At 39.4% G+C, this 576716-nt stretch overlaps 6 protein-coding genes, 2 long non-coding RNA genes and 1 other non-coding gene across 17 annotated transcripts; 5 read left to right on the forward strand and 4 right to left on the reverse strand.

Moving 5' to 3' along the window:
• Window positions 1-1110: 1110 nt before the first annotated feature.
• LOC141578480 (uncharacterized) lies at window positions 1111-115668 on the forward strand. Its single transcript, XR_012508865.1, has 4 exons — window positions 1111-1179; window positions 11239-11341; window positions 91602-91698; window positions 115387-115668. It is a non-coding gene; the product is annotated as an uncharacterized LOC141578480 (long non-coding RNA).
• A 35437-nt stretch (window positions 115669-151105) lies between these two features.
• PREP (prolyl endopeptidase) lies at window positions 151106-268407 on the forward strand. 2 transcript variants are annotated; one of them, XM_074368571.1, is made up of 15 exons: window positions 151129-151505; window positions 156623-156697; window positions 171064-171197; window positions 171792-171922; window positions 174601-174810; window positions 178076-178197; window positions 195291-195396; window positions 205025-205216; window positions 208991-209188; window positions 214804-214907; window positions 250571-250707; window positions 252292-252386; window positions 255297-255428; window positions 264454-264610; window positions 267670-268407. In XM_074368571.1, the coding sequence occupies exons 1-15, from the start codon at window positions 151461-151463 to the stop codon at window positions 267962-267964; spliced, it is 2133 nt and encodes a 710-aa protein (XP_074224672.1). In that variant the 5' UTR covers window positions 151129-151460; the 3' UTR covers window positions 267965-268407. The 2 variants fall into 2 exon arrangements, with proteins under 2 accessions (XP_074224673.1, XP_074224672.1); XM_074368572.1 differs by lacking the exons at window positions 255297-255428; window positions 264454-264610; window positions 267670-268407 and adding an exon at window positions 253184-253429 and having other exon boundaries at window positions 151106-151505; window positions 252292-252466.
• LOC141578370 (uncharacterized) lies at window positions 218932-224887 on the reverse strand. The gene is made up of 5 exons (XR_012508684.1): window positions 223629-224887; window positions 222284-222347; window positions 221714-221881; window positions 220986-221155; window positions 218932-220707 (listed from the first exon to the last, which is right to left on the reverse strand). It is a non-coding gene; the product is annotated as an uncharacterized LOC141578370 (long non-coding RNA).
• On the reverse strand, window positions 241522-250572 carry LOC141573251 (uncharacterized). Its single transcript, XM_045524623.2, has 3 exons — window positions 248589-250572; window positions 246042-246173; window positions 241522-244259 (listed from the first exon to the last, which is right to left on the reverse strand). The coding sequence occupies exons 1-3, from the start codon at window positions 248744-248746 to the stop codon at window positions 243872-243874; spliced, it is 678 nt and encodes a 225-aa protein (XP_045380579.1). The 5' UTR covers window positions 248747-250572; the 3' UTR covers window positions 241522-243871.
• On the reverse strand, window positions 253185-386158 carry LOC123619803 (uncharacterized). The gene is made up of 4 exons (XM_074368576.1): window positions 384618-386158; window positions 378527-378624; window positions 294109-294182; window positions 253185-253375 (listed from the first exon to the last, which is right to left on the reverse strand). The coding sequence occupies exon 1, from the start codon at window positions 385778-385780 to the stop codon at window positions 385397-385399; it is 384 nt and encodes a 127-aa protein (XP_074224677.1). The 5' UTR covers window positions 385781-386158; the 3' UTR covers window positions 253185-253375; window positions 294109-294182; window positions 378527-378624; window positions 384618-385396.
• Window positions 255126-255197, forward strand: TRNAA-GGC (transfer RNA alanine (anticodon GGC)). Its single transcript has one exon. It is a non-coding gene; the product is annotated as a tRNA-Ala (tRNA).
• On the forward strand, window positions 353024-369789 carry POPDC3 (popeye domain cAMP effector 3). Of its 3 annotated transcripts, none has more exons than XM_010965359.3 (4): window positions 353024-353157; window positions 366481-367211; window positions 368139-368247; window positions 369317-369789. In XM_010965359.3, the coding sequence occupies exons 2-4, from the start codon at window positions 366727-366729 to the stop codon at window positions 369596-369598; spliced, it is 876 nt and encodes a 291-aa protein (XP_010963661.1). In that variant the 5' UTR covers window positions 353024-353157; window positions 366481-366726; the 3' UTR covers window positions 369599-369789. The 3 variants fall into 3 exon arrangements, with proteins under 3 accessions (XP_010963661.1, XP_074224676.1, XP_045380578.1); XM_074368575.1 differs by lacking the exon at window positions 353024-353157 and adding an exon at window positions 353333-353470; XM_045524622.2 differs by lacking the exon at window positions 353024-353157 and adding an exon at window positions 363215-363825.
• POPDC1 (popeye domain cAMP effector 1) lies at window positions 385448-423885 on the forward strand. 5 transcript variants are annotated; one of them, XM_010965357.3, is made up of 8 exons: window positions 385448-385580; window positions 389442-389678; window positions 391907-392031; window positions 394836-395023; window positions 395779-395887; window positions 402224-402391; window positions 403334-403475; window positions 420288-423885. In XM_010965357.3, exons 2-8 carry the CDS (start codon window positions 389453-389455, stop codon window positions 420410-420412), a joined length of 1083 nt encoding a protein of 360 aa, XP_010963659.1. In that variant the 5' UTR covers window positions 385448-385580; window positions 389442-389452; the 3' UTR covers window positions 420413-423885. The 5 variants fall into 5 exon arrangements, with proteins under 5 accessions (XP_010963659.1, XP_074224674.1, XP_074224675.1 ...); XM_074368573.1 differs by lacking the exon at window positions 420288-423885 and adding an exon at window positions 414005-414625; XM_074368574.1 differs by lacking the exon at window positions 420288-423885 and adding an exon at window positions 404516-405469.
• A 9865-nt stretch (window positions 423886-433750) lies between these two features.
• LIN28B (lin-28 homolog B) lies at window positions 433751-546115 on the reverse strand. Of its 2 annotated transcripts, none has more exons than XM_074368577.1 (4): window positions 546082-546115; window positions 538255-538442; window positions 486423-486607; window positions 433751-438789 (listed from the first exon to the last, which is right to left on the reverse strand). In XM_074368577.1, exons 1-4 carry the CDS (start codon window positions 546113-546115, stop codon window positions 438420-438422), a joined length of 777 nt encoding a protein of 258 aa, XP_074224678.1. In that variant the 3' UTR covers window positions 433751-438419. The 2 variants fall into 2 exon arrangements, with proteins under 2 accessions (XP_074224678.1, XP_010963657.1); XM_010965355.2 differs by lacking the exon at window positions 546082-546115 and adding an exon at window positions 539267-539276.
• Between the last annotated feature and the right edge of the window lie 30601 nt (window positions 546116-576716).

Below are 576716 nucleotides of genomic sequence, written 5' to 3' on the forward strand. Positions count from 1 at the left end.
TTTGGCTGTGGTAAATTGTTCTTTTAATGAATTCCAGCTTCATTAAAGTATATGAAGTTATATAATAAGTATTTAAAGACTATTTCTTATGTGAATATAATATTCTTTAAATATTAACTATATACCAAGTTCTGTCTTAAGTCACAGAGGTATTGCAATTTGAGAAAATCTCAGGAAGGGTGGTGGACTATGGCTATAAAAGCATAGCCCATGAGAAATCCTCATAATGGAAGTGCTCTGTACCTTGACTATGGCAGTGGTCATGAATCTACATGTGATAAAACTGCATGGAATGACTGACACACATACATGCACACACGAGTAAAATGGGTGAACTCTGAATCAAGTTGGCAGATTCCATTGATGTCAGTATTCTGATTGTGATATTGCACTATGGTTATTCAAGGGGTTGTCACTGGGGGAAACTAAGTGGTGTATACACAGGATCCCTCTTCATTACTTCTTACAACTGCATATGACTCTACTATTAACTTAAAATAAAAAGGTTTAAAAAATATTTAATCCCTGATGAATAGAATACAATCTAGTAATAGAAGTAGATGATAAACACAAAAACCATATAATAACTACTATAAGGTAGTTAGAGAAAAGTATTGGGGGCCATAGGTCATACAATATTGGAATCTGGTCTGTACTCAAGGGTCAAGAAAGACCTCCCTGAGGAAGTAACATTTAAAGCAAAGCCTAAGAATGAGTATGAATTGACCGAAGAGGGAAGAGAAAGACGGAAGATTTTCACCTTTGAGGGGATAGGGTTTCAGCAGAGAAGAGTGATCATAAGGAAGGCTGACACAAGGTAAAGCTGAAAAATAGTTTGTGGACAGGTCATACTGGACCTTGTGGATAACAGTAACTTTATTATGAGAAAAATGGGAAGCCACTAACATGCTTTAAGCAAGGCAGCAATAACATCAAATTTGTCCTTTTAAACTATTACTTTGATCTGTTTTTTTAAAAGTTTTTGTTTTGGGTTTTTGGGGGGAGGGTAATTATGTTTATTTATTTATTTAAATGGAGGTACTGGGGATTGAAACCCACTACCACTGAGCTATACCCTCCCTCTTTTAAACTATTACTTTGATTTTTAGGCAAGAACAGCCTGATTGGAAAAGATCCCCATAAATATGCAGAAAAAAGAAAGCTGTCATAGGAGTCCAGGTTAGTGATGGGGTCCTTGGAATTGGGTGGGGGCTGTGAAGATGGGGGTAGGTGAGGATTCAAAAGATACTGGACCTTGCCCATCAAAAGTGAATGGATAAACAAATTGTGACTCATACTAATGGGACACTACTCGGCAATTAAAAATAAAAAGGAATGAACTATTGATACAACAGTATGAATGAACCTCAAAATAATTAGGCAGAGTGAAAGAAGATAGACCAAAAATAATGCATGGACTGTATGATTGCATTTATACAAAATTCTAGAAAGTGCACACTAATCTGTAGTGACAGAAAACAGACCAGAGCTTGCCTGGTAATAGGAATATAACAGGAAAGGGAGACAGGGGAAGACTGCCAAGGGGCACAAGAAGACTTCTGAGAGTGGTAAGTACTTTCCTAATCTTGATTGTGATGATGGCTTTATGGATGTACACATATATCACAACATAGCAAGTTGTACGCTTTAAATATGTGCATAAAATATTTTATGCCAATTATACTGCAATAAAAATGTTAAAAACAAAAACAACAAACAGAAGACACTGGACAGATTTGGTAATGATTCAAATGTGAGATGTTGACACCACAGAGTATACCCAGAATTTGTCACGGGCAATGCAGTGGATGGAGAAGCTGTGCTCCCGGGCGCGGAGGATGAGAGGAAGTGCAGATCTGAAGCGGGGTAGGGATGGTTTGGTTCAATTTTAAATCTAAGATAAGATGCCAGTGAGACTTCTAAGTAGAGATTTCAAGAAAGCAAGTGGATCTCTACAGCTGGAAGACAGAAAAAGAGGTATGGGCCAAGGATAAAGGTGGTTTTTTTTTTTCGTTTTTTTTAATCTTTGGCATATAGATGATATTTAAAGTCCAGGTTGATCATTATGGTCAGGAAGGGAGAATGAAAAGAAAGAAAAGTGGCCTAGAGGAAATTGCTGATGAATTTTAACATTTAAGTGAAAACCCAAGAGTGATGTTAGGGAAGCAGAGGGAAGAGTATTTCTAGAAAGAAATAGTAAACCCTGTTGTAAATGCTCTGCTGAGAAATCAAGTCAGACAAGGCATGGAAACGACCACTGGATTTAGCACCGTGAGCATCATTTGTAATGGGTGAAGAAAGGGAGAAGGAATACCAATGCAGGGAGCCTCACAAACTTGGCTGGAGGACATAAAGGAGCTGAAGCCAGGTGATGACTATTTTTTTCCGACAAAAGTGTATAGGCACTGGGAAAGATTTGGGGAGGATGAGGAAAGTTTAAGATGGTTGTTGCAAGAGGACATTGAGTAGACTAGAAAAACATTTCCAGTACTGAGAGAAATTTTTTTAAAGTTTAAATAAATGGAGACTATCCAGATTTTCCCTTGGGTAAGACTCAATATTGCAATGATGTGAAGCCTCTTAATCTCTATCATTATTCTTGATGTAATCATAATTATTATTAAAATTGCACATGTACTTCACACTTACATGGGGCTTACTATGTGTCAGGCACTGGCCTAATCAAAATCACAAGTTCAGGGGAATCTGCAAAATGGCTAAAGTTTATCTGAAAAATAAACATGCAAGGATAGCAAAGAAAATTCTGGGAAAGAAAGTAGGGAGTGTGGATTAACCAACTGTAATTGTGGTTTGCAACAATAGAGAGCTCAGTGGAAAGAACTCAAACAATCACAAGTTTATGACAGTGACTTTGATAAAATTGGGTTTTCCAATCGGGAAAAAAAAACAGGTTTATAATAAAAAGGTTGAGACACCTAGATGGCTGTTTGGGAAATAACAAGGCTAGATTTCTACATAGTTCCATAACCCCAAATTAGATGGATCAAAGATGTGAATGTAAAAAAATTTAAAAGAACTAAACACAACCTTTGAAAATACAGAATAATATTTACCATGGACTTGGCAAAAACAAGCACACTTGCACACACACAAACAATATCAAAAGATAAATCTTAAACTGGGGAAAACATCAATTTTCAGGACAACAGATTGAGCTTTCATAGATGAATTAAAAATATGACAAGCCCATTTTTAATAAAATGGGCAAGGGACAGAGAGTTCAGAGGAAAAGAAATACACATGGCTAATAAACATGTGAAAGGATGCCCAAGTTGTGTCACAAATTTAAAAACAAAAATTTTAACAGGAAACTGAGATGACTTTTTACTTATCAGATGAATTTAATTACCATTATTTTTGAGCACCTCCTGTAAGCTAAGTGTTTTTAGTATTTTTTATGAGGATACATTTTTCTTTGTGAGCATATTTTCCATATAAACTACCAGTTTTTAATAACATGATCAGTTATTTGAATGGAAACAGATGCCTCTAAAGAGCTTGATAATCCTTGAAAGGTGATTTTTCTTTTCTTAAGTCACTCAAACTTTCAGCAATCTTGTTTATACGCTTAATTTAACTATGTGTTCTGTACAAAAGAATGTGTTAATCTTCAAAAGAAATCTATTTTTTAATGCTCACAAAATTATTTCCCTCCCATGTAATTATGTTTTATTGAATTGACAGTATTTCTGAGACTGCAAAGTTAACATTGGGGTGTTGAAGGCAAATCAAACCAGAAATCATAGCCACTGACTCACCTGTCAGCAGGAGGTGAGAAGAACAGTTAAGGATGCTAGTATTTCTTCATCTCTTCATTCTTTTATTCAACAAATGTTTATTGAATCTCTACTCTGTGCCAGCCACACAGCTAGGTCCTGGGGATGCTGTAATGGACAAGAGAGAATCCCTGCCCTCGGATTCTACCATCTAACTGGGGCTACAGAAGTGAAGCTGAGTTGATAACACTTTTGTTGTAAGAATTTGCATTTAAGTACCTGAAATCTCCCCTTGCCTCCATTCTTTCAATCCAGGAACCCTGTAGTGCTACCCAGGGTGACATGTGACTTCTGTGAATACACTAGATACTCATTTGGGGGTGATGGAGGCAGCATATTTAAAATATCTTTCTAAATAACGTGCGACACCTAAATGCAGCTAGGTCACCGACTTCCTCCAAACTAATAAGTCTAAACTTTCTGGCAGCATGGAGGAGATAGTCCAGATCTAAATGAATCATTGGAAATGAGTAAATCATAAACATAACAAATGCTCTAATTAAAAAGATAAAGATATATGTTTAGAAGCATCATAAATCTCAGAATAACCCCCAAATGTGTCTATTTGTCTCTGTCAAAAAAATACTAGTAAGAACCAAAAGAAATAGTCAAAAGTAATTCCAAATAGTTTATACTTTTAAAAACCCACTAAGCTAGTAAATACTTTCTTAGGGGAAAAAAACAACCTCATGGTATAAACTGAAGAATTTAAAGAGTTTCATAGGATACTTTATAGAGTTCCTAAATTATATTAGATTGAATCATTTGAAATTGCCAACATTTACTATTTTTTACCTATAAAATTGGCAGTTTCACGTGGTTCACCCTAATAGCATGACATTATTTCAATTCCTAAGAGGAAATCCTTTAGTAATGAGTAATTTATGGAGCCCTCACTGTGAGCCACCCACTGTTCTAAGCCCTGTCTGACATCAATCCAAGATCTTTACCTGGAGCCCTGCCTCCTAAAAGTCCAGGCTAGAATTGAGGTTGATCTTTGAACTTGGTTAAAAAATTTGTGTGTTTGTTTTCAGTAACTTTTGACTGGAAATTAGCATTGCTTTCTTTGCTGTTGTTGTTGTTGAAGTACAGTCAATTACAACATGTCAATCTCTGCTGTACAGTGCAATGTCCCAGTCATGCATAGATGCAAGCAGCAAACTTTGATGACATTAGCGATATCTGTTTTTGTCAGCAGTAGAAATCACAGATATTTTCATATTACGTTGCAGTTGTTACAGCTAAATCAAAATTACATTTACACTTTTCACAAACTTGAAATTTCCTGTTGATTTTAGACCTACTTTTATTTATTTATTTATTTATTTTAACATTTTTTATTGACTTATAATCATTTTACAATGTTGTGTCAAATTCCAGTTTTCACAATTTTTCAGTTATTCATGGACATATACACACTCATTGTCACATTTTTTTCTCTGTGAGTTATCATAACATTTTGTGTATATTTCCCTGTGCTATACAGTGTAGTCTATTCTACAATTTTGAAATCCCAGTCTATCCCTTCCCACCCTCCACCCCCCTGGTAACCACAAGTCTGTATTCTCTGTCTGTGAGTCTATTTCTGTCCTTTATTTACACTTTGTTTTTGTTTGTTTGTTTGTTTTTGTTTTTGTTTTTTAGATTCCACATATGAGCGATCTCATATGGTATTTTAGTTTCTCTTTCTGGCTTACTTCACTTAATGACATTCTCCAGGAGCTTCCATGTTGCTGCAAATGGCATTATGTTGTCGGTTTTTATGGCTGAGTAGTATTCCATTGTATAAATATACCACCTCTTCTTTATCCAGTCACCTGTTGATGGACATTTAGGCTGTTTCCATGTTTTGGCTATTGTAAATAGTGCTGCTATGAACATTGGGGTGCAGGTGTCATCTTGAAGTAGATTTCCTTCTGGACCTACAGAAATAGACTCACAGACAGAGAATACAGACTTGTGGTTACCAGGGGGGTGGAGGGTGGGAAGGGATAGACTGGGATTTCAAAATTGTAGAATAGACTACACTGTATAGCACAGGGAAATATACACAAAATGTTATGATAACTCACAGAGAAAAAAATGTGACAATGAGTGTGTATATGTCCATGAATAACTGAAAAATTGTGCTGAAAACTGGAATTTGACACAACATTGTAAAATGATTATAAATCAATAAAAAATGTTAAAAAAAAAATAAATAAAAGTAGACCTACTTTTAGATATTACTAAATGTACTTATTACTAATCACAAATTTGTTTTTAAAAATATTGGAAAACTGTAAAATACTTGGTTTGCTTTATAGTGTATCTTCTGTGTAAAATATATTGTTCTGAGAAGAGTTTCCAAGGACCTCCCCAGACTGTCAAATGGGTCCCTGCACAGAAAGTTAAGAACCCCTAGTACCACTTGATTGTTGTAGCCACTCTGCATAGTAGGTGCTATTACCATCCCCAATTTACAGAGAAGGATCGGGTCACTTGTTGAAGGTACACAGCTAATAGCACAACCAGGTTTCACAATGAGTCTAACTCCAAAGCCCAGGCTCTTAACCAGGACCTATGCCTCCTCTGGAAGTTTCCAGGTGACCAATAGAGGTCATAATCGTCAAGATACTGATGATCATTAAATAATGTTTGTGTGAACCTGAAGATATTTCCCTTGTGCTGCAGCAAGGACCATACTATGACCCACTTGAAAAGTGTTGTCCAAGGCAATCACAGGATTACAGTATGAACAAGAGGATATTAACTGTGTAATGAGAGTGGGCTCTGGGTAATAGCAGTACTGTGAGGGGGTGAAGGCCTGAGAGACCCAGAGGAGAACGTGTCAGAGAGGGCAGACACCTGGCTCGTGGAGGTGTGACAAGGTTGTAGCTGGTGAAATTTGTTTTTTACACAGCTGGTGACCTCGGCCTTCTTTTCCTACATCTATGTTTATTTCTCTTTCTCTCTTCTGTCTCCATTCAGTTTCTAATTTAGACTTCTATCCCACTTCTCCACACACTAGCCAATATTCACCTTGAAACAGAGGGAAATATGCCAGGCTATAGTAGATGAAATTCAGGCTTATACATTTATCCATTTATTTGGGACTCTTTTTGATTAAGGTATAATTGACATATAACATATTAGTTTCAGGTGTATAACAATGATTTGATATTCATATATATTGCAGAGTGATCACTGTAATAAGTCTAGTTGACATCCAAACACCAATGATAGTTATAAAATTTTTTTCTTATGAGAACTTTTAAGATCTACTCCCTTAGCAACTTTCAAAACAGGCAATATGGTATTATTAACTATATTCCTCACTGTGCTGTACATTACATCCCCATGAACTTATTCTTTAACTGAAAGTTGATACCATTTGATCCCACCCTCAACGCCTTGCTTTTGGCAACCACCAATCTGTTCTCTGTTGAGAATGAGCTCAATTTTTTTTTTTTTTTTAGATACTACACATCAGTGATATCATACAGTATTTGTCTTTCTCTTTCTGACTTATTTCATTTGCAAAAGGGTCATCAGGGTCCATCCAAATTATCGCAAATGGCAAGATTTCCTTCATTTTTATGACTGAATAATATTCCATTGTATATTTAGACCACACTTTCTTTATTCATTCATTATCAATTAGGTTAGATTGTTTCCATGTTTTGGCTATTATAAATAATGCTGTAATGAACATGGGGGTGCAGATATCTCTTTAAGATGGTGATTTCATTTCCTTTGGATGTATACCCAGAAGTAGAATTGCTGGGTCATATGATAGTTGTATTATAAACTTTTTGAGGAATTGCCATACTGTTTTTTATAGTAGCTGCACCAATTTAGATTCCCACCAACATTGTACAAGTGTTCCCTTTTCTCCACGTCCTTGTTAATCCTTGCTAGTTCTTGTCTTTTTAATAATATTTGTTCTGACAGGTGTGGGGTGATACCTCATTGTGGTTTTGATCTGCATTTCCCTGATGATTAATGATGTTGAGCAATTTTTTCATGTTGGCATCTGTGTATCTTTGGAAAAATGTTTATTCAGATCCTCTGCCCATTTTTTAATCATATTGTTTGTTTTTACATGTGATCAAAGGAGATGATTCAAAGTAAGGCAAAGATTCCCCACCTAACCAGGAAAAGCAACAGAGATTCCACACATACCATTTATTTCATATTTAATACAGTTAACCATTATTACGTCATGAGTCAGGTCCTAGGGATTCCTACGTGCCTTTCAGTCTTACTGGGATAAACAGATATTTGCAAATATCACCCTCCCAAATCCTATTCTTTTTATTTATGTAGTAATAGATGTAGATATGATAGCCACCTTCACTTTCCTTAAAGGATAATGAGGATCCCCAGGGAACCTCACCACAACAGGGACATCCCTGCTGGGAGATGGCCCACTAGGCAAGCATGTTGGTGAGCCCCAGCCCCAGCCCCAGCCCCAGCCCCACCCCCTGTAGCTGTTCCTTATCTTGATTCACAGCTGTCAGGCTCCCAACAGTGTGGTGGTTTACAGATTGTGGTTCTGCATTCAGATGACCTACTTTTATATCTATATGTCTATATAGATATAGACATATAGATAATTTTTTTTTATTGAAGTATAGTCAGTTTACTGTGTTGTGTCAATTTCTGGTGTACAGCACAATGCTTCACTCATACATGAACATATGTACATATTCATTTCCATATTCTTTTTCACATGTTACTACTAGATATGGACTATAGTTCCTGGTGCTATACAGTATAAACTTGTTTATCTATTTTACATATAGTAGTTAGTATCTGCTAATCTTGAACTCCCAATTTATCCCTTCCCACCCCCTTCCCCCCCAGTAACTATAAGTTTGTTTTCTATGCCTGTGAGTCTGTTTCTGTTCTATAAATAAGTTTGTGTGTGTGTGTGTTTTTAGATTCCACATATAAGTGATATCATATGGTATTTTTCTTTCCCTTTCTGGCTTAGAGTGATAGTCTCCAGGTCCATCCATGTTGCTGCAAATGGCATCATTTTATTATTTTTTATGGCTGAGTAGTATTCCATTTTGTAAATATACCACAACTTCTTTATCCAGTCATCTGTCGATGGACACTTAGGTTGTTTCCATGTCTTGGCTATTGTAAATAGTGCTGCTATCAGATGACCTGCTTTTAAATTCTCACCTCGATATTCCTAGAGATATGTCTTTGGACAAGTTAGTTAACCTCTTTTTGCCTTAATTTCTTCATCTGTAAATGAAGTTGATAGTATTCCTTTCTTCATAAGGATGTCATGGGGATTAAAAGAGATGTTTGCAAAGTATTTGGCATATAGCTTAATAAATGTTTATCACTTGTCACGGCTGATAGTAATACCACTACTTTCTCTGTACACCTGTCTTTCTTCTTCAATCTCCATGACACAAATGAATCTCACTTCAGTGAGGAAAGGAAGGGTTCAGGGATTGAGGAAGCTGATATTTCTCCTGTCAACGATAGGTTTGCTGTGGCAGAAGAAATTATGAAGCAAATATCCCCAGCTATTTGGTTAGACAGAAGTGAAAGGCCTAAAAGGGTTGACTCTCTCAGCAATAGAAATGCGATTCCAGAAAGAGTCACCTTCTAAAGTGACTTTTGTTCCCATGAAATTGTGTTTTCACAATCATGTTAACATAAGTAATTAGCCCATTTTAAATTGGAAATTTGAACTTTATTCTCATGCTGTTCTCAAAGCTTTTGGTCCAGGATCAGTGTGTACTTGAAACCATATGATAATCATGAACTTCTGATAATTGAAGCCCCTTTCATGGACTTAAGACAGAGAGATCGGAAAACCAGCTCATGTTGAGCACTAACTGTGTATCCAGCACTGTGTTTCCCACATTATCTCATTGGTCATCAGGACAGCTCAGTGAAATAGGAATCATGGCTCTGCTTTAATAGATGAGAAAATGGAATTCAACAAAACTGAGTCATTTGTCAAAGGTAAACTCAGCCAGAAAGGGGCAGTGTCGGGATTTGAATACTGATTGGTGGTCAGTGCAGTGCCCACGTTCCACCATGTATGCCACAGGCTGCCCGATGTGTTCAATGTGCTGCTCCCGTGGGAGCTGCGGGATTTTAGCTTCACATGTGAAAACTGCCTCCCCCACCTCCAGATCACAAAGTCATTTATACATTTGGCCCTTGAACAACAAGGGTTTGAACTTCGCAGTTCCACTTATACATGGATTTTTAAAAATAAATACAGTACTGAAGTACTGTGCAAGCCTTATAAGTTAACTCCCTGGATGCCCAACTGCAGATACTGAAGAGCTGCCCATATGGCAGGCAAACTACAAGTCATATGCAGGTTTTCGACTGCACGAAGGTTTGGCACCCCTAATCCCCACCAACCCATCCATGTTATTCGAAGCTCAACTGTATTCATTGTTAACTGAACTTCACAAATCCACACAAGATTAAAATCATTATTAATTTTAACCTTATAATACTGTAATCTTTGCTAAAACTGCCACTGGCCGAAAAACATGATGCTATGACAAAGGTTAAGCAAAAATTAAAAAGTGAGTGATTTAACTAAAAGAACATGCTGACTCTTAGATTTCTTAGGATGAGAATAAAATGGTTCCAGTAGATTCAGAACTTGTCGTTTGTCAAAGTCCACTGGAGGGAAGGTGCTATCTTTTTCTGCTGAACTCCATGTTCACCAGACAAGGCATATTGCAGAAAAAGAAAGTCAAGAGGTTATCTCCCACAAACATTAAGAGACTCTCAATAGGCCAGGAATGGTGCTTTGGACGAAATTCTCAAAGATCTTATCATTGGGCTAATGGTTTTAAAAGTGAACTTTTTCCTTCTATTTGGCATTCATGAAACATACCATAAATGACTGCCCTGAGTTGTTGATAACTGTGTATTAACCATTTCATAGCTCTGTGTATATGTTTACCCATGAATCAGCTTTTCTAGAAACTGATTTTGCATATTATGCTGAGCTTCGAAAAGTGCCTTGGGCTCATTCAATAGAGCTAATCCCATACAGATGAATATGCATGGCCTACAGTATTTATTTTCATTGCTGATACATAGTGTTTTCTTTTTTTTATTGATTTATTGTTTATTGAAGTATAGTCAATTACAATATGTCGATTTCTGGTGTACAACACAATGTCCCAGTCATGCATATACATACATATATTCATTTTCATATTTTTTATTAAAGGTTATTACAAGATATTGAACATGGTTCCCTGTGCTATACAGAAGAAACTTTTTTAAAATCTATTTTTATATATAGTGGCTAACATTTGTAAATCTCAAACTCCCAAATTTATCCCTTCCCACCCCCTTTCCCTGGTAACCATAAGATTGTTTATCATGTCTGCAAGTCTGTTTCTGTTTTGTAGTTGAGTTCATAGTGTTCTTTTTTTTTTTTTTTTTTTTTTAGATTCCACATATGAGTGATATCAGTGATATCATGTGGTATTTTTCTTTCTCTTTCTGGCTTCCCTCCGGATATATACCCAGAAGTGGGATTGCTGGATCATACGGTAAGTCTATTTTTAGTTTTTTGAGAATCTCCATACTGTTTTCCATAATGGCAGCACCAAACTACATGCCCATCAACAGTGTAGAAAGATTCCCTTTTCTCCACACCCTCTCCAGCTTTTATCATTCGTGGACATTTGAATAATGGCCATTCTGACTGGTGTGAGGTGATACCTCATTGTAGCTTTGATTTTCATTTCTCTGATAATTAGTGATATTGAGCATTTTTTCACATGCCTGTTGGCTATTTGTATGTCTTCATTGGAGAATTGCTTGTTTAGGTCCTCTGCCCATTTTTGGATTGGATTGTTTGCTTTTTTGTTATTAAGTTGTATGAGCTGTTTATATATTCTGGAAATTAGGCCTTTGTCAGTTGCTTCATTTGCAAATATTTTCTCCCATTCTGTAGGTTGTCATTTTGTTTTGATTGTGGTTTCCTTTGCTGTGCAAAAGCTTATAAGTTTAATCAGGTCCCACTTGTTTATTTTTGCTCTTATTTCCGTTGCCTGGGTAGACTGCCCTAGGAGAAAGTTGCTAAGATTTATATCCGAGAATGTTTTGCCTATGTTTTCTTCTAGGAGATTTATTGTGTCTTGTCTTATATTTAAGTCTTTAAGCCATTTTGAGTATATTTTTGTGTATGGAGTGAGGGAGTGTTATAACTTATAGTGTTTTCTGATCTAAGTTTTATACCTGATACTTGGCTTCTAAGAAAGCAGGTTCTATGATGACATTCATTCATTTTTCATTCAATAGCCTGTTGTTTTCTGGCAAAGCCAGAGAGGCTTTGCCTGTTGGGGTGGTAGGGATTTAACATCACAGCTCCATGGTGACCACCAAGCTGGCTAACAACGCTCAAAATAAGCTTGACTGGTGAATGAAGTTGCTGCAGAATGATTCAGCTGTGAAGCTGAAAACCCTGGGCACCTTTCTTTTGGAAGGTGAGTGTAAGCAGATAAAGTAAATCACCATTTTAATTAAAAAGTAACCAAATATCCAAAATAAAAGTCTTCCCAACATAGATAACCAAGAAAAAGCCAACTTGCTCACCTGTCTAGGTTCAGTTTGCCTTTCTAAATCCTCGGACTAGAATGTCATGTCTCTAAGAGGTTCCATGGGCTGGTACTGATTCTGCCAGTGCTAAGCTAATCCCAGAGAAATTTGGAGACTTTATAAATAGATAAAATGGGAAAAGGAAATTTTTAAAGATTTGAGAGAAGTTAGAATTTATTCCATCTGTCTAGACCTTCTTTTAGGGGCCTGTTCACTCTTGCCCTCCAACTGGGATTAGAGATAGCACAAACATCAGGGAGAAAGGCCAAGTGAGCAAGTGAGTGTCATGCAGCAGGCTCGGCACTCACAAAAGTCAAAATCATACATATTTACCAATGTTTTTTATCTACTGGACTCTGCATACAAATACAGTTTGTGCATACAAATACGGTTTATCAAATCATGGTTTTAAAAAAAGAAATACACCAAATTTTGTCTAATAAAAGGCAAAAGTAACAGAATTTTTTGCGTATAATCACTCTATCTTCATTCTACTTTTAACATTTTTTTTGACATAGTGCAGATCAGAGAACACAAACATAACCCACATCAATCCTCCAGGGAACTTTGAAGCAAGAAGAGATCATAGTCTCTAAGTCATGTGATAATCAACATAGACCAGTTCTTCAACCATTATTTCAAAGTCTTCACCCAGTTTTGAAATCCTAAGGGGTTACATTTGTCCTTGGCCCAAGCATACCATTCACATTAATATGAGTGGGATATATTCTTACAGGCAAAGGGCAGTTTGTAGCTCCAATTCTGCAAGAAAAAAACATGACTTGTGTTGACATTATCTTAGGTCCTGGCTTCTCATAAGCTAACTTATCTTATCTATCATGCACCTTGACAAGTTTTCTGCTTCCACCAGTCTGTGTAGTGCTTTGTCTAAAATCCTGCAATGATAAGAGCTTTCCTTCGCATAAGCTTTTTTTTTTTTAACGCCTTAATTCAATATCAGGTAAATCCAGATGGAACATTATTAGAAAATGGTTGAGCAAATGGTTGAATGTTTTTGGAGTGCCCAGCTCAGGAGAATAACTGCCTGCTCTGAGTGTATCAGGAAGCTGGAACTGTGATTCACCTCCTCCTGGCCAGGGTTGGGGGGGTTTACTTCCACTAATGTTTCCCTAAATTCTCCATTCAAGGACATCCCACCAACTGGCTAAAACTGGTGCCATAGGGAAAGGAGTAGTAAATGGTGCAGGGGTGGGGCTATTTTAAAAAGATGATCCTTTACTCATAATGATAAAGTGGAGGAAAGAAAAGTGTGAACCACACATCCCAGCAAATACGGTAAGGCATCTGCTGTAAAGATGTCTACGTTAGTAAGTACAGCTTGCAATGTGACTTTAAGTCTATTTCCAGAAGATGGGAGGAAGGCATGGCAAGGAAGAAAGGGGGCTAGGCTTTCTAGGTAAGAGCTGTTCTGGTGGCAGCTTCCGAGGAGGAGGAGGAGGAGTCAGAGTAAAGCCAAGACTGTCAGTTTGTCAGAGTGATAACGGCAAATAGTGAAGCCCAGTAACTGTCGAATCTCCAGAGTTCACATGAACTTTCACGACATTGTTTGAATGCCCAGTACAAGATGAAGTATGAATTAGCAGCTATTTGTTTCCATCTCGTTGATGAAAATCCTGAGACCGGAAGAATTAGGACCTTGGTCCTAGTGGCATGGCTAATATTTCAAACCCAGCTCTTTTAATTCCACATCCTATGTTCTTTCTATAGGACCACAGTTGTTGCAATAACCAGTTTTGTGATCTGGTCTAAGGTACAGCATGGACATGTAAAGAATTCTAGTGGGAATTGTGAATCTAGAATCTAAGACAAGTCAAGGGGAGGAAGTAGGCATTAGGTGAGCTCTCCAGTCTTCTAACGGCATGAATGTGATATTATTATCCTAGTCCCCTTAGAGGTGAAATAGAGGAGGACGAGCTACTCACAGCCCTAATGCCATGGTCTGCCTGGCCCAGCTGCAGACAAGAATATTGGAGGACTGAACATTGAGCTAGCATGAATCAACACGTGTAGGCAGGGGGTATGTGTATAAGAAAGAGAAAGAGAGAAATTGAGTTGAGATGGTAAGGGAGAGTGCAATTTATGTGTTTTCTGCTTCCTAGTTTCTTCAGTGTGCTCAAAGAGAAAGAGACAGACTCAGGAATGGGTCATTTTAATATTCAAATCATACCTCATGACTAAGAAGACTGTTCTCTAAACGCAGATGTCTAAGTTTTACTAAACCTTTGTCCCCTTCTCCTTCCACAACTTTTCTCGTAATCTGAGCAGCGACGGAAAGTATAGTGGTGAATCCTGACTGACCACATGTTGATTTCCTTCTTATTTCAGCGTACTCATCTTTTCTGTGTCTGGGGGAAAATGCCCAGATAGATGAGCCGAGGCTGTACTCAGCAGCACGCAGTCGGGAAAGGGTAATGATTGTGGCGCTGCAGCACGCGTCAGCGGACTTGTAAAATTCCCTGACAGCACACTCTTGCATGTCGTAAAACCCTTGGACATGAACCTGGGGAAAGCTCTTTCAGCCACAATAACACTCTATGTGCCCAAAAGTTCCTTCCAGCCAAGTTAGTGGCATCAGTGGTAGAGTGAATTTACTTCTTGGGAAAACTTATGCAAGTAAATGCCAGTAAAATCAAGTGCACGTTGAAGAACCACGTTTTTTAAACAGATATTTACTACCAGTAACATTGCTCATTGATATCAAAATTACCTCCTCAAGGGCCCCCTGTAAGTGACTTTTCTAGCAACGGGGATTAGCTTGGATTGTCCTTGATGCTCATATTTAGAGAAATGGTCTGCACATGCTGCCTCTGTTTTCTTCCTTTCATTTCTGCTTTAAACCAGCGCACTCCTATTTTCCACCTCTCCTCCCTTCTACTCCCTGAAACAGCATCTCAAAGACCAGCAGGAATCTTCCCTTGCTGAGCACGGCGTCCTTTTCTTAGTTCACATTACAGGCTTCCTTCTCCCCTTGGCACTGCAGACCCTCCATTCTAAAACCCTTCTTCAGTCTTCTCAGTGTGCTCTTCTGACTCCTCTTCATTCTCTAACATGTAATTTGATGATTCTTTACTTTCAAGTTCATGGACCCTTGAGAATCTGATGGTGTTTGGACCCTTTTCCCAGATAAGTGCACATATTCCAACACACCCCAAAAAATTAACCACAAGGATATCACCCACACCTAATGGATAATAATAATAATACAATGACAAGACCAAGTGCTGACAAGCATGCAGAGCAATAGAATTCTCATTCACTACCGGCGAAAATGCAAAATGGTACAGCCACTTTGGAAAACAACTTGGCAGTTTCTTATAAATATACACCTGCCAAACTATCCAGCAGTCCTACTCTTAAGTATTAACCCCACCCCCCCAAAAAAGAAAACTATGCTTCCATAAAAATCTGTATGCAAATGTTTATAGTAGTTTCATTCATAATCAACAAACTGGGAGCAACCCAGTTGTACATCAGCTGGTGAATGGATAAACAAACTGTGCGATATCACAAAGAGAATGCTGCTCACCACTCAAAGGAATGAACTACTGATGCTCATAACAACTTGAGTGAATCTCAAGTGCATTACGCTTTAGTAAAGGAAGCCAAACTCAGAAGGTTACATGTTAGTATAATTCCATCCATAGGACATTCTGGAAAAATGAAAATACAGGGTTAGAAAACTGACTAGTTGTTTCCCAGGGGCTGGGGTTGGGGGAGATGTTAACTACTAAAGGGCATACGGGAATTTTTGAAGAGGAATGGAAATGTTCTAGATCTTGATTCTGGTGATGGGTGCACAACTGTATGTAACCACTGAAACTCATAGGACTGTACGCATTAACAGGGGAATATTACTACATAAATTTTTATTTTAAAAACCTGACTAAAGAAAAAGATTGTTTTCCTCTGGATTTCAGGGATATTGTGGTGCAGGGATGCCAGGGTCAATTTACTACCATGAAACCCCTCTCCCTTTTTTCCCTTCCTTTCCTCTGATTCTGTACTTTCTTCCTGGACTCGCCCCTTCTCCTGTGGCTTCAAGCACAGTCTCCACACTGAGACTCCAAGTTTTACCTCTCCTGAGCTCTAATTCTAAATCCTTACTGGGAATTCCAAATCACCATGTCCTAAACGTACACTCTACTGAAGAGCTTTTTTCCAGAACTGCACCTTCTCCTATGTTTCCTGCATACTTCATTTAAACCTCCCTGCTCCCCGGACACTTTTATTGGACTTATCTTTAACGCCATTCTACACTCATATCTCATCAGTCACTAAATCTTGTTGACTCTACTTTTTAATTATCTCTCAAACAACTTTATCTCTCCTTCTATTTCCCAAGCTACCTTCCAAATCCATGCTGTCGTAATCTCTTCATTAGATCTCTGTAATAGCTCCCTTTACAACTAAACCCTTATCTCTTCAACCCACACCTCATTACCATGTCACAAAGGTTGGGTTACATGTTTCCTTTGCTCACAAACCTGTAACATTTCTCACATCCTGCAGGATAAAGCCTGCTCTTCTTAGCCCAGTGCTTAAGGCTCTGAGTGATTGCATTCGAACACCTTTTTAAGTCACGTCTCCTACCACGTCTTCCCCTTCCACACAGCTCCTAGAAACATCAAAATACTAGTAGGGCCATGTAGAGACCACAATGCTTAAATTCTCTCGGCTTATGTGAGGTCTTTTCCCCAAATACCCTTCCCCTAAAATTGTTTGGCTAGTGACAAAATTTCCATTCATGGAGATGTGGCCCAAATATCATAATCTCTAATGAAGCCATCCCCAATCATTCCTCTCAGAATTAATCTTCTTCCTTGGCACACTTTTGGCGTGTATGTGTACATGTACGTGTGTGTGTGTATCTTAATAGACCTAGTTACCAGATTGAAGTTACTTATGTAATTGCTTGACTCTACCAGAGAGTCAGTCACTTCGGGATAGGAACTGCGTCTTACTCATTTCTGTACACCCCACAACTGATTAGTAAGGGTGTCTCCCAAAAAAGACATTCAATAAATACTTGCTGAACTAAATTTAATTTAGACCATCGTCCAAAATTTTTTTAAAAATTGAATTCCACACAATTAAAATTAATGTCCATGTATACTTTAAACAAGACTTGTATATCGTGTCTACTGTGCACTCCGTTCCAAGTTGTGTACACTCTCCATTCCAAGTTGTGATTCAAAGAATGTGGAAAAGCCCTTGTCCAAAATACCTCCCCTATGTGTGTTAAATTCCACCACCTGTAATCAGAGCAACAGTATCGGACACAGCAGAAGAAAGGGCTCTGGTGCACATGCTACCTGGGACTGGCCTTCTTTAAGAGCAAAAATAAGGTTATTAGACATTTTGGATTTAAATCACTTCTAGGCTTCTGTATAACAGCCACTTTGTAAAAATAAAACATATCTGTCTGAGATTAAATTTTAAGTTTTCTCTGTTTCATGTAGGGATGAGAGATTAGTTCCCTAGCATAAGTCCTCTAAGTGTTAAATAGAATAAAATAAAAATAAAATTAAAACCTCATCAGTATTTCAAGCCTGTGGTCAATCAATAGGGATGCACTGAGGATTTTCTATGACACTAGCATTGTTCAGGATGGTCTGGGGGTGTGGGCACTGAGACAGTCTCTTTATTCTCAAGGAGTTTAGAACCCACAGCCAAGAGAAGGGGGGAAACTCATGTGTGAAATTATTAGAAACATCCCTCATGGTGGAGCATAATAAAGAGCTACCACATCTAGAGAAGAAAGAGACCTCCAGGCTCCTCTAGGGCAAGGTCCACATGTCTTATCTGAGAAAAGAAGTTTAATGAAACAGTCAGGGTGTTAGTTTCCTAGGGCGAGTGAATGACCACAAACTGGATGGCTTACAGCAACAGACATTTCTTCTCTCACTGTTCTGGAAACAAGAAGCCTAAAATTAAGGTGTCTGATCCATTTGTCTTCCAGCTTCTTGTGGCCCCAGGCACTCCTTGGCTTTGGCTACATCATCCCAATCTATGGTCCCACTGCCTCCTTCTTATCTCTGTGTATCTGTCTTATAAGGATTGATTGCATTTCGGGACTGAGAGCCCACCTGGATGGTCCAGCATGGACTCCTCCTCTCAAGATCCTTAACTTAATCACATCTTTTGCCATAATTGGTAACATTTACTCTTTTGCCAATAAGATGATATTTATTCATTTGCCATATAAGGTAATAGTCACAGGTTCCAGAGACTAGGACATAGACATACCATTTGGGAGCAGGGGGGCCCACCATTCAGACCACTGTATCCAGCTACATAATTTGCAGGTCCCAGAGCAAACTGAAAATGCCAGACCCCATATTCAAAAACCAGGAAAACTGTGCCATAAAAAGTACTATAAAGCTTTTTGATTTCTTTGGTGATCTCTCACTCTCTCGACTTGTGGTTTTTTGTTTGCTATTTAACGTTCTAAGAAAAGAAATTTTAAATTGTGTGAATTTTGTCATTCTTCTTTCTTCTGTGCAATGACAGTTTTAAATGCAAATATAATAGCATTTAACTCATATGCAGACTCACCAAAATTACACAATTTGTATTTCATAAGTAATCCATGCTTATGTATTTCACTCTTACCAGAACATCGGATATACTACACAAAACTAAATCATCTATTTCTATTACATTTCTTGACAATACTTTCTACCGACACTCATTCTCTGCCCCAGTGATGATTAAGGACAGACTGAGAGGAAAAGGCACTCTGGATTGCCCTGTCTTTTCTTTTCCTTCTATGTCGTCATTTTCAGCATAAGTGGTTGGCCAATACAGGGAAGTGATATGAGTAAGAAAGGATATGATAAGACTACTCAGTAATTTGTATTTCTTAGAATGTCACTGCCTTGATTCTCATTTGAAGCACGTTCAGGTTTAGATTGAAAGCATGGCCTCTCCAGGCTGTCAGCACCCCCGCTTACTCAGTCATGAACATAGCACACTTACCAAGTACTCACTTTGAGTCTCACTGAATTCCCGCCCAATGTGGATTTACCAGAACTCTGGGCCCACAGGGCATCGTGAATGATGTATGTGAATGAGGAGCAAGGACCAGCAGACGTACAGATTGCACCTCTCTCTCCTCAAGTTCATGCTCCATTGGGGTCATTGGACTTCACTTCCAAAATATGATTTCAAAGATTAAATTAGCATTAAGAGTTTCAGATGACAACCCGAGAGCATTAAAACAAGAGCCACCTCTGAACATGGAGCCCTTCACAACTGCATAGGCTGCATGAGACAGCCCTGCAATGAACGACCCTGTGGCATAGCTTTTCAGTGTGGTCATAGCCCATTTGTGAATTGTGATCCACTGGTTGGGAAAGCAATTTAGATGTAGGTGGTAACCAGCTTGAATACACACACACAACTTTAAAACAGAAGTGGCTTGCATATAATGAGGATAAGCATTAATTTGTAAAACAATTTGAATATGAATAACTGTGTATCTATTTCTTTTGTGGGTCATTGAAACCACTGTTCCAAAGACCATCCCCTAAGCTTTGGACTCAGAACATAGGGATTTCAATCCCATTTCCATCCATTATTCTCAACAACCTTAAAGGACATCACTTAAATTTTTGAGCCCATGTTCCTTTACGTGCATGGCGTTCACATGGGCTAAGTGAAAGCGCTGGACAAGCATTAGCTACTCATGAAGTTAAGCCTAACCTGCTGCTTTGCTCTAATCATTTCATAAAATGACTGAGTAAAATTGACATTTGAAGGTTCTCAATCTTATCATCAAAGATGGAGTGAGGTTTTTTTTAATTTTAATAGAGTATTATCTCCTGGTTTGCTAAAGTGCTTTGAGAGATGTAATCTTTTTAAAGTCAATGCAAAAAAAAAAAAAAAAAAAAGTCAATGCAGTTGTTTTTCTTGAATAGCTGCTTAACATACAAGCCTTTGAAGATAAATTTTAGCTTAATATTTATCTATAACAAGCATCACTCACAGATATCTGCCTCACCACACTACTCTTAGTGGTTTATCAAGAGGATGGATGTGCACAGTATTATGCAGATCAGATTCTCCCTCTGAGAACATACACCTTAACTTAGGGTTCCCTCAAATGGTTAGAAAAGTACTTTGTCATTTAAAGAGTCATAAAGGCTAATTAAATATCCAGGTTCACATTATTAATCAGTGTGAAGCTGATGGATCTAGCTACTTTCATTAAATTGCTATAGGATGTTTCCTAAATGCTCTATATTTGAAAAAAATGGAATGAACCAATTGAGAATAAAAAATAAATACTGAACCATCAGTAACCCTCCCCACAGCCTAGAATTGAAATAGAGAAATTGTTGCTACAAGGATTTACAGAGCATTCTTTGGAAAACGTTAATCATTGTGGCTGCCCTCTTCCACATGATCCTTAACACTGAAAATGGTGTAACTAGGCCATGCCATTTTGAGAAGTCACCTCCGCTTGGAGGAGGAAGACCACTGATTGTGGTTTTATCTTATTCATATTATGTGACATATTTAGTGCTGGTTCAGTAAAGCAAGAGGTTTATTTGTGAGATACGTATTTTGGACTCTTCATACTCTTCTTATAATGACTGCTTTAAACGATGTTTTTTAATATATCAGAGCATCTAGGTTTGATGCCAATAAAAGTGTCATTAAGTCTAAAGTATTTGTCAAACTTGAGTGCTTCTGCTCTTAAAAACTCTGTGGGCTTTCCTTTTTATATTTGCTTCATTTTGTGTTACTTTCACAGAAGAACAGAGCGCTAATAGCTACCTCATTCATTGGACAAAGACACAGTTTCACTGATTACCAGAGGGTTTGTGGTTTTAGCTACAGACCGTTTGACAAAAGGAAACCCCAATCTCTGGGTGGGATGAGAACTGAAATATGGGTGGATCTAAAGTGAATCGTTTCATTACCCTCCCTCCAAACGTATGGACTCAGGAAACATATTTCAAACATCCCCACCATCAGGTTGCAGATTTTATGAGCAAAGAGAAAGTGGGATGCCTGAAAACACAAAGTAATTCAGACACATCTTTGGCTGCCAGAACAATACTTCAGACGAAAGGTTACAGGCAGCAAGAAAGCAGGAATGGTGTTCCCCGAGAACCAGATGCTGTAGTGAAAATGCATCTTGTGCAGATTTTACTCCAGACATCAGTGTACTCACTGAACCTTTGGGGAGGTGAGAGAAAAAAATAGGAATTAATAATTTCCAGATTGAAGGCTTCGAGGCACACGCTGGTCCGCTGGCGATTAGTCAGTCTTTATTTTCTCTTCCTGTTCTGTGTCTGTGCTAAATTGTGTTTGTAAGATTTGTTTAAAGCAGCTGGTGTTCTTTCCCATTATTCTTTCAAGATTGACTCCTTCTCTGTGGTGGTAAATTGAGCGTTTCTTCTGAATTTGGGCTGAATTGGAGGGATAACAATTTGAAGGGCTTTGGGTTAAATTTGGAGTCAACACTATAGAAAATAAACACCGTGTCTAACGAGTCTTAGTAAGTACACAGAGCAACAATTTACCCACAGGGGCTCTCAATTACTTTGTATTGCTCTTTCATTTATTGTTTATTACAATCACAAGAGTTCCTGGGAATTCAGTATGCTAAATGGCCCCGACAGGTCAGTCTGCTAATGAAAACCGCTTTTCAGCTATTAGCATTTTTATTCTTAGTTAACAGCACTCTCATCAGCAAACATTTTGTCGTACTTATTTTTACCATAGTCAGGAGGAAGCAACTGACCACCAATCTTTGTGTTTGTGTTTTAAAAGGAGGGCGGTCTATATTGTCTTATTGTCCAAAATGTTAAGAAAGAAAATAAGAATCCTCAGACGAAAGCTACTCAACAGCTATATTCTATCAAGCTAGGATCATGATGTTCAATGAACTTAAATGTCTTTAGACAGAGCACGTACTCCCCAGTTTGCTAAAGACCTGCCACTTCCTGTTATTTTTTTATTTCAGAGGTTCTGTTACCTTCCTGGCCAAACTGAGTTTACTGCCCCTCCCCCAGACTGTCATGAGACTTAATATTAAGAAAGATAAGTGATTAATATAAGCTAGTGAGGATGTGGCGGGTCTGTTGATTAAAGGCTGCTGTGGTAACATAGGCAGAACATTTATGCACTGACACTGATGAATGGAAGATTTTTAGAATAGAATAATCATAGCTGTGATACAAGACACTTTCACAAAAATGAAGTAGAAAATTATTCTAGACACCTAGGAGCTGGGTCTGAGGTAATATATGAGTAAAGGGATGTATAGGACTATCTTTTAAAACTCTTTCTCCTTGGGCATGTGCCTAACAGGACGCCATATACGTAGTTAGCACTTAGTAATGCGCTGGCTAAATAAACATTTTAAAATACAGTTTTTGGAAAAACTGCAGATCAGGTATTTTGTTTTTCAAATATAAAAGCATTTCCTATGACTAATGGAGGATAACAAAGGGTGGGTGTATTCAGTTTGTATACTTCTTACTGGCCACTCAAATGCACTTGCTCTATGCTGAGAAGTAAATAGCTGAACTCTTAGATCTTGCGGTATCAAGTCACTGGCATCTTAACTGAAAATTATAAACAGAGAAGAGAGGTATCAACATAATAATAAAAAGAGAATTAACGCTTTATTGGCACTGCCAAAGAGGGTCCATTTCCATGCTAGGGTTTAGAGCAGTTCCTATTATGCGTGGGGGGAAGGGGGCAGAGCAGTATTAGGGAATTTTCAGAAAGCCCTAAAACCATTTTTATTTTCCTTCAAGTTTTGTTTCTTGAAACTTCAAGTTTTCCAAAACATCTCCCCCGTAACTTAAGCCTTTGTTTTTCAAAGGAAATTTAATTTAAAAAACATGTTTTTTCTAACTAAGTTCAAACTTGTATTATACAAATAAGGCAGATTTTTGTTTGAAATTAATTCTTGTTTGCTTCTAGAACTATGAGGGAAATCAAATTCAAAAGGCTCAGCTAATGCATTTTCAGAGTCAAATACAACATAAACTAAAACATTTCAAATTCTCTTCTCACTTCAGATTTTAAATCACTTTATTTCTTTGTTGTTGTTGTTATTATTTATTTGACTTCCAGGATCTGAGTTAAAAAAACATACCAATAAATAACAATCTGGAAAGGATATAGTGAAAACTTTGTTCAAGGTCACGTTAGGAAGGTATAAGTTGGCAAAATCTGTTGGTAAAATTTCTGTTGGAGGTTTAATTTGGGAGACTCTGTTGGCAAAATCTCTGCTAGTTTCTAGGGTTTCTCATTGGAGAAGGAACAGAAGTAACTGTAAATCCCTCAATGTTAGGAAACCTCTGATGAGATGCAAACACAGGTCCCAGTAAGCCCTGCATTTCTGGAAGAGCAAGTGCATACCCATCGACCTCTGTTTGTTGACCACTATTTTACTACGTACCGTGGTTGTGATGAAAATAAGGCACAGTCATGGATCATAGTAGAACTGCTCTGAGGAAACCTCCTTCTCAAACTGAAAGCCTTTAAAGTTACTTAATAACATCTCCTGTCCCTGCCTCACCCTCAAAATCAAGACATGCACAATGTTTTTGATTCATCCATCTGCTAATTCATCCAACATTCGCTGGGCATCCAAATGTGCCAGATACCATCCTAGGCACTGAAAACACTATGGTAAACGAGATATCCTCTAACTTCCAGAAAGTGACAACCTTATAAGTGAGGTAGGTGGACACATAAAGAGTTATCACAAGGAAATGACTCATAGTCGTATTAGGACATGAAAGTCAGCCCATCGTGGAGTACGCTTATCTCAGAGACACAGGCTTCTTATTGCTGTTTCAAAAGCGCATGGATCAGGGGTAGACTCTGGTAATCAAGATGTCCCGTGAGTTTCCCATGTGCAGGCACCAGGACTGACTGGGCTCTGCTCCTCCTCTGCGGTGCCATCAGCAGAGACCCTCACCCCTGAGCATGCCTGCTCCTGTGCCCCACTCAGCATCAAAGAACCACCAAACACAGCTTCTTTGCCTCTGCAGGTAGAGGAAGATAAACGGATTCACCTCAAGGACAAACTGCATCACAGAAGTTTGTCTTTGGCTTTCCAGCTTACTATTTCTGCTGCTTTTCACTCTATCAGAATCAGATTTCTGGGTCCCTTTAGAACCCAGTACATACCTCTTCCCCAATCCTGTCCTTATACAAAAACAGGAAAGAATCCACCTTTGCTGCATGGTGGTTTGTTGGTTGCCACCTGTAGTGTCTAGTTTTCAGTTTTGGCTGCCCAGCAACTGAAGACTTTCCTGTGTTGGGAAAACATGGAATTTTGTGAATCTTGGGGGAGGGTAAGGGAGGGGGAAGGGGCCCGATTCTCTCTCCCTCCACACCCTGATGTCAAGGAGCTGACATGAGGCAGGGACGCTGTGAGGCAGAGACAGCTTCAGGGGCCAGCAGAGCCAACAGAAGCAGCATCAAGTATCTGGTGGCTGAGGTGCCACAGTGGTACCTAACCATCTGATGGCCGTGGTGTGAGTTGAATTTTGCACTGTTATCAGTTGAATTGGGTCCCCTAAAAGATCTTGACGCCTAACCCCCCATACCTGTGAATGAGACTTTGCAGATGATCAGGTTAAGGTAGGGTCATTAGGATGGGTCCTATTCAATATGACTGTGTCCTTATAAATAGGGGAAATTTGGACACAGAGACAGGCGTGCACACACAGAGAACATGGTGTGAGCATGAAGGCAGACATCAGGGTGGTTCATCTACAAGCCAAGGAACTCCACAGATTACCAGCAAACCACCAGAAGCTGGGAGGGAGGCATGGAACCAGTTCACACTCACAGCCCTCAGAAGGAACCAGCCCTTCTGACACCTTTATTTCAGACTTCTAGCCTCAAGAACTTTGAGACAAGAAGGGTTTCTTGTTTGTTTTGTTTTGTCCAAGCCGCAAGTTTACGGTATTTTGTTGATGTGCCTCAGCAAATTAGTATGTGCACTTTTCCCAGCTTGGTTTGCCAGCTTTTCTGATAGTTTGTTGAGCTACTTAGTGCCTTTTAATCCGTTCCTTTCCTTAACAAGAGTTGATTTCTTGTTTGCATCTTAGGACCCTTATTGATAGGTTTCAGTATCCGTTCTTCCCTTCCTCCGTCCTCCTTCCTCCTTCCCAATAGCTCCAATTTCCATTTTAGAATTCATATGGTTCTGGGAAAACAGGCATTACCCCAGGATCCAGGGTCAAGCACATGACCTCTTAGCCAATCAACAAAATGATTGGTTCCTGAGTGGGCAGGTCCTGAAAATGATCCATTCACAGGAAAGTGCCAGACATTTTCTAGAATGCTGAGGCAAGATATTCTCTTCCCTGCTGCACATAAATAAATATGTTTGTAGCCTAGCAACTCTGGCAGGCTTGCCTCAGACAGAAGCCAACCTCAAAAGGCAAGAAAGAAGGGAAGAAAGAAATGCCATTCCTTAGTGATATCATTGAGGCACTTGACCAAGCCACACCTGAAGTCAGTTCTCCCTATGGACTTCTTATCACATGAGCCAAACAGTTCCCCTTATTGTTTAAGCCAGTCGGAGATTGATTTTCTCCTATTTCCAGCCAAAAGCATCTGAACTGACCCAACCCATTTATACTTTAAATATTCACAGGATTTTGCTAAGCCTCTAAATTATGTGCTGTTTAGAAAGTTGTGTCTAATTTTATGGTGAAATCCCTTTAAAAAAAAAAAACAATGTCAATCAGTTGTGAGCAGGTGGATGACATTTTAAGTGAGCTGAAAGGTTCCCATGCAGCTGCTGAGGTGATCCTCTGGAGGAAATAGTAACAGTAGTGACAATAATGGTGGTGGTAGAAATGGCGATCTCTTCTCAAGTGCCCACTGTGTGTAGCGAATTTGAGGAAAGCTTCTGTAGAGCAGAAACATGACATGAATAGGACATTGGAGTTTGCCAGCACTTCAGGCTCTTGGGGACAATAGGACTGTCTAAAGTCTAGATCAAACTCCTCCTACCTTCCTTTCCTATATTTATACCTGCCTGTTCCTGAGTCATGCAACACAGGTACAAATGGTCCTATAATCATAGTCCTGCCCATTAACTGGAGCGAAAGAAAACTCAGAACTCCGTCCGCCCTGTGGGGGCTGGGGCTGGCACCAGTTTCCTCTTCCCAGTGGGTTTATGGTGTATCTGGCTGCTCGTGTGTGTGCATTGCATCACAGTCCCCTCCCTCACCTTCTAACACAGCCCCTTACCTTGTGTGGTTGGAGGTGTATTCTGGTTTCTAATTTGCACTTCAGTCCTGTGTTGTGACTAAAGATCTCTGAACCTTCGGCCATTCAGGAGGGTCCCTCTAAATACAGAAAGACCTCCTTGAATCTGACTATATCATTGCTGGAAAATAAGCACAGCCCCCACCCAGAGACTTCCGCAGCCTTGCCCTTCCTAATTACTAAACCTGACTTTCAGCCACTGGTTCTAACCTGCCGCAGGTCTGAGTTTACTCCACGGCCACCCTTCTCAGGGGATGGCCCCACTGCTGGCAGGCTCTGTCTCCCAATACCTGCTCTTGTAGCTGTGCTTTAGTCCCTCCTCCAGCTGGGACTCCAGCAAATGTGATGGCCAAAGGTATACAGATTATGACACGTCTTCCACCAGCAAGACTCTCATAATTTTAGCCCTTATTATATCTGCTCCTGGGGGTCTAGTGTTCCTCTTCTTAACTCCTTTCCATTTCCCTTTCTTTGTGACATCACCACTTACCTGGGCCTCCTGTTTCAGAATGGTCATCAAACAGTCCCCTCTGCCACCTCTATCATGCAAGGGCCCCAGTTTCTTTTGCCTTAAGTTCTTTAAAACTCAACTATTTACCACTGAATTAAAGGATAGGAGTCATTAGGTATTTGGAATCAAAGGACAAACCAAATAAAAAATGAGGCTTGAATAAAATACTTAGAGTAGTGACAGCAGAGGGATTCATAGTAAGGGGAACCCCACCCAGATGTTATGGGGAAGACACTAAACTTATGTAAGAATTACAATGTATGAAAATGACCATGACAGTTAAATAGTACATGGTAGCAGGAAAGATCAGCAGCAGAAATGCTTATTATAGACACTGGGAACCAACAAGATAAAAAGAAAAAATAATTTGCGCCATTTTCATGTTAATTATGTTTGTTTATGTAAATCACTTTACATTAACAATATTACTAAATATTACTAAGTTTCTATATTCAGCATAAGCTTCATTATTTATAGAAGTTTAGTATGATTTATGCCAGTTATTGTATGATCAAATGCTCACAAATTTGAAAAATATAAGGGATTTGGAAAGTTGGATTCCATTGATAAGGAATGATTTGAGGTGTTGCAGAGGTAACTAAGGACATCTTCCTGGAGCTCAGAAGTGTGAGTACACATGTGACAGTCATATAAGGCAGAATATGGGTACGTATCTGAGCATATGAAGTGCTGGAGGTGACATCTAGGTGAGTCTTGAGAGCAATTGACGTTTGAGATTAGAATTTAGACAGCAGAATTAGGAAAAGGGAATGGCATCACGTAAGTTTCACAGTAAGTGTGGATTTTTATGCCATTTTAGTTTTCCCTCACTTTTTTCTGTTTGCCTACTATTAGTCCATTTTGGAATAGAATAGAAAAAAATGTTGGAGAACATTCTCAACACAAGACTCAGGAACTCGTCAGAGACTAATACTGACCATATTTGGCCAACTTTCAACGTATTCTTTTCCCATATTAAACATGCAGAATAAAATAAATGTTTATTGTTCACAGAGCCCCCTGTTCACTGGATTCGTTTGTATAAACATTGTCTGACTTGTGTTCTTCCTGCGTTTGGAAAACTGGCAAGTCCATGTTTTTCTTCATTGGAAGCATCTTGGTTGGGAAGTCATTCCAGCTTTATTACAAAACAAAAGGACATTTCCCAGCAAGATCGAATTTATTCTGACCGTTCCGAGCATTGCTACCTTAACAGGATATATCATTCTGGTTTTGCAATACCCATGTCTGTATCAGGGTTTGGACTCTGGGGTCCCACACCAGGGGAAACTCAGGACTTGCAGATTCTGGCTCTCCTTGTGCTGAATCAGGAAACAAAAATGTCCCTTTTTGTAACTTGGGGTTTATCCTATTCTCTCCTAACCAGATGCACATATTGAAAAAGACTCTCTTCTTTTTGAACAACCATGAATGTGAAGACAATGGCTTGCCTAAATGATATTAAATGGAGAATATTGAGTCTATTATGGGCATCCCTTGATGTGGTATGACTTCCTGATGAATGATCACTAATGAAGAAACTGCAGTAGGAAAACTTATAATACTGGGAAAGTTTCTTGTTGAAAAATCTGTTTGGGTTAGGGGATACTTCTGAACCCAGAGTTTGTGTGGTTATATGTGGAGTCATTCTTGAGAAGTTTGTCTTTTGCTTCCCTGACTTAGACTTAGAAATGGAAATCACTTTGTTGTGCTTTGCTTTCCATAAAGATACTTGCCAAGTTTAATCAGTACTAAACTCGTCCTAGGTTCATTTAGCAAACTGGCTATGACTGACCAAAAGCTTACTTTGAATTGCAAAACTTTCAACAAGCTGTGTATAAGAGTTAAGCTTTGAATGACATAATATTGGTGGAAAAAATTACTTTTTGGCATTTCATGATAAAGAGTTGGCCCAGTACAAGTTTTGTGACCTTGTGTGACATTTTCTCTCATCTTTGGCAGATTAACTTTGTCTTGTATGCTTGTAAGTATCAGGCTTTAAGAAGATAAAACAAAAACTAGAGATTTCAACATTCATTAAAAAATGTTTTTTAAGAGCCAACTGTGGGTAAGGCTTGGTGCTGGAGGTACAGTGTTGAAAAGACAGACATGGTGCCTCCCTTGTGGCGCTCACAGAGAGAGGGGGAGCCAGGCAAGTGAGTGAGCAGAAACAGTCATGTGTGGGAGGTTTTGTTCATTATCCACAAAATAAGTCGAGGCACAATATCAGTTATCAAGAAAAGCAGAAGAACTTAAAATGTTAATTCTCTTGGAACGAAATCTTCACAAAGACATTTTTTTATTCTGTTTGACGGTTTATAACCTGTCTTTTCCTTGGTTTGATTAGCAAGCAGCTAAGTTTTTATACTATGGTCAGAATGGTAAAGAAAAAATCTGAACGATTCACAGTCAGTGGTTGGGATCCTGTAGAAGAGAGTGTAGATGACCACTGACAGACAATTTAAGTGTGTCGGTTAGGAATTGGGCCTAGGAAGAAACATTTCATTTGTTTCTATCAGAAAAGAACCTGTTAAGTATAGAAATTAACAAAACTAACAGCAGAAGACGAAATAAAGCGTGCTTTAATCATATAGCAAGTTTGAAATAACTTCTACAAGCAGGGTGAAATTTAAAAATTAGAGCTCAGCTTATGTACTGAGTTTTGTTTTATTCAGAACTGCTAGGAGCACTTGAGTGAGAGATATAAGACCCAGGCCTCCTCTTCAGCCCATCCTCTTCAAGCAGGTAAAAGACAAGTTGGCAACCCCTATGCACCCTGCCAAGCTGGGGAGAAGACACTCCACAGTCAGTGAAGAGTATGCGTCCAATACAGTTGTTGGAAGGGCATGGCTGGTTCATGAAACTACAGTGAATCCAAGCTGGCAGAGCAGAGGGTATGTGTGAGCTGGAAAACCAACTGGAGAGACAATAAGAAAGAGGTGTACTAGCAAGTCAGGACAAAGAGTTTAGATTTCAACATGAAGTGAAACAAAAAGGTTTGCAGCATTGGGAGGGAAGGGGTGGGATGACTTTGTTAGATACGATTTTTTTTTTCTTAGAAAAATCTTTCTGGTTGCATATTGGAAAACTGATCAGAAAGAACAGACTGGAATAGACCTTTACAGTAATTCAAGGGAGAAATGACCAAGTCCTGAACCTTGATAATGAAACAGAGAGGAAAGGGTGGGCCGGGTAATTGATCAGAAGAGAGGAATGAGAGGATGCTTCCAGATTAAGTTGGATGATTGAGTAGATGGTGAGACATTTGCCAAGAGAGAAATTATGGGAAGAGAAGTAGGTTTGGGTGGAAGATAAAGAGTTGGATTCTAAATGTTTGCATGTAAAAAGATGCCTGTGGGTAGAGAATTCTGGAAGGCAACTGGAAACATTGGCCTGGAGCTTCAGAGAAGAGATCTAGACTTGAGATAAAAGTTGTGAGAGGGAAATCACTCAGTAAGAGCATGTAAGGAAAAAAGAGGGTCAAGGACACAGGCCTGGTAAACATAGTCATGTAAGAGCTGGCAGACAATGAGGAATTCTAACAGATGACCAAGACGTAGAGAAAATAAGCAACAGAAGAGATTGGTGTCGTGGGATCTTAGGGTAGGGAGAATTTTCAGGAAGGAAAACATGGTGTTCATTGCTGTGGAGAGCGAATGAGGCGAGTATACTGGCAAGGAGAGTTCCACTGGGAGGGTGGGATCAGAAGTCAGCTTGATGTAGGGTGAGGAATTGATCAGAGGTGAGGAAACATAAAGAAGTGTAGACTTGTGTGAGGCTCTGTCTTTAGCAAAGGAAAGAGGGGTTAGGAAGTGTACAGGCCTGTGTGTTTATGTTTTGGACTAAAGTAGCCCTCAGCCCTACACATATGCCAAAAGAAAGTGCTGTCAATTGCTTTATCATCTTGATCTGGCTTAAGAGAGATAGAATAATGGCATGTAAAATACTAACAACAGACATCCTAAAATTTCCAATCCTTCCTGCCTTCTGTAACCCAAGAAGAGATAACAAATTATTTTTAATGAGCAGGAAAAAATACAGTAATCCAAGGGAATTAGGTATAAGTGCAAAATTTTGGAAACCAATAACTGAAGCATAAGTTAACAGCCATCATACTAATTGGTAATCCCAAATCCAAATACTTCTGTTTACTTCATTTTGAGAAGATTTTGCCTTTTAAATGAAGGCCCAACTTTTTGAAAAGGAACAGAAATCTTTCAGTTATTTTCTGAAGGCACTATATAGAAGTTAGTGAATCAGAAGAGTAGGGGAACATTCATGTTTATATGAAGAAAGGTCCAAAATGCTCTTTAAAAGTAGTAGTTTTGTGTTGATTATCTCAGCAATGGAAGGAACTTTAGAATCCATTAACTCATTTTACAGATGGGTAGACTGAGGGCCAGAGAGGTCATGTGACTTGTCTAATGATAGGACCAGGACAAAAATCTTTATCTCTAATATCCACCTAACCACTACCATCCTCAAAAGATTTCTTCTTCCTAAACCAATGCAAGCTACTCTTGGTTATAAAAGGACTATAATAATTCTGTCTATTTAACTCCTAAAATTTTCTTGCCAATAATCAAAAAGGTTTATAAAGTGCACTGAGCTCTAGGAAAACAAACTGTGGTCATGGAAGGCGTTTGTCTTCTATTAATTCTACACCGTTGTATTTACATTTACATCTTCCTATTTTCTTGTTGCTCTCTGTATTTTATTCCTCATCTGTCATCTAGTTTCCAATCATTCTTTTCCCCAGAGTTACACACACACACTTTAGTCTCATGAACTTACTCATCTTTTCATAAAGCTGTGTTTGCCTCTGCCAATTGAGTGCTTGGGTTCTACCTGGTCACCATGTTGCATGTGTGTTCATGCACGCAGGTGGCCTGAGCCTCTTGACTTAGCGACAGTCCCTGTTCTGAAGTCTTGTTCCCACAATTGGTACAAAGGCCAACCTCAAAGGACCACCACATAAGTGTCCTCTGTGGGATTAGAAACAGGAGTTTTTACCACATGTTTTCTGTACTGGTTCTATTTCTGAGAGCCCCTTGCACATGGCATTAAAATTGGAGATACTTAAGAAAAGAAAGAGAAGGGGGGGGGAGTACACCCTTAAAGTTAATTCTGCTGTTGACACAAAGCAGAATTAGGCTTTGGAAAATGTCCATTCCTTAATATCTCATATTGCTCTCATTTGTAGTGTAAAATGATGTGACTTACATTGTACTTTGTCCAGTAGTGCGCTTAATCCCCATGAAAGAAAGAAATGAATCACTGCAGCAAGACTCTTGTCTTCCAAATGACTCTTTCTCAAATTAGAAATGAGTAATTATTCGAGGGATAAATAACTATGAGTTTCTCAGAATAGATAAATTTCCTCAAGTCATGGGACAGCACTCACAGGATTCCCCCATCCCGAATCCTGGAAATGCTAAGCCCCTGACATCCCCCCCATTCTTGCGTTCAGGAACTGAGACATTTAAATGGGCATGAGTGGAAAAATCCACATTGGCTCACAGGATATGAATACGGTTTCCTTACTTCAAGTGACATCTGAGTGGGAATTGTGTTTCGCACTTCAATTAAGAGGCCAAGCCCCAGAGAAAGCCTCTAACTTTCAATAGCTGTGTATAAATAGAGTGGGGGAGTGAACAGTCGCCTCGCTGCTTTCCCAGGCCAGCCGTCAAGGGCATCGGACTGCAGAACCAATCGCATGAGAAACACCACTCGCGTGTATTGCCATGGTGGTTTCCATCTTAAAAGCTGGTATTTACCGTCCAGTCAAGAGTGTACTGTAGCCAAAAAAAGAACAATTATTATTTATCGTGATAAAGCGAGTCCAAGGCAAATACCAACTTTTTGGAGAAAACACACTCTCAAGCAATTCAGATGTCTTCAGGAGAGAAGTCATTTATCTTGCCTCTTGTTACACAAGTTCATTGTCTCTCTTCCAAGCTTCAGGTGTTTCTAGTCTCTAGGAAATGTCTTGCAAACTAGGCTAATATCAGTAAATAAACAGGCTAACATCAAACAAATGGCTTCTCCAAGCTCTTGTCATGATCCATGGACAGGAGTGAACAGCGTATCTCTCTGTCATGCATTGTTCTCTTTAGCCCCAGCGTGATGAGTAAGAAGCTGAGTTACGGTTTCTTAGCTGAGGTCAGCTGTCTCCAGGAACATGGGTAACTGTCTCCAACCCAGTGTGTGTACAGACAGTAGAAGGACCTCAGGTAGCCCAGAATTGAGCAAAACACAAGACTGTCCAACCATCCAGCAGCAAAACTAGTTGAAAACAGACCAAAAGCTCTCCTCCAAGTATGAACATTAAAATTTAAAAATAAAATTAATGCCAGGCCGGGTCAGGAATGTTTTATGGGAGGTGCTTTCCCACTATCATCATGACCTCAAAAGATTCTAGATAAACCACAAGTATTCTGATTTCTCTCAGAAGTACATGATGGATCTGATCTGTCATCCATGAATTATAGCTAATTATTCTGGAAGTGACTTATATTTCAGTCTAAACTATCTTTTGAGGATAACAAGTATCATATATATGTGTGTGTGTGTGTGTATATATATGTATATACACACTACTCTTGCTGTAAAACAGTTTATTCTTGTTTGAGCTAAGTTTCTGTATCTTGAATTTTACAGGTTATTTTCCTCATTCTAGTAAATCAGATTTTGTAAACAAATCTGTATTGTTTTCCTCCATAGTTTAGATGATTTTGTAGGTTTTACAGATCCCTTCTCGACCTCTGCTTTTTTCAGACTAAAGAGTATTTTTGTTTTGTTTGGTTTCTCAGCAATTTCACTAAAAATATCAAGTAAACCTATAAATGTCAAAATCTTGGAAGTAGGGAACAGAATTTTTTTTCTTTTGCTCACTTTTTTAAAAAAAATTTTATTGAAGTGTAGTTGATTTACATAGTTTCAGGTGTACAGCAAAGTGATTCAGTTATACATATTTATTTTTTCTCTTCAGATTATCTTCCATAATGTTATTACAAGAAGTTGAATATAGTTCCCTGTGCTATACAGGAGTTCCTTGTTGTTTATCTATTTTATATATAGTAATGTGGGTCTCTTAAACCCCAACCCCTAATTTATCCCTCTCCACCTTTTCCCCTTAGGAAAATTTTATTTTTTAGAATACAAGTATATCCTTATATTCATGGTTCCTTTACACCAGCTTTGGATTTCTGTTATTTTAGGTAAACACCACAACCACAGGAACATATCTACTGCATCTGTCTCTGCAGCCTTTTCTCTATTTGGAATGAGATTATAGCACATTGACTAGCATCAATTCCATATGAGCTGGTGTGAGTGGCAGCAATGTTATTAATTTAAAACATGAGATGCTACCAGTTTTCAATTTGGATGGTTGAAATTGTATATATGGCTATTTCCCACTTGTAAATTAAGTCTTTTATCTCCATGAACCATCTGAAATGAGAGAAATAAAAATGCTATTGCTAAATATTTGGGGGATTATTTTGCAAGCCAGTGAAAACAGAATCTTTCATTTGTTTCACCAGTGGTGGGAAGGTTTTCTTTTTTCTTTTCCTGTATAGGTCCCCTGGGAATGAGTGCACATAACACAAAACAATATTCCTTTAATTTTTTGTCCAAAAACACTATTATTTCCACATGGTAGCATCCATCCCTCTTTTCCAAAATGCCCCCAAAAGCTCCCTGAACAGATTCAGTACAACTCAAAAACATAATAGATGGCTTATTTTAACTTCTGTACTAAAGTCTAAAGCAAGACAGCTTTTTAAATGCTGCACGTGTTCAAAACCATAGCTTATTTTCTCCAACTTATAATATTTAAAAAATTGAAACAAATTTCTCCATTTTGGGAGGACTTTGGCTATGAAAGTAGGAACTCATCAGGACACCTGGACCAAAAGGTCGGTGCCTCATCCTCCTTTGTCAGCGAGGTTTGGGGATATAATATGGCAGCTGGCTTCTCAGAAGAGAGCCAGGGGCTAAATCAGAATGTTGAACTATTAAACATCCATTATGCTCTTCAATAAGCGTCATATAAGGCAGTTTCCCCTGAAAGGATTCAGCTTGTCTGACTTGTGGTAGACAATCCTGGTCACGTAAGTTTTGGGAATATGGTACATTCTCCTTCTTTCCTATTGACAACACACACTACCAGATTCAAGGATGCAGTAAACAGTTGAGTTTTCTTTAATACACTGGTTTCTACCCTCTTTGACCCTGTAACTCTCTGTCCTGTGGCATCACGTGAAGCTATTGTTTGGTGGAACACACTTCGGAAGCTGTTGGTCATCAAAGCAAAGGTCTCAGGATCTAGCTCAGATGGAATTGAGGCTAACGTTTTGTCTCTTAAATTTTACAGGTGTCACTTGGACAAATCCTAAGGCCTCATCTAGAAAATGTGAGGTGGAAATAGTCCTCGCTCTCCCTGTCTCTGAGGGAGATGGAGAGAGAAAATCAAACACTGGATGTGAAAGCATCTGTTCAGTAGTAAATTTCCATGTAAAACAGCTATTATTTTCATTATTTTTCAAAGGGAAAAGTAAGAGAGAAGTTAGGGGACTTTGTGGTTGTGGCACAACAGGGTCATGGGTCAGTGCTTGAGCTGGCCCCCCAGAGAGGGGTCCTCTGACATCAAATTTTACAATCCTGAGCTTTATCTCCCTAAGAATCCCAGATGCCCTTTGGACATGGTCTTTGTGTTTCTTATAATGTGCCTGAGACAGAATGACCAAGCTTTGATTTTATAAGCACATTTTTCAGATAAGATTCAGAACCAAAGACATAGGAGGCAGCAAATCTACCTCTATCCATTAGCAAAAATAAGAAAAAAATTCCTGGGATTATTGGTTAAAGCAATATAAGCTGGATTTCCAACAGGACGGACAAGATAACTAGTTACTGGATAGAAGCTTTGATGTCTGGGGAGTGACTGATATATGCTATTTTGTGGCATGCAAACTCAGTTATTTTGAAAAGCACTGTTAAATGTGGCTTTCTTTTAATTTGTAATGATTAGTTATCTATGTTCCAAGAAAAGGAATGAATAGTAAATAACCCCGTAATGACAACTTTGTGCCTTCCCTGGACCTCTGTCTTTGCCTATTATCTTCCTCTATGCTTTGAGTTTGAAAAATATTTTTCCATGTTACTATTTGATAATACTTTGGTCTTATGACTTTATACTGATATGGTGTCCTATTAACTTTAAGTCTTATAACAGACCTTCTAATCAGATGTGTGTAATTTTAACTTCACTTCTCACACTGAGATTTGAAAGAGGATTTAAGATGTGTGCCGAGATTCTTAATGGTAATTAACAGAACAAGTGGGCTGAAGTAAAATAATAATAAATAATATTTATTGAAGATACACTACATATCAAGCCCTGAATGTGTTTTGGTGGTTTTTTGTCTTGTGGGGTTTTTCTGCTCTGTAACGTAGGTACAATTTCCCCCACTTTACAGATGAAGAAATGTAGGAACTAAAAAATAATAATAATAATACCTTTTATAAGTTCAGGCACTAAAGGATGGAGCTGAGATTTGAATCCAAAGTGGTCTACCTCTAAGACTGAGCTGCTTCCACTGAGTAGCACTGCCTCTCCAAGCCTGTCACAGCATATCTTTGTTTTAAAATTGTTTTTCACAAGCTTTGGTTATGAGAAAATAAAACAGCAGATTTTTCAGTACTCAGATTGGAACCTACCCCCAGGGAATATTTTGCTCAGACTGGTATCATCTAATTGGGCACTTACCCTTTTCATGACAAAATCCTTCTCACTTCATGGATTAAAACCACCTTTCAAAGCACACCTTCCTTGTAGGTACTCATGGCAAATCAACTCTTTCTAAGGACATGAGTTCATGCTTTGATTCTTTTTCTTTTGTAGAAAAAGTACCTTACAAAGTGTGTGAATAAGCTTGTTTTCCTAGGGATTTTCCAAGTGTTAAAAAATATTGCATGATTATTTTTCTACTGACTTCAGTATTCAAAATCATTTTTAATATTTTTATTCTTAAAAAGTAGCCTTAACATCAATGATAATACCCAGCTTTACACCTTTCAGGATTCATACATCTGTGTGTTTTCAGGCCCCTTGGGTGCTAGAGAGAAAGAGATGAATGGAAATCGCTGTCCTGAGTAGGCGTGCAGACTAGAGTAGAAACAGGCAAATAAATGATAACCACAACGCAGACAGCACTAGAGTGTTACGTTAAAGTAAGTAGAAGATGCAGTTAACCAAATCAGGGCTATTAGAAAAGAATTACCCAAGGGGTTGATATCTCAGCTGAGTATTGAAAGATGGGTACCTGTGGGTTAGGCAGACAGATAAGAATGAGGCAAGCCCAGGTAACCGCTGATTTAATGTACGTGTGACACAGAGGGTGAATGGAAAAGACTGCATTTGAAAATGGGTTTTTTTTTTTTGAAATGTACTTGAAATATATTTCTGTCAAATGTAAGTAATTTTCTCAGTTGCAGACTGGGGAGCAAGGCATCAGTATTTCAGTGAGCCCCACCATTCTTCAGAGCCTTTTCTAGGTTCAAAACGAGAAAACAGTGGATTTAGTAGGGTCAGGGTGGGTTGTAGACGTAGCTAAATAGCTGATGTAATAGGATATTTTCCTGGAATCAAATCCCAATGACCAGAATCTGTGACGTCAGCACACACACGGTTTCAACAAGCAGCAATTCCACTTAAGGATTCTGTCTGACAGCCTTTTTGGATTGCAAGATTTTGAGCTTCCAGTATAGTCTCCTCTTTCATGTGTTTGCATATTTAATTTACCTGCTCATTTTTCTATTGAGAAGTGCCGTTGCATCACGTGTGTCTTAGGAAAAACATTTTTTTCTGTAGAGCACTACCATCTTAATAGAGAAGTTAGAGCAACAGAATGTTCCAATGTGACAATTTATGAATTCATAATCTTCTTGCTTGTATAACTGTATACACCATGTTCTTCTCTTTCCTCATTATTGCTCCTGTCTGCAAAAATTAGTTCAGAATCATATCCAATCATCAGTGAACAATAATGTAATTTTGGTAACATATAACATTACCAAATACGGAGATATTCAGCCTTTTTACAATTATTTCTAAAATATAACTCAATGGGAGCAAAGATTGAGAGGTTTTTGTTGCTATTATTGTTTAAATTCCAAAAGCACGTTGCCATTAATTCTTTAAAATAAGGCATTGAAAACGTGTAGATGTGAAGCCCTTCAGCGAAAATCATTCAGGTCATCTGCTTAAAGCCTTAATCTCATTCAGCTGTCTGGAAGCCAAGTCTCTCTTACTTGGAAACTCTGATGAAAGCACATGCAAGTTGTAACATGGTTTATTTCCTTTCGTTTTAACTAGATGACTTTCCCAGGAAGAACCCATCTACACAGCACCACTCCCTGTCCTTTGTGCAGAGAGGATTTGGTCATTGCAGTTCTTCGGAACAGCCCCTCGGGGTTAAATATTTTGGATGAATTGGAATGATCTTATCCCTGCTTTGCTGTAGTCTAAAACAATATCTTGTCAATCACTTACGTCATTCTGGAGAGAACATACTGCTGTAAATTCTGCCTTGAAATGTTACCTGAAGGGCCTCTAGATGATCATATTTTGTTGGATTTTAACTTCTTGGAAAATTATTCAAATCATCCTCACTTACTGTTTTAGCCAATGTATCTAAGTAGAGAACTTGCCCAGGAACGGAGATCTATTAATTAATTCAGTTCATAACATTAATTCTGTCACCAACTTGCCAAGAAATTATGTAGCACAATCAGTTAAAATAGAAAAACAGTTTTAGAGATTCAGAAATAAAAAATGTAGAAAGAGTTATATGTTTAAGTGATTTTGCATTAGCAATCTTAGTACAAATGACTAATGGATTTGCTGTTTTATTATATTTGAATCTGTTATTTGGAGCCAGTAACTAATAAGGATGAATGTAATAAAAGATCAAGAATTGTTAATAATTAGGGTCCTGGCGTAGATATATTATGGAGAACAATAATTTCTTAATTTTGAAGATAGCTCCTTTGTCATGATGACAGCAGTTACGTATGAACATATTGAGTAAGTTCCTGCTAGGAGTTACTAGAAAATGAAATTCACCCATACTTGCGAAATTGAAGCACATTATTAAAGACGGTAATGAATTTAACATTTCAGTTAAAATCAGCAAATAATTACAATGAACCAAGAAGCATAAGCATTATCTTGATGAGTGAATTTGCTGTTTTCTCATCTGTAAAAAAAATTTGCTAAAAATCAGTCTTCAGATAAGGAAATATAATAATGACAATAAAAGTAAGTATAATGATGATTATAATTGCTGCTATTATTGTTATGCTTAGTATTTTATATCACTTAATTCTCAAAGTAATTTTATGTAGCCATACAAAAATAGTATATTATATAGCCATATCTATAGCTACATTTATGTACATGTATAATATTAGAAACAACTTTATAATCACAGAATGATTAAGTGTGAGTCCAGGAAAATATTTCATTGCTTTATTGGTTTGGGTTGTATTTTGAGTTCTGTTTTCTCCTTCTAATGGAATACAGGAAAATGCCCTAAGCATTAAGTCAAATTAATTCAAAAACAAGTAGCTAAAGATTAAAAATAAAATGTCAAGCTGGTTGTGGTGAAAAGTGGACAGAGCTAGTTTAGACTTTATATGAACTTTTTACATTAATTTAATCTGTAGTAGTAAAGCTAGATGTGTAACATACATTGTTCTCTAGATCATAAATATTTGCAAAGTTCCTTTAGTAATTTAGAGGAAAGGCACTGGCTTCAGGAAAATCTTACCGTCTTAATTATCTTAATGGATAATATTTCCCATGATAATATATTCCATCTAAACTATGTTTTCTCTACTAAATAAAAGACAAAGGAAACTGTCACACTGTTCAATAGAAACTTTGCAGATACTAAAATTCAAACGTTTTGTATTGGACCAGAGGAATTTGATTTCATTCAATATATTTCTGAAATATTATAATCCAGATAACTCATTTGAGTGAATATCGTGGAAACCAGAGTGGTAGACTTAATACCCTGAGGAAACCATGAATGACCATTGTGTTTTGTTTTGTTTTTTAAGCTAGTATATTATTTGCATACAAATCCCATGGAAGCCAGGCACGATGATTCATACAGTGAAATACGAAATTAGCATACGTTTCCTGAAATTCCATCTTTTCCGTGAAAACTTTTATATCAACTAATTAGAAGAATTGACTGATTTCCTAGCTGAGTAAGCTCAGTCATTTCCTCTAAGTTCACTTTTCCCCTCAGCGTCCGTGTTATGACACACTTTCTTCATATGTGGTTTGCACAGGGTTAGGCCTGTTAACTGCACAGAGATACAAATGGACAATCTGAGTAACTGTTTAGCTTCTTAGACTGTAAGTTTGTCAGAAACTCAACCATGTCTGTTTATCACCTACTTTTGACTCAGCCTTGCTTTGCCTATGATCTTTCATGTTTGAGAATGATGAGCATGATGGGGAAGAGGACGGCAAAAATGTCTGTGTGAGTGGAGGAGGATCATAGGCACATATCGAGAGTCCTTTGGCTGAAGAGCGTAAGGTATGGGCAAACAGCAAATAATTTCAGGTTAAGTTGTGAAGGGCTTTCTTTGACCTGCCCAATGAGGGTTTTATCTTGGAGAGGCTATATGATGGAATTGGATCATCATTTCTTTAGACTCCATGTATTAGTTATATGACTTTAGGTATATGATTTCAACCTTTATGAGACTCAAGTTCCTTATAATAAATGAGAACAATCTTAGAAGACTGACATGAAGCTGAGAACCTCTGACATTAGACTGACGAAAGAAATCATGATTGTACCATTCTTGGTATTGGATCTTGTACTGAATATTGGCACCTCAACAAGTGATATCTACTGTTATTGGGAATCAAGAAATCCATACTGAATGCCATGCAAGATTATATATGATTCAGAGTTAGGTTCTAATGGTATCTACCCTCAATGTATAGGTACATCTCATTCTTACACTAATGCCCCATTGAGTATTTATTCAGTGGATTACATAGTTAACGAAGAGTAAAGTCGAAGAGCAAACACCAAGCCCTGTGTCCCCATCCTCTGCAAACCTTCCCCCAGAGCTTTCACATCTGACATAAATATAAAATCTTTCTATTTCTTTTCCTTATTAAAAAAAAAAAACACCTTGTCATTATTTTTGTAACACCATCTTGCTCTTCAAAAATCCTACTAATAATTTGGGATAGGTAAACACAAACTTACACTCTGAATTCTCACCAGGTGTATCTTTAAAACATAGTTAAAGAAATGTTTTCAAATTTTTCAAAAATTGGGGCTTTTTTTTCCTAAGTAATGGATTTGTTCACTTTGATTTAGGAAAATTTTCTTACATTTAAAATAGTGCCTGGCACATAATAGACATTCAATAAATATTTGTTCAGGTTATTCCTTAGCATTCTGAGCTGTATATTATCTTCTTTTCTAATGGAAATATAATCTACATATAACATTATATTAGTATTAGGTTTATAACCTAATGATTTGACATGTTTATATTGTGAAACAATCGTCATGGTAAGTCTAGTTAACATCCATCACCAAACATAATTACAAACTTTTTTCTCATAATGAGAACTATTCTCTTAGCAACTTTCAAATATACAATAGAGTATTATAAACTATCATCATTATGCTGAACACTACATCCCCAGGACTTACTTAGCTCATAACCGGAAGTTTGTACCTTTTGATCCCCATCATCCATTTCATCCATCCCCTCTCCTCTGGCAACCACCAATCTGTTCTCTGTATTTTCTTTTTGATTCTACATAATCTTCCTAATTTATCCACCCTTGTGACTTCCATGCTAATTTCACAAACTCTTTGAACCCATAAAATAAGGAAAATAATGTCCTCCATAAAATTTTCTTGGGTTGATTAAATGAGACAATAAAACATTAGGTATGTTCAGAAATATTAATGCCTAACACATGGTAGTCAACCAATATTGGGAACTATTATTATTGTTAAGCACCAGTTATACATTGATGATTTCTAAATCTCCATCACCAATCCAGACTACTTTCTGCCTCCAAACACATCTGTCTAACTTCCTATGACATATCTCCACTTGGGTTTTCAACAGCCATCTCAAACACAGCATGTGCAGAGCACATCTCAACATTCCCACATGATCCCTCCTTTGTCCCATCACCATATTTTCTACTTCCACTAAATTCCTTGGCTGCCCGAGTCAGAAATCTGGGAATCATTCTAGGCATTTTTCTTCCCTTACTCCTGCATCCAAAGAGTCTCAAAGCCCTGATGACTCCACCTTTGACTAACTCTTGATTCCATCTACCCCTCCATGCATCCTGTACATCTCCACGCCATGCTTTCTATCATGACTATTGCAAGAAGCCACTCATGTGCACAGTATCTGAACCTCTAATTTCAGTCCCCTCCAATTCATCCTCTAGACTGCTTCCAAAGTGTGACTGTTGAAGTGCAAATCTGAGCTTGTCATTCCCTTCCTTCAGGTTAAAGTCCCAGTTCCTTACCCTGGACCATCAGATCCTGGATTTACTCTTCAGCCCCATCTTTTTACCTTGTGCTTTTACCACGTCAGGCATCGCACACCTCCCCAACACTATGTGCTCTAAGCCTCCAAGTCTTTGCACAAGCTCTGTCCTTTTGCCATCTCCACATATCTTCAAGATTCAATTCATATGTCACTTTTCTAGCAAATCTGTCTTTCCACACCAGTTGCAAACCACCAAAACTGCAATCTCTTCCTACTCCATGCTAAGCAGGTCCTTCCTCATACTCATATAGTATCTGTGCCATTGAGATGATAGCCCCTCTCATTCTGCATCTGTCTTTTTTCTCTGTCTTCCCTCTAAGTGATGAACACCTTAAGGGCAGAGTTTTTTGTTTTTTTTTTTTTCCTTTAAATTAGTACCCAGGATGTTGTCAGGGATATAACCTGTGCTCTGGAAACAATTATTGCATAAATTAAATAGATGCCTCTTTAAGTTTTCTGCTCTTCATTAAATCTTTTTCCTTTAGTGGAAAAATACAGAATTTGGCATTTGAAGACCTATATTTAAGTCCCAACCTACTAGTTGGAGTCCTTGAACAAATTAGTTACCCATTTCAAATTTATTACATTATGGTGAGGAGCAGGGAAGTAAACTTTGTAAATAGTAAAAGATTTTTGAAAATTTAACAAATGATAAGATGCAGAGATGAAATATATTGTAGCTCAAGATGAAACTATGTCACTGAGATCCAACTTTGGTCATTGGAGCTATACACTCTGCAGGCATCTTTCTTGGAGAACATATAGCTCAGGTACAGAGACACCTATGTACAAACCTGGATTCTACTATTAATTCTTATTGGTTGTGTACGTTTCATAAGTTACTTAGACATCTTGGGCCTTAATATTCTCAACTGTAAAATGGAAACAGTAATAGAATTTCCCCCTAGAACTCGTGTAACGATTAGATGCATTAAGACCTATGAAACACAGCAACTTGAACATTGTAAGTCCTGAAAAAATGTATGCTTTTGTTATTAAAAGCCCTTCTTCTATGAACGCGAGAATCACTATTCTATTCAAAATTTTTAAGTTGTAAGAACCTAGTGGTCAAATGTTGCTAAGACTAGAATCACTGAGTGTAGAAATAGATTGAAAATTTTGATGCAACATGCAAGACCCAGAAAATACAAAGATATCAGTTATTTATTGTAAGTATGCTTACCCATTTATCACTGTTAGGAGGATAAATGGGTAAGTATACTTAAAATAACCGATAGAGGTCGAATCAATGGTTTTACTTATATCAATTTTCCCCATCTTTTTTCAAAGAATTTGATAATTCACAGTTAAACCTGACTCATGCCTCTGCTGAAGTTTGTCCTAAACTCTGCCACATTATAAACTCACTGCTGTTACACACACACACATATATCACATTCTAAAAACACTTTTCTTACTTTGTCATTTGCTTTTAACATTTTTGGTTTCTTCCCAAAACGTACAAGATAAAAGCCAAACTGTTTTTTTATACTCTTTTTTTTTTTTTATTGAGGTATAGTCAGTTTTAACTTGACATTCAAGGGCCTCCATCACTGGGCCATCTCCTCCTTCTGCATTTTATCCCTCCAATTCTGAATCTACTGCTCCTGATACAACTCTATGAACATGCTCTGTGAATTCCTGCTTCCTAATCTTTGTTCATGCCATCCCTCCCTATTAAACCTCTCTAGATTTCTTTCCGCTTTCTACACTCCAAAATTTTACCCATCCTTCTCTGACCCCAATAGCTACTGGTATGGCTAATCGCTTCTACTGATGATGACGTTGGTAATTAACATTGATTGAGTGCTTACTTTGTGCCAGGTACCAAGCTAAAGGATTTATGTATGTTATCTCATTTAAGTCTTTTAACAGCTCTATAGGGTAAGAATATTATTTGCATCTGAATAAAGCTGAGGCACAGAGAGGTTCAGAAATTTGACAAGGTCACAGATATAGTAGTGGGTAGTAGGGCCAGGACTTGAAGGAATGCCTGCCAACCTCCAAGTTCAGGCTTTTAACTACTAGGTTGTGCCCTCCCCTACTGCTCTCCCCTACTGTCCATATTGATTGACCTCTATAGTTTTGATGTTTGCCATTTAGTACTTTGTATCATTAGTTAACTCTTCTGTATGTGTTTGCTCTCCCATTGAGATGTTTATTCTCCACTTGCCTCCCCAACCTATTCTCTGCCTTGCTCTGGGTTGTAAAAGCCTTACAGTTTGGGCTGCATCATCCACTTCCTTGACCTCTGGCTTTCTGATGAGTTGGGCCAATGGAAGACAGCAGCAGTAGACCAGATGTTTGGGAAGAGAGAGCTGGGGTGATCCTCCTTCTCCCTCGCTGCTACTACCTTGTGTCACCAAGTTTCTCTACAATCACAGCTCCTGTTGGACAGCCTTCTCCTAGGTCTGCAGGGCCCTGGTGTTCTGATTACATGGCTCTCCTTGTTCATTCAGGCCCAGTGGTGGTAATAGCTTCCAGCTGTTCCTAGTCATCTTGGTGTTTCACTATTCCTTGTTGGTTTCCTTAATCTTGATCATACCACTATAAATAATCCTTTCTTTAAACCAGTTTCAGTTAACTATTTGTAAATATGCCACCTGATTCCTTACTGGAACCCATATGCATCCACCACCACCTCAAATTTTGAAAGAAACTCTTAAATGTAGGAGCTATTCAATAAATATTGACCATTGCTCTTATTAGTGAAGGAATATGCGTATATAATGAAATTAACTTATGAAAATGAGTCTATAGTGATGACTATCTTTCTTATTTGGAATTTTTCTTATGGATCATTATCAACTGTGCCCAGAAATTGTAATCACTTCTAAGCATCAAGTCATCATAAAAGAGGAATGTGTAGAAAATACTTGGAAAGTTTTAATTTGACATTTTATAAATACTTCCTGAAAACTTCCTTTTTCCCTTCCAGATTACTTGATGATATAGGATCTTCCTGATAGGTGAAATGTGTATTTTAGATATAGGCTAGTCTGGCACAGAACAGGGCAACATTTGCCCATGGACCTTCCCAAGCATCCGTGTATGTGTGAATCTGAGTCTGTGTGTCTATTGAGTCATCAGGGGTGCTTTCCTTTGAGGTTATAAACTGCCCTTCTCTGGGAGGGTGTTCTAAAGGCTGGCTGTTCCTGAGCCTGTCCTTCCTGTCAGACGTAACTTCATGCTTCTTACGATGATCTAAGGAGCCTCTTCCCTTCCAACCCCAATTCCAGTGACACTTACAAGTCTATTCAACCTAAACCTAACTTTTTTCCAACAAAAAGGTAACCTGCATTTGGAAAAATCAACAATGGCAGTAAACAAATGCAGTGTTTATTTTTGGAATTAAGGAAGGATTTCCAGTTGACTAACTTTCTATCATAAAGCATTGATTGGATTCTTGTATCTAGACAGGACTGTTACCATACAAAGAAAGCAAACATATAAGAAGAAAAACATTTTCTACTATTTATGGCAGTGATACTTTTTTTTTTTAACATCTAGGCAAATCTATTTCTATTAATCCACTGGAAAGTTAAAGTGAAAATTTTCAGAAGAGAAAAAAAATGTAAGTTTCAAACTAATCTCAGTTATTTAGTGAAAGTTTGGTACTCAAAGATACAGAAAACACTATTTGGTGGTCATTGACACAGGTCAGTACAGTTTTTCCTACTTCTTCCCCCTTTGTGAAACTTTCCAAGATGGTGGAGTCTTGTTTTAATTGGAGCAAACAGCCCAAAAAGGAGCATGACAGTAGGTTTCTTTCCGCAGCCACCATCTTGTCTGGTTCAGGTATCCTTGCCCATTTCCTTGCCTCATGGGCAATAGCAGTTTTGAACTTGGGGGTGAGGAGTTTATTGAAGGATTATTTTTGGGTAACTGAGACAGGTGAAAGGTTGACTTGGTGGTATTTTCTTTTCCTGTAAGAATGAAAATAGAACCTAAATACTGGGTTTGAACATCAGAGATGTCACAATAAATTCAAGTACTTATGATTTTATAAACAATTATTGGGTGTCTAATGTTTTATATGAAATGTGTTTAGTGACTTCACTTGTTCTAATAGTTGTGCAGGGAGCTGGAAATCTGTTTATTTTGAGAAAAATAAAAACAGCAAGAACATAAGAACCCTTTCAAGAATGTAAGAACCCTCTCAAGATTAGCATTTAGGGGGAAGGATAGTTAAGCTTGGTGCAATCGATAATTCCTCAAACATAATAATTAGTCAAGAATCAATGCAGCTTTCTAACCCCATTTACTAGGTAGCTTAAGGGTACATATTGTGAGCAAGGTGCAGACCATTATGACTTTCTACAATCAAGACAACAATTAACCTAGTAGGTTAATTAGGGGAGCCCCATGGTGTCCTACATGTTAGTAAGGATTCTCTAAGTTCAAGATCTGATTGTTCACTTTTACAGGTCTGGAACTTTACTAATTAACATCCAGGATCCATTAGACCTAAAGACAGCAAGTCTCAACCCAGATTGTGTAACAGAACCAATCAGCAGAGGTTTAAAATTTTAAACGTAGCTTGCCGTCACCTCCTGAAATTCGGAATCAGTGGGTCTAGGGTGGAACCTTGTTGAGTCTCTATTTTTAAAATTTCAAGTGATTTTGACACAAAGTTAGAAATCACTGTCCTAAAACATACCACTTACACTGCCCAAAGTCTTGAGAGAAAATGTGTGTGAAGATACTAATTTAACCTTTCCTTCCCACCTTTTCTCCCCCACCCTTTCTTTCCACCCTCAATATTTACTGAGCACATACTATGTACCAGATACGTAGGAGGCATGTTCCTAACAACAGTTATACATCTAAGTCCAGGGGTCAGCATTTTCTCTTTCCAAAAGGTGAGTTTACTTGGAAAGGCAAATGAAAGTTAGAAAATTGCTTGATAAACAACTAAGCCATTGATTAATTTAACAAGAATTTTTTAAGTCTTCACTATGTATTCATTAGAATAATGTCACTGAATGATTTTAAAAGAGACTTTCATTTCACTACTGTTGTTGGATGTGTCTCTCTTTACTATTCCAAGATATTCTCTACTTGCCAACTCCATCAGTGCTTTGTGTTGGCAAGTCAGCATAGCCCTATCTAGGACAGGAACTGGAGACTTACGGACATTCTCTGCACCTCTTTTACTGGATTGTGAAGACTTTTTTTTTTTTTTTTCACATTTGTTACTATATCATGTCCTTTCTTCCTTTCAAAATAATTTCATAACTTGTTATCCTTCCTTAGTTTGCAAGTTTCATTATGGTTGCTCAGAGAGGAAAGCACCTTATTCATTAAACTACAGGTCATATTCTCAGGTGGCACATCCAGGAAGGTTGCTTGTACCCAGATGCTCCTATTTTCAGGATGGCCAAGTACACAAGGGCCTCAATTTGAGAGGCTGGACCCTCCCTATCCTGGATGGTCTTTCTCAGTCACATCAAGCTAGGGAAATTGAAATCCATTTTATTTGGGTAACTGCAGCATGCTGTCCAGTTGGGCTACTCCAGGAACAGATTCTCCCATAGCGGTGACCTCAGTGAGTCCCTCCTCTTAGAAGTCAACCACGCGTTTCACCCATACTTTCTCCACTTTTTAAATGCCTTTCCTTTATTTTAGCTATCCTCCACTTGATAATGCTTCCCAGTGTAAATCCCTAACCCAGACCTTTTCCCCTAAAACTTAGCCTCAAATCCAGCTACTTACTGTCATCTCTACCCAAAAGACTCACATGACACTTGCATCCAAGATAGAATTAACCTTCCCCTCAAACGTGCTCTTCCTCCTGTATTCCCTACCTTGACTGGTGGCAGTGCCAAATACCCGGTGTCTCAGAGCAGAAACCTAAGGGGCATCTTAGATTCCTCTCCATTCTATTTCTTCTCCTTATTTGTCCCACTCAATAAATCATCAAGTACTTTTGAATCCACCTTTTTAACATCTCTCATACCCTCTGCCTGCCTTAGTTTAGGGTCTCATAGCTCTTAAAGTAGTATTATTATTGGTTTCCATAACTATCATCATTTCCCCCTTCAATTCAGCCTCAACATAGCCACAATAATAATATTTCTAAAATAAAATTTGATCATGTTTTTCCTTTGGTCAAAAATCTTCCCTAGCTGCCATCATTTATAGGATAAAGGTAGGAACGCATGCAAAAGTAGAAAGGCATTAAACTATGTGAAACATGTAGGGGAAACAAGCATTTTGATAGCATCTGGGTTCATGAGTGTGAGGCAGAGGATGGAGAAGGTAGGCAGGGGCCAGATCATCCATAACAAGCCAGATATCTGCTATTCCTTCATCCCAGAATGCTTTGACCGACTCCTTTCACTGCCGGCTCAGAGGTGACACCTGGAGCGCATTCTCCAACACCCCTACGTGGGAGTCCATCACTCCGTCCCCATAGCTAATGCTGTGTCTCCTGTTCTTGGTATTGCTGGTCTAATCACAATTTATTCTAATTACTGGTTTGCATGTCTGTCTCCCCTTTAGGCTATGAGCTCAGTTAGGACAAGAACTGTGTCTAATTCACTCCTAAGTCCTCGTATGACCAACTGCCCAGCACACAGTGAGCCCCCAATAACTGATCTCTTTCTCTCTGCTTTCTTCTCTTTAATTTTATACAAATGTGGGCAAGACATAATGATATCTTAACCAAGGGTGATGATAGGAATGCAGAGGTAGAAATAACTTTTTAGAACTTAAATTTAAATTTGAGAAATGGACTAGACTGAATCATTCACTAAAGAGAGGTGAGAAATGATTGTCAAACCTCTTCCTAAAACAAGAAAGGAAGGAGCAGCTCATCTTCCTGGTTTTCAGTGATAATGTATCAGTTGCAGTTGTTTGGTATTTTAATTATTTTATTAATCTCTTATAGCTTGTGGTGAATCTAACAGTAAGTTTGCACTGAATCACATTAAATTTAGTTATAAATATTTTTGACACATTTTCAGTGTTGTAGTCTAATTTTTAGAGTTAGCTTTAAAAAAAGAGGTGGGATTTAAGATAAGCTTTAACAGACTACAGTTGAGTTTCAAAGCAACAAAATTACAGTTTAGAAAAGATAATTCTACTAGAATGTTAGCAGAGTTTGGACAGGTTATTTTAAAAGTCAACAGAGATAACAACTGAACCTAGAGAAAAGAATACAGGTGAGGACAAGAGTGCTCTTTGGGTGGAGAAAAACTTGTTCTGGCCACCTCAGTAGTCAGAGTGGACACAAACCGCAGGAGACAAGTATCGGGCTCCTTTGCAACAAAGACAGCATTTGATCCAGAGAAGGCCATGTCCCTTCCAAGGAAGTGGGCTCCTGTTTGTGGCAGGGCTGGTGGAGGGAAACTCCTGTAAGAGGCAGAGGGCATGCTGGGGAGAGGCTAGATTTAGCAAATCCACCATGCCTCTCAGTTTGTGTCTTTGAGATCTGACCTGCTGGTCCTTAGTTCTTCTGTTAACTATTCATCCTGACTCAAGAATGAGAGCAATGTGAAATAAATGTGCTCACATGAATCATTCCTACCTGGTCTGTTCTCCCTACTCAGCATACAACCTTTGAATCCATGCCGAAAAGAAAACTTTTTCCTCCCATCAGATCCCTCTGCTGCTGGGAATAATTTTAGGAACTCTTTCAGCCCTCAGCCATTGGTCCGGTCATAACTGCAATGCAGGTAGCCTCGATGAGTCAGCAAAATGGATAATGACGTAACACCCATCGGATCGTGACTTTGCACCTCCGTGTTGGTGTCTGTCTTTAGACATTTGCTGGCCTTCCAGCTTATGGCTGTGAATTAGGGGTATGAAGAGTCTTCGTTCTACTAGCCAGCTGGTTGTCCTTTATATCCATGCAAAATCAGTGCCCTGAGACAGAGACTGCAGTGATGCCGGGGCATTCTTGGGGCTGCCCTACATCTCAGCCCTTACTCCAGGCCCCAAAAGCCCTCTGCTCTCTGACGTGTAGGTGCCAGCAGTGTTTCACATAAGCAGAAATGAGAAACATTCTTTAGTTCTGGCTCTCTCCTCCCCCTACCAAACTTGTAGAATTACTTAAAATGTTTACTGAAACCAGGTCTCTGGAACAGGCACAAAGAATCAAACAGCTTATTACTTAAGATGATCTAAGTGCTGCATAAAACTTGCATTAGAGTCATGTGCAGTGAAACAGTGAAACTTGTGATTAAACAATTTCCGTCTATATCTTTAGTTTTATCTTTCAATCCATATTATATATTTAGAAGGAATAAGACTGAGTAGATTTGAATGTCATCAGATGCGATTTTAGCCAGTTTAAATGAAAAATTACACATAGGTAGGTCATATATTCAGGTATGTTAAGAAAATGTAGCTCTGTAATTTAGTCTATAACTAACATAGTTTGACTCACAACCCCAACCACTTTGTGGATAAAAATTTTCTAAAATTTCAATCTAATTTCATATTAGTATAATTTGCTAAATTTTTTGAAAAATTGGGCAATCGTATCTCATTTTCATAGAAATGCTTGAGCCCACCGAGAACCCATGCCCCTTAAGAGGATGTCCAAGGGTACGGAGGAAGATGTGTGACTTATGTGTCCTTGTGGGACTAAGGTGAAAGGACATCCTGGTCTCATGCTGGTCCTTTGATGAATGCTGGTAGATCTACTGTTCTTCAGAGCTGCTTATTATCTGGAGGCTGTTTGTCCTGACAGTTTCCATGCTTAGCCTGCTGCAGGGGCAACTTGAGAGCTGGCAGTTTCAGCTTTCATACAGCCTGCTAGAGTGCTCTGGTTGATTGTCCCGTTCTCCTCCCTCACCTCCTCTAATGAGGGCAAGCTCAGCGGTTCACCCCATGGCTCTCTGGACTACAGTTTTGCCTTCCAGCTCAGTAAATCTCTGTTCAGTTGTATTCAATCTGCTGATGAGGTGATCAACCAACATTTCTTTTCAAGTATTACCTTTTTAATTTCTAGACATTCTATTTTTTAAATTCTGCTCACTCCTTATTCATATTTTCAACTTCTCCTTTATTTATTCAAACATATTAAGTACAGTTCATACTCAGGATCCGGCAAATCAAACTGGTTAAGTCTTTCAGAGTCTGTTGCCAATATCTGCTTTTTTAAGTTCTCCTTTATGTAATTTCTTAGTGTGTTTTGTGATTTGTGACTGTGAGATGCTCATTTTCCTTAAAACTTTTTCCCATAAGAATCCTTTGAGGCTTAGATTGAACATCTAGCTCTCTAGAATAGATTTGTGTCTATTTCTGCCTATTAGCTAGAAGTACTACCAACTGGAAACCATTTAAATTAAATTTTCAGCTTGAAAGTATGAATTCTAACAGCTAATCTTTCCAAAATATGTTTATGAATTCTCAGTGAGATTTTTTTCCCCCTCCTTTCCAGAACCAAAGGATAGACAGCAAGTTATTTTGTACCTCTTCTGTACAGTGGAGTTTATTTCTTATTCACCTTGTTGTATGGATGCAGCCATTTGAGATACTCCCAGCTTTAAGCAAGAATTCCCCATCATGGTGAAGTGCCGAAATTTACCTTTCATTCCCTGAACCCCAAGCAGTAGTCAGAGCAGAAGCCCAAGGCTCCTAGTTTTAGTCAGAATTCCTCAGGTTGGAACCCACTTTTGGCATTTGTCTACCTTTCACCATTCCTGGTTTCTTTTTCATGTGCTTGGTGAATTCCTTACTTTTGTGCCAGCTCAGTGAAACATTTTTGTTCTAGCCAAGAATTTGTTTTGATCAGGAGTGTCATGGAGGGTATCTACTCCAGCATGCTACTGGAAATATCACCAGCCTTTCTTCTATCATAAATAAGAATGAACATTTACATGGCAGAGATTTTGTTTCCTAGAGCTCTGGAACGAGACAGATCTGTGTTAGAATTCCAGCTCTTTGACCTACCATTGTTTGACATGAGGCAAATTTTTTACACTTTTTAAACCACTTTCCTCATCTGTTAGATGGAGATTATAATACTCTTAGCTCTCGGGTTAATATAAGGATTGAAGTTATCATATTTGTAAAGTACTGAGCAAACTCCCTGGAATCTAGTCAGTGATTAATAGCTATTTTGATTGTTAACCTTATTTTATAAATTTACTCCATGCATTTAAATTTTTAACAAATTGTTTACTCAATTAAACAAATATTTATCTGATGAGTACCGTGTTCTAGATTCTAGAATTCAAATAGTGAATAAGACAAGCTCCCTACCTTTTGATATTTATATTATAGTAACAAAGACAATGAACCAGTAAATAAATAAAAATAATATATACTACCAGGTACTAATAACTGCCACAGAGAAAAAGCAGGTTAGGAAACAGAAATTGATTGACTAGGATATCGGTGCAGTGCTTCTTTACATAATATGGTCAGATAAGTCCTCTCTGAGCATAAAATAATTTGAACAAAGTCGTGAATGAAGTAAGAGAATAAGCCATGTAGGTAACAGGAGAACAGCCTCCCAGGCAGAGAGAAGTATAAATAGAAGAGTTTGGGTTAGAAACACAGCTGTCCTGGTGGGGACCATCTGGACGGTGAAGATGGGCTGGAACAAAATGGTGAGAGCTGAGGTTGGAGAGATGGGTAAGGGACTGGATCACAGAGGGCCTTGTGAATCATGATAGGGACTTTGGACTTTATTCTGAACAGAATGGAAAGTCACTAGAGTATTTTGTACAGGGGAACAACTTGATCTGATTCATATTTTAATAAGACCATTCTGGATAATGTATGGGGAATAAACAATGGAAGTAGGGCAAGTTAAGCTGATGGAAAGCCAGTGAGGAAGATTATTGATGACCTAGAGAGAGACAATCAGGTTTGGGCTAGGATGATGGTGGTAGACATGCTGAAAGGAAGACATGACTTGAAAGTAATGGTCACAGGCTTTACTGCTAGATTTCGATATAGAGGGACATAAACGAGTTCAGGATAATGGATATCTAATATTTTGGGCTGTGCAACTATGGCAAATGAGATGGGGAAGAATGGGAAAACACTGAACTTGTTAGGCCAGGAGATCAAGTTTGGTTTTGTACACATTAGATTTGATGTGTCTATTAGTGGAAATGTTGAGAAAGAAATTGGATACTAATAAGTCTGGATCTGTCAGGGTCTGGAGGTAAAATCTAGGTCAGCAGCATATGGATGGTTTTTAAAGCAGTGAGACAGGATGACAGTGCCTAACGCATGAGTGTAGGTACAGAGACAAAGAGTTCTGAGGATTAAACCCCAAGATGCTCCAACATTTAGACACTGAGATTGAGAGTTTGGTGAGACTAGAGGAAGACAGGGAGATTGGAGTACCTGAGACATCAACTGAATAAAATGTTTTTAATAAAAGATGGTTTGTAACCATTGCTTCAAGTGCTGCTAAGAAACCAAATAAGGGTTAAATTTTTTTTTTAATTGAAGTATAGTCGGTTTACAATGTTGTGTTAATTTCTGGGGTACAGCATAGTGATTTCAGTTTTTTCAGGTATGTGTGTGTATGTATGTATTTGTGTGTATATATATATACACACACACACACTTTTTCATATTCTTTTTCATTATAGGCTATTACAAGATATTGAATATAATTCCCTGTACTGTACAGTAGGACCTTATTGTTTATCTATTTTATGTATAATAGTATCTGCAAATTCTGAACTCCCACTTTATCCCTCTACCCTCCCCTTCCCCCCTGGTAACCATAAGTTTGTTTTCTATGTCTGTGAGTCTGTTTCTGTTTTGTAAATAAATTCATTTGTGTCATTTTTTTTAGATTTAACATATAAATGATAGCATATGGTATTTTTATTTATCTTTCTGGCCTACTTCACTTAGTATGATGATTTCCAGGTCTGTCCATATTGCTGAAAATAGCATTATTTCATTCTTTTTCATGGCTGAGTAGTATTCCACTGTGTGTGTGTGTGTGTGTGTGTGTGTGTGTGTGTGTGTGTGTATAAAAAGGGTTAAATATTGACTATTGCAATTGACAAGATGGAAGTTGTTGATTGGAATGAAAAAAGGATTGGAAGGACTTGAGATGGGACAGTTAATATTGAAACTCTTTGGGATAGTTTTACAATAAAGAGGAGAAAAGTAATGGGGATGTGAATTCCAGGAGCATTTTTTACAAGATGGCAGATATTTTACCAGGTTTGTATGTTGTTGGGCATGATCAAGTAAAGAAGATGATATTAATAATTAAAGAAGATATGAATGTGACAATGAATATATGTATGTTCATGTATAACTGAAAAATTGTGCTCTACACTGGAATTTGATACAACATTGTAAAATGACTATAACTCAATTTTAAAAGTTTTAAAATAATAATAATAATAATTAAAGAAGATATGGATAAAAATTGTAGGAAAAAACTCTCCAAGTAGGACAAGAAGGATAGAATCCAGAGCACAAAGTGTGAGCCTTAGAAGCACAGACAGTTCTTCCATCCCTCACTTTATTCAGATCTCGGCTCAGATCTAATCAGAGATGTCTTCCTGAACATCCTTCCTAAAATTGTACTCTACCTACTGATCAAATCTGTGCTTTCCTTCATAATACCTTGAATAGGTATTTGTTCATTGATTTATTGTTTGTCTTTTACCCAAGAATATAATCACCAAAAGGAAAAGGACTTTGTTTGCTGTCTCCAGAATTTATAACACTGGCTGGGTATAGAGTCCTCCTTAATAAATACTTGCAGATTAAATGAGTGAAACAGGAAGAAAAATAGAAAAATATGTGCACAAATGCAGGTAGGTTAGATTTGGTGGAAGGAAGAATAATTATTTCTCTTTTCACTACTTCTATTTTCTTAGTGTAATGAGATGCAGAGTCACCAGTCTGCAAATGAAAAGAAAGTATGAAATATTTGCACCATGGAATAGAAGGAATACACTACAAAATGTAGCTGAATTACCAGGAGATGTCAAGAGACCATATAAAACCTGTGGTCGAAATTGTAAAGTGAGACCAGTTAGTACCTTTCTTGAGTTTTCTTTCGCCTAAAATCTGTCAGTTGGGTGCAGGCACAGAGAAAGCGGAGAACTAGGTTTAATCATTGTCAGGGTTTTTGCTATTAAGAGCGTAACAGAGGGAGAGGGGATTATATTAGTTTCCAAGGACTGCCATAAAAAAGTTACTGCAAACTTGGTGGCTTAAAACAACAAAAATTTCTTCTCTCACAGTTCAGGAGGCGAGAAATCTGAAATCAAGGTGTCAGTAGGATTGGTTCCTTCTTGAGGCTCTGAGGAAGAAACCGACCCATGTTTCTTTCCCACCTTTTGAGGATTTCTGACAGTCTGTGGTGTTCTTGGCTTGTGGCCGTGTAACTCCATTCCCTATCTCCATCTTCATGGGCCTCCTTCCCTGTGTCTATGCCTCTGTGTGTCCTCCTCTTCGTATAAGGCACCAGTCTTAGATTTAGGACCCACCCCAACCCAGTGTATCCTCATCTTAACTAATTACATTTGCAAAGAAACTATTTCCAAACAAGGTTATATTAGAAGTCTCTGAGTGGACATGAATATTGGGGAGACATTATTCAATTCACTCCAGGGGTTGAGTACATATACACAGAAGTGATTATAGCAACGAACAATAGAGTCTAGTAGTGAAAGAGCTGTTGGGACATGCAGTGGGGTATAGATAGTGGGCAATGGATAATGGTCAATGGATTGGTGGACCCTATCTGGTCAAAGAAATGGAGTAAGGGAGACTGGAGGAGGTGCTATAAAGGAAAAAAACAACAGAATAGAGGAAGCCAAGGAACTGTGGACAAAGTCAAGGACAGCACATTAGCTAAATCATCTCTGGGGACAGTAAAGTCCACAAGGGTGGTACCAGACAGAAAGGTAGTGAGTCATGTGCTACAAACCGTAGTGACTGAGGAGGGATGACCAGATTGTCAGGTAGTTACCTCGCTAAGGACAGATAGCAGCTGGTTCTTTATGGCATGTGAGCTTGAAAAAACTGGAGATTTTAAGAGAGAAACACCCACCCCCAGGTGCTATGGAAGTTGAAGTATGAGAACATATCAGCCTCCCTCCAAGAGTAGGCTGTACCACCCTCAGGGAATATTCAGATTTCAGGTAGAACAAGGATTTGGGGAGCATCAGTTGAAGATGCAGATGATTCTGCTGACAACAGCATTGTGGAAGGGTCTGGGAAATGATCAGAACAGTGGGAGACTGGATCAGACTACAGAATGTATATCACTGTGGGGAGGGGATCATGGGGGGCAAGAAGCTAAGGAGGAGATATGGCCCAGGAGACATCTGGTGGTGATGAAAGGAAATAGGGCAGACCTCCACTGTAGGCACAGATTTAATTTAGTTAATCCTCCTCTTAATGTGGGGGGTGTGCTATCCCCTACCTTCTCAGTTATTATTATTTATAATAACTCCAGAATGAGTATTTGTATCCCATCCCGAGAGTTACAGCAACTGCACCTTCAGATTGTCTGTGGTTCCCTGTGTTTATTAATACTTGCCTTTCACTGGAATGAGAGAGTCTTAAAAGTTGGACTCATGAACAACCCAACTGCTTTATTCATAATACCTTGCACACAGTAGGAGTTTCCAAATGGCTCATTGATCATGGTGATTTGGAACTCTAAAAATAAAACACTTTTTAGTTCTCTTCCTCTCTGCTTCCCTTTCTTTTTTGGTAGTCTAGGGGGGAGCAGCATCTATATTAAAAGATTTTTCTACCTTCATAATAGTCTTCTAGCCTGTTTACTTCTTCAGGGCACATCGTGACCATGTGACAGGACGTGTGTGCTCTAAAATGACAAAGTGTGTGGATCCTAGCCAGGAGGGTCAAGAAAATACTTCATAAACAAAGCTGTAAATAACATCTGGGCTGTCTAAATACAGGAGGACCTGGTAGCTTTTCCTTTTGGCTGTTTTGTTTGATCGCAGCCTTCTCCCTGTAGACCCAAATGAATCAGGGAGCCACCGTCTTAGCCCCAAATTACTTCAGGCTAATTCTTGTTGCTGAGAATATATGGCAGACCGTCCCAATGGGAAAACCAGAGCCTGCAGAGTGAAATGACAGGAAACCAGTGAATCACAGCACTGAGGAAGAAAGCCAAAAGGTCCGAATAATCAAGATAAAGGCTTTGAAGCATGAAGGGGAAATCAAGCTTATAAACATTTTTTAATCTCATCTTACAGAAGATATTTGATGAGAATAACAATAATAATTTAAATTGATAGACGACTTCTCATCAGAATACCTCAAACCACAACTTTCCATGTAGACATTAGTCAACTTAGGCATCAAATATTCAATTCATATTCATTCTACTGCAATTGATTTGTAGACTATTATACAAATATCCTTTCATGAATGGAAGTTACATCAAATGAAAGGCAAAAGTGATTTTTAATATTTTGAAAGAAAGCTGCATTGTAGAGACTGCAGAAAACTCTGCCGTGGCTACAGGTACAAACTCCTCAGCTATGCTGATGAGTCGTGGAACAGTTGTACCTTTTCTAGATGATGTAACCTGTTTGGTTAGGGTATGAGCTCTGCTAATGCAACCATTACAAAGAAATTGATCAGTGAATGAGTATGATAATGTATTCATTCTTCCCAGCTTCCATAATGGGGACACCCAAAAGGAAAGGGAGGGTTGGAATAGGAAGGGTAAAAGTGCTGTCTCCGAAGCTGCGTTTTTGACGCATGAGGAGCCATTTCCCCAGGGATGAGAACAGGTGCACCTTTCCCTGTCTCTCCAGGGAAGGAATGAAGGCTGACATCTTGAAAATGCCGTGCTCTATTCTGCCAAACTCACAAATACACCATGTGAGATGCTGGTGGAGGTTGGTTTACCAAAATGATTTTCAAGAAAGGAAAATCAGGAATCAAAGTGGGCTATCCTCCTGTGAGACTTAGTGGTTTAAAAAATTCAAGCCGCCATGGTCTCTGGGCTGGCAGCTGGCAGCTTGATGCCCTTGTGGCTTGTAGGTGATGCTGCCCAGTGGAGACCCCAACAGCCTGAGAAGCTGAGTTTATAGTGGGGAGAGCTCTACAACCAAGAGACTGCACACAGAAAACTAAGAGAGGAAGAATCCATGGAACCAATAGCTTATTCATAACATCTCATGTGGCACGTGAGACATTTTCCAGGTCTGAACTGCTTGTTTGGAATCCATGTTGGTATCATGCTGAGGGCAGATATTAAGGCATGTTCCCCAGATCCATTAGTGGGGCATCCATCTCAAAACCAAGTTGGCCAGGTTCTTTTAGGATTTCACAATGGAACCTGTTCTTTGAGAGGCAAGAATGCAAAGTTGAGTCTCCCATGACAGTGTAGAGAAGTCGATCCATTAAAATTAAAGCCTTTGAGGTGTCTACCTAGATCTGCTGTTGTTCAGGAAGTAACTCCAGTAGGAACAGGTAACAACCATCCAACCTGAGTGTCAGATGAGCTCTTTAGATGAGTGGCTCACAAGATTTACTGCCAACCTGAATCAAATGGGTACACCCACACTGGTATCAGCACCACCTGTATAAAGATATATAATGTATAATAAGTCAGCTCTACTCCTAGAGAACCTGATTGAGTCAGGCTATGGTAGGACTCAAGAATATATACTATTAAAGCTCTCCATATGATTCAAGGCCCAGCTGGGTTTGGGAACCACTTGTGTCCATAATTAATACTGTCCAGGAGTAGCTTGGGGATGAAACAACTCAGAGGCAGCATTACCATCCTCTAGTGAATTTTTGACTTGAGAAATAACTTCAGGTAGTGAGTTAAATTTTGTAGAAATATTCATGTGCGTTACATACACACACACGCACATGCCCCAGTGATAGAAAGGAAAACTCTAGATTTGATCACCCAGTTGCTGGCCAAATTCTTTCCATCCACTGAACTTCCTCAGAGCTCTTTGAAGTCAGCAATTACTTTGTTCTCAGAGGAGTCATTCTGTGGCGAGGAAAATGTTGAAAGTTTGGCAATGTAGTAGGACTTTCCAAATCTGGGTCATTTCAAAATATTTATCTGTATGTTGTTTATCCTTTTTCAGTATTTAGACTTCATTCTTTCTAATAACCAAAGAACAATTTATTGCTATTAGTCACCTGGAATGCACAATAAAGATAGTAAAGTTGCCAGTGATGGTAAGAGAAGGCAGCTAATTTAATAATTTCTTTATTCATACCCCCTTCCCTCTTTCAGAAGCACAGATTAGTAACTGAACAGAGCCCTTTGCACAGTACCCAAAACAGAAGGATTCCTCAGTAAATATGAGCTAGGATTTTCATTAACTCATTAATTACCCAGCCCTGCTCCTCCCGTCAGTTTACCATTGATGTTCTAAGTGAATATTTTATGCACACCCTATTCCTAGCTTCTAGAGTTACTATTCTCTGACCTCCTGTTTTATCCCACATGTTTGTTCCTGACACTTACAGAGTGAGAAATCTTTGGGCAACATCTCCACTGAGAGTTGAAACTCGGCTTTTTTTTTTTTTTTTTTAATGTTCTTTTAGATTCCCTATATGCAGGAAACCACAAATCCTAATGTCGATTTCCTGTATTGCTATGGAATTTCACGATGCAGGGATTTCACTTTTTAATAGTGTCTTCTGTCTGTGCATAAGGCTGTCCATACCGCGATGCTCACTGTTGTGTCTGAAAGTACACTGACTCATGACTTCAAGCACGGATGCCCCAACCCGTTTCTACTCTCCATCTCTGCTGTGTGGTACCAGCTCAGCCTGACCCTCCAACTCCAAAGGATATTGAATGGTTGGCGTATACTCAGTACAGCTGCCTGCTAGTGTCCTTTGTGCTTTTTGCTCTGTAATGGATTAAGTGCTGATATTTATGGCAGCTTTACGGATAACCCTGAGGACAAGATAGCTTTGGTGTCTCTTGAACCATTTATGTCCCTTCAGTGAATACATCCACTGGATTTATCACAGCACATTATCAATCAGGCACTGCTGATCATGGCGAAATTCACAAAGTCAGAGCATGTGTGTGTCGGAGACTTTGGAAGACAGGCAAGTTACAAAAGAGGAACTGCTTCAATCTGTTTTCATTTTACTGTCCTACCTCTCCGACACACACACACATTCACACACACGCATGCACACAGCTTCTGTTTTTCCAAGAGCTTTTGAAATTTTGTTTGGCTCTTATTCCTGAGGCCAATGGACAGGAAATGAGAATTGGATAGGAAAGGAGCTGAAAACGTCTTCTACAAATTTTTTTGTCATGTGGGGTATGATCATTTTCCCATCTAAAATGTTTTAAAAACAGATTTACCAGGAAATATTGCTTTATATAGAAGGACTGCCATTCTTTAATAGTATACAGTTATTATTATCACTACCAATTAAAATCACCATATTTATAGTTCTCTTGAATAATGCCTTTCATTTGACCATCTGAAAAGTTTAGAAAATACTGAGATAAATTTCCCAGCATTGCAATTCCAGGGGTGACATTCTAAGGAAGGCCCTACCCTGTTGAAGGAATATTTTCCATAGAACTGCAGTGCTTGAGGGAGAAAACCTTTCTTAACTCTTAAATCAGTTACTCTTTTAACTTCACTTACTATAAAGGAACAGTTTCAAAGGACTTAATCTAAACATTTCTAATTCTGTTTAAGATGTTAAGATTTCCTACTTCCCTGTGTCTTTATCGCTTATACATTTGCTTCTCAATCTATATCACAAGAGAAAAAAAAAACCAAAATAAAAACAATGTAGTGAGTTTTTTCCTAAAGATCTGTTCTTCAGTATGAGATTATTTCCTACTTACTATTTTGGTGTTCAATGGCCTTCCTTTTTTGAAATTACAGATACAATAGATGGAAGGTTTTTGTTTATTGTCCTCGCTGACAATACACAAAATATCGACCAGATTAAAAAAAAAAATCCACCTTTCCTCATTGGTCCCCAAATTTAATTATGAAATTTTACTTGTTAAGGAAATTCAGAAGCCCTGAACTCAGCACTGTGCCTTTAGGCTCCCACGACAAAAGATTCTGCAAAATGTCATGAGTGGGGTTTGCAATATGCCAGACCGTGAAGGGATGCCTGCTGGAGACTTTGCTGCTATAACCTAAGAAATAGATTAGGTGACTGTTGCTGGTGTCCCAGAGGTCATAATTCTTCTTCAGATATTTCAAAAGGATAAGGTAATTAAGTTAATAATCCCTGTTGTTATAAATACTAGACGTGGCATTGTTCGTTTATTGCCTTCTAACAGCCATGATATCGACTTACACAAGAATAACTTGGGAGAAGTCCTGGCATTGAAGACTCTAGAAAGAAACTAGGATCAAAGGCTCCTAGATTAAAGGGTTGATTTAGGATAAATGTTAAAAGGCATAATGTGAGCAACACACTTATTACAAACAAGAAACCCTAGTCTTACCTACTGCTCTGTCTGGTGGCAGGCATTTCACTTCCTGTGAAAGCAAAACAAAAATGGAAACATAAATGAGTGAAGTAAATTGTCACTTGGGCAATTAACATAAAAGCACTTGTATTTATATACCTTTAATTTACATTTCAAATGAAGTTTAATAGTTAAAGTAGGTAAGGCCACAGGAAGAAAAAATTTGACTTCTGGATATGTATATATCTGAATAATATAAACAATAAATGTGCACATAAGTTTTACAAGCGTCAAAAGTTCACTTATCTGTCTGTTGTATTTTGAGATCATAATATTTAGAGTCCATATCTGACCTCTTTTAAGAAGCTCGGAGAGGACCATTTAAACTGCTAGACGGTCCCACTTCATAAACCACGGACATCCAAGTTAGCATAGTCTCATAGGCTCAAAGACAGAGATAGATCAGTATGTGGTCAAAGAAGAATTTAAATGAAATGTGAAAATACAATCTGTACTAACTGTGCAGTATTTCTGTAGACTGTTGCTTCTCAGGGTCATACCATGCGTGACAACTGCTGTGGCCAAGGGCTGGTAAAAAACTTCTGAAAAAAACCCCAAAACATATGCAAAATAGTGGCATTTCAAATCTATCTGCTAAGTTGACCTAGAAGGATCATTTCATATGACGTTTGCCTTAACTGTCTCCATTTTCCCACTTACATTCCCCTTCTGGGCAGTCTGCCAGGCCTGCGACCTCCTTGCAGAAGCCCTGGTTTTTGTGTTCAGCATCTGGTGCTCTGGAAGGATCTGTCTTCCTACCTCTGCTGTCCACCTTGCCCTCTAAGTGTATATGCTCTATTCTTTTCCATATTCAGATTTTATTTTTGGTTCAGTAACATACAAGGTTTTGTCCATAACGGGGTCACAGACACTAGCTCGAGGGGAAAACCTAGCCTCCCACCTGATTTTGTGACTAAGTTTGCACTGGACCACATCCATGGCCATTTGTTCATTCACTGTCTCTGGATGTCACAACAGTTAAATAGTTGCTACAGATATTTTATGGACCACAAAGTTTAAGATATTTACTTTCTGGACCTTTATAGGAAATGTTTGCTGACTCTGGTCTACAAGGAAGAAAACACATGTTGTAGGAGGGGATTATCCATCTACATGAGCTTGGATGCTAATTCTTTTTTTTTCTTGTGTGTGTATGTGTATATATACATATATATATATTTATATTTTTTTTATTGAAGTATAGTCAGTTTACAATGTGGCATCAATTTCTGGTGTATAGCATAATGCTTCAGTCATACATAAGAATCCATATATTCATTTTCATATTTTTCACCATAAGTTACTACAACAAGTTGAAAGTCATTGTCTTTCAACTCACTGAAGAAAAAACAAATTCTGTGCAAAGATAGATACCCGCCCATTTTTTCTACCTATTTAGTTTTTATTTTGGGCTTCATGTAGATACACAGTATTGGCTGGGAGAAGGGGAAATATTTGGGGCAAGTGTGATTAATGCTAAAACAGGCAAGCCTTTGGCAAAATTCGAGGAAGGAGAACCCACCTTTGCATTCCACCACTCCTTTTCTCCTGCCCTGCCCTCTGTGCCTCCTCTTCGTCCTTGGCGTGCTCTATGTCATTTCCAGATTCCTCTTTTATTTGGATCAGCCCTCAATTAATTTCCAGTAGACTCTCAACTGATAGTGGCTTTAGTGTTACTCTTTCTGAATACTCCAAATATAAATGTCTTTGGCATTTACATTTTAAGATAAATTGTATTCAGAATTATATTCTTTAAGAATTCTCTGACTTCTCAGAATTCAGAATCATATTCTGAAGCCAAGAAATTCTAGCAAAAAAAAAAAAAAATGGAGTTTGCCAGTCAGGGGGCTGAGTGTATGGATTACTGTCACGTCGGGGTTTTAATCTCCATTGGGAAGACCCTGAACCAGTTGCCTTCCAATGGCCAGTAGCCACTCAGGAGGCAAGACGCTTCCTCTGGGATGATACATCAACAGCATTATATTTTTCTATCATGTCATGAAATGGAAAAGACTGGGATGCACTCACCTCTAGGAATAAATCATTACGTGTTTCACTTACCCCGAAGGGGGAACAAATCTTAGGAAATCAGCATGAGTGATGACCACTGTATTTCCTGGAAAGTTAAAGGTTAGAGACTCTGCTTGTAAGTAAATTAGTTATCTTACTTAGATGAAAATGAAATGGAGTCCAATTTTAGGTCAATGTCAGTGTCAACCAGGAATAAAATCAAGTTTCACTAATTAATTAAGATTGTACACTGGTTATAAGGATGTGAAGTACACCTCTGTCCTCTTCCCCTACATCCTTATCACTTCTCCCAATGCCTGGTCCATAGACAGAACTCAGTACTCTATAGCTGTGCTACCCCTAGTGGGATCCACGGACCTGCTGCATTGTCCTCACCTGAGAACTTGTCAGAGATGCAGAATCTCAAGCCCACCCCAGACTCCTGAATCAGAAGTTGCCCTTTAACAAAATCTACCAAATGATTCACACCCAGGAAAGTCTGAGGAGCGCTGGGTAAGACACCAAGTAAGGCTAGAAATCTGGCTGTGCCATCTAACATTTGGAAGAGGTGAAGTTAAAAATAAGTATTTACGGAAAGGTGAAAAAAAATCAAAGTTAATGTAAACGGGGAAAGTGTTTTTCTTGTCAATAAAAATCCACGAGGGGAGAATGCCATTTTGTAAACTCAGTCAGCACTGGGACAGGCTTCGTGTACTACACAACAGGCAGTCTGGCCCACAGAGAGTTAAGCAGAAGTCCTGATGTGGTCCCCAACATGTACCGTTTCCTTTAAAATGCTGTGGAGGGGTGAAGCCCTGAAGGGTTAAGCTTAGTCTGGGCTCTGTTTTTCCTGGCAGGGAATGTCATCAGCTTCACACTCACGTGGAGTGCTCTGGGCTTGTAGCAGGAAGGCTCACCAGGACAGAGATAATTTAAAGGACCGTGCAAATCTCCAAACTGGAGCCCACTCCCAGAATGGAAACAAGCACCTGGGATTCCTGGAGTGTATTGTCATGGGGCCAGAAAGAAGCATGATCCTCTCTGTGGTTTAGTGAATTTTGAGACTCTGTCAGGCCATTCTGACTTCCAAAAGAACGATTCGAAAAGACATAGCCTAACCAAAATGGAAAGTGAAATTGTCTAATGATTTAGAGAAAAGAATCGTATTTACAAATCTGTGGAATATGAGATAACGCTATGCTTGGCTTTGACTATTGGCCATCTTTAAAAATAAATGCTTTTGGAGCCAAGGGCCAGAAAAACACCATGGTGGAGAGACCATATTCTGCTCTGTCCCTCCTATGCAGTAAAGTGCTTTGAACTTTTCTGGACATTGTTAGAAATATGCACCAATTGTTCTGACTCTGTGAGAGGATCGTGGGCATCCTTGTTTTAGACTTTCCCCATGAAAACAGAGGCAGAATCCAACTACAGGGGAAAGATTCTTGGAGATGGTCTGAGTCACAGACATCCTTGTGGAGAGCTGGTAGAGACCACAGCCCTTCTCTGGGACTCTGCTAGTGCTGGCTGGTCCTTGCACGTGAATGAATCTAGACAAGTAAGAACCCAGCAGAGACAGTTCAGGTCTGGATGCTCAGGTGGAACAAAGAAGTGGAGAGAAGACACCTCTAAAATCCATAGACTAGATGCATAAGCCAGCACAAGTTCAGAAGTCCTTCCTTAGCTGCTCTGGCAAGATGCTGGAGGCATTTCACAGCCTGTCCTTAACCTTCCTGTCCGGCATTGCTGTATGCCATGTTCTTTTCCAGTACAAGTCTTCCCCCTGCAATTTTCTCTCTGATACTTTCTCTTCCCAGCACAGGAACTAAAGGTCATCTTTCAAGACCCAGATCCCATAATATTTCCTTACAGATGTCTTCCCACTCCTGCCACGGCCAGAGGGCAGGTTACAACATACTCATCCGTTGGACTCCTATAAGCACATGTTACGTAATTCCTTTTTAGAATTTATTGCGTTGTTTTTTAATTTGTTGTTTATAACCCAGACCCACTAATGTGTTGCTCCAAAGGGGGACATCATGTTTTTCTTGTCCATTTCATGTGCCTTATTCTTCACAATAAAGCATGACACAGAGCAGGCAATGAATATTTGCCAAATTTGAACAAAATGATCATTTCCTATTTGAATACTCTAAATAATCTCTTAACCTGCTTTCACTTTTTTTTTTTTTTTTTTTGGAAAATGAGGGTGATTTTTCTACTGTAGAATTATTTAAAAAACTCATCTGGAAAAGCATGAAATGAATTAACAGCCAGGGTTCATCTCAAGTCCTTCATCTTCTGTAAGGTTTTTGCTGACCACTCTGATTTCTCACGCTATCTCCTTTATCCACAAGGCAGTCGATATGACACAGAGACACCAAGGAGTACTGTCTTTTATTGCTCTTTAATTGTTTCGCATCTATAAATCTTATCTCCCCAGATATGTTGTTGTTCAAGTCAATTCGAACAACTTCCAATCAGCAAATGGTTATTGAGGGACAGACGTGTATGAAGACCTGTGCTACTTGAATGCTGGCATCAGCTCTGGTTTTAACTTTACTTGTTTTAATTCTTCCAACACGTTTGCTGAGCATCCACTCACACACGTGATCACTGCTCTGAGATAATATTTCCGTCTAGATCTCTGTGTTCCCAAGGAAATTACCAGTGTCGTACAAAGTTGAGGGCAAACTGACCAGGCTACAGTGAGTGACCCTGGATGGAGAGCTAAGTGGTCCCAAGCTCAGAGTAGATTCGTATGCGTGTTCACATGAGATTAGGGAATGCTTGGCACCGGGAAGTCTCACCCAGGGGATAAAACATTGCAGAAAGGGACTCTGACCAGCAGTCCAAGTCAGAAGTCATGTGGTCCGTAGGTTATAGGACCCCTGCCCTGGGGTGAGGGAAGAGTGTGGCCCCAATCCTAAAGGACACTTAGAAAGTGCTGAGGAGGGTGACTTACACAAACACTTGGGATTTTCAGGTGAACGCTCATAGATTCTGTGACCTCTGATGAAAATGCTAACAAGCCAGCTCACATCTAGAACCTCAGAACCCCAGAACCTATCCCTCCTGGGCTGCGAAGGAGGCTGGAAGGAGCATGGAGGAGCCCAAGAGTCAAGACTGAGCCACCGAGCTCGAGATCGAGAGCAGAACTGAAGTCTAAGTCCCCAGACAGCAGTGCGGACGCTGCCAACCTCCCCCGTCCATCTGCCTCAGTTCAGGGTAGGAGTGAGCCTGCTGCTAGGGGACACAGAGGACCTAACGTCAGCTGAATCAGGGGGAGAAAGAGGAGACCAGGTGGGACCAGTAGCATGGAAGATCAGAAGGACTTGGGACCATGAATTTAGCCACCAGGTATCACAAACAGCTCCCTGTGTCACTGCAACAGCATGGAAATTGCCTTTTTACTTGTTCGTCTCCCCACTAGGCATGAGGCTGGACTGCCCACAAGGGCAGAGCCTGGGTCTTATCTTGTTCATTATTTTATTCTTAGCACAAACTACAATGCCTGCCGCAGAGTGGGCACTCAACAAAAATTGCCTGATAGAGGAAAGGCTGAATTTATGTCACATGTAGGGGCAAGTCAGTCAAGTGAAGAAAAGTCAAAGTGCTAATGGTGGAGGTGTGCTGTGGGCCAGGTGAGCAACCGTCAGGTCGAGATGACAAACTCAGGCAGTACTGAAGAGTGATGACGGCTCTGGGCATTGAGGTCAGTCCTGGGTTTGAATTCTGTCTCTGCCCTGGCGAGTTTCTACCTTCTGAGCTTGGACAAGTTGTTCCATGGCTCCGAACCTCAGTCTCTACCCTGTGAAATAACAATCTATACTACCCATCTCATGGGAGGATTTAATGAGGGAGCAGCTCAGTGCTAAAAGAGGTCAGCTCAGTGCTAGATTTGTACTCGACAAGTGGTTGCCACGAAGACAGGCAGGAAGAAGCAAATCCTGTCATCCCAATAGCTCATAAGCCTCCCCCAGAGTCAGAGATTGGAGCCCAGAGATAAAGAATCTGGTCTCTGAAACTGAAAAATAAATGATGAGGGACTCGATGGAGACTAAACACACAGGTCAGAGATTGAAGTATCAAGGGCAAGATCTAGGTGCAAGGAGTCTTGTGTATCAGGCACGGAGGGAAAACAGGGAGGAGGGTAGCTTGAATGAGTTCCAACAGCCTTCTAAGGCGAGGGATCCTTCTGTGCATTAGAACAGGGCTGTTCACAGCGAGTGGGCAGGTATGAGCTCATCAGAGAAGCTAATAAGCCTCCTTGGCAAGAGCAGGAATGAGAAAGGGCATGAAGTCAGGCAGTTTAGAGCAGCCAGGCAGCTAGAAGGTGGTCAATAAATAGTTGCTGATCATTTACTTTCATCAGCAGCACAATTGTTCCCAGGTGGGAAAAGGCAGAAGCCCTCGTTTTGGTTGTGAAACTCTTTTCAGCCAAGCCAAGGGGATTCTGGAGAAAATAGTGTTTCCTAAACATGTTTACGGAATATTTGGCCATTTGTTAGGAATCTGCCTCTGACAATAGAGGAGGACCACTTTTGCCGGCATGGAAACAATGTTTCTTGGCTGAAATGGAAGTGAAACAAACTGAGGGCTGTTGGAAGGGATGTGGCAGGTTTCCCACTCTGGAGAGCTTCCTCTCTCCCTCCAGCCACCTCCTCTTACCAAAGTTGTCATGATTTTGCTCACCAAGACGATGGTGATCCTGAAATTCTCCAGCTTCTTCAAACTCTTCCGCAATCATGTGGCCAAGCTTTGGGGGTTGGTTTGGACTGGTTTTTTCCTGCGTAATGAATCTGTTTCTGAGCATAAGTGCAACAGACATCAGGCAGAATGCAAAATTTTCTTGTAAAAGTGTCAGTTGCAATGAAAGGAATCTGGAGCCAGCATGGCAGCCTGGGAGCTGTTACAAGATGAAGTCAGAGCTTCGACTTGTGTCTACATGATACCAAACAGCAAGTGAAAAAGCTCAACCAGTCATCCAGATGTTTTGTCTGCTTGATGCCAAACATCCTGATGTTCCTGACTGTCCAGGTGTTTGGAATCAGGCAGACCAACATCCAAAATCTGGATATATGTAGGTGTTTGCTTCCTGGTAGACACGGCCTTGGACCCCTGGCAAGTGAAGCCCAAGAACTTGGACCCCGCCTATTCTGACCGTTAGTAGGGATTGTGAATCTCCTAAGACCTTCGTGAGAGTAAGGTGATGCAGTTTAAAAAGGGAAAGAACTTGAGCCAAACACAAAGGTGAATAGGGCTTTGCCAGAGGCATTGATGGAAAAAAAATGAAAACACAACAAAGCCCACTGCGGTTCATGTGGCTTTGTGGTCTCTTACCCAGCCAGTGGACCCCATTACATGTCCATTGCTCAAATCCTTGGGAAGGGGTTGCAGGGAGCTGAGCTCTGAAGCAAGTCAGCAGTTGAGTCTAATCTTGTATTTATATCAGGCATTACTTAGTAGACTGAACCATCTGCTTCCCAAAAGTGAGCCTGAAATTCTAGACTGACTTCAGAACTTTTCCCATGTTCTCATGTCCAGGTTGGTCATGCAGAGTTATTTAACCTTCAAGTTGACCTATGTCTGGATATGCCTCATTACTATGAATGTAAACAAGGACGGAACTGGTTTCTAAGGAGACAGGGTCAGCTGAGCTTTGCCAGGACATATTCCATTCTCTTTTCTAGACAGCCACTCTTGACTTCATCCTGCTCCTCTTGATTCTAGCTCATGGTCTATGCCTAACTCTCCTCTCCCCCTTCTCCCAGTAACCCTGAGAAATGAGAAATGCAGAAGAAAAGAAGAAAGACAGAGAAGGGATGGGGCGGGTGGGCAAGGAAGGAAGGAAGAGAAGAAAGAAAGCGGGAAAGTGAGAAAGAAAGGGAGGGAGGAAGGGAGGAAGAGAGGAAAGGAGGAGAGAAAGAAAGAAAAAGAAAAGCAAATCCAGAGGTCCCAAGGACAGCATGTGCAGGGAGTTGAAAAACAACAACATAAAAGGAACAATGAAAGCAACCTAATAAAAGGATGAAACATAGTCATGGGACAGAGAAGAGGATCCGAACATCTGTAATTTTTCTTATTTATAACCGTGTCAGGAAAACAGGAAAAACAGAGTGCAAAACCTCAAGCGGAATTTTCTCTCACTCCCAATTTTGCTAGTGTATCCCACAAGGAGGAAAGTGACCATTCTGATTGTCTCCTATAGGCTTGAAATGTACAATTCATCATTGTCTCATGCATCCTATGATTGTGAGTTTGTCGTTATTACTCACTGTTGTGTGGGGGAATTCCTCTCCTGCCCACATCTGGACTTTTGTTGTTACAGCCAAGGGTAGAAGCAGAACCCCCCTGACCCTTCATCATTTCTGGACTCGATGCATCCTTTTCTGTTTTAGGATGGCTCCTTAGCTGTGGTTTTATTGTCGCTGTCGTGGGTGACTAGTTGGTTGAATGGTGATGGCAAGCATTGTCCTCAGCCCAAATTAGTTCATCAATGCCATCATTGTAAAGTCAATCAGGAGATTAGCATTGCTAATATACACATAATTTGGGCTCTGTAAAAGAGACAGACATCTGTTTTCCTTGGCAGCAGTCTGTTTCCAGGCCCTTACTTGATGCCATGTGCGTGCCTAACTCCTGTTCACAACAATAGCTTTTATCCTTAGGGTTTGGTAGTGTACTTAATTGATGCCTTTATCTTTTCATGAGAAATGCCAGCTCACATCAGAAAAATTAAAAAGAGAGAGGAAAAAAAATACCAAAACACACTACAAAGGCTTGGCTTTGTAGCTGCTGGAAATAGAGAACCTCAAAGCTGGACTCAGTATTAGAGAAAAATAAAGGTTGCTTTCATCCACATTGCTGAAAAATTTGCCTGTATCTTCTAATTTGTCCTGCCCTCATAGAGAATTCAATGAGTATTCAGGTCTGAGTATTAAAATCTGACTTTTGCCTTTGAGAAACACAAGTGTCAGTCAAAACAGAACAGAGGAGGGGCAAGGTGTATGTTTCCTGGCTAAGAGCCAGTGATACCAGACAGCATGGAGGGACCACTTCACATTGTGTTGGGGGCATATGGGAGACCACCTGCCTTCTCCAGAAGGAACTACGGAAGTGTGCATTTTTACAAACTCTGGACTAAATGATCAGGTTGGTTGTTGGTTAGTGTTCTGCAAACTGGGACACTTGTATACTGGGTCACGTATACAGTCACGTCCTACTCCCTAGAGAAAAATCAAATTCTTTAGTAGGTAAATAATTCTGCTGGGCTCAGAGGTGCAGTGCCTAGGTTTCTTATACAAGAGAAACTGACACATTAAAATTATGATTATGTATTCATCACCTCAAGAAGCATTTACTGAGTAGGAGAGCAGCATGCTGTTGACAGGAAAAACTCCAGACTGAAAATTGGATGATCAGGGTGCTGACTCAGATCCGTTGGGAAGATAAGCATGTGAAATATTTAAATGAAAAGAAAAAATACACAATTAAGTACCTTAATGGGTATTAGTGAGATAAAAATCTATCTAAAGGAAAAGAACACTTTACATTTCCAGGATGTAAGAGTAAGGAACACTTTTCAAAGCATGTCATCTTAATTTTTTTCATTATTACTCATAAGTATTGATACTTAGTTTCAAAACCCTAATCCAGATGTTTTTCTTGTGTGTACACAAAGACAAGCCTCAAGACTTACATTTTACTATAATGAAAAAGAATGTGTATATATGTGTGTGTATATATATATAACTGAATCACTTTGCTGTATACCAGAAACTAACACAACATTGTAAATCAAAATAATAATAATAATAATAATGATAATGAAGTTAATTGTGAAAAAATTTTTTAACTTTTTATAAAAGACTTCAGTTTTAGATAGCCATTTCACTAGTAGCTTGTTATCTTTTTCTCTCAGATCCAACTATTTGCAGGTATATTTTAATAGTTATATTTTCTTATTAATCAGTACAAGTGTACAAAAGGAACAGACTAATAATAAGCACCGATGTATGCATCCAGCTTTGTCAAATCTTAATATTTTGCTCTATTTCTTTCAATCTTTCTTAAGGAAAAAAAAGACATTCTGTATTCAGTTGAAGCCCCCTATATATCCATCTCCTAATTCTACTCCCCTCCCCTCCCCACCCCCAGAGTTAACCACTCTTCTGAATTTGATGTTTCCCATGCATCTCATTACACTTTTACATTATATGTTTTAACTTTATTTAAAAGGTATTATACCATATTATGATTATGCACTTTGTTTCTTCACTGAACATTATGTTTTTAAGATTTGTCCATGTTGATTTGATATTTGTATGTATGCAGCTCACTTACCTTAATGGCTGTATAGGAATGTACCATAATTTATTTATCCTTTCTGTTCACAGACACTTGGGTTGTTTCAAATTTTTTTTACGAAAAGCAATGCTCCCATGAATATTCTTGAACCAGGCTCTCTATGTGTATGTGCATAGAATTTCTTTAGGTTCAGAATTTCTGGATCATGTAATATGTGCATCTTCACTTTCCTACCTATTTTCTTATCATTCTCCAAGAGGCTGTGCTGATGTATACACCTACCAAAAGCATATGAGAATTTCTGTGTATCCACATCCTTGCCAATACTTGGTATTGCTGGTGTATATTTGAAGAAAGTGTTATCACTCTTTCCACACTCATAATGCCTGAAATATTGCTAAGAATAAATACACAATTGCTGCATTGTCAAAAATAACATACCACCAATCCCATAAAAGAATCTCCCATGCCTATAAACCTTCCCACTAGGGAAAATTTACCAACAGCCAAAGACTCTGTCTCTTCCTGAAATGTTTTAGGGTGTTCAGCCAAGTCATCATGTTTTAGATCTAGAAAACATTTTAGGGATAATTCTACCCAGCAACATCATTTAAACATGAATACAATGATCACAGTATTACAATTTATTTAGAGCCTGCTACATGCCAGGCACCACTCTGGGTGCTTCATAAATATTCTTAATCCTGAATAACCAGGTAGTATCACAAAGGGTTTATTCTTTAAAATATAATTATTCTCGTATGGCTACTGAGAGCAGGATACTATGCTATTTAATCTGAGTGGAACAAAATTGTACCAGACACAGACTGGCATACCACCTGGAAGGGAAGGTGACGCCGCAGTATAAGCAGTATAATCAGCATGTGAGGAAAGCTGGTGAAGGCTCAGAGCAAGGCAGGCTACTGGGAAAGGATCTTCCAACCAATGTCATGGAGGAAAACATCCTGAAGAAACTGGTTTGGGAACTGGGCTTTGGAGAACTAGAACTTGGATGGGGACCATCTCACCTTGGATATGCTGATTGGGCACTGCCCACCTAATGACCATGGGCAGTGAGTGGAATCCGAGAGTCCAAAACCATACCCTGCCATTGAAGTGGGGCTCATCTAGGAGATGGGGAGAGGACAAATCAGACTGAAGGGACCAAGGGGTAGGTCAGTCTGATGAACAGTGTAGAAGATCTGGAGAACCAGGCAGCAAACAACGGGGAAAAATCCAACCAAACTACTTCATGAGAACATGGTGACAAGACCTCCATGCTCCAGCCCCTGCTAAATTCCTTTCTTATCACTTTTGCCTCTTTGCTCTGATCTGTTGGCCTCTCTTCTGTATTTGGAGGAGGGCAGGCTGGTGGCCCCATAGCTTCCATCTGCAGTCTTCTCTGCTTGGAACACGTTTCCCAGTTTTATGCACAGCTGGCTCCTCACCATTGAAGTCTGGCCTGCAATGCTGTCCCTATACATCCTATCTAACCCAGCATCTGCCCTCCTCTCCTTCATCTCAGCAGCCTGTTTGATTTTCTTCATAGCCTTTCTCGCTATCCGAAATTATCTTGCTTCTTTATTTAACCACTTGCCCCAATGAGAGAGTGATCGCCATGAGGACAGGAAATTGTCATTCTTGTTATGTGTTGTGTGGCCAGCACATTGTAGAAGGGCTTCCATAAATATTTCATGATTGCTGAATAAATAAACCACAATATTCTAGTTTCCAAAGAGGCAGGCTGGCTATCAGAAACTGCAAAGTCTTTGGGGAAGCTGGGCCTCACAAGGGTGGGGCTTGGGGACAGGATTATAGTAAGGGGACAGTGAGTAAGATATATGAAGTAGGAGGTGAATGAGAGGGACTCAGAAAACAATAATGTGGCATAAATTCAGGTGCCTAGACAGAGGACTAAGGAGGGCATGAGAATCAAAGCAGAAACTAAGGAGGGTGAACAGGCCAAATTGTCACAAAGAGACTTTCTACCACCATCCGAGTGTCAGGCTAGAGCTCTTTAAATCCAGCCTACATCGGGTCAGGGGAGAGGGGTGTGTATTCTGAGACCTCACCCCTTGGCAGAGGCAGAGAATTCAGTGGCTGCTGAAAGCAGAAGCACTGGTGAGGGGAAGAAAGAAGACAGATATTTCAAGCAGAAGGGGCAACAAGAGCAAGGCAGAGGTGATGTGTCTCCAGTTTAGAACAGTGCACAGCATAGAGCACCAAAAAATCTCCTGTCAAAGGAACTGACTCGCAGCTTTAATCTAGTGGCTATATTGAGGGCAGAGAGCCTGAATTTGGGCAGACTGGTTGGAAATTTATTACAAAATCTGGTTTTAGGAATTTGGTTCATTGCAGTAGGGATGTCTAGGGACAGATACAGCAAAGAGAACTTAATTGATCGTGTACTTGGAAAGGGAGGTGAGGCAGGGGACAGGATAGGAAAGAGGGAAATAAAGCTGACCCTGAACATTGTGCTGTACACCAGAAATTGACACAATGTAACTGACTACACTTCAATTAAAAAAAAAAATCAAAACCCTGACCCTGACCTTCTGCATCTGAGTGACTGGGTAACACCATTACAGACAGAGAAAAATCCAAAGAGTTAATTTAGGGTGGGTGGGGCTGGAAGGTTCCAGGTAGATATTTCAGGCGGCTGCAGGCCTGCATTCAGCAGTGCTGTCTAGGATATGGTTGAAAGAAGGCTGGAGCTCTGTAGAGGCCCAAATAAAGACATGCACATGTGTGTAAGCTACTTGGATCGTTTTCAGAAAGCGGCAGATTGGGAATGAAACTAAGTAGGATTAGGAAAATCAGCAGTGTAGCAAGAACATAGCGGGACCCAACTCATTGGGCCTCCTTTCTCAGCAGCAGAATAATGCCAGGGTTCATCCCAGAAAACTAAAGACACTGGGCTTCTTTGGACCAAAAATCAATTCCTATTGGCCTTCAATCCCTAACATCGTTTCATCCAGGCAATTTACATTTCCTAGGAGGCAATATCGCTCAGTAGTTAAGAGTCTGGCAATGGAGTGAGACTACTCAGATCCTTACTTGGTCATTCAGTAGCCCTGGGGCTTGAGGCAGGTTACTTAACCTCTTTGTTTCTTTATCTGTAAGATAGCGCAAATGACCTAACACTTGTTAGGATCCCTGAAGTTTCGTATTGAGGACTAGAACATGGGCTTTTATTTTCATTTATGATCAGAGGTTGCTTAGCCTGGGTATCTCTTATTGCCTGGAACATTGTAGAATATTTTCAACAAAATAGAAAAAAAAATAACTATCAATGCTCATTCTACCAAAGGGTCCACCTCCTTAGACTGAGATTCAAGAAGTACAAACTTTAGGCCCATTGCCGCTGTCTCAGGTCTTCTGCCTGGCCACATTGTAGCAACGCAGATGCACTAAATTCTCACCATTGAAAAAACCCTGGGAGAATTTCAATGCTATTGTTTTGGAGACTTCCTTTCATCCTGCTTTGAATTTGTCCCAGTTCCAGTTTCAGACAATAAATCATAAGCCTGGAAAAAAGGGAATTCCATTCAATATTGAGAAAAGGGAAAATGAATCCCTGAACAACATGTCAATGATCAGTCCCTGACTCAGGCAAAGTCTGAATTCTTCTGCTTTGTAAGTTAACCACAGTGTTTCAGTTTTTGGTTTTATTCTTGTTTGTTTAGTTTGTTATTTTATTTTGAACTAGAAGGTTTGTTTCAAATGAGTCCATCTTTCTGTTTTGTTCTTGCTGTCAGAGCATCACAGGCAAGGAGGCTGTGGAATTGATGCGCGTTGCCGTTCTTTGTTACCTTTGCAAAATGAACCCTCGCGATAGTAACTTTGACAAGGATAATCTACCAGCAAACATCAGTAGGCCAGACATACTGGCAGTCCCTAGTCAATCTGTAACTGAAAATTAAAAGTGTAGCAGGAAACCCTAATAATGAAACTTTCAGGGTTATAGAGCTGATGAAGCAGAAAACAAAAAGTAGGTGATAACTGCTAAGAAGTGCAACCTTGACGGTTGTCATGACTTTCAGGATTTTCTTAACCTGTAGGCAGGTCTTGATCGATTTTTTAATTCACTTCAGCCCCATCCAAAACAACTCCCTCTGGGTTATTTTCCATCTTCTTCCAAGATAACACATCCTAGTTATCATCAACAGAGCTGTTCCAACCAGCATTTTTTGCTCAGTACTCTTTCCCAAGGTAACAGAGAGTTCAGGTTAGCATATCTAAGTGTCATGTGGCACTAAATCACACTCCAAGGACAGATAACAAAGCTGCCCAAGGGGGGTGAGCATGGTGGGGCGGACTCTGTCCCAGCCAAGGTCCCTTTCTCTCCAGGGGGGCTCAGTATGTCATGCTGCGGGGGGTGGGGGGGATGGGAGAGGAATCAGAGTGGGGTGGGGCGGGGATGAGGAAGTGCGGAAGGCAGTTCTGCCGTTGGCTCAAAAAATGCGTAGGCCCACCTGGGTCCCAAAGTCAGACACTGGGCGGTTTCATCTTCGTTTTGTCAGTGGATCATAAAGTGGTCTTGAGTGTCACACCATGCCCCTGCATCCCAGCCTTCTCTCCTCTGAAATAGAGGCCTTTGCAGCACTTGCTAAAGGTGGAGTGGGGCGATTTGTCAGGAAGGCCAAACCTCCATGCCGGGCCTGCCAAGACCCGGTTTGCCAGTTTTCTACAGTGGGTCTGAGAGCTCCACTGTCCACCTCTCGTGGGCACAGACACACACCCCTCACTGCCTCCCAGACTTGGCTTTTGGCCCCAGACAGGCTCTGGCTGCACAGTGAAAAAGTAAAATACAGACCAGACCAGGACCAAGGGACACGCTTCCATGGTCTGCTAGCTTCCTCAGTGTTGCCTTCACCCCACCTCACGTTGATCGCTGCCCCTGGGCCTGGACACTCTGCTGTCTCTTACTGGCTAAAACTACCCAGAAAGCTGGCTTCCAGCAGCAGTTCCCCTTAAGTCCCCTCTGGGAATCTAGAAGGCAGCAGACTTGTCAAAGGCACCTCCCTTCAGGCCAAGTAGAACCTAGCTGATCATTTGTGGAGACATGACAGGCACCAAGCACAAAGTAACTCTTTTAAAAGAACATGAAGTCATTTATGGACAATAAGGATCTGCTCTCACCCACTCACCCACCAGGCACACATTTAAGGTCATGTAAGTGTGGCAATTAATTTTTTTAAAATTTGTTTCTAGGATTGGAAACTACTATATCTTTATATCTTTTTCATGGGATTTTTTTCTTAGCCCCCTTCTGGGAGGCTGGGCCAGCTCCCCCTTCCTCTTTATCAGCCCTGAGAAAGGAGATGAGGTAGGGAAGAGGTGTCTTATCAATCACATACAGAGTTTCATTTTAATTGTCATTCTCTCTCTCTTTTTTTTTTTAATGGAGGTACTGGGAATTGAACCCAGGACCCTGTGCAGGCTATGGACCCTGTGCCATACCACCACTGAGCTATCCCACCCCCATTATTTTTATGTTATTCAATGTACAGAGCTTTATAGCTATTGAATTAGGAATATGTATGTAAGAAGACAGAAATCAGGACCTAGAAAATGTGTACATCTTCAGCCTCTTGACATTGCCAGCTCCCAGAGAAAGGCAAGCACACCTTTTGCACAAGAGAAAAACTCATTTAGTAACAGGCTACAAAGATGAGACAGTCTACCAGAACTGGACCACCCGCTGCTGCTCAGGCTTCTGACATTCATAAGGCAAAACCATTGTATGTACTTACTACATGGAAATCCACTCTGTCTTCAGGACCCTGGTGCCTGGGACCCTGGAGCTGTCATGCAGCTAATTTCGTGTTTCCTCTCTCCAGGAGTCTAGGTTAGTGCTGGAGACAAGCCCAAAAGAACCACCGGGTTCACCTCCAAGCCCCGCAAGTCAGACTCTTAAGAGTCCCTTCAGATAAGCCAGTTGGCCTTGTTTACTAAAACCAGAGAAATCTGAAAGTCCTCCAGAATATTTACTGTATTCATATATGTAGGGAAAACCCCCTCAAGGTCAGCTGCCTACATCTGGTCTTCTCTTGAAATGAAGGCCTGGAATTAAGAACATTAAAGGAAATGAATTAGAAAATACTGACATTTGCAGTACCTACGCACACAACACAAAGTGTATGATGTGAGTAACATGGAGCTGAAGAAACTGCATATATACAGCTTTTTATATGTCGATCAGACCTCAATATAGTGGTTTAAAAAGTAAAAATAAAATAATACATATCATATTCTACCATCTAATTTAATTTTTTTCATGATGTGATTTTTAGGTTTCCTATTAACATTATTCTAAATGTTTTGTTTTTTTTTACTTCCCATCACATTTTCGTTGTGGGGTTTCATATTTAGAAGATATATTTCACATTGGACCTCATGTCATCATTACTCATTTTATATCTTTCTCTGAACTCTGGTGAAGACACCATGCGATTTTGGACTTAGCCCTTCAAATCACCAAAAGGTTACATCTCAGTTTCTTTTGTAACATGCCTATAGTCCTGTCTCTGAAACCAAGAAAGGAAAGAAGAGAAACTTTTTTTTTTGATGTCCCTAAATGTGCTAGTTTCATTTAAACTTTTTGCACATTTGTCCACCGAGTGCATCTTCATATGTGTGTAGATTAGTGAGAATGTGGCCATCTGTCCAGCCTTACTTTGCAGTAGGTCACAGAAGAGGATCTATTTTGACCTTTTAAAATGTAGGCATTCCTGCAGTGATCTGAGTGAGAAAATGATTGTTATGAAAGGACATTTCATAATAGCTAAATGTTGTCTTGCTTCGTAACTCAGCTCTTTTAGTGTACGGTTCGGAAAAGGCTCGTGGTCACTCATGAGTCTGCCCCAGCAGCAGGCAGACTCCTTACAGTAAACCATGTCTGTGTGTGTGTGTACATCCACATGTATATACATAGGGTTATAAACAAACACGTGCTTAACTTGACCCATGTTGTAAACATAATCCACCCTCAATATGTTGTGATTTCAGGAGGGCTTGAATGACATTTTTCTTCAAGGACCTCCACTGATATTGTAAGTTCCACGATTAGGAATTCATTCCTTTACCTTAAATTTCTTCTTCTGTTATGACACAAATATTCCTGGGATGGTGCTAGTATGTAGCGCCATACCCTGGTGCAAGGAAAGTTATCTGATTCTTGACCAAGAATCGGGTTTGATTTCCAGGAAAGCAGAAGGACAAATGACAGTCATTGCCCCCATGGAACCCAACATGGGGAGAAAGGTGTCCCTTTCTAGAAGGGAGGACAGGGTTGCTCGAAGACAGTTTTCACAACTATCCCAAGGGCCAGATTGGCAGACATATTTCAAAACAGAGATAACTTAACTAGTGTAAATCGAAGGAGACCCTTAGCCTTGGAAACAAGAAAGGAGGAAAAAAGAAACAGAAATGTCAATACACCAAAGAGAGTTACACCTCTCATTAAATGAACCTGTCCCCACTCCTTCAAATGCTTCTGTGTTTCTCTAATTTATTCTTGCTAGTGGGCCCCCAACAAGATTTGGTTGCCTTTTAACCCTACGGATCTGCCAGGGACCAACGCCTACATTTCCCTTGTTAAGAAAAGCAACTAATCCTTGGATTGCCAAACATTTATAAACAAATGAATTTAGAGTAAATTTTCAAAACAAACCTTTGTGACAATTATAGATGATCAAGATGGTGAAAGTGAAACCAAACAGGGCAGGGAGGATAACAGGGTGGAACCGAGGCTCTAGAAGCCCGACCACCGCAGGGAACGCATTTGTGTCCCAGGCTTAGATCTGGCTGAAGTTTCGCCGTCAGAACCACCAGTCTCATCAGCAGCAGGGTTGATGTGAATGGAGGTGATTTCAGTGTCTCCTTTTACAGCATAAGGAACTGGGCAGAGTCACTTGATGTATGACCCCCTGGCCTCTCAGAATCCTTTCCAAGCCTCGGTGAGAGACAGACCAGGAGATTTTAAATGTAAAGCTTGGGCGGACTCCGCTGTGTCCCGGAAAAGCCGGCTACGGTGGGCTGATTGTTGTCAGGAGGACCATTATTCTTCCGCCAGCATCTCTCATTGCCTCTCCGTGTTTTCGTGAGACAAAGAACCCAGCTGAGACTTCAACAAAGGAGAATGAAGGGAAAGGGGAGAGAATACCTTGAGCAAGAATAGCTTGGAAAGAGCCAAAAGTGGAAAAGGAAGTCTAATTCTGTCCTAGTCCCGGGGAAAACAAAGTTTTTGAGAAACGTAAACAAATCAGGAAATCCTGGCACTTACTCCAGTTCCGATCTGGGGAAAAGCACCGGTCCTTTCCCTCAGACTGAGCTGCTGTTTGTGAATGAAATCCAGATTAAATTGTTCATTGAGCCCTGCCAGCCCTGCAGTTTCCAGCTTTCTTTTTGCCCTTGGCAGCCGCTTAAACTTTAAAATAATAATAATAAAAAAACATATGCATGTTATTAACTATCCATATTCAAATGGAAATTCAATGCTATCATAAATCTCTTTTCTAATGTACATTCCTTTCTCTAGCATGAAGCTGCAGGAAAGTCATTGTATCTGAGCAATCTCAACTTGAAAGAGAATTTTTGCTAAACCAGTTATGATAGGGGAAACATGTTTTTCACTGAGTCGAAAGATTAAAGTTGGTTGTAAAAAGGGGTGGGGGACTGAGGGCGAATTATTGGTTGCTCAGCTAATGATTAGATACAGAACTTCAAGGACAAATTAAGAAGCACAAAAGAAAGAGCCAAGCAGATAACTGAAAACAGTTCCAGTGATATTAAAGAAAAGATGCATTGTTTATCTTTATCTAATCTCCATTTCCATACTCATCTCCATCTAAGCAGCGCCCCCCCGCCACGAGCTGCCCCTCAGTGAATTGCAGCCTCCACCAAACAGCACATCTGCAGATCAGAGCAGCTCCAGTATATGGGGTTCCCTTTCTCGATCACAGAACCACCCTTTCTCTTTCCTCAGTTGTGTTACGTCTGGGTGTGTCTTCTCGTGAGGCTTTGACCCAGAAGAATGTGGGCATGAGATGAAGAGAAATCATCTTTTTCTTTCTTTCTTTCTTTCTTTTCTTTTTTGGAAATAAGTTGTGAACCCTTTGGGTTAGTTCAAAAACTTCTCACCAGATACCACACATCCCTCCTTTCGGGTCGACTCCCCTAAGTTCATTCTGATTCTCTTCCCCTTTCATGCCCACACACCTGATTTGTCATTTCAAAAATTACCCTTTCCCATGCAGACTTGGTCTGGGCATGCAGCAACAAAAATACATCCATTTATTACAGAGCTGTGGGGAGCAAAGCTAACAGGCTTCCTTAAGCTGTAACATCAATAGAAGCTCACAGACAAGAGACAGATTTCTCTTGGATGGAGGAGAGAGTGGTGCTGAGGACACAGGCCCAGTCCCCATCTCTCCAGGCCGTGGCCCTAGCCCCATCACTGTGGTATGTATGCTGGCCTGGAAACCTCCAGGGTGGAGTGGGTTTAGGACTTCATTTTTCAAGACGAAAGCTTTCTCCATTGACTTTTCGGAACCCAATACAAGGATACACAGAGAAGACAGATCCCTCTGTAGAAATGAAAAATATGAACTCTGTCCAAGAAGGGCATTTGTGATCAAAAGTCACACTGAAATTGAAGCTAAAAATAGGGAGGAACTCATACAGGTTTCCTAGTAAGGACTGGAATACACATGCTTGCAGTCAATTTATTACTAATATTTAGAACTGAAATAATAGAACTTAGAATCAGCTTAATAAAAATACCAGAACCAACCTCTCTGGCAGCCAGTGCTTATAGCATAGTCACCTCCCCACAGGGACCAATTTCTCCTCATCTCTTATTCGATGATCAACATTCAAGCTAGAAGATGTCATGTTCTTTCTGGATTGTTCAGAGATTTATGGCACCCATAGACATGTTCATAAAATCTGAGGCTGTGCAAGGCTTTTGGCATCTGTCTCATTGTTATCAGAACCATAAAAATCATCACCCTCATGTCCATGGCCAGTCTTGTCTTTCTAGATAATATAATCCAGAGAAAAATAAAGTTGCCACTGAGTGTCTTTTGCTAGTAGACCATGTTGTCGTGTGTGTGTGTGTGTGTGTGTGTGTTTTGAGAGAATGGTGGTATCAGATTAGGAAGAGGAAGAAGAGAATAAATACATCAGACTGTATGTGTTTGAGGACATACAGGGGAATTTTGTGAAACTGTTTCTAGTGCAGCTCATGTAATCTGTCGGGAGGATGCTGTGGTGTGTGCATCATTCTCTTCAGCCTGGCTCTCTGGCCTCGGCTACCCAGGAGCGGTGGTCTCCGGAGTGTAGACAGAGAAGGGAAGCAGGTGCTTCATCCCCCAGCATCTGGTTTAGATGACCACAATGCTGAGAACACCTGCAGCCTGCATTTCAGCCAAGTCTGGCCTCCTATTGTATTCGATTGGACTTTCTGCCTTGAGCAAGAAAAAAAGCATTGTTTATCAGATTTGCCAAAGGATCTCCGGGGAGGTGGAGAGAGACAGGATAAACAAACCTAAAACAAAATGCAAATGTAAGCAGAGTGCTGGGAGACCTTGATTATATATGACTACCCAAGGTACTCTTTCAACCCAAAACAAAATAATTAAAGCCAAGAGAGACAAACGTTAAGTCAGCGTGGACCAGGACAGTGTCCCAGAGGTCGTCCCAGAGACCTGAGAGTGACGATGATGCTCTGCCTCTGGTCCTTAGGCAGAGGCAGAAGTCAGATCACATTTATTAAGGGTCTAATTTGTGCAGGACTTTATGCCATGAGGGTTAAAAGATGAGTGGCTGCTACCCTGTCCTAAAAAAACAAACAAAAACAAAAACAAACAAACAAAAACTTCCAAAAAGATGGTCTTGCTACTTACACACCAAACATTCCATTTATGCACTGTAATTTTACATTTTGTAATAATGTGCATTGGGTGAACTGGATTCTTGCTACTCATATCAAAAGCAGTAAATTGGGTTTAGAGTTCTCTAACCAAGATGAGCAAAGCGAACACAACTGATCCGGCACAGCACACAACCTCATGATTGGCATATTGGGACAAAAATAAAATCAGCGAGCTTATTTCCAGAGACTCAGAAAATAGTTTGGAGATACCATATAAAATGTTTTGTTAGTAAACAATTCCAAAGGAGCCCCTTAGTTTTCTTTCCTTTGTACAGAGCCCCAACTAGTGGAAAACTGGAAAACTGCACTTAGAGAGAAACTAAATGGGAGGCAACCCACCAGTCCTCTCGCAGGTAAGAGTTCATAGGCTCTTATAGCTGCTGCTCTTTTGGGGGTGTAGAGATAAAGATAAGGTTCTAAAAGGAAAGAGAGGTATGAAACTAGCTTATACTTAGCTTTTTTAAGGGGTAAAGGGCAAAGTGATACTGATGAAAACATGTACCATCTCTTACATTTGAAATGAGTCAATGCACTGCATCTATAGCTAATTTGAGAAAGGAAAATATTTCTTGGGTTCAGAACTCATTCTTGAAGACGTCTTTTCAAAAGAAAGAGGAAGATACTCAGTGACACAAAATTGCCTACATCGGAGGAAAAAGACCTGGTTTCACAAATTAAATGTGTTACAATGGTGTCACACTAGTTCAGAACAGAACTGATAAGAATGTTGTTGTTGGGGTGGCGGCGGGGAAGGGTAGAAGAGCAGGTGGAGGCACAAAGGGAAGGAAAGGACCGGAACCTCACCAACTGAATAAAATCAAATAGCAGCACCTGGAAAATTGATGCTTCAGCTTTTCCTAAAGGAGTTGAATCTCTGGGGCTGTTGGGTTTTTAGTTTTGTTTGTTACCTCTCCATTTCAAGAAATCTTATTTTCTTGTGTGGATTTTTAAAGGCATCTTGGCTCCCTTACTCAAAAAAAGCACTAATAAAATGCAGGCGGCCCGGAAAGTTTATAAAAATGCAAGATGAATTCATCAATCAGACAGAGTATAGTTTGTGTGCAATGGGGGTTCAAGGACAAGCTTCAGGGACTTTATGAAACTCCCTAACAAGATATGCAACTGTGTGCATGTGTGTGTGTGTGTGTATACGCATTTTCTCTGGATTTTACAGCTTTTACTAATTCTCAAAGGGGTCCATAACCCAAAAGAAGAATAAGGTGCATCCAAGAATCTGCACATAGACAAAAAACAGTCACATTTCAGGGATGCCTCTCAGAGTCATCTCAGACTTTCGTAAAATTCTATTCGAGAAGCTGAGCAGAGAGATCAAAATCCTTCCGTATGTCACAAAGCAGAGTGCAGCCTTCTTGTTTTTCACATGGTGACTCTTTGGACAACACGTTACATAAAGTTTCCTATTGCATTCACAGTGGTCTGATGGCAGAGGAACACCTCCTCAAACCTCAGTGTGATGAATGGGCTGTTGCTGAGCAGTTTCTGAGATGCTTGACATCCACTCACCAGCTTGCTTAAGTTTGCACTAACCAACATGGTTGATGTTCAAAAATCCAAAAAGCAGAAGCAGTCATTTTTTTTTTTTTCCCAATAGATCAAGCAGTGGAAAGTAGGGGCAAAAAGTATTTAACTTTAAGACTTGGTGGCTTACTCAGCACATGCGACAGTTATCAAAATTAAGTCAAGAAAGCAGAAGTTTGATACCACTTACTTAATGTTTGCAGTGGTTATTAAATAAACTCTCCCGTCTTTCATTTCATTTGAAAAGGGATTTGTTTAAATACTGCTTATCTGGAGATCATTTGGTTTCTAGAGGTCAAGGGTAACGAGAGTGATAACACCACAGCAATGCTGTCTAACTTCTTTTATGGCATCAGCTGTCCTGTAGATTTTATTGAACAAATGACTTAGTTGTGAAGAAAAGTGGTTGTATGCTTCTGTCTGTCCTAGCCTTCACCTCCCAACCAGACAGCTAATCACACCGAGGGAGTCCGGGGACAGCTAGAGAGCACACATCACCTACAGGGAGTCCCCTCGTCAGTTGGCAGGTGGTCCCATGTCACTAAGATTTTCCTTGTGAGCTGTTCAGTCACACCTCCTGTTCTTTCCACCTCAGGTGGGCATGATTGTTTTGTTTTTTATAATTTATGAAAAACAAGATGGCTAGCTAATTTAAGAAAGAATACAAAACTCTTCTGCAGTTTTGTTTTTTTTCCTTCTGGCTTTCTGTTGCTTCTGAGACTATAAGAAACTTGCATAGTTGATTTAAGTTTTTGTGTCCTTCTTGGAGCAATTAGGCAGAGGTCTTCAGGAAAAAAGGTTTCAAAAACTGAGGTTTGGTGGTTTTTTTAAATTCCTCTACCCCCTTACCAAGATCATTTAAAAAGGTTATTTTAAATATTATAACCACAAACTGTTCAACCAGACGAAAATGAAAGTAGGCCACTGAGAGGTTTTTGTTTAAACTAAAGCAAAATGTCTTAAGCTAATAATTTTAACCATTGGGAGTTCACTGGCTACTAAAAGCAGTTACTTTGAAATTAAGAAGGAAGTATTTTCAGTATTACATCTGAATTTATAATTTTTCTCTTGCAGGATACAGAGTATAGTATTTTCTTTTCCGTCCCCTTAGGACTAAACTGACCTTCCTGCCTGAGCAGTGAAACCCCAGACTTGGACTTGAGCCAGCTACCTTTCGGCACCACATCATTAAGAACTCTTGGAGGTGCTGCTTAAATGTAAATTTTCCAGCCCTGCTTCACTAGCCAGATAGGCAATGCTAACGCAGTCGGGGCATGTTGGACATGTCCAATTTTTAAAAAGGAAGAGAAGGGGGAAAGCTTTTAAAAAATATGTCTATCAAAGTGAAAGTCAGTGAAAATGAGGTCATTCACCTGATTTAGGGGCATCAAAGAGTCAGATACCCATATACCTTACATAGCTTCCTAAATAAAAGTCCATCTGCAAGTCAGTTTAAAGAAGGATGAGCACTAAGTCCACAAATCAAGACTTTTTCATGCTTTCTCAAGAAAGCAGGCAGCCCAGAAATAAAAGGAGGCCACTTGCGTTGCCTGTGCTCTAAGGAGTTAGGATGTCCTCAGGCATTGCCAAAGTCCAGACTGGAGCCTGGATAATCCAAAAAGAATTATAATTCACATGCATACTGAAAACAAACCAGAAGCAAAGAACTGGCGGGGGAGGTGGGAGGAGGAGAAAAGAAAAAAGAAACATCTCCATTTTCATTCTGTTGATAGTCACATTTTAAGCCCAATATAGGTTGAGACATGCAGGTGAAAAATTACAGGGTCAGCCCACAGGAGGGGTTTGGGAGGTGAGCCACACACCCGAGTGAACGCTGAGCTGTGCTTCAGCCAGCAGACCTAGACTTCATCAAAGAATGTCGTCTCCCCTCGACTGTCAACTGAATAGCCAACCAGAAAATAAAGCAGAAGCAGCCAGATAATTTGGGGACTTTTCCCACATCACACAGAACTGCATCAACATGGATGAAAACACCAGTCAGTGTCTGAGCACATGTACGCAGTCTGTTCTCAGCTGCCTGTGATTACGTTTCCACCTCCGCTGATAACCCACGTGAATTTCTAACTGATTCTGGAATACATTTCAAATTACTATGTCGTCTGGTATGCATTGAGCTTAATCTCATAGTTCTATTTTAGCACTCTGACGGCTGAATGATAATGACTAGTAATGCTTGAAGAAGTGGCCTGATGTGTTTAAAGAAACCATGCAAATACACCAAATAGATGATCAGTTCAAAGATGATGAGACCATGCAAACATGTTCCTTTTATTGTCTTCCTCACTTTTGATTAATTCCTTCCTAAAGACTATTTAAACTTATATGCATTTTCAAATTGCTTTCCCCTGTGATTTTTCTCATTCATTTCCACAGTTACTAAATGTGCTCAATGGAATATTAATTCTTAATTTCTTTCTGGCAGAAGTAAACACCTTGGGAGTATTACAATTTTTTTCAAATAACTAGTAACTTTTCCGATTTACAAACCAGAGTTGAGTTGGTGACAATTTTTAAAAGAAATTGACTTTCCACATAGTACAAATTGTCTTAAGTTACCTTTCCAATGTACTTGACCCTTAAGACTTCTCTTCAAAGAAAAATAAACTCAGATCAAACACAGAAGAATACCCAGAGTATACAAGACCACATTCTTCCATGTATTTAAAAATGTACATCCATACTTCATTAGAATTCATAGGATAATTTGTGTCTCCTCTCTTGCAACTCATACAAAATCTGGAAAGAAAATAAAAGTTGACTCTGAATAAGTCCATGACCTGAGAATTCTGAGTTTCAGCTCTACCAACTCTTTTGTCAGCAGATACCTTTTAGCAAATCAATTCAAACATACCAATAAAATACAGAATTGTTTTAAATAAATTATCAACAAAAGTACAAGTATAGAAGGGCAAGCTGCATCTCTAAGAATACATTTACCTTGGGCTTTGTAAGCCTTTGTGCCAAGCCCACAGCAGACAGAAATATCAGCTAGGTTTTGTTAAGGTCAAGGTTCTAGTCCTAGAATTTTGGCCACCTGTCCTGTGCTCCTTATACCTATTTTTAGACTATGCCATTATTATCTGGCCCACAGAACCCATATTTTTTCAATTTAAATTTTTATTGATTTTTTTAACAGTATACTTGGGAAGAATATCAAAATGTTAACATTGGTGCCAATAAAAAATAATGTGAATCTGTTAAAGGAAAGAGTAAGAGAAGAGATTGAAGAAAAACATTTCATGTCTGTAGCTACATTATTGTCATCATTAAGCAGAGTTATATTAAAAGTAAGACGAGAGAAAAGAATGGTAGACATGTGTATCTAGTCATAGCTCAAAAATATGCCAAATCTCCATTTTAAATCTCATGGTATTATTTTGAAGCCATCTCGGATTGCTTCTTACTGAGGTTTTGAACTAGACATGTGTAATTTGAGTAGTTGTACATGCTTGTCTAATATGAAATTTTCAGCCATTTGTATAGTTATAACATAATTTCTCTTAATTTTCACTAAAACCTAAAAAGTTTGATATTTTCTGCAACCATAGAACTAGGCTCTATGTCTATTGTGATGTGAAGAATCCTTTAAAATTAGTATTTTTTTTAATACTAAAGCCTTTCTTGTACGTTGAGAACCAGTTAAATGTGTATTGGGCTAAGGTTGGTCTGGTGAAACAAGTTTTGTATTTTTTACTGGTTGCATATAGTAACTGTGAATAGTGTTTCCAAAAAAGAATAAATAGTCATTAGAACGCTACTCCATAGTCCTTCAAAGAATATTGAAAAGAAATATTCTTGTGGGGACTGAGCAGAAAGGACTTTTCTATTCACTTATTTCTCCTCAAGTTTTTGGAGACAGAAAAAAACTTGTTACTCAGTAACACCCATCTTTCATCTGAGAGCTGGTAAACCATTCATTGCAAAGCCCCATGCCAACAGTTTTTTTTTTTTTCCTTTTTTCCTTCTCTATTCGTTTCCTGAGGCTCCTATGAGAAATTACCAAAAACTAGGTGGCCTAAAACAACAGAAATGTATTCTCATACAGTTCTGGAAGCTGACATCCAGGTGCCACCTGCGGCAGACTCTCTCTACCCACTCCAAGGGAGACCCTTCCCCCGCCTCTTCTAGCTTCTGGTGTTCACCAGCATCCTGGGCCTTCTGTGACTTGTTCATTCTTTACCCCAGTTACACGGCCATCTTCCCTCTTTCTGTCTTCATACAGCCTTCCTTTCGTGCTTGTCTTGTGTCCCAAGTTCCCCTTCTCATAAGGACACAGTCATACTGGATTAGGGCCCAGTCTAATGACCTCATTTTAATTTGATGACCTCTGTGAAGACTATTTCCAAATTCACATTTGGAGGTACTAGGGGTTAGGGCTTCAATATATCTCTTTTTGGCAGGGGTGGGGAGCACTAATCCACCCATAACAATTGAGGTATCTTATATTACTTATATGTGGACTCTGAAAAAAAAAATGACACAAATGAACTTATTGACAAAACAGAAACAGACTCAGGCAGAAAACAAATTTATGGTTACCAAAGGGGAAACGGGTCGGGGAGGGAGGGATAGATTAGGAGTTTGGGATTAGCAGATGCAAACTATTATATATAAAACAGATAAACAACAAGACCCTCTGTATATCACAAGGAACTATATTCAATAGTTTGGAATAGCCTATAATGAAAAAATTTTAAAAAGAATATATATATGTATAACTGAATCACTATGCTGTACACCAGAAACTAACACAACATAAACCAACTAGACTTTAATTTAAAAAAAAAAAAAAAACAATTGCTATATCTTAGTTCAGACGACTAACTTGTTGGGTTTTGGGTTTTGGTTCTGTCCTCGAAAGGGAGAGTCTCATCACAATACAGATAAAAATAGAATACGTTTGTAAAGATTATGGCAGGAAGAAGAACCTGGAAGTTGAAATTTAAAACTATAAAATTTCCTTTAAAATGTAGATTGTAGTAGGTTAAATTATAGGAAATTACTGAAAAACTCAACCACTTTTTACCTACAAAATGCCAAATTCATATGTTCCAAATTAATAAATTAGAGGAGTGAAAATAGAATAAAGAAGTATCAAAAAAGCCAGAGAACAAATTTGACACAACATTGTAAAATGATTATAAATCAATAAAAAAATGTTAAAAAAAAAAAAAAAAAAGCCAGAGAACAAAGAAAAGATAGGCAAGAAAGCTGAATAGGAGCCAGACACAAAGAGGAAATAAAATTTTAAGTAAAACAATTTCTTCATTAACATTTTAATTTTTAGAATTTGTTAACAAAATGTATTGATCAATATGTAAAAGCATTTTTATCACAACACAACTATGCTATCATTTGTTCTTATTCCTTTGATTTTTAAGTCATCTGTCTACTAAAAAATGTTTTAAATATAAGAAATCATTTGTTTATAAAAATAATATGGCAACATTTCTGCATATTTGTTTGCAAAGGTCCTTGTTATCTCCATTGGGAGGTGGGCAAAATAAATCTTTCAATTAAAGAGAAATTCTAAAGTTCAGAATTTCAGATTCTTAACAATGAAAATGAAAAATCTTTCCAGTCATGCCTCTGTTGCTAAAAGCTAAAGCTAATCTAATATTCAGTAAGAAACCATAATCAAGAAAATAAAGTTTTACATAACTTTATTCTGAAAACTCACCATTTGTCTACATATTATATGTTAATCCTCACAGGAGATCCCATGGATGGCTATAGATGTATTTTTACTTTTCCTTGACTTGAATTTTGCGGCAGGAATACACCCAACATTTTTGTATCTGCTATACCTAATGAAGAACTAGCACCTGCTTAAACAAACAAACGTAATCATTTTCCCACAGAGGCTAACTATGCATTTACATATGAATTTTTAAAAAGATTTTCAGGAACAAAAAACTGGCTTTTATATTCTTAGGTATGCTAACAGTAGCAAAAGCCCCACCTCCCTGAGTTCTGAGAGACTCCTAGAAAGTGCTTAAATTCAAGGACTTGGTCCACAATCAATACAAGTACCGCACTTTCACAGACATCATTAAACCACTGGACATGAACAATAGCTGCATTTTCAGTATCACCATAATGCTACTATCATTACAACAGTTAGAACAATTATTATTTCTTTAGTTGCAAGACACAAAAACACAACTCGGAAGCACTAAAACAAAAGAGGGAATTTAGTCCCTTATGTAATGAAACCATCCAGGAAAGACTTCATTCAGGACTCAAACAACATCACTGGGAACCAGTTTTTCATTCCCCAGTGTTAGGTTCTATTTCTCAGTTTTGGATCCATTCTTTCAGTCACAAGTGGCTGCAAATGACTGACAGCAGGTTCCAGGACTACATCCTTCTGGGTTTAAATCTATCTAAAGGAGAAAACATCTTTGTTGCAGCATTCCTAGCAAAACTCCAAAATTTACTCTGGTTGGGCCATCTTAGCTCATACGTTTGTCCCTGGATCAATGACTGTGACCAAAGGAATAAAATTTAAATCTGGCTAATGTGCTCTTCCCCTAGGACTCTACCAAAAAACTGGGAGAGAAATGGAGTCTAAGCCGGAAAAAAAAAAAAAAAAAAAAAAGATGCATTGCCAGAAGAGATGCAGAGCAGTGAGGTAAGCTGAGACTCTTGATTTATTTGAAACACTAGTTGAATGGGTTGAAATTATAGGAATCTCCATCAGAAAGAGAATTTATGTGCAGACCAGTTTAATTCTTTTAACATAATAATACTTTGATTTTGCTTTTGATTGTGAAGATGGTAAAAATCAGTCAAAGCTAAAAAGAGCTATTTAGGGAATCCCAAATATTACACTCTCAAAGTATTTTGGAGAGGTTGCATAAACACAGTTCTGTCCAATCTCAGATATCATTTGAATGCTTAATTTGCACAGCCTTCCATCACATTTAGACTACACAGGGAGAGGTTTCTAAGATAGCCAGAGCCTGAGAAGGACCCGTAAATGAAGCTATTGATGCAAAACTCTGTGGATTAAGTCCAACACCTTGAGTTACATGGGAAATGAACAGGAGCTGGGGGCAGCAAAGGGAACACAGGTGTGGCATGTCCAGAGGAGCCCACATTCTTAAGTCGACAGGCAGCCATGTTCTATTCAAGCTGCGTTCCCCCGGGTGGTCCAGCTAACAAAGCTTCCTGTCATAAAGCTATCGCTCAGTACAAGGCAAGTGTATTGTGAATGCCAGGTTCAAAACTGTTCATTGAAAACTTCTTGGTTAAGTAATTAAAGCAGGCTGAGCTTTGGGAAATCCTCCAGGAGGAATCTCATTTTGAGAACAGCTTTCCAATTCACATGTTTCATAAGCCAAGGGAAAGCTTAGTTCACATGAATCACACACACACACACACACACACACACACCCCCCACAAATTGTGGGATTAAAAAGTAGAATTGAGGTCAGGGCTAGACCACAGCAGAAGTGAATTGGCTTAAAGAAAACTAGATATTTTGTCTCCAAAACCATCTGTTTATTGGATTATTTTGCTTGATTGCTACTGCTTGTATCTCTAGATTCAAATCTACATTGGAAAGATTGCAGGTGAAGTTGCCTGCCTACCAGCCACACAGTTCAGTTTTTTTCAATTCTTTGGGTAAAAAACAAATAATAAGCTATATGTGTTTCAAACGAATAGAAGGCGAGCAGAATTTTATCTTCTGCGAGTCCAAAAAAACAAAACAAAATAAAATGTAGTCATTGTTCCTAGAGATCTTTAAAAACAAAATGGAAACTTATGGTTACCAGGGGGAAAGGGGGTGGGAAGGGATAAATTGAGAGTTCAAGATTTGCAGATACTAACTACTACATATAAAACAGATTAAACAAGTTTCTACTGTATAGCACAGGGAACTATATTCAGTATCTTATAGTAGCCTATAATGAAAAAGAATATGAAAACAAATATATGGATGTACATGTGTGACTAAAACAGTATGCTGTACACCAGAAATTGACACAGTGTAATCGACTATACTTTAATAAAAAGGTAATAAAATTTAAAAAAGCACAATGGACAAGCATCCACCATCTGTCCTACAGACTATCTTTTGCCTCAGGCCAGGTGATCAGAAAGGATAATTTTCCACAGTCCTTTCCAGTTTTACTATTCAGTGTGTCTGTCAAGTGTATGGTGGTATGTTTTACTTTTTTCAGTTTGCAGTAATTGCCTTTGTGGTATTTGTATCAGTCTCCTGTGATTCTGCTGTCACAAAGTACCACAAATGTTTTCTCTCAAGAGTTCTAGAGTACAAAAATCACTTTACTAGGCTAACAGCAAGAGTTCTAGAGTACAAAAATCACTTTACTAGGCTAACAGCAAGGTGTTGGAATGGCTGATACCTTCTGGAGGCTCTGAAGGAAAAATCTGTTTCCTGGCCTTTTTCAGCCTGTTGGGGCCCCCTCCCTCCATCTTTAAAGCACATCGCTCTCCTCCCAGCTTCCATCATTACACTGCCTTCTCTGGCCCTGACTCCTCCTGCCTCTGATCCCTCTTATAAGGACTATTATGATTACAGTGGGCCCACCTGGATTCCTCAGGATTATCTCCCAAATCATAATCCTTAAGTTAATTGTATCTGCAAAGTTCCTTTTGTATCTATTTGGGGTGCCAATCCTCAGCCTACCATAGTACTTCAAAAAAATCGGGTTGATGTCATTCTATGGCATTGTTCTGTATTTGCAATTTTTAAAGAAGCCTATGTATGCTAAATACTGCTGGGAACTGTAGGATCTTCAGAATAATAGGGCAAATTTTCTGCCCTTGAGGAGCTTTATTCAAGCTGGGGAAACATACACATCAGCGGTTAGCGAATATTAAATGGTAAATGAGAGTGATGCCCATTATGTGTCACGCACTGTATAACATGCTGGGATGAAAAGATGAGTGAGTTATGGTCCCTGTCCTGAGGGAAGAGGAGTCCAGAGTAGAGAGAGAATGTAGAGGAGGAAAGTCTGTATTCATAAAGACTGCAGTTTTACACCCATAAATTACCTTATGGATTGGCATAGTTTGGAAATCTGGGTTTTCCCAATATCTTGGCAAAAAATTAACTGTGTATCCTTGGAAAGATCTGGTTGCTTCTCTGATTGCTTTGAGTTTTAGCAACTTGCTGGTTTTATTAGTCTGTGAGTTTTCTGAATACCTTTCAGAGTTTTTAATGAAAAACGGTTGTCAGTACTGGAATTGATAGAAAACACAACCCTAGGAATTAAGATGATAAAGGAAAGGATTCAAGACTATTCCAAAAAAAATAATGAAAAATAAAAGGAGGTTATAGATACTGAGGTAGTAAAGAGGGGTGGATTCATAAAGATTGAGCTGCTGTGGAAAGCATTGCCTGCCCCCACCCCACCACAGGACACGACTTCCTTTTTTTGGAATGACCAGCATTATGTCCAGTTTGCTTTGCTTGGCTGCTGCCACAATTCACAGTGTGAGACTTAACTTCTATTAATCCAGCACCCTGATTGTTGATATAGCAAAAGAACTTAAGAAATCCGTTGCTCCCTGGAGATGAAAGTTAACTCCTGCCTAAAAGCTGGGACTTTCTGGACACAAAGTTTTCTAGCTGAAGCCTGCATACTCCAGCACATTGATGAGAAAAAAAATAATTTATTTTAATTTATGTATTTAAATTTATTTTTTAAATCTCCTGATCAAGGGGGCTTTGGAGAAATAGATATGGATCTATTCTGAGGCAAAAAGCTTTAACTTGCTATATCCAATGCTTATTCTGCAATTTAATGTTTTTAAAACCTAACAGCCCAACTTTAAGGTGTTCCTGAGCCCTTTTTCTTCTCCCTGAAGTAGGGTTAGAGGTGAACATCAGTGAATGGGAAAAGAGGTCCTGAAAAAAAAAAGTAGAAAATCCTTTCTCCCAAATAGCCTGTGGTGAAAAAGCATTTGTTGTTCCTGCTGGAGGGTTGTGGCTGGCTCCTTTTAGTCTTGCTTTCTGAGTTTGAAAAGCCACCATTGTTGGTTGGTAGTATTAATGTGCTTCAGGAGAAAAATAACAGCTTTCCACTGAACTGTTGATATTTATGGAAAAGGTAGAGTGGCCTCCATGTCAGCCCCTAGAGTGAAAAACGAGAAAAATTTGGCACACTGGAGGGAAATGATATAACTTGTAAAAGGTGTTTTCAGGAAGTTTCTGAGGTGGCTAACAGAAATGGTATGTCAGCTTAGAGATTTTATTTTTACCACAGTTGTAGAAATTAAGAACGGACAAGTTTTACTGGAAAAAAATAAATAAAAATTAAATGGTAACGGCTGACTTGGGGAACACGTCTTTTTCTACTCATCTCCTGGGAACAAACTTCTGGGCATTCAGTGAGATACACACACAAAGCGGCACAGTTCCAAGTGTGAAGAGAGGTGGGATAAACACACGTGCGGTTTGTTGGTTTCTCGTAGTGCCTGTTGCCAACCTGGAACTGACGCTCCTTGAACACAAGGCAGTTTTTTGTCCTAGTACAGTTGAGCTCTGTTTAAAAGCACAGCCTTGGAGTACAATAAATTCTCCCACTTTCCCTAATGGATTTATTCTCCTTGCGTTCTTAATGTAAGAAACGTTAACACCATTTGAACCAATGACATGAAACTGTTGAAAAGAAGGTTTAGCCACTTCACAGGTTAAGTCATGGAAGTGTGGGTTTAATTGTTGTGTTTGGCAAGTGGAAATTCAACATTTGAACAGCGCTACTTATTTCCTTTCTTAACAGCGGGTTAAAGTAGGTTGAAATTTTGCAGCCCCGTTTTTCATTTCGTGGAGTTTATACCCTGTTCCTAGAGCAATCAACAGCTTGTGATGGATGATTGATGGTAATACCAACTCATTCAGCTGATCTTTCCCCATGAGCTCATGGAAATTATCATTGCTGTGCAAACAATTTTCATTCATACTCTAGACTTTTCTCCCTCTTTTCTTCCATAGGCTTTTCTCAAGGTATTTCTAGGCCCAACCACCCAATTAATGGTACGTCACCTTGCTAATGGATTAGATGGTTAGTAAAATTGGTATAGTCTGGCCTCTATACACTAAAAAGATATTCTATTTCAATATTCTTCTGAGTATTCTACCTCAAACCTACTGGAGCCACAAAAAGTTTTTCAATAGGCATTTTTAGGTATCCTGAGTAACAAAGTTGTCTCCATCAACAAATTCTTATTGATCTATAAGTGCAAAGCACTTTTGTATCCATTACGTCACTTAATCCTAATAACTACATCCCAAAGTTGGAATGGACAAGTATGATTATCCTGGTTTTATCAGTAGAAAAAGTTGGAGGTTAAATGTCTTGTTGAAGGTTGCATAACTAATTACTAGCAGAACCAGATTTTCAACACAAGTCTTCTGGCTCCCAGGGCAGAGTCCTCCCACTCCATCCGGGCTGTTCAAATTTTATCCGGAGGAACCTCCTCTCTGGCCGCCTAAAGGAAGCATTGCAGGGGAGCAAAACGGGGTACCACGCCCTCAGGAAAAACAAAAGCCTTTCTTGTATCTGCTTTCCATGTTGAGAAACTGGGTATGTTTTTATCCGAACAAGAAGATCAAAGGCAAAAAGATTAAAAAAAAAAAAAAAAAGGAAAACCACTGCCTTTACCCTATGTACAACACTGCCTTAAAACGACTAGAAAATACTGGCAGAGTGATAATGTTCAGCCGTATTTTCTAGTAGTAATAACTAATTTAATCAGTTTGAGGGGGAAAAAAAGGCCAATCCTAACCAAAATATCAGTATCATCCTTAAAGTGTGAAGAACCTGGTTGTCTGCTAAAATCATATTAGATAATTTTTTTAGAAATTATATGTGGACCTTCTGAACAGCTATCAATTAATAATAGTGAAATGGTGATTTGGGTGAACACAGAGATCTGGCAGGAGACACCAGCAGTTGGCTAAAGGCAAGGAAGATGTGATAGACCTCCACCTCTTCCTCGCTCAAGAGTGCCGTTCATCACCAGGCCAGCGCTGCACCTCTTCAGCATGCTGGATTCTAAAACCCTGTGAACAGCTTCTTCTCTTTCTCTAAGAGAGATGTGTTGTGATGGACAGTAAATCAGTGGACAAATGAGAGTTAAGAGGTACTACATCCATGGGGGCCTCTCCAGGCGTGAAGGAGAAGGGATTTGAGTCTGGAGCTGCTGGTGATCATCATGCCTCCCTACCTTATGTCCCCTCCTTCGCCCCCCCATCCCCCGCAGACAGGAAAGCCCTGTTAGGAGGAGACATCGGAGCTTGAGCAGAGAGAGGAGACAGCCTAGCCCGGCAGCCTCTCCTCCCCAGTTCCCACTGCTGGTGTTCCAGAACAGCTCAGGTTTCTGCAGAACTTCCCGTTCTTTTTTGATTCTTCCAATAAAAACCTCCTTTTAACCTAAGATAGCTGACGTTGGTTTTCCATCACCTGTGCTTGGGGAAAAAACAAATCCATTCAGAGTGGTGGAAAGAACAAAGACCTAAGAAACAAACAGCCCTGAACTTGAATCATAACAATTCCAGCCATGCACACTTAGGCATTATTTAGTTTCTCGAAGTTTCAGGTGTTTTGTATGTTAAGTGGTTAATATTAATAACATCTCTGTCATAGAATCATGGTGATGACTAAACAAAATTACGTGTCTAGCCATTCTTCCCTCATGCTGTCTTCAACAGTTAGGAATATTTCCAAGCCCCCCATTTATTAGTCATTTATTCATTCATTCAACACTTAATATATTAGTCAAGCACCAACAGTGGCCTCGTATTATATTTGGCATCAAGGAAGAAAGTTAAAAAAGAAACAAGAAAAAAAAATATATAGGGTCTTTAACCTCAAGAAATTTGTGGTTCAGTTAGAAAAACATATAAATTATGGGGTGGAAAGGTGTCAGAAAAGTTTTTGGCATAAATACGAATCAGTACCACCTAAGGGAGTGACCAGGGTGGGTATGGTGTGCCAGGGAAATTTCTTAGGACATGTAGAATTTGAGCCAAAGTTTGATAGTAAATACTGTGGTGCAACAGATTGCCAGAGAGACTTTTTCCTTCTCTGTTAAAACTTTAGTTTCTTGGTCCTTTTGGATAAAAATTTTATCAAATGACAATCTTGAGTTGTATTTCACCACCATTCCTTGGGACTCAACTATTTGACCACGTAAGGCAAACTGAATTCATATCCAAGCATTTACACTGTTTTTATTTTCTGTTCTGAATTTCTCTGTAGTCCCTTGCTTTCTAAAAATGCTTTGCAAAGATTAAATAAAAACACTTGATATAGGGCAATACAAACAAGAGTGTTATTTAAAAGACTACAAGGAGAAGTTGTATTTTTATTTTATCTCTGTGACAATAGTAATTTTTTGAAGGGTAGATAGGTATCGAGAACAAAATATTTTTTCAGATTTCCTCTAACAGCATTTGGGCACAACTTTTTTTCTGTTGGCTCCATCAGGGTTATTTATTATTGCTGCTACAGTGAAGTCTTTTTTTATACAATATAAGCTTCAGGTATACAGTATTATAATTTGACATCTGTATACTCTACAAAGTGATCACACCCAAAAGTCTAGTTTTCAGCTGTCATCACGCCATTGACCCCCTTCACCTCTTTGGCCCAGCCCCCCTACTTTTCCCCTCTGGTAACCAACAATCTGTTGTCTGTATCTATGAGCTTGTTTTTGTTTTGTTTTCTGTTTGTTCTGGTTTGGGTTTGGGTCTTTTTTTTTTTTAATTCCACATATGAATAAAATCATATGGTATTTGTCTTTTTCCTTCTGATTTATTTCACTTAGCATGATACCCTCAAGGTCCATCTGTGTTGTCACAAATGACAAAATTTCATTCTTTTTTATGGCTGAGTAGTAGTTCACTGTGTGTATACATCACATCTTCTTTATCCTTTCATTATCAGTGGACACTTAGGTTGTTTCCATACCATGGCTATTGTAAATAATTCCACAGTGAACATAGAGGTGCACATATCTTTTCAAATTAGTGTTTTTGTTTTCTTTACTTAAATACTGAGAAGTGGAACGGCTGGATCATATGGTAGTTCTAGTCTTAATATTTTTAGCAGTCTCCTTACTGTTTCCATAGTGGTTGTACCAATTTACAATCCCACAAATAGTGTATGAGGATTCCCCTTTCTCCACATCCTTGCCACCCCTTATTTCTTGTTCTTTTGACAATAGTCATTCTAACAGGTATGACGTGATATCTTGGTGTGTTTTTGATTCACATTTCCTTGCTGATGAGTGATGTTGAGTACTTTTCATCTACCTGTTGGCCATATGTTTGTCTTCTCTGGAAAAATGTCAATTCAGATGCTCTGCCCATTTTTTAATCAGGTTGTTTTTTGTTGTTGTTGAGTTGTATGAGTTCTTCATATATTTTGGATATTAAACCTTTATCAGATTTATGATTTACAAATGTGTTCTCCCATTCAGCAAGTTGATTTTTCATTTTGATGATGGTTTCCTTTGCTGTATATAAGCTTTTTACTTTGAGATAGTTCCATTTGTTTATTTTTGCTTTTGTTTTGCTTGCCTTTCCAGTCAGAGCCACAAAAACATTGCTAAGACTGATTTCAATGAGGTTACCACTTAGGTTTTCTTCTAGGAATTTTATAGTTTCAGGCCTTATATTCAAGTCTTTAACACATTTTGAGTTAATTTTTGTGTATGGTGTAAGATAGTGGTCGAGTTTCATTCTTTTACATGTACCTGTCCAGTTTTCCCAACACCATTTATTGAAGAAGCTGCCCTTTCTCCATTGTATGTTTTTTGCACCTTCATCATAAATTAATTGTCTATATATATGTGGCCTTATTTCTGGGCTCTTGATTCTGTTCCATTGATCTGTTTGTTTTTCGTCCTGTACCATCTTGTTTTAATTACTGTAACTTTGTAATATTGTTTGAAATCAAGGAGAGTGATACCTCCATCTTTGTTTTTCTTTCTCAAGATTATTTTGGCTATCCAGAATCTTTTGTGATTCTATACAGATTTTAGAATTATGTGTTCTAGTTCTGTGAAATATGCCATTGAAATTTTGATAAGAATTGCATTGAATCTGTAGATTGCTTTGAGTAGTATGAACATTTTAACGGTATCTCTTCCAATCTGTGAGCATGGTGTATCTTTACATTTATTTGTGTCATTTCTTTCTCCCACACAACACATTCAGCCAATCAGCAAACACTGTTGACTCTACCTTTAATATATGTTCAAAATATTGTCACTCCTCCACCTTTGCTACTTTGTCCAGGCCATCATCATCTCTTGATGAATTATTGCAACAGCTTCCTAACCAGTCTCCCTGCTTTCCTTCAGTTTTTTCTCAATACAGCAACCAAAGTGATCCTTTTAAAATGTGAGTCAGACCATGTCACTCTATCACCCAAAACCTCCAATATCTTCCATCTCACCCAAAGTCAGAGCTATTACCTGTTTACAGGGACCTAAAAAATCTGCACCCCCATCCCCCATGCCCATCTCTCTGATCTCATCTGTCACTCACTTCCCTTCCTCGCTCTACTTCAGCCACTCTGGATTCCTCAGAATCACCAAGCAGGTGTCAAGATTTTTGTCCTTGCTTCTGCTTGAATGCTTTTCTCCTAAATATTTTGATGCCCACTCTCTCAATTCCTTCTACACTCAAAAATGTACTGTTCGTGAAGCTTTCCCAGATAACTTCTTCTAAAGTTGCCTCAGCATCCCCTAATACCCATTTCCTGCTTTATTTTTCTCTTTGGCATTCTCTATAGCACTATATTTTTCTCTATAGCACCATTCATATGCAGAGTATTAAGTTCTCACTTCATATCTCTACTAAATGCAGGCTCCTTGAGAGCAGGCATGTATCTGTTTTTTATTCATGATTGTTCCATTGTCAAGAAGAGTGCCTAGCACATTGTAGCTACTCAGCATCTATTTCTTGAATTACTAGATGAGTAGCCCTAATAAAAATTAAAATTATAGAACTGATACACAAAACAACATGGATGAACATCAAAAGCATGCTGAGCTAAAGAAACCAGACACAAAGTACATACTGTATAACTCCATTTATATAAAGCTTTAGAAAAGACAAAGCTAGTCTATAATGACAGAAAGCAAATTAGTGGATGCCAATGGCTGGGAGGTAGGTGGGGAAATTGACTGGGAAGGGACACAAAGAAACTTTTGGCGATGATGAAAATATTCTTTATCTTGGTTGTGCTGGTGGTTACACAAGTATATACATTTGTCAAAATTCTTCGAATTTTACACTTAAAATGGACACATCTCATTGCATGTAAATTATACCTCACGTCACCAGGTTAAGTGAGAGAAAGCTAGAAGCATGGAGTTAATTTATGTCTTTAGAGTAATAAGATTCACAGTGATTTTGAATTAAAAAAAAAAGAGATAAATCTCACAATTTGTTACCTATAATAAACACGGTGTTTAGAGAGTACAAGCTAAATTAGCCTTCCCTTGTTGCGAGTGTAGAGAGCGGGTTATCTTGAGGAGATATTAACCAAGTGTGTCATGTTTCAGGTTTACATCTTCTGGTATATTTTCCTTCCAGCAAGATTCGTTCATTTCTCTTTCTTACCAAATAGAATGTGCAACTAAAATTCTATTAAAATAGAGGAGGTGGACCTACTAGGATACAATGACCTCTATATCACTCCAGATTATCAGGAAATTCAAAATGAGAATTTAGTATAGGAAACCAGTGCAAGCCCAAAGCTGGAAGAATAGTAAACTTAACTATTTCAGAGTACTTGAGGAAATGGCGCTTTTTAGTCTTAAGAATTTTTGTGGACTATGTTCAAGTGTGTTTCCAGTAAATTTTAAAAGTAAGGTAGATCCACAATACATTGTATACATTACATTAGAATATACAGTAACTAAATAAGGAAAATGACAGAATATTTCCATGGAACTTTTTAAAAGACTAATTGATAGAGACACTGTGATGTCTAAATGGGCCCATTGTCTGTAAATTAACCTATAAAGGAAAGAATTGTTACAATGACAATGTAGCAACAGTCTGAATGAATCTCCAGAGAATTATGCTAAATGAAAAAAGCCAATCCAAAAAGGTTAAATACTATATGGTTGCATTTATATAACATTCTCAAAATGACAAAATTATAGAAATAGAGAATGGATTAGTTGTTACAAGGGGTTAAAGGAGGCAGATGGGAGCAGGAGGGACGTGGGTATGGCTATAAAAGGGCACCAGGCAGGATCCTTTTGATAGAAATGTTCTGTGTCTTGACTGTATCAACATCAATATTCTGGTTGACATTGTGCTATGATTTTGCAAGATGTTACTACTGGGGGAAACTGGGTGAGGGGTCCAAGGTATCTCTCTGTGTTTACTATTACAACTGCATATGCATCTACAGTTATCTCAAAATTAAAAGTTTAATTTTGAAAAATTGAATCAATGACAACCATTTGGGAAAAAAATTAAGTTACTCCTCTATTTCATTCTTGACATCAAAACAAATTCCAGAATAAGAATTAAATATAAAAACAGCTCACAGCTACCATTCATTGATGAGTTGCTATGTGCCAGTTATGTTTGTATATATTCTCATTTTCTCCTTCCAACAAACTTGTAAGAGAGATGTGACTATCTACATTTGATCAAAGAGGAAAATACTTAAAAAAAAAAAAAAAAAAAAAAGGAAAAAATCCACAAATGAAAGAAACAGTATTCAACAATGTGTGAGCTTTGATTTGGATGAATATGATTCTAAGCACTTTGATTTCTTTTCTATTGTAATTATTTATATGCACTGGGTTGTCTATAGTGAACATGTTTTGTATCTTAAAAAGTTTTAAGGTTGGGCAAAGGTAACAAAGTAAGAATTTTTGTCAAGAACAAGGAACAAATTAGGGATGAATGGCTCACACAGCACAACACAAAAACTACAGCTTAGTTTAAACTGGGTCTTAATAATTGCACCTAATTATAAGGGAGAGTTGAGCATTAATAATGTTGAAAGATGTTTAAAAAATAACAATTAGCAATTACAAAGGAGAAAATTTGGCAACATTTATGAAATGAGTGAATGGAATAGACACATTTTTTGAAAGGCAGATTTTATAATTGCTAATTACTTTCATTCTCATTTCCACCCAGTTGAAGGAAGAGAGACATGTAGTCCTGAGGCCAGTGAGAGTTTTAACCACAATCTTCTAGGCAAAGGGTAACCAGTGCCTGGTTTTGTGCGATGGCAGTGGGGATAGGAAGGAAGGGACAGAGATCATAAAAGCTTGGAAGGAAGTGGATAAAACCTGATGATTCATTAGCAATAAAGAACAATGGCAGAGAAAAGCCAAAGTGTGATGTAATAGAAAAAACAACATTGGTTATAGGCTTGATTTTGCCATAATCCAGATACAGATCCTCAAGATAGTCTTTTAAAGTTCTCTTGGCTTCATTTTTCTCATCACTACAATGAATTAGTTGCTATAACTTCTAAGATCCCTTCCAGATCTCACATTTTGAGGCTGGATGACCAGAATAGTAACAGTAACATTAACAGAGACCCCAGGGAGGAGTCTCATCCCAAGGGCTAGGATTTAGATTCTGAGGATACCACTGTTGGGTGACCTTGAACAAATTACTTAACCCCTCTGTGCATGTAAAATGGAAATAATAATAGTGCCTATCTCACAGAGCCATCCCACATAAACCTGTAGGGTGGTGCCTGGCGTATAATAAGTCTCGTTAGATATGAGCAGTTAATAACAGTGCCGTCCATACTTAGAACTGATCACAACTATGTTCCATGGTCCCGGCACTGGGACTTTCTGGATACCGAAACTTTTGTCATCAAATCCAATTTTTATTACTGCCCTAACCTAATACTATGTTTTGGGGGAAACGTTGGGTGTTTATAGGAATATACACATAGGTACCTGGGATCTGGGTGGCTGAGTCATCAGACTTGAAGAGTTACAGCCTTCAGATACTACTTCCTAAAGTGGGTGCTGGTTGTCACGTCCACTCTTCTAACCTTGCACCATCACGTCCTAGTATTTGTCATAGGTATTGCCCTAAAGCAACAGAACATAAAGATCTGAGTCATTTTGAGAAAAATAAGTGTTGATCCAGCAGCTGTAACCGTCAGAAACAAACCACTCTGAGAACAACGGGTACCCATGCACCAGATGGAGAGAGTGTGCCTGACCCCCCAGGTCTCAGGAGAGTATGAAGTAAGAACAGGGCGGGATGGCAAATTTATACACACCACTGATTTCCTCCCTTCTTGAGCCTATCCTCCCCTGAATTGCATTAGAGGGATGGCAGTTCAAATAATGTCTGTCAATTGGGGGAAAAAAAATAGTTACAATTTGCCTAGGACAGCAGGAGGGAAACCAAGTACAAGAGAATCACGTTTTGGTGGAGAAGGCACCGGCGAGGAAAAGTATTGGTACAAATGCCTGTATATTAAAACCATAAAAGACATCTAAATTTTTTTAATGCAGAGAAAATTTTATTATTTAAGATTCAGTATACTGGATTTTGTAAAATTTGTTATTTCAGAGCCAACTTTCTATTTCAACTTACCGGAGGCTGCATGCATCAGGCACTCCCTAAGCCGCCGTCTAGAACAGGACTAAGGGGACTTTCCAGTCTCAAGTCAGGGTAATTATCTTGATGTTCCCTCAACTTCACATTAAAGGCCACCAAAATTGCTGGTTTGGAAATTTTGAACGTAAGGGAAAAACTGTAGTTAGATAATTCTTTCCTTGTTTCTCTCCCTAGTGGCAAAGAGTATTCTTGTTTCACCTCTGTTTCCAAAATTGGTTTCATCATTCTTAAAATTGTACATTGAATAGGCAGAGTGGTTATATCAAACTTGAGCGTCTCTCACTGAAAAGGTTTATAGATGAAGAAGGTGACTCTGTGTCTTCCCGACCACCCCGGACACCAAGGCACTCCGTCATGCTCAGGAATTAAAACCCAGCCATCACAAGCATGGCCACTTTGGACCTCGAACACTTGCCCTTAGGAACTAATGTATTGCAGTTCATTATTGACTGTCTTTTCCTCTACAAATGTTAATAGAGATGATCTGCAGTTTTTTCTTTTTTTTTCTTGCTGACAAGCAAATCTGTCGAGAGGAGAGTGGGTGTTGGCGAAGCTGCTAAAGTAGTAGCAGTTTGTTTTTTAACTCAATCATTTCTGTGGTGACCTCCAGCCTTTCCAGAAGTGCCTATTTTTCTGTATTAAATCTCTTCCTTCTTTTTTTTTTTTTTCATAGGTTTGGGGGAGGTAATCAGGTTTATTTATTTATTTGTTTTTAGAGGAGGTACTGGAGATTGAACCCAGGACCAGGACCTCGTGCATGCTAAGCATGTGCTCTACCACTTGAGCTATACCCTCCCCCGATCTTCTTTCTCCTTAAAATACCTGGAGGTATTTCTACTTCCAGCTCTGAACTTGGACTGATAATTAATACAACTTGTCTAGGACAGTTGACCCCTAGGGATGGTCCCAATATAGCATTACAAAATGAATTACTTTTTCTGGTGTGTAAAAATAGACATCGGAGTTGGTTTGCTGACCACTTTACTTTTTCTAAGTTGAGTTATTTTTATTGGTGTTTCCATTATTCCTGTTTTTCTAATTATTGAAAAGTCAGTGGAATAAACACAAACAGCACAGCCAGGAATTCTTGGCTCAAGAAATGGAATTTTTCTTTATGCTCATTTGTTGTCTCCTAAATAACTGAAAGAAGTTGATATTGGTGAGTCTTGGTAAGAGCATGCAAGTATTTGGCTAAGAGCTGTAAAGTCAAATGTTTCTTAATCATGAATAACTTGCCTAGACTTTTACAGAACACAACGTGTTGTCCCCTTATTATGTCAGTTTTAAATATGAGAAAACTGAGACTCAGAAAATTTTACTCAAAGTAAACAGCAAGTTGCTAAGCCAGGACTCAAACTTGGGATATTCTGGTTCCAGACACCATGCCCTATCCTAGAGCAGTTTTCTGTCCCGCTCTGCTTCCCTGTACATTAGAGATCAGGCCTAACATTTTAAGCAGTATATATATATATGTGTGTGTATATGTATGTGTGTACGTATGTGTGTGTATGTATATACACCAAACTCTTATCCCTAATCATGCAGTGTCCTTAGTTGTTCAGCCATATTTCTTACTATAAATTTTTTTACAATATCAAGATATATCTTAATCTTGATCCTTTATAATATTTTATATATATATTTATAATGTTATTATTAATTATAACATAATTATATGAAATATTTTATATATATATTAAAAAATTTTTCCTATGCATCTGTGTGTGTGTGTGTTCATTAACCTCTGTGGTTTTGTTAAATACTGACCATCACCATTGGAAATTGCAAGGAGGGAGGAGCAGATTGGAGCTTCCTGTTTCAAGTATTTTCTATTTTTAGATCATCTCTATGTAAATTGAACTCCTTTAAGCCTAATGCTCATAGAGGTTCGTGGTCTTCTTAATAGCTCTCTCCCCTCGTTGAGAAATTGGTTTCTTCTCTTTCCCTTCTTGTGTGTCCACACTTGGGCATTGTTCTTTAGTATCACATGGTATCACAAGCCTTCTTGAAATAATGCAGGCGAATTTTCTCTTCCTTCAAGATATCTCATATCTCTTGAAGGGCTTCATTTTCTATATAATGTTGTCATCCTTAATCATTTGGAGGCTCTTTTGACAGCCTTTTGTGGATTTTTTGGTACTTTCTTATTTTATTGAACTTGCAGGCTTAGTACAGGCATAACTACAACCAAAGCTCCTAGAAACAGATCCAAAGGCAGAGGATGGCGAGGCAGTTTCTTAAATTCAGTGTCCTTGAGCCTTGAGAGAAAGTGGATGGACAATGGCAAAATATTAATTCTCTTGTTCCTTTATTTCTCTTCTGCTACTTGAGTCTCTTTAGAACAGAAGACCTGCTCTGAGGACTGTGTTCTTTTGTTTCAGCTTCCTACCTGTGTTTAAAATAGGATTAAGTGTGCATTTGAAACTAATAAATCAACTACACTTCAGTAAAAAATAAAATTTAAAAAAAGAAAGAAAAGAGTGATTAAAGAAGACAAGTTAGGGACACAAACAAACTTGATTTAGTACTTCTTAAAGCAGAGAGTCTCCTTCCCAGAACTGCAAAATGGGGCAGAAGGCAGGAAGCTTTCATAGGATAAAAAAGTCAAGAACAAGGAGGAGAGAAATAGAAACTGGCCAATTGGCTGGGGCCACATAGTCAACCTTGTTTGGGGTGAGGAGGCCCAGAGCTGGCTTGGCCTTTGGGGGTTGGCTGACTGGATAGACAGTGCTTACGGTCCAGTGGAACATTTATAAGGACACAAAAGTTATCTCAGTTTCAGTTTGCTGATGTGGCAGCCCAGAGAGGGGTAGCTCCATCTGGGGCTTGGAAAGTTATTTCAACACATGTGATTTTTTACAAGAACATTTTAGAGTATTTTTAACCATGTCTCTCTGTTATACACAGTCATCTATCTTCCACCCACTTTGAATATGTGAAAAGGTAGGAAAATGCCATCTGAATGTTAGTCAGCAAATCAGAAGCACGCAAACCTGGGAAGAAGAGCAAATAGATTTGGGGTGATGGGCCCTGGACCTAAAAGATCACGACAGGCTGGAACTGCAGACCAAAAATGATTAGGTGAGAATAATGACCTTCAGGTAAAGGCGTGCACCTGTGCAGGACAGAGCAGCTTCGAAGGTTAGAAGCAGCTAACATTTACTGAGTATCTTCTTAGTACTGCATCCTCTTCAGTGTGCTTTTTTCTTGAGTCCTCTTGCAAATGATAATAAAATCACACTTTTGGAGTATGATTTTTACCTAGTGGGGTAAGATAGTGCAAGATAAATGAGAACAGGGCTGGATAGGAGCTAGCTGTATTCTTTCTGTCTGCATTCACGTTACGAATGGGTGCATTATCTTTGGGTTTTATTGTAGTGTGTGTGAGGAAATGCAGGACTTTTGGTTTTCAGTAAGCCCTGCAGGGCCAGGTGCTGTGTGTGTAGAACTACAGCACCTAGAACTCACACGATGATAACCACATTGTCTTCTGCTGCTGAGATCACATGCGGAGTCCTGCTTCCAACTCTAAAGACTGTTCTGTAGGTGAAAAAAAGGGCAAATAGGATCACCTTCAGAAGAGAATAGAGTCTCATTCTAGTTGTGGTGTATGTTCTAAAGTCACCGCACTCTAAATCAGGTATAGTCAACTTTATCTTCGGAAATTGCTTAAGTAGATTTTATATTGCCAGCAGCTGGGTCATGTAAAGATCAAAGCCACAAATTAACTCCTTCTGTTTCCCTATGGATTTTTCTATGGGTTCCCTTTCCCCGGTTCACTATGAATCCTGTGGGAAGGGTGAGTGTAAATGAGGAGGGGGTGACAAAGGGATTTCCTGCCAAAGCTTTTGTTGTTGCTGTTGGGTATAACACAGGTATCGTTGAATCTCTGTAGTTAAATGAGCTTTGATGCAACTCTGCTGTTAGCAGGAGAGTAAGGAGGCTCAGAACCATGTCACATAACTCCAGAAATCAGAGCTACTGAGCCTTAGTGCAACATCCTCTCAGAAGACCCCATGGCTACTTTAAAATGTTTGGAGGACTGTCCAGTGAAAGAAGAACTGGAACAGAAATGGGCATTTTCAAACAACTGGTAATGGCTATCTGGAGCTCTGTACTGAAAAGAATGTGAGGCAACATCCAGGGTCAGTGGGAAAGAATTCTGCTTGACAAGGAGGTCTGTCCAGGACTTAAAAGAAAACCAGTGCCCATGTGTTACATATGTAGCGAACAGAATGGCTATAGTTGGCATACACCGAGGACTTCTAAGTGGCGTGCGTGTGGGGTTGGGGATGCTGTTTACTGTCACATACACTGAGACGTCAAAGAAGTCAGTCTATCGGGGGTTGGGTATAGCCCAGTGTCTGCCTAGCATGCACAAGGTCCTGGGTTCAATTCCCAGTACCTCCATTAAAATAAATAAATAAAAACCTAATTACGTCCCCTGCCACTGCCTGCCAAAAGAAGTCAATCGGTAACATAGTGTGGTAGGTCAATTATACTTCAGTAAAATAAAAAATGTTTAGAAGTCAGTCTGGAAAAAAGCGAGAAAGAGAGAAGGTGAGAGAGAGAGAGGGAATAGAGCAATATTTCATAAATGGGAGAACTCACCGCCTTAAAGAGCATTCTCCTCCAATCCTGGTAGGTTTCCACTTCCTGTGCATTCTCTCATACAGAAATCCATGTATCCTTCTGGTATATTTCCCTTTTAGGCTTTAGCTGGTCATCTCAGTTTCTGGCTTTTGCAACCAAACAACCCCTAAGAGGTCTGTATCTCAGTGGGGATATTTAATTCAATTCAACCAGTATTTATTGAGTTGGGCACTCAATACCCACTTCTTCTTACACCCACTAATTTGGGTCCAGTTATGGGTCTGGCCTATGACTGGCTTCCCTGAAAGATTTAGAGGGAATAGCAGGCATAGATTATGATGAGTGAGACATGACTAAATGAAACAAGACAGAACACAATGAGAGTCCTTGGTTCTTCCTACCCAGGTCATATGTTGTCTTTGATCTGTCTAATAAGTGCTAGTGGGCAAGAGGTGTGGGTGGCAGTGGCCTTCTACTTGTCATAAGTGCAAACCTGAGGGATGAGCGGAAGTTTGACACAGGAAATAACAGCCAGCAGCCGAGCTCTGATGGTGAAGAACACAATTCAGTGAAGCTCTCTAATGAACAAGATCTTTTTTTTTTAATTTGTCCAGAAACTACTGCCTTAATCTTTGAAGATAATAAAACTCACTTAAAGTCTTTTTTTAATTGAAGTGCAGTCAATTACAGTGTGTCAATTTCTGGTGTACAGCACAATGTCCCAGTCATGCATATACATACATATATTCATTTTCATATTTTTTCATTAAAGGTTATTACAAGATATTGAACATAGTTCCCTGTGCTATACAGAAGAAACTTTTTAAAATCTATTTTTATATATAGTGGCTAACATTTATAAATATCAAACTGCCAAATTTATCCCTTCCTACCCCTTTTCCCCCTGGTAACCATAAGATTGTTTACTAAGTCTACAAGTCTGTTTCTGTTTTGTAGATGAGTTTATAGTGTACTTTTGTTTGTTTGTTTTTTAGACTCTACATATGAGTGATATCATATGGTATCTTTCTTTCTCTTAAAGTCTTGAATTGACTCACTGTCCATAATGACTGATACACAAGTAGAGCTTTTCTCCCACAAAAACCATTACCAGGACACAACTGGTTAAAAAGTTAACCAAAATCTCTATCCCAAGTTAGAACCTCACCTCCAGAAAGAGCCTGAGGGGAATGATAAAAACACAGTTTCTATGTGTGCTCTGATTGTGAGGTCCAAAGCAGAAGAAACCAAGTCAAAAATTGGGAAAGAACTGGCCAGAGCAGACAAACTTCCTCTTCTGAGTTATCTGTGCTTAAATAACTGACACCATAAGAGGTGCTACTGTTGTCCCCAGATGAAATGTGCCTGCTCCTGCCCCCACCGAAACATGGATGCTGCAGGGCTCCTCAGGCTGCCTGCCTCTGAAGTGAAGTCTTGTACGATGTATCAGGTCAGCAGAGCCTGGGTCCCATGCTTGGGCCCTACCCACAAGAGATGCTGCAAAAATAAGCTATTGTCTTTACTCGTGGGGAGGCAGTCGGAAACTCTCCAAACTCAGGAAAGGCGTTCAAAAGGTTTTCGTCAGGCAGAAATAGGCCCATGTCCATTACATCACCCAGAGGGCTTATTCCTCGGTCTTGAAATTCCAACCAGTTAGTAACCTAGTTTGGTAAGAAGACTGTCAACCATCCCCAGGGCCATTCTCTCCCCTTCTTCTTCTTAGTAATATAACTCTCTCCATGTCACCACCCAGCTGGAGACTGCATTTCCCAGCCTCTGTTCCAAGTGTGACCACATGACTAAATTCTCACCAACGGGATGTAAGAAAGAAGATGGTATTTGCAGCTCTTCCATCTTTTCCTTAAAGATGAGAGTGCTTAGCCTGTACTTTCTCTTTTCTTCTTCCCTCTAGTTTAGAAATGGCAACAATTGCACAGGGAGCCTTGGATCTAGATACAGATGCACATGTTAACATCAGAATCAATCCATATGCCTGGTTCCTGAATGACCTTGCAGAGCAGTGGTTCCTGGGTGACCTTGCGGGGTGGTGCTGCCTTTCCAGCCCAAGTGGAACACCTTTGGGTTGTTACGTGAAAAAAAAATAACTTTTCTCTTATTAAAGTGATATCTTTGATGGGCTCTTTGTTACAGCAGCTTAGGCTCCACACTGCCTCATCATTCAGCAGATGTCACAGATGTATCTGGAGCTCTTGAGATGCCTGAGGCACTAGAGGTAGGCTGGCAGGCTACTGGCATTCTGATTGCCTTAGCAAGTAACCCGTGACAAATAGGAGCCCTGCCATAGCCTAAGTCAAGTTCTAAATCTACAGATCAGTGCATGGAATATAGTAGGCACTTAATAAATGCTGGCTACTTCTCTGACCCTTCTTTCTCAGGAAAACATGGTATCCTGAAAGAATATTATTGGCCTTACTCGGGCCTTGGGGAAGTTTAAAAAAAAAAAAACAAACTCACAGAGATTTATCAAATTGTTGTCACAGCTGAGTTCCAGCTTAAATTTACTCAGATAAGAATTTAGCTATCCAGTTGTCTGTCTGTTTCTCTCTCTATGTGTGTGTGTGTGTGTGTGTGTGTGTATCCTATATATTCCCAAAATACACAATTTGTTTAGGTGGAATGCTTGTAAAGATGAGGTACCTGAGTTACATTTGAATCCTTTTTGGAAAGAATCTGCAATCTTTAAATGGACCCTAGCCAAGAAAACTGCTGTTTCCCATCCATAGAGGAGGAAGAAAGCACCTTGTTTAGATAAAGCTAGTGGCAGAGGGCAGTGTCACAGCATCACAGGGAGCACAGGATGCTGGACCAACAGGTGAGCGGGGAGTTTCAGGATTAAGGAGAGTGGGAATCAAAGGACAGAAGATAAGGCTTCTAGCAACGACTGTACGCTAATTATCTGTGACTCGGTCCAATCCCTCCATTAGGTTGAACATCCATCCATCCATCCATTTGTTTGTTAGTTCAGTGATGTTTACTGAGCACTGACCACATGCCGGTTGCTGTGGGAGGCACTGAGGACATAGCTGTGAATGAAACAAAATAGGGAGTACAAAGAAAATTAAAGCAAGGACAGGAAATGATGAGTGACGGGGTGCTCTCAGATAGGACACTGGGGAGGCTCTCTGAGGAGGGGAAATCTGAACAGAGACCTGAATGAAGTGAGGGGGAGCCAGGCAGGCAGAGCATCAAAGACAAAGGTCTTGCACAGGGGCTTACTTGGCAAGTTTAAGGAACAGAAAGGAGCCAGTGTGGCGGGAGTGTAGCAGGGCGGGAGGAAAGTCAGTGGAGATGTGGGCAGGGAGAGGGGCGGGGACTGGATGACAGTGGCCTGTATGTTATAGCAAAGGACCCAGTTTCAGTGCTCTCAGAATAGTTCCCAATCAGTGAGCCCAGGGCTGCGGTCTCACTCCCCGCAGCCGTAGTGCTTTCATGCCGTAGCCACCATGCAGAGAAACTGGTTAATAAACTGTGAATGAACTACTCTGGAATAAACTCTAAACAGACACATTCGGTACCCCCAGCCATGCGAAATACCTATGTCAGGTATACTTAGAGATTCTGGCAATTCTCTGCACAAATGAGCTTGTCTTTGGCAATCACTTGGTTACATTTGCTACAATAAAAGACTGATCATTTTTATTTCCACATCATTGCTGATGTTGGAACTTGGCATGCAGCTGTTCGAGGTAGTAAGTGCCTGAAATGTCATAAGACCTGGAGCAGCAGTGGCACAACTCTGTTTTAGCAATCATTCTGGCAGCTCCGTGGAAGCATTTGTTGAATGGCCCACTTTTACGCTTTAGGAAAATTGAGTCTTGAGTCAACGACCCAGGAAATGCAAAGGAACACTGCTCCTGTGACAGATTCCACGTATCGGCAGAAACATTTTTCACTTCCAGACTCTCTAAGGAAGTTGTGAAACGTCGTGGCTTCGTGTAGAAATTTCCTTCAGTATATATTCATTTCGTGTTTATTTTTAAATTACATCCTCTCCTTTTTTTAAGGAAGACATTTAAATGAGAGGATATTTTTTTTTTTTTTTCTCCTGATGCAAGAATGGCCTTTGACTCAAGGTTAGATGGAGATACCCCCATCCAGGACATTGAGGGTTTTGTGATGGCAACAGGAAAAGCACAAGAAAAGAGAGAACCTTGCTGAAGGATACATGCCCGAGAGGGAAGGGTGGGCGCTAGAGGGGGTGGGGTGGGGGGGAGGGGTGCCAGGAAGGCAAAGAGCGAAGAAGATGAAGGAGACGGGGAAGTGACTATTATTTCAAGAGATGGCCCTGATAAGCTTATGGCAGAGCGTGGAGCCGGTCAGTGACCTTTAACTGGACTCAGATTACATTTGCTGTCAGTATTCAGTCGTCGCAGAAATGGTCCCATCCTTTTGAAAGACATAGGAAGTATAGCTAGACTGAAACTACGTCTGTAATGGCATTAGGGTTTTCACCTGTTCTGTGTAACATTCATATAATGTATTTAAGACCACTCTGCCATGTGGAATCTAAAAAAAAAAAAAAAAAAATGAACTTATTTACAAACCAGAAATAGACTCACAGACATAGAAAACAAACTATGGTTACCAAAAGGGAAAGGATGGGGGATGGATAAATTAGGAGTTTGGGATTAACATATACATACTACTGTATATAAAACAGATAAACAACAAGGACCTATATTCAGTATAACAGAAAAGAATCTGAAAAGAATATATATGTATATCTATAACTGAATCACTCTGCTGTACACCTGAAACTATCACAACATTGCAAATCAACTATACTTCAATTTTTAAAAAAGGAAGAGCACTCTGCCTTCTAGACACTGACCACTTACTAAGTAAGCCAAGTAGGGTGCTGTGGTCCCCAGTTGCAGCATAATAGTGATGGGTGCTCAAACAGAGAAAGAGCGATGATTGCAGGACTTGTGGGAGGCCATCTGAGAGGGAAAAAGAAGGGATACATGTGAGATGGTTTTAATTTTACTGAGACCATTTCTTGGGGCTTTATTATCTTTAAATAAGTTTTTATGGTAGTCTGCAATATGTATTCTTGAATAGTTCTATTTTTAATAGTTTCTTCATTTTGTTTTCTCTCCTTCCCCAGAAGAGATGCCGTCTCCTATCTTTTAAATCTCTTTTAAAGGATTTAATTTTATAGTGCCATTAAGCCCCAAAATATGTCAGTTTAGTGAGGGAAGATATTTAATTGCTTCAGAACATCCACATTTTGAAAAATAAACATGTTTCTTTTTCTCCTTGGTCAATTTGGCAGCATGAAGTCACTTATTTGTGGCTGTTATTTGTCTCCACAATTTCCCTTAATAGTAGGTTTCACAGTCTTTATATTCATGAAGCATTTCCTTATGTCTGGACCAAATCCCTTTTTGCCCTAATTTGAGGCCAGAGACTCTGGAGTTGCTTACAATTGTCTATTGAATAGACAAACACTTGAAGTTTGTTTTGAAAACTCAATTCACTTTACCAGGGTAAACAATCCTGTTCTTTCAGCCTTCCTCAATGGCAGTATAATGCATTCATGATAATGTGCTCATGTATAAAGCTGGACGTAGTTCTACAGTCCCAGGATGAGTTCAATAAATGCAACACAATTTATTTGACAATCCTACTTGATAATCCTCATATCCCTCATATGGGAATGGGACGTTAATTTGCAAAATACTTGTATAAAAAAGAAATTTTTTTGAGGTCAAAACATTAGTAATTTTAATTACTTAAGATTATACATAAGATTTAATAAAAAAGTATATGAAAACGAACATATGTATATATATGCATGACTGGGACATTGTGCTGTACACCAGAAATTGACACATTGTAACTTCACTATACTTAAATAAATAAATAAATAAAGATTAGACATAAGATCTTTTTTTAGTTTTTTTTTTTTATTGTTGAACTATAGTCAGTTTACAGTGTTGTGTCAGTTTCTGGTGTACAGCATAGTGTTTCAGTCATGTGTATACATACATACATTCCTGTTCATATTAACAAGAGCTCATCTTCTCTCAATCACAAATCGGTGAGATAAATATTACTTATTTTTCTTTTCGTTCTCCTTTTTCTTTACAGATGAGGTCACTGAATCTCAGGCCACACTACCAGTAAGTGGGAAAGCAAATTCAAGCCTGGCTCTTCTGAGGCAAAGACCAGGTCACCTCTACTCCCCAGCAGCTGTCTACTACATGTGAAGCCCCGTGCTGAGTGTTGCAGAAGAGACAGGGGTGAGTATTCATCTCCTCTAGACCTGCTTGCAGAGGTAAGGAGGAAAGTCTCGGGGAGGAAATGGGAAGAGGTGGACTCTGAGTGCTGAGTAGGGTTTGGGCAGGTGGAGGAGATGGTTAGGAACATTGCTGGTGTGAGGGGAACCTGCCTACCTGAAGGTTTGTTGTGAAAGATCATTGCACGTTAAGCCTATCTATTCTCATGGTAGAGGGCATCCTTCGGGGCGTGATAAAGTTCCACAGTTAAGAACTAGGGGTCCAAAGTCCCAGAGGTCTAGTTTAAATCCTGGATTGATCAAGTACTAACTCTGTTCTCCTGGGCGATCTCCTTCATCTTTTACTTCATTTTCTCACCTGTAACACAGGAAGATCAAATGTAACAATTCATGCAAACACACCATAAACATTAGTTATCATAGCTCCAAAGAGACAAAAAAAATATGCAGCATGAGTAAAGGGTGGATGGGGCATTCCTAATTCATATCTCAGAGTTTCTTATTTCCCAAGAACATGATTCAGAAACATTCTCAGTCTTGCTGCCAGTTTCTTGAGCTAAAGCACGAGATCGTTCTCATGTCACGCTCACTTTACAGGAAAGGACACTGAAGAATCATTTGGTGGATAAACCCCTTATCCGTTCCGCAGAGATAACTTTTAGCTCTCATTGTTGAGTATTAGTGAGTTCAAGGATCCTAAACTGCACACACACGAAAACCAGGAGAGGAAAATAAATCAGCGTCTTGACTGGCTTCAACAGCCATTTACTTTCTGCCTTAAAATGCAGTTTTGGGGCTATTTGTTGTGTATGATTTGCATTTTGTTTAACTTAGAATGGCTATTTCTATAAAACTCACCTCTCTGTGTGTCCCCAACCCTCAATGAGACAAAAAGGGATACTATAGGAGTCACCATGCACTCACAGGGACTTGAGCCTAACCCTGAGTATCCCCTGCAAAATGTGTCGTGTGTGAAAGCTCTCTATCATGTGTGCTGTGGACGAAGAGAAAGATGAAATCAGGATTTAGGGGCCAGTGAGGAGGGCTTTTGTTGGAGAGGTGAGAGAGACAAGCACATCTTGCTGTGAGGTTGATCAGTGTTTCTGTCTTGAGGTGAAAGAATGGAGTGTCCCAAACAGTCTTCATTGCTCTGAATGAGGGATACATGGGACAGGTCACTAAATAATCATGGTTCCAGTTTTCTTTCTCCAAAGGACTGCTTAGTGTGGTGGGAGCAGTATCATTTAGAATTGTAGAGTGGGTATATTTATTTTCTATGACTGTAGTAACAAATTACCACTTAGTAGCTTGAAACAATGCAAATCTAATTATTTTGCTGTTCAGTAGAGTGTAAGTCCAACATGGGTCTCACTGGGCTAAAATCAGGATGCCGACAGCGTTTTTCTGAAGTCTCTGGAGGAAAACTTGTTCCCATGCCTTTTCAGCTTCTAAAGGCTGCCTCCTTTCCTTGGCCTGGGTCCTGTGCCTCTCTCCCCAAAGCTAGCAACAGTAGGTTCATTCAGTCTCATGTCGCATCACTCTGACCTATACTACTGTCTTTCTCTCTTCCACTTATAAAGACTTTTGTGATTAAATTGAGCCCACCTGCAAAATCGAGGGTAATCTCTCCTTTTTAAGGTCAGCAGAGTAGCAATCTTAATTTCCCTTTGCCATGTAACGTATTCATAGGTTTTAGAGATTAGGATGTAGATGTCTTTGGGGGGACCACAGTCCTGCCTACCAGAGTAGACAGTGGTGCCAAAAGACATTCTCAAAATCATTGCTTCAAAAGAAACTGATTAGTTAGGTTATAAGCCTCTGTTAACTAAGATTGTTAAGCCTACCAGACACGGACACGTTGGTGTCCTCACTAATCTGAAACAGCAGCTCCGCCTACCAACTTGGAGAAAGGCAAGGGAAGAAGGCAAAAAGATCAAGGCATTATGACCTGAGCTTCGTTTCTGTCACCCAACCTTTTATTCTTGTCTCTATTATGTGCATAGAGGGCTTCCCCTGCTCAGAAGGACCATCATCTCACGCTCCAAGGATCACACACTCGGAGCTTCAGATCAAAGTTCTGATGAGCTCTACCATGCCCACCGGCCAGCTCCTAACTCCAGCTGAAATGGCTCATGACAATCCCAGGTTCATCTCTTGTTGGCCTTTCCTCCTTCCGAGATATTGAACTTTCATTTCCAAAATGCCTCGGGAAAACAACTCTGGCTCTGATCTGATTAAAAGGAAAGACATACATTTAGTTGTACTTTTAAAGTTCAAGTCATGACTTAGTCTATCCAGTTGAGTTGGGCTCATCAGAAAGGAGCAGCCACCAAAAAAGGGGGCATTAGAGATACTTCAGGAAAGTGAAATATAATTTTTAAGTTGTACATTATAATACTTTAAAAGTTCTGAGATGAGTTTTCTTCATTCATTCCTCTTTGGTATCACAGTAAGGCTCAAAGCACTTACATTAAAAAATAATAATAATAACTTGTTTTGCTTTTAAGATCTTCATTCTACCAGAGGCTGTAACTCCACAAATTTTCTTGGCAATATATTCTGAAGTTTAACAGTTTGCCTATCTGGAACGTATTGCTGGTCCAGCCTAGTTTAAATCCACTTATTCTTTTATATTCTTAGTGGAAGTGTAAAACTGGTTTTCAACTTTATGTAGAAACTATTTAGCTACATAAAGATCCTTATCAATGTTCGCCCTTGCTAAGTTTCCTAGGTCTAAAGCTGGAGAATGTGGTATGTATTTTGACAAGACTTGTGCCAACCCTGTGCTGTCTAATCTGGACTCAAACATTGTGTGTGTGAGTGCACATGATGACTACATGTTTGTGTGTGTTCTTTTAAAAACATGATACCATAGAGCCCCAGCCATATGGGACATCTAGAAACCCTGCCACATTCTCCTTTTTTCCAGATCAAATAATCTCAGTCCCATTTAATTTTCCTTCAAAAATTCAAATGTATAAACATCAGAATGAGCCAATAAAGGGAGCATCCCGTAGCTAAACATCTAGGGTGACTTAAAGTCAAGATTTCCTAGAAACAGGAGAATAAATAAATGACTTTTTCACTTATTTCCTTTAGCATTAGAAATGTATGAAACAGAATGGCATATACCAACAGATACTTGAGTGTCCAGTGGATTTTCAGTACTGGCACAGGCTCTGTGGACCAGATAAGTCACGTGAGTCTTGCGCACACAGGACCCAGCTCAGGGGATGCCAGGCGAGCTGTTGGCTTGCAGTTGACTCAGACTTCTCGTTCACCCAGGGCTTCAAATGTGGACTTTGGCTCCCTTTTCCCTCAAGGAGATTTTTGATTGACAGAAGATGTTCATCATTCAAATTGCAGCTTCTGTCCCATTACAGATGTCCCACCTATAGTACACTTTGAATTAAATATTTTTATAAGTCCTGTAATTACCTTACGGAAAGCTCAATTATACTGCACTGCTTTTGTATTAAAAGCATTACTTTATTAACCATAAACATTTAAAATATACCACAATTATTTATAACCCTGTTATAAAATTGAGAAGTGGCCTGGGGCCTCTCCCAACCTCTGGGAGGCCCTGTACACATAAAATCTTGGTTTCTAAGCCTTTCGGTAAGAACCCACAGGCTTCCACGTGTGGCACTACACCAGGATCCTCAACGAGCAGGGTCTGCCTTTACTGGCCTGATGCTCTGAAGGCCTTTGATCAGGCCATTGTACCAGAGATACAGGGCAAGATGTGGCCTTTCGGTAACCTTCCTCCTTTGTGTGAGAGTAAGACAAGTTAATTGGGCTCGACAGCGCAGATGACCCTTTCAAGTCAGGTAAAATGAGACTGCTGCGCTTATCGCAGGTAGATGACCATTAATACTGCTTGTTCTGTCTATGAGAAGAGAAAGGGGCTTGTTTGTTTTAAATGTTTTTCAAGGAAGGCAGCAAAGATTCCCCGGGGGGTTGCCTGGCCAGCTCCATCTAAGAAGACAATGGTGCCATTTGAAGGGTCCAAGACACACTGAAAGGTAGAGAACACACCCCCCATTGATAAATTATTATTATCGATAACCCCTTCTTTGTCCTTTAGTTCACAAAATTGTCTAACATCGGACTGTGGGACCTAGTGCCCACTTTGGAGCTCTCTTCAGAAAGCTACATTGGACAAGGCGGCCCTCTTATGTTTAGTAGCAGTGGAATGCCCCAGGCAATCTGAGCTGGTATGGTTGATATTTTATTAAGCAGTTTGTTTTGTCCACAATATATTCTGGAGCTCTTTTTCCCTTTGTATTAGCTTGATTCTCTTTATGAGTGACACCAATGACCAGACCTGTTCCCTGCAGGGGAGGGAGATGACAGGGGGAGATCTCCCCCTATGAGAGGGAGCATCATTCACTCTTCTCATTAGGCAAAGTGTCCAGGGTTGGAAAACGGTGTTATCATCACCTCTTCTTGTAGAAAACCAAAATCTGCAGGCTGCTCCCAGGCAATCCGGGGCCCTCGGAGGTCGTGTGATGTTGGTGCTCACTCTTCCATTTCAGTTGTGTGGGTCCTGTCCTAGAGTCAGTAGTTCAGCATCCAACTGAGGAAGAAAAAGAATGAGAGGCAGGGAGGGAGTGTTCATCTCAGTGGAGGTTCTGCTCCCTATGAGCGGTCCTGGAGTTAGGAGCAGGATCTGTGGGTTGATGTTACGTGTCTTACATTAGAAAAGGGAGATTTCCAAATGACTCCAAGATTTACCAGTAAAGTAAGAAAGAAATCTGAGTTTTGTTTCATAGCACTAATGGAGTTTCATCATTATAGTATTGATAGGGGTTCAGAAAAAGAATTTTGTCCATTTATGGTTCTAGATTTTGTGTATAGATAGCATTTCTTTTGGAGAACAACTTGACAAGGCAAATACCAGACAATACAGTATCCTATTTCTGGAAACATATCTTAAGAAAACAATTTAAGAAAAAAAAATCATATTATTGAAGAGTATCTCTAAAAAAAGAGACATGCTTAGAGTAGCATTACATGTACTATTCTAAGCTGGAAGGGCTTTTTTTTAATTGAAGTATAATTGATTTACAATGTTGTGTTAGTTTCGTTTTATAGCATAGTGATTCAGTTATACATATATATATAATATATATATATTCTTTTTCATAATCTTTTTCATTCAGAACTGGAGGGACTTTAAAATTCCAACAGAAGAAGCTAATTAAATAATAAAATATCAATACTGTGAATATTAGACAACCATAAAAATAATAAGTGTGATGGGCAGACATGGAAAAATACTTACGAAGCAAAGTAAAAAAAATGTAAAATTCTGTATATACAGAATACTACAATCACGAAAAAATTTATATATATATTGAAAAGGTCTGTAAATGAAATTAATTCTATGGGAATATTTTTGTCTTTTAGAATTTCCTAATACAATACTTCAAAGCTAGTTTAATCAACACAATTATATTTTATTACAATATAATAAATTTTAATACAATATTTTAACACAAGATTAATTCACATTTAATGAATTTGACTGTTGCCAATGGTACATTTTCTTATATCATTATAGACAAGGGGCTTTTAGGAGATTAGTGACCATAGAATTCCACAGAAATTCTTTCGTCATCAAAGGTTTTAAGTGTGGTATACTTGATATGCTTGAAAAGATTTAAATGTTAGATTCCATATCCTCCCTTCATGGCATGATCAATGGAAAATATCTTTTTTCATCTGAAAAAAAAAAAAAAAAGGTGGGGAAGGGAAATAGCTCCATGGTAGAACAGGTGCTTAGTATGCACGAGGTCCTGAGTTCAATCCTTAGTACCTCCGTTAAAAAAAAAATAATAATTACTGCATGCAGTTACAGGAAAACAGTGAAAATGTCTCATATAGTTAAACAGAATCAGTTCTCACTCATTTTTAAAATTAGCTCAAGAGCTTTTAATAGTGTCCAAATTCAACAAACTAAATAAAATAATAAATATATTGTGAGTAGGGCATGACATTATTAACAAAGCAGAACTTAGTTTTTGAAAGTTCTCTGTGTGACAAGTGAAGACATTTGTTGACCTCCTTGTTGGTGATGGAAGTCTGCCCCTCTCTCAGTGGTGAGCTCCTTTAAGGACAGATAACTTGCTTCTGTGTCATTTACACCCAACCCACCCTGTAGGTGTTAGCATCTAGCACATAATTGGTGTTCAATAAATATTTGCTTAAATAAGTAACAAATGAACAGGCCAAGCCAAATTTTAAACAATTTTTTTCCTTTTTTAATGTCTGTATACTATGGTCTAGTAGGTTTAAGAAAGCAACATCTGCATCTTTGGGTAAAAGCCAAAAAGAATCCAACATTTATTAATAGAACAAATTCTACCATATGCAGAGCCAGGGAGGACTTCTACTTTTATATACTTCTGGATTGTCTTAATATTTTATTATGAAAAACATATATTACTTCTGTAATATGCAAAATAAGATAAAATGATAGGCTGAAAATGTTTGGTTTTGGCATGAACGTTCATACTTTAGGAATTGGTTGTTCCTAAAGGGATGGAGACAAAGGGAAGTTTCAAGGGCGCTGAAGCACAGAAAGTGTTTAATGTCAATGTTAAGATTCAGAAAGCTAGACCTTAGAAAATGCTGCTGACCCAGATCTCCCCAGTCCTTTGCTACAGCAATGAGAAGGGGAAAAAAATGTTTCCTCCACTTTTAACATAATAGATTATTTTCACTAGACCTTGAGGGGGCAGGGCAGCAATCCATGTTGTTTTGCACTTCTTAGGAGTGAGTACAACTCCCGTCAGGAGAAGGGAGAAAAAGTATTAAAGAAAGACAAGTCACAGCCTTTCTCTTCCCCAGCAATTCTGTTCAGGGTTAGGAAGAACTTTTAAGACTGCTGGCTGCCAAACTTACCTAATAGTCCCAGAACTGTGGCTAAACATTGAGGAGACTGTACTCTAAAATTCAATTTATGTGGCTTAAAACTGAGTTAAATCCCCTTATGTGTGGGCTAGGGAAAGTGACTTTCTTCCAATGAATACAGAATGGACAGGGGGAGGAAGAGTAACTTTATCGTGGAGACATCTGACAAACATTACCTCACCCAGATAATTAAGGTCAAAGCAACTGTGATATGTCCTGCTGATAGTATGTACCCTTGAGATGGTGTGATAAGACGGGCACTCTACCTCTGCGGTCCTTCTCTCTCCAACCTTAATTCCAATCCAATCATGAGAAAAAAAATCAGACAAATCCCAGTTGAGGAACATTCTACAAAAACACAAGTACTCCACAAATGTGTCAAGGTCATTAAAAGCAAGGAAAGTCTAAGAAAGTAACAACTATGAGTTGCCTTGGGAGCATGACAACTAAATGTAATATAGTTTCCTGGATGGGATCTTTCCTGGAACAAAAAAAAAAAAAAAAAAAAGACATTCGGTAAAAACTTAGGAAATCTAAATATAGTGTGGACTTTAGTCAATGTCAGGGTATTACAATTGGCTCATTAGTTAGGACAAATGTGCACCATAGTAATATGACAGTAGTAATAGGGGGGGTCCAAGGTACCCAGGAGCTCTCTGTAGTATCTTTGCAACTTTTCTGTAAATCTAAAACTATCCTAAAATAAAAAGTTTAATTTTTTAAGTAAATAAAGTAGGGGTAAGGGAAGGGCAATTTAATATACAAACATTAGAGATTCAAAACGTCTTCAACCGTGAAAGTTCTAATTGAGGAATTTACACCAGTCTTAATGGGTTAGTACTAATCTAAAAATGTTCTTTTATGACATACTCTTTCCATACATTTGAATAAAACAAAATAAGAGTTATATCTGAAGGTTGGACAAGATCTTGGAAATATTCTCACCCAAACTCTTTTATTTTATGAGTGAGCTAGTAAAGAACTGAGAGGCAGAGCCAGCAGGCAAGCCCCTTGACTCCAAGCCCCCAAACAATGAAAACCCCCTACAACAAAATGCCAGTTGAACACAAGTATTCTATTTCTCAGATATCTACCAGTCTGCTCGCAGTCTGCCCTTGCTGTTGATTGGCTAATTCTTGGAGTGACTGAGGATCTCTGATGATGTAGCTGAATTGCACTAATGGAGGCCATCTGTTTTGATTGTGCAGACTGCCCACTGTGCAACTAGCACAGCCATGCATGACTGGACTGCTTCCAACTGACACCAGCCAGTCATGAACCAGACTGATGTTTAAAATGAGAAGAGGTCCAGGTATTTTTATTTCCTTTAGCTCTTGTGACAGCTAAAGCTCTTTGCTGTCTACCTTTTTCAACATGTAGATAAAGATATCACTCTGAAAGATAGTGATTGTTCTGATAAGTTTATTATTCTAAAAAAGAAAACATGGAGGAGTTTGGCTCTGATACTGCTTCGTATTTTTGTATGTCCAGCAAGCTTTCTAAACCCTTACTTTCCCAAACAAAAGACTATGGACATCCCAGTGCTTAATTTTTTTTTTTACAAGTATACCTTGTTTTATTGAGTTTTGCAAATATTTCATTTTTTTCTAATTGAACATTTGTGGTAATTCAATGTTGAGCAAATCCATCAGCACCATTTTTCCAATAGCATTTGCTCACTTTGTGCCTCTGTCACAAATTCAACACTTTTGCATCACAAATTGGTAATTCTCATAATATTTCAACCTTTTCCTTATTATTCTTTTTTATGTTTATTTGTTTTATATATATATACATATGTTTTTATTGAAGTATAGTCAGTTTACAGTGTTGTCAGTTTCTGGTGTACAGCACAATGCTTCAGTCATACATGAACATACATATATTCATTTTCATATTCTTTCTCACCAGAAGTTACTGCAGGATATTGAATACAGTTCCCTGTGCTATACAGTATAAACTTGTTGTTTATCTATTTTATATACAGTAGTTAGTATCTGCAAGTCTCAAACTCCCAATTTATCCCATCCCACCCACTTCCCCCCCAGTAAACATAAGTTTGTTTTCTATGTCTGTGAGTCTTTTTTTTTTTTTTTTTTTAGATTTCACATATAAGTAATATCATATGGTATTTTTTCTTTCTCTTTCTGGCCTATGGACCTGGAGATTGTCATTCCAAGCAATGTTTACTAAATTTTATAGCACCTCAGTTCAAGGGTCCAGTGAATCCGAGCTAGAGACAAGTCAGGTTTCATGATTCCCAATCTAGCACTCTGGAGAGCAAATAGTGATCATTTAGAATTGATAGAACCAGTTTTTATTATTTAATCTAACATGTGAAACAAATTAAAAATAAAGCCAGCCATTGTTAGGTACCATTAAAAAATACACAAGCCCAGGATTTAAAGATTCTCTCTGAATATGCTCACCGGGCACTATATCAGAAATATCAGAGCTGTTTTGTCATCCAGCAAAGATGTAGTCATCCTCACTGAGAGCTTCTCTCTGAGTTATTCTCACCTGGAGAAGGGGGACAACAGTGTCTTGAAATATTATTCTAGGATATCATTCCAACACAGAATAATGTAGTAGATATTTTCAGCGGAGAAAGCCTTCAGCTCCACTGGTTCTATAACCCCAGGCCCCAAAGGAGAGTAAGCAGCTAGTCTGAGTTGGCTGACTCAGCACAACTGTTCTGCAGTAGAATAAGCAGTCACATTGCCAAGATTCACTCACAGATCAAGATATCAGTAAATGTCCTTGCCTGCACGTCTGACATGCAGACGGCCAAGGCGGCCCCAGAAGTGGGTCAAAGGACATTATTGAAGCCTAACTTTTCTATTTGGTGGCACAACTGTCCAGTAACAAATAGATGGATACAGTTTATCAGGTCCAAAAGAGAATACTGAACCCCTTCTAGATAGAAGAAAAACATTCATATTTTATATTAGATAATGCAGAAGTTACCTTAGAAGAGGCATTTTCTTTCAAAGGTGTCATGATATTTGATTTCTTGTGACACACTCCAGCCAAACAATAATTAATATCAACTTTACCACACAAAGAGAAGTCATTGGTCGAGGAGAGCAATTTCAAAGCAAGTGAGTCATTTCCTTCCAAGGTGTGTTTTATATTTTGCCAGCTGTAGAACTGGGCACTGTGGACAGGCAAGGTGATACCTACACATGTAGAAGTCCACAGTGTCCCCCACCCTGGACCAGCGCTGTCCAGTAGAACTTTCTGAAACGATGGAAATCATGTATTCAGAATCTTATGTATTTATGCCACTTGATTCAATTCCATTTAATATTAATAAAACGATGCTATATGGAACTGGGTAAAAGGCTATGGAAAAATCCTGGAAGAGAGGAGCTCTATAGTAGGTGATCTCTTAAAGGAATTTCCCATTTTAATAATATGAATATTTAGATAGTGTGTTACTCTTTGAAAATTAAAGAGAGGGCGTCCAAACCATAGTCTTCACTCTTCCTGAAATACAGACTTGTATATTTAGCTGCCCATTTGACATCTCTAGTTAGGCTTAAGATGGACAATAAAAAGCTTATTATGGACAAAAGAGAATTTTATGTGAACACGTAACTTTAAGTGACTTAGATAATCAGGTACCTTGATTGGGAGATTCAGTTACACTATTTATTAGCAGTGTTTGAATCTTTATAAAATTCTTCATATTAAAGGAATTTATAAGTCTTAATCAGCCATCATCAAGTTAACCATCAAGATTACAGAGCAACCAATAGACAGAGGAAGAACCCCCCCAAAAAAATACAAGGTACAATCCTTATTAGAATTAGGAATACATGATTCATATAAAATTCTGAAAAATACTCAAACTTTGATTGAAGTACATCCTTCTCTGATAAGCCATAAGTTCTTACTTCACAGCTGAAGAGATTTAGTAGTAAAATGATGGGAAAGTCCCACACTCTTCAAGCTTCACATTTTTTTTTAATACTTACACTACTGCTTACCCTGATCCATTCACTTCAAACTATTTATAATAAATGAATAAGGTTTTACATTTGTAATAGTTGTTTGAAATTCATTTTGATGCGATCTGAGCTATGATAAAATGTAAAATGTAATGACATCGTATGTTGTCATGTATATAAGCTTTTTTCCCAATACATTTAGTACAAAATTGTCAGACTTACACAGCATGCAAAAAGAAACTCCTAAAGCTGTCAGCCTGCCCTTCCAAATCTGTGTTAAAAATAAAGATATAAAAGACCTACCTGAATATTACTTTATATGTCGGCTTTAGTATCCTAAGACCTTTACACACAGCTACATTCAAAGTGACTAGAAGAAAGTATTAAATTCAATTGTTTGCAAAACATACTCATTTTAAAAGCCCTACTTTTCAATTCATTTTACATTGTATATTGTACATATTTTCTTTCTATCCCAGAACTTCTAAACGTGGTGCTTTTAATTTTGTCATCATTTTAAAATGAACAAAATCAACTAAATGCTGTCTGAAATTCTGAAGATAAATCAAAGGCAGCTAGCTTTCTCGATTCTTAACTCAGTAAAGATTGGATTTTTGCTGCCACCTGTTGACAAAAATTGCAAATAATAAATCTTGTCTCCACAAATCACAAACTTCCAGAGTTGAAAAAGTCCTTAGAAATCCATCCATACTACTTCCTTCATTTTATTGAACAATAAAGGGGCTCAGAAGGGCTAAGGGGCCTTCCCTGGGTCACTCCAAGGGGGCAGACCTGAGAGTAGAATGTAGGTTCAGGCCTTGGAGTTCGGCGTTGCTTGCCTGTACGAGTTACGCCCATTTGTTGATGTGGGAGGGCACCTGAAAGGCATGCTACTCCGCACGCATCATGAAATAGTGATGTGCTTCAATCCATTACATTAACTGGTAACATTTTTTGCCATATGGAGGAGCAAGTCTATGCCTCTCTGAAATATTGTAACAAGTAGGTGCATTTGATCTGCCATTCAAACAAGGATGGGCGTGTCTGGATGAGATGGGATGGTGGACTCACTAGGCGTCTGCAGGACAGACCAGCCTTCTGGGAAAGAGTCCATCCTTCTGAGAGAAAAGAGTGGAGGCCTACAAGTCTGACCCAAGAGGACATGGAGATCCTGGGTGTGGCACAGAGAGGCCAAAGGCTCACATGTGAGTCTGAAACAGGAAGAGCTGAAACGAAAGAGTCAATAAAAACTAAGACTTCTTCACGCTGTGGGCCCTGGCTTCCTAAGTGGAAGGAGACACCTTCTCTGAGGCCTCAACCCCTTTCACAGGCACCATCATCTCTCTGGCAGGGGCCCAGGTTTCTTCAACACAGACATCAAGGGCTTAGCAGGAACTGTCATCGCAGAGAGTCAGGGCAAGGGCTGAGGACCACATGGCCCCCGACTGACCAGATTTATTGGCACATAGGAAATATCCCCGGAAATTCCCAGAGTTAATTGAGGCGGGAGACTTCTAAGGACTTGGAATTCTCTTAATTGCTGATGGTAACACAGCTAGCAAGTCGTTGTTTGGTTTCTTTTACTTTGAGCACCAGGCTGGTGCCCCAGCATTGGCACTTGTTCATTCAAACATTATAAATATGATGTTGAAAATTTGTGGATAATTGATTTAAAAAAAAAACCAGCAGTCATGATAACTTAATCTAAAGGAAAGGTGTTTGACCTTAAAATAAATTATTTAATCTCTCTAAAATTATTTAATTTCCTCATATGTAAAATGAAAAAGTTATCAACCTGTCCTTCATACCTCCCAGAGATGTTTGAGAAAGTGCCTTAAAGTTGTAAGCCTTATTCAAATGGAAGGTTGTGTTTGTTCATTTAACCTGGCCTTTGCTTCTTATTGATTTGCAGTGAATTGTGGCCACGTGACTTCCTCTGGCCAATAAAATATGAACAGAGCGACCCACCACTTCCAGACCGAAGCTTTGAAAGCCAGTGTGTATTTCACTACATTCTGGTCACCCTAACATCATGATTGTGGAATTCATATTAGGATGGAGCCTGTCAGTCTGGATGGGGTCCGTGAGTATCCACATGTGAACAGAGCCCCCTGCTGGTCCATACTGGACATGGCAGGTGAGACAGAAACACTTAGGCTGATTTAAGCCGCTGAGATTTGGGGAGTATTACTTCAACATTACCTGGTCTATCCTGACTGGCCCACAGGTCTAGCCACATCGGGGATAGAAGTGTAAAATATAAAGAAACAATATAAGTCAAGTAGAGGTGACCAAAGGAGGGTTTCTTGGAAGAGATGTTTTTAACAAAGGTTTAAAAAAAAGTAACAGAATAAGTGATAAGCATTACTAATGAAAGAATTAGTATGTTCCTATGGCTAGCTTAATTTGAAATACAGCTAAGAGTCAGATGATCAATAATAACTGATTTTTTAAGACAATATCAAGTACTAATCTCTCATACACTGTAATACCGAAATTGGCTTCAAGGAAAATCAATGCTTTGCCTGCATGTCTATGAGGCTTGTATATTAAATAAAAAGCCTAACATGCAGACATCCTTTTTCTAGGTAGGACCTCTTTTATTTATCATGCCAGTGGAGGTCTCTTTGAATATGAACACAGCTGCATGATTCTTTAATATCTGGTTTGGACAAAAAAGAGACAGACCCAAGGGACATAAACAGACACCAACAAATTCTTCATGAACAAAATTCCCGTCCCTCTTATCTCTTCTGAGTGTCCATTTTAAAATCTCAAGGAGGAAAGATATCTCCAAATTTCGTCCACACCTTTGCAGTGTTACGAAAAATGACCCTGAAGACATGGCTGAGTGAAAGGCTATACCTTACCAGGGAGACACAAGTGAAAGAAGGAAAGAACCAAACAGTGAGGCCTCTGACGGAGAGCCCAAGGACTTCCTAAGAGCAATAGGACTAGTCAGTGGTTATGAAAGCCGTGGTATCAAGTGCCACTGAAACAACACGCCCGCCTCTTTCTCTGCCTCCCTCAGAAGCCCGAGGAGAGCAGTCAGCCATGCTCTCCAACCCAGACAGGTGGGACCACTCTGCCCTTCCTGAGGGCAGCAGGAAGAAAGCATCCACACAAAGGAAATATTTGTGTTGGCCGTCAGTTCACAGCGTGCTGACATCCCTGTTTTTAACAATCCACTGGTCAGTTGGGGGTGTGGTCGCTCTTTTTGAAAGTTGAGTCTGGAGGATGTAGGGCAAGGGAGCGGCTGTTGTGGTGTCCTGAGCGTGACTACATCCTTGAATTCAGTATGTGCGTGTTGCTGCGGAATTGGTGTGTTGCTAACCCAGAGTACTACCTACTGATTCACCAACCAGCATTTCTGGTTACCCCAACCAACCAGCAGGGTCAGACTCTTTCCCTAAAACAGGCTGAGCTGGGCACAGCCTGTCGGGCAGAGAGTCAGAGGAGATCGATCAAAGTATTGGATGCAGTTGAGGAAAGACTGGTAGTTAGTGTCGAGATAAACAGTCCAAGAGGACCTCTGTACATCTGCAGGAAGCAATTATGCAATGAAAGAAGACAAGGACTAGGAGATAATCAGGCAGGCAGACAAAGAGCTTTGAGGGGAAATGGGAGCAATGGTTCCGATTCACAGCCCACCAGCTCTCCCCTCATCACTGTGACGGCTGTCCCCCCAAATCCTCCTCTTCCCGGCATGTAGCTGAGCTCCATCTTCCTGGTCTCTTGCCGTTGGTGTAGCCACGCGCCAGGGCTCTGACCACTGCAACGTGAGAGGAAGTGCTGTGTGCTACTTTCAGGCCTGGCCCACAAAAGCCCCCTTTTCTCCCCTTTTAGCTGCTCGTGGTGGTGACATTGGAAGCCAGGTGTGAACAGCAGCAGAGCTGCAACTGGCCTGGATCTCCGCCAGGAGCAGGGCCCACCTTCCCCTAGCCTACCTCCAGTTGCGGACTTGAAGCCGCTCAGTCCTCGCCACGCGAGAAAGAAAGAAACTTCTTTTCCTGTAAGTCAGTGGATTTTTAGGACTTCTCTGTTACTGCAGCAAGGCCTACCCTGCCTCATATCATTTTTTTAATCTTTTTTTTAACATTTTTTATTGATTTATAATCATTTTACAATGTTGTGTCAAATTCCAGTGTAGAGCACAATTTTTCAGTTATACATGCACATACATATATTCATTGTCACATTTTTTTCTCTGTGAGCTACCATAAGATCTTTACCTGACTCACACACTGTTATTTACTATGAATCCAGGGCATGATTCTCCTAGTTCCCTGTCAACAATGAATATAGGACACCTGCGTGATTTGACCAGTTTTCTTCTCCAGCTTCACCTCTCTTCACTCCCCACGTTATCATACGTGTTCCACCTGTGCTGGACTCTCATGTTCCCTCACATGCATCTCTATCCCTCAGCATTTCCACAGGATGCTCCCTTAAACACTCTTCACCTGCCCCTCCCGCCTCACCTCCCCGCTCCTGATCTGTACCTGGTTCATCCTTACTCATTCTCCCAATTGCCACTTGGACATCACTGCCTTGGGGAAGCCTTCTCTATCCCTCCAAGACTGAGTTGGGTGACCTCTGTGCTCCCCCAGTGCCCTAGCCTACGGGTCCTCCTGCAGTGGTCTCCCCTCCAGAATCTAGGCTCCATGAGATGAACTCTGTCATATTCAAAACTGAATCTCTGAATCCTCATGTGGTACCTGGAATATAGTATGCCCTCAATAAATATTTTTCAATATATTTTTATTGAAGTATAGTCAGTTATGTAAGTTTCTGGTGTACAGTGCAATACTTGTCACATAGAAACATACATATATCCATTTTCATATTCTTTTTCACCATAAATTACTAAAAGATATTGAATATAGTTCCCTGTGCTGTACAGTATAAACTTGTTTATATATTTTATATAAATTAGTTACTATCTGCAAATCTCAAACTCCCAATTTATTCCTTCCCACTCCCTTCCCCCACTGGTAACCATAAGTTTCTTTTCTATGTTTGTGAGTCTGTATCTGTTTTGTAAATAAGTTCTTTTGTTGTTGTTGTTGTTGTTTAGATTTTTTTTTAGAGTGATATCATATGGTGTTTTTCTTTCTCTTTCTGGCTTACTTCACATAGAATGACGATCTCCAGGTCCATCCATGTTGCTGCAAATGGCATTATTTTATTATTTTTTGTAGCTGAGTAGTATTCCATTGTATAAATATGTATTTATTAAATGAAAAACTTCCTCCTGTAGTAGCCCTCAACATCCTAAGATAATAATCTGAGATAATGTTAAGAACAAGACACATATTTGATATTTTATAATTCCATTGTTTAATTCAATCCCTTGTATGTGGATGTTGCCTGTACATATCTCGGTGATTATTTCCCTTGAGAAAGACTTACATTTTATTATTTAAGGGAAGACGGGGCGAAATTTTCATGCCTGATCCAATATATCCATCTTATCCTAAAGATGACTTTTTATCCATTTCCCTAGTTGTACTTCTGTATGCATAAGGAGTGAAATTTTTCCTGAGGGATAATTAGAAAAAGTCCAGAAAGATTAATGTCACAGTTGAAGCAATTAAATATGTATGAGGAAGGGATGTCCGGAGTAACCGACACAAATGCAAAAGAAGTACTTCGGGTAAACAGAGCAACATCAGGTCAAGTTTAGAACTGAGATGAAGGTGTTAATCTGAAGGATAGAAGACTTTAGTGGGTTGTCAAATCCTATAGGCGAGCAAATAAAAATCAGATCAAGAACTCTTAGACTTGTGAAAGTCTGTTAGAGAGAAGCTGATTTCAGTGATGGCATGCTGTATATGCACACACACACTCAAATATTCTCAGAGGATGGCTTCTGAAGAGCTAAGGAAAGGAAGCAAAGAAAATCCTCTTCTTGTTAAGATTTTGAATTTTGATGGCAAATCTTGAATTTCTGTGTAAATTCTCAGTAACACACCTTGTGTTTGCACTGTATTGTGATGAGAGATTGCCTTAGAGTAGACGAAATAGTTTTAAGATTCGCACATCCTTTCTAGAACACATTCAAGGCAGACCGTCCTGGGCTGTACACACAGGATGAGTGCTCCCAGCAGTTGTAGGTGGTACGTACTTCAGTCTTCACGGGACCAATCTCAATCAGAATGGACTGGAACAACTGGTATCCCTGCAAACTTCCAGGGTTGAGTACCTCAGGGAAGGGATATCTAACTCCACTTTAAGGATCTAGGTGAAGTATTGGACAACGTACTTGAGAACCAAGAGAGGATCCTTTGCTTAGAAAGCAGAGTGAGTCTCAGAAATTGGCCTTAGAGGAAAATATCCTCAGAGGGATTAAGCCATGAACAGGTGGGCAGATTTGAGAAGCCAAGTCTCCTGAGAGCCTCGTGCAACATTTGCAGAAACTGTATGACAGCATAAGGATTTCCAAGTTCGCTGTGAGTTGGAAATTTCCCCAGTAAAGAAGTCTAACACTTAACTGTAAGAGCCACTTCTGCCTGAAGTAAAAGCAGAGCTACCAACTCTGAGTCCGGCCAGCAGAGGGCAGCACGGTGAACTTGAACCGCGGTGGCTGGGGCTTAGGAGAGTTTGGCAGGTGTGAGTATGAACTGGAGCCTGTGTGTGCATAAGGGGTCGGGGATTGCCTGGGAAATGGAGGCTGCCTTTTCAGGATAAATAAACCATCAGGACTGAATCCAGATTTCTAATGAATAGATTTTAAAAGTGTGACCATGATGAATTAGTCTCCACTTCACATCAAAGAATATGGACCAGTAAGCAACTGGCCTGCTTCTGATGCCAGAGACAGGAGAAAAGGACCACAACCAGTTGTGCCCCAGACACTCTCCCAGAAATCTGCCACTGGCACCCCAGACCCTTCTGGCCCAGGTGAGATCCTGACACTCGCCTTGTCCTTCCCACTCCCTCCTGACACAGGCTTGGCAGGAGGCTGGCACAGTGGTGCTGTGGACCTCAGAAACCCCCAGCCACCTGGATGGGAGAACATCCTACCTTGCCCCACGGTGGACAGAGTATGAGGACACTGCTTCCTTCTTTATCCACTGGAATCCAAATCATTAGGCTTCTACCTTAAAAAAATGAAAGAAGCTTGTGTGTTATTCGTTTAATTTGATGCCCCATAGGTGGTCAGGAAAGGGAGGCCAGGTGAGCTTTATTGACTCTGAAAGCTTATTTTTGAGCCCAGTACCCAGTCTAAGCTCTGAAAAGAGGTCCTAGGAGCAGCCAGAGTTGCTGCCCTTGACCCCATTGGACATAGGGACTCTAAGACACTAGTATAAACCTAGAAGCCCCACTGGATAGCAACTAGCTCTTAAAAAGAAATGCACTCAGAAAGACAACCTGAGGCCCAGAGCCACTGCTCACTAGCTTTCCTACTGGCAGGTTATAGAATACTGTTCACTTATAAAAATGGAGCCTTCCTTACACTACCCTGCAATCAGCTTGCTTACTAGTGTCCCACCCCTGAGCTTTTACATCCTAACGGGCGGGGGGGAGGAGGGTGTAGCTCAGTGGTAGAGTGCCTGCTTAGCATGCACAAGGTCTGGGGTCAATCCCCAGTACCTCCATTAAAAAATAAATAAGCCTAATTACCTCCTCCCCCAAAAATAAATTAATTAATTAAAAGAAACAGCCACTTTAAAAAATAAGAAAATAAAAAAGATAGATACATCCTATGGAAACACCCATGCCCTACTCTCTTGCCGCCCCTTAATTAAACCTCAAGTAATAGCTGACTGAATTCCCTAAATATCGTGAGCAATACTCAGTCACTCAGGGCCTTCTTCAAGGCCCTCCTGCCCCTCTCTGCATCAGCTTCTCTTTTAATAGTTCAGAGTCGCACAAGCTCTGATTTCCCTGGCCCCAAACTCTGGGTCTCATATCCTAATTTTGATGTCTGCCTTTGGATCTCTCCGATTTGGCAGACTTCAAACTTTAACCCTACTCTTGGATCTTGCTCCCATAGCATGGCTTTAAGCTTTGTCCACCCCTTCAACGTGAGGGGCACCCATAGGCCCAGAGGAAGGCTCCCCTCCTTCCCTCTGCCTTATGTAACAGTCAGGTCAGTCTCTGGTCCCCAAAGCCCACAAAGGAAACTGTGAATTGGCACCAGCTCGGTGGGCTAATCTGGTGAAGAGATTGACTCCATCGTCTGACAAGGAAGGTGACAAAACAAGCCCAAAGAGTAGGCTTGGGCCACTTGTATCTCTGATACCAGGGCCATGTCTGGAAATTCGAGATCAGTCACATATGAATTTAAAACAACTGATTTCCACCATGACCTTCAACTGACTAGAAAGAGAGTAAGAAATCAGTAGATACTAGCTGAGATTTACTCTTGTAATTAAGAACACGCACACGCACACACGAACTCTCTGTAAAGACTAGGATATCTTGATTTTTCAAACTACTGTTATTTATTCAGCTGCTGCTTCTACAAGAAGTGGTGGAGGAGGAAATGTAGGTCTATTCATTTTTCGATATTACCCCCTTAACATCAAAGGGCTCTTCTGAGAACTGACGTCTCTATTTTTAAAGAAATGTCTACCTGCATTTCAGCAATCCTATGAGTTTTATTTGTTTCTTTTTCTTCCGTTTAAGTCGAGCATATATTAAGTTTTTAAAATTTTTATTTAAAAACATAATATGTGTTGTATAGACCACTGTGTGCATACACCACAGTTTATTTAGTCAATTTACTGTTAATGGATATTTGTTTTGTTTCAAGTCTGGTGCTACTAGGCTCAGATACCACTGTCAGCGTTCTTACACGCGTGTCCTGGCGTGCGTGTGTACATTTCTCTAAAGACTGGAGGACTGTGTTTTAATGGAATTCCCAGTTGTAGTGTATGTGTGTGTTCAACTTCACTAGTTAAAGCAAAACAGTTTTCCAAAGTGGATTTACCTCTCTGTGCCCATCCCTGCGCCCACCTTCCTTCCCTCCCCCATAGGTAGTTTATGAGCCGAGTTCCTCTTGCTCTGTATCCTCTCATACACTTGGTGTTTTCAGAATTAATTTTTCTAATATACTGGGTTTTTCATGATACCTCACTGTGGTTTTAATTTGCATTTCCCTGGTTGCTTGTGAAGTTAAGTACCATTCCATGAGTTAATTGGCCATCTGGGTTTCTTCCTTTATGAAGAGCCTATTTAAATCTCTCGTCCACTTTTTTTTTTGATTGGGCTGATCAGTGTTTTCTTATTGATTCCTCAGAATACTTCAAATACATTCTGCATACTAGATTTTTCCCAGTTCTAAGTGCTAAAGATATTACTGTTGTTAGTGTAGAATTTTCCTTTCGCTCTCTTTATGATGTATTTTGATGAACAAGGTTCTTGATTTTAACGTAGTCAGAATTATCATTCTTTTCCTTTATGGTTGATGCTTCTATTTAAGAAATCTTTCCCCATCCTAAAACTAAGAGGATTTTTTTTTCCTCCGTTTTATCTGAAAAAGTTTATTGCTCTTTCTTTTGTGTTAGGTCTTTAATCTACCTGAAATTTATTTTTATGTCTACTATAAGCTGTAAGTCCAAATTTAAAATTTCCATATGAGCATATAATTGTTTTTGCATCATTTATTATACATTTAGCATCATTTATTATATTTCATATTTTAGCATTATCTATTATATAAAATTTTGCATTATATATAAAATTACATCTAACATCATTTATTATATAAAAATCAATTGTGTCATTACAATTGCTAAGGATACAATTGGTTTTTATATATCCATTTTCTTACCAGCAGCTTCCTAAATTTTATTAATTCTAATCATTTATGCATAGATTTTTTTTAAATTTTATACATAAGTAGTCGTACTATCTTTGTTCATAACTCATGAATGTATGTTGAATTTTAATAAGTATGTTTCTATAAAAATTAAAATAATCACATGATTTTTCTTATTTGTTATCCTAATGTGGCAAATTTTATTAATTGATTTTTTTAAGTGTACAGTTCAGTGGTTTTTATTTTAATTATTTTTTAAGTGACGCATAAGTGACCAACAAAACCATGTTAGTTCCAGGCACACAATAGTGATTTCTATATTTTTATACATCAAAAAATGATCACCATGATAAGTCTAGTTACCATCCGTCATCATACAAAGTTATTACAATATTATTGCCTATAGTCTCTACACTGTACAGTTCATCCCCATGACTCATTTATTTTGTAACTGGAAATATTTATCTCGTAATCTCCCTCACTTAACTTCACTATCACCAAACTCCCCTCCCATCTGGCAACCGTTTGTTCTCTGCATCTGTGACTCTGTTTCTATTTTGTATGTTTGTTCATTTGTTTTGTTTTTAAAATTCCACATATAAGTGAAATCATATGGTATTTGCCTTTGACATTTCATTTAGCGTTAATACCTTCTGGGTTCATCCACGTTATCACAGATGGCAAGATTTCATTCGTTTTTATGGCTAAAAAGTATTCCATTGTATGTATGTATACTACATCTTCTTTATCCATTCATCTATCAATGGACACTTACGTTGCTTCCATATCTTGGCTATTGTATATAATGCTGCAATGAACACAAGGGTGCTATATCTTTTTGAATTAGCATTTTTGTTTTCTTTGGAAAAATATACAAAAGTGGAATTGCTGGAATGTATTCTATTGCTATTTTTAATTTTTTGAGGAACCTCCATACTGTTTTCTATAGTGGCTGCACCAATTTACATCCCCACCAACAGTGCGTGGGGGTTCCCTTTTCTCCACATCCTTGCCAACCCTTGTTATTTGTTATCTTTGTGGTAATAGCCATTCTGACAGGTGTGAGGTGGTATCTCATTGTGGTTTTGATTTGCATTTCCCTGATGATTAATAACGTTGAGTATCTTTTCGTGTGTCTGTTGCCAATCGTACGTCTTCTTTGGAAAAATGTCTATTCAGTTCCTCTGCTCATTTTTTAAATTGACTTGTTGTTTTGGTTTTTGGCTTTTCTTTCTTTGATGTTGAGCTGTATGAATTCTTTGTATATTTTGGATATCAACCCCTTATCAGATACATTGCTTGCAAGTATCTTCTCTCACTCAGTAGGCTGTCTTTCCATTTTGGTGGTGGTTTCCTTCATGCAAAAGTACAAACACTTTTTAGTTTGATGTACTTCTGCTTGTCTGTTTTTGCTTTTGTTTCCCTTGCCTGAGGAGACATATCCAAATAAACACTGCTAGGACCAATGTCAGAGAACATACTGCCTATGTTTTCTTCTAGTCTTATGGTTTCCAGTTTTACATTTAAGGCTTTAATCCATTTGGAGTTTATAGTGTATATAGTGTGAAAAAGTAGTCCAGTTCTGTTGTGTTGACCTGTATGTCTGTTTTTGTGCCAGTACTATACTGTTTTGATTACTGTAGCTTTGTAGTATCATTTGAAATCTGTTCACCTATCTGTTCCTCTGTATCATCTAATCTACTGTTGATTCCTTCTAGTATATTTTAATTTCAGTTATTGTATTCTTCAGCTCTTTTTGTATACTCTCTAAGTCTTTGTTAAACATCCCACTGGGCTTGTCCATTCTTCTCCCAAGTTCATTGAGCATTTTTATGGTCATTATCTTAAGCAATTTACCTAATAAAAGCTCATCTCCACTTTGCTTAGTTCTTCATCTGGGTTTTATCTTGTTCCTTTTTTTTGCGGGGGGTGGGGGGGGGTTCAATAAGGCCAAATAGCTAACTTTTACTTAACATGGCTACTACACTCCAAGATTGAAGTCAACACAGTCATTACTACAAATTACTTGTTGAAAGAATCTATCCTGAAGAGAAAGGAAATTAGGAAAAAGAATTTAAACAATTCCTCCGAACCACACATTTATAAATATTGTCATATTTTAAATGCTTGAAGGCATGAATTCTCCATAAATGGAAAAGCAGTTTGCTATTGGCAACAGAAAAAACAGCAATAGTTTATCAAATGCTATAAAATTTAAAAGCCGTATCTGTTTTGGATTCACACTTGAGCAGTATTCTTGTCATTACAACTATGACTGCACATTGCTTTATACTCACCTTGAGTAAAATCTGCAGAAAATCCCACTGTATCCAATGTGTGTAATGTTTACTGCACTTATAGTAAGCCTTAAAACTTTCTAAATTTAGTCGATAGCAAATATCTCAAAATACCTAAAGGTATGTCTCAACTGCTAATGGTATGAAAATTGTTTCAGCTCCCTGCTTCAGAGTCTTCAAATACATTTTCTATAACAGAACCTTACTTCATTCCAGATTAATATCAGATATTTCAAAATCAAAAGAAAAAAGATCAGTTCTACACCAAGATACAGATATTACTCAGTACATGAAAAATTCACATTTTTAATTTATTTTTTACTTTTTCGTTTTTGTAAACAAATGACTGATGAAATAATGCAACACCTTAAATTCCAGAACATGGCATGGTTTTCCAGCCTTCTGTGGATATGGTGCATGATCAATCTATTATACAGGATTAACACAAGTTCATGCTTTTTGTGTTATGGTGAGACAACATTAAAGAATCTAACTCAGATTGGTTGAAGCACAAGTATAATAATCCTTGAATGTGATCAGACTTACGTAAGACATGAGTTTGAATCCACTGTCTTGAGACTTAACGTCGTACTGTGGTCTGTCCATCTTCACCAGTCTCATTTGTAGTATGACAAAGAGACTCCCTATCTTTCTCAGCTCTCCATGAAGTCTTCTCTTTTTCACCTTCTCTTTCTCGGTCTCAATCTCTTTCTTGATCTCTTGAAAGAGCTGGGGGAGGAACACAACAAGGGGCATCGTGCTCTTCTGCCCCGTCATCTTTCCTGTCAGCAGCACGTCTCCAAGAACTTACTTCCTTGTGCTCTGATCTGAGAGGAGGTCCCCTTGGTTCTCTGTCATCTTGTCTTTCTCTTAGATCACAGCAATCACCTCTCTCACAGTGGCGGTCATCCTGATCCCTATTGTCACGACAACTTGTGTCTCTCCAGCTTGAAGATATCTTGTTCCTTAATTTGGAATATATTCTTCTGTCTCCTCATTTTGCCTAATTATCTCTTTTTTACTTCTATCTAATTATTTCTTTTTAATTCTATGCATTAGGTTGGTTATGTCTCCCAGCCTTGGAGAAGTGGCCTTATATAGAGCTGTCCTAGGGTCCAGTAGCACACTCCTCTCTGGTCCCCAGAGCTATATGCTATAGGGGTTTCCCCTATGTGGGCTGCATGAGCTCTTCTGTTGTGCTGCGGCTGACTACTGTGGGTGCACTGGTAGGTGCGACTGGCCCCTAGCCACTTGGCCGCCAGGCTCTACCTCGCGCAAAGGCTGCCAGCATGCTGGTGTGCAGGGCTGGGTCACCACACAGCTGGCTGCTTAACCTGGGGCCTCCTGGGACTGGCGCTGACTGGCTGGTGGGCAGGTAATCCCCCACGGCTAATAGGCTAGAGAGAGGATTCCACGATGGCACTTGCTAGCACCACTGTCCCTGCAGTAGGTTGAGCTCCCCGAAATGGCTGTAGCCAGTGTCTGTGTCCCCAGGGGGAGTCTCACTTGCCTCCTGCCTCTCCAGAAGGCTCTTCAAAATCAGCAAATGGGTTTGACGCAGGCTCCTTTCAAATTACTGCCCATGTGCTAGGTCTCAGAGGATGTGAGATTATGTGCACCCCCTTTAAGAGTGGAATCTCTGTTTCCCACAGCCCTCTGGATCATCTGTATGCAAGCCTAGGTGGACGTCAAAGTCTGATGTTCTGCAGGCTTATCTTTCCAGTGCAGGACCCACAGGCTGGGGAGCCCGATGTCAGGCTCAGACCCCTCACTCCTCAGGGACAACCTCCGCAATTGAGAGTATCCTATTATTTGTGGGTCACCCCTCTGGGCATGTGAATCTTGACTATACTGCGTCTCTACCCCCCCAATCTATCTTGTGTGGTTCCTTCTTTAGATCTTTAGTTGTAGAATATCTTCTTTGCTAGCCTTCAGGTCATTCTCATCAATAGATGATCTGTAAATAGTTGTAATTTTGATGTGCCTGTGGGAAGGGTGAGCTCAGGGTCTTCCTAATCTGCCACCTTGGCCACACACCCCTATTAATTGATTTTTTTAAGGCCAAACTAACCTTGTACCCTAGGAATAAATCAACTAGATCATGAGGAATTGTCCTTTCTATTCATTGCTAATATTTTATAATCTATGTTAACAAGTTATATTTTTCCTTTCTCATATCATTCTAATCAGATTTTTATATCAAGGTTAAGTGAAATAAATAAAGTCAGTTGGGGGATTGTCCCTTTTTCTGTACTGTGGACTGACTTTGTGTGAGATTGAGATTACTTTCTCCTGGGGTGTTTGGTAGACTGAAAATCATCCAGGTCTGGATATTTTTTACCAATTTATTTAATAGTTATGGATCAATTCTACTTTTTCTTTTTATATCAGTATTCAAAAGATGCAATTTCTAAGAACTTGCACATTTGATTGAAATTTTCAAATTTACTAGCATAAAATTGTTCATCTCTCCTTTGCACTGTCCATAGTTCTGTCCACTATTCCACCCTGCTTTTGTTTATTCTTCCATTCTTTATTTTTCTTTTGGTTAATCTTGCCAGAGTTTTAACAATTTTATCAGCCTTTTCAAAGAACTAAATTTTGGCTCTTTAGATACAATCAGTGTGTTTTTTATATCATTAATTTTTTCTCTTTATTGTTTCTTTCTAATTTAGGAGAGTTATTTTGTTCTAATTTCACAAAATGGATGCATTACTTATTAATGCAGCCTTTCTAATTGTACAATATAAACATGAAAACCTACACATGCCTAAGTTCTGCTTTCCCTATAGACCACAAGTTTTTATTTTCATTATTGTTCAGTTCTAAATATTTTCTGATTTTTTTTTCTTTGACCCATAAATATTTAGAAGCTGATTTCTAATTTCTAAACTTATTGGGCTTTCCTAGTTAAGGACTCCCCCTTAATTTCATTATAATCAGAAAACACATTCTCTATTATTTCAATTAAATTAAACATTTTCAAGGCTTGCTTTATCGTCCATGTGTTTTTAAAATATTTTATATGTGCTCTGAAACAGTGTATAATTTGTAGTTGTTAAGTCAAATCAGCATTGGAAACAACTTGGGCCCTTATCTGACTGCAGTGTGTGTAATATTTTCTGTGAAAATAAAGATCTGTGACCTAATTCTTTTCTTCACCCTGGTATTTCTGTAAAGCTTAGCCATATCTCAAAGGAGAGAAGATTCAGCTTTGCTGATTAACATTCACTGAGTGTAAAATTTACATTCTGGGGGGAAGAAAACAGTACATCAAGTTCAATCATTGTGTTCAGTTCTCCTGTATTTTTACAAACTCTTGTCTGCTTACTCTTTAATTACTACGAGATAAAAAAAAATCTTGTTATGATTCTGAATTTGTTCCTGTTTATTGTTCTGTTAGTTTTTGCTTTATATTTTAGGGTGTTACGAAGTTTTCATTATGTGATCATACCAGCAGCATTGTATGAGAATCTACATCCCCTTCCATGTTAGTGCTGTCATATGTCTTGCATTTTGCTTATTGAATGAGTATAAAATTAGACTTCATTGTGATCTTGATTTCTAGTTCTCTTATTATTAATATTATTGTTCAGCTCTGAATGTTTATTGACCATATATGTTTCCATTCTGTTCCAGAACTTCTATTTTGTGTCTTTTATCCAGTTTTCTGATGAGTTGTTTGTACATTTTTTCAATCCAAGAGTAAGTTACTTTTATGTGTAGCAAGTATCTTTTCTCTGTTTGTGCCTTGCCTTTTTACTTTCTTCAAAAGAGTCCTTTGATGTCTAGACATTCTTTATTTTAATGCAGTCAAATTAATCAATATGTCTTTTATGGTGACCTTTTTGTGTTCCATGTTTAGGAAATTTTTTCTGGCCCCAGTTAAGAAATCCATCTGTGTTTTCATTTAAAAGTTTTAACATTTTGCTTTTGAAAGTTAAGTTTTAATCCTTGTGGAGTTTATTTTTTGGTATTTTTATTCTTTAGTTTATTTTTAGAGTTTATTTTGGTATGATTTGGGGTAGTAAACAATTTTATTTTTTCCTCGTAGATAAACATTTATTCTGACTCTGTTTATTAAATAGAGTTGACCGTAAAACAACACAGGGCCTAGGGGCAATGACCCCCATGCAATAAAAATTCCATGTATAACTTTTGACTCCCCAAAAACTTTACTAACAGCCTACTGTTGACTGGAAGCCTTACTGATAACATAAACAGCCCATTAACATATTTTGTATGTTATAGGTATTATATATTTTATTTTTATAATAAAGTTAGCTAGAGAAAAGAAACTGTTATTAAGAAAACCATAAGGAAGAGAAAATACATGTACTGTAGTGTATTTATCGATACTGTAAATCATGTGCTTGCAAGATGAAGCATCAGTTTGTCAGTACCTACATCAATATCATCCTGTAAGATACAAAATACTATAGATGTTGGATTACTCACACTAGACATCAAAAATGAAAAGACAACGTAGAAAAGAAATTCATATTTATTTATAGGTATAACAATTCATGCAGTGATGACGAAAAAGCTGCAACGTGGCGGCCTAGTGTTAGCAACATGATTTTTCACAGTAGCGTGGCCTGTACACTAATGAACGAATCACTGTAATATTTGTATGGCATACAGTATTACAGTCCTAGTCTTAATAGGGTGTTGTGAACATTGTTAGTTTTAGAAAAGCACTTATCTGTGATAATAGACTGATAAACGGTTTCTCCAATTACGAAAGAGAGGGACAAACTGCATGGTAATGTGTAATTCTTTGAAAGTAAGGCTATAAAACAGTAAAAAAAAAAAAAAAAAACATTAATTTCATATTAAATATCACTTACCTTATGCTCATGTAAAAATATATATCATGTAAATCTACATATATTTTGTGGCATTCATGACATAGCTTTTTCTTAATTCTTTTGATATTTCTAGCCTACATTGTTCATCTGTGAGTTTTTTCCAAATTGTCACAAATCTCCAAAAATTTTTCCAATGTATTTATTGAAAAATATTTACATATAAGTGGACCAGTGCAGTTCAAACCCATGTTGTTCAAGGGTCAACTGTAGTTCCTCCATTCTCCTCTAATGTACAATAGCACCAGCGTCACCTATCAAATTTCCCTGTATTTGTGCAATTGTTTGTGGCTATTCTAGTCTATTCCATTTCTCTATCCCTGTTCATACACCATACCATCTCAATTGCTGTAGCTGTATATTAATTCCTTCTTTTTAAACTTTTTTTATTGAGTTATAGTCATTTTACAATGTTGTGTCAAATTCCAGTGTAAAAAACAATTTTTCAGTTATATATGAACATACATACATTCACTGTAACATTCTCTTTCGCTGTGAGCCACCACAAGATCCTGTATACATTTCCCTGTGCTACACAGTACAATCTTGTTTATCTATTCTACATTTTGAAATCCCAGTCCCTTCCCACCCCCTGTCCCCCTGGCAACCACAAGTTTGTATTCTATGTCTATGAGTCTGTTTCTGTTTTGTATTTATATTTTGTTTGTTTGTTTGTTTAGATACCGCATATGAGCGATCTCACCTATTTTTCTTTCTCTTTCTGGCTTACTTCACTTAGAATGACATTCTCCAGGAACATCCATGTTGCTGCAAATGGCGTTATGTTGTTGGTTTTTGTGGCTGAATAGTATTCCATTATATAAATATACCACGTCTTCTTTATTCAGTCATCTCTTGATGGACATTTAGGCTGTTTCCATGTCTTGGCTATTGTAAATAGTGCTGCTATGAACATTGGGGTGCAGGTGTCATTTTGAAGTAGGGTCCCTTCTGGATATATGCCCAGGAGTGGGATTCCTGGGTCATATGGTAAGTCTATTCCTAGTCTTGCTTTATATTAATTCTTGATAGGAAAAGCCCTCCTTCCTTCCTAAGAAGTATTTTAACGGTTCTTATCTTTTTACTCTTCTGTATAAATTATAGAATCAGCTTGTCAAGTTCCACCAAAAATTAAATAAATGCTAATATTGACATTTTTAACTATAGTTGCAGTGTATCTACAAATCAACTTGTGGACAAATAACATCTTTTCAATATTAAATATAGCAACACACAAACATGGGCTGTTTCTCCATTTATTTAGTTTTCCTTTCATGTCTTTCAAGAAAGTATTCTCATTTTCTGTGGTCTAATCTTGCACATCTTTTTTTCAGATTTATCCCCAGATACTTTATACTTTTTATAGCTAGTGTAAGTGGATCTTTTTAAAATTAATTTATCTAATTGTTTGTTCATGTATCTAGAAACTCCAGTGACTTTGGCACATTGATCATATATCCAGCCACAGCGAGCAGCTCTCTTATTATTTTGAATAATTTTTGGCAGATTTTTTTGTTCTCGAGGAAAACACATATCATATAAAAATAATGGCAGTTTTAATTTCTCTTTTCTAATCCTCCAGTGCACTGCAGAGGAGAAGTGGTGATTGTAGCATGCTTATTCTTCCTTTGAGATTATACAATGCTTCTGTTGTTTCTATACTTAAAATGATTGTAATTTGGGGGGTTGGGGTTTGGGGTCTTTGTTTTTTATAGTTACCTAAGTCAGGTTAGGGCCATTCTCTTCTGTTTCTACCTTTCCTTGAGCTTTTATTCATGAATGAGTATGGAATTTGGTCTTAACATGTAAAGATGATCAAACTTTTTTTTCTACTATCACATTTAATATTTATCCTTTCCTTTCATATTTCCATCTCTGTCTCTGTGTTGCGTTTAGTGTCATTTCTTCAGAGCTATCTTTCAGTTTAGTAATTAACTTTCAAATTTGATATTTAATCTATCCATGACTTCTTTATTTCACCAATTCATTTTTCATTTCTAAAAGTTATATTTTGTTTTTTCTAAATCCAGGCAGTTATTTTAATGCTTTCTTACAACTTACTATTTTTTTTCTTGAAACACTCCATATCTTGGCATTCTATACTGTGTATTTCATCTTGCTAATACCCAAAACCCTCAGAGAGTCAGAATAGGTTGCTTGTTATTTGTTCTTACTCTTATTTATGGTTTAAAGAGTGTCTAGGTAGAAAAAAATTACCATGTTAGATACTTCAAGCAAGGAATTTAATACAAGTAATTTGTTATGCAAGTGGGGTGGGCTGGAAGAGCAAAAAAGGACAGGTGATGTTACTTAGAGATTAACAACTGTCACAAGCCACTCTCTCCTAAGATTGGAGGAGAACAAGGTGAAGTGGCATCATGCACACCCCCTGATGCTGCACCAGCTGCACCATCACAAATTACTGCCTGCACTCCCACTGATGCTGCAAGAGCCCGGGAGGCCACAGTTTCTTTGAAAATAGCGAATTCGCTGCCGACGCTTCAGGGACTGAAGGATCCCCACCACAGATCCAGCTGGCTGCTGTTGTAGCCGCCTGCAGTGATCTGCAGGTGTTTGCCATTGCCAGCACCTAAGCAAGAAGAGAAAATAGTCGTATCTCTCCTACCCCTTCTCATCTCTTTTCTCTCCCGTTGATAGAACCTAGCCAGAAAGCAGCTGACAAGGGCATTTAGGAAACGCAGTTTGCAGGCTCACAGCCTCTTGCAAGGCAGAGGATACCATCAACGTGTGAAAATGTTGCTGAATGCTAACAGACTAATCCAGTATCATTTTCTTGCATGATCTGTGACTGTGAGTTGAACTGGTTGATTTAATCAGTAGAAAACCTCCAGGACTACATTAGGGTGCTTTCCTTCATTAGGTAGTTTCCATGTATGCACTCCAGAAAGATTACCCTAAAAACAGATGGCCCCTTGTAACAGTCATTTGTTTTTAGGGTAATCCTTCTGGAGTGTGTACATGGAAACTACCTTGCACAATTCCAGAGGGTAATATTTACACAGAATGCAATGCAAATGACGCCCCTTGGTGTTCTTCATCCTGGTGCCTCTGTTGCTTCCCACTGTCCTGTTTTCACTTGTATTCTTTATGGGCCAGTCTGTGTGGAGGGAGTGAGCAGGGTGTCCCAGGAGGCCAGCAATACATGAACAATTCTTTATTCAGCAGGAACTATCAAGTCTGCCTTTTGACCCAAACTGGGGTTCTCCATGAAGTACTTCCACAAAAACAATAAACTGATTTCATTTGCCCCTCCCCTCAGCAAGATGGAAGAAAATGGTAAGGCTCATCTAGAATCAGGAATTCTGTCAGTTACCTTTTAATGAAACTTGAGCTATCAGCAAGAGAGGGCTTCCAGAACTTGGACTGTCCTGGAGGATGAGGCAACCCCTAAACCAGCTGGCCGTCAGACTTTAGGTTTTACTGGACATTGAATCTCCAAAAGTGCAGAGCATAATAGGCACGTATTATTTATCAGAGACCATAATACTGTAATTACTGTAGGCTGTGTGGCCACAGTAAAATGGTTAAACTATAAATGTCAAGTAAGACCAGCACAGTGAACTTGAATGTAGGTTTGGTTTTTAGGATTAGCTAATTCAAGATGACACCTGTTGAGGACTTCATGAGAGAAGCAGTAGTAATGGAAAAACAGGCTGGTTGCTTCCTAGTGAGTCCAGAGAGACCTAGAACAGGGCAAAGAACCTCTTGTGCGCAGGTCAGCTTCACTGCTTAGTTTCAGTTAATGAGGGAAACGCCACCAGGTCCATCATTATTACCCCAGCGTCGTAAAAGTTCCAACAGAACTTAACATTTTTAACACTAATATGCTAAATGCCGTACGATGAGGTGCTGTTCTGTGAAAAACTGTCTCTCTGTGTGTCCAACTCTGGCTTTCTGCATGTGTTTCCATGTGTTTATTGTGTCTCCATATTATCTTTTTGTGCTTCGCTTTACCTTTCTTGATTGTATCAAATCTGGGATTGTGTCTTTCCATCTTGCTTTATCTACCTCATTTTCTTTTCCTCTCTGTTCCTTCCTCAACTCCTACCTCTCTACTTTTACAGCCAAGAATTTTGAACAGATTCTTGAATCACATATTGTATTTACTGAAAGATATTAAGTTCTAAATTTAAAACAGATGAACAGATGTCATCTTTCTTTACTTAAATGAAACAAATTCATTTTACATGTGGGGGCCACACCTGATTTTTCTCCTAACAACAGAGTAGGAAAAAAGATTTCTATCTCCTGATTTGGAAACACACCTCACTTGGTAATCTCCTTTGAAATGATATGAGTAAGTTCTGTGGACTGAAGTGGAAAAATACTCCAGATTTTATTCTTGATCCACTTTCTCTGCCCAGTTGTTTTTTTTTTTTTATCTGAATGTAACTCAGCCCTATCCTCTCATTCTGGTATTTAATTCAGTTAGGCATTAAGTTGAGGGAGGAGGGAGTGAGATTCCACAGCTGTAAATCCCAGACACCTCACATGTCCCTTTGACCACATGGCTCTAATGAGCGAAGGGTATTAGAAGGGGACAGCTAGAATCCCTGAAAAGACCAGATCTTTGAATTCAGTAAGAACCACAGGCCCAGCAATGGCCTCTGAGCTAAATCTGGGCCTGCGGATGGTTTGAAAACAGAAGAAAAATATAGAGAAAGGCCTTTCAGTAGATAGACAATTACTGCCCATTCTTGCCTCCATTTGTCCTCAAGGCATGGACGGCACTCCCCTAGGGCAATTTCATTCTTCAATCCAGAGTCAGTTTTGAGGCTCCTCCATCTTCACTTGAGTTCTTAATTAGAACTAAAGTATCTTAGAATTCTTTGAAACCACCTGATCCAGTTCCCTCCTGTTGGAGATTAAAAATAGTGCTGATGCAAGGCCTCATTCAGAGCCAGTGAAACAGTGAGTGACACGGCCAGGAAGAGAACCTCACTCTTACTGTCCTGCTATGTCACACTTCATGATGCTTTGCAGAGATTAGATATACAGGAATATATATATGAATTTTCATTCAAAATAAATGGAAAAAGTAATATAAGTCTTTGGGGGAAAGTAGTTGGAAATGACTGCATTCCACCAAGTCAGTCGGTTAGCTAGTTACCTGGAAACCAGAGTCAATTTAAAGGATGGATTATCCAGGCAATCACCTGAGGCATCAGTCTTTACAGACAGCACTCTCGCATCAATTAGAGAAATAGGCTTCCCCTGGGCAGATGCAGCCCCTTGATGGTGGGCCTTTGTGAGAATATAAAGACACCCCTTCCTCCAGGTGAATGCAGCCAGAGCACTGTGCACAGTGTGGCAAGTGGAGAGTTGAGGTGGATTTCAGTCTGCATTTACCCCCTGGCTAAGCATCCCTGTGCATTTACCAGAAGCCCACTCATGTTGGTGGGGAGGAATGCTTTGTCAAGCACTCGGAGTGGGGTTGAGAGAGCCAAGCAGCAGGAAGTGATCACTAGCCTGCTTCCTTAGGAGGGTGACTCTGGTTACCTGAGTGGGGTACAAAGTTTGAGGTCAGGCAATAGAGGAGGAGCTACCAGCTTCCCTGGAGGTCCTTCTGCCTCTGCCAGTCCCCACCCAACAACAGACTTGTGGGGATGGGTTGCTCCATCTTAGAGCATGAATTGTTGCAGTATTAATTCTATAATCCCCCTGGAAATAGTGTGCGGTAACAGAAGTCAAACGGCACCCTGGGGTTTATTCTGAAGGAAGCACCTCCATTTCTGAGATGGTCCAAATATGACCCTTTTCTTTATTTCCTGTGGACAAGATAAAGCATGGACTTTGCAGTCAACTGACAAATCATTTGTCTCCGTCTTGGCTATGTGATGACTTCAAATTCCTTTCAAGCTGCTGAGATTCCTTTTCCTCATCTGTAAAATGGGCTTTTTTAGGAGGATTAAAGCAGACAACATACATAAGTACATGGCAGATGCAGGTAGTGCGTGATCAGTCTGGCCTGCTGGAGGGGAATGGTGTGTCTTCTGCTCCACACCACCTCAGTTCAGGGACAGACAATCTATTGCTGGTAGCTGACTGCACTGTGTGAACAACATACAAACCTTTGGCTTTCCGGGCCCAGAGGAGCTGGGCACCAGGATAACTGCCTGGAGAACAGAGGATACTTGTGATGTGATTTATCCCTTGGGTACCACAATTCCTATAATTTCTACCTTAGGTTCCGATAAAATGAAGTCCTAGGAAAGTTCCCCCTATGAAGAGGTGTGCTTTAGACCACAGAATGCTCCTTCTTATTTCTGAAGAGGGAGGCCATCAGGGTGGTTAAGAATGAGTGTTGGCACCAGAGCCATCTGGGTTTGAATCCCAAATCTTTTTTTCCCTCACTATTTCTGAAGTCTTGGGCTAAAGACAGCCCCAGCTTTCCTTAATTGCAAAACTGGGATGTTAGTTCTTAATCTCATAAAGTTTAAACAAGATAATTTCCTGGCATATAAGCAGCTCTCCAAAAGCATTAATTATTGTTGTTGTTGTGTTGTTGTTAGATCTGCTGGATCAGGTGTTCCTGAGTTACTCTTTACAAATGCCCACACGTGGCAGAAGCATAAGGCAATGCCTGGCAGAGCCCTGGGGCCCGGTGACAGGCAGGCAAGGCAGGGGTGGTGACTGGGCTGCAGCGTGCTACGTCCCTGTGTTTGCACAAAGTTGGCATCAAAAGTGTGAGCTCTCTCAGAACTGAGGACTCTCAGGTTACCCAAGGAGTGGAGGTCTAGAAACATGCAAAACATGATTATCAAACATCCCACCATGAACAGAAACACTGAACTATGGGTGAGGCACAGAATGGGGACGATAATAGAAAAGAAACAGAAGACACAAGCTTACAATAGTTACCGTGTCCATCAGGAATTCAGGATGTGAAGGACTTTCTAGTCACACCCATGACCTCTCCCAGGACTTGTAAGAAGCCAGAAGTACAAAACACATTGCCCACAGCTCTGATAAGCAGGGCTATAAAGCTTCTTCCTGATGTTTCAAAAAGCAGGACCAGAACACCTGTCGCTCACCTGAGGATGAATATGTAACTATTAAAGTCTCATGGGTTTGAGGTCAAGCATCTAATACCTCCACTCCCCCAACCCCCATAAAAGATGCTCAATAAACAAACGCACTGACAGGAAAGGGATAAAGGAAACGGCAGGATGAGCAAAAGACCCTAAATGATTTCTAGTCCTCCCACTTGGGTCCCCTCTCCACTGGTAAACCTCAGATAAGGGCTCATCCATTGTGCTACCCACACCTCTGTAATCCAGATGCCCAATCACTCAGGGACCACCAGGGCTGTTGAGGTTGAAGAGATGTGTTTCCTTCGTGGTCCTCAAAATTCATTATTCCTTCCCTTCCAAATGCAGCCCTCCGCTCTCAAGGCTAGGATGAGGCCAGGTCTCTTTGCGGTTCCTACCCAGCCCGGTAACAAGAAGACGAGGGACTGGAATGCGCAACCCCCCCCCGCCCCGCACCCCGTTAGTTCCCCTTGAGGGAGGCCGAGCGAGGGAGCGCAGCAATAGCAAAGCAGCCAGCTATGTAAGGGGTTGGCGGGGGGGGGGGGTGCATCTGGGAGGGAGAGGGGGCGTGGTGGCCCGCCGGCGTGACCGCACGTGTGCTCGGCGCGGGGACCGGGGCCGGCGTGACGGGCGTGTCCCCGGCCGGCGTGGGCCCACCTCCGGCGTGAGCCCTGCGCTGTGGGTGCGGCGCGCGCCGGGCGCGGTGGTCCGTGCGCCCGGGCGGCGCGGGCGCGGCCGGCGCTCCTGCAGAGGGAGCTGTGCGCCCGGCCTGGCTCACGCACGGCGCCGCCCGCTCCCTCTTGCCGCCGCCGCTGCCGCTGCTGCCGCCGCCTCTGGGCCCGCCCGCCGGGGAGGGGCTCCCGGCCTCGCCAGCAGCTGCTTCCTGCTTTCCGCACGTCCTCGCCGCCGGTCCGGTCCTGCGATCCCCGGCCGAGAGCCACAAGCCCGCCGCCGCCGCCGCCGCCGCCGCCCTCCCGTCCCCCGCCCGCGCCCCAGCCTCGCCCTGCGGCCCACTCGCCAGCTCCCTGGACCCCGCGTCCCCAAGTCGCCCCCGCGCACCCCGGCCATGCTGTCCTTCCAGTACCCCGACGTGTACCGGGACGAGACCGCCGTGAGTTCCCCGGCCGCGCGGCCCGATCCCCGCCGCCCGCGGCCCCTCGCCCCCGGCGTCCCTCCCCTCCCCCTCGGCCTTTGTTTGCGAGACCCGGCGGGGGGCGCCCGGCTCCTCCCGAGCCGCGGGGGCCCTCGTGGCGGTAGGCATCCGCCCGCTGGCGGCGGAGCCCGTGGTCAGCCGCCGCTTAGACGCTTCTTAAAACCAACGGGGTCAAGGGCAGACTTCCAGGGAGGAACGGGCGACTTAAGGGAGTGTACCTGTTTTTTTGACCCTAGGAGGCTCTTGCTTAAATGTAGTGGTGGGAGACCGTGTGCATGCGTGTAGATGATGTGCAATTTTAAAACGAAAGCAAACTTTTTCAACTCACAAATTAAAAATACTTCGAGTTGAAGTTCATTCATTCGATTTGGAAACGTGTGTGGAGCGCTTACCCTGCCCCTGGCCGGGTGCTGGGGTCCGGCGCCGGGGTTGCAGAGTCTTGGGAAGATGGAGCAGGCGCGTAGCAGTGCTGGGCCAGGTGTTCCTGAACAAGAAAAGGAGTTGATAGGGGTAAGAGGAGGCCTTAGAAGGGAGAGGAGATGGCCTGTTTCTGAGTGAAGTTTTGCCTAGTACGGGGGTTAGCCACCATTTCCCTAAGCTGCAGATGAACTCAGGGTCACTGTTGAGAGCCTGTGGGTGGGATTTTGGGCAAACAGCTATTTTGTGTAACAGATAATATGGCATCTTAAGAACTGGAGTAAATCCGAATGTTGTGGGCATGATTCTCTTAGGAGGCAACTTCCTCAGGTTACTTAAAATAGAAACAGAATAAAAGGATTTGTGTATGGTACAGTTCTAGGTTTTTTCCTGCTTACTTTGACCCAATTTACACCAGAAAGTCTGTTCTTTAAAGCACATCTCATTTTGGGGTGAAGTGTAGAGGGGCTTTAGAGTTACAGGACATACTGTTTTAAATTAAGACTTCCAAGTGGCCCTGATGCATGCATGGTTTCTTAGACCAGTGGCCATCTGGTAACCATGTTTTCTCAGTCTGTTCAGCTGCTTGCTTATTAAATTTACTCTTTAACAGCCCAAGAAGCTGTATTCCTGTGGTTGAAGAAGTTGTTTCCTTTGTATATGGGGGTAAAGTGATCCAGCCAGAATGGAAAACAGGACAGACCAAATAAGAAGACCTGAGTGCTAGTTCTGGTTTTGTCCCTCACTTGCTGGATGCCCTTTGGCAGGTCACTTACCTGTTGCAGGCCGTGTTTCCCGTATGTGAATTATGAGAGGGCCGGCTCGGCTAACCACAGAGCTTACTTGCTTCTGTACGAAGAGTATCATCATTCATTCGTTCGCATGACAGTCTAGCCCAGCAGTGTGCCAGACTTTACTAATGGCAAGATGTGACTCTCTCCGTTTGATTCTTGAAGATCTTTTGAGTTTTCAGGAGAGATAAAAATATAAAGAACTACCTGTTATGTGGTTTGCTAAGTGCCGTTTTAGATTTTGTTTTTTTGTTTTATTTTTAAAGGTTTTTTTTCCTCCTCTGTAAAGCTTGGATTTTAACCTTTTCAGGTTACCAAAATCCTGCAGTTCCTTTATCTACGTTTAGCAGTTCTTGAAACAGTTAAGTGAGGATTTTATGAAGACATCAGAAAGATTAGGAACAATTAACTCAGAAGGGTGTACTGTGGGTTTTAATACTCTCCAGTTCCTTTTCATCAAAGAACTCACGATAAGCCTCATGGCCAAGGAAATGTAGCTCTGGTCCAGCGTGGACATTGCTCTGTGGACCCCACAGTGTACCTAACCCAGCCCTGAGAGCCTACATGGGCCAATTTTCCCTGCGACAGAGTCCAGATTACTAACTACTAATGCTTGACTTACGCATTGGCTCAAATTAACTTCTAGAATGGCTTTCTTTCTCTCCAGCAGGTGCTACAGATTGCTGTAGCTCTCTGTCTCTCTCGCTTGTGCATCTTCTAGCCACATACTGGGCAGTCTCCTGCTGAAGTGTGGGGCTGGAGCATGCAGTCCTTTTTGGTGGATTTCTGCTTCAGCGAGCAGATTTTTGGAAACCATGACGTTCCAGTATAATGCCGTTGCCCATCCCTGGAGAGTGATGCTGTCAGGGAATTCAGGCCTGCTGTAGGGATGACAAGTGTGTGTGTGTTGGGGAGGGGGGCGGTGCATCGAGAACACAGGCGGATGGGATTCATTTCCATCAGGAGGAGGAGACGATACGTGAATTAAGCCTGGAAGTTGGCCAGTTGGATAAGGTGTAAAAAACATTACTGACTGTAACTCTGAGAGCTGGACGGTCATGGAACTGCATTTGCTTTAGGACGGCAGGAAGGCCATTGTGACCGGAACATCCATGGGTGGGTAAACTTGGGTGAGGGCTGGAAAGAAGAAAAGGAAAATGGGGCCAGGTTTGATGGGCTCTTCCTGCTGTGTGTACAAGTCTGCACTTCATCCTGAAGGCAGCAGGCAAGCTGTTGTATAATACAAGTGAAACATTGAATAGTAACAGTGTCTTACCAGGATTCTATTTTTAAAGCCCCTTGGGAAGAAAGGACAGGTTTGCAAACTTAAATCAGTTGGTAGAATCAGATACTGAACAACTTGAGTTCAGGGAATGTGGCTGAGATCACCCCATTTGTAGGGTATGGTCCTGTAAAAAAAAAAAAAACACGTAGGGAGTGGGTGGATGGAGGCAGGGCGGATTGTCCTGGAGAGAATCAGTTTCTTGTGGTTAAAAATGTCTGCTCAGGAACTGACTTTAGTCTGCTTTAGATGACAGTGCTGGTTCTGGGAAGAAGAGGCTGTTTGCTCAGAGGTAAACACCATTCAGGAGGCAGTACAGTGTAGAATGCACTGGGTTTTGAGTCAGGGTCCAGCTGTGCACCTGCCAGTTCACAGCTGGCCTGCTTATTAGCAAAAGGTTAAGTCCTTGGATTTTGCAGTCTGCTCAAGGTGGGTCACAGCCCCCCACCCCCTGCTTACTATCCATCTGGCCCTTGTCAATTGCTTTCACTCTTTTCCAGCTTCAGTTTCCTCATCTGGAAAATGAGTTCGTAATAACCTCACAGTGAGGACAGATCAGAGAATGTGGCTATGGCGCAATGTTTAGCTCACAGTGATCTCTGTATAAACAGTAAATCTGTGGCCTTTACCCTTCTAGTCTCTGTGAATTGCTTCTTCAGTCTGTAAAATAGGAATGTCATCAACTCTTGCAAGGTTGCTTTAAAACATCAGGCATGACAGCATGGATATTTAGCAAATGTTCAGGGCTTTCGGTCTCGCAGTTGGCAACATCTTCACGTAGTCATAAAACTACCATGATTTGCAGTTACTCTTTTCCTCTTCTTTATGAGAAGTTAAGTCTCTGGATATGTCTGAGTTTTAGTAGCATCATAATCGAGGAACATTTTTAAGATGTGTGGTCTGCCCCCTCCCAGCAATTTTTGGGGAAAAGCTGTTGGCAGATTGTTTTGAGTCACAGCCCTGATTGAACTCAGTCTGGCCCTGGGAGTGTTGCCATCTTGCACTTGTCATTGCTCCTAAAAATACTGGATTGGAAGATCTTTTACAACTTTACATTTTTCTGACCTTTTATTGTCAGAAAAGTCGATTGTTATTGTAAGCATATCTTACAGCTGTTTCAAGGTGTGTAAAATGTAAGAGACTTGCAAGTGAGAAGAAGAGATAAAAAGCTTTTCTTCAGTGGTGATAATCAGCTACCATCTAGAGGCTTTTGATAAGGAGTGAAAATTGGTAATTTTAGGAAGACTCGTCAAGAAGGTTTTCGTCTGACTTTCCGTCCTTTGCGCTCGTCCGTCATTGTTTGATGAGAACAGTTCTAAGCGTTCCACCTTAACTGCCCCTTCTTCCGGATGTGCATTTCCCAGGTGCTCTCTGCCCAGCACCTGATGACCCCTTGCAGAAAACTGAGATTTGAGGCTTGGGAGATTCATCTTGACTGGCCAGCAGCCACACTGGAACTTTGACCAGCAGTAGAAACAGCAGGTTTTCATTTTCTAGGAAAGTGTTTGCTTTCCTTAGGGTATAGCCCTTACCTTCTGGTGTTTTAGAACAAAGCAGGGAGACAAATGAAAAATTCATTTAGTCTCCCGGACAACGTCACGAAGCCTTAACTGGAATGTTAGAGTTGTTGAGAGAGACTTGTTTGGAAAGACATCCAGGTGGTTTCACTTAATTAGATTAATCACGTTAGCATGAAATGGAGAGGTTTTGTAGCAATGTTTACCTGTGGATAGTTTCTTTAGGCATAATCACCTGGGGTATGGTGACTCCCAGTTGCTCTTACAGACTTTCTGAGGCCAGGCCCAGGAGTTTGTTTTTTCAGAAGCTCTCAGGTGGCTCTGAACATTGGCCCCCGTGGGCCCTCCCGAAGGCATCCCCTTAGCCAGGCCCAACTCCCACTAAGTTTTATTTCTTCAAATATCAAGGTAGTCCGAATGTGTGATGCCTTTGTGTCTCCTATTCTGCACAGTGAAAGAAAGCATTTCATAACAGTACACTGTGAGGAAGAAAGGCTTCAGTTTTAGAAATGTTCTTTCATTGCATTTAAGTCAGCCTTTTCAGCTTGATGTCAGTTAGCATCATTACACATTAGTTTCTTGCTTTTTGGCAGTTTAGCCTTGGAGGCGAAACAGATCATATTATATCTGGTTGGGAGACTTTCTAATTACCAGTGAGCTGAGCAGGAGAGGGAGACGTGCATGTGTGTGGCGGCCCCGACGAGCGTGCCCTTCCGGCATCCCCACCACGTGGTGTCATTCTGCGCTTTGCCACCGACAGCACATTTTCAAGTTTCTTTAGCATAGCAGCGGGCCTTTGTTTTGTGTTGTACAGACTGAGCAGTTCCTAGTCTGACCTTTCATCATTCTTCCCTCTCCAGCTAATACGTTCTTTTCATGGAGGGTGGCTCGACACCTTTGAAAACCTGCCAACTTCGGTTCATATGATAATTTGGGCAGACACGTTGACAGTGAACCAATTGGGGTGTTTCTGTCTGTCCCTCTCCTATTTCTCCACCACACTCAGAAAGTACTAATTTAACTGGAGCTAGACCCTTGTTATCTAATACCACATTTTGTCTTTTGCAGGTACAGGATTATCATGGGCATAAAATCTGTGACCCTTACGCTTGGCTGGAAGACCCAGACAGTGAGCAGACGAAGGTAAATTGGGGTTTCTTATGAAAGATGAGGCAGCCTTCCTATCTAGGACCAGACCCTCGACATCAGTAATCATGGCTTTTCCTTCCTGGTGTCTTCCTGGGTTTTCCACTGTGGGATGGTAAATAGACCTGCTGGTACGAACACTTTTCTGTGAAATAATTCATAGGAAAGAGGTGAAAGCATTTATAGTCCTGGAGAGTATCACATAACCATTTTGAATAATGTTGATGGTTTATAGGGACACTGACGAACCAATTGTTTGACATGAAAATATTTGAGAAAAGGAAAACTGATTTTTACTAAAGCCAAATGAAAACCTAGAGGAAAATCATGTGGGGGAGAAAATTGCCTAATACATTTTTTCTGAAGGAAAGAAAACCTTATATGTCAAGCAAATATCAGGTCTTGAAAACTGAATACTGGTCTTCGATTACTTATTGATTTTAATGCAACAACAATAAAATAAGAACTAAATTATAAGTAAAGTAAATTGTAAGTATCTTATATAGAAGTAAAGGGGTGAAGAGAATTTTCTAATCTGTCTAAAAATGTGACGCTTTCCTGTTCTTTTGGAGAAATGTGTAGTGTTTTGAGCTGAAGTGTCATTTCGGTGATGAAGCTTACCCATAAGTGCCATGTCCCACGGACATTTTTTCCTCCTTGGAGTGAACAGGACTTGTCGTTTGAGATTCATCATTTACATATACTGTATGTGGTTCATTATGTTTGCTTGGATGAGGGAATAGTGGTTCTCCAGTTCACTTCAAGTTCCTTGACTCTTTTATTTATAACCATATTTGCAATTGTAAATATGGTTATAAATAGTATGTAGGACTGGGTATACAGTTTCTAATATGCTCACCATTCCAAAAGTTTATTTGAGCTGCTTTAGAATCCCAGAGTACATTTCTCGTTAAAAAAAAAAGAAAGTTAAATGCACGCTGGGTGGTTTTCTAGGCCAGCTTCTAAAAGTTTGTGTCTTACCTGCTCCTCTATCTTTTGGTCCCTTGCCACCATATATACCAGTGGTCTCTGGAGAACTGAGGTCAGATTTCCAGGACAGTTCAGATTTGCCAGGAAGGCATTCCCTTCTGATGTGGACCTGGCCAGTGAGATCAGGGTTTTCTCCTTGCCCCTTTCCTCCCACCTCCTGCCCACTGCCCGCCTCCCCCACCCCCCATGCTCCCTGCTCAGTGAGGTTGCAGATTTCACCACCTTCATATCCTTGGAGAAAAGCCTGACGGGGAACTGAGTAGGGTAAGGGCTTAGCCAGGCCCGGCGATGAGTGGAAGAGGAGAAAGTAGAAGCAGAGAGAGGATCTGCTGCTCCTGCTGGAGTAAATCCCTCTCACCTCTTTTTGCTTCCTTCATTACCAGAGCCCTGGCTTGCCGGCTTGCCTTTCTGCCAGCCTCGCCTCTTCCTGGCTTGCGTTTCTCTCCTCCTCTACCTACTGCAGAAGCTCTTAAAACTTCTTCCCTATCCTTTGTCCTTGGAGCACATAAACCACCATTTTGAGATTTTCTCATCATTTTTACTTCTATCTCGAATCCTTCATTCTCTCTCTTTCTTAATTCCCTTCAAGACAGACAGGTCTCCTTGATGAGAATGACTGGTACTTGCGTTTTTATTTTTCTTTCGTGAAGCAGTGGGTTACGGAGGTTCCTGGGTAGATATTCCCAAATGAGAAGCAGATGGGTCACTTTAGAAGCAGTTGAAGGCTAGGAGGAGCAGAGAGCAGGTGTGGGGCAGCCACCTCACTTCAGCTCTGCCATGGACAGTCTTGATTGTCCAACTTTGGGCTGAACTGAGACAGAGACCAACCTGGGGATGGAGAGTCATAGGCAGCTCCATAGCCAGTGATGGATGGAGAGCACGAGGGAACGGAATGAACTTCCTGTGCATCCCTTGGAAAGCTGTCCCCAAGGACTGTCTCTATGATGATTGCTTTGTCTGAGCTACTGACTGCAACCTGGATTTCTTCAGCCTTTGATGGCGATTGAGTGATTCAGCTGTGTCAGAATGACCCAGTTTTTGTTTACGTGTTAAGGAAGGTACACTGTTGTTCCTTAATTGATGATGGCTGGTCCTGTGGTTGACAAGCCACTTACCAGTAGATGAAACTTTGCTAATTAGTGATCTTGACGTCAACAGTGGACAGACGCCAACATTGGTCTCTACAGTGTTATTTTCATGGCATGTTTATTGGATGCTTACTATGTACTGGGTACTTCACTGGTAGCTTTGCATACCCTATCTCATTCAGTTCTCAAACTCTGTAAGAGATCTTTTATTTTCCCCATTTTACAAATGAAGAAATTGAGTTAGAATGACTAAGGAACATGTCCAGGGTCACTCAGCTAGTTAAGTATGGAGCCAGGAGTGGAACCCAGGCAGGTTATCAACTTCGTGGTAAAGAAATAATAAAAGATCAAAGACTCTGAGTGTAGTAGCTTTGGGAATGCAAGCTGTAGGAATCTGTTCATGTCTGTGCTTGCCTTGGGCCTTTGCAGGTCCTGCAGGGACCCTGGGCCGCCCTACCCCCGCTCCCACGCTGACCTGTTCAGATAGCATACCTCAGCTGTCAGAGGGCTGTGAGCTCGCGCCTTACCCCTGTGTCCTCCACACATACTCTCCCACTGCTCTCTCAACAGGCTCGGTATTGACCAGAGCTAGTATGTCATCTGGGACCTGATAGTTGAAGTTTGGTCTCAGACTGAAAAGGTGGGGTGTGTTCTTCTCATGAGCAGAAGAGCAACATGAACATTTTCCACTCACAGTCAGAGGCGTGGACACAAAGGTGTACTAGCCATACCTTGATGTAAAGACGTGACTCTTCACGTAGCCTTCAGGACACAAAAAACTGCTTGCTACGTTTTCAATAAAAACCAGTCCGGAAGTGAGGAACATCGATAGCTCATTTATACCAAGATCTGAAAAGCTATTAGTAGGTCTTTGATTTAACCTAGTATTTCATATAGGCTATCCAGTTCTGACTGCTGGCGTTTGAGGCTTTATCCTTTATGAAAGAATATCAAAGCAGACTGGTAACTTAGAAAATTCTTAGAGACAGTGGTGCGGGAGACTTGAATCTGGATGAATCCTTTCAAGTCAGGGCCCACATAACCCTATTTTATAGCAGATGTTCTGGATGGTAGAAGATCCTACACAACTCAGTTGATTCTTTGAGGTCAGTTCGACCATGATGTAAAAATTCAACAGAGATGCTTTGTAAAGAGGAAACAGACCAGCACGGGCCAGTAGATATATAACATAAGCTACATATAAAATTCACATTTTTCTAGTAGCCACATTAAAAAGTAAAAAGAAACAGGTGAAATTAATTGTAATAAATACATTTTATTTAATTAGCATACTCAAAATATTAACACCTCAATGTACAGTGTAAAATATTAAAATATCTTATATCCTTTTTTTCATACATTAAATTTTCAAAATCCAATGTGTGTTTTACACTTATAGTACATGTTGATTCAGACCAGCCACATTTCAGGTGCTCAGTAGCCACATGTGGCTAGTGGCTACCATTCTGGACAGTGAAGATATGGGCCAACCTTTCTTGTGAATATAGATGTAAAGAATATAAGTAAATATTAGCAGATAAAAACAAAAACAAAATTTGTTCCAGAATTCAAGAACAGTTTATTATTATATTCATAGATTAAGTAAGCCTTTATTATTACCCTAATTAATACTTTAAAAATTAAAGAAAACTCAAAATAAAAATAGAAATAACTTTAATAAGATAATAAATATTCAAAACAACCTAAACACTAGGCTGGAATATCTCTGTCACTGCTTTTTTTGTATGTTTGCTGATCTTTGACCACTGCAATAAAACATGGACTAAAATTTATAGAGGAGAAGATAAAATTATTCATTATAGATTCTATGATTATACGTCTAGAAAACCTATGGGAAACAACTGAAAACTTACTAGAATTAATGAGCTCAGTAAAGTGAATATGTCCAAAATAAACATAAAATCATTTGCACTCATATAGACCATCGATAATGAAAAATTAACCATCTGATAGCACCAACAAAAAGCAAATATTTAGAAGAAGAGGAGGTTTCAGGCCTCCTGGGAGGGTAAATAATGTCACCTCAGAAATAGGGCAATCTAGAAAAGGGCCAGTTTGGGGCATTATTTTTAATAGTGAAAAATTGGAAATCTCCATTTCCAACAATAGTGTTTAAGCCGTATGTGGTGGACCTGCTTGATGAAATAGTGCGTGTATGTATTAAAATGTTGGGTTATAAAGATTGCTTATGAACTGAGAATGTGCTCGTGGTAGAATAGTAAGTGGGAAAAGGATGCAAGGTTGCAGTGCTTCCGATGGTTTCAGCTTCATCAGTGCCTTTGTAATTCTAGGGCAATCTGTATAGAATACAAAGTAAGTAAAAATAAGATACAGGGAAGGCTCTGGGTTAAGAGCACTTTAGGCATCTACTGAGTGTGGTATATTCTTGAGGTGTCTGACCCTTAGTGAAGTCTCACTGGGGTCAGTAGTGTGTGGTGCTGGAGAGGGAGGTTTGTGGTCATTAAAAAGGATTTGAAGACAGATGGGCAGGTCCACACAGGCAGTTAGCCCCTGCTTCCCACTCAGCAGACTTTTCCAGCCTGCCCTTCTCACATCATCCAAGGAAGTGGGTAGCAGTGTTGATGCACCCTGATTGATGCTGAGTAACGAGCATCCAGTCTGCTGATAGCAAGGCTCCCATCCCCCATTGACTGACAGAAGTGTGATTGACTTCCCAGTCTAACTTCCACAGTTCCCTCTGGTTTCCTGTGACAGATGAACAAGTGAACCCCAAACCTCACACTCTGCCTTAACTCTGTGCAACCTCTTTCTCCTCTCAGTTTGTGTTCTGGCTCCTTCGGAACTCTCAGATCTTTATCGTGGACCGTCTCCCTCTCTTCCTGCCCATCAGCCACTCTGCGTGCCCCTCCCTCTAGCTGAAGCCCCTCCTTCCTTTGTCACATCTCCTGTCAGCATAAACAATTCTCACTGATCAGCAGTGGGGCCCAGCTGCCCAATGCCGCGACTTTAACGTCGTCCTGTGTCCTTCGCGGCACAGGTGGACCCCATCGCAGGGAACTGTGGAGTCGTCTGTGTTTACTGGCCAGGGAGCTGCTCTACCCGCTCCGCCTCTCCAGCCCTGGGAGCTTGCTTGCCCTGCTCTGGTTGTTGTAGCAGCCGTCTTCACTGTCAGGTCACTGCGAGCTTACTAAATGCCTGTTTCTTTTTCCTGGCCTCCCCATCCAGCCCATCGTGGCGCAGTCCATCCACACGGCACCATCTGCTCCCCTTCTTGGTAGTGGCTAGTTCTCTGCATCACTGGGCTGGGTTTTGCTGCTTTACAGTCAGATAGAAGCAACGTCCTTGTGACCTTTTGAAGAGTCTCCTCATCTTACTTCATTGTATTGTGGCTTCACCCTCTTGGCTGAATATTCTAGAACTTGTCCCTGAGTTACATAAGGGGAGATACTCACAGAAAGGAAGAATTTACACCTTTCAAGGGATAGCTGCTGTCATTGTAACTAATTGTCGAGTCTGGCTTCTGCAGAAACTGTCCTGCAGGGGGTAAGCGAATGTGGGATACCAGCTGCGTGTATCAAATGGCTGCTTTTTTCCTTCTCCTTGAGGGCTGGGCTGGGCTAAATGGGAGTAACAGCAGCTCCGTGTTCTCTGTGGATCTTGAGAGAAGGACTCTTAATAGGAACCAGCAAAAAAAAATTTTAAAATAAAGTTTTTGTGTTCATTCCTTCTGAAAAATTAAACTACTGTTTGTTTCACAGAGGATCAAAGGAATACACAATGTAGGTCTTTTCTAGGACATTATTTGCCCCCCCCTCCATATCCCATGTGGCTGAATAGTTAAGGGCAGCCCATTACGCCTGTGGATCAGGGGCTGTGAGAGTAGCCGCGAGAACACTTTTCAGTCTTCTTGCAGGTAAGGAACCTGGAAATAGCACCTTTTTCTTCCCCTGCCCGCACTCTTTTCTTCCTTAGAAGGGAAGATTTAAATATTAAAGGACTTCTTTCTAGGATATTTCAATAGCCTAGGGTTTCTGTGTGGGTATTTTGATGTCACAGAAGTGGTGGAGAACGGAATTTGGGGCAGATAACACCTTTCCCTGGCATCCTTCCTGTCTGTCCTGAAACCTGATTTTTTGGTTTGCTCACTTGCTTGTTGTTTTTGTTCTTTGAAGGTTAACTGTAAAAGCACGTAGCGTGAGGTGTTTCTGCTCCGTGCTGGAATCAGTCTGGCCTGGGTCTCCCTGGGCGGCGTGCGCACCCAGCGTGGACAGAGCCAGCTGGGGAAGAACTGGTGCGGAGCTGGGCGAGCCGAGACTCTCTTGTCCACTCGCATCTCCCTGCCAGGCTGTCAGGCTGCAGAGTGTTTGCCAGGTGGGACTGGAAGTCATAGCCCTTGGCCTCCCATTTTCTTGTCCTGCCTTACCTGGTATTCCTTTCCTTCATCTATAAGATGAATATAATCACACTCAGTTCATCTAGCTCCAAGGTTTTAATGACACCCAATTGAGAAAATGCACATAAAAGTTCGTTTTCCATGCATGGCGGAGCTCTGTTCAAAGGTGGTGCAGCGTGGGCACTGCTGCTTAAACGTATTGAGATGTGGGCTTTCAGACTAGTCCCTACTTGCATACTCAGAATGTTGAATTTTGAAGACAGTTCTGTGTTTTTAATCTTCACCCACAAAGTGAAACAGGACTTTCCTTTTGAATTCTAGTTTTTTAGAAGAAGAAACTTAGATTCTGAGCATTGATTTCCCCCTCACCCCACCTGCAATGGAACTGCAACTTCTAAGTATGGTTTCATTGTTCCAAAGTGTAATGATTAAACGAGGTCAAAGATTACCCTAAAGCTACTGGTAGTGCCCCTTTTAATTGGTGTTTTTTGAACCAGCCTGGCAAAGCTGGTCTGAAACGCCCTGCCACCCATTCATTAATGCTTCACGGGAGGACCTGGATTGAGAATTACTACTATGTTGTTCCTTCTCTAGCAGAAGCAGGAAATGCTTTAGGTAAATATATTACCACATGTTATCTCAATCTACAAGACTTCCAAGTTCTTAAACATCTCAGCACCTCCTACAGAGTGTTAGCCTTTATTATGGTTCACAAACATACTTCTCGTAAATCCGCAGTTGACGTATGTATTTAGGGAATGTCGTCCTTTTGATCTGTGCGTGGGATAATTATCAAATGTATGATAGTGTTGCCACCCTCTTTTCTAAGGAGTGATCTCTCTTTTCCATTTCCTTTCTGTTGCCTTCTGCAACAAGGCTTTTGATGCAAGGAGCAGAAATGAACTCTGGCCACACGAGGCAAATAAGGAATTCATGGCAAGGATAGGAGGCCAGCTCCTGGGGTGGACTGAAGGGCCAGGCTTGGAGCAGGCAGGAACCAGCTCGTTCTGGGGCTCCACGGTAGGAGTTCCCACTTTTTACCCAGCACAGCTGATGGCGTCTGTGATTACAGTCATTCAGCCCTCTGTCCCTTGTTCTCGTGCTGCATCCCAGGAGAGGGAGTTTTGACTGGCCAAGTTCCAGACGTGTGCTCGCCCCTTGGCTGTGCTTTGGCAATGAAAAAAGATTTGGTGGAAACCTCACGGACCCTCTTTGGCTTCTGTAGTGGCAGGACAGCTGTGTAGAGCTGCTGTCCCACTGAGCAGGGAGAACACCTGGGAGGGGAGTGGATACTGGTTAGCCCAAATGCCACAGGTCTGCTGGTTTTATTCCTCTTCCTTCTCTACAGGTGCCCAGGCCCTCCCTGACCTCCCCTGTCCTAGCTTTACCTGTGTGCCCACTGCACCAAGCAGTAGGTTCCACGGGGGGTGGGGAGACGGATGTGGCCTGTGCAGGGAATCACATTCCAGCCTAGGAAGATCAGAGATTGGAGATGGGTGAGCCGCTTAACCTTTGAGCTGCTGGAGGCTGAGCCACACCTTGAGTAGAGGCTGGGAGTCAGGGCAGGCTCCATTTTAGGAAGGCACACCCAGAACATTGATGAAATTCTTAAGGTGCTTGTGTACGTTTAACATGAATATTTTCCCCAGAGGCAGCTACTGAGCTTTGGTTCAAATAATCCACATTTCCTCTATGAGAACTGCTGATACCAGACATGGTGTCTTTGGGAAAACAGTTATTAGAGAACTAACAACTGAAGAACGAAAGTAGCTCTGACTTTCCTCTTATGTATCTAAAGTCACTCACCACTGCATGCTGCCATGTCCGGGGGAAAGCACTCAGTCCTAAAAATCTCCTGGGTGTGTGTTCAAACTACAGATGCCCAAGCCCTACTTCTGGAACATACAATTATTCAGACTTCTATCTCCCAAGCACCTCACCACCTGGTTCTTAAGATCCAGAAAGCTTGGGAGAACTGCCCTAGAGAACGCTTAGGCATAACTAGAGACTGATAATAACACCTTTGATTTATACAGGGCGCCTCAAGGTTCTCACAGATGCCTCGCTTGTTCATAGCGTCTTTGCAAATTGGAGGGACAGTGTTTGTGATTCTGATTTTTCTCACTGAGGGAAACTGAGGCCTGTGTCATCATAAAGACTCTGGGACTCTCTGTAATACAGACGGCACTCAGACCGTTGGGATCAGCTTTCTGTCTAATCACACACACGATTCTCTGGAGCTCCAGTCCCGCCTCTGTAAAATCTCCTTCCCTTCTTGTCTTCATCCCTGCTGACAACTGCCCTGGCTCAGACGTGCACTGCCACCGAGCTAGACATTCAGTAGCTTCCTAACTTGTCTCCCTTCTGCCAGAATCTTCTTTCTACCCTGTTCTCCCCAGCAACTAATAAGAACCCTTCGAGGTCTTGGAACCTGTTTATTCACAGGAAAGCAATAGTGTATAGTCACTTAGCAGTTTTACAGGTAGAAAGACAGGTTTGAAACTTAACTCCACAGTTTTATCAGAGATGTGACATTGGTCATACTTATTAACCCCTTGAATCTTCAATTTTCTGATTTATAGTTTAGAGAAAACGATTGTGTATGCTTGTGGTGAAAATTAAGGGATGATGTTTGTGATCAATGCAGCAGAGTGGTAGACACAGTAAAGTGCTTAATAAATGCTCTCTACGGCATTTATTATTAAATAGTTTAAATAGCATAGGAATTATCTGCTTGATAATTTAAAAGGCCTCATCTTTAGAGCAATCTGGGACAAATTCTTTTATTGCAATTAATTCTTGGCTCTGTTCCTTTCTTTTTAGATCAATTTTAGTCAGTTGTATTTCCTGGAAAATTGTCTGTATCATTGAGATTTCAAAATTTAGTAGCATGGGGTTATGTGAATTATTTCTTAAAATGACTTTATTCTGCCTGTCTGTGGCTTTATTTCTATCATTTCTAATTTCCAGTATCTGTAACTTCTCTCCCCCCTTTTGATTAGTTTAGTCAGAGCGTTGGTTAACTGCGTGGGGTTTTTTTTTTCCCTTATTTTTTTTTTAGAAAGGGGTGGTTCTAGGACTTACAAGTTATATTCTTAAATGCTCTAGCTCATTCATTTCCTTTTATTTTCTTTTGTTACTTTAAAACTTTGAACGTCTAGTTAAATTTCACTCTTCCTCGTTTACTGATGAGGCTGGTGTAGATGGCCTTTTCCAGGCTTCCCCATCCTTCCCTTGGGCAAGCTTCTGGTGGGTTCCTCCTCTTCTCGTCTGCCCATGCTCAGCCAGGCTCACCTGGCTCCACAAGTGGAGGGACTCCTGGAGGAGTGGTACCAGCCAGGACTCTAGAGGAGCAGTGCCTGAAAGCCAGCTCACACTGGCTCACATAAAACAAATTGCTGAACGGCTCACATCATCGAAGCTCAGTATATGCCTATAGACACAGCCTGATCCAGGAGTGCACGCGATATTTCTGGAAACCTGTCTTTGTCTCTTAGGTCATCTGCTTTTCTCTGAGTGTCTTGCTTTCTAGCAGCCTCTGCCACGTGGAAGAGGAAAATGGGCTTTGCCTTTTTCAGGTTTTACATAGTCCTTATAGCTCCAAATCTCGTAAGATGAGATAATTTCTGCCTTCGCATGTTCACCTCTATGCCTGAAAAAGGATTCTGGTTGCTTTGCCTGGGTTTACAACTACTTTACTAGCTGTTACATGTAGGTAAGAATTGAAGAAAGACTCGGTTTATGAGAATGAACAGGGTTTACTTATGTAAGGAATGTAGAAAGGAGTTAGTGTAGTTAGAATACAGACAGGTATCACTAACATCATCCCTGACAGATGGTAGTATAAGATAACAGAAATGATAAAATCTCATCAAGAGAGAAGGTAAACCTTAAACTTCTAAAGGCGTAACTGTCACTTTCCAGACTAAGCCTTTTTATTTGGGTACAGAGGACCTCACCTGGGCCAGGTGTACCTCATCAGTCACAGTGTGATCGCTGTCCTTTTGTACGTGGCACACCCAGACAGCGACATTATCTCCCGAGCCTGTTCCAGATATACTCCTGAGTTCCATACTGTGGGCTCGATCAGGTCAGCCACCCTGATGTGTGTGAGAGTGATGAAACAGGCCCCTAGACTAGCCTCGAGCCTCATCCTGCATGGTTGTCCTGCCTGGCCCTGGATGAATCCCTGGATCTAGGGGACGGGTGCTCTGGTGGCCAGCAGAGGTCACAGCCCCCTTCCCCAGTCTATCAGTGGGACCTCCTAAAGGTACCGAAAAGAAACAGATGCCACACCCTAAGAACTTTTAATCCTTGGTGGTTTTCCTTGTTTTCTGAATACTCTTGTTGTAGTTTAGATTCCCTCATTGATACAAGGATTATTCGTGAGGATGTGCGCGTGTTTTTAATAGGTTTGGATTTGCTGTGCAGATCACCTCTGTCCTTGCTGGGGTTCTGTTCAGTAGTGTGTACACCAGAGAATGGAGCCAGACGGGGTTACTGTTCCAGCTTTGAATGGGCTCCTGGCAGTGCAAGATTTGAGAACAAGGCTTGAATCTGAGGTCAAAATGAAGCTTTCTGCTTTCTTCTCCCTTGATTGGTAGTCACTAGCCTAGTGAGGGAGCAAGCTGATTTGCCCACATGGGGACAGGTAGAGAAGGTGGAGAGAGAGTTGTCTGGGCTTCTGGAAGTTGCACCTGATCTGTTCCCCATGTGCAGTGGGGAGCTCCGTGGGAGCCTTCCTGACCAGAGAGCGGATGGACCCACTCTGGGCTTTTACTGTTAAAAGACAAGCCCTGCGGGTTTCGGGCTCTCACCAGCTGGGTTTCTCTCTTCTCCATGGTGGTGAGTAAGGGTGTGTGGGGCCAGGAGGAGAAAGGCACCTCCCTGAGCTGAAGTTTATCACATTACAGTCATAACCATGACCTGAACAATCTTTCTTCATGGAATTCAAGGTTTGCTTTGTTGTCTGATGTACTGTTAATGTTTGTAAATGTTCAGTGAATACTGGAAAATAAGGGGCACTCTTTTCTCTCTTTTTAGGTTCCTAAATGAGTCTTGTAAAGTACTTTATTCCATTCCTCTGGAGTCTCAGTTTCTAGACCTATTTCCTGAAGCAGCCACCTCTCATTCCCTGTTTGGCATGACCTGACTTCAGTTTTCTGCGTGACCATCCAGCCTCCCTGGCCTTGGGTCCTGCAGCCTCAGGGATGAGCTTTGCCAGTCTTGGCTTCTTTTTTATGGGGGTATCCCTGCACTTGGAAAGTCATTTCTGAATTCTGCTGAACTCCCAGCAGTGAGAAGGGGTCCAAGTGTGCTTCCCTCTCTGGCCTCCAGGATGCTGTCAGCCCTTCACACGTGACCATGCTTGTGGCTTTCTGCCAGATCATACTGTGACACCAGCCATTTGATTTAACCATAATTGCTTTACCCAGCTCATTCATTTTATACACACACACACACACGTTTACACACACACATATGCACGCACACACACGTGTGTGTTTAATTTGCAGCAGAAACTCCTCCATGTTTGTGGGATGTAGGTACTACTGCTAACTCACTGTGTGACCTTGGCCAGGTGACTTCAATACCACATACCTCTGTTTCCGTGTCTGTAAAGTAGGCCTGGTGCTTCCTTCCTCCATGAAATCAGGTTATGCTCTTGCCCAGGCTTAGTGATCTCCAAAATGCAGCCCCTGTGTGGCTTCACAGTTGTGCATCGGTTTTGCAATGAAAAAACAAAAGCTAATTTCCTCATTGACACTTTTCAATGAGGTAGAGTGGAGTCAGCAAACTTTCCCAGCAAAGGGCCACATAGGAAGTATTTCAGGTGTTGTGAGCCATGTAGGCCCACCCCCTACCCCTGCCCAACTGTTAAAAACATCAGAACTCCTCTAAGCTGGAGTCACGGGAAAGTAGGCTAGGGTGAGGTTTGCCAATCCCTCAAGATAGGCAGTTGTATTTCTGTGGGACTCTATCAATTTTATTTTCTGTTTGAATGAAATAAGAACTGTGACCCGTAACAGTTTTATTTCTCTTAAATTGATCCTCTTGCAAAACTGTTGTTCACGACCGTGCTCGTTCCTCACACTATTTCTCTCTTGTTTCCTAGTGCATTATAAACCTTGAGTTTTAGAACCCCTGCCTCTCAGCTGGAACCATGGTTCCCTAGAGCGGGGTTGGTGGTTTGTGTAGGAGAGCCCATTTAAAAACTGCTGGAGCTGGACGGGGCCCTCAGATCTGATGGACTCTGATAGGAACACATTTTTGTCTGCCATTCCAAATACATTAAGTTGTTAATTTCCTGACGTTTTCTCTTGTACAAAAGGGCTTACCTTTTTATAGGCATCTGGTTAAACCTTCGATTGAATTTAGAGCTGATACACTTATTCTTGTTTCACTTCTAATAGCCAGATGTGAATTATTATGGACCCAAGATTTTATATAGTATTATCGTATTGTTACAGTATTATAAACTTTCTAACTGCTTAGTTATGAATAGGTTATGCATGGATACAACTGATCTGTTGTAAAAACTGCCCCTTTCCCAGCCTTTGCAAACAGGGTATCCTGACCTCCTGCAAGCTGTATCTTGCAGTTCTCATAAACATTTTTGTTGCTATCCTTATTCAGTTCCACCCACTTTCCAATTTTTTTTAATATTCTTTAGTTTGCAAATTTAGCAAAGTTCTCTGAAGTTGACAAGGGTAGTAGGTGTTAGAAAGATAGTCAAAAACAAAATTGATACAATAGCAGTATCTCTGACTTGATTTCTTTAACACTGATTTCTTTTGGGATCACCAGCTGCACAGAAGCCAGGAGCCTTGGCACAGAGTGAATGTGGTTTCTTGACAGTGCATGGTCCAGGCAGCAGTGTAGTGTGCTGGTAAGAGCCAGCTCTGCCACTTGCATTTTTAAGTTTGCAAACTTGAAAAGGTTTGGCGCCTTTTTAACCACTCTAAGACTCAGTCTCCTCATCCATCAAGAGGGCTAATGAAAGAACCTTCTCTGTAGGACTGTGAGTTCTAAAGCAGTTAACGGTCTCCTGGTGCATAGTTAGTGCCATGGAAGTATTAGTTGTTATTTATTGAGGGAAAATATGCTTTCACTAACACATTTTAAAAAATATTTTTTCCCACTTTTACTGAGTTAAAATTGACAGCAGCACTGTATAAGTTTGAGGTGTACAGCGTAATTGTTTGACTTCCGTGTATCATGGAGTGATTGCCAGTTGACATCCATCATCTCATACAGACACCAAAAGAAAGGAAAACACATTTTTCCCCTTGTGACGAGAACTGTTAGGATTTATCGCCTTTCAGCAGCTTTCATCTATGTCGTCCAGCAGTGCTGACTGTAGTCATCTCGTTGTACGTTTTGTCCCTAGTACGTACTTATCTTTGGACACTTGTGCATTTTGACCACTTTCATCCGGTTCTGCCTGCTTTCGTCCCCTGCCTCTAATAACCACAAATCTGGTTTTCCTTTGAGCTTGGGGTTTTTGTTTTGTTTTAAGATTCCACGTAAAAGTGAGATATACGGTATTTGTCTTTCTCTGGTTGACTTGTTTCACTTAGCATAATGCCCTCAAGGTCCATCCATGTTGTTGCAAATGGCAGAATTTCCTACTTTTTATGGCTGAATAATACTCAGTTGTCTGTGTATTCACCACATTTTATCCATTATCCATCAGTGGGCACTTAGGTTGTTTCCATGTTGTGACTATTGTAAATAATACTGCTGTGAACATGGGGTGCAGATACCTCTTTGACATAGCGTTTTTGTTTCCTTCGGCTGGATTCCCAGAATTGAAATTGCTGGATCTTGCTGATACTTGTTAATGGAAAACATTCCACATGGAAAAATTTATATTTGACTTGCTTTGTTCCTTTAAATTTTCTCTGTAGGCTTTTGTGGAGGCCCAGAACAAGATCACTGTGCCATTTCTTGAGCAGTGCCCTATCAGGGGTTTATACAAAGAGAGAATGACTGAACTGTATGACTACCCCAAGTACAGTTGCCACTTCAAGAAAGGAAAAAGGTACGTGAAGTCGCTTTTACTTCATTTCCCTTTTACTTTTCTAATCTTACTTTCTTAAATTTTACCGTACAAATTCCAAATAACTTAGCAGTTTATAAACTTAGTTCATCATAAAAATCAGTTCATTTCTGTGCTTGACTATGAGGATAATATTTTTTTATCTGTCGTCCAAATTCTTAAGAGAAGGACTAAGAAATTTAGTGGAGATGTGTCCTAGGATGAAATCTAGATTGTGGAAAATCATTCTTATGGCTGGGAATCGATGAGATCGTGTGATTTGTAGACTGTAGTGAAGACTTGTTTGCCTCTAAAATTAATTTTCTTTGGCTTATGATGCTTGGAAAGATTTTATTATATGCAGCTCACCTCTCTGGCCCCTCTCCCCCTAACACCCACTTCAGGCAATTCAGGTAACAAACTGTAGGTACAGGGAGATGGTGGGACCTTCCACTCTCATCCCCCGTCCCTGGCATGGCTTGTTTGCAGTTGGACCTTCGTGTGTTGTTTTTCTTTTTCTTTTTGTTTGTGTGTGCTTGTTTTTACATCACAAATAGAAAACTCCACAGCTAAATAAAGATCATCTCTGTCCCCCAGGTATTTCTATTTTTACAATTCAGGTTTACAGAACCAGCGAGTATTATATGTACAGGATTCCTTAGAGGGCGAAGCCAGAGTGTTCCTCGACCCCAACATGCTCTCCGATGACGGCACGGTGGCGCTCCGAGGTGAGGGCTACACAGCAGGGCCGCGGGGTCCCTGGGGTCTCACGTGCAGCTCTGGTGGTGGTCCCGTTGCCCTGCCTCTAAAATATGAGGCACGGCGTGGGCCGTATTGTAGAGCAGATGCACATGCAGCATCAGGAGAGCTGACTCCTGCACAGTGTATCTCCAGCACGTGAGTAGTCACGTGTTCTTTTGATGGCCTGAAGCAGAGCTTGAGAATAGTGCGCCCTGAGCCTCAGCTAGCTTCTAGGGCTCCTGGGACCTGGAAGCGTCATCATCAGTTCCCATAGCGTCCTTGAGACCCACCTGTGTTTGGGAAAAACTTGACCCTCTTCTGTAAGAAATTTAAGTTGTACAAAGAGTGTTTTAAGTGTAAATATGAAGCAGGAAAGAATATTTATGAGATCTGTACTTCCTTGGTGGGGACCACTTTTAGAATGAGAATTAGAATTAAAAGTATAAAATTAGAATTAAATTAAAAGTATTAAAAGAATTAGAATTAAAAGTATAAAACACAGTCTTACAGAAATTAGGCAACTTGGTACCCTGGCCCCATAGGATGCAAGCTGAAGAAAAACTAAGTAGATAAGTTTTGCTCTGTGCAAAAGTAGGTATGCAGTTGCCGTATGTCACCTAAATACTTACTTTCAAGATAACCTCTTCCACAGGCTACAAAGATTACCCCTGGTTGGTGCTGTCAGCACTACTTCTAGGGTAGGGAAGTTGTCTGTACTCTGGTTCTATAGTTTAATAGTTACAGACTCTCTGAGAACCATCTCTGGTTAGCATCTTAGATATTTAGTGAAGTTGGCTCAGCATTTTCTCTGTACCATCTTCTGTTTTGTTCTGGAGATTCAGCCCTACAAAATTGAGCAATTGGAACACTGAAGTCCTATAAATGATTAGGTGGGAATTAAAGAGCTGTGTTCCAACAGATCTGTGCAAAGTTCCTTTTATAAAGGCATCCAGTCATTTAGTGGTTCCCTCCTCCTCTCCCCTAGTGGACTGTATGTAAATGATGATCCTTAATCCAGTCCTTTGATATTGAGATATTGGCAATAAGATGCCAGCTGGCTTCTTATGAGTTTTCTTCCAAGAATTTGATCTTACAGTTGTGAATGAATTTAATTCTGTACAGTAATATACCATGTATAGAAAATTCATTTCATTTTAGCCAAAGTCCATTGCAACTCATCCAGGAGGACTTCATTATCACAGGGTCTCACCTCTCACTCTGATAATTCAATCCAATAACTCTTTTATGTAATGCTTGTCATGTACAGGCCCTGATGGATGACAAAGTAAATTAGACATGGGACTTGGTCCCAGTCTTTGAGTTTTCTGTAAATGATATTCAAGGGAAGTTACAGTATTAGGTAGACGTGCAGATTTCTTTTGATAGTGTATGACTTTTTAAACATATATTTCAAATCAAAATGTTTTATTTAAATTTTTTAATTAAAAAATTATATATAGTTTATGTAGAGTAAAAAGTGAACATTTTAAAAAAATTTTTTTAGGGAGGAGATCATTAGTTCTATTTATTTACTTTTTCTTAATGAAGGTCCTGGGGATTAAACCAGGACCCAGTGCATGCTAAGCATGCACTCTACCAATACACCCTCCCCCTAAAAAGTGAACATTTTCTCATCACTTTTTTTTTTCTCATTACTTTCTTGACTCATTTCTGCATTTATATATGTGTGAGCCTGGATACTTTCTAGGAATTACAAGTGATTAAAAAGTAGGTTTTATGAAATTTTAAACATACTTCTACTCATACAAATTCCATGTAAAATAGTAGGCAACCCCTGAAAACAGCTGGGTTTCTTAGGGTAATTTTCGACCCCCACTGAAGTTTAGCAGACATCAAAAGAGGAAATCTCTGGTGTGAGTGTCTAGTACCAAATACTACACATTCTTTATTATCATAAAAGCCAATATAAACACATAAATATTTGTCAAGAAACATTCCACAGTGGGTAGAACATTCTGTTTGTGATGGCCCCAAAGAATCAGTGCAATTTTTCCATCAGTGATGTTGCTTTTCTTTCTTTCTCACAGTCACTTTTGGAATATGCACTGTGTGAGCCTTCAGTGCAGACCCTCAGGCGTCATTTACCTGGGCTTGTGTCCGATGGTGTGGAAGTTAGTCCTTGAGTGCCAGCAGTGCTCAGAGAATGAGATTGTAAAGAGCAATTTCACATAGTTTGGAATCCGTTCTAAAAATTATGTAATGGCTTTAGTTTAGCTCTGTTACATTCAGTCATTACTGTGAAAGCAGTTTCCTTACTCTCTTATCCCCTCCTTCCCTGTAGAATATAAATAAAATATGCTGGAAGTCCCAGATGAGCTCTGCTTTTAAATGAACTGCTTTTTGAGTTAAAGAAATTTTAACAATGGAAGCCTCTTAGTGGCCATCTAATCCAGTACTTCATTTTACAGATGAACAAACTAAGACCTGAAGAGATTAGGAAACCTGTCCAAGGTCATAGGGTGAATTCCTGGGAGACCTGGGTGAGCTCCCAGAGCTGCTCGCTACCAGGTGTTTGTTCCTCCTGTTGCCGCATTCTGCCCCCATGTGTGACGGAGAGCTTTGTCAGACGGCACAGGGGGCAGTGCGTGAGGCTGGGAATTGTGTCCCCCTGTTCCCACGTGACAGTTTTTCATGTGTCCCTTAGGCTATGCATTCAGTGAAGATGGTGAATATTTTGCCTATGGTCTCAGTGCCAGCGGCTCAGACTGGGTGACGATCAAGTTCATGAAAGTCGATGGTGCCAAAGAGCTTCCAGATGTGCTGGAAAGAGTCAAGTTCAGCTGTATGGCCTGGACCCATGACGGGAAGGGAATGTTCTACAACGCATACCCACAACAGGATGGAAAAAGCGATGGTAAGTTAAGACTTCAGATGAAGCACCTTTTTCATGAAATGAAGTGTAACATCACATGACTTAAAGAAGGATGCTAAACCCTACGTAGAGGTTGCTTGGGCTAGAACCATGTTTCCTCAGAGCACATTGTATCAGTTAGCAGGTCGCTGCACGGTTGTGTGGCTTAGAGTAATGGCTGCTTATTTTTGCCTGTGAGCCTACAGGTTGGTCAGGCAGTTCTTCTGGGCTTAGCTGAATTCTGTCATGTATCTGTGGTCTGCTGCCGGTCAGTTGGCTGATCTTGGCTTGAGTCTTGCATGTGTCTGGGACCTCGGTTCTGCTCCCATGTGGTCTCTCAGCCTCTAGCGGGCCAGCCCGGGCTTGTCCACACGGCAGCTCAGCAGGATTACAAATGGGAGAGCTGAAGGCACAGCCTCTTTGATGCCTAGACTTGCTGTGGGCACATCACCTCACTGCATTCTTTTGGCCAAAGCAAGTCATAGGACCAACTGCTATTCAGTGAGTGGGGAGGCAGATACAGGCAACTGAAAAACTGAAAACATTACTGCAATCCATCCTTCACTGGTGTGTTCTCTCTCCCAAGGGGATCATGGAGATGATGGATTTTTTTTTTTAACAAAACCAACTTATTTAATGATGTTGAGTGATGACATCATAAAATTTTCCTGACTGCAGTAGTTGCATCTCTTCCTCTGCTCAGAAGTTACAGGTTATGTGTTAGTCGCATTTATCTTGACACTTTTGTCCTTGTTAACTTCCAGGTCACGCCTTTATTCTCTTCAGTTGCACAGAGATCCTATTGTGTTAAGTGGCCCCTCTTTCTTGCCCCCTTTGCCTCTCACCCTCCCGGGCTGGAAGGGCCCTGTTGCCCGTACCTTGCTGGTACAAGTTGTCAACATCATGTTCTTTATGCTCCTCCACATTTGCACGTGGCACACAGTATTTTCGTGTTGTCTCGGTTGGTGTTTACAGGTGGGTTTTACCATCCCTTTGCTAGGGATTTGGAGCTAGGGGTCTCATCTGCTTGTTGCAGGCCCTGGAGCTGGTAGGCAGCGCAGCTACTCCAGTGCGGTCCCCTGCACGTGCTGTCCCCTTGTCATGAATTGCTGTATCTGTATCGTCTTTGGACACACTTTGTTTTCTGTTTCTCCCCAGTTGAATATGGAATAAGGCTATTTCATCTATTTTGGCTACATTTAGTTCTTGCTGCCTTTTGATTAGATTACTGCAATACCTTTTTCTTGGTTCACCAGTGAACTGAGAGTAAGCTTTTTATTCAAGGATATTGGTTAAAGAAAGATCTCTGAGCTCTGTACACTGAATTGGCACCTGTGTGAAGAGTGCTGCTGAGTTAGACAATGTTGGCTGTTTCCAAGTTCCAGGACACCAAAGTAGTGTGTAACTGGCCACTCTTGGTTAGAGAACAGTGTTCGTAAACTTGCGGAAAACATGAAAATTGTTTAGCTTTCACTTTCATTGGCAGAAGTAATAATGGTTAGTGATTGTGGTTGATTTAAGAAAGCCACCATCGTCTCCCTGCTGTCATTTTGCTGTCCTCTTGTCCAGAAGACCTCAGCAGCCTCTCAGGGTGTGTGATGGAGGACTTAGGAGTGAGGCTAAGCAGTTCTGATCCTGTGCATCTTTCCAGAGTTCTTGGAAACCCCATGGAAAATCACCAAGTACCATATGCTTTTTTTTTTTTTTTTTTTAATGTTACGGTATTACCTTCCTTTTTTCCTTCATTGTCCTGAAAGCTTGGTACATTTTCATAACAGCGTCCAAAATCAGCAGGTATGTATGATTACTTCCAGGGTGATACCCAGCTGATACTTAACTTTCTTTTTCTTAATAGACTTAATTTTTTAGTTTTAGGTTCAGAGCAGAAGGTGCCGAGATTTTCCGTATGCCCTCTGCCTCTCACACACGCATGGCCTCCCCCTTATCAACACCCCCAGCAGAGGGGACAGTTGATGAGCCTACAGTGACACATCGTAATCAGCCAGAAGCCATAGTTTCATAGGTGTGTGGTGGTATCTCACTGTTTTAATTTGCACTCCCTTGATGGTATATTTTGGGGACCATCTTTTCATGTGCTTATTTGCCATCTTTGTATCTTCTTTGGGGTGGTGTCTCTTAAGGTCTTTGGCCCATTTTTTAATTGGATTCTTTGTTTTATTGTTGAGTTTTAAAAGCTCTTTGTATATTTTGATTAACAGTGGTTAATCAGATGTGTCTTTTGCAGATATTTTTTGCATTCTATGCCTTGTCTTTTCATTCTCTTGACAATGTCTTTCATGGAACAGAAGGTTTTAATTTTAATGAAGTCCTGCTCATCATTTCTTTCTTTCACGGATCATGCCTTCCATGTTGTATCTAAAAAGTCATCACCAAACCCAGAGTCACCTAGATTTTCTCCTGTGTCATCTTCTAGGAGTTTTATAATTGCATTTACATTTTTAGGTCTGAGATCCATTTTGAGTTGATTTTTGTGATGTGTATAAGGTCTGTGTCTAGATTCATTTTTTTTTTTTTTTGCATGTCCAGTTGTTCCAGTGCCATTTGTTGAACACACTATCTTTTCTCCATATTATTACCTTTGTTCCTTTATCAAAAATTAGTTGATTTGTATTTATATGGGTCTGTTTCTGGGACCTTTACCCTGTTCCCTTGATCTATTTGTTTATTCTTGCCAGTTCCACACTGTCTTGATTACTTATAGTGAACTTTGGAATCGGGTGGTATCAGTTCTCCAACTTTGTTCTCTTTGTTCAATATTGCGTTGGCTCTTCTGGGGTTTTTGCCTCTCCATGTAAATTTTGGCATAAATTTGTTCATATCCACAAATAACTTGCTGGAATTTTGATTGGAATTGCATTGAATCTATAGATCAAGTTGAGAAGAACTGACATCTTAACAGTATTGTGTATTTCTGTCGATGAACATGGAACATCTCTCCATTTATTCTTTGATTTCTTTCATCGGTTTTGTAGTTTCCCTCCTGTAGATCTTGTATGTATTTTTATTAGATTTACACCTAGATATTCCATTTTGGGGGCTGCTAATGTAAATGGCATTGTGTTTTTAATTTCAGATTCCTCTTGTTCGTTGCTGTTATGTAGGAAAATGATCAATTTTTGTATATCAACCTTGCATCCTGCAACTAGATACTTAACTTTGTAGAGTTTCTAGCATTGTACAGTCTGGGAGGAGTGGATTTTCTTAAAATTGCCAACTACATTTCAGTGTACATTTTTAACTCCTTCAGGCACAGAGACATCCACCAATCTCCACCAAAAGCTGTGCTACCATGTCTTGGGGACTGATCAGTCAGAAGATATTCTGTGTGCTGAGTTTCCTGATGAGCCCAAGTGGATGGGTGGAGCTGAGGTATTGTACCACCCTCAAATTTTACCCCCAAAGACCATCTCTCATGGATTGTGTTTATCAATATTCTCATTAGATGATGATTTTTATGGATGGTAGAAGTCCTTTGAGTGAATATTCTTTTGTTAAAAATGTTAATATTCAAATACTCTTAATAATAAGTTGGTAATTCCTTTAACTGCAACTTAACATAAGAGTCTTGATATGAAAAGTAATACATGCTTATGGTAAAAAAAAATGTAAAAGTACAAAATAACAGAAAGTAAAATATGAACATTTTGAAACTTAGAATCCCAATTCTCAGAGGTGAGGAGAGCTTCTTTCCAAAAATTTTCTTGTGCACGAGTGAGAATGTGGTGGGGGAGCCGGTGTTTTCTCTTTTAGTCACCTGGGCTCTTCATGCCTGTTCACTTGTTTTTACATCATCTTTTACACATTTCCCCTTTTGTAGGTGGTTCATACATTCCTTCGGGGTCTTGATAACAACCAGCCTCCTTGAAGTGATGCATCACTGTCCCAGATCTTATTCTGCATCTTGAGAGTTAACTGTGAAAAAACCTAGAGGTGCTTAGAGTAAGAATTGGACTCTTGTTAGCTCATTTCTGGGTACTAAGAAGTATTTTCTTTTTAAGGAAGAAAAGCATTCTGAATATTTTCCTATCATCCCAAGTTTTAGTGGAAATGAGGAATCCACTAGAAACTTTTTAGCTCATTGAGCCACTTAACCTCTTCTCTGGGAGGCAGTTAGCACTTTGGTAAGGAAGGGCTCTTTTTTTTAGGTTGAAGTATGGTTGATTTACAGTGTTGTGTTTCTGGTGTACAGCATAGTGACTCAGTCACATACATATACATACTCTTTTTCATAATAGGTTATTATAAGAAAATGAATATAGTTCCCTGTGCTATACAGTAGGACCTTATTTATTTTATGTATAGTAATGTATAAGTTTGTTTTCTGTGTCTCTGAGTCTGTTTCTGTTTTGTAAATAAGTTCATTTTTTTTAGATTCCACATATAAGTGACATATGACATTTGTCTTTATCTGACTTGCTTCACTTAGTATGATCATCTCTGGATCCATCCATGTTGTTGCAAATGGCATTATTTCATTCCTTTCTATGGCTGAAGAATATTCTATTGTGTGTGTGTGTATGTGTGTGTGTATATATATATATACACAGACACACATATATACCATGTCTTCTTTATCCAGTCATCTGTCAGTGGACGTTTAGGTTGTTTCTGTGTCCTGGCTATTGTAAATAGTGCTGCTGTGAACATTGGGGTGCAGATGTCTTTTCAAACTGGAGTAGAAAGTGACATTTTAGATTTGAACTTCTGCTCGTGGGTCTGATTCACTGGGGACTAGAAGAGGAATCCGTGGTATTTTAGTCCATGTGCGTTGATAACTTCTTCCAAATTGTCCTTTCATTTATTAATTTTGTTTCCCTAAAACCATGGTTGGGAAACGACTGCCCTCAGCCGAAATCTGGCCTGCTGCCAGCTTTTGTAAACAAAGTTTTATTGGAACACAGCCACACCCATTTGTTTACTTCTTGTCTGTGGCTGCTTCCAAGCTACAGCAGCAGAATTGACTAGTTGCCACAGGAGGCCATGTGGCTCAGAAAGCTGAAGATACTTCCTGGCCCTCAGTAGAAAGTTTGCCAGACTTTAATGCAGTGTGTTAGAAGTGAATTTACAGGAGTTCTACATTATTACCTGAAATTGTTTCCTTTTTTCTTGTTTTTTCTTCCCCACCTAACTCCCCAACCTGCAAGCTTTTTTTTGTGTAAGTACTGTTGTTATTTTTCTCACATATTTGTTTTTGATGGCTTTTCTGATTCTTTTTGTAGTTTGCTTCTAGAACTAAGTGTTCTTAGTCCAGCTTCTCTTCACACATAAGGCTTCTGTGTTCTCCCGGTAATAGGTGTTTATTTATAAAATAATACACAATTTTACCTCCATCTGAGTAAAATAGTTAGGGAGGTAAATAGGCTACCAAAAAAATTTGTGATGTTAGGTCATGTGTTTTTTTTCACCTTTCGAAGGGAGAGATGTTAATGGGGAAAACATTACAGCAGACCTGTTTTAGTCAAGGTAAAATTATTTAGTGGATACAGTGAAATACAACTGAAAATAAGTGCCAGAATATTGATATTTTTTAACACATTGATCTAAAAGAAAAGAAGCTTAGCTGTGGAATAACGTGCAACTAGTTGCTCAGATCTCTATTAGCATTTGGTTGAAGCAGCTAGTTTTATTTTCTTTACTTTTTAAAATAATGGTAAGATATACATAACCTAAAATTTATTTATCAGTTTTAATCATTCTAGGTGTAGAGTTCAGTGGCATTAAGTTCATTTGCATTATTGTGCAACCATCACCACTGTCCATCTCTAGAACTATTTTAACTTTGTGAAACCGTTGCTCTGTACCCGACAAGCGATCGCTCGCCAGCCCTCCTCCCTAGTCCCTGGTAACCATCATTCCACTTTGTCTCTGTGTTTGACTGCTCTAAGTACCTCATGTAAATGTCAGTATGTATTATTTGTCCTTTTGTGACTGTTTGACTTAGCATAACATCTTCAGGGTTTTTCCATGTTGCAGCATGTGTCAGAATGTCCTTCCTTTTAAAAAGAATAATATAGCATTGTGTACATACACCACATTTTGTTTATCCATTCATCCGTCAGTGGACACTTGGGTATTTTTACATCATTATTGTGAATAATGCTGCAATTAGCATCCAGTTTTTAAAAATACAATGGAGACATGTCATGTGTGCATGTAGCATATGTATATTCAGTTCTGCTAGCTCGGCAGCTGACAAGAAAAGCAGATTTGAATAGTTTGGGTGATCCTTCTACCATTCATTCAATAGACGTTCACTCAGTAGATGTTCACTCTGCATAACTTGACTGACACAACCTTTACCATAACCTTGAGAAGGCGGCAGTCATTCCATTGCATGGACAAAGTAAAACACCTGCTAAGGCGACTAACTTGGAGGTCCGTGGCTGGAACTACCTGCGGGGTTCATTAGACCACACAGCCTGCATCTTCTTAAGAGGTCAGAAGGTGAGAGGTCACATGGAAACAGAAGAAATGAGCACTTAAAGAATGACAGTAAAAGAAAAGATATGTCTGTACTGCACAGAAGCAATGACTGAAGTTGTTGAGGGGGAAAAAACAACTAAAGGGACATGTACAGTGAGTCCTAAAGAACTTAATACTGGATCAGGGCCCTAGTGAGCAGACTATGCAGAGGAAGTCTAAGAACAACAGGGGGCTTAGCAAACACACACTGGGTGTAGATTTCACCAAGCTGTATTCCGGCTGCTTGCTGGGGGTGGGGGTGGGGTTCTTGTTGGAGAGATGTCACCCTCCAGTTACCAGGATTAGTTGGGCATGTCCTGCTGACTATCTGAGTGTCCCTTTCCTTCCTTCCTTACCCCTGTAAGTGTGACCCTCCTGGACTGAGAGGGCCTTTTGCTAATTCGAAGAGCATTCTTGGTCACCTAAACACAAGTGCTAGAGTTCTGCAGGTGTGAAGCTTTTAGAAGCCTCAGACCCGCCCTGAATTGATGATTCAGTTCTAGGTCGCTAAAATCTAGTTCATGCAAAAAGTCTGGATGTGGGAGTTTCTCATACCTGTCAAAGAAGCATGACAAAGCCTAGGGGAGTCCAAGAAGCTGAGGCACTGTCTGCTGGCTAGGCCAGAGCACCCAGGACTGGCGCACAGCGCAGCGCTCAGGGCATTTGCTGGGAGGGAAGCAGACAGTGCCTCACAACCTTTACTTAGTGACCTTAGAGAAAAGCAGCAGCTCCCGTCAACACCACCCACCAAATGCACGTGCTGCAGTCCTTGCTTTCGTTTTTCAAGTCGTTCCTTTTAGGAGCATCGTTTTGAACTCAGTATTTCTTGAATACACTTAACAGTTTCTCTGAAAGGGGTGGGTTGCAGCACTGTAGTGATGGGTGTACTGGGCAGAAATTGGGAGATCTTTATTCTATTCACCGTAAGTTACTAAAAGATACTGAATATAGTTCCCTGTTCTGTACAGTATCACCTTGTTGTTTATTGGATTTTGTGAGAATCCTCCTGTATTTTGAAGTGAGGGACACTCTGCCAGAGTTCAGTAGGTGTTCTGTGCAATTCAGTGGGTGTATTTGTGGGAGAAGGCAAGCTGTGAGTCTTTCTACTCTGCCATCTTGGCACCTCTGTGGGAGATCTTTATTCTAGTCCTCTCTGTGTGGCCTTGGGCAAGTCAGTTCTTCTCCCCAAGTCTGTTTCCTAAGTTTCCTCCAGGGCCTTTTCAGTCTGGTTGGAGGATTTATCACGGCATCTCAAAGACCCTGAAGCAGGCTTCCTGGGAGAGAACACAGCTGCTGGATGTGAGAGCCGTGGGACGGGGAGTGTTGGGCCTTGTGGGTCTGGTTGGAGGTGCACGTGGGCAGGTGTCTGGCTGAGTGCGTGGACCTGTGTGAGCTTCTCCCCGCCATCCTCCTCCCCTCTGGCTGCTGCAGTCCAGGCCCACTGATGACTTCCCTTTATACTCTAGATGCCCATCACTCATCTCCTCCTTCGCAGATACCTCCTCTGCCTTCCTGCATGGCCAGGTCCTGCTGGCTTTGACCTGCCGTTAAGTCACTGTCAAGCAGCAGCTTTAGTTTTCCCACTGTTGCCCAGGACAGCACCTCTCCCCAGGACAGATCTTCCACCCAGCAGAACCCAGGGCTTTCTGGACACTTTGGGGTATTAGAACCATTACTGAAGGTCCGTTGTAGCCCCAAAACAGAATATCAGAGTTCCCATGTATGTGCTTCTTCCCTCTCCACAGCTCAAGTTTGGTGAGCACTTGGGGGGCTGTTTGTTCCCTCCTCTTAGTTATTTTTTTTTTCCCCATAAGACTTGGACATGAGTAGTCATAGTGGCTTTGCTCATGATAGCCCAAAACTGGACACAACTCAAGTATCCATTAGCAAGTGCATGAATGAACAAATTGTGGTACATCCCTATGATGAAATACTACTCGGCAATGAAAAAGAAATGAACCACTGATACACCCAACAACAGGGATGAGTCTCAGAATAATTATGTCCCATGAAAGAAACTAGAAAAGAAAGAGCATGCAACATTGGATTCCACTTACATAAAACACTTCTTAGAAAATGTGAGCAAGTCTGTCATGGCATAGAGCAGATCAGTGTTTGCTTGGGGTTTGGGAGACGGGGAGCAGGAAGGAGGGAATGTGAAGGGCAGGAGGAAGCTGGGGGATGATCAGACTGGAACATTGGACGAGGGAGCTCATTCTGAGCAATGACAAGATCGCCTGTTTCCTCCCCCTGATTATTCATTGTGCCTTAGTTTCTCCCGCACCCATGCAGGGAGGAGGAGTTGGAGAAGGAGAATAGGATTTTTGCTCATAAAGAGCTGTTTGTCTCTGTCTCCTGGCAGCTTACAGTTGTGATGTGTGTCTAGGCATTGGCTCTTTTTTTTTTAGGGGGGAGAAAATTAAGTTTATTTATTTATTTATTTTTAATGGAGGTACTGGGGATCAAACCCAGGACCTCGTGCATGCTAGGTATGTGCTCTACCACTGAGTTATACCCTCCCCTCGAGGCACCAGCTCTTTGTGGCATCCTTTGTAGTGAGATCCCCTCGACTGAGAACCTCTGTACTTTGTCGTTCCCTCATGTGGACAGTAAACCCTCTGGCTGATTTTTTGCATCGTCTCCCTTTCCTCCCAAAGCTTCTGCTCCCAGCAGGATTCCCTTGAGATTCGTTCCTCTCTGCTGCCTGCCTTTTCTGTCCTTTCTCAGCAGGGACCTTTCAGGGTTACTGGAGGCCAGCTGCCTTCCCGGTGCCTCTTGTGCCAGGGGAGCCACATCCACGGGAGGCTCTGTCCTGGAAGTGCAGGCAGAGTGCAACACTGCCCTCCTCACCTGCCAGCCAGGGGCCTTCTGCCTTCACCCTCTGTCTGCTCAGCACCTCCCAGCTGCTGGGATCACTGGACCGGCAGCTGCCTCGTGCCCTGGGGAGGTAACATGAAGCACATTGCTGGCATTTGGCTTGGAGGGACAGTGATGTCAGCTTTATGTAAGATAGACGGTGAGGTTTCAGTTAGAGGGCAGGATTGTGGGAGGATAGAAATCACCATGTTTTAAAAGTTTCTTTTGGACCAAAGAAGAAAAAGTCTATTGTAAAGTGAGCATTTGAAAAAAAAAAACAAAAACCCGAAAAACAAAAACCCAAAGAAATCAAGCATTTTGGGGTACTTTTTCCAGCAGAGGGTGCTCTAGAACAGATTCTGAAAATATGTCAAGTCCCTTTTAGAAAGGATTAAGGAGAAAATGCCAGCCTCTGTGATTATCTAGCTGAATCCTACATTGAGAACCTGATTTTACTGTACTAATTCTTGGGGCTGGGGGGAGGGGAGGTTGTTGGTTTTGTTTTGTTTTGTTTTTAACAAAAGTAATTCTAATCTTAATATTTATGACATACCTTCATAAGCCATCTTCATATGTTCACTGTGATCCCTAGTAATTAAAATATGTGTGTACAACTGACCCTTGAACAATGCAGGTGTCAGAGGTGCTTATAATTTATCAGCCCTTCGTATATGTGGTTCCTCTGTATCCACTATTTCGCATACACAGGTTTAACCAACCCTGGACCATGTAGTGCTATTTACTATTGAAAAAAATCCCTGAATAAGTACACCCACGTTGTTCAAGGGTCAGCTGTGTTTGTGTACACATTTATATGTTTTACACACACATGAACGGGTGAAATCATTACCCGATGCTTGGCTCATTGTGCACATTCAGTGAATGTTAATTTCCACCCTCCCCCTTCCCTGCGGAGGTTCACGCTGACGAAGACCCTCTAGGCCTGGTGTGCACACAGCCCCACCCTACAGTGCGTGTATAGTCAGTGAAGTCCGATGTTCTGCAGGAAACTCTGACTCACCTGCCCCTTGCTTGTTGGATTGTTTCTGCTTAGGGCAGTAATCGTCCAGCAGCCCTCTTCCTGGTCAGCACAGTTCGTACTTTGACTCCCCAGACACCTAGAAGCCCTTGCCTTGGGTCCAGCGCTGTGCCAGGGCTGGGCGGTACTCGGGAGCAGAGATGCACAGGTGCTGGCCCTGACGGAAGATGTTTTGCTTGTGGTAAACTATTCTGTGTAAACATTTTTAAGTAATACAGAGCCCCTTGAGGGCTCATGATGGAATTCCCACCATGTTCAGCTTGTGTGTCATTTTAAAGATGCTGTTGTCCTCTTGATGTTAACTTCAGTAGTTGAACCTGAGGGGGTCCTGACCTTTCACTGTCTCCTGGACACTGATTCCCTCTGTTCCTCACAGGAGTCCCAGGGTGGACTCCAAACAGGACTGTGTGTGTCCCGAGCTCGTCACCGGCGTCCTCCCTTTCACCAGCACTGCGTGAAGGGATACGAGTCGTGTTGATGGGCACGCAGGAACGTCTCAGAGCCTGGCGGGAAGTCAGGAAGCCAAACTGAACACCTGGATGTGAGCAAGTCTGGAAGGTCGTGGTGCTCTGTATTCATAGAACAGCTCCTGACGGAGAGAGGTGGTTTTTATAGTAGGAAGGTTGGATTTCTTGGACAGTCCCTTTTCTCACCTGCCCCCTCTTACTGCTCAGTGGGGGAGGAAAGAAAACAAACAGTAGATTCTTAAATAATGAAGCTTATCAGCCAGAGAAACAAACAGGAACATGAAAAACAAGAGTGGCTAAATCATGTCAAGGCCTCCATTACTCATTTTACTTTGAGTGGGTTTTCTTTTCCAAGAATTGTCTGTTAGTCTTTCTGGCATGCTAAGTGACGTGTAGATTATGTGGGTTGATGTCTTTTCTTCCCCCATAGCTGTGGTAGCACGCCATATTGAGAAAGCTGGGTACTTCGCTTTAAGGACTGCCTATTGGAAATGTTTCTGTCAATGCAGGTCACATTGCTTACTGCTACCCCTGTGCTGCTGCTCTGACACTATTTCCTATTTCTATTACAGTTCTGTAATGCATCTCATAAATGAAAAGCCATCACTGTAGGTGATTAGTTTAACATTTAAAAGTTTTCCTAAATTACACTTTGGAAACATACTTAATATTAAAGGGATGTTATAATTCACAACTGTTATGAAAGGAATCCAAAAGGGTCCATGAAATAAAGTTGGTAAAGTTTCCTGCTCTGAGAGGAACATGATTAACTCTCAAAACTATTAAAATCCATTTTCACTCCTTTTGTTAATTTCCCAGACAATTTTAAGTCTTACTGCTTTTCAGTGTACTTTTTAAATACACACAATTCTTTTATTATAATATATAAAAGAAAATACTTTACTTGATGTGAAAAAGTGCATTTAGATTCAAATTATGAAAAACTTTCCCCACCCTCTTCTTCTTGTATCCTAAGTGGAAAAAATTATACATATTAAAGAAATTTCATGTCTGAAGATTTGGTTATTAGCCAGACCATTTAACCATGGAGTCGAGTAACTCTAGCATAAAAGAGCTTATGCGTTTTTCTTTGAAAAGGGTAATATATTTGATGAAAGTCCCCATATTCTATGTATATATAAATATTAGTTATGTGGCCCATTGTTTTGAAAGACAACTTTGTAGATAGTTCAGTGATTGAGAGTTTAAAACATTAGTAAATGATCTTCTGTTAATTTTCCCCTAAACATGAGATGCATGAAGAAAAGCTAGCTTATGCAGGTCGTCTGGAAGGCCAGCTAATCTTACTATGTATTATTAAGACTAAAAATAGTCAGGTTCGTCTACTTTAAAAATTTTATGACATCGGTGATAATAAATAATGTAGGTTTATTGTTTAAAATAAAATACAAAAATACAAAAAAATTCTGTAGAGAAACTGCTGTTACCAACATGTTAGTTCTGTTTCACACTTATTTCTGTAGATTTTTTTTTTTTTTTCAAGTCTCACATGAGCTGGTGGTGGAGCTAATGGCCTCTTGTGAACACAGAGCCACGTGACCCAGACTGATCCGAATGGATCACGGTCACACCTACATGAGGCATTAACTGAACACATGTCATGAAAACATCTGGGACCGGAGTCCTCAGAGGAATGCCCTAGTTGCTGCTTATCTCTGACCTTTGTGGTTTTATGGCTGCTGGGTTTATAGGGATTATATTCCTGTATGTGCTGAGTCATGTGTTTGTTGGAGCAGCACACACAAATCTAATCGAATACAGTATAAAATGCATGTGCCATCCATGAGTTTGATGTGTGTCACAGGTTTCCTTGGTAAATATTGCTGTCTCAGTGAAGCTTAATACCACAATATGCACAGTCAGAGTTTCTCATTGAATTAATGCATCTTCTTTAATGACAGTATAAAGTCTGATAACCCCATACCTTATGCCCAACCTTCTGATAAATGTAAATGCATGTGGCAGCCGTTATTGGGTGCCCTCTTCAAAGACAGGAGCCAACACTTAAAACGGTTTCCTTCCTTAGCATTTGGGTGCCCTCTTCAAAGACAGGAGCCAACACTTAAAACGGTTTCCTTCCTTAGCATAAAATATACCAAGATGAGGAACCACAAGGGCGAGAGGGGAACAGTTCTTTCCCTACTCCTCTGACCTCCCTGGGGAGCAGTTTTCTTCTGTCCAGTTTTCTCATTGCCTGGATAGGAGGGAGCTTAGGAGTTCACAGCCTAGCTGATTCGTAGCCCTGAGCCACATTCTTAAGTGAGCACCTTATTGGCAATCAAGTTGAGGTCTGGTTGACATCTGTTGACTCCTGTTTCATTTCACGTTGGTGCAGAGCTCCAGGGAGCAGTGTGCTGTTGGCTGGGCCTCCAGGAGGCTGAGTGGAGAAGAGCAGCTGTGGGCTGTGCTGGTCTGTGTGCTGCACACTGTCACAGGTCAGGCTCCCTGGGAAGCAGCCTCCGGACATTCAGTGGGAGGGCTTTCAGAACCTCCACTTGTGCTGGAGAGTGAAGGCCGAAGAGGGAGAAGTTGAGTGAAGTCATTGCAGAGGCCTCAGCCAGCCTTCCAGGGAGCTGTTGAGCTGGGTTAGCCCTTTGGCATTTTCCTAACTGGGGATGAGGGATCTGGGCCTTAATGCCTCTACACTGATCAGTCATCACATGTGGGATGAACCCAGAGGAATGTGTGACTTTAGGAGGGGTGGCTCTCTTCAGCTGGTGGACACAGCCCCGAGGTTCTGTGAGCTGCCTTTCCCCAGCACTAGAAGCTGGGAGGATGAGTGCTTCCGCAGACCACAGCATCCACTACTCATGCGGATGTCTGTGGGTGAGGCGTGTGCTTGAGAATGAATGCGTATATAGTGCGAGTGTGTGTTAGACATAGATAGCTCTCTGAATCCGATACCTATGCCAGCATAGCAGTTTTAAGAATGGTACAATTCAAGCAACCATATTTAGAGGAATTCTACGTCTCTTTTAAGAATCAGTTAGGGGCCATCCCTTCCCCAAAGCTTCCTCCGATCTCACTGTTCTTCTCAGTTCCACGCCGTTAGATGGTTTTCTTTAGCACCCTTCGTCAGTGCTCTATACTTCTCAGTACTGATGTTTACAACATTACTTAATCTGTGTGTGTGTGTGTGCGTGCGTCTGGCTCTCCCACCTGAACATGAGCTTGAAGGCCCTGTTCTGTTGATCTGTGTGTTCAGCCGCAGCAGACTTTGAGTAGATGTTGGTTAAATAAACGGCCTTAACTCTGACTCCCCCAAATGTGGACAGCTGTGTTTGGTGGCACATGTTACATTTTGTCTTTGGTAGAGGAGATAGAAGGTTGGCTGGGCACCTAGATTCTCTGTTAAAACCAGCCATACTTGGTGAGAGTATTGTCTCCAACCTTATCCACCCCAGGAGCAAGGGAGGGTGGCTTTTGTCTTTGTTTTTTATCTATCAAGGTCATCTGGTTATGAATAATGAATAGCTAAGTACCAGCAGGTTTCCAGATGTTATTTAGCTTATCTGGAGAATACCACATTCTTTGTACATTTGAATTTTTTTCTCTTTCCAGATGTTTTTATCAATATAGAAGTTATTACTGTCTTTCTTAATTAAGATTTTCTAAAGGTATTTAATCAGTACTCTAAATGGAATTCAGCAAATGACTTCACAGAATTAGATTGTATCACTGTTTTTCTTTAAACAGTATGATATCAGCTGGAATAACCATGTTCTCTGGAAGCAATTAATCTAATTCAGAAGCACCAAGTTTACAGCAGAGTTGCAATAATACAGGTAACTTGTATCTAAAGGGAAATGCTATTTAGTAAAGAGTTTCAACTTTCATCCCTATTGGTGATTGGAATGCAATCCATGGGCTTAATATCAGCAAGTGTAAATATTTTATTTACAGTAATTCCCAGAATTTTGTTTTTGTTAATTAATATTTACTTAAATAAAAGATAGAGTTTCATGTAATAAAATAATTTTGAGTTATGGAAAATCTGTTTCAAATAATATAGACATAAGTAGAAGGAAGCTATGATTTTAAGAGTCACATATTTCATAACTCAGACTAGAATTATTGCAACCCTGTTGCAAAAAGTCCCTGCTTTTGAATTAGATTAATTGCTTCCAGAGAACATGGTTATTCTAGCTGAGAGCATATTATTTAAAGAAAAACAGCATTTTGTGAACTGGAATTTATACTGTTCACAAAAGGCCTGATGGGGCCCTTGGCTCTCCTGCTTTTCCGTTTTCCTTTTATCTGGATTTCAGGAAAGTCACTTTATGCTGTTGAGATTCAAGTGTCTTCAACAGTATTTTCGTCTTTCCCTCCAAGTGATTTCCAAAATTCATTTTAAAAATTGTCTTGAAATAGTCTGAATGGGTGACCATGGTTGAATATGCATTGTTACTGATTAAATTTTAGTGGAAGAAGATATGTTTCCAGTCTATGTATTTTGGGGCAACATTGACTTAAAAATGATTTTGAATATTGAGACCATGAGCATTTGAAAATTCAGAGTTGTTTCTGGTTTAGCAAATTTGTTTAGTGGCTGTGGAATATCTCTGGGCTGTGATGAAGAGAGCTATAGTGAAAAACACTGACTCAGTTGGCATTCCAATAGCAATCCCCTTGGGACTTCCTGCCTGAGATTACATATAAACCACTACAATCGCTTATCCAGCCAGAAATACTGAGGAAAACTCATTAGATGTGCTTGAGACAGCTGTCATCGACCGTTTGGTGCGGTCCTTGCAGTGAGTTTTACTGCCCTATCATTCTGTTGGCTGAATCACTGCAGCTGAATTAGCCATCATTTATGATTGATGTAGCATGACTGTAAGCATGAAGCTGTAAAGATTCTGTCTTTATTTAAAGGACAGGAGAACAAAAGTATGCAGTATTATTAACGAGGCTGCTTTCCATCACATTTGATAAAGTTACAATTGTGAGGTTGCTAATGATATTCTTGATGTAAGACAGTTTAAAAATCAAGTGGAACTCAATTTCTAGAAAATAGTTTATTAGCTACGTATATGAGAAGCTTAAGGAAAATGTACAAAAGCCTAGAAATAGAGTAACTCCCAAAGCAGTCAGTGAAGGAGAAACGTTTATAATAAGGAATTTATATTCATACAGTGTAAAGAGGAAAGGAGGAGGGGAAAGTAGGGAGACTAGAATGTTTAAAATTAAGGCATGGAAGCAGTAACAACTGATAAAAACAAAATGCAAATTCTCAGATGGAAGTTTTAAACTCAGTCAAGACAGATGTTCGTTTTCAAGAGACGGACCTAAAACATAACAACAGTTAATTTGGAAATACACTGAGGATGAGAATGGAGAAAAGAATTAGTGGAAATCATAAATGTATATACAGTTTCTTCAATACCTTTTGACAATCTTTGTAAAGACTGTAGGGAGCCTTGAAAAAGATGAAGAGAGCGCACCTAAATTATTCAGTATTACGTGTAGTTTGTGATGCAAACTCATCCAGCAGAACTTGATTCATTTTGGGGGAAGGAGACTACTTCAGAACTCAGAAAAATGTCGCTAAGAAAGAACAGCCAAGTTAAACAGGACTTTTCTAGAATCTTTTATAAAACTGTAACTTACTTGGAATCCCACTTGTTTCACGAGTACAAGTTGCCTCTGTGCTTCAATGTCGTTTTTCCTGAGAAAGAGATTTAACTTATAACATCCAGTGTGCTGCCAAGTGCTTAAAAACGTGGCATATTTTAGACACACATAGCCTTTGTGATTAATTTATAAATACAGAGAACCTGATTGACAAAGAGGTGGTTTACCAAAACAAACCTGCAGAAAGAAAGTGGATGGACATTTCTGAGAGCTGGAATCTAATGCCTCCACATCTAAAAACTTGATGCTGCTAGTAAGTAAAACCCTAAAATATCCTACTATGTAATAAGGCAAAAGGAAATACATCATTCTTACGTTTTTTTGCTAATCATAAACGTTAGCTTTTTAATTAGTCCTATATTACATTCTTAATCCGTGCATCAGTGTATTGTAAGCATACACAATAATATACCCTAAAAATGTAATTATCCAAGAAAGAATTAAAAATGAGTTTTAAAAAAAAAAACCACAATGACAAGTTTTTGCTTTTGGCCATAACAGTGTAACTAGGACTGGACTAGCCCTCCTGCCATTAACAGCTAGAAAACTATTACAAAATAGACACTGCATCTGTGTGCAGGTACTAGTCTGCAGGTGTCACAGGGCTGTGACCTATGGAGAGATGTTGTCCTGTGATCGCCCCAGCATTCTGCCTGGAGGAATTTTCTGGACTCTGGCACAAAGAGGAGGCACCCCCAGAATATTGCAGTCACACTGAACTAAGGACCCAAAGATTGGAATTCAGGAAGACTGAAGAGAGTGGAATTTGCAAGCATAGTACCGAAAGCGGGGAGCCACCTACTAAGAGCCCCAGAAATCTGCCTTGGCATCACCCTGCATCTCATCACTACTAAGCAGTGCACACACAGGACGAGACTCCATGATTCAGGCTAAGAGCAGCTACCAGGGACTTGTAAGCTGACGGATACCAGAGATTTAGCAAGTCTGGGAGACTTTAACATTCTGACTGGTTAAAGTGGAAAGACCTTGTGCACACCCAGGGTATCCAGCAGAGGCCCCAGAAAGGCCATCCATGCTTTAACAGCAGGGCTGGAGGTCTTCTGCAGCAGAGTTTGAAAGTAAGCCTTAAATGGATGAAGCTGACCTACCAACAAGTTAACTGTCTCAAAACTTTTTAAAGAAAGACCAAAGGAAAAAAAAATTCAGGTAGCATTCAAAATGTTCAAAATCCAATTTTAAAAAGTACTAGATATGTAAAGAAGCAGAAAAATATGGCTTTTATCCAGGAGAAAAATTAGTCAGTAAAAGAGATCTAGAAATGACAGGTAGTAGAATTAGCAGGCATGGACTTTTTGAAAGCAATTTTAAAAATAGTTTTTAAAGGATTTTAGAAAACGTTAATGTAAATGAACAAAGACATAGAAAATATAAAAACAACCAAATATTCTTCTAGAGGTGAACAATGAATATATGTATGTTCGTGTGTAACTGAAAAATTGTGCTCTACACTGGAATTTGACACAACATTGTAAAATGACTATAACTCAATAAAAAAAAAGAGTTAAAAGAAAAAGAAACTATCTGAATCCAAAAGGTCTCTCCGTGAGTTTAAAAGCAGTTCAGTTACTATTGAAGAAAATATCAGTGAATTTGAAGACAGCATGATTGAAACTAAACCACAAAGAGAAAAAAACTGAAACAAAAATGAACACAGTCTCACTGAACTTTAAAACAGTACCAAGTGATCTAACATTATGTATTTGAAGTCCTAGGGTAAGGATGTAGGGACACAAAAATTACGTAAGGGAAAAAATGGCCAAAAATGTTATGAGTGAACAAACTCACAGTTTCAAGAAGCTCAGCCAATCTAAAGCAGGCTACCACAGCAAAGCCCACTGTAATCGGTTCACAGAAAACCAATGGTAATAAGAAAACCTTAAAAGTAGAGCCAGATAAGAAAATACACATTACACAAAGGGAGGAATGCCTTCTCATCTGAAACAATGCAAGTCAGAATACAGTGGAAAGACACCTTCTTATGAAGCCTATACCGTGACTGCCATGTTTAAAACTACAGTCCCTCCCCACACAGCCTGCCTCCCTTACCCAGACCTGTTCATGTTCTGTACAGCATTTACCATCTTATAATATACTATGTTACTCTATATCTATGTGCATGTCTGCTGCACTAGAATGTCATTTTCCCCCCATGATTTATTCTCTGATTTAGCTTTAGGAAAATGTCTCGCACATAATAGCTGCTTGGCATATATTTACTAAATGAGTAAATGAAAGAATAGCAGTGTTGTTTAGTGCATTAGTCAGGGTTCTCCAGGGAAACAGGACCAATAGGATATACATGTATATATAGTATACTTATATAGAGAGAAACTGATTTTAAGAAACTGGGTGATGTGATTGTGGAGGCTTGACAAGTCTGAAATCTACAGGGTAGACTGGCAGGCTGGAAACCCAGGGAAGAGTTTCAGTTTGAGTCCAAAGGCCATCTGCTTGCAGAGTTCCTTCTGGCTAGGGGAGGTCAGGCTTTTTGTATGAAGGCCTTCAACTGATTGGTTGAGGCTCACCCACATTGTGGAAGGTAATCAGCCTTATTCAGAGTCCACCAATTTAAATGTAAACCTCGTCCAAAAAAATACCTCCACAGAAACATCTGGAATAATGTTTGACCAAATATCTGGGTACTGTGGCCTAGTCAAGTTGACACACAAAATTCGCCATCAGAGTAGGATGTAGAAAAATAGAAACTGTCATACACTGCTATATGAGTGTCAAGTTGGTACAACCACTTAGGAAAATAAATTGGCAACTTCTAGTAAAGTAGAGTACGTGCGTATTGTACCACTGGGCAGTTTAACTTCTGTACCCCAGGAAACACGTAAATGAGACCACAAACAAACATGTTGAGCAATTTTTCTAAAGTGTTGCTTGTAATAGGAGCTAAAATACAGTGGAAGAAAATGGAAGTAACCAAAATGCTTATTGAGAGGAAAAATGGATCAGTTCGTTGTGATACATTCCTAGATTGGCATGTTGTACAACAGTTAAAACAGATGAAGCAAGTATATGTATGTGTGTGTGTGTATATATATATACATATATTCATGTGTGTATATAACTATATCAACATGGATTAATTTTCAAATTTATATTGAATGAAAAAATAGTTGCAAAAGGATATATAATCTGATACCACTTATATCAGTTTTGACAACTCAAGACCATAATATATTGTTGAATTACAGTTTTTTGCTGAGGTTCTTTTTGCTACCTGTATTCTCCTGTTTAGTATTATAAAAGAAACCCATGAAGCATAGGCCTTTTATCTCTGCTGCCTTGCGGTAGAGGGGACTAAAGACACACTTAAAGAGTTGTTCAGTAGAAACTTGCTCATGTGACCAGTGTGAACCACTAATGAACTGTTGTGAATCCAAGCCCATTTTGCTAATTCTTCACTTAGAACAGCTTTTAAAATGTGTAAAGTATGATAGAATTTCAAACTTAGGGATTTTTTTTCAGAGTGACAGATTGCATGTATTTCTCAGTTAAAGAATAGACTTTTTTCTTTTAAACTTTTTAAAAATTTAAGTATAGTTGACATACAATATTATGTTAGTTTCAGGCATACTACATAGTGATCCAGCAATCAAGTACTTTACAAAATGATCACCATGACAAGTCCAGTAACCTTACAAATTTATTACCATATTATTGACTATAAGAATAGACTTTAAAAATCACATTGAGTCATGACATTCAGTCATATATACTGATATTTTCAACTTAAATATTTCACGATGTCATGTTAAAATAAACTGTGATTAACAGTGAAGTAAGTTAAAATTAATGTTTATCTATTTTTCTGATCACTTTCTTATCCAATCATAAGTTTCAGGTTAAGATACTACCTTTGTGGTGAATCTATTTTTTACTGAATATTTAACAGTGTTCTCACAAAAAATAAATTCTGCTCAGCCCTCGTGCTGTTTCTGGTTCCTCCACAGTTATCCGACGATGGTCGCTATGTCTTGCTGTCAATAAGGGAGGGATGTGACCCAGTAAACCGACTCTGGTACTGTGACCTCCAGCAGGAATCCAACGGCATCACTGGTAAGCTATCTTCCAAACATGGATAATTATTCCAGGAAGCTCCATTAAAAAGCAATTATGTTGGTCTTCTAATTCATTTCCCAGGAAACCTTCTTGCGTTTAACCACATCATCTCAGTTCATGTGATTTTCTTTTCTTGATGTTATTCCATAGAAATGAAAAAAAAAATGGAATGAAATTACATTTTCTCTATAGCTTGGGGTTAGCCATATTTTTTGCGTTCTTATGAGTGTGAAAGTATCTTGCCTGTGCTGCAGATGCAGAGTGTTCAGGAGAAGCTGGCCCTTGGTCTGGAAAGCATGACTGTCTAGATGTGGTGTAAGCTGTCACAGGAAAGAGATCGGACACACCTAGTTAATAAGACAGCTCCTCAGTACTGAACCACATGTGCAGCATCAGCCTGGTTTTGCTTCCTAAAACCTTATGCGTAAAGACAGTAAACATAGGACCAGCCAGTTACACATTCTGGAGATGGCTCATTTTAAATGTTGTTTTCTTCCAACATTTATATCATACCAGCACCATCATCAAGCATTAAAGCTCTTCAGCTGCCTGACTGACTGTGCTGAAAATCCCCAGACCCAAAAGCTCTATCAGAGATAGGCTCGCACCCACAGAAGGACACTAAACTGATTACACCATGTTCTGGTTAATGTAAAATAAATGTATTTTAGAGATAGTTGATGCACATTTTCAAAATACACAGTACTGAGTGTGCTTCTGATTATCGATTAGATTACCTTGCTATTAGTATCTAATCTGTATTATGTATGATCAGAAAATATATACTTTTTTGTTACTGATTGGGCACTGCATCATTTTTAAACTTCTCTGAGCAAGGGTCACATCCTGACGTTCTTGGCTGTTATAGGACACTGTTCGCACATACAGCAGGGCGAAGCCAACAACCTTTATTCCAACATTATATATATATATCCATTGAATAAAGCTACAGTTTTTTTTTTCCTGTTTGGGGGGGTGGGAAAAAAAAAGAGATACAACCATTTTGATCTCAAAAAAAAGTTGCATCAGCCGCATCCGTTTCCACATTCTCTGACACGACTAAACCACCACCCAGGAGTTACCCACTTGAGTTACAGGTGTAGGTCTGCATAGAACTGAGCTTTGAAAGTCAAACCTGAAAGAGCCCAACAGCCGTGACCGCTGTTACCCTGCGCGGCGTTCCTGTGTGAGTCTGGGTGGTGGAAGGGACTCGGTCTTTCTCCAGTCCATTAAGAGTTCCAGTCACAGTGTCCTTCCTCCAGAGAGTACCACTGTCACTTTCTAGTTATTCCTCCAAAAAAATCTTTATAAATTGTTAGGCAGGCTTGTTATTAAAAGGTACACACATTGCTTAACGTACTGCAGATGCAGAGAAGGACATTTTATGCACGTGTTCATGTACAGAAGTGCTGTGTCCACTTAATAATAGACAGTAATACTTGGAATGAGACCTCACAGGTGCCAGCAGCACTCCAGGGACCCCCTGTTTTCTTCCTCAGCTCTTGGTCCTTGTCTTTTTTTCCCCACTACCTCCCCCTCCCCGACTTTTTCAGCATTGGTGAGCAATTAGGGATGAGGGATTGGGACTTCAGAAGGAAGGCAGTGCAGAGGTTCACTCAGCCCTCAAACGGAATTCTGGACGTTGCAGCCATGAACGAACATGAGGAAGAAAGAAGGGAATCTAAGGAATCCTGCGGGGCTGTGATGCATTCAGATTAGAAGATGTTTTTTACAAAATAAGTCAGGTCCTGGCCTGCCTTTCTAACTTGGTCTTTCCTTGACTTACAGGACCATTGTCTTTGCTTCCTAGATGGTTTTTGTGCAGCTTAGGTGAAGAGCCTAGCACCGAGTAAGCACTTGGTAAATGTTAACAGTCATTATTTTTCCAAATTGTTCTCTCTTTTTTTTATTCTTCCAGGGGGACTTTTAAGATTTTCCTGCCACGATTTGAACAAAAATCCAGCTGTATGTTTGACTAAGGACTGTGTGTAAACTTATAAATTTGTTTGTGACTATGTCTGAGTTATGTAGGAACCACGTATTTCTTACTAAAGTTACTTCTAGGTATTTTATGTTTGTGGAATATTGATGGCTTGTGAATGTGTCTGTTAGGGTTTAACCAGAGAAGCAGAACCAGTGGAAGATGTGTAGTAAGTGATACGTTGCCAGGAATTGCCTTCCATGATTGTGGGGCCTGCTGGGTGGGTCTGGAGTCAGTAGGGCAGGCTGTCTGGAAGGGCAGGCTGGAATTCTCAGGCACAGGATGAAGCTGCTGTCCACAAGTGGAGTTTCTTATTCAGGGAAACCTCGCTCTGCTGGAAGGCTTTTCAACTGATTGAGTCAGCCCCACCCAGCTTGTCCTAGAACAGTGTTTTTTTATTTAAAGCCAACTAATTATGGTCTTTAATCATATCTTTAAACTACCTTCACAGTTAACACCTTGTTACTGTTTGATTAATTAACTCAGGACATCAACCTAGACAAGTGGACCTGTCAAAAAGACCATCACAGCGAACTCCTGGAAAACCACATGGGAAGGGATAGAGCAAACGAGTTTTAGAATACTAACCTAATGTCATTTTTTAAAGAGATTATTAAACTGACCCTGTGTGGAATTCATTGAGTCACCTAGAAGGGTACATAATCTCCTGTAGACTAGAAAGCAGAATGTAAGTGACTTAAGATTGGTGGATTTTAAGCTGTCGAGTTCCATACGAATGGATTGGGATCAGTTTGGAGCGTGTTCTCCAGAGAAAGCTGCTAAATTCTGGGTGTAGCACTGGGCCTGCCATCTTTTTTTAATTACTGCTTTACTAACATTAAATTTGTGGCTAACATAAACCTTAGAAGAGTTCTTTTGAATGGCAGTCCTGGGATTCTAAAAGCTCTCAGCAGTTGCAGTGATTGGCCAGTATTAAGAAGATGACCTGGGTATCAGTTTCCACCCTGGGGTTCAAAAGTTAATTGTGTAGGTCAAGCTTAGAGAGGTCTTTGGGGTTTTTTTTGTTTTTTAATTGATTGCTAGACCATTATAAGTTAATGATGTGATTATGACTGATTAAAAAACGAGTACTGTGTGTGAGTTTAACTGTTGACGATACTAAGTACATTTGGTGTGAAATTGGAGAGACATAGCAGATTGAGATAGTGATCATTAAAATTTTTTAAATAGTTCTTATTAAATTACGGTTGGATATATTGAGACAGTAACCTTAAGACCTTTAAATCAGATTTGAATTTTAATCTGAGCTCTATCACTAAATAACTGGTAACCCTGGGAAAGTTATCCTTTCTCTCTTACTGTTTCCACAACTGCAAACGAGGCAGTGATACCTGCTTCGTGAGGAATGACGAAACACATAGCAAAGGGCTTAGCAGGGTTCCTGGCATAGGGGGAGTTCTCAGGTATGCCTTCTTTCTTTTTCCCTTTGTTATTTGACTGAAAAGAGAATATTCAGAACCACCACACAATGGTTTGAGGTGGCAGGTTAAAATAGATTGAAGAAAGTTTTTATCTTTAGTATCAGAGCTGCTCTAAACATAGATCTTGATATTGACATGTCTTCTGTAAAACCCAGTTCACAGTCAGAAAAGAGGAGAAAACATGAAGAGCTGTGCCTCTCACGGGACACGATTCTAATTTTGCAGGTTGACAATTGAAAAAAATCTAAGGTGCACGTGTCCAGTTGGTGACCCTGGCTGCCACCCAGGATCTTTTTCTTGCTGTTTCCTTACTGCTCCCCCATTTTTGTTACTCTTTTTAAACTGAAGGGGAGAATAATTAGTATATAACTTAAATGCTATATGTGTTAGTTAACTGAAATATTAGGTGAGTTAAACCTGAAAAGCTGGTGACTGAAGACTAAATGCAGTGTTACAAAACTGTTAATGTTATATTGCTGAAATTGATAACCTTTTTGATAACCTCAAGCCTTTCTATTAAAATTTTGATCATTTTTACCTTCAAGGCAGGGAGATTTGTCAATATTTTCCTAAAAGTTAATTATTTATTTATTGGGGCACCACAAAATTCCCTGTCTGGAGAACTAGTAATTTCACTCAGGAAGCTCTTTTTTTTTTTTTTTTTTTTTTTTTTTTACCATTTTTGTCATCTTTGTCTCCCAGGAAAGCCTTTTGTCTACATGCATTTGAAATGAGAAGCACAAGAAAGTGGCCAATGGTTATTTAAAATTATAGAAAAAGACAGGGAAAACAAAACTACATATAAATCCAGGGTGGAAAAAAATCTTAAGACTCTTCAGAGTTAAAGAGTTCTCTCTGAAACTGGATTCCTTTGTGACTTACATTTGTCCCATGTATTTGATATTCCCTTTGCTGACTCGCTGACCTGCCTCCTCCCTCCGTGCAGGCCCCCGAGCAGGAGCTCTCTCTGGTTTCCCTTTGCCTCTCTCTGGAGAACCTCATCTCCACTATTTACACCTGCAGTATTTTTACTGACGTCTAACACGAGCACATTCCTTGCAAACCGTGGGCCTTTCAGCAGGAGCTGCGGCTGATGCTGTAGCTGCCCCTGCCCTCACCTTCCTGGACAGGTCACTTCCCTGACTCCCTTCACCTGCGCTGAGTAGAGCCGGCACTGGTCCTGTCACCCGGGTGATACCTGATAACCTGGACCGGCCCTCACCAAGAATCCAGTTAGGTCAGTTTAACAAGAACCCCCCTACTCTCATGTCTTCTCTTAGTAATTTTCGATCCTCCGACCCCCTCATCCTGCACATTGGCTATAAGTTTCCAGCTGTCTTTTCATATTCAGGTTCAGCCTGCTCTCTCTCCTTAATTGCAGAAATCTTGAATAAAGGCTTCTTTACCATTTTAACACATTGATCACCATGTCACCCAAATCTGGGTGACAGTTGTGTTTCCTCAGGGGCTCCGTCACCCAGATACGGGTAACGCTTTCCTTCATCCAGTTATGCAGAATTTGTTCCATGCAGAATAATAACATTCCAAGAAGAAATAAAATGGTAAAGAGGTTGAAAATTGAAAATAAGGAATTGTTTTCTAAAACAATTCCGATTATACTGGAAAAACAGACAGATTAGTTATAAGCACATATATTGTCATTGTGTGACACTGAGGTGAAGTGTGAATTGGGGCCCCACCAGAAACACACCCGACCCACAGTAGGCAATCAATGTGTTAAAGTGTTAAGGGTCAGAATACCAGTTCTGTAGCACAGACTCAGAGTAGTTGGGCACCAGCTTGTCTCAAGTGACTTCACTTGCCCCTTTAGGGATCCTGCGCCCAGGTGGCCCTGCTGGAGAACCGTCCTCCATCTGTAACTGTTAATTTACTTATGAGTGTTTTGAATCTTTACCCTTTTGGCCTCCTAACTTTTTTCAGGTAAATTTTTGTCCTTTATTAAACCCCAAGAATAGTGGAAAAGTACAGACCGTGTTTCTTCAGTCCTGTGTATTGTATGAGCAGAACATTTCTGCTTCTCTTTTTCTGTTCTTGGTGTAATGAAGTGAAGAGGTACCACGGTATCACTTAGGATGCCAGGCAGGCATGACATTTTATTAGTTCTGCAGTGGAAAAGACAGCTGAGTCTTGACTCCTGTGACTCTTAATGTGATTCATGCCCGCAGATTAGTTGAAATTAATCATCCTGAACCTTGCAAGAAATGATTTGTCTGGATTTTTAGTTATATTTTTTGTGCTTTTCTTAATCAAGACTATGGTTTCTTTCAAAGTATGTATACATTCTTTGTTTCCTGAGTTTGTTGAAAATACTCCTATTATGACTACATAAAGTTGCTTAACGTAGACTAAATTTAGAGTAATTTTCACATATTTTCTACATTACAGTTGAGCATCAGGCCTCAGAGTTGTCCTTTTTCTCTCAAATAGGTGGACTTTTACAATTTTACATGAAAACTTAATTTATACCCTAAAAGTATAAATGATAATTTTTAATGTATTTTTATACATATTTAACTTAGTATATTATATTTCTAAATATTCTTATTGGGAGAGTGGAAGAGACTGCTAACTTCTATTAAATTTGGTTGCTTCTGTTGTCTTTACATTATCAAGAAATGTATGTTAAGGTTCAGTCTAAAATGTAGGATAGTGTAAGTGTTATATTTAGTTATGGAGCAGACGTGTATCGATGCCCCTACTTCATGCCAGTTGGGTGATAGCGGTGATGACAGCCTGTCCCTGCCCAGGCGTGCCCCCCGCTGGCTGGGCAGCAGCCACCGGATGGCCAGTGCGCAGCGTCAGGGCTTATCAGCAGTGCTGTGACCTTGCTGGAGTTTGAAAACTCTAAACTCCCTCTCACTCCTCTCTTTTGTCTTTCTCTTGTTTGTTGCCTTTTCTTTTTGGTTCTTTCATTTTTCTGTAGAAGGTCAGATACTTTAATCTCTATTTTATAGAATAATCAGCAACAGAAGAGACACTGACTGTTTGGCTCAATTCTAAATAAGTTTACAATTATATGAGAGGTTTTTAAATAGCATCCTTGGAAAGCAGTTGTTAGGTGAAAGAACTATAAATGTCTAAAATCTTTGTGGTTGTTAACACCTTTCTGCTTGAGTGGCGCCATCCTTCACATGGGCCTGAAGTGGTCTTTGCACATGTTACAGCATGTATGAAGGGTTTGGGGGGGGGAAGATGAGTGTTGCTGATATACTGACCTTTGTAAGGAAACAGCAGCTCATCCTGTGCCTCATCTAGACTTTCACTAACCTGTATGTTGGCTGTTTCCTTTTTTGCTGAAAGTTTAATCATTTTAGATTGATGAAATTTTCAGCACCTGTCATGTCTTCATTTAAATTCTTTCATGTCATTAGAGAAAATTGGCTTTTATCTTGCATAAGAAATCAGTCTACACTACATGCTAACCTAGAACCACAAAAGGAGGCTCAGGGTTTATCAGACACTTAAATTGTTCATGCAGCCATCTCGGCAGTGCAAGGCAGGTGACCTCTTGTTTCTAGGGAGCCGGGACCGTTTGACTTCATGTTCATGCCTGGTGGGGGTGGAGAGGAATGGGGGAGACAAACATTCAAGAAGCTTGAAACAAACAAGTTGTCTGAAGTTTAGCAAAGTCATCTGAGTGTTAAAAGTCAGACCAACAGGGGAGGAGGGCTTCTGTGAGAGGCAGGGAGTTGTTAGAAAATCAGTTTGTGTGTCAGAGTGGGACTGCCAACAACCCAAAAAGTGGAATATCAAAAGACAGTATAAAAATAAGAAGCAGCACATGAATTTTGAAGTAAAATAAGTACTAGTGATAAAATTAGTGATTTTACTATTAAAATAGTAACATTAGAAGTTCAAAAACGAGGCAGAATTAGACTGCAGTGTCTGTGGATGCATGTTAAGGCAAAAAAGAACAGAATAAGGAAGTGGTTACCGTCGGATCAGGATGATCGTTGCCTTCAGAGGGGAGGGGGCTTATCAGAGCATCATAGCCCAGAAGTCCCTCATTCTGTTAGCAAACACGTATGTATGTGTTGCTGGTTATTCAGGTTTTGTTTATTGTTGCGGTTAAGATTCCTTAGAAAAATTTTAGAGCTTTCCTCATAGAGAGTCCACGTTTCGTGTTAAGTACAATTCCTAAGTATTTCATTCATTTTGCTTCTAATGTAAATGAGGTACCCCTCCCCATGTTTTCTGACTGGTATTGCTAGCATGTAGGAAAGCTATAGATTTTTTTAAACTGCCTGTCTTATTAGTTTTAATTCCAATAGTTTATTTTAAAATAATACTTGTTGAGTTTTTGTTGTAGAGAAGGTATTAGTAGTCACTTTAGAACAGTTTTTGCATTTGCTTACTCTTCCTCACCTGCATTTTGAGAAAGTGAGGCTTGTTAGCAAGGGAGAGAGAGATTGCCCAAGGCCACACAACTAGATGGTGGTGGAGGTAGGGGTTTAATCCAGTTATGTCCAGCTGAGAAACTCTCCACTGTGGGATTATATTTTCCCTGATTAATTTAGTTCAACAACAAATTATATAAAAATATTATGCCGTGGAGATGAATGAGATAATGAATGTAAAGTCACCAGGAATATAAATGAACAATCCAAATTAGTGTAGCAATTTCACAGTGAAATTGGAAGTAGGAGGTTAATTGGAGAATAGCTGAGATCTGGCATTGCCTTTGAGTAACTGAAAAGTCATAGAGCTCTTTTGTTTATAAAATTTTTGAGGTTTCCTCTGAATATTTATGTCTCATACATTATGAACCAGATGTCTTCCCAATGGGTTTTTTTAAACATTTAAAGTGGCACTTAGGAGCCATTTAAAATGACGATGATGGTGAACACATTTAAGATTTCTTTTAGTGATGACCATCTCCAGACTGGTTCTTAGGATGAAAGGACTAGCAAGTGTTCCTCCTTGCATTCAACACCAATTTTATTTTGCATCTTTGAAGTACCTGCCACTCGATTTGGGTGCTGAGTATCAAACAGTGAATAAAAATGACAAATTATAAATAAGCAAATAAGTACAGTTGACCCTTGAACAACGTGGGGGTTAGAGCAACCCTCCACACAGTCAAAAATCTGTGTGTAGCTTGTAGTCGGCCCCCTGGGTACATGGTCTCTCTGCGTCTATGGATTCAACCAACCGCAGATCATGCAGTATTTGCTGTTGAAAAAAACCTGAGTATAAGTGAACCCATGCAGGTCAGACCCGTGTTGTTCAAGGGTCACTTGTACATACCATGAGAGAAGTGCTGAGAAGAAACAATCTGAGTGCCAGAAAGAGGTGTCCTGCCATTTGGGAGTGGGCCAGGCAGAGGAACCGGCCTGCGACAGGGCCCTGAAACATGTCTTATGGACCCTAACAAAGGCAAGTGATACCAGAGGATGGGGAGCAAGGCAAGAGTTGGAACATCTGAGGTTGGCTAAGTGGGCAGGACTGTAGCGGGCAGGACCATGGAGACCATGGGAGAGCATCTGGATTTTATTCAGAGAGCAATGGGGAAATGTCTAGGAAGGGAACCAACATGGGCCAATGTAGGGTATTAAGCCGTTGTGGTGGCTGCTGCCAGGAAGGTCGAGAGCGGCAGTGGGAAGACCAGGCAGGACGGTGCTGCAGACCAGGGTTTCTCACCCGCGCACTTTTGGCATTCGGGCTCCTGATTCTTCGTAGAAGGGGCTGTCCTGTGCGTTGAAGCTGCACCTCTGGCCTCTGCCCACTAGGTGCTGGTAGTAGCCCTCCTCTCAACTTTCCAAGTTGTGACAACCGTAATGTTTGCAGGCGTTTCCAAAAGTCACCTGAGAGGAGGGGGTGAGGTCATCCCCACTGCCGTGGGCCGGGGGGGGGAGATGGTGGAGACCTGGAAGGCAGTGATGGCAGCTGAGGCAGAAAGACGTGCTCAGATTTGAGACCCGCTCAGGTAGAAGAGGACGTACCAGGTTACGTGAACGGGCGGACTGAGAGAGTTCTTCACTCTCCTTCATTGCCGGGTTTTTTCAGGAAAACCTTGCTTTGTGTTCTTTGGAAACCTGAAAATTCACCCACACTTGTCCTCCTCCTTTCTCATGCCTTGGCTCTTAAAAATATCATGTCTGCTTTGTGTTCTGTGGGCAGAAAAGAGCCATCCCCTCGCTACACACAAGCCACACCATTTTAAACCCTGGTCTCTCACCAGGAATCCTCAAGTGGGTAAAACTGATCGACAACTTCGAAGGAGAGTACGACTACGTGACCAACGAGGGCACGGTGTTCACATTCAAGACGAACCGCCATTCTCCCAACTACCGCCTCATCAACATTGACTTCACGGATCCTGAGGAGTCCAAGTGGAAGGTGCTTGTTCCTGAGCATGAGAAAGACGTCTTAGGTAAGAGTACACGCTGTGTGGAAATTGTGCCCTTGTCTGTGGTATGGGAGGGAAGCTGGCATATCTGTCATCCTCTGGTGACTGGTTACGAAGTAAAGAACCTTCATCCGCTAATCGTGAGATGTCTGATAGCAAATGAGTCTTCACCGTGTGACATCTCTGTAGTTAGTGCATTGCTGGGGAGGGTCTTCATAAAAAACGTGGAGGTGTGAATCCAGACTTTCAAAAGTAGTCTTTTTTCTTTTTCTTTTTCTTTTTTTTTTCAGTATCAGTTGTCTTTGTGTGGTTATTGTCTGATAATAATCACTAACGTTTAATTTTTTTTAACCATTTGGATTTCAGAATCCTTAGCTTTTTGCTTCGGAATCACCTTTGGTGGTTTGCATTTTACCCATTGTAGATATTCAGGTGGTTTTATGGTCCTCTTGTCAGAAAGAGAACAGACTGTTGTCAGATGTAATTGAAACCCATCGCACTTACTGCTGTGTGCGCTGCGCCCCATTAACCTCTTGAGAACCTCACTTTTCTGTCCTTTGTGCTTCCGAGTCCTTTAAGTTCCCTTTTACTCATTTTCTCTATAATTTCCCAAAAATGATATGCTGCTTTATAAATTATTTATTGCCTGAAAACTGGATTTGATTTAGAGTAAGACTCACTAATTTTGCTGCAGTTTTTGATGCAAAAGGAGAGTCTAGTACCTTTAAGCCAGTGGAGAGTTGACTTGTGGAGGTGAACTTCTGCTGATGGGTTGAATGGGGGTAAAATCTAGGGCCATCCCAAAATGGCAAGGTATGAGGTATAAAATTAGGAGAGTAACTAACTCCTTGTGAGATCTGCTGACGGCGACCCCGTCTCAGATAAAACAGCCCTTACCTGTGTGACTTACAGCACAGATGTTGGAGTCAGACAGACCCAGGTGCATATCCTGGAAAAGTAAGGAACCCTGTCTCCCTGGCTCATGGTGGCGTGCTCTGCCCACAGACATTTAGCCTGGCCTTGCCCAGTGGGTCAAGCGGAAGGTGGGCAGGTGGTTACGGCAGAACCTCAGGGATGCTTCCTTGGGGCACCCCTGCCTGCGCTCATTTGGGCGGCTCCTTTGGCCCTGGGGAAAGCACTGCCCTGGTGTTTGCCTGGGCTTCCCCTCTGCCCCTGGGCGTCTGGCTGCCCCCCTCCAGCCGCTCTTGTACAGAGGTCTCTAATGCCTGGGGCAGTCTGTCCCCAGGACCCAACACAGCCTTGTCTGCCTGTGCTCTTTCCTGCAAAACCCACACCCGCACCCTGACACAGCTGCCTATCCAGTGCTCTGTCACAGGCAGGGCTTCTCCTCGGTGGGGAGGGGACTTACAGCACCACAGGGGCTGTCTCCTCAGAACTTTCCGTTCACTCTCTGACCCTCGTGTATTTGGATGAGGGACCCACCGGTCATGGAGCAGGTTTTTGGCCTTTGCCATTAACATCTTCACCGAAGGAAACCACAGTGACTTTGGCAGCTTGATGGCTTCTGTCCAGACTGAGACAGAATGTCACCCCCAACATTGAGTGAGTACTTCTTAAGTGCCACATGAGGTGACCTTGTGCCTTGGTGGGTCCAGAGGAGACTTGGTGGCAGAGGTATTCATGAAGAGTGCCCTGGGTGGTTTTCAGGTGCAAGTCAGGTGGGAGTGGTAGTTCTCATACAGAGAACCATCAGAGATGCAGATACTTCCCGAGGCATGTGAGTTTGCTGCCTTGTAAAGCTCCTCAGACGCAGTTCCACCTATGTGCTAAGGTGACATCCTCTCTCACTTGTAGACCTAATGAAATGCAAATTGATGCTTGGGGTTTTTGGTTAGGGTGGGTGATAGATGTTTATAACCCTCCTTCTGAAAGGTTGTGGGTTCTTGAGACTGGAAAGGGGAAACCTTCGATAGTCACCAGAACCCATCAATTCAAAGAGAAGCACAGTTGAATTTGCTGTATATCATTAGCACAGAACTCTACTGAGAATAAAAGCCAGAGATGAGTCATAAAGTACGGCTGTATAGTCAGAGCTTTTATTAATGACAGTCCGCAAATCACCTTGTCCTTTTCTTGTTCACTCTGTCTGTTCTGTAATTCTGATGTACTCATAGTTAACGCAGATTGATTATTTTTTGACAGAAATAATTTACTTGAGTTTTTTTTCCCCATACTTTCTTTAAAACGTTAAGGCCATATGAACTATAGTCCTTGATTGAGGCTCTTTTAAAAAAAAAAAACTGTGTTGACGAATGAGCAGATTACTTTCAGAAGTAAGAGTTCTCGGTGGCCTCACTTGAGGGAAGGTTGCCGTGGTAATCTACGCAGCCCGGCGAGGTCGAGGCCCGGTGACCCGCAGTGCTCCCTCTGGCCAGGGTCTTGTTGGTAACTGGTAATGTTGTACACATGAATACCCGGTTTCTTGGGTTATAAAAACAAGCAGTGTCAGGAGCGCCTTGTCCTGCCCCCACCAAGAAACCTGGGAAAGGCTTGTCTTTTCCCCGGGCTTGGGCCATTGCTTGCAGCCCCGACCTTGCTTCCATGGACCACAGCAGCTCTCCCTCTGAATGGTTTGTCCAGAGTAGGACCATGCGTTGTGCCCCCTGCCCTCCTGCTTTCTCCCTTCCTCCCTCCCCGCTCCCCCCGCACTGTTGCTGAAGCTGCAGCCCCGGGAACCAGGGGGGACTCACTTCCCTGCCTTACCCTCCACATCCCGCAGTCCCTGCATCCTGGTGACCCTTCTGGGAAGTGCCTTTCGCATCTTTCCCTCCCCCTCCAGGCTTCATCCCCTGCTCGACGTGGTGTTCTGCCTGGCTCCCTGCAGTCCGTCCTGGTCTCCCTCTGTCCTCCATTGTTCTCTAGTCTGCCTCAGATGCACACTTCCCTCACTGAAGTCACCTTTGTTTGTGTCGCCCTTCTGTCCAGCTGTAGCTCGTCGGTAACAGCTGAGCTCTGACTCAGCTGGCTCATCCAGCCCTGGACAGATCAGCTTTTTTCATCTTCCTGACAGTGGACCTCTCACTTGTTCTCTTCCCTGGTCTCCCTCCCTTCCTTCTTGCTGTCGTTCATTCCTCGTTCGTGTTCCTTCTCTCTGCTCAGTCCCAGCTGTGGCCTTCACTCTGAGTCTCCTCCTCAATCCCCAGAGAACTGCCCTGTCCCTGCGACCACCCAGGCACCCCCACACACACACCCTTAGCCCTGGGACGTCATTCAGCACTTGCTCAAGGGCTTCCACTGATTTGGGGCCCAACCACCCACTCACTCACCTTTGTTTCCACGTTACTACTCACATTTTCGTGTGACTGTGTCTCAAGGGCAGAGTGATGTCATCTTCTTGCTTGTCTGTCCAGCATCTTGCAGGGCATCTGGCGCATACCAGGCAAGGGTTTAATACATGTTTGTCCAGTAAACAACCCTGACAGACACGGATCATGATTTGGTTTTGTTGTTTTCCTTCTTACACCTCCTGTCATAAATACTAGGTAAGCATAAAATAGGTAAGCGGGGTAATTTGTATTGCACACATTATCTAGATCGTCAAAAGCTCCTGGCCCCAGGTGGAGAAGATTTTGTTTCCTCTGGGCATGACGGTGACAATGATTTACTAAAGGAGTATGTGAAAACTCGATAGTGGTTAAAATCAGTTATAAAATCACTTTGCAGTCCCCCTGCTGCAGAGCACAGTGTCAAGCTCATGAACTGTCGTTCAGTGAGATGAGTGTGTTTTTGGCTAATTTTCAAAACTACATCAGGTTTTATCTGTGCTTATCGTTTCAGAGTGGGTAGCTTGCGTCAGGTCCAACTTTTTGGTGTTATGCTACCTCCACGACGTGAAGAACGTCCTGCAGCTGCACGACCTGGCCACCAGTGCTCTCCTCAAGACCTTCCCGCTGGAGGTGGGCAGCGTCGTGGGCTACAGCGGTCAGAAGAAGGACACTGAAATCTTCTATCAGTTTACTTCCTTCTTATCTCCAGGTGAGTCTTTTCACCAACGTTGTCCAGTGTCAAAATCAGACTAATGTGTGCGTTTCTTTTGAGTAGTGGAAATATAATGCCTACATTATTGAAAATCACATATGCTGTATTACAGCTGGAATTCCTTAGTGGGACTAAAACAGTAAAACAGGCACTCAGAACAAAAGGAAATGTGAGCACCTAAAACTGCACTGTCATTAATTTTATATCCTGAGTCTCTTTTCCAGAGACAGGACGGTCTGGGGTTTTAGGTTGATTTTGAAAAATTAGTATGAGCAGGTAGAACCACAGGTTCAGGCTTTGGTCTGCACACACCAGGGCAGATGCGGTGCAGATAACCAGCAGCGTGAAATAAAAATCCACAGGCCCGTCTGACATTAGAAAGCTGTTTTAAAACTGAGAATAAATTACGCTTTCGTTAAACTGGATTACCATATAATTCTCAGAGTTCAGTCTTACAACATATAGAAGAAAAATACACTCGTTACGTGGTTCTGGTAGAAAAGGGAAAAAACACTTGTAAATTGCAATTTTACAGTTTGAGTTAATTTTCCCCAAAGTAAACATAGCTCTCTTTATAACTTTTTTTTTTTTTTTAAGTTGGTCGCACTTACTTTGCTTGTTTTGTTTTTTTCCCACTTCCCCACTCGGCTGCACTGTTCCCGTTATAGCCGAAGTCGTAACACATGCGTGGATTTGTCCCAGGAGCCTGGCTCAACTGGCAGTTTGCAGTTGACCGGGCAGACCCTGTCCTGAACGCGGTCTGGCTGAAAGAATGCCTGCACATTCCTTGCTCATCTTTCGAGCTCCTCCTCCTCTCTGTCCTACACTGTTCGGTTGCAGTAGTTTGGGCCTCAGCAAATAAAGCAGACTTGGGGAGAGCTGGGCAGGTGCAGGAGAGGCCTCATCCCCTGGAGTTTGGCAGATGACAGTGATGGCTGGTCCACTTTTTTTCTTTTTGCGCCTCGGAGTCACAGAGCAGGCAGTCTATAAGGAATATTATCCTCATGACAGGTTGCTGTCAGGTTATTACAACCAAAAGAGTGATGTTCTGTGCGTAGGTCTGATGGTACACCTGCAGCACCTCACAAGCTTCCTTGCCCTCTCACCTTTCAGCGAGTCTCAGGGGGCTGGGAGAGTGCCCACAAGGATGTGGACACCATGCCCAGGGCCAGGAGTCCAGGACTGACAAGTCAAGGCCCCCACACCAGAGTGTCCTGTGCCTCATCCCTCCTCCCCCGGTGCCTGGGGGACAGTGGTATTTGTGACCAGGAGCCAAGAAAAATGGCTTTCCTCCAGATGACCGTTCTCAACCCACTGCTGCAGGTTTCTCTTTATTTCCTCAAGTTACACTGGTCTTATAACTGTGCTTGGGAAAGCCTCATAGCTTTTCATCGATTTAAATGGGTAAAGGGCAGCAGGGAGAACAGAATAGGGCTGACTCGCCTGCCCTTCATAAAAGCTGGAGTCCCTCAAGACCTGTAAACCACCTGCAGTGACCCCATGTGGCTGTTTACTTCAGGGACAAGTTGTTCATCACCCAGGGATGAAGGGGCCCGTTGTCCTAGTGCAAAATGATGGGTTCTGTGCCAAGTGATGAAATGTTACCTAAGACTGTGGCTGTGAAGCCTGGAAAGAGAAGTGTTTTCTTAGTTCTGTACCAATAGGCAGCTCCCGAACAGGCTTTAATCTGTTACTGTAGTGCTTTGTTCTTCTCCTTCATCTTTTCTTACTCATTTTTGCCTCCAGCTTTTCCTTTCTCTCCTTAGTGTAATTTGACATCAAAAACCAGAGAATAGGGCTTCCAGACTCAGATCTTCTGGTCCAAATGTAAAAATGGCCATCTGATAATTAAACTAGATCCCTTGAAAGCAGGAATGGTCACTGTTCATACACACATGCACATCAGCCACAGGCTGGCTTGCACTGGTCTCTGAAGGTTCGCTGTCCACTGCTGCAGGAAACAACAGAGACACTACCTTGCAAGTAAGGCTGCAGGACCAAGCATCCCTGCAGCGCCAGCTGCTGTGGACATGGGGTATGTCAGGCTGGCACACACCAGCTGACTTTGTTTCCCGTTGAGGTACAGGGTGAGGACGCGTCTTGAGCCAAGCCATTTAGGACTTTTGTATCTTGAGTTACACTTGGAAGAAAACAGGCAGCCCGGCGGTTTGGAGCATGATGCACTTATTCCCTGTGGCTCAAATCACTTAGTGTTTAAGCCAACTGAGTCTGTACTCCTGGAACTTCAGAGGCGTGTCAAAGGCTCACTCCAGACGGGCGTGCGTTGTAATGATCCAGTCCAGCAGTCCCAGTTGCATGGCTCTGAGAAGCAGGGGGCAGAAATCAGAGAACCTTGCTCAGAATCTTTGGGAAAGGCAAAACATGTTTTAAATTTTTATCTCTTTTTTAGAGCAGTTTTAGGTTCACAGCAAAATTGAAGGGAGGGTACAGAGAGTTCCTGTATACTCCCTGCCCCCCACACATGCGCCGCCTCCCCTGTTATCAACATCCCCTGCTACAGTGGTACATTTGGTACAACTAATGACCTTGCATTGACACTTAATTGCCTAAAGTCCATAACTTACCTTAGGATTCCCTCTTGGTGGTGTACATTCTGTGAGTTTAGACAAATGTACGATGACCTATATCCATCATCGTAGTATCATGCAGTGTGTTCACTGCCCTGAAAAGCCTGTGTGCTCTGCCCTTTTCATCCCTTCCTTCCCTCCTGGCAACCACTCATCTTCTTATTGTCTCCATAGCTTTGCCTTTTCCAGAAGGTCATATAGTTAGAATCATAGAGTCTGTAGCCTTTTCAGATTGGCTCCTTCGCTTAGTAATACGCATTTAAGGTTGTTCCATGGCTCGGTAGCTTGTATCTTTGTAGCACTGAATAATACTTCATTGTCTGTATGTCCCACAGTTTATTTACACGTTCACCTACTGAAGGACATCTTGGTTGCTTCCAAGTTTTGGCAGTCGTGAATAAAGTTGCTATAAACGTCCGTGTGCAGGTTTTTGGTCATGTTTTCAACACCTTTGGGTAACTAACCAAGGAGGGCAAAAAATTTTTAAGAGGCTTGTTTTAGTTTTTGTTTGTGTTTTTTCCTTTTAATAAACTTAAAACCCAATCTATAATCAGATGAAATGGCATCTTACTGGATCATATTTACAAAGTTCTTTGTCTTCTCTTTGCATATCCAATTTTTTAGATTCCTCTGATGATTCTTTTGCAGTTTGTCCTAGAGTTGTCTCTTCTTCCTAACTCCCATCTCTTTGACTTCCTTCCATTTACTTCCAAGGATAGCAAGCGTATCAGCCGCTCGTCCCTGCCTCCTTCCTCCTGCTGAAATAGCTGTGTGAAGGCGCTGTTTCCATCAGGAGACCCATCTCCTCAAGTCCGGACACCTTATCTGGCTCTAAGGAACTTCCATAATCCCGTTCTCTTTTGCTTTTAGACTTGGAAATTATTTCCCTGAGATCACCTAACCAGTCTTCTCTGATTTCATGTTTTCTCCAGCCGTAACCTCTTCCTTGTACTTACCAGCCAATTCAGACAGGACCCAGAGCATCATTAGACTATAGGGATTCACTTTACAGTGTGAGTGTAGTGGGCTAACCTGCGCTGACCCAGATGAATTGAAAATAGAAAGTATTGATCAAATATATTACGTACGGGTGCTTTTGGGTTTAACCCAGCTTCCCCCGAAGTGCCACTTCTGCTCAAAACTGAAGAATACAGGTCAGGCACTTGGCACCCTTTCGCTGAACGGTAGCCAGCCTGTGTTGTATACTTATTTCGTTCTGTTGTTAGAGGCTTTGATGTCAGTTTTTCTAGCTTAAATAGGCAGTTAGAGTATGTTTCCTACCCATTGTCTTTCACTGGGACAGTTGCATTCTAGTATTTAGTTGATTTGTCCCAGATCACTCATGCAGTAACTGGTCGGAGCTGGGAATCCTGGCTCCTTGGTCCTTTGTCATTCACTGGAGTACAGGTCACAGTGATGGCCAGGGTGAGTCCAGCGCTCAAATGGCACGTGCTTGGTCTGCAGTCTCTTTTTGTTGTACTTTGATTGTTTAGAGTTTTTTCCAAGGGTTCAGATGCTTTTTGGGGTTTTTTGTTTGTTTTTTGGGGGGTTGGGGGTGTGTAATTAGGTTTATGTATTTATTTTTAGATAAGGTACTGGAGATTGAACCCAGGACCTTGTGCAGATGCTTTTTTGTGTTTTGAGGAAGAGGGGCAGGTACTGATTAAGAAGCTCTCCAAAAAATTGACATGTATGTGAAGATAGCCTTTGTCCTCGAGGTTACATTTGTCCAGGCAGGTACAGTATTGAGCATATCTGGTAATTTAGAATGAATGCCCAGAGTGTAGTCTAGGAGTATTTTCTATAATAAAGATATATTCCAACAAATACCCAAGTATGACTTAAACTAAGAAAACCGGTACTTGGGTCATGTTACACATCTCCCCACTGTCACTGTTAGTCACACTCCTTATTACAGACCTTAAAATAATTTGTAAGCATGAGAATTGAGATAATGTTCATGAGCATGAGCAGTCATGTTGTTAGCAAGCCTAAACGAGTTATCCTCTGCCGGGGGATCAGAGTGCAGTTTCTCAGCCGCCACTGACTCACACGCACACACAGAGGAAAGAGCACAGGGCACCATGTTAACACATGATCCGTCATTGTGAACGTACCCTACGGGAGTACCGCTTGGTTTCTGGCTTTCCAGCAAGTATCAGGATCTCTAAACCGCTTTTTCATATACTTGACAGCAAATGTTTAAAGTACTATGTGGGAGGGCTGTTTCCACACCAGCCACTCTGCATGACTAATTCTGTTTCATAAGCCATAGCAATGTTGTTGTTTTCAAACAGTACTGATTTGTCTTACTTACCATTTCTTTGATGTAGTTCTTAAGTATTAGAGTATAGTAGCATTAAATTAAGGAAATGGAATCTTAATCAGTGGTTAAGTGAGCTAAAATTTTTTCGTGTGTGTTCAGTAGTTTATGTTGTGCAGTTACTGGGCTAATCAAAGTTTTAAAGGCAATTCTAAAAGGCTACCCTAAGAGGCTGTCTTTGGCGCCTGATTGCTGTCCACGTGTGCATCCACAGATGAGTGGGTGTCAGGTAGCAGGAGCCCCAGAGTTCCCATCTAGAGAGCCCTGAATGGCTGTCGGCTTTGGGCAAGTCATTCGAGTTTTCCATCTTAATCACATCTCAGGTAAAATAGCCCTCCATGACGTTTCCCATCGTCTTTGACCTGCGCTGCTGTGTGACCTGGCTTGGGGAAGACTTATTAAGTTTTTGCAGTGAGGTTTTACCTCGCCTCATACTCATGGAATACATTAGAATCTTCCCAGATGTATAGGCAGGCGGCTATTGTACAAGGCAGGCCGCACCCACAGCAGTGACGAAGCCTGGCTGCATGCATAAGCCCCCCACACGCCAGGCCATTCTGAGCTCTCCTCCTGCAGTGGTCTTGTCCCTCACTAACGCTCCTCCCTTGCTCCCCATGGCAGCCTGCTGTGCTGTGTGATCCTTGCCCCCTCTTGTATCCAGTGACTTTGTGGACTAAACTAAGACTTCCACTTCCTTCTAGGTATCATTTATCACTGTGATCTTACCAAAGAGGAACTGGAGCCAAGAGTCTTCCGAGAGGTGACCGTGAAGGGAATCGATGCTTCCGATTACCAGACGATCCAGGTACGGAGCCTTTAATCTTGGTGATGGCAGAGTTAGAGAGTCTGACTTCCAGGCCAGGCCGTTCACACCCCCATTGGTTAGGAGCAGTGGAGGTAACGCACAGTGATTCGGACAACGGATATTTTGGAAACTCCTGCTGTTTCTGGGCATCGAACCTGCATGGTCCCTGCCCTCCTAGAGCTTACCAGGGTCTGCGTCCATAGCTGCTACCCTTGACAGGAAGCCAGCGTCCCTTGTCTGGGGGATCAGAGCAACACAGTTTGTCTGCTTTTGCTTAAAAGTGGGTTGTTTCGAGGTCTTGTGGTGTCATAAATGACAACATAGACTTGCCCTACATAAAGTACTTACTCAAGTGCTTTGAGCCTGTCTTTTCAGTCTGAAGTTCATCGGTCTTTGTGCCTGGCACTGGTCAGCACTCCATGGAATATTGGAATGGGTGAATTAAGTGCGTAATTGTCACGGCACCACAGGCTTGGCTCTGGTCACCATCCTTTCGGGTTAAGAATCTGCATTTTTGTACTGCGACTCCCAGAAGCCGCATCACTTGTTGATCCATGATGCAGAATGACTCGGCTCCTTCGCAGTGAGAGGTCACCTGTCAGGCCCCAGGTGTTTATCAGGGACCTCCCACCTGGGGGCTGGACCAACACAGACCACCGACTGGGAATCTGAATGCTTGTGAAGCAAAGTTAGAACAAAGAGCACTGGCTGCTCCCGAGGATGTTTCTGTGGAGCTCGAGCGTTGTTTCAGCGTGGTGGACTGTGCTCCACCTGTCGGGGAGCCTTCTGGAACCCCTCTTCCACGTCAGGTCAGCGCGCCTGCTGGTTACCAGGTTGTCTAGGCTGTCCTAGCGCTTTAACAGGTGCAGAGACCGCACGGCCCGCAGAGGCTAAAATACTCAGTGCATGGCCCCCTAAGAAAACATTTGCTGATCCTTGGTCAATAAAAATAGTATTTATGAAATCATAGTATTCTCAGTAGACGCACAGGGCCTTTGTCACGGAGCTCTGTCGGGCTGAAGTCTGCATGTGCTCGCTGGGATGACGCAGGGAAGTCACATAAGCTTCCCAGCACAGTTTTTCTCAGCGTAAGCAGAGATAGTACCCACACGGGAGGATCCCTGCAGGGTTGTGTGAGATGCTGTGCACAGGCACACCTTCTGGATTGTGCTTTGCTTTATTGCGCTTTGCAGACACTGCATTTCTGACACAGTGAAGGTTTGTGGCAACCCTGCATCTACAAGCTCTGTCGGTGCCATTTTCCCAACAGCACTTGTTCACCTCACGTCTCTGTGTCACGTTTTGATAATTCTTGCAAATTTTCAAAGTTTTTCATTATCATATTTGTTATGATCTGTGGTCGGTGAAGTTTGATGTTACTGTTGCAAAAAGATTAAGATTCACTGAAGGCTTAGATGATGGTTGGTTAGCTTTTTTTTTTTTTTTTTTTTTTGGCTTACGGGGAGGTAATTGGGGTTTTTTATTTATTTAATTATTTAAATGGCTATACTGGGGATTGAACCCAGGACCTTGTACGTGCTGAGCATGCACTCTGCCGCTGAGCTGTACCGTCCCCCGTTGATGGTTAGCTTTTCTTTAGTGATAAAATATTTTTCAGTTAAGGTGTATACACTGGTTTTTTTAGACATAATTGCTAATGCACACTTACTAGATTGCAGTATAGTGTAAACATAGCTTTTCTATGTACTTGGAAACCAAAAAATTTCATGTAACTCGCTTCATTATGTTATTTGCTTTATTGTCGTGGTGCTGAACCAAACCCGCAGTATCCCCAAGGTGTGCCCATATTAAGGGTCTGGCACATAGAATACAGTCAGGTTTTTTTTTTTCAGTCAGTGTTAGAAATAAGTACAACAGACTTTCAGTCTTCCATAGCTATTGTGGCTTCTTTCGTTTTCCAGGTGAGTCATTGCGTAGAGAGGTATCCTTTAGGGGCCAGCAACCTCTGTCTCGTGCTTATATGGTTCATTAATTCACCCTAGTCCTGCATTAGACTTTTAAAATCTCTTTTAGGCTGTCATTCTTTGCTGTTTTCTTTATTCTCCATGTGTAGAAAATATGTCCCTATCAACTGTAACATTTGGCCTTCTTGAGCTACTGAAATGTGTACAGCCTTTTATTTGTGTTGCTCCAACAGGGGGGAAAGATTAAAAGCTTTGTGGTAAATAATTAAAAAGATAGTAAGTAAGTAACTGGACAAGAACACACTGGTTTTCCAGATCTTACTGCCTTACTCCTCTTTCCCACGTTTTAGAAGATGGAGCTGTGCCTGTGGGGAAAGTGCAGATAGCTCTTCTGGTATAATGCCAGGAGAAGATTTTACATCTATTGATTATTCACATCGTGCATATTGCACTGAGTTATTAAAGTAGAATTATTTCATTGTGGAAAGGTGCCTTTGGAAGGTAGTGTGATGTCACAACACTTGGCGGTGGTTTAGCTCAAGTGCACACAGCAGAGCTCTGACAGGGAACGTGAGCGTGACAGATGTCCTCACGTTTGGATCAGGCTCTCACTGGTGTTGCCAGTGTGACATGCCGCTGTAAAAGCAGGCCCTAGAGAGGGATTTGTGCACGAGTGGAGAAAAGTCCTCATGGTGTGTTAAAGAAACCACAGCATTTGAGGCGAGGGGGGAGATACTTTGTTTTTGTTTTCAGCTACTTTAGGATAATACAGCTTTTGACTTCACTTGACCTTGGCATTTATATTTATTCTGTATGTGATTTAAAAAGAAAATTCCCTGGGCTGCTTGTCCTTCCTTCTTACACTCCATGAGACATGTTCCCATTTTGAAGCAAATACTGCAGCACAGATTGCCCTGCACGGCTGGTCAGGGCCATCAGTGGTGGCTGTGACCATGCACGTCTGCCTGGTGGTGCAGCTGAACAGGCTGCAGGGCGCTGCTCTGTTCTTTGTATGACAGACTTTCAGTCAGGACCCAGAGCATCTTGAATGGCGGGCGAGAGGTATCGTATTTTGCTGAGACTCAGATCAAGCTGTGTGGTTTTATCTATTCCTGACTACAGCTGTGGGTAGAAAATGGATCTGTATCAGAAATATAATTTCAAAAATCAGATCCTAGAAAAACTTTCTCTTCCAGTCTGGGGTACACATAAGAATTTCTTTTTAATATGGTTTATCAAATCTGCAATTGACTAATGTTTTTCTTCCTTTAATTGTGAATGGCAGGACCACATAATATTGATTACAACCTCTGTGCTGTGTCTTTAAAAAGAAATTGAAATACTGAGCATTAGAAATTACGTTTATAAAAGCAGGTTAGGTGATAAGTGATTTACCTGAAAAGTCTGTCTATATTTATAATCAGTGATCTGTTTCATTTTAAACAAAAGGAAAATGGTAGTTAAATGTAGTCTGTGAGCAGATATCTATGCCATGACATTCAATGCCAGGTGGTACTGTTTGTTTGAATACAGAGAAATTCCAGACACAGGCGCTGGCCCTGGGAAATTTACAGTTGGACTGAGAAGTTGAGACACAGAGATCTGAAAGGTCAGATACCCTAAGGATGTTTTCCCAGTGATCAAGGGAAAGGTGAACGCTCCCGTCAGCACTGCAGTGTCCTGGCCCGGGCTGGGAGGGAGGGAGTCTTCACAGGAGAGGTGGAAACTGGATGGGTAGGGCTTGGAGGCATGGGTGCTTTTGAAATTCCGAGGTCCTCAGCAGGACTCCTGAACAATTTTACCGCAACCCTCATTCAGAGACTGCCCCTGCCCTTTCATTACAGTGTAATTTCGTAATTTCTCAGTATATTCAAGAAGAGAGGCCTCATGCCTTCAGCGTCCTATGCCGTTGGGTTGCCTTGGGCAGCTGTCTTTCACGAGTGGAGTAGTGTTTGCACTGTGGGTGACCGTGGCGTGATAGAGGATGTAGTGTAGCAAAAATGCACCTTTTGGTTTCTCAGTATCTCGATTTTGTTCAGCCAGCTGAAAGATTGGCTTTTGTCCTCCACAAATGAAAGACAAAATTTATAGACCTGAAAGGGAACAGGGAACAGAGTGTACTCTGAATAAATCCATTAATAACAGTTTCCACACTTTATAAAAGAATACATTAGAAGGGAGATAAAGTTTTATGGGGCAAGCAAATTGAGTACAAAATAGTAAGAATTACAAATATTTAACACAGATTGTATTATCCTAATTCCTGTTCTCTGATACTGAGGAATTTTACTCTTCTGAGGTTTACTTACAGTGATGCGTGTGAAACATCAAGAATGTCCCAAAGGTGGTTTGCTTTGTAGCTGACCAGAAATGTTAAAATTAGATGATTCTTTGGGTTTACCAAGGTAAGATGCCTTGGGGTAGAAAGAGTGGGGTTTTTTTTTTTCCCTTTAATTTAGTCTAGATTTTTCTAACCTTGGAGCTACATAATTTGTAGTTGCTGGTATACGGGCTTTGCCACTCAGAGAACATGTCCTCAGAACACTAATTAGTGTTTTCATCCTCGTTAACCTCTGTGCTGAGTGCGTGGCATGTGCAGTTTTGAATATTGACTCGTCTGCATCCGTGGAGAGTGGACTGCTGAAACTAGCAAAGATGTTTTTCTCTGGCGCTGTGCTCTCACGGCTCAGAATAGGTCAGAAATATTCAGAACATGCGAGTGAAGAGTGTTTTTAAAAAGAACCTGTTGAGAGGCCATGGTGCTTGCATATGATTAGGAAATTGTTTTAAATTGAATCAGTTGTTCTTGATGATTTTCTTTTTATATTGTGCTTCACAGTGACATATTCTTGCATAAACAGATTCCTGCCTTTCTTTAGAATTCTCTTTGTTCTTCAGGCTTTCTAGGTTGAGACCATAATATTCATGTTCAGAGAGCACATGTTTGTGTTCTTTCCTCCTTCGATAGCAGCTGCGTTAAAATAATTTGACTGTAAAAGATGATAAGGAAGAGTCTGTTTTCTTGCTATCTTGTAACAGAGAAATAGGCTCCAGCATCCAAGTGTGTGGTGGCTGCAGTCGCCATTCCACTGTAAATAAATCCTCTTCCGTGTTTTAAAAAAAGACAGTGCTTTGCAGCAATCTGAGAATAAGTAACCCACTTACAGTAAAAATCACAAGGTGGCCTGAGCAGTGAGCAGCCGGTCCCTGTAAGACAGACCTGGGGAGATTTTCTGAGCCTCCTGCAGGGCTCCCTTGTGACAAGGTGGATAACAGCTCAGAGTTTCTCTGAACTTTGTCCTAAGGAAATGGGGTCTGCATTGAGTTGGGGCCCCGGAGAGCAGCCCCCAGGCCTGGTGGCTGACAGCATGGGGAGGGCAGCCAGGAAAAGAGTCCCCATCGCATCCTGGGGACATGGCCGTGACTTGGCATCATGAGAATTTGCTGTTTATCTTGCTGCGATATTAATGAGTTAAACAGGTGTTTTAATTTGGGTGGCTTAGATTCACTTCCAGACTGCCAGCTAGGTTTATTGTTCTTTAACAATGTCATAGTAGTCGAGGCCATAACTGTGACAGGTCAGGCTGTGCATAAACTCAGTGCCGTAGGTGACAGCAGTAGTCACTAGAGATTTGTTCATCCTTTGTATATACAAAATTTTTAATATTTCAGTTATCTACAGATGATGCTGAATTTGCTGTTTTAGGTAGTAAAGTCACTTAGATAGGTTCAAATTTTGTTTACATTGTTCTAATAGTCATGCTTGTGAGATCCATAAAAGCTGTGGGTTGCTGAGCTTTGGTGATGCTGGAGCGGGTAGATTTCAGGTTACTCACAGCTGGCATCTAGCTCCAGCTCCTTGGTAGAAAACTGTCCTGGGAAAAGAATGTTATATTTCATTATCCTATGAAAACAAAGTAGAAAGTCACTTCCTTTTTATTAGAACTGAATCAATAGTGTAGTTATCATCTGTGTGAATAATACGTGTGCTAATGGTGCTTATCTTTTGCCATTTTAATCATTATTTCTATTTTTGAAAATGAATCTGAATCTCAAGATGTGTTGTTCAGATTAGGCTCAGCTGTGAGCAACAGGAGACAAAGTCAAAAATGACTATGGCTTAAAGAGAAAGATGTTTAATTTTCCTTCTCACATAAAAAGAAGTGCAGGAGGAATCAGTTCAGGAACGACTTGATGTCCAAGGTGTAAGGAATCCAAGCTCCTTTTCTCTTGCTTCTTTATCCATATATGGCTTCTGTTCCCAGTATGACTTCGTGGTCCTAGAAGGCTGCAGGGGTTCCAGCCATTATATCCACTTTCCAGCTAGCATGAAGGCAGCAGTAGGGAAAAATAGGGAAGGGGGAGGATGTCTTACAAGGATGTTTGCCAGAAAGTGGCATGTATTATGTCTGCACAAGAAGGTTTAGAGATGTAATTTTATTCTCAGAAAAAAATGTGCCAGCTAAAAATTAGGGCCTTGTTATCAAGGAAATGGGAGGAATGGATATTGGGGGACAGCTGGCAATCTGCCACATAGGACAAAGCAGGCCTTCAGCAAAACTTGTTGGTGTGGACCCTGAGACCAAGGAACCCAGATACAACCTGGTGGCCAGGTACCTAAATCTTAGGGTCTCATTGGAAAAACTGAGACTCAAAAGAAGTTGAATTTTCAAATATTATCACTGTGGACAGTAGAAGCTGCACACTACAAAGATAGAAGTACCTTTTAAAGATGCTCTTCTCTCCCATAAAGAAAGACATTTAATACTGCTTCTAGGACATGAGTATTTGCCATTCCTGAACCCTTGTCCTGACTGTAGCAGAAGTGATACAAGGGTATATGAGGCTGAGCATTAAAATCAGGATGAACTGAGACGTTACCTCTGGCATGATGAGGAAGCTAGGTAAGCAGTGTCCCGACGGCTCTGCAGGTGTTATGTTCTGGGCCAGAGTCTTCTTTCTTCACTCCTGGGTTAACCAACTCCCAGCCATCCCCCTGCACTGTCCCTGCCGAGGACGTGGACACCGGCGATCCATGAGGGGCCTGCCCTTTGGGATGGAAGCAGGGCACGAATCAGCCTCTGGGGAGATGTTAGGTCCTCAATTTCATACCTGTCTCTTTTGCTTCTTCCTTTGTGGTATATTTTTCCACTAATTCGGTTTTGGGCTCTGGACAAATTGCACATATGTTAGGGTTCATCTGTTTGAACCCTCTCATTTTAAAGGTGAAGAAACTAAAACTCGGTCTGCTGAGTGTTTTAACAAAGGTCACACCATCCATCACTAGCTGACAGAGCCAAGACTAGAGCGCAGAGCTCCAGAGCCGTGCTAACCCTGCACGTCCTGTCATGAGGCTAAGGTACTTGCTCTCTCTGTAGCTAGGTTGGGATTTTGCACCTTTAAAATAAACAGATTAGACTAAAAAGCCTCTAAATCCCTAAGCTTCCTTACCTGTAGAAGTATGTTTTCACATCACGTCAGGATCTAGTGAGTACATTGTGGACTTTTATGGAGCCTATTAAATAATAAAAAGACTCTGTGTGTAAAAGGGAAGACATGAGGACCCATAAATTCATTTTTTAATGACTTACAATATTGTTATGATTTATTTTAATATTCACTTCCATTCTCCTTGTTGCATTGTAATGGAGATTCTCATTGCCTTATCCATTTATTTAGATCATATATATATTATACATACATATATACATTTATATTTTAATGTATTAAAGTATACAGAGGAGTTTTATGTAAGTCTTAAATATTGGTCACCATGTGGCAGCTTGAAACTCCATTTAAAGTATGTTCAGAAGTAAAAAGCATGAGTATTTATGTTTTTGCTTTTGTTATCTCTGCTGGACTTCCCCAAGATATTACTCAGGGATTGGCATTAATGCTAATGCTGATATTACATTGCTTCTAATTCAAAATCAAAAGAATATTCACAGATTTATTTTGGAAGCTCTCGCCCAGGACTTCCGCTTCTTGTACGGTGAACCTGGAGAGCAGCTTCAGTGCCCAAAGCAGACTTTCTCTACGGCTCTTTCTTAGCAGGGCACATCCATTCCTGGGTCTGTCTGTGGATTTCTGCCTTCATAGGTGAAGTTAAATAATTCATAGGATTGGGAGGGTGTCTGGAAGTCTGATAATTGTTCATGTTTTCTCTGCATTGAGAAGGCTTGACGGGAGAGAGTTAGGGGTGATCTTCCTCCTGCTTTTCTGTGACGGTGTCTCCCCTAAGCCCCAGGGTACATCTTATGTAGGTTGCCAGCTAGACGCGTGTTCTTTGGCTTCCTGCTCTGCTCCCTCTTCAGGGCAGAAGGAGAGAAGTCTCTCCCCTGCCTCTGCCTCTGCCTGGAGATACACTGATGGTCACTGGCTGACGGCGGGAGTACCAGGCACTGTGGATGTTCATTATCTCCCTGGTGGGAAAGCCATTCCTGGCCTATCATTGGTCTGTGGGAAGGGAAGAAAATTTTCCCGTAAGTATAATCTTTTGATTTGGATTCAGTATCCTCTGACCTGGGTTTGTGAAGTGGGCTCGATCTTTCTCTGTTCATTCCCAGTAAGAAGTAGATTAGAGATGTCATCATAGTGATAAGCATGATGGTGAAATACATCAAGTGGGAGGCATGGTGAGGACACTGAACAGGGACACACGCGGCGTCCTGGTCCTTGTCGGTGTCAGGTGTGAGCTCCTCAACCAGCTCTTGGTGGCACCTTCATCCAGCCTGCGAAGGTGCCGCCTCACCACCCCGAGTCCCCACCCCAAATACTCCTCGCCGCCCAGGCTCACCTCCTAAATACAAGCCTTGTCAGGCTTGCCTCTGCCTGGCTCTCCTTCCTCGGGGCTCCATCCCGACACTGCTTATTTCCTTTACTCCGTTCTCTGAAATTCAACACATTTTTAAGTATTCAGTCAAGTCCCATCTCGTCTGTAGAAGCTTCTTTTCTTGTTCTTGCTCTTGGGAGCTCAGTCAAAAGTGAAGCACAGGCAGAGGGGATGTTCAGCTGGTACTTGAACACATAGCGTAGGGGAGTGCACACAATACGCCAGCCTCCGTGCTGGCATTCTCTGTGCATCATCTCATTTCTTCAGAGGAAAACCATCCTTGGAGATCACTCTCATGGTCTCAGTTTTCTGGATGAGGAGTCTGTGGTGTAGGGAAGTTAGAGGAGTTGCCCCAAGTCACACGGCAAAACTGGTGCTTAAGCCAGGTTTTCCAATTCTGTGATGCTCTGAGCATCTGAGCACCCGCCTGCTTCTCTGACCAGCTGCCACAGTTCTGCTGTTGAATGCCCCAAGGCAGGTGGTTCTAGGTCTTCATGTAGAAATTGACATAAAACACTGTGGCCTTATTAAGACCTGAGAGAAAGCTTCATCATTTCCCTTGGTTAATGTCCCGAAAAAAGGCAATGTAAAATCATCTACTCGGGCTTTACTGATAAACACAGCCTACATTCTTACACGTTTAAAAATCATCTGTGAGTCGAGTTTGCTGCGTTAAGTAATGGATGGTGCCTAGGGTCCTCCTTGCCTCCAGCTGCCTTCATTTGTACACATATGTATGTAAATATAAACATTAATATGCATACAAACATATTTTTAACAGAGAATATACCCTTTGATCCTAGTTAAGGTAGTGGGCAATTCCGAAATTGAATCTCAAACAGAAAATCATCTAGGAAACAACAGGGTCCTACTGTATAGCACAAGGAACTATATTCAATATCTTGTTACAACTTACAATGGCAAAGAATATGAAAAAGAATAGATAGATATAATTGAATCATTCTGCTGTCCACCTGAAACTAACACAATTTATATATGTGTGTGTGTATTATATATAGTTGTAAATCAACTGTACTTCAATTAAAAAAAGAAAAAAATTAAAAAAGAAAACCATCTAGGGTACAAGTGAAAATCCCTGTGTACATGCTGCCTACATCTGGACCCTCAACTTCTCTATATTTTGCCAAGGATATGTCTAGTTCAACTCCAAAATTTAATGTGAATAAACCTAATTTAAATATTCAGAAAAGATTAGAAAAAAGTATAAATACTCTAAAACTGTGGCTGGGGGGTTTGAGAATCTGCAAATCTGCCTGTGTTGGAAGCCCCACCTTTGATCCTTTGCTCAGAATCCTCAGCAACAGGAAGGACAGAGTGTTAGAAGGGCTTTTGTGGAGCTGCCTCTGCTCACCCAGCCAGACTTTCACACTTCATTCAAGTCCACATATGGCTGCCAGCAGCTCTCCTCCTCCTCCTCACCTTGCATCAGAAATTCTTGGTCAGCATTGATTGGTGGAGGTGGGATGGGGAAAAACCACGTTCATTTATGCAGTCTCTATATTTGTTAAGAATTTACACTATGCCAAGCATTGGGTTAAACCCTGGGAATGTAGCAGTGACCCGGAGAGATGTGGTCTTTGCTCTTATGGGAAATATAGGCAAAAGCAAGCGAACCGAAAACATGAACGTTGCAAGTTGGAACAAGGGCTGTGAATGAAATAAACAGGGACTGTTCCTCAGAGTGACAGAGGGGCCTGGTGTGAATTCAGTCAGCAACAGAAGTTCCCTTGAGTTTTCATTTAAGTGGCAACTTAAAAGCTGAGAGGGAGCAAACTGTATGAAAATGAGGGAAGAGGAGCCCAGCATGTTAGAGCAAAGGCCCTGAGTACAAATCACTTGGCTTTAGAGAAGACCTGAGAGAAGACTGGGGTGTGGTAAGTAAAGAGGAAATGGGTGTGTGGAAAGGCAGGGTTTTGTGGCCATGTTAGGAGTTCGTTTGGAATCCCAAGTGTGGTGGGATTCCCTTTGGGGTTTTTGCTGGAAGGTGACATGTTTGATGTAAGAAAACCATCTTGGGTTTTGTGGGTAATAGATGTAAAGGATAGGTGTGGATGTAGAGAGAGCCAGTAGTCATCCGTAACAGTAGACCAGGTAAGAGATAAGGTGGCCTGGACTAAAACGTAGACGTTGAATGTGGGGAAAAGTGAATTTGGAATACACCAGGAAGGTAGATCCAACAGGACGGAGTGAGGGATTGCATGTGGAGGGGAGGGAAAGGGACACATCAAGGATGACTCTGAGGTTTTAAATCTGAGCAGCTGGTGTCAAGTTGTTGGCAGTGGTTGGGGAGGAGAAATGTTTTGGACCTGTCAAGTTTGTGGTGCCTGTTAAATTTTTATCGAAGTGATGATGTCAAGGATGGGCTTAGATATTTGGGTCTTATGGTCCAAAGAGAGATCTGGGTTGGAGTTATAAATGTGGGCTTCTTCAGCGTAAGTGTGTTATTTAAATCCAGGGGCAGGGACAGAATCACATGGAGGAACATGTAAAGAGTGGAGAAGGCTCAGGACTGAGCCCTCAGGAGCCCCACATCTAGGGGTTGGTTGGAGAAGGAAGAGCCAGCAAAGAGCCTAAGAAGCAACCACAGAGGTGCAAGGAAAACCAGCAGAGTGCAGACCAGGTAGACCAGGAAGCCAAGGGGAGGGTGTGAAAAGGAGGGAGTAGCAGGTGACACTCAATGTGTTTGGTTGGTCAAATAAGGAAGGAGAGTTCTTGGATTTGATGAGGCGGATTCACTGACGGTCTTGACAACAGCACTAGCAGTGCACAGTAGGGGCAGACTGGCGGCTGGAGAGAGTACATAGAGAAAGAGGCGAGGACGTCTGTGCATGGTGTTCACATATAGGTGATCCCTGACTTACAGCGAGTCGTTAGACTTGCAAGGGATTGACTGTATGATGGTGTGAACGCAGTCACATTTGGTACAAACTGTACTTCGAATTTTGCATGTTGACCTTTTCCTGGGCAAGAGAGATGCAGTAACATACTCTCTCGTGACGCTGGGCAGTGGCAAACGGAGCTCCGCAGCAGCCATGCGATCACAAGGCGAACAGCTGGTACACTTACAGCCATTCCGCACCCAGACAGCCATCCTGTTTTCCACCTTCAGCACAGTGTTAATAAATTATATGAGTTACTCAACACTTTATTATAAAATAGGCTTTGTGTTAGACTATTTTCCTAACTGTAGGCTAATGTAAGTGTTCTGAGCACTTTTAAGCTATGATGTTCCATAGGTTAGATGTATTCAGTGCATTTAAACTTCTGATGTTTTTTAACTTACGATGGGTGTATCGGGATGCAGCCCCATCGTAAGCTGAAGAAGACTTGAGTATTGGTTTCTCGTGGGTGGGTGTTACTGAGGGATTGAGGGATTCGCTTTGTTCTCGTGCATTATTTGGTATTGTATTATTTTCCTAGTTGCAGCAATTTTCTATTAATGCTGTAATCTGAAAGGCTTACATTTTAAATGTTTTTTAAAAAATTTAGAAGAAATAATCCCTGATAGATGAACGGAACGTCTCTGACTTTTAACAACTGTGGGTTATATCTTCCCACTCTCTTCCTCCTTCTCCAGACTGCTTTCCAAGTTTGTCATTTTCTTCCTGTGGAATAACTTGTATAGCTGTGCTAAGAAAGCAAATCAATCAAAAAAATCAAATCGTAATTTTGTAAGACATTTATAAACTGGGCCTTCGATAGCTTTCGTGGCAGTAAGTTCAGGATCAGGGAGGAGGTTTGAGGGGAGAGGAAGTGGACAGGCTTTTGAGAAGTTCAGTGGTGTGGGGTGTATGAAGTCAGTGGCATGTCCTGTTAAGGTGGGAGAAACCAGATTATTTTGGTGTGTCAGTGGGTTGGTTCCAGGAGGGAGAGAAGCACCCTAGGGGCCCAGTTCCTGAGAAGGTGAGGGGACCCCAAGCCCCCGTGGAAGGACTGGCCCTCACAGAAGGAGGGACATTCTCTCCGTTCAGCCCGGAAGAAAGGGAGGGAGGGAGGGTGTGCGAGATGCCCGGGCGCCTCAGAGAGACAGCTCCAAGTACCAGTTCCCCACTTTCCTTCCGTGAGACCTCCTGGATTCTGAATTCTCTGTCTTACCTTGTTTTTCCCCAACTTTTGAGTTTCAACTTCCAAAATCAAAAAAAAGTTAAAAAATTGTTTTGGAATTTTGAAATATGTACGTGTTGTGTTACCTACTCAGTTCAGGAGTGGGGAGACTCTCAGATATCAAGTGTTAGAATTTTCTACTCATGAGGAACGGGTTCTTCCTGGCCGCCCTCTTCTCTGTCAGTAGGAGAGGCTCGGCCGTTGCAGGTAACAGGCACCTCCAGAATCTCGGGCTTAACCTCGGAAGAGCTTACATCTGGTTTCCTGGTGCTGTCTGTCAGCCATCAGCCTGCACTCCCTCCAGGCCCTGCCCAAGGAGCCTCCCCACCCCACAGGTCTGTCCCTGTGGCGCAGAGGGAAAGCGTGTTACCCACAAGTCCTTTTGGCTAGAAGTGTCACCTCCCACCTTGGCCACACATCATTGGCCAACACTATGTCCTGAGGACAAACCAGCCTCAGAGTGGGCAGATGGTGACGGCCACCCTCCACATGCTGGAAGGAGCAAGAACAGCAGCAGGAACTCACCCTGTGGACACCACGCACCCCTCCCCAGAGAGGGCAGAGTAGGTCTCAGTGGGGTTGGGGGTTGCCTCTGCACCTGGCCTCATCCTCTGACCCAAAATTCTGTCAATAGAAATCCATTCTGTTATTTTTAAGCCTTCATTTTTCCAAGTATTTTCTTCAGAAATATAAGCAGCCCTAGAAAAAACCTAGCAGATAGTCACCTTTTTCCTTCCACGTGCCGCAGGCTCCTTCCCCTGCAGGCCTCCTCCCTCTCGCCCTCCCTCCCTGCAGGAGCTGGACCCCCTCCACAGCTGCTCGCTCCTGCACAGCCACAGGGCTGCCAACAGCAGGGTTGGTGGTAGGAGAGATGATGGCCCCTAATAACTCTCAGTGGGAAAATGCAAGTGTAATCTAGAATCTAGCCAGGCCCTCCCCTTGAGGTGACGTTGGTGAGTTCCAGTCCCCTGTAAACGTATTACCACCACCCCTCCACCCCGGGATTGAGGGTTTGCAGTGGTGTCGGTTTGGGTGAAGCATTGATGTTGTTCTTGATAGAATGACAGGCAGACTTCCTCCCTGGGGTCTGTGTTAGCAGGCAGGGCAGGGCAGCCAGTTCTGAGATCTGTGGTCAAAAGAAAGCGACTGCTATTGTCTCAGAAATTAATGTGGCTTCTTGATAACCTTTGGATTGTGTTTGACCAGCCTTGAGGAATACCCACAGACCCCCTGCAGTGTGGCCCCTGCCCTCTCCCCTTCGTCCACTCAGCTGCCGTCAGCTGCAGTCAGACTGGCCACCTTGCTTTGCTTGCACACACTCCCCACTCCCAACATACCCCCTCCATTTTAAACCTGCCTGGAATGTTCACTTTCCCCCGCACCCCCACGCCTTCACTCACTCTCACTGCCCTGATGAGAGATGCCGTCCCCCCCACCCTGTGTGAGACAGGGGTCCTCCCCGTCCCGGTCCCACATCACCTTTATTGCTTCCCAATCACACTTCTCCCCAGCTGACATTATCTTTTCCTCTGTTAATGTGTTCCTCTCTCTTCCCTTTAGAAAGTGGTGTTGCCCACTGCAGTGTCCCCAGAGCCCAGAGTAGATACATATATAAACACTTGACAAATGAGTGAGCAAGGCTGTGATAGTTGAAGCACTCTGAAATCATCTAGCTATCATTGCCAGAAGCCTCTACCAGTGGAACACTTCCTTCCTGTGAAATTTCTGTTGGACCACTTCCCTCTCCTCTCCTTTGATAATTGCTTCTGTCCATTCAAAACCAACAAACAATGTCAGAAAATGAATGTTTACAGCCATTTGTACTTCTGTGAAATTTTTTGCATGATCTAATCTTTAAGAGTATTTTGAGTCAGAGTCCTTGACAAAAGCAGGAAATAGCACTGCCCCTCCCTTTTAGAGCATCAAAGTAAATTTTTCTTTGTATTTCCCTAGCATACATTTATTGTGTTGTTGCCTGCATGCTAATGTTTGGAAACCTTTCAGACAAGTTGAGTAATTTTTTAAAAAAGGAATTCTACTGACATGTTAATTCAGTTGACCATTCCTCATTATGTTTTATGAGAGTTTACAGTCGTTACTTTGGATTTTTTTTATTACTTTTTCCAGACTTTGTAAAGCTTGTTTCTTTTAAGTGGCTTTTGGCTTTTCTAACTTGTTTTCTAAAGCAGCCTCTTATTTCACGCATTCAATTTCCCTTTCCTTCTTCACTTGTCAGCATTTTTATTGATTTGTATTTACGATTCTTGTAAGGTCTTTTCCGCACTGTGAATGTAAGTGAGGTCCCGGAAGGCTCTGTGCCGCAGAGAGAAGCCAAAGGACACTTAAGATAGTGTTAGTTTTACTAATACTAGTTTGAATAAGAAGGAATTTCCAAGTGAGGAATTACAGTAAGTATCAAGGAATGACTAGGTGAAAAGGTTGCTTAAGTAAATAAAAGTAATTTCTCAGCCATTGAAAAAATAATTTCATAAGCAGCTATCTTGATTCTGGCAGGGCTGGGAATATAAGGAAAGATAGAGTCTACCTAAGAAATGGAGGTGTAATCAAAGATTTTTAGCAGCTTGATTTAAGTTGATCACAGGTCCTACGGGAGCTCAGAAGAGTTAGGAACATCAAAGACTATTCCTGGGAAGAAGGCTTCCTGGAAAGGAGCTTTGGGCCGACAAGGGAAGGGCTTGGGAGGGAGGAGAGTTCATACACAGAAGGGCTATGCTCAGGACCACGGCTGGAGCCCAGTGGCAAGAGATGAGCCTGGAAGGGAGACAGGTCCAAACCCTAATGGTCTGGTATGCACCCAAATGGGGTGAGATTTTTATCCCATATGCAGTGGGGAGCCCTTGAAAGGGGCTATGCCAATTGCACGTGGGCCATCTGCCAGGTGCTCATAGTTAGGGGCAGGAGTCGGGGGAGTCACGAAGTGGATGAATCCCTGCGCACAGCTTGAGCCCCCTCAATAGTGTGTATAGAAGAGGAAGAGGACGAGAGTCTCTGGGGAGCTTTAAACTTTAGAAGACAGGAGGTGAGGGAGGTGGGGAAAAGGAGCCAGGAAAGCCTGCATCACAGGGAGAAGTTTCAAGGAGGACGGCACAGTATGGCCCGGAAGTCACGGAGGAGATGGGTTGGGCGGTGTTGGGATGGGCCATGAGCATTTGGTGGGAAGAGTAGCTAGCAAAAGTCGAGCAGCAATGGACTGAAGAAGCCTGAGTGGAGCCAGTGAGCCCAGCCGCCCAATTCTAACAGGGTGAGGGGTCTCCTTACGGCCCTGGCTTTGTGTGTTAATTACTAGGTAGTAGAGATATTACACAGAATTCACTAAATAAAGGTTTTTGTACTCAGTGTGCTGGCTTTGTAACCAGCTTTTCTGCACACACTCCTGATGCTTCATAACTGTCACATGTTCCCCATCCACCATCCTGAGTGCCATCCATCACCAGTGCGGCACAGTGTTCTTTTCTACATCGTCCATGGACATGATTCAATTATTCATCTTAAGCTTAGACTTCGCTTTTTCACTGCCTTAATGTTGCCTTGATTACAGGTGATAATAAAAATGGATGTGTGTGCGTAATCGAAAGTATATTATTTCCACATTTAAAACATTTTTAAATGAATAGACAAGATCATCTTCTGTGATAGTACTGGGGTAATGAACAAGGTGGTGGGAGCCATTTCATCACCATCAAAAAAGATGGTTTCACTGATAAGATCATCAGTGTTACTCTGCCGCACAAATACAGAGCATGTACACAGCCAAGTTTAGACTAAAAGTCAGAGAAGAAGTGGTACCTGTCCCTTCACAGCAGGATTTCTGAACTTTGTGATTTGCCTTCATTTTTTCCCCTTCCTCTTTTCCGCCCCCTGCTGAGATGCCTCCCAGTAGCCGGTTACTGTGCTTCTCTAAGCCTCTGTTCTGTCCCTTCTAACTGACCATCTCTCTGCAGCCTGTTCTCGCCAGCACGAGTCCACTTCTGGCCCCACGTGTCCCAGTACGGGGAGTGAAACAGCACTGTGTGCTCATGACCTTCCTAATGATTGTTTTTTTAAGCCTTGAAATCATCTATGATGGGTTTGGTTTTTTGTTTTGTGTTTTGTTTTTTGATTTTTTGCCTCTTACTAGAGGGGTCTGTTTTGCTGGTTTGCATTTGTATTGTCTGAGACTCTAGGTAGAGATGGATCAGAGGTAATAGCAGCGTTGAATGTGCCCAACAGATACTCACATAAATGCCTTTGTGCCCGTGAATTTTTCTTCCAGGTTCACCTTTTCAGTGTTCCAGTCATTCATTTCTCTGCAGCAAAATTATCTTGTGTGCATTTGCTCATCACAGTGTTTTTGCTGTTTCTCAGTTTCCACTGGGATGGACAAAGGGAAAATAGTCATTGAATGGTTTTGCCAGGTTCCTGGTTCTGGGGCTTTTGCCAAGTCTGACCTCAAATCAGGGCCACTCAGCTTTGTGCAGGTTGTTTCATTCCCCCACACCTAACCCCATGGCCGTGAACTGCTTGACTGCAGAAAACCGCTCCCTTTTCTCCTCACTAACATCTGTCTCTCTTTAATAGTTCATGCTGTTAAGGATGCATAACTGCCAGCCACAAATTTTTAAGCTGTGCAGTTCTGTTCTGTTACTGAACATTCTGGCTGGAGTTTGTCTTTTCAACATTTTGGTTATTAATTTTATTTCTCTAGTGCAATGAAATAAATAAGTGGTCTGCTGTGGGTTTGAGTTAATGAGGACTTGAAATAGATTTCAAAGTGTTCCTGTTGGATTTTTATGGTGCAGGTGCGATCTCATGAGGAAATGACCATAACTAAGCAGTTTAGGAACTGTAAAGCTCATCCGCCATGCACTGCTAAATTAATAGATTAACAGCTGCACATAGGAAAGTGTCAGATGGGAAGTATTTTTCATTAGTAGTAAGTTGGAAATTTGGGACCTGATACATGCTTATATATATAGTCTCTTAAGTACCTCAACCAGGTTAATTTGTACCTTATTACTCTTCAGCTTACAAGAATTTGATGCCAGACTCTCAGCTGCTGTGTTTGTATGGATTTTTTTCTCTTTTTAAAAAAACTTTTTTATAATTTATTTAAAAACAAAACAGTCCTCCCATTTCTCCCACCCCTACCTCTGGCAACCACCAGTCTATTAGCATTCTGAATCTGTGAGCTTGGTTTTTGATTTTGTTTTGTTTTCTTAGAATCCGCATATAAATTAGATCTTACAGTATTTGTTTTTCTCTGACTTCACTTAACATAATGCCCTCAAGGTCCATCCATGTTGCCTCATATGGCAGAATTTCCCCCCCTTTTTTTTTTAATGTCTGAGTAATATTCGCATGTGTGTATGTGTGTGTGAACACTTCACAATTTCTTTATCCATTTGTCCACTGACAGACACTTAGGTTGTTTTCATATCTTGGCTACTGTAGCTAATGCTGCAGTGAACATAGGGGTGCATATATCTTTTTGTATTAGTGTTTTCACTTTCCTCAGATAAATACCCTGAAGTGGAATTGCTGGATCATATAGTAGTTCTATTTTTAATTTTTTGAGGAACCTCCATTCTTTTTTCCATAGTGGTTACAGCAGTTTACATAGCCATTTTAACAGGTTAAGTGATATCCCATTGTTTTGACTTGCATTTCCTTGAAGATTAGTGATGTTGAGCATCTTTTCATGTGCCTGTTGGTCATCTGTATGTCTTCTGTGGAAAAATGCCTTCAGATCTTCTGTCCATTTTTTAATTGGATTTGTTTGGTTTTTTGCTGTTGAGTTGTGTGAGTTCTTTATATGTTTTGGAGAGTAGCCCCTTATCAGATACATGGTTTGCAGTTATTTCCCCCCGTTAGTAGGTTGCCTTTTATTTTATTGATGGTTCCCTTTGCTGTGCAGAAGCTTTTGAGTTTGATGTAGTTCCACTTACTGATTTTCACTTTGGTTGCTTTTGCTCTTGATGTCAGATTCAGAAATCATCACCAGGATCCATGTCAAGGAACTTACCGTATTTTCTTCTAGGAATTTTATGGCTTCAGGTATTATGATCAAGTCTTTAACCTGTTTAGAGTTAATTTTTGCATATGGTATAAGATAGTGATCCTTTTTTATTCTCCTACATATGGCTGCCCAGTTTTCCCAACATCATTTATTGAAGAGACTGTCCTTTTCTTATGGTATATTCTTGGCTCCTATATTGTAAATTAGTTGACCATACAAGCATGGGTTCTCTGTTCTGTTCTGTTGATCTATGTGTCTGTTTTTATGCCAGTACCGTACCATATTGATTACCATAGCTTTGTAATAGAGTTTGAAATCAGGGAGCATGATTACCTGCAGCTTTGTTCTTTCTCAAGATTGCCTTAGCTCATCAGGGTCTTTTGTGGATTCATACAAATTTCAGGATTGTTTTTTCTATTTCTGTGAAAAATATTGGAATTTTGGTGAGGATTTTAATTGAATCTGTATATTGCTTCGGGTAAAATGAACATTTTAACAGTATTAATTCTTCTAATTCATGAGCATGGAATGTCCTTCCATCTTCTTTAGTTTCTTTCATTAGTGTCTTGTAGTTTTCAATATATAGATCGTTCATCTCCTTGATTAAATGCATTCCTAGGTCTTTTATTCTTTTTGATGCAATTGTAAATAGGATTGTTTTCCTTTTTTTTAATTGAAGTATAGTTGATTTACAATGTTGTGTTTGTTTCTGCTGTACAGCATAGTGATTCAGTCATGCAAATATTTATAAATCTTTTTATAATAGGTTATTACAAGCTATTGAATATAGTTCCTTGTGCTATACAGTAGGACCTTGTTGTTTATCTATTTTATATGTAGTAGTTAGCATCTGTAAATCTCAGACTCCTAATTTATCCCACCCCTACCCCCAGGATTGTTTTCTTATTTTCTCTTTCTCGTAGTTCATTATTAGTGTAAAGAAATGGAACAGACTTTTGTGTACTGATTTTGTATCCTGCCACTTTACTGAACTGTGGATTAGTTCTAACTGTTCTGATGAAGTCTTTAGTGTTTTTATATATAATATTACATCATCTGCAAATAGTGACGGTTTTCCTTCTTCCTTTCTAATATAGATGCTTTCTGTATCTTTTTCTTGCCTAATTGCTCCAGCTAGGACTTCCAGTACGATGGTTAATAATAGTGCCGAGAGCGGACATCTTTGTCTTCTTCCTGACCATTTGAGAAAAGTTTTCAGCCGTCACCATTGAGTATGATGTTAGCTGTGGGCTTGTCATATGTGGCCTCTATACCTGCTTTGTTGAGAGTTTTTCAATAAATAGATGTTGAGTTTTATCAGATGCTTTTTCTGCATAAGAACTTTTTTTCCTTCATTTTGTTAATGTCGTGTATCACACTGACTGGTTTGTAGATTTTGTACCATCCTTGCTTCCCTAGAATAAATTCCATTGGATTGTGGTGTATGAGCATTTCAATGTATTGTTGAATTCGGTTTGCCAGTATTTTGTTGGGGATTTTTTTTAATGAACTGCCACTTAAAATACTTTTTCTTATGTTTGATTGAAGCAGAGGGTCCAATTTAAGCATGCATTTATGCACTTACCAAGCATTTGTATTCTAAGTGCCTACTACCCTCCAGGCACTGTGCTGGGTACAGATGTAAATTGATGCACAGCCCTAGAAGGGAGATGCATGAGGGCGCAATAGCTGTACCACTGAAGGTTCAAGAGGGGCCCCTGGTGGAGGGGCTGGGGATTTGCTGGTTCCTTGTTTACAGTGGCTAAGAGGATGGAGTCTGGAGTCAGACAGCCCAGGTTCAGACCCTGATTCCATCACTTACTAGATGTGTGACTTGGACTGGTTACTTCTCTGTGCCAAAGTGGACCCCCTACACACACTAAAAAAATGGTGATATTCATGGTATAGGCCCATGTGTGGAATAAAATAAGCATATATTTAGAAAGCCCTTACAGAGTAGTGCTTGGTGTGTGGGAAAAACTATGTAAGTGTTTTAAACAAATCAAGTAAAATAAATAACATATATTTTGACCAAAGTAAGGACTGAGGAAAGCTCTGTTGTAAAAAATATAGAAACTAACTGGCAGGCATTTTCATATCTATTTTTAAATGTGTGGAAACTGGAGCTGATGGTTAGCTTACGTAGGAATTTACTATCACTAGGTTCTGTCTCCAGAGCCTTGGCTAATTTTTGTTCCCTGTGTTTTCAGTTATTTTGACGTTTTCAGATAAGGAAGAACTTTCTAACAATTAGAGATGCTTCAAAATGAAATGACCTGCCATTTGACTCTTGTCAGTTTCTTTCTCGTTACTAGAACCATCCAAACAAAGGTTGAATTGAGATGTAGCTTTGGGGTTGCCTGCCTTGGGTAGGAATGGTTGGGGGCCAAATAAGTGAATCCCTAAGAGCAAGTGATTTTTTTTTCCCCAGTCATACTTTAGTCTATAAAGGCATGTGACATTGGGAGCAGGGGTCTGGAGCTGTGAAATGGCAATTTCAGTGGAGAGGACAGTTGGAAGGGATTCACAAAGGCAGAGAGTGGATAGTTTCAATTGCTGGTCTCAGATTTGGACTTCATTTTGTAGAAAATGAGGAGGCGTTGCATGTTTTCAATAGGGGAGTGACCTAGATTAAAAGGAAGATTTTTTTAATCTCAGGGAGATAAATCTGGTAACAAGTGTCCATAGATTGGAAGCAAGAGTCCTTTGTGGAGACAGGCCACCTTGTGGATAGATGGTGATAAATAGATGATATATGAGAGGTATCCAAGATGACTCTGAGCCTCAGGAACTGAGGTGAGCTGGTGTATAGGTCTTTGTGGGGTCAGAAAGAGAGTGTTTAATATGCAGTTCTAACTCAGTTATTCATTCAGCAAATGTTTATTGAATTCACACAGGGCAGAGCTCATCACCCTTTGGTATTTTTATGGAAAACAAAACAAGCACACACGCATTCCGCATTGTATGTAGTGAGCCTGATTGTGGGGCAGCGTATGTGTTCGGGGAGAGCACCCTTGAGAACAGTGCCTTTTACAAAAACAGAAGCTGCTTTCTCTGAACCTGTGCGTGAAGTAGGTCCTTCACTTTTATGAGAATGTCTGATTATGTCTGCCTTGACCACAGAAAGGTCAGCAGTGGAACTGAAGACAGCTTTCATGTTTTGCAGTCAAGTCGTATTTATTCATCATCGCCCCAAATATCTTTCTACCTTAAAATACCTGAATACCTGTAAAGTCTAAAAACCCATCAAAGTACCATGTTCCACTTGTGTCTATACCACTGTCTTTCTTCCCTTGTGTTCAGAACCTTCCACTTTCTCTTTGACTTCTTGCTCCACAGTTTGAGACTGGGAATGGGTTTATCATTCCAAAGAACAGACGGCCGAGCCTCTGAGAGCCGGTGCATTTCCACAGAGACTATGAGTGTAGCACTTAGCACATTGTTGGTACTCAGGAAAATTAAAACAGATGATTAAATAGACCGGCTTTGCTGTCACAGAGGTGCCCCACAGGAGTTCTGTAAAATCTCCAGTGTTACAGAAATGCCCAGTCATCCTTTGGCAAGCAAACTAAGACAATCTGGAATAGACATTTCCCTTTATGTTTTCTGCCCAAAGGTGGCTCTGAAACTCCTCCCCACTCCTCCAAAGTGACGTGTCGGGAAGAGACAGGATCACAACCTTCAAATGCCGGGCTAGTATTTTTAACCTAAGCACAGCACAGGAATGTGCAGTGCCGCCTTGAGGTTCTTCGTATCCTTGTAAAACAAGATAAAGGGGTACGGAGGATGCGGGCTCTTTGCGTGATGGAATGTCTTGTTCCCTGTTTGCCTGGAGCGTGAAATTTCTGAGCAGCTCTGCTCCTTGTCATTTGCCACACTTAGCACAGGCCACACAAGTGGCCTCTGTCAAGTCTGATGAAAAGCGGAGCTCAGCGCCTTTTTATGAGCATTCTCCTTCCAACCTGTCAGGCTCTAAAATTAGGTGGGAGTTGCTATCAGCAGACATGCTTCTCTGTGAGGGGCTCGCCCTTTCCAGTTTTCCTTCATCTTCTGCAGATGAGCATGGCCCATGGCTGGTCGAGAGTCCTGATGTTTGCCTCAGATAGCACCAAATCTGACCTGGATTCGCTGTGGGAGTGGGGATGATTGTTTGGGGGAGCTTAAATGGTTGCACGTGTTCAACATTTTATTACTAAATGTATTCACCTCAAGGAGAGGTATCATTTCAGTAGAGAGAGGGCTGATCTCTTCATAACCAATGTCACTCTCTTAAAGAACAGTAATGTACCCTTGATTTGTTATGTTTCCTTGCTCCTCTTTTTCCTTTAAAGGAAGATGTTTTTCTTTCATCTTTATGAAACCAGATGCACATGTTAAAGACAGCCGGACGCACATTCAGTGACTGTCATCTTGGGCTGGGACACGCTTCCAGGGGAAAACAACCCCTGCAGAGCCACACTTGGCAGTAGGGATGGGTGGTTCATGACTATGTAGTTTATATAAATGTAAACCTTTCCTCTCTTTTCCTTTATATTAAGAGCTTATTAATATAAAGGATTCAGTTCAAGGATGCATGAACTCTTCTCTGTTAAACAATCATTCCTTAGGATATGGTTTTAAATATGCAAAGTTAGAAGCTGCTTTAAATTTGATGACTTAGTAAGTTGGGGTTAGTTTTCTTATTCTCTCAAGACTTTTTTGCTTCATTTCTGAAGTGAATTGTGCCTTTTAAAAATACTACTGAAACTGAATTTTTTTTACTAAAATGGCATGGCAGGATATGGTGGGATTTTTATTATTGTTTTAATAATCTGTCTTCAAGATAGTAACACTGACGACTGTTTAGAGAAGGAGCATCTTTTCAAGCCAACTCATTCTGCTTAAAAAAAGAATAATAAATAATAACCCCTGTATCTAGAATATGGCTTTTGATGTGTTTGAGTGAGTCTCCTTTTCAAGAGGGTAACCAAAACAGAAAAGCAAATAAAGCACAATATCTCTGGCAGGATATCTGTCCCCTGGATTCCTTAGAGATCAGTGATCATTGTCTTAAGGGTGAAAAAAAAACAATAATAAATCTGTGCGGAAGGTTCTAACATTTGCAAAATGTTGCACAATTACAGCCAACAAAGATACTTACAAGGAAGTGAAAGCTTGCATTATTTTGTGATAGAATCGGGAAAAAAACTCTGGATTTGATGGTAATTTCATATAAGCTGGCAGTGTCACCTCTGCAGGTGTCTTAGCTTTGTGGCTCTTGGTGTGTCATTTGTAAAGTAAGAGAGGGTGACCAGCTGGATGAGGTCCCAGAGCAACGGTCTCTCCTTGTATCTGAACTATTTTAAATCCCCAGAATTTGGGGTGATTATTTTAGTCCCCGAGGGCTGAAAAAGAACTGACACCAGCTTTCCTTTCTAGGTAAAACAGTCTTGCGACTGCGTGGAAATACCCATCTCTGTCCTCTGTGGGGAAACAGCAAGGGCTTCACAAAGGGTGTGGCTCCTGGTGGCCTTGCTGTGCTGAATGCTTTGGGTTTCTGACGTGGAACTACATTGTTATGCTGCTGAGAGGGTCTCCAAAATGAAGCATTTAAGTTCGAAAGGGGAGGAACATGAAATTAAGGGAGGAAGCTTTCTTAATTCAGTGTTGGATCAGTCTTTGGCCAGCTCACTAATGTTTAGCACTAACTGTGGCTTTGAATCGCTGTCATGATGTTTAGTTTTCGTTTGTGGTGTCCCCAATGAAGGTTTCATATTACAACATGCTTAAACACCCCCTTTCATGAGGTCCCCGGGATGCTTCCAAAGACAATCTGTCTTAGATTCTTGGGCGGTGCTTGTATCTGAGGGTGAACGGGTGTGCCAGGGAGAGACCCTGTTGCTAACATTGGTGTCATAGGCTCCTGTTTGAACTGGACCCGTCGCATGGACCATTTGCTCTGCTGTTGACAGGAGAAGGGAGGACAGGGCCCGTCAGCTTCATGTGATGAGTCACTGGCCCTGGATGACGGACAGACTTTTTCTGTTACTCATGTGGGCACCTGCTGGATCCCATGTGAGCACTTTGTTTTCCTGTCCATTAAGGATCCCAGGCTTTGGCATCCCATTAAAGGGCTGTGCCCACCGTGGACACTAAAAAGAACAGTTGTGTATTGTCAGCTCGCTCTCATTTGGTTACAAGTAGGGGAAAACAGTACGTCTTTCTGCTTTTTAGCTTGACCCTGTCATTACACGACAGTAGTGAACTGTCATGTAACGGAGAAATGGCACGTGGGTTTAAGCTTTGGCAGTTGTCTCCTCATCCAGCATGAGTGGCTTCTGTTTTGAAGAAATACAGAGTACGTTATAGCGGCTGTATGTTAGTAACAGCAGTTCAAGGTTCTATTGCTCCTGCCACAACTTCACTTTAGCAAATGAGAGGAGCAGGGAGACCGGGTGGGTCTGAGGCCGGCGCAGCAGAGTTCTGAGCAGGGTCTGCGGTGCACGTGGGAGAGGGGAGGCCTGGGTGTGAGAACGGAAGGGACCGCGTGAGGCCTGGCTCTGGGGGTCCTTGGAACAAGATGTGATTCCGAGAGCTGGCAGTCGGGGGGCTGAGGAGAGAGTGAAGTGTAAGAGACGGGTGTTGCTCGCCAAACTGAGAGAGGCCTGAAGAGGCGCCCACAGAATGTACATCCATCTAGAGCACGTTGGCTGAGAGATACAGATGGGCCGCCCTCCGAGTGAGGTCACAGCCCTCAGAGCAGGCAGCCTGAGGGCATTCTCACCGGCCCCTCACAGGGACCCGCCGATGGGGACGTGAAGGCCCTAAGCACCGAGCAGGTTATAGAGCGCTCTAGATGGCAGATGCGGAATTTACACAGAGAAAAGAGGAAACTGAGTATAGAAAATTGCAAAATAGTAGCGTTTAGCAGCAGGAAGAAGAGCTAAGCTAGTAATGGATCAATTAGGAAGGTTGAAAAAGAATTGGAGAAATACTTCACCCAAGAAGCTAAAGAAGTGGCTGCCAGTTAGGGATCAAAACGGATGGAGCCTGGGAAGAAACCAGTTCCAAGTGGCATTGCTGGGGGATAGAATAATTCTTCAGTAAATGGTGTGTAATAGTTGGCCATTTGGGGAAAAGTAGTTAGATACCAGACCACATGTAAAAATAAACTTCATTTGGATTAAAACTGTAAATGTAAAAATTCAAAATGAAAACATAGACAAATATTTTTATAACTTGGGATAGAGGGAGCCCTATTTGTGTTTGTGATAGCTGTATTTAAGATACCACAAAGAAAGTTAAAAAATAGGCCATAGACTGGCAGGAAATACAAACAAAATGTACGACAGAAAAAGGTTAGTATCCTTAATGTAAGAAGAGTTCTATAAACGAATCAGAAAGTAACACTAAAACAGTAGACATACTTTGTTTTCTAAGGAAGAGATAAAACATGACTAATAAATGGATGGACATCTTTGCTAATTTAAAAACTGAATCTTAATAATGAGATCATAATGTTTGTCTGTTAGACTAGCAAAAATTAAAATCCGTCTTAACATCCACTGATGATGAGAAGCTGACACCTAAGTAATCATTGTCATTAGGAGCTTAAGTTGAGACATCATTTTTTGAGCATCATTTGTCAGAATCTATTGAATTTTTAAATGCACATACACTTTGTTCTAGCAATCTCATATCTAAGAATTATCCTATACAAATCATAGCATGAGTGTATAAGATTTATGTAAAAGGGATTTATTACGTCATTGTTGATAACAGAAAAACGGAGAATAGTCTGAATAGCTATTGGTGAGTAAATGGTTAAATACATTTGCACGCTTTCCTAGAATTAAGTACTAGGCAGCCATTTTTTTAGTGAGGGAAACCTGAATGTCTTAACCTGGAAAGAATTTCGTAACATCTTGCTAAGTGAGGAGAGGAAGAGCAAGTTGTAGGCCAAAATTGGCCTGATTCTGCGTATCGCCATTTAATAATAACCTGTGTACGTGCATATGTGTAAATAGATGTGTCTGTAAGCATATGAAAAAGTTGGGAAGGGTGTACATCTCTGGGGTAGAGGTTGGGGGGGGGACAGAAATGGTCATTGATGCCCTTTGAAAGAAAGGTGGTGGGGACAGGACTGAACGAAGTAGGCACGTGTGCACTGTGGGTGTAGGTTACTCTAGATACGTTTGATCAGGAGGGAAGCAGGGGATGGAAATTTAACTTGAGGGACAGTGTGGTACAAAAAAGATTTGGGTGGCTTTTTGTTGTTTTCTTTTGTTATGTACGGTAGGAGAAATTTGAGTCTGTTTGAATGCCAAGGAAAGGGAGACAATACAAAAAGAAAAAGTTGTGAAAAGTCAGAAGAGTGCAGTTAGTGGTGGGCATGGTAAGAAATGAGTGATCCTTCTTCCTCTGGGTTGTAGAGGGTGAGTGAAGTTGGCGGAAGGTTTTTCAAGAACTCCAAGCAGACGGTCCCCATGAAGATAGGCGAGGCCAGATACAAAGAGTAGGGGATATAAATGGGGCTTGTCGGGAGTGGAAGAAATTGGAGAACACTGGAAACAGCTACTCTGGAGTGGATTTAGGAACAAAAAAGGTACAAGACAGTCATTTGGGAAAGACATAGGAAGGAAAAGTCTAGGAAGGAAAAGTCAAGAAAGAAAAAAACATAAGGAATTCATTTGAGGAAAGGGGGGGAAAGGCATAAGGCATAATAAGTTCAGAGCCCAGGAATTCAATATTAATTTGTAATGAAGTGAGTTGGCATTTCCTGAGTACCCAGCAGCCCAAGGAGAAGGAATCTGGTGGGTTTTGTTACAATTAGAGGACTTCAGGCATTAGTGGCACTTAAAGAGCTGGCTGAGGGTCAGAAGCTGGGCACGAAAGCCCAAGGGAGGCTGCCAGAGCCAGGGAAACATCAGGGACTGGATGATGTAGTAAAAGTTTGGGGTTTTTTTGGGGGGGAGGGGTTGTTTGTTTTTAAAGAAAAAAGGCCAGTATATCTCAGGAGTAAGACAGGGAAGGAGGTGAAAAGAGTAAGTCGGAGTCACAGGGGAAATGTGTGTTCCTTGCAGAGGAGTTTCAGGTTCTTAGGGCCAAGGTATAGCCAAGGCGATGGGTGTTTGTAGTGCCTGTTGGTTTGACTCTAGACTTAAGTCCCACAAGGGAAGGAATTATCTGGGTCTTATTCATCTTTATGTCTCCAGTGCTAATAAGTTCAGGGTCTGGCACATAGTGGACAGGCAGCAAGTATTTGAATGAACAAGTGGACAGGCTGGGGTGGAAGCCAACAGGTGAGGCATTTAAGCATCTGTAAAGCCAAGGTGGTGGACACATCATCAATTTCATTGTTAAAGTCACTGAAGAAAATCGTAGGAGAACTGGGTAAAGAGAAGTGCAGGGCCCCATATTGAATTGTCAAAGACTGTGGGGAAATACCTGGTTTTAGTGGATGTAATTGATGAGGCTGAGGGAATGATAAAAGCAAATGATGTGACTAGTTTTTTGAGCCCAGATCCATGTGCAGCAGAAGAGCTAGATATGCTCAATCTGCAGGTTTGGGCGTCCACCCGAGACCTGTGGGGTCAAAATTTCTGGGAACAAAGCCTAGAAACCTGTTTTAAACATGTTTATCACAGTTGCTTGGCCCCGCCACTAAGGCTCAAGAACCACTAGTGGAGATTCTGAAGTGGAGCTTTTAGGTTTGGCCAGGTTTGGGAAGCAAATGGAAATGAGGAATTTGCTAGTTTCTCCTCCTTACTGAGCAAATCTAGAAAGAAAATACCCATAGAGCCTCTTAAAGAAAAGTTTTGAGAGAAGTGGCTTCAAGAAGAAATCTGTTTCAGTGAAGTCAAAGGAGTGGAAAGAGCATGCTGGAAACTGGCTGGGCTGTTTTCGGGTCCGTTTGTCCACATGGGTTCTTCCATAGTTATCCAGAGACTCAGGTTAAGGTTTATTATCAGCTGCCGTTCCATAAATGGAAATGGCATAAAATACTGCTTTGTGTGTGTATACATAGAGATTTGATAAAATCTGTATACATATATATATACATGTATATAAATTGTGTATGTCTGTCTCAAGTCTGAAATACCCTTTTACGGAGTTTTCTCGAAGCTGATTTTATTGTAATCATCCTCACAGTGACTTTCCTTTTTGGATAGCGTTCAAATGTTGTTATTTTAACAACCAAACCACACCAGCCGAAAGCTTGGGTATATTTTTCCAACTGCAGGCATAAAGGGGCCCACGTGCTTTTGATTGTATTCCCCGAGGATGCCTTTGTCGCAGAGCCAGGTGGGAGAGTTGCAGGCTGACTTGCAGGCACTGGCAATCCTGCAGGTGGTAGCAGGAAAAGCAGGGCCACAGGAGGAAGCCACGTTGTCAGGAAGCAACAGGATGGAGCACTTTGCGAACAGGGGGGGTCTAAGCGTCGGCTTAGTGAGGACAGAGGTGCGCGGGTCTGGCTGATGGGATGAAGAGCAGGGACAGAGGGGTGAGCCGGGCCAGGATTTGAGGGTAAGTGGAAAGTTTTCAAACGGATGATTCAGGACGGTTTGCTTCCCCGCTCTTTGATGCTACCGCCTCTGTGGCTAGAGTGCTGCAGATTCTTCCCAAGTCTGAGGGAAGACCCTGTGTGTCAGCTCATTAGCCCCAGCCAGTCACCTGTACCACCTGCTACCTGGCACTAAATAACTTCAAGTAAAACTGTCCCCTTGGATAATTTGGAACTCCACAGTATATTCTCTCTGATTCCCAAACTGTCAAATTTACATCCCTCTCATTATTTCTCTCCAACGTTAGAAGCAAATGCTTTTTATACTATTTCTTGGCAGGTTTCAAAAAACGACCAGACTTGCAGGCATTAACTGTGGTCCTGTGGTGCCCTTCTCCACATCCACACCGCCTCCGCCCTCTCCTCTGCCCGCACCCTGTTTATTTTCAAGGACTTTGTGGCGACTTTCTACAACTGCCACCTTAAAAAGCTTTGGATAGAATGTGGCTCCAAGTCACACCAAGTGTAAAGACTTCCATCCTAGACTGTGATGTGTAAGGGCAGCACGTGCACTGAGCTAGGGCACCTTCCACGTGTCATTGGAGATAAAGACACCACGTTTGCCCAGAGAGAAAGCCGTTTACAGATTTTCTGTCTGGAAGAAGCTATTATCAGTCTTTGGTGACTTAGTGTTTATTCTGTGGCTTATCATTTGAATAGCATTTCATGTTCTCTTTCTAATCCTTTCTCTCTTATTCCATTTAGCTAAAAAGTAATGTGTAGAAATGTGGACTGAAGTTGCCCAGATTCCGGAAGGTTTGATGAGTCTTAATTATCAATGCTAGAGAAAATGTCTTTATTTAATCAGGAACAATAGGATTTCTATGTTTTTCCTCACCTACTCTCTACGCTGTTACGTGTTTTGTTGTTGTTAATGTTTATTTAATAGTTGAACATAGGAAAATGAAGAAGGGTTGAGTGTCTTAACATTTAGAGGGGAAATTCAGTATGAAATTTCTTTCCTAGAAAAGAAGTCTTCCTGGATTGAATTGTTTGGCAAACAAGCCAAATCTGACTTTCCAGGGCTGGGAGGGCCACTCAGGGGCAGGGAACTGAATGCCTGTTCTCTTCCATGGGCCTCGTGAAGACCCTAAGCAAGGAGGGCGTGATGGTCACATTTTAGGGATGAAGAACTGAGGCCGAGTGAGGACACCTTGCCCAGAGTCACCTAGCTTGATAGTTACGGGATAAGAATTCAAATTCAGGGCTGCCTGTTTGCACTACCTCGTGAAAACCGAAAAGGGCTAGGAGACGGTGAAGCACCTCAGTGGTGCTGGACTCTCACTGTGCTGCTCCACATCTTGAAGAGAGAATTTACTATCTGTACTTTTCCCGTTAACACTTTTAAATGGGAAAAGAAAAGAATTTTTGACGAGAGACAAAAAGCGTGATATAAGCAAGCTTCTTACTCGTGAAGTAAAAAAAATAGTGAAAGACAGTCCACTCCCCAGAACTGGGAGCGGGCCGTCCAGGAGAGGAGAAAGGGCGCCACTGCCTTGTTTTTTCTGTTTTTAGATCCTGGTTTCATGATTGATTGACAGCTCAGGTTCCTTGTGTTCTGGATTGTTCCTTTCCCCTCCCTCTCCCCCTGCCCAGTGCTCATTTCTATCTAAACTACCTAACATTCTCCCTTCTAGTCATAGGACCCCAAATCTTTGGGACATAGAGGGCGACGACCACTCTAGCTACTTACTGCTCATTGGGGTCCCAGGCTAGCTGGCTGACACTGGGCAGGTGGTGAGCGAAGGGTCGGTGTCCATCGAGGGGCTTGTATAAGTAAGCTGACTTGGCTGATTGGTTGATTATAGCCGTTTGAAGTTTGACTCTAGACAAGAAGAAACACATTTTATAAGATTAAAAAGATCTAATCCTAGCCAAGGGATGAAGGGAGCAAACAAGAATCATGCCTTCTTAAATGGAAAAATTGTAAAATTGATTTCTGTGCTTTCTGTTGGTTCAGGTTTTAGAAGGCAGATGTTGGAGTGTTAGTCCAGTGAACTAAAGGAGCAGTAAAAAGAGGGACCCTAATGTCAGAGACATTTTTCAGTAGTATTAAAACAGTTTGTTGGGGGCCTAAAAAAGCAAGGATTAGAGCCAGTAGTCATTTAAGAAAGAGGTTTATCTAACAGAAATCCATAGGCCCCTAGGGCGATGGAACAGTCTCACTGGAGTGTTGCTTGAAAAGCAGTCACAGATCGCTAAGAGGGTCACAAGAATATGTGGCTCCCATCGGTGAACCAGATCCCATCAGGGTTTTCCAGGGGTTGGTTGGTGAGATCTGTTCTAGCTTCTAGAGGAATGGATAGGGTCTCATGACATAGGTGAAAGGGAAGAGACAAGTCTGGTGATGGTGATGGTAATAGTGCAGCAGGATTGCATGTCCCACAAACGGAGACAGTGACATCTGGGTTTTCCAGTAATGCCTGATATTTAAAAAGCCCAGCATCTGAGAGTCAGAAATGTCCCTTGCCTTTTAAAAGATCAGAAACTTGGTGGTTAGCATATGCTTGTATAGGGGCCCCCAACACTCTGAGGCAGGAAGGCCAGCCTCGAGCAGTGGGATCTAGCTGCTTGCAGAGGTATCCCCTGGGCTATGGGGTAGGACCCCCAAGGCTATTTCTTCTCTCTCATGAACATATAACTGGAAGGGCCTTGTGGGATCTGGAAGCTCCAAGGCCAGGGATCTTACTGGGAGATTTTTTTCTTTCTTCCATTGCTTCCTGTTGGGAAGGACCCCACTGGAGAGGTACTGAGTCACCCTTACCCTTTAAACTGTGGTATAGAGGTTGGGCTCTAGACCCATAGTCAGGGATCCAAAGCCTACAGTAATCTGTTAGTCCAAGAAATGCCCTGAGCTGTTTTTGGGTAGTGGGATTAGGGAGTTGTAAGATTCCCCGAATTCATTCAGGGGAAAGATTACGGGTTCCAGAAGTCAGAACAACTCTTAGATAAGTTACCTCTTGTTTGACCATTTTGGCCTTGAAGCTGGAAACTGGACTGCATGCTGGATGGCCTGTTCTCGAGTAAGGGGGCAGATAAGTAGGTCATCTGCATATTGGAGAATAGTTCCTTTTTCGCTGTAAGTCCTGTAAATCTTGGGCCAAAGCTTGCCCAAAGAGAAGAGGACTGTCTCTAAACCCCTGTGGTCGTGCTGTCCAGGTTAGCTGGCATTGATACCCACTGGGTGAGTCCCACTGAAAGGCAAATAAATATTGGGACTGGGGACTAAGAGGTATACAGAAGAAAGCATCTTTAGGTCTGAGGTCGTGTACCACTGCGCTCCTGGAGGTATGTTCCCCAGTAACACACAGGGGTTTGAACCACTGGGTGAAGAGGTACTGCTGCCTCATTTATGATTCGTAAATCCTGGACCAGTCTATAGGTCCCATCTTTTTTAATGACCTGAAGGATAGGTGTATTGCACGGGGAGTTAACAGGAATTAGGAGACAACACTGTAAGAACTTAGAAATTATTGGCTGAAGGCCCTTCCTTGCCTCAGGTTTTAAAGGATATTGTTTTTGTTTAGGGAACCAGGTAGGATCTCTGAGGGAGATGACAATGGGAACAGCCGTCTTTGCTCGCCCTGGGATGCCTTGATCCCAGACAGCGGGATTAATTTTATTCTCCCAGGCCTCTGGGTCCAGAGATCTTTCTCCTTCCCCAGAGAGAAGTAAGAGTTGTAAAGAGGTGGAAGTTTGGGGATTTTCTCCCAGGATAATTCGGGTTCCCAACTTGTAAAGAAGATCTCAGCCTAAAAGGGGGCTAGGACACTCTGGCATGCATAAGAAAGAAAGTGCGAATGAGCGATTGTCCCATAAACAACAAAGGGGTTGAGTAAAGAACCTTAAGGTCGGTTTACCTGTGACTCCCATGACGGTACAGAGTCTAGAGAAGGGTCCGGAGAAGGAAGTTAGGAAAGAATAGGTGGCCCCAGTATCCAAAAGAAAAGTTGCTGTCCTACCTGCCACATCCGTTTGTACCTGCGGCTCCAGCCCAGTGATGAGGATCTGTTGCACTTGGGCTGACTGAAGGGGGCTTTTTAGTCCCGGACAACCATTTGCAAGTTGTAGGCCAGTTCTCCCCCATGGGCCATTTGGCTCGAAGGACAGAAGGCCACCCAATGACCCTGTTGGCTACACTGAAAGCAGGCAGATCTTGGAGGTTTGTCCCTGTAGGGACATTCTTTGGCTCAGTGACCACGTTGCACTGAGCACATGTTGCACTTACTGTTGGACTTACCTCGGGCTATTGGGGGCCGAGTACGTATGGACAGTGGCTGCCCTTGAAGGGCTGCAGTCATCTGCGCAGGCCTGGCCTCCTTCCTCCTTTCCTTCCCTGAGCCTTGGCCTCTTGCACCTGATCTTGATGATAAAAACTGTAGCAGCGATGGTCAGCATTTCATCAAGAGTGACTCCAGGTTCCTGGACCACCTTTTGGAGTTTTTGTCTAATATCAGAGGCAGACTGAGTGAGAAATTTATCCTTTAAGATTATTTGTCCCTCATATGAGCTGACGTCTAAGTTGGTGTACTTAGTAAGTGCCTCCGGGAACTGCTCTAAAAAAGCAGTGGGGTTTTCTCTGGGCTCCTAACAGCTAACACCTTAGAATAACTGATAACTTTCTGTCCGGCTGCCTGGAGTCCTGCCTTAACACAGATTAAAAAATGGTCTCTTTCCCACGTTTGGTTAAGGTCATTATAGTTCCTTCCAGGGTCCACTGGGGGAACAGCTGTTTCCCCTGTGGGGTACTTATTAGACAGATGTGGACTGTCTGCATATTTTCTGGCTTCTCTGAGAACACGTTCCTTTTCTATGTGAGATAAGGTTTGGCCAAGGATAATATTAACACCTTTCTGGGTGAGATATGTGCCAGAGTGAGGTGTTGAAATGCCTCTGTGTATTTATCTGGGTTATCTGAATAGCTTCCCAGATCAGTCTTGATTTGTCTCAGTTCTACCAGAGAGAAGGGCTTATGTATGAATTGAGGACCAAATTCTCCACCTGTTTCTACCAGGGGCCAGGTCTTAGCTATCAAAGGTAATGGAGGAGCTGAAGGCTGTGGTGTGGAGAGCAGAGCGGGAGGTTTAGGAGAGTCCCCCTCTCTAGGGGGTGGCGGGGACAGTAGGTTATTAGATGTAACCGTTACCTGAGTAGGAGATCATTGTTGTCCCTCAGTAAGTAAAAAATATGAACATATGGTGTTTCAGACCATTTGCCTTGTCTCTTACAGAAGAGTCAAGCTGGAACAAGACGATTGAGTTTATGCCCCTGTTTATAGGCCATGCTTCTTCCTTGCAGGGAAGTCGATGTTGTGGCCAGGCAATATTACAAAGGAATATAAGTGTCTTTCTTTTGAGGGTTTGTAGGTTAAAATGGTCCCAGTTGGCCAATACGCAGCCCAAAGGAGTCCCAGCAGGGATAGACTCTTGGTTTCCCATCTGAAAAACAAGGGTAGGATACAGGGGGATTTTCAGAGCTTAGCGTCCTAAGGTGAGAAGCCCATGGACTAACTGGTCTGATGTTTCAGCCTCTGTCCATAACCAGATGCATCCTAGAGGGTAGCCATGAATCAGCAGTGCCTAGCGTCCTAGGGTCCTGATTCGGGGATGGGAACTGACGTCTCAGCCTCCACTCCAGAAAGGGGGAAACGGCCACAGTCTTACCATGTCCTTGGGTATCTCCGTCGTCTGATTGGAGTGGCTGGTCACCCTACCACGCCTTGTATTCTCAGTCCAGTTGCCACAACCGGCCCCAGGAGCTGGCCTCGGGGAGGGAGAGGGAAATGAAGGAGGAAAGATTAGGTTTAAGCACACCATCTGAGTCATGGCACCAAAATTAATGTTACTGGAAAAAAGGGAAATAAGAATTACCTCGGTTCTTAGTCACCTGAAAAAAAAAGAATTTTTGAATAGACAAAAAGCATGATATAAGCAAGATTTTTTTATTAGTGAAGTAAAAAAAAATAGTGAAAGATAGTCCACTCCTGAGAACTGGGAGCAGGCTAATCCAAGAGAGAAAAATGGCGCCGTTCCCTCATTTTTCCTGTTTTTAGATCCTGGTTTCGTGATTGATTGACAGCTCAGGTCCCTTGTATTCTGGATGGTTCCTTTCCCCTTCCTCTCCTGCTCCCAGTGCTCATTTCTATCTAAACTACCTAACAAAAGCATGGAAATGTTTGCTGAGGAATGCTAAATCTAACTCTTCTGCTTTCTTTTGTTCTAGATTTTCTACCCCAGCAAGGATGGTACAAAGATTCCAATGTTTATCGTGCATAAAAAGGGCATAAAATTGGATGGCTCTCACCCTGCTTTCTTATACGGCTACGGCGGCTTCAACATATCCATCACCCCCAACTACAGGTGAGCACGGCACCTCGGGACTTCAGTGCGTCTCTGATCTTCTCCAGACAGCTGGGAGAAACCAGAGAATGGTCTGCGGGGTCATGCTTTTCTAATACATTTCAGTGTATATTTCAGGCTTCTTGTTTTCAAAGAGAGGCAGGATTATGTGTCAACTACCTGCATTTGGGGCCAGGAATTTCAGGATCGTTACAAGTTAAATCTCGTTAACCTTGTGTCTTCAGTGGAGTAGGTTGTTTGAGGCTGAAGCTAGCTGCCCGGCTACAGAAGGTTAGTATCAAGTGAGGCCTTGAAGAAGGGAAGCTCCCACCTCAGTGTTGGCATTCGCTACCACGCCCCTGCCCTCAGGGAAATGACTTTTCAGCCAGTGATTCTGTTTTTCAACAGAATAGTCTTAAAGTAGACTCTAGTAGTATTCATACTAAATATATTTTTTGTATACTCTATTACTTCAACTGTTTTAAACTTTTTGTGATTATCTCCCAATAACTTATGTTCAGGGAGAAAAACCAATATTTTCACATTTACAGTTGCTTTTAATACCTTATTCATGGTGTAAAATGACATTTGCTTTGCACAAATTTTTAATAATTTTCAAATATTGAGCACTTTTTAATAAGAGTGCTCTGCTGATAGCAAGTGCCCAGCCTAAGGCTGGTAGGAAACTGCTTCATCTGAACTATCTCAGATGTAATGAAGTATGAAACATGGTCCCCCTATCAAGTGGGTTGTTGCCAAGCTGTGAACTGCTTTGAACATCTGGGCAGAGTTTGGTTTTATCCTTTTGTTAGTGAAGAGTTGATGAGGGTATAAAATGATCATATAGAACAGTATTTCCAGAAGATTTGTGCAGCAGCATCATGAGTAAGTTGAAGGGAAACTGGTAGTTTCTGTAGAGACCATCAGAGGTGCATGAAAAATGTTGAGAGGGGACCACACGGGTGTCTGGTCTGATCAGCTGCTCTCTTTCCTTTTCCTCCTCAATATTCAGGAAATTAGCACTAAGACCATCTAGAGCCTCAGGCTGCAGAAGCCTGCAGTTTCCCCAGCTACTAAAAGGAAGAATGATAATCAAATTTTCAGAAATAGTTCTCAAAGCAAAATTAATTTTAGCTAACAGCAGACAGAAAAATAATTGTTAGGGTCAGAGTGGAAAGAGGAGGAAAACAAAATGCAAACCTTCCAAAGAAGCTCTGTGCTGTAGTTTTCTCTGTTTATTTCTAGAAAACGCCCTGGGCACTCCGTTCTTGTTTTCTGGTCTGTGTCCTTGATCTCTCCTCTACCTCACTCCTACCTAGTTTAACATCTAAACTTCTGTAAAACTGGAAAACCTGTTTAAAATTCTTATTTCAGAAAGAGCTTTCTTTTCTCCAACTTGAACAATTTGGAGAGCAATTCGGGGAAAACGGTAGCAGGGGCCATCACACCAGGTTGTGTCACGGGGGCTGGAGTGTTGGGTTCCTGCTTAGATGATACCACATGTGGAGAGTCTGCAGGGATCCTTTTGGGGGGGGGGGGAGATGATGGAGACAGCACAGTCCTCACCAATGGAAGGTTAACTGTTTTGACTATTTCTCACCTCAGTGTGTCCAGGCTCATCTTTGTGAGACACATGGGTGGTGTCCTTGCGGTGGCTAACATCAGAGGAGGTGGCGAATATGGAGAGACATGGCATAAAGGTGAGGTGTTTTCTCTGCAGACAAACATGGCGCAGGCAAAGCAGTGTTTGAAAGAGCCAAGGGTGTTAAGAGCAGAAAGGCATTTTGGCGAGACAGATGAAAAATAAGGGTGCTTGCAGACACGCTGCAGGCACCGCTCCCCCTTTAAATTTTAACAACTGTCTTTTCACATCTTTCTTTCCTTTGCAGTCTCTTTTAATGAAGTACATAGTTTTCAGAAGCATCCCCTATAGACTGTAATCCATTTTTTTCCAGCAATGTATGGGGTACATTTTTGTCTATCACTGTCAGAAGTGAGTCTGGGGGATACTTTTCGTTTTTATTACGTCTCCTGTTAGCCAAACAATGCTTAACAGCAGGAGCCAGGCTATCTCAAGACAGACTGCAAAAACAAGTCATTTTCACTTGAAAGAAAAGAGCAGTCCTAATGGAGCTTTCCTGTTCCCAGTTTGGGCATCTTTGTGCTCGTTTTCTCTGACCTTCCCAACATTGCTGAGAAATGGCCTCCTCCGAGCATTGCTCCTGGGACTCTATCCTGTGCAGGTTTTATTAAACACGAGAACTCAGCCATTTTTCTTTTCTGTTTTTTAATGATTCAGTGCCTGTTCTCTGGCCTCCTGAAGCATGTATTCTAGTTGATTGAGGAAATTGCTTCTGTACTCAACTTTATTCCCCAGATTATCATTCTTTTAAAAATACTATGACAATTGTTATTTTTAAAGCCCTCTCTTCCTTTTCTTCATATATGGAGCACACCCCCTCTCCTAGGCTTTTGTGTATCTGTAAGTCTTCACTTACCTTATTCCTTTGTTTGGGGGAAGACGAGGTGGGAAGCACCGTCACTGCCTGCTTCTCCCCTCTCACCATCAGCTGTCACGTACAGACGTTCGGTCTGCCGGGACAAGGTGGCCCCCAGTGCTTGGGCGCGGCCAGCAGCACCAGGTGAGAGGGCTCTTCTCTGCCTTCCTGAGGCCAAAGGCTCTGGTTTCCTGCATCAAAAATCAGCAAAGATGAGGATAGATCAGTAAAGAGATTTTTCGTGAGTACTTGTTAGGAGTCAGGATGTGGGAAAGGCCCAGGCCTCCCAAGGGCTGACATCAGACAGCAAGCTGTTTGAGCATCTTAGCAAGGATGAGTGTCCCTACTTAACACACAGGCTCCCCCAGTCTCCCAGCCATTGTTGGGCCCCCTGCTGCCAGGTGTCATCTGCAAACACTGTCAATTGTCATTGTATTTGAAACAGCATAAAATTCATTGTGTAATTTTAACTTGGATCTGATATTAAAGTTTAACTACACTCTAATTAAAATCATACTCTGGAACTGATACTAAGAGATGACTAGTACAAAGAAAATTAAAATCTCTGCATACCACGTGTTTGATTTACATCCCAAATCCACATGCTAAGTCTCAACCCCTTGACTCACCAGATTTCCTAATTTGAAAAATATATATCTGCATAGACTCCAGACCCTGTGGCCTTCTCTTCAAAGAACCTGGGGTCTTAGCCATAAAATTCCTCTGGCTATAAGGTGTCCACCATGCTCTGATGGGTAAGAGTCTTGGTCAACTCTTTCTCATCTCTATATTAATTATAACCAAGTTATTATCTAAAAGCCTTTGGGAGTTTGCAGCTTGACTGAGGCTAAAAGTTGGTTACCTGTGTTTAAACTGACCATAAATTTTCTAATTTAGGCAGCAAAGGGGCCTGAAATGGACCTTTTCCAGTTAGACCATAGCATAGTGAACATTGATAAATCTAGATTCCACTCTGTTAATTGAGTTTAAAATTTAATGCTCTTTAAAAAACATAGTCATATACCCAAAATGATATTATTCCTGGAAACTAAGTAATCCTAGCTATTCTAATTCACTGATAATTTCTTATTAAAAATCTCAATAACATTTGTTTTGCTATAAAAAAATTTCCTTAGTAGCACTACTTCGTCTTTAATTGAATTTCTACAAAAGGGGTTAATCTCAACTATCTAATTAGATCTGTGTCTGCTTTTTGTTCATTTCATAAGCAGCTGTTTCAGACATCCGTTCCTTTGAGGGCATGACTGACTTTGGGCCTTTACTTTTAGATATGCCAAGACCTTACAAATGCTCCTCTCTTTAAGTAGTTCTTTGTTTGGCTCTATACGCTAGAGTGACTTCTGGATCTGAAAGCCCAGATTCTTTGGGGAGACGTTTGAGATCCTCTGCACTCAAGACTGGAGAAACTGTAATGGGCTGCTCTGTGTAGCATCACCTCCCCATCTACTTAAGTTCTTTAAATAAGTAACCAAGGGCAAAGCCGGAGAGCTTAGTTCTCATAATCACTTCCCTACGTCAAACTCTGGAAAAGCAGAGGGGTGACAAGTGCATCTCTGCGCAGAGCGTATTCATCCTCCCAGGGAGGGGTCCGCGCACTCAGCCCCATCCTGGACTCAAGGAGGACTGACTTCTGCTCCAGAGCTTGTTTCAGTTTTGAGTTCAGCTCCTCCCAAAACACAGGTTCTTTTTGATTACATGCTTTCACACTCTCATTGTTCTCTGACACCGTAACAGATTTCTCTCTTCCCTTTGGGGCATTTGCTTGTATGTTCTAAGAGTTTCTAGAAAAATACAAATCCACCATATGGATTAGCAGTTGTGGTACTGATGATGAATTTCTACAGTGCATAACAAAACTGGGGCATTTTTCTAAATGCAGTGTCAGCCCATTGTGTTTAAGTTGATCAATATTTGAAACTGGGGGTTATAGCTCAGTGGTAGAGCACGTGCTTGGCATGCACAGGGTCCTGGGTTCAATCCCCAGTAACTCTGTTAACGGGGGAGAAAAAAACAGTTGAAACTATGTCCCCTTAAGTTTTGTTTTTTTTTTTTTTTAATGTTAATTAACTGTCTTGCTTTGGCATGTTGTAGGTGGTATCCTGGCCAACAAACAAAACTGCTTTGATGACTTTCAGTGTGCTGCTGAATATCTTATCAAGGAAGGTTACACGTCTCCCAAGAGGCTGACTATTAACGGAGGTTCAAATGGAGGCCTCTTAGTAGGTGAGAACTGGATTTATTGATCTTACTAGTTAACTCTTGGGGTTTTCAGATACTCAGTTTACTTTGGCTCATGTATGGGAACAGTGGTACAAAGAAAGCAAAACCCATCTGCATTTGGGCATCTAATAAATGACATCTAAAGACACACAGCAGAACCCACATTATACCAGCTCAACTCATCATAGCCTGAAAAGCTGTCCCTCCTCCGAGCTCTTCCAAGCTGGACCAGTTCTCACCTTTCCTCCCTGGGGTGGGACCCCTCTCCCCACAAACTGGATCCACAGGTTTCTAGGGTTCAGTCAACATAAGACTGAGCCTGATAATGCCAATCTGACTATGTTACCCAGAACTTGTAAGCTGTGATCATCATGAAACATTTGTAATACTCGCACTATGTGATTCTCTGTGATGCTAAATGCTGTGAGTTGCGGAGAGGTAGGTCATGAAAGAAAATGAGGTGCATACAAAGACTGATCCACAGCTTAATACTAATGAAACAGCTTACAGTAATAGCTCACACTTGCTGAAACCTCGTGTGCCAGGCCCAGTGCTGAACCCTTGACATGCAGGCAGCCTGGGAGTTGGGGATGGTATTATCCCCATTTTACAGAGGGGGATACTGGGGCACTAAGAAGTTGAGTAGCTTATCTAGTGTGATGGCAATGCTGGGGTCAGTGCTTAGGCTGTGGCTTTAGAATCTGCTCTTTTAACCTCTGTGTGGCACTGCCTAATTTTTGGTAGTTAAATTTTACTGTGCTTTTTGTCTCTCAACAGCACTTACATTGTAATGAACGTTGATGGTGGGCCTGAACTTTCCTTGGTGGGGTCCTACATCCAATGTCATGAGGATATGAGGGGCCATTGTACAAACATAGATTAGCACAAACAAACTCAACCTAAAATACACATGATTGACAATTTTCAGTTTTCAATCCACTGTTAGGGGATAATGACACATTCAGTCAGTTTCCTCGTCTTTGAAATATCCAGACTCGTCAAAACCTGAATGCCTGTCCTCACTTTTTATCCCAATAGAAAATTTTCCCATGGAGGTAAAATATATATGTCCAAAATAATTTAAATTTTGAAAGGGTAGAGATGGCAAAGTAGAAAGCCCCTGAGCTTGCCTTCTCCCACAGGCACACGAAAATTACACCCGTTTACAGAACAGCTATATATGAGAACCACCTAAAGACAAACAGAAAAGGTTTTCCATAACTAATGATATAAAGGAACCACAGTGAGGCCAGTAGGGAGGGGCAGACACATGGACCTACCACATCCAGTAAGTGACCCACAAACGGGAGGAGAGTGACAATTGCAGAGGTCCTCCCTAAGGAGACAGGGGTTCAAGACCCACATTGGGCTCTCCAGCCCCAAATTCCTACACTGGGAAGATAAGCCCCAAAACATTTGGCTCTGAAGGCCACTGGGGCTTACTTTCAGGAGAGCAGGAAGGCTGTGGGAAACAGACACTCCACTCTTAAAAGTCCCAGCACAGAGGCAGTAATTTGGGCAAAAATTTGAAAGGAGCCTGGTCAGACCAGACCCACTTGCTAATCTTCGAGAGCATCCCAGAGTCAGGGGGCAACTTTGGGGACACAGATGCTGGTGGCAGCCATTTTGGAGTCCTCCCTCTGGCTCTTAGCACTCCACCCACCAGCAGACTGGCATGAGCCATGCCACAACAGAAGGGCCCTACATGCATCTCTGGAGCATGTAACTCTGGTCACATGGGAGTCTGTTTCTGGGCCCCATAGGACACCACCTACATAAGGCTACTTCTCCAAGATCAGAAAACATAACCAGCCCACCTGATACATAAGAATAAACACACAGCATTAGGCAAAACGAGAAGGACAAAGGAATGTGTTCCAAACTAAGGAGCAAGACAAAACCCCAAGAGAACAACAAAGCAACATGGAGATAAGTGATCTATCCAAGCAGGAGTTGAAAGTAATGATCATAAAGATGTTCAGCAAACTTGGGAGAAGAATGAATCTTTACAAAGAGTTATAAAGAAGAGCCAAACTGAGTACAATAACTGAAAAAATACACTAGAGAGTCAGAGGAATGGATCAGAGAACTGGAGGACAGTAGTGGAAATCACCCAAGCTGAAGAGAAAAAAGAATTTTAAAAAAATGAGGATTTAAGAGACCTGAGACAATCACACAGGCTGACATTTGCATTATAGGGGTCCAAGAAGGAAAATGGAGAGAGAAAAGGGCAGGGAACTTCCCTAACCAGGGGAAGGGAAAGACATCCAGATTGCAGAACCACAGAAAGTCCCAAACAAAATAAAATCAAAGAAATCCACACCAAGACACATTGTAATTAAAATGGTCAAAGTTAAAGGTAAAGAGAGCAGCAAGAGAAAAACAACTAGTTACTTACAAGGGAACGCTATAAGACTGTCAGCTGACTTTTCAGCAGAAACTAGCAGTCCAGAGGGAGTGGCACAATACAAAGTGATGAAAGGGAAAACTCTACAACCAGGAATAGGCACATAGCATGTGAGAGACTCACTTCACGACATAAGGCATATAGTTGGGTCTTGTTCTATTATCCATTCAGCCAGTCTGCTTTTGATTGGAACATTTAGTCTATTTATATTTAAATTAATTGTTGCTACGTGTGAACTTACTGCTATTTTAAAAATTGTTCTCTGGTCGTTTTTGTTCTCTTCTTTTTTGCTCTCTTCCTTTGTGATATGATGACGACCTTTAGTGTTATGTTTGGATTACTTTCTTTTTTGCTTGTTATCTGCTGTAGGGTTTTGTTCCTGGTTATCATGAGGCTCTATATTTGTGATGACTTTAAGTTGATGATCTCAAATTTGAACACTTTCTGACAACCCTGGATTTACTAATGTTTTGACATCATATTTTACAACTTTTTGCTTTGTGTATATAATTTAACTACTGTTGTGGATATAGATGATTTTACTACTTTGTCTTTTACCTTTCTTATTAGCTTTGTAAGTGGTTGATCTACCATCTTTACTGTATATTTGCCTTTACCAATGAGATTTTTCCTTTTATAATTTTCATATATCTAGGTGTGGTCTTCATTCAACCCCCCCATTTAAAGAGGTCCCTTTAACATTTCTTCTAGAGCCAGTTTAATGGTCCTGAACTCTTTTAGCTTTTGCTCATCTGTACAACTCTTGACCTCTCTTTCAAATATGAATGACAGACTCCACAATAGTAGTTTAGTAAGTTCATACCTATCAACAATTAATTTAAATATAAATAGACTATATGTTCCACTCAAAAGACAGATTGGCTGAATGGATAATAAAACAAGACCCAACTGTATGCCTTATATAGTGAAGTGAGTCTCTTACATGCTATATGCCTAAAATTTTGGATTTGAATAGATCCAAAATTACTCTACAGATTGAGAGTAAAGGAATTAAAAAAACAGTATTCTAGAAATGAATGAAGCTGGAGTAATAACCCTCCCAGACTTCAGACAATATTACAGCATTACAGTAATCAAAACAGCATGGTATTGGCATAAAAACAGACATAGATCAATGGAACAGAATAGAGTGCCTAGAAATAAACCCAAAGACCTATGGTCAATTAATCTTTGACAAAAGAGGCAAGAATATACAATGGAGAAAAGACAGTCTCTTCAGCTAGTGGTGTTGGGAAAACTGGACAGCAGCATGTAAATCAGTGAAGTTAGAACACTCCCTCACTCCATACACAAAAATCAACTCAAAATGGCTTAAAGACTTAAACATAAGACAAGACACTATAAATCTCCTAGAAGAAAACATAGTCTGAACATTCTCAAACATAAATCTTAGTTAGCAGTGTTCTCCTAGAGGAGACTACCCAGGCAATGGAAATAAGAGCAAAAATAAACAAATGGGACCTAGTTAAACTCATAAGCTTTTGCACAGCAAAGGAAACCATAAGCAAAACAAAATGACAATCTACAGAATGGGAGAAAATATTTGCAAATGATGCAACTGACAAAGGCTTAATTTCCAGAATATATAAACAGCTCATACAACTTAAAAAAGTCCAATCCAAAAAAGGGCAGAACTAAACAAGCATTTCTCCAGTGACGACACACAAATGGCCAATAGACATACGAAAAAAATCTCAATATCACTAATTATCAGAGAAATGCAAGTCAAAACTGCAATAAGGTATCACCTCACACCAGTCAGAATAGCCATCATTCCAAAGTCCACAAATGATAAATGCTGGTGCGGGTGTGGAGAAAAAGGAACCCCCCTACACTGTTGGTGGGAATGTATTTGGTGCAACCATTATGGAAGGCAGTATGGCGATTCCTCAAAAAACTAAAAATAGACTTACCATATGATCCAGCAATCCCACTTCTGGGCATATATCCAGAGGGAACTCTAATGCAAAAAGATACATGCACCCCAGTGTTCAAAGCAGCAGTATCCCAGTCATCTGTCAGTGGACATACAGGTTGCTTCCACGTCTTAGCTATTGTATAAAGAAGTTGTGGTGTATTTATACAATGGAATACTTACTCTGCCATTAAGAAGAAGAAAATAATGCCATTTACAGCAACATGGATGGACCTAGAGATCGTCATTCTAAGTGAAGTAAGCCAGAAAGAGAAAGAAAAATACCACATGATATCACTCATATGTAGAGTCTAAAAATAAAAAAGAGGACACTGTGAACTCACCTAACAAAACAGACTCTCAGACTTAGTAAACAATCTTATGGTTACCGGGGAAAAGGGGGGAAGGGAAAAATTTGGGAGTTTTATATTTATGAATGTTAGCCACTGTATATAAAAACTTTTTTTTAGGTTTTTTTTTGCTAGAGATTAATTCATTAATTTTTTTGTTTTATTTATTTTATTTGCGGGAGGTAATTAGGTTTACTTATTTATTTATTTTTGACAGAGATACCAGGAATTGAACCTAGTATAAAAGTAGATTTTCTTTAAAAAGTTTCTTTTGTATAGCATAGGGAACTATACTCAATATCTTGTAATAACCTTTAATGGAAAAAAATATGAAATGAATATAAGTACATATATGCAAGACTGGGACATTGTGCTGTACACCAGAAATTGATACATTTTAATTGACTACTTCAATTAAAAAAAATAAAAATTTTAAAAAGTATTCTATGCAAGTGGAAAACAAAAAGAAAGCTGGGGTAGCAATGCTCATATCAGACAAAAACAGATTTAAAACAAAGATTGTAACAAAAGACAAAGGGCATTACATCTGATTAAAGGGATCAATACAAGAAGAGGATATAACATTCATATTTATGTACCTAGCATAGGAGCATCTAAACATATGAGACAAACATTAACAAAGGGACAAATTGAGAGTAAAACAATAATAGAGGACTTTAATACTCCACTTGCATCAATGGATAGATATTCCAGACAGAAAATTATTAAGGAAATACTGGCTTTAAATGGTACATTAGACCAGATGGACTTAATTAGTAGATAGATTTAGAACATTCCATCCAAAACCAGCAGAATACATATTCTTTTCAAGTGCATCTGGAACATTCTCCAGGATAAATTATATGTTAGGCCACAAAACTCATATGAATAAATCTAAGACTGAAATCACATCACACATCTTTTCCAACCACAACAATATGAAATTAGACATCAACTACAAGGGAAAAAAACTGTAAAAAAAACAAACAAACAACAAAAAAATGTCTGGAGGCTAAACACAATACTACTAAACAACCAGTGAGCCACTGAGAAATCAAAGAGAAAATTTTAAAATACCTGGAGACAAGTGAAAACGGAAAGGCATTGATCTAAAATCAATGGAATGCAGCCAGAGCAGTTCTAAGAAGTTTATAATGATAAAAGCCTGACTGAGGAAACAAGAAAAATCTCAATCTAACTTAACACCTAAAGGAAGTAAAATAATAAAGATCAGACCAAAAATAAAGACTGAAAAACAACAGAAAAGATTAAAAGAGCTGGCTCTTTGAGAAGATAAACAAAATTGATAAACCTTTTACCAGACCTATCAAGAAAAACAGAGAGAGTCCAAATCAAATCAGAAATGAAAGAAGAAGTTACAACCAAGACCATAGAAATGCAAAGGATTTTAAGAGATTACTATAAATAATTAGGTATACCCCAATAAAATAGTCTAGAGAAATGGATAAATTCCTAGAAACTTACAATCTCCCAAGACTCAATCAGGAAGAAATAGAAAATATAAACAGAACAATTACCAATAGTAAAGTTGAATCGGTAAAAAAAAATTTTTTTAAATCCCAACAATCTTGTAATAACCTTTAATGAAAATGAATATATGTATGTATATGCATGACTGGGACATTGTGCTGTACACCAGAAATTGACATATTGTAACTGATGGTACTTTTTAAAAAATTAATTTTAAACAATAAAATAAAAATCCCAACAAACAAAAGTCCAGGACCAGGTATCTTCATGGTTGAATTCTCCTAAACATTTAGAGAAAAATTGACACGTATCCTCAAACTGTTCTGAAAAATTTAAGAGGAAGGAATGCTTCTGAACTCTTTCTGTGGGGCCAGCATCACTGTGATATGAAAACAAGATAAAGACACCACAGAAAAAATTACAGGCCAGTATCACTGATGAACATAGATGCAAAAATCTTCAAAGTATTAGCAAACCAAATTCAACAATACATTAAAAGGATCATACACTATGATCAAGTGAGATTTATCCCAGGGATATAAGGATGGTTCAGTATCTGTAAATCAATGTGATACACCACATTCAAATTGAAGAATAAAAATCATATCTCAATAGATGCAGAAAAAGCTTTTGAAAAAATTCAACATCTATTTGTGATAAAAACTCTCAGCGAAGTGGGCATAGAGGGAACATACTTCAACATAATGAAGTCTGTATATGACAAACCCACAGCCAACATCACACTCAGTGGTAAAATACTGAAAGCATTTCCTCTAAGATGAGGAACAAAACAAGGATGCCCACTCTCACCACTTCTGTTTAACATCGTATTGGAAGTCCTAGCCACAGCAAAGACATAAATCCAAATCGGAAACAAAGAAGTAGAACTGTCACTGTTTGTAGACAGCATGTATATATAGAATATCTATATTTACATTCTATATTTCTATATATAGAAAATCCTAAAGATGCCACCAAAGAATAAAGATTTCAGTAAAATTGCAGGATACAAAGTTAATGTAGAAATCAGTTGCATTTCTATACATTAACAACAGACTATCAGAAAGATAAATTAAGAAAGCAATCCCATTTTAAAATTGCATCAAAAATAAAGTACCTAGAAATAAATCTAACCAAAGAGGTTAAAGACCTGTACACTGAAAACTATATGCCACTGATGAAAGAAACTGAAGATGACACAAATTGAAAGATATAATGCTTATGGATTGGAAGAATATTGTTAAAATGACCATACTACCCAAGGCAATGTGCAGAGTCAATGCAATCAAAATACCAATGGCATTTTTCACAGAACTATAGCAAATAATTCTAAAATTTGTGTGGAAAATGCGGAAGACCCCTAATAGCCAACACAATCTTGAGAAAAAACAAAGCTGGAGGTACCATGCTACTTGATTTCAAACCATACTACAAACTGCAGTAATCAACAAAACAGTATGGTGCTGGCACAAAAACAGACACGTGGATCAGTGGAACAGAACAGAGCTCCCAAAAGTAAACACATACATGCATGGTCAGTTAATCTATAACAAAGAAGCAAGAATATAGAATAAGGAAAAGAGCCTCTTCAGTAAATGGTGTTGGGAAAACTGGACAGCTATACACAAAAGCATCAAACTGGACTGCTTTCTCACATTATATATGAAAGCAAGCTAAAGAGATTTAAATATAAACTGAAACCATAAAACTAGAAGAAAGCATAGGCAGTATGGTCTTTGACACTGGTCTTAGCAGTATATTTTTGGATATGTCTCCTCAGGCAAGAGAAACAAAAATAAACAAATGGGACTATAATAACCTAAAAAGCTTTATGCACAGTGAAGAAAACTATCAACCAAATGAAAAGGCAACCTACTGAACTTGAGAAGGTATTTGCAAACACTGTATCTTAGAAGGGGTTAATATCTAAAATATCTAAAGAACCCATACAACTCAACATCAAAAAAGCAACCCAGTTTACAACTGGGCAGAGGACTGGAATAGACATTTTTCTAAAAACACGCAGATGGCCATCAGACAGGCGAAAAGATGCTCAACATCACTAATAGTCAAGGAAAGGAAAATCAGAATCACAGACACCATCTCACACCTGTCAGTGTGGCTGTTATCAAAAGGACAACAAACATGTTGACAAGGATATGGATCAAAAGGAACCCTCATGCACTGTTGGTGGGAATGTAAACTGGTGTAGCCACTATGGAAAACAGTATGTAGTTTCCTCAAAAAATTAGAACTACTATATGATTCAGCAGTTCCACTGCTGGATATTTTTTTCAAAGAAATCAAAACCACTAATTCAAAAAGATACATGCACTCCTGTGTTCATTAAAGCATTATTCACAATAGCCAAGATACAAAAGCGACCAAATGTTCACTGTGTCCATTGATAAATTAATGGATAAAGATTTGGTGTGTGTGTATGTGTGAGTATTACAGACACAGGGTGGAATATTCTCTTTTAAATTGGGGGTTCCCATATCCCCCTCCTCAGGTTTAGTAATTGGACAGAACTCAGGAACATACTTCTCTTATGTTTACTGGCTCATTATAAAGGACAGAACTCAGGAACAGTCAGATGGAAGAGATGCATAGGATAAGATATATAATGCTTCCCCATTGAGATTCCCTCAGGTGTGCTGGAAGGAGGCAGGAAAGCTTGCGGGCTGTTGGGCAGGTAATTTCTAATGGTTTCATTCTGTGCTCTCAGAAGAAAGGCAACCAGGGTTCTGAAAGCACTTAAGTTTTATTTTGTTCTGTTTTGGTTTTGTTTACGTAGATGTTTAATGAGGAACCACTTTCTCCCTTTTCTATCTTGGTTTTTAGCTGCTTGTGCAAATCAGCGTCCTGACCTCTTTGGTTGTGTTATTGCCCAAGTGGGTGTAATGGACATGCTGAAGTTCCATAAATATACCATTGGTCACGCCTGGACCACCGATTACGGGTGCTCGGACAGCAAACAGCACTTTGAATGGCTCATCAGGTAAGGTTCCCCTATTGACACATCTTTATTTCTAACAGTTTGATATCAGAATACTGAACCTAGTTAAAAGCATAAGTGTTTGACACTCTGTGCCCTTCAGTGTCTGCTATTTATATGTAATTTACTGCAGAAGTAGGGTACCTGTCTGTCTTCCATATTTTGATCCGATCTTTAACAAAAAACAAACTACAAAGATGTGATAGGCAGAATTCTAAAAGGTACCCCTCTTCCCCAGCAAGATTCCTGAGACTCCTCATTCTTCAGTCAACCACTAATCTAGGTACTGCTTTGAAATGACATTGCAGATGAAATTAAGGTTACTGATCAGCTGACTTTAGAATAAGGAGATTATCCTGGGTTATCCTAGTGGCGCCAGTCTAATGACATAAACCTTTAAAGGCAGAGCACTTTCTCTGGCTGGAGTCAGGGAACGTGGCAGAAAGGGAGGTCAGAGAGATTGGGAGCATGGGAAGGGCTCATCCTGGCAGTGCTGCTCTCGAAGGTGGAGGAAGGGGGCCTTCAGGACCTAAGAACACTCACCAATAGCCATCAAAGAAATGGGGACCTCAGTCCTACTGCCACATGGAACTGAATTCTGCCAACAGCCCAAATGAATCTGGAAACCAGTTTTTTTTCTAAAATGCCCCAGTAAGAACCCAGCTAGACGCCTTGATTCCATCGTGTAGAGACCCAGGGCCAGAGAAGCCAGTTGAGCCAACCCAGACTTCTGACTTACAGAACTGTGAGACGAGAAACCTCTGTGTTCTTAAATGCTGCTAAATTTGTGGTTACTGCAACAATCCAAAACTAATTTTTAAAAAAGGTGTCATTATAACTTACATGTATTTTCTAAATGAAGAAATAAGGAAGTAAAGAAGAACATAAGCAAGTACAGTTAGACTTAAACTTCGTGCTCTCAGTATAACCGCGTGTGATGTGAAACTACAGGTTGCGTTCATTGAAGTACTCACATCCCTCAACTACTTGGGTGGTTTTAACACTGAGAAAATGGCAGGCATTGAGATTCTCAAGACTGTGAGCTACACTCCTTTTTGGCTCATCACTCTTTACTTCCCACAAGGAGGGGTTTTGGATTCTCATCAGCAGTATTTCAGAAGTGCCCTTGGAATAGCACGAGAAGCCTGTCTTCTCTGTCGCCTAAAAATTTTCCAATAACTTGTTTCTCAAGTCACGTTTTTCTTTCATTTTACATGCTAGCTCTTTAGAGACTGAATTTTTTTTTAATTGAATACTTTTTAAAACTACTAAATTCTGTTCTATAGAGGGAGGGAAAGTTTACTTTGAAAGCTACTACTTTTAAATTACGCAAATAGCCTCATTGACACATACGGGAAAAAGCTGAATATTTGAAGAAGGTACAGTTCGAATTAACGTAGAGAAAATACACACTTGAAGGGATAAGTCCCATGTACAGTCAGTTGAAAATACTGAGTTAATTGTATATTGAAGGCAACAAAATATTCGATGGAACCTAATAACCTCTAAAATTAAAGCAAAAGGAGAACATTCTAAAATTTTTTGCTCTCAAGCTGTCTGTGATACTATTTGACTTCCGTTTTCCAACCCAGAACTCACAGGACTACTTCCTCTTACCTGCTGTGGAGGGTTCAATTCGGTAGATTAAAGGGTCTATCCTCCACCCCCCAAAAAGGTCTAGATTTCCAAATTTATGAATGGCTGGGATAAATCAAGCCTGAAAGTTTTTTTTCCTGCAGAACTTCTCAGAATCTGTAACGTATAAATGTGGCACATGCATGTTGAAGCAGGGAGAGGTATTAGTAAACAGAACTTTCCAAACTTGTTTTTCCCATAGGACTAGCCTTTAGCTAGAGGGCTGGGGTGGACCCAAAAATGCTATGAAATGAGATCAGAAAACAGATCCGTTGCCACCCTCGTCTTATCAAGTGGGAGATTAACCCCAGAAGGGTTTAGTCTTGGCTTGGTTAACTGAGCAGAAATGTTACTGGTTTTGACTATTTGCCCTCCAAAATAAAACTCTACTAAAACTGTTTATTATATTCATTAATACTGAATGCTTTGAAAAAACATGACATCCATGTTGAGTGAAATGTAAAGAAAATACATCCAGGGATTTCTTTCACTTTACTTATTACCAATCACTGTTTAATTTGACTATCCTAAGGTTCTTAAAAACTGTTTTTGTTAACTGGAAACTTAACCTTGTGCTTCAGAAGGTGCCTTAAAGGTGCCTCCTCTGCTAACTTTCTCACCTTCGGCTAAAGTCGGTTTCTGTCTGCTGGACTGTGAGCCCGCAGGGGGGCAGCAGCCTGCCCCAGGTTCCCCGAGTTTCAGACAGGAAGTTAGTACCACAGAAGACCCAGGTTCTTTGTAGGACTGCCAAGCCAAGCCTGGAATAAAGATTATTTATAGATACTAAACAGGCAGAAAGCTGCTGTCCACTGGATTTCAAGTTCTTCGGCAAAAGAAAGGCTTGCACCTATTATATGCACAATCAGGGGTTTAAAAGGACAGTCAGCAGGATGGGGTAGGGAATTAAGAGGTGCAAACCACTATGTATAAAATACCCTACAAGGATATGGTGTAAAACACAGGGAATAGAGCCAGTATTTTACAATAACTCTAAATGGAGTATGATCTATAAAACCACAGAATCACTATGTTCTGTACCTGAAACTAATATAATATTGTCAATCCACTATACGTCAATTTTAAAAGCTTTTTTCATGTAAAAACAGAAGGACAATCAGTCCACTTTGTAGCAATTAAGTCAGTCTGAAGAATACGAGAACAGTCAACTCAAGGCAGCCAGTGTGCATGTAGTTGGGGTTATTTCAGCAGCCCTGTGAGTTTGTCTCTTACACAGTCATTCAGAGTGGGACTCACATAAATGACACAGCTCCCAACAGCCCTGGCCAGTCCGGGCCCCGACAGTGATGCAGGTGAAGGTGGGCCCGTAAACCACACAGCCCTGTGCCCACCAGCCCCCTTGATTATGCTACTGGACACACAGCTCTGCTGTTTACATCCGGCCTCAGGCAAGTGCCTTTGCCTTTCAGATACTCTCCATTGCACAATGTGAAGTTACCAGAGGCCGACGACACCCAGTACCCGTCCATGCTTCTGCTCACCGCCGACCACGACGACCGTGTGGTCCCGCTCCACTCCCTGAAGTTCATTGCCACCCTTCAGTACATCGTGGGCCGCAGCCGGAAGCAGAACAACCCCCTGCTCATCCACGTGGACACCAAGGCGGGCCACGGGGCCGGGAAGCCCACGGCCAAAGTGATAGAAGAAGTGTCCGACATGTTCGCGTTCATAGCGCGGTGCCTGAACATCGACTGGATTCAGTAACCGGCTCGGCCCACCCTCCTCCAGCCGCAAGACCTCCAGGGCTTTCACGCCGTTAAAGCCGAGAAACCGCTGGGCACGACGCTTCCCCACACGAACACTTCCTGCCCTCGTGGACTGCAGTCGAACAGAACTGCTGCGGGCATTTTATCTTTTCTAGGCTTCTCCTTTTTAGCAGGCCTTTGGCGTTTCTTTTTCCACCCTGTGCAGGCACATGTTTTAAAAAAGGAAAAAAAAGGCATGTTTGGGTAAATAGCTAAGTGGCAGCCAACACATTGTGGGTATTAGATGGCTGGGTTGAGTCGTGGTCAGGCATCCTTCATCTAAAGCAGCTCAGTGAAATGTGCTTCTATAACCATAACCAGGATATCTTTAAATGAATGTGAGAACTGTTCTCATGAAAAAGACTTCTTTGCAACAATAATAAATGTTATTTAAGAGTGGGAGGCTTTATCTCCAGTTCCTCTGTGTTGAGGGGCAAGCCCAGAGTGCAGGCCTTCTGGGTCACGTCCCTTTCCGGTGGGAATAAGCACTTTGCTTTCCACACAAGTTGGTTTCCAAACAGTGAAGTCAGAGGATGTTCGTGCTGTGAAGAGGGGGGTGCGTCCACACCAGCTCCCTCCTTTGTGGCTGATTAGACATATTAACCGCCTGGTCAGCTGATACTTTCACCCAGGGCTCTTCTGGTTTGGATGCCCCCTAAAAATCAATGGACCTGAAACTTCAGATTTTTCACCTATTTGTCTCTCAGTTTGGTGACAGAGTATTCCTGAAATCAGAGTGCCTAGGATATAAAACTAAGAGACCATGTGAGTGAACTCTCCAAACTTACCTTCCAGTCAGGAATTTCAGCATTTGCCAAGCTGTTCTTCCCCTCCACAAACCACTGCCTGGGTGTAGAAATAGTCATGCTTTAAAAACAGTTTTGGTGTCTCCCTTGCCTTAAATCCTTCAGAAGAGGATATATCATTGCTCAAACTATTGTCCATTTAAAAAAATTAAAGCATGTATTTTAACAGCTCATGAAATACTGTTCCTCTGGGCAACAGTTTGGGGAATGCCAATCTAATTTATGAGAAGAAAACAGTTTCTTTGTCTTTCTTCATCAGATATCACAAAAATAATTACTATTTTGTATAAAGTAGTTTAACCTTAAAAAAAATTGTTTAAAAGGTTTCTTCATTACTCTGATAGCTTGTTCTTTTCTAGGTAATTAAGTGCTATTATCCAAATCATCCATATTTGTGCTTTTCTTTAGATCTCTACCTCTCAAACTGTGGTCTAAAATCAGACACACTATTTTTTATCAAGCGTATCACTATATAAAAGCACAAACATGGTTTGGCTTTTCTCGAGTCATGTTTTCAATTGCTGTTGGTTTAAATAAGCACTGTATCTAATGCAATTGTCATCAGACATAGGGTTCATTATAAGCCCCCTCCCCAACCCCCAGAGAAAAGTGAGCCAGTAGCTAGCAGAGTGCTTACAGAGGCTGACATCACCACCATCTGCCCAGAGAGGTGCTAACACTAACTGCCGTGTAACTGCTGACCAGCAGGGCAGAAAAAGAAATGTATTTGCACAGACAGTCGAAAGGCAGCCCCTATGCTAGATGGGCTGGGTCATTCAAGGTGCAAGCAGCTGAGTTGTACCCATTCAGTCCAGAGCATTTTCATGTTTGCACAGAATCCAGCCATACCTTCCCCCTGAGGTCTCCCACTTAACAGCAGGAAGTGGAAGCACTGTGTATAGAGTCTAGGCTTCCAGGGAAGTCAGTCAGGCCCGGGTTCTGATCCCAACTCTGTAACCTAGTACCTGGTGACCATGAGGAATAAACAATACACTTAGAAGTGCCTAGTGTATAACTGGCCTCCAACTGTGAGTTCTCTTTCCCAAGCTAATTTTCTTTTCTATTTTTTAGACACCATTACTGTGGTATGATTCCTGTACCGTAAACTACATGCATTTCAGATGTACAATTTGATGAATTTTGATAGATATATACACCTGTGAAATCACCGCCATGATCAAGCATTTCTATCACTCCCCAAGAGGTACAAGTTTCGAACTCCTGATATATCCCTTCCCATCTCCTTTACCCCCTGGTTACCGTAAGTTTGTTCTCTGTGTCCAAGCTCATGTTCATATCTAGATTTTAGCTGGACAGCTGAGCCCACAGACTGAAGGTAGCTTTTTTAACCCTAAACATTGGATGACTTGGGGGTCCTCCCCAGATCTCTTCCCTATCGAAGCCACCCTCCGTCCTGGGCTCTGCCCGTCTGCTGTCTTACGTTGCTTTATGGTGTTTTAAGAAAAAAGCTGCGTACGTTGCCCAGGTGGTTGAACTGCCTTGTTACAGGGCTTTGCTGAACACGCCACAGAGCATTTGCTACCTTAGTAAGATAACGTCACATGTATGATGTTTAATGTGTACACGTCTGGAATATTGTAAAATTTTTAAATTAGTCATGTTTCCTCATACTCCCACTAAAGCTCAGGCAGTTACACACAGATGATGCTGCTAGTATGAAAGGTTGAATTTCAGCTGAGAAAGCCTGTCACCAGTCTCTCCGTATTTACCAGATAAGTTTACCCGCCTCAGGGAGTTCCCCAGGGCAGACCACATAGCCAGTGCCCAGAGGGGCTACAAAGCCTCAAAGATGAGTTAAGGCCAAGCTGGAAAGCTGTGAGGGGGGCTGTGAAAAAGCCACGGTCAGACTCTAAGGAGTAGTCAGGCAGGCCAGTGGGATGAGGGCTGAGGCCAATGAATAAGGAACATTTAGCCGTATTTGCATCTATTCATGCTCTAGGGGCTGGGAGTGCAACGAGAAAAAGTCCTGCCCTGATGGAGTTGGCACTCCAGGGGGAGGAGACAGATGATGAACGCTGCTCAGTCCCCTGTGTTCTGATCACTCTGTGTGTGTGGATATGTTTGTCCTCATGCAGCCTTATCAACCATGTGCTATCCTCACCCCCATCTGCAAAGGCCCAAGCTCCCCAGCCAGGAAGTAAGCAGGCGGGGCAGTAACCCTGATAGCTGGACCCTCGACACTGCTCTCTTACCCACTAGTCTAGTAAGAAGATAAAAGCAAGAAGGTTCAAGATGGTGACGTAGGAGGGTCCTGAACTCACTCCTTCCATGGACACACCTGACAGCTGCATACAGAACAACATCCTGAGACAGAGCCACAAACCAGACAGCAGCTCCTACACCTCAGGTGAATGAGAGGAAAGCCACGTCAGACTGGGTAGGAGAGGCTGAGACACTGGCCATACGCCCCAGCCCTGGCCAGGCCACCGCAGTCAGGAGGGAACCCACAACCCCCAGCTGCTCCCTGACGAGCGAAAGGTTTGGACCCCATGTGAAGCACCCCAACTTTTAGAAGACTTGTATCTAAAAGACAAACGTCTAAAACATTTATCTTTGAAAGTCAACAAGGCTTGCGTGCATGAGACCCACAGTCTACAGTGAAGGAGAAACTTTGTTTCGTTTTGTGCTCTCTGGTCACATTTATAATTTGAAAAACAAAATTCTAATATAGAAAATTTTGGGGTTTTTTTTTTAGACCTACTCTCTTAGCAACTTTCAGATATACAATACAGTATTAACCAACTACAGTCACCATGCTGTACGTTATATCCCCATGACTTATTTATAATTGGAAGTTTGCACCTTTTGACCACCTCCACCCATTTTGCCCAGCCAGAGACAGTTCTTAAAGGGCTCACGTGGACTCAGCTGGCTTCCCCCTGCAGGCCCAGTGGAGAGGCAGCCACCAGCAAAGCGCCTGGTCTTTCTGTGAAAGACACCTGTGTGCTTACCTTAAAGCTGTGGCCTGAGGGGCAGGACTCTAATTTAACACACATCTAGAAGCCTACTGGAATACTCTCCAAAGACCACAGAGCTGGTGGGGCCATCTTCACACTCTCCCCTCTGCCTGGCTCCAGGTCACCATTATGGTGACCTTGTGCACACATATGGTGCCCTGGTTTTCGTGGCTGCCACCCAGGGGACACCCCTTGATCACCTGGCTCTAGTGGCCAGTAGGTGCCATAGGACTGTAGCAAATAAAGAACAGTTCTCATCTGGCTCCCCACCCCAGGGCACAGCACAGAGACAGCACAATGAAATGCACCCCAAGACTTTCTGTGAATGAGGTCTGTTTCCGCAGCGTCTATTGCCTGGGGGGCAAGCTTTTAGTCAAACACACCTAAGGGCCCACTGTAATCCTCTCCAGAGATCAGGAAGGCCAGTGGGTGTCGTCACCATCTCCCTCCGTCCTGCCCCAGCTCACCAGTGTCTCCAGGAAAGGAGACTGTCCACGTCTGCTGCCCCGACTTTTGTGGCAGTGCCACATCCCTGACCCTGGTGGCCCCCAGGGCTTGTGTTCATGGGACTTGTGTTCATATGTTAATGAGACAGCAAACAAAGGAACAGTTCTTAACTGGCTATTACCTCAGGGCTCAGTGCAGAGAGACGAGACAGAAATGCCCATCTCCCAGTCTGGCCTTAAAAGAGCTATATTTGCACACTTGAAAAGCTGCTGCCTAAGGGTCTGGCTTCCAACCAGCCTGAATCTAGGTGCTAACTGAGATCTTCCCCTTTGGGACCCTGAGAGATCTTTGCACACCCTCAACTCCCAGAAGCCACTAAGAATACAGTCAGCTGTAAATCATGAAGGTTTGAGACAACCAAGAGCTAGAGGAAGGTCAAACAATAAGGTTCATCTCCTACATAAGGTCCCTTCTTCAAGACTGGGAGAGGTGGCTGTTTTAGCTAATGCATAGAAAAACAGAATGTCAAGGAAAATGAAGGAACAAAGGAATATGTTCCAAACAAAAGAACAAGGTATTCAACTGGAAACTTCAAGAGGGAACCACAGCGTGATGGTAGGAGGGGCGTGCTCACAATATAATTGGGCCCCATACCTGCCCCCCCCAGGTGGGCAACCCACAAGCTGAAGAATGATTAAGTCGCAGAAGCCCTCCCACAGGAATAAGAGTTCTAAGTCCCATGTCAGGCTCTCCAGCCCAGGGTTCCAGCACTAGGAGGAGGAGGAGACCCCAGGACATCTGGTTTTGAAGACCAGTGGGGCTGGACTCCAAGAGCCCCACTGGACTCAGGGAAACAGACTTCACTCTCTTGGGAAGTGTACACAGAATCTCGCATGTGCCAAGTCCAAGGGCAGAGGCAGTGATTTCACAGGAACCTGGGCCAGACCTGCCTGCTAGTTTTGGAAGGTCTCCTGAGGAGGTAGGGGACGGCTGCGGCTCACCCAGGGGACGTAAAAGCTGGTGGTGGACATTCTGGGAGTATTCATCTACATGAGCTTTCCTGGAGGCTGACATCTTGATTGGATCGTTAGCACCAAGACCTAGCCCCACCCAACAGCCTGTAGGGAAGCCTCAGGCCGAACAACATACTGGGTGGGAACACAGCCCCATCTGTCAGCAGACTTCCTGAGCCAAAGGCCTCTAGACACAGCCCTACCCACCAGAGGTCCAGGACCAAGCTTTACCCAGCAGTGGCAGACACTGACTCCTCCTGCCAGAAAACCTGCATAAGCCTCTAGTCCAGCCTCATCCACCAGGGGCCAGATACCAGAAATAAGAAAACAATAATCCTGAAGCCTGTGGAAGGAATCCACAAAGGCCAGACTCTACACTGGGACCAGCTGGACCCTGGCCCTTGGGTGACAAGAGAGGAGTGTACTGCTGGGATGCATAGGACATCTCCCACAGAAGACCACTTCTTCAAGGTTCAGAAACATAACCTACCTAAAACATAATCTACCTAAAAATACAAATAGAAATATGAGGTGGCAGAAGAATATCTTCCAGGCCAAGGCACAAGATAAAATCCCAGAAGAAGAAATAAGTGATGAGGAGATAGGCAGTTTATCCAAGAAACAGTTCAGATAACTCAAGAGGAGTATAGATGCTCAAAGCAAAGTTTTTAGCAAAGAGGTGGAAAATATAAAGAATACCCAAACAGAGTTGAATAAAATTACTAAAATGAACAGTACACTAGAAGGAATCAACAGACTAAATGAGGCAGAAGAACAGATCAGAAAGCTAGAAGACAGACTAGTGGAAATCAGTACTGCAGAACAGAAAAAAGAATGAGAAGAAATGAGGATAGTTTAAGAGAACCCTGGGACAACATGAAGCACACTAATACTCGCATTATAGGGGTCCCAGAAAGAAAGGACCTGAGAACATTTTTGGAGAGATAGTAACTGAAATCTTCAACTTGGGAAAGGAAACAGCCACCCAAATCCAGGAAGCACAGAGTTCCACACAGGATCAACCCAAAGAGGAACACACCAAGGCACACAGTCATCAAATGGACAAAAATTAAGGATAAGGAGAAAATATTAAAATTAGCAAGAGAAAAGCAACAAATAATATATAAGGGGACTCCCGTAAGGTTATCAGCTGATTTTTCAGCAGAAACTCTACAGGCCAGAAGAGAGTGGCATGATATATTCAAAGTGATGAAAGGGAAAAGCTTACAACCAAGAATACTATATCCAGCAAGGCTCTCATTCAGAATTGATGAAGAAATCAAAAGCTTCACAGATGAACAAAAGCTGAAAGAATTCAGCACAACCAAACCAGCTTTACAAAAAATGTTAAACAAGCTTCTCATCATCAAACCATAAGGAAAGAGAACATAAAGAAGAAAGAGAAAAAAGACTGCAAAAACAAACCCAAAATAATTAACAAAATGGCAATAAGAACATATGTGTCAATAATTACCTTAAATGTAAATGCACTGAACACTCCAACCAAAAGACTGACTGGCCAAATGGATACAAAAACAAGACTCATATCTGCTGTCTACAAGAGACCCACTTCAGAGCTAGAGACACATGCAGCCTAAAGGAGATAGACAAAGATATTCCATTCAAATGGAAACCAAAAGAAAGCTGTAGTAGCAATACTTATATCAGACAAAATAGATTTTAAAATAAAGACTATGCCCACTCTCAGAACTTCTATTCAACATAGTCTTGGAAGTCCTAGCCACAGCAATCAGGCAAGAAAAAGAGACAAAAGGAATCCAAATTGGAAGAAAAGAGGTAAATTGTCACTACATGTGGATGACATGATACTATATATAGAAAACCCTAAAAGCTCCACATGAAAACTACTGGACCTGATAAAAGAATTCAGCAAGGTAGCAGGATACAAGATTAACATACAGAAATCTGTTGCCTTTCTTTAACAACAAAATAGCAGGAAAAGAAACTAAAGAAACAATCCCTTTTAAAATCACATCCAAAACAATAAAATTCTCAGGAATAAATCTGACCACAGAGGTGAAAGACTTATACATGGAGAACTACAAAACACTGGCTAAGGAAATAAAAGATGGTTTAAAGAAATGGAAAGATATCCCATGCTCTTGGATTGGAAAAATCAGTATTGTTAAAATGGCCATACTGCCCAAGACAATCTACAGATTTAAGGAGAAGCCCATCAAATTACCTATGACATATTTCATAGGACTAGAACAAATAATCCTAAAATTTATATGGAATCACAAAAGACCCAGAATTGCCAAAGCAATACTGAAGGAAAAAGATGATGCTGGAGGACTAACCCTCCGAGATTTCAGACAATACTACAGAGCTACAGTAATCAAAACAGCATGGTATTGGAATAAAAACAGATATATGGATCAACAGAACAGAATAGAGAGCCCAGAAATAAACCCACAGACCTACAGTCAATTAATCTGTGACAAAGGAGGCAATATACAAGTCTCGTCAACAAGTGGTGTTGGGAAAACTAGACAGCAGCATGTACATCAGTGAAGTTAAAACACTTCCTTACACTATGCACAAAAATAAACTCAAAATGGCTTATAAAAACTTAAATATAAGATGACACAATAAACCTAGAAGAAAACATAGGCAAGATATTATCTGACATAATCTTAGCAATGTTCTCCTAGGGCAGTCTACCCAAGCAATAGAAATAAAAACAAAAATTAACAAATAGGACCTAATTAAACTTACAAGCTTTTGCACAGCAAAGGAAACCATAAGCAAAACAACAACCTACGGAATGGGAGAAAATATTTGCAAAAGATGAGACTGACAAGAGCTTATATATATAAACAGCTCATACAACTTAATAAGAAAAAAATGATCCAATCCAAAAATGTGCAGAAGACCTAAACAAGCAATTCTCCAATAAAGACATACAATGGCCAACAGGCACATGAAAAAAATGCTCAGTATTGCTGATTATCAGAGAAATGCAAATCAAAACTATAATGAGTTATCACCTCACACCAGGCAGAATGGCCATCATTAAAAAGTCCACAAATGATAAATGCTGAAGAGGGAGTGGCAAAAAGGGAACCGTCCTACAATGTTGGCAGAAATGTAGTTTGTTGCCATTATGGAAGACTGTTGGGATTCCTCAAAAAAACTAAAAATAGATCCAACAATTCTACTCCTGGGTATATATCCAGAGGGAACTCTAATTCAAAAATGCACCCCTCTGGTCATAACAGCACTATATACAATAGCCAAGACATGGAAGCAACCTAAATGTCCATCGACAGCTGACTGGGTAAAGAAGCTGTGGTGTATTTATATAATGGAATACTACTCAACCATAAAAACTAATAAAATAATGCCATTTGGAACAAGAATGATGATCTCTAGGTCCATCCATTTGTAAGTGAAGTAAGCCAAAAAGAGAAAGAAAAATACCATATGATATCACTCATATGTGGAATGTAAAAAAAAAGAGGACACTAATGAACTCAACTGCAAAACAGAAGCAGACTCACAGACATAGTAAACAATCTTATGGCTCCCAAGGGAAAGGGGGTGGGAAGGGATAAATTTGAGAGTTTGAGATTTGGAGATGTTAGCCACTATATATAAAAATAGATTTTAAAAAACCAAATTTCTGATGTATAGCACAGGGAACTATATTCAATATCTTGTAATAACCTTTAATGAAAAACACTATGAAAACAAATACATGTATGTATATGCATGACTGGGACATTGTGCTGTACACCAGAAACTAACACATTGTAACTGACTATACTTCAATTAAAAAATAAAATAAAATAGAGACTGTTACAAGAGACAAAGAAGGACACTACATAATGCTTACAGGATCAATCCAAGAAGAGGATATAATAATTGTAAATATATATACATCCAATATAGGAGCACCGCAATATATAAGGCAATTGTTAACAGGCATAAAAGGAGAAGTCGATAACACAATAATAGTGGGGGACTTTAACACCCCACTTACATCAATGGACAGATCATCCAGACAGAAGGTAATACAGGCCCTAAATAACACATTAGACCAGATGGATTAATTGGTGTCTATAGAGTATTCCATCTGAAAAGCAACAGAACACACACTCTTCCCAAGTGCACATGGAATATTCCCCAGAATCGACCACATGCTGGCCCACAAAAGCTAGCCTCAGTAAATTTAAGAAAATTGAAATTGTACCAAGGATCTTTTCTGACCATGACACTTTAAGGTTAGAAATCAACTGTAAGAAAAAAAAAACTGCAAAACCTGTAAACACTTGGAGGCTAAACAATATGCTACTAAACAACCAATGGATCATTGAAGAAATCAAAGAGGAAATCAAAAAATACTTTGAACAAATGAAAACGAAAACACAGCAATCCAAAACCTCTGGGATGCAGCAAAAGCAGTTCTCAGAGGGAGGTTTAGAGATACAAGCCTACCTCGGGAAACAAGGTAAATCTCAAGTAAACAACCTAACCTTACACCTAAAGCAGCTAAAGAGAGAAAAACAAAACCCAAAGTTAGTAGAGGAAAAGAAATCATAAAGATTAGAGCAGAAATAAATGATACAGAGACTGAAAAAATAGAAAAGATCAATGAAACCAAAAGCTGGTTCTTTGAAAAGATAAACAAAATTGATAAACCTTTAGTCAGACTCATCAAGAAAAAAAAAGGGAGAGGGCCCAAATCAGAAATGAAAAAGGAGAAGTTACAACCAACACCACAGGAATACAATGGATCTTAAGAGGCTACTCTGAGCAACTATATGCCAACAAAAAGAACAATGTAGAAGAAATGGACAATTTCTTAGAAAGGTACAATTTGCCAGGACTGAACCAGGAAGAAATAGACAGTATGAACAGACTAGTTACCAGTACTGAAATTGAATCAGTAATTTAAAAACTCCCAACAAAGTCCAGGACCAGATGGCTTCACAGGTAAATTCTACCAAACATTTAGAGAAGAGTTAACACCTATCCTTCTGAAACTACTCCAGAAAACTTCAGAGGAAGGAACACTTCTTTGTTTTTTTTTTTACTTCATGTATTTTGAACCTTTATTATTATTTTTTCCCAATGCAAAGCATTTTAATATGTTGTCAAATATACAGTTATTAGAATTATCTAAATATCTCTTATATAAAACTTGGTATATCACATTAGATGATTCTATAAAAGAATACAAATCACACATTGACAACAACCCCTGCAGTCCTAGAACACCCCTCATCAATAGTACAAATCACAAATACATTTTTAAAAAAGAAAAAAAAACACTGCTTAGACATTTAAACCAAAGTAACTTTGACTAGACTAAATACATTCATTCATCAAGTACAATAAATTTATCATAGTTACTAAGAATACAATTTTAGGTGCAATTTCACATGCTTTCATGTATCTTCCAGTTCAGCTCCCATACTGAAGTGTCTTTGTGCATACACCATTCTTATTTATACGCAGGTGCACCATATGTTATGCTTAAGACTGTTACACTTCATAATCAAACGTGTTAATATATATTGTAAGTGAACACCAGGCCAAAATTTAACCCCAATGATGACAAATTTTAACAGTTAAAAATACTTTAAAGTATATTCTAATTTGTCTAATTGCATGAATATTATTTCCTCTTACTAGACACTACTAAAATAAGTAATAAGAATTTAAATATTAACTTCAAAGGAATGGAGACTCCAACCTTCCTAAAATATTAACAAGCATTTTAAGTAACAATACAGTCATTTTGTAAACCAAAAAGTAATTTCATATTCATTGCCAAATTTAAAATGCCAGTGATTTGAAGATAGGTTTCAAGCCTAAAGTATTTCTACTAAATTGTAAAATACGATTTTTAAATGTGCAGTAATTTGCTCATGGACATGTAATGAAATGTTTTTCACAGTAATGTTATGTTAAAACACTACTCTAAAGGAACACTTCTAAACTCATTCTACGAGGCCATCATCAGCCTGATACCAAAACCAGACAAACAATCACAAAAAAGGAAAATTACAGGCCAATATCACGTGTGAATATAAATGCAAAAATTCTCAACAAAATACTAACAAATCGACTCCAACAATGCATTAAACCATGATCAAGTGGGATTTATCCCAGGGATGCAGGGATTTTTCAGTATCTGCAAACCAATCAGTGTGATGCACCACATTGACAAATTAAAGAATAAAAAACCATATGATCATCTCAAAAGATGCAGAAAAAGCTGTTGATAAAATTCAACATCCATTTATGATAAAAACTCTCCAGAAAGTGGCCATGAACAGGACATACCTCAACATAATAAAGGCCATATATGACAAACCCACAGGTAACATCATAATTAATGGGGAAAAACTGAAAGCATTTCCTCTATGATCAGAAATAAGACAAGGATGCCCACTCTCACCACTTTTATCCAACATAGTTTTGGAAGTCCTAGCCATAGCAATCAGAGGAGAAAAAGAAAGAAAAGGAATCCAAATTGGAAATAAAGAAGTAAAACTATCACTGTTCGCAGATGACATAATAGTATACATAGAAAACCCTAAAGTAGCAACCAGAAAACTACTAAAACTCATCAGTGAGTTTGGTAAAGTTGCAGGACACAAAATTAATATGCAGAAATAAGTTGCATTTCTATACACTAACAATGACATAGCAGAAAAAGAAATTAAGGAAACAATACCATTTACATTGCACCAAAAAAGAATAAAATACCTAGGAATAAACTTACCCAAGGAGGCAAAAGACCTGTACTTCAAGAACTATAAGACACTGATGAAAAGAAATTGAAGATGACATAAACAAATGGAAAGATATACCGTGTTCTTGATTGGAAGAATCAATACTATTAAAATGACCATACTACCCAAGACGATATACAGATTCAGTGCAATCCCTACCAAATCACCAATGACATTTTTCACAGAGCTGGAACAAAAAAATGTAAAAATTTATATGGAAACACAAAAGACCAAGAATAGCCAAAACAATCCTAAAAAAGAACAGACCTGAGGAAATCACACTCCCTGACTTCAGACTATACTACAAATCAAAACAGTATGGTACTGGCACACACACACACAAAAAAATCAACAGAACAGGATAGAAAGTCCAGAAATAAACCCACACACTTATGGTTAATTTATCTATGACAAAGGAGGCAAGACTATATAATGGAGAAAGGACAGTCTCTTCAATAAGTGGTGCTGGGAAAACTGGACAGCTACCTGTAAAATACTGAAATTAGAACATTCTCTAACACCATATACAAAAATAAACTCAAAATGTATTAAAGACCTAAATGTAAGACCAGATACTATAAAACTCCTAGAGGAAAACAGGCAGAACACTCCTGGACATAAATCACAGCAATGTATTTTTTGAACAAGCTTCTAGAGTAATGGAAATAAAAGCAAAAATAAACAAATGGGGTCTAATTAAAGTTAAGAGCTTTTGCACAGCTAAGGATACCACCAACAAAAAGAAAAGACAATCTACAGAATGGGAGAAAATATTTGCAAATGATGCAACTGACAAGGGACTAATTTTGAAAATAAAAAAACAGCTCATAAACCTTAATATCAGAACAAAAAACAACCTAATAAAAAAAATGGGCAGAAGACCTAAACAGACATCTCTCCAAAGAAGACAGACAGACGGCCAGCAACTACATGAAAAGATGTCAACATCACTAATTGTTAGAGAAATGCAACTCAAAACTACAATGAGATTATCACCTCACACCAGCCAGAATGGCCATCATTTAAAAGTCCACAAACGATAAATGCTGCAGAGGGTGTGGAGAAAAAGGAACCCTCTTCACTGTTGGTGGGAATGTAAATTGGTGCAGCCACTATGGAGGACAGTATAAAGGTTCCTTAAAAACTAAAAATAGACTTACCACATGATCCAGCAATCCCACTCCTGGGCATATACCCAGAGAAAAATATAATTCAAAAAGACACATGCACCCCCATGTTCACAGCAGCACTATCTATATACAATAGCCAAGACATGGAAACAACCTAAACGTCCATCAACAGATGACTGGATAAAGAAGTTGTGGTATATTTATACAATGGAATACTACTCAGCCATAAAAAATAATGTCATTTGCAGCAACATGGACGGACCTGGAGAATGTCATTCTAAGTGAAGTAAGCCAGAAAGAGAAAGACAAATACCATATGATATCACTTATATGTGAAATCTTTAAAAAAAAAAAAAAAAGACAAACAAACTTACTTACAAAACAAACAGACCCAGACATAGAAAACAAACTTATGGTCACATGGCAGGGGGAGCAGGTGGGAAGGCATAAACTGAGAGTTCGAGATTTGCAGATACTAACTACTATATGTAAAATAGATAAACAACAAGTTTATACTGTATAGCACAGGGAACTATATTCAATATCTTGTAGTAACTTATGGTTAAAAAGAATATGAAAACAAATACATGTATGTTCCTATATAACTGAAGTATTGTACTATACACCAGAAATTGATACCACACTGTAAACTGACTATACATCAATATAAATATATTTTTTAAAAAGATGCAGTGTGTATACACACACACACACACACAAAATGGTATACTACTCAGCCATAAAAAGAATAAAATAATGCCCCTTGCAGCAATGTGGATGGACCTGGAGATTGTTGTTCTAAGTGAAGTAAGCCAGAAAGAGAAAGAAAAATGCCATATGATATCACTTGTATATGGAATCTAAAAGCAAAAGGACAAATGAACTACTTACTATTTATTACCTAGATGATTGATTTCTGGAATATGTGTAAGCACATTTGACTGTCCTTTATAATTGGATTACTACATTCTGTTGATTCTTATTTTGTGGTTGACTTTATTCCTTTGATAACTATGTAAATTTAAAAAGCTAAAGCTCAAAAAAAAAAAAAAAGCTAAAGCTCCAAACTATTACTAGAAACAATGAACAGTACATATATTTAAATTATAAAAGGAAATATCCGGAATAAATAAATCCAAAGAGAGAGAATGCATATTGGTGATTACCAGGGGCTGGAAGGGCATGCCAATAGAGGGAAAGTGCTTAATGTGTAAGAGGTTTTATTTTGGGTGATTGAAATGTTTTGGAACTAGACAGAAGCGGTGTTTGTACAACACAGTGAATGTACTGAGTGCCACTGAACTGTTCATTAAAAAAAAAAACTCAGAAAAAGCCTTAATGAAACAGAGATAAGTGATTTACTTAATCAAATTCAAAGTAATAGTCAAAAAGACACTTACTAAGCTTGGGAGAAGAATGGATGAGCAAAGTGAAAACTTCAACAAAGAGATAGAAAATATACGAATGTACCAAATAGAAGTCATAGAGCTGAAAAATACAATAACTGCACTGAAAAATTTACTAGATGGTTCAATAGCAGGCTAGTTAAAGCAAAAGAAAGAATCAGTGAACTCAAAGACAGGGTAGTGGAACTCATCTAATCAGAGAAGCAAAAAGAAAAAAGAATGAAAAAGAGTAAAGAGGGACTGAAGGGACTGGGATGAAGTCAAACACACAATGTTTGCATTATAGGAGTCCCAGAAAGAGAAGAGAGAAAGGGGCAGAAAACTTATTTGAAGAAATAATGGGGAAGGAAACAGACATCAATCCAGGAAGTCCAAAGAATTTCAGATAAGATTAATGTACCCAAAGAAAGTCACAGTAAGACATATAATTGTCAAATTTAAAGATGAGGAGAGAATCTTAAAAGCAACAAGAGGAAAACAACTTGTTACATAAGGAGAACCTTGGTAAGACTATAAGCAGATTTTTCTCCAGAAAATTTGAAGACTGGAAAAGAGAGGCACAATATATTCAAAGTACAGAAAGAAAAAAAAATGCCAACCAAGAACACTCTGACAAAGTGTCCTTTGGAATTGGAGAGGGAGAGTTTTCCACACAAGCAAAAGCTAAAGGAGTTCATCACCACTAAACTGGCCTTATAAAAAATGTTAGAGAATTCCTAAAGCTGAAAGGAAAAGTTGCTAATTATAACAGGAAAACATATGAAAGTATAAATCTCATTGGTAAAGGTAAATATATAGTAAGATTCAGAATAATCTAATATAAAGATGGTCGGTTAATTACTTATAAAGCTAGTACAAAAGTTAAAAGACAAAAATTTATTCATGGGCACCCAGGATAAAAAGAGGTATAGTGTGATCCCACTTTTGGGTATATATCCAGAGGAAACTCTAATTCGGAACGATACATGCACCCCAATGTTCATAGCAGCACTATATACAATAGCCAAGGCATGGAAGCAACCTAAATGTCCATCGACAGATGACTGGATAAAGAAGTTGTGGTATATTTATACAATGGAATACTACTTAGCCATAAAAAATAAAATAATGCCATTTGCAGCAACATGGATGGACCCAGAGATCATCACTCTAAGTGAAGTAAGCCAGAAAGAGAAAGAAAAATACCATATGATATCACTCATATGTGGGATCTAAAAGAAAAAAGAGGACACTATGAACTCCTCTACAAAACAGAAACAGACTCACAGACATAGTAAACAATCTTATGGTTACTGGGGAAAGGGGGTGGGAAGGGATAAATCTGGGAGTTTCAGATTTGGAAATGCTAGCCACTATATATAAAAATAGATTTTTAAAATGTTTCTGCTGTATAGCACAGGGAACTATGTTCAATATCTTGTAATAACCTTTAAAGAAAAAGAATATGAAAACAAATAAATGTATGTATATGCATGGCTGGGCCATTATGCTGTATGTCAGAAATTGACACATCGTAACTGATGGTACTTCAACTAAAAAGAAAAAAGGTATAGTGTGACATCAAAAACATAAAACATGGGTAGGGAGAAGGGTAAACATGTACATCTTTAGAATGTGTTCAAACTTAAGTTAATATCAACTTAAAATAGGCTGTTACAAATGTAAGTTGCTTTATGTAAGCTCATGGTAATCACAAAGTAAAAACCTATATAGATACACAAAAGAGAAAGAGAAAGGAATATAAGCATACCACTACAGAAAATCACCAAATCACAAAGGAAAGGAGCAAGAAAAGAAGAAAGGCATTACAAAACAATCAGAAAACAGTGAACAAACAGCAATAAATATACATCTGTGAATAATTACTTTAAATGTAAAACTGGACTTAATTCTCCAAAGAACCGAGTGGTTGAATGGATAAAAAAATACAAGACCCACCTGTATACTGCCTACAAGAGACTCATGTGAGATGCAAGGACACCCACAGACTGAAAGTGAAGGAACGGAAAAGATATTCCATCAAATGGAAACTGAAAGAAAACTAGGGTAGCTACACTTATATCAGACAAAATAGACATTAAGACAAAGACTGTAATAAGAAACAAAGGTCATTATGTAAAGATAAAGGGGTCACTCCAACGAAAGAATAACATTTGTAAATATTTATGCACCCAACAAAGAAGCACCTAAATATATAAAGCAAACATTAATAGACTTAAATGGAGAAAATAAATAGCAATGCAATAATAGTAGGAAACTTTAATACCCCACTTATTATCAATGAATAGATCATCCAGACAGAAAAATCAATAAGGAATTATTGCTTTAAAAGATGCATTAGACCAGATGGACTTGACATATACAAAATATTCTATACGAAAGCAATATACATTCTTCTTAAGTGCACGTGTAACATTTTCTAGGATAGATCATATGTTAGGCCACAAAACGTCTTAAATTTAAGCATATTGAATTGTACCAAGCAGTTTTCCAACTGCAATGGTATGAAACTAGAAATCAATTACAGGAAGTATGAACTGGAAAACTCATAAATATGCAGAGATTAAACAACATGTCACTAAATAACCAATGGGTCAAAGAAGAAATCAAAAGATAACTAAAAAATACCTAGAGATAAATGAAAATGGAAATAGAACATGCCAAAACTTATGAGATGCAGCATAAACAGTTCTAAGAGGGAAGTTCACAGTGAGAATGCCTACAGTAAGAAACAAGAAAGATCTCAAGTAAACAGCCTAAATCTACACCTAAAACTAAGCCAGTAGAGGGAAGTAAAGATCTGAGGGGAGATAGAAGAGAGAAGATGGCAGACTAGAAGGACGCTCGCAGCTCACCCTCTCCCACAAATGCACCAAGACTCACATCCACAGACCCACTCAGTCAACCAGAGCACCTGCGGAACTCCGACAGAACGTCGCCCTCTTCAAAAGATAAAGACGCCAAAAATCTGGTAGGAGAAAAGGGAAAAAAAAAAGAACAAAAGGCAAAGCAGAGCGGGACCAGTCCCGTGGGGAGGGAGCGGCAAAGAAGGATTGGCACTCGTTCGCTGGGTCTCCCCTCTCCAACTGAGAGGCCAGCGGACGGAGGGGGAGCCTCCAAGGCTCGGATCTATAGGGAGCAGCCCTTGACTGACAGGACTAAGTTAAACAGGCACAGGGTGTCCCCCCGACACCCAGCCTGAGACGCAGGCCGGCAGCTGCGGGCAGGGCCAGGCTGCCCAAGCCGGGCAGAGGACGGGGGCGGCTGCACGGAGGCAGCCCTGGGGGACTACAAGGGGCGGCGCGCAGTGGCTGTGGGTGTACAGGGCAGAACAACCTGGTCCCTCCATAAAACAACACAGTTGATGTGCCCTGGGGGGAAAGGTGCATACCCCCATCTCTGAAAACTCGCGGAAAGTTTTCAGGGGAAGAGAGGCGGGGCTCAGGCACAGCCGCCATATCCTCCGGCGCTTAGCATCCAGGCGGTAGTGGGGGCGAAACCTGCATCCGCACCGAAGGGCTTAGCAGCCTCAAAGGCCAGACTGAGACTTGTCTACAGCCCGAGGCAGATAGGATCCTTCCATCCTGGTCCCTCAGAGAACTTGCTCCGCCAAGACAAACAAGGAGCTGAGTTTTGGCCCGGAGCAGGGACAAGGCTGTCCCTCGGTCTTCCCCGAGCCCACCTGCGGAGCGCCGACCCAAGGTGGAGCGCTCAGCCACACAGAGCAGCGGAGCGACCGGCGCCAGGAGAGGGAGGGCAGCCCCCCGCCTTTCCGGCAGGAACACAGCCCCTGATCACGGTGTTGGGAGGGGGCGTGGCCCGCCCTCCTACCTGGCCAGTCTGCAACATCTGACTGCAGCATCCGGAGGGACAGTGACCCGCCCGCCCACAGCAGAGGAGAGCTGCACCTGACCCAGTGTTGAGAGGAGGCGCGAGCTGCTTGCCGACAGGTGCTGGGAGCAGCACAGAAGAGGGCGCCAACGGAGGGCCTCTGAAAACAGCAAGCTGAGCTTCCAAAACAGGACGAAGACAGAAAGACTTCACTTTAAAAGCACACAGACTCCAGAACAACACCGACACTCGCCCCCACCTTTTTTTTTTTTTTTAATCTGTTTTTACCTGTTCTATTTTCTATTACCCTCTTAATTTTTACTTCTTAATTCATTTCTATTTCTCTTGGGTTTTGATGTCCTGTTATTGATTAGACACTGGTTTCAAATACATTTTTTCATCTTTTCCCCTTTTTTTTTTTCAAAGGTTTTAAAAGGACGTCTCAACCCGATTGATATTCTGCTTCAACTCACTCTTCCATTATTCATTATACACTGTTTTCAAACCTTCTTTCTCCCTTCTTTTAAAATTCTTTCTCTCTCTCTTATTTTTTCTTTTTTTCCTAAGTCTTATTCCTAAATAGGCATTAGATAGATAAACTCCTTAAGGACCAGATAACTGATACTCCATAAACCACAGTGCCAGAGAGATATGAGCAAGATGAAGAAGCAGAGAAACCTTTCCCAATTAAAAGAACAAGAGAAATCCCCTGAAAGAAAAATCAATGAAATAGATATCGATAGCCTACTAGATCAAGATTTCAAAAAAGGAGTGATCAAAGTGCTGAAGGAATTAAAAGAGATAGTGTTTAGAGATATAAAATATGTCAAAAATGAAATTGAAGCTATAAAGAAGAGCCAAGTAGAATGGGTAAACTCATTGACAGAGATGAGGAATGATCTAATAGCTGTGCAAAGCCGATTAGATAATGCAGAGGAATGAATTAGTGACCTAGAAGACAGGACAATAGAAAGCACCCATTCAGAAGAGCTACAAGATAAGCAAATAAAAAATAATGAAAATAGCATAAGGGACCTATGGGATAATCTAAAGCGTCCCAATCTTCGCATAATAGGGGTCCCAGAAGGGGAAGAAAGATCAAAGGGGATTGAAAAGGTTTTTGAAGAAATCATGACTGAAAACTTCCCAAACTTAAAGAAGGAATCAGATATCCAAGTACAAGAAGCTCAGAGGGTCCCAAACAGGAAGAACCCAAATAGACCCACACCAAGACATATCATAATCAAGATGGCCAGAGTCAAGGATAAAGAAATTATTCTAAAGGCAGCAAGAGAAAAGCAAAGAGTGAGTTACAAGGGAACCCCCATAAGGCTCTCAGCTGACTTCTCTACAAAAACACTACAGGCCAGAAGGGAGTGGCAAGATATACTCAAAGTCCTGAATGAAAAAAAGATGCAGCCCAGGATACTTTATCCAGCAAGGCTATCCTTTAGGATAGAAGGAGAAATAAAGAATGTCACAGACAAGTAAAAGCTGCAGGAGTTTAGCAACAATAAACCCATGCTAAAAGAAATATTGAAAAGTCTATTCTAAATAGAAAAGCAGCAGGATGCTACAGAAATGAGAAACTCACAATTGGAAAGGTGATAACTCATGAATTACAAATAAAATAAACACGAAATTATAAAAGAAGACATACAAATCACTGAGAGTGGGAGAGGGAGGCAGGGAAATATAGAATTTTTTTCTTTCTTTTTCAAATTTTTTTAACGGTAGGATGGGTTTGAGATCATGTTACTATCAGTTTAATAAAAATAGTTATAGTAATGGGCTAATAGATTTACGAAAAAGGGTAACCACAAGACAAAAACTTACAAGGGAGTCACAAAAATTAAATAAAATCCATGATAATACAAAGGAAAATTACCAAACCACAAAAGGAAGAAGAAAGGAACAAAGAGGATATACCAATTCAACTGCAAAGATAAGTTCAAAGTGGCAATAAACACACATCTATCATTAATTACTGTAAATGTTAATGGACTAAATGCTCCAGTCAAAAGACATAGAGTGGCAGACTGGATAATAAAGCAAGAACCTTCAATATGCTGCATACAAGAGACCCACTTTAGGGAGAAGGACACATATAGATTGAGAGTGAAAGGATGGAAAAGGATATTCCATGCAAATGGAAAAGCCAAAAAAGCAGGTGTTGCAGTACTGATTTCAGACAAAATAGACTTTAAAACAAAGGCCATAAAGAAAGACAAAGAAGGACATTTTATAATGATTAAAGGAGTGATACAAGATGAGGATATTACACTCGTTAATATATATGCACCCAATATAGGAGCACCTAAGTACATAGAACAATTACTAACAGAGATAAAGGGGGATATTGATGGGAATACAATCATAGTTGGAGATTTTAACACTGCATTAACATCACTAGACAGATCTTCCAGACAGAAAATAAACAAGGCAACAGAGAAATTAAATAATACAATAGAAAAACTAGATTTGGTGGATATTTTCAGAGCATTACACCCCCAAAAAATAGGATATACTTTCTTTTCAAGTGCACGTGGAACATTTTCCAGGATCGATCATGTACGTGGGCACAAAAGAAACCTCAACAATTTTAAGAAGATAGAAATTATCTCAAGCATCTTTACTGACCACAATGCCATGAAACTGGAAATCAACAACAGAGAAACAAAGGAGAAAAAAAGGAAAGCATGGAGATTAAACAATATGTTACTGAAAAAACAATGGGTCAATGAGGAAATCAAAGCTGAAATTAAAAAATACCTTGAGACAAATGATAATGAAAGCACAACCACTCAAAACCTATGGGACACAGCAAAGGCAGTGCTAAGAGGGAAGTTTATAGCGATACAGGCCTTCCTCAAAAAAGAACAATGTCAAATAAACAATTTAACCCACCACCTGAATGAATTAGAAAAAGAAGAACAAAAAGCCCCAAAAAGCAGCAGAAGGAAGGAAATAATAAAGATCAGAGAGGAATTAAATACGATAGAGATTAACAAGACCATAGAAAACATCAACCAAACCAAAAGCTGGTTTTTTGAAAAAGTAAATAAAATCGACAAACCTCTCGCCAAACTCACAAAGAAGAAAAAAGAGAGAGCACAAATTAGCAAAATAAGAAAGGAAAATGGAGAAATTACAACAAACAAAATAGAAATACAGAATATCATACGAGAATATTATGAAAAACTATATGGAACCAAACTGGATAACCTAGAGGAGATGGACAAGTTTCTGGAAACATACTGTCCACCAAGACGGAATCAAGAAGAAACTGACCACCTGAACAATCCAATCACTAGAAAGGAAATAGAAATAGCACTTAAAAACCTCCCTACAAATAAAAGCCCAGTACCAGACGGCTTCACTGGGGAATTCTACCAAACATACAAAGAAGAACTCATACCAGTCCTTCTCAAACTCTTCCAGACGATTGAAAAGGAGGGAATACTCCCAAACTCATTCCATGAAGCCACCATCACCCTGATACCAAAACCAGGTAAAGACACTACAAAAAAAGAGAATTATAGGCCAATATCACTGATGAACATAGATGCCAAAATCCTCACCAAAATATTAGCAAATAGAATCCAACAACACATAAAAAAGATTATACATCATGACCAACTGGGATTCATCCCAGGGACACAAGGCTGGTTCAACATATGCAAATCAATCAATGTAATACATCACATCAACAAGAGAAAGGACAAAAACCACATGATTATCTCAATCGATGCAGAAAAAGGGTTTGATAAAATTCAACACCCATTTATGATAAAAACTCTCGCCAAAGTGGGTATAGAGGGAACATATCTCAACATAATAAAAGCTATATACGACAAACCTACAGCCAGCATAGTACTCAACGGTGAAAAACTCAAAAGTTTCCCACTAAAATCTGGGACAAGACAAGGATGCCCACTATCACCACTCCTATTCAACATAGTCCTGGAAGTCCTAGCCACAGCAATCAGGCAAGAGAGAGAAATAAAAGGGATCCAAATTGGAAAAGAAGAGGTAAAAGTGTCACTATATGCCGACGACATGTTACTATATATAGAAAACCCTAAAAGGTCCACACAAAAACTACTAGAGCTGATTGAAGAATTCAGCAAGGTAGCAGGTTACAAAATTAACGTTCAAAAATCAGTTACATTTCTTTACACTAACAATGAATCAACAGAAAAAGAAAGTAAAGAAACAATCCCCTTTAAAATAGCACCCAAAGTAATAAAATACCTGGGAATAAATCTAACCAAGGAGGTCAAAGAATTATACACAGAAAACTATAAACCATTGATGAAGGAAATTAAAGAAGACTTTAAAAAATGGAAAGATATCCCATGCTCTTGGATTGGAAGAATCAATATTGTTAAAATGGTCACACTGCCCAAGGCAGTCTACAGATTTAATGCAATCCCTATCAAATTACCCAGGACATAGTTCACAGAACTAGAACAAATCATAATAAAATTTATATGGAACATTAAAGACCTAGAATTGCCAAAGCATTACTGAAGAGAAAGAAAGAGGCTGGAGGAATAACTCTCCCAGACTTCAGACAATACTACAGAGCTACACTAATCAAGACAGCATGGTACTGGTACAAAAACAGACATATAGACCAATGGAACAGAATAGAGAGCCTAGAAATGAACCCACAAACTTTTGGTCAACTAATCTTTGACAAAGGAGGCAAGAATATACAATGGAATAAAGACAGTCTCTTCAGCAAATGGTGTTGGGAAAACTGGACAGCAGCATGTAAAACAATGAAGCTAGAACACTCCCTTACACCATATACAAAAATCAACTCAAAATGGATCAAAGACTTAAACATAAGACAAGATACAATAAACCTCCTAGAGGAGAACATAGGCAAAACATTATCTGACATACATTTCAAAAATTTTCTCCTAGCAGAAATAAAAGCAAGAATAAACAAATGGGACCTAATGAAACTTACAAGCTTCTGCACAGCAAAGGAAACCAGAAATAAAACAAGAAGAAAACCTACGGAATGGGAGAAAATTTTTGCAAGTGAAACCGACAAAGGCTTGATCTCCAGAATATATAAGCAGCTCATATGACACAATAAGAAAAAAATAACCCAATCCAAAAATGGGCAGAAGACCTAAACAAGCAATTCTCCAAGGAAGACATACAAATGATCAAAAGGCACATGAAAAAATGCTCAGTATCACTAATTATCAGAGAAATGCAAATCAAAACTACAATGAGGTATCACCTCACACCAGTCAGAATGGCCGTCATTCAAAAATTCACAAATGACAAATGCTGGAGAGGCTGTGGAGAAAGGGGAGCCCTCCTACACTGCTAGTGGGAATGCAGTTTGGTGCAGCCACTATGGAAAACAGTGTGGAGATTCCTCGAAAGACTAGGAATAGACTTATCGTATGACCCAGGAATCCCACTCCTGAGCTTGTATCCAGAAGGAGACCTACTTCAGGATGACACCTGCACCCCAATGTTCATAGCAGCACTATTTACAATAGCCAAAACATGGAAACAGCCTAAATGTCCATCAACAGGTGACTGGATAAAGAAGATGTGGTATATTTATACAATGGAATACTACTCAGCCATAAAAACCGACAACATAACGCCATTTGCAGCAACATGGATGCTCCTGGAGAATGTCATTATAAGCGAAGTAAGCCAGAAAGAGAAAGAAAAATACCATATGAGATCGCTTATATGTGGAATCTAAAAAACAAACTAACAAACAAACAAAAACAAAGCGTAAATACAGAACAGAAATAGACTCATAGACAGAGAATTCAGACTTGTGGCTGCCAGGGGGGCAGAGGGTGGGAAGGGATAGACTGGGATTTCAAAATTGTAGAATAGATAAACAAGATTATACTGTATAGCACAGGGAAATATACACAAAACGTTATGGTAGCTCACAGAGAAAAAAATGTGACAATGAGTGTGTATATGTCCATGTATGACTGAAAAATTGTGCTGAACACTGGAATTTGACACAACATTGTAAAATGATTATAAATCAATAAAAAATGTTAAAAAAAAGATCTGAGAGGAAATAAATGAAATAGAGATTCAAGAGATAATAGAAAAGACCAATGAAACTAATAGCTGTGGTTTTTTTGAAAGAAACAAAATAAACAAACCTCTAGCTAGATTCACCAAGAAAAAAAAAGAGGACCCAGATAAATAAAATCTGAAATGAAAGACTTTACAACTGATACCACAAACATATAAAGGATCATAAGAGAGTACTATGCACAATTATACACTAACAAATTGGACTACCTAGAAGAAATGGATAAATTCCTAGAAACATGCAACCTACTAAAAATGAGTCATGAGAAATAGAAAATCTGAACAGTTGATTACTAGTAAGGAAATTGAATCAGTAATCAAAAACTTCCCAACAAACAAAAGTCCAGGACCAGGTGAATTAGTAGGTAATTTTACCAAACATTTAAATACATACCAATCCTTTTCAAACCCTTCCCCAAAATTCATTTTATCAGACCAGCATTACCCTGATACCAAAAACCAGAGATGGACGCCACAAGAAAAGAAAGTTACAGGCCAATATCCGTGATGAACATAGATGCAAAAACCCTCAACAAAATATTAGCACACTGAATTCAATATATTAAAAGTATCAAACACCATGATCAAGTGGGATTTACCCCAGGGGATACAAGGATGTTTCAATATCTGTAAATCAAACAATGTGATACACCACATTAACAAATTAAAGAAAAAAAAATATGATCATCTCAATCCATGAAGAAAAAGCCTTTGACAAAATTCAACACCCATCTGTGATTAAAAGAAAAAATCTCTCAGCAAAGTAGGCATAAAGGGAACATACCTCAACATAATAAAGGCCATATAGGACAAACCCACAGTTAATACCATATTCAAGGGTGAAAAGCTGAAAGCTTTTCCTCTACTATCAGGAAGGAGGCAAGGATGCCCACTCTTACCACTGTTATTCAGCATAGTACTGAAAGTCCTGGTCAGAGCAATTAGGCAAAAAAAAAAAAAAAGAAATAAAAAGCATCCAAATCAGAAAGGAAGTAGTAAAATTGTGACTATTTGGAGATGACATGATATTATATGTAGAAAACCTAAAGTCTCCACCAAAAAAACTCAGAAATAATCAAATTCAATAGTTGCAGGACACAAAATCAATACACAAAAGTCTGTTGCACTTTTATATACTACTAATGAACTATCAGAAAGAAATTAAGAAAACAATTCTATTTACAGTTCCATCAAAAAGATTACCTAGGAATAAGTTTAACTAAGAGGTGAAAGATTGTAAGACTGATAAAAGAAATTGAAGACAACACAAAGAATATTCTGTGCTCAGAAATTGGAAGAATTAATATTGTTAAGATGCCCATACTACCCAAAGAATCCACTACCCCAAGATTCAATGCAACCCCTATCCAAATTCCAGTGGCATTTTCACAGAAATAGAAAAACATCCATTGTAAAATTTGTATGGAACCACACAGACTCTGAGTAGCCAAACAATCTTGAGAAAGAAGACCAAAGCTGTAGGCATCATGCTCCCTGATTTCAAACATTATAAAGCTACAATAATCAAAAAACAGTATAGTATTGGCATAAAAACATTCATAGATCAATAGAACAGAACAGAGTCCAGAAATAAACCCACATATATATGGGCAATTAACTTACAAGAAAGGAGCCAACAGTAAACGGAGAAAGGATAATCTCTTCAATAAATGGTGTTGGCAAAATTGGGCAGCCACCTGCAAAAGAATGAAAGTGGATTATTATCTTACACCATTTACAAAAGTTAACTCAGAACAGATTAAAGACCCAAACATGTAACCTGAAACCATGAAACTCCTAGAAGAAAACAAAGGTGTAATCTCCTTGACACTGTGTTGGGGGTGATTTTTTTGGTTTTGACACCAAAAGCAAAGGCAATAAAAGCAAAAATCAACAAGCAGAACTATGTCAAACTAAAAAGCTCCTGCACGGCAAAGGAAATCATCAAAAACATGAAAATGCAATCTACCAAAATAGAAAAAAATACTTGCAACCATATATCTGAGAAGGAATTCATATCCAAAATATATGAAAAACTCATAACTGAATAGCAAAAAAAGAAATAATCCAATTAAATAATGGGCAGAGGATCTAAATAAACATTTTCCCAAAGACATACAGATGGCCAACAGGTACATGAAAAGGTGCTCAACATCACTAACCATCAGGGAAATGCAAATTAAAGCCACAATTAGATATCTCACATCTGTAAGAATGGCTATTAGCAAACAGACAAGAAATAGTGTTAGTGAGGTTGTGGAGAAAAGGGAACACCTGTGCACTCCTGGCAGGATTGTAAATTGATGTGGCCACTACGGAAAATAGTATAGAGGTTCCTCAAAAAATTAAAAATAGAACTACCATATGATCAAAAAGTCTCACTTCTAGATAATTATCTGAAGGAACTGAAAACATTAACTTGAAACGATTTCTGTACCTCCATATTCATTTCAGCATTATTTACAATAGCCTAAATGCTGGACAAAATAATGGATAACCTAAGTCCATTGATGGATGAATAAAGAAAATTTGCAATATATATATGTATATACACATAAACACACACACACACACACACACAGTGGAATATTATTCATCCATAAAAAAGAAGGAAATCCTGCCATTTGCAAGAACATAGATGGAACTTGAAGGCATTATGCTAAGTAAAATAAATCAGAGAAAGGCAGATACTGTATGATCTCTCTTGTATGTGAAACCAAAAAAAAATTTTTAAATTAACTCATAGATAAGAGAACAGATTAGTGGAAGCCAGAGGTAGCTGGAAGAGGAGGGAGAACAGGGGGCAAAATGGGTGAAGGTGGTCAAAAGGGACAAACGTCCTATTATAAAGTAAATAAGCCCTAGGCTTATGGTACAGCATGGTAACTATAGTTAATAATACTGTATTGCATATTCAAAAGTTGCTTAGAGTAAATCTTTGAAGTTCTTATAAGAAAAAAATTTATAATCAAATGTGGTGATGGGTGTTAACTGGTCTTGTGATCGAGTCACAAGTCATACATATATTGAATCATTATGTTGTGAACTAATGTTATATGGTAATTATATCTCAATTAAAAAAATAAAGACCCTAAGCAGAAAATATATTTCAGGAATTAATAAACTGAAGGAACAGAGCAGGACAAGTGAATAACAGGCCATGGCAAAGGATGCCATTTCAGTCAAGAAGGTCATCAAGGACTTTAAGGAAGTAACATTTGCACAAAAACCTGAACCTAGCAGGACAAACTGGAGAGGACAGGACGGTTCAGCCCAGGTGAGGCCATTCATGGTGCTGAGCAGCGAAAAACAGGGTCAGAACACGGGCTGCAGGGGACGTGAAGGGAAGCAAGAGCACCATATGGAGAACAGACGGTCTTAGCGCTGTTAAGGAGTTTGAGGGTTGGGGCAGCAGGAACCCACCGCCACAAAGAACTCTGACCTGCTAACTCCTGGATGAACCTCAAAAACACTATGCTTAGAGAAAGAAGCCAGACACAGACGACAGCGTCCTGTATGATTCCATTTATATGAAACGTCCTAACAAGGCAAAACTAGAAAGACAGAAGAACAGAGATAAGAGGTTGCCTGGACTTGGGGGTGGAAATGGGCTCATCTAATTAGGCATTAAGGATCTTACTGAGGTGATTAAAATGTTCTAAAACTGGATTACAGGAATGGTTGCACAACCCAGTAAATTTACCAAAAAAAAAAAGTCATTAAACTGCACACTTGAAAATGGGTAAATTGGAACTTCATGGTATGTAAATAATGCTTCAATAAAGTTGTCAAAATAAACTCTGGTAGTAAATAAAAAGAAAAGAGAAGGTCTGTATGAGCACCGTCAGGAAGCGCGACCTGGAGGATTGCAGTGTCGAGCAGGACAGGCAGGTGACAGGGAGCAATGGCGAGGAAGGCTTGTTCATCAGGTTCGGGCAAGGAGGACAAGGGCTGTTTTGAGCAGGGTCCTTGGGAGGGTTCACCTCTCAGGACACAGCTGTCCCTCTCCCCTCTACCGAGTCTGGTCCTGTATCAGACTGCTCATACCTTGTCTTGCAAGTAACGCCCTGAATTCACTCCCCAGGAGCTCAGGGCCACCTGCAGCCGCATTTCTGCAGCAGCTGAAGGCAGGCAGGAGGCACAGGGGTGCACAGGCTCCGTTTAACGCCGGGGGAACACTGAGAGAGCTTATCATTCTCTCTGCTGCTATTATGGGAGTTATTAATGCCAACCAACCCTAGGAATTGTAAACAACCCACCTGAATGGTCATATGTGATTTAGAAAGTGATTTACGTTTAGTTGGCATTGAAAGTATATTACTGGCCTCTGGTTGCAAAGGCTTTGGTAAGTATCAAAGGCAAGAGCTTCCAGTCACTTTGAAGAGGGAGTCAAACTGAGACCAACCTGAAAACAAGGTCAGCATCCAAACACAACGCTAAATTCTGGGGGAAATGATGGAAGTTAACACATGTAATGCCACGTTACCTCCCGCAGAACATTCAGGTGCTGTCCCTGTGAATGGCATTTTCCAGAGTGCCGGTTCCCCACAAACTCAGTCGCCAGAAGTTGCACATACCTGATGCTCCAGGAACACCAGGAACTCCCCAGCCCTGCCACTGCTCCGGCCTTGCTTCACAGAGTAAGGTTCCCTCCAGTTCAACCAAGAAGAGCTGTTACGTGGGAGGGTCTTTTGAGAGGGACGGTGATTGGGCGGGGCTTCATCACTTGTTAACACCTGAACTTCTGAGCTGATTGTGTTGTTTCCTAGTGACTAGCAAGGCTGTGCCCGCATGTGGGTGGAAGTGGGTTTCAGGTTTATCTGCCGATGGAGAGAAGTGTTGGGATACAGTAGGAGGTTCTGGGAAGGGATGATTCCAAAAGAGAATTTGGGGAACAGACACTGCAGACAGGGTTTCTCTACCTCTCAGTCTCACTCTCCGGTCTCAGCCCAGGAGAGCTGTTACGTGGCCTCACCTGTCATGGAAGAATTTACTCCCCACAATCCTACAATATCAAGAGCCCCAGCTGAGAGCAATGATCAAGGTGGTAAACAATTGATCCTTGGTTAAAGAGGTATCTGCCTGGTTTCTCCACTGTAAAGTTAACCATTTTTCCCTCCTGAAGATTATCTCGTAAGTTAAGGATAGTTATATTTTACCTAATTTAAAATACATATTTAAATGCTACCTTGTAGTGGAGAGCGTATAGCTCAGTGACAGAGTACATGCTTAGCATCCATGAGGTCCTGGGTTCAATCCCCAGTACCACCATTAAAAAATAAACAAACTTAATTACCTCCCCCCCATAATCTGTTCTTTAAAAAATTTATTTTTAATTTAAAAAATTGACACTTTGTGGGAAAATATTCGAGACAAATTTTAATAAAAGATATACACAAATAAGATTCTTGTGTGTCCTACCTCAACGAATAGTCCTTTTCTGTTTCCTAAACCTAGACGAGGTCTTGATATTTCCTTCTTAAATCCAGTCAGCAACAGGTTCTACCAATTCCACCTACTCAATGTGCCTCAGCTGTGTCCTCTTCTCTCCATTCTCACCGTGTTTCATAATTTGTCTCCCTGACTCCAAATCTTGCTCCTCTCAGATTCTATGTACCCACTAACCCCAGAGTGAGCTTTAATAATGAACTCATGTACAAAACAGAAACAGAGTAGCAGACATAGTAAACAATCTTATGGTTACCAGGGAAAAGGGGGTGGGAAGGGGTAAATTTGGGAGTTTGAGATTTGCAAATGTTAGCCATTATACATGAAAATAGATTTAAGAAACATTTTTTTTCTGTATAGCACAGGGAACTGTATTCAATATCTTGTAATAACCTTTAATGAAAAAGAATATGAAAACAAATATATGTATGTATATACATGACTGGGACATTGTGCTGTACACCAGAAACTGGCACAGTGTAACTGACTATACTTCAATTAAAAAAAAAAAAGCACGTAAGATCAGGTCACCTCCAGCTTGGAACATTTAGTGGCTTCCCACTGCCCTAAGCAGAGATGATTTGTGTAGCAAAGCCTGGAACGGGCCCTCTGGATGAACTGCAGATAAAATGATCCCCTTTGTAGCTGAACAAGTTAATCTCCCAGCTGCAAATCAGAATCCACTGGGGAGCTTGTTAAAAATATAATGTCATTCTAAGTGGAGTAAGCCAGAAAGAGAAAGAAAAATACCATATGAGATCGCTCATATGTGGAATCTAAAAAACAAACTAACAAACAAACAAAAACAAAGCGTAAATACAGGACAGAAATAGACTCACAGACAGAGAATACAGACTTGTGGTTACCAGGGGGGTGGAGGGTAGGAAGGGATAGACTGGGATTTCAAAATTGTAGGATAGATAAACAAGATTACACTGTATAGCACAGGGAAATATACACAAAATGTTATGATAACTCACAGAGAAAAAAATGTGACAATGAGTGTGTATATGTCCATGTATGACTGAAAAATTGTGCTGAACACTGGAATTTGACACAACATTGTAAAATGATTATAAATCAATAAAAAATGTAAAAAAAAAAAATAAATCCACAGGCTTCTACTCACAGGGATTCCGACTCAGAGAAGGGACCTGCGATCTGTACCTGTAACCAGTCTCCCAGGTGACCCAGATGGGGAGTGGAAGGGTAGTCAGCTGAAGAATCACTGATGAAACGCACCAAAATGATATTCATTCTTAGCGGGAGCCACAAGAAAATTTTTCTCTAGTTTCTAATTTTCTGTAATGCTGTTGCAATCCTGTCGTAATTATTAAACACACCCAAATTTATTTAAAATTCCATTAAATAAAAAATCAGCCAAATAAGAAGCCCTGGCATATTCTAACTTCTGTTGAATTTGTGCATATTACAAAAATGTTATAATTGTTCTTTCTTAGGAAAGTGATCATTTTATTTCCTAAGACTCATTAAACTTAAATCCCTAGCGCTATAGGTATAATTCTTTTGGGATTGTGATATGAAGCTATTTTAAATCTCCCAACCACTGTGAATGTTCTACAGAGGCATTTACCAAGCTCTGGTCCTCATATTTTAAAACTCTGGCTGGCCGGTGTGCCTGGCCATGGCACCTCGGGTGCCAACTATGTCTCAGTTTGGCACCTGAAGTTTGAAAGACAATCAGTTCCACACTAAATAATGTCTTTTGAGTCATTCCAAAGATTTGAAAATGTAAATAAAAATTAAGCAATTTCAAAAAACCCAAGCAAGTTATTGTTTATGTCAAGTTTATTATACTTCTCTAGGGATTGAGAAATTCCAAAACCCCTATGTCTGATTAATGGAATGAATGTCCCAACAGTCATCCTTAGCCTCATTTTTAAGCAAAATACTTATTACACAATGAGTGTTAAAGTCAAATAGTATATATTTGAAATATATAACGTGAACACATATTTTATCTCCCAACAAAATAAGAGGAGTGGCATTTAATCAGACTTCTTTTTTTTAACAGTCAACATGCACTCCCTCCACTTCTGGAAAGGTTTTGCAGTTAAACTTACAGGGGAGATGCTGGCAGAGAGAGGAGATGGGGAGCCAGGAGTCGGTCCATAGTGGCCTGTGATGGGCAGTAACCACCTAGTTCCCTAAGCTTCTCTCTTCTGAGTCAGGACCACACAGAATGTGCCTCCCCACCCCCTACCCCCGCCAAATGCTAATTCCTCCCCCACCTCTTCCTTTCTTAGTTTTTCTCTTGTAACAAAAGTATATATTTTTTATCCCTCAAGGAAAATGATGCAAATTATGACAAAATCTTGGTTAAGGAATGGAGTTTCTTCGGGTAATATTTTCTGCTTTGGTTAATTAATGAGGAGAATGTAGGTATTGAGATAGAGCTTTGTCACAAACTCTGGCCATATGCAAAACAAAGAAAAATGGAAAATGCCTGAAGTGGTGATGTCTTCTGAAAATTCAATATTTTGCTATGTTTAACTATTTCCTTTGGAGTCTAAAATATAAATCCAATAAGCTCCAAATAAGTGAGTCATAAAATCAACTGAGAGAATTAATCAGGGATTTCTTCACTAGTCAGTTTAAGCCTGTGTGGAATTTTTCATTTGGGATTACTGCAGCACTTTCATTAAAAGGTAATTGATTGAGTCATTACCACAGCGCCAAGCCACACTGCATTTTATTTGTTTGGGGTTTGGATCTTGGGAGAACTCTGGGCATCTTTCAAAATTGAACAAGACATCGAAAAGTAGAAACCAGAAAACATAAAAAGCTTCAAAGGAGCAGAGAAGGCGATGTTGAGCACTTGGATGAACTGCTGGAGTCGAGGCTGAATTCAGCCCTGAGTCTGCCGGGCCCTGGATGGATTGGGGTAAATGACCCTAAACGTCAGGAGCCACAAAAGAAAAGTCCTATTTACCTCAAAGGGCTATAATATACACATGGGTTTTCAATGGGCAAATGCCCTCCCTGACTAAGTGCAGCCTCTTCCTCTAGCTGGTCTCTCTCCAGCCTCCTTCTAGGGTCCAGGCCTCTGTGACCCAGTAATGCCCACTCATGCCCTACACCTGTGACTGCGGATGTTCAGCAGGACCATCCGTCTGCCCACTAGGGACTGCATTCTGTCACCCACTTTCTAACTCCAGCTTGCTGGCCACTTCTGCTTACTCTGCAGCTTCTTCATCCTGACCCCAGGCTCCAAATAGTCCTCTGTCCTCCCAGAATCTCTGAATTTCCTCAGTGGGCCACTTAAGGATGTCTGGCTCCCTGCACACCTCCTGTAAGCCGTGGAGAGCTGGGAGCTGCCTTGGGCCCATGGGTCAAGCCAACTTCTCCTTCAGGGCTGCAACGTGGTTTATGTGCTGACCAGTGGATGTTGCCAGCCTCCTAGGGACGCAGAGGGGTGCAGGGCACAAAGCCCTTTGTTTTGTCTTTGCTTTTGTCTCCACTTGTTTACCGTGGCTCCTGGACATCAGCCCAAAGAGGGGTAGTTAGGTCACACCGGTCTCCCTGCCTTCTTCCTCTGCCCACACCCCATTTATTCTCCCTCCTCTTTCGCACATGCCTCTTACCCCAGATCATATGCTGACTTCTCTCTACCCCTGCCTTTTCTTATGATTGAGCCCACAGGATGGTTCCTGATAGGGGCTAAGGAAATTTCCTCTCTACAAAGACTGTCTTTCAAAACGAATGCTTTTCCACATACCCACAGGTCTTAACGCTCAATGTCAGAGGCTGGAGATTGACTCTCTTCCTGCTGTGGCAATCTTAATCCTCCCTCAAGGCAAGCCAGGTATTTCTGGTCAGAAAATGCAAATATAGGAGTTTGAGATTTGCAAATATTAACTACTATATATAAAAATAGATAAGAAACAAATTTCTTCTGTATAGTGCAGGGAAGCATGTTCGACATCTTGTAATAACTTTTAATGAAAAAGAATATGAAAACGAATATATGTATGTATATGTATGACTGGGACAGTATGCTGTACACCAGAAATTGATACACCGTAACTGACTATACTTCAATTAAAAAAAAAATGCAAATCTGCATTTTAAATTTTCAAAGAACACACACTTTCTTCAGAAAGCCACACCTCTCCCAGTGACTTTTTCTCTCCCCGCCTCACATTTCCTTTCTCTCGATTAAGCAGGGCTGAAGAGCTCCCCTACAGAGATGACCTTAAACTGGGAACTTGGGGAAAACACAGAGAGAAAAGGGGTAGTAGTCGAAGGGGAAGCAAGCATTCTGGTTTCACCCCATCGACTCCTGTCCTTTGGTCGTGACGGCTGGATCAAAACACGCAGCCTCCTTTCCCTTAAGTACTATTTCAGGTGACGATGCATCCCTTGCTGGAAGAACTTTAGAACAGCTTTTCTGACCTCAGACAGCTGCAAAAAGGTCTTTTGCTACCCTGACAGTTCATCAACACCCCTAAAAGATTCTGCACATTCTCAATCACAGTCCTACTTAATATTTTATGAAATGCCTCATAGAGACATTTTATTGAACTCCTAGGCACAAGGCGGTAGGCATTGTTGAGATGAGTAAGTCGGGGGCTGTGCGCCAGAGATCTACCATCCAGTGAGGGAACAGAGAGGGGAGGTGAGCAACTACATAACTTGCTGTGAAACAATGGAAAACAAAATGCTATGGAAGTGCTCACAGGGGCTCTTAAAGGACACTTCTCACATGTGATCTCATCCAGGTGACACTGAGTCACGTGCTGGAAAATGCCCTTAAAATTGTTTTACAGCCAATGCAGAAGTGACTTCAATGAAACAGTTCTCCTAATGACCACTGATAAAACCACCCCAGAACAAACCATCCTGGTTCCAGTCCATTGGCTTCTGATCAAGTGGAGGAGGAGGAAGCGCTCGCAAGGCCCTCAGACTACCTGACACTTCTCTACGCCAAGCTCTGTTAGAAGCTGGACGGCGGACAGGCGCCAGGAAAAGACAATGGCTACTAGCATCGAAATCTGCTGACGTGCTACGTGGCATTCTAAGTTGCTGACTGAGAGAGGACATGTGCTTTGGAAACCACATCCGGGGAGGGATAAGGTTGCTATGGTGCCATGAAACTTGAGACCACGCTCTTTATGCCCAGAATTTTCATCCAGGTGGAAGGCCGAGAGGGGTCTACAGAGAGCAGTGACTGAAAGAGGAGCACAACCAAACAAGGAGAAGTGGCAAGGAGTAACTGTAAGAGCAAATAGGGAGAATATGAAGCACCGGAGAGCACCGACGTTCCTAAATATTAGATCCAGAAATTGTTGTATTTGATAAACTTGGAATAAATCTACACCTGAAACTAACATTGTAAACTCACTATAATTCAGTAAAAATAATTTTTAAAATTAAAGATGAAAAAAAAACTTGGAATAAATCCTTTAAAGGAGATGAGGGAGTTAAGAACTAGAAAAGGCATGTTCAGAGGAAAGATAACAAACATAATGGAAGAAATCAAGCAAAATTAAGAATAAGCCACCCAAACAGTCACTGGGAAAATGTTGCTGGGTACTCAGGAATTAAAATAGATCCACTTAAATAAACACCCAAGGGTCTCCTATTTCATATCATGTGCTGGGAGCTGGCAAAGCCCTATCACGGTGACCAGGGTACAACTCGGCCTGGAATGTGGCCAGTGTACTTTACTCCATTGAACCATCATCTGACAGCAAGGAGCAGTACGCTTGGGAACTGCTGTTCAGCCCACAGTCTAGAAAAGGCGAGTCAAGGGGTCGACGTGTGAGGGTTAGCCAGCCCTGTCCAGGGAAGGGGATGCTGATTCTGGATGTTTTATGTCTCCATGCAAATGAAAAAATTGGTGTCCTGGCTTGCCACTTGGATCTGATAACCCAGGGAATGTAAAGCAAGAGTCAACAAAGCAAAATGAAAAACCATGAAAGAAAGTGGAGACATGGGGCTTTACTGAAGATGGATGCACAGGAGCTGGACCAGTGAAAATTCTCACCAGAGACTTTAAACGGAAAAGCACGAAAGAAAATCTGTGGCACAAAAATGAAGTAGAAAGGATAACATCACAATGATGACTCTACTGAGGGCATTAACTGCAGGAAGCAGAACAAAACTTAAATTAAGCAATTTCTTTGTGTCGATATTCTGTGTGTTAGTTACACGTGACTCGTCGCAACAAGGTATGGAGATATGATGGACAGAAAACTTTGTAGGCAGCTCAATGAAATGAGAACAAAGCGTTGGAAAACAATTCTTAACTCTACCATCAGAAGAAGTGGGGCATTGTTTATATATGATTTCTTCTCGGTTTCATAAATTTGTTTAAGGCAGAAAATGACAAGATCTGCTTGTCAAGGGGCAAATCTCCATACCTCCACCCTACCCCACCAGACACAAAGTGATGGAGCTAGAGAGATACTACGGAGCAGGAGAAAGATACGTACAACCGAGAAAGGCATGCCCTCGAAAAATCATGGTAACTGGAGCAAAGTAGGACTCCTTAAAGTGCTGAGGACAAATAGGAAACTCTTATCCCATGGGATGGAAAGTAGACTGAGAAAATTGAGAAGGACTTGAAACAATCCTCAAGCAGTACGTGTCGCCTGTCTGGATTGCAGATTCACATCTATAAAATAAGGAAGTTAGATTAGACAATCTCTGAGATCAGATTAAGCTTGCAAATGTCATTACTAAGTGATACTTTAGAATCAGCAGAAAGCAGAAGAATTAGGCCAAAGTTGAGTTATCTCATGAAATGTTTTCTATAACAAACTACATTAAAACCAATTAAAAAAAAAAAAAAAAAACCCTGCTCCAAGGTAGTGTTTGAGCAAAAAACGGAGCAGCACTTATCTGTGCACGAAGACTTTTTGAAGTTGGTTCTATGGGATCATGAGGAGGAGGCTGTAGTGCAAGAAAAAGTTGATGGAAGGGAGAGAAAGTGAGTAAGAAACAAAATAATTTAAGACCTTATATTTAACATGAGTTCATGCTTAATATCTTTTAAATTTTCATTGGTTTTAGGAGTGGAAGAAGAAATGCAAAGTTGTCTCATAAGTTAAAAGAGTTATGAGCACAATTTTAAAGCATTTCACAAATATACAGGAGTTACTATTTTCATTATTATTTAACTATTATTCAAGTTCAGTAGGAACACGGGTTCTTTGAAATCCCAGTGCACCTGGCACTTACTTGTGGAAGTTGAATTTACGCTACAAAAGCAGCAGTTGACAACCAAAACCATAGATGGGCTCTTAAAACAACTGTGTGACAAAATATTAATTTAAATAATGATGGTAAAATTTAAGAGGGCCAAAGAGCTCCAAATGCAAGGGAGCAAATTGAAGGAACCAAAAGAGCTTAAATTTTTAGTGTCTTTGAGGTCATCATTATGAATATTAGCACAGGTGTATGAATGGTTTTAGCTAAGCTCTTAGAAATCCCTCATGCTTTCATCAAGATTGCAGAGCAAGAGAGAATGCCTTTCAAAAGTGAAATAAATGGTAATAATGCAACTGGCAAAACAACCTACAGATTAGCACTAACACTTGTTTCTTGAGAACATGTGCCAATTTCCTGGGAATCAGAGGATTTATTTATCTTCGTGATGCTTCCAGCCTCCTTCCCGTCGTCTTTGCCAAAAATCATTAAGAAGAAGATGACGGGAGTCCTCCTGCCTCAAGAAGGGAGCCTACACTGCTGTACTTGATCTGCTGTCACGATTACAGGCAGCTGCACCAAGCCAAGGAATAGCCTAAATATTTAATGAAGCAGGAAAGTCATTCTTCAGTTGTAATGCAGACCCACTAGATGGTTTGAAAAGATCACCTCTGTTTGTTTTAAACTGGGAATAGACTGCTGAATATTTAATGAGCGCCACAGTACTCAGCTCTGAGAGGGGCCAAGCGAGGGTCAGGCCGTGGCTGCCTGCTGCTCCCTGCGATTTCAGCTTCCCTGAGGTTCATTCGAGGTGGGAGATAGTGGGGTCAGACCAAGATATTCTTCAGCAGCATCCTTTGTAGCACTGTATATGTGAGAAGGAAAACAGGTCACAGCCCTGTCCGGGGGAAGCAAGGTTAAGAATTAGGAGCGATCTTCTGGAAAAATGAGGAGTCGGCTTAGCATTTCTTTCCCTTATTTACAAAGGTGGGGAAGAACAGCAGTGTAAGGAAAGAGAAGCAATCAGAAATCCTTGCTGTCATCATGCTGGGGTGGAGATCTTACATCCAGTTGATTCCATTTTTTATTTGTGGTATTAAGTATCCTTTACTATCTGAACAATCCTAGTCCCAGAAAAGAGGACTTTTGTGAACAGTTTCCTCATAGCTAGATTTAATCTTTGATTTAAAATCTGTTGCAATAAGATGGGTGAGCGTTGATAGTAGACTGGACAAAGATGGTAGCAGTAGAAGTGGAACCAAGAGGCATTTTGCTGATTGATTGGATATAGAATTAAAAAAAGAAAAAAGCATCAAGGGTGACTCTTTTTGGCCAGACCATTTACTGAGATGGAAAAAGAGTGAAAAAATCAGTTTTAGGAGAAAAATAGAGAGTACAGGTTTAAACAATGTTAAGTTTGAAAAGACCTTTAGACAACCAAACCTAAATGTCTACTAGACAGCTGGGTAGACAGAGCTGTCCTTCTCAGTTACCTCATGATCGTGATGGGATATAATTAAATAAAATCACTTGGGGGATGTAAATAGAAGCAGAAGCATTTTGAAGACAGCCCTGAGGCCCTCCAACATTTAGTGGCTCGGAAGTTGAAAAGAACCATCAAAGGAGATTGAGGAGGGGCCCCAGCATATAGGAAGACAAACAAAAGAGAAGAGCATAATGAAAGCCAAGTGAATAGACTGTTTCAAAGACAGTGGCAGTCGTATCAAACGCTCCTGATGGGTGAAAAAACATGTGAATTGAGAATTGGGCCTTGGATTTGGTAACATGGAAGTCACTGGTGACTTCGATAACTGTCTCTGAAAAGTGGCAGAAACAAAAGCCTGAATGGAGTGGGCTCAAGAGAGGAGGGTGAATGGAGAATGTGAAGTACAGAGAAATAGCGAATTGAGTAGTGACTGTACTGGGAGATGGAGTCAAGCAGATTGCTGTTTTGTTTTGGTTTTGGTTTTGCTCTGTTCTGGTCTGTTCTGAATGGAAGATACTACCCTGTGTTTGTATGTTGCTGGCAATAACTGAAAAGGGAGGAAAGAGACTGACGTCCTTGAATAAGCAGAAGAATTTGGGATCCATATATAAAGGAAGGGGTAGTCTTTATAGCAGAGCAAGGACAGCTCCTCCACTGTAACAGAGGGAAAGCAGGGCATAGGTACACAGAGGAGCAGATTAGTAGACTTAATGGGGGTGTGTTGAAGTCATATTTGAAATCTGCATTGCAGAACTCAGGATACTGACTTGCTTCTTCACCTTGTCTCTTCATGGCTGCTGCAGACATAGCATATCTGATTGAAGAAGAGTGGCACAGAGGAGGAACGGCAGCCTTGCTCCTCACACATCTCTTGTTTCCAGGTAGGAAACCTTTCCCGTCCAGCACACTTCCCCTCAGCCCCATGGGTGAGGATTCTACCACATGCTTATGTTCTTGATGGAAGACAGGCTAGCAAAGTGAGCCTCTGGTATTTTCAACACCTTAGTGGGAGGCAAACTCTATATGACAAGGAAGATATAAAGATTAGCCTTTGGGTTGGCCATCAACAGTGCCAGCCTCCAAGGTGGAGAGTCTGGTCAGTTTTAGAAGAAATTAACAAGTATGTATTAAAGTTTCTAAGGATAACTACTAAAAAATAGAAATAAAATGAATAACTTCCTTATTTTGGATGGAAATGAAGGACAATTTAGGAAACTGAGATTCAGAAAGGGCAAGTGACTTGTCCAAGGTCAAGGAGTTAAGATGGAGAACTAGCACTCACAAATCTGGGTGCCCGATCTATAGCTCTTTCTACCAACTGTAAATGATCACATAGTTGTGCAAGTAAGAACTTGGAATAAGGGTGTAGTAATCATGTTTTTTGGTTTTTGTTTTTTTTTTTTTAATGATGTTTTGACACCTCAGGGCCCTTGCTGGCTTGAGAGAGAATGTCCCTCCCAGGACTAGCTAATTCCTACAGATAATGAATAACTCGCCTACAAACGTGCTTTTCATACACAAACCAACCAATCCCAAGTCCATATCCCCAACTACCCCTTTAACTTATACACCAAGCCAATACTTCCCCTCCCTTAAATCAACCCAGGACCAGGTACCAGAAACCCAGAGAGCAGCCCACAGCCCAGAGCCCACTGACATTATCCAAACTAGCTAATTCTAAGCTGTTTTGCCCACCCTGCCTTGCCTTTTCTGGAGGAAACACAATAAAGGTTCTGGACCATGCTTTCTTTCCACTCCTTCTGCCTCCTGACCAGACTGGGTGCTTCTCCACATGGCCCTGTGTGGCATAGCAAGCCCCCCACTCCTTCTCCTGGGAACTGTAAAAAAAATTCTTCTTTCAATGGCAGTAGCACTCAGTGACTTCCATAAATTAAACATCCTGAGGGTACAACTGAAACAAAGGTGCCCGTCAGAACCACCAATGGTACAGACATTCTGAAAGAAGACTAGTACAAAGGTTCTTCCATCAATGTGTCCTGCCCAAGCAGAGTCTAAAACCACGCTGTGCAGAAGAGTTCATGTAGCAGATGTGATGCTGTGTTCTGAAAGCCTGGTTACAAAGTTGGCCCTTGGCTGGTGTCTGGGAAGTTAGATTTCAGGAGAGTTCCCACCATTAACTTTATCAGCTAGTAACAGTTAGTATCTCACTGTACCTGAACTATTTGAACCGTGTGGCTTATGATGAGCATATACCTTCCTTCTGGGAGTCTGGATTTGGGTATCTGCCAGGCAGAGAGTATACCCATTAAAAATCCTGAACCCTGAGTCTCTAATCAGCTTCCCTGGTTTGCAACATTTCACACCTTTGTCTCATCTCACTGTGGGGAGAATTAAGCACATGCCATGCGGCTCCACTCGAGAGGACCCTTGGAAGCTTGCACCTGGTCTCCTCGGATTTGCCCCCATGCACTTTTCCCCTTCGCTGATTGTGCTTGAAATCCTTTCACTGTAGTAAATCACAGTTATGAGCACTGCTATGAGCTGGATCCTGAGTCATGATAGCCATTCTTCCAGTTCAGATGCTGCAATTTTTCCTTACTTCTCTTATTAAAGCAATTCTGGTCCACATCCATCAGTCACCAAGGCTGGCAAGTATAGTTGTCATTTTTGAGGTTCCCTGCTCTCCCTAGAATGACGGGAGAGCCCTGCAAGAATTCACTGTTGCTTTCTACTTCACTATTGCTTCTTTTCCTGGGACCCAGAGACTCTTCAATGGTGTCCCTCTCAGTGGTGTGTGCTTCCTGCCATCCACAAGCTGAGATACCGATGGACGTTCCACTCCACTCCCTCCCCATCCCTGTCCCAAAGTTCAGACGGCTCCAGAATAACATGGTTTCTAGAGATTGCATGCCAGTTCTTTTCTTTCTTGACGGGAACATCCTCCCTTCCCCTTTCAGACCATTAGATGAAATCCTTGTCCTCAAAGTTTGGTCCTCAGTCCCTAATAACTTCATTCCTTCCAGAGGCTCTGGATGCCAGAGCAAAGAGATGTAATAAATAAAAAGGATGTAATATCTGCTAAATGGGGGTGAGATGTGTGTGTGTGTACATGTGCATGTGTGTGCATTACGGAACTAGAGAGAGAAGAAGGAAGGATAAAAGAAAAACTGCTTCTTTACCACAACACTCTGATCCCAGATGTGTGCACTTTGTTTTTGTTTTAGCCACACCAACCAGATCTCCAACTATCTGGACACCGACTGGGTGTCCTACACTTTAATTCAGTTCTGACACTAAGCACCTCGAATTAGCTTCAGACTCTGCACGTTAAGGGCTCAGTCCCACAAGAGTGTCCCCACTTCAGATGCTAGTCACAAGTCCTAGTCCTCTGGTACTTCTGACCAACTGGGTTACAGATCAGGAGTTCCGACAACCTCCACTTCGGGTTTGATGATTTATATAATGGCTCAAAGAACTCAAGAAAACACTTTGCTTACTATTACTGGTTTATTATAAAGGACACACAGATGAACAGCCAGAGGCACATGGGTGCTCAGGAGCCTCCCTCCTTGTGAAGCTGGGCTGCGTCAGCCTCTCAGCACACGGATGTGTTCACTGACCTGCAAGCTCTCCAAGCCCTAGCATGTAGGGTTTGAATGGAGGCCTCATTACATAGGCGTGACTGATTAAATAATTGGCCATTGCTGAGTAAGGCTATCTCCAGCTCCTCTCTCCTCCCCAGAGGTCAGGGGATGGGGCCGAAAGTTCTCTCTTACAGCATGGTTGGTTCCCCTGACAACCAGCTGTCACCCTCTAGGAGTCACCGTATTAGCATAAACTCAAGTCTGGTTGAAAGGGGCTTATGTGTAAAAGTAACAAAGACGTTCTCACCCCTATCACTCAGGAAATGCCATGGGTTTTAGTAGCGCTGTGCCAGGAACTAAGGAAAAAAGACTAAATGTGTATTTTTTATTATGTCACCGTCAGGGGAAGGTGGGTGGGAATGAGTCTTTTATTCTTTGAATCGTCTACAACAGTATGAATGAAGCATAAAAGTAGTATATCAATAGGTTACCCTGCTACAAAAGTAGTAAATTTGACTTTTGTTAAGGAACATTCTGACCAAAGTCATTTACTCAATCCCAGTCAGCAATTCTTCAGTATCATCTCTCAGCTACTGTAAGACCATTCACTATTACTCAACCTTCCTCTAATACATAATCTCCACAGGACATTTCCAGTCTAGTTTTCTGTTTATAACGTCCACAGACAACAACTTCCAATGACAATTTATGCCTGAGAAAGGAGAATTCTAACTGAAACAACTGTTGGCAATAGAAGCATTAAGATTCACTCTGGGAAGACTAACAACCACAGACAACAACGAAGGCATGTAGCTATATTTGACTTAGGCATCCCAGCCCCTGTGGAGAGACTGGGCAAAAGGATTCACATTTCTTGGCATCAAATCTGAAAGGCCAAGAAGAGGCATCCCTGACACCTCACACGTAGTAGCAGATCTTCTGGACCCACGCCCTTGAGCCAGGAGGGAAGGGGGCAGGGCGCAACCACGGAAGGAAGGACACAGCAACTGAGGACAGGACAAACTGGTTGGAACCACGATGGCAGAAGACTAGACTTCCAGTAGACCCTGAGCCTCATGGCACGCCTACAGGCGCCATGACAGTTCCCAGGATGACCTCAGAAAGGCCAAAAAGTGGGCAGAGGCCCAACTCCTGGAAATCCCCGCTCCTTCCCCCAGATAGTTGGAATAACCCTCCTACTCATTAGCATATGAAATTACCAAGCCCCCCAAAACTAACAGTCCTATGCCTCATGGTGGCTCCCTCTCGTTCCTTCTGAGATGGCCCACACTCTGTCGGTGGAGTGTGTATCTATTTTACTTTAGACTAAATACCCCCATACCTCTCGGTCCCTCTCCCTCTCACCTTCTGAGAGGGCCCGCATTCTGTCTGTGGAGCGTGTACCTCCTAGGCTGCTCTCCCTTCTGAGTGGGATGACCACACTCTGTCTGTCAAGTATCTCTCTGAATAAACTTACTCACTTCACTAGGCCTCACTCTTGAATTCCTTCCTGCATGAGCAAGACCCCATTCTCTGGTAACACCCTGAAACCCCTTGTAGGGTCAACCTGGTAGTACTATACTTTGATTCTCAGTCTGGGCCCAAGGTTGGCCCACCTCATTCCAAAGTTTTCTCCACTGAGAACACTGCTCAAGCATCCAGAGTAGTACTAAATACACAGTATGATTCTCCAGTAAAAGGAACCAGAGCTTCTGGAATAAATGGCTAGTTGTAGGGCAATGAATATACAAGATAAGCTAGGATAATCTTTCAGTGCCAGAAAGGAAGGAGTTGCTCAGAAAATAAATAAATAAAAGTAAAAAAGGGAAGATCAAAGGGACTCAAGAGTAAACCTAAGGGAGCTCCCAATGGGCAGAGCTGGAACAATTTGAGCAATGAAATAAACAGCACAGCACTGGATTATAACCCACGTTACTACATAAGTATCCATGCAGACAGATATAAATAAGTGATTGGAGAAATAAATGTGGGAAAAGAGACAAATCTCTCTTATAAATAATTTCAAATAATTTATGCAGATACTCCATCCTCAAATAGGTGGAGCTTAACTCTCTTTCCTCTTTGATTTAGCGACTTGCTTCCAAAGGATGGTCTATGGTAAGGCCATGGGGAGAGTCTTTATAGTGGAGCAACTGAGCAAACACTACTTTGGCCAGGGGATCAAGGTTCACATCACCTGTGAGAAGTCAAGTGCATCACAGATACTCCTTGAGATGATGTGATGAGAATGGCACTTTGCCTCCGTAGTATTCACCCCCCAAGCCCCTAACCCTAGTCTAGTAATGAAAAAAACATCAGACTAGCCAAAAATGGAGGGATAATCTATAAATAATACCTGACAGTACTCTTGACCAGTACATGTCAAAGTCATGAAAAGCAAAGAAAGACTAAGAAATGTCACAGACCAGAGGAGATTAAGGAGACGTTACAACTACATGCAGTATTACATCTTGGACCAGAAAAAGGATAACAGCAGGAAAGCTAGTGAAACCTGAATAAAGTCTGCAGTTGAGTTAACAGTATCCCAGTATTAGTTTCTTAGTTTGACAAAAATACTGGGACTATGTAAGGGAACGCTGCTGAAGAGTATGGAAGAACTCTCTGTTCTCTATTTGTAATTTTCCATAAATCTAAAATTGTTTTATACATATACACACACATATATATAGTATATATAAAGTACTGGGTACTGACTCAAGCAAATAAAAGTGTCTTCTCCATCCCAATGTTTCTATTTCATTCATTCTGAATGTGCCTTGCCCGGAAGCTGAAACCTGATTCCTTCAAATCAATGAGGATGAGTGGATCTGGAAGAGAGCCTTCTCTTCAATAACTACAATGACTATTACAGAAACACTGGCAGCTCCGTGGCAGAGCTTGTGACGCCCTGGGACAGCATCTGCCAAAGATGAGCAAATAAGAGTTATAGGTCAGCATTGTGGAGGATACCTCTCAGCCTTCTGTAACTAACAGTTTGCTTCAGTGCCATAGTTCAGCATAAAAGAAACCACAAAGGAACCAGCAGTCCTTGCCATTAAGAATTGCTAGTGAATCTGTTATTTGCAGCTATTAATACTTCCCGATTGTGATCCTTCGTAATTACTTCTGTCCTCTTGACACCACCTTCATTTTTCACTCCAGTTCTTTCTAAAACTCTCTTATAACACACAGCGTATCTGGATTGCTTTTACCTGCAAAATCCAATTTTAAAAACTAGGGGCAAAGATCAAGACGGCAGAGTAAGAGGACATGGAGCTGAAATTCCCCTCACAAATGTATCAAAAATACATCTCCATGTGGAATAATTCTCACTGAAAACCAACTGGAAACTGGCAGAAGGACTCCTGTACAACCAAGGCTTTCAGAAGGATACACATGTAATCAGGTAGGAAGGGAAGGCAAGTGATCTAGCTGGGACCTGTGCCCCTGGGAGGGGACTCAGAAGAAAAAGGAGATTGTACCGGTGGACACCCACCCTAGGGAGTGAGCAGGTTGAGCCACAGACTGGGCATCCCAGTCCCAGAGTCCTATGTAGAGGAGACAAGCCCCGTTGGCTGTTTGAGGACCACTGAGACAGACAGAAAGGCTGCAGAAGCCTGGACTCTGCTTGTGAGGAGTGCGTATAGGTGCTGACTTGCCCCCAGTGCAGGACGGAGAGAGGTCAGCCCTAGCAGCTACCAGGTTTCCTGCAGCCACCTCCCTGTGCACCCCAGCCCACGCCGAGCAAACACTCCAGTCCCACTCATTCTGCCCCACAGCACAGCACTGGATCTGGGAACACCAGGACCAGGGAAGAGCACCTCAGCACACAGAGGTGACCAGGACCTGGGCAGAGCTGTGCCCCGTGGGTGGGGCACAGCAGCCATTGTTGGCCCTTACCCCAGTGCTGCCCCAGAAGCTGCTCGGAGCTCTGACAGCAGCCGCTGCGCCAAGCTCAGCTCCTCCGATAAACACAGAGAAACCTCACAGGCCCTGCCTCCCCTACAGAGTGGCGCCACAACAGGGCAGGCATAGCAGAGGCTAGGGACAGTCAGCAGCTCTGAGAGACAGAGAGGTCTTCCCCCCAAGGCAGGGCAGAGAAGGATCTGCTCTAGCAGCTGCTGGGCTTCCCACAACTGCCTCACCGTGTGCCCCAGCCCAGTGCGCCCCAGCCTTAGCTGAGCAAACGCTCTGGCCCCGCTCAGACCAGGCCACAGCACAGCCCCGGATCTGGGGCAGCCATGACCAGAGAAAAAACTCAGTCATGGGCTGTATCTGAGCAGAGCCACAGACACCTAGAAAGGCAGTGCACCAGACCTCTGTGTGTGCACAGGCCTCACTTGCCTCAGCATTCCCTGCCCCTGGAGAAAAGGTCCCAGTGCAGCAAAAGGGAAAAAACACACACTTAAAAGGAACAGAGCCAACCCAAGCCCAACCCTCAGGGCTTCCCCAGCAACTTGAGAACAGACCCCACCCCTGACAGGGTGGTGATGGCCACTGAGCAGAGAGGAAGTCCCGCCTCACACTCTGTGCCACTCTTGCCCCTCCACCTCCAGCTCCATACTATTCCAAGGTGATAGCTGCCAGCAAATCCTAAGGAAAGATTTGAATGATGTCCACATCAAATCCAGCCCTCCCACCAAAAGCATTGGGTACGTGCAGTCTGTGTAGGGACACTCCTGCAATAAAACAATCCTTTAAGACTGCAATAAATAACTGCTTCACCCAAATTCATAAAAGCAGAGAAAGTTAAGTAAAATGGAAAGGCAGAGGAACTACTCTCAATTGAAAGAGTAAGAGAAAAAAACCAGAAAAAAAATGAAACAGAAATAAACAGTTTGCCAGACGAAGAATTTATAACATTGGTAATAAAGATGTTAACTGACCCAAATAAATAAAAAAAGAAGTGAAAGGGGAAAAATAACACCCAATGCTGTAGAAATACAAAAAAATCATGAGAATACTATGAACAGTTATATGGCAACAAAATGGCCAACTTAGAAGAAATGGACAAGTTTCTAGAAATATACAGCCTACCAAAAATGAAGTAAGAAGAAACAGATAATTTGAACAGACTGATCACTAGAAGTTAAAAAGAATCTGTAATTTAAAAAAAAACTCCCTGCAAACAAAAGTCCAGGACCAAATGGCTTCAGTGGGGAATTCTACCAAACATACAAAGAAGAACTTGTAACAATCCTCCTCAAACTCTTCCAAAAGACTGAAGAGGAGGGAACGCTCCCAGAGTCAGTCTATGAAGCCATTACACTTATACCAAAACCAGACATAGACACTACAAAAAAAAAGAAAATTATAGGCCAGTATCTTTGATGAAAATAGGTGCAGAAATCCTCAACAAAATATTAGCAAACCAAATCCAGCAACACATAAAAAGGATCATACACCATGATCAAGTTGGATTCATTCCAGGGTCGCAAGGATAGTTCAACATACACAAATCAGTGAGGTATACAACATTAACCAAAGAAAGGACAAAGACCACATGATCATCTCAATAGATGTAGAAGAACATTTGATAAAATTAAATATCCATGCATGATAAAAACTCTCACCAAAGTGGGTATAGAGGGAACATATCTCAACATAATAAAAGCCATTTATAGCAAACCCACAGCCAACATAATACTCAATGGTGAAAACTTGGAAGCCCCCCCACTAAATTCTGAAACAAGACAAGGATGCCCACTTTTACCACTTCTATTCAGCACAGTATTCGAAGTGCGAGCCACGGCCAACAGACAAGAAAAATAAATAAAAGGTATCGCCTTTGGAAGGGAAGAGGTAAAACTGTCATTATATGCAGATGATACGATACTCTATATAGAAAACCCTAAAGACTCCACACAAAAACTATTAGAACTGATAGACAAATTCAGCAAGGTAGCAGGATACAAGATTAATATACAGAAATCTATTGCATTTCTTTACACTAACAATGAAATATCAGGAAGAGAAAGTAAAAAAAAAAAATTTCATTTAAAATTGCACCAAAAAAAAAAACCTAGGAATAAATCTGACCAAGGAAGTGAAAGACTTATACATTGAGAACTATAAAACATTGATAAAGAAAATTGAAAACTAATATAATATTGTAAAATAACTATGTTTCAATAAAAAAAATTTAAACTAATGTTTAAAAAACATTTAGGTCATTTTTTCAACTAATATCTACTTGAACAAAATAAAATTGCCTCTTTCACTTGATAGTTAAAGTTTTAAGCATGTTAATAATATCTAACTTTTTTGGTGGGGATGGAATTAGGCTATGTGTTTATTTATTGATAAGGCACTGGGGATTGAACCTGGGACCTCATGCATGCTAAGCAAGCACTCTACCACTGAACCATACACTCCCCCCAATAATATTTTATACCACACATTTGAAACACAATTTTATACACCTAAGTTCATCTTTACAATAACCCTGTCAGGTGAGGCAGGGCAGATACTATCAGGGTGAAAAGTTAGGCAAGTTGGTTTATGTCACACTGGGATCTCAGCAGCAGACAGGTGGGAAACAGAAACAAGCTATAGTGGGAGGGGCTGGAGTTAGGAGGGCTGGCACTGTTAAGAGAGCAGACCCCTTAGGGGGAAAGCCATGGTGCATATTACAGAGAAAGGGTGGACTGGGTCTGCCCTGGAACAGAAGACATCTCATCTGAAGATGGAGAATGGCAGAGAGAGCCTCGTGGAGCCGATAGAAGCCCAGATGATGACTAAGCTCCCCAGAGAGAGCATATCCTGGCCCTAGCTACGGCAAGGCTCTGATCCTGGGCAGACTATTAACCAAACCCAAGCAGAACACCTTGCTGAGGGGACTTCTTACTCTGTCCCAGATGTCCCCGGAAGCTCCAGACAATTCAGTCTTCTGGAGACCTCAGGATACCAGCTTAGAAGCCTGGAGAGACAGCTTGTAACAATCATTCCCATTTTTCAAATGAAGTAAGTTAAGTGATTTAACCAAGGTGGACTGTGCAGCCAGACTGCCTGGATTCAAATCCAGATTCCACCACTTTCTGGGGTGTTAACTAGAGCTGGCTATATTGTGGAGATTATAATATTACCTGCCTCAAAGCGTTTTTATGAGGATTAAATTAAAAGCATTTGGACAGTGCTGTGTTCTCCATCTTCAGAGGTTCAGACAGAGTAAAGGCCTGTTGTTCGTCTAGGGGATACGCCAAGGAGGCTGTTCCTGATTGGTGGAATGATTTGGGCTCCTTCCACATGTGGTTCTGCATCCCCCAGTGCCTAGTCTTGGTCTTCACCCAGCAGGCAAACGGTGAAAGAGCACGAAGGGGGCATGAGTCTAGAAATGGCAGTCATCGCTCACACTCCATCAGTTGGTCCTTAATCCATTGCTGCTGAGACTGCAAAACAGGCTGGGAAATGTCAGCTGGATACGTGCCAGAAAGCGGAAACAAATCTCAGGTGAATGGTGTCTACCACACTAGCTGTATGACCTCGGGAGATTTCCTTAGCATCTCCGTGCTCATTTTCCCCTCAACTATAATGTGGGAATCCCTACTTTATATTTAACATTACCTGCTGCCTCAAAGCGTTTTTGCGGGGATTAAATGAGTCAATACATGGAAAGCATTTGAACAGTGCTGTGTTCTCAGTCAGCACTCCACAGATGCTGCCTATTGTCACATCACCATCACCACCATCATCATCATCACCACCACCACGACCACCACCATCATCATCATCATCTTTGAGATCACGATTTTCATCATTATCACGATTATTTGAAAACTAAATGGCTAGGATTTAAATCTATATCTAAATCCAGGGAGAATTTTTTCCTTCTCTTCTAGACCGCTGCTACAGTTTTAATCATCAGTGTAATGTGATTCAGTTCTCAGCTTTCCTCCTGAAATTCAAATATTGTCTCTCTAAAAAGCGCAAGTGAGAAAATCTGGTCACAATAATTGGAAGCAACTGTTGGGATGGATGGAAGGATATTTTAGCCTTATTTGATTTCAAAAGTAATAGTTCAGGGTTTTTTTTTTCTCACTTTGAAATTTTTCACTTCAATGAAAGACGACATAGAAATGTCATGCTGGGGAGAAAATTCAACTACGGGCTCATTGTTCCCTAGGCCTGTACTTCGAGGGGAGAATATACATATTTAATTTTTTTTTCAGAGAGCAGCCCAGTATCTCTTCCTACACATTCATTTATTAAAGACACACTAAGGCAGCCATGGAGTGCTTACTCAATTATTCTTTGCCCTTCTAGCCTTTCAGCTAAAACAAATTATAGCATTCCATTTTTAGTTAATTCTGTTTCACTTGCTTGAATATTGAGAAGAGTATCCGGAAATGAAAATTTCTTTCAGTGAATTGCCAGACACTTTTGATCAGGTAAATAAAAATGGAAGGGCAAATATTATCACTTATGAACAGGAAGTTTTTCATTCAGTATCCTTGAGCTATTTGAGCATGTAATGTTGCTGTCTGCCTGCTATAAACTGGGGCTTCATTATAAATATACTGTGGTTATGATTCACTGAGGCTGCCTGTGCATCTTGCCAACAGCCTAGGGTTGTTTATTATCTTATCTCACTCATCGGATAGGAAAACCTGCAGCACAGTTGATCCAGCCCAGCAAGACTGTCTTTGCTGAAACAATGTGATACTGGGTTTAAAGCATCGATTTATTCTCACAAGAGAGGAAGCATTAAACAAGGAGATTTTGAAGAGGTATAATCTGGTCATCTTGTTCACTTCCAAAGTCATCAAGGTAGAAAGTCTACACATGCATTTTCTCCAAAATAGGCCACCTCTGTACCCAGGAAATTCCAGGGGCAGAATATTTTAAGAATGTGCTAGAGGAAAGAATGCTGTGAAGTGCGGGTCTGGAAAGCATCACGGACACTTCCCTGGGTACACCTCACATTACTGGGCGATCACCAGAAGCCTCTGAGGTGCACGAGGGGACTTCAGATAATGTGGCAAGGACTGCGAGTTGTCTGCCAACATCTGCTCCCGCTCTCCAAAAGTAAGAATTGTAGCTGTGTACAGGGCTGGCCAGCAAGTTTACATTTCCAAGACATCCTGGCCATTAGGTGTGGCCATGTTCACCCAGGGAACGTGAGCAGAAGTGGTGTGTGTCACCTTCAAGCCATCAAGGGGGCCTCTGCCCCCTGCCTTTCTCTTTCCTGTAGGCTAGACCCTGACCAAGGCATGACTTGGCTTTGACCATGTAGACAATGATTAATACCCTAGGGTCTTGCTACTCCACAGTGGTCAGGGAACAGCACCACTGCATCATCTGGGAGCTGTTACAAATGCAGAATCTCATGTCCCACCCTAGACCTATTAAAAGAGAATCTGCATTTTAACAAGATTCCCAGGGAATTCATATGCACATTAAAGTTTGAGGCATACTGGCCAAGAGATGGCAGAGCCATGACTTGGAAGTAACCTAGGTCCTCACTCAAGCAGAGCTATCCCACTGACCAGCAGCACTCACTTTGAAACTACTACGTGAGAGAGAGAAAGAAACTTTTAATGATTATTATTGTTATTGTTATTATTATCATGGTATTTTCGAGTGTCTTTATTACTGAAGCTCAGATCTATCCTGATACAAGTAGTGTGACACTGTCCACAGGGTCTCGTTTGTCAGACCTTATTTCAAACTCCCATGGAATGTCCTATCCCCAAATAGATCAATTTATAAACCCTGCCAGGAGCCTGCACTGTTATCATTTTTAAGATTTATTCCAGGTGAAACTTCAGGACCCGAAGATAGCTCCCACTGCTAACTAGTGATCTTTGTCCCAGAGGATTCAGTCACTCAGAAATCACCAGCAAAGTCAGAAACTGAAAAAGAGAGTTCCTCATGAAAAGTTACGATGGAGTCAAGACTGGACTTCAAGAGAGAAACTGCAGTCGTGAAATTAGAGCTACAGTAAGGAAGCTCTCGGGACCCTCATGGCTTTCTGGAGTAGCTACCTCCCACCTGAAACCCCACATCCTCACCCTGAACCCCTCTCCTCCCGATGCCCAGTGGTCTGCTCAGAACGCTGTGGTCTTTGCCCTGTCCAGCTAAGCTCGAAACTTGTTTTAAGGTCAACATCTTATCTGTGAAGGAAATGACAAAACTATATTCTTAAATTATACATCTCATGGAAGGAATCTAATTGTCCATCAACAGATGAATGGATAAAGAAAATGTGGTGTAGATATATACAATAGAATACTACTCAGCCATAAAAAATAATGAAATAATGCCACTTGCAGCAACATGGATAGACCTGGAGATCATCATCCTAAGTGAAGTAAGTCAATCAGAGAAAGACAAATGTATAATATCACTTATATGTGGAATCTAAAAAATGATACAGATGAACTTATTTACAAAATAGAAACAGGCTCACAGACATTGGAAACAAATCTATGGTTACCAAATGGGAAAGTGAAGGGAGGGATAAATTAGGAGTTTGGGATTACAGACACACTACTATATATAAAACAGATAAACAACAAGGTCCTACTGTATAGCACAGGGAACTATACTCAATATCTCGTAATAAACCATAATGGAAAAGAATATGAAAAAGAGTATGTATATGTACATACAACTCAATCATTTTGCTGTACACCAGAAACTAACAGAACATTATAAATCAACTATACTTCAATATAAAAGGAGAGGAAAAAAATGATACATCTCACACAAACTCAACCTTGTTTAATTATCTCAGCAGCTTAAATGCTTAGCGTGGCGTAAAACCCCATTCTCAGTTTGACTACTTACATGCATCTCCAGACTCAGTCTCCTCCACTCTCCTCATCACAGGACTGCTCCGTGTACTCATCTGTTTTTAACACAAAAAACATCTCGCCGTGCCACTGGGACCATTCCCTTTCCCATCTCCTCAGCTTTGCACGTGCTTTCTTCTCTAGCTTGACTGCTCTTTCTTCCACAACCTTTCTCGACCTGGGGAAGTCATTCTTCCAGACCAGGTTTAATGCTCCTTTCTCCTAGAAGCCTTCCCCCGTCTCTACCTTTGCTGTAGGTCTCTCCCTCTTCTGTCTGTGGAAGTTAGTGGCCCAGTCACTAGTTAACACACAGTATTTTAATCAGTTATTTTCTTCTCTTACTTTCAAATTATCTGGAAATACCTAGAGGGATAAACCTTGTATTTAAATTCACCTTTGAATTCTCCATGACAGAGTTCAGCACAGAAAAGTTAATAAATGACTGTTTGCTAAATAAATTAATTTTCTTTGCCACCACATTCTCCCTGGGCCCCTTTATCCTTAACCATTATACTTAAGAGAGCTTCCTTTGTAAATGTATACATACAGATCCCTGGCTGGTTGCAAGCTTCCATTCTCAGGACCCATGTGCACTTTTTAAGAACCTATAAGCACTCAGAGGGCCTAATAATTTTCAGCACAAAGTACCCAAACAGTGTTGGTCAATCAATTGAATGGAAGGTTTTCTTTAAGGAGTCTTTAAATAGGAGTCTGCCAAGTCACTGAAGTAAAATTTCGAATCTTCCTCTCAATTTGAAATATACATACATTTTAATTATATGCACTTGTCAAAATTTTAGTTTTCCTGTTGGGAACTTTTCTATTTTTTGAAGCTTTTTATTCAACAAAATTTTGCTAACCCTTGGACTTACCTTCAGTATTCTGCTCCTTTACCTCTAGTGCCCAGAGTGTGACTCTGAATATGATTCCCACAAAAATGAACCAGGATTCCCTGCAGAAATGACCAATTCCAGTCTGAGGCAGGAAACAGGCAAGATACCTTGTCACACCAGAAAGCAAGGATGCTTTCAAAGACCCCTGGAGACATGTCAGCAGAAGTCGGAAAGCAATTTGAAATGGCTTCCCCTGGCCAAAGAAGGGACAATTTGGACATTTATAAAATACGAATTTATGTGAAATACAAATTTTAATGGATTGAAATAAATCAACTCAATGTTTTAAAAAAACCCATAGATTTATAATTATATGGCCACCCGCTTAAAAAACAAAACAAAATTTAAAACCGTTATTCATCACCCTTGGAGAATCTATGGAACCAATTCACTATTCTGAAAAACAGTGGGAAAAGGAAAAATTCAAGCATTTATCCTGCCTTTTTTGTATGAAGTAAACCTCAGAGCATAGAAAACTGAGTTTATGCACCTCCCGTATTTGCACAGTCCACCTGCCTCTGAGACTTGGCCACTTCTTCAGTGGACATCCGCACCACCACCACTGTCTCCTGCCCTCCTAACACTGCTAACTGGCCCAGCCTCCCCCTGAGGTGGGGGCAGGGCTCCAGTCACGGCAGCTGTCGTACCCGTGGGGGCAGCAGCAGCTCTGGTGCTCAGGTCCAACTTGAGCAGATGGGCACAAGGATGCTGACTCCTCCCACTACTTCTGGACCCAGTAACCACTGGTACGTGGGATCTGGTTTCCAGAAAAGCTGTCTTGGGCAATCTGATAGCTCAACCTGGAAGGTTAAAGGAGTTAAAACCTCTTGTAGTGAACTTTGAACTTCTACGGATGAGAGACAGGATACTGGAAATCATTAGCAGATACAATCTGCCTCCCTTCCTCCCTTCGGACTGTTCCAAGACGGACTGTCTCACACTGCTCTCTGGAAGACGTCCTCTGTGAGCAGACAACCAGCTGTGTGTTTTTGTGAGGCTATGTCAGCTCTGTGACACGCCACTTTGCATTTGCTTTTCTTCCTTCCCTGCCTCACTGCTCTTTTTCCTTCGCTCATGCTTGAATTGCATCTCCCAATAAAACTTTAGCATGTAAACTTTGCCTCAAACTTTGGTTTCTAGGGAACATGGTTAACTCGTAGGGTAACCAAATGGATGAAGAAGCCCAAAAAATGGCATTATGTAAGTTAATGCCCGATGAAGAAATTATAGAACTAGAATATCACCATTTCGCAATCTCTTATAAAATGAGTCCATTACTTTATACCTACCTATGGCTGATAATATCACGAAAGATAAGGGGATATTGTGTTCTCCTAATGGAAGCAGGCAGGGAGAAGGTCTGCTCTCTGATTTTTATGGTGAGAGAAAAGGCCTTTTTTCTCACAAAGATTCATATGATAGGAGAGTTTCTATCATCTGTGCCCCAGACATCCGAGAGTCACCCCTCCTCTAACTCGTCATCATAAACCTGACATAGTTCAGCCAAAACAGTCTACTGATTCTACAAGTACAACTTGCTCCTTTGTATACTTTTTTAGATTCCACATATAAATGATATTACATATTTGTCTTTCTCTGACTGACTGACTTCACTTAGTATGATAATCTCTAGGTCCATCCATGTTGCTGCAAATGGCATTATTTCATTGTTTTTTATGGCTGAGCAGTCCACTGTATACATCTACACCACATTTTCTTTATCCATTCATCTATCTAAGGACATTTTCACTGCTTCCATGAGATATATCATTTAAGAATACATACACCAATGGTTAATACTGTATCTGGGTCCAGAAGTAGTGGGAGGAGTCAGCATCCTTGTGCCCATCTGCTCAAGTTGGACCTGGGCATTAGAGCTGCTGCTGCCCCCATGGGTACGACAGCCACTGTGCTTGGAGCCCTGCCCCCACCTCAGGGGAGGCTGAGCCAGTGGTGGTGAGAGAGCAGGAGGCAGTGGTGGTGGTGGGGATGTCCACTGAAGAAGTGGCCAAGTCTCAGTCTACTGATTCCACAAGTACAACTTGCTCCTTTTCAACACCACACCCTTCATCATACCCATCCCTTGACTTTCTTTAAAAGATCCACACAAACTTCCATCTTGAAATGGATGCAGAAGGATTGGGAAGGGAGAAGCACTGTGCAGATCAAAGATGCATGCCTGTGGCTGGCTCAAGTCTGTGCCGTTGGTGCCAAGGTGGAAAATAATTGCTCCATCAAGGTTTCCAAACAGAAGTGATTTTTTTTTTCCTCCCACGAGTCTCTAAAGCACTTGTTTTGTACTTTTTGCAAGCCAATGATCACTTTCACGCTTGTCAAACAGAAGTGTTTCTACCTGCATTGATTGTTTCTACCTGAATTTCAGCAAAACCATAGAATAAATACAGGATCTTTCCTAACCTGTCAATTTTACTTAGATATTTGACAGAGTGAAGACATTTTTAAAGAGTATTGATGTCAAGTGTGAATATATATAGGCACGAGAGTGCATATCTTGCTTAATTCTTTCCCAGTAAAACATGCAGCAGGCAGCTTTCAGTTTTGATCTTCAAGTTCCTTGAGTAGCGCTCCTGTTTGAGGGAGGTGGAGGGGGTCTAGACAGGAAGGTTTAACATGTCTCTGGTTTGGTAAATGTCTGGCGAGTGTGCAGGTGTCTTCATGTAACATATACTCTCATTGTTATTATTATGTGGGGCTTGAAGGTTTTTAAAAAGAGGTAGTTACTTTCATGGGAAGACAAGAAGTCTTCCGGAAGGAAAAGACTGAGACCTCAGTCCTGTCTTTTCAAAGTTGAATTCAATGGAATACTACTCAGTCACAAAAAAGAATAAAGTAATGCCATTTGCAGCAACATGGTTGGACCTGGAGATCATCATTCCAAGTGAAGTAAGCCAGAAAGAGAAATAAAAATACCATATGTGGAATCTAAGAAAAATGGACACAAATGAAATTATCTACAAAACAGAAACAGACTCACAAATATAGAGAACAAACTTATGGTTACCAGGGAGTAAAGGGAGTGGGAAGGGATAAATTGGGAGTTTGAAATTTGCACCTCTTGGGGAGTGATGGACATGTTAGCTATCTTGATTGTGGTGGTGGTTTCATAGGTGCATATATCTATCAAAATCCATCAAATTGTACATCTAAAATATGTGTAGTTTACCGTTAAGGAATTATACCCCCAATAAAGGTGTTTAAAAAAAAAGATTATCTAAAGCTGTACAGATGGACTGGGGTGTTCCTGATGGAGGCTAGGAGGCAGCGAAGAGCTCCAAGTTGCCTGTAAGACAGCCCTATGAAGACAGAAGGTGAGTACCACGTGTCAGAGGGTCCTCCTTGGGATAACAGCTTGGTCCTCAGGTAAAAACAAACAAGTAGGCTAAAATATCTGCCAATGTCAGCTCCAGACAATGGTTCTCTCTAAAACGAAAAGGTTGGTGGGAGACACTGAAGATCAAAGTGAGTCCTTTGGGACGCACATGTGGCAAGTTCTTCCTATACTCGTGTGACGGGAGGAGTCACCTGTGTCCATTCAGCATCTAATACATGGTCAAACTAAGGCCTTTCCTCCTTCTCTTAAAGACAAAGAAGTAGAGGATTGTGGCAGTACTAGAAGAAATTTTTTTTAATTATGTTAATTGCACTTTCCACAGCATGGTATTGGCATAAAAACAGATATATGGATCAATGGAACAGAATAGAGAGCCCAGAAATAAACACACAGGCCTATGGTCAATTAATCTTCGACAAAGGAGGCAAGAAAATACAATAGAGAAAAGATAGTCTCTTCAGCAAGTGGTGTTGGGAGAACAGGACAGCTGCATGTAAATCAATGAAGTTAGAACACTCACTCACACCATACACAAAGATAAACTAAAAATGGCTTAAAGACTTAAATATAAGACAAGATGTGATAAACCTCCCAGAAGAAAACATAGGCAAAACATTCTCTGACATAAATCTTAGCAATGTTCTCCTAGGGCAGTCTACCCAGGCAATAGAAATAAGAGGAAAAATTAACAAATGGGACCTAATTAAACTTATAAGCTTTTGCACAACAAAGGAAACCATAAGCAAAACAAAATGACAACCTACGGAATGGGAGAAAATATTTGCAAATGATGCGACTGACAACGGCTTAATTTCCAGAATATATAGACAGCTCATACAACTTAATAACAATAAAAACAAACAATCCAAAAATGTGCAGAAGACCTAAACAAGCAGTTCTCCAGTGAAGACATACAAATGGCCAGGAGGCACATGAAAAAATGCTCAATATTGCTAATTATCAGAGAAATGCAAATCAAAACCATAATGAGGTATTGCCTCACACCAGTCAGAATAGCCATCATTCAAAAGCCCACAAATGATAAAGGTTGGAGAGGCTGTGGAGAAAGGGGAACCCTCCTACACTGCTGGTGGGAATGTAGGTTGGTGCAGCCATTATGGAAAACAGTGTGGAGATTCCTCAAAAAACTAAAAATAGACTTATCATATGATCCAGGATCCCACTCCTGGGCATATATCCAAAGGGAAGTCTAATTTGAAAAGATACATGCACCCCAGTGTTCATAGCAGCACTATTTACGATAGCAAAGACATGGAAACAACCTAAATGTCTATCAATAAATGACTGGATAAACAATCTGTGGTATATTTATACAAGGGACTACTTCTCAGCCATAAAAAAGAATAAAATAATGTCATTTGCAGCAACATGGATGGACCTAGAGATTGTCATTCTAAGTGAAGTAAGCCAGAAAGAGAAAGAAAAATACCATATAATATCTCTCATATGTGGAATCTAAAAAAAAGAAAAGGAAAGGGAAAAAAAGACACTATGAACTCATCTACAAAACAGAAACAGACTTGCAGACATAGTAAACAATCTTTTGATTACCGGAGAAAGAGAGTAGGAAAGGATAAATCTGGGAATTTGAGAATTGCAAATGTTGGCTACTATACTTAAAAATAAATTTAAAAAACAAGTTTCTTCTGTATAGCACAGGGAACTATATTCAATATCTTGTAATAACCTTTAATGAAAATGAATATATGTATGTATATGTATGACTGGGACATTCTGCTACACACCAGAAACTGACACATTGTAACTGACTGTACTTCAATAAAAAAATTAAAAGTAAAATAAAATAATGTTAATTGTACTTTCTAACGCATTTACTTCCCTTTGCCCTAAACACAATCCACTCCCACCCAGTGAATCTCTGTATTTAGCTGGAGAAGATAGACGATAAGGAGGAGGAAGACAGACGGATAGATAATGTAGATTTGTGTGTATATGTATACATACACGCACATTGTGTTCTTACATGTTTCTCATTTGATACTAATTAAAATTTACATAACTTGGGGGCAAAACACCTCCTCCAGTATTTCCTCTCCTAATGCTCCAGAGCACATAATACAGGCTTCTCTACACTGTGGGCGGACACTCCAGGAAATTTATGAACTAACTGATGAAGTTACTACAGGGAATGTCATCATTTGCTTTGCTCTTCCAGGGAATAAGGATTTGGTTTTTATGAACACCAGTAAAAAGCTGCTTCTCTGGGTTTCATAACATTATTTTCTCCACTAACATATTCACATTCCCAAAACATAATTCTCCAGATTTAATGCTCAGAAACCATTGGTAAATGACTGAAGAAATTACATCTGATGGCATACAATTCTCCTATGCAGGAATTCAATTTTGCTGTGAGTGCTGGAAAGGATCTCAATCTATGTCAACACAGATATGTATAAGATTTAGTGTTTTTTGTGTTTACTCAGGCATTATCAGAATTCAAGTCATGCCTTAATTTCCTTGGAGTACAAAGGAAGCAGGAGTAGGGAGCCAGATGTGCCCTAGAGAATAAACACATACGTGTGCGTATTGGACACTGGGCTTTTCCAGGAAAATTTTTGGTTTAAGGAGCATGGTCTCTCCTTGTAGAACAAGCTCTCTCTCTTCAGTCTAGTGTTCACAGAATCATATGCTTGTGCCAAACATTTTGTTTCATGAAGCACTTTGGACTTTTGCCATAATGAGGATCTGTGAATCTTACGAGGTCAGTAGAGGTTATCAATGAAGACCCAGAGTCTGCAAATCAATCCTAGCCAGCTGAGTTCAGGATTGCTGTAACAGGACACAGCGTCAGCAGAATTATAACCAACAAAGCAAAATAATGACTTTCTCCATCTGAGTGCAAAAGGTGACCAGCTTGTTAACAGGGGCAAGAGAATCGGCTAGCATAGATTGTGATTTTACAGGACTCCTCAGAAATGCCCAGTTTGTTTTGTTCTTTATTTTTTACTATGAGATTCATATAATAAATACTTTAATTTAGGCTTTTTCTATCTTTTTTTCCCCTTGTTAGTCCTAATTTGTTCACATAATTCGAATTCCTAGCTGTAGTAAGAAAAAGAACTTCCGTTTAATAAGTTATTATTTGTAATAATAACTAGCCAAAGAGACTAAGGTTAAAAATCAGCACTCACCAATCTGCCATACTCCTTTAAGACACATTTAGGTATACATTTGCATATTTTATAAAGTATTAAAATTATGAAATTTGTCCCATCTCTCTATTATTTCTCAGCCAATAAGAATAAACCAATGAGAAAGTTTTGATACTGTACACCTGAAACTAATATAATCTTGTATGTCAGTTATAATTCAATATAAAAACTAAGGATATCTGAATAAACTACATGGACTTTGGTTAGTAATAATTTATCAGTATTGGCTCATTAATTGTGACAAACATACCATATCAATATAAGACGTTAACAATAGGGGAAACTAGGTGTGGGGCTTATAGGAACCCTCTACTATTTTTGCAACTTTTCTATAAATATAAAACTGTTTTAAAATTAACAGTTTATTTTAAAAGAAGACAAAGTCCACCATTCTGATGAGTTCAGAAACTGGGGGTTGTGATTGCCAGCCTCTGACTACAAAGGATTCCCCTCCTTCCTTCCTTCCCTAGAGAAGCATTGGGTTTTTTATTTGATTATTTATTCTCATATTTGACTTTTAATTCTGAGTCTGTGGTCTGCTTTTCCTACAAGTCAGTTTCTCCATCTATAAACCCAGAGTAATGATAGATGACAGTATGGAGAGACACTTTGAGCAACAATGAAAAAGCAGTCCTATGTTTGGGTGTGTTGACTTGTAAAATGGGTTCTCACCGACCTGTCAAAAGATCTCCAACAGTGACAGGCAAACTGGCTGCCCCTAGTCTTTCTGTGAAAGTCAAGACGGACTTTCTTCTGGATCCTTCCTTCAGGATGTCTCACTAAATTCACTTAAAAAACCCACCCTACTGCACTGGCAATTTCTGAGTCTTCCAAACAATACTAGTATTTCATGAGACAGGCTCACCAGAAAGTTTTGCAGAGCCCTGTCAGGGGATCATCAGCTCCTCTACGAAGCACAGGACTTTTCATATTGGATGGTGTCAGAAAACGTGAATGAAAAAATCCATCAAATGACAATAAGAAAAAAAAAAAAGACAAGAAAAATGTCACACTAGAGCTAAGAACTCTTAAAAAGAGTCTGTTTTTCTGCCTTGATACAGCTTTACATGTGGCTTTATCTTTCATAAAGGAGACAAGCACACAATTAATCAAAGACAGAAATGAAAAGTCACGCTGTCTAGCTTTATTTCATTAGGAAACTTAGCAGGACTGTTTATTTTGGCACTGCTAATATATGTTGAAGAGAATTTGAATAATAAAGGTAAGATCTTCAGGGGACATATGCCTATTTTAAAGTGAGGAAGTAAATGCAGTGATCAGGCTCTGGCACCAAGATATGTGTGTGTGTGTGTGTGTGTGTGTGTGTGTGTAATAAAGTAAAGAGCAGTTCTGACAGGGTCAGAAACCTACAAATTAACCTGAGATCATATGCAGGGAGCTACACACCCAAGCTTTTGCAGATGTTTACTGTAAAATGGCCTGAAATACATGCAGATGTCAGGAGGAATGAACACCATTTTCACCTAAAAGTCACTGTTTTCCTCTCCAGCATATAAGCGCTTTTTGTGTCTGGGAAATGGCCCTCCTTGTGAGTTTCCGTTACCGGTATAGGCCACCTCCGACCACCCAAGCTGAAACTGCCAGATACTCACTGTCACAGCACCATTTGCAGGTAACATCATAGTCCTCAAGGGTTCGACACACGGGCTGCAGACCTTGAAGCAGGGGATGCAGAGGAGCGGGAACAACAAGTGGATTTTCTCAGCGGCGGCAGCAGTGTCAGCAGCACCCAGCGCTGCAGGGCTGGAGCGGCTCAGCGGCAGGGATGGAGGAGCACCCTGTCCAGTGCACAAGGTCTACAGTTCAACGTTCAGGATGCCAGTGACAGTGTCCTCACTGGACCAACTTTGCGATATAATCTTGGATGGCTGGGATCTCGATGAATTAGGCTACCTGATTTCAGCCGAGATACCAGAATCCAGTCCTCTTGGTATTTCTCTGTGTTACTCCATAGTCTCTCAATCAATTTCTTTTCTGTTTAAGTCAAGGTGAGTTGGTTTATCTTACTTGCAACAACATCATAATGGATAAGTGGGTGGCTGCAGGTCAAAGACCCCAGAGAAATAGGGTGGAATCTGAGATTGATTACTTGGCCTGGTTGGGGTAAAAGGCAATAAAAATCCAGCTAGGATTGAAGGCTGGTTGGGGGCAGGGAAACCTCTGACCCTCTCAGAACCTGTAGAGGTGAAGCAATTCATTTCCTTACTGCCCCCGGTCATTGGGAATGAGGCGCCCACTGAGTGGTTGTTGCCACAGGTCAGGGTTTCCCAAGTTCAGCACCACCGACATTCTGGCCGTGATCACTCTCTGTTGCGAGGGCTGTCCTGGGTGTGCATTGTAGGCTAGTTAGCACCCTCCCTGGCCTCTGCCCACAAGATGCCAGTAGTGCCCTCTCCCATACTTGTGACTGCGAAATGTCCCCCTCAGGGGCAAAACTGTCCCCAGCTGAGAACCACTGCCACAAAAGAACATGAAAGAGCTGATGTTTTAAAGGACTTTAGGGGTGGATAGCTTAATAAAAGGGGGCAACAATCCATTATTCTTAAATCCTTAATTCAAGGGTTGGAGAGAAAACCAGGGACTCCGTTTGATTTTGCCAAAAGACTCCTTTACCTGTTATAGCTGCCAGGCTATGAGAGCCAAAGGCCGATCTCAAACTCGAGCCTCACTCTGCCACTTGGCTCCCAGCCCAGCAGAGCCAGTGGTGCACAGGGAGCTGCAAATGGGGAGACCACATGGAACTTGCAGCAAGCTTCTTCTGAAAGGACCTGCTGCCCCTGCTGCTGGGGAGGTGCCTACAGACAGCTGTCAGCTGTCAGCCCTTTTTTGGAACTGCCTTAGCTAAAGAGAGTTTGCTCAAGATCATGTCCTTTAATAGGGAAAGTCCACAATCAGCAACCGATAACACAGGGGTCTAGGTGCCTGGCTCTCTCACCTCAAATTTAGGAGAACCCTCAGGGCCATCCCAGCTTTCAAACACTTTGTGGGCTCAGCGGAAGCCTTGTTTAAGATTGTATCACAGCCAGAGGTGAGCTGGTACCCGGGCTCTCTGGAGGAGGAGGGAAAGCCCTGATTTACAGCATTTGCCAATTTCCACGCAAGCTGGCTCCAACACATGACTTGTCACAGCCCCGACCTCTCTCAGCCTCTTTCTGCTTCCTTCCCTTCTTATTTTGGTCATCCCAAGAACATACCCTGATCAAACTCCTGCGCTCCCATTCTGTCTGTCTCAGAGTCTGCTCCCAAGGGAATCCAACCTGGACCAAACGGTGACTCAGAGACTGGTGGGCCCCAAGGAGGGAGAATGAGCTCCCACTGTGGAGAGAAAAGAGTCCACTGTTCAAGTCATGAAGAGCCTTGTTCATCATACAAAGTGGTTTGGTATTTATCTTGTGGGCAGTGTGAGTCAGTGAAGGGTTTTAAATAGGGCACTAACAAGATCTGATACATATTTAGGAAGGTTGTTCCGGAAGCGGAATACAAAACAAACTGGAGTGGCACGAAGCTGTCGCATAGCCCAGTTGGACAGTGACGGTGGGGATGGAGAGGAGATCCTGCAATAAACTGGGAGAATTTGGTGACTAACTGAATGTGATGGTGGGAAAGAGAGAAAGGAAAGTCAAAGACTAAGTTAGGATCACTACTCGTCTGGGAGACTAGTTGGATTACTTCATGGCAGAGAATGTTAGGAGGAGAACATATTTCTAACAGGTTGAAATTAAGTTATACCCACACGGACCATCAAGATGGAAATATTCAGAAGGGATATAGATATATATAGATATAGATGATACTTATAGTCAGACCTTGACTATTCCAAAACAAGGCTATATTAAATACATACATGATAGCAGGACAAAAATAAATAGGTGAAAAAACTGAGGTGAAGAGAATTAAGAGGGAGGTGAGGTTAATACACAAAAAGTAAAAGGCAGACCCTAAACAACAACAAATAGTTCACCAAATCTGCCCTGAACTTCCTAGTGGCAAAGCAGAGGGAAATACAACGAGGCACATGTTTCATTAAGACCCTAAGTTAAAAGCAAGTCAGTGGCTTCAGAGAACCACTCAGTCCTGGATCCTGAGATCCCAGGGGAAACATCTCCCAGGGCTAATCAGCAGTTAGGTATAGAGAAAGGGGGGCTTAGCAGTGAGATGGAGATGGAAATGCGGGAGTTGAGGGCCGTGGGCCGTGGTGATGATTGTAGGCACGAGGAGAGTATGAAACATGAGAAGGAAGAGGACCAAGGACGGAACCTGGGAAAACTGACATTTAAGAGGAAAGCTGGAGAACCAGGGAAAGAGAGCCGAGAAGATTAAGCTCCCCCAAATCCCAGCCATGTGAAAAGCAGATACACTGTTTGGGAGTACTTGCAAGTATGTTTTCTAATTTCATTGTCTACTTCAATGAGAACAGAAAACTTAGTCTTGAAATATACCAACAACAGCCTTCAAATGCTTGCCTGAGGGGGAAAAATGCAGCAATCATTTACCTACCTTTTCAAAGACACGGATAAAGGTCATTGTCAAAACATAACCCCCAATGTAAAGGAATATTAGGTTATACCAATGACGTCGTGGTTACTATCATATGACTAAAGTAATATAATTGGCAGTAGCAGAATGTCTATACAAGTTTAATAACAGTTTTTATCTTAACTCTAATTTTAAAGTAAAAATTACGCTTTATGTTCACTTCTAGGATAACTGAGTCTCCAGAAAAGATACATCTTTTTGAAGAATAAGTTTCTCCCAACAGCCTGTCTTAAAAGTATAAAGGTTAGTTCAGTTTTTTTATTGCCTTGTAAATAAATTCCTCTCTATATCCTACCATAACAAAAGAATCAGTAGGTTTACCTACGGATTAGCTGATAAGTGAAACAGGTAATCTCTGCCCTGAAGAAATCTGAGAACTGCTACAGCTCTAAGAGGAAGACTTGAGAGAATCAGGTCAAGAAGTCTTTGCTGGTGCTGCTTTCCTGCAGGAGGCTGGAAGAGGAAATCGCATGAAATGCAAGGAAAAAATGTAAACAGGAATTAAGGAGTTGCCCTAAGTCAAACAATTTCTCATAAATCTTCAACCAATGGAAAATACACTATTTTACATCAGATTTTTTTAAAGAAATAGAAAATAGAAGTTGGCTGTGCATGTTGTATGAGAAAGGAATGACCAGATGCAAAACGGGCAACCATATGAAAAGCCCATTGAAGGGAACTGGGTGATTAATACGCTACAAACAGGCCAGGACAGCATGATTTATCTCCATCTCAGAATGGAAACCTACGATGCAGAAAATGAGGTTAAAATGAAAAATGTAGGAATCCTGACAAACAACAAAATAAAGGATAATCTATGTTTAAAGTCAGGGCATAAATTCAAATGAAGGACCAAAATTCCTCTCGTAAAGAATCCAAGAATCTACTGACAAGTCTCGGCAAGTAAGCTGAGTTGGAATGCTTCCTTAGAGAACTTGGGATTTTTCTGTAGCCCAAGACAAACCAGAGATCTAGAATGAAATGACCCACTACATTTCTTAGTAAGATGATGATGCTTTACTGGTGGCAAAGAAGATTTTACAGAGCGGGACAGGGCAGAGAACGGAAGTCACTTAGATTTTTCTTTGTGTTGCACGTAGAGGAATAATTTTAGGTTCTCAGGGAAAGAATTGCACTCAGATGATGTCACTGCAGAAGTCAAAGACAAGCAGAACCAAACTTGCTATTTGACAAGATTCTAATAATATTATCAGTGATCAAAAGATCCCTTACCAGGTGCCAGACAGAGTGGTAGGTATGCATTCCCCATCTACAGATGAAGGAATGAGGACCACTGTCAAAGGATAAGATTAACATATGGCTCAGACCTCTGATGTCCTAATAAAGAGAGGGCTTCACAATTCTGCAGGATAACTCAGTGGGGGAAACAGTATTTTCCTACATTTAAAAGAAAAATATCTCCTTTTTTCGCCTATTCCCACTTCTCAAGATCAAGGTCCCCCACTTTCTGGGAAGAAGTCACTAAACACTTCATTAGCACATTTTTTTAAATTGAGAGCAGCATCAGGTAGACATTTCATTTCTTAATTGATTGGCTTTATTTTTCATTTTGAACTTTTTGTAATGTAGAATGTTACTGAAGTATATATACAGAAAGTGCAAACATGAAAAGTGTACAGTTAAACTAATTTTCACAAAATGAGCACAGCTGTGTCAGAAGTTTTCAGATAAAGACATTGAACCTGACCAGATCCCCAGAGGTCAAGGTCTCTGCGTGCCCGTTCCTATAACTAACTTTCCCTCAAGGGTAACAATCATCTTAAACTGTAACTCAAATGAGTTTTGTCTGTTTTTGAACTTCATGTAAACAGAATCACATAAATGTATATGTGATTGTATCGTGCATCACTCATTCAACACTACATTTGTGAGGTTCAGTTATATAGTCGTGTGGGTTGTAGTCCGTTCATTCTCATTGCTCTACAGCATTCCACAACTTATTTATCTATCCCACCACTGATAGGTGTTTATTGGTTCTTTTTTTTTTTTTTCTTCAATTTTTGACGGAAAGATATTGCTGTGAATACTTCGATGTATCTTTTTGGCAAACTTGGGGATCATTTTAGAATTATTCAGATTTATTGGCTGTATTTTTGAGGACTTTGAATGGAACTTAAAAATACATCATTTCTCTCTTTTCAGTGTGTATTTCTTTATTAGATGACTGGTTAATACTTGTGAACATCCACTCTACATATTTTATGTTAATATTTTCTCTAATAGTATTTCTAGTGATTGCCTCAAGAAATAACAGAGCCTTAACCATCTTGAACATGTTACTTACTACACGTTACAGGAATTCAACAGTAATCGAATAAGATGCCAGTATAAGCTTCTACTGGTGGACGTATGGCAGATCATGTTTGCAACGAATGAAAAGTGATGAATATTTATTTTTCTAAAAAAATCTTCTTAAATGCATTGACAAACTGGCTGGAATAGACTGTAAGGCACACTCAGGTCAAAAACTAAAGGGGAGCGTGCAGGGAGGAGGGGACACCGATGCTGCTTCCACCTGAGGGCATGTACTGAGCTGGGGGGCCCGGAGCTTTAATACTCACAGCCTTCTGGGGCTGGGGGAGAGGGGTTGAAACCCAGGGCCTGAACAGAGAGCAGAGCTAGGACCCAAAGGGTACATCTCTCTCTTCTCTCTTCCTTCCCTTCAGTGTGAGTGCTAGTTATGCTTGATTTTGTCCCAGAGGTCCCTTAAGTCACCCTCATTTTAAAAAATGTTTTTCTCTTGCTGTGCTGATTGGATGATTTTCACTGTTCTGTCTTCCAGATCACTCCTCTGTATCATCTAATCTGCTGTTGGTTCCTTCTAGTTTAATTACCATTTCTGTTATTGTCTTCTTCTGACTGGGTCTCTCTTATAGCTTCTACCTCTGTTGAAGTTCTGTGTCCCCTATTCTTCTTGCCGGTGCAGCAAGCATCTCTATCACCACTACTTTGAACTCTATCAGGTAAGTTACTTATCTCCATTTCATTAGGTCTTTTTTTTCCCCCTCTGGGGTTTACCTTGTTCTTTTGTTTGGAACACAGTCCTTTGTTGCTTCACTTTGTTTGACTTTCTGCATTTGCTTCCATGAATGAAGTGGAGCAGCTACCCCTCCTGGTCTTGAAGGGTTGGCCTTGTGTGGACTGTGTGTGCCAGGCAGCTTTGGCTGGCAGGCAGGCTGGAGCCGGCGACCCCAGAGTGTGCCACGCCAGGGCCATTTTGGTGTGAAGGCCGGACCTGGGGCAGGTGTGGATGGGGTGCCCAGGGTGTGTCAAGCCGGGGCCACCTTGAGCAGATGGCTGAAGGTGTGGGCCAAGGGCTTGGGGTGTAGTGGGGCAGCCTTGGCAGGCTGGCCAGATGCCTGGACCAGGATTCCTTCCACACTATTGAGGTAGAGGGGGATTGCCAAATATGGCGTTTTCTGGAACCTCCTGCCCTGGAGAGAGTTCCAGCAGTTCCCCTCCCATTTGGCAGATCCTCTAGGGTTAAAGTGGCTTTCCCTCAAGGATAGTCTAAGTGCCCTTTAAACTTCGAGGGTTTTTTTGCTGTTCCCCAGGGCACATGGGCCCCTCAGTGACATCCCTCCCGACTACAGGTCCCGCCCATACTGTGTCTCTGTCTCCCCGACCTGTCTCTGTGTGTCATTTGTTGTGCAGAAGCTGTTCAATTAGCTCTCAGTTCTTCTCCAGGAGAAACTGCTCTAAATGTAGGTTTAGATTCAATGTGTCCATGGAAGGTGAATTCAAGGTCTTCCTATGCTGCCATCTTGGAGGAACTCTTCAAATACTTTTTATTTAAAAAAATTTTTTTGCTAATATATGTATTTTTTTATTGAAGTATAGTTGGTTTACAATGTTGTGTTCATTTCTGGTGTACAGCATAGTGATTCAGTTATACATATATTCCTTTTCCTATTCTTTTTCATTATAGGCTATTATAAGATAATAAAATAGATCCCTGTGCTGTACAGTAGACCTTGTTGTTGATCTATTTGATACATAGTAATTAGTATCTACAAATCCTGAACTCCCAATTTATCCTTCCTCCCTCCCCATTCCCTCCTGGTAACCATAAGTTTGTTTTCTATGTCTGTGATTCTGTCTCTGTTTTGTAAATAAGTTCATTTGTGTCATTTTTTTAGATTCCACATATAAGTGATAGCATATGGTATTTTTCTTTTTCCTTCTGGCTTATTTCACTTAGAATGATGATCTCAAGGCCCATCCATGTTGCTGCAAGTGGCATTATTTTTATTCTTTTTTATGTCTGAATTGTATTCCATTGTATACATATTCCACATCTTCTTTATCCAATCATCTGTCGATGGACATTTAGTTGCTTCCATGTCTTGGATTTTGTGAAGAGTGCTGCTATGAATATTGGTGTTGGTTTGCCAATATTTTATTTATTTATGATCTTGATATCTATGCTCATGACTATAAAGGACCTATAATTTTTCCTATTTGTATTATCATTTTCTAGTTTTGATATCAAGGTTATACCAGCCTCATAAAATGGACTGAGAAACATTCCCTCTATCCATCAGTGTTTCAAAATCTGCAGAGAGAGAGAGAAATAGAGACAAAGAGAGAGAGACAGAGACAGAGAAGGAAATCAAGTGCCAGATGATTTTAGGGTGGATGCTAAAAATCAGAGGGCAATAGATAATCCCAATATTATACAAACTACTCAAATACTTTTTAGAATGAAGTGGATAGGAAGGGGAAAAAAGTATGTATACTGATTACTAAAACATATAGCAAATCATTTTACTGGTATTAAACACCCCAAACAGCCCTCTCACCCCTGCACTCTCCTTAAGTTCAAAACAGCCTCTTCCTAGGATCCCAACACTAACAAGCAATGTCATGTTCAATTTCTGGTCTCAGTTTCCCTGCCATCCCCTGAGAATGCCTGTCACTCCCTTCAGAGCAGGGACTCATTATATTTACTTACTGTGCATGATCCCAGCAGAGTACTCGGCCCGTGGGTCATACTCAGCAAACTGCAGCTCCTGCCTTGCTCACTGGCTCACGGTAAGCCTTCAAGGCGATGCAAATAAAAGCTTTCTAAACTGCACGTGTAATTGCACCAGATCCTCTGCCCCAGGTAGAAAGTGGGAAGTTCTCATCTTTTGAAGGAGGCTTCTCTGAGTGGAGGAGGAGGCTCCTTCCCTTGCTCACTCCACTGCCACGAGCCAATGGAGTGTTTCTTCGCTTACTAGTTGGGCCTCCCCAGCATGGGGTGGAGAGGCTAGAGCCAAAGGAGGACAAACCCTTGGCTTGCTGCCAGCCCCACCATGGCTGTCCCTGCGGGGGCACGTTGCTCAGAGCACATTTTGGCATAAACTTGGTCACTTCAGTTAATTCCAAAGGGGCACGGTGTGAGCTCTTGGGAGGGAGCCACATCGTGTCTAAAGGGCACAAAATAATGGGGATTTTTTTCTGTGTGGCCTCACCCAATTTAAGTTATCTTCTCAAGTAGCTCAAACACTAAATGGAAATACTCGACCTCTCTCCTCTCTGGGCTTTTGACAAAGCAAAAGGAGTTGGAGAGTGGTTTTATTGGTTTGTTTGTTTTTGTTTTAATTTCTGCTCCTTTTCCCTTTCCATAGTCAAGATAAAACAAAATAATGGATGATGATGCTTCATCGGGGCATGAAATAATTTCAGTTAAATTTGAGATTGGTGTTTAACATTCCAGTTTGTCACTGTAAATTGATTTCTGTGAGCAGATCAAGAAACAAAAGAGGTTTTTGGAATGCATGCTAAAGGATCTGAATACTGAATAACCAGCCACCATGGGTGGGTAAGAAAAGCCACAATTGAGAGATGGCCTACACAGCCTGTTTTTTAGCTGTTTAGAGGAATTTTCCTGACATTTCCTTTTTCTGGTAGATGTGTGTTTTTCTACTTGGTATAAGAGGGATTAATTCAAGCATTTCATACCTAGGACCCGCTGAAAGGCAGTTTTACATGTGAATAGATTTAAGTGGCCAGGGCCACTTCTTTCCTTCCCGCAACTGTGCCAGATCCACTTCCCACACCCTCCTGTTGTGACTCTGGCCAAGTTCTCCCATCCTTCTTAGAGCACAAGTGTACAATTTAGTCAACCTGAGGCCACAGGAACCAATAATGCATCTTTATAGCTCAGAAATGTTATTATAGCTTCCAGAAAGGACCTCTCCACCCTAGTCCAAAAGATCAAATTTATTCTTTAAACTAATAAGCCCAATTCATCAGAAGAATCATGCACCATATGTGTTTTATAAAATTTACCTAGCTATAGGAGGTATTTTATAGAGAACGTGTCATAGGGCTATATACATGTTGACAAGTTCTGGTTTGTTGTTGTTGTTGTTGAATAGGGAATTAGTGTTTCTTGAAAAATTGGAGGGAAGGGCACCACTCTTACTACCCCTTCCAACCATTTTTGTTCTCTGGGTCTCCTTTGTCAGCTCAGTACTGGTAGAAAATCGCTACTCGCTGTCTATACACACGGCAACCAGATATGACCCATTCGTGTGGTGCCTTTGAGATGGAGGGGCCCTAGGAGCCTCTCAAGTTAAGATCAGTTGCTTTGATTCCCATTTCCACTGTGGATTGGTTCATTTGTGTTCACTTCCCTCAATCATCCATTTTGGTTAATGAACAGGTCACACAATGAGGAAATTCTTATGGCGTGAAATGGTGTGTGAATGTGTGTGTTATTTGGGTAATTTAGAAAAAGCAAATTTGAAAATAAACCAGCAAGAACCTGGAATTGATGTCCTGTAACTAGGTTTCCTGTTGTGTTAAACAGCTATTATTATGATCACATACCTGTTGGTGGCCAACTGAATTCAAAAGCAAAACATGCATAACACAAACTAATACAGCCCTTTCCCAGATTCCGGAGAACAGCTTGTGGTGGCTCTGTTCATCAAAGGAAGCTCTCCTCTGTTGCAAGAATGGCTGGCTCATTCTGCTGATGACCTCGTATTAATGTGCCAGAAACAAAGCAACGACGTGGGGATAATTTCTACAAAACTCGATGTTTCATCCAAATGTAATTAAAGCAGCCAAGAATTTTTGCCCTTGTTACTGTGAAATAACTCAGAGCCAGAGGTTGAGTTATTCAGAGCTAATCTTTCATCCACATGTGAAGAAAGGTGTCAGTTGATTTTCCTTCCTTTCTGCATAATAGTTTCTGAGAGAGCCGGAAATAAGCCTTTAGTTTTTTTTAGTTTGAAGGTTTTTTTAGTGAGGATCAGAGTATGGGATCTGCCAGATTAGCGATTAATTTGGGGATGCCAGGTACTCAAGGGAGTTGATCACTCACTGTGCAAATTTTCTAAGGAAATGGTTATTAGATACATATCCCACAGATACTGACTTTAAAGCAGCAGTGTGGCAGGTCAGAAGCTATAAACACAGCCTTGCCTTTATCTGTTCTTCAGGAAGCTGTAAAGGATTGTAGTAAATATACACAGGAGGGCATCAGAATGATTCAAAGTTGTAACACTGCCTCCATCACTATAGGTTATAACGGGAACTGAAGCTAATTGCTGGAGACTGCTCTATGCGTCAATGCCCCACCAGCAATGAGGGGCAAAGACACCTACCAACCTCACTGAGAAATTGAACAAGGTCATTTAAGTAAAACTCCAGGCACAAAGTTAAGTACTCAACAAACGATAACCATTCTTACTAGCTGCTTAACTATTAACTCAATATAATAATTATGCTTTAGGTGATAATGAAGATTATGCACCAAATCAGAGAAACTGGTTTGAAAAAAAAAAACTTTCTCTTATTTGAATTAGTGTTAACTCAAAGTGTCAACATACTAATTTTCTCCATAATTCACACTGCCTTATTCATATATACTTAGTAGATATTTTTAAAAAAATACCACAGTGCATCTGAGACGACTCATGTACAGGAAGCTTTCTAAATGCATACTGATTTGACTACAGCAAGCTGACTCAGAAGTGGCAAAACAACTCAGTGTTTGGATACAGAACATGATTTCTATTTTAAATATCTAAATCCTTTAGACCTCAGTTTCTTCTTCTTTTTTTTTTTTTCTCTTAATGGAGGCACTGGGGATTGAACACAGGACCTCGAGCACACCAAGCATGCACTCTACCACTGAGCTATACCCCACACCCCATTGACCTCAGTTTCTTTACCCACTAGGGCTTGAGATGGAGGGAACAGGGAAGGGCAATCCTTCCCTTCCTGCTTCTCCACTAAGTGGTGGCACCGAATTAAAAGAAGAATCTTTCAGACACCAAAATACGCACATTTAACTACTGTGCTATAACTGCTTCTCAAGTTAGGGAGAAAGACAGGGCTGTACCAGGAGTTCCCAACCAGCAACACTCAGAGAAACAGGTGGTACAGGGGCAAAACATGTGGCCCCTTGGAACCCACTGCCAACATTGGAATCCAGCTCTGCCACACGAGCTATAAAACCTTGGGGAAATGACTTAATCTCCCTGAGCCTGAGCTTCCCTTATTTAGAAAGTGAAGATGGAAACAATATTTGCACATAAATTCATAGGAGGATTAAATACCTTAATACATGCAATCTGCTTAGAGCAGGGCCTTCTTGATTATCAGCAGTTGCTACCTGTTATTCACGTTGATGGACATACGGGGAACATGCCAAGGTTTGGGGTTTTTCTTCATTTGTTGTTGAGTCTGCAGGATGTTGCCTCATTTACAACACAGTTTTTACTCTGTCCGACAGAGCGGGGGATGTACCTTTTATCCCTTACGCACTGACTACTTGAAACACTGCTCATATATGGTTTTTTTTTTTCTATTTCATAGGGATTTTCAGGAATTGAAGGAGATATTTCCAAATCAAGTTACTCCTTCGTGAGAACTAAAAGTGTTAAGTTATTTATCTTTGTGGCAATAGTTCCAAAATCACTAAGCTTTAAAAAGTGGGTTATCAGAACTGCATTATAAACTGCTAAGAACTATAAAATTATAAGGTGAACTCTTACTCAAGGAAATTGGATCTTATCATGGAGCCTAGTTTAAAGTCAACATTGTTTAAAAATTGAAGTATAGTTGATGTACAATGTTGTGTTAGTTTCTGGTGTACAGCATTGTGATTCAGTCATACATATGTATATAGTCTTTTTCATATTCTTTTGTATTGTTTGTATCTGCTAATCCCAAACTCCTAATTTATCCCTCCCACCTCCTTTCCCCTTTGGTAACCGTAAGTTTGTTTTTATTTCTGTGAGTCTATTTCTGTTTTGTACATAAGTTCATTTGTGTCATTTTTTTAGATTTCACATACAAGTGATATCATATGATATTTGCCTGTCTTACTTCACTTAGTATGATAATCTCTACCCATGTTGCTGCAATAGAATATTTCACTTTTTATGACTGAGTAGTACTCCATTGTATATATACCACATTGTCCTTATCCAATCATCTGTCAATGGACATTTAGGTTGCTTCCATGTCTTGGCTATTGTAAATAGTGCTTCTAAGAACACTGAGATGTGTAAATCTTTTCAAATTAGCATTTTCTCCAGATACGTGCCCAGGAGTAGGATTGCTGGATCATATGGTAAGTCTATTTTCAGTTTTTAAGGAATCTCCATTAAAGTCAGCATTTAAGGCAAAAATTAAACATAGTTAAAATGACACCTGAACATCTCTTAGAGCACAGGGACAGTTCTGTTTGTCAGTAAATCCACTATCGTTACTTCTTCCTCCAGCTGTGGAACAGGTCACATTTCTTCTGCTGAACATCAGATGAAGAAACTGGCTTGTATTTAAGCCAGTTTTGTATGAAAAACATGAACAACATAAACCAAGGACCTTATATATACTATCTCATTTACTACTCACGGTGACTTATGAAGTATTAGTACGTACTCCTCTTTCACCTGAGGAGGACTGAGGCCAAGCAAAGTCACTGACTTGCCCATGGCCACCAGCAGGTGGACTGTGGAGCAGAATTCTGATCTCAATTCACCAAAGCCCCTAATTTCCCTCTACATGTTCCCTCTGCCTAGAATCACTTGTGCTATGACATTGAAGGATACAAATTGTCCTCTACTCTGCTCAAGCAAGACTGCCTAGCCTCTATTAGAGGAAAGGTTGAGTTTAGAGCTTCTTGAATTGAATGCAGAGATGTTGGAGGAAGTCCAAAGACCAAGGGAACTGTTGGAAAGAAGTCCCAGGAGAAATGCAGTTTAAGAGTGGAAAGATTTAAAGAGGGATAGAAAGGACATTACTGACTCTGCTGGGTTTTAGAGCCATGAATAAGTTATGCTTAGAAACAGAGGAAGAATCAGCCTGGCTGTCTGGGTGGCTTGGCTGCAGCTCTCCTTGAAGAAGGAGGCTGGATGGGGGCCTCCTGAGAGTCCTTTCTATCTTATGGTTCTAGGAATCCACCCTGGACAGCACTAATAAATGCAGCAAAGACGCGAGTTACAGAGACCGCTCAGCTGATTCCTGGAATGCTTCTCTAAAGGGGGACCAGACATTACTGTCTTCTTACTTAATGATGGGGAAATGAGCCCAGACACTCACTTCTCAGGAAAAAATGACAGCTCAACCGGCACTTTGGCTAGACAAATGGCCCCAAAGGCACTGGCTTGACATACCAGTGTCCCATGCAGGGCTCCATGGACATCAGTGAGAGTGTCCATGCCTCCCCCACCCCTGCCCCCAGAGGAAGTGCACAGGGCCCAGGGGGTAGAGAGGTAATTAGGGTGTAATCAGAGGAATGCTCCTGAAGGCTGCCACACTATACCTGTGGCCCCAGACCAGCCCTTCCCTCTGTATAAACAGACCTGTGAAACAGACCAATTGCTGGTCCACAATAAAGTCGGATCCTTTCTTGTGGTCTTGTTCTTTCTAAAGGGTTCTTTTCCTTTTACTTGCTTCCTTTCTGATTACACATATAATATAGTTAATATAAAAAAAGGAAAAAAACAGAAAATTGTTTAAAGTAAGATAATATAAAGAAGATTATATATTTGCTATGCACTATTTTTTCCTTATAAAACTCAGATATACAATAGTCTGTGATATGGATAATAGTAACAATAATGATGAAATCGCTTATGTGCCAGATGCCGCGCTAAAGGCTTAATCTGCACCATCTTGCTTAATGAAAGCAATCCTAGACAGGAATTATCTAACACTTCCTCCAGGTCTAATCCAGTATGACACTCTTAAAGAATCAGGTATTTTCTCTTCCCTTAAAAAAAAAAAAAAAAAAAAAAAAAAAAAAAACTAAAAAAAAAAATCTAATGATACTAGAACACCAAAATCAGCTAGATTACTTTATCATCTTAATTATAGCCTCAGAGGTATGGCTAATATTAAAACCTAGTAAGAACTTACAAAAATTAACATCAATGATAGGCGTGTAGATTCTTAAGGGCCCTCTGGCTCTGCTAATCTGAAAATTCAACAGTGGCTCACCACACTTAATCACCAGGCCAGTGGGAGAATTACCAGTCTAATTTCAGAACTGATCAGAGTTTGTGCTTCAGCCGCACTTAATATTTTGACGACCTTCTGTAAAGGTCTACTACTCTTTTTAGTTCTGCAATTTTCAGTCTTGTAACCATTTAAGATGATGCTGACACAAAGCTTCTACCATGCTTTATGAAGATAGAAATAAAAAGACCAGCATATCTAAACAATAAACTTTTCACCTACAATTTCTTAATAGAATTGTATCTAGAATGTAGTATAATACTGAAAAATAATCAATAAAAATTGTAAAGTCCTTACAGAGAAAGTCACATTTCTATCCTCTTATTTTCACTTTAGGTGATTTATATTTCTATTTTTCAGCAACTTACCATTCTCTGCTAATTCTCTACTAAGCCTATTTGTGCCCAGAACTGTGCCTGGCACCTGGTGGTATTTTATAGATATTTGTTCAATGAATGAAATTTGCAACTGATGAAGTGATTTGAGGAGCCCAGAGAGAAATGGGCAACTCTGGTCTCTGCCCCATACCATGAACCAAGCCAAGAAAACCCCAGTCTTTCCCTGGTCCCATAAATGGCAGAGTCATCACACTCATTTAGTTCCTGGCCTCAAAGATTGGCTGTGGTTGAGTTTCTGTCATGGAGCAGAGTGAAGCCTCTTCACAAATGATGACTTGGACCTCAAATGCTGACCTTCAGATTTTTTCTAGGAGCCTCTCTGACACGAAGTAGAGACGTAGCTGTTAGATAACAGTTAACTCTCCATCCAATTTCCTGAGAGAGGACAACTGCTTACAGGGCCCAGACATTAACGTTTGTGTTCCAGTTACAGCCACTCACGCAACACCCTCTTTATAGGATGTACAGAAGAATACTCTCTTTGAAAGGTTACATTATAAAAAGAGTTTAATTGTACACTTGAATGTATTTGAATTGCATCTTTGGCAAGTAAACATTTAAATAAATTTCTTTATTATTGTTTATTCTCCATTTGTGGTCTACTTCATATATTGATTACTGTCAATTTCCCATGTCAATTTACTTTATAATTAATTTTTTATTGAGATATAATTGACTACAGTTAATTTTTTACTTGATTAGGTGGAATGGGAGTATTTCACACTGAGTTCTTGCTCATTTGTTCCCCTATCAGTGTTTGTCTTTCTTTAATCAGCTCCATAATGATATCATCTAGATCTAAGTATAATTTTTATATCAATCAGTTTTATTTACCATTTGAAAAGTAACTGTTATGTAGCTACATACTGAATTTCTTGGGTTTAGGTCTTGATCAGAACAAAATTTACATAAAAACAATGATGCCATACTTTTGCTGATGTAAAAATTTAGGTGTTATTGTTTCCAAAACATTCAATACTCTATCCTAACCTAAATCTTTTGCCTTTTACACTATATAAGGATATATAGTGGGATGAGGACTAAAACTTTGCCATTGCCTGGGCCTCACTGGGACAGGCAGAAGTCTATGGTTCATTTTTCAGGAAATATCTCAAGATGTATGTTCAGAAGCAGTGAAATTCTAAACTAACCAGAGGCTCTCCTAACCAGTGTTCACTAAACTCATAAGAATTTTTAATGCTTCAGAGATCCCCTAATCTTCTCCAAGCAGGTATTCCTGCTGTTAAACAGAGACTAAGGGCTTCTGGGTGGATAAAAGTGCAGCCTTCTTCCCTAAGATGTGACCTTCACCTAAAAGCTGGAAGCTCTCAAATCTCTCAAGGGACTGACTCTGGGAGCATGTTCAAATGGAGATGGCTCACAAAGCTTTGTGAAAGCAAAGGGAAAAAGCCAAAAACAAACTAAAGAACAACCTAGACACAGGATACAGCACTTGTTTCAGACAGCGACAGAGATGACTGAGGTTTTTCCTGAATGCTGAGGGAGACCTAGTCAAGACAGGCACTCTGCAGGAGTGCATCTCAAAAGGTTTTCTGTTCTCCTGCCAAATCCTCAGCCCCCATCTTGCTGCCCTAAGGCCTGCTGGGATCCTATCCACCTAAAAACACTGGCACTCTTTTGGCACTTTCAATTCTGAAAGCAGCTCTGACAGCCTTGATTCTGACATGCGCACAGAGAAGAGAAGCTCAAAGACTTTCTATGAGAAAATCTCAGGAAAAGTAAGGAGGTGGAGTTTAAACAACTCTGAAGAAGTGCTTGACGTAAAGCTGTGTAATGGATTTGGTATTTAAATGGGAGGAATGTTCAGCTTCTGAGACAAAATAACAATAAGAAAAAAAGGGAAAATGAAAAAGGATAGCTGGAGAGTGAGAGCAAAAGAGTTAGGAATACATTTAACCAAGAAAGTACAACATTTGTACACTGAAAACTACAAAACATTGCTGAAAGAAATTCATGAAGACTTAAATAAATGAAAACTATTTCATGTTCATGTACTGAAAGACTCAACCTTGTTCATATGGCAGTAATACCCAAAGTGATGTACAGCTCCATTATAATCTCAATCAAAATCCCAATGACCTTTTTTGTAGAAATGGAAAAGATGATCAGAAAATTCAAATGGAATTTCAGTGGAGCCTAAATAGCCAAAACTATCTTGAAAAGGAAAAACAAAACTGGAAGACTTACACTTCCTGATTTCAAAACTTACCTGAAGAGAAAGTTATTAATAATCACACAGTGTGTGGTACCGATGTAACAGTTCAATGGAATAGAATTTAAAATCCAGAAATAAACCTATACATCTATGGTCAACTAATTTTGACAAAGGTGCCAAAACTACTCAATGGAAAAAAAATTAACTCTTCAACGAATAATGCTGGGATAACTGGATATCTACATGCAAAAGAATGAAGTTGGACTCCTATCTCACAATACATGCAAAAATTTATTCAAAATGGATCAACAATGTAAACACAAGAGGTAAATCCATAATGTTCTGGGAAGAAAACATATGAGTAAATCCTTATAACCTTGGATCTGGCAATGGATTCTTAGATACTGCCGAAAAGCATAAGCATCAAAGGAAAAAAATAGATAAATTGGATTTCATCAAAATTAAAAACTTCTGTGCATCAAAGAACATTATCAAAAAAGTAAAAAGACAACCCACAAAATGGGAGAAATTTTTGAAAATCACATATCTGAAACCCAGAATATATAAAGAACCCTTATAACTCAACAAGAAAAAAGACAAACAACCCAATTTAAAAATAAGTTAAGGACTTGTAGACATTCCACCAAAGAAGATATACAAATTGCCAAAAAACACAAGAAAAGCATGTTCAGTATCATTAATCACTGGGAAATGCAATCAAAACAACAAGATACCACATCATACCTGTTAAGATAGCTATAATTAAAACAAACAAACAAACAAACAAGAAATAACCACTGTTGTCAAAAATGTAGGGAAACAAGAATCCTCATACTTTGCTGGTAGGAATGTAAAATGGTACAGCTGCTATAGAAAACAGTTTGGTACTTACTCAAAAAGTTAATCATAGAATTACCATATGACCCAGCAATTCCTCTACTAGGTATAGACCCCAAAGAACTGAAAACATATTCAAACAAAAACTTATACTCTTAATGTTCATCACAGCACTATTCACAATATTCAAGAGGTCGAAATTATCTAAATTTTCAACTGCTGAGTGGATAAAAAAAGTGTGGCATATCCATTCAATAGAGCATTATTCAGCCATAAAAAGGAATGAAGTACTGATACATGCCATACCATGAATTAACCTCAAAGACATTATGCAAAGTGAAATAAACTAGACATACAAGGTTACACAGTGTATGAATTCATTTATATGAAATATCCAGAATAGGTAAATCTATACAGAATAAATCAGATTAGTGGTCATTGGGGGCTGGGAGAAGGGAGAATTGGGGAGTGACTGCTTTATGAGTGCAGCGTACCCATACCCATTTCTTTTGGGATTATGAAGATATTTTGGAATTTGACAAGATAGTGGCTGTATAACATTGTGAATGTACTAAATGCTACTGAATTATACACTTTACAATGAGTAATTTTATGTTATGGGTGTTTAACCTCAATTTTTAAAAGTATGGTGGGACAGTGATGTAGAATATGCTGCAGCCTTTGACAATGATTTTGTAAATGTACATTTGCTGGCGGATATTTTCACAATCTTAAGTAATACACCATATTATAAATTAAATTTTCAAAATTAAAAAATTATGAATAAAAAAGCAAAAGAGGATGAGGAAACAAAAGAGCAAAGAAAACTGAGAGAGGGAACAAGAGCTGGGAAAACGAGAGGGAGAGAAAAGGAGGAAGAGGATGAGAAAAAGGAGAAAAGAAATAGGAAAGCTAGAGAAAAATTTTAAAGTCACATGATATCGAGTGTCAGTAGGGCCTGTGCACAAAGGAGCTCTCTCCTACACAGCTGGTAGGAGTGTATGCAGCACAGCCACTTGGGAGAACACTTAGTCAGTCATTAATAAAATTTAAATGGACATAGGTGGTAATGTTCAGCATGGCAACTATAGTTAATGATACAGTACTGTATGTTTGAAAGTTGGTGAGAGAGTAGATCTTAAAAGTTCTCATCAAAAGAAAACAAAATTCTGTAACTATGTAAGGAGACAGATGTTAACTAGACTTATTGTGGTGATTGTTTTACAATACATACAAATATAAAATCATTATGTTGCATACTTGAAACTAATAGACTGTGGTATGTCAATTACACCTCAATACAAAAGTAAAATAAAAAAACAAAATAGACATACTCAGAGTTCCACTTCCAGTATCTAATCTACTTTAGGGAGATCATCACCTGTGTGTCCAAAGGAACCATGCATTCAGCATTTGCTTATAATATCAGAATATTAGAAACAACATAAATAGTTAAGGGGATGAAAACATTGTGATACTAATAATATGACAATATTATGCAGTACTTTAAAAGAATGATTATATACATATGCATTTCAAATGTAATTATATATTCATATTTTTATATATATGAAAAAAGAAACAAGCTCCAAGTTATTTTTTTGGTCTGAAAAAGAGTTGACAAACGTAGTTTGATGCCATACAGTACACACTAGTATATGATATTATATTAATGTATTACTTGTACAATTAAAAATTTTAGATTAATAAAAAGAAAGTAAAGGATATACAAAAAGAGAATTGTGGAGAATTATACAGGGATTAAAAAAATGAAAGAAGCATAGAAAAAAGAGGGAAGGAAAGAAGGAAGAATAAGAGGAAGGAAGGAATAAAGGAAGATGGGGAGTGGTTAACAAGCCAGGCTGGATTCCTACCTGGAAGTAGGGGCAATCAGCAAGCACGTACATAAACCTCAAGGGTTGAGGCTTGAGGAGGAGCTAGCTGATATCAAAAGAAAAGAAAAAGGAAGAGCCTGGAAGCCTCAAATTAAAGCTCTCCCAAGACAAGTAGATTAAATGAGACCTGGTTTCGTACTTAACTGCTCCTAGTTCTTTACCCTAAGTATTGCTCACACTGCAGTTGCAACTTGAGTTATGCAAGCTGAGTTGACTGTTACTTTGTCCAGCCACAGAGGTTTTGGCAAGAGAAGATCCCAAAGGCCCTGCAGGGATGAAGCCTGCAGATCTCAGACACATAGTCTATGAAGCAGAAATGCAGCTGTAAGTCCCATGGAGCCTAGACCTGTGGCTGATCTTGGGGCACCATTTCATTATAGTTTTTGTCTCGTGGAGACTCTGCAATGAAGATCGAGGCAAGAATATGTATGTGAAGGGATAAGGAAGAGAAAAATCAGAATGCAACAGGGCAGCAATAGTCAACACAAAGTTTATCAAAGAAGGGATGACACTAAATGTACTAATATGTTGAATATCTGAACAACGCATAAAAGTTGTATTAGTTACTACAAACTTCATGGCTTAAAATAACACACAATGATTATCTCATAATTTTGCTGGGTCCGGAGTCCAGGCATGGCTTAACTAGGTCCTCTGTTTAGAGTTTCACAAAGCCAAAATTAAGGTGCCCTTTGGCCCACATTCTCATCTGGAGGCTTGACTGGGGAAGAATATTTCCAAGGTCACTTAGATGGTTGACAGAATTTACTTCCTTGTGCTTGCAGAACCCCAAGGGCCCTGGTTTCTTGCTGGCTGTTGGCTGTTGGCTAATTTCAGCTCCTGGAGGCCACCTACAGCTCCTTGCCACGTGGACTTCCCCAGCATGGCCACTTACTTCATCAAGCCAGAAAGGACAGTCTCTAGAGAGAGTCTGCTAGCAAGACTGAATCTTTTATAATGTAATGTAGTCACAGGAATGACATCCATCATCTGTGCTGCATTTATTGTTTATAAGAAAGTCACAGGTTCTAAATGCACTCAAGGGGCGGGAATCCCACAGAGGCATTTATGCCAGAATGTACTGGGCATCATGAGGCCACCTTAGAATCTTTCACACAAGCATGTCTCTGTGGCTTCTGAGGTTTTTAATGAAAAACAACCATGAATATAATTCTTTTAAAAATTGTAACTTACAACACTAAATAAGAAGTAAAATCTAAACCCAGAGTACATCTGACTTCAAAGCTTCTGATCTTCTCAACTAGACAGCTGCATGTAAATCTATGAAGTCAGAACACTCCCTCACACCATACGCAAACATAAACTCAAAATGGCTTCAAGACTTAAACATAACACAAGACACTATAAATCTCCTAGAAGAAAACATAGGCAAAACATTATCTGACATAAATCTTAGCAATGTTCTTTTCGGGCAGTCTACCCAGGCAATAGGAGTAAGAGCAAAAATAAACAAACAGGACCTAATTAAACTTACAAGCTTTTGCACAGCAAAAATCATAAGCAAAACAAAACGACAACCTACAGAATGGGAGAAAATATTTGCAAATGATGTGACTGACAAAGGTTTAATTTCCAGAATATATAAACAGCTTATACAACTTAATAACAGAAAAAACAAACAACCCAATCCAAAAACAAGCAGAAGCCCTAAACAAGCGATACTCCAATGAAGACATACAATGGCCAATAGGCACATGAAAAAATGCTCAATATCGCTAATGGTCAGAGAAATACAAATCAAAACTACATGATGTATCACCTCACACCAGTCAGAATGGCCATCATTCAAAAGTCCACAAACAATAAATGCTGAAGAGGGTGTGGAGAAAAGGGAACTCTCCTACACTGTTGGTGGGAATGTAGTTTGGTACAGCCATTATGGAAAACAGTTTGAAGATTACTCAAAAAACTAAAAATAGACTTACTACATGATCCAACAATCCCACTCCTGAGCATATATCTGGAGGGAACTCTAATTTGAAAAGACACATGCACCCCAGTGTTCATAGCAGCACTATTTACAATAGCCAAGACATAGAAACAACCTAAATGTCCATCAACAGATGACTGGATAAAGAAGTTGTGGTATATTTATACAATTGAATACTACTCAGTCATAAAAAATAATAAAATAATGCCATTTGCAGCAACATGAATGGAACTGGAGACCGTCATTCTAAGTGAAGTAAGCCAGAAAGAGAAAGAAAAATACCATATGATATCACTCATATGTGGAATCTAAAAAGAAAAAAAAAAAAAGATACTAATGAACTTATCTACAAAACAGAAACACTCACAGACATAGCAAACAAATTTATAGTTGCAGGGAGGGACGAACTGGGATTTCGAAATTTGTAATATTAACTACTATATATAAAATAGGTTAAAAAACAAATTTCTTCTGTACAACACAAGGAACTATATCCAATATCCTGTAGTAACCTATAATGAAAAAGAATATGAAAAGGAATATATGTATGTATATGGATGACTGAAATATGCTGTACACCAGAAATTGACACATTGTAATTGACTATACTTCAATAAAAAAAAAAAAGCTCATGATCTTCTCAATTCCCTAGCCATATTTCAAATATGTATACATAGGTAGATAGATGATAGATAGATAGATAGACAGACAGACAGGACTAGATTCAGTTTAAACTGGATTTCCAACATTTCTGAGTAAATCACTAGAATGAAGAGTAAGAACAAAGGCCTGGAAGACAAGCGGTTTCTAGCCACATATGGGGTGTAGGAATATGAGTATTTTTTGACCCTCAGTTCCAGTGTCATTTAAAAGAAGGTTAATTTTACCATTTATATTATTTTTGCCGTTATTCTGGGGGCTGAAAGAGACACTAATGTTTGTTCCTGGAATCACTGTCACCAACATGGTTATATAAAACGAAAGTGAAGATGCTGAGAGAAGGGAAGAGAAAATCCTTGAGTAAGTCTCTTCTTCACTGGTCCTTCACCAACAGAAGTGTTTGATCACCAAAACTAAACCAACCTTCACTAACTTGATAGGAAAAAACGCGTTTCATTTTTGCCTTAAGTTGCATGCATTGTCTTATTACTGATTTGAACTTTTAAAAAATCATTTCTACTTAAAATTTTTGCCTTCTATGCTTTATACTCATTTGCTTTTTTGAGAGGTTTAGCGATTTGAATATAACCGTTCTCTGTTGTATATACCCAGATATTCCCAACCCTCTCTGGTCGTTTATCTCATTTTGTTTACGGTGGGGGTGGGGTAGTGGGAGGGCAGACGTCCAGTTACTTTCCATTCCGGTAGTCAACTCCATCGCTCTCTGCCTAGGATAATAGCGAATACCAGGTTCATTTTATAACCGGGAGCGGTGTTCACTTCGGGAAACCAGTCTGCAAACTTTGGTCCGCCGCGGCCGCTAGGTTGGTCAGCAGGGTGCGACTCCCGGGAGGCTGGGCGGCCCGGGCCCGACGCGGCCGCGGCCACCCCCGCCCTCCCCGCGGGCCCCGGGGCGCGCGCCCGTGTCTGGCTCCCGCCCGCGCGGCCACGCCGCTCCGGAACGGGCTGCGGTCACTGAGCGCCCGGGCACGGGGGCCGGCACCGGCCGGGGGACGCCCGGGAACGCGCGAGCCTGGCGCCGGGGGCTCCGAGCCGGCCGGCGGGGCCCAGCGCGCTCGGTCGGGAAACTTCTGCGGGCGCGAGGCCGGAGCTCTGCGCGGGGCCCGGGAAGGCCAGGTAAGGAGGGAGCCCGGGGCGCCTCGGCCGCCGCTCCCCCCACCCCCGCCGCCATCCGCACCCTTGCACGGCGCGGCCTCTGCCCGGCTCCGCCCTTGGGTGGGGGCCCGGAGCCGCCGACCCCCGGCGGAGCTCGTGCTTTGCCGCTGTGCGACCGCGCTGGCTGCGCCGCCGCCCCGTTCCCGGCCGGTTCGGGCCAACTGCGAGCCCCGGGGTCCGCACGGCGCCGCCTGAGCTCGGCGGGCACAGGGTCACCGCTGCGGGTTGGCGCGCGGTCTCTGCGTGCTCGGGTCGTCCGCCCTATAGAAGTGAATCTTCCTCCCACATCTGCTATTGCTCCCACTCTTGCCCCGGGCACCTTGGAGCACAAAAACGGGGATGGATTTTCGAGGGAGAAAAGCTGGTCCAGGGGACCCTGCCAGTCTTAGGTTCGCCTTGGGGAAGTCGGGCAGCGGTTCTGCAAAGGGTCTGGCCAGGGGCAAGTTTTTCACACCGAGTTGGGGGCCGAGGAAGCGGCCTCATCCAAGGTCACGCTGACCTGTTTACTTGAGGAATCGCCCTGAGGGGGAAAAAAATAGAGGGAAAGAAAGGGACGAGAAAAGAAAGTAACTTGAAAACCCCTAAATTACCTCCTCATTAAGGTCGGTTACAGAGATATGATACATTTTGAGGGTCTGTATTTTAGGAAAAGATTAAAGGCACAGAATCAAATAGGGCTATGGCAAAAAAATTGTTTGAGTCGGGAGATATTTTGCCAAAAGTGAAAAAGTTCTGTAGGTAAATACTAAATGGAAAAGCAGATCTAGAAACCCACATTTGAACATAATTTGATTTACTGAACTTCTAGGACACGACAACCTTCCTGACTTTTTAACTCTTGTGGTTAGGTATTTTGAATTTGCAAGCTTGCACACTGCAATTGAGTTTTATGGCAGCTTAAAAAAAAAAGTACTGCTCTCTGTTCATACTAAGGTTTGATGGCTATTTTCTTTCCCGTTATTTTTATTACTAGGGACTGTTGCATGAACACATCCCTGGTGTGACAGTACAGGAACATGGCATTGTTCTTTGTGGCAACAGAAAACCAAAAAAGAACTGCATGAAACAAAATATAAACAAAACACAAGTTGGACCTCTTGCTACATTTGCAGAAGTAAGAGGTCTGGCTGAACCCAGATGATCTTTAAAGCTCTTTCCTTCCTTGGGAGATGTGGTTTATCTTTTGAAGAATTTGGGGTACAAATGTTAAGTGAAATCTGGAGTAAGGCATTATCTGTCCTAAAATGTTGTCCATATAAACTGGGAGACATTTGATAGTTGAGTTTTTAATCTCATCACTCTCTCAAAGTAGCTGAATCATTGTGTATCCTGTGCTTCTAAATGGTGACATTCTATGCTATTAAATAAAAACGTGTCATGGGAAACCCAGATCCCATGCATCTTAGCACAAGACTGACTAACGGGGTTGACACACTGGAGCCGTCATGTCTGCTTATTTTGAAGCAGTCCCCAGGCAAGATCAGGAATGGTTATGAGGCATTTGCTGTCAAGTATGAGCATAACAACACATAAACCACGAGGCAAGCAGGAAGTTTCAAAACTGCTTTGGAAAATATCCACCATAGATTTGCAAGCCTACAAAATGCCATGGAAATCGGGATTTTTTTTTGTAATTATGGCTGTTGGTCAGCTGGGATTATGAGCTGTAGAGGGTAAGAATTTACAAGAGTATATTAAATCATTAATTCTTTTTTTTTTTTAAGGAAAAGGGGAAGTATTTCTTTTATCTGAGTAGTTAGAGGAAAATGTCTTCAAGTGAAAGTTACAACAGGTTATTTTGTAAGTAAAATAACCAAAAGTTACTGACTTACAGAGTTCCCGTAACAATGCTGGATCTTCCCTCTAGCCCAGAGAATTCAGGGATCACTTCACACAGACTCAAAGTGAGACCTTCTCATTTTTCAACAGAACACTAACTCTCATATACACTCTGAAATTGGCGAGGGAGGAGGGATTTACATTGTAGAAAGGCGAGCAACTGACTGAGTCTATGGAAGAACGATCGTCTCTCCGAGTCTCTTTTGCCCCTCTGAACAATGCTGATGTAGGTTGCAGAGCTGTGACTCCTGAACAGGTCAGTGTGTGCGAGACCCATGCCTGGCACACAGTGAGAGCACAGCTAATCTTAGTTCTCCCTATCTTCCTTGGTAGATGTTTGTATATTGACTAAACAAACTGTTTTTGCTTTTGATTTCAAAAACTCCATGTGACAAAATCTTAGTAACTGTTGAATCTGGGTGATGGGTATGTGAGGATTTATTATATAGTATTTTCTTTGTTTTGGAATATGTTTAAAATTATTCATCAAAAAAAATTTAAGGGTAAATTGGAGGGGAATGCCACATTATAAGATCTATTTCTAATCTAGCATGTCATTTTTAGTTGCAGTTTTTAAAATTCTTCTATTTGGGCAGGAAAGATAAACATAATTATATAGAGGGAGTGGGTGGGCGCAGAATGGTACTAGTGAGCAATCTGTGGTGACCCTGGGTTTTTTGTGGGATTTTTTTTTAATTTTAAAAAGATCCAAAAATATGACAATGTTGATGTTTGTTAATTCTGGTTTTGGGGTTCATGGATTTTTCTTCTTTAAAATTTTTGTATTTAAAAATTTTCAAATTAATATAAAATCACCTTTTGTTTTATAAAATTATTATAAAGGATGCAAACAATACAGGTATATACAAAGAAAAAAGTAAAGTAGTATCCCACCATTGGGGAATAACCATCCTTAACATTAAGTGAAGATCATTCCATATGTCTTTCTTTGCATTTATGTGAACAGAAGGATACAGACACAGTAATATGTAATGTGCTGCTCCGGTGACACATATAATGTTTGGGGGTTTATTTGTTTGTTTTGGTCTTTGATGGAAGTTCTAAAAAACAAACTTGTTTGCATTTTGATTTTTAAGACTTCAGACTGTCTTTTAAAATGTAGCATTTATTTAAAAATTCAGTATGGAAGAACTGACTTTAAATGAGTTTTAAGTAGCTTAAGTTTATTTGCATATAAGATGTATATTTAGCTATCTAAAATAGGTCTTGTTATTTGAAACTGGGCTTAAATTGTGTTAACATTTGAATTTCACTAAAATGCAAGCTCCATGAGGACAGGGATTTATTGAATTAATGCATATGTTAGTCAGTAATATTTTCCTGGCCATTTGAAAGTTGATGATACAGTCAATTATGCTATAATGCTTGTTTTCAAAACCAGCATTATTCCAATGCAGTTGAAATATTAAGGAACAATGTGAGCATATTGCAATTTTTGCACTTGCTCATATGTGATTTACTCAGCAAGAAACACCAGGTGAACACATTAAACTGCAACCAGCTGACCTGAGCCCCGCAGGAATACATAACATGCAAACACACACGGACCTCGAACATCTACCAGCTATCTTGGTTCACTGCATGGTAGCCTGAAAGATTGTGTTTGCTATTCTTTTCACTTGTGAACCTTACTAGATAAAAACACACTCATTCAGCATCCCAGGAATGTCTTAAGTATCTTGATTCAACAAGTGTCAAATAATGCATGCAAAAGGAACACTTCAATACTGAAGAGAAGCTGGCGATAATCAAACATTTTGAAAGAATCAAGAGAATATGTGGTATTTCCTGAGCAGCAGGAGTAGGAGAATAACCCACACTGAGGATCATGACAGGCAATGCGCAAAGTAAAAGAAATGTTTACAGCTGGAATGGTCTCAAGTACTGCAAAGTCACTAACAACAAGGCTGAAAGAAATCGAAGAAATGGAAAGATTGTTGAGCACGTGGATTGAGGACCGAACAGTGAACAACCTTTCTCGCAGTCAAAGAGACAGCTCCTATATCCATCTGAACACTTGAAAGGACATTGCCATACCCTGCAGAAGTGCTCCTTCTAGCAGCAGTAGGGGCTGGTTTGGCAGTTTCACACATTACCGACCCAGGTGTGTGGTCCACCTGCTCATTTCCTCGGAAAAAATGACAAAGGAAGTAGTATAGCCAATTAGCTAGCACCCAGGAACTTCTTAGGCATGTTTGCCAGGATCATGAGAACCTTAAGTAAATAAACACAGGAAAAGTGAGTACATCCGCTACATGTAGGTCACGTGGAGGACAGGTACATGAAGGTGTCTGCCTTGGGTTCCTATCAAGAAAAGACCGTTTTACAGCATCCATGAATCCAGCTTCTCTTGCATCTTTCATCGGGAATCTCTGGTGGACTTACTGCATGACATGATAGTTGCTGATCAGAAGCGAATGGCTTCCTGCATGTGCCTTTAACCATTTCCTGGACGTGGAGAAGTCAGATGAACTTGAAGTAGCCCGTGGGGATTGTTCATTTAAGGCAATCAAATGACAAGCTTGAGAAGGAGAGGTTTACTGCCATTTCTTCAAATTAAGAATTATAGGACACTGAGTGATTCAAATGGAGGACTCAACCCCCTATCCTTCTGTTGCTCCAAAAATTGTAATTGCTTTTTTTCTTCTAGTTTTATTGAGATATAATTGACATACAATGCAGTATAACTTTTAAAATGTGTGTCATAGTGATTTGACTTCCATCATGAAATTCTGACCACACTAAGTTTAGTGAACATCCATCATCTCATAGAGATACAAAAATAAAGAAATAGAAAAACTATTTTTTCCTTGTGATGAGAGCACTCAGGATTTACTGTCTTAACAACTTTCATATATAGCATACAGCAGTGTTAATTACATTATCATGTTGTATATTACATCCTTAGTACTTATTTATAACTGAGAGTTTCTACCTTTTGACTACCTTCATCCAGTTCCCCCCTTAAATGACATATTTTAAGGTTCTTAGAAATGTGCGTGGTGCACAGTAAGTGTGCAATAAATGTTAGCTGCTGGTGTGGTAAATGTTAGTGGTGGTGGTGGTCACAGTAGTAATAGTAAGTAGTATATGAGGACTAAGAAGATGGCAAATAGATTGCATTAATTTCCCATTGCTCAGCTCATCTGAATTTGGTGGAGTCACACAATCAAGAAGTACAGAGCTATTTGTTTTGAGTTTCTGTGAGCTGTTTTTTTGTGTGTTAATCTCTGGATGTGTCTGAAATATCAAGTATTTGCCATATACATAGGGCTCAGTTTTACAAAGAACTGACTGATCTGAAAGTCAATCAAGGAAATGTGGTATTCTGGGAATTTTGGACAATGGTATATGAATGACATAAGTGTTCTAGAAGTTGCCCATGTGTCCAAATGGTTAACAGTGCTGGGGCCACCTGACTCCATGAAAGGAAAACCTATAAAGTGGTACTGGGAACCACAGTGAATTTAAATGTAATTCCCAGGGCCTCATCCTGTCTTGTTCTCCAGATATGATTCTCACCTGATTTTCCTAATTAAAATCTAGCAAGGGTTGAATGTCTTCTTCCATAGACCTGTATTCCAAGTCCATCATAAAATGAAAAGCTTCATGTATAGTGAGTATTCATAACTGTATGTGTGTATTCATTTTCTGTTGCTTTGTAACAAATTACCACAACTTAGTGGCTTAAAACAACACAAACTTATTATCTCACAGTTTTCGGTCAGGACTCCAGGCACAGCTAAATGGATCTGTTGCTCAGGGCCTCACAAACTTGCAATCCAGGTGTCAGCCACACTGCACTTCTCATTTGGAATCCAGGGTCCTCTTCCAAGCTTTCCAGGTAGCAGAATTCAGCCCCTTCTGGTTGTAGGACTGAGGTCCTGGTAACTGTTGGCTGGGGACTCCTTCAGTTTACAGGCTGCCTGCACTTTCTTGCCTTATGGCCCCATAGGCAGTTCACAGCATGGTGTTTGCCTTTTTCCTAGGCCAGTAAGAACATGTCTCTCTAATTTCCAGTCCTTTCCCAGTCCTATAGTGGAGTCTTAAGTAACTTAACATAATCACAGGGGTGACGGTTCCAGCACCACCTGCCATGTAATGTTAACCTAATCAAGGGAGCATCTGTTCCATCCCATTCACAGATTCTGCCCGGACTCACAGGAAGGGAATTATAGGATGTGTGCATGAGCAGGGCAGAAATCTTGGGGGCCATCCTAGAATTCTGCCTACCCCAGTATGTGATGAAGTGAGAAACCAAACACGGCTGGAGATAATCAAATGTAACATTAGCTGAGGCACAAGAATCAGAGAAGCCCAGCCTAGCCTGTAGGCATGTTCTCTAATTTATTCAAGTCTCAAGAGAAGCCAAGCTTTCATTGGTATGGAAGGTCAAAGGTATGCTCCAGCCTAGAGGCCTAGAGGTGCATGAAGAGACTCAGGCATTAAATGAAAACAAAGGCTGGTGTGGACCTTCTGGAATTCAGAAGATCACAACCCAATCTGCAACACAAAACTGATGAGATTGTCTGGGATTTCCAGTGTATCCCATGAGGTATCATCAGAAGATGAAATGAGAAAACGAAACCATGTAATACAATTGCTTAGGAAGGTGGGATTCTCCTAAGGCAGAAGGAAAAAGCAGTGCCTGCCTCCGTAGGATGAAGAGGCCAAGAGCTGTAGTGGGGTTGGCCATCTACAGAGGCAGAAACCAGATGGTGACACAGCTCTGCCTTGGAACATCTGATTGACTGTAGCATATGAATATTGTTGCCAGTATCATTTACATTCATATCAACTCTCTGCTCTTAATCTTAGATAATTCCTCCATATTTATCATTTACACATTGTGCTTATGCACTGTGTACACAGCGTCCTGCCAAGTCTTTTCCTTTCCTTTCTGTTGCTTGAAAGGCTCTGGACCAGCACTGTCCAAGAGAAATGCAATGCAAGCCCCATTTGTAATTTAAAATTTTCTGGTAGTACATTAAAAAATTAGAGATGGGTGAAATTAACTTTAATAATATGTTTAATTTAACCCAGTATTTCCAAAAGGTTATCATTTCAACATGTAATCAGTGTAAAAATTATGAATGGTATACTCTTTAGCTTTGTACTAAGTCTTTGAAATCCACTGCATACGGTGCATCTTACTTCAGACCAGCCACATTTCAGGTGCCCTGCAGCCACATGTAGCTAATGACTCCTGCAGGGAACAGCACACCCCTGGAATTCCATCTCAGGCCTCTGATTGTGGGTGTTTAACTTTGACTCTCATCTTTCCTTGTACTCACTTTCTAGATAAACTTGCCAGCTCCAGTCCCCATTCCATTGCCTTGTGTAATAGTAACCGTTACATATCCCTCCATCCTGCCCCTCTTCTTCTGCCCTGAACTCCACTGCTAAGCCAGGTGCATCCAGGTTACACACAACTAAAACTGAGTCCCTTTCCTCTGGTTTCTTTCCGAGCTTCAGCATCTCTTATAATGCCAGAGTGTCTTCCCTCCTTCTCTGCTCCTCTGTCTCAGTAGCGACACGTCTTCCTTTCACTTCTTCCTCTTAGTCTCATATATGCTTTCCTTTCTTTCTTGTCCAACACCTAAACCACTGATTCAGATCTTGGTCATATCTCACTGGGGCTTCCTGGGTTATTAATCTGCTTCTTCCAAACCTGTATTCTAAAGACTACTTTTCTACCTGAACATTGTTATCATTTTATATATATATGTGTATGTGTGTGTATGCATATGTGTATATGTATATATACACACACATATGTGTATATATATACAGTTATTTTATTTATATATATGACCAATCAATAAAGCCAATATTTTAAAAATACACCTACTATCTACATTCATTTCTTTAAAAAATTACTTATGTACCCCAACTGAGAATAAATAAATTATGATGCTTTCAAAAGGAAAATATATATCATGGTCAATATAATAACTACAATATATAATGGAAGCCATGTAGACAGATAATGAAGGCCATAAAAACTCACAGCCCAGATGGTGTCCTTCAGGCCACCACGTTAAGGGAAGGCTGCTACAGGAATCCACAAACCCTGAGCTGCCTTGTGGGGAAGGAAGATGCCTCCTCACCTGAGCAAAGCGTGGGAATGAGAACACACAGGTGAAAACATGCCTTCCCAGCCCTTTAAAAATAAGGACTAAAGTCTGGCTCCTCTACTCTACAGAATGTTTTGGTTGGTGTCTCTCAACCTGCCTCCACCCCACCCCCGAAATAGTTCTTAACCCTGGCTGTACAACAAAGTCCTTGGGGAGTTTGAGAAGAATGCCAGAGCCTGGGCCCCACGGGCCTTCAGGAACTCCGCGATCAGTCTCTAGAGTCGGGCGCCAGTCAGAAAGCTGGTGTCAAGAACCACAGTCTTAATTCAGTTCTGCCCCTCAGCTCTACCTCCTGCCCTGTGCTGGGAATAATCTTCTATTCCACATCATAGAGAGTCACGGTATTTTAAAGATAAAAGGATCCCCGCATTACTTGTCCGGCTCTTTCATTTTATCAATGAGGAAACAGGTCTAGGATGATTCAAATCGCACAGCTGTTTCGAGGCACAGCTAAGACCAGGACCCTTCCCTTAGATAGTCATGCCAGCTACACAGACTGGATAACAGGATGCCAGCACTGCAGCCATGGACAGACAGCTAGGGCTCAGAGAACGTTATGTGGAGTAACCAGCATGGAAGGATAGCAAGTGGTCAGCTAGGAATGGCCAAGCTGAGGCCCTGCAGGCAAGGATGATTCAGAGATCATTCAACAACAACATAAAATAATGGCTTCAAACTTTCGTGTGTGTAAGAATCAGCTGAGAGCCTGTTAGAAATGCATCTTCCTGGGTCCTTTCCTAGTTCAGTCATTCTGTTGTGGGGCCAGGGAAGGGGCATTTTAACAAGCCACCCAGGTGATTCTGATGTAAGTGATTTGAGGACACCTGCTGGGACGCACAAAACCCTAATCTAAGGTAGAAGGTTGTTGCTGGCTTCAAGAGACTGGCTTCTTGGCTACTGAAAAGTGAAGACTCAAGGATGGGTTAGTTATGGGTCTGTTCCTATCAGCAGCAGGAGGTCAGGACACAAACTAGGGAAGAATAACAGATCACTCCTGCAGGAATGAGTGCATTTAGAATTTAGAACTTAAGGATGGATAGCAGCCGAAAGTGACGTTTGTATTTGTCTTCAAGTGTAACCCTCTGAGGGAAAGAAAGCTTTAAAAAACTATATTCTCTGAATGGTTCAGCTCTGTAACAGGCAACAAGTACAGCAATACCATTTCTATGTTATTTGAAAATTTGCCAAGAATTTTTAATGTAGATTTCTCTCACTTGAATCTTCCAGCAGCCTTTCAAGTGGATAGGATAGGTGGTACTGCCTCTGCTTTCCTGACCAACAAACACATGTGAGCCATGTGGTGACCTTGAACGAGCTACTTGCCTTCTCTGAGTTTCAGTTTTCCCATCTGTGAGGTGGAGATAATAGTACCCTCCTCATGGGGTTGTTGTGAAGATTAAATGAGATCATTTTTTCAAGTATGTCTGGCACATAGTGGCTGAGTAAGTATACTTCCTTAAAGATAAGTAGAGAAAACTAACTTTAAGTTAATGATTATTTCCCATAGGGAACACATACCAAAGTTGGGATATGATTCAAATTAATGAGAATATTGATGGCATTTTGATCTTCGGGGTTGCCTGGCAACCAAAACCAACACCATACCACAAGCTACCAGAGTTGTTCTCATCGGGAATTCAGCTGCTCTTAAGGAACTCAAGGTTGTAAGAAGACACAAGGGTTCTTCTATGAATTTAGAGTTCTGCCAGACATTTTAAATAAGTGATGTCCCAACCCGCTGGCATCTTTGTCCTGAACTATCTTGGATGTCGAAATCCCCCCCACTTCTGCTTCCCTGGGTGACAGAAGATGGTAGAGCATCTGTTGAATTGGATGGCGCGTGGGGATGGAAAAGGCAGAGCGGGCTTGTAGTTCTCCACCAGTGTGTTCAGTCCACAGTCACTGAGTGCTGGGGGTCAGAAATACAAAAAGATTTGTCTTTGCCCCTTAAGAAACGGAATAGGAAGTGAGTCAATGTTGAATATTAATACAGCAGATTATTTCATGAGTGGCTTTCTATGTCTACGCCCCTGGCAGTATTCTAAGCCTTAAGGATTCAGCAGTGCAAGCGGATACAGCAGGTCTTAAATATCCACCGTTAGGATTATTATTTTCCTGGCAAACCGTCCTGGCAGAATATCCCACTGGTCTCCCAACACATCAAATCAGATTCACAACCTTGAAAGTCGCATTGCCTGCTGGAGAGGGCATGAAGCTGAGCGGAGAAGGACTTGAACTTCCACCCCACTGCTGGGACTTACTGCGCCTTTTACCTGAAGCAAGTGGCTGAACCTCTCCCGTGCCCCGCCTTTCTCATCTGTAAGCTGAGCGCGATGGTTTAGATTCTGCCTCCCTCACGGCAGTAAATGTGATGCAACAGGATAATAAATGTCCGAGTTCTGAACCGATAAATGCCATTTCAGAGCTAAACTTCATCATTTTGCCACCAAGTTTATATCAATTTCACTGAGCAGCCTCGTGCCTTCCTTTTTCCCTTTCCATACTCCTTATAACTCAGAAGCTTACGATTTAAAGAAAAGGGGGTGGGGGCAAAGCTTGGAAATAGTGTGTTTCTTTGCACTGAATTTTGTCTCCATCATTGGTATCTCCAGGTGTTAACTTCTTTTACAGGGAAGGCCAGCTTTATTGCGTAAGAAATCTATTGTGCTGCTTTGGCAGTTCAGCATTAATTTACCCCAAAACATGACTTAAGGCCCAGAGGCCATTAAAGCAGGCAGCTGGGGGATGAATCATGTTCAGCATTCATGCAGTGCGGCTGGTTCATGCCAAGGGAACACTCGGGCTCATCACCTGCCCCTGTCAGTCCTCCTTCTTCTAATAAAGTACATCTGTTTTGGTGACTCAATAAAAACACACCAAGTGGAGAAAGGCTGGGTGTGGAGTAATTTAATCAGGGCAAGCCAGCACTCCCTGTTGAGTGATACAGTATCAGCGATAGGAAGATGGTTGGGTAGCAGCTTATTGAAAGAGAAGCCAACCGGAAAGGGCCAGAAACACAGTTCCTCTTGTAATCACAGTGGGTCACGCTCCAGGAATGTCGCAGCCCAGTACAGCCCCCAAGTCAAGAGTTTAAGGGTTCAAGATTCCCATTAGCTTCCCTCTGAATTGCCCCAAACATTTTATGTGGCCTTTCTCTATTAGCATGATTTTAACAATTTGTTGAGGATTGTACATTTTTCAGGAAGTTCAAACCCAAGTTCAGAGCTCTCCTGGGAGTGCTTTTAATTTCGGCTTTCATGGCTGTGTTTGGCATCCTGAGGAACTGATTGATTTAAAATACCCGAGTTTCAAAAGTAAACCGACAGGGAGACTGACATTTGCAGTTTGGTATTTCACGGTTCTCCTTTATTTTTTTTTTTAATGTTTCTTTGTTGTGAGTCTCCGGTAGCATTTAATTTTGTGTTTTGTTTAAAGAGGGGAAGTGAAACGGGTTCAGGGGGCCAGTCTGCCTTGAATCTCATCTCTCACAGAGGGATGGGTAGAGTGATAATTAGAGAGAGGCAGAATGTTTAAAATGCATTTGAAAGCAGGGTATGTAGAAATAACAACATGACTGTACGTTTTCGGTCTTTGTTCTTTCTTTCTTCTAATGAGTCACCTGCTGGTGTTCTCGAAATCCTTACTTGCTGAGGAAAGAATCACTGTCCAAGGGGAAAAACCAGGACCTTCAGCAGCAGCAGCTTCTTTATTTTCATTTCTAGTTTCGTGGGTAGTTCCACTGTTCCCTTTCTTACCTAAGTCATTTTTCACCTCTGTGGATTTGTTCCTATGAGACCAGATCTGTGATATCTGATATGTTATTAACAGGTGTCCTGGAAAAAAAATCTGTCTCAAAAATAAAAATACTAAATATAGTGCACAGTTGAAGGTTTTTCAATGTTATTTGGGTTTCAAAAAATCAACTGGATGAATGCTTCACATTGAAACCATTTATTGTTGAGAAACCTGGTGGCAAATGATACATATCCTACAGCTCTGGTATCATGGTTAAATCTCTCCTGAGTCAGATCACATATTAGCATTTTTACCATATGTCTGAAAGGGTGGGGAATATATGTGCAGAGGAACAAGTCTAGCATTTTTGACCATCTGGTAAATAAATGTGTGAGTAGCAGGAATTGTACTATTATTTAATTAGCTGTATGGATGCAACCTTTAACCTGAAATAGCCTCTAATACAGTAGAGTAGAACTGAATTTATATTCCTCAAATAGTTTCAATTTAATTAATTAAACATTTTCACAGTCTACTATGTGCTCTTAAAATCTGAGTCCTAATTGTGTGTTTCTTATGTTTATCTATCAGGGCTCCTTACAGGGCCTAATGTAAAGTATCTCGATGGGAGACCACATGATTGGACCCAGTACACAGGCTCGAGTGCTGAAGTTCTGCTCTGCCACCAGCCACTGTGTGGCCTGGGATAAATTCCTTGGCCTCTCTGAGTCTCGAACTCTTCATCTGTAAAGAGTGAATGGCATATTGTCGAACAGTATCTCTCAAAGGGTGGGCCGTTGGAAGGCCATGGACTGATGTATCAAAGTTATGTGGGGAACTCGTTCAAAATACCAACACTTCGGCTCCACCCTTAGAGACTGACTCAGTATATCCGAAATCTGCATTTATAGTCACTGTCCCAAGAGATTCTGAGGTGCACTGAATTACTGTTAGAGAGACCAGCTGATGATAGCTCTTAACTTTCTTGAAAAATATGTAGGTAGTTAATTCTAACAAACACTAAAATTTCTGTAAACAATATATTATTATTAATAAGCATAACTCTAAAGTATGCATATCCTAGAAATTAAACACTTGACAGTATTTGTGCTTAAAATATTCTAACTTCATAAAACATAGGATGTCAATTTGAATAAGTAATGCTGGTGATTCGTTAAATATACTTTTCAAATTCTCCTTGTTTAATAAGGATCTTTTCTCTCCTTTTTTCTTACACAGGAAACCACAGAATATTTGTGATCTAAGTCAGGAGCCCAGATGAACTTAAGGGAGCGAGCATGGGATTCTTAGTTTTCCAGGATCCATGTGCACCAAATCCTTAAACAGCCCAACACCAGCGTCCAGGCTTTCTCTGGTTTTGTGAAGACTTAGCAAAACTCTGATGATGGAAAAGCAAAAGACTTAATTATTTGCTTCGATAGCCTCTAACATCAGTGGAGAAGTGAACCAGATGGTAGTACAGCCATGGAAAGAAATTCAAGTTTATGGAAGAACCTAATAGATGAACACCCAGTCTGCACCACCTGGAAGCAAGAGGCCGAAGGAGCCATCTATCAACTTGCCAGTATTTTATTTGTAGTAGGTTTCATGGGTGGCAGTGGATTCTTCGGGCTCCTTTACGTCTTCAGTTTGCTGGGGTTGGGTTTCCTCTGTTCTGCTGTCTGGGCTTGGGTAGATGTCTGTGCCGCCGACATATTTTCCTGGAATTTTATATTGTTTGTCATCTGCTTCATGCGGTTTGTTCACATTGCCTATCAAGTCCACAGCATCACCTTTGCCCGAGAATTTCAGCTGTTGTACAGCTCCCTCTTCCAGCCTCTGGGGACCTCATTGCCTGACTTCAGAACTATTGCTATGAGCTCAGAAGTGGTTACTTTGGAAAAGGAGCACTGTTATGCCATGCAGGGGAAAACCTCCATTGACAAACTCTCCCTGCTTGTTTCAGGAAGGTTTGTACTCTTGCTGCTCATGTGCTTTCCTCTCTGGTAGTTACTAGCTTGTGTTTCTTTCAGATGCATTTTTCCATCTCAACATAGCATAGTCTCAGGCACCATTCAGCACCCTGAGGCATGAGACAGCCCTTGACACATGAGTCAGGGACACATGCATTTAGAGTACATGGTATTATTTACTTAGAGCAGGATATAATCTAGAGTCTCCCTAGAAATCAAATGTATGAATCGATTTGTCTGGGTAGGCTATTTGCTTCCAAACCAATCACTGAGAGTCTTCTGAGAGTCAAGAAAAGGATGATGACAGCTTGAATTAATAGAATACTTATATTAGCATGCAAAGTATTTTAAATAGATTCTGATAGGGCATTCTTTTAAATATAGAGAACATTTAAATTTTATCATGATCAATTTTCTTTCAGTAAATTATAACAACTGCCTACTTGCTAGAAGCGGGGAGGTGCACTACACACACACACAATTTGAAAACAAAGTTTGCAGGAGGAAACAATAATAGGATTACTCATGTTTTTAAAAAGTTTAAATATTTAGTTTACAGAGGTATTTCCAATGGTAATCCTTTATGTTCTCCTACTTAACTTAAAATCTGACTGAGTGCATTGGAACTTTTTACGGAAACATACACACATAAATGGACACAGATCATAAATATTCAGTTTGATGAATTTTCTGATGAATTTCACCCAGTATTGCAGAATCCTAACTATGTGTGGAATAGCAGTACATAACTCTTCCAGGAGATTTTTTCACTTACTGTAATGTCTGAATTTAATATTTTGCCCTTCCAGATTTTAAAAGCCAAAGAAATCATAAGAGAACTGAAATACTGCTCCCTCCCTTCACCCCCAATTTAGTGCTCTCTTTCTCCTTCCCTCATAACTGATGTCCTTTGTGTTTGGGTAGGATCAGAGTGACAGTTGACGGCGAATTTCTGCATTACATTTTCCCCTTCCAGTTCCTGGATTCTCCTGAATGGGACTCACTGAGACCCACAGAGGAAGGCATTTTTCAGGTAAGGGATCAGTAGACCACATGGTGAACACTGCCTCTTACAAACAGATAAACACTATTTAGTGTTGATTACCATGTCACCCAAAGCTGGGTGACAGTTGTGTTTCCTCGGGGGCACCCAATCCACAGTGGGTGGTCAGTGTGTTAAAAACAGGCAAACAAGCAAACAGGACAGCAGATGACATAGGAATAGCTTACATTTAACTTTGGAATGTACTTTGTGGCACGCACGACCCCCCAGTTCTGTCTGAGTCTTGCTGATTAATGTCACTTTATAGGTCCAGCAACAAGGAGAAGAATGGGTATGACAAATAACAGAAAGGAGTCTGTGATAAATAGTCTTAAACTTTCCTTTGATTAGCTGCATATATGGGAATTAAAATATAATTAATTGATATTTGACTCAGAACTAAACACTGCCACCTGTCACAGTTTAGAAAAATACCAAGAACAAAAAAATCTGCTCTTATTACAAAATAAGTAACTTTTAAAGTTCAAAATGCTGATGAATTTCAGTTGTCTTCTAGCAATAAAAGGCTAAACTTACTGTCACGACTCTGTTGTCATATCTGGTAGTTTTGACAGACAGTCCCCTCCGTAGGGTCTATTACAGTATCCTGTTTTCTGGTTAATACCTGTGACATACGTGTATGTGTACAAATAAAAATTCATATACATATCAGAACAGGTAAATAAATTCTATCCAGTACCACAGAATTAGGATGGATTAGTGTTAAATGCCTACAGTCTTCAGGATTGTCTTGGAACTAACAGCCAACTTTATTATTTTTTATAATCAAGTAGCTCTCACTGCAATAAAATGCAGACTGTGTACACTGGAACTTAGAATACTGGAGATGGGCACAACATTGTGATTATTCATGTTATAAATTACATATATAGTAGTAAATACAGTAGTTTTTCTCTTTTTACAATATATTGTGGGTTGGTGGGCTTTTTAATGTAAAAAAGCAGCAAGTGGAATTTATTTAAAATTTGGAGGCAAAAAAATGTGGCTGAACTTTTCTTGCTTCCTAATCTCTATTTATATGTGGTCTCTGTTTTTTCAGGTAACCCTCACAGCTGAAACTGATTGTCGCTATGTGTCTTGGAGGAGAAAGAAATTATATTTGCTCTTGGCTCAGCATCGTTACATCTCTCGCCTATTTTCAGTCTTAATTCGTAGTGACATTGCAGATAAACTCTATGCCTTGAATGACAGGATATATATAGGAAAAAGGTACCATTACGATATTCGGTTACCCAACTTCTACCAAATGTCAACTCCAGAAATGTCCAGATCACCCCTGACAGAACATTTTCGGAATTCCAGGCAACATTGTGATAAATAACATTGAAGTCTGAAGTTTTATAATTGTAAAAAAAGACTCTCTTCATCATTCCCCAAATGAAATAGCAAAATACAAAAAATCGAGCTCACTAATATTTTTATAAATCCAACTCAGAGGTAAGATGCCATTGCCAGCTGTTTTATTCATCTCAACTTGTGGACTGTGAATAAATTCGACACTGTTTTCCTGTATTTCTCATTGTAATATATGGGGGGGGGGGGGGCAGGAAGAGTAACTATGGGCAATTTGTCTTCTTCTGCACCAGAACTGGGAGAGTGAAATTCTGCATTCTCAAATACGTCCTCAGATTTATTCCCATCTGCTGCTCTGCCCTGTGGAGTTGGGTGGTGCTTCTCAGGAAGCAGCCAGTGAGTACTCAGCAGGAGGGCAGCCACATCAGTGTTTCCAGAATTCACTCCTTGCTACAACCTCTGATGAAAGCAAGATGTGTTACTGTGGCGGGTGGCAATTCTTTCTTTTAAATATGAAGTTATTTAATATGACTAGAAAGTAGAATAAATGCGAGAGATAATAGTATGCCAATCTCGAAGACGATTTATTGCCACAAATCAGCTTAATCATTACTATAACATGTTTAAAAAGAGCCATTTCATGGAAAACAAAGCTGCATATGAACTGCTGAGTAAAAAGAACACCTGTGAGCCAACAGTAAAAATGTTGCACAGTGTTTAATGCCATGTGTTGGGCTGAAAGGGCAAGAGAAGGTGGTTTGACTGGACAGTGAGGGGCTCACACTGAATGCTCCACCCACCACACAGGTGCGGCCTCTGCCTTCCCACCACTCCTACAGCTTTGTAAAGCTGCAGCTCAATAAACATGAGCTTAAAGAGACAGATCCTCAGTCACAGGTCTAACTCCTATCTGGAAAACTGGTTTTCTGAAGATCTTGCACAGGCCATGTTCTTTGGCAGAAAGGCCTGGTATCACACATTTAACAATTTCTTGAGCACCTACCGTGGCTCTGGTGTTGACCTGGGGCGCTGGGACTATGTCAGGTAACAGAGGTCCTATCCCTCATAGAGTTGACATTCTGGGGGTGAGGGAAACAAATGATAAATCGGGAACACCTAGAGATAGAGAGAGCACCATGGGGAAAGCCAAATAGGAAAGGTGGCCAGGAAGGGGCACTGCAATTTTAATAGTGGTCACGGAAGGTCTGAGTGAGAAAGACCACGTTTGGACAAAGATCTGAAAGAGGCAAAGGAATGATCCGTGTGGGTATCTGGGGAGAGAGCAATCTGGGCAAATGAGAGCAGATGAGGAGGTCTTTAGGCACAAGCAGGAGCAGCAGGAAGGCCGGTGTGGCTGGAGGGAGGGCGGGCGAAAAGGTCACTCTGGGGCCTATTAAGTCACGGTAAGCACTCTGACTTTCATTCTGAGAATGACCAGAAGCCACTGGAGCGTTTTAAATAGAAGAATGATGTGATCTGCCCTACGTTTTAATAGAATCGTGTTGGCTAGCCTGCTGAGAATAGACCGGGGGCAGCGGGGACAGCAGCAGACTTCGAAGGGGAGAGAAGCACTCGGCGTGGGCTGCTTATTAGACGCTGACATAGAGTGAGCAGTTGGAGGAGTCTCGGGTTCAAGAGAAAAGTATGGGCTGGAGAAAAAGATTTGGGAGTATTTCACACATAGATCATATTTAAAGCCATGAGACGAGATGACATGGCCAAGGAAGTGAGTGTAAATTCAGAAGAAAAATGGTCCAGGGACCTTTCCTTGGGGGCATTCTATTTTTAAGAGGACAGGGAGATGGGGAGTCACAAAGGATAGAGAAGGAGCAACTAGTGAGATCAAAAGAAAATCAGGAGTAGAGGGTCCTGGGAGCCAAGGGAAGAAAGTGTTTCCAGGAGAAGGGAGTGATGAACTGCTTCAAATGTGGCTGCCACTCAGGTGAGAGGACGTCTGAGAATAAACCAATGGGTTGTGCAGCATGAAGGTCACTGGTGAACCTGACAGGAGCAGTTTTAGTGGAGGGACTGGGGACACAAACTTGACTGAAGTAGACCCAGGGGAAATGAGAGGCAAGACGTTGGAAGAACAAGTATGTTTATCAACTTTTGATATGTAGGGAAACAGAAATGGATGGTCGGCTGAGCAGGAAGTGGGGTCAGGAAAGAGGTGGTTTAAAGTAAGAGAAATAATGGCATATTTATATGCTGATAGGGATGACCCAGAAGAGAGGGTGAATTGCTGGAGTGGGTGGATGAGTGACGATGGGACCCAGTGACTTTAAACAGGAATGTGGACAATTCATCTCTGGTAAGGAGAGGAGGCAGAGTATATAGCAGTGCAGGTGCTGGCAGATGAGAGAAGTGATGGGGGCTTGTGAGACGTCTCTCAAGATTACTTAGATTTTCTCAGTGGTCTGGGAAGCAAAGTTAGCAAGGAGGATGGGGTTCCGTAAGAAAAGCACGTTATTTTGTATGTTAGCATCTGCCTAAGTGGGACAGTGTGACAACATCTGAATCCTTAGTCTGGATGAGCTACTGAGCTATTCAAGCATGAACTAAATGAACAGTTGGAAGGTTCTTCTGTCTCCAGGCACATGTGGCCACCACGGCAGCTCTTACAGGCAGACGCAGTGGCAGCTCTCTGCCTGGTGCCACTGAAGGCCTCCAGGAAGCACCCACTGACTTGGCTTCGCAGTGGCCCTGGGAGAAATTCACTTCTTTGAGCCTGTACGACTTTGTGGTATTGAATATTAAAACACCAGGCACCCCAAGTAGTAGTCACACTGTAAGTTAGTACCAGCTAAAAATTTAACAGGGATTAATTAGTCAACTGAGAACAAAGAAAGTCAACTGGGAACAAAGCCACATAGAAATGGGATGTAGACTTTTGGCTCAAGTCATGTGGCAGAGGGAGGAGAGGCATTTACATACAAGTTTTCCAGAAATCTAAGCATTTTCAGGATGAGGAGGAAGGAATACAAACATAGCAGGATAAAGAGATGCTAAGAGATGCTGTGAATCCTCTCCATCTTCACACTTTTTGTGTAGGGCTGGCACTGCCCCTCAGTGTTAACAGATCGGCTATTATCCAACACCTTGGTTTGCACCCAGCTTTTCTCACTTCAAAAAAAATTTAAAAAACAACAACAACCCTATAGTGACCTCTACGTATGTACGCTATATGTTTGCTTTCAAATGCTTAGCAAACCACACTTTACTATCTCAAAATACTCTAATCAACCCGCATGGAAAGAAGGAAGCACTGCTCTCCTGGGAAGAGTGCCCCCGAAGTGCAGTACCACAGTGCACTTCAGTTTAATCTCTGTTAAAAATTGGGCTCATTTTAATCTCAGCCCAATTGTTTCCAGCCCTAAATTCCTTTGATTCACTTATGGTTGGTAACAAGTGCAGTAAAATGAGAAGCTGGTTGTTAAAAAGGCTTTATGGCTTTGTACACAAAATCTGTAAGTGCATAAATAAATGGAACCTTTGTTCCAAAAGTAGTAAGAATTTCAAGATGGAGACAGTAGAGCTTTATACTGAGTGTGGGGCTGGCCCACAAAGCTGGCCCTGGATAAGAGTGGTCCCTCTGACTTGAAGCAGAGGAGGTGATTGCTTTGTGATTTTTCTGTCCTACATTTCGTGGTCAGGAAGGACTCTGAGAAGTAGCCTGAGGGGGAAAGGGAGTGGTTTGGCTTAAAATGAACCCATAAACACCGCTACCCTAGTCACCAAGGCAAGTTCCCAGAGGCTGCAGGCCTTTATGTCACCTGGATATTTGGAGGCTTCCCATCCCCTTCGGGTGAGGTGGGATGTGGTGGGGTGGGGTGGGGGGCGCTAGTCCTTTGAACCTGATTTGGCCTCTGTGCAAATATCAGAAGGGACCAGCGTGATTTGCCCTGGACTCCTAACCCTCAGGAACTCATGGTGCTGGGATTAATCTACCATAAAGAATAGTACGATGCTCTCCCAGCAGTCACAGGTTGAAGAATTTTCTGTCCTCATCAACACAGCAGCAGAAGGAAATGCGTCAGCTCTCTGCTCATCTGAATAAGCTCTGGATGTCACTGTTACACTGCACAGAAGCAGGACAGAATTGATTTGACAGGTCAGTTACAAAGTGAAACCCCTCAACTAAGCTGGCAAGAGCCATAAGAAAAACATACAGTACCAGGCAGACAGTATACATTATTGTAAGAGCAATATATTATGCAATGTTATGTACTTGAGTCTCCTGGTTTGACCAAGGGCATAAATATGTGGCATTGGATTGCACTTTCTAACTGGCTTCCATGTTCCGTTACATTGCATATGCTTATAGAAGAAATCAATCTTCAGAAATGGTGTTCCCAAATTAGTATTATTTTTTAGAAAAAGACAGTTTTTATACAAATTAGAGAAATCCATGGGCCTAATTTCATTATTTTTCTTCATTCTTCTAAAAGTTAATACATACATATATCAACAAAAATACAAATAAATATCAATAGCATATGGACGTATTGTAATAAAATATAGGTTTAATTTGATAGAACTATGTATTATTTTAAGACCAAAAATCTTACAATAATGAAAAGATGTGGCCAGGATGAAATATTAGTTACTTTAGCTCTTAGTCATCTCACTATGAGTATTACCATCATTTTAATGCTGGATTGTACATTTGCATGTAATACTAGCATGGTTTCAACATAATGAAGTTTTATCATTATGCTAAATTGGACTAGTTTTAAAACCTGCTAGCTCTTAAAGATGGACAAGGAACTTCTTTTCCCCTTTAGAACTGATTATTTGGGTCTTAAACTATAATTTTTCTTTTTACTGTCTTTTAATTCAAGCTTTGGTGATCTTAATAAGTGTAATTTTACTTTACAGGATTCCAAAAATATTTGTTTTTACATTATTTTATAGTAGGATTTGTAGTTCCACTTGATAGGAATATCAGATGTTTTGAGTCATCTAACGAGATTACCGCACCTATTCAATATAAATTTACCTCCCCAACTATATAGTTACAAAACAGTATCTTACATCTATTTAATACTTTACAGTTTACAAAGCATGTGTGTAGACATGATTTTATTTGCTTATTCCCTGGAAGAATTCTGTTTTATGGATAAAGATTAGAAAGGGTGGATCACAGTAAATGGTGACACTCAGCTCAAGATAGTTCTTTCAAATCAGTGTCCTTGCGTTTTTCATGCTACCCCGACCATGGTGCGACCAAGTAACCTGAAGAGAGCTGAAATGCCCCCAATCTGAACTGAAAAAAGACTCAAAGCCAAATGCCAGCTACACATCTGCTCAGTTTGTTAGTGACAGTGTGGGGAACACTAGCCAAACGTGAGCCTTTCTTTTCCAAAACATCAGCAATTACCTTGGGCTCAAACGTGGTTTACAAGTGAAATGTGCAAATAAATGTAATTCTGTTAAAATGGCTGTAAGTTTATATCATGAGAGAGCATGGCCAAACTTCTTTGATGCAGTCTGAGTTCTTTAAATCTTGGATCTGCCAGTTTCATTTCATGCATTCCCGTGGCTCATTTGAAATGTCCACAGAAATTTTATCGAGAAGGCTTTCTTAGCTCAGGCCATCAAGTTGTAGGTGCCACCTCCCCCACTTATATTACAGGTAAGTTAATTCCACTGCTCTTTGTAATGCTATTTCTTTTTCTATTTTCTAAGATGGAATAAAACTTGATGTACAATGAAACTTTGTAAACTGAAGCTTTTTAAAATAGTAGCCAGTAAGGTCTCCAAGAAGACAGAGAAGATATTTTTTGATGTGATATAAGCAGAGGTTTCTGAAGAACAGGAAATATATCCAACGTGGGATATAACTTGGTTCATCTGAGATAAAAGTTTAGCCAATGCACAAGCACAGTATCTATTTTTCTGAGAAAAGGAATTTTCTTTTCAAACTCTCCTGCTAGTCTACATGTTGTTTACCATTTGGGAACCAGAGCCCGGCATATGGCAGCTGCTTTGTAAATATTTGTTGAGTTGAAGGAAAGTCATTGCATCTGTTCTTGAATCTATCTGAATTTTAACACTGAGTCCCCCTCCCAGTTTGACTTCAATGATGCAATGCCACCAGCAGTTTTATCATGAAATAAAATGTAAGACTTATAATAATGCCATTTTTTTCTGCACATCATTTTTTTCCGTGCATGATGCAGAACTGTTATTTCTTTAAATGATCTTCACAACCACATTTTTCTTCCCGATATTGTCAAAGTGAGTTGAACAGCACTTGTTCAGAATGCAGTTATTAGTTTTCAGGTTGCAAGCTCATTCTTTGGGTTGAAAACCTGCCAGCTGGTTTAGCTTAGAGACTTTTGTGTTGATAATATGCAAGAGATTACCATGTTCTCTGTAAGTAATTCCAGTTTAAATGATAAGTTAAATAATATAATTGGTCTTTTTATTTCATTTTTCTCAAAAATTTATAGTTTGGGAGCTCCTCTGACCTCACTTACAGCGTCTCCATAATTCTGTTATAATTATATTTTTCTGGAAATAACTCACCCCTGGTCTAGTGTTTAGTATACAGCAAGTACCCATTACATTTTTTGAAAAAAATGAATAAAATGTATAGCAGGTATAAACTGAGAAGACACTGATGAGACGTGTGCAAAACACATCTTTCTTTTAACCTGTCATTGATTTCATCCTACTCTCACACCTTCTTCCCAGTGATGGCAGAAAACACTTGATCTGACCACATACAAGTAATATCTCCCTGTTTAAACAGTCATTTAAAATGAACCCATTAGTCTTTCTGTATTTCTCTCCTTGCTCCAGTGGGTGGGGGCAGGTTTACAAGGCCTCATGGCAGAGCAGGAGAGGTGACTTGGCCTCTCTCTGTCCTGTGAATCCTCCCTGGATTGACTGCAGTGTTGCTTGGCCACTTGGTCTCTGGGCAACTGGGATGGTGGCCCCCAGTGTCCCACAGTTGCCTCTGACTTGAGGTCTCTGTGCTCTTCCCCAGTGTTGCATCCTGACCCCAGACATTTGCCACCCATCAGACCATTTGGTATTTCTAAACGAATAAATGAGCCTCTCAGGGTTAAACCATCATCTCTTCCCACTCCTTCCAAAACTGTCTTTTTTACCTTGTTCCTGTTCCATCATAAATCACCCAGACGGGGGGAGAGGAAGGTGATGGTGGGGAGTGTGAGTGTGAGCAGGGAACAGGAGTGTCACTGTCATAGTGGAAAGGTCACCGTAATTCTAATAAAGTGATTTTTAGTTTAGTAGAATATTAAGTGTTATTTTGTTGTTATTTATTCCTTCTATTACAAAGACAATATGACCATATCATAAACAAGTGGAATACAAAAAAGAAAAAGACAATCACTCCACTCTTCTAATCCAATTTGTTAGCATGTTGGCATGTATTTCTTCTGTTATGGCCCCTATTAGTAATAATTTAAGTTGCAAAACACAATTTTAAAATATTTAGTATTTTTTCTACTGGAGAAGAATACTTGAAAGCAAATGCACTTGATTATCCCATCAACTAATATTTACTGAGTCCCAAATATATGTGAATCACATGTTAGGTACCGTGGAGACATGAAAGATAAATCAGACACACTTCTTACCCTCCAGAAACTTACAACCTAGATGGAGAAGTAAGACTTGCACATAAATATGTAAAAGATAGCAAGGAAGAAAAGCCATAATAGAGGTAGAGACAAACTGTTCTGAGGAATCCATTTCTGTAATATCACTTTAAAACACGTGGGAATCACATGCCAGTGTTAAGCCATTAATGATGCAAGTACTAAGTACTAATCCAAGGCATTTTAAATGGCATCTTACAACAGTCATTAATAGTAGTATTTTCTACTAGATCTTTTAGTATCCAACATCAGTTTTCTAGGTGCGGAGTTTCATTAATTCATTAAGCAGTCATATGAAGTCATCTGGAGGACTTCCTGACTCACGCTGGAATGCTCTCTTGCTTTTAGTTGCTATTTTCTGAGCTTATATTCATTACATTTCTCTTCGGATAACTTAAAGTGGTGTAGTTGATGTAAAAAATATTAAGAATTCCCTAAATTGTGGTATGCAGTTAAACTTCATTAAGAATAGTTTTGTTTATGGCATATAAACCAAAATGGTGTTCTGTTGGAAAACGTGCTAACCAAGGTTCTTTTCTTCCTATACTCAAAAGAGATTCAATGACTGTAAAATCTGTATCTTTTCAAATCATGACCTTTTCTCCTACAAAAGTGTGTGAGGGTCGCCATAGTTTCCAAACCAAACATCACTGTTATCATTGAATGTGGTTCTAAATTGTACCAAATATATGTGAGCTTGGACTAAAGAAATGTTTCATCTTGTTTACCCTTTTTTATGCTAAATGATAAAGCTGCCAGTACGTGGCTCATAAATATTTTATCAGGTTTTATATGTGCACTAAGTTAGCGAGGTGTCTTCTTTTCATGAATCTATTACAATTTAAGTAGTCGTAATAATAAAAATTTGCATTTAAATAATTCTTTTCTCCTGGGAACTCTGAGTGCTTTGGCACATCAATTAATGCCGGATGGCGGCATCATTATTCCCAACTTTATTTTATTATTCCATCTTTACAATGCGTTGCTTTGGGTTTTTGTTTCTAGCTGATGTCAATTACTGGGCTGGCTATTATCAGGCCTCCAAAAGCAGCCTTTTATTGAGGATTAATTACATAACAGAATGAGACTGCTCAGTAGAAACTCTATGATTGAAAGTTCTGCTTTCACCAGATATAGATTAAAAGTCATTCCCTGGCTTCACTTTCAATCATAATCTCATCTATACATCCAAATTATATGCTATTAAGAATTGCCAAACGTTTTTTTTCTATCATTAACAACTTTTCCTCTCTAATCACCTTTCTAACCCTTTCTCACCAATTATTCACATAAAGGAATTATTTATAGACTGAAAAAACCAGTACCTTTAAAAGTGTCATCCTCAGGGTCGTGGCATTTCTTTTCTCAAAGTAGAGGCGCTAAACGTGGGATTCGCAGACAGGCTTCAAGGGTCTGTGAATTTCTAGAAATTCCCAAAAGGGAAAGAAAAAAACACAAAAGAGGTCTTTACAGTGGTTTGTGCCAGACTTTTGACCCTGCTCTTCTGGGTGTATCTGCCTGCGCCTGGGATCCAGTTTTGTTTTGAGGATCCAACATGGGCCCGGCTTTGAGGCTTCTTTCGGAATTGGGTGTGGATCCAGGCCAAATGCTCTGCTCCTGTTTTCACACTTTTTAAAAAAAATAAAATCATGATTCTGTTCTACTTAGTTATAATAAATTCCTTCTCTTGGAAATTACTTTCTGAAAGATTAGGAAATCCTATTACATGCTTCATCTGGCCTTTGTTTGCTATTTTAATATTTAAAATAAATAATTCACAAATGCAACTCTTCTGTTTTAGAAGGAAAGTTATGTGAGGAAGAATAAGCAGAGGGAATATCAGGCTTCCAGTTTCTGACATTATAGTCACCGTGTGTGCATTTCTGCCAACCCCAAGGTGGGGAATTGCTGTAACTTGATTCTGTCAAGTGCCCCGTTTCTAGAATCTATACTATTGCATATTTTATGAATTTGCTTTTGAAGCTAGTATCTCACTTCTGGCTACTCCAGGGAAATCCCAAATCACTGGATATTTTAACATGAGCTAGATTCTTGCAACTTGTAATTTTTTTTTGAAATCTGTGTCATGTATGCTATATTCCAGCTATTTAAAACCAGCAAATACATAGCAGATGAAACTGTATCTTTGTTCCATGTGTTCATAGGATACTTCAACTATTTCATCAGACTAGGGAACTGTGATGATGGATGGAAGTTCTAATAATTTCTATTGATTGTGGACCATGTGCAGAGCACTATACGGGGGTGGAGGGTAGAAGACATGTACAATTAAGCTACCAAAAGCTGGACACCAGGCATTTTTTTAAAAAATATAGTTTCTAAAGGTCAAAATTATCTTGTCAGCTAAGAATTATTTTTGCAGTTTAACAGACAAGTAATTGAGGCTCAGAAAAGTTTAATAAATGATTTACATTTATCCAGTTTATTAAATATAAAACCATAGTTCAAATCTAGCTAATCCCAAAGCCCCCACTTTTTCAACTGCCTTTATAATTCACTATGCTCTTAAAGTACTTCAAGTATTTTTTTTGAGTTTTAGCTGGGTTTTGTTTCTTTGAAGGGTTGAATCCTTAGGGTAAAAGCTCATTGTTCAACAAATCAAATGAAAGCCAACTTTTAGAGATCTCCTCCCTGAATTTAGTATTAGAAATATTTAAACATTGTTTTAACCATTTTTTAGAGTATAGGCCTTTGGGATGCAAAAAAGATGAAAGATTATACCCCTCTGCTTTGCTGTTTGTTTTTAAACTTGGTCAAGATATAAAACACCTGTTCAGCACATAACCTGTTTGATTATTTTGAACAAATTAACCAAGTGAGTCAGTCTAAAAAGCAAAAAACACACCTATTAGAATGGCTGACATTCAAAAAACTGAGTATACCAAATGCTAGTAAGAATGTGGAACAACAAGAACTCTCATTCATTGCTGGTGGGACTAGAAAATGGTACAGCCACTTTGGAAGACAGTTTGGCAGTTTCTTACAAAGCTAACACAGTCTTGACCATACAATCTAATGATCGTACTCCTTGGTATTTACCCAAAAGAGTTGAAAACATGTCCACACAAAAACCTGCCCACAGATGTTTATAGCAGCTTTATTCATAACTGCCCCAAACTGGAAGAAACCGAGATGTTTGAAAAATGGTGACTGGATAAGCAAACTGTGGCACATTCATACTATGAAATATCCAGTGATTTTAAAAATGAGTTATCAAGACGACAAAAAGACATGGAGGAACCTTAAATGCAAACTTCTTAGTGAAAGAAGCCAGTTTGAAAGGTCAATATTCTGTTCGATGCCAACTGTATGACATTCTGGAAAAGGCAAAACTATGGAGACAGTAAAAAAGAAATAATAATAATCAGTGGTTGCCAGAGGTTAGGGAGGAGACGGATGAGTAAGTGGAGAGGGGGGATTTTGAGGGCAGTGAAACTATTCAGTACATACTGTGATGGTGAGCACATGGCATTACATAAACAAAAACAAAACAAACAAACAAACCAACCCTGTTTCCTTCGCTTACAACACTTCAGACACCAAATGTGTGTGGGGTTTTCTGACACTAACCAGTTCTCCAACCCTCTCGACACCAAATGGGTGTCTGACAATTCAGTTCTGATACAAACTACCCAGAGTTGGTGTAGACCCCACACAGGTTAAGGCTTCAGTTCCACAAGACTGCCCCGACTTTGGACACCAATCATAAGTAATGGGCCCCCAGGTTTACATTTCTGCCCAACTTGGCTGTAACTCAAGGTTCCCACCACTTTGTCCTCCAGTTTGATAATTTGCTGTAACAACTCAGAGAACTGAGGGAAACAAGTTTAGCAGTATATTATAAAAGATATAAGAAAGGATACATATGAACATCCAGATAAAGAGATACATAGAGCAAAGTCCAGAAGGTTCTTGAGTGCAGGAACTTCTGTCCCTGTGGACTTGGGGTGTGCACCCTCCCACACATGGGTGTGTTCACTAACTCCGAAGGTCTTCAAATCCCTTAGAGATTTTTTTGGAGGCTTCACCACATTGCCATGATCAATTATTAACTCAGTCCCCAGCCCCTCTTCCCTCCCCAGAGAATGGAGGGTGAGGATGCAAGTTCCAAGCGTCTAGTCATGACTTGGTCTTTCTGGAGACCAGGACCCATCTTGAAGCTCTCTGGAGCCCACCTAGAGTCATCCTGTTAGAACAAGACACTCCTATCCCCCAGGAATTCCCAAGGGACTTAGGAAGCTCTGTGTAAGAGTCTCCCATAGCCCACAACTCAGGAGATTATGAAGGTTTTAGGAGCCCTATGCCAGGAATTGGGGCTCAAAGACTAAATATTAGAACAAAAGATGCTCCTAGCACCCCTGTCACTCATTATAAAAGTTTTGGGAACTCTAGGTCAGGAACTGGGAAAAGAGACCACATTATATTTCTTACTATGTCACGGTGGGTACATGACAAATACGCTTGGCAAAACTGGGACCATCCAACACAAAGATGAACTGTAATGTATATTTTTGTTAGTAATAATGTAACAACATGGGTTCTTCAATTGTGACAAATGTCTCACACTAATGCAAGATGTTAATAACAGGGGAACTGTGAGCAGGCGAGCAAGGGGCTCTATAGGAGCTTTCTGTACTAACTGCTCGGTCGTCTATAAACCTAAAATTGCTCCAACAAAACCAACTCCGTTATGTTCTTTTAAAGGAAAAGAAATGTAAAAACAGTCAATAAGGTTGGTTGTCAAACAGGTCAATGAAAAAGTTAATGTAACATTGAACGAGAGGTATTTAGGTACATAAAGAATCTAATCAAATCACTGCTTACTAATTGATCAGAACTGTCTGCTGAGACATCCCAGAAGCAGCTATGGCCTCTGTGCAATTAGGAGTAACATTTGGAAGAAAGTCTATACTGAAGCAAGCCATGGGCAGAGAGAGATAAGGAAGATAACATAATGCTAAAACTCTTTTCTTTTTTTTTTTTTAGTGCATGCTAAGCATGCACTCTACCACTTGAGCTATATCCTCCCCTCCACATACTCTTAAAGCCAGTGACTCCCTCGGGTCTTGTTTTATTTTCACAAAATTTGTTCTATCTGAACTTTGAAATCTCATCAAAGTTTTGTCCAAATGATAAAAAGCAGACAAGGATGCCCAGAAAGAAATAAAGAAAGAAATCATTGTTTATGTCAATCTCAGCAGTAAAAGCTAGAGCTTTTGCAGAGGAGACAGGAAGCCCTGCATTTTGTTATTTATGCCTCATATTCTTTCCATTCTACAGTTAGCTGCAAGTTACCTCCTTGCATCATACTTGTTCCGAACAGCGCTCAGAATCTTTCAATCAGATCTTTCCATGACCAGCAGGAGGAAACCAAGTTACCTAGAGCACTCTCAAACTCAACGTTTTGTGTCTAGAATTCTTATTTTGAATTTTAAGAGCTGCTATTCATATATCCATGATAAAAATTTAAATATAAAATTATGTTTTTACTCCTTAGATGGGGTATAGAGTCTCCTTTTTCTGTAGCACACAGACTCCGAGAAAACAGACTCTGAGGCCAAGACTCAAGTCTTATGATATTGAATCCAGTACTCTTTTCATAAAAGTACACAATCTTTATATGAAATGAATGCCTTATGGACATCTTAACCTGTTAGGCAAGGAGTGAGTGTATCCTGTAACAGCTGACTCCATAACCACAGTGCTGGAGTCTGGTATACGGTCTGCAAAAGCCAGAACCTGGGCTCTGCTATGTTAGTAAGTATGTGTTCAGATTATTATAAAAGTAACATATAAGCATTGCAGAAAATTTAACAGAAGCAGCAGGAGGAAAAGCAGGAGAAGTTGGAAGAAGGAGGAGGGGGGAGAAGGAAGGGAAAAAAAGAAAAGTCATTTACAACCTCATCATCAGAGGTAAGAAATGTAAGCATTTCAGTGCTTACCATCATGGATGATTTGTAATATTCTCCATACTCTTGTAACATGCCTTTTTCTATTTAACATCTTTTTATGCGAGGCAGTGTGGCTAGTGATAGAAGCTGTGTAGGTAGCAGTAAGCTACCTCTGACACCCTGAGCAGGCCACTCCACCTCACTGTTATCTCAGTGTCTTGTCTACAAAATGGAGATAATAATAGTAACTACTTCTTCATAGAGTCTGTCATGAGGATTCAGTGGCTTAATATATCTAAACCACTTAGAACACTGCCTGGCACAAAGTCCACTCTATATCAAGGGGCAGTAAATTTTTTCAGCAAAGAACCAGACAGTACATAGTTTAGGCTTTGCAGGGTCATGTAGTTTCTGCCACAACTCCTCAATGCTTTCTCTGTAGCACAAAAGCAGCCGTAAAATGACGGAGCGTGGCTGGGTTCCAAAGAAACTTTATGGATGCTGAATTTGAATTTCATATAATTTTCACATGTCATGAAATATTTTTTTCTTTTGATGATTTCAACCATCAAAAAATGTGAAAACCATTTCAGCTCATGAGCTGTACAAAAAGGGACAGTGGGGGCTGGGCCTTTGGGCCAGAGTTTGCTGTCCTCTGTTCTATATAATTAGTAGACATTATTATGTTCTGAACATCTTTCTATAAATTATTTTTAATGGCTGCTTAGAACAAGATTGTTTGGATGTCCTACAATTTACTTAGTCCCCTATGGTTAAAATTCAGGTTATTTCCAGTGTTCATTATTTTCAGCCACTCTCCAATGAATATCCATGCAAAATCTTTGTGCATATTTCTTATTAAACCTACTTCTTAAAATGTATGTAGTGGTAGCTACCAAAATGTACAGCAGAACATCTAAAAAGAAACAGCCTCTGAAGAAGTAGCGTTGAAAATGAATCTTGTAAAGTGATAGCAAATTTCAAACATGTTAGATAAGGCGCTTTATAAATACACATGCATATAACTATGTACCACATACCATTCTAAGCCGTTTATGTGTATTTTAAATCATTTAGTCCTCAAAACAATCCTTTGAGGAACGGGTGCAATCATCATCAACCCCAAGGTACAAACGAGGAAACTGAGGCACAGAAAAGCTAAGTAACTTCCCCAGAGTCACACAGCTAGCTGGTAGGAGAGGCAGGATTCAAACCTGGTCTGTGCAGCACTATGGACCATGTTCTTGAAGACCATGTTGCATTACTTGTGCACCACAGAGACCTGGCAAGTGTGCTCTCCCAGGCACTCACTTTACAATGTACCTGTGGTCTTAGGTCATGTTTGGCACACATGAACGACCTCATACTCTAATAATCGGCACAAATTCTACCTCGCAATGGGACACTTCAGGTGGAAACTGTTAATGTTCATCTAACCTTCCTCTTTTGTCCTCCAACTCCTCCCCCACACCGACTCTTCCTTAATTTGCCCTGCATTTCTTACCCAAGAGAGTTGTCCTCTATACAGTAATAATTGATCGCAGCGTACTTTCGTATCTTGTTTTTCAATTTATGGTCCCAAGTCTGCCAAATTCACGTGGCAAATTCAGGCGGCGCTCCGCCTACAGTGCAGGGCCCGGCACCGTGACAGGAAAGTAAATTTCGGATAAGTACCTTCCTTCTTTAGAAACAAAATAGTGCTTGTGTCGAAGGTCTCTCCGCGTGGCTCCCGCGTGGCCCCCGCAGCAGCAGGGCTGGCTTGCTCCGGCCCTTCGCCGGGTCCCCGAGGGCGCTGCCTGTCGTCCGTGTGGACCAAACCGCCAGCCTCCGCCGCCAGGTTCAGACGCCGAGTTGCACGCTCTCCCCGCCCATCCCGCTCGTGCTGAGAGGCGGGCAACTGTGTCCCACAAAGGAGTTACGCGAGTGGGTCGTTGGACTTTGTGGGGAAATGGAGATTCTGGTTCTCTTTTCTTATCCTGCTTCCTCTCCCTGCTGGGACCCTACCGTTCAAGTTATCCCAAAGGGCACGCAGGCCCCAAGATGTTGCCCGCCTCCCACTCCTGCCCAAACAAGGGCAGAACCGATAAGTAGAGAGGAAACGAGGAAAGCAAGCAGCGGGTGTTTCAAACGCATCACCTTTGTGCAGACGCCGCCGCGGAGTTGGAGGAACCGGGCGAGGAGTCCGGGCGGAGGCTCCGGACTCCGCCCGCCGGGGGGCGCCGGGGCGCCGGGCGCGTGCGCGGTGCGGCCCCAGCCCCGGCCGCCGCCGCCACGATGCCTATTTTAGTCAAAGCCGCCGGGGGCGCGGAGACCCGGCATCTGCCGAGCAGCCTCCGGACCCGCCGATCCGCCGAGGCTTTCGTGTCCGGCGCCCGTCGAGCCGCCACGTCCGTGTCCCCCGCGCCCCGCCGCTGCCGCCCCAAACTTTGGCCAGTGCCACCCAGGCTCCGCGCCAGGGACCAGCCAGGTAAGGAGCGGGAGGCGCAGTTGTCCCCAGTTCCCCCGAAGCTCCCGACTGTTTTGCAGCCTCGCGCTCCCGGGGCTAAATTGGGAAGCGAAAGTTGGATTCCTGCTCCTCTGGGAGCAACTTTGCCCGCCCCGGCGGCGGCTGCCTCTTCTCCGCGCCCTGGCCGCGGGAACCCTGTTCTCTCCTTGCGGGCCAAGCATTGTCCTTGGAAGCCGCCCTTCACCCAGGGTCTGGGCGTCGCGGTCACCGACCCTCAGACGTCGGCTGTCGCCACTCGGGTCAGGCAGCGCCAGCGTCCTCGGACGCTCGGGCCCCCGCGGGTACAGGTTCCCGCGCTCTGCCGCCCGCAAGCCCTTGGTGAGCTCGGCCTCTCCCTCCCCGCGAGGCTCCCAAGGCTCCCAGGGCTCCCAGCCCGCGAACACATTACGGCACCTCCTCGCCCTCTGTAGGGCCTTCGGGTCCCACGCGGAGTCAGCGCTCAGCCGGGAGCACAGGGTCGCCCGCCCAGGCCTGGCGCTGGGAATGTGAGGTGGGTCGGGGTGCCCACTGCACACCCCTCGTGGCCCGAGAGCTTCGGGTCAAGGAGAACAGTTGACACTGACCCTCTGTCTTTAGGAGCGAGGTGAGCAGGGCGGCTGGGGAGCGCAGGTGGCTGGGGAACCCGTGATCTCTCCACGCCCTCGTTACTGAGGCTTTGGGAAACGGGTTTCTGACCAGACAAGTCTCAGAAAGTGCTCGCTGGCTTTGAAGCAAGAGTAAGTGCCAAAAGACTGAGCAGCGTCATGCCCTTTGCCATTCCGAAGATATCGCGAAGGTTCAGTAAGAATTACAGAATGATTTGAGCAAGTCTTCTAGCAAGACTTTGCTCACGGCTGTTATCTTTTTCATTTTTGTAATTTGATGAAGGGCTAAGGTTAGTTTCACGATTTAGCTATTTCGCCCCGCACATGCCTATTTGAAAACCAATAGAAAGACAGGACTTCACTAGCACAGAGAATTTAAGAAATTAGACTCGGAGGAACTAATAGAAAAATTCTCTTGCTTTAGTCAAAATTAACCTGAACTTTACGAATTTACCAGCCTAACCTTCCTCATTAGACTCATTCATTCTCTGTATAAGGAGAGTTCAGTGTTTGCCACATAAATCCATTAAGTAGTGGTCAAAGAAAGCTGAAAACGGGAGGATCCGATCAGTATTGACAGTAGGTCACTGGCGTTTCAAAATAGACATATAGATAAGTATACCTCGATATATAATAGACATATAGATAAACATACAAGTAAAATGAATTACATGTAATATATAATGTTAATGACTATGCACAAGAAAATTAAATATGTGGACCCTTTTTAAATAAAGTATGGTGCATCACAGTATGTTTTAGGATTATCTTACCTTTTAAAAATTCATATTATAGGTTTCCCTGGTTCTTGGATTAGAAGATCACAGTTTTCCTATCCTTTCTCTTGATCAGAAATTGATACTTTTAGTGCCACTTGGAGAACTTTTAAAAGCCTGAAATTGAATTACAGCAGATCAGTTGGCAGTACAGGTGTAATCAGGTGTATGTGAAGGGGAATATGTATTAGTTAACTGATTATATAAATATATGTTGGAGCCACAGGCTGTTAAAACTTGAAGGAGTCTTCTAGCCCAGGTGTCTGGATTCCCAGGCAGAAGCCAACCCAAAACACAGAAGTGACTTTGCCTGGCGTCTATGACTCCCTGGGGCTTGTGCCATAGAACTGGACTTTCTCAACCTCAGGAAGGCTCGGCACCCTCCTGTCTTTACTACTGTCTTTGGGGAGACTGAAAAGTAATTTCTAAAAGTGTTTTCATCACTTTTGTGTACTTTACATATGGCTCTCACCTCTGCCTCTGGCATTCTCTTACAGAGGCTAGGGCTTGGGTAGACATAGATGAGTATGACAGTGTCCCCACCTCGTAGAGAGCATAGGGTAGTGGGAGTGAAAGCGTGTTCTAAGGTGGGGTAGAAATGGTAGTTATTATTAGCTTCCATAATGCTAATGCATAAGCTGATCATCATGAGTGACAGAGGACACTTAATATCATTCTACCTCCTGAAGAAATTATGAGATTAATCCTGGTTTGGTCCTTGAAAACAAACTTTGTATAACTTGAGTCATTAAAATAATGATGCCTCCCCATCCCAATAAACTTACATGTTTATTGATTCAAACATTTGGGAAGTAGAGAATTAAGAGGTGCAAACTATTATGTATAAAATAAATAAGCTACAAGGATATATTGGATAACACAGGGAATATAGACAGTATTTTATAATACATATAAATGGAGTATAACCTTTAAAAATTGTGACTCATTGTGTATACATGTAACTTACGTAGAATACATCAACTATAGTTCAGTTTTTAAAAATTTGCAAAGTAGTTGGGTTTTTATGATTTCTCTCCTTTTTGCAGCAAAACAATATCTAACTAAGCTATTTCTCATATGTATGAACTACTTTAGAATTATGGGAAGAGATCTTTAATTGATTTGATTTATTTCACTCACAGCTTATAAATTTGGGTGTGTATGTGTTCTTGTCATCTTAAGAGATGTGGAATTCTTTCATATTCGTCTGTTAACATCCTTTCAAAATGCCCAACCTGATACCAATTTATTCTGCTACCTAAAACCTTTACTTTAGTGTGATGGAAAAAAATGGAAAAGTATGGCTTATTGTGTGACCTTATTTGGAAAGAAATTTATATTTCTAAATTAAATTTAAAGGTATTTTGAGTCCTCATTTGGAATTCTTTCCCTGAAACAGAAAATTAACATATTCTGTAAATCTCCGTATTTTTTTTTTTAAATCAGGGGCCAATTTGTGTAATTAATCAGAAAGAGTTAATAAGTACCAGAGACAGAGGATAGGCCGTAGTCAGGAAATAGTGCCCCTGCATGTTAAGGTTATGTAAATATGTGTAAAATGTATATTCTTTGAAATGTATTTGCTACAGATTCTAATATTAAACAGAAATGTATACTCGTGGCTCCTCTTCCATATAAGTACTTTGCAATTTGTGAGATGCCACCAACTAGAATTTTTATGGGAAAGAAAATAAATCCTTAGACCGAAAAAGGAATAAATGTTAAATCTCTGTATATACAAATGATTACAGTACTGTATTTATTATGTGCATATATGATAATGTAGGATTACATATGTATGATATAATAATTTAACAACAGTATAAAGTTAGAGCCTTTGAGGGGGTGCTTAGCACGCACGAGTTCCTGGGTTCAATCCCCAGTACCTCCAAAAAAAAAATTAGAGACTTCCCAATATTCTAAGCCTTCAAATAGTACATAATAGGGTGCTAAATGTTTTGAAGTATTAAAAAATCAGTTTTCCTTATTACTTTTCCTGTGTTTGGAATCAGTGTCACTAGTAGGAATATGTTGGAAAGCTATACTAAGTAACTTTGTAATTGCTGTGGTTTATGAACAGTGGTGATTGCCTTTTAGAATGGCTAATTCCCTCATTCCTCTCTCCCCCACCAAGTATGTTTAGATACAAACATATAGATATATAGAGATGCATACATATATATCCGGGAATAGGTGTACACTACCTATGCTAAGTATTTTATGGATTTAATTTCATCATAAAGTCAAATGAAGTATGATCATCATTTAACAGATAAGGAAATGGCTACATTACTAGGTGACAGAGCCAGGATTTATACATGGGTCTGTCCAATTCATCAGCACCAGAGAAGTCTATTCACCAACATTTGGTTCACAGAAATAATTTTAGTCTAATACCTACAGGGGTAATAAAATACAGCTGTCATTTTTGTGATTGTCCTTTTGTTTATTTGTTTTTACAGGGGTTTTCAAGATGAATTATACCGAGTCCAGCCCATTGGCAGAATCACCTGCAATAGGTTTTACACCTGAGTTAGAAAGTATCATACCTGTGCCTTCCAATGGGACTTCTTGTGAAAACTGGAGAGAGATACATCATCTAGTTTTTCATATAGCAAATATTTTTTTTGCAGTTGGGTTGGTTATTCCAACTACTCTTCACCTTCATATGATACTTCTTAGGGGGATGTTAACTATAGGTAAGAAACCTACGTGGAATTGTACGTAACTTTTCTGTAACTGGCATCAGATGGGCTTTGTCCTGGGGGCTTCAGAGTATTCCTTGTCCGGTCGATAGGATACCAAAAATAAAAGTCTTCATTAGCAAACTATCAGTATATGAAACAACTTAGGACAAGCGCTTTCACCCTTATGAGCTTTAGATAAATTAAGTCTGTGTTCATATGTTGTTCAGATTTTCCAGATATCAGAAAATCCATTCGTGTGTAAGAGTGTGAACTTTGAAGCTGAATTGTGCTAGTCCAGCCCTGGTTTTAGTGCTTGCTGACTATGCGACTGCGGCAATAAACTTCCTATACTTCAGCTTCCCCATGTGTCCAATAAGAGGAAAAATAATACCACCTCCTGACATTGTGAGAATTAAATGAGTGTGTGAGTGTGTGTGTGTGTGTGTGTGTGATATTTGACTTATAATAGTGCCTGGCGCACAGTAATTACTTTGTAGTTTTAAACATTCATTATTTGAATAGGAGTTTACTTGCTGTGGCCAGTACAGCAACACTGGAAACAAAAACAATTACCCAAACACAATAGTTCAAGTACAGTTTGGGCGGGGGAGGGCCCCGTTAACCCTGATGAAGCAAGGTAAATTAGTTCACATTGAAACACTGAAACAATTGAATTTGCTTTTTTATCTAGTGATTCTTGATAAATTCCTGTCTATGTGTGATGATTCATTTATTCAGGTGCATTTTTGAGCACCAGTAATATGTCAGAGATTGAAGAACACAGCCTCCATCCTTGAGAAAGAGACCCTTGGGGGCTGGAGAGAGACAGATGGGTGGTCGCATTTGACATATCAGATGCTGTGATGCATGTGTGCGCCCAGTGCCAGGGAGAAATCGACAGGGTGACGGCCTCAGCAGAAGGCGGACCAGGGTCCCTCTGAGGAGAGGACTGTCGAGCTGGCTTTTGGAACATGAGCAAGATTTCTCTGAGTGTGAGTGTATGTGGTATCCAGAGGAGAGGGAGATTCAATATGTTGAGGGAGAATGAAGAATAGCTCATTGTGCCTGGAATATACGAAAAAGGACAAGAAATGGTCAACGAAGATGCTGAAAGGGTAGCTAGAAGGTAGCCTGTAGGACTTCTGTGGCTGTCACCTCTGAGTAAGGTAGCGATTGCAGCAGGAGGATGAAAAAATAAAACCACATTCTCTTAGAAAAAAAAGCTAATTATGAATTTTAGGACTGGGTTTCAGAGGTAGAACAGATGGGAGATCATCTAGTCCAACACGTTATAAATGAAGAAACTGAGGCCTGGAGAAATTAGACGACTCGTGCAAAATTAAGACCAGGAAAAAGTGGCCAAACCAGAATTATAATTCAGGTCCTCCAGCTTCCTGGCCAGTCCTTCCTCTGTGTTATCCTGCCTCCTTTAAGTAATGGTATTTTAAATGTCTTCAATATTTTCTATGTAATATGATCTAAAGAATATTTAAAACTTTCATTTTGGGCTGTTATTCAGGTGCCCCCATTCTGATGAAAGGAAAAAATTGCAAATGCATAACTTTTTAAAATGGGAGGTTAGTTTTTATGTGCATATGTGTCATTGATACATTTGTGTTGATAATTGATATTGATAAATGTCATCAAAGTTATAAAGTTCATTCCCTTGGCTACCTGCCAGGTAATCCACTCTAAGCAAACAGTCACAAAAAGAGATACATTTTTACGTATAAAGCTGTTTTTGCTACTTATCAAAAATTATAGCCAAAATATTTCATCTGTCCACCATTAGGGAGATAGTAAAATAAATTATGCTTTAATCAATTACAGTCACTAAAAACTATAGAGTTTTAGTGAAATGGGAAATCATTGCAGTAAGTTGAAGAGGGGGTTTTAAATTGTGTATCCATTAGGTTTGCCATCAGGTAAAAATGCATAAAGACTCTGAGGAAGTGTTAAATATCAATAATGGTTTCCTTCAAGTCATAGAATTATGGGGCTTTTTTCCCCTCTAAAAACATTTTTTATACTTTACAAGTTTTCTGCAACAAAGCATGATTTTGTTTTATTTGTTTGTTTTGGTAATCAGACAAAAACTACAATGTAGCTTAATGTGATGGTTGGCTTAGGTGTTTCTAAGATGTGTTTGGCTTATTTTTCACACAGAAGAAAACAAATTTATTAAGCCACGTGCTGCAGCCACTCTAGACATCTAACATGTGCACTTCATTTTTTAACAGGATGTACTCTTTATATCGTCTGGGCCACTCTCTACCGATGTGCCTTGGATATCATGATCTGGAACTCTGTGTTCCTGGGGATCAACATTTTGCATCTTTCGTATCTTTTGTACAAGAAAAGACCGGTAATTACTAACAATTAATCAATAAGGAAGAAATTTTTAAACTAACAAGCTTCTAAGTTACTTTGTTCAGACTTGAGAATGAGCATGGAACATCTTTGGTCCCGTTCATATAATTTTGCTGAAGATTAGGCTTTCTGTGGCTATATCCCTGAAAGTGAAAGATTTGAATACCATGATATTTGTTCTACAAACAGCTTTTTAAATGTTATTAATCATTAGGGCAATTTAGACATGAGAAAACATGGCAGTATTCTCTCTTTTTAGTCATTTAATTTTATTATTTCTTTTGTCTATTGATATTCAAATGTCACTGGGAAAATCTTTGCCCAGTTATAAAAGTAAGTACTCACAGGCAACTTCCATGAACATGGTAATAATTTACAAATAGCTCACAGTATTTTTGAGGGAGGGTAGGTGATTAGGTTTGTTTATTTATTTATTTATGTGTTTTAGTGGAGGCACTGGGGATTGAATCCAATACCTTATGCATACTAAGCCTGCACTCTACCACTGAGCTCTACGCTCCTCAGCTCACAGTATTTGTTTCATGTTATTTTTTTAAATGTAATGGCTATTTTTTTCTTATGCCCAAAATACTTACTTAAGGAAATCACCATGTTTGGTGAGTCATTATCAAAACACGAGTGTTTAAATTTTCTTTTCTGCTCCAGTTTATCTTGCTGTGTTTCCTTGGTCATACCAAGAACAAACAGGTGTAAATAGAAGAGGGAAATAGCATGGCTCCTGGAAATCACACCATACATGTTTACTGACTTCTCAAGCACACACAAATATTCGGTAAAGTAAAAGATCTAATGCTTGCTCTAATCTTATCTTCAAGGCCAGACATGCACATCGAAAACTATTCCAAAATAGGCAATTTACAAGAAATTAGAATTTCAGTGTAGAGATGATATATGTAATAGGCATTCCACTAGTTTGTAACCTCCTCAAACATTGTAACCCAGTCTGTTCTGCTTACTGTATTAGTCAGTTTTCACTAGGTTATGCTGTGTAATAAACAATCTGAAAATCTCAGTGTCATGTAACAGCAACAGGTTTTTTTTTCCCTCACTCACCTAGTAGATGGACTATGGCAGCTGTGTGGCAGCTGTGATTCTATTCCATGTGTCTTCTTCATTTCAGAGTCTCTGCTGAAGCAGCAGGATCTATTTGGACATGCATTCTCATGGCAGAGACTAAAATACAAGAGAACAAAAGAGAAACACCTAATTGCTCTTAAAACTCCTGCTCAGAAGGAGCATGTATCAATTCTGTTCCCATTTCATTGGCCAAAGCAAATGACATGAACAACCAAGCCTGATAATGTGGGAGTAGGATGGAGCAAGGGGACTTACGATCCTCTTACAGAGGGTGGGAGCAGCAAATAGCTGGGAATAACATCATCTACCACACCTACTGTTGTATTCCCTGTTCCCATCAACCGTGATTGGCACTTAATAGCTGCTCAGAAAAACATTTGATGAATGGATGCTTTCAAAGAGAAGAATCAAGATGGCTTCATGAAGGAATTGGGACTTGAGCTAAGACTTGTAGGATGAGCAGACTATGAATATGAGTCAACAAATTTTTCAGTTCATCTGCTCATTGCCGTATTGGCTACTATGCACGCTGGAAGTGGGACATATTTGTGACTAAGTTATTTTAAACACACATTACTAGAGCTCTGGAGTGGAAAAGGTAGATGATGATGATAATAATAACAATGATTTCAGCTTCTGAATATCAGAACTTACTAGAACCTCAATTTCTGAACATAAGGTTCAGAAGTTGCTGATGTGATGTTAGCACCAAGTAAATCACTTAGTGTCTGTTCTTTTGTTTCTTCTTGGACTATAAACTTACTTTTTTGAAAAACATGAGTACTATTTCTTCATTAAAGGAGACAGCAGGACAAGTGAGAGCACTGGAAAGGCTGCAGTGACATCCGAGCAGCCCCCTAGGCTTCTGGGTCTGTAAGCTTCACAATGTGGCTGCCATAGATTTCACTGAGATGGAGGATCGTTTGAACCCCAAAGTTCATTTACCTGCAGGACAGATTTCCTAGACTAATGCTGGGCCTAAAGACGGGGCATGACCGGGACCCTGGATAGTCTGACAACAGAGGAGATTGAGCCGTTTTGCTTTCTCCTTTTCTAATAGCCAGCTTCACTTGCCGTTGGGTTATCAACTGTACTGAAATCGTAGCTCAGGATGAAACTGCTACGTTGAAACCCTTTTACACGCTTCACTTTGCTTCAGAATAAATAAATGAGAAGCAGCAATTGTGGCTGTGGATGTTTGTTTTCCTGTATTAGTGCATTAGATCACAGTTATCTAGAGATAAAATACTTAGTGTATGAATTTGTTTCCAATTTGATTCCTATTTTATGTGCTTATTTTCTTGCTATGTTTCAAAATTAGTGTAACTTCCTTCCAGGAAACAAAAGCGTTCTAAAAATGACCAGGCATTGTGTTCTTTATAGAAAATGCTAAGATGGGGAAAGTGAACGTGTGACAACATTCAGAGCCTCCACAGTTGCTCGATAGCGCATAGGAAGAGGTGTAATCAATGGTGCACGTCGTCACCATATGCTCTGAGTTCCGTTTAACTGCAAAAGTGCCCTTTTAGCATCTAAACCTATCTCATCGCTTGCTCTCTGTATAAGATTCCATCGACCAAGATCCAGCAGGGCAATGGCATTTACTGCAGAGTTGTTTATTCTCAAAACCACATTCAGCCCACAAGCCCGCGTTTCGGCGTTGCTGCATTAGTGTATCATCTGGTCTTTGCTGCATTTCAGGTAAAGATCGAAAAGGAACTCAAAGGCATCTACCAGCGATTGTTTGAACCACTCCATGTGCCTCCAGATTTGTTCAGAAGATTAACCGGACAGTTTTGCATGATCCAAACGTTGAAAAAGGGCCAGACTTATGCTGCAGAGGATAAAACCTCAGTTGACGACCGCCTGAGTATTCTCCTGAAGGGAAAGTAAGTGCTCTGTGGAAACTGAAATGCCTTCTTTGCCTTGAATCTTCTCGTGGCCTCTGGGTAGGAAATGAATGGAAGGGACCGTTGCCAACCAGTGGCGGAAGTGGTCACAGAGTTTGTCGTTGGCGAATGTTCTTGGACAGCTGCATTTTAGAACCGTATAGAGCAACGTGGTAAAGTTATGCAGAATTTACTGCTCTGAATCTTGTTGATGTCAAAATTTTTGTTTGTGAATAGTTTTCACCTTTTTGGGAAGTTTTATTTAAACTTAATGAGTCGGAATTGAAGTAGGTTTAAATTAGGCATTAACATTTAAGAAGCTTATGTGTGTTTCAGAGGTGACTTGCTTCTTTTTTTGAATATCACAAAAATACAATGTCTAGGAATACCAGGCTCCGGGAGGGAGAGCCAGTGTATGCTGTCCTGGCACAATCATTGACAGCACCCCTTTCCCTCTCAAAAATGTCCCAGGTTGAGTCATAAATTACATGATCACTCCAGCTATAACAGCAATGATAACCACTGGAAGGCATGTGTCTGCTTCAAGATGGACACTCTTTTTTTTTTCCCCCTGTTGGTGGTGAAATTTATTATGAACTAAGTACTTGTGCCTCAGGAAGTGCTGTTTAATTATGTCAGTCATTGGTGGGGTCTTTAAAATGTTACAAAATACAAACCCGTAAGATTATGGCAATTTTAAGGCTTGTCTTATTGTAAAGTATTATGTGTTTAATAACACCAATTTCTGTTATCAGAATGAAGGTCTCCTATCGAGGACATTTTCTGCATAACATTTACCCCTGTGCCTTTATAGATTCTCCTGAATTTAGATCAACCCAGATGCACAAAGGTGAAAAATTCCAGGTATGTTTTAGCAGGATTTTTAAGAAGTTTGAAACTGGTTAATGTCTCATTCAAAATCCAAAGGATGTGGATGGAAAAGTGGTCATGATTTATTAAAAAAAGATATTACCATATGGTATATATAGTATGATCCCATGTTTGTAAAATTTAAAATGGTGCATTTATGTGCACCAGACGAGGTCTAGGAAGACATAGCCTAATTTAGCCATAGTGTTCACACCATCATTTCTGGATTGTGAGTTTGATTGCTTTTTTTCCTTCCTTTTTGCTTATTTCAGTTTTTATAATTTTTCCATAGAGAACATCTAATGCTTTTGTTATGAGAAAAAAAGGGAAATGTCAGGAATGAATAATCAGGGTTCTTTTTTTTTTTTTCCTACTATATACATTGTTTATTGAATATGTCCATCAAAGCATGAGAAAATTGGGATTTCTAGAGGCCACCTACTGTGACCCAGCTGGGCGGGGTCCTCCACTTCTACAGGTGAGCTGGGGAGAAGGAGCCATAAGGAGGGAGCCAGATCCAATGCAAATCTGCCTGTGTGGACCCTCCAGGTTCCAAGTGAGGCAGCTTTGGTAGACTCGCTTATTAAATGTTGTAGCTTTATAGTCGATTCTTCAGGATTTTCTTCATAATGACTGTGTCATATGCAAAAAGAGACAGTTTTACTTTTTCCTTCTAAATCTGTAGGACTTTATTTCTCTTTCTTGCCTTTTTGCACTGGCTAGAACCTCCAGGACAATGTTGAGTAGAAGTCATGAGCATAGACATCCTGTGCTAGACCTGGATAATCAGGGTTTTTAACACATGTCATTGGTTACCTTTATTGGGGAAAACCAGAAAACTGACTTTGCTCTAGAGAACTTATTTTCTCAATCTTTATGGAAAAAAAAACATCATCATGCTCTTGTATATTTAATGAATATGCGTGAGGACAAAGAATGAAGTTGTTCATGGTTACAGTAATTTGAACATGACTACTTGGCGTGATTCTTTTTGTATCAAAAAAAAATGCTCCATTAGAATGTGACGCTTTGTTCTGATTCTTCCTGGAAGTGTCCAGCTCGCCTATTTTATTCCTCTCTTATTGTTAGGAAAGTAACCAAGAAAATGGGTGAGCGTTTCCTTTAGTCTCAGCCTCTAGGTAAGCAGCAGTAAGGAAATAGCCTGAGAACAGCGTTTCTTATGAGCAGGAGGGTAAATCTATTTAGATAGGAAATGGAATAGAAAGGGATGTTATCACCTGAGGAAAGAAAAATCGGTGTTTCTGGATGACTAAATCTTATTTTTACATCTCTCTTTGAGATGCCACACAATCTGGGATGCCACATGGAGATCAAAGGGGACATTTGCAGACTTTAGTTAAGTTTATTTACATTGGTTTCAGGCCTGCCCTGCTCCCATCCTGCCTGAGGACCTGGCCTGAGTAACCACACGACTTGTTAAATTTGTGCGTTTGCTAGAAGGTCTTGTGTAAATTTCCTCCCTGGCTGCAGTGCTGCTCCCAAGCTGGCTGAGCTTAGGATACAGGAGGAGGAAGCAGATGCTGCATCCTGGCTTCTCTGACTTACACTGTCCCTTGCATTTTAAAGAATCAGCTACGCTCTGAGATTTGTGTTCTTACGGTATGTTCCATCACCACCGTCTACAAACCAGCACACTTCTTTTCTCTCTCCTTCTTTCCTCTGACCTCCTTACAATTTCTTCTTCCAAAGCCCAACATTTATCTGCTGCATCCATTTTCCTGTTTATAGTAGCAAGTGGTTTTATGCAATAACTCAAGTTTATTATAATCCTGAAGAGACTGAGATTTGGGGAAAGGGTGGGAAAGGAACCTCCTTTGTTTCCAGAAGCAAGTAGCCCCTGGGATATAATAGGTACTATCTTTTCCACCGGACTTGAAATTATACTTACAATTAAATTAACAGAAAAAGGAATTTCTACCACTGGTCACAATTCTCTTTCTTCTTGGGGACTGGGGATCAGGATTTGATGCTGAAAAATGCTTCTCATGATTGATTGTTCCTCATGTTTCTAAAAACATGACCAGACTCGAGGTACCATAGCTAGGTGAAGGATATTTATTCAGTCTTTCCAAATGCCAGTCAGCTTTTTCCTGCATGGAGTCTGGTGTGGCATTTCCTGATTGGTCAGTGGATAAAAACTACTCCAGCATCATCAAATCTGTGCCCTGTACAGTTGGAGCAGACTCCGTCAGAGTAAGCCCTCGGGAGATATTCTGTTTTGATTGTTTACCAAATGTTCCTACTGGCAGCTGATCAAGAGTAAAAATAGCTGCCGCACATCTGTGTAGGAGTATAATGCCTCTTCCTGAAGCAAGTATCCAAATGAAAAATGCCACGTGCCCCCAGGACCAACTTTTCACGGTCTGTGCCTGTGGCAGAGGACACTTGAAATTGTCAATGGCCGGACTTCTCTACCTGGACGCCGTTTTACCTGCTAATCTCATTTTCCCCTAACTCTGAACAGTTACACGTGTTCCGACAAGGAGCTGCTTCCTTGGTATTTTTCTTTCTCTAAATTCACTCTTTGGTTGAGGTGCTAATATTCTACAATAGGGTGAAAGGAGGAAAGAAAGCAAGTGGACTAAATGACTGTCGCTTGAGGTTGCACAGTAAATGTTGTGCAGGTTTGTGCGGTAATGTTAACGACCCGCAGAGTGACGGAGCTGAGACAACGACTGCGGCCTTCCAGCTGCTCCCTGGGTGCTGTTTTTTTTACTTACAGACCCAAGCTGCTGCTTAAACTGTTGGGAGGATCGTGAGTGTCATTCCTACAAAAGGTAGAAGCAGCCTTCCTTGTTCGGTCCCTTCTTCCTTGTGCAGTTGTTTCATATCAACTGAGCTTTGCTGTTTCCATTTTTCTCTTGGATTCTATCTCCCGCTGGTGCCTTCTCAGGGTCGACAGCACATCTTGTACTATGGAAAATCAAACCTTTATCGACCTTAAGGGAAGAAGAACATCTACGAGGCAGATGTCCGAGCTCTGTGAAAAAAAGAAACACTACATTTTAACTGGCCTTTAAATAAGACCTTAGCTTAGTGTGAAGTAAATCTTTTGGTTAAGTTGCAAAGCAATGCATTCTGCCAGTCTTGACTGCTGTACGTTAGTGCTGAGGAGAGCTCAGTTGCGGTTAGTTGAATAGACCACTTCCAGGACATTTTCATGTTCCTGGCATGCGAAGTGTTGTGCAGTCCCCGAAGGAAATACTAAATTCTCCCCTGAGGACAGCCAACCAGTCGCATTGCCAGAGCACCATTTCCTACTCTAGCACGTTCAGCCATTCCTCCGACCCCCTTCTTCTCGTGTGAGGCCTTTTCCTCCCGTGGCGCCGTGGGCGGGGTGTGGGACTGATCGGCGCCGGAGGTAAGCACTGCAAACCCGCTTCCAAACGCTCAGTCTGATTCTCTACCTGAAAGAAATTCTCTTGTGTCTTCCATTATCAAGTTTGCTATCATTTCTTCTGTGGAATTCTTCACAAGAGCTCAAGCATGGCACTTCTGAGGTACCCTAATAACCTAAGAAGTGAATATATTTTATGGGAGCTTATATTCTTATACTGGGGGAGAGTATAGCTCAGTGGTAGAGTGTGTGCTTAGCGCGTGCACGAGGTCCTGGGTTCAATCCCCAGTACCTTCATCAAAAAACATATAAACAAACAAACAAATAAATAAATAATAAATAAAACCTAATTACCTCCCTCCTCCAAAAAAAAATAATTAAATTTTTAAAAATTCCTATATTGCTTAATAAAAATTCCTCATTAAAAATATGTTTCACTTGACTGTTGGGATAGGAAATCGTTAAAACTATTTGGCAAAAATGAGACATTAGCTATCAAGGAAAATGACCTCAGTCAGTATGCTAACTACTGGCTTCCAACTAAACGGCTCCTCCCACAGACTTTTAAGACTCCTACAGATTGTCGGTAGAGCTTATTATTTGAATATGTTATTTTAAATTTAAGAGTAATTCTAACAGGTTTAACATAGTTTTCAACCATCAAGAAGAAATGGTTGCTAAGCCAATTACAGTATCATATTAAAAGTATCATTGCCTCAGTGGAAACCTGAGCTTATGGAAATGGTTGAAGAAAAGCGAAACGCAGATACATCACCCAGTACAATTACTTCTTCTTTTCCTGGATGATCTCCAACTCCTCTTCTAACTTCTCCCCCTACTGTGCATGAATTGCATCTTCCGAAAGCATGGGTGACATCTTTGCAGAATGAAGGGACCTCAACTCTCCTAACCATTTCTTCAACACTTGGGTGCTGGCTGGGCCACCATGAGTACCCAGTGTCCCGTCTCTCCGATTCCTCCCACACAGTATTATTCCACTGCCTTGTGTTCACTTACCCGTCTCCCGCTGCTTCTGGGTCTCCTCAGGCCTGGCTTAGTTGTCTCATGACCTTATACTTCTCTTCTTATGAATCTTTTTTTTTTTTGGTCACATGTCTGCTTATCAGCTCCCTCCACTGGACTTGTAGGCTGCATGACCTTGTGTTCAGCTGTCCTCGATGGTGAGCCCACCTTGTGGTCACTTCACCAAATTGCCTTCTGTGCGACTGTCTTGATGATTACAGGACACGTGGCGTAGCGTCTGGCCTGGTAGGAAAATATGTCTGGGCAGGAAGCCAGAAGGGCTTGCTCCGCCATCAGTTAAGTGTGTCCGTGAATACATTTTTGGTGCTTCTCCTTTGGCATCTGGAAAATGAGGAAGAATGTTACCTGTCTTACCTTAAAGGCAATTTTAAGGCTCCACTTACATGATAGATGTAAAAGCACCTTAAATGTTTAAAATGTTAAATTAAAAAAAAATGTTAAAATCCCTACAAAAAGTGAGTGGTATTCTGTGTGTCTGCCACTCCCTAGTCATCCTCTACCATTTTCCCCTGTTCTGTATTTGTCATTGCCACCTGAGGTTGTCACATCTTTGTATTTATTATCAGCTTGCTCCCCTAGAACGTAGGCGTCACAGGAGCAGGATCTGGTCTTGTCTTGTTCACCACGGTGACCTCAGGGCCTTGAGCAGTGTCTGGTATAGAGTGCAAGGGCAGCAACGTATGCTGAAAGAATAAATGGCATTTAGTGTTTTATGGAGTCAGAGAGCTGTAGATGCATTTCCTAAATCCCAGTGTGTTGGGTTTGGGGGATTCCCACTTTTAATATAATAAATAAGTGCAGTTTTACTTTTCTAGGAACATTGACCTACCTGTTGTAGCCAAGCCCTCTACTTAACTAAGGTCAGATTTCAGTTACTGACGTTAGGAGAGAAGCTAGGTCTTCTGTCTCCTCTCTTAGCAGCCTTCATTACCCCCTTGTCATGTGAAATATGTTTACCTTTTTTGACTAACAAAGAGGAAAGAGCTCCTTTGGAAATATTTGCTCTGAGGCCCAGATGTGACTTCATCTCAGTTTATTTTATCTCCCACTTGGACAGGCGCTGGGTTTAATGTTGAGGGTGTAAAAATGGGTTTTGCCTTCTACAGTATTTGTGTTGATTTGTGCATTCCCTCAGACAGTAAATCTGCACTGAGCACCACTGTGTTGGAAGCCAGGGGTTGAGGTATGAAAAGGCACAGCCCCAGCCTTCAGGGTGCTCGGGAGAGACAGTGGACAACAGATGAGCTGGGTTCAGTGACTGGAGTGCCGCGGGCGCTGAGGGAAGGGCCCGCGTGGGAGGACAGCGTGCTGACGCTGAGCGTTCGGGGAGGGTGTGGCCCCTCGCTCTGCAGACAGGACTTGTTTAAGGACTACCTGAGCTCTGCCTAGTGCCATCACAGTGCTCTCCCACGTTCCTCTGTGGCGATACTGAAGAAGAGGGTACAGTTTCCCAGTCCTGAGCTAACTGGGGGTTCTCTGCATGTGTCCCCAGGGGGCTACCCTGGAGCTGGCCGTGATAGGACACACTCAGGAAATACCTGTGATGGAAGGACCCAGAGAAGGACCCTCAGTAGCCGTATTCATCAGTAACAGTAGTACATCCAGCTGGGACACCAGCCTCCTCCACTCTGTAGAGGTGCTGCTGACATGGTGGCCTCTCTTCAATCACCAGCCCTCACAAAACAGACCAACCACAAGACTTAGAGAGTTTGCTTTCATTTAGTCTGTGGATTGCTTGGTCTAAACATAATGTCACACAGACTTACAGAAGGGTGTGTGCATGGATCTTACATTAACTAAATAAGACAAATCATTGCTATAATCATATCCACTAAATTCTTCTACTCTTCTTTTCCCCCAAGTTACTGACATCACAATTCAGAAACGTAGATACACTGTTTCTCTCTCTCTGTTTATTTCTTTGGCAGGTCACCATTATTGCGGATGATAACTGCAGATTTTTATGCTGGTCGAGAGAAAGATTAACTTACTTTCTGGAATCAGAACCTTTCCTGTATGAAATATTTAGGTATCTTATAGGAAAAGACATTACAAATAAGCTCTACTCATTGAATGATCCGACCCTAAATGATAAAGTAAGTGTTTTTCTGAGTGTTTATTTTGTTAAGTAAATGTGTATAATGTGGTATACTGCATACCCTCTACGCAATACATATTTTCCTGAATCTTCATGAATTAGTCGTATGTTAAGTGAGGTGGGGATGCTTGTAATTTAGAGACGCTTCAGGGAATCATTTCTTGAGCGAGAGGGCATCATGTAGTTATTATATTTGCCATGACCTAGTGGGGCATCTAGGAATGTCAGGGACCTCCATTTGTGGTGATGAGGTGCTAAACTCTTCATAAAGAGTCTTGCAAGCAATCTAAGGAAGGTGACAAGAAAGTGGGAGGGACTGGGGGGTGGCGTAGGAGGCTGGGGAAGGCGGGGCAGTGGGGAGGTTGCAGACACAAATGCTGACAAACCCCAGCCAGCCAGAGGTTGGCACTTTTACCCTGTGTCTTCCAGTCTTGCACATCCTCCCGGTCAGGTCCCCTCCCAAAAAGCCCCTAAGTGACAAGAGAGGTATGGGATAGAAGCCTGCGGCAATTCAGTTAGGAATTTCAGCACTGTATAAATCGTCAACAATTTGCAACTTGATCCTCATTTCCCTGCATTTGCTTGGAAGGAAATTAAAATGATTACAGAAGAGAACTTGCAAAACAGTTTCCGTGCTAAGTAAGTACTATTCTCCAGGGATGATAAGTACTGGTGTGTGCGCTCTTAAAGGCATCTTGTCTAGGCTGTTATCAAATTAAGTTGGTGCTTACTACTTTTCAAATTAATAAATAGGCTATCAAGTATATTAACTTTTCATAATGTATTTATAGTAATAACATGATAAAATTATAGATAACATTTATTGGGTATTTACTATATACCAATAGTCTTCTATTTCAAGGAAAAGTAAATGTCACTTACAGGGAATATGTGATCTAAGTCCCGCAGAGCTCAGAAATCTGAAAACTTTGCTTTATAGACCATCAAAAAGTTGGACCACCAGCTCAGCCTTTGCACGCAGCTCTCCATGCTGGAAATGAGGAACAGCATAGTCAGCTCCAGTGACAGCGAAGACGGCTTACACCAGTTTCTTCGGAGCACCTCCAGCATGTCCTCTCTTCGTAAGTTATCCCCGTGCTGATAGTACTCTGGGATTTGATGAATGTTGCTAGAAAAGGACACATGACAGCTTTGATCAGAAAAGTAACTTTTCAAGTAGTGACTGCCCCCGAAAGGTAATAATACAAACAATCGAACGTTTCCTAGCTTTTTTCCCATATCGTGGACCAGGTAAAATCCAGCCGTAGAGCTCTTATTTCCATCTCAGAAATTGCCCACTTGTTTTGCTTCAACACTGGTTCCCTGGAATAGTGTGCAAGGATCCAGATGGTTTGCTGGGTATCCAGCTTCATTGTTTTCATAATTTTAGTAAAAGCCTAGGCCCAGCATTGTGTTTAAAGTGGTACCAAACAACAGCTGGAGGTTTCATTGCTGGCTGGTTATCTCAGTGTGAGCACCAGGAGTTAACAAGTAATCAGGTAGTAGAATTTTCCTGAACATCAAAGAGGCCACTCAACACCCCTGGGACTCTCCTCGCTTACATACCCACCAGGAGGCAAGTTTTCCAAGATTCTTCCATACTTTAGATTGTTTTAAAACATTTTAAATAACACTAGTTTTAAATAACACTAATGACACGGCTGTTGAAGACTGATAAGTATAATGAGGGAAGTGAAATTATTTCAAATACTAAATGCTTGAGATTAATGCTTAAAGTTATTTTAAGAATTATTCCAAGAATGATCATGTGAGAACATTGAATGAATTCATGGGAAATAGCAAAAATGGAGACAAATTCTCCCACTGCGCTAAAAATTACTCATCTTTACAGTTGTATGTTAATCCAAAGTGACCTTTAAGAAAATCCAGACACACATTCAACAATCCTAAATGTTTATGTAAATGATCTTGTAATTTTGGATGCTATCACTGGATTAAGGATTTTCAGTCTGCATTGTCAGGAGAAGCTGGAATTGGCAAGGCCGGGGAGTTGATGTAAGCTTCCAAAGCAAAGTCTAGGCATAGAAATGTGTTGTGGACCTAACGGAGATTTCAGGCACAACACAAATGAGAAATTGGAAATGGCTATGTTTTATTCCAGAGTAACTTTTTGAAAGTACAACTGAGGCTGACCAAACTCTGAACCTGCTAGCATGTCAAATGTATTACCTGCTTGGTGGAAATAGTTTGGTTGTCGGTAAGCATTTTCAAAGGGACCCATCTTAGTTACATGTACAGTGATTGCTAGGAAAGGCCAGCCAGAACGGAATCATAGTTAAATATTGTATGTGAATTATTTTTCCCGTATAATAGCTTATTTTTGTAGTTATTTATTTTTATTTTAGTCCTACAGTCTTGCTTAGGAAGCCCCGAGAACAAGCAGAATATAGTACAGCCATTCATTCTCTTAAAACCAGTTTTGTTTTTCTGCAGTATTTTATTGTATAATCTAAATCTTTGGGTGAGGGTAAGATAACATTAAAAAAATCAAAAACCTTCTCTACAGTATGCTGTTTAAATAGAATTAAAACATATTTTCAAAACTAATGTTTGTGGGGGGAGGGTATAGCTCAGTGGTAGAGTGCGTGCTTGGTATGGGTTCAATCCCCAGTACCTCCATTAAATAAACCTAATTATCTCCCCCCACCTAAAAAAAAGGGGGGGGAATTAACGTGTGTGCTGTACTTGCCTCCAGAGATCTGTATCTGCAGGTGTTCCGTGGATGCGTCACATACTTTGTGCATAGAGACCTCTAATAATACGCTCAAATAATCATGAGCTGTGTGCCTTGGAGCAAGTCACGTGGCCTTTCTCATCTGACATGAGCCGTCATGTCTCAGCACAGGCCTGGATCTGGTTGCAACTCCTGGTCTGTTTCTTTCCCTCTTCCTTATAATGAATCGTGAATTAATCCAAAAGGCCGTTCCCAGCATGGATAATTGAAGCTTCCATGTCTGTAAAGAAGTGTGCAGCCCTGGAGGGCAGGGTCACAGCTTTATGTCTCAGTTCCCTTGTCCAGTTGTACTTGGCTGAACTAAAAATGTGTACAAGCTGCTTGCGTTGTTTGTTTAATTATTTTAGCCTCAGGTTTATCACACGAGATCTTACATACTGATGCCACATATATGTGCATACTTTTGAGTGTGTGTGTGTGTGTGTGTGTGTGTTTGCGTGCGTGAGAACTACACAGCAAATCCACGTTCATACCTGCTTCCTTCAGACCAGGCCTCATTCTTGGCTTCACTCCCGCAGTTTAATGAAAAATATTAGTATTTGAGCACAACATGGATACTAATTATGAATTATTTAATTCACCCTACCACGTGAAATTCATTAAAAACTGGCTAGTTCCTGTTTCTCTCACCAAGATTTTATCCTGGAACTACTGAAGGCTGCTTTTGTTTTTCTTTTGTCAGGGCCATCAATGTGCCATCGACTTTTCCATATTACAAATTACATTCCTTGTAAAACAGAACACAAAACCAGTCTCTTAGGACTGTTAGGCTGAAATAACAGAATTCATCACCCTCAGAGCATGTGTGGTTGGCCTCAGTCAGTGTTGGGTCCCTACGACAGGCGCCGAGGCTCTTGTTAGTCTGGACTGTTGACGTGCACGTGTGGCAGCGTGGCAACTGCGCTCTGCAACAGCGTCAGCTTGGCAAATGCTAGTGGCGAGACGGGAACCAACATAATATTGAGGTGCTCTCTATACATGATCACATTTAACCTTTACTGTAACATTGCACGGAGAGGTACCTTACTTTTGCTGGACGATGCAGCACTAACCCAATCTCTGGCTATGATGACGAAGAGGCTGCCTTCTTCCTCCCTCCCATGTACACTGGGTGCTGCTCCAGGCCATGTCCTCCTCCCCCTGGGACACCGAAGGAGCAGCCACTGTTTAGGTCACAGCCACTTGTAGCAGAGGGAAGACAGTGGTGGCAGAGTCACCCCATGGCTCTTAAAGCTCCTGTTTCGAGGTGGCCCATGCCCCTTCCACTCACGTTCCCTGGCCCAGAGAAGTCACTTGGCCAGAACCACCATTGGTGGGTGGATCTTTAATCTCCCTGCACAGGGGAGTTGCAGGAAGGGGCCTGGGGAGGGAGGGAAAGCAGGTATGTTGTCAATAACACAGTCTCTACCGTGGTGGGTGTCATTTCACGCTACAGTGAGGAAATTGGGGAAATGAGATGCTTACCGTTCCAGCTCCACAAGGGTAGGTGCTGGGAGACAGACCTCCATGTCCTGTCTGATTCCTCAGTCCTTACTTTTAGACCATATTGCCTCTGTGGCTTGAAAGGAGGAAAAAAACCACATGAAACATTTGATGGGTCACTTTCACACCCCTTTCTTACACTTGAACCTGACGACCCTGCCAGCCACACACGGTGGCTGTTACTGCTTTGCAGTGAAGCCCACTGCATTCAGTGAGAAGGCGGTGTTTGCCCAAAGTCACTTCTCCCTGCTCCAGCCCACTTCCTTCAGGAAACCTCCCATACTCTGATACCTTCACTAGGACCAAGCAGTGCTGCAGATAAGTTTTCTTAGACCAGTTAACTTCCATTTCAAAGAAAATTTTGGCCTTATTCTTTGTACGGGGGTTCTACATAGGGACATGTGAAAATATCAGCTAGCTTTTGGTTGGCTTTCTCTTTGCCTCATGTGTACTTATACAATTACAAGCAGTGCTGCTCTACTGAAATTAAATTTATTTTATATACTTTACTTTTTGAAAAAAATTTTGATAGAGGTACTGGAAATTGAACCCAGGACCTCCTGCATGCTAAGCACTCTTCCACTGAGCTATACCCACCCCCCTATTTTATATATTTTCCTAATTGAACAATTTTGACATTATCCATTCTAGTTGTTAACTCAAATGTAGAAGTAGATTTAAACATTAAAATCCATTCCAACATTTCTCACAGTTATTTTTTAAATCAGGATCAGGATGTGCTCGTTGCATTTGGTTGAAAAGTTTCTGAACCTCTAGGCTCCACTTCCATTTCTGTCTGTCTCTGTGTGTTTCTGCTTTTTTATTTTGTTTGGTTTGTCCTATAGAGCAGAGATTCTTAAACATTACAGTGCATATGAATCGCTTGGAGCTCTTACTAAAGGTCTTGATGCAGCAGGTTCGGGTGGGGCCTAGGAGCCCACGAGCCTAACAGGTGCCCAGGTGATAGCGATGCGGCTGATCCCTGAACCACACTTTGAGGAGTGAGGCTGTGGAGTTCCCTACATTTTGAAATCCGGCTGAATGCATTCCAGTGGTGGTGGTGAAGATGTTGCGTGTTATTTCTTGAGGCTCCAGTAGATTCTGGTGAAAGCTCTGCTTTTAAATAATTTAAACAGCATGGGACCTAATGGCACAAGTGTACTTCACAACATGGCACAGCAAACGTAGTTAAACAGAAATGCAGTTCAGGAAAAGGTGAAGGGAAACTTTAAGTGAACTATTTCAGTGAAATTACTGCTGATCCTATTTCTTATGTTGGCCTCTACTTTTGCACACGTCATGGGATGCTCAACCCAGAGCCAGATCTCTGCTCTTTCCCACACAGGGTCTGGATTCTACCACAAAGAGATCATTTAAAGGCAAGAAAATGAAATAGTGAGATAGTCTGAGAAAAATTGCTTCCTGTTTATTCAGTAGCATGCAATCCAGTTAATTTAACTCGTTTTCACTTTCCTATTGCTTCAGTTACTTGAGTTCTGTGTTTGGAAGTGTGATTGTGAGATAGGATGTCCAGGACATGTGAGGAGGATTTAATGCCTTCCTATGGATTAAGCTTTCTTCTCTGGGCTCATGGACCAAGCTGTTCATCAGGGTGCCTTGTCGTCATCTTGTCTTCCCTTCCTTACGGAGGTTTAGCTCCCCATGTGTAATGTATAAAACACACGCACATACACAGATTGCGTGTACTTGGCAGTTCCATCACTGATCAGTGGTGCTGACCGCAGGGTTGTCATGGCAACAGGGGGACATGTTTCCTTGAAAGTTGAGAAATTTACCTTAGTATATTGAGGTTAAATAATCTATTGTTTGGGGTTTGTTTTTTTTTTTAACCATGAGGCAGTATAGGTGATACAGTCAGAACGCATCTCTGAAAAATTTTGTTTAAACCATGTAGTTTTTCAGAAATTAAAATTAAAATTTATGATTTCTTAAAGAGACTAGGAATATGTAGAGATATTTCTTACTGACAAAAAACGTTTTCAAGTATTTTTTGTTTGTTTTTAATGTCAATATGGTGCTCCAAACAGTCTACTGATGTCATCTGACCTGGGTGCACAGATAGCTGTAAGTCTACTTAGTTTGCATCTGGTTAGTATTCTTGTCTGCAGAGACCAGCAGCATATCTGACATTATGAGTTTCCCTCAGCAATCTTTATCTATTTATTTACCTGGAAAGATACAGAAAGACAATGCAGCATTCTTAGCGTCAAGCCTGGTTTCATGAATTAATCTGTTCAGCCCAATTTGTATCTCATTTTCCCTGTGAACAGCCGCAGGCTTGTAAGTAACAAGCTTTACATGGGATTACACGGAGAGGTAGAGAGGGGATGTGATCTGGCAGCAGGTACCCAGAGGAAGAGCCCACAAACGGTTCTCAGACCCACAAGGACAAGTGAAAAGCAATGCCCCAACTTGGTCGATGAAAGGAGTGCAGCTTAGGGAGGTTAAATAACCTGGCCGGGGCCACTCGGCAGCCCTGAGACAAAGAAGTGTTGAATTGGTCACAAAGCTTTGCTTTGTTTTTGACCTTACCACATGTGAGATATTTGGGGCTATTCAGCCCCTGCTGCAGCCACGGACACATCCTGACCACTTTCATACGTGTTCTCATTTAGTCTTCACAGCCACCCAGTGGGGTAAGTGTTGCATTTTCCCCTTTTCAGGCTGAGGAACATGACATTTATCTCCTCTGGGTCCTTGGTCCCCCAGCCAGGAGGAGCTGTGCTCTCTGTCTGCAGAACCCCTGCCCTCACCAATCCATTAGAGGACCTCTGTCCTCACGCAGCATTTTCTCATCTGTAAAATGCCTGTAAAGGGATTTTATTTGGTTGTACACGTTTACTCTTTTAATCCAAAATTTTAAAAATTATCAAGTTAATACACACACATAGTATCAAATAGTAAAAAAAAGAAAAATTTCAGTGAAAAGAACTGACTCCTTCCAACCTAATTGCTCCCTAAGAGCCATCACATTGGAACAACTTTTGTCCAAAATGATAAATAATATGCTGTTGTCCTCTTAACCTTTATCATCTAACCTAGCTTAGCTCACTTTTAACTTCCCTCCCCCTTCTGCTCAGTCTGGTAATATCACTAGTGTTTATTCCTTTATTGTTTACCCTTGGAGCATTGAATAATACACTTAAACCTCCATTTCTTTTTCTCTCGGAAGCATTTTTAAAGATGAGGACATTAGCATCTCTACCCTCACGTATCCTTTCCCTCTTCTACTTCAAACTGTTGTGAGTCTCTTTAACTTTTAAACAATTAAGGTTGATAACATATACATTCTGTTCCTTCTTTTATTTTTCAAATTGTTTTTAATGTGGTAAAATACACATCACATACAAATTACCATCGTAACCATTTTAAAATGTGCAGTTCCATGGTATTAAATACTCTGTTCTCCTTGGTAACTGCAGTTAAGTCTTCCTTGCTTTGTCTATAGGTTGTTTTATAAAGTTGAAAGCAAATAAAGACTTGACATTATGCTTTATTCAGAACCAGATGATGGGCTGTGACCACAATGACGACATTCCTTCCTTTGGGTTCCGGTCTCATGATCCCCGTTTCGTCCGAAGGAGAATGTTCCTGTAATCCCATTCAAATAGATTCTCCTTTTGTAGAAAACAAAAGTAGTGCTACAGTTTACTTCACGCCTTGACTCTCCTTTTTTTCCCCTGAAGTTGTTTATTACCTTGCTTTTAGGGCCGCCTTGGTCATCATTTCCCCAGTATCTTCTAGCTTCTTACTCTTTCAGGTGAACCCATTTCATTTCTTCTTTTTTTTTAATTAAAGTATAGTTGATTTACAATGTTGTGTTTGTTTCTAGTGTACAGCATTGTGATTCAGTCATACGTATATATATTTTTCATATTCTTTTCCACTGTGGTTTATTACAAGATATTGAGTATAGTTCCCTGTGCTCTGCAGTAGGGCCTTGTTTATTGTGTCATTTCATTTCTTCTTAAAGTCTGAGTAGTTGTTGCATATTTGAGCCATGCCTTTTCATACTGCTTTATGTTTTGATAGGCATCTCTAGCTGCCTTTTTCCTTATCCTTGCCTTTTTGGTCTTACAGCCCCACTTTCTCAGGCCATCAATTCTGTGTTCCCTTTTTCTCGAAGACCTTCCTCCCAGGGCCTCTCCCCCTCCTCCCTCACCCTGGGCCAGTGATCCCCTGGGTCTGTGCACAGCTGCCATCCTGGAACTGCCATCTGCGTTCCCCTGAGTTTATCCACCATCTCTGCAACCCTAAAGCTTTCTCTTTGGGGCAGAAAGGGGCTTGCAGGACTTGGCTGTTCCTTGACTACTCACACCTGTTGCCGTGCAGCTTAGGGCCCTGACCACCCGTCCGAGTAGTCAGGAATTGAGCTGAGAGTGACTCCCTGCACCAGAGAAAACCTCACTGGAGCCACTCACCTGGTCATCCTCCCCATTTGCTATACTTTGTATACTTCTTTGCTTGAATCCCTCAGTGCTATTACTGAGTAAGTCCCTCTAAGGGAAATTACGTACAAAGGCCATACCTACCCTTCAGCATTATTGTTCAGAAAGCTTCGATCAAAACTGTTTCTTCCATTCAAAAAAAATTTTATGACCTCAATTTTAAAAAAACCTTTTTTTAATTAAAAGAAAAAGTGTTATGATATAAATAGGCAAAGACAGGAAAGGGGACGATAATCCTTTCCAGCAAAGATGCCATTAAGTCTTTCACCGTCCCCATTCATCCAGAAATGTATAATCTAATTAAAATTCCAAACCCCTGTAAGGTTTTTAATTACTTGCTAAAGCAGTTGGCCAGATGGTTAAACATAATAAAAACAAGAACACTTTGAGAGGAATGAAGAAAATGTCATCAAAGTTAACAGAGGAAAGGGGGAAAAAATCTTACATGATATCGAATAATTTACAAAAGTGTCGCTCCTTCTTAAAAAGTGTAGCAGAGTCATGTATGACTGAAGCATTGTGCTGTACACCAGACACTGACACAACATTGTGAACTGACTATTCTTCAACAAATATATAAAGTGAAGCAGAGAGAGAAGTCACCTGACAAACTTCCTGTGCTGGTCCTGCGCTTAACCTGAAGATCAGATTTGAGGTCATTTATTCATTCTTTGGAACAAGTGTGACCTTCACTCTGGATTAAGAATAACCAATATATCTGTTTACTTTTTCCTGCAAGGAGAGGCCCTCAGGCCCTCATGTAATCAGAAGCACCAAAGGCACATGGAAACAGAAGTGAGCTAAGGACAGAGCTTTGTCAAAGAGAATTTCTCTTACATAAATTTTTTACCACTTGGAGAGCAGAGTTTGGACTGATTGTTATGTAAGATCTCCCTGGTCTGTGTATAAATAAAGGCTACCTGTGGTTCCTCACTCAGGACATTAGGAAGAAGGAAAAAGGTCTGGCAGGGCAGACTGAGCCCCTCCTCCGTGGAGGCCACGGCTGGTTTGCACCTGCAGGCACAGTGGGTCTGGATGCACAGTGGGTCTTAATCACCAGCTTCTTTTTTTTCTCAACTAGGATCAGGCATGATCCACTGTCTGAACAGGTATGCTGAGGAGAGACACTGCTTTCTGGATCCAAATCCCTCTGAGGTTTCACGATGTTGTCACCCGCTGTGGTCGAGCATGAGTGGAGGTGTCCACTGTTTGGTTCTTAAGAGCTTCTTCTAAGTCCTTCTGAGGCTCTTACTTCTAAGTCTCAGTCTTCTATGTTTGCTCAGAGCCCGTGTTTTTGAGTTTGAGTTTTTCTCTTACCCTCATGATGGGTGCCCGTTCTCCTTCCCACCTGAACACCCCAAAAGTGGTGCTCAGCTCCGAGTCAGTTCCATTCTGCTGGCTCTGATATCTATGGAAGGGGTGTTAAGTCTTCTTGGCAGAATGTGTTTTTCTGCCACCGGGTATACTAAGAAACATCCTCCAAGCAAAAGGAACTCTTGATGTAGCTGTTGAACAATTTCACACCTGATAAGTCTGGATTGAAGTCCACTGTGAGACATTAGTTGTACATCCTTTTATAATAAATGGTGTTAATTGGCAGCCAAAGCCAATTGGAAGGTGTTTATAGCTAATAGCAAAAAATAATCCTAATTATCTTTCCTGGATTATAATAAATACCAAAGAACATAGTTAACCACTTCTGTCTCCCAACTGTAAATGTGGTTTTAATAGAAGAAGGATAAAAGTCAGTTTTCTGGAAAATTAATGGCTATGGAATTTTTTGCCCCTCTAGAATTTGGAATAAATGAAAGGGAAAGCATGACACAGAGGTTATGAACTTCAGGGTAACGTCCTTGCAGGAAAAAAGCAATTTGAAAAAGCACTTAGCTAAAGATAAGCTTAATTTCTTCCTTTGTTCTCTCCTTGTGCTTTCACACTTCGGGAAGGTAGCAGGCCTTCTGGGCAAAGTTCTGATGATGCATCAGTGCACCGATTAATGAAAAAGGAAGCAAACTTGTAGAAAGAATTTATTAATGTGCAACTTGTGAAACATAAGATAATTCCCTTGAAGCAGAATATTCTTTGTTTCTCTCTCTCTTTTTTGTTCACACTCCAAATTGGGTTTGGATTTATTAGTGGACAAAGAAATGACTTCCAGCAGCACTGTGATGGCCCCTGAGGCTCTGCACTGAGCCAGCAGGTCTCCTGCAGACGGCGGAGAACACCGGGTCCAGGGCCAGCGAGCTCCTTCTCGGAGCTCTCCCCTGGCCATGACTGTGGCCGATTCCTAGGCCGGGCTGTGTCCTATTTGGCCGGAGTGCTGCAGCAGCCCAGACCACATGAGGCTGAGACAAAGAGTGGGCCCACTCCGCAACTATGATTCCTGTCGAGGGGTCCGGCACCCGCTGGTACTGGGTAGCTTCTGTTCTACTGCATCTGCCTGAAGGAGAAAGAGCAGCAGGCACTGGTGGGAACTGGGATGCAGGAGGCTTGTGGGCTCAAGCACAGCCATGAAGCTGAAAAAGAATCTAGTCTTTCCCGTGTGAAAAGAACCTCAGCAGCAGAACTGCATCTGGCTGGGCTGTCAGGGCCTCCCGGTTCACCCCGGCCCAGTACACTTCCAAGTGGCTCCCTCCCTGGCGGGACAGGTGTTGGTGCACAGCATCTCCTTGGCTCTGTTTCTGCCAGTTTCCAGGTTGTCTTTGCTATAGTGTCTGAATGTAAGGTGGAAATAATGATATGAGTGTGGTGAGGATGAATTGCTCTGGAAAGTACAATCGAGTTCCTGAGAAATGAGATAGAGTCTATGTTTGGTTTGTTTTTATCTCCCCAACATCTAACCCAGCCTTTAGCACCTCATAGTCACTTGGGGATTCTTTTTGCTGACTGGATGAAAACTTTGCAGCAGGTGACGGCACGGACAAACCTGACTGACGTTGATTTGAGGGGACCGCACTCCCGCCTGTGCTGCGAGCACTGTTGAATCATCAGTTATATGAAAGTCGTTTCCCTTGGGACACGTGGTACAGAACACAGGGATAACAGCCACTCTTCATGGGGAGGTTGCACGGTAACCCCAAACTGCCTGCCCTTGAGGGAGGCTGGCGGTGCTGCACCGGTGGGGCGGGGGCTTGACCCGGCAGAGGGCACACGTGAGGGCCGTGGGGTTTGCCCCAGTGCTCAGGACTGGCTTTCCCAAGGCCCCGCGGGGAGCTTCCCAGGAGGGTGTTTTCTCCTGTACTACTTATCAGGGACCCGGCTGCGCGCAGGGTGCTTCAGAGAGGCTGCAGCAGAGAGGAGGCTGTGATGATGGCTGTTCTCCAGGAAGGGAGCCCTGCAGGCACTTGTGACCACAACATACTGCAGGACAGGTAAGGGCTGGGCTGCTCAGAGGACAATAGACTCTCCCCACAGAAGGAATTACGGAAGATGGAGGTGGGGCTTGAACCCCACGTTGAGGAGTGGATTGCAATTTGGTGAGTAGAGATGACAGTGGAGACACCAGTCCGGGGGAGAGGGAGAGAAAAGCAAGAGGAGAAGAGGGACGGGGTGGGCTGGATTTGGGGGGCAGTGAGTTCGGCAGAGCTTGGACAAGGAGGGAGGAGGCCGGACTTGGAGACCCCTGGATGTCACTCGAGGACTGTGGGTGACTGTTGCTTTATTCTCTTGTTCACATTATATTGAAAGCACCATAGCTCTTCCTTTCCCGGGCAAATAGAGCGGGAACAGAGTCAGTCCTTTCACAGAGAAGCTGAACATTCCTGGAAAGTTTCTCGAGGTCGTTTCCAGTTGTATTGGGTCCTCACTTCCTCCTTTCAATGGAAGAAGGCAGTGACTGGTGAGGTGGTTGAGGGAGCAGGTAGCATTTTGGCCCAGACGAGGAGAGCAGCCTTGGGTTAGCGTAGAATGTCACCCCTGGTTTGACAGATGGGCTTAGAACGCAGAGAGCAGTTCCCCCACTTCGCCAGTCAAACCACGCCAGCACTTGTGTTACGAGTGTTACCCAATTACGTCTGAATGCTCGACATTATTGATTTGGCTTAATGCGCTCAGACATGCCATCCCGTTTGTTCTGAGGGTTTTATCATGATTGCAGATACTCAGCCTAAGTAATGCAATCATAACTTGAGGCTAGAAATATGATGGAAGCCATGGCTATTTTGTTTTGTTTTGAAGACAGTTTTGCTGCACTCAGGATGGTTTAGAGTGAGAAACACAAACTCCTTTTTGAGCACAAGTCCCATTTCCTTGCCATTCCTGTGGGTGATGATGAATTTTAACAAAGTTTTCTAATGATTTAGGCCACTGCCCACCTAAGAGCATATCAATTAACTCATTTCACTGACTTACATTTACAAAGGGATTATGATATCCTAGGCACAGATGTAAGAACTTTACAAGCGTTGAGTCATGTGATCCTCTTAACAGCAATATGAAGTAGCTGATATGATTCCCGTTTTACAGATAGATAAATTGAGGCACAGAGAAGTGAAGTAACCTGCCCAAGGTCACACAGATAGGTCCCATTGCCATTTGAATAGACGTGTGAATTTGAGGTTGTATTTGGTGTCTGCTGTCACCTGTGTTAAAAATGATAAAAAGAACGTGCCTGAGAGGTTCTGCCGTGCTGTGCTCAGAGGCAGAATGGTGTTCTGGGACTATTTTAGTAGAGGCGGATTTTCTGCAGTTTACGTTAGTAGTTGTCTCTCTAGAAACTCGGTGTTTTAATTGACTGTAAATGTTTGAAAGTGAACAATTTCCATGTACATTCAACAAACGCATTAGCTCCACCCAAGTGCAGCCCTGCATAATTATGACCTTTTTATGACGGGAGGGATGGCTCTGGGTTGTGGCATCTCCCCAGATATATGGCAATGACTATAGAGTTAATAATAAATGACAGTTATTATATATAACTTGTTGCTCCCCCCAAACAAACAAAAACAGCTCAGCCATGAAAAAGAATGAAACTATCATTTACAGCAAATGTGGAATCTAAAAAATACAACAAACTAGTGACCATAAGTAAAAAGCAGCAGACTCATAGAGAACAAACTAGGGGTTACCAGTGAGGAGAGGGAAGAGGGGAGGGGCAACACAGGGGTAGGTTATCAAGAGGCACAAACTATTATGTATAAAATAAGCTACAAGGATATATTATACAATACAGGGGATATAGCTAATATTTTATCATAACGACAAATGGACTATGACCTTCAAAAATTGTGAATCACTACATTGTACACCTGTAACTTATAAATATTGTACATCAACTATATGTCAATGAAATTTGAAATTTAAAAAAATGTTTATGTAATGATGTTATATGAATCTCTGGAAAACAGTGATCAGTGTTATATATGCCAAGGAGATGTCTTAAATTAAAATAATAATATGTAGACAAATCATTTCTTGCTAAGTATGATATTAATATTCCCTCTTAACAATGGTGACATTGATTCCAAAGCTGTGAATGGAAGGAACACACAGAGCCCCAGAAGTGTACGTACAAGGCCCCCAAAGCCAATTTTCCCAGGATTGTTATCCTGATCTCAAAATTCTATCTAAAATAAGGAATGTGATACACTTTTTATCCAAATGAATAAAAGTGAAATAAAATATGTATCTTGAAAAAATAATAATACATGACAGTTAATGACATTTTCTATGTAGCCAACACCTGCTAAGCACATTCCATGATTATTTTGTTGAAACCTCCCAGGAGCCCCATGAGGCAGGTCCTGGGAATGCCTCCTTTCCACAGATAGGGAAACTGAGGCCTGGAGAGGTTTAGTAATGGAATACAGGTCACACGGCAGGGGTCTGAACCTGAAACTGTTTCCTGAGCCTCTGGTCTTGACCACCGTGTGCTGCCTCCCCCGTGCGAGTGGCCCTGCCCCTCTTCCTTGCTGACTGCTATGCCTGCCAGGGATTAACAGTGGATCCTGATACATTTCTTTACTCGATACATTTTTGGCTTTTTTTTTTCTTAACTGAAGTATACTCAGTTTACACAACACATACATTTCTTGTAGCCGTTCTGCTTCCTGTCTTAATAGGATCCTGCTACTGTCCTTTGCTGTATAGCAAGGATTTGAAGAGTCAGATTTCACTCAGTGCTCCTCCATCATCAACCTTACACCTGAGTTCAGCATTTGCTGATTGACTGGTTGCTAATTGACCCCGCCCTGCTGGAGGGCAGAGCAAGAATCCAGCACTTGCGTAGGCGGGGCCAGGGGAGACCCTGACAAAGTGGAGCCTGACATCGAATGTGGGGATTGTACAGAGGGCAGTTTGTGTGCTGTCACCTGAGCTGTTCATTGGGCACCTTGAGAAGGCTTGCACCTATTTATTTTTTAACTTTTTAAAATATTTTTTAATTGAGTTATAGTCACTTTACAATGTTGTGTCAAATTCCAGTGTAGAGCATGATTTTTTAGTTATACATGAACATACATATATTGTCACATTTTTTTTCCACTGTGAGCTACCACAAGATCTTGTATATATTTCCCTGTGCTATGCAGTATAATATTGTTTATCTATTCTACATTTTGAAATCCCAGTCTGTCCCTTCCCACTCCCCACCCTCTTGGCAACCACAAGTTTGTATTCTATGTCTGTGAGTCTGTTTCTGTTTTGTATTTATGGGTTTTTTTTTAGATTCCACATATGAGTAATTTCATATATTTTTCTTTCTCTTTCTGGCTTACTTCACCTAGAATGACATTCTCCAAGAACATCCATGTTGCTGCAAATGGCATTATGTTGTCAGTTTTTATGGCTGAATAGTATTCCATTGTATAAATATACCACCTCTTCTTTATCCAGTCATCTGTTGATGGACATTTAGGCTGTTTCCATATCTTGGCTATTGTAAATAGCGCTGCTATGAACATTGGGGTGCAGGTGTCATTTTGAATAGGGTTCCTTCTGGATATATGCCCAGGAGCGGGATTCCTGGGTCATATGGTAAGTCTATTCCTAGTCTTTTGAGGAATCTCCATACTGTTTTCACAGTGGCTGCACCAAACTGCATTCCCACCAGCAGTGTAGGAGGGTTCCCTTTTCTCCACAGCCTCTCCAGCATTTGTCGTTTGTGGACTTTTGAATGATGGCCATTCTGACTGGTGTGAGGTGATACCTCATTGTAGTTTTGATTTGCATTTCTTTGATAATTAGTGATATTGAGCATTTTTTCATGTGTCTATTGATCATTTGTATTTCTTCCTTGGAGAATTGCTTGTTTAGGTCTTTTGCCTATTTTGGCTTGCACCTATTTATAATAACGTCTACTCTTACTTCTCTTTTTTATTGAAGTATAGTTGATTTACAGTGTTGCGTTAGTTTTAGGTGTACAGCAAAGAGATTCACAGTTATACATACACATATATCAATTTTTTTCAGATTCTTTTCCATGATAGGTTATTATAAGATATTGAAAGAAAATGAATATTGAATCACAAGATATTGAATACAGTAGGCCTTTGTTGGTTATCTATTTTATGTAGAGTCATGTGTATCTGTTAATCCCAAATTCCTAGTTTCTCTCTCCCCTGCCTTTCCCCTTTAGTAACCATATGTTTGTTTTCTGTCTGTGAGTTTGTTTCTGTTTTGTAAATAAGTACATTTGTGTCTTTTTTTTTTTTTTTTTTTTTAGATTCTACATATGAGTGATATCATATGGTATTTTTCCTTTTCTTTCCGGCTTACTTCACTTAGAGTGACAATCTCCAGATCCATCCATGTTGCTGCAAATCATTTTTTCATTCTTTTCTATGACTGAGTAATATTCCATGGTGTATGTGTATGTATGTACGTGTGTATATATATACATACAAATATATATACACACGTACATACATGTATGTATATACACATATATACATATACACCACATGTTCTTTATCTATTTATCTGTTGATAGACATTTAGGTTGCTTCCATGTCTTGGCTATTGTAAATAGTGCTGCTGTGAACATTGGGGTGCATGTATCTTTTCAAATTAGAGTTTTCTCCGGAAATATGCCCAGGAGTAAGATCGCTGGATTACATGGTAACTGTTTTAGTTTTGACAACCTTTTTTTTCTTCACCAAGCATGGTGTCCATTATAGTAGATGCTAAGCATTTGGTGACCGCATGAATGAATGAGGGGTAGAATGAATGAGTTATTATTTGGTTCCTTTGCTATAGTGGCACCCTAAAAGGCCCCAGGGATCTGCTGCTATTTGGGGTTGTATTTCCACCACCCGGATCTTCCCTCCTGTGTGCTTGGGCTCACCCTGTCTCTACCTCCCTTTCTCTCTCTACCATATCAGTACAGGGAGTGGCTGGACAGGTGGTGACAAGAAATGTTTTAGGTGGTGCTCCAGATGGTGTTTAAGTTCTACAATTTTAGAGTAGAACCATTCCTTAGGGAAATTAGGAGTTAAATCAGCCTTCGAGGGACTTGAATCACCACATATGCTATTCATGTAGGAGCATGTGTTCTGAGTTCTAAACAGACTTTGGGGAAACCTGCTGGGAACTGCGGGTGATTGAGAAGCTCATATCATCCTGCAGTGGAATTACCTCCACATCTGTTCTCACCTCTGAGAATGGCTTTTTGACTTGGCTGCCTTGCAAGTCATTTGGTCCATGAGACATCTGTTCCAGACCAAGGTCCTTGATACTTGTAGGACCATGTAGTCCTGTCCAAAATTTCCAAAAGACATTGGGTATATGCCAAAAGGTCCTTGATACTTGGTCATAGTTGCTCCTGTTCAGAGCATCCATGGTGACATTTGGTCCATGCAGAAAGGTTCTTTATATTTGGTCTTATCCAAAACAACTTGGCATGGACCAAAACATACTTGTGAATGTTTCAGATAAGAACACAATATTTCAAGAATGTTTTGGCTTGGATCAGTATACTCATGCACATTTTGCATAGGACCACATTTTCAGGGACCTTTTGGTGTGGACCAAATATGTTACAGATGTTTTGGACAGGACCCAACGCCTGCTAACCCAATGCTGTTTCCTTGGGATGCTAGATTGAAAATACAGTATTTAGGGAAACTGCATTCCCAGTACCAGCTGTAGATTCCCAGGGTTTTATTTTCTACTTGGAATTTATAATTGATATGTCACACCAGCAGTGGGGCAGGCTGTACGTTAAGCAGTTTTCCTTTCTGTGTCTCTGGCAGATGTGTCATCCCCCCACCAGCGATCCTCCGCCAAGATGAAACCAATAGAAGAAGGGGTGGAAGATGACGACGAGGTCTTTGAACCCGCGTCTCCAAATACATTTAAAGTTCGTCAGTTGCCTTGATTCCCAAGAGAGGATTCAAGTTACCAGGATGGGAACTGTCTTGAAGAGATCCTGAAAAATACCAGCAGTTTTTCATTGCTTTTAGATTTTTCTGCTTTAGTACCTTCAGCCTGTAGAGTCTGAGGGTGGGAAAGCGAGGGAGATTCCAAAACGGAAGGTTATCTTTGTTCTCGTTTTACTAGTCAGCTTTTTGTTTTACTGAGCCCTCTGACTAAACCTAGTGCTATTTTGAGAGAGAGATTTTCACAGTACTTTCTACATGTGTTCTCCTTGAACTTAAAAACATCATAGCGCTCCGTCACTGCAGATGCCTCCACTCATCTTTCCGAGCTGTTGCTCATGGTCCTCAGAGACAGCTTTTCTTCTATGGGGTTGTCCATTTGAGAGTTTTAACAACCAGTGTAAGTTTGAAACTGAGGCTAAGGGAACACTAAAAAGCAAGGCATCTCAGGCTTTGTTCTGCTGATGTTTTGGATGGAAAATTTTAAAGACAGACACGATGTGACTTGTGTGTATTTTTCTCTTAGGCCTGACGCGTCTCTCCCCCGGGCCACCTCACGTCCGTGGGCAGAGCGGAGACACTTGCTAACGAACAGACCCCTCAGACCTGCCCACACCACCCGGGTACGGTGCTGTTTATAAGCGGGGCTGAAACCTGGAGCAGAGAGAGAACGGCGGGAAGCAGTTCTGAGCTGGGTGTCTGCCTGGGGCTGAGCCCGCTCAGCTCGGCCCAGGCTCTGCTGGGGGGAGCACGTTCCTTGGGGTCAGGAGGACCAGTGAGTCAAGTAGGCCAAACAGGTGTCACAGAGTGACTGACTGACAGAGCCGCTGCCTTCTTTAGTCACTATCCTGACGTTTTAGGCTGTTTCCCCAGGGCCACAGAGTTCTCCTTAGGACCTGTGCAGGACACCAGTACCAGGGCTGTGGGTGTGGACACAGTTGTGGGGCAGACGGGTCACCACAGGCCCCGCCATGGGCACCCAACCTAGACAGTGCTGTGTGGGCCTAGATTCCAGGTCCCTCTTTTCTACTGGAGTCGTGTTTCAGGAAAGGGTGGTTGGTACTGGGGAAATGAGAAGATGTGCTTCAGTCATCAGGAGGGCGAGTGTGGCTGTGACCCCTGGCCAAGCCACTCGCCGGGGGGAAGCCCACTGAATGGCGGCCCCGCATCATTCCCCACTGACCTTGATTTTGTGTCATCCGCTGGAACCGACTTTGAGTCAGTCCCCTGTTATAAATAGCCAAGAAAAGTTCCAAATGAAATTATTTTCAGGTGAGCTGAGCCAGAAGCATCTTTTGCCAAGAGGTGATTTCTGTTAGAGACGATATAAAAATAAGCTATTCTAGGGTCACCTCATTTCCTCATTTTTTAAGCCAGTTATTTTAGTAATTTCTCTTGAGTTAAATTTTCATGCTTGGTCACTCACTGAGAAAATTTCTGCAGAGTGGGTATCCAGCTCCTAATGTATTTATCAAATGTTGGCTTTTTAACATTACAGTAGAAAGGCTGATTTCACTTTACTGCTATAGTGGTGTCTTCTGTTTGCTAAAGTAGGAATTTATTTTGGGGGAATGAAACAAAGGTGAATGTCTTTGTCTGGCTTTAATTGTAAAGATGCAGTGGGTTGAACTATCTCCTCCTGTGCCTGAATCACGTGGAAAATGTCGTGGGGTTAATCCTTCTTTCCTTTACCTTCTGGAGAGAGGTCATGCAGGCCACTGAGTTTACACATGCAGAAAACTAATTTACAGAACCACTCTACAGAGTAATTCGACACTACGTCCTTCTCTGAGTAGAAAGTACTTTTAGATTCTGCAGTAGCCATGTTTTTAATGTTCTCCGAGTCCACAGAACCTTGGGGTGTCCTTACCCTGACCCACCTTCAGGCTTGTCTCACTTTGTCAACCTCAGACGGCAGGGGGGGTCACCTCTAATGATCAGCCTGCATGTGTCTGGAGGTGGGAAACATGAAGCTATTCTTAAATACATCCCTCTAAGGGCGACAAGGTGACTCAGAGAAAAGAAGCCAAAGCCACTGAGAAGCCCCCCCACTAGACTTGATAGCAAAGAAGCAGATAAAAGATTGCCGATGGATGACTTTACAAATGAACAAGTGTATCTTTGTATAACGCACAGATAAAAACACATTTGCTGCCAAAGTCACCAATAAGATGCTTTCTGTGTTTTTTGGCATTCACCTAGGTTGTCACCAGGTTCAGAAAATAGTCTGCAAAAATTACCCTACTATATATTACCCCAAATCTACTATGTTGAAATGTAACATCAAGTCCATTGTATGAATCTGGAATGTAACATTTATAACAGAATGTATGTGTCATTTATAATATTTTGAAAGCCCTCATACTTATATTTATAAAATAATAGCACAGACCCTATGTAGACCCACTATGATGTTCATAGATCTTAAATTAGTAATAATGGGTGCTATATAGTTATTTTCTGTTGCCACCCTTGGCTTTCTGGGATCTTTTCCGTTTTCCCCTGTGGTTCAATTTCACTTTAAGCATTGGGCACCTTTGTGCTTTGCTGCCAAAAGCCTGCTGTGCCCTCTGGGAGACGTCACCTCCTTGGTGTCTGGTTCTCCTTCGTGTCTGGTTCTGCCCGAAGTTCTTCTGATTTCATAACTTGGAAGCTACTGACTCCTGCCTCCCAGGTCCTATCATGGCCCCAAAGACAGTCACTTGGATGCTGATGCTGGAAAAAATCTATAGGGAAGTTGATGTAACCTACACACTCTGCCCTGTCCCCAGTGCACCCCAGTGATGACCGTGCCCTCCAGTGAAGATTTCAGGCTAGTGTGTGGTTGGTACCCAGCCAGTCCCGACCCTGGGGCTTGGTGCCCCTCCTCCCTGCAGACCCAGGAGTGCAGCTCCAAGGATTTGCTGCCATTATTTAATCCTTGGTAACTTCTAAAGCTGCTCTGCAGAAAGCATGGACCCTGCTATGCCTCAGTTTCTCCTCCCTCCCCTCTTTCCAACCCTGGTTTCCCAACCTCTTTCCCTGCTTATCCCCAACTAGAGTGATTAGGAATTCCCACCCACTCAATTCAACCTCAAGGATGTGAAGAGACAGGACACAGCACAGGAGCTCGAGGGTGCCGGCACCCATGACACGTTTTCTTACCGTTGGTGCCCGTGCTTTGATCGTCACAGAACCCTCAAACACCTGTGTGTAAAAACACCTTGTAAGCAAAATTTAAGAAACCTGCTTGAAGTACTATTTACAAGTTTTTTCCATTATACTTGCAACCTAGTTTTAAAGTACACAAGGATTTTGTGAATGCTTTATACAGACACGATTTATAGGAAACTCATCCTTCCTGCTTTTAGGTGCCATTTACGTGGATAGCATTTTACTTTATAATAAATTTACATTTTGTCTGAATAGAGCTTTCTCGTTTAAAATCTCTTCATATATCGTCATTTGAGCAAATAAATTTCTTACTTGGCAAGTGTGCGTATTTTTTACTTCATTTCTCTTTACGTATAGTTGATTGGCTCTAATGCCGTGCCCAGAGGTTCAAGACCCTTCAGAGGCCACGGGAAATGCTCTGGTTTAGGTAGTCTGAGCAGGCCTGCAGAGAGCATGCTCTCGGCTTAGTCCCATTTCGTTTGGAGGGCCTACCATCTTGCTGCCTTTGGCCATGGAAAGAAGGGTCCCCGAGGCCTTGGATAGAGTTGACCGGATGCAGCAATTAAGAAGCCTCCAGAGCTTCACCGTGGGGACAGATAGATCTCAGCTTTTTTAACCCATTGTATTTGAATCTTCCCCTCTAGTTTCACAAAGCCCAGCAATACAAGGATTCACATGAAGGAGGCAGAAATCCTCCCCTGTGGCTATACTCTGGTAGGCAGTCTTTCTAGTCATTGTGCAGAAACCCCTATTTTCTTCCATCATCTGTCCTCAGTGTTGGAAAGGGAACCAGACAGCCCGTCTCTTGGCCATTGGTAGTAGGTCCTTGACACCTAACAGACTTGCCCTGATTAGCCCCAAGACTAAACCCAACTGGCAGGGCCATCTTACACTCCCACAAAAGGAATTAATTCTGTCCTCAGTGAGCCATGTCACCACACCCGTCTGGTCCTGAGCCCTGAACGTCTTGACAAGCCAGCCTGGGGCAGCTTCCCCGTATGTAGACTGGGCAGTGAGACTGACAGTTTCCATTTGGTCCACTTGGGGGTATTCTGTGGGCAGGGGTGGGAACAGCTCACTATGGGGTAAAATCGACAGGACTTGGCTATGGGTTTGTGGGAGCAGAAGCGGTGGTGAGAGAGTGGAGCATGTTAAAGATCTGGCTGGAGTTACCACTGGTCCCTCTCTGGCGAGGACCAGGTTGGAGTGAAGAGACTGAGTGTGTTTTCTTCATGCTGAGTTAGAGTGGCCTCTGGGACAGTGGAGAGGTGTCAAATAGGCAGCTGGACACATAGATCTGGAATTTGGTGGAGGGGTAGGATCTGGGCTGAAGATACAGATTTCTGAGTTGAAGATGGCACTGTGAGCTTGACAGCTTCCCAGTATGTAAAAAAATCTTCTGGGGTGTGCGTGTGTGTTGAATGAATATGAGTGAACACAGGGCATGAATATTTCCTTGCTTTTTACCAGGGGCAGATACATCCCCACTGACCTGCAAGCTCTCCCAGCCTCCTTCATTACCCCATTGTGAGGGAATCCCCGTCTTTCCAGCTTACAGCTAAGCTTTCTGCTTTGCTAACCCGTTCGCCTGCCTGCTGCTTGGTGCAGGTGGGACTCCACAGCACGGGGCCTGCTCCTGGGGACTGCACGCCCTGATGTCTGGTGTGACAGGATGGCAGAGCCAAGTGTGGTCTGAAGGAAGCTAATCCGCCACACTCCTCAGTAAATGAAGCCCCACAGCCATCACCCAGCTCTGAGAGGAAGGGGCCTTGAGGGGAAAATGAGTAGTCATTTACCTGCAAATGATGAAAACTTCCAGAGCTGCTCCCATCCGTTGGTGGTTCCACAGAATTAGGCGACGTGTCGCAGAGATGGACTGAGGTGAAGCACGTAATCCCCTTGAAGGAGCTCAGACAGGGACCGAGCCTCAGGCCCCAGCCTCCCCGGGGCGGCTGGGCTGCACGTGAAGCAGAACCACCAGATCGCCAGCTGCTCTGAATTCATTTCTCTTCAAAGGGTTTGTTAACTTGGAGCCCCAGCAACGCTCCCACAGTGCACTCCCCTCCTTCTGCTCTTCTCACTTGACCTCCTTTTACTCTCCTCCTTAATGAGCATCGACATGTTTTGCTCATAAGAACTACACCATAACGTGATGTGGGAATAATAGCTGTCTACTGAGTGCCTACTATGTACCGGAGACGGTTACAGGCATTTCAAATAGATGATTTCACATTTTCACCAAAATCCTGGAAGGTGGTGGAGACAACAGCACTGAAGCTCAAAAAGGTAGATTTTGCCAAGACAGCCCCACGCGTGGAAGGGCCGGAGGGGGCCCGGGTCAGCCTTTTCCCCAGTCCTCTCAGATAGTGAGTGTGCAGCCTCCAGTTCACGTCCTGTTCTCAGCTTTTTGCCTCAGGTTATCAAGGAGTTTTCATGCTGAAATAGAAAAATATGATACTTTATATTTTTTAATACAAAAAGTTGTGTATTTTTTTAGGGAGACCGTTTTAGAACAGAGAAAAATTAAAATTTGATATTGACCTTTAAAATAATGTCAGCTCACATGAAAATGTGGGGACCCAGTTGCATGTTGCCCCAAACAGATTTCTTATCTCTCTTGTCCACCTCGAATCTCCCTCTTAGCCAGAAGCACCCACCTGAAAAAGGAGGCAGAGTCCTTGTTCTTGGACGTGGCTTAGAGGTCAGATAGATGATGCAGTTCCGAACACTGGCTCTGACCATGTGAGCTTCGGCAGGTTGTTACGCCTTTTAAAGCTGCTGCGTCCTAGCGCGTATTCTGCAGTCTTTCCAAGCAGGTAGTTGGCATGAAGTATGTGTTTGTTCTCATTTCCTTTCCCATTTTCCTTTAGTGGCCACGTCAGATTCTTAAGGCTTCTGGAATCTCAGTAACCACAGTCCTTGCAAAGAGCCAGAGGGTCAGTGCCAGCAGGTCCGAGAGACAGCTACAGGGCCCCTCCTGCTGACGGCAGAAACCTCTGCAGGCCAGGGCCCAGCTCACAGGCTGCAGTCTCTGGACAGGTTTGGCAGAGGCTCAGAGGGGCACCAATCCTGACCTCTACAAGTGGCCCCTCCAAAGCCTGAGGCAGGGCCAGTCTCTGTATGGTGACTGGTGGGTGGAAAACACCAGCGTTGGGTTAAGGAGTCTCCAGGAGACAAGAGAAGGAAGAACACAGTCAGCTGTGGTCAACAGGCAGCACGTTGTTGTGAACACGCTGTCTCCTTATTTACCTCCCCACAGTGGGCACGGGAGAGCTAAGCACAGGTGGGCTGCATACGCATGGAGAACGTGACGGGTAAATTCTGATGCCAGAAGGACCGAGAGAAGTTAATCCAGAGAGTAAGGTGAAGAAGTACTCAAAAACTCAGGAGATGTGTATTCCTGACATGGCTTGATTGTAAAGAATGCTAGGATGCTGGGCAGCTCACGTCTCCTGGGGACTCAGTTTTATGTGCAAAATGAGGTCAGACCAGGTGAGGGATCTCCTAGTTCTGGTGCCTGTAATTCCCAACATGCGGACTTCTTAAGGGCTGACACATGACCCTCGTGGTCCAAGTGAGTCAGAACTTTATTTTTAGGTTGAGGATAATTAGAGTCTCACCTGCTGTCTTCCTAACCAGGGCGTTCCCGTCCTTGGCCAGTCCTTCACGCAGGCTGCGCTGGTTTGATGTTGTGATGTCATTATCGTTATCAAGACCCAGAAATCCACTGGGTCTTCCAAGTGGTCACTGTTTCCTCGTATACCATTTAAGGGGTTTCTCAAAAGTTCTTCTCAAAGCAGTCAGCTTGCTGAAAAACCCCTTCTAGCGCTGCCCAAATGCTGTGGATTGAGGTTTTCCTTCGGAGGGGGCAGAACTAGAATATTAGAGCAGGTATGTACCTTTCAACTTGTGGGCGGACATCAGAATCACCTGGAGGCGCCTGTTGAACCCTAGCTTGCTGGCCCCACCCCCAGAATTTGACTCAGCCCATCTGGGGAAGGACCGTAAAGCTGCACTTCTAGTAAGTTCCCACAGAATGTTGGTCTTCCACTAGGGGACCTCATTTTGAAGTCCCCTTAATGAGTCCAGCCCCCTTATTAGCAGGTAAGGAGGGTCTGGCTGGGAAAGTTGAGCCCAAGAAAAACTAGAACCCAAGCATCCTCATTCATACTCCAATGGCTCTCAGTGAAAAAGCAACTTGTGTTTTATTTTATTTTATTTTTGGCTCTAGGCCAATAGTTTCAAACTTTTAATGGAAGGAGCCACTTAGGGAACCAGTTCAAATCTGGCTCCAGTAACTCAACACCCCTAGAACGGTGATTCTTAACCTTGGTTGCATATTAGAGTCAGAGATTCTGAAGAAAATTTACCTGGGCATCAGGAGTCTTAAAAGCTCCCCAGGTGATTCAAATAGGTAGTAAATTTGAGAAGCTCTGGTTGGGAGGAAGGTTGGAAACCTTCGCTAGTCCAGGCATCCCACGTATTTGGCTGTAGCTGTGGGCTGGTCCGGACTTTGAAGGCAAAGGCTGTCCTGGTCTTGCTTCCTGCTTTAGGAAACATGAAACAGAACGGTTAGCATGGGGTTTGAAGAGTAAATAGCAGAAGTTATTAGCTATTAGCTAGATTAGGGCGTAGGTGGAAACATTTAGACCAAAGCAAATGTAGGCAGTGTTGGTATGTGATGTCTTCTGTGTTTATCAATACTTATTTTTTGGAACATTTATCCTTTTTATTGAGATATAATTGACCTATAACAATATATTACTTTCAAGTGTACAACTTAATGGTTTGGTATTTGTATATATTGCAAAATGATCACCAAAATATGTCTCCTCAACATCCATCACCACACGTAGTTACACATATTATTTTCTTGTGATGAAAAGCTTTAAGATCCGCTCTCTTGGCAACTTTCAAATATGCAAAACAGTATTGTTAACGATAGTCACCATGCGGTACATCACAGCTCCACGACTTACTTCTTTTATAACTGGAAGTTTGTACTTTTTGACCACTGCTGGTCTGTGATTTTAATACTTTCAACTTCCTAGTGACTATCTTTGGCACCCTGGAGCTTCGTAAGTAACAGAGTCAGGAAGAAGCTAACTGCCTGGCTCTAATGTTTGGAAGAGGAAAATTAGATCAGAATTCTGGGGTGTGTTTTCTAGCTCCAAGCCCGGCTGTGTGATCTGAGCTGTTAATATCATCTCCCTGAGCCCAGTTGTGCGTTTCTTTGTCATCTAGGAATAGTAATATCTGTCATCTTTACCTTGGAAGAGTTTTGTGAGAACCAACTTTCAAAGCCTATATGAACTATAAAGCACTAGAAAAATGAAAGCTATTATTATATTAACCAGTGAATATAAATGGAAGCTTAAGATAAAAAAAAAATCTCTTCACTCAGTTACACCTGGGAATTCTCTTGGACCTTGTATCTAATTCGTCCTTGCTTCTAGGGGCACACATTCAAATCTCAAATCCAGAACACCTGGGTGTGATAGTGTGAGCATTTTAACAAGATACAGTTTCTTTGATAAAAGGAGCATGCACAGACTTATTCAGATGTCTAAGTGAGAAGAACAACATCAAAGTTTTAAGTAATCAAACCCCAAAAGGGAGTTTTTAAAGTCTTGTATTTCTTATAGATTGAAAGGTGGATGAGGAATTTATGGGGTAGTAATGCATTAAGAGTATTTAATGTATGTAGCATTCAATGCATATAGGGTGTCTGCAGTTCTGAAGTTTCTTATTACAAGAAAGCCTAAAAATACTGGGGTAAAATATTTTATCCAAGACAAGTTACCACTATCAATATCCCTTCAGCATCGTGAACTCCATATTGACAGCCTCCTTCTTCTGCATAAGAGCCTATAAACTCAATAAGCAAAATTACACATTTTTTTCCAGGCAGAAACTTTCCTAAGTTTATCAGTCATATAATATATTCAAAAATTCAAATATGTGCTGATAGCTAGGAGGCGATGTAAAATTGTTTCGAGTGAGTGAAGAGTGCCCTCTGGTGGTATCATGCATAAACTGAAATGTATCATACTTTGTCTTTAATCCCAGAATGATTAAACTAGTTAGTTTCTTAAAAATATAAATTCATAAAGAATTTTTACACCTCCAAAGGCTCATTGTACAATGGACTACATTATAACGTACTTTTTAATTGTTTTGTGTTATTTAGGTTATCTTTTACAGAAGCCCTAAAGAAAATTCTCGTTGGGACAGTGTTCCATTCAGAAACAATTTGTTAATTAAAAAGAAGCACTGTAGGTTGTTAACATGGCACCTCCAAATGTATCTCTTGTACAATCTTAACTTGACCCACTTTTTTTTTTTTATTATTGCTTATTTGTTTTGTTTTGGTTTTGAGTGGGGTTGGGCATAGTGTTGGGACATTCAGACGTTGTGATTGGTTTCTGATGGGACTTGTGGAATCTTTGGCAGGTTTTGGGAGTAACTATCTGGAATGATCCCATGTGATCCTAAAGACAGAATATTGGGCCAAATGACATGCCAGCCATTTCCTTCTATGTTAAATTTCCCCAGCAATCTGATACATTTTCCCATTAACACTGTGCCGTGATAAAAAATAAAAGGAAAACACAAACCTAAGGAAAGAGACTGAGCACTGGCCGGTGTCCAGAATCTTCTACAACAGCTGCTCACACTTCAGCCCCTCCTTTGTGTTTTTCAAATTTTCTACCATCAGAAAGTTTATTATGGTCGTAATTAGGTTTTATTATTATTGTTTTAAATGGATTGCTCTGGATGAGTGGCAGAAGCTGGTTTAACACAGGACTGGTAAAGGAATATCAGGACTAGCTAATGAAAGTTATTTGTACAGAATTAACTTCATGAAGAAATGAGAGCATTTGAAGAACTGATGTGGAGATAACTGTAGTGGCTTGACTATGAGACATGATGCTCTAAATGAAAGAAGTGATAGACGGGACTTGAAATATCTGACGTGCCAGTAGGGAGGCCACCCCCCTAGAGGAAAATGTGGAAAACAGTAAGAAAGGACATGTCAATAATACCTGTATTTGAACTAAGTCAAATGTAAATATGGTTTGAGTCTTAAGTTTGAAATTGGCTTTCCTTATACTCTGACTTTGCAACATTGCTGCTACTCTAGTAGTTAGGTGTGAGTCCAATTTTCTGCCAAAAGAGCAGAATGAGCCGTGTAATTTGGGTGTCAGCAAAACCCCCCAAGGTTAGACTTGGTACTTTAAAGGATTTTTACAAACTGCAGCCGGCAGATAGCTCCAGGTGCTAGGCAGCTCAGAAATTAACTACAAATTGAGGCCCTTGACCTTGAGAAAAACAATCTATATCTTCAAGAAACTCTGATTAATTTTAGAGACAAAGTACACATACATGTGCCCTAAAGACAGGGAAACTTTTTACTGGAAATATTGTGCTAAGAAACGTGCCTGATATGCAACCTCAGAAACGTTTTTCATTTTCCAGGACCCCTAAGACCACTTCAGAAAGAGAGAGTGTGTGTGTGTGAGAGAGAGGATTACAAAGAGTAACATAAACTTTATTTCTAAATTGAGAGTGAAATTTTACTTGAATAACAGTAAAAGCATTTAAGTTTCAATTGTTTCTAGAAAGCAAAGCAGAGCAGGGAACCCATAGAAAGAGTTTTTAAGGAAAAAAAATCAATTTCATGAAAATAACAAGAAAACAGGAGTGGGATCTATTCACAAAATGGTAGATTGTCAGATAAGTAATTTGTTTTTTTTAATTTAGTAGCCTGGCAAGCAACATATTTGTATAAAGGCTGTGACAAAAAAGCTTATTCTACAAGAGGGGCAGACTGGGGTAGGTGGGTCAAATACAGGGCTCTGTAGACACATAGGGAGAGCTAGGATTCTGGGCCTTCCTGTTCTTTTGAATGGATATCCTTATGTTTGCTCTCTATTACGAAAAAGACAAGAAACATTAATTACCCAAGCCTGTATTTCAGTTGTCAAATTCTCCCATCATCTAAACACTGTAACTTCTTTCCCCAGTGTAGCTCTCTGGAGGGGATGTATGTGGTGAACTGTGTCTGCAAACCAGCATGTGGGTGTGCCAGCACAATGCGCTTGGGTATTTCTAAATGTTTTTAAAAATTCAGACCACCCGAAGCCCCAGCTTTTCAATGATCATTTGGGGAGTTCCATTAAAATACCACAATTATCCTTGTGTCCCCCCAGAATGACCACTTAGAGAGCAACCAAAAGGAGTGGTGAGAAACCTTTCCCCCACGCTCCTTCATGAAAGTAGTTCCATACTTAGGTCCTCTTCTAGAACCTTACCTCTCTCTCCACTGGTCCTGTTCTCTCTGGCTTCAAACACATACTCAGTATCCCTGAAGAGTAAATGACAAGGTCACGAGAAGATGCTACTAAAGGGATGGAAGCCAGGGGTTGCTTCTCCCTGATATTAGGACTGGTCTGTCTTGTCTGCCTGTTTTATTGTCCGATTCACTGGGTTTCAAACCCACAATGAGGTACTGGGAAAGATACCCACCTTCAGGAAGAAAAGCAAAGAGTAGAATAGAAGTTCAACAGGACTTCCAGCTACCTTGTAAGCAAGAAAGCTGGGAGGCAAGATAACATGGCAATAACTTTGTTAAGGAAGCAACTTTATCATCACTGTAATCACTTTGGTAACATTTGTAGCTTTTCTGCATTCATTATTTTGCTATTTTGTCTATTTTTCCAATAATGAAATAAAATGAAACAGTAGACAAAAAAGCAGTCTTCTTTCACCTCAAAAAATTAACTCTTACCTTTTCCAGTTGTTGTGTAACATTTATCCTCCCTTTCACTCTCATGCCAAACAAGTGGTGCAGACTCTGCTATTTATTTTTTTTAAAAAAACTCTGTGACTTGGTTTCACCCAAATCGCACCATTAAAATTTTCCTGTTCATCAATCTGGATACTTTCTATTGACCTGTCTTCCCATTGACTAATCTTCTGTTGCTTTTCACCTGCTGTTAAAACTTACCTGTTGAACTCATTTTCGGTTATTATAATTTTTGGTTCTAGAATTTTTTTGACTTCTGTATCTTCTCCATTTAAAGTCCTTGTATGTTAACTTCAGTATCTGAGTCACCTGAGTGTTTTTATGTGTTTCCAGACAGTTGGTCCTCTTCATTAGCATGCTTCATCCTTTTTGATTGGATGCTGAACGCTGTAGATGAAAATCTGTAATATCTGGGTGATGTTACCTTCTAAGGAGGGGTAAGCTTTCCTTTGGTAGGTAGGTAGTGTACCAGCTGGTCACCTTGGTCCCATCCAGTGTTAATTTTAGGCTTTGTCAGGGCTGGTCTGTTTCATTTTGTCCTTTTCCTAGTCTATAGTCTATAGTCTATGGGCAAGACCCTTATTCTTATGTTTAGCCCTTCTGGGACCCAGACAAAGAGCTCAGGTGTTTATCTCATCTACCTCTGAGACTTCAAATTCCATCTCTCTCCAGCAAAGATGGCTACAGAAATTTATCTGCAACCCCTCTTAGCCTCCCAGTCAGGGGCTAGACTAGGATGAAGAAAGGATGGTGTCGAGGGCAAGGCACCACTCTGAAAGTGAGCACCTCCTTAAGTTTTACACCCAAGCACCTCTCTTGCCTCGCCATGGCTGTGGCTCTGCTTTCAGCTGCTGTTTTCTTCTGAGTCTTCAGATTCAGTCAAGGGCTTGAAACGAATCTATATGAAGATTTGGGGGCTCCCTTCTTTGTGAGCCCTGGGGCTTGTCCCTCAACTTTCTGTTCTCTGGCAGCCCTGAATTTGTTTCCTCAGCTCAGTAAGACCACCACTTCCTGGGTGAGTTCTTCCACCCTGGGGCACCTCCGGGAACTGGGAAGTGACCACAGGGAAAAAGCTTGGGGCAAATGTTCTCACCGCTCATGCTTTTCCCTTTTCAGAGCTGGAAGTCCCTCACGTTCCTGGCTGCACTGACGGCCCTCCACTACATTCAAAAAGTTGTTTTTTATACTCTGTCCCACCAAATTAATCTCTTTACTGATTGACTGAACATGCACTGTTTAGTTTCAACTCTGGCCTTTTGTTTATGCTGTTTCTTGTCCTGGATTCTCCTCTTTACAACCCCAACCACGCCCATCCTTCCTGCCCCACTGAATCTCACTTCCTCAAACCACACGTGCACTTACCAAAAATGTTGTTCTCGAACAATTTTTATTTCTATGACAAAACACTGCATGATGTTAAGAGAAAAGTGTAAAGTTGCAAACCACATATAATTTAAACAAATCATGAAAAATCTCCAAAACTCATCATAAATGCCAACGTTATATGTTTTATTTTTAATCAAGTAATTTCTTTAAACCTCAAAATATCCATAATTGACAGAATAAGACATTAGGCATGAAATGAGATTATAAAATCCACGGTCCGCAGAAAGGCAAACAGTACTTTTAGTCCGTCAAGATGACTGTACACGAGTGAAATGCCATCCCGAACACCTACGCCTTTTTTGTCCTTTAAAAACATACAGTTCAAGTGTTTTTTATTTTCACTTGTAAACAACATGAGCCAAAATGGACAATGAGGTAATCTAAATACTACTAAGGATAATTTTAAAACACTAGATAAAACACCATATTAAAGACATATAGAAATCAGTGTTCACTTTGGTCTCTGTTATGGTTAAACCTGTTAATACCCAAAAGCAACACAGACTGATTAAAGCCCGCTGGCGGTGGGTGCCAGTGGTTGGTAGATGTAAGTAATTCAAGAGGTAGTCAACACCATCATTTTCAAGCTGGTAACTAACTCTCACAAGTGTGAAGCCACAGATGCATTAAATGTCGTAACAGTTTCTCACAGTACGGTACTTTACCATGACATTGCAGCTCTGTTCCAAACAGACAATTTAAAAGCGATTCAGAGGTCAACCTCTCACTCTAACTGAACAACTATGAGACAGATCACAGGAACCACCACATCCGAAAGAGGCTGTTGACAGCGATGTAAGACAGAACTTGATGCTTTTAACAAGTTGTTCTTCCCTAAAACAAATAAATCTCATTAAGACATCTAGAGAATTAAAGTCATGCAGCTGCACTTGTACATACTTTCCCAAATTCCATAACCAAAGGGGAAACACACATATATATTTTATGATAAACATTTCTTAGAGAAAACAGATAAATTAATTTAAATTAACTTTAAGACTTAATGAGATTTCCCATGTCCTGTATAATTCATCTTACAGTGAATGTTACAACGTCTATTAACACTTATGGGCTTCTATTCACAAACTAAATACAGCTAGCAGTAACTGCGGGCCACAGTGGTGCAAAATAAAACTGGGCCAGAATATGAAAAAAAAAAAATACCGGCAATAAAAACATCCTGTATCTGTAGATGGACCGATGCTAATAACATGATGTTTCTTGATCTTTTCCCCTACATTGCACGCCAAACTTCCAAGTTATAAGCAGGTAAAAATCTTTCTAAATCTTTCAACTGTAAAAATACATCCAAAGTCTTCTAGTAAAGACTAGAAATGCAAGTACAAAAATGTTTCTACTATAATCCGCCATGTAGCAGTGAATAGCTCACAGGGCTAAGAGATCGGTAGTGCATCTTTCTTAGGAATCACATTTGTGTTGACGTTGAGGGGTGAGGTCAAGGGGCAACTCATTCACAGACCTCTTGCCCAACCCCTTAGCAACTCCTGTAAACTGATGCTTCATGCAGACCCTACCGCTCAGTAGCTAGAAACGGCATTGCACATTCACTCCGTGTTCACTCCTTGGCAGCCAGTGCTAGTTAATTATGTGCCTGGGGCAATTACGCTGCGGTACGCTTGGCCTCAGGGCAGCATAGACACGAATGAAGCAGATTGGCATCTTTTATACTTTTGCCCAGCACACACACACACTCACACACCAACCTCTCTTCCCGACCTTTTCCCACTACCGACCTCTGGGCAAAGCAGCTATTTCCAAGATTGCTTGTGTGTTCTGTTTTACTTCAGTGGAAGAGTCCCCATAAGTCTTTAAACTAAATCCATGACAACATTTAAGGAAATGCTTGGAGACTTGGCTCACTAAATGAGATGCATGATTATTCACAAGTGTTTGTCAGAAACATGCAGTTGTGAATTGCTATCTATAATATAGATTAAAAGGTTCTGTACCAGAGAATTATCAGCCACTGTGAGGCTGGAGCAGCATAAAGGTGTGCTATGCATCAATAATGAGGTAGCCTTTTGCTGTAAACAGAATAATATCTCACCCATGTAAATGGACACTGTGCTTACATCAGTGACATTCACATATGCAAGGAGCTCAGGAAGTCTCCTTTAGAGTACTTTTCACATGAAATAAAAATAGGAGAACTGATATCTGGTATTTGGAAATTTTGATCAATGTCAAAACTCAGAGGTAGTTATTACTATCGTCAGTACACAACACTTATATAAAGGTCTGAGTTATTTGGTTTGTTTTGAGTAAGCAGGACTGTAGACTATTCTGTAAAGAAATGACAATATTAATATGGTATGTTCCCTGAGCAAAGTTCTTTGTCCTGAGTATGTTATGTAATAGTGATAATATTCTTATATAAAAAATAAACCCCAAATTTTAACCATAAGATAGGTTTGGTATGTGCTCTTAGTTCAGTCTGGTAAGATGCTTAAAATGATTTCAAATTGCACCCATAAGGTCCAGTTACAGTTTCTTTCTTCCTTTTTTTTTTAAACCATGATCTCAGCTCTGAACTGTTCCTATGTAAACAGGGAATGTCCAATTCTCAAGTCCATAATTTCCTATTTCTAATAAGGTCCAAGGAACTTTGGTTTGAATTTTCAAAGTGACGTCTTATGTTTTGCATTTTTACTGTTAACCTGCTTATTACACCTGCTAAAAATTAAGCAATGCCACTTTGATTTGTCTACATAATTTAAATAAGCTTACAATCCTCACGTAAGGCAAGGAAGTACTTCTCTATAGCTATTTATCACATTCAATATCGTCAAAGGTAAGCTCTGCATCACAGCACACTGACACTTCAGTACATCCCATGGAGATTCTCACAAACACTGTCAACTCAAGCTGAGCTGGGAAGGACCGTGGCCCAGCCTGAGGCACGCTCTCCCTATGCGTGGCTTGCTTGCAGAAATGGTGGCAACCGTAGAAGCCTCCCTCTGGCAGGACACATCGGGGAGGGATCAGAAACTGTTCAGCAGAAAGTGTCTCACTTGAATCATGCTATTTTCTTTTTCTGATTATCTGAGCTTACACCAACAGGCTCATACAAAACTATACTTATTGCCAATGTTAATAAGCATTGTCACTGATCGGTACCTTCTTGGAGATGTTTCCGAAATTTATCCCTAACATCTAGAACCAGGATGACACCAAGATGAATTTTTTTTAATGACTGAAACCTAACGGGACCAATACCATGACTGGTTCCCAGGCAGATTTTTTCAATATAACAGGACCATCCTGAGAGGTTATCTCTGCCCCATCCCTGAATGTTCATCCTGAATCTACCATCTAGGGCCCTTTAGTATGAGTTACAAGGAAATTTCCAGAAGATCAACTGTATTGTATAAAAGACTTCTACCTCTCTGGTTGGAGAGGGCTGGGTACCTCTTGGCCCAGGCTCATCACGCTAGTTGCCTGCCACCAAACACTGTACTTCTTCATGTTATTCAAGGTCATACATATTGGGCAATTGTGAGCATTCACTTCATTTTCCTTCCCAACCCTGGCACTTTACAAATATCTGTGCTGTGTTGTTTGTATATTTTAGAAACAAGTCAGGTGACTCTCCAGGGGGAATAAAAACAGCCACTGAAAATATACACCAAACGATTGGAGTTCTCCTCCAAGGTCTTCAGTAGTAAACAAGGAGGCCCCTGCTCGAAGCGATGGTCAGAAGGATTGACTCAGTCAAGGGAAGCTGCTGTTGCCACAGTCCCTTAAAAACCTCACAACAGGTAAAAGATTATAATGAGCTGGTATCAAAATACCATTGAGAACAATCAAGTCACTACATTTATACATTTGCCCTCCCCTTCATTTCTCTTAATAGGCATCTAATTTACAATCAAAACACATGAATTAAAAACATTGAAATATCGGCACAGAAATTACACATTCATTGTCTTTTCTGGAGTTATGTATCCCAGATTCAAAAAAGTTTATGGCAGTCAGAGGCATATGGAATTAAGGTACTGCCTTCAAAGGGGTTGAGGGGGGGTGGACACACTGTATGGATATCAAGAAAAAGAGGCAATCCCAAATTCGGGAGAACTGGTGTCTTAAAAACCTTTAGTACCATATGATTGGCAGCTCTGAGATTTGAAGTATCCTTTGGTTCACACAAAAGGTAACAGTCATTTTTTTTCCTTAATGTAATATAAAGGGAATGGTATTTCAAGAAAACTCCAGGGGGTATTTTCAAAACCATCTAAAATACTTCATGTGGGTTTTCAGTTCTTGGGGATGTCCAGCTCTGTGAGTGTGGGTGTGTGCTTAATAGCTCTGTACACACATACATAAAGACAAGCCCTCTTTATACATGTGTCTACATTCTCTCTAAAATCCTCCTACACACACACACTCAAGCTCTCCCCCTCTCACACCTGCACATACAGATACTCATAGCATCTCATTCTCTGCGAGTAACGTGAAAACAGGACACCCTGCTCAAAGGTCATTTGCTTAGAGTGATTTGTCTGTTTACAGAAATTCACAGTTCCTCAACAGTAGTTAAAATCCCAGGTCAGCTGCTGTTTGTGAAATACTGTTCCCCTGTACTTGCATGAGGTAGACTTCCCAACTGGGGAGAGAAAAGGATGCGTTAAGGAGAAGGGTTATGTCTTTTTCCTCTTTTGAACGGAAGGCCCCTTTTTGCTTTGTTCTTCTGGTGCCGCAAGTGGCTTGGTGGACGAAGCGTCTTGGGGGGACCTGCCTGGCCACTCCGAGGTCTCGGACCTTGCCTCCTGCGGAAACGGTGGAGACGCGCAGCCGTGCCCTCCCCCCAGCTCTCGAGGGAAGGTCGAGGCGCACGGTTGGGACTCCGCCTCCTGTCTTCCCTGAGAACCGGGGGGCAGCTGCGCCATGCCTTTGTGCGGGCAGTTCGCCACCATGTGCGTGATGCTCTGACAGCAATGGCACTTCTTTGGCTGAGGAGGTAGACTACATTCCTTAGCATGATGATCAAGCCCACCACAGTTGTAGCATCTGCAACAAGAATAATGAACACATCTTGAGGAGGGCTCTATCATAAGATGCTTGGCAGAAAATAAAAAGAAAAATACCATATATCATTTATATGTGAAATCTAAAAAAAAATGAGACAAATGAACTTATTTACAAAACAGAGACAGACTCAGACATAGAAAACAAACTTGTGGTTACCAGGGGAGAAAGGGGGGGATGGAGGGATAAATTGGGAGTTCAGGATTTGCAGATACTAATTACAATATATAAACAAGATAAACAGCAAGGTCCTACTGTACAGCACAGGGAACTATATTCAATACCTTCTAATAGCTTATAATGAAAACGAGTATGAAAAGGAATATATATGTATAACTGAATCACTATGCTGTACCCCAGAAATTAACACAACATTGTAAACCAACTATACTGCAAAAATAATTAAACTAAAAAAACCCCTAAAATACACCAAATGTCAATGAGGGCAGCTTATTTTAATACGCCTTCCTAATAAGTATTAATGCTACTTAAAATATATTGCTTCAAAGATTATCATTACCAAAATGCTCCAGCAAAATTCTAACACTTGTACTGAATACAAAAGTCAATGAAAAGCAAGAATACTAAAGCATGAAAGACTCATCACTCCACAGAGAAATGATTCGACAGTGAGGTTATTGTAAAGGACGTTTAATCCACTAGAGGGCAGCCACGTTCAGCAAAAAAAAAAAAAAAAAAAAAAAAACAACAACAAACCAAAAAACACAACCACCAGCAAGCTTTAAAAAGATAGCTAAAAAACACAGCTGTTGACTTAATATGCAATGCCAATTCAACCAGCAATTGGGAAAATTACAGAACAAATTAAACTTTATGAGTTTAACATTTCTTTGGGTATTAATTATTTTGGCTGCGGAAACCAGTAAACTGGAAGAGTTTTTTTCTCTTTGTACACGTTAGTGCAGTGAAATCTGATAAATAAGAAAATCAGACATCTATCGTAAATGATACATGGGGAATTACCAAGTAATTTTAGAGCACAACAGAAAGTATCTGAATCAGAAGAATGCTATAAAAGAAAGCTTCTAGATACTTAGATTGGATTAGTAAAATTTGATGCTAGTTCGGTGACAGGAAAAACTTTTCTTTCTGTAGGAAGTTAGTTTTCCTTTTGCGGTAAATTCTTCTAAATTGAAATAAATATAAATCCATCCTTAATTAATATTTGAATGCACACTGGGGCACAGCTTGTACTATATGTTAGGAATTTTGACTTAGCTTCTAAAAGCTGAGAAATTATTCGGAAGATATATTTGCTCAATTTCAATCAGATTTTCTTTCCTTTAAAATTTTATATTAATAAACAATAAAATATAATAAAGTAGAGGAAATAAAATTTTATATTTACAAAGATTTTAATCTACTTGATTTTTTTTGCTTATTGATTTGTCTCCAAATGAAATGTTTAAGGGTTTCCTATTTTAAATTTATTTTCCCAATACACTTATGACTCCGTAATTCTCACTATGAAATACACACAATAGGTCACGACACTTTTTAAAAAATGATAGCAAAATAGGTAACTATCTTGAGAATCAGCTTAAGGCTACAATGACAAAATAATTAATTATATTAATTATCTGTGTGTGTGTGTGTGAGACTAGCAAGCTTATATAGCAAGCAGATACTACCATATATTTCAAAGACAAGCTACTCCTAACCCACTGGGAAGTATATGCAGGATACTTAGAATTTTATCTTCTGGGATAACTATAAGCTAATTTTTGTTACATGGCAAAAACTAGGATAACTTGTCCTAGTTATCAATGGCCTGCTCCTCTAGTTATCAATATTACCTTACAGATTTTAGAATGATGGATTCACAAGAATAATGGGCTTTTTTACTCTTTGCAGTAATTAACAAGTATTTATGTCAGGAAAAAAGAAAGCATCAGATTTTCAAAAATTAAAGTGAAAAATCAAGAAATCTCTTTTCATGATTAAATTATTATATAATCACATGCCTTAATATAATAAATTAATGAAACAATATTATAATGCAGTTTCAATACTGTTCAGCCATGTGTTCTAAGAGGTAATGCAAAATCAAAGAATAATAAAAATTATGATTAATGCTTGAAATTCAGGTCCCCTAAAAACACTCAAAAATGGCATCTTTAAAAAGTATTTAACCCTATTACTTATAATAATGTTTTCCCACATACTTCTCTTCTATAATGGATAAACGAATTCTTAAAATAAATTTGCTCATCTATAAAATATCTTCTTTTGAATTAAATTCACTTTCTTGAGGATAACATCCACTCAAGGGCTCATTTTTGAAGAGAGAGAAAATAGGTTAAAGGCTTGAGTAATAGAGGCGGCTCTCCTGTGGACACGTCAATTTTGTCAGTCACTTTGGTATCCAATTCAGGGACCCATTTGCCCACTCATCTACCAAGGGCCTGATGTCAGGACTCCATTTTTACAAATGGGGTCTTCCATCATACTGTGTGTGTGCATTTACCATTACATTTGGCTTTTAAAAGTTATTGTTAAGGATACTATGTAATTTTGGTTTCCTTGCATTTTGATCTGCATAGTTAATTCACTTCTTGAGCTTTTCAGATTTATGCTATCATTAGGCCAGACTGTTCTGCACTGAAAAGATTTGCATTCAGTGTAAATGTGTTTAGCCTTAAAAGGGGAGGAGGGGTATGTATTCTCCTCTTCTATTTAATCATTCAATGCCAGTCACTAAGAGTGCAGATCACACCCCATTATGAAACCCCTTCCTTCCCAAGGGACCGACACCAAAATGGAAATATTCAGCTACCTTTCAGCTCACAAGTGATTATCACACCACATACTCCTTGTATACAGAGCTCTACATAGTACCAGTCTCCTTTGTTCACCCTCCACACCTCTCCAAGTCAGCTTGCTTTTTTTAAGTTGAATGATTTTATGTGGTGATGCAAGCATTAAAACAGGTCCCAAAAGTAATTTTTAAAAACTGGGCTGACACTTACACACAGATAAAGAGCCAGCTCTGTTTGACTAAAAGTGCAATGGAAAAAAATATATCATAAGTGCTTCTAAGTATTTGAAAGTATTAACCTAGTAAGAATATATATATGGAAACAAATCTATATTCTGGGGGGTTAGATGGAGGCATTAGGGATGAGGACACAGTGATCTGTAAGCTTCTCAAAAGGAAGGAAACAATGAAAGAACAGTAAGTAAAGCAGTGTCAGAGAGAGAGAATAGAGTCGGAAAAGTGCAGGTGACAGGGCAGGAAGGAGGGATGAACACAGGAAAGGGTACATAAACATATCCGGGAAAGACAGATGAAAGGATCAATAAAATTTCCAAATGGGAGGCCAGAGAGGTAAAGAAAAATCACAGATTGGAAAGAATTTCAGAAACTAATTTGGAGAAACAACAACTGATTCTTTGAAGAGATTGTTTATCACTGTTAACCCTGATACAATCCAACTAAAATCCAGAAACGATGCTGATGATATTCATCAAGTCTACAGTTTTTGATTTTACTAAGTCTAAACACTTGTCATCTAATTCAGTTGTGTGTCAGTCATCCCAAGACCCAGTGCTGGGATGTGCTGGATCCCAGTCTGGAGGTGGGAGGGAGGTGCCGGGAGGAAATGCCATCAGAGAACCCAAGAGAGCAGACGAGAAGCAGAGGGTCCAGAGTGGAGTTTTTCGTCGAAGCAACCTGCCCACCCTGTACCTACTGAGGGTAAGAGACAGATTCTTAGGCTCGCCTTCCTGAAGGCTTCACTTTGTTCTCAGAGCTTCTAATCATCTAAATTTACACTGGGTATAGTTTACTCACTCCACAGGGTCTGCCCCAAGATACCAAGAGGAGAGTCAGAACACAGTGATGAACCAGAGCTGTAAACAGCAGCAGTGCACTGATTTTCCTCTATCAAAGCAACCTATTCTTCATGGGAATTTGCTTCTTTTGTTATTCTTATATCCAAACTCTTAAGGCTGTAAGGCAATTAAACAATAAAACATTTTAACAGAGTTCATTTTTATATATTTTTCCTAAGTACTGTGGTAAAGATATTGTTTTCAAAAATATTGGGAAGTAGGTTCTACAATATCAACGTTGTGTTGATGAAAAAAATGTGAGCCTCAGAGAGTTTACACGGAAGGAAATTTTATTTGAAAATAATAAATTTCACTTGTATTTTCATTATATAAAAACATTATACACAGTAATATTCATGTACATTTTATTACATGTAAGTCTAAAAAATACAGGGTCCTGAATTTAAAACACAGACACATATAGATTTGAAGTAGATTTTTCTTGAGATTTGGGTTACTGTTCTGTCACTATGCTGTGGGGAAGTGAGTGATCCCAACTATAAAATGAAAGGCTGCAACTAGTCCAGTCCAGACTTCTCACTGCCAACGCCCAGTTTTACTTCCATCCCTCTTGTACTTTATATGTTAAAAATTGTTGTCTTAAAAAATCAGTAAATCATTTTTCCATTCTCCTTAAATGTAGGCTTAAGACTATAAATCGAAACTTCAGGTTGACATGCTGTAATCAAAGCTATCAAACTGATTCAATGAAATTCCAGTCAAAATAAAGAAAATAAATTCCAGTCATCTTAGTTATTAGGTTATTAGCCCATGAAGTCACATTGTGATGTGAACAATTTATTTAGGTCTTGAAATAAATATTGCAATGAGATTCTGTTGGCTGGAGCAAATGTAAATTGCTCTTGGAGGGAAACTTGATAGCATTTTTCAAAATACTAATATACATACTCTCTGGCCCAGCAACTCTAAGAATTTGCCCTACAGGAATATTCACTGAAAAGCATAATGTTTTGGGTACTAAAACTTAACTAGAATGTTGTCCATATTGGTAAAAACAGAAAAATTAAATGAAAATAATGCCAAAAACAATAATACTTATCATCAAAACCAAGTAGTCTGGCTACAGTCTTTGCTCTTTACCACTGAGCTAACAATATGTAAAACTGAAGAAGAAATTAAAGCCCACATATACTGAGAAATACTCTATAGCTATTAAAAGGAGTGAAGTAAAAGAATGTATTTTTTAAATGAGGTACATTTATATGTATTGACACGGAAAGATCTCTAAGACAAATTAAGTGAAAAAAGCAAACCACAGTATAATACATAAATACAGTATAATCCCATTTATGTTTCAAAAACACTATACATGATTATAAGTAATTGTTTGCAGTTTTAAATATGTGGGAAACCACTGGAAGGAGAAACAGGACATTAACTGGTTACACCTGGAGAGAACAGAGGTAAAGGTGAAGGGGGATGTTTGTTCAGTTTTACTCTACAAATTCTTGTGTACTTTCTTTCTTAAATAACAAAAAATTTATATATTGTATAATTGAAAAAAGAAGAGCAATAATAAAGTTGCACCTCCACTTTGTAATTTGACTTTCATTATCACTGTCAGATGACTGACAGTGAACCTGTATACCAGCAATTCTAGAATCATCTTGGAAGCTTTCCAAAAAATACTTATGCCTGGGCCCTACTCCAGACCATTAAATCAGGATCTTTGAGCCCCAGGCAAGCAGTACTTTTTTTTTTTTTTAAAGAAAGCTTCCCAGTTGAGAGTGAGCAGCTACTTGATACCCACAGCTGCAGACAAATCTGAGTTTAGCACTGACAGCCTCACCAAGAGAGCACTCCATAATCCCAACCATAAGGAATGTGGTTCAAAGCAGGATACTGAATACTCTGCAGACACTGTTTCAATAGTTCATCCATGCCTCAAAAGGAAGGAAGGAAGGAAGGGAAAAAGGAAGGGAGGGAGGGAGAAAAAAAGGTGTGTATGGATCTAATTTCTTTACTGTGAACTAAAAATGATTCCCTGAAACTTTTGGCCATAACAGCACAGAAGCCCACAACTTTTTAACATCACTGATCCCTGCTTATTTTGGAAGAACATTGCAAAAACCTACTGAGTTTAGTTTCACAAGTAGTTTCTCTGTTTCTGAGGCCATTACTCAATTCTTAGTTCATCAATCAAGGATGGGTTCAATGTATAGGCACCCATGTCATCAAAACGGGTGATAATTTACAGCTCTTGAATCAATTGCCCCTTTCTCTAAACTTCACCATCATTACCAATTAACATTTATTGATTTCCCATAATAACCCTTTTAATTCTCCACCTTCTGTTGCCTACATCTAAAATAATTCTCAAAAGCATATAAACTTCTTTACTATAGATGCTCCTGCAAACATTTCTAATAGCCAAATTCTGTTGACTATTACATAGAAAATGAATATAGATATAATAAAAAGATCTCTGCTTCTTATAAAGTCTTTTAGCCACAGAACTTTTTAAAACTCTAATATTTAAACTACATTTCACCTAGAAGAGTGCTTTCGATGAAGGTGCTACTGCTCACTCTGTTTTCTAAGCTTAGGAAAAATAAAGTGCATAATAGATGGTTTAAAACCTGCTTATTAGTTTGACTATCCTAAGGATAGGTTTTCAATATTTTTAAAAAGCAAAACTTAGTATAATTGCCATTCAGTTCTTTCTGGTAATAAACAGTAGATGTTTAGATGGCTCTGCATTGCCTAGTTTTAGTTATAGTAAGCCAGGGTCAGTCTTTTGTGAATGGAACTAATGTGAACTCAAAACTGCAAAACTGCTGGCAGTGGAAATGAACACTCCATGTCTCCTCTAGAGCTCAGGGTTCAGACCATTTACTCAACTGATCTGGGGTTTGCACCGAGTTCAGAGGGTATTTTTTTTACTTACCAACTGCTGTTCTAACCTCTTTTACTATCTGGTTCTATGATAAGCAGTTATCTAGATATCTGGCCTACTAGTGGATTCAACTGCTTACAATACCCATGCAGTCATTTTCATAAATTCAAAGGAAAAACAGAAAAAACCAAACACTTAAGAGTATCTACAGTATGTATCACTCTGTACTAGATACTAATGAGATGGATGTGAATAGTTAGCTGATGGTTTTGTGTGTGTGTGTGTGTGTGTGCGCGCGCGCACGCGCGCACATGTGTGTAGACAAATAAAATCTTGTTTGATGTCTTCTCCTGACTGCTTTTTGGATTGTCTTGTGTTTATTAGTTTTTTGACACTCTATCTTATTAATGCCATGGTCTGTCATCTGTATCATAACACCAGCTAAAAATGCACCCAAGTATCTTGACAACCACCTAAAATATAGTAATAGCTCTATTCGCAAACCTTTCATCATCTTATAAAAACTAGAAGATGGAAAATGCGGGGCACAGATACATGATGAACGGTGGTGCAGGGTCAAGAGAAGTAGGGATGAAACATACAGCAGTTTTTAAATAGAGGAGGACATGAAAGGGGAAAGAACTCACTGGAGAAACTGGGGCAAAGCGAGCCTTTTTCATGTAAGGGCCCTTCTATCACATATGATTATAAGCCAGGCATCTTTGTATTTCATTCCATTATGTTTAAAAGCACTTGGTAGGTTGTGCAGCAATTCCACAGAACAATAATAGCTTGTTGAGAATTTGCTGCCTTGTATCATAACCTGAGGAGCGTACCCATGAATTCTAGGTCATAAGTTAAATCTGTATCGAAATAAAAATGTTCTCTCTCTTGTAGGTGACAAACAGTATCCCACACAGGTAATCTCTTCTGGCTAATGGAAAAGTTGAAAAGAACAAGGAGAAGGACATACTTATACACAGATAACTTAATGCTTTTCAATTTTTAGGAGTAAAAGCAGTTTGTTATAAAATAGGACCCAATCTCACATGCTGTGGGCATCTGCCAGCTTGGCTTTCATGCTCCCATTACAAGTAAGGAGGGGTGTCCAGGTTAGGACCACACACACACACACACACACACACACACACACACACACACACACACGAAAGCCAAATGTATTTTTGCAGGGGCAGCGCTGCAGCTATCCAAACTGCAGGTTTAAATTCATTCCTGTTGGAATCAAGGTCAATTTATCCACTATATTTGGTCACACTGACCTCTAGGCATAAAGTAGTTTTAGAAGATTAGTGCTGGTATTAAATATGAAGGAAAGAATTCAATATTTAACTTACCTTGAGATAGTTAAAATTAGGTATTTACTTAAATGGGAGAATCAGACTATAATAATCTGACTACAGAAATCTGAAAATGTCAGTTATGATAGCAGCCTTGGTGAAAACTTAAATCCTCCAGGGCTGCTTGCTTTCCACCAGACCATTTCACATTCACCAGTGTCAGAGGTGTGGCACCTGCTGTAAATAAGCACGGGCTTGGCCTGAAGAAAGACAATTCCATGACTACTTTTATATGTGTCAGCGTTTATAAATTTTTTTTTCTTGCCCATCACACGATTTCTTTTTAGGCTCTGGCTCAGAAAACCAGCCTCATTTTTATGGTTAACATTATTTCATAAATCCTTCTAAAGGATATCTTTCTCTTTGTCTACATTGAATTTTTTTTATTATTAAACATTTGGCCAGAAGCACAGACATTTTAAAAGAGGAATTTCATAAGGATTACTTCATAGGTGAAACAATAATTTGTTATCTGGAGAAGTAGGTGGAAACATCGAAACAATATATGATAGAATTTAAACACATAATAAAAATACTTCAGGTATTTAAAAAAAACTTAGGTATTCAAATAAGGATGGCAAAATTTAAAAGCTCATACTTTATAACACACAGTTCCTCTGTGAAAACACAGAAGGAAGAGACAGCATGAGAAATTTCTAAGGAAAGAAAGATGTATAGAGGTCAGGAATCAATTTTAGTAGCATGACTGATGAACTGCCCAGAAGAAGGTTAGATAACAGTTTCAGATTTATGCTGGTTATTTCCAAGCTGGAAGCAAAAAGAGGGCTAGATTAAAAGATGCAATCCTGGTTTTAGCCAAATGAGTCAAGGTTGCTATTTAGCCAAATTGGTTATTCAAAGCTAAGTTACCATGGCTTTACTACCTTTGATACAAGTAATAATGCTGGTAGTATTTGAGTTTCTACGAAGACAGTGTTAAAACAACTCCCTATCGTTGTACTACTTAGTTAATATTTTTAATATTAAAACTGAATTGTTATATTACTGAATTAGAAAGAACTGTGTGTAAACTTTCAATTTTGACAATGTTTATGTGAGTAGCATTAAAATATATTTACAGAGAACCTGTTGTCCTAGAGCATGTTGCTTGGTTATCTATCCAAAATGTACCCACAGGGTTAACTCACATGCAAGATGCAAAAGGAGACTATCCAAAACCATCTCCCATCACTATAGCTACTCAGGGATCAGAAGGAGTTAAAACTCTTCTGCGGAAATCACCAAAGAAAGGCTTCTAATGATCAATAAGTTTGATCTCCCGTCCCAGCACCAGCTCCTGCTGAGGAAAATGATGAAGTATAGGTGAGATGTAAATGACCGCCGTCCTTTCCCTCTCCAGCCCAACTGGTCTTCCTGTGAAGCTAAATACTGCTCTTTGCCAAGAATGAGAAGTTCTTAAATTGCTCACCATGTAGGTAGGTAGGTAAAAACTGAACAAGGAAAATTGCTACTACGTTCAGATAACTTTCATAAACTGTGATGTTATCTCCTCTCTGTGTAGGTCTGATCTCAAAGGGTAAGGCTTCAGGTAAAGTCATGTAAGGTATTCTTGGCCTCATGGCAACTTCTTTTTCCCTCCTTATTGGTTGCAGCTGCTCTTCACGTCACCCATGTGACTAAAGGTGGATGGATGGTCAAGCTGCCAAGGCATCCCTGCAGATCTCTTTTCTGATCACTGATCCCTTCAGGAATCTTGTTTTCCTATTTGAACATTTTAAGGCTGTGATGCTGCAAACACACGGCCACTTTTACAGAAAGAGACAGCTGTTGAGCCAAGGATGGAGGTCAGAGCTGAAGGTAGGTATGAGAAGAGCAGACAGGTCCTTGGACAGAGCCAAGCCAGGATTGTTGACCCATGTCCAAATAAGTGTAAACGACTACAACTAGATTCTGCACATTACAAATTTATTTGTGCATATTCTTGTCTTGAAGACAGTTCCTTTAGCATTTGAACAATGGAGTTTTCATCTCCTTTTGGTCATCCTTTGAATTTGGTTGGTAAAGTTTACATGAAGAATTTGGTTTATTCTCTTAGTGGGACAAAAGAAGCAAAGCCTTTGAATAATTCTTCTATGTTTCTCTAACAGAAAAAGCCTTGAAAAATATCTTGGCAGGTGTAGTGAAAGGAGGTAACATTCTTTGGATAATATTTGATCTATTTTACTCTAGAAATGTATGTATTTCAGAAAACTAATAAATATTTTACAATATGATAGCTGCAAATGGCAAAGCGCTATTTATTGATCACACTGAGTGTGAAGTTCTCTTCATATGTTTTATTTTTATAATTGAATACAAAATATGTGTATGGAAAAAGTTGTGCTTCAGTGGAAAACCATGCCTTGTCTAGACTCACTCACAATTAGGGATCATCTGATTCAGATTCTATGAGTTATTTTACAGCTCTTTAAATTGCCAATAACTGCAAAGTTATTCTTGCCCAAAAAGCGGCAAATTCTGCCTTGTCAGTTTCAATTGACTTTTCCGTGTGGAAAAAGCTAGTGTTGCTTCTATTTGCATGTTAATTTCAATATTCCTAATCGACAAATGTGTCTCCCCTTTGGATTTTCCTTTGAAAAGGTTATAACATCTGCTTGTTTCCCTCATTTAACTGAGCAAATTTTTTAACACTTTCTCATTTTATATCTGCTCGTGAGTTATGTTACCTTTTTTGAAAATTATCCTATAATACTCATACAGTAAATATATATCATAGAAGCCACTGCATGAGATGCAAAGATCATTATGAAATCATGATGACCTTGTTCTTTAAGCACACAGAATCTAGAAAAAAGATAAGATAAATGCACAACAAATTTTAACATTCAGGGTTATTGGACCCAATTTAAGTTTTTGTGTTTCTTCTCAGTGAACTAATTTTTCCTATACCGTGAAACATTCTGCTCTTTCATGATCCTGAGAATTATGCTCAGGAGTTTAAAATAATAAGAAAATTCAAACTTTTCCAAAGACACACAAATGGCCAACAGGTAGACAAAAACGTGTTCAACACAAGTAATTATTAAGGAAAGGCAAATCAAAACCACAATGAGATATCACCTCACAGCTGTCAGAATTGTTGTCATCAAAAAAATCCAAAAGGGATAACAAGTGTTGGTGAGATTGTAGAGAAAAGGGAACCCTTGTGCACTGCTGATGGGAATGAGAATTGGTGTAGCCACTATGGGAAAAAGTATGGAGGTTCTTCAAAAAATTAACAATAGAACTACCATAGGATCCAGCAATTCCACTTCTGAGTATGGACCCAAGGGAAACGAAATCTTTATCTTGAAAAGATACCTGACCCTCATGTTCACTGTAACATTATTTACAAAAGCCAAGACATAGCAATAACCTAAGTGTCTACCAATGGATGAATAGATAAAGAAAATGTGTTTTTTTTATACACACAATGAAATATTATTCAGCCATAAGAAGGGAATCCTGCCATTTGCAACTATATGGATGAACCTTGAAGGTATTATGCTAAGTGTAGTAAATCAGATACTGAAAGACAATTACTTTTGTGTGGAATTAAAAAAACAAAGTCAAACTCATAGAAATAGAGAATATAAAAGTGGTTGCCAGGGGTCAGGGGGTGGGAGAAATAGGGAGAGGTTGGTAAAAGGATACAAACTCTCAGCTGTAAGATGAATAAGGTCTAAAGATCTAATATACAACATAGTGACACAGATGATAATACTGTATTGTATAATCGAAATGTGCCAAGAGAGAACTTAAATGTTCTTACAAAAAAAAAAAAAAAGAGAGATAAATATGTGAAGTGATGGATGAGTTAATTAATTAGATGGGAAGAATCCTTTCACAAGGTATACACATATCAAATCATCATGATGTACATTTTAAATATCTTAAAATTTTACCTGTCAATTATACCTCAATAAAACTAGAGTGGGGAGGGACATTAGAATTTTTCCCACTTGTTAATGCTTTTCCTCTTCTCTCATATTTTATATAACTTTCCCACTTCTTAACTCACTATGCTGGAAAATCACTGAAACAAAGGTCAGGAAACTTTGGCTCTTGGTTTTAGCTCTATTATTAACTAACTCTTTCATCTCACTTGCAAGATGGCGCTAGTACTTGAATTCTCCTAATTCTCTTGATTCTCTCCCAGTTTAAACTATTTATGATCTTAGTCTTATAATATACAACTTAGCCTGATCTTATGAGTTTTCCAAGAAATATTTGCCAGCCCAGTAGTGGGCAATGGCAGGTACAACAGACCCAAATTTACCCAGTTGGGGTTGGCAAAGTGCATGCTGGGAACCAACAAAAGGATGAAGGGTACAAGTTTGCTCATAGAAGCATTACTGAAATAAGCTGGTCCAAGCTGGGAGGAGAGGCACCTGAGACCAGAAGCAATTCAGAGGATGAAAAAAGGGGGGATAGGGGAGAGATTTTAAATACCTAGACTCAACAGTCTCAGTCATAATTTCATAACCATAAATATCAATTTTACTGTATGTTCATTTGGAATCAAGATTATATAAATTATCACTCAATTGCCCTATGCAATCCTAGAGTTCAAAACTACTGGCAGAGAATTTAATCTATGTAACATTATTCTGATCTGCTTCCTTAATAATCTATTAATTATACAATTAAATAATTTTTGGATAACTGGCAAAAAACCATTTTAAATTTAAGGCTCTCACAGAAAAAAAAAGAAAACTAAAAAATGATCTGATCATCTAGAAGGATGATAAAGTTGAACTAAATCATGGCTATTTCATTATCCTTCTCATTGCACTGCCCAAAGGGCTGCCTGGTCTTTCCAGAAAGCATAAAAGACATCAGGAGACAGGGTTTTTGTCATCTTTTTCTGTTTAACCCTTCATTGAACACAGTTGAGAACCCAGACACTTTAATTTTCTGTCCATAATGGCAAAGAAAAGAGAACTGACAGAAGACATTTCACAATTGTTACATGAATAAGAACACAAAGACAAAAAGACAGACAGCAATACTCCAGACTCTAATGATGATTAAATTAATTGCACAAGCTAAATCTCAGATTATGAGTCTTCACATAATATATCCTAGAAATACATTTTCTCAAACTCAAGAATCAATGAATGAACACTATACTTCTATGGACAAAAAGGAAATGTATTATCCAGTTAGTCATTCTATAGGGAGGATGTCATCATGGAAAATTTTTTTGAAAGGAATATTTGCTAAAGGACATGTAACAGTATTCTTTCACATTTTATCAAGTCTGTGCTAGGGAATTTACTTGATATGGTTCATAAGTGGACATATACTGAAGGCACTGACTGAAAGGAGATAAACAGCATAGAAATGAAAAAGTTCACTAAACTGATCATTCTAATCAATGTCTAAAACTGAAAATATTGTTATTATAGAATGAAGAAAATGACCAGTCTTAATTCAACAAAATTAGCCACGAAAGCTTTCAAAGCATTGCATCTTGATGATATAAGTGCAAGAAAAACCAGAGGCAATAAAAAGTCAGAACCTCTTAGAGACATGTGTGAAATCTGGATCAATATTCATAAGATGGTTATGTTCCAGGCTCATCTATGAGCAATTATTTTTGCTCAAAGGATATTGCCCATTTTGGATATGTATATCTTCATACCAGAAAAATATGGATTAAATTGGGGTTTGTTACATTTAACTTCTTAATTTAATTAATTTCCAATCCAGTTGTTTCTCATAATATCTCTTTACTTTTATATCTGTAAATTATTTGTAAAATGGATTTTTAAAATAGGTTTCACAAGAGTCCATTGGACTCAGATTGTAACAGGTGATGGCTGTTCTTCCTGGTATATTGGTGGCTAATAACATGTAGAATTTGATGAATGGTGTAAGAGATAGAAAGTGTTACATCTTTTCAAGAGAAGACATGATTACACGTATTGGGAGCAACAGGAATGGTTTTGTAAAGGAGTTGGCCTGGCTACAACAAGCTAGTCTTCTTGCCAGGTGAACATATGGCATGAATAAGAAGACAGGATTGGGAAACTGGAGGATGTCTTGGAAGGCAACTGGCTAGCTTGGAAAAGAAAACGGAAATCCAGATTACTAAACTGAATGTTAAACATACTTTATAATTTAATATCTTTAAAAATCTTTCATCTTATAGTTGAAAAAATTGAGTTTCAAAGTTGACACATACATGCCTCATGACCACAGACCTAATAATGGGGAGCCCAGGATTTCACCCTGTAACTCCAGTGATGCATGATAAATCACTTAATCTCTCCGGGCTTCCTCGTCCATAAATAAGTTTCATCGTTCAGGAATCCTTTTTCAAAGATAATAATTCCCACTTACTTCACATGGTTACTGCTGGTCTCAAATGAGATAAATATTTTAAAATTCTTTGCAAACTACAAAGCTCTATATAAATGGTAGAAACAATTTCTTTCCCTAATCTTGGATATTACATTCCTGAAGCACTTCCACTCCACTAGTGGTAAGATAACTAATAATAGAAGAACTAAAGTTCTCATAAATTACGGTTGGAGAAAGCAAAAATAAATAACAGGAAAAGCTTAAAATATCTCTCCCTTTTCAAGAATAGTAAAGAGAACAAACTAAATAGCCTAATAATGATATTTTGCATATTTTATGGATACTCTATAAGTAATTTGCATTTATCATTCCTTGTGTACTGGGATTTCTTTACTATCTCTTACTCTGCATTTTGATGAGATACTAGTAAATTAATTTGCTTTGTTGCAGATGCCAACCATTTTTTCTTGTATGTGAGTAACTGTGAAAGTATTCAGTATTTTTGTGATTTACATATTGGCGTCCCTAAAAATCAAATCTAGAGTAACTTTGTTTTAATAAATTCTATCAGAAAATTTTGTAGCTGAAGAAAATTGTAAAGACATTAATCTGTGTATAATACAGTTTTATATATGGGAAATTTGTTCACTATTCCTAGATTCTAGAAACCATTCTTTCATCTAGCTTGTAGGATAGATACTCTATTACACTGGTTTTCTTTCTACTTTCTGACATTATTTTCCTATCTTATTCTCAGTATCTTCATGGATTCACCAAGAGCTAAACATACACTTGTCTATCATCTCTCCTCTGAAAAATCTCTCCTTTAAGCAAACGATTTTCTTTATGTTGATCGCTCACAAATTATACCCACTTTGATGTCTGCCTGTAATCTCAAACTCAACTCATCTCTTCAAGGCCATTCTGACCCCTCATTTCCAGATGTCTTCTAGTATTGATTAATTATCTTTTAAGTTCCATAGTTCATCACTGCATTCATAGTGTGTATTGCTACATTATTTGGTTGTCTCAAAGAAAAGGAAAAGCTATTATTAAAATCTTCACTAGCATTTTTGTCCTTTAAAAGCAAAATGGAAACAGAAAGCTTACTCTTGGGTCAACTTTCCTAAGCCTATAAACAGTCTTTTCAATTTCCTATCAACTTGGGGATAGATTCCTGCCTCCCGTCTCTACGCCATGCCACAGACTGGTCATGCTAACTGACACTCTGTGTACATCTATCAACCCACTGGTCCACTCAATTACTAACCAGTGATGAGCATATTAGTATCACCTTATATAATGTAAATGAAACAAACAAAAATTTATTAAATTAGTCACTCTGTATTATTTTTAATAGTGCAATAAAAGAATAAAAACAATGAAAATGGAAAATAATTCTGAATTGTTGGATCCTAAAGATGGGAGAGAATTTAGTATCAAAAGGGCAGCTCATTAAAGTGGGTGAAGTACAGAGTGACTAATGTCAGAAAGAAATAAAAGCATGAATTCCCACCTAGCATACTTTTTGTACCGATGTCACTGTTATGTACGTATTCTACTCAACATTGCAGAGTAATAGGCACCCACTAGGCTATCATACAACCCTGTGGTAGCAGCCTCATCTCCTGGGCAAAAACTATGAGACTCAGCTCAATTTCCCTTTATCTAGTCATCTTTTGGCAAATCTTTTAGACTCTTGACTAAGTTTCAGTAATCATTATAACATGAGTTTTCAGAGAAGCAGCAACAGGAGAACTAAAGTTAACTGCGTGTTGACGTGCATCTTTGGAGATACTGCTAATCTGAAACTTGAGGAGATGCTGAGGCTGAAGCCACAGATTTGGGAGACATTACTGAAAAGGCACACAGTAGTTAAAGTCATAGGACAGAGGTCAGCCAGCAAAACGTAAAGCGTGAGAAGAGAACTGCAGATAAAGCTTTCAGAAATGCTTCTATTTAATAATTTTCAGGTGGAAGAACCAGTGAGGTGTCTGAGAACCAACAGTCAGAGGAGTAGGAAGGCAAGAAAAGAGGTGCTTCCCTAGTTAAAAAAGAAAATACAGTTTTGGAGTGGAGAAAGTGGCTGATAGTGATCAAATTAGATGAGGTATTAAAATAAGTTGATGGACTCAGCAAGCAGGAGGCAGTAAGAAGCCTCAGAACATACAATGAACACAAAAGAATTAAGGAGCCATAACTGAACTGCAGTGCCAGCACCCAACTGAGCTTCCTCAGAGTCAAACATGCATATCTTAGGAAATAGGAATCCCTCAAGGAGTGGAGAAAAACCTCTTTTCAAAGCTGTATACTATATATTCTTTTGAAAATCACCAGAGTCCAATAGAAAAACAGGAAAAAGACATGAACAGGAAATGCACAAAGAGAAAGAAAAATGACCCAAAATACTTTTCAAAACTCACACTAATAAAAATAGTGTTTTGAATCAACCATACCCCCCCAAATCAATGAATTATTTTCCCATCAAAGTAGCATATAAAAATACTCTGATCATACCACTGAAAACGACTAAAGATACTGGACAAAGTATTTTTAAAACACCATTTGAAATGCATTACTGATCAGGCAAGAAAGCCAGGAATGCTTAGAAGTCAAAAAGGAAGTGAGAGGAAGGAAACCAGGGCAGTAAGTGGAACACTGAAATAGACTCTCACCATGGAGGCATCCACAGAACACTGCCAGCCTTAAGCTTTAAGTTTGTAAGGGGGATGCTGGAGCAGAAGGGTCAGGAAACAAAGTCTAGGATCTGCCTGGAAGCTAAGGGTGCCAAAGGAGATTCTGTCCCATAGAGCTGGACCCCTCTCCCCAGCTGCAAAAATCCTGCACCCACGATGTGAAGATAAATGAAAAATAAACTTCCCTGAAGAAGGGGATGGCATGGAAACTGTTCCACCCCCAACATGGGGCTGGAAGGAAGAGAAGACAAACCTCTGCTGAGAAGTGATAACCACAACCCAGACAGCAGCTCAAGTGGGGATGTGGTATAAACCGAGCATGTCTTATAACATGGTTCACAGTTGGTACAAGTGTCTCCAGGTACATGATAAAAGCACGCACACACGCACACACGCACACACACACACACACACACACACACACACACACACACACAATAATCCCTGGGGAAAAGAAGTATTTTTTTTAGTCAGGAGTCAAAAAAATTCCCACACAGATAAAAGTCCAAGAAATATGACTGATTAAAACAATCATAAAAAAACAAAAGAAAATGGGGCACCATGAACTAGGGCTAGTAGAATCAGACCCAAAGACTTCAGATAGTAGGTTGATCAGATTCAGACTGTAAAATAAATAAATTTTGATATGTTTAAAGCAATGGTTCTTAACATTACCAGGCCCGTGTCTACTTTTTATAATAAATATTTTTGTAATGCCCCTATTGTTATCCTGAAGAAGATTTAAAGTAATATATTCTACATATACACATTAGGTATGCATATGTTTTATATTTATTTATATATACATAACTTAAGCATAAAATATGGGAGAAAAAAGTAATTTATAATAAAATAATACATATTTCAATAAAAAATGCAGTAACAATACCACACTAGAAGACACAATGAAATTGTCAGTGCTTGTACTTGTCTATGATAAATAAATAAGCCATTCCATACAAGTACAGGAAAATAAAAAAGGACAGGTACAGGGGCATAGTAGAATAAAAATTAGTGTGAGTGAACTATATACAACAAGAAAGGAAATGACCTTAATTTAAGCAGCACAGCATGTCAAGTCAAATTTTAAAACAATCAATATGTAAAATATGAGAAAATACACTCTTCAAATGAGCTAGACCTTATTTATCAGTGCAGTATCCAATTCCCCATGTTGTAACATGGTAGAGATAGAGATGAAGTACAGCAGAAAACAAACCATACATCTTTTAACCCTACCAAATGCTGAGACATAAATTCAGTGTCAAATACATAAAAAGACCTTGGAAACCATATCCTTTCATAGGTGACAAGGAATAGCCGATGGACTAGAAAACAAAACAATAATACAAGAGCTTATAGAAAAATTGTTTCTGGAGACAGTATCACAGTAGGGCTGAAAAACAACTTGCAACCCCCAAATAAATCATTTCTACCTGTAATTCTTTACTTTCTGTGTTACAAACAAATTAAGAATATACAGGTTCAGTAGGCTTCTGGCCATGACAGACTCACTGTTGCTAGGCTTGCTCTCCTCCAGTAAACAACTAAAAAACTGGAAAAGATATCTGAGATAACAGTTTATAGGCACTGGATGGGACAACAGGCAGTGGAATGCACTATAGACGGGAAACATTCAAAGTAAGCACCATGTATGACCTCGCTTTCTGAGCAGACTTTCAGGACTAAGGTTCAAAGAGATGGAACCCAAGCATAGCACTGTGATGTCAGTGAGTGAGAGAATTAAAGATTTGAGCTAAAGGTTTAGGAAACAGTTGAAATTGTGGAACAGGTTACTGGAGAGAAGAAATCTGTGCCAAAGAGCCCCCTTGCACCCATACGCAGAGTGAGACTGCTAAGCACAGAAGAAAGAGGCTGCTATTATTTGGTGGAGAGATAAGCAAAGACGCAAGGTCACACAGTGCTGGGAGATACAGGAATGTTTCCCAGCCAGAGTGGCAAGATCACCACTGGATCTCTAATCCAGCAGCTTGGGCATTCAGTTGAGATCCCAGTAACTCATACCTTAGAAATAAGGACAATTCCTCAGAGGAAGGGCTGCACGTTAGGACTAAACACAAAACCAACACAAATGTATACTAATTTAGAATAAAAACAAGGCCGGCAGAATAGAAATCTACCAGTAATTCAATTGCCTGCCACAATAAAACTCAACACCTTATAAAGAAGATAAAAATCTAGACTCTTTACAACTGTCAGCAACAACAATCTGCATACAGTAAAAGAATTACTAGACATGCAAAGAAGCAGGAGAAAGCAACTCACATTCAAGGAAAAAAGCAGACAATAGAAAAGACCCTGAAAAGACCCAAATGGTGGAAGTAAGAGAGCTCAAAACAGCTACGATAAATATATTCAACAACATACAGGAAAAGGACATGCTGGATAAACAACATGGGGAAACTTGGCAGGAAAAAGAAAGAAAACTATAAAAAATAAACCAACTGGAAATTCTAGAACTGAAAGCTGTATCTAAAATGAAGAGTTCACCGACTGGATAGAAGCATTGTGGAAACTGCAGAACAAGAATCAGTGAATTTAAAGATAGACTATAAAAGAAATAGTATGAACTGATTTCAGAGAAAATAAAGGACTGAAAAATATGAACAGAGCCTCTGTGACATGTGGTATAATATGAAATAAAGCATTATATATGTAGTTAGTCCCAGAAAAAGAAGAGAAAATGAGGCAGAAAAAAATACTTGAAGAAATAAAGGCTAAAAGGTTCCTAAATTTTACAAAAAACATCTTTAATCGACAGATCAGAAAAGCTCAGAGAACCCCAAACGTGATAAATACAAAGAAAATCACACCTTGGCACATGGTACTTACTACTAAAAACCCAAATAAAGGAGTAACGGAAACAGACATATTTCACACCATGAAATGCAGAAATAAATGACATTTGATGTCTTCTAAGAACTAATGGAGTCCAGGTAGCAATCAAACAACATCTTCAAAGAAAAAATACTTTCAACTGAGTATTTTGAATCTATTAAAAATATCCTTCAAAAATGAGAGTAAAATAAAGATATTTAAAACAGCGAAAAAAATGTGACAATGAATATATGTATGTTTATGTATAACTGAAAAGCTGTGCTCTACACTGGAATTTGACACAACATTGTAAAATGACTATAACTCAATAAAAAATATTAAAAAAAAAAGAATATCTGAGAGAACTTGTAGCCAGCAGACTTCCACAAGAAAAAATGCTTACCAAAAAAAAAAAAAAAAAGGGAGGGGGCTGGAACTTCTTCAAGCTCAAAGGAAATGCTACAACATGAAAACTTCAACCTATGTAAAGAAATGAAGAGAACTGGAAATGGGCAATGTATACATAAACATAAAATGCTATCTATTTTCTACTCTTAATTATTTCTAAGATAAATAACAATATAAAGTAAAAGTAATGACACTGAATTGTGGAATTTATACGTTACGGCAAAGTAAATATAAGACACAATACCACAAAGGATGACATGGGGTGAATGAAATTATCCTTTTGTAAGTACTTACATTTTATAGCATGTGAAACAATATTAAGCAAAAAAAAAATGCAGGGGACGCATAAAGAAAAATAGCAAGCAAACAGCAAAGTAGTAGACTTGTATCTAATTATACCAATAATTAAATACAAATAGTCTCAATTCTCCAATTAAAAAGAAGAGATTGTCAGGTTTGATAAAAACCACGTTTCAGAAACCAGTTTTTAATTAAAAAAAGAATCTGGTTCTGTTTCCCTGGAGATCTCTGACTATTACTCCTATCTATTAAAGAAATTGACTTTGTAATAAAAAAAAATTTCCACAAAGAAAGCTCCAAGTCCAGATAATTTTACTGGTGAATTCTAGCAAACATTTAAAGAAAAAAATTTAAATAAATGATACAATCTTACAAAACCTTTTTTCTTATGAGGAGGGAAATTGTTTATAAGATGTTAACCCTAATACCAAAACCTGACAAATACATTACAAGAAAATAAAACTATACACCAGTATCTTTCATGAATATGGATACACAAATCATTAGCAAAATATCAGCAAGAGTCCAACAATATATAAATTATATAAATAATATAAAAAGATTAGGTATCCTGATCAGAGTTTATTCCAGAAAAACATTTCTGTTGGTACTATCATTCAAAAGTCAATTAATTAACTTAAAAGTCATATTAATAGACTAAAGGAGATAAAAACAACTGACATTTCAGTACCTTCAGAGAAAAGCATGAGAAAATCCAACATTCATTTGTGATTAATATTTTTCAGGAATTAGAAATAGAAGAAAACTTTCTCAACCTGACAAAGGACTACCATAATAATTAATAGGGAAATACTGAAATACTGAATATTTTCCTCCAAATAGAAGGCAAGGATGTCCATTCTCATCACTTCTAAATAAAAATTTACTAAAGTACCTAGCTGCTCCAGGAAGGCCAAAACAAAAACAGAAAACAAAACAAAACAAAACAAAATAAAACCCACAAAAGCAAAACAAAAAAGTGAAGAAATAAAAGTCATAAAGATAGAAAAGGAGGGGAAAAAATTATCATTTGCAGACTACATGATTATTAACATATAAAATCCTAAGGAATCTACAAAAGATAACAGAATTAGTAGATAAATACAGTAGTCAAGAAATCAGTTGTATTTTTATATATTAGCAATAAACAGTAAATAAAATTTAAAGAGATTATATATAATAGCATCAAAATACATAAAATAAGAATAAAGTAAACAAAAGATATGGAACTCTTTGAATACTAAGAACTATAAACCATTACTGAAATACATGAAAACTTAAAATAAATGGTTATACATCAGGTTAATGAATTCAAAAACTCAAAATGGTTAAGATGTAAATTCTCACCAAATTATTCTATAGATTAAATGCAATCCTAATCAAATATCCAGTTTACAAGTTCATTTGTAATTTATATAAAAATACAAAGGACCTTGAATGTCCAAGACAGTTCTGGAAAAGATAAACAAGTTTGAAGGACTGATATTACCCGATTTCAAGAGTTACTGTAAAGACATGACAGGGTTTTTCAATCTTGGCACTATGACATTAGGCCAGATAATTCTTGTTGTGGGGGCTGTCCTAAGCATCATAAGATTTTTACCAGTATCCATAGCCTCTACCCACTAAATGCCAGTAGCAACCCTTCTCCTCAGTTGTAACAACCAAAGATGTCTCCAGACACTGCCAAATGTCTACTCCAGGACAAAATCAACCACAACTGACATACAGTAAACAAGATAGGACAGTAGTGGCATTAAGATGGACAAACAGGTTAATATAAGAGAACAGAATCCATAAACATGCTACCTTTATGCAGCCGTTTATTGTTTTGTTTTAAACTTTAACAAGAATGACTTCTGAGAAAATCCTCTCACTGACAGCACAGCACTGACAGTATTTGAGCTGACAACTGGACTTTGAAAAGCAGCCTGGCCATGCACTACAGGACATCAGACCTCCTTCTTGAGCCAAAAAATGAGTGATTTTAGCATGGTTCAAGTGTTTGCAGGCATGATAGCTTTTTAATTTGTAAATAAAATATAATTTAAGATGCGTGGATTTAGGGTCACCCAGAATTTAAACAGGCTTATCTATATAAAAAACACATAGAATAGACAGACAATGCCTTCAGGTTTTCCTATAATTTTCGGTCTGTGATAGGATTATTTATCTCTTTTTTTATTACTACTCTTAACAGTGTAACTGCTAGACTATTCATAATATATATACCTATAGCATTATTTTCCCTACTTTAACAATAACTTTCTAATTATATCATAGACCCAAATTTTACTTATTACACAGTTGTAGGTATTAAGTGTCAGAGGTAAATTATTTTTAATAAATATAAAGATATTAAATTGCTGCTATTAAAATAATTTCCAATGACTTATTAATTCAATTCTTAGAGCATGAAAAATAGATCAAGCTATATGAAGTAACAGTCTATAGCTATGATTAGATTTATGGCTTCATTATGGAAATTTAAATTTCTATTTATAGATTATACCTCAGGTTTATCAACTATAAAACTGGAATTCCTATACCTCAGTAATTTCATGAATTAAATAACTGGAACTCCTACCAAAGTATCAGTGGGATTTTCTTGGTAGTGATGAGAAGACTTGACAAAGTAACTTTAAATTTCACCCAGGAGCTAGAGGAGTATTTTAGGACAGTAATAAAGGGAGATCTGCTTTCTAGGTACTGAAAAAGGCATTACAGATATACAGAACTAAAAACAACTGGTGGAAGAAAAAGCAAGACAATACAAAATTAGAGTCCTGAAACATACACATTAGAAGTAATATATAGAAGAAATCATTACATAACAAAGAGGCTTCACAAATTAATGGAAAGTGTTCAAACAAAAGATACTGAGTATGGGGAAATTTAGAATAAACTTTTATATTATATAAAGTTACAAAATAAATTTTAGATGGATTTAAGAGTTAAAAGAAATAAACCAGAAAAAAATATCCATCAGTATTTATCTAATCGCTGGATGGGTAAGCAACAAAGGCAGAAACAAATGAAAGAAGAATTCACCAAATGAAAGAGCCATAAAATTGGATATGCCAAAAATGATCACAGATGAAGCAAAATTATTATTTGTAGGTGAAATATTTCATACTTTGAAAACCATAAATATATTGAAAAATTATTAAAATTACTAAAAAGAAGTTAATAAAGTGGCTGGTTACAAAATTATTATACAAAATCAATTCCATTTAGAAAAAAATTATATAAGAAAAGAAGGTAAAAAAATGCCAATTTTAATAGTATGCACACACACACATAAACACACAAAGATAATATACCCCAGGACAGACTTTGTATATGTGTTTAGATTGACTCAAATTTTATTTTATGCTAACAAAGTACAATTTTCATTTTCTCTATTTAGTTCCTGCATGTCTCTTATTAAGCTTTATTCCTAAGTGTTTTCATGTTTGTTCCTTTGGTAAATGAAATGTATTCTTCAGCTTCTCTCCTCGACCCTCCATCCCTCCACACTCCTATCTCCCTCAGCAGAAGGGTCATGGTTTGATAGTTTGTTTACTGACAGCTCAGAGGAGCAAGAACTGTACCTTCCACAGTCAGAACCTCTGCTCAAGAAATGCAGCTCTGTACTCTTGTTAAGGGAAGAAAAACCACAACTGGAGAAAAAAAAAAAAACAGTAACTCACAGGGACAACGTAATCTAATGAAGAAAGAAGCACTTTTAGAAAATGTGGCTCCCACTGAAATTCTCTGAAGAAACTTGTAACATAAACCAATTAGTTTAGAACAGGGTTTAAAAGGCTCTCTGGAACTAAAAAACTGATTTGAAATTTTAAAATTAAATGGGAAGAACAGTGAAAGGAGATAGTCACACCTGAGAACTCAACATTCTGGAACAATCTTACAACAAAAAGCAAGACAGCAGATGGAAATGCTAAGAAAAAAGATAAGAAACTTTAAAGACCAATTTTAGAACTACCCAGTTGAATAAAAGGAGTTCTACAAGGAGAAAAGGAAACAAGGAAAGAACTCTGCAAAAAAACTACAGAAGAAAATTTCTAAATACATGAAGAAATGAATATTTTGTACAGGCGACACTGGTTTTGTACTAAGACTTTCTCAGTGAAGGGAGTAGTATGTTTTACATTATGACACAAGCTCCTAGTGCTATTGAAAAATGGAAACAGTGTGAAGACTGGCTACTTTGAACAGCACTGTTTTATAGATATCAGTTGTTTTTGCCTAACTCACCCAACATCTCTTTTCATAATAGCACCTTGGTTTTCTTTTAGAGAGTCCTCCTTCCCCTACTTTAAATTCTTGTGGTTTGGATGGGCTTACCTCACTCCTCAGCTCAAGGTGTGGGCAGATGAGTCCTGTCTAGCATTACCAGTCTGATGAATATAATCAGTCCTGGGCTTTTGTTAGAACTGTTGGTAATTCTGTCCCTCTTGGCATGTGGATTGAGCACCCAAATCCAGATGTATCTGAAACTGTTCTAATTCTTGGAATTATGAATTATGTGAGTCAAAAATTTTCTTTTGTCCTCCTTAAGCCAGTGGTTCTCAGACTGCACAGTGCCTCAAAATTACCTGGAGGGTTGGTTAAAAAACATAACCTAACAAAACAGAGCAAAAGACAGACGGCTGGGATCCATATCCTGGGGTAAGTCTTGATGAGGCTCGAGAATTTGCGTTTCTAACAAGATTCTATGTGATGCTGATGATAGTCCAGGGGCCACAACTGTGGACGAGTGCCTTAAATCATTATGAGTTGGCTCATATTACCTACATCCCAAAGATTAGTGACCAACACAGCTCCAATTAGATAAAAAAATTAAATAACCCTTGAAGCAAAGGGAAGATTAAAATGAAAATTTTAAATTATCGAGAAGATAATGAAAATAATTAGAAATTCATTCTAAAACCTATACAGCCGAAGCTTTTCTTAAAGGAATACTTATTGTCTGAAATCCTTATTGTTTATAAAAATAAAGCCTGAAAATAAGCTAAGTATTCAACTTTATAAAACCAAAAAAGTATAACAGAATTAACAAAAGTTGATGTTTTACTGTAAAAACTGAAAGTAAAGAAATAGAGAAAACCAACAAAAGCAGCAAAAAATATAAATAAGACAAAAGCTAATTATCTGAAAAGGTAAATCCATGAGAAGCCTAAATAGGAAGAGAGAAAATAAAAATGTTAAATGCTAGGGATTCTTAAAATCCAATTGCATAATGGAAGAAACTAAAACAGTAAGAGAATCTTATTGCAACTTTATGTTAATACAGTAGAAAATACAAAGGAAGTATATAATTTACCAAAATATACCAAATTTGACCAAGAGGCAGCAGAAAAAATTAATAGATAAGTAATTTTTTTAAACTACAAAAGGCAAAAAAGGGCTTAGGTTTTTTGTAGCTTAGTTCTTCTGTCACCTTTTAAAGCTCTGGGTTCCAAATTATTTTGACTATGCAAACTTACCAGTAAAATATTTTTGAACACCCATCCCAGTATATGTATATTTGTTTGTATTTATAGATTATATGTATACTAGTATATATCATAAGACAAAAAGAATAAAATAAATATAAACTCATCATGATATTTTTTCCATGTATGAAGAAAATGAATCTATTACATTGTCTTTCTATTGGAGTGTAGATTTTCCACTCTGGAGACCACTCTTTTAGTTCTTATATATATTATCCCACAAGATAGAAACAAACAGAAAACTCCCTAAAATATAAAGCAGAATAACCTTAATAATAAGACATGATGAGAGAAACATATTGAAGAGTCTAAGTTCATGAAGACCAATAAATATTATGAAACTGAGAATATCAGTGTATCATGACTAAGAAGGGTTTTTTCCTCCAGGAATAAAAGGATTGTTTAACTTTTTAGAATCTATACTTAGAATTTTAATCTATATTTAGAATCTATATATAAAATGAAATTCATTTTATCAATAACTGGTAGTAAAAAATTACATTAATTATGTCAATTGATGCTGAAAAAGATTTTTGATATAGTTCAACAGCTACTCAGAATAAAAATTCAGCAAACGAGAAGGGAAGCAATTAAACATCATGCTTATTTACTGAAAAAGTAAGATTAAATTTGAAATATTAAAGCCATTTTCATTAAATCAGTAGATGCAGTGCCTGCTGTCAGCAGCATTTTCAACAGTGTTCAGTATATTCTAGTCCATTCCATAAGAAATAGTAGGTATGACTATTGGAGAAGAGACAAAACTATCCACCAAACCCATAGTTTTTCTCTAACGTAGCAATAATCAGTTAAAAGGAAAAAAAAAACCATTCAAAATAGTATCAAAAATTATAACACCTAAGAATAATCAAGAAAGGTATGAAATTTATATAAGTAACTTATTAAAGGACACAAAACTTGGAAAAAATGAGTCAATATAACCTACATACTCCTGCAATCCCATTCTCTTGTCTGCCTCTCCACAGTAGCATTATTATGACTTTAGGGTTTATCAGGTTTTTATATTTTTACCACACATATAAGTATCCATAGACAATACATAATATTACTTGATGGTTTTTAAAAAACTAAATAAAAATGAATAAATCTGCATGGATCATTCTGCAACTTGCTTTATTATTCAACATTATAGTGGGATTTTTAAAAGCGTAATCCAGATTGATAAAGGTAATTCTAATCTGTTGATTTTAACTCTGTATCATTTTGAGAATATATTATAATTTAACCATCCTCTTGTTAACAGACACTTAGGTTGTTTCTGTATTTTTGCTATTACAAACAATGTTGCAATAAACATTATTTTTGCACAATTATCTTTGTGTACATATGACCGTGACCCAAGAGAAAACATTTTGCATCATGATTCAATAGTCACAAACACACATCTAGTACAACCCAAAAGTATATGAAACAATAGTTACTCTTACTACATGCAAAGCACTCTGATGATTTTTATTGTTTCATTAAAAATAGCAATAATACTTGTCTTAATTTACCAAATGAATATCAAAGGCCACTACTGGGTCCCAGCCCACAGTTTGAAAAAGACTGCTCTGGGAAATCCATCTAGAAGTGCAATCAAAGGATATGAACAATTTCCATTCCACCAGATATTGCCAGATTGCTCTCTCAAGTGGATTCATGAATTATGAGTCTCATCAGGATTGGGTGACATTCTTCACACTACTTAGTATAGTTAGACTTTAAAATTTCTGTTAATTCTATGGGAGTGAAATAGTATGTCATTTAAATTAATAATGCTGAGTATCTTTTTATTTGTTTACTGAATATTTATTTTTCTCTTTTATAAGTTAGTTTATTTGCTCATTTTTCTACTGGGTTTTCACTTTTTTTGACTTGCAGTCTTTTATATATTATAGACATTAATTCTTTATCAACTACATGCATTGGAAATATCCCTTCCCACTCTATACCGTATTTTCTTACTTTGTTTATATTATTGGTGCTGGACTATTTTATGTCAATTTACTTATGGCTGGTAACTATGTTTCCCAGAATCTTTTTTCTGGTTGGTTCTGGGTCAGAGTCAGCTGAAAGAGAAACTTCTATACAAGACATGGAAAGCAAAAATAAAGCAGAAGTCATTATTCATGGAGGGTCATTGGGGTCAGACATGGGAGCAGACACAGATCTGCCCTGCAGGTCTCAGCTTGTCCTCTCTGGTGCTCTGTGCTCAGCTTGTCTTCCCAGTGTTGGTCTTGCTGACCAGCAGTAGCCCGCCACTATCCCTTGTCTACAAACCCAGAGAGGCTGTCACAATGCAGAGGTGACCCAGACTTCCCAGGGGCTCCCTCTTCCCAGCTCCTCTGCCATACCAGATATATTTGGCTTTTTGGATTTCCCTGCAGGCTCTGATCTATTTATCTAGTCTAGAGTTTCTGAAGACTAGTTAGTGACTATTTCTCTAATGTACTGGCTCTTTGCTTCCCCAGTAACTCCCACATTTTGCATAAGATCTAAATTTCCAATTTTCATAACATTTAGAGTGGTTCTGTATTTTTGAGTGAAACATTGCCAGGTAGAAATTTTAAATTTTGAAGTAGTCAATTTACTCTTATCCTTTATGGTTTGTATTTTTTGTGTCTTGTTTAAAAAAAAAAAATTCCCAAACCTAAGAACTGTAAAGTTTTGCTTTATACTTTTAGGTCTTTAAATATAGTATGAGGTAGGGGTCCAATTTTACTTTTTCTCTATGGTCAGATACATTGTCAGAATCATTTATAATTTTTTCATGATTTTCTAAGATCTGAAATGCACCTCTGCCATATATCAAGATTTGTATATATTCTCATCCAATGGTCTACTTGTCTTTCACTGGGCCATCATCTCATTCAATCATATATACTCACATGGCTGTATAATAAATATAGAATATCTGGTAGGGGGAGCCTTCACGCTTTGTGATTTTCATCTACAAAATTACGTTGTTATTATTGGCCCTATTAACCTCTGAATCAATTTAAAATCAACCTTTTTGGAATTCTGAATGAAATTACATTGAATCTATATACTAATACACAGGGAATTACCCTCTTTAAAATATTGAGTCTTACCATTCAGTAACAAAATACCTTTCTCCATTTATTTAGGTATGCTTTTATATCTCTCAGTATAAGTTTATCACTTTCTCCACGTAAGTCTTTCATAGTTTTGTTAGATTTATTCCTAGGTACAGTATATTATGGTTTATGTTCCAAATGTGAATCAAACTCCTTTTTTTTTAAATTACAGTTTCTAATTGTGAGTTCCTGGGGTTTAGAACTGTCCTTACATTCCAGATATTCAGTTGATCTTAGTTTGACTTTCATGTATTGAACTTACAACTAGCAATCTTGTTAAATTCTTTTGTTTATTCCAATTACTCCAATAATTCATCTGTAGATAACCATGGATATAAAATCATATTGATACAAATAACAAGGCATTTGTTTTTCTTCTTTTCCAATCCTTAGGTCTTTTATTTAGTTTTCTTCTCTTATTGCACTGGTAGCACCCCCAGTACTATCAATAATAAATCCAAGAGGGAACCCTCAAGATGGGGTACTAAAGCTGAGAGGACTAAAAGCAAATGCTTAAATCAGAGAACAGAATCTCAAGTCAGCCACTAGGAAAAAGAAAGAACTGTCTTAATAGCAGTTCCATACAATGGTTCTATAAAAAAGGAAATCACTGTCCCCAGAGGCATTTATTTGTGACAGTATACAATGAGTAATGAAGAAGACAGCTAGGTATAAAGAGACCCTGGTTCAAATTTAGCACAGGCAATTGAGCTCTTCTAACTATGATCATACACCTGCTTTCACAATTAATGAGGACAACTATAAAATTCAGTTGTCCTTAGTAGAAGATTCTTGAAAAACTGAGTTTTAAAAATAATTATTTAAAGTATAGATAATATTTTTAGCCTTCATGGATGAGTGTATTTTTAGCATTTCTAGAGATTATGAACATTTTCTATAGCCAATAAGAGTAAACAAGTAACTCTGTCCCAAAAGGAAGTGAAATATTTGATTTTGATCCTTATTACCCATATATTTAAAACAATCATACAATAGACAAGACTTAAAGAAAAATTTAAAGCTTAAAGAAAATTTTTAGACATCAAAATTCTTGAATTCTTACTTGACTTGTTCTAGATTTTCTTTTAAGAGAAATTCACCCCTTTTTAATAAAACATTTTCTAAACTTAATATTTGTTCTCTGCATATATCCAAAGGACCTACACTTTACATGTTAGCCCTTCATTATGTGAAAATGCATATGTTAAAAATTTTACTTTATATGGAAGTTTATTAGGAATCTGATTTTAGAAAAACAGAACATGCTTTACTAAGTTACTACTTCTTATTGATAGGTGCAAGTGGATTAAAATCTACTTATTAAAATTTGGTGACCCTATTTACACCAACAAAAAGAACAATCTCTTTATCATATCAAGATAATTCAAGTTGTCACTCCTTCAATCTGTTGAACCAAATTTCAAAAAAATAAAATTCCAATGTAAATTTATAAGAAGCTTTGCAAAAGGCTCTTCAAATTCATATGGACAGAATTTGACTTGTACCTCCTTATTAGTGGAGACTGAAGAAAGGCTAAAAACTTTGTAATTCTCTGGATAGTTACCTGGGCTTGAGACACAGGACTAGTATCTCAGTGGAGGGATTTAGCAAAGTATGGAAATTTTCTGTTGATTAGTCTTTATCTTAACCAGCCCTTACTGTTCATACAGGAACAGACTGGACCTCATAACAGACATAAACTTTAGAATTTATGTTTTCTAAAGTTTAAAAGTAACACTGTGAATGGTTATATGTTCATTAAAAATATACAAACTTAGTAAAAGGCTTAATTTATTTCCTTTTGTGAAAGGACCTCTAAGTTTAAAAACATTACTCATTTTCTATCATCCCTTGTATTAAAACCATACAATAAATATTTTCATTTTCAATAATCTCATTTTCACCAAGACCACAGTCTAAAGGAAGGAAGCTATGTAAAATTACTTCTTAAACCCATAATTTCTACTTATAATATTAGTAGAGTTCCTTCTGGACCATTTTTTTCTTTAGGTATTATTTTACTATTTATTTTGCTTAGAATAAAACAGCAATCAGAAAATCAACCCCAAACTGTGATTATTTGCCACTTGGCTTCTGACCATTCTCATCAGACATCTTGGGAGACCTATGCAGCGCCAAATGAAGCTCACCCCACACAATGTCTTGTGGAGGGTGATGAGAATGGCACATTGTCTGCCTAGTCTGAACAGAGGTCACAGCAGGGAGAGCATCTGCTAAGATAATGTGAATGAAGGAAACAACCATAATTGCCTCATTAAGAGATCTCTGGCCAAATAATCACAAGAAGAAAAGCTTGGAAAACCACCCTAAAATTAAGTCTATAATAAGAAAAATTTGGGGTAGAATTTTAAAAATGCAGGAGAATTAAGGAGACTTCAGTGTTCTACTAATTTTACTAACATCCTTAGTAACTATATAAATGAATGGAAACTTGGATGCAACAGTTCAGTTATTCAACTCCAGCCCTTGCCAGTCATTAGTAGGAAGCAGAAGATGCAAATTCACAGCTGTCCAGGATACAAACAAATGTAAAATAAAGGGTGGTGGGGAATTGCTTACAAGGGACCAAAACTTAGCAACTAAGATTAAAAAAAATTATTTTATTGAAGTATAGTTAATTTACAATACTGTGTTAGTTTCTGATGTACAACAAAAGGAACTAAGATTTAAAGTCTGTATTTTGAAATTACAATGAAGAACATACAATTAAAGACATAAGGAATATTTTAAAAGGGAAAGAGGTAAAATATAAAAGAGCCAACTCTAAGAAAGATACAGGGGGAAAAAGGAAATTGTCTCTGCTTGACCAATTTACTTTCTTCTGCTTTCTATCTCTTCCTTTTAAAAACAGATTTTTTTTTCTTAAAAGTATATAGTTACAACCAAATCCTCAGTCACTTCAAACTATCAGCTTATATATATAATTTATCAACAGTGTTGAATAAAATATGTATTTTCTTATTCAACATTGTTGATAAATTAAAATTATTTCATAGTAAAAGCTAAGGTAAATATCGTCCCACTTTAATTTAAATTAAGCATTTAAACTGGAGAAAACACTAAAATGTATTGAAATGCTGACAAATTATTTTTGCCTTTCCTGATATTTTGAGATTAAGCTTAATGAACTTAATTTGTATTATACAGTTAATACTGTATAAATAGAATCCTGAAGTGAATTATGATTACTAAATTTTTCTGATTCCAAAAACCACAGTAAAATTAGCTTGTTACAACCATAAGCCAGGTTTAAAATAAGCAAACTATTTGATGACTTTGATGTTTTGCACCCAAAATGTGCTGGCTAATTTTTCCATTCCATTTACCATTCCGGTCTTTAAACTGCCTTAATCTCCTGCCCTCAGATGTTGACCCTGTAAGAATAGGGGTCATAGGTCAGACTAGACAGACCTCAAAGGATCTGGACTATCAATTCATGCCTGAGAGATTTCTCTTCCACAATAGGAACCCACTAAACAGCAAATTCCTAAATCTAATCACACAAGTATCAGGGTGAAACAGTTATTTATTGGAATTTCTCGATTTACATTTTTCAAACATCTCCAGCACCTAAGGAGCATTTTTCTTTTTCTTTTGGGAGCAGATTCTGGGATATAATAAGTAAGAAAATAAAATCATTAAAAGAACTTTTAATATAAAACAGATATCCTTAATAAAATGGCACTATAAACCTAAGTATGGATTTGTTATTTTCAGGAATGCTATGTGGATTTCAGAAACCATAGCACTAGAAGTTCTAACTATAAAGCACCTGGAAAACTTCATATTATACCACAGAGATAATGAGCAGAAGAGGTTATACTGCCATAGAGGTGGGTGAGGAGGTGGGTGGAGGAGGGTTCCTAGTAGTTAATTTTGGGCTCACTTGCTTTAAAGGTGAATTGGTGCATTAAACAAATATTTTTTTTCTTTTAATAAACAAGTAAAAATATACAGTCCGTCAACAGGGGCAGCCTAAATAGATAAAAACAAAATAAAAAAAAATCTTACAGCTTCCAAACCTTCCTGAAAATTTGAAGAATTTGAAATCACAAAACTATGGCCTTATAAAATAACTTTTCTATCATACATCTTCAATTAATTTGAAAAGAAAAAAAGGTAAGATAGCTCTTCTGAGCTGAGAATAATTTGGACATACACAATGAGTTTCTATTTATGTTCACCTTGGTCTTTGTGAAAATAAATGGTAAATATAACATAATGTACCATTCTAACACCATTTTAATACTGGACTATAAGGAATGACAAATTTCATAATCAGTTTTTAAGGGTAAATGAAGAGCATCTTAAAAATAATAAATTAACAAGTCTTTGTAATGTGAACAAATGAAAATAACTTCCTACACTTCCATGCTAAAAGCAGTAATACTGAACATCACAACAATTAACCTTCTTTCTAAACAAAATACATTAAAACTTCAACTCATGTAGAAAATCAAGAAGCTTACTCATGTGCTAACGCAGTGATGCAAATGAATTATTGCCTGAAATGGAATGAAAGCAATAGAACATTGGTACTATTTTCTAAGTTATTTTAAAAATCTCTAGTCAACATTGTTGAAAGGAACTCGCATTATTATGAATAGCACTTCTTGGACTGTGTGGTTGGGTAAAAAGATGTGGAAGGTTAAGGAGAACAAAGAAGACAGTCACTATGCCTAGAAAAATATTAGAATAAAAAAGGAGGGAAAAAAGAAAACCATAGACAATTTTAAAAAAAAGATATGTATACACCCACTGTATATATCTATAATGTATACATCTATTTCAAATGTTTTTAAAAATTATCCATATTTTAATCCTGTAATTATTCAGAATTAAAATCATTTAACCTACACAAAGATTTCCAGACTAGTTGTTTCAGTCCACATCCTTTTTACTAATGTAACACATTCATTAATATAAACCAAAATTTTATTATATAAAATATTTAACTCTATATTATAGGTTGATATGATTATTTCATATAAATAGGAAAAATCAATAGTGACAAACAAAATCATCATTCTACTATCTTCCCCCACAATTTCATTGTGTTTGAATTTATTTCTTTTTCCTCAGAGTATATTGTGTCTTTTTAAATAATAAGGTATCAAGTATAAGCCAGTTTTTGAGAATAAGAATAAATTTTTAAAATTTTTTCTTAACAACTTTCATTTTAGTATAAAGAAAACTTTTAATAAGGGTCATTAAATCTCTTTACTCTTTTGAGAATAAACATAAGAAAAAGTAAACAGGAAATAAAAACCAAAAGTTATATCATTTAAAATTTTTAGAAAACATTTTAAACGTGGAGGATTCAAAATAAAATAAGGTAATATTGAGTACTATGGAGTAATCAGACACTGGTAACTGCACACTAAAATCAGCAGAATTAAGACAAAATGAAAAACTAAACCCACTTTCTTTTATAAATAGTTTACTTAAAATTAAGACAGAATTTTAAGATAGAATTTTAAAAATTATCTTATATTTCTTGCCACAGAAACATAAATCTTCACACAAAATGGTTCCATATATATATATTTGTATATGGATAGAACAAATAAGTTCTCATATGGTGAAACCAAATTTTGAATTTGTTAAATATATTAATTCTGTGTAACAAAAACTTTATAAAGTATTAATATTTTTAACTTGAAATGACAGAAATTAAACTTTCTAATTTAAAAATATTTCAAGAGAAAAGATATTCTTTTCAGCAGACAGTGTTTGAACAACTCATATTATTCACAGGCAAAAAAGTGAGCCTAGACTTCAATCACACACCTCACAAAGGAGGAAAAAAACTTTGTGATTAATCAAATGTGGAGTTAATCAAAGATTTTTTAAAACAGGACACAGAAGATTGATAAATGTCTGTATCAAAAGTTAAAACTTTTGCTCTGTGAGATATGTTTAAGGGACTGGAAAGATAAACCACAAAGTCAGAGAAAATATTTGCAAATCACGTATCTCAGGACTTGTACCCACAATTTATATAAAGAGCTCTTAAAATGCAACAGTAAGAAAACAATCTAGTAAAAAGCAGGCAAAAGGTATGAACAGACACATCATCAGTGAGGATATGAGGATGACATAAAAACATTAAAAAGCAGCTAAGTATCAGTAGCTACTAGGGAAGTGGAAACTAAAACCATGATGAGATATCACTGCATGATTAGAATACTTAAAATTTTTTAAAAAACTACTGACAATACCAAATGATGACCAAGATGCAGAGCAATTAGAACTCTCCTATGTTGTTTATGGGAATGCAAAACAGTACAATAAATCTAAAAAAAAAAAAATTGGCAGTTTCTTATAAAGTTAACATACATCTATAACCGCATTATCCAGCAATCTAACTCCTAGATAAATGAAAACTCATGTTCACAAAAAAACCGGTGCACAGATGCTTGCAGCAGCTCTTTTCATAATTGCCAAACTGGAAACTACCTAAATGCCCTTCACAGATGAATGAAAAAACAGTGCTATATCCACACAATGGAATACTACTAAGCAATAAAAAGGAATAACCTACTGTAGTCCCCCCTTATCTGTAGAGGATATGTTGCAAGACCCCAAATGAATGCCTGAAACCCTGGACTGTATCAAACCCTATATATACTTAATACATTTTTTTTCCTATACATACAAACCTATGATAAAGTTTAATTTATAAATTAGGCACAAAAGAGGTTAATAACAACAATAATAAAATAGAAACATAATAATATACTATAATAAAATTATGTGAATGTCGCTCAAAATATCTCGCTCAAAATATCTTATTGTATAAATTTAATAGCTTTTCCATCTTAACTATGCACTTTTCATACAGTTTGGGGAGCAACAGCAGAACTACCATGAATTTCTTTTACCTTCTTCCCAGTTTCAGACAGAAGATTCCTTCATATCATAGATCTTAGCAACCTCAGCCTATGATTTTTTTCTTTCATTATTAAGTCAAGAACTTTCTCCTTTTCACTGTAAGAAAGCACTTCGCGGCAACTCTTTGGCATATCCAAATTGCCGCATCACTACTCTTGTGCTTTGAGGCCATTAGTAAGTAAAATAAGGGTTATTTCAACACAAGCACTGCGATACCACAAAGTCAATCTGATAACCCAGGTGGTTACTAAGTGACTAATGGGCGGTATATGCTGGACAAAGGCACGATTCACCTCACAGGTGAGACAAAGTAAATGGTGCGAGATTTCATCAAGCTACTCAGAACAGTGCACAATTTAAAACTTATGAATTGTTTATTTCTAGAATTTTCCATTAAATAGCTTCAAACAGCTGTTGACCATGGGTAACTGATACCCCAGAAAGCAAAGTTGTGGATAAGAGAGGAATACTGCATTGATACACTCAAAAGCTTGGGTGATTTTCAAAGCCATTATGCTGAGTGAAAAAAGCCAATTTCAAAAGGTTACAAACAAACTGAGCCCGGGAGTAGTAAGCAGTGTGGTCCGCTCCCCTCCACTCTTTCTTGGGAAACAGGGGCATACCCTCAACAGACGGCGGGCAATGAGCTGGCCAGTAATTCCCTCCAGGTTTGTGTCTGAACCGGCTATGGTGGTCCTGGCGGCCCAGCACCTGCCTCCACCACCTCCAGCCACCACCTCCGCGTCTTTGGGTAAACGGCCGGAGGCGGCTTTTCTCCGGGCAGGCAGGCCTCACCTGTTTCTGGGGTCTCCAGCTCGGCGCCCATCGGCCCACGATGATGGCCAAGGGCAGCCAGGCCCAGGTCTCTGGGGCGCGGAGCCCTCAACCACGGAGGGTCGGCGCTGGCCGTCTGGAGGGCCCCGGGGCTGCGCCCTTGCTCCGTCCTCAGTCCTACCTGCTGTGAGGCTGCCCAGGCCGCTCTCGCCCTTGGCCTTCAGCCGCCTGCGCCGCCTTGCTCTTGGCTCTGCCTGAGGCGTCAGGGACCCTGTGAGAACTCTCAGCGAGCGCCTCTGAGCACGAGGGGGGCGGGGAGGCGGGGGGGGGGGCCGCCGCCGGGCGCCCCCTGCCGGCCGCCCTGGGTGAGACCCCTGAGCCATGCCCCTTCTTTCAAGCCCGAGGATTTTTTTTTTTGGACATTAAAATACGCTTAGAACCGACTATATGGCACAGGGAAATATATTCAATTTCTTGTAATAACATATAATGGAAGAGAATCTGAAAAAAGTTTATGTCTGTATATATATATAACTGAATTGCTTTGCTGTACACCTCAAACTAACATCATACATCAACTACACTTCAATAAAAAGCAAAAATTTTAAATTAAATTTAAATAAATAAATAAGTAAAATACGCTCACCAAAGACAAATAGGAAAATGCAAAGTGGACAGAAGGGGAAAAAAAACAAAACAAAACAAAACAAACAAAACCAAACTGAGCCCAAATTAGAAGGAAGAAAACAAAGACCAGAGTGGAAATAAGTGAAACAGAGACTAAAAAGGCAAAGATCAATGAAACTAAGAACCAGTATTTTGAAAAGAAACAAAATAGATAAAACTTTAGCTAAACTGAAAATGAGAGAGAAGACATTACAACTGATAAAACAGAAATACAAAGGATCATAACAGACTACTGTGAGCAACTACACAACAACAAATTGAACAACCTAAACCAAACAGATAAATTCCTAGAAACATGTAACCGACCAAGACTGAATCACGCAGAAATGGAAAATCGGAGCAGACCACCAATTACTAGTAATGAGGCTAAACCATTAATCAAAGACATCGCAAGAAAAAAAGTCCTGGGCCACATGGCTTCACAGGTGAATTCTACCGAACACTTATAGAAGAATGAATACCAATCCTTCTTAAACTCATCCCAAAAACAGAAGAGGGAACACTTCTAAACTCATGAGGCCAACATTAACTTGATTCCAAAACCAGACAGGAATACTATTATGAAAATAAAATTATAAGTCAATATCCTTGATGAACATAGATGCAAAATCCTCAACAAAATATTAGAAAACCAAATTCAATGAGAAATTAAAAGGATGATACATTACAATCAAGTGGGATTTATTCCAGAAATATAAGAATGGTTCAATGTCTGCGAATGAGTCAATGTGATATACCACATTAACAAAATGAAGGGTAAAAATCATATGATTATCTTAACAGATGCAGAAAAAGCATCTGACAGAATTCAACGTCTATTCATGGTAAAAACTCTCAATAAATAAAATAGGCATTGAGGGAATGTATCTCAACATAATAAAGGTCATACCTGACAAGCACAGCTAACATTATACAATGGTGAAAAGCCAAAAGCTTTCCTCTAAGATCAAGAACAAGACAAGACACCATTCCTGCCATTTTGATTCACATAAACCTCTGTAAGTCCTAGATGGAGCAGTTAAGTAAGAAAAAAAAAAAAAAAAAAAAAAGCATTCCAAGTTGGAAAGGAAAAAGTAAAATTGTCTCTACCTGCACATAACATGATATCACCCATAGAAACCTCCAACGACCCCACCAAAATGCAGAACTAATAGATGAATTCAATAAATTTGCAGGATAAAAAAAATCAATATACAAAAATCAGTTGGTTTCTATGCACTAACAATGAATTATCAGAAAGGAAAATTAAGAGAACAACCACATTTACAACTACATGAAAAAGAATAAAGATACCTAGGAATAAATTTAACCAAGGAGGTTAAAGATCAATACACTAAAAACTATAAGACAAATGAAATTGAAGAAAACACAAATAAATAGAAAGATATTCTGTGCTTATGGATTGAAAGAATTAATACTATTAAAATGTCCATATCACCCAAAGTGAGTTACAGACTCAATGCAATCCTTATCAAAGTTCCAACAGTATTTTTCACAGAAACAGTACAAACAATCCTTAAATTTGTATGGAACCACAAAACACCCTGAATAGCCCAGACAATCTTGAGAAAGCACAAAATCTGGAGGCATCACACTCCCTGATTTCAAACTGCATTACAAACTAACTATGGTATTTGGCATAAAAGCAAATATATGAACCAATGAATTAAAACAGAGTGCTCAGAGATAAACCTATACATAGATAGTCAATTATTTTACAACCAAAGAACCAAGAATATACAATAGGTAAAGGATAGTCTCTTCAATAAATAATGTTGGAAAAACTGGACAGCCACATGCAAAAGAATAAGGCTGGACCACTGCCTTACCCCATACATGAAAACCAATTCAAAATGGATTGAAAACTTGAACATAGACCTGAAATATAAAACTCCTAGTAGAAAACATAAGGCTTAAGCTCTTTGACAAAAGTTTTGGGAATGACTTCTTGGATTTGACACCAAAAGCAAAGGCAACAAGAGCAAAAATAAATAAATGGAACTATATCAAACTAAAAAGCTTCTGCACAGCAAAAGGAAACATTAATAGAAAAGGCAACCTATAGAAGAGGAGAAAATATTTACAAATTATCTTATCTGAGAAGGGGTTAATATCCAAAGTATATAAAGGACTTATACCAGTCAATAGCAAACAAATAAACAATCCAATTAAAAAATGGTTAGAGGACATTTACAAACTTATCAAAAAGAATGAAGTACCTAGGAATAAATCTAACTAAAGAGGTAAAAGAACAGCACTTGCAAAACTGTAAGACACTAATCAAAGAAACTGAAGAAGACAAAAACAGATGGAAAGATATACTCTGCTCATGAACTGGAAGAATTAACATTGTTAAAATGATCACACTAACCAAGACAATCTACAGATTCAAGACAATCTACAGATTAATTCAATGCAATCTCTACCAAAATACCACTGGCATTTTTCACAGAACTAGAACAAATAATTTTAAATTTTGTATGGAAACACAAAGACCCTGATTACTCAACACAATCTTGAGAAAGAAGAACAGAGCTGGAGTTATTATGCTTCCTAGACCTCAGACAATACTACAAAGCTAGAGTAATCAAAATAGTATAGTAATGGCACAAAACAGGCACATACATCAATGGAACAGAACAGAAAGTCCAGAAATAAACCTACACACTTATGGTCAATTAATGTATGACAAAGAACGTAACAATACAAATAGGGGAAACACAGTCTCTTCAATAAGTGGTGCTGGGAAAACTGGACAGTTACATGTAAAAAAATGAAATTGGAACATTTTCTCACACCATATACAAAAGCAAACTCAAATGGATTAAAGATCCAAATGTAAGACTGGAAACCACAAAGCTTCATGGGCAGAACACTCTTTGACATATTTCTGGATCTGTCTCCTAAGGCAAAGGAAACAAAAGCAAAAATAAACAAATGGACCTAATTAAACTTATAAGCTTTTGCACAATAAGAGAAACCACAACAAAACAAAAAGACAATCTACTGAACAGGACAAAAATATTTGCAAATGATATGAACAATAGGGGTTAATATCCAAAATATATAAATAATTCATAAAACTCAATATTTAAAAAACAAAAACAAAAACTGGGCAACAGACCTGAATAGACATTTTTCCAAAGACATACAGATGACCAAAAGGCACATGAAAAGATGCTCAACACTGATAATCTTCAGAAATATGCAAATAAAAACCACGAGTTACCACCTCACACCTTTCAGAATGGCTATCATCAAAAAGACCATAAATAACAAACGTTGGTGAGAATGTGGAGAAAAGAGAATCCTTGTACACTGTTGGCAGAAGTGTAAATTGCCGCCGCCACTGTGGAAAACAGTATGGAGGGGCCTCAAAAAACTAAAAATAAAACTACCATATGATCCAGCAATTTCACTCCTGGGTGTGTATCTGAAGAAAACAAAAACACTAATTCAAAGAGATAATGCACCACATTGTTCACAGCAGCATTATTTACAACAGCTAAGATATGGAAGCAACCCAAGTTTTCACCAATGGAAGAATGGATAAAGAAGGTGTGATATATAAAAATACATACACATACACAATGAAATACTACTCAGCCATAAAAAGGATTAAAAGTTTGCCATTTGCAGCAACATGGATAGACTTGGAGAATATCATGCTTAGTGAAAAAATTCAGACAGAGAAAGACAAATACTGTATGTTATCATGTATACATGGACTCTAAAAAATTAAAACAAATGAATAAATATAACAAAATAGAAATAGATTCACAGACATAGAAAACTAACTAGTGGTTACCAGTGGGGAGAGGGAAGGGGGAGGAAAAAGATAGGTGTAGGGAATTAAGAGTTACAAATTACTATTTATAAAATAAACAGCACAGGGAATACAGCCAATATTTTATAATAACTTTAAGTGGAGTAAATCTATAAAAAATTTGAATCTGTATATTGCATACCTGAAAATAATATTGTAAATCAACTATGCCACAATTTAAAAAAAAGGAAAAATAATTTAAGACGGGCAGAGAAACTAAGTAGGCATTTTTCCAAAGAGAACATATAAAAAACCAACACAAACCTGAAACGTTGCTCAACATCACTAATCATCAAGGAAATGCAAACAAAAATCATAGCAAGAGATTACCTCATACATGTTAGAATGGCTATTATCGATAAGACCATAAATAACAAGTGTTGGCAATGATGTTGAGAAAAGGGAACTCTTGTGCATTTTTGGTAAACAAGTAAATTGATGCAGCCACTATGGAAAATACTATGGAGGTTCCTCAAAATATTAAAAATAGGGCTACCATATTATCCAGTAATTTAACTTCTAGTTATTTATCTGAAGAAAATGAAAACAGTAACTTGAAAAGATACATGCACCCCCATGTTCAATGCAACATTATTTACAACAGCCAAGATATGGAAACAACCTAAGTGTTCATTAATGGATGAATGGATAAAGAAAATGTGCCATGTATTTATGATAGACTATTATTCAGCCATAAAAAAGAATGAAATCTAGCCCTTTATTACAACATGGATCGACTTTGAGGGCATCGTTAGAAGTAAAATAGGTCAGACAAATAAAGACAAATACTGTATGATCTCCCTTATATGTAGAATCTGAAAACAAAAACAAAAATCAAGCTCTTATATACAGAGAACAGATTGGTTGTTGTCACAGGAAACTGGTGGAAACTTTAACATAGAGTAGCATTAGATTCCTATAAGGAAGTATTGTTTATTTTGGTATGGGTGATATTACAGTGCTATGCATCTGTAATATACTTTAAAGCTTTAAATAGTTTCCACAAAAATGTTTGTAATTATTGAAATATAAGATGTGAGTATACACAGGTATTGATCATACTATTTTTCCTACTTTTTTTTTATTTTGAAAATTCTCACAATAAAAAGTAAAAATAAAATAAAATAAAATGGAAGGAATTAATAAGCATAATCACAAAAAGCATTAGGAAAAAAAAAGTACAACAGAAATAAATCCAAGAGCTGGTTCTTTGAAATACAATACAATTTCTAATCAAAAAGAAATGTAAGAAAAAATTGGCAATGAAAAATAACTGGAAAATCCAGAGTATTTAAAAAATTTTGAGGCTACTTTATATAATCATGCTACTAAACATGAAAATCTGGATCAAAGTATAATTTTATTTTCATTCTTAAAACTGTCAGGAAGTACACATGGTTAATAACTATGGAATAAATCCAGAAAGTTACCAAAGATCTCTGAAGCCTTTTAAATACTTAGGGAGCAAATCAATGCCTTGGTAACTGTTTCAGCCATCAGTTAACACTTTCACATCTTGTTTTCTCATTGTTCCAGTTTCTATACAGGAGTCTCTATGCTTATTTCAGTATTTTATTACAGTGTCTCTTTCATTTTATGAAAATAAATGGCATATGTAAAACAGGAACTGCTAACCTTAGTGACAAAAATTACAGACATCCTGAACTTACTTGAAAATCAGATACCAAATGTGCAAAGGCTTTCTATCACAAAAGACACACAACAAACGTAAGCAGTTGGAGCAGTTACTCACCACCACTATCTTCTACCTTATCAGATCATTCCTTCTGGTACCCACCCCAACTACAGCAGTTCTTTGACTGCATTTGCAACCCACACACCATGAGCCTGCCACTTATTCATGTCTTTAACCCTTACCTAGTTTATATGCTATGTCTGCATGCATGCTCAGTGCTCTTGCTTCTCTCCCTTTGTCATTCTCAACTAGGAAAGCCCTAACACAGGTTAGATCCATCTTTCTGTCTACAGCCATGAAGTCAACAAAGGCTGGAGAAAACACACAATCATACTGACCGACTTGACTTTAAATTCTTGCCCACTAACCTGAAGTGGGTTTTTAAGATAGCCTGAAATTCTACCTTTTCCTCCTTAATGCATTCACTCTGCTATTTTCCTATTTTCTACCTTTTCCTTTCTTTTTAAATCCCCAAGCCTCCTCTTCTACCATCACTCAGTTGATGGCCTTGCTTCAAATTTCACTAAGAAAACATCATAAAAAGGTGAGAAATCTTACTTATCCCACCTTCACATCTACCTGCCCGTCGGTATCTGTACCTGTATGCTGTGCCTTACCTCCAGTTTTGAAGCATGAACCATCTGTACGCATGCGGCTAGCTCTCTCAGTTGCTCTTTAAATCCCAATTCTCTCTCCCACTCAAAGAAATCACTCCAGCAATTGTCCTCCTCTCCTGCATGTTCAATCTTTCTTTTTCTGCTACACTTTTCCTGTTAACACATATACATGCTGTAGTTTCTTCCCCTTAGATACTGCTTCATTTTTCTGCTCCCATTTATAGGAAAACAAAAAATTGTCTATACTCACTATCTGCACTTCCTCTCTTTTCCTTCTCTGTTGAGCACAAATCCACTTGGGCTTTTACCCCCACCAGTGCACTGATTCTGATCTTGCCAACCTCACCAACAACTTCCTTGTTGCTAAATGGTCAAGACCTGTTACTGGATCATTTTCACCACAAGCACCATTTAACACATTGGATATCCTCTCTTTCTTGAAATACTTCTTTCCTTCACTTTTGAAATAAAACCCACTCTTGGCTCTCCTCTCATTTCCTCCTTACTTGGTAGTGCCTCCTACTAATCCTCCTAATCTTTTTGATCCCTAATGCTGGAATGGCCCAGGGCGCAGTCCTCTTGCCCTTTCTATGTATACTCACTCTGATGGTGATCTCATTCAGTCTTCTGGCTGTAAATATCATCTTTTTTGCTGATTACTGCCAAATTCTCATCTCCAGTCCTGGAACTCCATACTCATGCATCCATCCCATTAAGCTACATTTCCACTTGGATGTCTATCTGATTTTCTGCTCCTTCCCTAGTCTTCTTCATCTTGGTAAATGGTCCCTCCATCTTTCTGGTTGCTCAGGCCAAACAAATCTTGGAGTCATCCTGAACACTTGATTTTCTACAGTCTACATCTGATCCAATAGTAAGTGCTATTGTCTCTACCTTTAAAACACTGCAGGGCTTTTGTTCACCACCTCTACTGCTACCATCCCAATGGGAACCACCATAATCTCTTTCCCGCATTACCGGAACTGCATCCTTAGCGGTCTCTCAGGTTCCATCCTTGCCTCTCCACTTTGTGTTGTCTTCACAGCTGCCAGAATGATACTTTAAGGAGATAAATCAGCTCATGTTACTTTTCAATATAAGATTTTCCAATGACTTCCCATTTTTCCCCAAATCAAAGTCCTTACAATGGTCGACAAGACCCTATATGAAGGAATGTCCTGCTATCTTACTTCCCTACCCTCAGCCTCCACAATCCTTCCTCTGCTGAGCCTAGTGCAGCACATGTGTAAAACATGCCAGAACTAGAGTTAAAGATTTTATCTAAAAGACATGAAAAAATAAAGGGTTTTGTTTTCTTTTATTTTACTCTGCTTTACTTGAGTGTGTGTGTGTGTGTGTGTATGCTCTCTCTTTGGGAGCAAAAAAAATCACTTTAATAGGTAAGAATATCATTATACTTTCACACATTTTCGTGGACTTTCCTTTATACAAAATGAGCTCTTAAAAATCTAGATGAAAACTGAATTTCTTCTCTTACTACTGGCTTGTCAAATCAGTGTTAAAACGTGTACTAAGCATTAAATGCTGCAGAGGTAACTACTTAACAATCTGGAGAGGAAAGAAAAGCTCGATCCTTAGATTCCTCTCCTCAAAAATAAATTACATACAAAGAGAAGAGACAGTTAAATGTAAAAGATAAATTAGTAAAAATCATACAAGAAAAATATAGATGAATGCAGTATATTTTTAATTTGGCAGTTTGAAAAGGCAGATAGCAGTCAAGTCAGATAGCATTAAGTAGAGAGTAACAGATTTATCTGTATAAAAATTCAAAACTTCTATTTTTAAAAGTCACTATAATTAAAGCTAAAATATACTTCACAAGCTGAAAAGTATCTTTCTCATCTATTTGAGACAAAGATTAACATGGTAAATATACAAAGAGAATGTGCGAAAATAGGGAATATATGTTGGTCTGCTCCCAGTTCCTGGCACAGAGCTCCTAAAACCCATGTAATTTCCTAAGTGATAAGAACACTAGGAACACCTCTTTCTCTAACATTGGTCTTTAACCTGTTCCTGAGACAGGGCTCCTGAAACCCTTGTGATTTCCCGGGTGATAGGAGGGTCTTCTGTTCTAATGAGGTGTCTCTGGGTGGGTTTCTGGATGGCTCCTGCATGAGGTCTGGTCACTGAAAAGACCATGCCATTAGAAGCTTGGATTTATCAGCCCACCCCCAATTTTCTAGAGAGAAGGAAAGGGGCTGAAAATCAAGCCTATGTGATGAAGCCTCCTTAAAATCCCAAAAGTACGAGATCCAGAGAGTTTCCAGGTTGGCAAACACATCCATCCTGGGAGGGTGAAGTACCCCACCCCCATAAGTACAGAAGCTCCTGTGCTCAGGACCCTCCCAGACCTTGCCCTATGTATCTCTTCCTCTGGCTGTTCATCTGTATCCTTTATCTGGCTATTATATCCTTTAATAAGCTGGTAAGTGCGGTGTTTCCTTGAGTTCTGTGAGCCACTCTAGCAAACCTGAGGAGGGGGTTGTGGACACTTCTGATTTGTAGCCAACCTAGAAGTTGCAGGGGACTTGCAATTGGCATTTAAAGTGTGGTGGGAGCAGTCTTGTGGGACTGAGCCCTTAACCTGTAGAACCTGACACTATCTCCAGGTAGATAGTGTCAGAATTGAGTTAAATTATAGGACACCCAGCTGGCACTGTGGAGAACTGCTTTGTGTGGGGAAAAAACTCCACACATTTGGTGACCAGAAATGAAGTGTTCGGTGTAAAAGCAATGGAGACACAAAGGTAAGAAACATAATATGGCAGAACTGAGTTTTTCCTAGCATAGGAAAGAGGAAAACTGAGATGTTCTTCTAAAGAGAGAACTTAGAAATCAGTAATAGCAAATGAACATCTCAGTAGAAAAATAAGCAAAGGGCAAGAAACATGCAATTCATAGAAGAAAAAAATTAAAATTAAAACATATAAAAATAAATTTAACCTCTAATCAAAGGATGCAAAGAAAAAAAAATGAACTGCATTTCTTAACCTCTGTAATTGGAAAAGATTAAAAGATGACATTTTTCAACGAACAGTTTCACTTTTAAAGGGTTGTATATTGGCCCTAATCATTTCTGAAGAGCAATTTAAAAATAGATATCAAAATTTTCAAGGTGCATTGTTTTTGAACCAGATCTTTTGACTATTAGGTATTTATCCTTTAGGATATATTCAATTTTTCAAAAATGTACATATAAGGATTCTTACCATGGTGCTATTGATAAATTTAAAATATTGGAAATAGCCTAAATTTAACAATTAAATTAATTTAACATAGCCTTGTTTAAATTTTGGTACATTCCCACAGTGGGAATTTATGCAATGCTAAAGACTGACATGAAATATTCCATGATTTACCCTTAAGTGAGAAAAAAATGCAAGTTTCAAAAATTTTGCATATATATTATGATTCCCATTTATAGTTAGTATTTCCAGTGATTTTTTTTAATACTTGAATTTTATGTATATGAGTCATCTTTTAAAAACAGACAAAACAATAAATGTGTTTTCATTTGAAAAATAGGTAGGGGTGTTAAGATGTACAGAGGGGCACCTCTGCTGGGAACTTCAACTCCCCATTTTCGGTCTCTGACCTGTCTGGTGGAAGTGGTAGTCGGGGACTTTCCAGTGCTCAATGCTGAAGGCTCAGTTAAGTATAGTCTGCAGAGAATTCAAATTGCAAGATAGACTATATTTCTGATTAATTCTATTCAAATACTTAGTAGTAGCATTTTATTTTATTTTGGCTAGACTATCTAAAGTCCACTAACATAATAATAATGTAAATTAAACTTTCAGAAATGCTTTCCAAATACAATAAACTCACAAAACTAACAAAGTGAAATAATTACCTGTCTCCCTTTGGTTTTCTTTTTTGTAGTGTCTTCCCTTTGGGTCTTCTTTCACTTCCTAAACAGGGGCTCCCACCAGGTCCTGTTACCCGTATTGATTCAAGGCCTTTGGAAGATTTTTTAAATGTGAATTCCACTGGTTCTCCTTCTTTTAGGCTTCTGAATCCTTCCATGAATAATTTGCTCTGAGAAGAGCAGGGGAGGGAGGGAGAGAGAAAGAAAGATCATCATTATTAATACATTATAAATTATCTCTATGATTTAAGATTAACATAGCAACATATTCATTTACTAAGTATAATTTTTTTTTAAGTTCAGCAAAAGGCATACTATTTAAAAGTTTCCTGTTGTAATAGTGGCAGTGGGAGAATAAACTAATAACACATTTTAAGGCAATTTGGCAACACTTAAAAAATTTAAATGTGTTTATTTTTTGATTCAGCAACTCTACTTCAAGGACTCTCCTATGGACATACTCACACAATTTCCCCCCTACCCCCACCCAAAACCTGTATCAAAATTCACTACAGCACTGCTGTCTGATAGAAAAATTACAGCTACCCTAATGTCTATCAATGGGAAAGTGATTAAATTATAGTAGTTATAAAATGTAACATTATTGAGCTATTAAAAGATCTGTATGTATTAGCATGGGGAAGATAAACGTAATACGGTTGAGTAAAAAACTGAAGAGTAAAGAACAGTGTGTCTATCATAACATCATCTATGTAGATAAGTTTTTAAAAGATACACGTTTACTTGTAGAGGCATGCAGTCTGGAACAATAGACAGCATATCATAAACAGTCATTTTCTCCAGGGAAAATGGGAGGCTTTTGGATACACACATTATTGTATTGTTTGAACTTCTTATAATTTGAAAGGAAACAGATTTTTATAATTTGAAAGGTACTTGATAATGACCAAAAAAAGTTTCCTGATTGGAAAAATTTAACTTTGGTTACAAACATTAATTGGCCCTTTTGATCTAACTCTTTTCATCAAAGTGAATGTACCAATTCAAAAATATACTAAAATCACTAAATCATTCATTTTATTTATTTCTTCAAATCCCTCTGTGTACATTTTACAGATCTAATTTTAAGTTCCATGTAGCTTTTAAAGATTTTTCTGAATTTGGGGGTAAAAGGAAGCACATCAGAATATGGTAGGTCGAGACCTTGGTTCAAGTCTAGTTCTTTAAGTAAATAGCTATGCAGTTTTGAATGAGCCATTTCTCTCTTTTCTGTTTATCTGTCAATTTAAGGGATTTGAGTTTCCCCCCATGTGTTCTGAGAAACAATGGTTCTGAAAAAGATTCCATGAAAAAAGGATCTGGGGGTCAGATAAGGTTGTAAATTGCTATACGTAGTTTCCCCTTAGTTGATTTGTATTAACATATTAAAGTCTCTGAGTTTCCATACCCTCCCCCACCTCCACAGAAATAAAAATCTTGTTTAACTGTGCTTAACCCGGCAATTTCCCAATCTAATTGATCCCAGAGCCCTTTCTTTAAACTACAGATGACTAGCATACTTCGGGAAATGCTGGACCAGGAAATCTTCACTCCTCCCAAGTCCATGACTCTGAAGGCAGCTAAATAATTACAGGTAACCAAACAGTTATATGGAACAGATAAAAACAACACTTCAAATTTCAATGCAAAAGGAAGCTATTCATTGTGAAAGCAATACAACACATGAAGACAGGGTTTTTAACCAGTTCCTAGTGCAGCTTATCTCACACTGTGACTTCATGTGGAAGTGTAATTTGGCAGCAACTTTTCTGCTCTCTGATGCTATGTAGAAATCAGAAAAAAAAAAAAATCACAACTGCCTACACTCTTTAAAATTAAAAAAATATAGTTTTTAAAGCTTTATATATTTCCAAATCTATTTTTTTCCCAAGCTTTCCTCTCACTAATTATAAATAGTCCTTTACTTTCATTTCCTTTCTCACTTCCCACTCAAGAAAGTGCAGATGATCAAACCAGATGAAGTGGAGCAGAGGTCAACTACTGCAATTAAGAGAAGGAAGGGATAGCAGCTTTAATTAGAGCTATCATATGCTCATGTTATTTTCTATTATCAAAATTCTATCACTTCCTGATAGCTTTTAGTGTATGGGTATACATAATTTGATTTCATTTTCTACTATTATAATTTTTGATGGGTATCATTTATAAGTGAGCTGTTTTTCCATATCTAAAGTAAAATTCTACTCTTCCTAAGGACCACTGAGTTTTGGCTACTCTTCAAGATATTCTGAAAGAATACTTTTTTTTTCATTCTATCATACATTCTCCTCCAAATGAGTACATAAGGCAATTCAGATTCATAATAATTGATAAAAATAATAGTAATATCCCTAAGAAACTATAGTGGCTTTGAAAGAAAGACAAGAATTCACAGAGACTGTTCTATCTTTGCTATTACACTGAAATTGCTGTTATATAAATGGGAAAGATTTGTTGAAAGATGAGGAATTGGCTAATTTTATTTCTTCACAAAAATCAACTTCTTCCCTTGCCTTGTCATTTTTCATTAAAGGTGCCTCCATTTTCCCAGTTACACTGGTTCTAATCCTTAGTTTTACCCAAACCATGTATTGAAGTGTGTGCATTCTTACTTCATAACGTCTTTCATTTGCTCCAACCATTTCATTGGATTGCCACTGCCCTACTTCTGGTGCCAGCTATTTCCCTCCTGGATGAGTAAAAGTTTCTTCACTGCTGTTTCAGCATCAAGTCTCCTCCCTACTCCATAGCATCTTCCACACCTGTGTATTTTCTCTGAATAAATCTCTGCCTGTTAGTCTCCTGTCTAAAAAAGCTACAATACTTCTCTTAAATTGTAGGTGAGACCACTCATAATGTTACCTCTACTCATATTTTCCACTTCCTTTTCCAACACCCTAAAACACAACTCCTCCACTAATAAGGCTGGCTGACTTGTACTTCCCTGAACACACTTCACGTTTTCACATCTCTGCACTCCAGCTTATGCTGGTGGGGATGCTCTCTTTTAGGCACAGCTGTCTATCAAAATCTTACTGAAGATTCAAGCCATAATTCATATAACCCTTTATGCAATCACCCTCAATTGCCCAAGTTGGAAATTCTCTCCTGTTCATTTAAGTGATTCTCCTACACAGTTTTTACAGTACACCCCTGTGTAATGCAGACATCTGTGCATGCCCTACTTCTATTTGCTCTTTTGGGTTTATCTTCTCCTGAAGGCCAGGCACTGTGATATATATCTTAGAATTTCCTAAAGGATTAAACTAATGCCTGCAAACTACCATCATTCAGTAAGTGTTTAAAAGAATTCAAGGTTTTGCACCAGTAAGAACCTTAATGGTTATTTGGTCCAACTCCCACTTGAAAAAAGGTGGACTGAATTCTAAGGGGTTAAGTGAATTGCTCATGCAAAGTCACACTTCCTGCTCCTACTGCTGCTACATAAAATAACTTCTCTTATCTTTAGTGTCAAGGTGACACTGCGCATGGTACCTCTGGAATAAAATGCTGATAGTATTATAATGGCTCATGGTAATAACGTTGTTCTCTGACTCCATTCAGAAGTTAATATGGATCTGGGATCTGTTTTTCTTGTTCTTCCTTCTTCCCATATTCTCTAATCATTCTCATTGATATGGCTCACAAAATGATGTTCTGCCTCTGTGAACCAAGAATGCAGGTTTATGTAGATTTTTGTTCAATCTACATGCAAGACCTCCATAAGGCAAGACTTTTTGGTGTTTGGGATTACACTGTCATCTGTGACATCTGTTTGGACAAAATAGATGTTTATTTTCTATTGGACAGAATCACAGTTATTGAGTGAATAAATAAACAAATGAATGAAGAATCATTTAGAAGAAGCTGCTGACATGCCTGCTGAGATATCAGGCACTTACAAAGGGGACAGGCCAATTTTGAATGTGCACATATTCAGTTAACTTATCTAACACCTTTAATTTGTGTTCCTCTTCCTCCAACCAAAGAAGGTTCCCCTTTCACCCACTTCCTTTTATTCCAAATTTTAAAATTCATTTTGGCACAAGTTTATTTCAGAATTATAAAAATACTCGCTCTCAGTTTCCTTGCTATACCTCCCTTTCCTCCCCCCACCCCCAGTCATTTAAAAATGACTTTCAAAGAATGACATGCACATGGAGTCAAATGGGAGTGGTTCAAATACTATATTTTATTTGTCAAGTATTTCTACCCAAGGTTCCACTTAGTAAGAGGATCACTTATCTCCTTTGGCACCTGATTTTTCTCTCCAGCTGGACTGAGAAGGCAGTAAAGTGTTCCTACAGTTTTATTCTTGATTCTCCTTAGAAGTAAGAGTGTATTTTCTTCTCCAGGAAGCAGAAGCTGACTTCCAATTCAAGATGGCAGGCTGAATAAACGTGTTTCATGCTACTCTTTAAAAGATATCAAAATGATAGTAAGATAGTCAAAATGAATAGATTCACAATAAGGAAGAGCATAAGAGGGGTGCCATCATTGGGAAGCAGAATTAAAGAAGTTTCTGGAAGTTAGAGAGACTGCTGGCTGATTAACTGAGTTGAAGGAGCCATATGTTAGCAAAACTAATAAAAGGAGCTGCAGCACAAGTAGGAACCAGCATTCCTAACAGAACTCACAGACTGTGCTGAGACACTACATGTGCAATGAAAGCAAGGGAGAGCAGTGGGCTTGAAAACAGAAGGATTAATGGAAAATTTGCATGTGGACTAGATACCCATTTCATTTTCCCACCTATAGATGTGAAAACAGGCAAACAATACCCCAACACAAATAACGTGAGGCCCTTCTCTTAAGAGACTGAAGGAAATATCTGGGCAACTTGTGAAATATTGGATCCTGCACACAAACCTCTACTCATGCTAACAATTAGGAGCCCGCTAGTGCAAGTGCAGTTTCCCTACCCACTCAGCCTTAAATCATTCCTACCCTTCGTTCTTACCCCTCATTCATATATCTGAAGGGTCAACCAAGAATCACAAAACATGCAGCATAATGAAGAAAGGCCAAGATAAATGAGGGAACAAAAGAAACTTTATACACCATCTAATTAGAGTATCTCTACAGATATTTGAGATAATATAATATCAATAAAACAAAAACAAAAACAACCAGAGAATTTAAAAAATCCTCTCAGAAAGTTAATAGTGATCATTGAAATTAAGTAGGTTAGAAACAAAAGTTTAGAAAATCTCTTGGGACTCAGGGTAAACAGACTTCCCAAAATGAAATATATGAGAGAAAAGAGAAGAACAGAGTATGAATCCAAAAGGACAAACAGCAAAACCTGGACTAGAGCTCCTGAGAAAGAGAATACAGAAGATGAAGGAAGATAAATTATGAAATGAATAGTGTGAGAAAATTTCCCAGAGCTAAAGGGAATACCAAGGAGAGGTCTATACTGAATGGAGTATATTTTATGGAATATATATTATGTATGGAAGCTTTTACACATGAGGTACGTTTTTGAGTGCATGAAGAAAGAGATTTCAGTGGAGGTTGAAGACATTAATTCAAACTGAGCTAATGGTTTAACCACATGCTTGTAGAGCAGGACAGTTAATACATGTTTGGGCAAGGCAAGAAACTTACTTTAAGTGTATTAGTGGGTGACCATAAATGAGACTGGAAAATGTACGTTGGAGCTGGCTAACGGAAATTTTTGATTGACACACTAAGCATTGTCTTCTGTATAAAATAAACACCTATTGATACTTTTTTGCTTTCACAAGCAGCAAGATCAAATCTGTGTTTTAAAAATATCTAATTTGTTTGGCAATACCATAGATGTCTGGAGACAGGAGGCGTGTGTGGGCAGGGATGCCCGTTACAAGGTAACTATCATGAAGTCTTAGTAAGAGATGGTTACAACTAAACTAAAAAATGGAAGGAGGAACTGGTTTTGCAAAACACATTCTAAGTCATACATATTACCTGCTATAAAATATTGCTTGCCCCATGTGACAATTTATTGGTAAATGGGTAGTGATGTTGTACTAGTAATACAAGCATCTTTGCAAGACTCCTCCAAGTGCTTCACTCCAGAAAAGATCTAACACTAATTGGCTGGACGATGACAGCTCTTGACTTTCTCTAATTATAACAGCAGATTTAAGTGATTCACTTCACTGTTAAGCAGTACAATAAGAATTTAATTAAAAATTAAGTTGTAGAAGAATTACAGTTCAATAAAGCTGGGCGATAAAAGCATGCTAGAAAAAAAAAGATGTCTGGAATAGCAGATAATATTAGTAGGCTGAAGAGTTAAAAATTCAAATATATTCCATTTCTTTTAAATAGTTCTATGAGGCAAAGACTTTTTTCTAAGGTATCAGTGGAAAAATATACAATTAGTACAGGGCAATTAACCTTTCTACAATATGCATAAGTCTTGGCCATTACTTAAGGACTATATGCTTTTGAAATACATGCCAAGATACTCTGGGAATCATTAAGCCTGAGGTACCTACAAGAACACAATAGAAATGTCACTAGACTAAGTATTAGGAGCTCTGGGATCTAGCCTTGGCTCCAGTAACTAATGTGTTGCACAACCATGGACAAATTGCTTACCATTGGGTGGGTCTCCTTCTTTTCTTTGTTATAGAACACAGCTCTCTTATCCTTTGTTAAAATATACTTTTTAAAGTATATGACTTCACTCTATGTAGACATATATCAAAATGAATGAGTAACAATTTTTTGACAATGCTGAAATTTCCTTTTATGTATTCTTACTTATTATTTCCCAATTTACTGAAGAGGAGCTAGCTTTTAGTTCTTACTTAACTAAAATCCCTTAAGAAACTAGAAGCTAAAGGAAATCTGGTGGCACTGTAGAAGCCAATGTTTACGAAGCTTTACCTAAATAGAGAAAATCCAGTTTAGCCCCAGTCAAATCACTAAATTTCACATAAACAGGATTTAAAATAATGAGATTTTTATTTCTACTTTTCTTGATATTAAAGTCAATCTTACCCAAATCCCATCATCTGGCCTGTACTTCAACACTGAGAAGAACACACTAAAACTGACAACACTACTGGAATGGTATTTAAAAAGGCGCAACAGAAAGCATGCAGGGATTAAAGCTGGATTTGAATACTGGTTTGAGTCCTAATCCTACTATTCACAACCTCAAACTGCATGACCACAGACATGTTTGAAAAAAAAAAAAAAAAAAAAGCCTGTGCCCCAGTTTCCTTATCTATCCAACTGGGGATAATAACATCTTCAGTGAACAAAAAATACCTTCTAGTTATTGTTAGATTCTAAAAAATTAATGTAAAATGCCTAGGACAATGCTTAGCAGACTGAAGAGCAGCTCAATACACGGCTTACACTATTTCTGTAAGAATCCAGTCTGCTCTTCTCTCTGCTAACACAGGTATGGGGGAGGTGAGAGGAAACAAACAGGTTCAAGAACCTACTCAAAAACAGGTACTGTCTGAATGCTTTCATTTGATCCAAACTACCCTTACTCCTGACCCTAACTTGGCAAATGTCTGCACATTACTGACTTTCAGTTTAAACATTATCTCATCTTCAAACCTCTTCATGTCATTCTTGAGCAAACACAGGTACTTCTTTTCAACTATACGTGGCATAGATCACCATTATAACACTTACCAGTCTGCCTTGCCATGTGTCTTGTTTTCTTCTAAGGCTACAAACTTCCCAAAAGGAAATATCACAATTTTTCATTTCCATCCCTACACCTAAAACCATCCCTGAAACACAGCAGGTGCTCAATATATATTCAAGGCAGAGGAGGAGAGTCAGGGTGGTGGGGAGTAAAGGCAACAGGGAGGGAAGAAGGACAAAGTAGCTGTGATTTTCTCTTTTAGATGAGGACACGAGAGACCCAAGGTCAAACCTGAGGAATGGTAGTGTCAGGACTCAAAGCCAGATCTTTTACACCAAAAGCCCTTGTATACTGTAAAGCCTAGCATAACATTCTATAGGATGTTTCAGTTGGCCCTCAACACCACAGTCACAACATCAGGTTTAGAATATTGAAGCTTTAGCTGCTGGCAGGCTTCCCTACTCAACTCACCCAATCTTTTATTCCTTATTGTTTTGTTTGACTTTTTAAAATATTTCTGTGAAACTTCTTAGATGATATATTGAATTGTAAGAATTAGGTCCTTTTATTGTAGGACATTTTATTTTTATTGCCTCCCTTTGAAAACAAGAGGTACTTAATACATGATGGCTAAATAAAGAAATTATAAAAAATTCCTATCAAATCTAAGCTTCAGTGATATTCATGTTTCATCAAATTGAAAAAATTATAAATTTCTCTTACATATTAATGAATAATAATTATACATAATATATTATAATATATATTTAAATTAAGTATAGATAAATATACACATGCAAAAAAATTCTACATAGCTCTTATACTTTTACAAAAATTAACTCAACATGAATCAAAGACTTAAATTGAAAATGCGAAACTATAAAACTCCTAGAAGACACCATAGAAGAAAACCTAATAACCTTGGGTATGATGATGACTTTTCAAATACACCACCAAAGGCATGACCCCATGAAGAAAATAATTGATAACCTGGACTTCATTAAAATTAAAAACTTCTGCTCTGCAGAAAATAAAGTCAAGAAGATGAGTGGATAAGTCATAGACTGAGAAAAATATCTGTAAAAGACACATCTGATAAAGGACTGTTATTCAAATATACAAATAAGTCTTAAAACTCAACAATAAGAAAATGAACAACTCAATTTAAAAATGGGCCAAAGATCTCAATAAACATCTCACTAAAGAAGATGTATAGATGGCAAATACACATATGAAAAGATGTTCCACATCATATGTCATGGGGGAAATGTAAATTAAAATGAGATATGATTATACACCTATTAGAATGGCCAAAATCTGGAACAGTGACAACACCAAATGCTGTTGAAGATATGAAGCAACAGGAAATTTTATTCATTGCTGATGGGAACACAAAATGATGCAGTGACTTTGGAAGATAGTTTGGCAATTTCTTAACAAACCTAAGCATACTCCTACCATACAATCCAGCAACTGCATTCACACCTTGGTATCTACTCAAAGAAGTTGAAAACTTATGTCCACATAAAAACCTGCATAGCAATTTTACTCATAACTGATAAAATTAGGAAGCAATCAAGATGTTCTTCAATAGGTGAATGGATAAATAAACTGTGGTACATCCAGACAATGGAATCTTATTCATCACTGAAAAGAAATGAGCTTTTAAGCCATGGAGATATGGAAAAACCTTGATGCATATTACTAAGTGAAAGAAGGCAATATGAAAAGGTTACATACTGTATGATTCCAATTATATGACTTTGTGGAAAAAGCGTAACTATGGAGACAGTAAAAAGATGAGTGGTTTCCAAGGGTCTAGGGAAGAAGAGGGATGAATAGGTAGAGCACAGGGATTTTTAGGGGAGTGAAAATACTCTGCATGATACTGTAACAATGGATATATATCATTATTCATTTGACCAAACTCACAGAATGTACAATACCAAGAGTGAATCCTAAGATAAATTATGGACCTTGGGTGATTATGATGCATCGCTGTAGGTTCAACAATTGTAACAAATGAACCACTCTGAACTATAAAGAACTATAAAGGGTCTCTGATTTTACCTCAAATGCAAGTCAAAAAATTAGCCTGCTGGAATTTCACAGATGCTGGTTGAAGGCAAAGATTCAGAGATAAAGAAAAGTTTGTTATTTGGAGCAATAGCAGTAACCAGAGTATCAGCACTTTTATGCTGGTTCTACAAGCCCCTAGTCCCACAAGGAAAAGTCAAATACAACTTACATACAGTGGGTTGGATTATAAGAGAGGAAACTGAGTTTAGGGAACCTGAATTTTTATAATGGGCAGTAAGCACCGTCCTGTACTCTAGAAGGAAACACTAGCTCTATGTTCCAAGGCTGTCTGTTATATAAACATTTAAAGGAGTGTCAGTTCCTCATGCACAAAACGGGCAGCCAACTGGGAGACCCAGGGAAAACTGCCTCCCACCAATACCAAGTGAAAGCAGCTTTATACAAAGAGTACAGATTGCAATTCCATTTATATGAATTTTCTAGGATAAACAAAACTAACCTATGATAGGAAAAAGCTAGAATACTTGTTGCCTGTGGATGGATGGGTGACTGACCAGGAAGCCTGACTAGGAAGGACATGAGAAATCTTTGTGGAGTGATGATAATGTTCAATGTCTTGAGAGTGGTTCAGGCTACAAAAGTCAAGTCATTTGTCAAAGTTATTGAATGGTGCACTTACAGATTGTGCATTTCATTGTATATCAATTTTACCTCAAAAAAGATATTGAACTCTACTTAACGATATGTATGCTGAAGGATTTAGGGGGGAGTGTACTGATGCTTGTAACTTCTTTTGAAATGCATCAAAAAGACAGATTACTGATCCACATTGATAGATGTATAGTTACGTGAAAAACCAAGTATAGGAAAATGTTAATTATACAATCTAGAGGATGGATATAATGGTTCACTGTTGGCCTAATGTAAACTGTGGACTTTGGTTGATAATAATGTGTCTATGTTGGTCCAGCGATTGTACCAAATATGCCACACTGATGAGGGATGTTGAGGGTTGGGGAGTGTATATGTGTGGGTGGGGAGGGCTATGTGCAAACTCTGCATTTTCTCCTCAATTCTGCTGTGAACCTGAAACTGCTCTAAAAAAAAAAAGTCTATTAATTAAGAAATAAAAAATTAAAAAAATGATTCACTGTTAAAAGTCTTTCAGTTTCTTTGTATGTATCAAATTCTTCATTTAAAAATTTTGTAAAAATACACCTTTGATAAAGAGATACTCTATGAGTGAGAGATATGTTGGCATAATTAAATTTTTAAAAAGGTATTAAGTTGAAATTTAAGTTATCATTATGATGTTTATAAAGTATTTAGTAAGACCAACATGGATATGGCTCTATACTGGACATTACCAACAAATTTCAGAAAATTAAATCTTCTAGTGACCTACAATCTGACATTTTGTATCATTTGTATGACTGGAAAAGGAGAGACACTGGAGGAGGTAGAGAGAGATACAGAGCCAGAAATGAGTAAGAAGTAATGAATATAAACATGAATGGAGCTGAGAATAAATGAATATAAGGACTTTGGAATGAATTTGAAGATTTTCAGACTCTCCAATCTGTGCAGCTGGGCTGATCCGTGAATTTGAAAGGCAGCAGGAAGGTGATTTAGACAACACAGGAGAGCAAAGATCTTGAAACTAAAGAGAACAATACTATAGAGACCCTGCTCTCCTTTTGAGCATACTTTCTGAGGGGAATTACACTTGACCCTTTCCTCCAAGGCAGTTTCTGCCCTCTGCATGGAGCTGATTTGGCTTTGAGAAGAGTTTGATATTTACCCTTTATTACAATGATGGTTGACAGGGATGGGTAGCAGAGAAGATGAATCAATGAGAGGTGCCTCCACACTTTCCCCTTAGAACTGAGGAAAGAATTAGGAACTTCTCAAGCTGCACAGATATTAACAAAAACTCCAAACTTATCTTTTTGGCTTTATCCAATGCAGAAAAAATCAACTCAGCTTTCCACAACTACCTCTACTCACCCCCATCTGAGGCTCTTTGAAAGAGTGATTTTTAAGAGTGATTTTTTTTTCAAGCTTGCTACGTAAAAAACTCTGGAGTTTCGAGAAATGCTTCAGTGATTTTCTGATAATTGATGTGAATTTCTGTTTTTTAATATATCTTTAAGTATCTTAAGTTCTATAACATATAACAATCATATTATATACTCAAAATTAAATCAGTGGAATGCCTAACATTTTACTTGGTACCACTGGGTTTACATATTTTTGGGGTGCGGGGGAGTGTGAAGATTTCAGAAGTGTCTGCTGTTATCTTTCAGTGCATATGTTAAAAAGCTTGTGCTCTTGATTTAAAATAGTACAGCTCTGTATTGCTCTTTTATTAAAGTTTCTGGCTTGCTCATGATAGAACAGAAAAATCAAGCAAGTGCACTTACTGCTAGAATACACGTGATACACACAATTGTGTCAAGACCTGGACATACAGTGAGATTGTCAGCTATTTTTTAACAAGTGAACACATAACACGCTTTGTTATACCCACCTTAAGAGTTCTTCTTAGCTGAATATCAACATGTGTGTGATAAGAAAATAAACGACTTTTAAAGCTAAAAGAATGATCTATTTCTTGTCTAAAAGCAGGATATTTAAAAAGAAATGTGTCTAGTCTTTAGACACTAGGCAAAGCAGTTTCCATTATCCTAACAACAACAAACTGTTCAGTTGTTTCCACTATGTGAACAGCGCCCAAAACTTTCCCATAAAATTATCATTCAAAGCCAAGCAAATTAGCTCACAGCGAAAAAAAAAGTGACAGTGAATATATGTATGTTCATGTGTAACTGAAAAATTGTGCTCTACACTGGAATTTGATACAACATTCTAAAACGACTATTACTCAATAAAAAAAGTTAAAAAAAAAAAAAGGCAAGCAAATTATAACATTATTTGATGTTGGGGTTACTTCTTTTTGAAAATAAAACTTGTCCAAACACACATGGATTTCAAATAATGAAACCAAGCAGTTAAAACCTACTGATTTAGCGATGCATCATTACAATGTTACTGGGCTTACAAAGATAACATCAGTAATAAAATTAAAGCACAGTTTGAACATAAAGCCCCAAATAAAATAAATGTGAGTGAAATTTTAAACTGACTGAAGGGTACTAACATATTTGAGGTATTTTTAAAGTGACGACATAGAATAACTTACAATTTTTAAAAAGATATATTTAAAAATACACATATTTATTTTCAACCAATAAAGACTGTTTAGGTTAGCTGAGAGATCTAGTCATTTAAAACCTCCCAATTGTAGATAAACAGTAAGTTCATATTGTATAGCACAGGGAACTATATTCAATACCTTGTAGTAATCTATAATGAAAAAGAATATGAAAAGGAATATATGTATGTGTATGGATGACTAAAACACTATGCTGTATACCAGAAATTCATGCAACATTGTAAACTGACTATACTCCAATTAAAAAATATATATACAAAAAAATTTTTTTTAAGTGAGTTGTGATCATACCCCAAACCCAAAATGTGTCCTCATGAATTATGTTACAGGTTGGTAAGTGGGAGGCACGGAAAATTATACTGGATGGCAATCCATGTGATGTGGTATCAAAGCATTTAGTAAAACTGTCCCATAACAGAACATCTTGGTCACTCTTACAAATGGACGATCAAGAATCACCAGATGCTTCAACAAGGGAGAAAGGAGGCAACACAAGCAAGCATAAAAAGAGTCTGGAGGAATTAGGACAAGCAGGGAGAAGAAAGCCAAAAAACACTGCAGTTAACATCCTCAGGTAGATAAAAGATCATACAACATCATAAAACAAGTCAGGATTTTCCTGAAAACAAGAAAGAGCTCTTATAAAATTGAATATATCATTAGAGACACTAAAAGTTCAACAGAAGTATTAGAAAATTGATTAAATACCCCAAAAGGGAACAAAGATAAAAATGATGAACAATAAGAGTGAAAAGCTTAAAATCTGCATCCACCCATGGGAGTTACAGAAAAAAAGAACTAAGAAAGCTGAGGACTTTGAGAATAGTTCCAAGAACAAAAATGAGTTTTCATATTGAAAGGATCAAGTCATGAAAAAGATGAATTAAAAAACCCAGCATATCACTGTGAAATCTCAGAACAACCTAGAGTGGCAGGAAGCAAGGGACCTAAAAGTTTCTAGGGAGAAAGAAAAAGAAGGTGGAGTATTATAAAAAAGGAATAAGAATCAGAATGGCATCTGATTTTCAGCAGCAACACAGACTAGACGATAAATAGAATATTTGCAAATATGAGGGAAAAGTAGTTCCATATGAATTCTATACCTAGCCAAACTATCAGACACATGGAGTCTTGAAAACTCCACCTCCTTAGTACTCTTTCTTAGGAAGCAGTTTAAATATTTGTTCTATCCAGTCATGGGATAAAACTAAGAAAGATGAAGACATGAGATCCAGAAATAGTAAAGAGGCAAAAGAAATTTCCAAGATGAGAGTTAAAAAAAAAAAAAATCCACCAGCAAAAACATGGGGACAACAGCTATCCAGCAGGCCTGAACAGAGCAACAGAGTTTTTAGATTGAAGGTAAATCCAAGAGCAGATGCTCCAAGGAAAAAAAATGATACTGGCAGATGACTTGAGATGTATGAAGCTATAGGGTAGGTTTCCAGTTCTGTTGAAGATTTTGTAGACATGGTAATGATGTATATACAGAAAATTAAGCAAAAAAAGCAATTATTAACTCTAAAAAGTGTTTAAAAAGAGAAGAAAATCACAATATACTATGATCCTCTGTGAGTAACTTTAATGTACTATAATAAATTAATACTAAATATTTCTTTAGTCAAAAATTGTACCAAATTCTTTTTCTTTTTTAGAAGAACGCAGGAGGTAAAAAAGCTAAAAGTTCATCTTCTGCAATAGGAAGTCTACAGATAGTATCTGGAAAGAAAAAGAAATAGCAATATGAAACATGGCAGTAAATTCCAGAAGAAACAGCTAGACAATTTTATTTCTATTTCCTCCGTAAAAAAAGAAAGTGCTTTTCCTTTTTTCCTTCCAAGCCTTACAGAACTATTTGATCTTTTTTAACTACTTGGTTTTTAACTATTATTTTGATAAAGTTAAATTTCTTAAAAATCAATGATAAAGTGGGGGAGAAAGAAAGATCTTAACTCCCAAGTCCAATGCCTCCTCCTCCATTCTCCAGTCCTTGGTAAAGTGACCTCTGCCCCAAACTCTACAGAAATGCTCTCACTGCAAATCCAGTGGACTTTTCAATCTTCAGTTTTTATCATATTTGTCAGCTTTATAGCATTTGGCATGAATCACTCCCTCACTGCCCTTGGTATCCAAGACCATAAGGCCTAATTTTCTTCCTTATGCCTCTGGTCACTCTCCCTTAGTAACATCCAGAAGCCCATCTTCCTTGACTTCTAAGTTATCATTGTTCCTAGAATTCCATCTTGGCCTTCTAACCACTGTATCTGGTTTCCGTGGGATACTTTCTGTATTCCCTTAATCTCAACTGCTACTTAGATAATAACTTCCATTTCAGTATCCCTAGCACAGACTACTTGACTGAGCTCCAGCTTCAAATACCCAACTGCTTACTATGTATTTCCACATGACTCTCCCTTTTTATGCCTAAAACGTAACTAACTCATATACTCCACTAATAATAACAGCAAACACACATAGTGCTTACTTGCCAGGAACTATTCTAAGCATTTTACACACATTAACGCATGTGTAAACGAATCTAATGAAGGAAACGAAGGCACAAAGACACTAAAGTAACAAGCCCAGGACCACAAAGTTAATAAATGGCAAAGCTAGGGTTTTAGACCAGACAGTCTAGCTCCAAGGTATAGCCTCTTAGATACACACTATATTACGTCACCAGTCAAGGCAATGGTTTCCTTACCCAATGAAAAGTGACCATCATCCATCTAGTTGCTTTAGACAGAAACCTCCATCTCCCTCACCCCCACATCAACGGGTCGCCAAGTTCAATTCATACTGATTTTACGTCACCCCTTTACCCCCTTCCTCACATTTTCCTAATGCAAGTCTTCATCATATCTCATTTTAACTGGAATAATAGCTTCTCTTTGCTTTTAACCCATTCTCCCTGCTGCTTCTGGAGTGAACATCCCAAGGCACAGGTTTGCTCCATCTCTCTCCATACCTTCACGCTACTCTGCTCATATATACAGACTTACAACTTTGCAGTGTATCCCTGCACTGTTCAGCATGAAATTTAAACCTGTTAGTCCTTTATTTTCTGGCCTCTGCTCATCTTCCAGGCTTAACGCTTACCATACTCTTCTATTCCTTCTCAATCCTTTACCTATTTATTTCACATCCCAGTGTCTGTGTGCACGCCGCTCACTCTGCCTGGTATATCCTTCCACTACACTCTTCTTGTCTACCTTGGTCAGGTCTCAGGTAGAGACCTTTCTGTTTTTGTAACACCTGGAACATGTCTATGACAGACTTTCCCATCTATGTGTCTCTCCCTCCGAACTGACTGCAAACTCCAAGAGATTTTGATATCAATTCATTTCACCCATCCCACAGGAAATGGAGACAAGCAGGTTATGCAATTTGCTCAAGGTCCCACAGCTAGTGATCAGGGGAAATGCTATTTAAATCCACACCTGCAAAAGTCCAAAGCTAGGTTTTTAGGCAGAAGGAGTGAACACAATGAAAGCAACACTTTAGGATAAGCTGCTACAATTTAAGACCAACAGAGTCCTTCTATTCCTGGGCAGTGGTTTAGCGGTTTCTACAGCTAACTGGTTATCTTAGAATGACTCTGAGTAAGGGCAGGGCTCCCTTGGCAGCCTCACTGGCACTTTCTCATTCTCTCTGTATAACCTCTTCCATTCAGAACCACAGGTCTTTTATAACAGTTGTATCTGAGGGAACAAAGTGCCCAGAATGAAATGTTGTAACAGAAGAGACTTTTAAAAATATTTTATTTAAAGCTACAATTTAGAGATAAAGAAATTAAATCTCAAGTTAACTTTGGAAAAATTAAAAGCCTGAAGTCTTATAACTAGTTAGCGGCAAAGCTGGGACAAGATCACGTTTCCCGTCTTCGGAGTTAGTGTTCTTTTTCGCTACCTACATGATGCTGTTTCCCACAAGCCCAACTTTATAGTATTTTACAGCATTAACACAGTATATCTCTATTACTGATTAACTTGAATGAAACTCCCTCACAGTGAAGTTAGCTAACCCGACAATCAACTGTCATTATAATATCCTGTCAAAGTCACAACATCTGTCCAACCTGAAAAAAACACAATGATTTCTCTTCAATAAACCTACACTTTAAAAGCTATGGATAAGGGAAAATCAATGACTGCTTCAAAAGCTATATCCTCCAGAGGAGTGCTGACCCATAGTTTTATGCCAATGATAGAAATGCTCTGCATTTGAGCTGTCCAAGATGGTAGCTGCTAACCAGCCACATGTGGCTACTGAGCACTTGACATACGGTTAGTATACCTAGGGTACCGAATATTTCACAATTTTTATTAACTTACATTTAAATAGCCATTCAGGCTAGTGACTACCGTCTTGGATGGTGTGGTTTTAGAGTTACATCATAGAGATCTGAGAGGTACTTTGCAAAGGAGGCTTGAAAATAGACCACATCTCTATACTATTCAGTACTATTAATGTAAAAGAATTAACATAGGTAATGACCATGAGATATGTTATTCTGAAATTTTTTAATTAACTGCATGACCACCTGACCACCTTCATTTTCCCACCTATGTATCAGAGAGCAGGATATTATGTGTCATTGGAGAAAATCTTAACGGCTGATGCAAGGTTGTGCAAAAAAATGAACAAACCCTCATCCCTTAAAAAAACCAGAGGATCTCTTCAAGCGGCCAGCCTGCTCCAGTGATCACAGAAGGGTCACAAAGCCCCAGGGGATCTTTCCAGGCATGAAACAAGTTCCACAACTCTGCTCTAATTCTTTCACTGGATAAATCACTGGATACATGTAAGGCAATGTTCCCGCTACGCCACATCACAATTTCTGTATTATTACAAATTGTCCCAAAGAATCAGACAGAAAAGAAAACGATGTAATTTTAAGCAAGGGCTTCATTAATTTCTGACTATGCTATGTATTTTATCCCTCCTCCCCTTTCTCTAATGTTTAAATACTTGCTAAAAAACACTAACTTTCAGCTAGGCATATGGATTTTTTTTTTTTAAGTCTCTCTCTCTCTTTTTTTAACCCCAACAGAGGAACTGGGGATTGAACCCAGGGCCTCATGCAAGTCAAGCGTGGATTCTGCCACTGAGCTATACATACCCCTCAACCCTCCTGGATATTTTTTTTAATATCAAGAAAATCTTGGAAAAGGGCTCATTTTATTCATAGGTCTATCATAATATTTCTTTTATTAGCTTATCATCTTCCAGTAATACTGTTTCAATTTGTATGATATTTTCACTAGCATGTTTACCCTATATATACATTCTCCTGTCTTCTTTATCCATTCACTCTGAATATTTCATTGCCCTTGCTAACAATTCTTCCGTTCTCTTAACACATGTCCCTTTTTCCCTTGGAATCTTGATAATTTTTTTTTCCCCTGAAACTCATAAAGCCTAAACAGCATTTTGGAAATGAACTATCTCCTGTTGAAAAAAAAGGCATATTCACAGAAATTATTGGTCTCTAAATGCACTCGGACCTCTCCCAGCTTTTTTACCTAGCTCTGTTAAGGCTCACAGGATCAGAGATAAGAGAGTATGTGGATGGCTCAGTACAATCAGTTACTACCATAAATAAGTCAAGCATAAATCTTGCTGACAGTGGGAAGTCTGGACCAGGAAATAATACCAAAAGAAATGCCATCTTCAAGCACAAAAAAACTGTGATTTGTGTATGTTCCAAGGGCAAATGATTTATATGTGTTTCAGAGCACAGCATGTAGACACTGTGCATATCCATATAAGTGTGGTGTTCAGCTTACTTTAAAACAAACATAGTAACTCAGGGCCAAGGCTACCACAGACAGGCTTCTAGAATGTTTTCGTAGCAATGGGCATCTGATTGACTTAGAAGATCCTCTTGTTTCCTTTCTGCATAAGATGGTGGCAATGAGTGAAGCAATGGCAGGAGCAGGTCAAAGGCTTCTAACAAGATGAGACAAAACACTGAAAATACAGTAAAATATACACAAAGATGTCAACCTATTTATGTTTTCATGTCAACCATCTGTGAACTATTTCTGAAATTTAAGGCAATTCGTAATATGAACTGGGGTTTAAGGAAATGGAATTCTTTGAAAACAAGAGGAGATATACCCAGGTAGTCTGAATACGGCCTTGGTCACATCACTTAAGCTCTGTAGAAAATAACGGTACCTAAGTTGCGTTGTGCTAAGAATTAGATGAGTTAACGTATCTCAACTGCTTAGAACAGTACCTGGCATGTAGTAAATCCTAGAGTTAGCTGTTATTATTCTAGGGTAAAGAAGCCTTTCTATTCTTTTTAAATTTAATATTTAATATAAATTAATAAAATATTAATATTTTAAATCCCAAGTTCTGCTTTTTTCTTTACATATTATTCTAAACTTAAGTGATTTTACCAGTTAAATTAAAAATATGAGTGCAATAGAAACTCAGTTACAACATACCTTCTATTATATAAACAAAGGTCTCTTCAACAGTTAGTCAATAAGGCCAAAACTAGTTCTGACCACGTCTGCATTAAAATGGGATTTGGGCGGGGAGGGTATAGCTCAGTGGTATGGCACATGTTTAGCACACACAAGGTCCTGGGTTCAATCCCCAGTATCTCCATTAAAATAAGTAAGTAAATAAATAACCTAATTACCTCCCCCCCCAAAACAAACAAAGAAAAATTTTAAAATAAAAGGGGATTTTGTACGTAAATTTGGTAACATTTTAAGGTATTTATAAGTAATCACTTGTTTTTTTTTCTTATCACAAATAGTTCCTGCTAATTTTATAAAATTATAAAATATAAAATTCACAGATAAGAAAAACAGAGGGTAAAAATTACCTGAAATCCCATCATACTACCATTACCATTTTTTAAATCACCTGTTACCACTATTAACATTAAACTTCCATTTTTTCATATGCATTGACAGATAGAGATCTTTTTTTAAAACATTGAGATCTTATGATACCCAATGTTTTATACTCTACTATTTTTCATTTAGCAAAGTAATGAGGAACTTTCCATTGCACTGAACCATTTAAAGGTGCAAGTGCACCCTTTTTCCAGGCAGACTCTTATTTGAAACTTCAGTATAAAAAACAAAAAGACAATCATATGACCAGAGATTTCACTTTAGGGTATTTTTCCTAAGAAAATAAAAACACTAATTTGTAAAGATATATGCACCCCTATATTCACTGCAGCATTATTTACAATTGCCAAGATATGGAAGCAACCTAAGTGTCCATCAACAGATGAGTGGGAAGGGATAGACTGGGATTTCAAAACTGTAGAATAGACTACACTGTATAGCACAGGGAAATATACACAAAATGTTATGATAACTCACAGAGAAAAAAATGTGACAATGAGTGTGTATATGTCCATGAATAACTGAAAAATTGTGCTGAACACTGGAATTTGACACAACATTGTAAAATGATTATAAATCAATAAAAAAGTTAAAAAAAACCAGATAAGTGGATAAAGAAAATGTGGTGTACACACACACACACACACACACACACACACACACACACACACACACACGTGGAATATTACTCAGCCATAAAAAAGAATGAAATCTTGCCATTTGTGACAACATAAGTAGACCTAGAATCCTTATGCTTGATGAAGTAAGTCAGACACTGAAAGACAAATACAGTATCATCACACTTATATGTAGAACCTAAAAAATAAAACAAAGATAACAAAATAGCAACAGACTCATAAATACAGAGAACAAACTGATGGTTGTCAGAAGGGAGTGAGGTAGGGGGATGAGTGAAATAAATGAGGAAGATTAAGAGGTATAAACTTTCAGTTATAAAATAAATAAGCCATGGGGATATAATGTACAATACAGGGAAAACAGTTAACAATACTGTAATAACTTTGGGAACAGATAGTTACTAGACTTATTATGGTGATGATTTTATAGTGTATAAAAATATCAAATCACTATGTCGTACACCTGAAACAAATACAATATTGTAAATCAATTATACTTTAATAAAAACAAAACAAAAACAAATAGAGACAAAGCTCCTCTGGTTGAAGCAGAATGAAGTTGGGCTCAGCTTCCCCCTCTCCCAGGGTCCTCCAACTTCCTCCAAGGAAATCAAGGGCACTTCTGAATACAGTTTAACAATCTAAGTTTTAAAACATCATTTAAAAAATTGGTTACACAGTATTACATTACACGAATGTTCACAATGTAACTAATCATCTAATGATAAACATTTAGTTGCTTCCAATTATTTATTATGAAAAATACCATGATAAAAACCTTTGTGTACATCTATTCTTATTTACAGGATTTTGACATGTACTTCCAAATAATACTCTGGAAACTTGTATTGGTATACATCTTTGCCAGAGGTATATGAGACTGACCATTTCTCTGCAACTTTACTAACACCAGTATGATCATTAAAAGAATAATAACTAAACTTTAATCTATTAAATGCTGTTTTAAACTTACATTTCTTTCCTTTCTATTTATAGGTTTATGATTTCTATATTTCTGTCCTTTGCCCATTTTCTACAAGGCTGCTTGTCTTTTCTAAGTCACAAGGCTTCTTTATACTGCAAACATATTAACCCTTTGCACCTCTGCATTGTATTTTCTTACTTTCTAATTTGCCTGTTAATTTCCTAACAAGTTTCTATAAGGTATTTAAATCTAATTAAAAAATAAAAATAGAGTTAATATGAAAAAGACCCATGGTCAAGCACAACATAAAATAAATCTGGATTACCCTACCCTTCAGATACATACATATTAATTTTATACATAATTTACTCACTTTGCTTAAACCTAAAAGACTCCAATGTGTAACTGAACTGTGCTTTATGAAATTAAAATTTATTTGAAATAAAAGATTTCACTCATTAAACAGCCATTGTTACTTTTATAAACAATAGATCATCTAAATATAAAATTGACTTTAAGTGTCAATGTCAGTGAATGATTAATGATATTAGACCCTAAGAGGAAATGAACGAGCAAGAAGAAATGAATTTTTCATACATGCAGTTGTAACATGACACAGCTGGCACATCTGGAGAGAAAAAAGCAGTTAAGTATAAATGGTAAAGGTCAAAAAAGTTTTAAATCACAAATACTTACTTGATCATTACTGTCTATATTTTAACAATAAATTAAACTACTATACCAAGAATAAAATTAGATGAAGTAAATCATCTACTCCTAAATTATTTTAGGGTACATTCATTGTTAAATACATTTCTTGTTAAAGTGTAACAGTGAAAAAATATAAATAAAATAAAATATTAATTAATTTTACATCCTTTTTTGAACTTTAGCTTTATGAATCAAATGTAGACCCAGGACTTGAATTATATGACAGGTCAAATTCTACTGCAGTGAACTTCAACCATTTCTAAATTTTTTCTTTATGAAGTTTTACAGCATGAAACATTTCTTAAGTGGGCCAAGAATTAGGCATGTTAACTTTAATATTCTCTTATAATATGGTTTGATTTGTATTACACATTGTATCTAAAACTATTCTATATATGATGAAAACAAATTAGATAACAAGTAGTTACGTTTTACAGTGTAAAAATGTTTAATACAATCTTTGAACAATCAGACTTATCCAATAATGGAATCATTCTCCCCTCAGGTTATTACTGTGTAGAAATAAGAGGTTTTTTTCAAAGGCATCTAGAAAAGACATCCTATCAAAAAGGCACCAGGGAATAAATTAAGGATGAAAGGTTAGTGCTGCTTCCGATGACTACCACCAACACTAATGGGGATGCCAGGCAGCTAACCCCAGAAGTGTCACTAATGCTCTCAGGCTAATTTGTATGGGAGGTGAACCCAGTCATATGCAGATTTTAAATTCTGAGTTCAGTATAAGTATGAACTTCTTACCACTAGCAAGTTCTACTGCCATTTCTGTTTTCTACCATTGTCACCAAATGTCAAAACTTTCAACCTAAAAACACATTATCATTCTAATAGTCAGGAATACCTTTCAACTTTCATGGTATCATATAAAAATAGTGTTGGTGGGTGTTACATACTTTTGTTGCTCCTCTATCATCCAACAAAGAAACTATGTACATAGGCATAGTTCAATTTTGTCACTGTCAAGGGTCCAGAATTTTTTATTTTTCTCTTCCTTTACTCCATTGATCAGTAATAGGGGCTTGTTAATTCTTCCTCCAAAATGTTTGCCATTTCCTTTATTTCACTGCTTCTACTGTCTTTCCCCTTCTGAGAAAACTGATAGCCTCACATACAACTACCAGAATGAACTTATTCAAACTAGGCAAAAATACTGAATAACGTGTATAATGGCACACTGAGAAAACCTTTTTGTTATCAGAATATTAAATTACAATAATGTAAGAAAGGACATGGACAAGAATTTTTAAGAAAAATAGTTAGTATAAGGTATAGGTAAGGTAAAATGTTCATTAAAATTATGTTTAGATATTTAATAATTTTAAAAGCAGTTGTATCATCCACAGACACTCATTTCATCACACCATAACCCGATTTAGGAGTCTACCTGAACTATATTCTAAGTAGATCATTTAAAACGCTCCACATAACTCAGCATGGGGCACCCCAAACCTGTGTCTCTCCTGTTCACTCAATCACCCAAGTCAAAAATCTAGTAGTAATTCATATACTTCCTTCAAAACCAACAGTTTATGAAATATTTTTGATGTATTTTTGATGTTTTCCTTAACATCTATTTTTTCCTGTTTTTATCCAGTGTTAACTACCTTAGTTAAGGTCCTCACCACCCTCCCCCTTAAACTACCTTCCCTAGAGTTCTCTTACCTCCCTCAAATCCATCCTCAATATAATACTGCACAGAAACCATCTAGCCTGAAAACCTGTTCAAATTAGTTCTCTGCTTAAAATTCTTCAATGATTCCCTAGTGTCATTAAGTGAAAGGCCAAACCTTCCACCTCTCCCACATCTTCAGTTGACTCTCTCACACTGACCCTCACCCTACGGCGACACTCAACTATTTTAAGTGTCCTAAAAATGCAAGGCTTTGGGTATAAGCACCCGCTGCTGAGAATCACTGCCTTAGATGTCTGACTGACAGATACTCTCCTCTTACAAGACTCAGCTTAATAATCACCTCACATAAAATATTTTAACACTCTGGCAAATCAAGCATATATTCCCCTTTTGAATTCCAATGTAATTCCCAACAGCATTTGCATCACTTCTGTATTGGTAGCTTTTTCTCCTATTCTGAATTGCAAGCTTCCTGAAGACAAAGCCCAGGACATGACAAAATTCATCTTTGTATCCTGAATATTTAACACAATGCCTGGCACAAAACAGAACTAGTAAGTTAAATAACTGACTTGCTAATTCATAGCAGAAGACAGATTCTTTTTTTTGTATCAATCTTAAGAGTAAGGTTAAATTAAAGGATGTTCTATCATGCACTGGTGTACTTTAATGACATCTTTAGAAATGAATAACTTCTTTGCAAAATGCTAAAAGAAAAAGAAACTTTACCAGATGATCAGTTTATTGCTTTCAGAATTGCTACTTATATTGATGCTCACAAAAAATAAACAAGATTTAAGATCCTACCTTTTAAATCTTGAAATGAACAAATTAAACGATGGCTATTCATTCAATAGTAAAAATAATCTTAATAATGCTAATTAATATAAACACAAAATCAGGCACTTAAATGTGAAAGAAACTATTTTAAAGCTTTAAAAACAAAACAAAGGAAAACAACTTTATCTCAGAGTTGAAATTGTTGTAACCACAGTAGAAAACAATTCAGCATTTCTTTTTTTAATTAAAAACTTGATAAATTTATTTAATAGTGTGTTACATACAGCCCAAATAAGGGCTTTTTTGAACATACATGTTTTCATTTTCATATTCTTTTTCACCTTAAGTTACTACAAGATATTGAATATAGTTCCCTGTGCTATACAGTATAAACTTGTTTATCTATTTTATATAAATTGGTTAGTATCTGCAAATCTCAAACTCCCAATTTATCCCTTCCCACCCGCTTCCTCCCACCCAGTAACCATAAGTTTGTTTTCTATGTCTGTGAGCCTGTTTCTGTTTTATAAATGAGTTTGCCTCTCTCTCTCTCTTTTTTTAGATTCCACATATAAGTGATATCATATGGTATTTTTCTTTCTCTTTCTGGCTTACTTCACTTAGAATGACAATCTCCAGGTCCATCCATATTGCTGCAAGTGTCAGTATTTAATTTCTTTTTCATGGCTGAGTAGTATTCCATTGTGTAAATATACCACAGCTTCTTTATCCAGTCATCTGTTGATGGACATGTCTTGGCTGTTGCAAATAGTGCTGCTGTGAACATTGAGGTGTGTGTATCTGTTTGAATTAAGGTTCCCTCTGGATATATGCCCAGGAGTGGGATTGCTGGATCATACGGTAAATCTATTTTTAGCTAGAATATATAAACAGCTCATACAACTTAATAGTAAAAAGCAAACAACCCAATCCAAAAATGGGCAGAAGACCTAAACAAGTAATTCTGCAATGAAGATATACAAATGGCCAATAGGCACATGAAAAAATGCTCAATATCGCTAATTATCAGAGAAATGCAAATCAACACTACAATGAGGTATCATCTCACATCAGTCAGAATGGCCATCATTAAAAAGTTCACATATGATAAATGCTGGAGAGGGTGTGGAGAAAAGAGAACCCTCCTACACTATTGGTGGGAACGTAATTTGGTGTGGCCATTATGGAAAACAGTATGGAAATTCCTCAAGTTAGCATTTCTTAATCAAGTTGAAAAGACACATAGCTTATGACTCAAAAATTCTATTTCTAGATATATACTCTAGAAAAACTTTTGTATACGTATACCTGAAGAGCTGTAAGAGAACGTTCAGTAAGTATTGTTTATAATAGCAAAAACATCTAAAAATCAATAAATAATAATAATAGAATAATTATGATGTAATCAATAAGAAAATACCATAACATCAATTGTGAATATATGAATATCCATATATAAGTATGGATTAACTACAGCTATATATATAATAAGTCTTAAAATACTAAGCATAAGAAACCAATTTTAAAATAGTAAAAAAATAAATAAATAATGACTTAATTAATTTCTAATTTTCTTCTAATCCCAAAGAAACATAAGTGGGAAAACTATGGTATGACTACCTTTATTAGACAGGTAGGTAAATAATTCTTAAAATTAAAAATTAAGCTGACAACTACTAAACAAATTATTTTCTATAAGATAAAAATGAAGAATCCAAGTCAGCACCATCCCACAGAACTTGCTAAGATGGAAATGTTCCACATTTGTACTGTGCAATACAACAGCTACTGGTCACATATAGCTACTGAGTGCTTGAAATGTGGCTGCTGCAACAGAGAAACTAAATTTTCAACTTTATTACAGTTGGGGGGAGGGGGGTGGGAAGGGATAAACTGGGAGTTCGAGATTTGCAGATACTGACTGGTATATATAAAACAGATAAACAAGTTTATACTGTATAGCACAGGGAAATATATTCAATATCTTGTACTAGCTTACAGTGAAAAAGAATATGAAAATGAATATATGTATATTCATGTATGACTGAAGAATTGTGCTGTACACCAGAAATTGACACAACATTGTGAACTGACTATATCTCAATTTAAAAAAATTTTTAATAAATAAATTAAGTTAAATGTAAAGAGCTATCTTTCGTAAGTGGTTATCACATTGGACAGCAGAACCCTAAATATTTCCTTCATAGAAACATAACCTAGAAGAATAGGTATGCAATGCATACTCTAAAATATCTAGTTTTGGTATCTTAATAAATTGATTTTCTTTAATAATTAGGCTATATTAATTTATAACATTCTTTGCTTTTTAACTCTCATCGTTAAATAAAACTTCAGATGGATGGAAAAGTGCTTTGGTTATAAGAAAAGACATTTTATGTATTATTCTAGGTCCTTTCACATCTAAAATCTCCACTGAAACCATATAACTACTGAAAACATACAATTAATATAATATATTGGAAATATAATAGGAAAGGCTCTGTTGTCACAGATGAGAATACTGGCTCTAGCACTTACTGATTCTATGACTTCAGTCAAGTCTATTTAAACTTCTGAGCTTCAATCTTCTCATTTTAAAATGAAATAATATCTGAGATGAATACCAAGATTAAATGAAATGAAATTAACTTTCATTATATAGTTTCTGACCCTTATTAGAAACTTCCTAAATGGGATTTGCCTTTCCCACTCTCTCCTTTTCTCCTTTGACCTGAATAGAAGGCTTTTGCTCTCTCTGCAATAACCAAACCATGCCATTTCTCTTACTTTTCTTCATATTTTAATTCCGAGATTTGCTTTCTGAATAATTTAGAAAAACCATAATATTAAGCACTGTGGCATCAGAGAAGTATTCCATGCTATAAATTATACAGTTTTAATATACAGCAGTTTATCACATTAAAAAACTTTGTCAAAGTAATTTATATGCCAAAAAATCATAGCAGACATTAATATAGCTGTTACATGAACTCAGAAATGTTGTATAGAGTGCAATGTTGGACAAAACTAAAAAAGAAAGGTGTTCAACTTCTTTATAATCACGATTAAGAAAAAAATAAAAAGGAAGGACCAATCAAAATTTATCTTGTTAAAATGCATTTATTTTCTATTTTTTCTATACATTTCAATAATGGAACTAGGACTGTATTTAATAAATTTAGCTTTATAGCACTTAACGTTACATAATGAACATATTTTCAGTCAATAGGTATTCTTCAAATTATTTTTGATGGCTAATATAATATTTTAGAGTTAACTAAAATGTTTGGCACATAGTAAGTGTTCAGTAAATATTTGATGAATGACTAGTTTAAAGTTTTTCCATTATATGGACATAACGTAATAATTCAATCACAGGCTGATTTTTGTACATCTTTCTTCATGCCAATATTTGCATTATTATCAAGAATGCAATAAATTTTGCCATAAATCTTTGCTTAACGATTTCTTTATAAGCCAGGTTTTTCAATAAAGGATAATTCTTATTTACTATTGAATCTCAACGTTTTTCCCTCTACCTTGGTGAAACTCCCTCTACTTGAGTAAAGATATTAGTTGGACTACTGTTCGGGCATAAGGCTCTATATTTTATACATTTGTATTAGGTATTTCATTTTTAGATAATGTTCAGATATCTTTAAACTGATTTTTCTGAACAAATATTTAAAAAATGTTCAAAATAAGTTGTCTCTTTAATTAATGTATTTTAAGTAAATAATTACTACATAAACTTAAAATTAAATGCAACACAATCTTGTCTTCACTATTTTTTCACTATTCTCTAAATGTTAATATCTTCACCCCATTATTTTAAGTTGCTAATTCAAGAGATTAAATTTTTATGTATACTAAAAATTAATTTCTATTCTTAAGGAAATAGCTAGCTATTGGGCTCAGATATAATTTTTAAAGTTTTATCACTATATAGAAAGTTTTAACATAGCCATCATTATGTTTAAATGAGATATATTTAGTCTTTGTGGTAGGCAGGATTCTATCACTCCTAACTAACCCCAACCCTTATATAACTCCCCCCTTTATGAAGTTGATGGGCTGTCACTCTTGTGATTATGTTACATATCACATACAATCACAGTTAACAACCAACTGAATTAATCAAAAGGGAGATTAGGGGATGTGTCTTGGGCTTCATATAATCACATGAGTGTTTTAAAAGCAGAAAGTTTTCTCTGGCTGGTGACAGAAGGGGAAGTCTGAGAGATCAGAAGCAGGAGAAGAACGTGACCCACCAATGCTGACATGAAGATGGAGGAGGTGAGGATGTAAATATGGCCTCCAGGAGCTGAGAGTGGAACCTGTCTGATGGCTGATGAGAAAATGGAGACTTCAGTTCTATAATCACAAGGAACTGATTTGTACCAACAAACAGGAGTGAGCTAGAAAGAGAGCCCTGAACTAGAGATGACAAGCTGGCTGACACCTTGATTTCAGCCTTGTGATATTCTGAGCACCCAGCACCAGGGAACCCAGCCACACTGTGCCAGACTTCCGACCTACAGACCATGAGCTAATAAATGACTATTGTTTTAAGTCACAAGGTTTGTGGTAATAGAAAGCTAATTCAGGATCGAAGTGGGAGGAAGGAAAAGAGGGGGAAGAGAAGGGTAAAAAAAATGTATAGGTCATAAACTGCAGGAAGTAGTGCCCAAAGTAGTGCTCAAGGACTATCCTACAGCTCAAAAAGAATAGTCCCAGGGTGATAACATCTCTTACGTAGCATCTACCTACCAATGCAATGTGGAAGGCTAAAAACAAATAAAAGCCTACACAGAATGTTAAGTCACTGGCGTTTGTTCTCCACATTCTTTCTTATCTTCGAGTACCTCTCGTCACCCACTCATATTATGAAGTTCTTAAAACCAACAGTAACTCACTATCTCTACCAAAACAAAAAAGCATCTGGGTGATCACTGGTACATATTCACTAGACTTAAATAAAAATTAGCTTCATTTGAATGTTACTACACTCTCCAGGACAGTGGGTCCCACTAGCTGTGTAGGAACTCAGAAGACATTTAAAATACTCCACTGCAAAAATGTAAAACATAAGAACAATGTTTACGCTTGCAAGTTGTCTTTCTGAGGATCTTCCCTTTATTCAGAGATGACATCCCTCTCATGAAATGACAATAATTACAAATGTCCTGACATGGCAAAACAGGTAACAGGCAATGCAGCAGCATGCTGGAACTGGCATGTACCAGCTTTTTAAGATAGCTGACTGTTAAATTTGCAGGAATTCCATGAGATAGTTGTTAAATATAGCCACTGAGAAAAATTAAATTATAAAGATAAAATTAATTATATTAAAAAAAGATTCAAAAGTTCTGACTTTCTAATATTTTATTACATTTTACTATTACCTATATGGTGAGGTTATTTATACCTCTTGCATCTGTACAGTTGTATGTGGTGAGACATTTTTCTAGTTGAGAGCAGGGTTAAACTAGCGATAGATAATCTAATAACTTGCAGGTGTGGTCTGAGGATACGTGCTGGTAAGGAAACTATTCGTTACTGGACCATGACAAGTATACAAACTGAGAAAAGCATTCGTACAAAAGTATTTGGTCTGCCAGAGATCAGAAATTTAAAAAATTTTTTAAAAATCTGGAATCACTGCTGTAAGATACCAAAGTTTGCCAGGACAGTGCAGTTGATATTGTCCTGTTGAGCAACTGGGGTAGCTGCCTTCAAGCAAACCCTGCTGCTTCTCAAAAAAGGCAACTAGCCATAAAAAAAAAAAAGTAAAATTTTGCCCTTTGCAGCAACGCAGATGGACTTGGAGGGTGTTATGCTAAATGTAGTAAGTCAGACAGAGAACGAGAAATACTGTATGATATCACTTATATGTAGAATCTAAAAAAGAAAACAAACTAGTGAATATAACAAAAAGGAAAAAGACTTACAGATACAGAAAACTAACTAGTAGTTACTATGGGGAGCAGGAAGGGATGAGGGCCAGGCAAGACAGGGGTAGGGAATTAAGAGGTACAAACTGTTATGTATAAAATAAATAACTTACCAAGGATATATTGTACAACACAGGGAATATAGCCAATATTTTATAATAGCTAGAAATGGAGTCTAATCTTTAAAAATTATGAATCACTAGGTGGAACACCTATAATTTATATAATATTTCACATCAACTATATCTCAATTAAAAAAGTAAAACAAAAACAAAAACAAAAACAAGGCAGCCAGGTGTCACAGGCTAGAGGCCATTCCCAGAAGCAGCTAGTGAAGGATGAATGTGTATCACTTACTGTTTTTCTTTTTACTCCACGTGACATAGAAACCACCCTGGCCAAACAAATTTCAGCTTCCCTATACCATCACCACCATTTACCAAACTTGAGCTATCTTTGCTCGCCTTTAAATGCCCAGATGCATGGTTGATTTTTCTAAATACTTATCTGATTTTAGTTCATCTGTTAGGCTGTATATAATGATCGGCCCCTTTCTCCCAACTTTTCTGGATTTCTTGAATACTGTCTCTGGTTTTATAAAATAAAAGTATACCACTAAAAATGTTTAGAAGATGTTTAAATGGCCTTTAATTTCTTTTAACTTAAGGGTAAATTATGAGCTAAAGGGTAAAGATGTTAATATTGATTGAAACCGTATCACTACACAATAATAATTTTATAATAATTAATTGGTTAATTAATATTGATTAATTCTTGGCCGTCACCCAAGAATTTCCAGTGTTTGTTCCCATGGAGCCATGTACCATGAGACAATTCTTACGAAAAAAAGCAGTACCAATGTGTTAATGTTCAATAAGTATGGAAAATACCATATTCTACATCTTTATCTTGGAGACTGATAGCATACTTTAGTACAATAAGGCTTTGAGAAATCATATATTAAATGAAGAAAGAGACTGAACTTTGTGTAAACAAGAATTTCCCAAACTTACTGAATAGGACTTTTTTTTTCCCTTTCAGGGAACGCTTACTAAAATACCACAGAACAACCTGTTTGCAAAACATGCTTCAGAGACTGGCCATCATTCAATCTCACCACTGAGCCTAAGGACATCTAAATCAACTCCTTCCCATAATAATCCTGTCTATATTCAGTATCACTATGTGCAAACACCTTTATATAATGCCTAAGGAATATTCCAAATATATTTTGGTCATTTTGTAAATTTTATCCTCAGATCTTATAACATTATTATCAGACTAACTGACTATTCAAACTTGTCCATGATCTAGAGACAAATTCTTTTAACTCTGTATCTAAGAATAACAGTACTTGACATGTTTAAAGAAGTATCCCTATAAAAAAAATAGCAAGACAATAACTCTCCCTGTTTTTTCTTGATCTCATTGCATTAGTTTCTAAGATAGCATGGTTTCCTTTGAAGTGCTTTGGAACTGCTTTGCCTTCGTTTTTGTAGGAAAGTCAACAAGTATTAGGAAAGAGATGTGTTTATTTTAATTTGCAGTCATTCCCTTCTGAATAGGAAGCAGCTTTATAAATTAAATGTGCAAGTATCAGAATTAGCTGTAATCATGGAGGTTATTTGAACTAAATGAAATTGGTTCCTCACTCTCCAGTTCAAATGAAGTAACTGAAAGCCAAGAATTAAAAGTTTATAATAAAAAGGTAAAGTTATAGGAATAGAAGAAGAGCAGATACAAGCTAGGCAGAAATGGGCAAATGATTGAAATTTCAAGCTAGTTTTCTTTTGTTAAAAGCAGCTTCACGGGTAAAGAAAAATTGATTAATCAGAGAAACTGACAAGGATCACAGGAACCTGGTCAATTTCTCTTAGCAGCCAGCTCCATGTGTTAAAAGACTTTGAAGCAGAAAGACACGGATTATCAATTTCCTACAGAAGCTCTCTGCACCAGGAAGAGGGAGTGGGGGTGGAAGCTGAGAAAGAAGAGAAAAACACACACACTCATACACACACAAAGTGGTGAAAGGAGCAAAAATGAGTAAAAGATTTTAAAATTGCAGTGTTTTAGAAAAGATGGGAAAATAATAGCACAAAGGCAACAAAGGCTAAGGTAAATTTATAATGTGGAAGAATATGTCCTGCATCCTTTGTGATGCTTTATTTTTGCTAGCTAAAATAAGATGTTCTGGAACCTCTGGTGGTGTCCAACCACAATTCTGTTTAGCATTATCTTAAGAATGGGCCAAGTACCCAGGAGACAAGAGAAAATTTATAGCATGATATATATAGCAGAAAATGACAGCAATAGGCATACCTTTTAATATATGGTAGGAATAAAATTAGTAACATTAGATTAGGGACAGTCTGTTCCTAGTGGCTGAGAAAATGAGTAGGATGGCCAACAATTTAAGTAGATATCATATGAAAAGGTTAATTCAGTTTGAGTGTAGAGGGGGAATCTCAGTGTTTAAAGAAGATACATGGGTGACAGCTAATAAATATGTGGATGAACAGATAATGAATCAATCACTCCTGAGAAAGGAACACTTAAAGAGGGTATAATAAAGGCTGTTTCCTTTCACAGCAAATAAAAATTGTTCCTTTAACATAGGCTTTTAATTCCTATAATGCAAGACAGACCTGAAGTATATTCACCACTTAAAATTAGGTCAGCATATAATCTTCTGGGCATAAAAAGGAATATTTATTTTTTGTGTATCTCTGAAACCGATTTGGGAATTTCAAGTTGAGAGGGGCTCTTGGGAACTCCCTATGTCATATAAAATTTTCACACTCAAAAAAAGGACTGTTTCTACCTTTTAATAAATATCTGCATCATTTTCCCTGCCCAGAATGCTTTTACTCTATTCTGTGGTCAAACCTCTTCCTTTCTCAAAGAAATAAAAATTCACTTTCTCTCAATTGCAAATAATACCGACAAGGTACTTATCATGCTTTGGTTATATATACTGATTCATCAACACTTGAGTAAACCAATAAAATTTAATAACAATTATTTCATGGCATTTCATTAAATTTAAGAAAACTGTATTATAGAATTTTAAATGATATATTTTAGAAGGGAAGTTCATATCTAAATATTGTCGGCAGAATTAAATTCCACAACAGCTAGCAGAAAAAAATATTAACTTGCCTAAAACTGAAAACTAGCCAAAGATTTAGTGATGACCTCCTAAATTTTTATATAAAATAAATACAACATCCAAATCCTTCCTATATTTAACATCTGAAAAATAAAGACATATTAATATAATTGTTGGTTTTTCCCACAAATTTTCCCAGATGACAAAACTTTCCAAATTAATTTATAAACCCATTTCTCCTATTATAATTTAATTAGCTCTAAACTTCTCTAATTTATAATCAGCAGTAATTTGACAAAGGGAATTGAAAGTTATTTTCCCTATTTGTAAAAAAAAAAAAACAACTTTTAGGCAAATAACATGAAAAAGTAAATGATTCAAACATAGCATTTGTTTTTAAATTATAAACATGAGAAAAAGAGTAAATAAAAAATACACTAAAAGGTAAGCAGGAGTTAACTCTGGATGGCGAGACAATGGGTGATTTTTTTTACTGTATTTATACTCTGTCTAAATTTCCCATAATCAACATGTACTATATTTACCATCAAAATAATACAATATATAACATTCTGAAAATAAAAATGTTAAAATGTTTCATAGTTAGCTTTTAGTCCATATTGTTACTTAAATATGAACTTGTTTCTTATCCCAAATTTTCAGGCCCTCTAAAATCATTTTAGACTGTATTTCTGTCAAAACAAAAGATTATAGGTATTAATTATGAAGCATTATATATTTGGTAAATCACTTACCAAAGTCATTAAATCAGAGGGTCTCAAATAGGGGCAATTTTGTCTTCCAGGGGGCATTCAGTAATGTTGGGGGATATTTTTAGTTTTCACAACTGGGGAGGTGAGCTCCTGGCATCTAGTGGGTAGAGGTCAGAGATACTGCTACATTTTCTACAAAGCACAGTATGGCCCCTCACAACAAAGAATTATCTGGCTCCAAAGCTCCAACCTGACCCAAAGTACTGAGATTGAGAAATTCTGCTGTGAATCATTAACCTCTACTTCTCTTTAATAACACTACTACTGTATGTACCTCATTTTTTTAAATGAATTTAGAAAATTTTAGAATGCTCTAGAATTCGGACTTACAGTCATCATCTCATAATATTATTCTCATTTTTTCCTTTTCCTCAAAATAAAATGCTTTCTTTTTTTATGCATATGTGCCAGTTCTCCTGATACTGATTTCCTGATTTCAAATATTACTATGAGATTTTTTTAAAAATTCAAGATGCTATAGTTTGTACTGAATTTTGTTAGTCTATGTTCTTATTTTTTTATAGTGGAGGTCTAAGATTTAAAAAAAGATGGTGGAATGGGAGTTAGTGCATGAGGCACATATTTTCACTCATTTTCTTTTGCTCATTGCTATACCTCATATTAGGTATCCAATAATTATTTGTTGAATGAACTGACTGAGCTAAGTCCCAACAGAGATTGTGTAATACCAGATTCCCACTGGAAAGTGATCTACCCACAGAAGTTCACCACAGGAAGATCCCAACACCAAATCATACATACCATACACCTGCCTTTAATGCCAAAGCTTCTTTATCTGGTTTGTCTGACTTTCAGGTCCTCGTTCTTTTAGGTATGGACCCAAGCAGCTAATCAGGACTCTGTTCTGATCATTAAGATCTCAAGTACAGATGACAGAAGTTGTGTGGCATTTTGAGATTATAAAAACAACAACTTACTTACTGATTGAACATGAGGAATAATGAAGAGTCATGAGTCAGAAATGACACTAACTTTTCATATGTGAGTAAACCAATGTGGTGGAAAACTTGATATAACTGAGAGGCATGTCCTCCAGACTGGAAAACAGTATATTTGAAAGGAATTGTTACTGGTGGAATTTCTACCCAAGAAACTAGAATAAAGCAGAGAGAAGGTAAAAATCACAGAAGTAAAAGTTTGTTAAGTCTGTTAAGAGTAAAATGTAAATAACTGCTCCCTCAAAACTGAATAAGCCAATTTAAGTCTCATCCCTGCTCCTGGATTTACAAGAGTTGCCAGGAGAATGCTATGTGCTACCCCATATGTTGGAGGTGAAGTCAACTTTCCCAGGGACATAGGGAGACGGAGGTGGATACATGAACAAAAGAATTGATCCTTTTGATCAGAAGGAAGACAGGAAGAACTGGATGCTGGGCATGCAACCAATATTGTTCAATATTAAAACCTTAGCTCATTTTCACACAAGCAGATATCAAGACAGACTAGCCCCACCCTATACTTGTGGAACTGACATCCATCTAGCATGCTCTTTACTTTTGTATTTAACTAAGATGCTAATATTTATATTTTCTCCATTAAGTTTCACATTCTGTGGTTAGACTCATTTATCTACTAAGTCTTGGTCCTGTCATATCTCATACCAGATATCCTTCTCTGTATTATGTCAGTTGTAGCATATCTGCATTTTTTTTAATTTAAAAAAAGAAACAAAAAGAGAAGGACAGTCAGAATACCCTTTATTCCCCCTTTAGGCACTAGGCTAGACACAAAATACATTAACTTGAATCTTCACAGCCTTATAAAATTAACATTGTTATCTGATTTCTAAAGATGGGAAATCTGAGGTGAGGAAAGGTAGTGTGGCAAAATTCAAACTAGTAAGCACTAGAGCTAGAATTCACACCCAGGGCTTTCTCACTCCAACATCTCCACTATTTATATTTAATATCACCTCACTTCTCTAATGATATTGCCACTTAAAACATTTATTAAACATCCATGTCAAGTTCTCTGGACTTAAAGGAGAATTAGACATATAGATCCTTCCCCTCCAATAAACTGCAGACACTTTAGAATTATCAACAAACTATAGCAATAAAAAAGCAAAGAAGCCATGAGCTTTTCTGCTAAAAAAAGAAAAAAAAAAAAAAAAGAAAGAGCAGAAGCCCCAACGTGTTCTGGGCCCAAAAAAGCAGTATTTACCATGTATAGCTCAATACCTAGTGAACACATAAAAGGTAATTGAACCTAAGTTGAACACTGTTTCTTAAACAAGAGGAGTTTAGATATGCTCTCTTGGATAATATCTGTAGCTTTTTATCCAATAGAAGACAGGGGGAAATAGTCCCAATTTTTTTTTAATACTCAAGAAATGTTTTTGAGTAGAAATTATGAAAAGCATGCACCTATATATTGCAAATTTTGGTCAAAACAATTCTACTTAGAGTTTACAATTTAATAGGAGATGAAAGGAAACAAAATGTTAACAGAAGGCAAGTAACTATGAGAGTTTTGGAGTTCATAAGCAAGCAAGTCTAGCTAGAATGATGAGGACCGGCCTCAAGGAAAGAAGGACCTGAATTTGGGGCTGGATTCTATAAAATGGCAGTGATTTCCAAAAGTGAATGTAGGAAGGAATTTAGGGGAAAGACAAAGTATTATTTGTGCAAAGGGGAAGAGCAAAGAAATGTAGCGTTCATTTACAAAGTGACTTGACAAAGCAAACAATTTAAGTAAGTATGAGAAGGAAGACTGGAAACGTAGATTCAATCAGATCCTGAAGAGCTGGGATGCCTGGCTAAAAAGTCTAAATCCTGTTTGAAAGCAAATAGCCAACAAAGCTTTTCTGGGAGTGAATACTTTAAAGAAATTTACAAATAACAATGTTCATGGTGAGGACCAAAGGATAAACCTATCGGATCTTAAGCTGGCCCTGGCTTGGTTTGAGTTTCACCTTCTACCATGCCCTTTGCCTGCTCCTTCCGCCCATAAAGCACCTGGCATCCTACCTATGCACTGGCTCTTTCATCTTTCCTCATCTTTGCAGAATTACAATATGGAATGCCCTCTGGGGCTGCGAAGTTCCTAGGTATTTCTAAGGCCCACCTCAAATGGTCTCTTCCTTTGTAATGCCTTCCTCACTACTAAAAGCACAGGCAATTCCTACCTGAATGCTCTTATCCTAGCATTTATCACTCTGTGCTAACTGCTAGTCACATACGCACACCCCCCAAACTGCAAGCTTCTTAAAGACTGGGATTGGATATTACTGATCTTTGTAATCCTAATACATTGTAAAGCTAATGCTCATTCTCCCTCCTGCCTCCGTACACCCCTACTTTGCTCTGTTGGAATATTCTTTTCCTTGTTTTTTGCTACTCATTTTTCAACCCTCATCACAAATTTACTGCCCCAGAGAAGCCTTCCTGATCTGGAGACTAGGTCAGGACCCTCACGGTTATGTACTCACAGCATCAGGTACCTTTTCTTCATAGCACTCATAGTGGTTTTTATTTTACTTTCATTTGTGTGATCTGATTGTCTGTCTCTCCTACTGTTCTTTAAACTCCATGATGTCAGAATCCCTCCCCGCTTTCAGCTCACAATTGAATCTCCAGCACTGAGCATAAGATAAGCACAGTAATACAAAATTATAACAGCTGAAAATGTGGCTGGAACCCAGAGATTCAAGAGCACTGCTCTGGAGTCATACTGCTGGCTCAATTGTGTGAAATTAGGAAACTAGCCAGTCTAAGATCATTTTTTTCATCCGTAAAAATGAGACAATAATAGTAACTATCTTTTAGAGTTGTGAAATTTAATGGCTGGTAAACACTTAGCACAATACTTTGCACATGCACTCCATAAAACTTACAGGATACTATCCTTATCATTCTGTTATTGTTACTGATGCCACGATCACTATCATTGCTACAGTACTGATTGGCTGTAGCTGAAGGGTTCTGTTGTGCTGGCAGAACAGAAACCTTGATTGAGGGGATTTACACCAGACTCTCTGGATGATCGGGAGACAAGATCAAATGATGGCAAACTGGGGTCTATTCCCAGGGAATGGTTGTAGTAAGAACTTAGTATTAGCCAGTAGTTAAAACAAAACAAACAAATGTTTGCTGATCTGGAGAGGGGCTAGACTAATGGAAAGGAGTACATGATTATATCTAGCTGCATTTTTAAGGATATTCTATCAAAAGATTGCTTATACTTACCATTTTTATATTACCTTCGGTATGCTTGCAATTATGTTACAGTTTTGCATTTGTCCTATTAGTAAATACCATTTGGAAGTTTCAAAGTATCTTTGGTTCATTCCATAAAAGATAAGTTTTATGCAATATTCACTTTTATCTTTCAGGTATAAATAATATCTTCTAAAATCCTCTTTAAGCTAATTGTGAGATTCCATGACCTTTCTGCTTACTTTTGTCAAACTAGGATCAACGAGTACGAGAGACTTACATGCACACTGGAGCCACATAAAAGGATTGCCCTTTAAGATGAAGAAATACTAGCAGAAATACCTACAGCACAATAAAAAAAAAAAAAGTGGGCCCTTCAGCAATCTTACACTACAGTTTATAATGTTTACATTCCTGAACCTGCATTTTCTTGCTCACCTTGAAACAACAAAAAAAGGAATTCATGAACAATCTCTCTAAGGAAGCAAAGAATTAAAACATTTCCAGATCTATCAATATCAATTTATTTTCATTGTTAGCCTGTATTTTATGAGTCAGTTCATGGTTTAAAAAAACTCTCTAGGCAAAAATGTGCTAGATACACAAACACTATCTTTAGATGACAAATGATACAGAGTAAAACATTTCATATATACTTTCTTTGGAAATTTAGGAAAATATTACAAAGTGTTTAGAAACGTTAAAATTATCTAATCATCCATTGATTTGTTCAGAACTCAAATCTTCTCTTCAATGTTAGGAAAATCACTGGCAACAGCCTTTAGAAAAAGTATAAAAGGTTTAACCAAAGCTAAGAGAGAAAAGTGGTGATGGACTAGATCTGACTTTGCTAATGCCTAAAACAGACAAAGTAGACTTCTTTTTTTACATAACACCACAATAGCCACCTCTACCAAAAATAAATTCTAAATTAATTTAAAATACATTAGATAAACTCTAATATCTGTTATTAACCTCTTCTCAACTACATCTTCTCCAAGGGATGATACTTCTGCTAAAGACAGACACTTTCTGCTGAGTGATTGCTTTTTCCTGGTATCTCTAGAGCTAGGGCCCCAGGCTTCCTTCCCGAAGGGGAGTGGGGGAGGGGAAAGAGGAGAGAAGGACACTAAAGAGAGACCACTTAGGGCCTTAATAATTCCTGTGGCAACCGAACAATGTTAGGGCAGGGAATAATTTGGGGACAACATAATGCTTTAATAATTAGATAATTTCTTTTCTCAACTTACAGCTAAAAATTGAAATATATATGTGTATGTGTTTATATATCAAAATGATGAATTCTATCCTATTAAAATCTTACTCTGAAAACATTATCCCATGTCTTATGAGATTTTCCAAAAATCCTTTGGATTTTGAAAATTCGGGTAATTGAATACATGTTGAATGCTAAATCTCATAGACAATTCTAGATTACCTCTAGGGATATTAATAATTTAATAGTGACCAGATACTTTAAAAAGTAAAGGCAGAAAATGTGGAAAAGTAGTTTATACCTAAGAAGACAATTTCCCAAACGTTATTTGTTAAGATTTTTAAATTTTAGAGTATCTTTTAAAAACTAAATAACCAACCCTAAACTGAAGAACATGTACTGAAACAAATGTCCTTATTTACTTGGCCTTTCACATATTTCAACAATTTGAAAAATTATTTCCCATTTATTAGAAAGTTTATTTTAGGAGAAAGAAAACCCAGAAAGCAAATCATTCATCAACCATGTATTTACAATAACCCCCATGAAAACAAGCAGCAATAGCCCCACAAGTACATGAGCCTTGTACTTCTGATTAAACATGAAGGCACTTCAAGCCATATGAACTCATTTTAAAAACTATTTTTCTCCACACAAGTTAAAGTAAACTTTTGCAGGAAGAAAATAGAGTTATAAAGTCATAAAGGGGAAAGCACTCAACTTTTCAGTTTCTAACGTCGGACTTTGTTAGGGGGTGAAAAAAAGCATGTGGCATACAAAAAAACCTAGTAGTAATTTTTTAAAATTAGACTTTGTTTCTTAATCCTTTTATTTTAAACTCACAGTGACACTAAGATACTAACTGGCTTATTTCAACAAAAAATATCGGTACTAATTTGAATACTTAATAGATTGTGGGTGTTTTATGAATACTTTGCTATTCACATAATAAATGAAGGAGTATCACAGATTTGAAAGAGTCAGTATCCTAAACTTTCCCCAAACCAACTACTACTGACAATTTAAAAGTTTAAAAAAAATCAATAAATATTTAAAAGTTAATAAATGAAATAAACTGAAGTTCAAATATTCACCTGTAAAGCACATGCAAAGTAAATCATTTACTATACATTTCAATGTCAATGAAAGCATGGACCAACACAATACAGAATTCATATCAGATCCTAGTTTTTGAGAAACTGATAACCCAGTGTTGTTAAACTTAAGCAGCTTTTCTTTATATCTCAACAAATTTTTCATATTAAAAAATGTTTACTAACCAATTTATCTTGGATAATAGTAAAAATCAGATTAACTATCATTGCCTTTTAAGATCTACAAGACTATGAAGATGTAAGGAACAATTTTTTTTTCTGTAAAAATAGTCTAACATTTTATTACAAAACAACATTTTGAATAAAAATGCATACAGGATTGTAAAATACTATAGGATTCTTCTTAGAAGTCCATTGAAAGTACTTCCATGAAAATATCATGTGTCAAAGAACGTTATATTTTAAAAATCATTAAGAGTACACTTCTTTTAGAACTACTGGTTTAAAAAATATTTTAGACAGCTATACTGTTTACTAAAATAGAATTTAAATGCTTGGAAAAGTAGATTAACAACAAATCAAAATAACTTTTAAGTTTTTAATGGTAAATTATAACATCATGACTAAATCACCAAACTGGGACTAAACATCAACATTTATCCTCATGTTATCTAACTTCACAGTAAAATATTAGTCTGATGTAAATATTCTAAGAGGTGGATTGCATTTTCTCCCTACCAGCTAGTTACACTGCTTATTATTACAGAGAGAGGAGGCAGAAGAGGAGCAAAAAAATATATATATCTAACTAGTTCCTTTTCATATTTACATGAATTCTGGAAAATATTTCTTTTTTTCATCTCAGCAATTTTTTTCCTTGATAAAATCATCCCAAACACCACCCCTACTTTTTCTATACTGAGTTCTGAGAAATACGCTTCAGTTTAGAAACCTCAAATGATGCTACAAGATAACTGAGAGAAAAATAAGTACACATGGTGCAGATAAAAAGATCAGTATTGTTTTTTAAGCCTAATTTAGTAACCTTTTTTGGCTTCCTAAAAAACTGCATGGGTGTAAAATAAGGTGCAGTTGTTCAAAACAAATATTGTAATGTATAAAACACATAAATTAAATAAGAGGCACACTAGAATACATATTTCATGTAAATGTAAAACTTTGATATCTTATGTATTTTGAGATTCACTTCAACCCCATCGTAACTAACTCAAAGGGAAGTCACATGACTTACAAATGAAAGAGAAAGAACAGTTTTCTTTCCTTTCCTTTCTACAGGAAGAAACAAAAGCTGGGTATTAGCTATCCAAGGCCAATGGGTGGGGCCTGCAAGCCAAAAAGCTGAAATGGATTGAGGTTAATCTTAATGGGGGCCGTTAACCTTCTGAAAGCATCAAAAATGTGAAAAATGCAACCAGTGCTGGCATGAAATAACAAGCATTTAATGTAAATTAGGTTTTACAACTAGAAAATTCTACAGGGACATAATTCAGTTTATAAACACTATTGCTGCTCTTGTTGGGGGTAAAATCACCTAACTGTGATTTGCTACACAGATACACACACCATCCCCCACTGGCACACAGATACTTCACAAGCTTCTTGAATAAATAGGAGTATCCAATGTCCAGGGTGATGGGTGGTCCTGAGGTCCTGAACCAGAGCTGTATACTTTTAAGGGATGCTGAGATAAGAACAAAGTGTTTTGTGTTTGTTTAAACCTGGGTCTATATTTAAAGTCTTTACACCATTATTGATACAGTTCATAAACTTGTGCTATAATTGATTCAGGCAAATTTTAAGTGTTGGCATAAATGCTAGAAATTAAGCACATAAAACCAAAGTACTTTGGCGCTTTTATTGATCTGATTCAAATTAACTAATTCAATTTACCTAAAAGTAATCACATTTCTAAGGTGTGAAATCTCAACCCGAGACAGAATATCATATTGCTACACTTTCACTACCAAAAGGATGTTTTTCTAATATCTAATGAAATAATATGTATTTAAACAAAATTACTTACATCAAATAAGCGGCAATGCCATGAAAAACTCCTACAAATAGTGAAATTAACCCATGTGGAGTCACAATCAAGCATCAACAATTATGCCCATTTTTATTCTCCAGGCTTTATTATTAGTCTACTATAAAGAGATTTTTTTGCAAAGCAGAAAGGCAGGATTTACAAGTGGCCCAAGGAAAAGATAAGCGATGAATAGTTCTGACCCCAGTTTCTCTGGTTTGATCAAGTGGGTCTGCAACCTGAGCCAAAGGGCGCAAATTCCTCACCATTCAAAATTCTTCAATGGCATGGGGGAGGAAGCAGTGAAAGGGGCAAACATGCAAATCCAACTGTCCTTAGATTTAGTATTCAGCTAAAATTTGTAATTAGTGAGCTAAAAAAAAAAAAAAAATGAGGTCAAAACTGTGATTAAATTTCTGACTCATAGTTTAACCAGTCCTACAAAGAGAAGCTTTTTGTCTCTTCTTGTTAGACTTGAAAAAAGATTCATTTATCATTTTAAATGTTTGGCTTATGCTGAACTGTGTTAGGTATGTGTCTCTAGTATCTTTTAATCTATTTAAAGGAGTTGCTGAAAAGTGGAATTAGTTTCCAAGCACCAGTGTTTCCATACTGTAAGCAAAATGATGTATTATTAAAATCCTAGCTGGGGAAAAAAGTTGATAGAATTAATTCATTCCAAGTTTTAAAACACATCAATGATCTATTAAGTATTTAAAGTGATAGATATAACTGGTGTTGGCAGATTTCTGTTACAGACTGAAATAAGGATACAGATAATTCATTTGAATGAAAACATAAAAGAATTTAGGAATTATAGAATCTAGGAACATTCTAGCTACTAGCAGTAATGGCTTAGGTAATTGCTTACAAAGCTTAAGAAATGGTCATGAACAAATCATGGCCAAAGTAAATTATTTTGAAATTTACACAGAGTTTTTATATAATGTAGAATAAAACTGAACAAAAATCTTACAGTTATTAGCAAATTAAACTTACAAGATTTTGAAACAGAAGCTAACTTTAACAAAAGTAGTACATTTCAGTAGGGTTTGATTTTAAAACATGTCTTATAATAAAAAGTTAGAGCAGCTGGTAAAAATTAAGTATATTTTTTAATAGCATCATAAAATAATTCTCAGCAATAGTAAACATAGTTTCTATGCATGAAATCTGAAAACTGTATATTTTATGACTGATGAAAAATCACTGTATTTAGCTCAAAAGTTTAAAAACATTTATTGTTTCATTATAATAATCCCCAAATGATGGCTGGAGGATGCATAATTAAACTTTGTAAAAAGAAAGTAAATAGTACACGGGAAAAATGAGCCTTTGCTTCATACCTTGTATGAAAAGAATGAGAATTGGAAAAACCTTATTTAAAAGTTTGCTAAAAGGAAGAAACCAGAAAGAATACATAGCAATCTGGAGGGAAGAACTCTTAAATCTATCATTGAACACTGCTTTATACTTAGTATGTGATCAATAAGAGTAATTGACTAGATAAATTATTCAATCAGAAATTTTTCTAAATACTTTTATATAACAGTAAGCCATCTTGCTGGGTTATACCTCTATGAATACTTGTACAAAAACTCAGGTGACACAGAAGTTCACTAAGTTTCTAACATGAAGTATGAGTATCAATAACCCTAATTATGCCCTTTAGGTAAGCAGTGAATTTATATTGTATGAAAAAATACCATAAGGATAAATGAAATTAAAATTGAAGTTTAGTTAAATGTATGCTAATTAATCTCATTTTCACAAACACAGAAACTACTCGTAAAAAGATCACTGCCAAGCAGAAATAAAGAGAAACGACAAAAAAGAAAAAAGAAAAAAAAGAAAAGAGTGTGGATTGTTCTTGATAAGGGATACTGAATTGTAGCTTATATCAAAAGAGGCAAAGTTAAATGGAACCAGGTTAGTTAAGCAGTTAATATGACATATCAATATTGACTAGGACAACTGAGCCTCCCTTTCAAAGGTGACTACAAATGGGCACAAGGGAACATTTTTGGGGTGATGAAATGTTCTGTATCATGATTGTGGTGGTGGTTACACAATTTGTCAAAACTCATCTCATTGTATACTTAAATTTGGTGAATTTTATTCTATGTAAATTATACCTCAATTAAGTTGACAGGGCAAAAGAAATGATATGAGCTTACAATCTTCTAAAAATTCTGACAATGATTTATATAGTGAAAGTATTAATAAAAATACAGTCCTTGAAATAAAGATTAAATTAAACCTGGGATGGTTGCAATTCTTAAATTATTTTCACATATGCTTCAATTGACCATAAGATACTACTGACCACATTTTAACGTTGGGAACACTGAAGCTCCTCAGAAATGACTAGCCAAAAGTAAGAAACCCACCAAGTGGTACAGTCAAATTCAAACCTTCATTTCTGATACATTCTCACCTCACTCTACCACATGACATCTCCTTTGTAGTAATAACTATGGACAAACATTGCTGAGATCTTACTATCTGCCAAACTCTGTGTTAAATGCTTTACATGTGTAATAACATTTAATCCTCATAATAACCCTGTACAAAGTGGGTACTTTTTTTTGTCACTTCCTTTGTAACATACTCAGACACCAACAAGGTAACTTCCCCTACAGACATATAACAAACTGGGATTTCAACCCTGATCTATTAGACCAGACTCTATACCATTGTATAGTATCCCACAAGGATTAAATATTAATAGAGCAACAGGTATTAAATTATCACAGCCGGTCTATTTAAGACAACATTTTTTCCTTAGGCTATACTGAAGAATACACACATATATGGATACGTATACCTGAATACACAAGTAAAATCTCACAACACAACAAACTATTAAAACAAAAATATCTGCATAACAAAATTATTTCCAAGCCTCAGTTTATATCATGATGTTTTAAACAATAGTTTACCATAAAATTATAATAAAAAGGCTTGCAGTTCCCTATAACAGAAATTAAGCTATTAATATTATGGAACACATTTTGCCCAATTTTAAAGATACTATATAAAAGAAGATACCAATTTAATTTTTCCCTATGAATATATGCCACTAAACATAACTTATCCATGATTCTACTGTGGCAAAGACTAGTTTACTTACATTTATTCAACACATACTTGCTAGGCTATTTGTATAACAGTATCTCTTCTCTTCATAACAACTGAAGTTAGGTATTGTTATTCCAGTTTGCAGCTGATTGTAGACAGAAAAAAAGACTAAAGCTATCAATTATCTATAAATCTTATTTGAGGCAGTATTTCCAAATTGTCAAATATTTAGATATGGGAGGTCAATCATCAGATAATCTTCCAACTTGTTGCTAGATAGAAGATTAATCCTGACGTATCTAAATGCAATATAACAAACACTCTGGTTACTCATTTGATAAAAGTACTCTTTAAAAGATTATTTCTAAATGTACCCCACTGACCTACAGTGTATTTTCTTGGACAAATTACTATTATCAGTTTTTTTCTGGTATTAGCAGATGTTATAATGAAATTATTTTAGAGAAGAATATAAATCACTTAAGTTTCTTATGGACAATATATGTTAAAATGCCAAAACCTTTAGCAACTACATATTGAACAAGCTGAACTTTCAGTTACTTAAAATTCAGTGAGAAATATCAATATTTAGTTCCAAATCAAGTCTATAGAACATCATATTGAAAGTAATAAATTTCCAGTTTAATTAAACAGAAATATTTGTTTAAGTTATACTTGGTTTAGAAATAAAAATATAGTAACCATATTTGTAACTAGTAACTTTTATATTTACCACAAATAACTTTAAACTTATCTCATTTACAATACCAACAAAACTGCTCAGTTAAGACAAACAAAACTATCTGTAATATTTATGTAATTTCTGAACAGGAATAAGAATTCAACCAAATTCAAATAATAAAGATTTCTTGCTGCCCAAAAGCAACAAAATTCACAACAAAGGACTAAAATGTTGAGTGTAGGTAACCTAAGTTTTTAACTTTTAAAAACCCAAGAACTCTGAAATGAGTTAAAGATAAGTTAAAGATATTATGCTAAATACTTGCCACTTATATATTTGTTTAAAGAACAATTCTTGGATCAACTGCCTTCATTTGCTATGAATGGTCTTTAAAAAAGAAGAATCAAAAATAAGAGGAAAATATTTAAGAGTTACATCGATAATCTTTAAAATGAAGTGGGAAGACTATGTCTTAATTATTCACCCAATTCACATTTCATGTTTAAAATGAATGAGAGTATCTTTTTAGAAGTATTCAAAAAAGGTCTTGAAAATGGACCAACATTTGAAAATCAGAAGGAAAGTATCCAGTATCTTTTAAGACAATTAAAGTCTTATAAAATTTTTACTTAAATGCTTTTAAATGTGATTTGATGATTAAATGGCTTTAGAGCATTTCATTTGGGATTCTCCTGAACTGTCAACAGAGCAAATAATCTTGAAAATGTGGTAGCTTTAGGAAACATTTTCAAAATATTAAACTTACTAACAAATGAGCTGTAACTGTTATATGATCAAATTTTTTTAATTCCCAAGATTTCTCTATCTAAATATATTTTTGATACTGACATTTTCAACGGTCCCAAGAATAATAAAAATCACATCTAGTCTGCATGTGAAAAGTGTTTTCATGTTAAACTATGACAAAAGGTAGCTACCAAAATGGTAATTAAATAATTATGAAAAGCCCTTAAACATGAACATATTGGAAAAAAAAACTTAAGCATTAGCATATTGGAGTAAATTTATTTTCATAACTGTGTAACCAATTAGTGTTCAAAACACTAAGACATGAACTCTATGTCACACTAATTGAACTATGTAAAATACTTCAACTTTCAAATATTTAAATATTAGTCATCTCTAAATATTTTCATATCCTATACAGTCAGTAAAAATGCTTTCAACTTATCTCATTTACAATAATTCTTATTTCTTCGATTTCCATTACTCCTTGAAATGTTTTCTGAGCAAAGTAATCAAAGAAACATAAATATATAAAATCTTTGTAATAGAGATTTGTATTCTCCATAAAAACCAACATATAAACCAGAAATAAAGAGCATAAGAAGAAAACATCAATACTTGAAAAGTAAATGAAGAATTCAAAACCAAATTAAAATAAATATTTAAGCTTACTGAGTAATGGTAACTAAATTGCAGTCATTTTGAAATTACTCTTTCTCTTTGGAAAAAAAATTATTACATAAACTGTGAAATAAATGAAATACATTTATGTCAAAAATACTTTGTACCATATTTGATGGCAAAGAATCTCAAATATATAACCCAACAAGAAAATACTATTATATAAATGAGCTAAAGAGAGAGTAATAAGCAGAATGGATTCTAGCCCTCCCCTGAACAAATAAAGTTCAAATGATCGTTTTATCTAATTAGTTAAGATAATGACTTTGAAAATAACAGTGGATGCAAATTTTTAAAAACTTACTAATAATAATAAACTGATAGGAGTATTAATTATTAGCACTTACAAAATAATTAATTCTAATTGATGAAATCACCTTAGTAAGAACTTAAGACTTACAAATCTGTATTAATCATGCATATTCTTACTTCAATTGAGAAACAAAACTGTTTTGCATTAGATGTTTAAGTAAGAAATTCCTACAAATTTATCTTATTTACAAACTAAATCATCATGAAAAATTTTAAATATTAAAAATTTTAAGGAACACTTCAAAAACAGTGAGCTGTGACAAAATTCACAAATATAATATTTATACATTTTGTTAAATTGCTTTAAAATATTGAATGCTATCGATGTTTCAGTATTAAAATGTGTAATAATACATCTCTTCATTACAAATCCATAAAAATACGATCATTTAAATCACAAGTGAACATTAGGAAGCCCAGTGGAGACTGTCCTTTTAAACCAGTGGTCCCACACCATCCTCAAACAGCAGAGTCTCACTACATTTACCAACAAGTCTGAAGATAGAGAAAGTACAGCACCTAAGTCTTGCGTTTATTTTTGAGGAGTTGGCAACATCACAGAAACTAAAAGAAAGTTTGATTGTACTACTGCCAACAAATTTTAAATAGAATTACATAACTGTAAATGTACAGCTCTATTTTAAGAATGCACTCACACATAAACTCTCTTCATTTCATAGCAACAGAATTGTTTTTGATGTGCAGCTTTTTGCAGTCAAGATTTTTAAAGGAGGAAAAGATATCCTCAGTACCCTAGCATGAATTTTTAAATATTATCTTAAAGAAACTAAAATCATTTTTTAATTTCCCCAAATACATATTATTAAAAACATGTTTCAAAACACTTTTAAAAAATCCAGACACATGTACTTTTAAACAGTCAAAAAAGACTATTTCATATATTTAAAATAATGACTAGATACTGTTCCAGTTGAACATTTAAAATTTCTAATTATCTATGATGCCTATTCTTTCATAACAAAATAGCATAGACACATAATGGAGAAAAAAAATCTAATTTATAATTATACATAAAACCTACCTACTATACTTTCAGAAACGTTATACAGCAGATATGGCAGCTAACATAGTAACTTTTAAAATGTTTTAAAAACTTTCATAAAATGGTCCTGAATTGCAACCTGATGGTGGTAAGTGATGCTCACATGATACCTGCACACATCAGTGATGGCCATCTAACTGTTACTTGTAGTTATTTGGCTAAAGTTAGTAGGATCCTGCCTTCTTCAAAACAATTATTCTTATGATTTATATGTAACTTAGATAAGTTTCCAGAAACCCTTTCACCTAGGCATCGAAGTCGAGAAGGAAAAAAACAAACAAACAAACACAAAGCAACTGATTCTAAACAATTTTCCCTAGGAAAAAACAGAAATACATTTCAAAAAACAAATACTGTAATCATCAAAAAGAAAATGTCCTAGAATGCCACTTTCTAATTTTAAATTTAAAGATTATTACTGCACTAGTTTTTTAATCACAAAATTGCTAATACCTAAGTTTTATTGACTTTTTACATACTTCTTCCTAATGATGTATCCAGATATATTCTTATGAACAATACAAATATACATATTTTGAGAGAATTTTTATCACAAACATGATTTTAATATTGTTCTGTTAGTAAATACATCATGTTTAAGTAAATCTAATACAAAGAATCACTGTTTGTTCTCTAGAAACTGTTCCCTATCTATACAAAAAATATTTTCCAGCAATATAGCATTTAATTCAGACAATATAGGAATGTTTCATCAACATGTAACCATTAAATAGCTTAAATTTGGATGTCTCATGCTTCTAATCATTAAAGTCAGTTAGTAAAATGTCTAATATTTGAATATATTAAAAGGTAAACAGAGAAAATCAAATTATAACAAGGTGAACTCAGACAAAGAAGAAAAGGGCTATTTTTTTTTCATTCATCTATAAAACAAATTTATGAGATTGTAAAAAACAATTTAACAACCCAAAGAAGGTTCAAAGGAGGGAAAGCCAGAGCCTGAGAGAAAATGGATTTGTCAATGATTTCAGCCATTCAGGTTAGGGAGGGAAAAAAGCAGAAAATGTGGCTTCATTTTGCCCTATAAAGTAGGAGGCATAAAATCCAGTAGCCTGTCTGTGGACCTCTATTTATGTATTTAAACCCTGTTTCAATTCACAGATTATGCTGATCCTACCACATGTAAACAACCAATAATGATGGCCAGGCCTTTAGGAAAGGAAAACACACACCACACAGCAAGGTCAGGAAGCTACCAAGTACACAGGACAACAGATCAAAACAGAATGGTTTCATATGTTTCTATTGTTTATATACTTAATTTGAAGATGATATTCCTTATGGGGGAAAGGAGGTTGTAAATTATTGCTGGGAACATGCAACACACTATCAAACAAAACACATAATTTTCATGCAAATATACCAAGTATTTCCTGCATGTATCTACGTCAGGCAACCAGTAGTACAGATACGCATTCATCCAATTCTTTTTACTTTAGATGTCCAGCTAAAATAAACCTCTTTAGTCCTAAATTCTTTTACTCCTATTTAAAAATTCATTACAGATATTTTATATTTATTTAACTTCTTTCGATGAAATAATCAAGTTTGCAAACTGTAAATACCTTTTTCACTAAGAGATTAAGTGAGAGAGAAGTGAAAGGGGAGAGGTATTAATTTACTTGTTTCTGGGCAAAATTTCAAAAATGAGAAGCAATGACATTCAATTTGGTATTTAAGTATCTTAAAAAATTACAACACACTATAAGCAGTGGTGGAAATTTACCCCAAGTAGCCGACTAGCACATTTTAAACACACAAACTAGAGCCGCCTCTGGCCACATGTTTTTTTGAGCGCAGTCTCTTAAAGAGACAGTGTCCTTGGACCTATGCCCTACAGGGAGCACATTTCTAAAACGTTTGATTAGCAAGAATCCTCTCTTGAATTTCAAGTCCCTACTAGGCCAACAATGTTCTACGTTATTTTACTGTGAAATCAAATTATTTTAATTTGAATCTACAAATGACTACCAGGCAGGCAGAGATGAAAAAATAGGGGAAGATACTGTGATTAGAGGTGCCTAAATTAAGGGGACACGTAGGTTACTTATAACAGCAATTTGGCTTTTTCTTTTAACTTAAAATGATCACTGTTTCTTCGTTCATCTCCCCCTCACTGCCCAGGCATACACCAGAGAATGTATTGTAACCAATAACACCGGAAGCTACACCACGGCAATTTCTCTGTCGAATGAAGAGGGGAACTTGCTGAATAAAGTCAGCCAGCACCCAGCAGTGAAATTTCAAAGAATTCATTTTCTGCTCAGAAGAAGACACCCAGGAAGGAGCCCATGCACATACGCTAAGAACTGGATTCACTCGTGACTGTAAGGAAGATTTTGAAGGGCACCTTATCATAAGTCCACTGGCAAAACTACCAATCAACTCCTCCAGATGGAAAAAGGTGAAGACGGAAAAAACGAAAAGTTTGGCTTACTTGGTGTACAAATACATCGACAGGAATATCCAAGGGGCTTCCCTCTCGGTTTACCATGGAGATGAATCCAAATCCCATCCGCACATTGAACCATTTACAGTGGCCGGTTCCGTGCAAAACCTGGGATTCCTCCTCTGCCAGCTCCGGCAGCTTCCCGGGCTCTTCTCCACCACCTTTGGTTGCCCCGCCTGAGTAGAACAGGACAAAAAAAGTCAGTTAGTCTGTATTCCCGCACTGTTCACTGGAAGAGGGGGAAAAAAACAGCTTGGGATGAGGGTAGGGGATGGGAAATGGGAAAAAAAGCTATTAAATGGTTGATTCCTTCTTTTTTCCTGCAGAAAATATTTAAAATGAAAGGGTTAAAGGGGAAGTGGGGGAGGGAGGGAGCCACACTGTTCTATCGATTACAACTTCCACGTTTCTGTACATACGTGTACTTTTTCATTTAACTCCGTTTTTCAGCCACATATTACAGTACAGCATGCAATACTTTACTTGCATATTGCTGATTTAACACTGATCCCATTTACAAAGAAAAAATTTTCAGCGAAAGTACTCTCCCGCGGGCACGAGGAGGAAAGAAACCGTGAAGATGGTTAGAACGAGTTAATGCACATGCGGCTGCAGTGAATCCAGGGTTATTTGCAATGTGCATTCCCCTCCCCCCCAATAACTTTCAATTAAAGTTGGCGTGGAATGGGGGAGGGGGCAGGTGTACAAAAGTTTTCTTGGGCTCACTAACTGAAACTGCGCTTAATCACACTCAAACAATTCAAACAATAGCCCCCTGAAAGCTTTTCAAGTTGTGAATCAGTGTGGGCGGTACAAAACATTTTTGGAGATCTATAACAATAGGTTGCAGAAAGCCCCACTGCGCGATGGGGGGTGCGGGTATTGCCCAGTATTGGGGTAAAAGGGGAAGAGGGGGACGGGCAAAGAAGGGTGGGAGAGGGGGATGGGGGGAGAAAGCAAGAGAGAAAATCACAGTAAAACAATAGAAAAGAAAATTAACCTTCGGCCATGTTGCCCCACGGGCCCTCTGCTCCAAACTCGTGAGATGAAAACTTTCCCTTTGGAACGGAGTGATCTTCTGCATCAATCTAACATCTTGATTTTGTGCGATCACAAATTTAGCTCGCATGGTCTAATGTGCTTTCCCTCTTTTGATTTTTTTCTCTTCTCTCTCCAGTTTCTGGCCCCCTGAGCACACGTGACTTTGTCAATTACATGCTTTCTTGCTACTAATTTCACCTCGGATCCTTAAGGGGCTGGCAAGAGGAAGAGATAACCAATCGCCATTTCATCTATGCTGACATCAAAATAATTTATGAATGAACACGAAAAACTCAAACATGTTATCTTTAAGACAATTTGGGACGCTTCTTTACGATAAATCAGAATGCTGATTTCGTGCTTTTACTTAAACACAATGGAGAGCCCTTGTGAATCGTCGATTTAGAAAAACGGCAGTCATATATGTGCACACGCGTGCCTTACACACAAGCCTATCTAAATAATCTCATTTAGGGGGGAAAAGCCATTAAATAAAGCAACCGATGTTACGCTTTTTTTCCTCTAAGAATTCAGCTGCTCGGTAACAGTAAACCTGCTTGGGACGCAAATTTCATATTTAATTCAATTCTTATAGGAAATACATAATTTACAAAAGATCTAATTAAACGTAATTACATATTCATGAAACTTTAGATAATGGTAACCTATAGCTACAATAAGACAAAAGCACAAAATTACCTGACTGTGCTCTGAAATTTTTTTCAACTTTAAAATAAAATCCTACCGGAAAAATCGCTTATCACCTTCATGTAGTCAAATTGTGTTTAGGTTTACCATTTCGGAACATTTTGGAGGGGGTTGGTAAGGAATTGTACTTCACAGGTTTGTCCGCCATCTCTTTCCGGGGGAGGAGATGTGATTAATGACTTCCTAAATAACAGCCCAGTTTTCCAGCCTAACATAGAGTGAACCTCAATCAGTGACGATTGTTCCCCAAGAGCAAGGCGACGTAGGGCAGAGAGGGGGAGGGGAGCGCCAGGCAGGGGAGGTGAAGAGGAGCCGCCAGCACTGGCGGCTGCAAAGCGGGAGAAAGAGGTGGGGGAGAAAACGGCAGGCGCGGGCAGGGGGAGAGGGTGAAAAAGAGGGGCAAGTGGGAAAAAAGGGTAACTTCCTATCGTATAGACTGGACTCTGACATTTAAAAAGTCCACTACCAGGGGATGGAAGAGTCATATAAACGAAAATTTAATAATAGATTAGGCTCCCACCTTCCCTTACCCGGCCCGCCCCCAGTTTGAAAATGCTTACCCTCTACCTTTAAAATTGGTTCAAACGATTGTTGATTACTAGATGCTGACACCAATATTGCCTCCCTCATCGACTATTACAGTAAATACTATAGGTCAACTAGAAAAGCTTGACTTCCTTTAGAATATGAAATACCACCCGAAATGCTTGATTTCCTTTAGAATATGAAATACCACCTATTTTTGAAACAGTAAAACGCACCACCACTCTTTCCCCACCCCACCCCCCACTTTCTTAAACAAGCAGTTTACGTAGAAACTGTACAGATACCACTTCCCTTCAGCAAAGCTACCAAGTTGACCCTCCCCCACCATACCCGCAATCCCCCTCCTGGTCTCGCCAAACATGTCCACACTCCTAACTCTTAACATTGTTTCACACAAACTAAAACACAGGGATTTTGAATGGAAAAGCTTTTGAAAACCCACATAATGCACTCTTTTGCACCTCCTTTCCATACTAAAAAACGAAATGTAAATTTATGTTCAGATCTGAAATAAATGCATTTATATAAATGTTATTTTCAACTGTTTGTGGTAAAAGGCGTCAATCGAGATTGATGAATTGGAAAGATATTTAATCTGTTTATTTCTTTTGTTGTTTCTCAAGAAAGAAGGCAAAGCCTTCTCATTTTATTTATTTGCAGGGGGAGGGATAACGATGTGCCAACTGGTACAGAGGAAAGAAAAACTAAAAATCCAAATGATTTTGCTAGAGTCCCAAAAGCTTGAAGCTCTCAAAAATTTATTTGCTAACAAAATATTTATTAGGCATTATTTTAAGAGCAGAAATCAACTGATTACACCGACCTTAATGAAGTAACGAATGATGGTATTCTAGGTTCAATATTTTGAATAATATGAAAGAGAAAAACGACTTTTAATAACTTGTGTATATTTTCTTATTTTAAATGAAAGAATTGCTTTTAAAATCATCTTGTAACGGAAAAATAATCTGAAAAAGTATTCACGCAAGTTGAGGGAAATGTTACTATTTATGTAAAATTATCATAAAATTCACAGGCCAGTATAATCTATTTTTGTTATTGACACATTCATGGTAAACAATATTTTATCCGTTTATTTTTAATTAGAAAATTGTTTAACCATAAAAATCAGAGATGTGTAGGTGGTTTCTGAATCTGTCTTCCTTAAATGTGATGAAATTCCAACCTATAAATACACAGAGGAAAAGTGTGAAATACTGTAAATGAACCACATTGAATGGCATGGTTATGAGATTCAGTCTTGCCTGATTGGGGGCCTCCAGTATTAGTGGAATTAAGGTAGGGTTCACTGGACTGGTCACTGGTGTCAGAGGTTATCGACTCATTCATTTCCTGAGAGGGACATCGGCCTTTCAAGTCAGGTAGAAGGCTTTTTCCAACTGGGAACTTTGAGAAATCCTCTAACATTCATTCACAAAGAATTTAAGGCAAATTCATTTACATACCTGGGGGAAGGGGGGAGGGTAAAAAAGAAAGGGTAAGAGTAGGGAAGAGGAGAGGGTGGGAGAAACAGGGAAGGGAACTGGGAAAAGAGGGAAGAAAAGTGAAGTGACAGAAAATATCAGTCCCCATTTCTGGGATATGGCACAGTTTTTTTTTTAAATAGATTCGTCTTTTCTGCTCCCCCCCCCCAATCTTTTGAGCCTAAGATTCTTTTATAAAACTGACCATAATCTCTTTAAGCTCATAGAGTGCTTCTTTCACTTAAAATGGTCCCATGAATTTCCTAGAACGTTTTCCAATTTGTCACCTTCCTGAAGTCTTCTGGTTTTAATTTTTTTCTCATTTCCTACTTGTTTTTAGTGCCAGAAAGACCCATGCTTGACTCAAAACGCATGTTTTGTACTTGTGGAAGCCAAATGTTTCAGTAGCTTGATTTATCATACTTCTTTAAAAATGTCTTTAAAATGAGTTCAAGTAGGTACAAAGAATCGTCAAAGCACTAGGACGGGGGTGGGGGGATCAAGGAAATAACCTATCATACGCCCACTGGTTATCACAATCTAAGGTTTCTACATTTAAAAAACGAAGTGCACATTTTCTTTCTCTATCTTCCCTCCTTTTTTTTTTTTTTTTTTTTTTTTTTTATAATTCCAACAGTACAATGCAAGGAGTCGAAAGAGGTGTCAGAGCACACCGTCGTTGTTTTCAACTATAAGCAATGAGTGACTTGTACTAAAGCAGAAACAATGCTTCGGTTCTTCTTAAAACTAGGAGGAGGGGCTGCGGCGAACGACTCCACCCGTGCTCTCCTCCTGGCAAATAAGGCCGGGGTCTGCAGCCCCGCGCCGCTCTCGTGACCGCGGACCTTCACGCGCACTCTGGCCCCGGGGTCGCCGAGACCCCCGGCCAGCGGATCTGCCCTTTCCCTCCACCGCCCGCCCCTACCACTTCCACTCCCCTTTCTCTCTCCAGTCACCTTTCCCTCTATTCACATCACCACCTCCTCTCTAGAAGTCCAGCCAGTCCAAAGGTTGATGATTTCTCACTAATTAGGGGACTTTCACGTTTGTCATTTTGTTCCGAAGAACACCAAACAAAAGAAACCTCTGCCTTCACCAGGATGAAGGCAACACTTGGCACAATCTACTACTTTTACTGCATTTCCAGATAATCTATTATTTATAATCTGACCCCTTTATCTGTGAGATGTCAGAGTCTCTGCAATCAGAAAAGTCAAGTCAAGGGGAAGGGGGGGCAGGAGAACCCGAGAAAATGTCCACACACTCCCCCTTCCCCAGGCCATGCCTAAAATGGAGCTGTCTTCAGACAGACCCCTGGCGCCGTCCTTTCGGGAAGCCGCGAAAATGCCGCCGCGCGCCTTTGGAGAATCAGGAAAAGCCGTCGGCGGGGAAGCGGGTGGGGGGCGGGGGCGGCTGGGAGGCGATTTTAAGGAACCCCCTCTCCGGGCGCGGCGTGAGGTTTCCCGCCCCAAAGCGGCGGACCCTCACGTCGGGCAAATTGCTGATCCCTCCCACTGCGTTTCATTAAACTTCTTCCCTGGCAAATAACTTCCTTGAAATTTTTACAATACTGAGTTAAATGAAAGGAGTACTCAGCTGGGTGTGTTGGTCTTATAGGAGAGGCACTGCAAAATATGGGGGCTATTGATTTTTGTTTCCAGAGAGCAAAATTCCGTTCTCATTTAATTTTCTTGTCTGGAAGCAAAATGCTCTCCCTGAGCACAACTGATTCATTTTGAAAATTTTTGCATGGCTGTAAAAATCTCTTAAAATTTTTCTTTAAATATCTTAACACATTTCCCCAGGTGTAATTAAATAAATTATGGAAATATAGGAACCGATTAGCATAAATTAAAATTTGCCAGACAAAATGCCTTTATATTTCAAAAAACAAGCATTTGCAAATGTGTCCTTCATCTTGGTCTGTTAAGTTTCAGCAAAGTAGAGCAACAAAATTAATTCACAAGAGGGGCATTATTTTAACACCACCATTTTGTAGAAAGCTTATTTTTTAAAAACTGGAATAGCAAAAAATCCTACTCTATTAACATACTTCTTCAATTAAAAGGAAAAATAAAATTTTTATTATTACTCCTCTCAAATATTTTCTGAACTAGGATTAACAAATACTTTCCTAAGTGATTTTAATTATAACAACAATAGGTTTAGAGAAATCATTTAATAAGCATTACGTGACTTGCCCAGAATAGCACGAAAGCAAGATTCTTAGTGTTTTATTTGAAAAATGAATCCATATTTTTCACCTGTACTACTTGAACACGTATGCCTCATCATTTAAAGTTCTTTTTGGAATAAATATTCTGAGTGTAGAAATTACACTAAATAATGTTAACATACAATTTTCCCCCTCTCTCAAAGCAATGAATGAAAGTTTATTCTTTAAATCTTAATCTTATTAAAACAGATAACTGAAATAAGAGTCTGGACTGTTTCCTAGGTATTTCCTTTAATATTTTCACTTCGGGTTCATTTGAGGGAAGAGGACAGGTTGATGGAAAATGGGAAGGGAAAAAACAGCACAGGAGTAGAAGAGGAGGCAAATGAGAAGAAATTTTTAGGCTTTAAAAGATGTCTGTGTGGAAGGCAAATCCGTGGAGAAAAAGCATCCAGCTAGAAACTGGAGCCCAGAGTTCTGGTCCCATTTAGTGACCTTGTGACCTCGGATCAATAAGCTTCTCTGGGCCTTGAGTTTCCTCATCTGCAAAATGAGGAGACTGGAGCATTCATGTCTGTAGTGTAAATGTCATCTCTGGAACCAGCCTTTCTTTTGGTGAAAGTGGAATCTCTCCGGACCAACCCCTTTTTAATCAACAAGGAAACACGAACATGAAACTTTATTGCAGTCACTTAACACATTGGTGTTAACATTATTTCCCAACAGAAAAGAAAAGGGCCTCTGGACCGCCTCCAATTTGCACCCAGAGAAAAACCACAATCAATAGTAAGGGGAAACTAGTTGGTACATTAAAATATGGTAGTAACTTTTCAGAATCCTATTTTTCATGACATTCTCTAGAGCATCATCTCTATGTCAAAGGATTCACTCTAGAAAAAAGTCAAGTATTTGTCAAAAGGCAATGCCTATCAGTGGTTTCCTCATTACACCTTTTGATCCCTACTGCTTTCCTCTTGCTGTCTACAATCCTATATTTGATAAGCTTAACAAGAAAATAACATCTTTTTACTTGTACTTATAAATGCTCATAAATTTTCTCATCTCATAGCTCTTAAGTGTGTTTTAAAAGTAGTAGTCAAGAGCCAAGACTTTAAATTCATGAGCAGAAGCCAAAGTAACACATTATTACTAAATAAAACTGCTACTGAAAAAAGTGTTGTCAGTTTTCAGTTAATTTCAGTAATATAAGAAAATATTTATACACAAAAGTCTAGGTTTTACAATATACCTAAATAAATAAAAGGATATATATATTTTTAAAGTGTAGGTTTAAGATATTATAAGTTCACATGACTCATTTTTGCAGTATAAGGAACAAATCTGATACATGTTCATGAAAAGCAAACTAAATGGAGCTTCCCTAGATTAGGAAAATTATATAGTTTCCTGGAAAATGTCTAATATGTTGTGCTACTTATGTTATAGTAAATTATTTGAAAACAGTAGCCAAGTCTCTATCTTTGAATTCATTCAACAAATATTTGTGAGTGCCTATTTTGCTACAGGTTTTATAAAAATATACAAACCACAAATACTTTTTATTCAGCTCCATAAATATTTAAATACCTATTATGTATCTTGCATGAGTTATGGAAAAGGGAATCACAAAATCCAATACTACTAAAATCAAGAGGAAAAGGAGTTAATTAAAAGATTTCATCCATGCAATTCTGGTAGGAGTATCAGTTTATACATGAAGTAATCTGGAGCACAGTGGGATATGGTACCCATTTTGCCAAAGTGGAGAATTCCTGAGGGCTGTCAAGTTTTCTCATATGCCTACAGTATCTTTTTAAATAAATATCAGATAAGTAAAATATTTAATTAAAAAAGACTAACCTGGGGCTGATGAAACCTGGTTGAATGACCTCATTGTCTTCTGAAGAACCTAAAATCAGAGAGCTCAAGTCAGTACTACATTAATTGCTTATTTAATTGCCTCTTCTTCAGCTTAATGGCTCATTAGAAAGCAATAAAATGCTTAGGTTTTGACTCTGTGAAGTGACCTGTAAACTTTTTTTTACAATTTAAGACTCACCTAGCAAAATTAGATAACCAGTTGGCATAAACTTGCCTTCATTCTAACTAAAGGACAGTAGTTTAAGAAAACATCTTAAAGACCATTAAGATGCCATTAAAAGATTCAGATTTCAAGATGCAGTTTTAAATTTTTTAATATTTAATTTTAAATTGTAATTTAAGAATCCCAGTCATTTTTTTAAACCACAGTTAAAAATGAACCTAACCTACAATATTGTGTTTCTTGATGAAGTAAGTACTGATGTTTCTAATACATCCACTGACAGATGTCACAACACAATATAACTTGCAATGAAGAGGTCACCCAGTCATGAAGTAGAGCAATTGGAAGAGAAGCTCCTGATGACCACTGAATTATAATTTTTATCCTCAGGTCAGAGTTATTAGGGTTTGGAAAATGGACTGGTTTGCACATGCATCCACTCACCTGCTATCACACAGGGTTCCTTCCTTCCTTAACTAAGTTTTACAAACTATATCTACTATGTCAGCTCACAAAAAAAATAAACTATTATGTGTAAATTCCTTAAGTTGCAACCCTAATTTTCTTCTCAAAACGAAATGGAGGCTTTTCTGTGCAGAGTTCTACTGAATGTTAACCCAAGATTCTTCTTACAAAGGATGACAATCCCACTGAATAAGATTTGAAAAGAATAGAGGAAGAATGTGAACAAAAGGCACGTGAACCTCTGTACATTAAATCCTTCAGTTACCCTGTGTTTACAACCAAAAGGCAGAAGATAATGACAGACCCTAATGTTAACGAAATTCACTATTAAAACTTATTGAAATAGTTTTACTTTACATTGAGCCTAAGTCTTATTTTGCACATTTGGTTTATGTGAGGGTGTATTTAAATATTATTCATAAAGTGCAGCAAAAACTAGCTCATGTTTTTCTATTTTAATAGCCCACAATCCAGGCTTAATCTTATCTGCTTATATTTATAGAAAAGTTCCAAACAACATATTCTAAAGATGTGGGGGAAAAAAAAACTCGAAAGTGTCTGCAAAATTTTTTTCAAATAATTCAGATAAATTATTATAAATAGTATGAATGGTGATTTAATAAAGTGAAAATCAAATGGTGTAAGGAAGTTAGCTAAATAACATTATTTAATTTGAAGAGCTGTAACTATGAGCTTTCTGAGTTTAAAGAAAGCCAGTCGATTTGAATGATAAAAATGTTCAGATTTTTCACTATCCAAACTTACACATGATGTTTTTTGGTCATTGATAGTTTTAGTATCATCATCCTTTTCAAAAGAAAAGTAAGGTGGAATTATTTTACAGACATTAATATATTTCACAGATGTTAAGTAAGGATTTTAAAAATTTCAAAAACAAAACAGTTGGAAGAGAAAATAGAATTAGTTTTAAATACAGATATTAAAATCCATCCATCCAATGTTTACTGAACTATGATAGGAATGAGACAAGCTGTTATATAAAATATTCACAATATTAAATATTCACGTTCTTACTATAGGTGACTATTTTTTGAAATGAAATAGTAACAATAAAGAATGAAAATAATTCTTTAAATTCATGAATACTCCAAAAACAGCTATTTGTAAATTTATTCACAGATATTTTTATTAAGTATTATACTTTTTGTAAATGTTAAAAAACAAATATTTAATTACAACTGTGATATCCTAAAATTCACTTATTGGCCCCTTCACAAGATCATCATTTAAGTCTCCACTTAGATCTTTTTCTTATTGTTTCATACTGAGTACAATGCCTCTACTATGTAATACTGTACTGTAATTGACTGTAATAACCCATGAAGATGTTCTCTCCCAACTTGATTCTATGCTCTGTGGTGGGAGGGAGTATGTATATTTATCTCGTCATTGTAATCTTAGCATTCTTTTGAGTTCAACACACATTTTTTTAATGAATCAGTGACTTACTGAATTTCAGAACCTGGGTTAAATATCTCTAGGATACTTTTGTGAATTAAATGGACTTGTATACAAATTTTTCCTAAAAATCATCATTTCACCAAAAGAGAGTGTGATAAGCAATTAATCATTTGATCATTGTAAATATAAAATATGTACATATAAAGTGACTTCAATAATTTTAGTTTAAATATAAGGTAGACTTACTGTTATAAAACTGCCTAACTTAAACACTCTTAATTTCATATTTCCTCCTATCAAAATATGTAACAATATTCTTCTCAAGTACATTACATACTGTTAATCCACTACTGTAACAATTCAATGTAAAGGAAAATGATCACTACTATGCATTAAACATTGTAATTTATTTAAAAACTGCCAAGCTGTCAACCCAGAGAACTGAGTAGTAATAAATAAAAATAAAATACTACTACATAACATATTACTGAGAACTTTATTTCAATTCAATTTACATCGTGTTAGCTTTTAGTTCTAATATTAATAAAGTGCAAAAGTTACTTTAGGTTGGCAAAAATGATCTGGCAATCAAAAATATTCACCATAAAAAAAGGAAAATTATTTCATTATGTATTCTCACCAAAACAATTTCTCAACATTTAAAAAATGTTTAAGGTAACAGATTTTTGTTTCTCTTGTTATCAGTATTATCTAAAATAATGTAAGTGTAAAGCACATTATAGTTTACTAAGTATTTATTTTACAGTTTGTAACAAAAATTAGTCTGTTTACAATATGTTTCAGCCATAATTGAATTACATATATTTTTTGGAAAGCAAAGTAGGCAGTAATGTTACTTTCCTTTCTTAGAAGAATAGTTGGGGGAAAAGTTTTTAACTGATTCTACTTAAAATTATAGAGCAAACATACTACAAACACCAGAGTAAAACCTAAAGCACAGTATTTATTTACATTTACTATAAAGATAACATATATACATATGAAATAAAACATCAGATGTGGAAGCTCAGTATTGAAGTTGCTTTATGAAAATGGTTTTTTTCACTGTCCCCTAAAGGAATGTTTAATATGTAGTAAAAATCTTCATTTTAATTATTTTTTGCAAATCAGTCAATAGACTAAATTCTAGTGTTGCCTAAGCAAAATCAGGATAAATTATTATGTAATTTAACTGAACATCCTACTGTAATTTTATATAAAATTGAAAATGCTGTAACTTCAATTATATACAGATACAGAAAATGAAAGAAAATAATCTACTTTAAAGTTAAGACAAATAGTTACATGTGATTTTCACGCAGGTGTTAAAATGCAGTGTTAAAACAGGAAACTTCACTGAAATATTTTGAACATTATCTTTGGAGAATGGAAAAATTTGTATTATTTAGGGAAAACATTTCAAAATTACATTGCTTTTTATATTTATGAAACAAAAATAATTGTTTATATCATGTAAACAGTTAACCTTAAATTGGAGGCTAGTATTTGTAATACTGAATCACAGAGATGACTTTAACTTCCTCATTTTACAAATGGAAATTTTATTGGTTTCATAGAAGATATGGGCAGCTCTAGCATTCTCTTCACATGCTGTAGCAAAAGATAATTTATTCCAGATAATAAAAAATTTCAATGAGAAATAATTTAAGTCAACTGGCATATTGTCAAGGTTGTTTAAAGGCAACAATGTTAATTGGTAAGCACAATTCTTTAGCTTCAATGTGAATGTTGTAACACAATTGAGCCATGGCACAGTTGGTTTTGCTAATGCAAATAGTTTGTATTTTCCACCATATTAAACAACAATTTTATATAATAAAGCTCATACCTGACTCATTGGTGAGGTCATAGTGAATATAAGGAAAAGAAAAAAACAATAGCAGTTCTAGATTAAAAAGAGTCAAAATAATGGCAAAAGTCCTGTCTTAAAGAAGCTAATCACATATACTTTGAAGGCCCACTATAACTTAAAAAGTTTAAAGTATCTTCTTGGTATGATAAACAAAACTAATTCTAATTTAGCCCGAATATTACTATATATTCACAATGTTAACAAAAAAATTACATTTAATATACACTTTAAGTTTTAATATACAATATTATTGGCTAACATTGATATCACAAGAGATTAACAACTAAATGAGAACTTTTAGTGCATTTGAAATAGTTTCAATAAACATTTTATAAAGATCGAGATATTTTAGAGGCTGCTCATTTTTACATGACTACCAGTGATCTAATGGTGTAATAATTTTTTTTTAAAAATCAAGATTTTAACCAAGAAATTAATGAAAAAAAGATAAAACATAATTTGCAGATTTTTCCCTAAAATTTTATATCTACAAAAAAGTAAAGTCTGTTTTTAACCAATACAGTACAGAATATTTTAATTGAAACATTTTTGTAGAGTCTGAAAAAAATGTTACGTAAAACAATTGTTTGAAAAATATAAAAGCTTTTTGGATCTTCCATTCCCAAATAAGAAATACTGATTTGAAAATATCTAAAAAATTTAAAACATGTTTTCCACCATTAGAACTGGTCATTCAATACTAAGTCCTTTTTTCTATATAATTAAGCTTTTGTTCAGCCATGAAAAAACTAGAAACTGATTGCTTGAAAATGAGCTGCATGCCCTTTGTCCTGGTTTGTCACCTTTGACCCTTAATTTGATGATCCTTTATGTCAACCCATTCTATTTTTAGGAAAATAATGTCAAACTTCTATGCCTAAAATAGTACTTTTTACTGAAATATTAAACATATTACAACATTCCTTTTCAGGTGATTTCTATAATAGTTTCATACCAGTGTTCATTTCATACAATGTAGAATACAATAGTATTGTTAGGAGTGATAGCCTGGTGTTTGTCCTGCTTCAAACAATAGAAAATTTCCCTAAAGTGCTAAGTTAAGATCATTATAATTTAAAAATTTATACTTTTCTCTTTACTAAGAAAACAACTATATTACTATTGCTTCTAAGTGGAATTTATTTCATGAATGATTTAGTTTTATTTTTGATAACCACATGTTTTGATGTTGGTTTTGACAGTGCCAGTCTGACAGTGATATAAAGCTGAATCAAAAATTGCAAACATCAAGTTCACACTCAAGCTTATAGTGGTATCACCTAAAATTGTACAGTTTTTAAGAGAACTCGTTAGTTGCTTAAATTGGTTTAAAAATTTTGTCTTCATCTGCAAGTGGCAGCTTTCAAAAAGAGAGAAAACCTCTAGCATTGATTGCATTGATTTTACTGACATTACTCAAAATCCATGTTATATTAATATACTTCACAGATAAAATTTCTCTATCACAATTTTTGGTTGACTTCAATACATTTGGGTAAAAAGGTACATAAAAAGTATATATGAAATATATGTATACATTTCCTACAGTGATGATGCTACTTGAACATCTACAGTTTCTGTGTACAATTTTCAGTCAGATTTAACAGTGACCAATATGGCTGTCTTGGTTCAGCACTATGGTCAGCGACTTCATAGATCGTCATTGTGTCAGAGAAATCTAACACAGTGTACATGTACATACTGGGCAAGTTTCTCAAACCGATGTGATTCTGTACTTCATATATTCGTAGATATTTTCATATAAATCAATTTTAAGTTTTGTAATGTAAAGAATTTTCATTATTCTGCTTAGCAAACTAGAAATTCTTTACCTTCTGGATCATCAAAAAAGGTACTTAATTGTAAAGAAAATACAATCCCTTTAAAAGGGAAGAAAATCAAGCACAGGTTCTAAAGCAATTAAACATAAGCACTTTGGGGCACTTATAGACTACAGAATTTTAAAAGAAAAAAATATTCTACTAAAAATTACCACATAAGAAAACTCTTAAGCTGATCAAAATTTTGTAAAGTCCCTTTCATAATCAATAGCTTTAATTACTTCTGAACTGATTAATCTCTGCATCTCTATTTTCCTTTTTTTTCAGTCAGCTCCACTAGAGATTAAGATATATGTTTACAGATAATTTCCTTACCTGAGCTTTCTAATATAGTCCCCAAATTTGGTAGTTTGGAAGAGTACTTCAGTTATTTTAAAGAGACAACAGTCCTATACTTAAAGACTGTTATCAAAAAACATGTATATATGTTTTATTTAGTAACTTATTTTTCTCTTAATCATGATTTGCGTCATTTTATGTCATTATGTTAGCAATGTGTTATAAAAAAAAAAGTTACATGATCAGATACCAAACATCAAACTGTTAGGTTAAGATCTGTTTAATCTTCTTTGTTCAGAAAACACAGAAAAAAAAAAACCCTTAAATCCACGATATTTACTAAAATTCTAGTGGTTCTTTTAAATTTAAATGGACAACATACTCTAAAATAAGTCATCCTAAAAACTAACTTTGAGCACTACCATTTTAAAGCTCAATCTGCTTCACTTACAAAGAGGTATAGTTAACTGCATTTTTCCCCATCATACAGTCAATTTTTAATTTAAATCCTGATTAATTTCACAAACAAATTTTTCACTGTTTCTGAAAGAAATCAGGCACAGACATATAAGACACTCTACAATTTGACAAGGATTAATGATAATTGATCGTTGAATCATTTGGTTCCAGATCTATTGAGAAGCACCTATAAACAGTTCTAATAACCAATATGCACTACAAATTGACGCAGATCCTTACATTCTTTTGACATTTTATTATCAAGCTGATCCTATTTGTAAAATGGAAAAAGTTAAATAAAGCATTTTATTCATCTGTAGTACCTTCCCCTCCCCACCAAGTACTAGAAAGAGGCCTATGTCAGTTTAATTACTAAAGCTCTTTAGGAAATTTAGGGACACTGGATTGTCCTCTTTCATACATGTAGAGATAAAGAATATGAGAAACAAGAGTTGTGCCCAAAATGGACAAGGGTCTAATCATTATCCTAATGGACCACTAACTATTACATATTGTATGGTTAATTTATAATATGATTCCTCTATTACATCTGTGCATATCCATAGCAGAAAAAAATGGCATAAATTTCATAACAATCAAATTCAATTTATATTTTGAAAATCACATAAACCGGCATAAATTCCCAATAGTTCAATTTAAAATTTTAAAGCTTCCCTGAAATCCTTATAAAATTAAATTGTGATGTTCCATTACTTATTGTTGGACTTTAAAAAATCTGTTTTACTAACAGATGCATTTTTTAAAAAGCATTATTGCATTATCACCTAGCTAAAAATGGTAATAATATGCACAAAAAAATGAAACGAGGATTTTTTTGATATGAGTAAAAATCATTTTAAGTCATACTTTTCCAAGGATGTTGTAAAATGTTTTAAATTCATTCCAATACCAGTTGTCATGTGTAATTTTAACTTCCACAATATTTTGACCAAGAAATAAAAATTACACCACCAGAATATTTTCCCTCGCATTAAGAACTGTTAAGTATAAAAATCCTCACTGAAGATTTTAATTCTATAAACAGTAATAATACCTGGTAACCTCAAAATCCTATGGATGAAAAAAAATCCACAGAAAGGAACTCAAGGAAACACAGGAACCTAAGATTTCAGTCTGTTACATGAAACAATTCAAAATGGCGGACTATTACTTACATTTAAGAAATTTCCGCAATGAGGACACTAAATACATACTGTAAGATGTTACTCGAAAACACTCAATATTTACCAACGTGCAATTAAAAAAAAAAAGTTTTTGGAGTACAAATCCTCGTTAAGGCACCCGCATTCAGTGTTCCAGTCAGTAGTCAGTTACTGCTTCTGAGAAGGTATCGATTCTTCTTTGGTTTTTCTCTTTTCAAAGGCAACCTAAATCCAAGTGCGTTTTTCTCCGTTCTCCTCAAATCTTTAATTTTAATTCACGAATTTACATTACCAATCCCGAAGCAAAAAGGATCCCCGACGCCTGCCGGCTACAAAGCAGCTCCGCGGCGGAGTGCGCGAAGGGCAGGAGCGGACGCCCCCTGGCGGCGCAGCCCCGCTGGCCCGAGGCGTCCACCCTGGCCGCGCGGACCCGCAGCCGAGACCCCAGCCCGCGTCGCACCATCGCGCCCAAGTCGTCCGCGCCCGTCCCCGTCCGGCTGTCCTGCTCTCCGCCTGCTAGGCGGCCGGCCGGGAACCGCCGCGGCGAGACCTGGCGGCCGCGCTGGCAACGCCGCGCCCGCACGGAGCGCCGACCCAGCGGCGCGGCGCGGGGAGAGAAAGGTGTGAACCCGGAAGTACATCGCCCGTCCGCATCTCGGTAGGAACACGGGGGCAATAAATCAGGGCCGGCGAAGGCAGGGCGCCGCTCCGGCTCCCGAGCGGCAACTTGCTGCGAGACCTGTCACTTCCCCACCTGGCCCCGTCCTTCCCCCTCCCTGGCGCTCGCGCCTCCTCCTTTCTTCCTGCTCAGCGCCACGGAGCTCCCCTCGACGTTGCTCACGTGCCAGACCCGGGGCCGCGAGCGGCGTCCGCACCCGCGCGCACACCCGGCCACACTCGCGCTCGCCGGGCCGCGAGGCGCACTGCTTACCTCCGGGGCCTCATGGTCGCGTCGTTCGCCCGGGTGTGAGCGGGGGAGAGGGTGTGAGTACGTGTGTGGCGTTCAGTCGGGGGGACGGGGCAGAGGAAGGGGCCTGGAGTCTGTCACTTCCTGAGGGAGCGCGGTGGCCGGGGACCCGGGATGCGCCGGCGGGGCTGGGCGGGTCAGCACATTGTGAGCCGGCGAGGGGACGCCGCGCAGAGGGGCCGGGGAGCGAGGGCGGCGCTCGGCTGCCGGACGCGAATCCGCTGTCGCCGCCGCTCCGCCGCCACAGCCCGGCGGGGAGGAGGGGGCCGGGCCGGGGTGGGGGGGCTGCGGGGCGCGGCGGCGGCGGCGACACCAGGCTGCTCGACTCGAGCCCTGCGTCACGCGGCGGCACGCGCACACCTGCCCGCCGCCGCTCGGGGCCGCATCATTGGCTGCCCGCGCCAAGCGCGCGAGATTGAACTTTCCATTCATTCTTGGGCCGGACGAGCGCGCGCGGCGGCGGCGGCGGAGCTTTTCCCCGCGGGCTCCCAGGGACCCGCGCCTCCTGCCCTGACCCGAAGGCGCGTCCCCGTGCGGTCTGTGGGCGCGCACGGTCGCCGTAGCCGCCGGCTGTTCTCTTGGCTGCTGTTAGCGTCGGGGCCTGTCACTCCGGTGCCGCCGCGCACTGCACGGATCCTGGAGGAGCCTCAGCAGGCGGTCCCAGGGTTGTGCCCGGAGGGAGGCGGGAGCCACACTGTAAGAAGGTACCAAATCGTATCCTCAGTCCCGGTGTCTGCTCCTTAACTAACAAACGCTCAGGAGGTACTAGGAGTTAGTGAATTCCTAAATACCACTGCCTTTTCCCCTATTATTTTCTAACAACTTCGTAGTGCCTTCTTGTCACTTGGAGTTTCTCTTTGTTTTCTCAGAACCAAATATGTAGTCTTGGTCAGTCATTGTCTGACCAGCTGCAAAACTGAACACAGCCTTGTAATCTGTGAATTGATCTGATCAAATATAGACTATTTTGTGGAACTGATGAAAGGCATTAAATATTTCAGCAAACCAAAAATCAGATGTGTTAGAGCGCAAATTATTAAAAGGGGAAGACTTTGAACATGACTAGTAAAGGCCAGTTAGCTGGATGACTAAAAGGCATCCAAACCATTGCTATGGAATGTTAATCATATTCTCCCTTCCAGTTTCTGGATTAGGGTCAGGAAACCGGTTCATCGGTCAGGGATAACCACGATCTAGAAAAAACACTTCCGACCTGGGGTTGTGATTAATGCAGACATACTGATCAGAAGCAAAATCCCATTTGACTCTATAAGAAGTTTCCAGATTGGCTACCTTTGACACATTTCCTAAAAGGCAATCCAGCTTTCCATTGAGCATGTGTATAATGTGACTGACTTAAAAGATGCCTTTTCATTTGCAAGTACTTCACATTACTCATTGGGTAGTACTGAGGATTCTTTTAGATACAATTCTCAATTATAACTATTGTATCAGTCAATTGCAATTGATTTGTTATAATGCTACATACTTTACATAATTATTTCAAATATAATTTAGTAGAAAAGGATGCAGACATTGATCACTAGAAATAAAAATAGCAATTAATTATATATCACAATCTGAAATATGATACGCTTTGACTTAAAAGCATTATAGTAATTTTCAGTTTATGAGTGGAGCTTACAAATAATACACTTACAGAATTAACTAGTTATTTTTCCTCAATACTCTTTTAGGTGCTTTATAAGACTTTAAGTATATTTATAGTCCTGAGAATTGTAATCAGAAAACAAAAACTAAAACATTAAAACATAACCTAAGTTAGTATTCCAAACAATCATGAGGTCATCTTTCTTTTTGATTTCAAACTAATTATCATCATAGCATCATGCTGCTATCACAAAAGTGAAAAATGGGACATTATAATACTTAATTTATTATTTCATATCAGATGCCAGGAAGGGGAGATAATGAACTTTGATAGACTAAGCACTTACTAAAGAATATTTTAGCACGATGAGAAATGGATGAAAAGCCATAAGAGAAAGTTAAATGCAAGTGAATTTCTCATTTGTGCGTGGCTCTTGGCAATTACTTTATAAAAATGTTATCTTTTTACCTGATGCTATGATGGTAGTTTACTTTACTCTTAAAATTACATCTGAGCATTACTCCCTGAGAGCACAAGCTCTGTCTTACTCTTTTTAATACCCCCAATGCCTGCAACAATGCCTGGCACATAGTGGATTTGAAAGACATGTCATTTTTTAATTAGTGCATGAGAATGCACCCCAATTACATTTTCAAGCAAATAACTAACCAGACATTTAGAAAACAGAATGCAGTGTGTTATATCTCACCCTCCCCTTTTTTAATGACTGTAGTTTATAAAAGTAAATCTCAGATAGCGTATCATTTTACTTATGAATTACAAATATTGAGTGTTAAAATATTGAAAAACTAGCCTCTTTACATCTTTATTCTCCTGCTCCAAAACATGGTTTAAATTAGAGTTTAAGAATAAGGAAGGACTAGTATTGTATTTGCTTGCTGGATCCCACGGTAATAACCTCATCTTAACTTGATCATCTGCAAAGACTCTGTTTACAAATAAAGTCACATTCACAGGTACTGGGGGTTAGGACTTCAACATCTTTTGGAAAGGGCACAATTCAACCTGACATTTCATTGTTAGAACTAGATGATTTTGCTTCTTCATTGAAAAAATAATACCTTTCTGCAGAAAACTGACTAGATCAACTTAGGGTTTTCCCCCCCATTTATTATGGTAAAAAAAAAATAACTCCAGTAACAAATGCTTGTTTTAGACTTCTATATGCCAATCACAAGCATAATTTATCTCATTTTCAAAATTAAAAGTTGATAAAGGAAGCACTATTGCCCAAATTATAAGGTATCTATTGAAACCTCCCTCACATATAGAAGAGAAAACTTAAATGGGCAGAAAGCTTAACATTCATAAAAGTTATAACACACTTGTGCTTCCTATAGAACTGGCAAAAGTCCTAGTTTAACAGCACACTCTGTGGCAAGTCTGTGGGTAAACCACTACTTTCATACACTGTTGTGGGAGTGCAGAAGGTGCACAACATTTAGAGAGGGCAATTTGGTGAAATCTATTAAAATTGTAAATATACTGTATGACCTACCAATACCTCTTCTGGGAAATTATCCTACAGATACAAGTGCGCACACAGCAAATTATGTGTGTATGTGGATTGAACATTTTTATCATAGCAAAAGAATGGAAATAACCTGTATCCATCAACAGGGGCTGAGTAAATACGAAGCAATGGTACACTGATGCAACAGAAGGAAAATCTCTGTATACTTATGTGGAAAGGACTCCAGGATACATAGCTGAATATAAAAAGCTGCATGCCAAAGACACCACATATGCTGCCTTTTGTGTGAGAAAGGGAGGAGATAATAGGAACATACTGTTTATATGTGTTATTTGCATATGGAAACAAAGTTTCATTAAGACATGAAACATTTGCCTATTGGGGACAGATAGTGAGATGAGAATGGATGGACTAGTGGTGGGAGCAAGACTTAGTATATGCTTGTTACATAGTTTTGATATTTGAACCATGTGAGTGTATTACTTATTTGAAAAAAAATTAGGTAAAAGTGTAAAGTATGAGAAGTTTATTAATGCTGTGGAGAACACTCTTTAAAACCTGTTTTTTGAAAACTCAGTTGTTAAAAAAAACTCAAAAAATGAAAGAATGGATCAATGAAGCAAATGTGGCAAAATCTTAATAACTTAAATCTTGGTATAGGTATATGGTGGTTCATACTAGTCTCTTTAATTTTATGTGTTTAAACATTCTCATATTTCTAATGTTCTCTTTTTGAAAAATTAAAAAATTTTTTATTGAAGTATCGTTGATTTACAATGTTGTGTTAGTTTCTGGTATACAGCATAGTGATTCAGTTATACATATATTCTTTTTCATAATCTTTTTCATTATACATTATTACAAGATATTGAATGTAGGTTCCTGTGCTATACATTAGGATCTTGTTGTTTATCTATTTTATATATAGTAGTTTGGATCTGCGTATCCCAAACTCCTAATTTATCCCTCCCCTTTCTGTTCTCTCCATCGTTAGAATTTATAAAGTCTCATGAGTTATCTAAAAATTGGATAAATTTCTAAAAAGTTTGAGAAATTAGGTGTCACTTAAAAATTGTGAATGTTGAAAATGCCTGGCTTTGGGGGAGTCTACATAATTCAACATTTTAAGGCAGTTGGCTAGAAATAATCCGTAAAGCTTCCTTGGAATGGATAGTCTGGTCAAGTAAGCCAGCCAGGAGACAAGGAAGCTCAGCAGAAAGTCTACTTATTATTACAATATCATACTGTATGTAGCCCACAGCCTTGCCAACAGTAAGTATCATAGTCATACATAAAACTATAGACCCCAACTTTTAAAAATCAAACTTCCTCACCTAGCTCCAACTTCTGAAAGAATCATTATAGTTCTTTTTAAATTTTAAAAATTTATATTTTAAATCTGTAAATTGTTAGAGCCATGGGGTAAAAAATTTTATGTTGTGCCTCATCAATGAGCACACACCTCCAATATATGTACATTTATTTACTTATAGATTATATGCATATACTTGTGTATTAATACATTATGTACATTGTAAAACATATACAAAGTAGAAATTTAAGATAATGAGTTAAAAATCAAATTGTAATTGCGTATTTCCGATTTCTCATTGGTTTGTCTTCTGTGCTTATTCCACTTGGAGACAACTGAATTGGAGCATCCATGCTGGGTGCCAGGGACAGTGCACAGTCCTGATCCCGCTCTGCTATTGCTTAAGGGCACAATGAAAACAGAAAAAATACAGATTAATAGGAAATTTATCCCCATTTCCTTACTTCTGGAAAACTAAGATCCAGGATTTAATGATGGTACATCACTAGCATCATTTTCCTCTTACAATGTAGTAATAATCTAGCTACATGAGTATGGATGTGTTTGCTTGCTTTTATTCTTTGAAGTAGGTACACAATAAACAGTTGTAGAATAGTTTCAATAAATGAATACTTATGCAGTGTTCAATATGGCATTTGGTAGTGTCAGTATGTTTATTAGTGATGTCTACCTGAAATATTTGCAGTCTTTATTAATAGATCTTAGATTTAAGAAAAATGGTAAGATTTCTATTTCTGAAATTAACAGGAATATAAAAAATTGAAATACTTCTAAGAGAAACCAACTTTTCAATGATCTTAGATGGAACTTTAATAGAAGTTGAAGTTTGAAGGAATAAAGTACAAAATGTGGCAAAGCTGGTCATGGGAGCCCGCCCTAGATAAAAGCGTAAAGAATGCATCTTCTAATTTTGTGATAGACTCTTTGCAAAGCTGGCCGCAATAATTCCTCTCCCTGTATCTGTGTTCTTGGGAACACACGCACGCTGACTCTCAGTTTGTCTGTGACTTATTTTGAACGATGGAACAGACGAGATCCAAACACAGGCTTGAAAAGCCCTCATGCACTGGGGCTTGCTCTCCTGCTGCTCTTTGGAACCAAGACCACAATGGGAAGAAGTTCGGACCTTTGGAGGAGAAGAGAACGTGGGAAGCAAAGATGAAGTTTCCAAGTGAGGTCCTCTCTAGATCAACCATCAGGCCAACTGCCACTCAAGTGAGTAAGGCCATCCTGCCACAAGTCAAGCCAGTCCAGGCCAGAAGAGTCACCCAGCCAACCTGAAGATATATGAGAAATAATAAGTATTTGAAGTTTTAGCCACTACACTTTTGGGTAGTTGTTACACTGTTAAAGTTAATTAGTATGGATTCTGACCCCTAGACCCATTTCCAGCTTCTGTCCAGTGTATGGCAACCAATTCCTATCTTCTGGAGAAGTGTGTCAGGGCATTTTCCCATGGCCTCTTTGTTACCCTTCTGTTTTTATCCAGACCCATCTTCTCTCTGGTGAGAACTAACCTGGTAAATAAACTCTTTGTGCACATGCAATCATAGGTTAGTATTTTTTATCAGGATTCTCACACAATTTTTCCCATCTTGGCTTTCTAACCAGGACCCCTGCAGAAGGATTTCCAGGATAGGCAAATTTGTTCTGAGTTGTTTGCAGGGTGGGGAGAATAGGAAGTGTATTTGGGGATCATAGATGGAAAGCACTGTTAATCTTCAAATCATGTCCATCTTTTTTACATGAAATTATTACTGACTCACTAGCCAGCGAATAAAAAGGTTAAAGAATGGCATACAAATAAAAATAAATTCAGGAACTTCCATCTTTCTACAGTTTTTCCTTCAGTAGTGATACTCAGAACTTTTTCTAAATATAAATTATAAGAGGTATTAAGGCAATATAATTCAAGGTTCTGTTGTGTAATCATTGTTTAATGCAGAAAAGGAGTGTCTGGAGTCATCTGCTTTCGGTGTTGTCAGAAGCACAACATATGAGGGGGAGGGTACAGCTTAGTGGTAGAGAGCATGCTTAGCATGCACAAGATTGTGGGCTCAACCCCCAGGATCTCTGTTAAAAATAAATAAATGCATAAACCTAATTACCTTCCCCCAAAAAGAAAAAAGAAAAGTTATATTTTTTAAAAAAAGAAGTACAACATGTAAGACTATGTATTTTAAAAAACTTTTAAATGGTTTTCTTATTTTATTTATTATTGTATTATTTAATTATTACTTTTATTTTGGTGGAGGAGGGGAGGGAGGTAATTAGGTTTATTTATTTTTAGAGGAGATACTGGGGATTGAATCTAGGACTTTGTGCATGCTAAGCATGTGCTCTACCGCTTGAGCTATACCCTCCACTGGTTTTTCTTTCTTTCTCTTTTTTTTTTTTTAAACTAGAAGTGCCCCTCAGGATTGTAGGTGGTGATAGGCACAGAGAAGACATTTCTACTAACTTTCAGAGCCCATTTTCAAGTTTTAGATTCTAGATTCTCCCACAGGAAGTATTCACAGAGGGTTCAAGGATTGTCCATAAGAATAGATCTATGGAGGAAAGAAAGACATTGGATTTATTCCATTGCAAGGTATTTTGAAATGTCAAAGACCAAAAAGGAAAGACTCCTTAAAACTTTGCAGATTTGCATACAGCCTGTCTCGTTATTTAGTTTTAACATAGATTATATTAAACACCTGATTTTTAAAAATCATTGTAGAGTTGATGAGTGAAGAGTTATCAGCTGATGATCCATCGAACCAGGGTCATTCCCTCCATTAGTCTTACCTTAGTAACTGGAATTGCAGTGCTTTCAGCCCTGCAGATCAAGCCATGGGAAGATAGTGGCAAAGTACAAATTGTATTTGGTATTTAAGGTAGGCATGGACAGGTTAGCTCGACCTATGGGACAGAATTAAAATATTTTTCTAGCCATCTTGATTTTCATTTATTAGAAACACAGCATAATGGATGTTAACCTGAGGCAGGTGGTAGCCTAGTATTAAGCAGTCAGTAAAGCTATTCAGAACGACACCAAGCAGAACACCAGAATGTATTTATTGTGAGCTGATTGCATAGGGAGAAATTATATTGTAATTCACCATTTTTTCTTTTCTGTATAGTAGAAAATAACTTCTAAAATAGAAAGGAAGGGGTGTGGATGAAGAATTAACATGTGTTGGATCCTTACTAAGTGCCAGACTCTGTTCTAAGCGTTTATATGCATTATCTCATTCATATCTCATAAGAAACCTGTGAAGGAAGCACAATCTTCTCCCTTTACAGAGGAGGATTCTACAACTACTCAGTTCATGTTTCTCAAAGGATGATCCACAGATCACCTACACCAAAATCATCTAGAGAGCTTCATAGAAGTTTAAATTCCTGGACCTCAAATCAAATTCCCCTGAATCATAATTTCTGGAACATTTTCAGGAAAACCAATGAACTAAATTATATAAAATGTATGAAATATGTGAAAGTTTTATCTTTTGGTGGGTGCATCATAAAGTCCTCAGTTAGTCTACCACTGTTCATGATAAAATTCCTTAGTGACCAGTATCTGTATCTTTAATTACACTTCTGTGTTGTAAATGATCAATTACTAATTCTTTTTAATCTGCAAATAAAGACAGCATAGTAAAAAGGAAAGAGATCAGCATTCTAGACTTTAGTACCTACCTGGTCTCTTCCTCAACTGACTGTCAGAAATAGCATCGAAAGCAATGGTTGGTGCCATTATTACTGGTAGTTATTTTTAAAATATATCTTTCTTTTCTTTTTATTTTGCTTTCTTTATTTCAGTTTTTCTTTCTTTTTTTTTTTTTTTTTTATTGTACACGGATTTTTCTTCTTCCCTTACTATGCCTTGAGTTTGGCACTAGTTTCTGCTGACTTGATGAGGCATTAAATAATACTCCATTCTCCTTCCCCAGTTCTGAACCAATTAAGGTATATACAAAGAAGCAAGACAGATGGAGATTAAAAGAAAAAAAGCTAGATTGAAAACTAGGGCTTAGATCAACAACCAATCAAGCTTTCTAATACTTCTCACTGTCTAGACCCTGGAATGACCCACTTACCTGGAACTGTTAGCGGGAGGAGGGGAATAAAAGTTACCTTGGTTCTTAGTCACCCCCAAAAGTGAATTTTTTATGGGGGGCAGAGAGCATGATATAAAGATTTTATTAGCGAAGTAAAAAGGTAGTAAAATATAGTACACCCCAGAGAACTGGGGGCGGGCCAATCCAAGAGAGGAAAAATGGCTGCTCTTTTGTTTTTCTTGTTTTTATATCCTGGCTTAGGGGGTGTTTTTTTGTGATTGAGTGATTGACAGCTCATATTCCTCGTGCTCAGGTTGTCTGACAGCTCACCTTCCTGGTGCTCAGGCACGCCCATCTCTTTTGCACCTGTTCTTACCCATGATGCACACAGAGAAACCTATGGAAGGGGGCTCAAACTATGTTAATCACGTTATAATGAGCATTGGGTCAAGTTAAGCTGGGTCCTTCTCTCTACTGTGCAACTGCAGCATTCAATTCTAGCTGGCTTCTTTGCTGACCTTCATTTAGAGAAAAAGAAAGTTTTGGAGCCTCTTGTCCTGAGTGCAGGTGTACTGTTACTTTCTGGGTTGCTCCCTCTCCCTTTTTCTCCCCTTGCCTGATGCTCAATTGTAACTAACTGCCTAACAGAACCACTGCTTCAATTGTCAAGCCCAGAGAGTGGTAACAGGCAGCAAGTAGCCCCCAACCATGTTTCTAGATGCCAGTTTTGAGTTGGGTTTGGGTGTTAGTACATTTGTATTAAGACGTATTGAGGATATATATATGTGTGTATATTGTAGCCATGTAGCAAAGAGTTCTGGTTGGAAGAGTGTGACAGTGTGGCAATGGTGATGGTATTGGTGGCACTAGCAACCGTAAAACAGGGTCAATGGTTTCTAAGTGGTTTTATATAAAGATGAATAAGACTATCCTGGGATCACAGAATTTATAATTTTGTAAATAAAGGAGATGGAACACCTTATTTCCATAATAGAAATATTATGACAATGTGAGTGACAACAGCCAACATTTATCATGTGCTTATTATATTCCAAGTGATCATAACAGTTGATCCTTACCACAGAATCACCTTTAGTAGCTGATAAAAAGATAAGAATTATCTTATTCTTATTTTATGAACAGATAAACTGAGACTTAGTTGGGGGGATAGGTGTTAAATAGTTTGCTCATGGACACACAGAATAATAGGTCTCTAACCTAAGATTTAAACTCAGGAAAAATAATATACAAAGTATTATGAACAAAAAACTCATTAAGTAGTTGGGAAGAGAGACTTAACTTGAAGATGCCTAAGTGTGGTTGTTTTTCTCAACAGACCAGCAACTCACCTAGAACACTATAAACTCTTGTTGAATTTTTTGTGTGTAAATAACCATGATGAGCTTAATGTGAGTTTGGGGGAAGGAAGTGGCAGGAGTCACATTTTGTCATTTGTGATTTGAGCCCATGTTTCCCTCTGTTTTGCTCCCGGTTTGAAGAGAGAGACGGCAAGGAGAGGGTTTAGCAGGCAAGATTTAGAACAGATGGAAGCCAAATCTGACAAGTGAGAGAAGTGCCGAGAAATCAGGTCCCAGAGATTATGGTGGATTTGGTCGTAGATAGCTAGGGCAATTAGAATATGCAGGTAATTAGCCAGAGCTAAGTAGTTAACAACAGACTTTCAGCCTAAGCATTGACAACATAATGTTGCAAAGCAGCTGAAACAGCTACAGTAAGGCTTTTTTCTTGTTCCCAATGTAGAACATACAAATTGAAGCAGCCAACATAATTGTGAACAGGTCCAAAATACCAGAAGTGGAAGATTCCTATTTTTCTTGAAAGTGCAAGGAAACCTTTGTTTGATCAAAGAGTCAAAGATATAAATTAAGACTTACTCTGAAATGAATGTGCCTTGTACCTAGAGATATATTGCTTTTATATCATTCTTTGTATATTTTTTCTACATTGTATAATGAATAGCTAACTAATTTGTAGTATTCTCTTAATAAAAGTTTGTGTTTACATTAAACATTTACTTCTCAAGTTTACAAAGCGTATTTCTGAAGTTCAAAGGATTGTCATAAACAGATTCCAGCTAAGACTGTGTGTGCTTCTGAATCCTAGTGGGGCAGCCCAGTGCTATCTTATACGGGGAGTTGTAAGAAGTATCTGATGGATGGGAGATGGAAGTTTACAGAAAGTGACGTTGATTATTAATCTACCCAACACGAACCTCAAAGCAGGTTACAGAGTTTCCTTTTTTGCTTAGAAGCCCAGGAGCCCTTGGAGAAAGCTTTGAGCCTGATAGCTAGGTCCCTGTGACAATGAAACCAGGAAAAGGGGAGGTGAAATCTACCCAGCCTCTGTGAAGGATGGGGGTTGGGATTAATACATCAGGAAGGGAAATAAGTCACCACATAGCAAAAGAGAGGTTCTTGTTGATCATCAGGAAAAGGATATTCTTTTCAATCTATTTTTTTTTTCTGTTGTTCAGATTCAGTGAATTTCACTTGTCTGTCCTCAAGTTCACTACTTCTGTCATCACTCTACAAGTAAGCCCATCCAGTGATTTTTTTTTAATATTGGTCAATGTATTTTTCAGTTTTCTATTTTCCACTTGGTTCCTCTTTTTTAACTTCTGTTTCTTTGCTGCAATTTTCTGTATTTTCATTTGTTTCAGGAGAAATCATAATTGCTTGTTGAAGCGTTTTTATGTTGACTTCCCTACAATCCATGTCAGATAATTTCAACATCTGATTCATCTCAGTGTTGGTGGTGTTTCACTTTGTCTTTTCTCTTTCAAGTTGTGGTTTTCCTGGCTCTTAGTACAACAAATGATTTTCTGTTGTATCCTGGACATTTGGGCTGTTGTCTTAGGAAAACATAGGTCCTATTTAAATCTTCTATTTTAACAAGCAGTCACTCTATTCAGGTTTAGCTTGCAGGACCTCGTCTACATGTAGCTTGTGGTTTCAATGACAATTTAATTTTCAGAGTGTTTGCTGTGCTATTTTGGTCGGCTTGACTCCTCTAGTGCCGCTAGGGTTCCCACTGATCCCTGCTATTGCCACCTGTGGGGATGAAAGACACTTCCCCAGTCCAAGCCACCTGGCCTGTAGGTGAGAAAAGGAAGTCTTCAACCCACAGGGGTGACAAGTTTTCCCTGGGTCACTTGTTTTCAGAGGCACTTCCACTCTGTCCCCCTTGCCAATGCCTGCCTGCTGTTTGATCCAGGGAAGGACTGAGCCTACCTGGGCCATCTTCTGCCACTCGGTTGGGGTTTGGGAGACATGGGGTTGTGGATACTCTTCTATTGCTGGGTGGGGAGCATCATAAGATACTCAGTCACTGTGTTGTTCCTCCAGTCTTGGGTCCCTAGCCAGGCTGCCTTTCCCTTTTCATTTTTCAGAGTCCTCTGTGGTTGCCTCTTTTGTTATTTCCAGGGTTTATAGTTGTACTTGGACAGACAAATCTGTACCATGATGTCTGAACCAAAAGCCTATCGGAAAGGCTATTTCACAAGGCAATGTTTTCATTTAAGTATTCTCTAGCCAGTCCTTGAGGGACTTGGAGCATTTATTGAACAAATATTATTGAGCACTTACTATGTGCCAGGAAGTGTCCTGGAGATATGGAAATGAACAAGAGAGAGTTGGTGGCTTCCCTCACAGAGGGGACTCTTCAGTAGAATGAGGAATTGTTTCATAGTAAGAGTTGTATTTGGAGGCCAAAAGGATATCATTTAGAAAGAACACTTTATCACCTCTCTGTCTTCCACTGTGGGGACATTACAACGAAGACCAGGAGCACATTATGGCTGGAGATGGAGAGAAGTGTGCCCACTTCAGAATAATAGTGAAAATGGTAGCCCAGGAAGCACTGCCAAGGAAGAGAGAATCGTGAAATGTTTACCAAAGAAGAGCATGAGCTGTGTGGGCTAGTCAAAGGAACGGACTTGGAAGTCCCAGTCCTGAAAGGAAGTAGAGGCTTAAGCCAATTCTCACTGCCTCCCAGAACCACAGTGGGCAGAGGTGTAGAGGATGATATGATTATTCCAAGGGCTGTTTGGACAATAATAGGAAATATGAATATGAGACAACTGGGGCTGTGTTTCACACAACTATTAAGGAGCAGAATTGGGACTAAAATACTATCTATGATATTGAGTCATAGAACAGTGTTTTTTCCATCTAACAACTTGCTTTGCCGTGGTGATGCTCCTGTCTTCAAAATAAACTTGTGGGGTCAGAGTGGTGGGGAGATGCTCAAGTTCCTGAGACTCTCGGGTTTCTGCAGAGTTCCCTAAGGGCTTGGAACACAGGGAGCCCTACTTAGCTGAACAGGTGACTTGGAAAGGGTATGGGTAGTAATTAGTGTAATATGAGGGAATTGTCTGGTTCAAGTTACAATATCTGTGTGTGTGAGCATCTGAAATGTAATCACCATCTCATAGAAACACCTGGGAGGTTGTTGCAAGGGTTTATGATTGATATCTGTGGTCTGTTGAACAGGAATAGTTTCCATGATAATTAGGAAAATCAGTTTGAGCATATCTATAAATTCAAAATCAGTTCCAGCATCCTCAAGGATTTGAGCATTTCTGAAGTTGGTTAATTCAATAAGAGGCTCTAGACCCCTTTTCCTTCAGTATTTTCTTCAAATTGATATTTAGATTATATTGAATGCAATTTTCATTGCATTTCAATAAGATCAGTGCCCTTTCTCAGACCATATACTTCTTCTAGTGTATTTATCTTCACTTGGAAAAAATTTTTATTATTACTACTTTAATCATAATTCTACCCATTTTTCCTACAAAGTATTTTCTTATTATTCACATATAACCATTCCACATTTAAATTTACAGTACTAAAGTTTCATTTTCTGCAATATTAAAGCTGATCTTTTTAAAACTTTAATCTTACAACTATTGAAATGAAACAAGTTTATTGAAAAAATTAGAACATGATAGAGTACATAATGTAAGAAGTAGAATTCTCTGAGTTAAGAGTTTGGTATATACTTTTCCATAGCATCAACACAACATTCCCTTACTTGAGCTCATTTATAGTATTATCAGAAGTAAGTCAAGTTAATAAGGTGCCTACTGTACCCCCATTTTGAGGATGCAAGACTAAAGCATGAGAGGCGGCGAGAATAGCAGAGACCAAGCTGCCTGGAGCCCATTCCCCAACTCCAATGGTCAGTGGTGATTTTTTAAACGGTAGCTAGTGGCCCCTAGCTACCGTTTAAAAAATTCTCTAATCTAGCTTCTTAATCAGGGCGAGAGGGCTCTGAAGGGTAAGAGAGAAGGGATTCTATATTAGCAACCAAATTTGCTGCAGAGGAACAAAAATGATTGGGTGGAAAGGGTAAGTTGACTCACACCCCCCCAAAAAGAAAAAAGTGTGGGGGAGGGTATAGCTAAGTGGTAGAGTGCATGCTTAGCATGCATGAAGTCCTGAGTTCAATCCCCAGTACCTCCATTTAAATAAATAGGTAAACCTAATTACCTCTCCCTCATAAATAAAAATAAAATGGTTTAAGTAAAAAAAAAGAAATAAAAAAGAAAAAAATGGTTAACAAATCATGGGATGTCACACGACTGACTTTTTAACCAAATTCTTTCGATTTATCCTTAAACTAGAGAATAAACCAACACCCAAGGACATCCCACTGAATAAGGAAGATAAAAAATACTTTTCATAATTTGGCATAACTGGACAGTGGTGGAGTTTTTAATAAAGCCCTAATGTTGCGGCTTCTGTCAGCCCCAGGCTTTTAACCCTTCCTCGGACCCACCCTTAGGAGGCAACTAGGAGGCTGATAAAATAAAAAGCATCAAGATGAAACCACCCCATATTTTAAGGTAAGGATTCAAAGTGTTCCCAAATGAATAAGGAAGGGCATTAGGTGATTCTACCACACTATTTTTTGGCAAATAGCAAGAAACACCCCCATGAAACCTGTGCAGAAATGCTAGAACAAAATGAGAATGGACTAGAGGATGTAAATGATAGATGTAGAGCACACTTCGGAAGAACAAAACTTCACATAATTTCTTTGATTCTCAAGGAGATTAAAGAAAATATGGACTCTACGAAACAAGAAAAGACAGTGCCAGATAACCTTAATTCTATCCCTAGCCCTCCATATAGTCTTTACTAAAACAAGCAAAGAGCACTTAAATGTTTTTCTTCATCTTTAAAATGTAAATAAAAATATATGATCAAGTTGTGTAGGAAAGAACTATCGATACACGTTGAACCCACTTAAACACAGAATTAAGTTTAAATAATTCTAGTAGTTACAGTTAGAAAGCAGAATATAAATCATATAATCACTGAAAGAAAATGTTAATGTGTAATAATAATTTATAATAGTCGGGGCCAAAATTCTCAGAGCAAGGAAACAAAAATGTGAAGTTGGGGAAAATGGAAAGCGAGATTAGTGCCTTATTTTACTTCTCCATCATAAAGCGTGCTCAATAGAAAAGTTAATTCTGCGTTGCGATTTTACCATGTGTTTGTTTTTAAATAAGAAAAAAAGTTTTTCATTTTCATAAAACTAAGTTCAGGAGGTGCAAGAGACAGGGGAGATTTAATTAGCCTCAGGTATTACGGAACATTATTTATGGACGAGATCTCTGAAGCTACCTCTGAAAATATCTAATGGCCTAACAAATTCTATTGTTTCATTTCAGACTCTGAGCAAAAGGATGCCAGTCAGCTGAGCCAAGTGTGTGCATTCCTCACTCAACCCCAGACAGCTTAATAATGGTTCATTAAGCAGCTAATTAGACCTGCATTACTTTCAGCCGCGGACTCCCAGACCCCGCCCAGTGGGCGCACCTTTGCCATGCTTCTTTCTCTCCGTACATCTTTCTTTGTTTTGCTGTTCAGAAGCAGCCCAAGAGGGATTTTTTTATGTTCTAGGAAACAAACAAACAAACAACTTTCATATTTGAAGCAGCCTGTCAGTACACTGATTTTGATTTGTTTTGTTGACTATGCCTCAGAAGAGGTGCACTAGGGAATTTAGTGATTCCATGGCTTACATCTAAAAAGAGAGACTGGAGACAGTTGTTGGGAAGCAACATGGAGATCACGCGGGCAGGACCATAACTAGTGTGTTTCTTTTGTGAAGAACATAATGCTCTCACGACCAGAAGAAAATCCCAAATGCATAGATTCAAAGTTCATTTATTTGGTTCTTGAGGTGATCGCTATTGCCTGTGGAGAATCCTTGCACGTGGGATTTTGTCCTAGTCCTGTTTTGGCAAAGTGCCGGTTCATGAACCTCTGGAGCTTGCAAAACGGTCACTTAAAGTGAGATTTCTATCCTTATTTTAAGAATTGTCACCATAATTGAATTTACCCCATTATTTTCTAAATATGTTATTTTCTGTATTTCAAGCAAACATTTCGTATGTTTTCCAATTATATTTTATCTTAAATCATAATCTGAAAAATAAAAGGAAGAATGAAACCAACGTCAGAACCCTTGGCAGGATTGCAGGTCATAAGTGCTGGCAGCTAGTGGTTGTTGCTATTCTTTGATAAAGTGTTATCTGGGGAGGCTTTTCTGTGGGTTCTATCATAATAAGTGATTTTAAAAGTACCTTCTTCAAAACTTAGGTAATTTTATTTCTCCTTATAAAGCTATAAAAACTATTGGTTAAGAAAAATCATTCTGAGATCTTGAAATTAAACACAGGATTTTTAAACCCTTTTCCCCCTGCAAGTATGCCGACCCCTTCACAGGTGCAGTGCTTTCCCACCATAACATCCTACTACATGCAATGATTTTCAGGAGGGGAATGGAAGAGAGGTGGGAAGTCCTAGGATATGGGTAAGGAGTTTCCTAAACCTCTTGAAATTTACTAGTTTAAAGTTTTTCTTCAGTGTCTGCTTATGAATGTGTATAGCATTGCTGTATGGTCATGATGCTTAAATTCATTGGAATTTCCTGGAATCTTAGATCTAGTGCTATTTTGGTGATCACAAAGACCACTTAGAATAAAAATATACTTTACTGGGCATGTGCCCAGACTAGCCTTAGGGATACAAAATGAATTATTGTGACCTTTAACCGCTGAGAAATTTTAAGGTAAGGAAAACACGCATGTCATGAAATAATTGCAGTTCAGTATAGTAGGTAGACCATTTGACTGCGGTAAAGATTGAAAAGCACCATGGAGGAAATGATTGGAGAGATGGAAACACTTCACATAGGAGTGATTTCTAAACCAGGTTTTGAAGGTTACTTATGAATTATCTAGGCGACAGAAAAGAGACATTCTAGGCAACCATTTATTCATTAGCCATTCAGTAAGTATTGAGTAGCTACCATATAGTAGGTGTCTAATGGGGTACAGCATGTGCAAGGGCTGGATATAAGTGATATTTTAGAGTATGCTATTGCTAAGGCAGAAGATAGAAGAAATTGAGGGAGCAGTGAAAAGTGAAGGTGTGTGGTGGGGAAAGAGAAATCTGAGTTCAGATCCAATATCCACCACACTTACTTAGCCTATAAACTTTAGCAAGTAACATAAGCTCACTAAATATCAGTTCTCCTAACCATGCAGTGCAAGAAAGACTGTTTCATAGGTTATTGGGAAAGTTAAATGAGGAATAAATGTGAAAATTCCTGGCATTGAATAAGGACTAAACTGTTAGTTATTGTACCCATCATTTTTGCTGAATAATAAACAACCACAAAAATTTTTGTGCCTACAATAATTAGCATTTATTTTCATGCTCATTGGTCTGCAGGTCAGCTACCAATCAGCACATCTAGGCTGCGGTTGGCTGGGAAGCTCTGCTTCAGGTTGTGGGTCCAGCTCACATATCTCATGCTGGGCTCAGGCTATAGGGACAAAGGCTATCAGGGTCTGTTCTTCCTTTAGTGATGGCAGAAGCACAAGCCCACCCATGCATGCTTCTGCCAACCTCTGTTCATGTCACATTCCTAACATACCATTGGTCAAAGCAGTCACATGGCCAAGTCCAAAGTTGAAGGGCCAGAGAGCACTCTGTGCCTCCATGGAGCCATGACATGGATGTGGGTGTATAATACTATCGAGGAGAATATGATTTGGCAGTGATTTATTTTGTTATATTTCTTTTATTGCAAGGGCCTTGTATACCATCCTGAGGAGCTTGGACTTCATCCTGCAGGTAATGGGAAAAGACCTGATCAAGTCTGTGATTTGAGAATGCTGGTTCTCCTGATGCCTCGGAGGGGAGAATTGAAAAGGAACATGACTAAGAGCAGGAATACCAGTTGTAGAAATTTCTTAATCTAGAGATGACAAAGACTTGAGCTAGAAATGTGCCTTAGCCTTCAAAGAGACAGGAGACCCTGCTGAATAAAGAGAAGAGAGTAGTCTTGAGTCTGAATCTTGAAGAACTTACTAGTTTTATTTTGTTTCACTTAAAAATTATTGAATAACTTTGACCGTAGCAGTTCTTCTTAAGACCATGAAATTTAGACTTGATAAACTAGAAGTAATCTTAAATTGCATAAAATGATCTCTTTGTCCAGTGGATGAAGAAAGTATGGAGGGGTATGCTGGGGGTAGCTTATACTGGCTTGTGAGAGCCAATTGCTAAATTTTCAGAAATTTTGTGAGCCAGGTGATTTACACAGCCATTATTAAAAATTAAAGTGTATAAACTTACAATGAAATTAATTATACTAAAAATAGGGGAAATCACTTCTGCTTCCAGCCAAGATTAAGGAAATGGATTGGCTTGTCCACCTGAGAACTATTTTTTTAACTTAGACAAAATATATGAAACCACAGTTTTCTAGACACTGGACATCTGGTAACAAAATACAGTGATCCCTGAGAGATGAGAAACAAACGAAAAGAAGCCTGCAAGTGGCCCCAGCTTACTGCCTTAAGAAAGGTTCCAGGCCATGGAGCAGAGAGGGAGCTCGCAGGCAGAGCCCAGAATCCCTGAGCTGAGGAGACAGAGCTGTGAGTCCTGGGAGACCAAGGTGGCTACAGTCCTCAGGACAAAGTGCCAGAGGAGACAGCTGCAGGGCAAGAGCATCTCAGAGCTCTGAAAGGATCCCTCTGGAATATTCCGTAGGGTACTAATCAGCACATGCATATAAGGAAATCACTTGATCCTGGCTAAATGATTACCTGGAAGGATTACAGGAAAAGAGTATTCTGTGCTCACACCTGATCTGAAATAGTGCCTGTTCCCACCAGCTGGAAAAACTCATAATTTGGATAAAATACTCAGAAAGGTCTGGCCCCAGTAGTGGGGAACAACTCTCTCTAGACCAAATACTGCTCTGGCCTCCCCTTGAAAAACCTGAAAATTGAGACCCAAAAGGGATGAACTGTTTTCAAGTAACTTAACTTTATCAGAAAAAGCTGAAGAAAATTTAGAGGAATACACAAATAGGCAACACTCAACAAAATGAAATTCACAATTTCTCATCCAAGATTGCAGGAAATGCAAAGAAGCAGGAAAACAGGAGCCATAAAAAAACTAATCAATTAAAACCAACTCAGAGGAGATAGATCATCATTAGCAGGAAAACAGTAAAAGTTACTTATTTTTTTTAGCATTTTTTATTGATTTATAATTATTTTACAATGTTGTGTCAAATTCCAGTGTTCAGCACAATTTTTAGTTATACATGCACATATTCATTGTCACATTTTTTTCTCCATGGGCTACCATAAGATCTTGTGTTTATTTCCCTGTGCTATACAGTATAATCTTGTTTATCTATTCCACAATTTTGAAATCCCGTCTATCCCTTCCCACCCTGCCCCCTTGGCAACCACAAGTTTGTATTCTATGCCTATGAGTCTATTTTTGTTTTGTATTTATGCTTTGGTTTTTTTGTTTATTTTTGTTTTTGTTTTTGTTTTTTAGATTCCACATATGAGCGATCTCATATGGTATTTTTCTCTCTCTTTCTGGCTTACTTCACTTATAAAAAGTTACTTATTTTAGCTATAGTGCATGTGCTCAACATTTAAATAGAAACACAGAGGATAGAAAAAAAAAAGACCTATATAAAACTTCTAGAGATGAAATCTACAAAGTCGGAGATTGAAAGATACGCTAGATTGGATTAATAGCTGATTGCAGAAGATTGGTGAACTTGAATACATAGCAGTAGAAACTGTTTACAATAAAACCCAAAGAGTAAAAATAATTTTTTAATGAAAGGAGCATCGCTAAACTTTGAGATAGAAACAATCCAAACATCTGTCAGTAGGTAGATGGATGAACAAATGTATATTTATACAGTGGAATATGGGTCAGCAATAGAAAGGATAAATTATTGATATATACAACATGGGTGAATCTCAAAATAATTAGTCTGTGGGAGAAGCAAGATAACAAAAGGGTACACACTGTATGATTCTATTTATATAATTATAGTGACAGAAAGCAGAGCAGTGGTTACCTAGGGAATAGAGTGAGAGTGGGAGGAGCAAAGGGAAGGGATTACAAAAGTGTAGAAGGGAACTTTTGGGGGTGATGGATATTTTGTTGATGGTTTCATGGGTGTATACACATACCAAAAGTTATCAAATTGTACAATTTAAATGTGCTGTTTATTTTATACTAAATATACCTCAGTTAAAAGAAAACAAACTCTGATCCACAGTAGTAACTCAATAAAATTTAGCTATTATGAACACACACACAGGTAAGACACACTCAGAACTCATCATTTCCTAATTAGTGTGCTACTTTCTATTGTCGTCTATGTCCTTGGGGTTACTAGTTACACCTATTGTACCTGTATGATGGCAGTACTATATGATATTCTGCCACTTGGCATCTCTTCATAACTGCACATTCACTGACATCATGCTGGTAGCCCTGAAATAGGTCGTGGTGGGAACATTCACATCATGGAAGTTGCCAAGTACGGCAAATCGTGACCACTCATCTCCCACCACTCCCCATTTTAAGCACCTCTTGTTAGCTAGTTAGAGACACAGGTCTAAAACCAGGTGTCCTGTTCTAAGTCCAGTGATCCTTTCACCAAACCATGCCATTCTTCTCACCAGCATAACTAGAAACTGCTCAGAGACAAACTGGGGAGGGGGAGACTGAAGCAGAGACTGAAAGGCCCCTTTCCTTCTGCCTTCCAGCCAGAGGAAGACTTTGAGGCACCAAATATTTTCTTCATGTTTCCTCTCATTTTCACTTCTTTCCTGCCCTCTTAACTCCTTTTCCCCTTTTTCATCTGATAAATAAACAGATCTGCACTCAGAGATCAGTGCTTACTAATAAAAAGGAATACATTATTTATCGTGGAATTTCAGCAATCAATGGAAATGACTTTTCTTTTGGCAAGAGTTCTTCCCAACACCTCTCGGACTACAACATATGAGTATAGTAACTTCATTTCTGCCCCAAAATGGGACATATAATTTGAAGATGAAGTTTACATGTTTCCATGGCTTATTTGAAATCTGGATCTTATGAGAAAATCCACATATGCTGAATTCCTCAGTCTTCACCAGCCTGTTGGGTACAAATGGAGTTAAATAAGTGATCAATCAGATTCCACATTCCCATCCTCAAGACCTACTATTACAGGACTTCCAAGGTCCCTCTAAGTCTTTAGGGCATCTTTCCCATCAGCTTAGGAAGCCCTCTCACGTGCTTTGGAATTCAAGTCACCTGGTTAATGTGCTGCCCAAGAATAGAAAGTCCCTGGAAGTGGTGCTGGCTTTGTTGCCCATGTCCAATATAATATTGAATTTATTGAAGGTGCCATCTTTCATTGCTTTCAGAGCTACCAAACCGGGAGGTGCTGACGCAGCTTTGCATTTTCTGAAGCTACTGTTGGTGTTGCCAAGTCATGCTGTGCTGTGAAAAGACAGGTGGAGATTAGCCACTTCCTCACTTATATCAAGCTGTGTTCCCTTAGCTCCTAGAGTGCCATATAAAAATTCCTTGTAATTTTTTATAACTCTCTTTCTGGAGGGTTCCAATAGGAATAAATGAAATACAGCTAGGGGGCGAGTATCCAAGACACAGATCATCTTTGGCCTCAGGTGCGTGGTTGAGGGGAGTGTGCAGGTGTGGGAGATGGCAGGGGAGAAAAGTCAGAAAACAAGATAAAAGTCTGGTCCAGACATGTCTACATGCTGGTTTGGCTCTCTACGGCCCCACTACATCCAATCATGTGAGTAACCTTCAGCTTTTCCTATGGTGGTTAAAAATTGGTCTTATTTAAACTCCCTGACCTGATTCTTACCATAGAGGTGAGATGTCTGAGCAGCATATATGGAGATGGTCTTTGGTTGCCTAAGGAAATTAAAACAAGTGTTAAATCAGATCATATTGCCCAAAACCTTAGCTATAGCTTAGCTTTGTTTTTTTAACCAATGCTCCTTCTCATCTTATCAGTGAATCCAGTATTTTTATTTCTGTGGGATAAAAATTGAGAAGGGTGCATTTGAAAGGCAGGGAAAAGTGCAAAATAAAGAACCCTCTCCT

Source organism: Camelus bactrianus, chromosome 8 (genome assembly GCF_048773025.1).
Source record: "Camelus bactrianus isolate YW-2024 breed Bactrian camel chromosome 8, ASM4877302v1, whole genome shotgun sequence".
NCBI lineage: Eukaryota > Metazoa > Chordata > Mammalia > Artiodactyla > Camelidae > Camelus > Camelus bactrianus.

Coding starts and splice junctions, on each gene's coding strand:
- PREP (XM_074368571.1), top strand. CDS start 151,461: ATGCTGTCCTTCCAGTACCCCGACGTGTACCGGGACGAGACCGCC. Junction 174,811..178,075: donor ACAGGATGGAAAAAGCGATG/GTAAGTTAAGAC, acceptor TAACTCCTTCAG/GCACAGAGACATCCACCAAT. Junction 209,189..214,803: donor TACTTCCTTCTTATCTCCAG/GTGAGTCTTTTC, acceptor ACTTCCTTCTAG/GTATCATTTATCACTGTGAT.
- LOC141573251 (XM_045524623.2), bottom strand. CDS start 248,746: ATGCTGACCATCGCTGCTACAGTTTTTATCATCAAGATCAGGTGCAAG. Junction 246,174..248,588: donor TCGGCCCCCAATAGCCCGAG/GTAAGTCCAACA, acceptor CTTCTTGTCTAG/AGTCAAACTTCAAACGGCTA. Junction 244,260..246,041: donor GCCTGGGACCCCAATGAGCA/GTAAGTAGCTAG, acceptor TCATCCCATCAG/CCAGACCCGCGCACCTCTGT.
- POPDC3 (XM_010965359.3), top strand. CDS start 366,727: ATGGAAAGAAATTCAAGTTTATGGAAGAACCTAATAGATGAACACCCA. Junction 367,212..368,138: donor TCCCTGCTTGTTTCAGGAAG/GTTTGTACTCTT, acceptor GTGTTTGGGTAG/GATCAGAGTGACAGTTGACG. Junction 368,248..369,316: donor CAGAGGAAGGCATTTTTCAG/GTAAGGGATCAG, acceptor CTGTTTTTTCAG/GTAACCCTCACAGCTGAAAC.
- LOC123619803 (XM_074368576.1), bottom strand. CDS start 385,780: ATGCTTGGCCCGCAAGGAGAGAACAGGGTTCCCGCGGCCAGGGCGCGG.
- POPDC1 (XM_010965357.3), top strand. CDS start 389,453: ATGAATTATACCGAGTCCAGCCCATTGGCAGAATCACCTGCAATAGGT. Junction 395,888..402,223: donor ACAAAGGTGAAAAATTCCAG/GTATGTTTTAGC, acceptor TTTCTTTGGCAG/GTCACCATTATTGCGGATGA. Junction 403,476..420,287: donor CTCCAGCATGTCCTCTCTTC/GTAAGTTATCCC, acceptor TGTCTCTGGCAG/ATGTGTCATCCCCCCACCAG.
- LIN28B (XM_074368577.1), bottom strand. CDS start 546,115: ATGAGGTCATTCAACCAGGTTTCATCAGCCCCAG. Junction 486,608..538,254: donor TCGATGTATTTGTACACCAA/GTAAGCCAAACT, acceptor TGCTCTTCTCAG/AGCAAATTATTCATGGAAGG. Junction 438,790..486,422: donor AGAAAACCAAAGGGAGACAG/GTAATTATTTCA, acceptor TTCTTGTTGCAG/ATGCTACAACTGTGGTGGGC.